General features: G+C 42.2%; 8 protein-coding genes and 1 non-coding gene across 16 annotated transcripts; 3 read left to right on the forward strand and 6 right to left on the reverse strand.

The window, feature by feature from the left end:
- Window positions 1-24,852: 24,852 nt before the first annotated feature.
- LOC129860828 (metabotropic glutamate receptor 4-like) lies at window positions 24,853-359,031 on the reverse strand. The gene is made up of 11 exons (XM_055931640.1): window positions 358,460-359,031; window positions 278,919-279,944; window positions 165,053-165,269; window positions 105,410-105,545; window positions 102,487-102,641; window positions 102,025-102,165; window positions 55,891-56,091; window positions 42,339-42,475; window positions 36,662-37,597; window positions 30,096-30,342; window positions 24,853-27,170 (listed from the first exon to the last, which is right to left on the reverse strand). Exons 2-11 carry the CDS (start codon window positions 279,462-279,464, stop codon window positions 27,121-27,123), a joined length of 2,766 nt encoding a protein of 921 aa, XP_055787615.1. The 5' UTR covers window positions 279,465-279,944; window positions 358,460-359,031; the 3' UTR covers window positions 24,853-27,120.
- Window positions 64,209-64,284, reverse strand: trnaa-ugc (transfer RNA alanine (anticodon UGC)). The gene has a single exon. It is a non-coding gene; the product is annotated as a tRNA-Ala (tRNA).
- A 64,963-nt stretch (window positions 359,032-423,994) lies between the features above and the next one.
- On the forward strand, window positions 423,995-434,692 carry LOC129860831 (high mobility group protein HMG-I/HMG-Y-like). Its single transcript, XM_055931646.1, has 5 exons — window positions 423,995-424,110; window positions 425,230-425,342; window positions 426,595-426,675; window positions 428,907-428,963; window positions 432,478-434,692. The coding sequence occupies exons 2-5, from the start codon at window positions 425,244-425,246 to the stop codon at window positions 432,535-432,537; spliced, it is 297 nt and encodes a 98-aa protein (XP_055787621.1). The 5' UTR covers window positions 423,995-424,110; window positions 425,230-425,243; the 3' UTR covers window positions 432,538-434,692.
- A 161-nt stretch (window positions 434,693-434,853) lies between these two features.
- On the reverse strand, window positions 434,854-440,769 carry LOC129860830 (small integral membrane protein 29-like). The gene is made up of 5 exons (XM_055931645.1): window positions 440,681-440,769; window positions 438,166-438,448; window positions 438,011-438,036; window positions 437,721-437,826; window positions 434,854-436,497 (listed from the first exon to the last, which is right to left on the reverse strand). The coding sequence occupies exons 2-5, from the start codon at window positions 438,271-438,273 to the stop codon at window positions 436,429-436,431; spliced, it is 309 nt and encodes a 102-aa protein (XP_055787620.1). The 5' UTR covers window positions 438,274-438,448; window positions 440,681-440,769; the 3' UTR covers window positions 434,854-436,428.
- A 5,527-nt stretch (window positions 440,770-446,296) lies between these two features.
- Window positions 446,297-451,012, reverse strand: LOC129860829 (suppressor of cytokine signaling 2-like). 4 transcript variants are annotated; one of them, XM_055931644.1, is made up of 4 exons: window positions 450,582-451,012; window positions 448,735-448,820; window positions 448,162-448,367; window positions 446,297-447,819 (listed from the first exon to the last, which is right to left on the reverse strand). In XM_055931644.1, the coding sequence occupies exons 3-4, from the start codon at window positions 448,337-448,339 to the stop codon at window positions 447,341-447,343; spliced, it is 657 nt and encodes a 218-aa protein (XP_055787619.1). In that variant the 5' UTR covers window positions 448,340-448,367; window positions 448,735-448,820; window positions 450,582-451,012; the 3' UTR covers window positions 446,297-447,340. The 4 variants fall into 4 exon arrangements, with proteins under 4 accessions (XP_055787619.1, XP_055787618.1, XP_055787616.1 ...); XM_055931643.1 differs by lacking the exon at window positions 450,582-451,012 and adding an exon at window positions 449,240-449,531 and having other exon boundaries at window positions 448,162-448,354; XM_055931641.1 differs by lacking the exon at window positions 450,582-451,012 and adding an exon at window positions 449,240-449,530.
- Window positions 451,013-471,380: 20,368 nt separating this feature from the next.
- LOC129860836 (diphosphoinositol polyphosphate phosphohydrolase 1-like) lies at window positions 471,381-480,315 on the forward strand. Its single transcript, XM_055931665.1, has 5 exons — window positions 471,381-471,670; window positions 475,109-475,219; window positions 476,381-476,425; window positions 476,568-476,652; window positions 476,927-480,315. Exons 1-5 carry the CDS (start codon window positions 471,572-471,574, stop codon window positions 477,124-477,126), a joined length of 540 nt encoding a protein of 179 aa, XP_055787640.1. The 5' UTR covers window positions 471,381-471,571; the 3' UTR covers window positions 477,127-480,315.
- Window positions 480,316-480,620: 305 nt separating this feature from the next.
- On the reverse strand, window positions 480,621-488,676 carry LOC129860835 (40S ribosomal protein S10). Of its 3 annotated transcripts, none has more exons than XM_055931662.1 (7): window positions 488,524-488,643; window positions 486,097-486,129; window positions 483,671-483,820; window positions 481,316-481,490; window positions 481,070-481,156; window positions 480,834-480,889; window positions 480,621-480,716 (listed from the first exon to the last, which is right to left on the reverse strand). In XM_055931662.1, exons 1-7 carry the CDS (start codon window positions 488,626-488,628, stop codon window positions 480,669-480,671), a joined length of 654 nt encoding a protein of 217 aa, XP_055787637.1. In that variant the 5' UTR covers window positions 488,629-488,643; the 3' UTR covers window positions 480,621-480,668. The 3 variants fall into 3 exon arrangements, with proteins under 3 accessions (XP_055787637.1, XP_055787636.1, XP_055787638.1); XM_055931661.1 differs by having other exon boundaries at window positions 486,097-486,174; XM_055931663.1 differs by lacking the exon at window positions 486,097-486,129 and having other exon boundaries at window positions 488,524-488,676.
- Window positions 488,677-492,186: 3,510 nt separating this feature from the next.
- On the forward strand, window positions 492,187-549,859 carry LOC129860834 (protein kinase C and casein kinase substrate in neurons protein 1-like). 3 transcript variants are annotated; one of them, XM_055931658.1, is made up of 12 exons: window positions 492,190-492,432; window positions 506,080-506,148; window positions 528,588-528,717; window positions 532,612-532,768; window positions 534,862-535,097; window positions 536,719-536,874; window positions 540,790-540,965; window positions 543,976-544,096; window positions 544,365-544,477; window positions 544,605-544,646; window positions 544,924-545,156; window positions 545,671-549,859. In XM_055931658.1, the coding sequence occupies exons 3-12, from the start codon at window positions 528,655-528,657 to the stop codon at window positions 545,778-545,780; spliced, it is 1,407 nt and encodes a 468-aa protein (XP_055787633.1). In that variant the 5' UTR covers window positions 492,190-492,432; window positions 506,080-506,148; window positions 528,588-528,654; the 3' UTR covers window positions 545,781-549,859. The 3 variants fall into 3 exon arrangements, with proteins under 3 accessions (XP_055787634.1, XP_055787633.1, XP_055787635.1); XM_055931659.1 differs by lacking the exon at window positions 506,080-506,148 and having other exon boundaries at window positions 492,187-492,432; XM_055931660.1 differs by lacking the exon at window positions 544,605-544,646 and having other exon boundaries at window positions 492,196-492,432.
- On the reverse strand, window positions 549,017-555,101 carry LOC129860839 (SAM pointed domain-containing Ets transcription factor-like). Its single transcript, XM_055931668.1, has 4 exons — window positions 554,651-555,101; window positions 552,567-552,764; window positions 551,601-551,783; window positions 549,017-551,064 (listed from the first exon to the last, which is right to left on the reverse strand). The coding sequence occupies exons 1-4, from the start codon at window positions 555,099-555,101 to the stop codon at window positions 550,886-550,888; spliced, it is 1,011 nt and encodes a 336-aa protein (XP_055787643.1). The 3' UTR covers window positions 549,017-550,885.
- Window positions 555,102-576,716: the final 21,615 nt, after the last annotated feature.

The raw sequence follows: 576,716 nt of genomic DNA on the forward strand, positions 1-576,716 counted from the left end.
CTGGAAGGAGAGCGAGTGCACAAATTTAATAGGCTTTTTTTAGTTTAATTTTATTTGTTTTCTTATGGGTGTATTTACTGATGGCCTGTATAGGTCCGGGAAAAAAACATCAGTTATTGTCTTGTCTTTTAAAACTCTGCATGTTGCAATGTCTATTCTTATGGATGTTTCCTCATTCAGAGGAAAAGTTTTGAATTTTGTGCTGCAGGAGCTGTATTTACTATGCTCTCTTCCGGGACAACGTGGACCAACCGTACTTCCAATGCAACAATTGTTTATAGAGTATATAGAGAAGAAGCAAACAGATTAAGAACTTGCACAATCTACTGGGGAAAGCACCCCGCCTACCTTCTCGTTCTCTACTCCACAGGCTGGAATCAATTCCGATGTGTTGAGAGTATCACCACCATGTCAACAATCATGACTGAACGGCCAATGATTTCCAGGGACCCCTCCCAGAAGAAGTCTCTGACTTCCCTGGAAAATGAAGCAGGACCGTCACTTCTGATGGATTTAGTGGATGATACTGTCACCATTTCTGCTGCCAAAACATGGAAGCACGTCACCCACCGTGAAGCGGCCTGTGGCGAGTGGTGCTTCTTAAGAGGTGGGAAGCCCGACCTAAATCCATTTGTGGAACAGCTTCGCCCTCCCGGGTCCAGCGCTATTGTCCCCTATCCTGACGCCATCCCAGGGGGAATCTGCCTCGGATTCTGCCTTGGACTCGGATCACCAGACCTCAAAAGCGTGTCTGACGCCCCGGCTCCTCCATCAGGCACAATGGGTTTTGCCGGACCTCCTCTGTTATCTCACCAGTCGTTATAAATTGGCAGCTCTATGGTGAGAAACATCTTGGTTCCCGGGGCAAAAAAACCTTGTGTCATGGTTTTTTGTGTAAAGGGCATTACTAGGCTGCTTCCTACCATTGTATGCCAGAATACGGGGGCTGTCGCTGTTGTAATCCATATGGGATCTAATGTCATTAGGATGGCTAGCTCGGAACATCTGAAACTGGACTTTATAGAACTGATTGGAACTCTGATAAACGTCCAATTATTTCAGGCCCAGTGCCATCACTGAGTTGTAGCAGCGAAAGATTCAGTAGGTCGCTGCCACTACTGTATGTCTGTTGGAGTTAATTTTGTGGATAACTTTGACACCTTTGGAAACAGAAGATGTTCTACAGACAGGATGTGATCCATCCAAATCATCTTGGTGTCAGGACTCTGTCCTTGCATTTTAAGTTTGCGCTAAGACATTGACTTATCAACACCCCAAGACCCACTGAGGTAATCCCAACCATAAATTATCCCTATCCCAGTCTGCTGTTCCCACATGCTTCAAGAGGGCCACCATTGTTCCTGTTCCCAAGAAAGCTAAGGTAACTGAGCTAAATGACTATCGCCCAGTAGCACTCACTTCCATCATCATGAAGTGTTTTGAGACACCTCCACCCTACCTGACACCCTAGACCCACTCCAATTTGCTTACCGCCCCAATAGGTCCACAGACGACGCAATCGCAATCACACTGCACACTGCCCTAACCCATCTGGACAAGAGGAATACCTATGTAAGAATGCTGTTCATTGATTACAGCTCAGCATTTAACACCATAGTACCCTCCAAACTCGTCATTAAGCTCGAGACCCTGGGTCTCGACCCCACCCTGTGCAACTGGGTCCTGGACTTTCTGACGGGCCACCCCCAGGTAGTGAGGGTAGGAAACAACATCTCCACCCCGCTGATCCTCAACACTGGGGCCCCACAAGGGTGCGTTCTCAGTCCTCTCCTGTACTCCGTATTCACCCATGACTGCGTGGCCATGCATGCCTCCAACTCAATCATCAAGTTTGCTTGATTACCAACAATGACGAGACGGCCTACAGCGAGGAGGTGAGGGCCCTCAGAGTGTGGTGTCAGGAAAAAAAACTCACACTCAACGTCAATTAAACAAAGGAGATGATCGTGGACTTCAGGAAACAGCAGAGGGAGCACCCCCCTATCCACATGAACGGGACAGTAGTGGAGAAGATGGAAAGTTTTAAGTTCCTCGGCGTACACATCACGGTCAAACTGAAATGGTCCACCCACACAGACAGTTTGGTGAAGAAGGCGCAGCAGCGCCTCTTCAACCTCAGGAGGCTGAAGAAATTTGGCTTGTCACCAAAAACACTCACAAACTTTTACAGGTGCACAATCGAGAGCATCCTGTCGGGCTGTATCACCACCTGGTACGGCAACTGCTCTGCCCACAACCGTAAGACTCTCCAGAGGGTAGTGAGGTGTGCACAACGCATCACCGGGGGCAAACTACCTGCCCTCCAGGACACCTACACCACCCGATGTCACAGGAAGGCCAAAAAGATCATCAAGGACAACAACCACCCGAGCCACTGCCTGTTCACCGCTATCATCCAGAAGGCGAGATTAGTACAGGTGCATCAAAGCTGGGACCGAGAGACTGAAAAACAGCTTCTATCGTAAGGCCATCAGACTGTTAAACAGCCATCACTAACATTGAGTGGCTGCTGCCAACATACTGACTCAGATCTCTATTCACTTTAATAATTACAAATTGGATGTAATAAATGCATCACTCCTCTGTTTATCCGACTGGTTAGAATGTTTTTAGACCTGATAGAGTTGACAGAGGAGGAGGTGTCCCCATATACATAAAAAGCATAAGCTTCTAACTAGCTAATGTGCCCACTCTGGTATTGGCACGTGCGCTCTGGCCAACAGCTTGCAGTTACAGTGCAGGTATCGTGGCGGTCGGTGAGATTATATATATATTTTTTATCAGCATGGCCTTATTTCTATTACAGCATATTGGATGATGGTCAATCATATTTCATTCATACAGATCAATGTAACATCAATGGGTTTAAGCTACTACATGATTCTCAAATTTTCCCTATACCCATCATGAGGTTGCTACAACCTAGCCTGCGAATGAAAGTTTACAACATAGGTGAACAGGTCTAGAGAAATTAGTGTATCACGGTGACAGACAGTGACACTCTTGCCTGCATCTAGCTGATCTAGGGTGTAATCATTAGTCCAACAGTTGCAAAGGAGAGTTTCTATTGGACAAATTCAGGTATGTTTATCCCCGTTTTGTTACCCCTGATCTCACGCAAACACAGAACTAGCAGCCACAAATAAACCACATGATCATTTTTCTCATTGTATATATAATTCCTTCTCGCATATACACTCTCTCTTCGTCTCACCTTTTCCCTTCGCTTGTGGACTTCAGTGAACAGTCAACAGTTGCCTGTGACCAGGCGAAAAAAACTGTCCAAGCTAAACTTTCATACCATCACAGCTAACCACTACACACAGCCTACATTATTTTCACCATATTAACATCTTAGTAAACATAACTACTAGAACTAGCACGTTGGTTAACCCGCTACAATCATGAAGTACAACCCACTATAAACACACTTACACATGTATTTTGTGTTGTAGATATGTAGTAGTGGATTAAGGGCCTGAGGGCACACACTTATAGTGTGTTGTGAATTCTGTAATGAATGTATTGTAATGTTTTTAAAATTGTATAACTGCCTTAATTTTGCTGGACCACAGGAAGAGTAGCTGTTGCCTTGGCAGCAGATAAATACAAATACAAATACCGAACATTCTACGTCAGAGCATAATTCCACTGTCTGAAAAAGGAACAGAAGCTTCTGATGCATCACTTTTTTTAATTGTCTGAAAGGTTATCAATTGCAAGGTTATCAAATGTTATCAATTATTCTTGCAAGTGGTTTGAAAATGATCTTTCAGACAGCGTCACGCCCTGGTGTGACTAGGGTGGGCATTCTAGTTTCTTTATTTCTATGTTTTCTATTTCTTTGTGTTTGGCCGGGTGTGATTCTCAATCATAGGCAGCTGTCTATCGTTGTCTCTGATTGAGAACCATACTTAGGTAGCCCTTTTTTCCACCTGTCTTTGTGGGAAGTTAACTTTGTTTGATGGCACATAGCCTTAAGCTTCACAGGTTGTTTTTGTATTGTTTATTGTTTTGTTGGCGACATCTACTATTAAACGTATGTACGCTCACCACGCTGCACCTTGGTCCTCTTTTTCCAACGGCTGTGACAGACAGGACTGACGGTGTTAAGTCTAGTTTCATTACAAAAGGTGTACCACAGGGGACAGTACTGAGACCTGTTCTCTTTATTATTTCTATAAATAATAAATCTGTTAACTTGTAATATTCATCTGTATGCAGATGACACTGTTATGTACACCATTGCCCCAATTGCTAACCAGGCTATGTTAGAGCTGCAATCTGACCTTGCTACCGTACAGAACGCTATGCTTGGTTTAAAATGTGTACTTAATGCGGGCAAGACTAAATTCATGTTGTTCTCTAGTTCTCTCCAGAATGTTTCAGATAGACTACATATTTATTCATTAGATGGTTCCCTCATCGATCGGGTTCCCGCATTACAAATATCTGGGCATTTGGATTGACAAAGAATTCATGTTTCAAAAACATACGGATGAGCTAGTTAAAAAGCTCATATTTAAAGTGGGCTTATTTTTTTTTAAATAGATCTGGCCTCTCCCTAAATAGCAGAAGCAGATTGTACAGTCAGCTTTCGTGCCAGTTCTTGATTATGGTGACACCATTTACCAGATTGCTGCAGCCACTACTCTTAAACCTTTGGATGCCGTCTACCATAGCGCCATTTAGAAGAATTTAGAAGAATGAGCTACCAAACCCGCTGCAGGATTGGTTAATTCTGGTCTCGACCAATTTAGGTAAATCCAATTTAGGTAAATCCTCCTTTAGTTTTAGTGCCCCCCATTGTTGGAATAACATACAAAATTCCTTGCATCTTGATTCCCTGGTGCTGCTAGGGCAGTTTAGGACTCTGGTGTTGAATTAATTCATTGAGGAGTGCAGTTGTTTCCATTGATTGTAGTGGTTTATTTGTTGAAATTGTGGTGTTCAGGTTGTGACTTGTGGTTATTTTTATTCTTCTTGTGTTTATTATAATGTAAATTGTTCTTCCTGTTGTGACAAAATATTTGTGCTCAGCAGTAGCCGTGTGTGGGTAAAATCAATGGAAATGCCAAGCCAGAAAAAAAAGCCATATTACAACATACTGTATGTGCTGTGATTATCGCGTTGTTTGCTCTATAACCTGTTAGTTCATACTGTATGCCTTACAACTGTGATATATGCCTAAGGCCGAGACAATAAGAAGACACAGAAATAAATTCAACCACACCTTTGTTTCATCACAAAAGCAGAGAGCAACCTCTGTCCAGTGAAGTCTACAAAGCATATTGCTTGTAACAAACAGTTACATGACCTACAGCATGGTCAAGAAAGTTCATGTTTCAGACATTTTCGGGACTACTAAACAACTATTGATTTATAACCATGGAGAGTTACCTCAAGTCGCAAAGGAAACAGGAGCTCCCTCTACTACTCCAGCACCATTTAAATTTCAACATTTCAACATAATCAAATCACCTCTGTTTAGTCTGTGACAACTACAGTGACAACTAAAAGATACCAAAAACAGTTTAGTCCAATCAACGTAAGCTAAATATGATGTCGCTGTCCATGGTTCTGATTTATGTGTGTGTGTGTGTGTGTGTATGTGTGTGTGTGTGTGTGTGTGTGTGTGTGTGTGTGTGTGTGTGTGTGTGTGTGTGTGTGTGTGTGTGTGTGTGTGTGTGTGTGTGTGTGTGTGTGTGTGTGTGTGTGTGTGTGAGCGTTTGTACAAGTAGAAAAAACATGTTGACTCAACCTACTTGTAGAGAAACGCCAATGCCCTCCTCTTTCTTGTTGAAGCAACGGTCTATGACTGTAATATAGTACACACTTTTATTTTTTGTTGTCCTAGGCTACCTGGCTAAAATGTTTGCTTGCTAGCCTAACTTCCTTTCATGACCACTCTTAGCTAGTTAACATCTACATCTAGCTACATATTGAACTTCCATCCTCTCAGGCCAGGGGCACAACAATGTATGGATTAATGGTTGGATCAGAATCGCCATTATAATCATTGGCCAGTACAGAAAATTAACTAAAACCACAAGTCCAAATCCCTATCTCCATCCATGGCTAATTTAGGAAAGGGACAACTTTAGCTAGCTAGCCACAACACAACGAGATAACAACACAACGAGATGCAACAATTCAAGTTGTTTCTATTGATGACATTTCTCTGTGATAGGAGCCCACCCAGTGTAGCTGATTGGCTATTATTTTATACTTTCTTTTTATCAAAGGAGGCCAGATGCTCGCTGGCTTCCCTTCCATTCAATAATATGGGCGGCAACAATGTCATACTCTTTATGACCAGACCTGCTCGTAAAGAGACAGAGGGGCGCTGTTTCACTCGCTCGGATGCTTTCTCCAGTGAGATACATTCAGCCTCTTACGAATTGAAGGAAAATAATGAGAACACAGAGAGACAAAAGATAAATTACTCAGGACACAACTGGTATTGAGACCCTGGTCTCAATTGGGCTACCCTGAATAAATAAAAGTTATTAAAAAAGCTGTCACATATTGGCATTGTATAGCTGTTTCCAAATACAAACACTGCATAACCAAACTAAGCCAAATCAAATGGATTGTTTTCCTTTTCCGCCATACAGATATTTTGTTCCACACTGATCTTGAAATTTCATGCCCTACCTGGGTCCCGGTGCTAAGTAAATTATTGCCCATAAAGACAAAGCCATGGCAGCAGATGTTGAGCAGAGGAACAGAAAAGGTTTGTTGGCTGTTTATTAGAGAGAGAGAGAGAGAGAGAGAGAGAGAGAGAGAGAGAGAGAGAGAGAGAGAGAGAGAGAGAGAGAGAGAGAGAGAGAGAGAGAGAGAGAGAGAGAGAGAGAGAGAGAGAGAGAGAGAGAGAGAGAGAGAGAGAGAGAGAGAGAGAGAGAGAGAGAGAGAGAGAGACAGAGAGACAGAGAGACAGAGAGACAGAGAGACAGAGAGACAGAGACAGAGACAGAGACAGAGACAGAGACAGAGACAGAGACAGAGACAGAGACAGAGAGAGAGAGAGAGAGAGAGAGAGAGAGAGAGAGAGAGAGAGAGAGAGAGAGAGAGAGAGAGAGCAGTACAGTACAGTTTGGGGGGGGGGGGGGACTTATGGAAGGCGCCTCATTTAGCTTCATTTAGAAGCAGTAGTTCAATTCAATAGCAGACCCCCCCAGCCTCCCACAAATTGCTTCATACCAGGGCACTGTTTAAGACTGCCACACCATAAAGCCATCAATGGGGGGAATCCATCGATCCTGAAGCAGCTCTTCACGGCAGAAAATAAATTGCATTTAATGCTATGCTGTTAAGACAAAAGAGTTTTAACTCCAGAAGAGGGTAGAATGCTGATGTATAAGGACAGCAACTGGTACAGTAGAGACGTAAACAAAAGATGCAAGGAATTTCATGGTCGCCAAGGTGACTTGTTTGAGATAATTGGAGAAGTGATCAACAAACAAATTGCAATTACTGATAGCCAGTCTATCAGTCTATCAACCAAGTGCTAGCCCAGTGGGTGGATAGTACTAAAACCCTTTTTCCAGTTAGAATGTGCTTGTGGTGCTCATACAGAATGACTACATGCATTATAGCGGCTCTAACCTTAGAGATAGACATAGATTGAAATGCTGAGCAATTCCACTGCGAACAGGCTCATTTTGGTTTTGAGTATTCATCCACCTCTCCTCTCCTCTGCTGCCACCTGAACTGACTTCCACAAAAAAACATTTGTATTACTCATACATTTTTGGGACATCCACAGTGAATGTACGATTGAATTGAAGCCCATCTCAATACCTGAGATAGAACTGAAACAGACAAACACACAGCAGCTCTCAAGATAGGGACCTACAGTAGAGAGAGAGGTATGATTCAAGACCTCCATAGTGGGAATTCCGGCCATGGAAGTACATTTTTCTCTGAATGGGTACCATGGCTTCTTTAAGCTCCTAAAGAGCAAAGGTCTCCTCTGCTTCTGAGGTGATTGAGAGGTTACTGACTTTACCCTCGGTCAGTTACACAATATCCCCTCTGTGCTTATGCTGATGATGAGGAAGGCAGCTACATGAACACAGCCTGCCAGGAGTTACGCTTGACTGCCAGTGTCTGTCTGAGGGGGTAGCAGTAGACTCGCTGTAGGTGGTCTTTGAACAACTGACAGGAGATAAGTAGGGTAGTGATGATCCATGTCTGTGTCTGGGACGACCCCACAGCAGGAGTAGACGTTTGACACAGTTGGCTGGTGGCACCTTAATTGGGGAGGACGGGCTCATAGCAATGACTGAGATGGAATGAATGGAATGATATCAAACACATGGTTTATTATTTTGAGCTGTCCCCCCCTCACCAGCCTCCTGTGGTTTGCCATTATTCTCACATGCTGAATATACTGTATTTGTTCGTCCAACTATAGAGGATGGATGTGTCTGTGAAGGAGGTCCTATTGGTTTTTGGTGTTATGGTATTCATGGTCAAGTCCACAAAATGTATATACACCAGAATCTACCGGCCATACAATCTGCTGAACCCACTTTTTCTCTGGCCTGTTTGTCAGCAGAATTATTTCAGTACTGGGTAGTCTTTTCATTTTTATTTTTATCAGCAAAATTTTTGTTCAACCTCCTTTTATTACCTACCACCTCGCTCCCGACTCCGAAATAAATAAAATAAAAAACCTCTCTGTCCGACCAACACCAGCCAATACCCTCTCGGTTATCAAAACACACCAGAGACACCTAATCAAATCCCCATATATCCATTACTAGAATTGCATGGTTTTGTAATTAGAGCAAAAACCATAAGAATAGTGGATTTTTTCATTTTCATTGGCCACCTCTCAACCTCTGACCTACGGTATTGACCAGGAGCTGAAACCATGAGGTTTTCCCTTCTGTGGCTACACCTATGCAGACACCTCAAAGATGATGGAACGACCAGCACCTTCTTGCAGTGATCCTAGAGCTCAGAGCAGCCTCATTAATATAGATAGGGTTTTTATAGGAATGGCTGTTGGGCTAAATTATTCAGAGCGTTCATAGAGACATATGGGCCGTCTCCTCCAGTAGCACAGCCAAGTGAACACGTAAATACTACCCTGAGGTGGCTGGGGCAGACAGAGGGACAGGGAGTTTATTTATTTATTTTTATTTTACTTTTATTTAACTAGGCAAGTCAGTTAAGAACAAATTCTTATTTTTAATGACGGCCTAGGAACAGTGGGTTAACTGCCTTGTTCAGGGGCAGAACGACAGATTTTTACCTTGTCAGCTCGAGGATTCAATCTTGCAACCTTTCGGTTACTAGTCAACACTAGGCTACCTGCCGAGTAGAGAAGCCCCTGCATGTGCGTGAAGAATGATAACATGGAGTCTGGACAGCCAACATCACTGCAGTAAGGGCATCACTGAGCTAATAGCTACCACCTCGCTCCCGACTCCGAAACACACACGTACACATGCATGCACACACTAATGTTTTACTCAAACTCCTTTACATTCCTATATTATGTACCTAAACATTTCATTATTTTCTGATTGGGTTTTTCTTGTACAAAATGTCTCCAAGGATAATGTCATTGGGGAGTTCTGTATGCAAACGCAACCATAACAAAGTTTGAAGCTATCCACACTGAGAGTTAGTTAGTAAAAGTCCCTTTTTTGTCACGTCAGATGATCATTGAAATTTCTGATGTAATTTCAACCCTGAAAGACAGCGTAGGGGCTCTTGATTTCCTTTCTGAACAGCTCATACTGTTCTGTATGCTACTCTTCTTTCTAAAGAGGGGTCCTGGAGCTTAGGCCAGGGAATATATATCTCTCATATAGCTACTGTATCAGCTCTCATTATGCTGCTTTGTGGTTTGTTAAGTTTATTTGAGGTCCAGAAAAGTCTGTTACATAATGAATTTCTGCCTGGATGATTTAAATTGCTTGTAGTAGGGATGTGCCCTCTTGAATTTCAATCATTGAATTCCGGTTCAGTGGAAATGTTCCTGTCTCTGAATAGTTGATGGACTGCATTCATAACTACAGGGCATGTAAGACATAATCAAGACTGTGCGAAAGGTATCCAATATTATATGTCTCATTATACACCAGCGGACAGAGGAGGAACATTAAAGTTATCATTTTTAGATAAAACTATACTAAATATATTCACTTCACACTGTTTTGCAATGAAGGTCTACAGTAGCCTCAGCAGCACTCTGTAGGGTAGCACCATGATGTAGCCGGAGGACAACTAACGGGTGTCCAGTGTGCGCTCTGAACGCTCAGAGAGCGAAATGCTTTGAATTTACTGGCACTCCAGATTGAATTTAAGAGCACACCTGAAGTCATAAAAAGTCTATCTATTAATTTGTTATGCTAACAAGCTAGCAAGAGGTTGCATAGCAACAGCATCAACTTCCGGTAGACAGGCAAAGCTCTAGTACGCTCATCTGAAAGGATACCGTTTGGTTACAGTATACTAAAATTAACTAATAGTATATAGTATGTAGTATAAATTCATTAAGCATGTAATATACAATATGTTAGTGTGGGTATTCGAACACAGCTGGGGTGAGTAGTTGACTTAAAGAGAGAGAAAGACAATCGTTGAAGCAAGAGATAGCTATAGCAAGAGATATTTTGGAGCATATATATATATTTTTTACTTTCACTTTCACTTACTTAGCTAGCAAATGCAGCTAGCTAGAGTAGCCTACTCAAACACTCGGTTCAAACAGAGAGGGATGGTATGTTAGCAAGCTGGCTATGACTATCCAACACTGGAACCCTTCCAAGTCAATGTAAGCGTTTGTTTTTATTAATTTATTGCCATGTAACTGCTAAACTGCTTGCTGTACACTGTACTGCATGATGGTAGCGGGTTTACTAACGCACTAGTTCTAGTAGTAATGTTGACTAAGACGTTAATATGGTGAAAACGATATAGGCTGTGTGTAGTGGTTAGCTGTGATGGTATGAAAGTTTGACTTGGAAAGTTTTTTTCGCCTGGTCACAGGCAGCTGTTGTGTTGTTCACTGAAGTCCACAAGCGAAGGGAAAGGTGAGACGAAGAGAGAGTGTAGATACAAGAAGGAATTATATATACAATGAACAAAATTATTATGTGGTTTATATGTTGCTGCAAGTTCTGTGTTTGTGCTAGATCAGGGGTGTATTCATTCAGCCGCTTGTGTTGAAATACATTTCTTAAACAGAAGCAAACGTAACGAAACGGGGATGTAACTTTTACTGTTGAAAAGCGATATCCCAAGTATAAATACAATAAAGTACACACACTAAAGGGTCAAATAATATGTTAAGCAAAAAAACTGTTTTTTAGACACAACTGCAAACTTCAAGGAGTAGGGCATCGAAAGAGTTGGTCTGACGTGAATCTGTGATGTCATCGCCTCTCCCCATGATTGAGGAACAGTAGAGGAGCAATAGAGAACAAAAGAGGAAAGGATCACTTATCTGGATCAACTATTAAGTTGTGCCTTTTCTTAAGTAAATAAGGTGTTAAGTGAGGTGTAAAGGAGACTGCAGTGCCACTTTAATTATGTATATTTAAATTTGCAATAAAATTTGTTAAGAAATTGAATATCATCGGCGTCAACTTTCCGGGCAAAAATGGGATGTGTCATCGTTGGCTTCCTAGTTATTTCAAATTCCTTTATAAATGTAATCATGTTTCATCAACATGGCTAGTTGGTTAAATTAGCTATTTTAATAAAAAAATGTTGACAACTCAATCCAATATCAAACTAAATGGAATGTTCATTTGACTTTTGAGTCTTTTCAGGGTGGGATGACTTTACTCGACTTAAAACTATTCAAGTTTTGCTGGCAGAGAACAAAGACTAAATAACTCTGTGACTGACAGCACCAGACATGTAATCCCACTTTGAGTTTCATAAAGTCTCAGTCCTCACCACCAGAATTTCTTTCTGTTGCCTTTCTATAAGGGAAAACTAAAAAAGAGAAACACACTTATCAGGAGATATTATGTTAATGAACACTTTTTTGTTCTGTGTGTAATAAGAAAGAGGATTATCCTGAAATTATTTAACTCTGTGATTGCTCCAATAGGCGCTTTGTAATGGGCCAGAGCCACACAGGAAGGGTGACTGTCCCGGCAGCTAGGGTGTAGTTATAATTAATTGTTTGGCACTCAGTGGATTCGTCTGTTTCTGTATTTATAACTTTATCTAGTTTTGTGTTTCCTACTTATGTTGCCAGAGGTCATTTAATGTGTCTAAAACTGTTTCGCATTGTACAATGCTTTAAAACAGTGGTGTTTAGTTTCACATATCTTAGTACTTTGTACTTACAAAAAAAGGTGTACCTGCACTGTGTTTAGCATAGCCTACAGTACACAGGGACAAAGAATAGATTACATTCATAATATGAATCTGACTGTCCTTTCATGTTTTTATGGTCTACATATCACGCAATATACCCAGTGTCTTACATACCTTGACATTTTCCAGACACAGTTAAGCTAGTAGCAGAATGTCTCTATCACTTTATTATTCTTCTCCTTTGTACATGCAGGCTGTTCTCCAGTATGTGACACTAGGTGAACTGAATCCTGTAAAGACATGTCCACTTGGAGGTCACAGGTCATCAGTGACTATAGAGAAGTCAAATAACACCTCTTAGGACCAATCCTGTTACAGGAACATCGTTAGCCTCTCAAGGTTACTTCCCCCGCTTTTATTCCTTTGAACTGACATGGATGACATAGGTATCCTTTCAATGTTATTAATAAATATTATGTTATTGTAAGCACTTTCTATGGCAGAGGCATAGTTTATACTGTAAACTATTGATAACACATGCATGTTTCACATTTCTCAGACAGCGCCATACTGTGAAACGTCTGTTTGTGAATGAATTTGTATGACTCGTCATATCATGCAGACCAAATGGGTCAGTCTCTCTTGAATTGTCAACTATGAAGTGCATGTAAAGTCACTTCTCCAGCTTACTGCGTTTTATGTAAAGAGAAAGGTAGAAAAGGAAGGAAATGGTTTGATTCATTGAGTTTATAATCCTATTGGCAAAATACACTGAGTGTACACAACAATAAGAACTCTATCATAATATTGAGTTGCACCCCCTTTTGCCCACAGAACAGCCTCAATTCATCAGGGTATGGACTCTACAAGGTGTCGAAAGCGTTCCGCAGGGATGCTGGCCCATATTGACTGGGTGTACTTTGGGTGGTGGACCATTCTTGATACACACGGGAAACTGCCGAGCGTGAAAAACCCAGATGTGTTACAGTTCTTGACACACTTAATCTGGTGTGCCTGGCATCGACTACCATACCCCGTTCAGAGGCACTTAAATCTTTTGTTTTGCCCATACACCCACTGAATAGCACACATACACAACCCATGTCTCAATTGTATCAAGGCTTAAAAATCATTCTTTAACCGTTCTCCTCCCCTTTATCTACACTGATTGAAGTGACATCAATAAGGGCTCATAGCTTTCACCTGGATTCACCTGGTCAGTCTATTTTATTTTATTTTTTTTATTTTTTTTATTTCAACCTTTATTTAACCAGGTACACCAGTTGAGAACAAGTTCTCATTTACAACTGTGACCTGGCCAAGATAAAGCAAAGCAGTGCGACAAAAAACAACAACCCATAGTTACACATGGGATAAACAAAAGTACACTCAATAACAATAGAAACATATATATACAGTGTGTGCAAACGGAGTAAGGAGGTAAGGCAATAAATAGGCCATAGAAGCGAAGTAATAACAAATTAGCAAACTAACTATGTCATGGAAAGAGCAGGTGTTCCTAATGTTTTGTAAACTCAGTGTATATGGTACCATAGCTATCTACATGAATATCATACAAAGTGGGAGAATAGCCAGCCACAATTTTCAGCCAGTGTGTTCAGACTGTATGAAACATACATAGAACTAATTTTGTTATCATTGCTCACTGTGTAGAGCTTTGCCATTCTCCCTTGTTTACCAGATTATACGCACATCTACTGTCCATGATATTTGCTTGGTAGCAAGGGCGACAGAAGTTGCACAGCACAGAGGGAGACATACCTGGACAGAGATAAGGATTAAATGGACAGGAAACACACAAAGCTGTAGAGATAAGAGAAATACCTGATCCTATCAGTTCAGCACACACAACCTCCCTGTCACTTTGGTTACACACACTGGGTTATTGAAATGGGTGTGTTGGCCATAACATGAATAAGAACTCCAGGGCAAGCTGTCCATTGCACGTGCAATGTAGAATTGCACGTGTATTCAGCCAAGCTATACAATTTATCAGGTGCTCTATTGTCTCCATTCAAGCTGAGAAATTATAGATATCTGTCACGTTCATCGTATGGAGGAAGAGAGAAGGACCAAGGCGCAGCGTGATACGAATACATTCTTCTATTTATTTAACACGAAATGAAGAACACTTAAACAAAATAATCAAAACAACAAAATGAACGTGAAGCTATATATATATAGAAAGTGCAGACACAAGCAAACAATACATAGACAACAACCCATGAAATCCCTAAAGATTATGGCTGCCTAAATATGGTTCCCAATCAGAGACAACGATAAACAGCTGCCTCTAATTGAGAACCAATCTAGGCAGCCATAGACATACAAACACCTAGACCCAGAAAACACCCCATAAACATGCAAAACCCCTAGACTAGAAAAACACATAAATCCCCCATGTCACACCCTGGCCTAACCAAAATAATAAAGAAAACAAAGATAACTAAGGCCAGGGCGTGACAATATCCAATGTTTTTCACCATATCACTCTAGAAAAGGCAGAATATGTGAGGTTTTGTCAACCAGATAGAAATCCCACAGAAGTAAACTAAAAGCCTGCAGGAAGCTGATGTAAACAAAATATCTGAAATATCTGTGATGAGTAGTAGTCTACTATGGGTGCATTGAAGCAGACCTCGGATGACTATAGTTTTAACTATGCTTATGTGGAAATAACAATTTTTAACTCAGAACAATGTGAAACTTTGTGGAAATAGTTACTTTGAATAGTTTAAAAAAACATTTACTTTTTAAAACTATATAAATACAGATCTCAGAAATTGAGTACTTTTTCAAAACTATTTGAATACAGATTTCAGAAAGTAATTACTTTCTCAGGAAGTGACTACTTTTCAGAAACTATTGGATTGGCTGCCTTCAACTTATGGCAGGGCTGTATCTGGAACTGCATGTTGAATATACACCATATTACAAAAAGTAAGTTGGCACCTGCTCGTCGAGCATCTCATTCCAAAATCATGGGCATTAATATGGAGTTGGTGCCTCCTTTGTTGCTCCTCCACTCAGCCTCCACTCTTCTGGTAAGGCTTTCCACTAGATGTTGGAACATTGCTGAAGGGACTTGCTTCCATTCATCCACAAGAACATTAGTGAGGTTGGGCATTGCTGTTGGGTGATTAGGCCTGGCTTGCAGTCAGCGTTCCAATTCATCCCAAAGGTAATTGGTGGGGTTGAGGTCAGGGCTCTGTGCAGACCAGTCAAGTTCTTCCACACCGATCTCAACAAATCATTTCTGTATAGACCTCGCTTTGCGCATGGGGACATTTTCATGCTGAAACAGGAAAGGGCCTTCCAAAAACTATTGCCACAAAATTGGAAGCACAGAATCGTCTAGAATGTCATTGTATGCTGTAGCGTTAAGATTTCCCTTCACTGGAACTAGGGGTCCTAGCCTGAACCATGGAAAACAGCCCCAGACCATTATTCCTCCTCCACCAAACTTTACAGTTGCATTCGGTCAGGTAGTGTTCTCCTGGCATCCGCCAAATCCACATTCGTCTTTCGGGATTGCCAGATGGTGAAGCTTGATTCATCATTCCAGAGAACGCGTTTCCACTGCTCCAGAGTCCAAATGCCGACGCTTGGCACCACTCCAGCTGACGCTTGGCATTGCCCCTGGTGATCTTAGGCTTTTGTGCGGAAATGGAAACACATTTCATGATTCCAGAGACAGTTTGGAATTCGTTAGTGAGTGTTGCAACTGAGGACAGGCGATTTTTTCGCACTAGACACTTCGCGGCTGAACTGTTATTTGCTCATAGACATTTCCACTTCACAATAACAGCACTTACAGTTGACCGTGGCAGCTCTAGTAGGGCAGAAATGAGATGATCTGACTTGTTGGAAAGGTGGTATGGATCTGCTATTTTCTTTACTTTAGAACCGGACCCCCAACAGAAGCTAGCCAACTAACTAGCTAGCTAGTAGTCAGCTAGCCACTGCTAAGCGTCATCAGCTAACCTTTAGCCCGGACAACTCCAGCCAGTTTGCACAACGCGATTCAACCCAGAGCATATTGGACTTCTTCTCCATATCTCCAGATTCCTACTGCAAGCTCCGAACCTTTTCACCTGGATCATCACAGCTAGCTAGCTGCTATCCGAGTGGCTATTCCTGGCTCCTGGCTAACGACGAAGCAAGCACCAATTAGACTGGAGCTAGCCTATGCCAAGCGCCATCTCCCGGCTAGCTGAAGAGGTCCATCAGCCACTCCTTGAGCTAAAATACCTGGTTTGCCAATTGGCCTGGACCCCTTTTACTGCCGATACGGAGCCCCGCTAATTCATCACCACTGGACTACTGGCGTAATCCGCCCGAGGGGGTTTTTCAACAGGCTCCTCCGTCGCGACAATCCCTGAATGCTCATCTGCTAGCCTGCTAGCAGCGCCCGCTAGCTGTCTAGACCATATCGGACTGTTAGCTGAAGAGGTCCATCAGCCAATTTCTTGGGCTACCATACCTATTTTGCCAATTGGCCTGGACCCTTTTACTACACGGAGCCCTGCTGATCCATCACAACTGCTCTGCCAACGTAACCACACGAGGGGGCTACAACACAATTCTTCCGTCGCGACGTCCCTCTAAGGCCCTTCTGCTAGCCTGCTATCCCCGGCCCACTAGCTGTCTGAATCGTTATGTCTCCAGCCCGTCTAGCTACTCACTGGACCTCTATGATCACTTGGCTACGCATGCCGCTCCCTAATGTCAATATGCCTTGTTTATTGCTGTTCTGGTTAGTGATTATTGTCTTATTTCACTGTAGAGCCTCCAGCCCTGCTCAATATGCCTTAGCTAACCCTTTTGTTCCACCTCCCACACATGCAGTGACCTCACCTGGTTTAAATGGTGTCTCTAGAGACAATACATCTCTTATCGTCACTCAATGCCTAGGTTTACCTCCACTGCATTCACATCCTACCATACCCTTGTCTGTACATTATGCCTTGAATCTATTCTACCGCGCCCAGAAACCTGCTCCTTTTACTCTCTGTTCCGAACGTACTAGACGACCAGTTCTTATAGCCTTTAGCCATACCCTTATCCTACTCCTCCTCTGTTCTTCTGGTGATGTAGAGGTTAATACAGGCCCTTCCGTGCTTAGCTGCACTCCCATTCCCCAGGCACTCTCATTTGTTGACTTCTGTAACCGTAAAAGCCTTGGTTTCATGCATGTCAACATTAGAAGCCTTCCCTAAGTTTGTTTATTCATTGCTTTAGCACACTCTCCCAGCCCGGATGTCCTAGAAGTGTCTGAATCCCGGCTTATAGGAAGGCCACCAAAAACCCAGAAATGTTCATCCCTAACTATAACATTTTCCGACAAGATAGAACTGCCAAAGGGGGCGGAGTTGCAATCTACTGCAGAGATAGCCTGAGTTCTGTCTTACTATCCAGGTCTGTGCCCAAACAATTTGAACTTCTACTTTTAAAAATCCACCTTTCCAGAAACAAGTCTCTCACCATTGCCGCTTGCTATAGAACACCTTCTGCCCCCAGCTGTGCCCTGAACACCATATGTGAATTGATTGCCCCCCATCTATCTTCAGAGCTCGTGTTGTTAGGTGACCTAAACTGGGACATGCTTAACACCTCGGCCATCCTACAATCTAAGCTTGATGCCCTCAATCTCACACAAATTATCAATGAACCCACCAGGTACAACCCCAAATCTGTAAACACGGGCACCCTTATAGATATCATCCTAACCAACTTGCCCTCCAAATACTCCTCTGCTGTCTTCAACCAAGATCTCAGCGATCACTGCCTCATTGCCTGCGTCCGTAATGAGTCTGTGGTCAAATGACCACCCCTCATCACTGTCAAACGCTCCCTAAAACACTTAAGCGAGCAGGCCTTTCTAATTGACCTGGCCCGGGTATCCTGGAAGAATATTGACCTCATTCTGTCAGTAGAGGATGCCTGTTTATTCTTTAAAAGTGCTTTCCTCACCATCTTAAATAAGCATGCCCCATTCAAAAAAATGTAACCAGGAACAGATACAGCCCTTAATTCACTCCAGACCTGACTGCCCTTGACCAGCACAAAAACATCATGTGGCTTACTGCATTAGCATCGAATAGCCCCCGCGATATGCAACTTTCAGGGAAGTTAGGAACCAATATACACAGTCAGTTAGGAAAGCAAAGGCTAGCTTTCTCAAACATAAATTTGCATCCTGTAGCACAAACTACCAAAGGTTCTGGGACACTGTAAAGCCCATGGAGAATAAGAGCACCTCCTCCCAGCTGCCCACTGCACTGAGGCTAGGAAACACTGTCACCACCAATAAATCCACGATAATTGAGAATTTCAATAAGCATTTTTCTACGGCTGGCCATGCTTTCCACCTGGCTAACCCTACCCCGGTCAACAGCCCTGCACCTCCCACAGCAACTTGCCCAAGCCTCCCCCATTTCTCCTTCACCCAAACCCAGATAGATGATGTTCTGAAAGAGCTGCAAAATACTACAAATCTACAAATCAGCCTGGCTAGACAATCTGGACCCTCTCTTTCTAAAATTATTAATTGTTGCAACCCCTATTACCAGCCTGTTCAACCTCTCTTTTGTATCATCTGAGATCCCCAAAGGGGGAGACATTCTAGGCCCAAACTGCTACAGACCTATATCTATCCTATCTTGCCTTTCTAAGGTCTTCGAAAGCCAAGTTACCAAACAGATCACCAACCATTTAGAATCCCACCGTACCTTCTCCGCTATGCAATCTGGTTTCCTGAGCTAATCATGGGTGCACCTCAGCCACGCTTATTAAGGTACTCAACGGTATTATAACCGCCATCGATAAGAGACAATACTGTGCATCTGTATTCATCGACCTGGCCAAGGCTTTCAACTCTGTCAATCACAACATTCTTATCGGCAGATTCAACAGCCTTGGTTTCTCAAATGACTGCCTCACCTTGTTCACCAACTACTTCTCAGACAGAGTTCAGTGCGGAGTGCCTTTTATCCGGACCTCTGGCAGTCTCTATGGGGGTGCCACAGGGTTCAATTCTTGGGTAGACTCTTTTCTCTGTGTACATCAATGATGTTGCTCTTGCTATTGGTGATTCTCTGATCAACCTCTACGCAGATGACACCATTCTGTATACTTCTGGCCCTTCTTTGGACACTGTGTTAACTAACCTCCAGATGAGCTTCAATGTCATACAACTCTCCTTCCGTGGCCACCAACTGCTCTTAAATGCAAGTAAAACTAAATGCATGCTCTTCAACCGATCACTGCTCGCACCTGCCCGCCCGTCCAGCATCACTACTCTGGACTTAGAATATGTGGACAACTAAAAATACCTAGGTGTCTGGTTAGACTGTAAACTCTCCTTCCAGACTCACATTAAGCGTCTCTAATCCAAAATGAAATCTAGAATCTGCTTCCTATTTCGCAATAAAGCATCCTTTACTCATGCTGCCAAACATACCCTCGTCAAACTGACTATCCTGACAATCCTTGACTTCGGCGAAGTCATTTACAAAACAGCCTCCAACACTCTACTCAGCAAACTGGATGCAGTCAGTCACAGTGCCATCCGTATTGTCACCAAAGGCCCATATACTACCCACCACTGTGACCTGTATGCTCTCGTTGGCTGGCTTCATATTTGTTGCCAAATCCACTGTCTCCAGGTCATCTATACGTTTTTGCTAGGTAAAGCCCCGCCTTATCTCAGCTCACTGGTCACCATAGCAGCACCCACCCGTAGCACGCTCTCCAGCAGGTATATTCTACTGGTCACACCCAAAGCCAATTCCTCTTTTAGCCGCCTTTCCTTCCAGTTCTCTGCTGCCAATGACTGGAACGAATTGCAAAAATCACTGAAGCTGGAGACTCATATCTCCCTCACTAACTTTAAGCACCAGCTGTCAGAGTAGCTCACAGATCTCTGCACCTGTACATAGCCCATCTGTAAATAGCCCATCCAACTACCTCATCCCCATACTGTTATCTTTTTATTTTTTTGCTCCTTTGCACCCCAGTATCTCTACTTGCACATTCATCTTCTGCACATCTATCACTACAGTGTCTAATTGCTAAATTGTCATTATTTCGCCCCTATGGCCTATTTATTGTCTTATCGCCCTAGTCTTACTTCATTTGCACGCACTGTATATAGACTTTTCTATTGTGTTACTGACTGAACGTTTGTTTATCCCATGTGTAACTCTGTGTTGTTTGTGTCCCACTGCTTTGCTCTATCTTGGCCAGGTCGCAGTTGTAAATGAGAACTTGTTCTCATCTAGCCTAACTGGTTAAATAAAGGTGAAATAAAATCAAATATAAAAAAACAGCATTGACATCAGCAAACCGCTAGCCCAATCGACACCATACATGCTGTCTGCCATCTGCCTGGTACAGTTGAAAACGGGATTCATCTGTGACGAGCACACTTCTCCAGCTAACTCAACCCAATTGAGATGGTTTGGGATGAGTTGGAGTGAAGGAAAGCAGCCAACAAGTGCTCAACACATGTGGGAACTCCTTCAAGACTGTTGGAAATGCATTCCAGGTGAAGCTGGTTGAGAGAATGCCAAGAGTCATCAAGGCAAAGGTTGGCTACTCTGAAGAATCTTAAATCTAAAATATATTTTAAATTGTTTAACACTTTTTTGGTTACTACACGATTCCATATATGTTATTTCATAGTTTTGATGTCTTCACTATTATTCTACAATGTAGAAAATAGTAAAAATAAAGAAAAACCCTTGAGTGGGTGTGTCCAAACATTTGACTGGTATTTTATATATGCCCAGCCTTTGATGGTATGAGGCCTAAAACAATTGTCTCTTCTGTCTAATGGTAAGTCCGCCAGTGCCTGTAGCCCGTCTTTTCAGCTTAACTTGAAGGCCCCCTTTTCCTTCCTCTTCTTCGTCACCGGTGTTGCCTTTGGTCATCTTGGTCAGCAGCATCAGGTTAGCCTGCTGCGCAGGGAGCAAATGTAGGATTCCAGATCTGGGAGACTGAGATAAGTGTCTAGCTTCCGTGTTAAACACCATTCTTTAGCTTAGAATCATGGTAATCGAACCGCTTTGTCCGATTTACAAAAGGCTTTATGGCGAAAGCATAGCATTCGATCGTCTGAGGACAGCGCCTCACCCACTTCCTGCATTAACATAAATTCATAACCTGCACAGGTGTCACAAAACTCAAAAATAGCGATAGAATAAATCACTTACCTTTGAAGATCTTCATCTTTTTGCAATCCAAAGGGTCCCAGTTACACAATGAATGGTTGTCTTGTTCGATAAAGTCCTTCTTTATATCCCAAAAATGTCAGTTTATTTGTCGCATTTGATTCAGAAATCCACCTGTTCCAACTCGCCCAACATGCCTACAAAATAATCAAAAAAGTTACCTGTAAACTTCCTCCAAACAATTCAAACAATGTTTCTAATCCAACCTCCGGTACCCTAATATGTAAATAATCAATACAATTTAAGACGGAATATACTGTGTTCAATACCGGAGAAAAAGGACGTGCAGCGCATCAGTACGCGCCCCAAAAGACTAGAGTCCTTCTGAGGGATACTTCGAAAGAATATGAATACTTCTTCATTTTTCAAAAAACAAGCATGAAACAATTTCTAAAGACTGTTGACATCTAGTGGAAGCCATAGGAACTGCAATCTATGACCCGTGCTACGGGTGGGTGCTGCTTCAGTGATCCAAACTTCCGAATACTGCCCCCTACCCCGAAGAAGTGACATATTTTTTGGTTTTCAAAAACGTGCATACAGTATATTCAAATACCTCCAAATATGATTTGGTTTTCTGAGACCTGTATTTAAATATCAAAGAAAATAATTACCTTTTAAATGAAACTCTATATAAGCTATATTTATCTACCTCAAGTATTTGAAAAGTTGGTATTTTCAAATAAACTGCAAAATACAACTATTTTCTGCCAACGCTCTGCATTGGAGACATTCTCTTTTTGGGAAATGTTTCATCAACGCAAAAGTTAATTTCATTTCCATTGTGCTTCTCACCGTCTTCCCTGGAGCCCCATGTGTTAGCCACTCAAGTGTTATTTGTATACCTTATTGGAATATGCAGTTATGGCAGCACCACCAGATATGTTGGAGAATGCAGGCATTTTCTATTGGAGAATTCTGAATTTAGTGATTAACAACTGAGCTATTTTCATAGTAATTCCAGTTCTTCTGATGTTTCATATATTTCTGTTTTTTCCCGCTCAGATATAGAGACCCACCAGAAGACCAATGATACAGTCTATTCATTGATCACTCTGAAGACACATTTAGAGGCTGAAACATATTTGCTATGGACAGATGTTTTTGCCAGAGCTGCCTTTCATCGGCGCCATCACATAACCCTGACAGCTTTTATGGATGGAATTACGTCTTCCCACTTCTTGTTAGGCTGGGGAATCTACAGTATTGATCTGTAGCTGATCTGGAGTAAGATTAAGGGTTTATTTCAACACCCTTTGTTCTTATCCTTTATCTTTCACTTCTCTGCATGTGTGAAACATTGTGTTGTCACTCATGATGCGTGATGGTGTCTGATTTGTATTCATGTTGTACTATACAGTAGTTGTTGTACTGTGGTCAAAAGAGCACGACTAAGAATGCTTAGCATTCACCATGTAGCAAAGCCCCAGCACTGGCTTGGCCTTGAGGAGCTCTACAGTCTTTCAGTAAATCCACCTCAATCCCTTCCACTTTTTCATTTTCTATCTCTGGCAGATGGTAACATCCATTCATCTTTCTAGCAATCCCCCTGACAACATTTCCCTTGGCAGACCACATGGCTTTTATGATTCAACAGTGGAAATGACAACGTGCAATATTATGAGCGTTGCCAGTATCAGTATGTTGCAAAGGCTCAGATTTGGCCCTAGGCCATGCAAATGCCTGGATGGGATATGCTGTCTGATTTGAATGTGGAAATTCACCAACAAGGGCTTTTCCCCCAGGTGGCATCTTAGACATGCAGTAGTTAGAATTCCCTATCTGTTCCTTTAATACCAACAAGGATTCACCATGTAAAAGAGATTAATTACTTTTTCTTTCTTTTCTATATGTCATATGAAAAGGTATACAATATAGCTTCAGATTAGTTTTATGTCGATGTTAGCTAGGTTTAGGTCTGAGTCTCATGTTTAGACACATGATAAAACAACACAACAGATGAAAACTACAACATGTGTTTCTTACTGACACACAGCATGTGGTACTGTATGTCATCACTCTCAGTTATAGAATAACACTTGCCTTAGCTGTTCTTTGACACTGAAGAGTGAGCACTGTCAGTGTCATTGTCTCCAGGCTATTATTTTCCTTAGCTTTTATGTAAAACATTATTTATTTTTTAATCGCCTTAAATATGTTGTGATCTGCATATGTAAACTACTATTTATGATTGGAACAGGATACAGTTCAGCTGAACAAGACTGGGTATCTTACACTATGTGCTAATTTATCTTGGTCTCACAAGTAAATATCAAGAATAATTAGGCAATGAAAACAATGGTATGAAATAACAGAGCTGGTGCAATGGATCTCTTTATTCTCCTGCCATTTTTACTAACGTGATTAATCACCATCCCTGCTCGCAAAATCCTTAATTTCAGAATTTTCCACTTAGACTTGTTTTTCTGTAATAATTCATTTTTGTGTGGGGTAGTGGGAAAGTAGAGATCGTTCTCTCCTGTCACGACTTCCGCCGAAGTTGGTGCCTCTCCTTCTTTGGGCGGCGTTCGGCAGTCGTCGTCACCGGCTTTCTATTTGACACCGATCTACGTTTCTTTTTCTATGTTGTTTTGTCTTGATTGTACACACCTGGTTCCCATTATGTTAATATTATTTTCCCTATTTAACCCTCTGGTTCCCAATATGTTTTGTGCGTGTTTGTTCCTTGTTAAGTGTTAAGACTGCTGTGTTATGGTGTGTTTTCCCTGCGTGGAATTTATGGTTGTTTCTTTTCGAGTACTTTATTTTACTCAGTTCTGTGTCCTGCGCCTGACTCCATCCTCACCGCTGCACACTGACACTTGACATCTGCACTTTAAGAACACTTTTGGAATTTGAATCAATTTTCAGTGATCTACAGTATATCTGATTTGACCACATTGTCTATAATAGAAGTGACATCTCTTTAAACTGAAGAAAAAAAAACAAGTCATGAAGGCTGGGGTTTTAATGACTGTCTGTGTTGGGCTACAGTAGGAGGTTAGCATTCCTGAACGCTGCAGGGGTGGTGCTAGTGCAAGCTTGTGCCCCCCCCCCCCCCCCCCTACCTGTGTATTATCTTCACTACAGTACTGTACAGTATGTCCTGCAGATAGAGAATACTAATGATGATTTGTTCCAACTGGCTCAAGTAAAAAGATCTCCCCACATCTCTTGGGCTCTATATCTCTATCTCTTGGACTCCAAGAGTACTATGATTTCCCCAGAGATAAGGTAATCAATAACATGTCATATTCTGACCTTAACAATAAAAAATAAACAGTTTAGTTTTTTTGCAAAACAGTATTTTATTAGAAATATCTTGTATAAAAATTTACATGCTCTACACATTTTCATGTTTTCTATAGATAATTCATAAATATCCAGGCACTGTATTTTTTCTGTTTTGTTTTTTTTTGTTCTTTTTTAATAGGTCAGTACATAAAGCAGACATGATCAATCCATTTTTAATAACGTACATTAACTTGCCATTCAGCACTTACACACTCTATTTTGCAACACGAACAAAGTGTTGGAAAAAATGAGATGAATTGGAGGCAAAAAGCAGTAAATCATCATATTCACAAACACAAACAATCAGACAACACTTTATCTTTAAACAATGAAAAATACAAACATTTTATTTGCTGCAACATCTGGGATCTTTGTTGAAGCAGAGAGCTGAGAATCATAAATTAACAGACAGGGTTGTCCTCTCTCCAATCTTATTTATAAACTCTTTTTTACAGTAGTTTTCGTTCTGGAGCTTATTGGATCATTTCTCCAATGGCTATTCACATCATGATATGAATGGCTGTGACACAGCATCTTGCCAATCTATTTCGTACTATATTAAGTGACTGGCTTTGATACTATAACATTAATGCTGAGTACATTTCCAGAAATGGAATGATGAAATTAGACTAACAACACAGTATGACTAACAACATTGGATCCAGGACACACTACAGAAGGAGATGAGAGCTCTGTTTGTTGTTATTTTTATGCAGTGGTTTCCTCTATTGAGCTGGCAGGGATAGGCTTACTCTTAAAGCTAATTCACTTGTGGATTTGGAGCGTCTTCCTCTCTCTGAGTAACATAAAAGGAACAAGCGCTTTTACTGAAATCACAGGTGCCTTGCAAAAGAGTCAATAACATAACTAAGGATGGTGAACACTGGATGGGGAACACTGCTGATGCTCCAAAGAGTGTGTTTTGTACCATTACCTAACGTGCCATCAAATGCCTATATGTTATGTAAGACATTTCTGGTACTGATTCCAAATTCGTCACATGTTGAGATGGAACTTCAGAAATTCTAATGGAACAAGACCATGAAAGGATCTTCTCACATGTAAGGATGCTAACTTGGATGCAGTGAAGCATTGCACTTCAGCTGTCTATGGGCTGTAGTGTTGAGGCTGTATTTCACAGAAAAATAGGATGTGGAGTACATACAATGCTTTTACTTGTTAGCTAATTCTTATGGCTGTTTCTCGTATTTTTATCTGTGTTCATCTGCAAAAGGTACCACGTGTGTAATAGTCCACAATGATAACGCCACTGGGACTGTTGAACCGCAATCCTCTCACATGTTGCATTCCATAGATTTTGACAACACAGCACAGTACATATTATGCTCCCACAGGCATGCTCTAGGACTGTACACAAGGACCATAAAGATGGTGTCAGATATGGTATAGCCATCATCTGGGAAAAACCACTGATATATTTATGTACTGTCAACGATGGTAAGGAAACATTTATTGGACCCATGCTGTAACAATGAATATTCCGATGTTGGAAAGTTGCATATTTGTTTTCTCTGTTTCACAACTATGACCTTCATTAAAATGATGACAACATAATGTAAATGTTACAGAGCCTGAGGGTTAATATTTTGTTTTTTGGGGGCTTGAACGAAGACAAACCCCCAGCAATAACATGCTTTTTCATGTGCTTATACATACTTCTTTTGACAGATTTGTCTTATTGACAAATTAGATATTGTGTTCAGCCTTTCACCCTCATTGGAAAGGACAGAGAAGAAGGGGAAGCAAATAATTGCACATTACCACTGGTAGAGAGAGATACAACACCGCTGCACACAGAGAGAAAACTCAATTCACTACAGAACAGGGTGTTTGTCAGGGAGTTAGCCAGGGTGTTCATCAGCTTCAGACAAAACACCAGAAGAGAAAAGCTGTTCTATAAACTCCAGAAGGAAAACACTGACTTAATTTGGAAATGTGAGTGTCTGATGTCTCTGTGACATGTCACAAAGGGGATGGGGAGACATCACTGTCATATCTGCCTGAAACCCGCACCTCCCCACCCCCCTAGGAACCTTCCCACTGCTTTTGTTTGGCATTCAATAGCCTTGCATTGACTAGTCCTCTTGAAAATAGTGACATCCGTTCAATATGTTGAATGATTATTCTCATTTCTCCCCATTTCCCACTGCTTTTGCATCTTGGTGCTCCAGTTCTGGTGTTTGTTCATTCCACACGCAGGTCGTAGCTTCTGAGCCGGGTCTCCACTGTCTGTTTCTTAGATGGCATGGTTACTGTAGCTGATGTATGTCTGCTTGGAGGCCAATGCTGTGAATAGGGTCATGAGAGAGGAAGAGAGAGAAAAGAGAGAAAGGAAAAGATGTGGATGAAGATGTTGGCAATTCATTAAAGGCTAATTTAACCATCTGTCAAGGGCTCATCTTCCAGTCCATTAAGGTGATTGCTTGCACAGGTTCTATTTATGCATGACTTTTTCAGACCCAAGTGTCACCAGGGAGTACAGGTGGAACCAACAGTGAAAGAGGGTAATTGATATGAATAGCAAGCAGTGAGTAAAATGTTAATGTTTTGTGGTTAGTATTAAAATAATGATATCACTTCCTGAGAAATGTGTTGCCAACTGTAAATTGCACATAAATGCAGATTTCCTTGATCTGATGCAAAGTCAGGCAGAGCAGGGTACAGATGTGGCTGCGGCTAGTAACACAACTAAAATTAGATTCCTTATCAGGATGCTGTTGTAACATGTCTCCACATGGATATATATAGTCCTGGAATTGACTATAAAATCCAAATTGTAACCAGTAATTGCAACTTCACCTATAAGTGAAGACTATTTCATGGTAAAGTATCCTTTGCAGCTGTTAGTTAGTTTAACAAACAGTATACAGTAGTATGTGATGCAATAGTTCTCATTCAAATGCAAGGCTCCGTAACTACATGCAGATCTCTGTGCACCAAGCAAAGCATGCAGCGGCACCATGTCGATAGACATAACACCATTGAAGAAAAGCATAGAGCACGTCTTTTAGAATTGTGATAACATTGAGCAATAGAATACAATATGTGTCTTTGTAGTACATGGTGAAAATCGTATAACTCAATTACCAGATGTGCAAGATACTGTATAAAGTTTACAAAATGTTCACGTCTTTTAACCTGAAGTGACCGATATTAGTTGTCATTCCTGAGAAAATATACATTTGAATATGGTTTAGCAGCTTTCGGATTGGCTTTGGTGTCACAGCCATGAACAGACAATCCAGGGGAGACGGCCTTAGGGCATAACAGCCATCAGTGGACTGAAAGACCAGTGCTGGCAGTGTCCTAACATGCTGTGACCCAACATCACCATATGTCTCTACCTGCCATACACACACACACACACATTTGTGTATGTGTGTACCTATGGTGTGTCCTCTCTAAATATCACCGTCATCAGCTTGCTCATTCTGCAGTGTAATCGCCACACAAATCTGCCAATCTTGTCCACAACAGCATTCGCTGATTGGGTGAGTCAGAGCGGATAAATCTGAGCGCCGACTGCTGACAGCTTGGGTGGTTGGAGGGCAACGGGACTGGAGGGAAGGGATGTATAGTGGGGGGGGGGGGACATACTCTCCATTCCACCCAGAACCTCTCCCAGAGCAGCACTGATAAATGAACCTTATTTAAATATTTATGCGCTCCGAGGCCAAGATAAAAAATAGATGGTCCAGAAAGAATTGGAGCTGGTAGATCCATCTGTCTTTGCCCTTCTACCCCCTCTTATTGTTGTTTTACAGCAATTACAGAAAATTCCTCCGTTTGTCAACATGGGAAACAAATTACAGGGGACACGCGGCTATCACTTGTCCCCCGCATTCAGGCCAGAGTGGTGTCATCTCCCCGTATCGGCTGCCATCAGGCTGTTACCACGCACTCAGGCCATTTGCAGTACAACACGCCAACATTGTCTACCGACATCAATGTCTGTGTGTCAAGGGTGTGTGTGTGAGCGTGAGAACTGTCTGACACAATCTAAGGTGCTATAGCTGTGGGTGAGTTTTAGTGCAAACATAGCTTAGGCAGACATAGGCTCCAACTGAACATTAGCACAAAGTAAATGGGGTAAAACGTGGTCAGTGATAGAGGCAAGTTGATAGAGTCTCTCCATCCGTTACCTGTGTGTCTAAAGTCTCTCACAGGGATCCCCTCCCTCATCACAGTCTGACACACAAGCACAAAGAGCAGCTGTTAGTCCCCTGGCTTGGGCCAGAGGGGTCATAGTATAGGTGTCAAACTGTGAAGTTGTTGAAGCGTCGCTCATGGGGGCTAAAATAATTTTTTACATTTCCCAATGGCATGCCATTTTCTACCTATTTTTGTCTCCTTGTAGCATTCTCTGTGACAATCCCCATATTGAAAGTTTACATAAACACTCTGAAAAATGACACATGGCCACATCTCCTGCTTCCTACACATTCAGAGAAAGTGCAACTGGATATTTCAAATAGCACTATAATCAAGAATTCCAAACATGTTCACAACATTGGCTTTGGTTCTCCAAAGGTGATTGGAATATTTACTGATGATGCATTAGATACAGGGAAACATCATTCTGTATGGATGAATGAGTGTGACTATCCATAAATCTAATTATTTCCCCATGATTTGCAATACATGTTTTTACAATTATGGCATTTGCTCATTCCGCCCACGGCAGCTGTGTTACTGTCGGATGGAGCTGAAGTGCTGGAGCAATAATCCTGACTGCTATTGCACCAATGAAATGGCTGGAGGCTGGAGAGTTAATACACCTGGCCAGCTCTACAGTATGATGCCTGAATATGAAGCCTTTCCTATCGATCCACATCACCCTGTTCTGCTCTTTATGTCCTGCTTGCAGACAGTAACACGTTTTAGAGCATCAGCCAATGCTTAATGCCACACGGGTTGGCAGGGAAAAAAATGCCCTTCCAATTCCCTGCATCCTGAAAATAACACCAGCTAATTTCCCAAAGCTGTTGAGGTGTAAAATAACAATGAAATCAATTAAGTTGACATAAAAGCGAGGATTGTTTTTCAATTTTATAGCTCAATAATTTCCCCTCGAAATTACTCAATGACTTTAAGGCATAAACTCAAGGACAGAGTGCTGTAATAACTAAACATGTGTCCTTATTTGCTCTCTCCTCCCTGATCTCTATTCCCCTCTTGCTCCATCCCTAACCCAAGGCCCTTGGTGCTAACCTTGTGTCTCCAGGCTTTCACACAGCTCAGACTTGGCCTCTCCATTGGGCCGGAGGCCGCACTTAGTGGGGAACTTGTTGGACATGGTGGCCGCGGTGACCACAGCCTTGAGGCTTCGCTTGCGCTTGGGAACGTTCTGCTCCGGGTGGAAGAGGACCACGTAGACCTTGGGCATGTAGAGCATCCCCAGAGACACAGAGGCACTCAGGCTCACGGAGATGGTCAGAGTCGTGGTCTGGATGTACATCTGTGGAGAGGAGGGAGATGGAGAAGAAAAAGAGAAACATTGTTATAAGGTAAAACAGAAATTATCCTGTTTCAGAGGGTAAGTCGAGGGTAGCCTACTCAAGATATGGTTCCCCACGACAGCATTGACCTTTGGCTTTGTGAGAGTACATTCTAGTACTAGTTATACATTGTTTATGCAAGACTACAACAAAAACAACTCTACTTAGACACGTACGAGTGCAGTTCAGTATCCTAGTAGATATTCCAGCAATATCAAACCCCCACCATCAGATGTGATAACATACATGGAGTGGACACATGTAAACTGTTCTGTTTTCAAGTGCTCTTTGCATGATTCATCAACTCCTGTTTGTGTTTTTATTGGTGTGTTTATTTGTTTGTTTATGATATGTGACTAATGTAGGAGGCCTCGCAATGAGTGACTGTACTACAGATGTCTTGCCCTCGGTCCCGGGCTGCAGTAGAGGGGTTGGAATCGACTCAGTGTAAAGACAGCTGTGACTCACAGCTGTGCACAGAAAACATGGCTACATGCAAGGATCAAGGAGAGACATCTTGAGAACATCAATACAATGCCTAAGAGTGTGCCCATATAAATGGTATAATATTCTCAATGGAATTAAATGATCATATAGGTCAGATGATATAGGTCATCTGGTTGCATTGTTAGACAGTACGGCTGATTCAGTATGGTAGTAGAAAACAACATCATCAATACAAAAACACTCTATCTGTAAAAAATAAAGAAGATAATATGTAGAAGATTGGAATATTGCCATCAGATAAATGTACTCTCTGTGGTGAACATATATCACGGCTATCCTCTTACAAAACTGCAAAATACTTTTTGTTAACAACTTTTTATTTGGACCATAATTCCATCTCCCTTTGGGATAGGGTTGCTGAGCTATTCCCAGACTGATGAAAGAAGTGAGAAGGGTGTAAATTGGAAACATAGCTCCCAGCCACCTCCCTAACAGATTTGCCTGAGGTGGAGACTGACATTACATTTGCAGACATCATGAGTGACTGAGCAGTATGGCAACAGGGAATAACCCGACAGGTCCTCTGTCATGAGAATGTCAACAGCTATAACTAATCTAACAATAGTTATAGTGGTGCTTTGGCACCTCTAACTTCAGTCAGCCAATAATATACATTTAAAGAGGTTGTGCTTCCTGCCATATGTCCCAAAGACCTAACAAAATAAAATAAATGTATTACTGAATCATAACATATATGTTCTGTATGCAGTATATGAAGCCCCTAAAGAAACGTTGGTTGAGAAGAAAGGATGCCTGAGCAAAGTAAGAGCAATAGGGGGACTGAGGGGGAGTATGTAATCTCCTGAGAAGATTACACACGTCCCTGAGTGAGCCCGGCACAATATTGCTGCCTCTCCGGAGTACAGGGTGGAGTACCTCTGTGAGGGGGGCCAGGACCCCTGTCCCCGTCCATCGGCCTCATCCAGATAGATTCGCCTTGACAAACTGATATGATCGCCAATGTGCCTCATGCCACAGCAGGAAAATGGTGCTCGATAGACAGACTTCAGCATGCAAAGCCATTATTTCTGTTCTAGGAGCAGAAAAACCTTTCTCTCCAAAGTGATTAGGCATCAAATCTGTGCTCCCTCCAGCCAGCTGCTATTTCAGCCCCTGCCTTTCATTCCAGAGTTTGAGGTGCTAAAGGTAACTACATTCACATCGTAGTATAGGTTTAAATGACCAAAATATGAGCACCCTATTATTCTTAAGAAATACCTTAGAAACAAAAGCCTTATTGTTTAAGATGATCAAATGATGCATATTTGTATGGAATTGCCAGACCTGGTTGGAGTTGGGGCTGCAGCACTTGGATTGCAGGGTTGGATCAATCAAACATAATGGACTGTCTCCAGCCGTGCCTCGTGTTGACTGCCTGCACATGACTGCAGCTACAGTACCATCCAAATGGTCCTATTCCTGGCCCTGTGCATGCTGGCGCCTTGTGCATGCTGCCAGGGACCGTTAAGTGAGATGGGGGCAGCCTCATGAAACACGTCCTCCCTTCGAGCAACCACAATTACACTCCTGCCCATCTACAGTCCTACCTCTAACTTCTCTGCATTATCCCACGTGCCAGAAATGTATCTGGGTTCCTAATATCACGCAGCGTCTCCAAACAGATAAAAACATCAGAACATTAATGTATTAATACGATTAGCTGCATCCAGGAATGGTTATTTGTGCATTTTTTTATTTCTGTATTCCCATTGGCTGAGGTTTGTTAATTGCAGCAAAAATGCTTGAGATGTTAGTCATTACTTATTGTCGTTTGCAATGGTTGGAAGCCAGCATAAGCTTCCTTTGAAGTAAGACCAGATAAGGGATATATTTAAGGTTGTTTTGTGCTTTAAATGAGCATGTATCATCTGCTTCCACAGTACAGTACAGAACATACTGTATTACACCTCTTTCCCTTTTTGCTGCAGTGCTTCCCTTTTTATAAAACTTTGAAGAAACCATTGGATAGACCTTAAAGAATTTTTTTTAAAGAATACATTATGCAAATCTTCTATTTGCTCTTTAAGCTTTATGTCATGTGTATGGCCATAGCAATGTAAACCCATGCTCTCCATTGTCTCTACATAGAAGTTAAACATCCCAGATTGGCAAAGCATGGCATATCATCATGCATGATTAGCCCTGTCCTGACAACCCTGCCAATCAGCTGCATTGTCCTCCTTATCAAACACAGAGGAGAGATTGGTGCTGTGCCACCAATCTTTCCTCCTTTCAACCAGGAGACAATGACACAATTAACAGAGCCCTATCGCTACCTGCCAGTCTACTGCTGCCACCCACAATCTCCCAGGCTGACTCTACTCCTGCTGCCAGTCAAGCAGGAGCAGGGGCGAACTGGTCATCTAGCATTTTGTGCAAATGCCAGATGGGCTGGTCCATTTTTTGCCCAGTGGGCCTGTCTAAACTTTTTTTTCCACAAAATGTTAATGGGTTGGTGTGGGGGCCTCAAGGGGAAAAAATGGCCGGGGTGGGGGCCTCAAAGGGGAAAAAAGGACCGGTGTGGGGGCCTCAAGGAGAAAAAAGGACCGGTGTGGGGGCCTCAAGGGGAAAAAATGAGCAAGAGTCTTCTCATGTAACAAGACCCCTTCCATTTGATTGCAAGGTGATTCAATTAGAGCTAATTGTTCATATGATTCAGAACTTATCTTTATAACAAAAACATCCACAGCAGGGGATCCAAAAGATATTTGCAAATTTTTTCTGTGATTTTTACCCTGAGTTCCCGGAGAGTTTGGCACTTCATATCCTCAAAAGATTGCCTTAAAATGTTAAAGTGAAGCAATGTATCCCTAATGTACATTGTACACACTAACCACAAACAACAAAAGGCAGGCTAGCATTTTGCCTAGTTAAATAACAAATAAAAATAAATAAAAATGTGCATTCGTCATGAATCTTGTTCTGGAGGCAGCTCTGCTGAGTGGTTACTAGCTGGCACAGCCACAAAATTATAAAATCTGATTTTAAACCTAACCCTAACCACACTGCTTAACCTAATGCCTAACCCTAATCTTAAACTAAGAAAAAAAATACAGCCAATTTTGACTTTGCGGATGGCCTATCTAGCGGATATCCCTCAGTTCTGCCTCCAGGGCAATATTCATGACAGTAAATGTCAACCTGCCAATATAATACAGACATGCTGCCAGTGCTAACTTCTATGGGTGTACAAGATTGCAGGTCTCACTCTGATGAATCACATGTTTTATGCTCAGACAAAACTGTCCCCCAGGGTGTATATGTTAACACGATTGTATGCTTTTCTTTGAAAATAACAGCAGTTACCATGCAGCTCTCACCATCGTAAAGATGGCCACGGTTTGCTTTGTATTGCCAAATGACCTTCCTAAACAGCTTACCCTCAGTAATTGGACTATTACTGTAGGGACATTCAATGGCTGCTTTGTTTCCTACAGTGATAGTCCTCAATACAGACAGTACATTTATGATACCCAACAGAGACCGAATAAAAAATACGAGCTAGCGCACACCAAGAGAAAATTATTGAATGTACAGTCGTGGCCAAAAGTTTTGAGAATGACACAAATATTAATTTTCACAAAGTCTGCTGCCTCAGTTTGTAAGATGGCAATTTGCATATACTCCAGAATGTTATAAAGAGTGATCAGATGAATTGCAATTAACTGCAAAGTCCCTCTTTGCCATGCAAATTAACTGAATCCCCAAAAAATATTTCCACTGCATTTCAGCCCTGCCACAAAAGGACCAGATGACATCATGTCAGTGATTCTCTCGTTAACACAGGTGTGAGTGTTGACTAGGACAAGGCTGGAGATCACTCTGTCATGCTGACTGAGTTCGAATAACAGACTGGAAGCTTCAAAAGGAGGGTGGTGCTTGGAATCATTGTTCTTCCTCTATCAACCATGGTTACCTGCAAGGAAACACGTGCCATCATCATTGCTTTGCACAAAAAGGGCTTCACAGGGAAGGATATTGCTGCCAGTAAGATTGCACCTAAATCAACCATTTATTGGATCATCAAGAACTTCAAGGAGAGCGGTTAAATTGTTGTGAGGAAGGTTTCAGGGCGCCCAAGAAAGTCCAGCAAGCGCCAGGACCATCTCCTAAAGTTGATTCAGCTGCAGGATCGGGGCACCACCAGTACAGAGCTTGCTCAGGAATGGCAGCAGGCAGGTGTGAGTGCATCTGCACGCACAGTGAGGCAAAGACTTTTGGAGGATGGCCTGGTGTGAAGAAGGGCAGCAAAGAAGCCACTTCTCTCCAGGAAAAACATCAGGGACAGACTGATATCCTACAAAAGTTACAGGGATTGGACTGCTGAGGACTGGGGAAAAGTCATTTTCTCTGATGAATTCCCTTCCGATTGTTTGGAGCATACGGAAAAAAGCTTGTACGGAGAAGACAAGGTGAGCGCTACCATCAGTCCTGTGTCATGACAACAGTAAAGCATCCTGAGACCATTCATGTGTGGGGTTGCTTCTCAGCCAAGGGAGTGGACTCACTCACAATTTTGCCTAAGAGCACAGCCATGAATAAAGAATGGTACCAACACATCCTCCGAGAGCAACTTCTCCCAACCATCCAGGAACAGTTTGGTGACGAACAATGCCTTTTCCAGCATGATGGAGCACCTTACCATAGAGTAAAAGTGATAACTAAGTGGCTCGGGGAACAAAACATCGATATTTTGAGTCCTTGGCCAGGAAACTCCCCAGACCTTAATCCCATTGAGAACTTGTGGTCAATCCTCAAGAGGCGGTTGGACAAACAAAAACCCACAAATTCTGACAAACTCCAAGCATTGATTATGCAAGAATGGGCTGCCATCAGTCAGGATGTGGCCCAGAAGTTAATTGACAGCATGCCAGGGCAGATTTCAGAGGTCTTGAAAAAAGAAGGGTCAACACTGCAAATACTGACTCTTTGCATCAACTTCATGTAATTGTCAATAAAAGCCTTTGACAGTTATGAAATGCTTGTAATTATACTTCAGTATTCCATAGTAACATCTGACAAAAATATCTAAAGACACTGAAGCAGCAAACTTTGTGAAAATTAATATTTGTGTCATTCTCAAAACTTTTGGCCACGACTGTAGAGGTACTGACTAACGGCAAATAAACTATAAGCTATAAAAAAAAAATACATTCAGGTTCAGACCCTGAAGAAGGCACAGGGATCCCGAAACGTTGGTGATTTACCCAATAAATGACTGGGAGTTTATATATAGAGTGTGCGACTCTTTATTTTTAGAACCCAATGGAGAGCGAAATTAAATTGTACACATTATGCATAATATCAAAACCTATGAATGTGTATTATTTTTCGAGGCACGGGGGTTGTAGACCAGTTTTGCTCTGTTCTAGGAGGATCACATGCTTTTCCCCCCCTTTCTGTGATTAGCTTCAATGGCATCTGCTCTTGGACAGATTAGACAAATCCTCGGCATACACGAGTGAATTTAATTTGCTTGTCATCATGGTGCTCGCTACTTACAAACTAGTTTTACAAGCTAGTTCAATCGGCCAACATTGGAAAATTCCTCAAAACAGTATTGTATGAGTAATGGCTGTCAAGGATAACTAAATGATTTCATAAATGATTGTTTTAAACAATTTTGAAGATACATAATGAAACAAAAATGTTGCTATCATAATATAAGTAAAGTTCAACAACAAAACATTTAAAATTGCATGATTATGAATTAATAGGTAATGCATAAAAAGCATCATTACCAAGAGTAAAATTGTTAAAGTAAACATTCACCTTTTCTGTTGAGTGTGAAGTCCCAAAGAAGATGGGTATAAAGGCTAGCCAGACGATACAGGTGGTGTACATGGTGAAGCCGATGGGCTTGGCCTCGTTGAAGGTCTCTGGCACCCCCCGGGTCTTGATGGCATACACTGTACAGGTGACCATGAGCAGCATGCTGAAGCCAAGCAGGCAGATCAGTGAAAGGTCTGAGATGTCACATTTGAGCACGCCACGGGACATGTCCGGGTTGGACGTGCGCTGGTCCTCATAGTCGATGATAGCCTGAGATGGGTCTACACCGAACCAGATGCACACCCCCAGGAGCTGCACTGAGATCAGGCTGAAGGTGATGACCAGCTGGGAGGCTGGGGAGATGAACCTGGGGGCGCTCACTGACATCTTGCCCTGCTCAAAGATGCGATAGATACGGTTGGTCTTGGTGAGCAGCGCTGCATAGCTAATACTCATTCCCAGACCTAGGAAGATCCGTCGGAGGGAACAGATTCCAACGTCAGGCGCTGAGATCATGAGGAAAGTGGTGGCGTAGCACAGGAAGATGCCCGTCAACAGCACATAGCTGAGTTCGCGCCCTGATGCCTTCACAATGGGGGTGTCGTTGTAGCGGATGAAGGTGGCCACCACAAACATGGTGGCCATGATGCCCAGCACAGCGATAAGGACGGGGATGACGGCCCAGGGGGAACTCCACTCCAGCTTGACGATCGGGATGGCCTCGCAGGCGGTGTGGTTCTCGTTGGGCCGCAGGTCAAAGCGGCACATCTTACAGCTGTAGGTGTCGGCCTGGTACTGGTAGCCATCACAGCGCTCACAGTGCCAACAGCAGGGGACACCCTTCACTGTTTTCTTCCTCTCCCCAGGATGACAGGGCTGACTGCAGATAGACTGGGGTACCTGCCATGTCCCATCAGGCCACCGCATCTCCTTAGTCTGGTGGAGAGAAGGGGAAGAAGTGGAGGAGTTATCTCTCTGTCTGTGACTGTTATAGTGTACTTTATGAAAGCATATTTTCCATGAATAGGCCTAATGAAATTTGATTAAACTTAGATTAACATTTGCACTTATCAAACAATTATATTATGCAAATAAAGCAGTCATTAACCCTTTAACTGGCACCCCAAAAAATATTTATTAAAAAAAAATAAAAAATTTGCATGACGTAAACCAGCCAGTTGAGCTGCCCAATTAGAGTAAACACATTTTCCATTGGAATTTTCATAGACTTTTTAAAGCATCTAAAAAATTATACATGAATTTACATTGCTTCATTTACTTAAAATGGAAGATAGGCCTAGTTAAATGAGGACTGATATCAAATATTAATAAAAAATGATACATGTTTGTCAAATACATGTAAATGAATGCATTTACAGTTTATATGCTTAGAATGCCAGTAGATTTACATGTCCTGAATAATATTGTGAAACATATTGAAGATAAGAGCCAGAGAGGGAATATTGATATGGATTTGAAAGGATTTTTGTATTTGCACAGATAAAAAATTTGCATAACAATATTTCTCCATTGTCCATTATCACTAGCTTTGACTGAAAAGCATTCCTTTAATGCGTAATTCAACTGCCTGGTAGAGCATATTTTCAAGATTTACTAAAATTGTAAAACAACAACATATTAGTAATTATATAATTTTGAAAATATTAAGTTTTAGAGGTCAACAACATTTTAAAACATTGTCATTTCCCATTTGATGCACAATTGGTAAAACATTTTGGGGGGTAAAAGAGGTTTGGTTTTGCTCACGTTCACTTCCTGGTTTTCAACGGTCTTTGAATCCGTGTTTTAAAAAATATGGGAATCCGATAATGGCATACTAAATTACATTAGTTAAGAGGATAAAATATGGGAATCCGATAATGGCATACTAAATTACATTAGTTGAGAGGATAAAATATGGCAAACAAAAATCATATGTTTATTTTCATTTAAAATTTATTGACAAAATGATCTCATACAAAAACTGAAAAATGGCTTGTTTTTCCATATAAACCAAAAAAACTACTTATTTTCACAATTGGGTGGGGTTAAATGTGGAATGTCTGTCCTTGGCCAAATGCCCAGCCAACATTTCTTGTCCCTTCAAAATAAGGGAAAAGGGGATACTTAGTCAGATGAACAACTGATAGAATTCAACTGAAATGTGTTATCCGCATTTAACCCAATCCCTCTGAATCAGAGAGGTGGGGCTGCCTTAATCGACATGCCATCGGCTCCCAGGGAACAGTGGGTTAAACTGCCTTGCACAGGGGCAGAACGACAGAATAGTTCACCCTTCTAACTTAATTCTATTAATCTGCTATCTATAATGGAACAACATTTTTAACACAACATGTAAAGTGTTGGTCCCATGTTTCATGAGCTGAAATAAAAGATGTCAGAAATGTTCCATACACAAAAAAAACTTATTTCGCAAATGTTTTTTGCACAGATTTGTTTACACCCCTGTTAGTGAGCATTTCTCATTTGCCAACATAATCCATCCACCTGACAGGTATGGCATATTAATAAGCTGATTAAACAGCATGATCATTACACAGGTGCACATTGTGCTGGGGACAATAAAAAACCACTCTAAAATGTGCAGTTTTGTCACACAACACAATACCACAGATGTCTCAAGTTTTGAGGGAGCGCGCAATTGGAATGCTGACTGCAGGAATGTCGACCAGAGCTGCTGCCAGAGAATTTAATGTTAATTTCTCTACCATAAGTCGCTCCAACGTTGATTTATAGAATTTGGCAGTATGTCCAAACGGACTAAAAACCACATGTAACCACGGGTGTGCCTATGCCCTCCTAGGCCCACCCATGGCTGCGCCCCTGCCCAGTCAAATGAAATCCATAGATTAGGGCCTAATGAATTTATTTCAATTGACTGATTTCCTTATATGAACTGTAACTCAGTAAAATCTTGAAATTGTTGCATGTTGTGTTTATATTTCTTTTCAGTATACTAACCTCATAAGGCATTTCTAAGGTATATTCTTTAAGAATCAATGGGTATATATAATTAATGTTTAAGTATGATTGAGTACATGGCAGGCAGGCAGGGAGGGGAAGGGAGCGGGGGAGAGGAGTCTACTGCAGGTGTGTGTGTGGTGGCTTTGCCAGTCAGTTGTGGGTCGTCTCTGTTTCCTCAGGCCTTTGGCTCTTAATCTGAATCCTTCACCCTGCTCACTACCTCTTCATTGTCACTCTGTTGAATGATGTCATTCTCCGACCCCTCCACTCTCCTTCTTTCCTGAGCTCATGCACTCGACAGAATACAGAATAACAACACCAGCAGAGCTACAGCACCCCTCATTCTGAAACGACACCTCTTCAGAAATGATGTAGTCTACTATGTTCAGATTACCAATGGTTAACTAGGGATCTAGGATATATCAGTAAGCTAACCATTTACATTAACAGCAGTTCATTAATAGGTCAATAAAACTATACTTTTCGTTACTATTTTATCATCTTAAATCTAAAATAGAAATGGAGAAATATCACTTTCTTGGTATTAATATATGAATTAATAGCTATTAATATATAACTAATAGATAGAAAATTGAATATAATTAATGTAGAAGGGTAAACTCCTATTTTGAAAGGACAGGAAGTGTTGGCTGTGCATTAGGTCAATGACCGGCATTCAGGAATACAATTGGCCAAAATGTAGATGACCCACTCGGTTGAGCTGCCTGTTAAAGTTAACACTGATCACATTGTGTGGCCACAACTATCTTGTTTATGTTGTTGCATATTAAAAAGGAATATTACATATGCATGAGGGCACAATTCAATTAACTTTTAGTGGATTAGAATAAATCCAAACACAAGGGGGTGGGATGAAAGACATCTGTTTTTAAGGACCATTTAAAAAAAACACCATCTAACAAGACGACTACACCAATATGGAATTGGTCCCCCCTTTGCTGCTATAACAGCCTCCACTTTTCTGGGAAGGCTTTTCGCTAGATGTTTGAACATTGCTGCCGGGGACTTGCTTCCATTCAGCCACAAGAGCATTAGTGAGGTTGGGCATTGATGTTGGGTGATTAGGCCTGGCTCACAGTCAATGTTCCAATTCATCCCAAATGGAATTGATGGGGTTGAGGTCAGGGCTCTGTGCAGGCCAGTCAAGTTCTTCCACAACGATCTCAACAAACCATTTCTGCAAAGAATCGTCTAGAATGTCATTGTATACTGCAGAGTTAAGATTTCACTTCACTGGCACTAAGGGACCTAGCCCAAACCATGAAAAAGAGTCCCAAACCATTATCCCTCCACCACCAAACTTTACAGTTGGCACTATGCATTGGGGCAGGTAGCGTTCTCTTCTGGCATCCGCCAAGATTAATCCGTCGGACTGCCAGATGGTGAAGTGTGATTCATCACTCCAGGAAACACGTTTCCACTGCTCCAGAGTCCAATGGTGGCGAGCTTTACACCACTCCAGCCGATGCGTAGCATTGTGCATGGTGAAATTAAGCTTGTGTGCGGCTGCTCGACCATAGAATCCCATTTCATGAAGCTCCCGACAAACCGTTCTTGTGCTGACGTTGCTTCCAGAAGGAGTTTGGAACTCGGTAGTGAGTGTTGCAACTGAGGACAGACGATTTTTACGCGATTCAGCACTCGGCGGTCCTATTCTGTGAGCTTTTGTGGCCTACCACTTCGAGGCTGAGCTGTTGTTGCTCCTAGATGTTTCCACTTTACAATAATATCACTTACAGTTGACCGGGGCAGCTCTAGCAGGGCAGAAATTTGACAAACCGACTTGTTGGAAAGGTGGTATCCTATGACGGTGCCAGGTTGAAAGTCACTGAGCTCTTCAGTAATGCCATTCTACTGCCAATGTTGGCTATGGAGGTTGCATGGCCGTGTGATCAATTTTACACCCCTGTCAGCAACGGGTGTGGCTGAAATAGCCGAATCCACTCATTTGAAGGGGTGTCCACATACTTTTGCATATAGTGTAACTCACCAGGAAACTACATACTGTATCTGTCCTCTTCTCAGCCACATAAGCCTTGCTTAAAAGGCACTTTCCACCTAATTAGGTAGAACGAGCAAATGTGGTAATATGGTAAGGCTTACATAATGACCTTGTCCTTTTGCCATTATTTTGTATATTATCATATGTTTTGGATGCCTGCAGGTTACCTGAAATGGCCTGGTTTAGAATCTGAATCAGCTAAGTAAACAGTCTCTGAATTGCAACATGGTTGTTAGCATTTTGTGAATATTACCATCGCTATCCCTGGGCCTGCATTTCACAACAGCTAGGGGGGAATCTATGAAAATGGTAAAACTGGATTGGGTGTGCAACATTAACCCCACAGCCGGCCCCTGATATCTACTGCCCTATTGTGATATAGATAAATCCCAGGACCTGAATGACTTTGATGGTAAAGCAACCCAACTCAATGCAAGGTGCATGGACTGCTATGGATACAGTAATGAATAATGCATTCATATCATGGTTTAATATGACATGTTTTTAGCCAGTGCATCTTTTTTCACCTAAAATATGATGCACTGTATAAACCTTCACAGACTCTATTTCGAACTGCATATGTTATTTACTTGGATTCCCATTATTGAAAACCTTGACGGGTGCCATGCAATAAACAAGTGGAAGTCATAATGAGAGAAATAGCCATACTTCTAAATGGAGCTGGTCTGCCCAGTGGCCGATGATCTTGTATTCTGTGGTGTTGTGTTTCATCTGGTACTGATAGATCTCATAGCGACCAGGAGCATCTCCGTTCACATTGAAGATCACTGGAGTGCCAGCAATTCCTGCAGAAAAATGAAAAGGGACATTTTTGTTAAAAAATCCACATTCTTTGTACACAATATGAAACTATAACAACCTTGGTATGAACATCCACGTGTCCAGTATTGTTATTAAACATTGCATCAGAAACACTGGATGGTAGAGGGTCATTTCATTATCTGAAATTATGTAATAAAGTATTTGTTTATTCATAAAAGCTGTCGTGCGAAAATCTTTTCTTGGTCTTTTTTTTCATCATACGCTATATGTGAATAGCGTTACATGAGGTCTAAGCTGCTGGGGCATGAGTTCTCTACCCTACTGTTATATATGAGGGGAGTAAAATGGATGCTGACAGCCATGTGGGACTTTTCCCCTGGGTGTCGGACCACAGCTCATGTCTGTGCCCAATCTCATATAATTTCACTCTCTTTCATTCTGCCTGTTGTTTTGTTACACATTGCCCCCAAAGTCCCCTCAGAGCGCTGTCTAATGACAGCATGGGGCCTGATTACTACCATAAGCCCCCCCCCCCTCCCCCCCACACACCTCTTCCTCTCTGTGTGTTCCTGCCTGGTCCTGGACCTGAGCAAGCTCACAAACCCCTCACTGTGTCAAATGTGGGGTGTGGGGATCCTGTGATTTTCTGTTGGGAGCCGAGTAGAGCACCGCAGCCAGCTGCCCCATAGAGAATGTGGCTGTGGATAGATGTGGATAAAGAGAGAAGGCCATAGAGAATGTGGCTGTGGATAGATGCGGATAAAGAGAGAAGGCCATAGAGAATGTGGCTGTGGATAGATGCGGATAAAGAGAGAAGGCCATAGAGAATGTGGCTGTGGATAGATGCGGATAAAGAGAGAAGGCCATAGAGAATGTGGCTGTGGATAGATGCGGATAAAGAGAGAAGGCCATAGAGAATGTGGCTGTGGATAGATGCGGATAAAGAGAGAAGGCCATAGAGAATGTGGCTGTGGATAGATACGGATAAAGAGAGAAGGCCATAGAGAATGTGGCTGTGGACAGATGCATATAAAGAGAGAAGGCCATAGAGAATGTGGCTGTGGATAGATGCGGATAAAGAGAGAAGGCCATAGAGAATGTGGCTGTGGATAGATGCGGATAAAGAGAGAAGGCCATAGAGAATGTGGCTGTGGATAGATGCGGATGAAGAGAGAAGGCAATAGAGAATGTGGCTGTGGATAGATGCGGATAAAGAGAGAAGGCCATAGAGAATGTGGCTGTGGATAGATGCGGATAAAGAGAGAAGGCCATAGAGAACGTGGCTGTGGATAGATGCGGATAAAGAGAGAAGGCCATAGAGAATGTGGCTGTGGATAGATGCGGATAAAGAGAGAAGGCCATAGAGAATGTGGCTGTGGATAGATGCGGATAAAGAGAGAAGGCCATAGAGAATGTGGCTGTGGATAGATGCGGATAAAGAGAGAAGGCCATAGAGAATGTGGCTGTGGATAGATGCGGATAAAGAGAGAAGGCCATAGAGAATGTGGCTGTGGATAGATGCGGATAAAGAGAGAAGGCCATAGAGAATGTGGCTGTGGATAGATGCGGATAAAGAGAGAAGGCCATAGAGAATGTGGCTGTGGATAGATGCGAATAAAGAGAGAAGGCCATAGAGAATGTGGCTGTGGATAGATGCGGATAAAGAGAGAAGGCCATAGAGAATGTGGCTGTGGATAGATACGGATAAAGAGAGAAGGCCATAGAGAATGTAGCTGTGGATAGATACGGATAAAGAGAGAAGGCCATAGAGAATGTGGCTGTGGATAGATGCGGATAAAGAGAGAAGGCCATAGAGAATGTGGCTGTGGATAGATGCGTATAAAGAGAGAAGGCCATAGAGAATGTGGCTGTGGATAGATGCGGTTAAAGAGAGAAGGCCATAGAGAATGTGGCTGTGGATAGATGCGGTTAAAGAGAGAAGGCCATAGAGAATGTGGCTGTGGATAGATGCGGATAAAGAGAGAAGGCCATAGAGAATGTGGCTGTGGATAGATGCGTATAAAGAGAGAAGGCCATAGAGAATGTGGCTGTGGATAGATGCGTATAAAGAGAGAAGGCCATAGAGAATGTGGCTGTGGATAGATGCTGTTAAAGAGAGAAGGCCATAGAGAATGTGGCTGTGGATAGATGCGGTTAAAGAGAGTAGGCCATAGAGAGGATCTCTCTCTCTTTCTTTCTCTTTCATTCTCTCTCTCCTCCCCACATCACATCCCTTTAAAATATGGTTGCAGCTCACTTTGGTGGCACTTGACATCACACACTCCAACACATCAAAGCAATACACATAGGTGTGCTTGCAAGACAGGTCTCAGATCTCGGCTGTGAAGGTTAGTGGATAAGAAAGCTTAGATTTTAAAAGAAGATTCGAAATACAAGATGGTTCATTTTAGTGCTGACTTCCTGTTTAAATGTAATATGGGCCTAGGATGGATAGTGGATGTTTTTTTGTGCTTCAGAACATCATAGAAATATCCCTTATGGGGAACATCAGTCAAACGTTTTCTCTGTACCTAAGCATATTATCTAATCTACAGGGAATGAGTTCTCATAGAAGAGTTGGTCATCCCACTTTCAAAGAGATAAACGCACATTGAACACATCCAGTTTATAATCATGTTTCTCATCGCTAAGAATGTGACCCGTACATTTTCTCTGCTCCACTCACTATCTACTCAAGTCAAAAGGTATCCGTCTCTCTATAGCTAAAGAGAATAGTTTCTAAGGGGCAATGTCCACAAGTGAAAAGGTGTCACCCATGAAGAGTAGATCAAAAGGCCAATATTCTCAGTTTGCAAACTTAAGTTGTTATATGTGGTGAGTTATGAGAATGCCTTTCTGCCTCCACTGTACACATTTTTCATGAAAAGAAAACTACTCTAATTGTATTCATATACAAGTCACTTTCATTTCGTTTTGATGAAGTACTGTGTGAGTCATTGAAAAATTATGAATTAGAAAGGTTTATCTAGTGCCAGATAAAATTGGCAACCTTTAGATAGACTGGCATTGACACACTTTACCTCTTCAAGAGGCTTCCATGGGCAAGACTTCCAAGACATTTAGGGAGTCAACTTTCTATGTTATTTTACATTTTATCTCAGAGGTTATTGCTCTAATCAAATCAAATCAAATTTTATTTGTCACATACACATGGTTAGCAGATGTTAATGCGAGTGTAGCGAAATGCTTGTGCTTCTAGTTCCGACAATGCAGTAATAACCAACAAGTAATCTAACCTAACAATTCCACAACTACTACCTTATACACACAAGTGTAAAGGGATAAAGAATATGTACATAAAGATATATGAATGAGTGATGGTACAGAACGGCATAGGCAAGATGCAGTAGATGGTATAGAGTACAGTATATACATGAGATGAGTAATGTAGGGTATGTAAACATAAAGTGGCATAGTTTAAAGTGGCTAGTGATATTACATTATATTATATATTATATTATAGATATTATTATAGATATTATTAATATTATAGATAGTATATTATGTATTACATAAAGATGGCAAGATGCAGTAGATGATATAGAGTACAGTATATACATATACATATGAGATGAGTAATGTAGGGTATGCAAACATTATATTAAGTGGCATTGTTTAAAGTGGCTAGTGGTACATTTTTACATAATTTCCATCAGTTCCCATTATTAAAGTGGCTGGAGTTGAGTCAGTATGTTGGCAGCGGCCGCTAAATGTTAGTGGTGGCTGTTTAACAGTCTGATGGCCTTGAGATAGAAGCTGTTTTTCAGTCTCTCGGTCCCTGCTTTGATGCACCTGTACTGACCTCGCCTTCTGGATGATAGCGGGGTGAACAGGCAGTGGCTCGGGTGGTTGTTGTCCTTGATGATCTTTATGGCCTTCCTGTGACATCGGGTGGTGTAGGTGTCCTGGAGGGCAGGTAGTTTGCCCCCGGTGATGCGTTGTGCAGACCTCACTACCCTCTGGAGAGCCTTACGGTTGTGGGCAGAGCAGTTGCCAGGCGGTGATACAGCCCGACAGGATGCTCTCGATTGTGCATCTGTAGAAGTTTGTGAGTGCTTTTGGTGACAAGCCGAATTTCTTCAGCCTCCTGAGGTTGAAGAGGCGCTGCTGCTGTCTGTGTGGGTGGACCAATTCAGTTTGTCCGTGATGTGTACACCGAGGAACTTAAAACTTTCCACCTTCTCCACTACTGACCCGTCGATGTGGATAGGGGGGGTGCTCCCTCTGTTTCCTGAAGTCCACAATCATTTCCTTTGTTTTGTTGACGTTGAGTGTGAGGTTATTTTCCTGACACCACACTCCGAGGGCCCTCACCTCCTCCCTGTAGGCCGTCTCGTCATTGTTGGTAATCAAGCCTACCACTGTAGTGTAATCCGCAAACTTGATGATTGAGTTGGAGGCGTGCATGGCCACGCAGTCGTGGGTGAACAGGGAGTACAGGAAAGGGCTCAGAACGCACCCTTGTGGGGCCCCAGTGTTGAGGATCAGCGGGGTGGAGATCTTGTTACCTACCCTCACCACCTGGGGGCGGCCCGTCAGGAAGTCCAGGACCCAGTTGCACAGGGCGGGGTCGAGACCCAGGGTCTCGAGCTTGATGACGAGTTTGGAGGGTACTATGGTGTTAAATGCTGAGCTGTAGTCGATGAACAGCATTCTCACATAGGTATTCCTCTTGTCCAGATGGGTTAGGGCAGTGGGCAGTGTGGTTGCGATTGCGTCGTCTGTGTACCTATTGGGTCGGTACGCAAATTGGAGTGGGTCTAGGGTGTCCGGTAGGGTGGAGGTGATATGGTCCTTGACTAGTCTCTCAAAGCACTTCATGATGACGGAAGTGAGTGCTACGGGGCGGTAGTCGTTTAGCTCAGTTACCTTAGCTTTCTTGGGAACAGGAACAATGGTTGCCCTCTTGAAGCATGTGGGAACAGCAGACTGGGATAAGGATTGATTGAATATGTCCGTAAACACACCAGCCAGCTGGTCTGCGCATGCTCTGAGGACGCGGCTGGGAATGCCGTCTGGGCCTGCAGCCTTGCGAGGGTTAACACGTTTAAATGTTTTACTCACCTCGGCTGCAGTGAAGGAGAGCCCGCAGGTTTTGGTAGCGGGCCGTGTCAGTGGCACTGTATTGTCCTCAAAGCGAGCAAAAAAGTTATTAAGCCTGTCTGGGAGCAAGACATCCTGGTCCGCGACGGGGCTTGTTTTCTTTTTGTAATCCGTGATTGACTGTAGACCCGGCCACATACCTCTTGTGTCTGAGCTGTTGAATTGCGACTCTATTTTGTCTCTGTACTGGGACTTAGCTAGTTTGATTGCCTTGCGGAGAGAATAGCTACACTGTTTGTATTCGGTCATGTTTCCGGTCACCTTGCCCTGGTTAAAAGCAGTGGTTCGCGCTTTCAGTTTCACGCGAATGCTGCCGTCAATCCACGGTTTCTGGTTTGGGAATGTTTTAATCATTGCTGTGGGTACGACATCGTCAATGCACTTTCTAATGAACTCGCTCACCGAATCAGCATATTTGTCAATGTTGTTGTTGGACGCAATGCGGAACATATTCCAATCCGCGTGATCGAAGCAGTCTTGAAGCGTGGAATCAGATTGGTCGGACCAGCGTTGAACAGACCTGAGCGAGGGAGCTTGTTGTTTTAGTTTCTGTTTGTAGGCTGGAAGCAAAAAAAATGGAGTCGTGGTCAGCTTTTCCAAAAGGAGGGCGGGGGAGGGCCTTATATGCGTCGCGGAAGTTAGTATAACAATGATCCAAGGTTTTACCAGCCCTGGTAGCACAATCGATATGCTGATAGAATTTAGGGAGTTTTGTTTTCAGATTGGCCTTGTTAAAATCCCCAGCTACGATGAATGCAGCCTCAGGGTGTGTGGTTTCCAGTTTACAAAGAGTCAGATAAAGTTTGTTCAGGGCCATCGATGTGTCTGCTTGGGGGGGAATATATACGGCTGTGATTATAATCGAAGAGAATTCCCTTGGTAGATAATGCGGTCGACATTTGATTGTGAGGAGTTCTAGATCAGGTGAACAGAATGACTTGAGTTCCTGTATGTTGTTATGATCACACCACGTCTCGTTAATCATAAGGCATACCCCCCGCCCCTCTTCTTACCAGAAAGATGTATGTTTCTGTCGGCGCGATGCGTGAAGAAACCAGCTGGCTGCACCGACTCCGTTAGCGTCTCTTGAGTTAGCCATGTTTCCGTGAAGCAGAGAACGTTACAATCTCTGATGTCTCTGGAATGTTATCCTTGCTCGGATTTCATCAACCTTATTGTCAAGAGACTGGACATTGGCGAGTAGTATGCTAGGGAGTGGAGCGCGATGTGCCCGTCTCCGAAGCCTGACCAGGAGACCGCTACGTTTGCCCCTTTTACGGCGTCGCCTAGGGTCGCCGGCTGGGATCAGATCCATTGTATTGGGTGGAAGGCAAAACACTGGATCCGTTTCGGTAAAGTCATATTCCTGTTTGGAACGATGGGGAGTTGACGTTGCTCTTATACTCAGTAGTTCCTCCCGACTGTCTCCCGACCTGGGGTACCAATGTAAGGAATAACACATAAAAAAACTAAATACTGCATATTTTCCAAGGAACGCGAAGCGAGGCGGCCATCTTGGTCGGCGCCGGAAGTCATGAGTCTACTGTAGTTTTGTCAAAGTCGTCACTTATTGAATGTGTGAAAACTGGCATCATATGGTTGAATTCTGAGGCAATAGTCTATAGCAGGGGTACTCAGCTCTTACCCTATGAGGTTCGGAGCATGCTGGTTTTTTGTTCTACCTGATAATTAATTGCACACACCTGGTGTCCCAGGTCTAAATCTGTCCCTGATCAGAGGGGAACAATGAGGAAATGCAGTGGCACTGGCTTCGAGGTCCAGAGTTGAGTTTGAGGGGTCTATAGGGTCTACAGCCTTGTAAAATACTGTCCAGTCAGCTGAAACACATTTTGTTTTAAACATTGTTCCTTCTTAAGAACCAATGATGTTAACCTTACTATTGACTGACTCTTTGAAAGTTATTATAAGTATAAAAAGTCTGTTAAGTACAACTATGTAATATTAGAATAATTTGAGTTGCCTACATTATGTAAATATGACATACATTGTACTGAATAATAAGGTTAGATGTAAAAATAGTATCCATAAATACATCTCATGATGATGGCTGAGTGTCTGTGGATTTGTTTTTAAATACTCTACATACTGGTACTGTATGTGATATACATATTCAAGGTTTTTCAAGGGGTTATTCTTCCATGAGTCTGACTCTGAACATAAAAATAATGAAATTCAGAACAGCTGCTGAAAACCCGTAAGGTAAGGGCTGTACTGTATGCACAGTGGTTTACCCTAAGGTCTCAAGTGACCTGCATTCAAACCACAAATCCATAATCATATCTGGGGTTCAATCACAGAGAAAAACAGAATAAAACACACTTAAAGTACATGGAGCACATGTAAAACAACAAACAAACAAACAAATAAATAAATATAGTATAAAACACCCTCCCTCAGCCACTGTTAGTGCTGCAGCCTCCTCAACCAAACTAACAGTGAAGATACACAACTATCACAATCTTCTACATTCCCTGTAAATGCTAAGTAGGCTTTGACAACACAAGGATTCAGTGGTGACAATGACACACAATAATTTACAACCACTTTAAATGGAGGCCCAGCCTCTCTTGGTTATTAGTCAGCCAATGCTGTGGCTGAATGTCCTGTCAGCCTCTCACTGTTATTTCTTTGTGACACCGAACTCACAAAGGAGGCCGCATTGCTGTATTTTATCCTACCCTCGCAGTTTGTCATGGCATGTAATTTTGTTAGTTGCCTGGCAGGGAGGATGGCATTTGACGTTTATGCTTCCCCACTCTGTAATTCAAATTTCATATGCAGGCAGTTGCAACAATTAACTGGCTTAACAAATCGGCAAGTTCATATGTGCCAGGTCCCTCTTGACTTGAAGGTTTGCTTATGGCTACTCACTGAGGAAAGTATCCATTGTTTGTTGAAGAATGCAGAAGTACATTGTATTTTTCTAGCTGAACTAACAATCTCAGCCATCCTACAATCACAAAAATGTTAACAGTTCTATGCTTTTAATTAAAGCAATGCCGCTGGGTTTCAATGTAATGGATATGGGTATTTGGAGCTTTTTATCTCTAATCTCGCTTTCTTTGAACGACGGGAATTCACGATGTAAGCTGTGCTATCCCCCGAATATGATGCAATTTAGCCAGTGCAGCAGAAGCATTGTTTCAGAAAAAATAGATAATATGGTGGTAGGACTAACATCAACAAGAATCAACCTCCTCAACAATATCAGGAATGGTCTCCTTTCCTCTAGTCAGCATGGGTGCTTCCAGGTCCCAGACAGAATAGACTGGGATCATGTTAACACTTGTTATCCTTAAAATCTTTTCAATTGTAAATTCTAATGTACAGTAAGACTATTAAAGGCAATACATCCTTCCGGTAATGTGTTTTTGTCATTGATTTTTAGTTAATCTTAGGTCTAACCGCAATACTTTTGAGTACTATTACTGAGAAGTCTTCCAGTAATGCAAGTAAAGGTCATTGTCGTGGTGGTTCCCGGTGAATGACGAAATCCAATGAATATTTACATAATCTACAAAAAGGTATCAACAAAATGAGCAGACTCTCAAAATACAGGTTTGAATCTAAATCAAAAACCTAAGCCTCAATCAGGCTTACCTTGCCAAACCAAAAATAGCAAGTTGGGGTATACCAGGCAATGGACAGCCTCCCCACACAGTTCACATACCAGAGCTGAACATAACTCTCCAGTTCACAGGTTGAACTAACAGGTACTCTACCTTTATACCTACGGCCACTCCCTATGGACCATACCATTAACCATGGAGCTCTTTACCCAAATATGACATATTAAATCATGTAACAGACATCTTCATTATACCCACATTTACATACACCATTTAAATAAACATCTTAAACATTCCTGCTTATCCTCAAAGCGGAAATACTTTCCATTAATGAATACACATTTAACAGCAATAGTTTTGCAGGCCAGCAGGCAGCAAAACATATTACTTATGGAGCCGTGCACCCGCCCATTACACACAGACATGAGACAAGAGATGTAGTTCCGAGATACGCAAACTTCAGACACAGGACACGTTACAATAAGGAAATAAACAAACTTATTTCTCGTCAGTGTAGCAAGTGTTCATGTGCACCTGAACATCGCATCCACGTTGGAGGATTGCAAAATGGTACATTTCTGCATTTAAATAGGAAACTGAAATGCGTCACAATGCAACTCGACCAAACATTTCCCTGACACATAATTAACCTTGCCTTGCGCACAGTAAATACCCATGATACTGGCAAAAGAATAACAGTATATACCTTTAGGATACATTAATTACTAGGTATATGGGGAAATATGAACACGCTAAACAATTTCTAAGGGGAATTAAATAATGCACTTTCATGACGAGAGCTACTGAGTCAGCTTCGTCACAGGCATTCAAGTCCTTTTCTATAGGGAGTGCTACTGCTAGGTTGGAGAAGGTGGTAGGGGTAGGCTGGATGTCAAAAGAGGGGTAAAGGGAGCTTCATTTAGAGTCTATTGACGAACCTGGCTTGACGAAGGCTGCCCTTTTGTCTTATATTTTGCAGATAAACAATTCCCTTCAAAGGTAAATTAGGTAGATAAAGTTAAGTCAGTGAGACTGATTGATTTAAATGAGACTGAGTGATTCATATTTTGTGACAACTGATGCGTGCTCTCCTTCAGTGTTGAACTAAGCATGTAACTGTGCTAATTGCTTGCTGTTTGGGGTTTTAGGCTGAGTTTCTGTACAGCACTTAGAGATATTAGCTGATGTACGAAGGGCTATATGAAATAAACTTGATTTGATTTTGATTTGATTTGTTGACAGTCATTGATCTACAAGTCATTTGGCAGGCTGAACAACCCCAGCGAATATCAGTAGCCTACTCACCGTGCCCAGCAACACGAGGTAGGCAGCCTGTTTCTGCTCTCAGTCGCACGTCAGAATTAGACTGTCATCCATGTTTCTCAATTGTCCATTTTCAAATTTGCACCAAAGATCAAATTTCAAAGTGTTTAAGGTGAAGTTTAGGCATTAGCTCCACATTTTTAAGGTTAGGATTAAGTTCAGGCATTAACTTTGAATTCTTAAAGGGATACCTTGGGATTTTGGCAAAGAAGCCAGATGAACTTGTGGATACCATTTGTATGTCTCTGTGTTCAGTATGGAGGAAGTTAGGGGTCGTTTCCGCGAAGTATCCCTGATAAAGAAATGTGCCTGCACTACAGACGGCTATATCGTTCCGCTAAGACTGTGCAAATCTGTCATCAAGGCAAAGGGTGGATATTTTGAAGACTCTCAAATATAAAATATGTTTTGATTTGTTTAACACTTTTTTGGTTACTACATGATTCCATATCTGTTACTTAATAAATGTGATGTCTTCATTATTATTCTACAATGTAGAACATTGTGAAAATAAAGAAAAACCCTTGAATGAGTAGGTGTGTACAAACATTTGACTGGTACAGTAGATATTGTGCATTCGGAAAATATTCAGACCCCTTGACTTTGGTACGTTACAGCCTTATTCTAAAATGGATTACATTAATAAATATTCTTCATAAATTTACACAATACCCCATAAGACATTTTTGCAAATGTATAAAAAAAAATAAAAAAAATACCTTAGTTACATAAGTATTCAGACCCTTTGCGATGAGATTCGAAACTGAGTTCAGGTGCATCCTGTTTCCATTGATCATCCTTGAGATGTTTCTACAAATTGATTGGAATCCACCTGTGGTAAATTAAATTGATTGGACATGATTTGGAAACACACCTGTCTATATAAGGTCCAACAGGTGACAGTGCATGTCAGAGCAAAAACCAAGCCATGAGGACAAAGGAATTGTCTGTAGAGCTCCGAGACAGGATTGTGTTGAGGCACAGATCTGGGGAAGGGAACCAAAAAAGTTGTGAAGCATTAAATGTCGCCAAGAACACAGTGGTCTCCATCATTCTTAAATGGAAGAAGCTTGGAACCACCAAGAATCTTCCTAGAGCTGGCCATGCGGCCAAACTGAGCAATCGGGTGAGAAGGGCTTTGGTCAGGGAGGTGACCAAGAAGCCGATGGTCACTCTGACAGAGCTCCAGAGTTCCGCTGTGGAGATGGGAGAACCTTCCAGAAGGACAACCATCTCTGCAGCACTCCACCAATCAGGCCTTTATGGTAGAGTGGTCAGACGGAAGCCACTGCTCAGTAAAAGGCACATAACAGCCTGCTTGGAGTTTTCCAAAAGGCACCTAAAGGACTCTCAGACCATGAGAAACAAGATTCTCTGGTCTGATGAAACCAAGACTGTACTCTTTGGCCTAAATTCCAAGCGTCACATCTGGAGGAAACATGGCACCATCCCTACGGTGAAGCATGGTGGTGGCAGCATCATGGTGTAGGGATATTTTTCAGCGGCAGGGACTGGGAGACTAGTCAGGATCGAGGGAAAGATTAACCGAGCAAAGTACAGAGACATCCTTGATGAAAACCTGCTCCAGACCACTCAGGACCTCAGACTAGGGAGAAGGGTTCACCTTCCAACGCAGGAGTGGCTTCGGGACAAGTCTCTGAATGTCCTTGAGTGGCCCAGCCAGAGCCCGGACTTGAACCCGATCGAACATCACTGAAGAGACCTGAAAATAGCTGCGCAACGACGCTCCCCATCCAACCTGACAGAGCTTGTGAGCATCTGCAGAGAAGAATGGGAAACTCCCCAAATACAGATGTGCCAAGCGTGTAGCATCATACCCGAGAATACTCCAGGCTGTAATCGCTGCCAAAGGTGCTTCAACAAAGTACTGAGTAAATGGTCTGAATACTGATGTAAATGTGACATTTCAGTTGTTGTATATTTATTTAGTTTGCTAACTTTTCTAAAAACCTGTTTTTGCTTTGTGTGTGAATTGATGAGGGAAAAAAGTGATTTACATTTTTTGTTTAAATAAGGCTGTAACGTAACAAAATGTGGAAAAAGTCAAGGGGTGTGAATACTTTCCGAATGCACTGTACGAATAGAATCATCTTATAAGGGAATAATGCACATCCCTAGTTGGTATGCCTACTCAATATACACTCTATCGTTGTCTCTTTTTGTGCAGAACATTATAAGCAGTGCATCAGAGCCCTATGATAAGCCAGCCCTCCCATTATGCGGTTCAGCTTTTCTATTCTGCCCCTACAGCTCTCCCTTCCATTCTTCAACTGGATTGTGCCTCCCTCTAGGATCACACCACACCTTCATCCAAACAGGGCATTCATTACCATATAATTAGATCTAAGAGAGGGTCTGAGTCGTCTGTGGGTGTCAGAATGCACGTGTTGCATTACGCCTGATTGCCTGAACTGTGTCACTCTGACATTCTGCTCACTTATAATTAGCAGCACCTTATTAGAACAGATGAAAGTGACATCAGACAGAGACCATACTCTAAAGTAGCCTAGCAGGCCAATGAGTCACAGTCACACGGTTGGTTATTAGGCAATCTGAGTTTGTCCTTCCTTGAAATTTCAACACGGATGAAGACTGGAGTTGCGGTTGTCCCTTTGAGGTTTATAAAATGAGTATGACAGTGTGGGCGCCATTTTCTGTCAGAAAATGCAGCAATAATTATCATTGCAACTTTTACAATTGATCTTTAATGGATCTACAAACTAATACTAACCAAGCTTTACATAGTGTGGCTGACTGTAATCAAATGTCCACTTTCACTTTTTTACCTTACACCACAACTGTAAGGTATTTTCTTTAAACATGTTCCATTAAAGCAGCACACTTGTATGTTTTCCCCACTTTTACTGCAGTATACTACAGCGTAGTGTACCTCCGCTTCAAATGCTTCTCCAGGAACAGAGGTTCCATAAAAATGCAGATGAGTTCTCTGAACTAAGTAACAGTAAGCTTGTAATAATCGGTTTGTACGCAAGCACTGCAGTCTGCTTTTGCTTTCATGTTTTCTTAACTGATTATTTAGGGGAGGCATTTTTCATGCTGCTCTCTGGAAGACTGGGGTATTTCAGTTGGCCGTAGAACCACATTGTTTCTTTCATTATGGTTTGTTTTCAAAATAATTACACTCGTAAGACACATCATTCAAGTAAATGTGGTGGGAAGAACAAAGCTGGCGTTTCAAAGTCTGTTTCAATTGATAAAGCGGCTTTACAAATGTATGGTGTAAGGCTTTGTCTTACAGACAAGAGATGTAGGAAATGCTGATGCCTTTGCTAATGTGTTAATTTGTATCGTTTTTGTTTGTGTATCTGCATCCTTGCATATGTTCACGGGTGTTTGCTGTTTGCATTACAAAGACAAACCTGTAAAGTTGACGTTGCGAATGAACTTGAGCAACATGGTTCCATTGATGGTTTCCATTTTGGAGCAGAGGCCCACTTTCCCTGGACAGAGCTCCTTATGCATGTTGTGTAAAGCGTGAGCCATGGCGTAAACTGCATCAACCACAAACTGGACCTTCCCCTCCTGCTCATAGGACGAGTCCTTCCCGATCCGCTCGTGGTCTAAAGGGACACCAAAATAAAAGCCACTGTTAAATTCAATCATTATACAGTAGCATAACCCTCATGTAATAACATCTAGTCCAAAGACAATAAACACACTTCTGTATTACAGTAAATATATCCCATTGTCTGGTGTACAACTCAAATTATAGTTCCCTTGAGACTAAAAATACAAATTTCTAACAAATATATTTATTTTTGGATAGGCTCCTTTGATATAGAATGAAAACATGACTGACCGACAGGTCTTGTTCATCTGCTATGTTCTACTATTCATCAGAGGTTTGTTAGTCAAGGCAAGAGTATGTGTTGGAGGAGTGGAGGACGACTGGAAGACAGAGCAAGACAGGCTTAATCATTCTTTAGTATTAATGCAATTAGTTATGACAGGTGTATATTAATCATAGCCGAGGTTGTTTCAATGCTTTGGAAATGTGTTAATCACCAAGTAAGGTTTCAATTAACATCCTGGTCCTGCAATTAGCTGCTGCCTTGTCAGCGCGTTGGCATGGAGAGAGTGACAGTGGGACACTCCACTGGCCTATAATCAGCTGGTCTTAGCTATTATTACAGCACAAGTGAGAAGGAAAAATCCTAACCACCAGCCAAGGTGGGGGCATTGGGTCTGACTGCTCTATATAAGTGAGTTGTGATTCCGTACAGAGGCATGACTACAGTCTAGACTCTATATTATCAGTATGCTAGACCAGAGGTTTTAGCCATTGAAAGGAGTCTGATTAAAACGATATTGGATGGAAAATGGTGAAAAATGCACAACATTTTTCTTGAAACTTCCAACATAGAAATGCTTCCAAAAAGAACTTACTGAAACGTGTTACAAATGATGGCGTCATCCATGATTCCTCAAATTATATTTTGAAAAAGGAAGCAAAATATTTAAGCATTTGTTTTCTTTTCAGTCTCCTCCATTTCCACTGTATAACTGTAAGGATTTTTTTCCTAATAATAATAATAAATGTAAAATTAACAGAATTACAGAAAGACAAAGAATATTTTCAGTCTGGAAAAAAACAGGGCTTGATGGTATACCAATAGAGGTATATCAGACCTTTTTGAATATACTCAAAGATCCATTATAAGCATGTTTTAATTACTCCTAAAAAATGATACTTTCAGGTACTCAACAAGAAGGTCTGATTTCATTACTTCTAAAACAGGACCCAGGTGGTAAGTATAAAGATCCAATCCATTTAAAAAACTGGAGGACTCTTACACTTCAATGTTGCGATACAAAAATCCTGGTGAAACACAGGCCTGGTCTTCATAGCAGATTTTGAAAAGACGTTTGATAAAGTACGACTAGAATATATATATAAATGTCTGGGTTACATTCATTTTGGTGAATCTCTTATACAATGGGTTAAAGTTATGTACAGGAACCCCAGATGTAAAATAGTAAATAATGGTTACTTCTCAGAAAGTACTGAGCTTTTATGAGGAGTAAAACAAGGCTGTCCGTGGTCTCCATATCTATTTTTTATGGCCATTGAAATGCTAGCTATTAAAATTAGATCCAACAAGAACATCAAGGGGTTAGAAATCCAGGGAATAAAGACAATGTGTCAATGTATGCCGATGTCTCAAGTTTTTTCTTAAGTCCACAATCGGGTTCCCTGCACAGTCTCATTGAAGATCTTGATCACTTTCCTTGCCTCACTGGACTAAAACCTAATTATGACTAGTGTGTCATGTTATATATTGGATTGCTAAAAGACACAGTGTTTCCACTACCTTGTAGTTTACCAATAAAATGGGTGGATGGTGAAGTAGACATACATGGTGTTCACATCTCAAAAAATATAAATGAACTTACCAGAATCAACTTCAATAGAAAGTTTGCAAAAATAGATAAGATTCTGCAACCATCGAGAGGTAAATCACAATGATTAACTTCTGGGTCCTATCACAGTTTACTTACTTACTAATGGCACTGCCTGCTCCAGACGACTCGTTTTTTAAACCATTTGAGCAAAAAAATATGTCCTTTTATTTGGAATGCGAAGCCAGACAAAATTAATTAATTAAAATTAGTTTGGGGGGGGACTAAAATGATTAAATATTAAAGCTTTAAATATCTCAATAAAAGCTTCACTCATACAGAAGTTATACTTAAATCCAAAATGGTTCTCCAGTAGATTATTAAGAAAATTGCCTTTTTGCCTTTATACAGATTACAACTTCTCATTCCGACTAATTGAAAATTTAATTTTGTTTAAAGTATCGCCCATCCTTAACTTCTTTGGGCTGCAGGGGCAGTATTGAGTAGCCTGGATAAAAGGTGCCCATTGCAAATGGCCTCGCACTTAATTCTTGCTCATACAATATGCATATTATTCTTACTATTGGATAGAAAACACTCTCTAGTTTCTAAAACCGTTGGAATTATGTCTCTAAGTGAAACAGAACTCGACTTAGAGCACTTTTCCTATGTCTGTGTGAGAATGGGAAATTTTATTATATACTTTGAGACCTGTCTTTAACTTTGCCTGTCTTCTATTGGTTGAGATGCACTGCATACGCCTTCCCCTGGCTGTTAGCGAATAGGGAGAGTTGAAATGACGTCTCTACGTAGTTCCCAAAGTTTATAAATTGATTGGAACCGAGGTGTCCGACCTTTTGGGACTTCGCGCTGACGCAAAGAGGGTCTTGGCATGTCTTTTTAGAACGTCTGGTTTTAGCTCCTAGATGTATCCGGCTCTGTTTTTATTCGCTATAGGCTTTAAAGACATCATAATCTTGTTATTTTGAACCGAATTATACCAGTTTAGGTCAGTATATTGCGATTTTCAGGTATTTATTTCCATGGCGCTGTAGAAACGTGGGTGTCTCTCTCTCGAATGCCATTCTGTACTGCTAATTGCAACGTCGAGGGAAACATTCTCCAACCCAGCAACGATTCTTTTGGCCAACGGACACCTTCCCCAAGATTCTGATGGGAGTTCAGCTAATAGTAAGTACTATTTATGCTGATAAAACGTTGTTCTGTTGAAAAAGAAAAATGTATTAGACGCCATTATTTTCCGTGTAGCGTTGCGCTATCGCACCCTGTATTGTACCCAGTATTGGGCAGTAAGGTTAATTTTAAAAATGTAATTCAGCGATTGCATTAAGAACTAATTTGTCTTTCAATTGCTGTCCAACCTGTATTTTTTTAGTCAAGTTTATGAATAGTTTTTGATAAGATTAGGTGCCTTTCCAAAATGGCGCCGGACAGATTGCTTGATTTTTTGCCCACTAAACACGTTGTGTAACCACGAATTGTGCGGCTAAATATGCACATTTTCGAACAAACTATATGCATTGTGTACTATGATGTTACAGGACTGTCATCTGAAGAATTCTGAGAAGGTTAGTGAAAAAATTAATAGCGTTTGGTGGTTTATAACGTTATTGCTATTTTTGCCTTGAATCAATGCTGCCGTGTGACTGACTATTGTGCTAAGCTAAGATAACGCTATATTGTGTTTTCGCTGTAAAACACTTAGAAAATCTGACATATTGGCTATATTCACATGAACTGTGTCTTTCATCTGCTGTACGCTGTGTATTTTTAAGAAATGTTTTATGATGAGTAATTAGCTAATACACGATGGTCTCTGTAGTTATTCTAGTCATTTTAGTGATAGTTGTAATGGGGGCTGCAATTGTAAACTATGATTTCTACCTGAAATATGCACATTTTTCAACAAAACCTATGCTATACAATAAATATGTTATCAGACTGTCATCTGATGAGGTTTGTTTCTTGGTTAGTGGCTATTTATATCTTTATTTGGTCGAATTTGTGATAGCTACTGATGCAGTAAGAAAATGGTGGAGTAAGAAAATTGTTGTCTTTTGCTAACGTGGTTAGCTAATAGATTTACATATTGTGTCTTCCCTGTAAAACTTTTTAAAAATAAGAGATGATGGCTTGAATCACAAGATCTGTATCTTTCATTTGGTGTCTTGGACTTGTGATTTCATGAACATTTTATTTTATGATATCCCTGTAACTTTAGGCTAGGCTATGCTAGTCAGCTTTTGTGATGGGGGGGATCCCGGATCCGGGTTAGGGAGGCGTTAGAGGTCAAGCCATTTTGCCACAACTTTGGAAGTATGCTTGGGGTCATTGTCCGTTTGGAAGACCCATTTGCGACCAAGCTTTAACTTCCTGACTGATGTCTTGAGATGTTGCTTCAATATATCCACATATTTGTCCTTCCTCATGAAGCCATCTATTTTGTGAAGTGCACCAGTCCCTCCTGCAGCAAAGCACCCCCACAACATGATGCTGCCACCCCCGTGCTTCACAGTTGGGATGGTTTTCTTCGGCTTGCAAGCATCCCCCTTTTTCCTCCAAACATAACGATGGTCATTATGGCCAAACAGTTCTAATTTTGTTTCATCAGACCAGAGGACATTTCTCCAAAAAGTACGATTTTTGTACCCATGTGCAGTTGCAAACCAGTCTGGCTTTTTTATGGCGGTTTTGGAGCTGTGGCTTCTTCCTTGCTGAGAGGACTTTCAGGTTATGTCGATAAAGGACTCGTTTTACTGTGGATATAGATAATTTTGTACCCGTTTCCTCCAGCATTTTCACAAGGTCCTTTGCTGTTGTTCTGGGATTGATTTGCACTTTTCACACCAAAGTACGCTCATCTCTAGGAGACAGAACGTGTCTCCTTCCTGAGCGGTATGACGGCTGCGTGGTCCCATGGTGTTTATACTTGCGTACTATTGTTTGTACAGTTGAACGTGGTATCTTCAGGCGTTTGGAAATTGCTCCCAAGGATGATCCAGACTTGTGGAGGTAAAAAAAAAAATTCTGAGGTCTTGGCTGATTTCTCTTGATTTTCCCAGGATGTCAAGCGAAGAGGCACTGCGTTTGAAGGTAGGCCTTGAAATACATCCACAGGTACACCTCCAATTGACTCAAATTATGTCAATTAGCCTATCAGAAGCTTCTAAAACCATGACATCATTTTCTGGAATTGTCCAAGCTGTTCAAAGGCACAGTCAACTTAGTGTATGTAAACTTCTGACCTACTGGAATTGTGATACAGTGACTTATAAGGGAAATAATCTGTCTGTAAACAATTGTTGGAAAAATTACTTGTGTCATGCACAAAGTAGATGTCCTAAACGACTTGCCAAAACTATAGTTTGTTAACAAGACATTTGTTGAGTGGTTGAAAAACAAGTTTTAATGACTCCAACATAAGTGTATGTAAACTTCCGACTTCAACTGTATGTAAAACATCACAGCACAATTGAAAAAATATATGGCACATGGAATCCAAACGAGGGTGGTCTATGGTGATAGGTGGGATAGGCTGAGAGTGGCGGGATGAAAGAGCTTATGTTTGGTAATGTATCTATGTGATTGCTTTATTTAAAAGTACCATATATGCTACATGCAAACATGTACAGTTCCAGTCAAAAGTTGACAACTACTCATTCAAGGATTTCTTTATTTATATAATTTTCTACATGGTAGAATAAAAGTGAAGACATCAAAACTATGAAATAACACATATGGAATAATGTACGTAGTAATGTAGTAACCACAAAAGTGGTTACATTTTTTTTTATATATTTGAGATTCTTCAAAACAGCCGGCCTTTGACCCTTGGCTTTCTCTCAACCAGCTTTCACCTGGAATGCTTTTCCAACAGTCTTGAAGGAATTGACACATAGGCGGAGCACTTGTTGGCTGCTTTTCCTTCACTCTGTGGTCCAACTCATCCCAAACCATCTCAATTGGGTTGCGGTTGGGTGATTGTGGAGGCCGGGTCATCCGATGCAGCACTCCATCACTCTCCGTCCTGGTCAAATAACCCTTACACAGCATGAGGGTGTGTTGGGTCATTGTCCTGTTGAAAAACAAATGATAGTCCCACTAAGCGCAAACCATATTTATCACTGCAGAATGCTGTGGTAGCCATGCTAGTTAAGTGTGTCTTGAATTCTAAATGAATGACGAACAGTGTCACCAGGAAAGCACCCCCACACACCTCCTCCATGCTTCACGGTCGGAACCACACATGCGGAGATCATCCGTTAACCTACTCTGCATCTCACAAAGGCACGGCGGTTGGAACAAAAAATCTAAAATTTGGACTAATCAAACCAAAGGACAGATTTCCACAAGTCTAATGTCGATTGCGCGTGTTTCTTGGCCCAAGCAAGTATCTTCTTATTGGTATCCTTTAGGAGTGTTTTCTTTGCATCAATTCGACAATGAAGGCCTGATTCTGTGACGTGGTAATGTTGGTCCTGGTGCAGAAAAGAGACCAGATGAGGAATCAGTGGTTAAGGATAAACATAATACTTTACTGCGATACAGTAGCTGCAGGATCACAGGACGCTTGAAAACCCAACAACCACTAAGTCTTAAAAACTCACTCAGGAAATGACCACACATGGTAAAAAATTCAAGGACCACAGAAAACACACCTCTTTTAACAGGGACAAAATCGTGAAATAATAAAGACACACCTGAGTCCTATAAAAGTTTTTAGGGCGGTCTGTGCCGCACTCTGGTGCCAGGAGGAACAATGACAGATTCACACAGTCTCCTCTGAACAGTTGATGTTGAGATGTGTCTGTTACTTGAACTATGTGAAGCATTTATTTGGGCTGCAATTTCTGAGGCTTGTAACTCTAATGAACATATCCTCTGCAGCAGGGGTAACTCTGGGTCTTCCTTTCCTGTGGCGGCCCTCATGAAAGCCAGTCTCATCATAGCGCTTGATGGTTTTTGCAACTGCACTTGAAGAAACGTTAAAAGTTCTTAAAATGTTCCGCATTGACTGACCTTCATGTCTTAAAGTAATGATGGACTGTTGTTTCTCTTTGCTTATTTGAGCTGTTATTGCCATAATATGGACTTGGTCTTTTACCAAATAGATCTTCTGTATACCACCCCTACCTTGTCACAACACAACTGATTGGCTCAAACGCATTAAGAAGGAAAAAATTTACAAAAATTAACAAGGCACACCTGTTAATTGAAATGCATTCCAGACTACCTCATGAAGCTGGTTGAGAGAATAATTTAAAAAAAAAATGAATTTTGTGAAGCCTAATGACAGAAACTAAGGAAGAACATAAGCTTATAACTGTTCACTCAGCTCCGGTAAAATAGTCAACAACAAACGAATCTCCTTGCTGTTGTTGATGTAGCCATCACTAGCCTTACATTAATGATTGGCCCAGCGTCGTCCGGTTTATGGTTTTGCTGGGGTAGGCCATCATTGTAAATAAGAATTTGTTCTTAATTAACTGACTTGCCTAGTTAAATAAAACTTAAATAAAAAATAAATCAATAAAAAATGAATAGATGGTTACTCTTTTTGGCCTACTGCTAAAACAGAACATGTCTACAAAGGCAAGGACATCAGTGGATTAGAAGTCACATTCAGACTCTAACAACACCACTAAACAGGAGCCCCATCTGGCTCTTGTATCTGTAATTATTATTTCAATATTAAAAAGTGTTTATACCTCCCTGGGGATTGAATTATGTCATCTATAAGACATGCTGAACAAAGTTTAACAGGATTGAAACCATTATCAGAGGGATGCAATGAGTTGAGTCATACAGCTAATATGAACACTGTCACAGCACACATTTTAATAAATGTCAGTGAAGATCATTAAAAGTAGCATCCTTGCCCCGTAAAATCATTAGCGGAGAACCAGAGTTTGGAGGAACTAGCGAGGGGAGTAGGATATGGGCACCGTGTAAAGGCACTGACAGCTGATCCTTAAGGTACTGTAACAGATCCAATCTGCCACTCTTTTATCCTGCATGATCAATATCTCATCATGCGATTCAGGTAAAATCAACAGGATCTACGTCCTCTGAGACAGTACAAACACTCCTAGTCAATTTAAGGATTTTGTCAGATTGCTAATTGAGATTCTCATTGCTTGATGTTTATTGCTCGTGGAATTATATGAGTAGACTGGATAACCTCAGAATCATGCTTGAGATAAAGTGGAAGATTGGGGAGAGTAAATATACATTTAACATTTACATTTAAGTCATTTAGCAGACGCTCTTATCCAGAGCGATTTACAAGTTCATACATTCATACTTTTTTTTGTACTGGCCCCCCGTGGGAATCGAACCCACAACCCTGGCGTTGCAAGCGCCATGCTCTACCAACTGAGCCACACGGGGCCTGTGGGGGGGCCTATACAGTACTATTTTTCACAGAATTTCTACTAAACTTCTACTACCCATGGCCATGCCTCTGTAAGTATGTGAAAGTACATGTACTGTACATTCATACTGTCATATTTAGACTTACCAAATCCCTCCTTGCAAGTGATACAGGGGGAGGCAACATTTGACATAATCAGTATAGTTCTCTCATGTCCATTTGGAAAGTGGTCTCTGTGCCAGGAGCCAGACGTCATTCCTGATGAATGGGAGAGACCTTGTCACATATTACTCTTGCATTCGGCAAGTAAGGACTCTACTGCCTAGTGTTGACGGCTGTAATAAAAATCAACAGCCAGTGCCATCTAGGGGATGACCTCTAGGGGATGACCTCTCTGCCCACTTCTCCCCCTTCAGACCCATGCTCCAGTTCCAGCTCCAGGTCTAACTCTCTCATCTCACTTTGTCTCTTATTGCCTAATCCACTGGTTCCCCAAATGTAAACAAGACATAGAATGTATAATAGGATGAAGAAATACAGGATGGAGTAATTGATAAAGTTGCTCAGCGTTTTGTTTTCTCTATGCCTCTTGAAAGGTCTACATGGCCATTTCTTATCTAAACATAAGTACTTAATGTTAACAAATGCTGGCTGTGAACAGATATTATTATTTATTTTTTCTCTTGCTTCTGCTATATGCAGTCTGAATCTGTATTTGCCCAGGCTTGGAGAAGCAATTTAACATCTCTGACAAGACGTTGAATGCTTGAATAAAAAATGTCCAGTTATGGTCCTGTACTTGTTTGCCACTGGTATACCAATCATAAGAGAACACACACGCACACACATAAACCCACACATACCTACCTCAGTTGTGGTAAATATTTTCACATTAATGGGACGAAGAATTTTAAATCCCAGGATGAGGAGGCTCTGATCACTGAACAGGGTTTTGCTGCTCATTTGCGGCAATAAATTACATTCCCCAAAGGTTTCGCATATTAATACTTATTTTCCACCATAATTTGCAAATAAATTCATAAAAAATCCTACAATGTTATTTTCTGGATTTTTTTTCTTCTCATTTTGTCTGTCATAGTTGAAGTGTACTTATGATGAAAATTACAGGCCTCTCTCATCTTTTTAAGTGGGAGAACTTGCACAATTGGTGGCTGACTAAATACTTTTTTGCCCCACTGTATAAACACAGCAAAAAAAGAAACGTCCCTTTGTCAGGACCCTGTCCTTCAAAGATAATTTGTGAAAATCCAAAAACTTCACAGATCTTAATTGTAAAGGGTTTAAACACTGTTTCCCAAGCTTGTTCAATGAACCATAAACAATTAATGAACATGCACCTGTGGAACGGTCGTTAAGACACTAACAGCTTACAGACGGTAGGCAATAAAGCTCACTGACTCTGAAAAACACCAAAAGAAAGCTGCCCAGGGTGCCTGCTCTGCGTGAACGTGCCTTAGGCATGCTGCAAGGAGGCATGAGGACTGCAGATGTGGCCAGGGCAATAAATTGCAATGTCCGTACTGTAAGACGCCTAAGACAGAGCTACAGGGAGACAGGACGGACAGCTGATCGTGCTCGCAGTGGCAGACCACGTGAAACAACACCTGCACAGGATTGGTACATCCGAACATCACACCTGCGGGACAGGTACAGGATGGCAACAACAACTGCCCGAGTTACAACAGGAACGCACAATCCCTCCATCAGAGCTCAGACTGTCCGCAATAAGTTGAGAGAGGTTGGACTGAGGGCTTGTAGGCCTGTTGTAAGGCAGGTCCTCACCAGACATCACCGGCAACAACATCGCCTATGGGCACAAACAGGGAACACATCCTCCTCCCTCATGTGGTACCCTTCCTGCAGGCTCATCCTGACATGACCCTCCAGCATGACAATGCCGCCAGACATACTGCTCGTTCTGTGCAGGATTTCCTGCAAGACAGGAGTGTCAGTGTTCTGCCATGGCCAGTGAAGAGCCCGGATCTCAATTCCATTGAACACATCTGGGACCTGTTGGATCGTAGGGTGAGGGCTAGTGCCATTCCCCCCAGAAATGTCTGGGAACTTGCAGGTGCCTTGGTGGAAGAGTGGGGTAACATCTCACAGCAAGAATGAGCAAATCTGGTGAGGTCCATGAGGAGGAGATGCACTGCAGTACTTAATGCAGCTGGTGGCCACACCAGATACTGACTGTTACAGATACCCCCCCCCCCCTTTGTTCAGAGACATTATTCCATTTCTGTTGGTCACATGTCTGTGGGACTTGTTCAGTTTACGTCTCAGTTGTTGAATCTTGTTATGGTCATAGAAATACTTACACATGTTAAGTTTGCTGAAAATAAACGCAGTTGACAGTGAGAGGACGTTTCTTTTTTTGCTGAGTTTATATATAGTTTACTACGTATGCAGTGCCATAACCTTTTCTTGTCTAAAGAAATACACTGGATTTATAATGTTTTGCATTTTTAAATAATTCAGCAGCGAGAGAGAGAGAGAGAGGGTCCTAAACCTATTGTTTACAATACAGTGGTAGCAAATGAAAAGCTTATCCAGCTATGAAGCATATTTTCTGTCTCAGACTGTTTCACTGGAGGTATTACTCCCGTTATGGGCTCTTGACAGTAAGATACTGTATGCAATGAATGTTTTTGAGGATTCCTCTGGTGTTTCTTCTGAAAATGTATTGAGCTAATTGGAAGTCAAAGGCCATTTTAAATAAGCAGTGCTAGTTGGAAGTGTCTATAGTAAAAAAGAGTAGGATGTATCCCTATGCCAAGTTTCAAAACACAACTATACAATTCTAATTAGACTGTCGACTGACTTTGATAAATGCTGATTCCACTGAAGCTAAGACAGAAACCTACTGTACTGATGTGTTCTCCCTGTATACCCAACAGCTTATGGCCATTGCCTTCTGATGTGGATTTATGCTGTATGTTTCTCAGTAATCATTAGTGGTATACTTTTTACCCCAACAGAGAGTTTGTTTGTAATTGCTTCTTTAGACTCTAAATTACTGTTTTTTTGTCCCAGAAGGAGAACTATATTGTTGTGTGTTTAAACACTGAAATGGTGTAAAGACGCAGCAGGCAATAAATCCAACCGTCAGAAACCCAACCATTAACCCACCACATAATTTCATGGGGAAAATTACATTTTCAAAAGTAGAGCTAAATCAAGCGTGGTATATGAGTGACATCAGTTGTGCATATGGCAGTTGGGAGTCACTCTGCTCTTTCCCCCTAGTAGGTTTGGAACCTTGCACTTGATTGAACATGAAAGGCTGGACATCAAGTGAGCTGGTGCCACCATGGCACTGACTTTGATGTGGAAGGCTGTCATATAGCAGGGTGCTTCTTTTCAATATATCATTAAGAAGAATTGGCCTCATCTCCCTTAAGCTCAAAACAGACAGACTACAGTTCATGTCATCCTCGCTAAAAAATACATTTTCAGTCACGTTAGGAAACTGTTGCGAGCAATGTCGTGGCCTTGTTCAGTTATTATGCCATAGTGGTTACAAGTAGAATGACTGAACTGCTGACTCCACATTCAATCGTGAGGCCCTTTCTTACCAAGTCAGTTTTTTTCGTCTGAATAATTCGGACAAAAATAAATAACTAGACATAAATACTTGCACGTCTTGTGAATGAATTTATTTATTTCTCTCTGCTTGTTTTTTTTTACATTTGCAAGGCATCATTGCAGCAATATCAATTTAGCCAATGCACCAGAGCTACACGTCGCTCTTGCCATTCAAACTTCCCCACCAGTTCATTGCCAACACTGTAGCCTATTTTTTAGCCATTCAGCAAGCAAGAGGATTGATTGATGCTTCTCTCCTCTAATAGGCCTAGACCTATTAGCTTAAAAAAATTGCTTGAAATAATAATATACTTGTTCAAAAGCTAGAGAAAGGGGGACGAGATAAGCCAGTGGAGAAATCAGCGGGATGCGTGAATTGCGCAAAAAGGGAACAGTGAAGACAGAGAGATGTGTAAGTTTTCAACCTGGTCTCATAGACTAGACATAACATAGTAAATGTAAAACCATGAATCACAAAATAGTATGATATGTTACGTTTGCTATGGTTACATAAGACCGATGGTTAATTAAGGCAAAAACAAAGGTAGAGTGGTTGGTCGGGGTGGATGGGTGAGCGCATAATGCAAACATCTAGCAACCCAAAGGTTGCAAGTTCAAATCTCATAATGGACAATTTTAGCATTATAGCTAAATAGCAAATTTTCAACTACTTGCTACTTTTTAGCTACTTTGCAACTATTTAGCCTGTTAGCTAACCCTTCCCCTAATTAGATGTTCAGGAGTCTTAAGGCTTGGCGGTAGAAGCTGTTTAGAAGCCTCTTGGACCTAGACTTGGCACTCAGGTACCTCTTTCCGTGCGGTAGCAGAGATAACAGTCTATGAATAGGGTGGCTGGAGTTTTTGACATGTTTTTGTGCCGTCTTCTGACACAGCCTGGTATGGAGGTCATGGATGGCAGAAAGCTTGGATGTACTGGGCCATACGCACTATCTTGTGCCTTGTGGTCGGAGGCTGAGCAGTTGCCATACCAGGCAGTGATGGAACCAGTTAGGATGCTCTCGATGGTGCAGCTGTAGAACCTTTGAAAATCTGAGAACCCATGGCAAATATTTTCAGTCTCCTGTGGGGGAAATGGTTTTGTTGTGCCCTCTTCATGACTGTCTTGGTGTGCTTGGACCAAGTTAGTTTGTTGGTGATGTGGACACCAAGTAACTTGAAGCTCTCAACCTGCTCCACTACAGCCCCGTCGATGAGAATGGGGGCGTGCTCGGTCCTTTTCCTGTAGTCCACAATCAACTCCTTAGCCTTGATCACGTTGAGGGAGAGGCTGTTGTCCTGGCACCACATTGCCCGGACAAATTAATGATGGCGTTGGAGTCGTGCCTGGCCGTGCAGTCATGCGTGAACAGGGAGTACATGAGGGGCCTGAGCACGCACCCCTGAGGGGCCCCCGTGTTAAGGATCAGCGTGGCGGATTTGTTACCTACCCTTACCGCCCGGGGGGCGGTCAGGAAGTCCAGGATCCAGTTGCAGAGAGAGGTGTTTAGTCCCAGGGTCTTTAGCTTAGTCATGAGCTTTGAGGGCACTATGGTGTTGAACGCTGAGCTGTAGTCAATGATTAGCATTCTCACATACAGTTGAAGTCAGAAGTTTACATGCAGCTGAAGTCAGAAGTTTACATACACTTAGGTTTGAGTCATTAAAACTCATTTTTCAACCACTCCACAAATTTCTTGTTAACAAACTATAGGTTTGGCAAGTTGGTTAGGACATCTACTTTGTGCATGACACAAGTAATTTTTCCAACAATTATTTACAGACAGATTATTTCACTTATTCACTATATCACAATTCCAGTGGGTCAGAAGTTTACATACACTAAGTTGACTGTGCCTTTAAACAATTTGGAAAATTCCAGAAAATTATGTCACACCATTTGAGTCAATTGGAGGTGTACCTGTGGATGGTGTACCTCTTACCATAGGCTGCTGTTCTATCTTGCCGATACAGTGTATAACCCATATGTTATTCATGTTGTCGTTCTGCCACGACTCGTGAAAGATAAGATATTACAGTTAATGTCCCGTTGGTAGGATATACGTGCTTATAGTTTGTCCACTTTATTATCCAGCGATTGTAAGTTGGCCAATAGTACCAAGGGCAAAGGCAGATTAGCCACTCGTCGCTGGATCCTCACAAGGTACCCCAATCTCCTTCCGCAAAACCTACGTCTCTTTCTCCTACGAATGACGGGGATGAGGGCCTGTTCGGGTGTCTGGAGTAAATCCCTATCGTCTGACTCATTAAAGAAAAAGTCTTTGTTCAATTCAAGGTGAGTAATTGCTGTTCTGATGTCCAGAAGCTCTTTTCAGTCATAAGAGACAATAGCAGCAACATTACATGTAAAATAAGTTACAAACAATTTGAAAAAACAAACAAAATAGCATGATTGGTTAAGAGCCCATAAAATGGCATCCACCCCTCCAGCGCAATTCGTAACATATTGTACGCTTAGTACATTTGTAACATATAATATGAATTGTAAGTTGTGACATATCATACGAAATGGGTGATGGACATCCACAAATTAATACATAACATACAAAACATAACATATCATACTAAATGGAGTGTCTCAGATTTACATACAGAATAATAAGAATTCTCTGAGACCAGGATGCAACAAGTTAGAAGTTAGTACTGTATATTAATGCAACGACTTGTATAGCCTATATATTAGGCAATATAGTATAGGCCTGCTAAAGTGAATTTGGGTGTCAACCTAACAAATTAAACTATAGAAAGTGCATCGGTGATGTTGTACCCACAGCGTCTAATAAAACATTCCCCAACCAGAAACCGTGGATTGATGGCAGCATTCGCGCAAAACAGAAAGCACGAACCACTGCTTTTAATCAGTGCAAGGTGACCGAAACATGACCGAATACAAACAGTGTAGCTATTCCCTCCGCAAGGCAATCAAACAAGCTAAGCGTCAGTATGGAGACAAAGTAGAGTCGCAATTCAACAGCTCAGACATGAGATGTATGTGGCAGGGTCTACAGTCAATCACGGACTACAAAAGAAAAACTAGCCCCGTCGCGGACCACGATGTCTTGCTCCCAGACAGACTAAACAACTTCTTTGCTCGCTTTGAGGACAATACAGTGCCACTGACACGGCCCGCTACCAAAACCTGCGGGCTCTCCTTCACTGCAGCCAACCTGAGTAAAACATTTAAACATGTTAACTCTCGCAAGGCTGCAGGCCCAGACAGCATACCCAGCCGCGTCCTCAGAGCATGCGCAGACCAGCTGGCTGGTGTGTTTACGGACATATTCAATCAAGCCTTATCCCAGTCTGCTGTTCCCACATGCTTCAAGAGGACCACCATTGTTCCTGTTCCCAAGAAAGCTAAGGTAACTAAGCTAAATGACTATCACCCCGTAGCACTCACTTCCGTCATCATGAAGTGCTTTGAGAGACTAGTCAAGGACCATATCACCTTCACCCTACCTGACACCCTAGACCCATTCCAATTTGCTTACCGCCCCAATAGGTCCACAGACGACGCAATCGCAATCACACTGCACACTGCCCTATCCCATCTGGACAAGAGGAATACCTATGTAAGAATGCTGTTCATCGACTACAGCTCAGCATTTAAAACCATAGTACCCTCCAAACTCGTCATTAAGCTCGAGACCCTGGGTCTCGACCCCGCCCTGTGAAACTGGGTCCTGCACTTCCTGACGGGCCGCCCCCAGGTGGTGAGGGTAGGTAACAACATCTCCACCCCGCTGATCCTCCAAACAAGGGTGCGTTCTCAGCCCTCTCCTGTACTCCCTGTTCACCCACGACTGTGTGGCCATGCACACCTTCAACTCAATCATCAAGTTTGCAGACGACACTACAGTGGTAGGCTTGATTACCAAAAACGACGAGACGGCCTACAGGGAGGAGGTGAGGGCCCTCGGAGTGTGGTGTCAGGAAAATAACCTCACACTCAATGTCAACAAAACAAAGGAGATGATCGTGGAATTCAGGGAACAGCAGAGGGAGCACCCCCCTATCCACATCGACGGGACAGTAGTGGAGAGGGTGGAAAGTTTTAAATTCCTCGGCGAACACATCACGGACAAACTGAAATGGTCCACCCACACAGACAGCGTGGTGAAGAAGGCGCAGCAGTGCCTCTTCAACCCCAGGAGGCTGAAGAAATGTGGCTTGTCACCAAAAACACTCACAAACTTTTACATATGCACAATCGAGAGCATCCAGTTGGGCTGTATCACCGCCTGGTAAGGCAACTTTATTTGAATTTTTTATTTCACCTTTATTTAACCAGGTAGGCTAGTTGAGAACAAGTTCTCATTTACAACTGCGACCTGTCCAAGATCAAGCATAGCAGTGTGAACAGACAACAACACAGAGTTACACATGGAGTAAACATTAAACAAGTCAATAACACAGTAGGGGGAAAAAAATGAGTCTATATACATTGTGTGCAAAAGGCATGAGGAGGTAGGCAATAAATAGGCCATAGGAGCGAATAATTACAATTTAACAGATTAACACTGGAGTGATAAATCATCAGATGATCATGTGCAAGTAGAAATACTGGTGTGCAAAAGAGCAGAAAAGTAAATAAATAAAAACAGTAAGGGGATGAGGTAGGTAAATTGGGTGGGCTGTTTACAGATGGACTATGTACAGCTGCAGCGATCGGTTAGCTGCTCAAATAGCAGATGTTTAAAGTTGGTGAGGGAAATAAAAGCCTCCAACTTCAGCGATTTTTGCAATTCGTTCCAGTCACAGGCAGCTGAGAACTGGAAGGAAAGGCGGCCAAATGAGGTGTTGGCTTTTGGGATGATCAGTGAGATATACCTGCTGGAGCGCGTGCTACGGGTGGGTGTTGTTATCGTGACCAGTGAACTGAGATAAGGCGGAGCTTTACCTAGCATGGACTTATAGATGACCTGGAGCCAGTGGGTCTGGTGACGAATATGTAGCGAGGGCCAGCCGACTAGAGCATACAGGTCGCAGTGGTGGGTGGTATAAGGTGTTTTAGTAACAAAACGGATGGCATTATGATAAACTGCATCTAGTTTGCTGAGTAAAGTATTGGAAGCTATTTTGTAGATGACATCGCCGAAGTCGAGGATCGGTAGGATAGTCAGTTTTACTAGGGTAAGTTTGGCGGCGTGAGTGAAGGAGGCTTTGTTGCCAAATAGAAAGCAGATTCTTGATTTTATTTTGGATTGAAGATGTTTAATATGAGTCTGGAAGGAGAGTTTACAGTCTAGCCAGACACCTAGGTATTTATAGATGTCCACATATTCTAGGTCGGAACTGTCCAGGGTGGTGATGCTAGTCGGGCGGGCGGGTGCAGGCAGCGAACGGTTGAAGAGCATGCATTTGGTTTTACTAGTGTTTAAGAGCAGTTGGAGGCCACGGAAGGAGTGTTGTATGGCATTGAAGCTCGTTTGGAAGTTAGATAGCACAGTGTCCAAGGAAGGGCCAGAAGTATACAGAATGGTGTCGTCTACGTAGAGGTGAATCAGGGAATTGCCCGCAGCAAGAGCAACATCATTGATATATACAGAGAAAAGAGTCGGCCTGAGAATTGAGCCCTGTGGTACCCCATAGAGACTGCCAGAGGACCAGACAACATGCCCTCCGATTTGACACACTGAACTCTGTCTGCAAAGTAGTTGGTGAACCAGGCAAGGCAGTCATCAGAAAAACCGAGGCTACTGAGTCTGCCGATAAGAATATGGTGATTGACAGAGTCGAAAGCCTTGGCCAGGTCGATGGGCTCGATGGGCTCTGCCCATAACCTTAAGACTCTCCAGAGGGTAGTGAGGTCTGCACAACGTATCACCGGGTGCAAACTACCTGCCCTCCAGGCACCTACACCGCCCGATGTCACAGGAAGGCAAGATCATCAAGGACAACAACCACCCGAGCCACTGCCTGTTCACCCCGCTATCATCCAGAAGGCGAGGTCAGTACAGGTGCATCAAAGCGGGGATCGAGAAACTGAAAAACAGCTTCTATCTCAAGACCATCAGACTGTTAAACAGCCATCACTAACATTGAGTGGCTGCTGCCAACATACTGACTGATCTCTAGCAACTTTAATAATGAAAAAATTGACGTAGGAAATGTATCACCAGCCACTTTAAACAATGACACTTTATATATATATATATAATGTTTACATAACCTACATTACTCATCATATGTACTCTATACCATCTACTGAATCTTGCCTATGCCGTTCGGCCATCACTCATTCATATATTTTTATGTACATATTCTTATTCATTCCTTTACACTTGTAAAGTGCAGTTTTTGTTAAATTGTTAGGTTACATTACTTGTTAGATATTACTGCATGGTCGGAACTAGAAGCACAAGCATTTCGCTACACTCGCATTAACATCTGCTAACCATGTGTATGTGACAAATAATATTTTTATTTGATTTATAGGCAACCCTAAAAGACAGACAAATAAATATCCGCCAGATTTTTACCCTTATCAATAAGTGTTTGCACAGATTGTTTTTTATTTAATCCATTTTAGAATAAGGCTGTAATATAACCACATGTGGAAAAAGTCAAAGGGCCTGAATACTTTCCGAAGGCACTGTAGATTAAGCACTGAGTAAAAATGTTGTCAACATAACCACCCATTGCTTCACTAAAATTGATAAACGGCTGATCATTAGGCAGGTTGCATGCATGTGTTTCTATTTTCTAATGGTTGTCAATTTAATCTTCATGCCTATCACAGCTGCCTCTATGATGTGATTGATTTATATGATTGATTAAGCATGATCCTATAATGGAGACTAGATTTTGATATACTACAGAAATAATTTGAAGCTGAGGCAAGGTTTATAATATGTTTTGGGGAAAGTTAAAATGGGATTCACTTATGTGTCTGAGTGAGATGCGTCTTTGTTTGATGGGTCGTTTTAGGTGGGTGGGTGTGCATGCATGTAAGTAGTAAGTAGCCTTGCACGAGCGAGCCAGGTCGACTCATAGGTTTCTGTAGTGTGATGCAGCCTGATGTACAAATACACCCCCTGGAGAGAACGCTAGTCTATCGCAGGGCCTTATCCCCAATCTATCTCCTTAATGCTGAGTGCCAAGCGGAGACGCATCAGGTCCCATTTTCACAGTCTTTGGTATGACTCGGCCAGGGATTGAACTCACAACCTTCCAATCTCAGGGCGGACACTAACCACAAGGCCACTGAGTTGTCATGTTTACTATTTCTCTATGTCCATTCAGAAAGTGTCCTAAAATAGGCCTGTCTGGATTTCATCTCTTTAAAGAGATAGAAAGAAAGCTGTAGGCAGTAAGCGTCATGGTCAGTATACTGTATGTGTGAGGAACGACGACAGGTGCCAGTTGTGTTTCCTTTCTTATTAACCTCTTTGAAATAGGGGGCGCCCTTTTCACTTCTGGATAAAATTGTGCCCAAATTAAACGTACTCTGTACTCTGTCCTAGATCATATGATATGCATAGTATTACTACTATTGGATAGAAAACACTCTGACGTTTCTAAAACTGTTTGAATTATATCTGTGAGTAAAACAGAACTCATTTGGCAGGCAAACTTCTTGAAAATTCTGAAATGGGTCTCTGTGAAAGGCGTCGCCTATTCAATTGTCTTGTATTTATGGATCTGTATGCACTTCATACGCCTTCCACTAGATGCCAACAGGCAGTAGAACGTGGAATGAAGTGTCTAGCCTTCTCTGGGACCGGATGAGAGTTGTTGGAGTGAGAGGTCCGCCATATTGGCAGTATTTGACTATGCACTTAGGGCTTGTCATATCTTTGTCTGCAATGCGTTAGGTAGACACGAAGAAATGCTCCGTCTGGGACGTAATTGGATATATTTGTGAAAAACATACTAAAGATGGATTCTCAACTGAGTTTGACCAGTTTATTCGACTTTTATTATCACTTTTTGATTTTTTCATTCACGCGTAAAATTTTCATGGACACGTGAGCTACACCATGCTAGCCAAAGTTTCCAATTCAACAGAAGAAATGGACATTCTAAAACAAAACAACGATTTATTGTGGAACTAGGATTCCTGGCACTGCATTCTGATGAAAGTTCATCAAAGGTAAGAGAATATTTATGATGTTATTTCGTATTTTTGTTGAATGTGGACTCCAACATGGCGGAGAATGGCTGAGCGCTGTCTCAGATTATTGCATGCTGTGCTTTTTACTAAAGTTATAAATCTAACACAGCGGTTGCATTAAGAACCAGTGTATCTTTAATTATATGTGCACCATGTATTTTTCAGCAAAGTTTATGATGAGTTTTTCTGTTAGATTACGTGGCTGTCTAAAATTTCTCCGGACATTTTGGTGCCATTTGTGACCATGGCGGCAATGTAAAACCAGGATTTGTAGCTATAAATATGCACATTTTCGAACAAAACATAAATGTATTGTATAACATGATGTCATAAGACTGTCATCTGATGAAGTTGTTCAAAGGTTAGTGATTCATTTTATCTCTATTTGTGGGTTTTGTGAAAGCTATCTTTACGGTGAAAAATGGCGTTGTGTTTTGGGCTATTGTGGTGAGCTAACATAAATATGTGTTGTGTTTTCGCTGTAAAACATTTTAAAAATCGGACATGTTGGCTGGATTCACAAGATGTTTATCTTTCATTTGCTGTATTGGACTTGTGATTTCATGAAATTATATTATAGGTTATCCCTGTGGCGCTAGGCTAGGCTATGCTAGTCAGCGTTTCTGATGAGAATGAACCCGGATCCGGGATGGGTGGTCCGTATATGAAATGGGGTGCAATTGAATGAAACGTAGCCTAGCTCCTTTCAGGATTCATCCTATAAGATTAATAGCCTATCCTAATATTTTCAGTAGCATATTATTTTCCCAGTAGTATATGATTTCTCTAATTACTGTGTCCTGTCTAGCCACTTTGAACAACATTTTGCCACTGAGAATGTGGCAAACATTGGTGACATGCACATTTTGGGGAAAAGTGCATGGAAAAAACGCAACGGACTTGGTGTGAATGGTTTAGTGCGTCAAAGTCGGAATCTGTATTTTTTTGGGAATAAGGACGCAAAGACCGCAACATAGTTGGTGAGAAAAGGTCTGAAGGCTACAATCATGGACATGGACACAGAAAACTATCTCAATGCCTGTTTTTTATCCTGAGGAAGGGTTTCTATTCAATCATATGGTGAATAATGATGAGTGAGAAAGTTAAAAACGCCCAAAAATCACATCCCCAAGACATTCTAACCTCTCACCATTACAATAACAGGGGAGTAGAGCATTTCTTTCAGGGTGGGGGGGTATGATATTTGTGTGAGTGTAACTTTCTCACTCATCATTATTCCCGATTCATTCAGGATTATACACAATCATTGCAGCATCCAAATTCATGTAGAACAAAGTAAATGCATCCATCAAATTGGTAGACTCACAAGCTTGATGTAGTCATTGCGTGCAATGAATATGGAGAAATACTTAACTTTTTACTACTAAGTGAATTTGTCCCAATGCTTTTGCTCACCTAAAATGAACAAAAAGTTGACAGCTGAAAGCCTGCACTTTAACCTCCTAGTCATCGTTTGATTTCAAATCCAAAACGTTTGAAGTACACAGCCAAAAGAAGAAGAAATGCTTCACTGTCCCAATAATTACGGAGGGCACTGTAGCATTGGATGTAAAGCCATAACACATCGTTTTTTTCCAGCAGCAGATTATAATCAATCATGTCAAAAGTCAAAAGCTGTACTGAAGTCTAACAAAACAGCTCCCACCAGATTCCTATTATACATTTATTTCAGCCAATCTTCAGTCATTTGTGTAAGTGTGAAGTGATGAGTGCCCTTCCCTTTCAGCATGCTGAAATTCATTTGTTTACTGTGAAATAGTATTTTATCTGGTAAAATATAATTTTTTCCAAAAGTTTACTAAGGGTTGGTAGCAGCCTGATTGGTCAGCTGTTTGAGCCAGTAAAGGGTGCTTTGTTATTTTGGGTAGTGGAATGACTTTTGCCTCCCTCCAGGCCCGAGGGCACACTTTCCTGTACGCTTGGACCAAAGAGATGGCGAAGTGGCCATATAGTCCACTATCATCCTCACTAATTTTCCATCCGAGTTGTCAGACCCAGCTGGCTTGTCATTGCTGGTAGACATAAATTATATTTTCACCTCTTCCACACTCACTTTACAAAATTCTAAATTACAATGCTTGTCTTTCATAATTTGGTTAGTTATGAATGGATGTATAGGATCAGAGTTTGTCATGCATAAGTTTGCTAATCTTGCCAATTAAAATAATTATTAAAGTAGTTGGCAATATCAATGGGTTTTGTGATGAATGAGCCATCTGAATCAATGAAGGATGGAGCGGAGATAGCCTTTTTGCCCAAAAAGTCATTCAAGGTGATTCAAAGTTTTCTTACTATCATTCTTTATATAATTTATCTTTGTTTCATAGTGCAGTTTCTTCTAATTTTCTTTTTGTCACATGATTTCTCAATTTACAGCACGTTTGACGATCAGCTGTGCAGTCAGACTGATTTGTAATAATTTTTGCCTCGTCTCTTTCAAGCATACAATTTTTTCATTCTTCATCAATCCACAGGGATTTAACAGTTTTACAGTCATTTTCTTAATCGATGCATGCTTAATAGTAACTTGATTAAGCAATTTCATAAATGCGTCAAGTGTAGCGTCTGGGTGGTCCTCATTACACACAACAGACCAGAAAGTATTCTTTACATCTTCAACATAGGAATCACGACAAAACCTTGTGTATGATCTCTTATACATTATATAGGCCCAGCCTTTCGAGCTTAGGTTTTCCTAGATATGGCTACTATATTATGATCACTAGAGCAGATTTCTGCATCATTTGTAAATATGTGATCAATACATGTGGATGATTTCAATCCTGTGCTATTTGTATATATCCTGGTAGGATTACCGATAACCTGAACCAGGTTGCAGGCACTGGTTACAGTTTGAACCTTTTTCTTGAGTGGACAGTTTGATGAGAGCCAGTCAATATTTAAGTCACCCAGAAAATATTCCTCTCTGTTAATATCACATACGTTATCAAGCATTTCACACATTTTTTCCAGATACTCACTGTTAGCACTTGGTGGTCTACAGCAACTTCCCACAAGAATATGCTTTAGATGAGGCAGGTGAATAGCATTGGACATGCTTTAAGTTTTACAGGAATACGACTGAATATAAACAGCTACACCGCCACCATTGACATTTCTGTCTCTTCTGTGGAACTTCTGAATAACCATATAGTGCTCACACTGCTTTGCACACTCTTGGCATTCTCTCAACTAGCTTCACCTGGAATGTTTTTCTAGCACACTGAGCACTTGTTGGCAGCTTTTCCTTCACTCTGCGGTCCAACTCATCCCAAACCATCTCAATTGGGTTGAGGTTGGGAGATTGTGGAGGCTGGGACATTTGATGCAGCACTCATCACTCTCCTTGGTCAAATAGCCCTTACTGTACACAGCTTTGATGTGTGTTTCGTGTCATTGTCCTGTTGAAAAACAAATGAGTCCCACTAAGCGCAAACCAGATGGGATGGAGTAACGCTGCAGAATGCTGTGGTAGCCATGCTGGTTAAGTGTGCCTTGAATTCCAAATAAATCACAGACAGTGTCACCAGCAAAGCATCCCCACACCATCACACCTCCTCCTCCATGCTTCACGGTGGGAACTCCACATGCAGAGTACATCCGTTCACCTACACTGCATCTCACAAAGACACAGCAGTTGGAACCAAAAATGTCAAATTTGGACTAATCAGACCAAAGGACAGATTTTCACCGGTCTAATGTCCATTGCTTGTGTTTCTTGGCCAAAGCAAATCTCTTATTATTATTGGTGTCCTTCCTTCGACCAGGAAGGCCTGATTTACACAGTCTCCTCTGAACAGTTGATGTTGTGATGTGTCTGTTACTTGAACTCTGTGAATAATTTTTTTGGGTTGCAATCTGAAGTGCAGTTAACTAATTAACTTATCCTCTGCAGTAGAGGTAAATCTGGGTCTTCCTTTCCTGTGGCGGTCCTCATGAGAGCCAGTTTCATCACAGTGCTTGATGGTTTTTGCCACTGCACTTGAAGTTCCAGATTGACTGACCGTCATGTCTTAAAGTAATGATGGGCTGTCATTTCTCTTTGCTTTGTTGAGCTGTTTTTGCCATAATATTGACTTGGTCTTTTACCAAATATGGCTATCTTCTGTATACCACCCCTACCTTGTCACAACGCAACTGATTGGCTCAAATGCACAGCATTTAACAAGGCACACCTGTTAATTGCAATGCATTCCAATCGACTACAAGTGACTCATGAAGCTGGTTGAGAGAATGCCAAGAGTGTGCAAATCTGTCATCAAGGCAAAGGGTGGCTAGTTTGAAGAATCTTAAATACATTTTGATTTGTGTAACACTTTTTTGGTTACTACATGATTCCATACAGTACGTGTTATTTCATAGTTTGATGTCTTCACGATTATTTTACAAACTTGACTGGTACTGTATGTTAATGTGGGCTATTTTTTGTGCTTTTCTAGGTTGCTTGATTGTTTCCATTGATTTACTGGGAGGCTTATCAGAGGTAGACATGACAGTGATATTTCTAATTGAGCTGATAGTGCAGGGTGAATTGCTCACAGTGGGCTTCCTACTAGGGCAAACAGTCTCAATGCTAACAGTATAACCCAGGTTCATAGACACAATTGACAAATGTTTTAAGTCAAGGGACACAAAGGGACACCAAACATTGCTCGATTATGGAAGGCAACCTTGACTTCAGGCGGCCTTTAAGTTTCAGCGAGAGCATGGCCTCAGCCAGTCGTGCAGATAACGTTCCTCATCCTCCTTCCTCTGCTGGCCTTGATGACTCATGTCGATTGGAAAGGTGAGCAACAGAGTGAGTCAGTCATTCAGTCAGTCATGTTTGCTTGATTCCTCAGTGCACCTAGACAGGAGGCATCACCTTGGACTGAAGTCAGCAACAAGCATTGCACCTGATGGAGCTGTAAATTCCCTAGTTGCGGAGCCCTGGGTGTTACAGGCACATTAATTACCGAAAAGGTTGTTTTTATCAAAGAAATGCCACAGGCTGATAAAGGTGACACACTAGCTGAATGAACAAACTGTGACAGAATTCTGTGCTCAAATTGGAGTAATGATAATTCTGTAAAATACAGCCATTCAAGGTTTTGAAGAATCAAAATGGGACAGCAAAGTTGTACTAAACACGTCACAGCTCTGACTAGATCTCAATAGAAAATGGCTGCATTGAACATGTGTGCCAATGACACAATATTCTGCACAATAAATGCCAGGGGTCAATGATTTCACAGATCAATCCAATATATTAGTACTACCATTGACAGTTGAGCATTATTAATTATTGTCCATTGTCCTTTGTGCATGACAAGTAATTTTTCCAACAATTGTTTACAGGCAGATTATTTCACTGTATCACAATTCGAGTGGGTCAGAAGTTTACATACACTAAGTTGACTGTGCCTTTAAACAGCTTGGAAAATTCCAGAAAATTAGGTCACGACTTCTGATAGGCTAATTGACAACATTTGAGTCAATTAGGGGTCTACCTGTGGATGTATTTCAAGGCCAACCTTCAAACTCAGTGCCTCTTTGCTTGACATCATGGGAAAAATCAAAAGAAATCAGCCAAGAATTCAGAAAAACAATTGTAGACCTCAACCAGTCTGGTTCATCCTTGGGAGCAATTTCCAAACACCTGAAGGTACCACGTTCATCTGTACAAACAATAGTACGCAAGTATAAGCACAATGGGACCACGCAGCCGTCATACCGCTCAGGAAGGAGACGCATTCTGTCTCCTAGAGATGAATGTACTTTGGTGCGAAAAGTGCAAATCAATCCCAGAACAACAGCAAAAGACCTTGTGAAGATGCTGGAGGAAACAGGTACAAAAGTATCTATATCCACAGTAAAATGAGTCCTATATCGACATAGCCTGAAAGGCCGCTCAGCAAGGAACAAAAATAGAACTGTTTGGCCATAATGACCATCGCTATATCTGGAGGAAAAAGTGGGAGACTTGCAAGCCGAAGAACACCATCCCAACCGTGAAGCACGGGGGTGGCAGCATCATGTTGTGGGGGTGCTTTGCTGCAGGAGGGACTGGTGCACTTCACAAAATAGATGGCTTCATGAGGTAGGAAAATTATATGGATATATTGAAGCAACATCTCAAGACATCAGTCAGGAAGTTAAAGCTTGGCCACAAATGGGTCTTCCAAACGGACAATGACCCCAAGCATACTTCCAAAGTTGTGGCAAAATGGCTTAAGAACAACAAAGTCAAGGTATTGGAGTGGCCATCACAAAGCCCTGACCTCAATCCCATAGAAAATTTGTGTGCAGAACTGAAAAAGCGTGGGTGAGCAAGGAGGCCTACAAACCTGACTCAGTTACACCAGCTCTGTCAGGAGGAATGGGCCAAAATTCACCCAACTTATTATGGGAAGCTTGTGGAAGGCTTCCCAAAACATTTGACCCAAGTTAAACAATTTAAAGGCAATGCTACCAAATACTAATTGAAATACTAATTAAATACTAATTAAACGTCTGACCCACTGGGAATGTGATGAAAGAAATCAAATCTGAAATAAATCACTTTCTACTATTATTCTGACATTTCACATTCTTAAAATAAAGTGGTGATCCTAACTGACCTAATTTTTACTCGGGTTTAAATGTCACGAAATGTGAAAAACTGAGTTTAAATGTAATTGGCTAAGGTGTATGTAAACTTCCGACTTTAACTGTATACGTACATATTCTTATTCCATCCCTTTAGATTGGTGTATATTAGGTAGTTGTTGTGTAATTGTTAGATTACTGGTTAGATATTACTGCACTGGCGGTAATTAACATCTGCATTAACATCTGCTATCCATGTGTATGTGACCAATAACATTTTATTTGATTACATATGTGTTATTTCATAGTGTTGATGTCTTCACTATTATTCTACAATGTAGAAAATAGTATAAATAAAGGAAACCCTTGAATTAGTTGGCGTGTCCAAAATGCTAACTGGTACTGTATATACACTACCGTTCAAAATGTTGGGGTCACTTAGAAATGTTCTTGTTTTCAAAGAAAAGCAAATTTTTTGTACATTAAAATAACATCAAATCGATCAGAAATACAGTATAGACATTGTTCATGTTGTAAATGACTATTGTAGCTGGAAACGGCAGATTTTTTAATGGAATATCTACATAGGCGTACAGAGGCCCATTATCATCAACAATCACTCCTGTGTTCCAACGGCACGTTGTGTTAGCTAATCCAAGTTTATCATTTTAAAAGGCTAATTGATCATTAGAAAACCATTTTGCAGTTATGTTAGCACAGCTGAAAACTGTTGTCCTGATTAAAGAAGCAAGAAAACTGGCCTTCAGACTAGTTGAGTATCTGGAGCTTCAGCATTTGTGGGTTCGATTTCAGGCTCACAATGGCCAGAAACAAAGACCTTCCTTCTGAAACTCGTCAGTCTATTCTTGTTCTGAGAAATGAAGGCTATTCCATGTGAGAAATTGCCAAGAAACTGAAGATCTCATACAACACTGTGTACTACTCCCTTCACAGAACAGCACAAACTGGCTCTAACCAGAATAGAAAGAAGAGTGGGAGGCCCTGGTGCACAACTGAGCAAGAGGACAAGTACATTAGAGTGTCTAGTTTGAGACACAGACACTTCACAAGTCCTCAAGCTTCATTAAATAGCACATGCAAAACACTAGTCTCAATGTCAACAGTGTAGAGGCGACTCCGGCATGCTGGCCTTCTAGGCAGAGTTGCAAAGAAAAAGCCATATCTCAGACTGGCCAATAAAAATAAAAGATTAAGATGGGCAAAAGAACACAGACACTGGACAGAGGAACTCTGCCTAGAAGGTCAGCATACCGGAGTTGCCTCTTCACTGTTGACGTTGAGACTGGTGTTTTACGGGTGCTACCCCACACTTTTGAACGGTAGTGTATATTAATCTTGAACAGGATTATCAGGATGATCTGTTTTGGATGCAATTTGAATGGAATTGATGGAGCTAAAGACTGCAAAGAGTGCTTGCATTTTCACTGATTTAAAGTACCTGCAATTTTTTTAAACGAATCTTGACCAGTGGAGGCTCCTCAAATAAACCTTTGCTAAATATATTCACCTCACCAAATAATTGATTTAAACACACTGTTTTTTAAAACCTTTTCTCAATAGGGGGTGCTGTTTGCACTTTGTAATAATTTAGTTCCCAAATTAAACTGCCTCGTACTCAATTCTTGCTCGTACAATATGCATATTATTATTACTATTGGATAGAAAACACTCTCTAGTTTCTAAAACCGTTTGAATTATATCTGTGAGTAAAGCAGAACTCGAGTTGGAGCAATTTTCCTATGAGGATGTGAGAATGCTGAAATCTGCAGGCTGTTCTGAGGTCGGTTTATTAATTTGCATGTATTCTATTGGTTGAGATGCACTGCATACGCCTTCCCCTGGATGTCAGCGAATAGTGAGAATTGAAATGGAGTTGCTAGGCAGATCTGAGGCCTTATAAATGGGCTGGCAACGGGGGTCCTTCATTTCTTCTCTTCGCCATGACGCAAAAAGGACCTCGGGATGTCGTTCTAGAAAGCTCCCGTTATAGCCCTTACATATATCCGGCTCTGTTTTTATTCGATATAGGTGTTAAAGACATCATAATGTTGTTATTTTAAACCGAGTTATATCAGTTTATATCAGTATATTGCGATTTTCGGGTATTTATTTGTGCTGCGTTCTAGGGAGTTGGACACGTCTTTGCCACATGGCTAATGTTTACTGCTAATTCCAACGTTGAAGGCGACAATCTACAACCGAGCAACGATTCTTTTGGAAAAAGGACAACTTGCCCAAGATTCTGATGGGAGCTCATCAAAAAGTAAGAAGTATTTATGATGATATCATATAATAAAATGTTCATGAAATCACAAGTCCAAGACACCAGATGAAAGATACACATCTTGTGAATCAAGCCATCATTTCTGATTTTTTAAATGTTTTACAGGGAAGACACAACATGTAAATCTATTAGCTAACCACGTTAGCAAAAGACACCACTTCTTTACTCCACCATTTTTTTTACTCCATCAGTAGCTATCACAAATTCGACCAAATAAAGATATAAATAGCCACTAACCAAGAAACAACTTCATCAGATGACAGTCTGATAACATATTTATTGTATAGCATATGTTTTGTTAGAAGAATGTGCATATTTCAGGTATAAATCAGAGTTTACCATTGCAGCCACCATCACAACTCTCACCAAAGCAACTAGAATAACTACAGAGACCATCATGTATTAGCTAATTACTTATCATAAAACATTTCTTAAAAATACACAGCGTACAGCAGATGAAAGACACAGATCTTGTGAATCCAGCCAATATTTCAGATTTTCTAAGTGTTTTACAGCGAAAACACAATATAGCGTTATATTAGCTTACCACAATAGCAAACATCACAACAGCATTGATTCAAGGCAAAAATAGCGATAACGTATAAACCACCAAAATATATTAATTTTTTCACTAACCTTCTAGAATTCTTCAGATGACAGTCCTATAACATCATATTACACAATGCATATAGAGTTTGTTCGAAAATGTGCATATTTAGCGGCACAATTCGTGGTTATACAATGTGATTAGTGGCCAAAACTTCAAGAAATCTGTCCGGCGCCATCTTGGAGAGGCACCTATTCTAATCAAAAACTATTCATAAACTTGACTAAAAAAATACAGGTTGGACAGCAATTGAAAGACAAATTAGTTCTTAATGCAATCGCTGGGTTACATTTTTAAAATTAACGTTACTTCAAGCATACAGCGTGCGCTAAAGCGAGACCGCACCGGTCTCAAGGCGGAATTATTATTTGACATTTGTCAACATAAATACGAATTAACAACATAAAGATTGCTTACTATTTGCCGAGCTTCCATCAGAATCTTGGGCAAGGTGTCCTTTCTCCAGAACAATCGTCTTTTGGTTGAAAGATGTCCTCTTCTCATTGCTAAATAGCAGCTAACGACAGCCACCCACTGGAGAGGTGCCCAACTAGTGAAAGCGCGTCACAAAGAAATCCAGGAAAATCGCAATAAACGAATATAAACTGCTATAAGTCGGTTTAAATTAACTACCTTATGATGTCTTTAACACCTATAACGAATAAAAACATGACCGGAGATATAGAACTACTAAAACAAAAGCGTTTGCAGGACGCCATTGTGATGTCTTCTTGTGCCAGATGCCCAGTTGAAAAGAATAGGTACTTCCGTTCCATGATGATTTATAGTGGCCCAGATTGCGCAATCCACTCCATTCAAATTTTCCCCGCTTACTGACATCTAGAGGAAGGCGTATGCAGTGCATGTAGCCCGATGGCTTACATGGGGACTTATAAACCGACCTCAGAACAGGGACCTCGATTTCTGAAATCTCACTCCCTGACAGGAAATGTGCTGCAGAATGAGTTCTGTTTCACTCAGAGAAATAATTCAAACGGTTTTAGAAACTAGAGAGTGTTTTCTATCCAATAGTAATAATAATATGCATATTGTACGAGCAAGAATTGAGTACGAGGCAGTTTAATTTGGGAACAATTTATTACAAAGTCGAAATGGCGCCCCCCCTAGTGTCAAGAAGTTAATTCGTTGTTCTGTTGAAAAATGTCAAACTACTATTCCGCCATTAATTTCTGTGCGGTCTCGCTTTAACGCACGCTGTATGTCGTAGTAACGTTAATTTTAAAAATCTAACACAGCGATTGCATTAAGAACTAATATATCTTTCATTTGCTGTCCAACCTGTATTTTTTAGGCAAGTTTAGGATTAGTTACTGATTAGATTAGGTGCCTCTCCCAAGATTTCTCCCGACATATTTTTTTTATTTAAAAAAAAAATACTTTTTTGGGGGGGGTGGATCAGCTTAATATTGCGGAAAGAATGTTGCCTCCAATGTAATTGTCTGCATCATTTCCAATCCCCCATATTTTTTTGGGTAAATATATATATCCATTCACGTATGCATACATATACACATATATACACTGCTCAAAAAAATAAAGGGAACACTTAAACAATACAATGTAACTCCAAGTCAATCACACTTCTGTGAAATCAAACTGTCCACTTAGGAAGCAACACTGATTGACAATAAATTTCACATGCTGTTGTGCAAATGGAATAGACAAAAAGTGGAAATTATAGGCAATTAGCAAGACACCCCCCAAAACAGGAGTGATTCTGCAGGTGGTGACCACAGACCACTTCTCAGTTCCTATGCTTCCTGGCTGATGTTTTGGTCACTTTTGAATGCTGGCGGTGCTCTCACTCTAGTGGTAGCATGAGACGGAGTCTACAACCCACACAAGTGGCTCAGGTAGTGCAGTTCATCCAGGATGGCACATCAATGCGAACTGTGGCAAAAAAGGTTTGCTGTGTCCGTCAGCGTAGTGTCCAGAGCATGCAGGCGCTACCAGGAGACAGGCCAGTACATCAGGAGACGTGGAGGAGGCCGTAGGAGGGCAACAACCCAGCAGCAGGACCGCTACCTCCGCCTTAGTGCAAGGAGGTGCACTGCCAGAGCCCTGCAAAATGACCTCCAGAAGGCCACAAATGTGCATGTGTCTGCTCAAACGGTCAGAAACAGACTCCATGAGGGTGGTGTGAGGGCCCGACATCCACAGGTGGGGGTTGTGCTTACAGCCCAACACCGTGCAGGACGTTTGGCATTTGCCAGAGAAGACCAAGATTGGCAAATTCGCCACTGGCGCCCTGTGCTCTTCACAGATGAAAGCAGGTTCACACTGAGCACATGAGCACATGTGACAGACGTGACAGAGTCTGGAGACGCCGTGGAGAACATTCTGCTGCCTGCAACATCCTCCAGCATGAACGGTTTGGCGATGGGTCAGTCATGGTGTGGGGTGGCATTTCTTTGTGGGGCCGCACAGCCCTCCATGTGCTCGCCAGAGGTAGCCTGACTGCCATTAGGTACCGAGATGAGATCCTCAGACCCCTTGTGAGACCATATGCTGACATATGCACATTTGTGGCCTGCTGGAGGTCATTTTGCAGGGCTCTGGCAGTGCACCTCCTTGCACTAAGGCGGAGGTACCGGTCCTGCTGCTGGGTTGTTGCCCTCCTACGGCCTCCTCCACGTCTCCTGATGTACTGGCCTGTCTCCTGGTAGCGCCTGCATGCTCTGGACACTACGCTGACAGACACAGCAAACCTTTTTTGCCACAGTTCGCATTGATGTGCCATCCTGGATGAGCTGCACTACCTGAGCCACTTGTGTGGGTTGTAGACTCCGTCTCATGCTACCACTAGAGTGAGAGCACCGCCAGCATTCAAAAGTGACCAAAACATCAGCCAGGAAGCATAGGAACTGAGAAGTGGTCTGTGGTCACCACCTGCAGAATCACTCCTGTTTTGGGGGGTGTCTTGCTAATTGCCTATAATTTCCACTTTTTGTCTATTCCATTTGCACAACAGCATGTGAAATTTATTGTCAATCAGTGTTGCTTCCTAAGTGGACAGTTTGATTTCACAGAAGTGTGATTGACTTGGAGTTACATTGTGTTGTTTAAGTGTTCCCTTTATTTTTTTGAGCAGTGTACATACACATACCTACATAGACATACATACTTTTTTTTAAAGAGTATACCTTTATTATTATTCCGCGCAAACCCTACCACCGATCCCCCAATTGGAGTAAACTGATAAACATTTCTGTTTTTACCTTCAATTTATACATCTTATACACATTTTACAGACACAGTCTACTTTATAATAGTTCTCTCTTGTTTGTTCTTAGTCCTTCCTCTATTTCTGTTGTCCATCCAGTTTGATTTCCACTTGTAACTGTGCTATTTCACAATAGCTCCGCACCTATACACATTTCACAGATCATCCCGTATGCCCTACATTGTTTATCTTGTTATTAGTCCCACCCTTCAGCTCCACTCAACCTATCCCATCTATCTTCCAACATCATCCATTTCGGATTTTTATTTGCCATATATTTTTCAACTGTGCTGTGATGCTTCACAAAAGATTTGAATCTTCCTATTCTCATAGCTTCCACGGATTGTAAATTAAAAATAAACATTTTTGCTAAAATAATTATTATATTATTGATTGATTGACTATGGCTTTTCAAATCCCCCAGTATTGCTATCTGTAGCGTTAGTTCTACGCAAATGTTGCAATTCTTCAACCATTCCTGGACCTGTGACCAAAAACGAGCTACATGCGGACAATACCAAAATAAACGGTCTAATGACTCTGCCTCCTCACAGCAGAATCTACAGAGCTGGGAAGATTGTATCCCCCATATATATAACATTCTATTAGTTGCAAGAATTTTGTACAATAATTTAAATTGAAAAATTCGAAGTTTTGAATCCGGCGTTGTTTTGCGTATCAATTCATAAACCATGTGCCATGGAATGGGTACATCGAAAATCTCTTCCCAACTATTTTGCAATTTATATGGCACAGCTGTAAGTTTTTTGGTCCTTAAATGAAATTGGTATATGTTTTTATTTATCACACTTTTCTTTAATATAAGGCCGACATACAAGTTCCTTACTTTTATCCCCTTCCACCTGCCTCTTCCATTTTTGTGGTAATGCTGCAATTAATTGGTTGTAATTTTGGGTAGAGCAGACATTTCCATATGTCTGTGTTAGCTGCAAGTGTGACATTACTCCACCAGTCCTATTTATGATATCATTCACAAAAATTATACCTTTTTTAAACATTTCTTCGATAAATACAGTTTTTTTTTATCAATTACTATATTTGAATTTAACCACAAGATTTGTTGTACTATTTGTTCCGTCCTTTCAGGTGGATTAAACTGAAATTGCAACCAACTTTCTAAGGCTTGTTTAAAAAATAAAGATATTTTGGAGATTATTTCCATTTCAAGCAACCGAAAGTGAGCAGGTGTAATCTGAATAAAGGGAAAAAGGCCCTTCTTGAACATAGGATGAGACATTCGTACCAATCTACTAGAGAACCAGTTTGGATTTGAGTATAACTTTTGTATGACTGACGCCTTTAGTGAGAGGTCTAATGCTTTAATATTTAATAATTTCTGCCCTCCGAATTCATATTCGTTATATAAATAGGCCCTTTTAATTTTATCTGGCTTGCCGTTCCAAATAAAATTGAATATTTTTGGTTCATATAATTTAAAAAGCAGGTCACTAGGTGTAGGCAAAACCATAAGCAAATAGGTAAACTGTGATATGATTAAAGAGTTAATCAGGGTGATTTTCCCACAAATAGACAGGTATTTTCCTTTCCATGGTAGCAAGATCTTATCTATTTTTGCTAACTTTCTATAAAAATTTATTGGAGTGAGATCATTTCTTTCTTTTGGGATTTGTATACCGAGTATGTCCACATCACCGTCAGACCATTTAATTGGTAAACTACATGGCAATGTAAAATGTGTATTTTTTAGTGATCCAATACGTAATATGGTACATTTATCATAATTTGGTTTTAATCCAGAGAGGATAGCAAATGTATCTAGATCCTCTAAGAGGCCGTGGAGAGATTCTAGTTGTGGTTTTAAAAGAAAACATGAATCATCAGCGTACAATGACACCTTAGTTTTTAGGCCCTGGATTTCTAATCCCTTAATATTAATGTTTGATCTAATTTTAACAGCTAACATTTCGATGGCAATAATAAATAGATATGCCGATAGTGGACAACCTTGTTTTACTCCTCTAGATAGTTTAAAACTTTCTGAGATGTAGCCATTATTTACTATTTTACACCTAGGGTTACTATACATAATTTTTACCCATTTTATAAGAGATTCCCTAAAATTGAAATATTCTAGGCATTTATATATAAACTCCAGTCGTACTTTATCAAAAGCCTTTTCAAAATCAGCTATGAAAACCAGGCCTGGTGTCCCCGATATTTCATAGTGTTCTATTGTTTCCAGTACTTGCCTTATATTATCTCCAATGTATCGTCCATGTAAAAAACCTGTCTGATTAGGATGAATAATATCTGACAAAACTTTTTTTATTCTATGCGCCAAGCATTTTGCTAGGATTTTTGCATCACAACACTGAAGTGTAAGAGGTCTCCAATTTTTAAAATGGACTGGATCTTTATATATACCACTTGGGGCCTGTTTCAGTAATAATGATATCACACCTTCTTGTTGCGTGTCTGATAATCTATCATTTATATAGGAGTGGTTAAAACAAGCTAATAATGGTCCTTTGAGTATATCAAAAAAATGTTTGTATACTTCCACTGGTATGCCATCCAGTCCTGGAGTTTTCCCATCCTTAAAGGGCCCAATTGCATCAAGTAGTTCCTCCTCTGTAATTAGGCCTTCACATGAGTCTTTCTGTACAGATGTTAATTTTACATTATTATTAGGGAAAGAATCCATACAATTAGTTTCAGTTAGTGGAGATGGAGGAGCCTGAAACGAAAATATATTCTTAAAGTACTTTACTTCCTCTTTCAAAATATCATTTGGTGAATCACAAGATCTTTGTCTTTCATTTGCTGTACGCTGTGTATTTTTCAGAAATGTTTTATGATGAGTATTTCGGTAATTCACGTTGGTCTCTGTAGTTATTCTAGTTGCTTTGGTGAGAGTTGTGATGGTGGCTCTAATGGTAAACTATGATTTATACCTGAAATATGCACATTTTTCTAACAAAACATATGCTATACAATAAATATGTTATCAGACTGTCATCTGATGAAGTTGTTTCTTGGTTAGTGGCTATTTATATCTTTATTTGGTCGAAATTGTGATAGCTACCTAAGCAGGAAAAAAATGGTGGAAAAAAAGTTGTGTCTTTTGCTATCGTGGTTAGCTAATAGATTTACATATTGTGTCTTCCCTGTAAAACATTTTAAAAATCAGAAATGATGGCTGGTTTCACAAGATGTGTATCTTTCATCTGGTGTCTTGGACTTGTGATTTAATGATATTTAGATGCTAGTATTTACTTGTGACGCTATGTAAGGCTATGCTAGTCAGCTTTTTTACTGATGGGGGTGCTCCCGGATCCGGGATTGTGTGCAAGTAGAAGTTAATGAAGGTCTATAGTAGCCTGAACAGCACTCTGTAGGGTAGCACCGTGGTGTAGCCAGAGGACAGCTAGTTTTTGTCATCCTCTGGGTACATTGACTTCAATACAAAACCTAGAGGTCATGGTTCTCACCCCCTTCAATAGACTTACACAGTAATTATGACAACTTCCCGGAGGACATCCTCCAACCGATCAGAGCTCTTGCAGCATGAACTGACATGTTGTCCACCCAATCAAAGGATCAGAGAACGAATCTAGTACTGAAAGCATAAGCTACAGCTAACTAGCACTGTAATGCATAAAATGTGGTGAGTAGTTGACTTAAAACTTCTTTGGGAAAGGGGGGCAGTATTCAGTAGCTTGGATGAATAAGGTGCCCAGAGTAAACTGCTTGTTACCCAGGCCTAGAAGCTATGATATGCATATAAGTAGTAGATTTGGATAGAAAACTCTAAAGTTTCCAAAACTGTTAAAATAATGTCTGTGAGTATAACAGAACTCACATGGCAGGCGAAAACCTGAGACAAATCCAACCAGGAAGTGGGAAATCTGAGGTTTGTAGTTTCATTTAAGTGATTGCCTATCCAATATGCTGTGTCTATGGGGCCATCCAGCAGATGTCAACAGTCTTTGGAAAGTTGTTTGGGGCTTCTATTGTGGAAGGGGGTCGAATAAGAGCTGTTTCAACAAGTGGACTAAGCTGTGGCCAATGAGTTGTTTACTGCGCGGTGACGCGGGCGCGCCGTTCCTTCTTTTTCCTCTGTAATGAATACGCTATTGTCCGGTTGGAATATTATTGAAGATTTATTATAAAAAGAACCTAATTATTGATTGTAAACATTGTTTGACATGTTTCTACAAACTCTAATGGAACTCTTTTGACTTTTCGTCTGGATTTTGCGCTAGCGCATTGTGCCTTTGGAATAGTGAACTAAACGTGCGAACAAAACAGAGATATTTGGAAATAAAGATGGACGTAATCGAACAAAACAAACATTTATTGTGGAAGTGGGAGTCCTGGGAGTGCATTCCGACGAAGATCAGCAAAGTGAAGATTTATAATGCTATTTCTGACTTTTGTTGACTCCACAATTTGGCGGGTAACTGTATGGCTTGCTTTTGTGGCTGAACGCTGTGCTCAGATTATTGAATATTGTGCTTTTGCCGTAAAGCTTTTTTGAAATCTGACACCGCGGTTGCATTAAGAACAAGTGTATCTTTAATTCTACGTAAAACATGTATCTTTCATCAAAGTTTATAATGAGTATTTCTGTTATTTGATGTGGCTCTCTGCAATTTCCCCCGGATGTTTTGGAGGCATTTCTGAACATGGCGCCAATGTAAACTGAGGTTTTTGGATATAAATATGAACTTTACCGAACAAAACATACATGTATTGTGTAACATTAAGTTCTATGAGTGTCATCTGAATAAGATCATCAAAGGTTAGTGATTAATTCTATCTATATTTCTGCTTTTTGTGACTTCACTCTTTGGCTGGAAAAATAGCTGTGTTTTTCTGTGATTTGGCGGTGACCTAACATAATTGTTTGTGGTGCATTCACTGTAAAGCCTTTTTGAAATCGGACACTGTGGGTGGGATTAACAACAAGATTACCTTTAAAATGGTATAAGATACTTGTAGGTTTGAGGAATTTTAATTTAATAAACAACAGATTTCTGTTGTTTTGAATTTGGAGCTCTGCAATTTCACTGGCTGTTGGTGAGGTGAGACACTAGCGTACCGAATGATCCCAGAGAGGCTAACCACTAGGCTACCTGCCGCTAGCAAATGTAGCTAGCTAGTTTACCCTACTGAAACACCCTTCTCAAAAAGAGGGATGCTATGTTAGCTAACTGGCTATGACTATCCAACACAACACTGGAACTCAAGGTAAGCTTTTGGTTTTACTAATTTATTACCACCGGGGCTCACCTGTGTAACTGATAAATTGCTAACTGACTATACACTGTAAAGTTTAATAACGCGGGTTAAATAACACATTAGTTCTATTAGCTATGTTGATTATGACGTTGCTTTAGCTAAAATGATGACAACAATGTAGGCTGTGTGTAACAGTTACGATATGGTTTGGAATGTTTTTTTTTGCTTGGTCACATACAGTACAGCTGATGTGTTGTGCATTGAAGTCCACAAACAAAGGGAAAAGGTGAGAGGATGAGAGCGCATAAATATCTCAATTTGTCCAACATTTTCTCTCGACCTCTGTGCATCTACGTTGTAATCTTTCATTCATAGGCTAGGTTGTAGCAACCTCATGTGTAGCATGTAGTATCCTAAACCTATATAATACGATTAAATTATATCTATACATTAAAAACCAAAGTCTATCCGAATTCCAGTCATTCCAATAAATGGTATACCCCTTGATCTTCAAGAATAGGACTTGGAATTAGGGATCAGCATCCCGAAAGCGATGTGTTAGAAGAAGCCTCCCGAGTGGCCCAGCAGTCTAAGGCACTGCATCTCAGTGCTTGAGGCGTCAGTACAGACACCCTGGTTCGAATCAAGGCTGTATCACAACCGGCCATAATTGGGAGTCCCATAGGGCGGTGCCCAGCATCGTCTGGGTTTGACTGGTGTAGGCCATCATTGTAAATAAGAATTTGTTCATAATTATTAACTGAATTGCCTAGTTAAATGTTTTTTTATTTACAGTAAAGTTTAACATCCATATATGGCCAGCTATGTAAACTTTAACATTGTTTTATCCTGCAATAGATGTCGTTCAATTGGTAACATACATTTTTGTCTTCTTTTAATGCCTCTTAGTAATCTAAAAGTAACTGAATGTAATCTGATAACGTTACTGAGTTTTGGTAATCCAAAAGTTGCGTTACTGATTACAATTTTGGACAGGTAACTAGTAACTGTAACGGATTACATTTAGAAAGTAACCTACCCAACCCTGAGTATAGGCTCTGCTGCAGAAAATGTAGCCCTACCAGTCACAAGAAAAAAAAGTTACCACCATGACATGTATTGTGAACTGAGCGCTATATCTCAACCCTGAGCATTGATCATGCAGATAGCAGAGAAAAGGCCATATAGTAGCCAGCTTTAGACATCCCATATAATTTAACAGTTCCATTTCACATCTGTTGTTCATAGAAATCATTTGTCATAATTTACCAGTTTCTCGCAGTTATCTATCCTGGGAAAAGGGAGTGAGTTTGGGCAGTAAATCTAGGTAAATCTCGGTAGCCCAGTTCCCACTATTCCACCCTAATTGGCACTAAGAGCGTTCTCAAGTTGCTGTGGACCTCCTTATTTCTGACTGTAGGAGTCTTGGCAATTAATTGCCTGTGATTTTTCAAATCAGCTTAATCATCAACGAGCAATTTCCTCTAAGCTAGTTGAATGACTCCAGTCCAGCTAGTATAGGTTGATGGAGAGGCACTAACTCTCGCTGGCCGATATCAATGTGTGGAATTAAAGTACTTAGTGGCTTGGCTTATGACCTGGCTGTCATCCACTATTGAATGGGTTTCGTCACCATCTGGCCATGGACACATTGAGCAATAGAGGGACCTACAGGTTAAGGTGGTTGTCACCTACAATGTAAGTTAAGTACAAGCAAGGAGATTTGGACTGAGACCAGTAGTTGGATCTGAATTATATATCCAGACTCTGGGGCCGAGGTCTTTCAGTCTGGGGCCACCATACTAATAGATGAGAAAAGGTACTAAAAAGGTACTAAAATCCAGCATTATAGCATAAGTACCGACAGCTGACACGTAAGTGGTTGATGTATGTGACTTAAAATAACCATTATTTTGTTTTGCTGTTCATTCCACATACAGTCCACAAACACAAAACCTTAAACTTCTGAGGGGGTACACTTGGGTATCAGTCCCCATAACCACCTGGGGTTTCTTATGAAATAAAATGTAGTGCTTTACAGTCCCAGCTTCCTCAGTTAAATATTTACAGTAACATCATAGCAGGGGGTGATTCGTAAATACACTATACATTCAAAAGTATGTGGACACCTCTTCAAATTAGTGGATTTGGCTATTTCAGCCACACCCATTGCTGACAGGTGTATAAATCAAGCACACAACCATGCAATCTCCACATACAAACATTTGCAGTAGATTGGCCTTACTGAAGAGCTCAGTGACTTTCAACGTGGCACCATCATAAGATGCCTCCCTTCCAACAAGTTAGTTCGTAAAATGTCTTCCCTGCTAGAGATGCCCCGGTCAACTTTAAGTGCTATTATTGTGTAGTGGAAACATTTGGGAGCAATAACGGCTCAGCCCCGAAGTGGTAGGCCACACAAGCTCACAGAACGCGAGCGCCGAGTGCTGAAGCCCATAGCCCGTAAAAATCGTCTGTCTTCAGTTGCAACACTCACTACGGAGTTTCAAACTGCCTCTGGAAGCAACGTCTGCACGATAACTGTTCATCGCAAGCTTAATGAAATGGGTTTCCATGGACGAGCAGCCGCACAAAAGCCTAAGATCACCATGCGCAATGCCAAGCATTGGCTGGAGTGGTGTAAAGATCGCCGCCATTGGACTCTGGAGCAGTGGAAACACATTCTCTGGAGTGCAGAATCAAGCTTCACCATCTGGCAGTCCAACGAACTAATCTGGGTTTGGCGGATGCCAGGAGAAACCTAACTACCCCAATGCATAGTGCCAACTGTAAAGTTTGGAGGAGGAATAATGGTTTGGGGCTGTTTTTCAATGTTTGGGCATAATTCCAGTGAAGGGAGATCTTAACGCTACAGCATACAATCACATTCTATATGATTCTGTGCTTCCAACTTTGTGGCAACAGTTTGGGGAAGACCCTTTCATGTTTCAGCATGACAATGCCCACGTGCACAAAGCGAGGCCCATGCAGAAATTGTTTGTCGAGATCGGTGTGGAAGGACTTGACTGGCCTGCACAGAGCCCTAACCTCAACCCCATCGAACACCTTTAGGATGAATTGGAAAGGCGACTGCGAGCCAGGCTTAATCGCCCAACATCAGTGCCCGACCTCACTAATGTTCTTGTGGCTGAAAAGAAGCAAGTTCCTGCAGCAATGTTCCAACATCTAGTGCAAAGCCTTCCCAGAAGAGTAGAGGCTGTTAAAGCAGCAATGGGGGGACCAACTCCTTATTAATGCCAATGATTTTGGAATGAGATGTCCTTTGAGCAGGTGTCCACATACTTTGGGTCCTGTAGTGTATCTCTGTAGCAGAGACAGATCACAGGAGAATACTCCTCTCTTCCTCAAATTTGAAGATTTGGTAAACTCTCATTTAGGATGTTAATTCAAATCATGTTGTCTATTAGAGAAAATCAATAATTTTACAGAGGGCCAGCACAATCATACTGCAAAACCACCCCTGAAATAAAATACAGAATGGTATGGAGAGAGGGAAATAGATAGAAAAAGGAAATGAGAGTGTGAGATAGAGAAAGAGAGAGAGAATAGATGATAGTGGTTGTGGAGGATCTGAGTAGAGTGGATATACAGTAACTCTTTCCTGTACGGAATTACAGTGCTCCTGGGGACACTCACTGCAGAAAAAAAGAACTGCTGCAATTTAGCTCAAGAGCCGCCACCATGACAACTGATGAAAGAAACCAGTATACACAAAGAGAATACTATCCTCTCTCTTGAAACTTAGGAGGCTAGTCTGTTTGAGAGCATCTATAAGGCATTGGTATGTGCAGAGACCTTACAGTTAAGTCTTGGCTTAATTGACTAATGTTTTGCTAATACTAATGCACTGGCATTATTTTTGCATTCTCCTGGATTAATTCAGGCACTGTGTGACATTTTGGAGCCAAGATTGTAAATCTTATTCTTGCGTTGGATTATGAATAATAAAATATTGCATCATTGTCAAGCTCCTCAACATTTTGCTGAATGAGCTAAAATAAACAAAGAGCTAATATTTGTTATATTCCTTTATACAATTTAGAAAACAAATCACCACTCATTTGAATTGTAAATTAGATCCTCACATGGTAATGCTGAATGCGGTATGTTGTGGTTCTAGGAGTGTGCTATATACAGTAATGTCAGTTTTCACATAAGTGGACCCGAGGATTTTCAGAAACGTTGTGGCAACACACTGCTTTGGCACCAAAGGGTGTTATCAAAATTATGTTTTGCTTGGCTGATATCATGACAGGAGGACATTGGCTTGTGCTGGAGGCCCTCAAGTTTACCAATGACTAATATACTGCACTTGAGGCTGTTCTATTATCAGCCAATGACATGGTTAAGGTTGACATTTACATTTTTGTCATTTAGCAGACACTCTTATCAAATCAAATCAAATGTTATTGGTCACATACACATGGTTATCAGATGTTATTGTGAGTGTAGCAAAATGCTTGTGCTTCTAGTTTCGACAGTACAGCAATATCTAACATGTAATCTAACAATTCTACAACAACTACCTAATACACACACATCTAAGTAAAGGAATGGAATAAGAATATATACATAAATATATGGGTGAGCAATGACAGAGCGGCAGAGTGGCATAGGCAAGATGCATCCACAGGGACTTACAGGAGCAGTAGGGTTAAGTGCCTTGTTCAAGGGCACATTGACAGATTTTTCACCTAGTGTCATGACTTCCGCCGAAGTCAGTCCCTCTCCTTGTTCAGGCGGTGTTCAGTGGTCGACGTCGCCGACCTTCTAGCCATCGCCGATCCATTTTTCATGTTCCATTTGTTTTGTCTTGTTTTCACACACACCTGGTTTCAATTCCCTAATTACATGTTGTATATTTACCCTCTGTTTCCCCCATGTCCTTGTCGGGAATTGTTTATTGTAAGTACTTGCGCTATGTGTTACTGGCGCACATGGGTTTTGTACCCAAGTGTTTGTTGTTTTGTATGCCGTTAGTTTTATATATTAAAGTGCTCCGGCTATTCACCAAGTTCTGCTCTCCTGCGTTTGACTTCCCTGCCACCAGTTACGCACCCCTTACACCTAGTCGGCTTTGAGGACTCAAACCAGAAACCTTTCAGTTACTGGCCCAACACTCTTGACCTCTAGGCCAGTGGTTCCCAAACTGTGGCTCGCGGCAGGGGTCCAAGTGGGTTGCGTGATGACATTGCAAAAAAGAAAATACATAGAAAAATGCTTTCAGTGTAAACTTAAATGACTAAAACCAAATAGAAAGTATGTAGAAAAGATAGTGGACCTACTGTATATATTGTTCAATAATAGCCTATAATCGTTGAGAATTTACAATCAAAGCTAGACAATCAGGCCCGCATTGGTTTTGATATAATGTTTAAGCATAAGAACACAGCATTTAGCCATGTCAAAATGCATAGAATTGTAGAAAATTTGCTTAAAAACAAACAAACAAAAAAAATCTCAACTCTATGGCAAAATGTATAGAATTGCAGGAAATTGGCTATAAAACTGCAAGATTTTCTTTCAGCTCCATGGCAGGATGTGTGGAATTGCAGGAGATTAGCTTTGAAACTGCTACATTTTTGCTCTGCTACAAAGATATATTTTTTTACTTGTCTTTGGTCTGTGTATTTTCTTTTACCGCTCAACCCTTACGGTGGTTTGAGACTCAAAAGACACCGCAGTTGGTGGGTCACAAAGCAAAACAGTTTGGGAACCCCTGCCCTAGGCTGCCTGCCACCCTTTCCATGGGAAAATATCGTAAGGGGGTTTTCTTGAGTGGGTGGCAGGATCATGTTTACAGCTAATTTAGTGCATTAAGTTAATGTCTTTCATCAGGTTGTCAAGTGTAACACAAGCTCTGCAGTACATGCATTAAATTATATAAATATAATTATGCATTAAATAAAGTACATATGTTTCTCAACCACTCTCTTTGGATCCCCTTTGATCACCAAGAACTGAACCTGTAAAAAGTGGGCCACGACAAATCTTCTGTTCTAATACACAGTCCTCACTGCAAATAGTTCTCGGCCCCTGATGTATAGAGTTGTGACATCATGACGTCATGCAACTGTTGCGAGGAAACCCATGAGTTCCCAAAACTATTGTAGCAAGCTGATGAAAGCAAGAGACATTAGGAAGGAATCAGCCTAGGAAGCGTAGGAAGGAATCCTGCAATTCCACACATCCTGTCATGGAGCTGAAAGAAAATCTGGCAGTTTTATAGCCAATTTCCTGCAATTCTATACATGATATGCTTAACACCCCGGCAGTCCTACAATCTAAGCTAGATGCCCTCAAGCTCACACAAATCATCAAGGAACCCACCAGGTACAACCCTAAATCCGTAAACATGGGCACCCTCATAGACATTATCCTGACCAACTTGCCCTCCAAATACACCTCTGCTGTCTTCAATCAGGATCTCAGCGATCACTGCCTCATTGCCTGTGTCCGCGGTCAAACGACCACCCCTCAGCACTGTCAAACGCTCCCTAAAACACTTCTGCGAGCAGGCCTTTCTAATTGACCTGGCCCGGGTATCCTGGAAGGATATTGACCTCATCCCGTCAGTTAAGGATGCCTGGTCATTCTTTAAAAGTAACTTCCTCACCATCTTAGATAAGCATGCCCCGTTCAAAAAATGCAGAACTAAGAACAGATAAAGCCCTTGGTTCACTCCAGACCTGACTGCCCTCGACCAGCACAAAAACATCCTGTGGCGGACTGCAATAGCATCGAATAGTCCCCGCGATATGCAACTGTTCAGGGAAGTCAGGAACCAATAAACGCAGTCAGTCAGGAAAGCAAAGTCTAGCTTTTTCAAGCAGAAATTTGCATCCTGTAGCTCTAACTCCAAAAAGTTCTAGGACACTGTAAAGTCCATGGAGAACAAGAGCACCTCCTCCCAGCCACCCACTGCACTGAGGCTAGGTAACACGGTCACCACTGATAAATCCATGATAATCGAAAACTTCAACAAGTATTTCTCAACGGCTGGCCATGCCTTCCACCTGGCTACTTCAACCTCGGCCAACAGTATATAGACTAATTTTTTCCCCCTACTGTGTTATTGACTTGTTTATTGTTTACTCCATGTGTAACTCTGTGTTGTTGTCTGTTCACACTGCTATCCTTTATCTTGGCCAGGTCGCAGTTGTAAATGAGAACTTGTTCTCAACTAGCCTACCTGGTTAAATAAAGGTGAAATAAAATTAAATAAATAAAAAACCCATCAAAGCTTCACAATCCAACCAATCCCAGAATCAGTACTGTCTAGACTGACTAGGACCCTGCAGATTGTGTTGTCTGTACAGGGAAATGAAAGACAGTCAGGCTTGGAGTGCCTACTGATTTTAATGACCTGTGAGCTTGTCTCTAATATGCTGATTGGATTTGCTATTGATTGTGTTTTCAACTTGTGTAATAAGCCCTGTTTTGGTGATTGCTATTGTACTGCAGTGCAGATTGAACTTGGCGACGTAGAGTAATGGGAACATTTAATCATGTTTAACGGAACAAGAGGATCCTACCATTTACATTGCATTTACCTAAAATGTACACTAGCTCATACTACGGTAACCTACATCTCTGCAAATGCTTAAGGCTGTTGGAGAAGGGTTATACGTTTACATTCAAATACAAACAAATGTTAAGATCTGTAATAAAACCAATCTATTTTGTTGACATTGCACTTTCAAAACACATTCTGCATTCCTCTAGTTACTTAAGTGCAATATAGTGATGATTATTCTATTCTGCTTAATTGATCATATTTGAATAATCAAAGTTCCTGGCAAAGTTTGGAACTTGCCACAGGAAGTATGTACAGTATACACCTGCAACCTGGGCGTACATTTTGGGCTCCATGTTTCTTACCAAAATATCCATAGTATTTCAAATAGATGGAATGGCACATCAACCAAAACATGTTCAGAATTCTAAAACAAGCGATTGTAGCTGTGAGGTCATAAACAGAATGTGTGTAGGAGTAGGCTATGGTAAACAAGGACACCCTACTCTTACTTGTGCACTTTTTGATGCCTGATCCTTTCTTCAGAGCGTGTCGACTGAGTTTGCACTGGAAGTTGTTTTCCCAGAACTCTGCAAACCAAATATTCCTTCTGTTGTTATCCAAAGTTCTGCTGATGAAGTAGCGATCAAACCCTAGAGAGATCAATGAGAGGCACAGTTGGATTTGAAATACTGCAGTGATGTGCATTGGATTTTCTGACAGTGATATGACTTTACCAACTCTTTTTTCAACACTACATTGTACTTTCATCTCACTGGTGTTCTTATCCTGTTGTTGTTTACAGTGTGTCAGTGTTTAATATGGAAATATCATGCTATATTAGACTATATTGTCATAGACAACAGAAAATAGATAGAAATGTAATCCTCACTTGACCAGTACTACCTACCGTTGTGTGGCATTTAGAACAATGAGGAATAAAGGACATTATATAGTGTGTATAACATCAATACCTCGGATGGACTGCCGTTTAGGTAGGATCGTGACAGCCCCTTCTGCCATCTCCTCCTGGTTCAGGATGGGGGAGATCTTAGACCCCCAGCTGTCTGACCCCACCCATATAAAATGTCCTGTCTGGTTAGCCTTCTTAGCTGCTTGAAGAATCTGCCTGTAAGAAGGGAAAAGAGAGAATACAATACAATTTTTGACACTTATATACATAATTCGCCTTGATGATTAGTTGAAAACAGTGTGTTGGTACTGGACATGAACAAAAGCCTAACTGCACACCCGTGGGTCCCCAGAACCAGCACAACACACTAAAGAAGAACACCGTTGGAACACTGCCACCCTCCCTGCCTGTGACGGAGGCCACCCTGTGGAGTGTGCATGGTGCAGGCTAGCGAACACCCATCCCTGCCTGTGACAGAGGCCACCCTGTGGAGTGTGCATGGTGCAGGCTAGCGAACACCCATCCCAGCCTGCCAGTGCTGCCACATTACTCCAAGGTTGGTCCCTCCCTGGTAATAGAGCTAATTAAGAAGCAACCATGATGAGCCAGCCGGCATTCCCTGCTGTTCCACCAGGCTCTGTATTAATTATTCATTCTGCTGCCACTAGTACCACAGTACTCATATCAAATTGCATTTCTAACCTGCGCAGAATACAACAGGTGCAGACTTTACTGTGAAATGCTTACTTACGAGCCCTTTCCCAACAATGCAGAGTTAATAAGACAAATTCACAACAACAAAAAAAAACATGACACTATATAGAAGGAGTACCAGTACCGAGTCAATGTGCAGGGGTACGAGGTAGTTGAGGTAATATGTACATGTAGGTAGGGGTAAAAGTGGCTAGGCAATCAGGATATATTAGACGTAGTACTGGAAACACAGTCGCTACAACAGCCAGGTACAATAACAATATAGTGTTCCCCTGAGTAACTCTGCTACCCTTATTCCTCACCACTCAATCCAAAGAATGAAGAGACTGAGAAAAATGCATATTTGAATTATAATGACCTTTATCCTACCTCTCACTGAATAAACATGGTTTATTCTGAGCCCCAACGTTCCCATATGGCTTTACAGGAGACAATAATGTCCATAACAAAACCTACAGTATACTATGCAAATGTTGTCCTATGCTCCTTTTTTGCCTCACTTGAGAATGGTTCTTTGCATGGGTCCATGGCAACTTCTACAATCCTTGAAAATAAGATAGAACATATTCCTGGAAGTAAGGAGAAGGGAGGGAGCCTGTTTTGTCAACTGTCAATTGCAACTCCCCCCCCTAAGGTCGTTTACAGGACAATCTAGTTCATCACATAAACACCAGGTGTTCTCATCATGAAATCACTCAATTACATGTACTGAAGGTCTATGTTTAGGACAAAATGAATGATGGCATTAACATCCTTCTCCTGTGAATGAGGCCACTCTTGCTCAAGCATCTTTCTATAGCCTGAGTGCTGAAAACTCTTAATTGTAGTATTTTATTAAGCGGCTGCACACTTACACTTACTGGTTTCAAGGGTAGTGGGCTGACATACTGGGCTGAAATCCCCCTGGCTTTGTGTAATTACTGTATATCCACACTATTACCCATTATCAAGCTTGGATTAAGTCAATGAGCACTGGGACTTCTGCCCTGGTCATCCACCATCTACGGCTTCCTCAAATCACTGCCTGTATCCTTTAAGAAGAATATATACCTGACTAATGTCAACTGCTCCTCCTCTACATGGTAATTATAGGTTAATGCTATGTATAACAATTATTTTCCACACATTTGTACTGTTGAGCAAAAGCAATAGGACAGTGTAAAGAAAGGGCAAAGTTATTTAATGGTAACTTTGGTTACTGTAATATATTGCCTTTGGATACTTCTCACATTGGTTTATACTGTATGTTACTTGACTCAGCAACCCAATTTTTCTTTTAAGCCTATTACCTCATAGAACCTCAAAGTCCCTGCATTTGGTGTATTGCCTCTGAGGGCAGATGGATATTATACAATATGCATTCTACTCACCAAGCTCTTGGAATAAGTTAACATTATTTATTATATATGTGAGTACAAATTACATTTTAAAGTCATTGCTATATTCTTGAATATAAAAAGTTCACAGGATAGGTCAAATTGAAATCAAATTGGCAATACATTGTGTAGGGTTTTGGCTCTTGCTCTCTCTTCTTATGCACCTCTCAACAAAAGTCCTGTGTTCATATTTACAAACCATAAGCCACTGCAGTGTTGTATTGTGAAATTATTATGATGCTATGTGTGTATCAAATGACAGACAGATGGCAAATGTTGCATCATATCATTTTGGAGGACAAGCCCATACATTAGGCTATATATGTACTGTATATTCTATGCTTGTGTTAGTACTAGGTCATTTTGGAATAAGCTGTAAAACATAATGGTTAGCTGCAACACTTGCACCCACACACATCACCAACTGCCACCCCATGCCAACTGATCAAGATGCTCCTCAGTCATCCTAAAGGTAACTAAAGGTTTACAACACTGCAGTGGAACAGAGGGAATTAAACAATATGCAGCAGATTGGACATTGCTGTAATCTAGAAATATATACAACAGATGAGAAGAACATATTATAATCAAAATGCTACATATAGTTAGATTGTATGTATTTAATGTAAACTGGCACACATTCATTACAATGTGGACACCTAATGAAAACAAAGCTGTTATAGCTTACAGTAAAAAGCTAACTGAATTTGTGGGATGTTATCTGAGGATGACAATATACACATTTACAGCCATTTACACCAGTGTATACCCAATGGGCAAACATTATGAATGTTGTGTCATTAAACAGAAACTCAGATGGATTGAGTTACTTTGTTGCCATCATTTAGTTAGTTTCATCTTTTTTTCATTCCTGTAACAGTCAACTGAACTTACCTAATGTCATCTTCGTTGGCAAAGAGAATGACAACCCGGGCGTTGGGGTTCTCTGACAGTCTACGGATTACCTTGTCAAACTCTCCAAGCTTAGGTTCTCGTGGTATCTTCACTGACTGAGAGATGCACACACCCCCTGCAACCAAGACAGAGGAAAAACATGTTAGAACAATTGTTTTTTGTTAGTTTTTTCAAGGGAAATGGGGATACCTAGTTAGTTGTACAACTGAATGCATTGAGCTGAAATGTGTCTTCCGCATTTAACCCAACCCATCTGAATCAGAGAGGTGCGGAGGGCTGCCTTAACTGACATTCGCGTCTTCGGCACCCGGAGAACAGTGGGTTAACTGCCTTGCTCAGGGGCAGAACAACAGATTTTTACCTTGTCAGCTCGGGGATGGGATCCAACAACCTTTCGGTTACTGGCCCAACGCTCCTACCCCCTACCCGCCAGGCTTCCTGCCACCCCTATTATATTGGTAGGGATTGAAAACTGGTCAAGCTGTGGAGAAATGCTGGATGCAAGAGAAACTTCTATATTTAAGAGTTTTATTAAACAAAAATGTGCACAGGGAGACCAAAATGAGACTTCTGCAAGGTTATTAATAAACTGCCACCCTTCAGAAGGAAGGGAGGACCTAAATGCTCTTCCTTATGTTTGTTGTTTCTTCCTTCCATGCATAATTCCAAAACATTAAATCAAGGCTGAAACCCGGGGGTTGAATAGACTATACATTTGACACCCATGGACGATTGTATGGCTAAGGGAACCAGATACCAATTACTAAGAATTGCTTTACGTAACCTCTGACCTTAGAGACCAAATTCCAATAGGGAATAATCACCCAAATAGTGTTCTTAACAATAGACTGGGGAAAATAGACATGAACAAAAGCTGAACAGCTGATCTGTCTTGGGGCTCCCTCCAAACAGTTTAAAATCTGTACCTGGGGACTTTTACTTAAATAGACATTTATCTTTCTAAGGGTGTGCCATCTCTGATGTAGTTTGGAGTATTGGTATAGAACACCTGTCAGGAATCAGCATCAGAAAGAACTACATTGGTAAAACCAGCAAAGGGCATCTGCATTTAGATACAGTAAACCTCTATCTAAATTCAGGTTCTCCCCAAGCTAGTCTGGCATATCATTCTTAGAATCACCCTCTTTCTTATTTCTCTGTTTCAACTGAAAGTAGGCCAAAGCCAAGGATACATTTTTTTCGCTCTCTCCTGAACCAACCACACTAATCCTATTCATGTCTTCAGGACATTTTATGGATGTTTGGATGCAAGATTAAAATTGTGCAGGTGCAACATTTCACAGCAGGAGGAATGCAAGGTATTAAAACATATTTTCATGCACCACAAGGGGCATGAAAACCCATCCATTCAGTTTATAGGGCTGCCAATAAGACTGGGTAAATTGTGTAGCGAACCTATACCCAAAATGAAATGGTGAGCACTGGATGCATTTTGTGAATAGTTGCAATTTAGTATTATTTCTTTACCTTATTTTACCAGGCAGGTCAATTAAGAACACATTCTGTCCATGTATTATTGTTTAACTTTAGCACTGTTAGGCTTTTGTTTAATTATAAAATACACATGCCTTGCTTACTGGGAAAGCATCATTTAATTGATATGCAGCTTCAACTTCATAATTTCTGACACAGTAAGCATTATTTATGTTGTGTACTGTATAAATCCAAATGTATCAAGCCTTAAGGAATTGCACTGACTCATAGAACTATTAAGTGGGCCTTCAGAAACATTTAAAAACTGACTGTTGTCGCAAATAAATGAATAGTGATCAGATCAAAACTCCAAAACAGCCCACCCATACAGCACACATGTTATGGAAACCAGTGCTATTTCGTCTAAATACAATCAGTCAAACTCATGTAACCTAATTCCATACTGATCATTCCTAATCTGGCGTGTTAGACTCTGATACATGTAACCGGTGTGAAATGGTTAGCTTTGCGTGCTAGTAGCGTTTCCATCAGTGACGTTACTCACTCTGAGAACTTGAAGTAGTTATTTCCCTTGCTCTGCAAGAGCCTCGGCTTTTGTGGAGCAATAGGTAACTAAGCGTTGTGGGTGACTGTTGTTGATGTGTTCAGAGGGTCCCTGGATCCAGCCCAGGTTGGGGTGAGGAGATTGACGGAAGCAATACTGTTACACACACCCAATACACTTACAAGTCCCCAAAGAGAGCAACAAACCTTGCCTTGCCTTGAGGCATTGGTATCCAGCAGCAGAAAGAAAGTGAGCGAGCTCCAGCATACGTCCATTGGATACCAAACAAGCCAAGGCTTTCTAATTCCCAGAGAAACATTTCAGGAGAATTGTTTTGTCGTCCTGCCAAAATGCCACAGCGTCTATGTGCATGCTAATGAACTCGCCTCTCTTGACTCATACAAAGCCGGCCCGCTGTATCATCAATGCAGGAATAATACCCTCTGGTTCAGTGAATGGCTGCCAGGGCCTCACAATGGATCAGAAAACAAAGCTGCGCCCCAGCTCTGACTAATAGGTTGGGAAAGTGAAAGTAAGAAAAAAACAAGTAGCGAAGAACATTAGAAGGATAACAATGGCAGTGATGACAGGCTAGCTCATAGGTGCAAAGGGCCACTTCCAGTTGATGGCATGCACCAGTCCTCAGTCAATGGCGTGCATTAGATGTTCTTGTACTCCCACATGCTGTATAGTACAAGTAGTTTATTTTTCTTTGATTATGCGGTATTGCTAAACCACTGGATTTTTATCACTATTTGTTTACCTGGTGAATGTTCTAATCTTGCTGGTCATGCATGTGACAACAAATAGGCCTAGATGAAGCAGCTGGCGCTGGCGGTACTCTGCCTATGTAGTCACTTGGCTGGATCATTTATTTTTCTTCTCTGGAAAAATAGAGACTTATTCCTACTCATATTGTGGTTCATGTCTGTTTCTTGCATGGCCAGCCATCGTCATATTGACAGATCCATGATTCCACAATTCTTTCCTACACCCTCCACATTAGATTGAAAGCCATTTGTGGGTTTACATCTACAGCATATTCTTACTTGAGACAGGAAATTAGGGAGTGTTTTATAGACTACTCACCATTCAGGGCCCCACTCTATGCAGTCTCCCATCCCACTTTCTTGTTGTCCGTCTCCAATCCTACTCTGTTCCACCCTGTAAACTTTTTCCAACTAATTAAACCCAGTCTAAACTAATTATCCTGGTAGGTTTGTCTATCCATCTAGCTGTCTCATTCTATATACAGTACATAGCCAGTAGACTCATGGGAAATTTTACTTCAGCAAGATCTAGAGGAATGCTATAGCACCTCTCCTTGTCATTACTGGAGACTCTATCCATCTTAAGAGCGTCTTTGCCTCACTGGTGTCTCAGTCCCAGGGTCCCTAACCATATGCTCTGTGGAGGAGATAGAGAGTTATCCCTTCTCCCCGCTCCCTCTTCACTGCTACTTTTCTGTGGCCTAGCCTCTGGAGAAGGAAGCAAGGGGAGGGAGATAGAGAGATATCCCTTCTCCCCCTCCCTCTTCACTGCTACTTTTCTGTGGCCTAGCCTCTGGAGAAGGGAGCAAGGGGAGGGAGATAGAGAGATGGAAAGTGAAAGCAGTCGAGGTCCACTATAAAGATCTAATAGATCTGCAGGAAAATACATTTAAGTCCTTTCTGCAACTTTCTGTATTTCACCAAAAAAATGGTTGATCTGTTGAAGGATGTAATGGAAATTAAACAAAGTTTGGGATTTACGCAGTCGGAGGTGGAGAAGCACCATTCAACACCATGTCTGAGGATTTTGCATTTTCCAAACAACCCTTGACAAGCTCTTCCAAAGGAGACTACCTCGAAAACCAATTGAGGTGCAATAACATTTTAATCGATGGAATTGAGGACGTAAAGACAGACTTTGCATGTCAAGGCCAAGAAACTCCTGGAAGATCAACTCAAACAGGACCCTAATGTAACGATGTGCGCTGAGAGTCGGGATGCAAGTCCAGGGAGTGAATACATTTAATAAAAGAACGGAACTTAATACAAAACAAGAAACACAAACAACGCACAGACATGAAGCTGGAACAGAAATATCAGTGCCTGGGGAAGGAACCAAAGGGAGTGACATATATAGGGAAGGTAATCAAGGAGGTGATGGAGTCCAGGTGAGAGTCATGAGGCGCTGGTGCGCGTGACGATGGTGACAGGTGTGTGGGATAATGAGCAGTCTGATAACCTAGAGGCCGGAGAGGGAGCACACGTGACACCAAACTCATCGAGATGGAGAGGGCGCATAGGAATGGCACTTTATTCCCCGATGGACGGACCAGATCTAGAATGGTGAAACTGCTCTGGTTCAAAGACAAGGAGGATATTCTCAGAAGAGCCAAACGCCTGTAGGGAACCAAAATCTTCATCAATGAAGACTTCTCCAAAAAAGGTATGCCTCAAAAAAAAGGAACTGTTGCAGGTGACTCCGCTATAGTCAACTGATTTGACACGCACACACACACATTCACACACATATTTATTCTACTTTGTTCATGTGTTTCACCTAACCTCATGACCAAAAACACACATCGCTCTAAATGTCATAACCCTCTGAAGTCTTCAGTGGTGTTATGTGGACTGTGTCAACGTGCATTCCATAAGAAGTGCACCCCTATTGATAAAACTTTTAAAACCAGATTCAAATTAACCCAAATGTATTGCTGTATTGGACATGTGAGGCTTGCAGTTCTATTTTTCTGTTCCACTCTCTGGATGATTGTGACTTTGTATCTCAGTTGGGCACGATATCAACCCTGATAACATGGTCTTTAACCCATTAGAAATGAATAAAGAGATTTAGGTCTTACCTGAAACATGATAGAAATTCCTTGGATTACATTAAGGGACATCTCCCTTCTCTGCTTCAGTTTGATCCCCCTGATGTACTGTAATGGAGGTGATAGAGGTAATTGGAAACTTAAATATATCAGCAGTAGGTCATGATGAGACTGGTGCCTCTTTGGTGAAATCAGTGTCTTCCTTGATTACTGAGCCTCTAACGTACAGTCCCATTCAAAAGTTTGGACAAAGCTACTCATTCCAGGGTTTTTCTTTAGTTTAAGTATTTTCTAAATTGTAGAATAATAGTGAAGATATCAAAACTATGAAATAACACATGTGGAATCATGTAGTAACCAAAAAGGTGTTAAACAAATATATTTCAGATCCCTCAAAGTAGTCAGCCTTTGCCTTGATGACAGCTTTGCACACTCCTGGTATTCTCTCAACCAGCTTCACCTGAAATGCTTTCCCAACAGTCTTGAAGGAGTTCCCACATATGCTGAGTACTTGTTGGCTGCTTTTCCTTCACTCTGCGGTCCAACCCATCCCAAACCATCTCAATTGGGTTGAGGTCGGGCGATTGTGTAGGCCAGGTCATCTGATGCAGCACTCCATCACTCTCTTTCTTGGTCAAATAGCTCTTACCCAGCATGGAGGTGTGTACGGGCTGCAGAAAAACAAATGATAGTCCCACTAAGCGAAAACCAGATGGGATAGCATATAGCTGCAGAATGCTGTGGTAGCCATGCTGGTTAAGTGTGCCTGGAATTCTAAATAAATCACAGACAGTGTCACCAGCAAAGCACCCCCACACCTCCTCTTCTATGCTTCACAGTGGGAACCACACATGCAGAGATCATCTGTTCACCTACTCTGCGTCTCAGAAAGACACAGCGGTTGGAACAAAAAATCTCAAATTTGGACTCATCAGACCATAGGACAGATTTCCACCGGTCTAATGTACATTGCTCGTGTTTTCTTCAACCAAGCAAGTCTCTTCTTCTTATAGTTGTCCTTTAGTACTGGTTTCTTTGCACCAATTCGACCATGAAGGCCTGATTCACGCATTCTCCTCTGAACAGTTTATGTTGAGATGTTTATGTTGAGATGTGACTGTTACCTGAACTCTGAGAAGCATTTATTTGGGCTGCAATTTCTGAGGCTGTTAACTCCAATGACCTTATCCTCTGCAGCAGAGGTAACTCTGGCTCTTCCTTTCCTATGGCGGTCCTCATAAAGAGACAGTTTCATCATAGTGCTTGATGGTTTTTCCGACTGCACTTGAAGAAACTTTCTTCAAATGTTCCGTATTGACTGACCTTCATGTCTTAAAGTAATGATTGACTGTCGTTTCTCTTTGCTTATTTGAGCTGTTTTTGTCATAATATGGACTTGGTCTTTCACCAAATAGGGCTATCTTCTGTATACTACCCTCACCTTGTCACAACACAACTGATTGGCTCAAACGCATTAAGAAGGAAAGAAATTCCACAAATTAACAAGGCACACCTGTTAATTGAAATACATTCCAGGTGACTAACTCATGAAGTTGGTTGAGAGAATGCCAAGAGTGTGCAAAGCTGTCAAAGGGAAAGGGTGTCTAGTTTGAAGAATATCAAATATAAAATAACACTTTTTTGGTTATTGCATGATTCCATGTGTTATTTCATAGTTTTGATGTCTTTACTATTATTCTGCAATTTAGAAAATAGTAAAAATAAAGAAAAACACAGGAATTATTACATGTGTCCAAACTTTTGACTGGTAGTGTATATCTTCACCAAAGCTATGGAAACTGGTATTGTGCTTAAAGATTAGAAAATGTCAAAAGTATCCCCCTCTATAAATATCGGCATCAAAGATCTTTTACAAATTATCGCCCAATATCTGTACTACCGTGTTTTTCTAAAATCCTTGAAAAAATTGGTGTATAAGAGAACGTTGAAACATTTAAATCAACACTATATTCTGTATGCGCACCAATATGTTTTTTGTAAAAAATTACTCCACAGGCTCTTTTGCAACTTGTGGATAAAATCTTTTCAACCCTGAACTACAATGAATACTGTAACGTTCGTCTGGTGGTGTATGAATGGACCAAGGCGCAGCGGGTGATGAATACATGACTATTTATTACAAACAGACGAAACACTGACAAAACACTAGAACAAACTACAAAACAATAAACGAAGGCAACAGACCTGAAACAAACAAACTTACATATAGACGAAGGACGCAAGAACAGGAACAGACTACCTAAAACGAACGAACAAACGAAACAGTCCCATGTGGAATTACACAGACACAGGAACAATCACCCACAAACAAAGAGTGAGAACAACCTACCTTAATATGACTCTAAATCAGAGGAAATGAAAACCACCTGCCTCTAATTGAGAGCCATACCAGGCAACCCATTAACCCAACATAGAAAACACATAACATAGACTACCCACCCAAACTTACGCCCTGACCAATTAAACACATACCAAACAACAGAAAATAGGTCAGGAACGTGACAGAATCCCCCCCCCCCCCCCCCCCCTCAAGGTGCGAACTCCGGGCGCACCCCTAAAACTCAAGGGGAGGGTCTGGGTGGGCATCTGTCCGCGGTGGCGGCTCTGGCGGTGGACGAGGACACCACTCCACCACTGTCTTTGTCCACCTCCTTAGTGTCCCTTGAGTGGCGACCCTCGCCCCCGAACATGGTCCAGGAACCTTCACCAACGCCCCTCTACAATAGGGGAGACAACTCAGGACAGAGAGGTAGTTCAGGACAAAGAGGTAGCTCAGGACAGAGAGGTAGCTCAGGACAGAGGGACAACTCTGGACTAGTGGCAGCTCCGGACTGAGTGGCAGCACATGACTGAGTGGCAGCACATGACTGGAGGGCAGCACATGACTGGAGGGCAGCTCATGACTGGAGGGCAGCTCATGACTGGAGGGCAGCTCATGACTGGAGGGCAGCTCATGACTGGAGGGCAGCTCATGACTGGAGGGCAGCTCATGACTGGAGGGCAGCTCATGACTGGAGGGCGGCTCTGGCGGCTCCTGACTGGCTGGCGGCTCTGGCGGCTCCTGACTGGCTGGCGGCTCTGGCGGCTCCTGACTGGCTGGCGGCTCTGGCGGATCCTGACTGGCTGGCGGCTCTGGCGGCTCCTGACTGGCTGGCGGCTCCTGACTGGCTGGCGGCTCTGGCGGCTCCTGACTGACGGACGGCTCTAGCGGCTCCTGACTGACGGGCGGCTCTAATGGCTCGGGACAGACGGGCGGCTCTAATGGCTCGTGGCAGACGGGCGGCTCTAATGGCTCGTGGCAGACGGATGGCTCAGAAGGCGCTGGGCAGACGGATGGCTCAGAAGGCGCTGGGCAGACGGATGGCTCAGAAGGCGCTGGGCAGACGGATGGCTCAGAAGGCGCTGGGCAGACGGATGGCTCAGAAGGCGCTGGGCAGACGGATGGCTCAGAAGGCGCTGGGCAGACGGATGGCTCAGAAGGCGCTGGGCAGACGGATGGCTCAGAAGGCGCTGGGCAGACGGATGGCTCAGAAGGCGCTGGGCAGACGGATGGCTCAGACGGCGCTGGGCAGACGGATGGCTCAGACGGCGGTGGGCAGACAGATGGCTCAGACGGTGCTGTGCAGACGAGCAGTGCAGGCGGCGTTGGGCAGACAGCCGACTCTGACCTGCTGAGGCGCACAGTAGGCCTGGTGCGTGGTGCCGTAACTGGTGGTACCGGACTGGAGACACGCACCTCAAGGCTAGTACGGGGAACAACAACAGGGCACACTGGACTCTCGATGCGCACTATAGGCCTGGTGCGTGGTACCGGAACTGGAGGTACCGGGCTGAGGGCACGCACCTCAGGGCGAGTGCGGGGAGAAGGAACAGTGCGTACAGGGTTCTGGAGACGCACAGGAGGCTTGATGCGTGGTGCCGAAACTGGAGGCACTGAGCTTGAGACACGCACCACAGGGAGAGTGCGTGGAGGAGGAACAGGGCTCTGGAGACGCACTGGAAGCCTGGTGCGTGGTGTAGGCACCGGTGGTACTGAGCTGGGGCGGGAAGGTGGCGCCGGATATACCGGGACCGTGTAGGCGTACTGGCTCCCTTGAGCACTGAACCTGCCCAACCTTACCTGGTTGTATGCTCCCCGTCGCCTGACCAGTGCGGGGAGGTGGAATAACCCGCACCGGGCTATGTAGGCGATTAACCCAACATAGAAAACACATAACATAGACTACCCACCCAAACTCACGCCCTGACCAATTAAACACATACCAAACAACAGAAAATAGGTCAGGAACGTGACAAATACGCTCTTGGCATATTTTTAGATTCATCCAAAGTGTTTGACACGGTTTATTTTAATTTTATTTAACCTTCAATCATGAAATATTACTTTATTTATAAATTGCATTATTACAGTTTTCATGATTATACATATAATTGCCTTGATAGTTATGTTTATGACAGAGAACAATTTGTTTATGCAAATGTGGGTGCATCTACCAGGCCAAGATATCCTGTGGTGTGTCACAGGGTTTGATAATTGGACCTTTGGTATTCCTAATCTATATCAATGACCTTGCTGCTGTGTTTTTTACCATACTTAATTGCTGATGATACCAATTAGATTTTATCACTAAATCATTTTCATTCACTAATTAATAAAGCCAACTCAGGCATGGCCAAATTTTCTGAATGGTTCCAGATCAACAAATTATCTTTAAATGTACAAAAATCCAACTTTATTGTATTCACTATTAAGAATAAGAAATATTGCAAAAAACAAAAAGAGCCAGAATCTCAATTGGTGGGAATGAAATGGAACAAGTCACATCCATTATATTCCTCAGAGTTCTAACTGATGAAAAGCTTTCCCAGAAAGATCATATTCATTTTGTCTGCAGCAAAGTTATGAAATCTGTTGGTATCATCAAAAATATTAGTGGTTTGGTTCATCAGGCTTGAGTCCTAACTCTATACTATAGCATAATTGACCCAAATCTAATTTTCTGTAATATTGTCTGGGCCAGTACATTATGTATAACACAAGACACTGCGATAACCTTTTCCCTCTTATCTGCCGCACCTCACATAGTCAATTCTCTATCAGATACAGAGGTACCATCCTCTGGAATTCTTATCTTCACATTGCCTGATGAACCAAACTACTCAGTAATCTCCTCCATATAGCATAACTCTCACACACTCACATGCACACGCACACACACGTTTAAACAAAACAAATGTTTTGTTTTCTGTGATTACTGATCAATTAATTCATACATTTATAATTAACAGGTTTTGTTATCTGTTTTAATAAAAATAAAAATAAATTGTACTTAAGTATTTAAATGTGGGTCCTCTAATGGGTCTGTGGCACAAAATCACTGCTAGCATGCCTGCTTCATCAGCTATTATATTGCAATCATATTACAATGCATTACCAATCTCTGTACAATTGTTGGAATATAATATGTATTCATTGTTCTGCAGGTATTCTTATTATTTCCTCATTACAGAGATGTTTGGTGGGGGAGTTTATTTTGAACTGCGAAAACAAATCCAGCACAGACTGTTATGCCTTTTTATCGATCTAATTATGATCGTTCCCTCATTATGCATCTGCTATTATAGTTATGCAAGGTAATAATCCAACGGTAATGACTACCTTCCAGGAACCTGTTTCTCCACAAAATGCATTTCTAGATAAATTTTAGCTGCAGGACAGGTTTTAATTAGGAAAATTCTCCTTCTTTCCCCTCTTCTATGACGAAATTCCCCACATTGCAGACCAATCATTTAGATCCACTGTCATATGGTATGAACATGTAGACAGAAAGACAGATAGATAGTCAAGCAATTAATAAAAACACAGTGAATGTTGCAACCACCCTAGCATGGAAACAATTTTCTTAATCTCTGAGGAGATTCATATAAGTAATTATCTGTTGCTTAGAATAAATGCTTTGAATCTTGCCCTAAGAACTAGTATCAAAGATCGTTTTAATTTGAATCATATAGATGGTTCCGCTATTGAATGGGAAGAAATAAATGACCACAATTTCACCTCACCAACTTGCCATTTGTTTTTATTTATCCATATGCCAAAGCCATTTCTCAGAACTCCCCTATCATCCTCTTTAGAACTGAGAAATGTACAAAATCCAAAAGGGCACCTATGTGTACAGTATGTCCTCCCCAGATAGTAAGGGAAGGTGTGCTTGTATTATAAGGAACACTAGAGGACTTGTCAGACAGTATAGGGTTTACTTAGTTTACTCAGTGTGTATGCTAATATGAGGCAGCAGCTCTGGAATGAATCGTGGTACAGGCGTGGGTTCACCGTCACTGTGGGAGAATGCTGCCGTTTGTGTTGTGCCCACAGGCCTGCTTGTCAAACACTTTTAGGGCCCATGGGGATTCACACTAATATCCTGCTTTTCCTCTCTTACTCTGGTGCTGCTGATCATGTACTTCCTAGTTAATACTGCTCCAGTTACACAATAATATTTATGTTGATGCATGACATGGCTGACAATGTGAGAAGTTTGCTCTTACAGTCACTGTGTGTTGTGTGTGCTGTGAGTAGTGTGCGGTGTGCAGTGTCTACCAAGGCAGATGTTTAATAAACACAGACTGTACACTTGAAAGGGGGAAGGTACACTAGAGTCTATAAGAAGAGGGAGCAGAGAGGTGTACTAACAGGAGAGGAGGGAGTAGCTAGGAGAACAGGGGGAATACAGAGAGAGCAGTGAGGCAGCACACACCTAGGTACAAGAGAATACAGAGGGGAGTATTAGAGCACTCTGTTATGCCTGGGATGTTTACATTTGGAAACAGAGAGAAACGGGATTTGGAACTAGCGGAGGCAGACATGAAAAGCTATGAAGTGAAAATAGGTTGTGTCTTAGCACCCTCATTGCTAGCTGAGTACATAGACACAGTAAACAAGTGCATACAACACATATACCAGTGGATGCTCCTCAGAGGAGGAAGGGAAGGACCATCCTCCACAGTGAATTTCAGAAAATGTTTAATTGTAAGACATTTAAAATTGTATCACTTTTAGATAAAACTATACTAAATATACATGTGTATATATACACGTGTCACCAAATAACTGATTAAAACACACTATTTGCAAAGAAGGTCTACGGTACCCTCAATAGTACTCTGTAGGGTAGTACCATGGTGTAGCCGGAGGACAGCTAGCTTCCGTACTCCTCTGGGTACATTGATTTCAATACAAAACCTAGGAGGCTCATGGGTCTCACCCCTTCCATAGACTTACATAGTAATTATAACAACTTCCGGAGGACATTCTCCAGCCTATCAGAGCTCTTGCAGCATGAACTGACATGTCCACCCAATCAACGGATCAGATAATATATCTAGTACTGAAAGCATACATTACAGCTAGCTAGCACTGCAGTGTATAACATGTGGTGAGTAGTTGACTCAAAAAGAGAGAAAGAAAATAGTTGAACAGTTTTGAACAAACTATTTTCTTCCAAAATGAAGGAGAAGCAAGATAGAAATAGAGAGCTAATAGCTAGCAAATGCAGTTAGCTAGTTTAGCCTACTGAAACAACATTAGCTAGCTGGCTATGACGTTCCAACAAAACACTGGAACTCTTCCAAGTCAAGGTAAGCTTTTGGTAATACTAATTTATTGCCACCAGGGCTGACTGTACACTAACATTATTGCATGATTGTAGCGGGTTTACTAGCGCGTTAATTCTATTAGCTATGTTGACTATAACATTACTTTATCTATGGTGACAACAATGTAGGCTGTGTGCAGCGATTTGGCTTGCACATTTTTTTTCTGCCTGGTCACATACATCTGATCTGTTGTGCATTGAAGTCCACAAGCAAAGGGAAGAGATGAGAGGAGAAGAGCGTGTAGATAGATGCGAGAAAGAATACAATGTGGCTGCTATTAAAGTGAACAGTGTTTACGCGTGATCAGCGGTGTATTCATTTTGCCGATTCTGTTTAAAAACGTTTCTTAACTGAAGCAAACGGAACAAAACAGAGATAAACATACCTACATTTGTCCAATAGAAACTGTTGGACTAATGATTACACCCTATATCAGCTAGATGCAGGCAAGAGTGTGCAAGATGGTATTGAATGTCACTGTCTGCCCATGTGTCATCACTCGACCTGTGTGCACCTACTTTGTAAACTTTCATTCATAGGCTAGGTTGTAGCAACATGATGGGTATAGCAAAAATCATGTAGTAGCCTAAACCTGTTGCTGTTACATAGCTCGGCGCACAATTGGCACAGCGTCGCTGGGTTTGGCCGGTTAAGGCCGACACTGTAAATAAGAATTTGTTCTTAACTGACTTGCCTTGTTAAAAAAAGGTTAAATATATTTTAAAAAATACATTGAACTGGGTGAATGGAATATGAATGAGACACATCCAATAATCTGTAATAGAAATAAGGCCATGCTCATGAAAAAAAATTGTCCACCCTCATCTTAAACAGCACTGACCGCCACTGACATATACCTGTACATGTATCCAACAGAGGCAGATATGACTTTGTTTGGACTTCAGGTCATTTGAAAATATAGACATGTTCTTATCTTCCTTCATGACCACGTGGGCAAAGGTATGCCAAAGTAGGTTCAGTGTTGGACTGCGGATCGCATCCTACGAAGGACTGTTTTTAAGTCAATAAGTTGCACGACATATAACATCAATTATTTCCCCAATTGTGTCTCCTGTGTGTGATAGACTTCCCAAATATACAGCCTTAATTTAAGTAATTACATCAAAATAAGTGCACTAAATTGCATACACAAAGGACAGACATATTAATACCCATATTAATATCTGAATTTAAAACTATGCTTCTCCCTTTAGAAGGAAGAGGTAATCGACGATCTAATGTTTTGACATTGAATGCACCATTTACTGCAAAAGACTAGATTTAGGTAGCCATTTCTTGCCTTCCATGCCATATTAACAGGGGTGACGTGTTGTCCCTCTGGTTTGTATTCTTGCCTGAAGAGTTTGGTATTTTCATCAAGTGAACTCTTGAACCAAGCTCTTTCAAATGAAAGTGTTGCCCAAAGCTCCTAGAAGGTTCCATTGAAAGTGAAATGGAATGAAGGAGCTGAGTGCAAAAGATCATCCTAATTGGCTAGCTGGCTATGAGACTGGGGAATGTTGTTGGCCCACTCAGATGGTAATGTTGGTGCACTACCAGACTGTGGAATTGGATCAGATATAAAATAATATTAACACTACAAGAAAAAACAGAAAGAATAAGGAGAGGTTCAGAAAAACACAGAAATATCCTGGATGACAGAGAACTTGGCCTCTGCATGCAGTATAAAGCATCTACATGACCAGGAGGGGTCATTGAGAATGACTAAACATCCTTTGGTCAGGGGACGAGTTCCTGCTGGTGGTCTCTTGAGCCATGTCACCAGACTGCTGTGCTGAGAAGCCTCTTCGCTTGTCCCATCCACCAAATACAAACTTTAGGCACAAAAACACCCTGACACCATGTGTGCATTTCTATCATGATATTTTCTCTGTCTGACTGAAATTAAATTAATACTGGTTAAACTTCTTATGGCTGAGATCCCGCTAACGGGATCGATATGACAACAGCCAGTGAAAGTGCAGGGCGCCAAATTCAAACAACAGAAATCTCATAATTAAAATTCCTCAAACATACAAGTATCTTATACCATTTTAAAGGTAATCTTGTTGTTAATCCCGCCACAGTGCCCGATTTCAAAAGGGCTTTACAGCGAAAGCACCACAAATGATTATGTTAGGTCACCGCCAAGTCACAGAAAAACACAGCCATTATTCCATTCAAAGACAGGAGTCACAAAAAGCAGAAATATAGATAATATTAATCACTAACCTTTGATGATCTTCATCAGATGACACTCATAGGACTTCATGTTACACAATACATGTATGTTTTGTTCGGTAAAGGTCATATTTAAATAAAAAAAACTCAGTATACATTGACGCATTATGTTCAGTAGTTCCAAAAACATCCACTGATTTTGCAGAGAGCCACATCAATTTCCAGAAATACTCATAATAAACGTTGATCAAAGATACAAGTGTTATACATGGAATTTTAGATCCACTTCTCCTTAACTACGGGATGGGTGTTCCTAAACTGGGACGGTTGTTGATAACGTGTGCTAATGTGACTAGAATGACGTTGTATACAACAGCCAACTTTCCGGGACATGTCTTATATGGGCATTAAGCTTAAATTATTGTTAATCTAACTGCAGTGTTCAATTTACAGTAGCTATTACAGTGAAAAAATACCATGCTATTGCTTGAGGAGAATGCACAATAACATGTTTATCATGGCAACTGGTTTGATATATTCACCTCCTGAAGGTAAATAATGTACTTACATTCAGTAATCTTGCTCTGATTTGTCATCCTGAGGGTCCCAGAGATAAAATGTAGCATAGTTTTGTTTGATAAAATACATTTTTATGTTCAAATTTAGGAACTGGGGTCTACATTCTCTGGCTCCCCACCCACCCTGCTCGGCCATCTAGATGTGTGAAAGTTAGTGTATAAGCTAATGATCCATCATTTCTGACATTCCTGGGAGTGTATAAACATGAATTTTTTCATACCATAGCATTTGTGTATGTTCCTTATAGTTATGTACTTGAAAATGTACCAATTGACCAATTCGGCACATTTTGGCAAAGTCCTGGCAGACTTGATACAAAATATTGTGCACTAATGTAATTCTTCACTCGTTCAGTCTGAAACTTTGAACACACACACTGCTACCATCTGGAGGTCAAAATCTAAATTACAACTACACTCCTATCCTATCTGACAGTATGGCTTTTCTCTTGCATTTCAAAGATGATGTTTGTATTATCTTTTACCAGATTTAATGTGTTATATTCTCCTACTTAAATTTTACATTTCCACAAACTTCAAAATGTTTCCTTTCAAATGATATCAAGAATATGCATATCCTTGCTTCAGGCCCTGAGCTACAGGCAGGTCGATTTGGGTATGTCATTTAAAAAAAGGGTACGATCCTCAAGAGTTAATGATGAAAATAGCACAAACTGTATCTCCCCCATTGGTGCTATATCTGAGTGTTTAACATCTTTTCTGTCATCGGAGTTGGTAATTTTAGGGGATTTGAATCTGAATTGGCTATCCCCAGCCTCAGATCAATTTAAGAGTATATACATTGATTTTAATCTGAGGCAATTGATCTCAAAACCCACACAGCTAATTGTGAAAAACCTTGTTAACTCCTCATTGATTGATTTACTTCTTACTAATAAACCCTATAAATATGTGTTTAGTGGAGTATTTGCATAATGATCTCAGTGATCATTGTCCCATAGTATGTACTAGAGAAACCAAAAGGCAAGTTTGAGTTGGCTCTAGTGTAACGGCTGTCCTCCTCTTCTTCATCCGAAGAGGAGCAGGGATTGAACCAAGGCGCAGTGGAGTTTGAATACATAATGAATTTAATGACAAGACGGAAAAACACGAACTTGACTATACACTAACAAAACAAATAAACGGTGTAGAACAGATCTGAACGACGGACTCACATAACACACGAGAACGCACGAACAGGGAAAAAGCCTACACATAAATGACACGTAACAAACAAACCGAAACCAGTCCCGTGTGGCGCAACGACATACACAAACACAGGAGACAATCACCCACAACGAACACTGTGACAACGCCTACCTAAATATGACTCTTAATTAGAGGAACGCCAAACACCTGCCTCTAATTAAGAGCCATACCAGGCAACCCAAAACCAACACAGAAACAGAAAACATAGAATGCCCACCCAACCTCACGTCCTGACCAACTAACACACATAACAACTAACATAAATAGGTCAGGAACGTGACATTACCCCCCCCACAAGGTGCGAACTCCGGACGCACCAGCACAAAGTCTAGGGGAGGGTCTGGGTGGGCATCTAACCACGGTGGTGGCTCAGGCTCCGGGCGAGGTCCCCACCCCACCATAATCCATCCTAGCTTCCTCCCTCTAAGAATGTCCACCCTCTTTTTACCCCCACAAAATCCTCTTAATAACCTCACTAATAAGGACAGCACCGGGACAGAGAGATAAATCAAGACAGAGGGATAGATAAGAATATAGAGGTAGATCAAGATAGAGAGGGGGATCAGGATAGAGGGGCAACTCCGGACTGAAAGGCAGCTCTGGACTGATGGGCAGTTCTGGGTATCTAGCCGTTTCAGGCTAAAGGGCAGCTCATGGCTGACTGACGAATCTCGACGCTCATGGCTGGCTGACAGCTCTCGACGCTCATGGCAGGCTGACGGCTCTCGACGCTCATGGCAGGCTGACGGCTCTCGACGCTCATGGCAGGCTGACGGCTCTCGACGCTCATGGCAGGCTGACGGCTCTCGACGCTCATGGCAGGCTGACGGCTCTCGACGCTCATGGCGCTCTGACGGCTCTGGCTGCTCATGGCGCTCTGACGGCTCTGGCTGCTCATGGCTCTCTGACGGCTCTGGCTGCTCATGGCTCTCTGACGGCTCTGGCTGCTCATGGCTCTCTGACGGCTCTGGCTGCTCATGGCTCTCTGACGGCTCTGGCTGCTCATGGCTCTCTGACGGCTCTGGCTGCTCATGGCTCGCTGGCGGCTCTGGCAGATCCTGTCTGGTTGGCGGCTCTGGCAGATCCTGTCTGGTTGGCGGCTCTGGCAGATCCTGTCTGGTTGGCGGCTCTGGCAGATCCTGTCTGGTTGGCGGCTCTGGCAGATCCTGTCTGGCTGACGGCTCTAGCGGCTCCTGTCTGGCTGACGGCTCTAGCGGCTCCTGTCTGGCTGACGGCTCTGTAGGCTCATGGCAGACGGGCGGCTTTGCAGGCTCCTGGCAGACGGGCGGCTTTGCAGGCTCCTGGCAGACGGGCGGCTTTGCAGGCTCCTGGCAGACGGATGGCTCAGACGGCGCTGGGGAGACGGATGGCTCAGATGGCGCTGGGGAGACGGATGGCTCAGATGGCGCTGGGGAGACGGATGGCTCAGATGGCGCTGGGGAGACGGATGGCTCTGGCCGGATACGGTGCACTGTAGACCTGGTGCGTGGTGCCGGAACTGGAGGCACCGTGCTAATGATAAGCACCTTCCTACTAGTGCGGGGAGCAGGGACAGGGCACACTGTATTCTCAAAGCCCACTCTATAACTGATGCGTGGTACCGGCACTGGTGACGCCGGGCTGAGGACAAGCACATCAGGATTAGTAGGGGGAGAAGATACAGTGTGTTCAGGGCTCTGGAGACGCACAGGTGGCTTAGTGCGTGGTGCCGGAACTGGAGGCACCGGGCTAGATACACGCACTACAGGGAGAGTGCGTGGAGGTGGAACAGGGCTCAGGATACGCACTGGTAGCCTAGTGCGTAGTGTAGACACTGTAGGTACTAGGCTGGGGCGGGGAGGTGGTGCCGGAAATACCGGACCGTGGAGGCGTACTTGCACTCTGGAGCATTGAACCCGCCCAACCTTACCTGGTTGAATGCTCCCGGTCGCCCGACCAGTGCGGGGAGGTGGAATAACCCGCACCGGCCTATGTAGGCGAACCGGGGAAACCATGCGTAAGGCCGGTGCCATGTATGCCGGCCCGAGGAGACGCACTGGAGACCAGACGCGTTGAGCCGGCCTCATGACACCTGGCTCAATACTCAATCTAGCCCTACCAGTGCGGGGAGGTGAAATAACCCGCACTGGGCTATGCACTCGTACAGGAGACACCGTGCGCTCTACTGCGTAACACGGCGCCTGCCCGTACTCCCGCTCTCCACGGTAAGCCTGGGAAGTGGGCGCAGGTCTCCTACCTGCCCTTGGCCCACTACCTCTTAGCCCCCACCCAAGAAATTTTTGGGAATTACTTACGGGCTTTTTTGGCTTCCGTGCCAGACGCGTTCCCTCATAGCTCCGGTTCCTCTCTCCGGTAGCCTCTGCTCTCCTCCGTGCCTCCAGCTCAGCTTTGGGACGGCGATATTCTCCCTGCTGTGCCCATGGACCTCTCCCGTCCAATATTTCCTCCCAAGTCCAGAAATCCTTGTTGCCCTGTCGAGCTTTCCCTTGCCTCCGCTGCTTGGCTCTGGAGTGGTAGGTGATTCTGTAACGGCTGTCCTCCTCTTCTTCATCCGAAGAGGAGCAGGGATTGAACCAAGGCGCAGTGGAGTTTGAATACATAATGAATTTAATGACAAGACGGAAAAACACGAACTTGACTATACACTAACAAAACAAATAAACGGTGTAGAACAGATCTGAACGACGGACTCACATAACACACGAGACGCACGAACAGGGAAAAAGCCTACACATAAATGACACGTAACAAACAAACCGAAACCAGTCCCGTGTGGCGCAACGACATACACAAACACAGGAGACAATCACCCACAACGAACACTGTGACAACGCCTACCTAAATATGACTCTTAATTAGAGGAACGCCAAACACCTGCCTCTAATTAAGAGCCATACCAGGCAACCCAAAACCAACACAGAAACAGAAAACATAGAATGCCCACCCAACCTCACGTCCTGACCAACTAACACACATAACAACTAACATAAATAGGTCAGGAACGTGACATCTAGAAAATGTATCCTCCATATTTATTCCTTTGGCAGATAAACACGCCTCCTTTTAAACAATTCAGAGTCAAAGATAGCTCTGAAGAAAACCAAAGGTTAGTTCTATCTGAGTTTATTCAGATGAGAATTCAGGCCTGGGAAAAAGCAAGGAAAACTGATGTTATAGTGGACTGGCTGTAAGGGTTGCGGAACTGGTGCTAGTGAAGTCAGACGCAGGAGAGCAGAGATAGGTAGTTTAATTACAAAACCCACGGCAATACAAAAAGAACCTACATGGGTACAAAACCCGACGCGCACCAGTAACATAGAGTACAAGCACTTACAAACAAACAATTCCACACAAGGACATGGGGGGAACAGAGGGTTAAAAACACAACAATTAATGATGGAAATGGAAACCAGGTGTGTAAGAAAACAAGACAAAACAAATGGAAAAATTAAAATTGGATCAACGATGGCTAGAAGACCGGTGACGCCGACCGCCGCACACCGCCCGAACAAGGAGAGGAAACGACTTCGGTGGAAGTCGTGACAATGGCAATCTTGCAGACAACTGAGGAACAGATGTACTATCTCGATTAAGAAAGCAAAATCAAACTACTTTTTAAGCTCTATCGCTGACTCTGCTGGTGATCCTTCTAAATTTTGGAAAACAGTAACTGCACTGAAGTTTACAAATACAGTTGAAGTCGGAAGTTTACATACACCTTAGCCAAATACATTTAAACTCAGTTTTTCACAATTCCTGACAATTAATCCTAGTAAAAATTCCCTGTCTTAGGTCAGTTAGGATCACCACTTTATTTTAAGAATGTGAAATGTCAGAATAACAGTAGAGAGAATTATTTATTTCAGATTTTATTTCTTTCATCACATTCCCAGTGGGTCAGAAGTTTACATACACTCAATTAGTATTTGGTAGCATTGCCTTTAAATTGTCTAACTTGGGTCAAGCGTTTCGGAGAGCCTTCCACAAGCTTCCTACAATAAGTTGGGTGAATGTTGGCCCATTCCTCCTGACAGAGTTGGTGTAACTGAGTCAGGTTTGTAGGCCTCCTTGCTTGCAGACGCTTTTACAGTTCTGTCCACAAATTTTCTATAAGATTGAGGTCAGGGCTTTGTGATGGCCACTGCAATACCTTGACTTTGTTGTTCTTAAGCCATTTTGCCACAACTTTGGAGTATGCTTGGAGTCATTGTCCATTTGGAAGACCCATTTGCGACCAAGCTTCGTGACTGATGTCTTGAGATGTTGCTTCAATATATCCACATCATTTTCCTACCTCATGATGCCATTTATTTTGTAAAGTGCACCAGTCCCTGCTGTAGCAAAGCACCCCCACAACATGATGCTACCACCCCCTTGCTTCACGGTTGGGATGGTGTACTTCGGCTTGCAAGCCTCCCCCTTCTTCCTCCAAAACATATTATGCCAAACAGTTCTATTTTTGTTTCATCAGACCAGAGGACATTTCTCCAAAAAGTACTATCTTTGTCCCCATGTGCAGTTTCAAACGATAGTCTGGCTTTTTCATGGCGGTTTTGGAGCAATGGCTTCTTCCTTGCTGAGTGGCCTTTCAGGTTATGTTGATATAGGACTTGTTTTACTGTGGATATAGATACTTTGGTACCCGTTTCCTACAGAATCTTCACAAGGTCCTTTGCTGTTGTACTGGGATTGATTTGCACTTTTCACACCAAGGTACGTTCATCTCTAGGACACAGAACACGTCTCTTTCCTGAGCGGTATGACGGCTGCATGGTCCCATGGTGTTAATACTTGCGTACTATTGTTTGTACAGATGAACGTGGTACCTTCAGGCATTTGGAAATTGCTCCCAAGGATGAACCAGACTTGTGGAGGTCTACAATTTTTTTTCTGAGGTCTTGGCTGATTTCTTTTCATTTTCCCATGATGTTAAGCAAAGAGGCACTGAGTTTGAAGGTAGGCCTTGAAATACATCCACAGGTACACCTCCAATTGACTAAAATTATGTCAATTAGCCTATCAGAAACTTCTAAGCCATGACATCATTTTCTGGAATTTTCCAAGCTGTTTAAAGGCACAGTCAATTTAGTGTATGTAAACTTCTGATCCACTGAAATTTTGATATAGTGAATTATAAGTGAAATAATCTGTCTGTAAACAATTGTTAGAAAAATTCCTTGTGTCATGCACAAAACTATAGTTAGTTAACAAGAAATTTGTGGAGTGGTTGAAAAATGAGTTTAAAAGTGTATGTAAACTTCCGACTTCAACTGTACCTCTTCTTCCCTGCCTGGGCAAGTTGTCTGACTCTGGTATCATAACTGAGAAGAATGGGATAAGTGACGCTTTTAATAATATTTTCTCTGCAGGCTTTTTATTTGAGAGAAACAATGGTTTAATTGACCCTGGTCAGTCAATCGACTGTTCTTCCGTCTGCCAACCTCTAGCTGACTCAACGGTTAACCTGTCAACTTGCAGCTAAAATATTAGAATCCATGATTAATTCTCATCTAAGATCTTTCTTATCTTTGATATATATTCTAAATGTACATCAGTCTGGTTTTAGACCCGGTCATAGCACTATCTCTGCTGCATCCTTAGTTATAAATGATGTAGTTAACTGTATGGCTAAAAGGCAACATTGTGCTGCCTTCTTCATTGACCTGTCAAAGGCCTTAGATACTGTTGATCACTCATTGCTAATTCAGAGGCTTTCCTCAATTGGCCTAGACCAGGCTGCATGTAACTGGTTTAAAACTAGTTGACAGATAGAATCCAATATGAATCTACTTATTAAAAATACTTTGTAGACAACAGGTGTGAACTAACAGTGAAATGCTTACTTACCAACAATGCAGAGAGAAAGAAAATAGAGAAATAATAATAAGAGAAAAGTAAAACACGTAATAAAGGTCATGATAAATACACAATGAGTAATGATAACTTGGCTATATACAAGGGGTACCAGTACCGTGTCGATGTGCAGAGGTATGAGGTAAACATGGTAGATATGTACATATAACTAGGATTAAAGTGACAGATAGTAAACAGTAGCAGCAGCATATGTGATGAGTCAAAAATGTTTGTGCAAAAAGGGTAAATGCAGATAGTTAAACAGTTAACCAAATAGCTACACAGACTAACTATTTAGCAGTCTTATGACTTGGGGGTAGATAACACTTGCCATGCGGTAGCAGAGAGAACAGTCTATGACTTGGGTGGCTGGAGTCTTTGACAGTTTTTAAGACCTCTCTTCTAACACTGCCTGGTATAGAAGTTCTGGATGGCAGGGAGCTTGGCCCCACTGATGTACTGGGCCGTACGCACTAGAGGTGGACCGATTTATTATTTTTCAACGCTGATACCGATTATTGGAGGACCAAAAAAGCCTTTACCGATTTAATTCGGACGATTTTATGTATATATTTGTAATAATGACAATTACAACAATACTGAATAAACAATGAACACTTGTATTTTAACTTAATATATAATATGTATGTATAATATAATACATAAATAAAATCAATTTAGTCTCAAATAAATAATGAAACATGTTCAATTTGGTTTAAATAATGCAAAAACACAGTGTTGGAGAAGAAAGTAAAAGTGCAATATGTGCCATGTAAAAAAGCTAACGTTTAAGTTCCTTGCTCAGAACATGAGAACATATGAAAGCTGGTGGTTCCTTTTAACATGAGTCTTCAAAATTCCCAGTTAAGAAGTTTTAGGTTGTAGTTATAATAGTACTCTCTCTCTCTATACTATTTGTATTTCATAGACTTTTGACTATTGGATGTTATAGTCAAAGGTCTGCCAGCCTAGTATAGTACTGCCAGCCTAATCTTGGGAGTTGATAGGCTTGAAGTCATAAACAGCGCTGTGCTTCAAGCATTGCAAAGAGCTGCTGGCAAACGCAGGAAAGTGCTTTTTGAATGAATGCTTACGAGCCTGCTGCTGCCTACCACCGCTCAGTCAGACTGCTCTATCAAATATCAAATCATAGACTTAATTATAATATAATAAACACACAGAAATACGAGCCTTAGGTCATTAATATGGTCAAATCCGGAAACTATCATTTCGAAAACAAAACGTGTATTCTTTCAATGAAATACGGAACCGTTCTGTATTTTATCGAACGGGTGGCAACCCTAAGTCTAAATATAGCTATTACATTGCACAACCTTCAATGTTATGTCATAATTATGTACAATTCTGGCAAATTAATTAAAAAGAAATGGTTCTCAACGAGCCAGGCGACCCAAACTGCTGCCCTGACTCTGCTTACACTGATCGCAAAAGATTTGACACAATTTCAGGCACCGCATTGATTGTATGCAACGCAGGACAAGCTAGTTAAACTGGTAATATCATCAACCATGTGTAGTTAACAAGTGATTATGTTAAGATTGATTGTTTTTATGAGATAAGTTAAATGCTAGCTAGCAAATTACCATGGCTCCTTGCTGCCTGCACTCGCGTAACAGGTGGTCAGCCTGCCACGCAGTCTCCTTGTGGATTGCAATATAATCGTCCATAATCGGCGTCCAAAAATGCCGATTACCGATTGTTATGAAAACTTGAAATCTGCCCTAACTAAATCGGCCATTCCGATTAATCGGTCGACCTCTAGTATGCACTAACCAAGCAGTTGTCATACCAAGCGGTGAAGCAGCCAGTCCAGATGGTCTCAATGGTGCAACTATAGAACTCTTTGAGGATCTGAAGCACCATGCCAAATCTATTCAGCCTCCTGAGGGGAAAGAGGCGTTGTCATGCCCTCTTTATGACTGTGTTGGTGTGTTTGGACCAAGATAGATCCTTAGTGATGTGGACACCGAGGAACTTCCTCCCTATAGGCTGTTTCATCGTCATCAGTGATCAGACCTACCACCCTTGTGTCTTCAGAAAACTTAATGATTGTGTAGGAGTCAGGCATGGCCAAGCAGTTGTGGGTGAACAGGGAGTACAGGAAGGTACTAAGCAGGCACCACTGAGGGGCCCCCGTGTTGAGGGTCAAAGTGGTGTCCGGTCAGGAAGTCCAGGAACCAGTTTCAAAGGGAGGTGTTCAGTCCCAGGGTCCTTAGCTTAGTGATGAGCTTGGAGGGCACTATGGTGTTGAACACTAACCTGTAGTATATGAAGAGCATCGTCACGTACGTAGGTATTATTTTTGTCCAAGTGGGAAATGGCAGTGTGGAGTGAGTCTAGGGTGTCTGGGATGATGGTGTTGACATGAGCCATGACCAGCCTTTCAAATCTTTTCATGGCTACAGATGGGAAAGCTACGGGGCGATAGTCATTTAGGCAGGTTACCTTGGTGTTCTTGGGCACAGGGACTATGGTGGTCTGCTTGAAACAAGTAGGTATTACAGACTGGGTAAGAGAGAGGTTGAAAATGTCAGTAGACACTTGCCAGCTGGTCAGCGCATGCTCTGAGTACACTTCCTGGTAGTCCATCTGGCCCTGCGGCCTTGTTAATACTAACCTGTTTAAAGGTCTTACATTGGCAATGGAGAGCGTGATCACACAGTCGTACAGAACAGCTGGTGCTCTAACGCATGGTTCAATGTTGCTTGCCTCTAAGCGAGCATAGAAGGCATTTCGGTTGTCTGGTAGGCTTGCATCACTGGGCAGCTCATGTAGGAGTAATTGATACATATGTAGGTAGATATCACACTATTAAACAATAGACAGGTGTACACTAGAAAATAGGAGAAGAAGGCAGACGTAAGTGCATTTGCCATTCTGGTAAATACAGGAAACCAAAGATTTGCAGATGGCCAAAGTCATACATGCTTTAAAGTGCATGTATGGAAAAAGCAGGACACCATTATGAAGATAAAATTGACAGGAACAGCCATAAGTGCTTAGGGTAAAGGCCATAAGTGCTTAGGGCAAGATAGACATATATTAATTTTAGGGGACAAGGGGGTCCTGCCCCCATTATAATCTAATCAAGAGCGGATACAGGCGTTATTGGGCGTAGACAAGCAGGAAGCCTGAAATGAAGGATAATGGTGGCAGAAGACCATAGGAGAAGTAATTTAATGAATGTATGTAATGATCTCATGTGTGTGGATGTGTATAAAGAGCGAACCAGTGCTCTGGGAAGAGGTGGGATCCGCGGATCGTTCCGGCTTGTGATACATTGTATTAAAAAGTCTATTTGATTTCACAAGTTCTTACTAGTGTTATATTTCTGAGACGATTTTCCACGACACTCACGGCTGGGTTTCTCTTTGTAATCCATGATAGTTTGCAAGCCCTGCCACATCTGATGAGCGTCAGAGCCGGTATAGTAGGATTTGATCTCTGACGGTGTTAAATAAGGTTTTCTGGACATAACGAAAGGTAGGTTTTCTGGACATATCGAAAGGTGTAACGCAGGGTCCAATTCTGGGTCCTGTACTTTTTACTGTTTGCATAAAAAATATTGGCTTGTCTGTAAAAAATGAATTGCCTGCACTTGTATGCCGATGATACTGTTGTGTATGCTATTGCCCCTACGGTTAACCAGGCTCTATCTACAGTCTGCCTTCTTTGTATTACAGAAAACCTTTATTGACCTGAAATTAGTATTGAATGCAGGTAAAACTAGTATATGTTGTCTCTAGAGTGCATCAAAATAATGGTGATGATTTAAACATATAGTATGTACTTTAGATTTTGTCCATATTGATCGTGTCCCTGCTTACAAATATCTGGGCATCTGGATAAATAAAAAGCATATTGATGAGTTAGTTAAGCTGAGAATAAAAATGGGCTTTGTCTATAAAAAGTAGGTCATGCCTTTCGCTACATAGTAAAAAGCAGCTTATTTAGTCAAAGTTCCTATCGGTCCTAGACTCTGGCAGCATCATCTATGTGAACGCTGCTGCTACTTCATCAAAGCCGTTAGATGCAGTTCATTATAGCGCACTGCGCTTTATTACAGGCAACAGTGGTAGCACTCATCACTGCATTCTCTCCCAGAAAGTTGGTTGGCCCTTTTTAATGTCACGTAGGTTGACAAAAACTCCCACTGTAGCTAACTAACATCATTACTAAACTTTATCACGTCCACTCCTGCTTCCCGGCTCCGACGCTCGACGTCACCGGTCTACTAACCTCCGGTCCTGGCAACCCATCTTTATGCAGACCTGGCAACCATCGGTACGCACACCTGCGTCTCATAATCAGTCACACCTGGACTTCATTATTCCCTTGATTACTTACCCTTTATATAGCACTCTTTTGTTATCAGTCATTGGGTAGTAATGTTTCTCTGTGTTAGACGCGTTGCTTGGTTTGTATTGCGCCATGTTCATTATTATTAAACTAACTGCACCTGCGTCCTGAATCCCTGCGTCTACATTACAGATTAACGTGTTTGTTTTTCTTTCTGCTAGCATTTTGCATTTATATTTTGATGTGTGTATTTTCTGTCACTTCTGAATTCCAGGGCTCATCTGTAGGAGACATTGGTCTCAGTATGACTTCCTAATAAAATAAAGGTAAAAAAATGTAACGCTAAGGGAAGTAAAGTTTAAAACATGCTTTGTTCTGTAACTAAATAGAGACGGATAAGAATAATAATTTGTGGCATAGTGTGATACTTGATCAACAGGATCTCCGCTCACAGACAGCTATGGACTGTGTGACTGAAAGTATCATCAGTGTTGGTGTTTGACATGAGCTGCAGCAGACTGAGTGTGGTTTAATAATATTGATGTGTGAAAATTAACTGTGGTGGGCTAGAATGACTTTTGTATATATTAAGGTAGCCATTGTTACAGAAACTAATACTGTAATACTCAGGGTTGTTAAATTACTTTCTAAATGTAATATGTTACTAGTTACCTGTCCAAAATTATAATCAGTAATGTAACTTTTGTATTACCCAAACTCAGTAATGTAATCTGATTACTTTGTTACTTTTACATTACTTTCCCCTGAAAGGTATAATCCACTCAAAAGCTTACTTTTGCTATTTATTTCATTAGTCCACTAATGATACAGTCCCAAAATGTTTTGCATGTCAGCAGTCCAGCTTTCAAGATATTGGACTTTCAAAAACCAAATTGCCACTCGCCACATCATCATGATGATGCAAAATGCACGATGCATTTGCATCATGATGTGGCCAGTGACACTTTTTTGTGAGAGAGTAGTTAGTTGCAAGAGCATGAGTTTATATAAGTATGTACATCTCCTGTGTTAGTGTGTGGCTTTGTCTAGTCACTGCCTGTGATACATGGATGTCATCCTTCAAAGGAAACTGTTGTGAAACGAGACAAAGTGTGATTGGGATGAGGAGGGAGATGAGGCCAATTCAACTAAAAAGGTAATTTTGTGCAGTGGGCATCGCTCCATCAAACATAAGCCTTTTCAGAGGTGGAATTGAAATGGATGCTCAGCAGTGATTTTTTTATTGTTTGCATGAGTCGTGACCAATGTGTTATGCATGTTATTTCCTATCATTAATCAAGCCAATTGCCCCAAAAATCTGCTTATTATGGAAACATTTATAAAATGACAAATCAAAAGACAAATGGAATCATTACCTGTAGAGCTAAAGAAATAAAGATCTACAGAGAGCTGGAAGACATGTGAGAGAGAAGGGACAATGGAATATGCTACTAAAGCAATTTTCAGTGTTCAGTTAAATAAATGATTAAGAATAGAACTGAAATATCCACTCATTAAAATTGCAGTTGGAAATACAGGAATCCTTAATTAGATGACGAATCAGACGTTTCATTCATGATTGACCTTATCCCCTGCCTCACAACAATAGGCAGCCAAGAACACGTACTCCATCATGCCTTAAGCTTCAAATGCCTAATGTCTAGAAAAGTACCTGACTCTGTGCCATGTTGATGAGGAAAGTGCTGTCCTCAACCGATTTGTTATCAAAGGACGACAAGATGAAACAAAATCCCAGGGAATGGTTTCTCCATCTTGCTGTGTAGTCTTATGTAATGGCTCCTAATGTACTCTCTAGTGAGGCTCTCTCTCTATGTTGATAGTCGGCAAGATCCTGCTGGCAATAAGAGGACTTACGCTTGGATAAAAGGGGATATCATTGCAACTGTGTGGAAACACATGTCATTTGTTGTTTTTTGCTTACAGAATTTATGAAGTAAACTTAGATGTATTGCATATTGTGCAGAGGATGTATTATCCCTTTGCATTAGGCTGCAATCAATATCATCATTCAAATTACTGTACAATGTGTTGGAAACATGAAGATGAAAAACGTGTTCATGTTGAATAATGAATTCGTTTAGTTACATTATGTAAGAATTCTACAAATCTAATTATTTTGTGGCTTGTGCTATGATAAAGTCTTGTACTATTTATCGTATGTTATTGGCCAGATATATTAAATGATGATTGGACAACAATTCCACAAACCGCAGTAGCTAATGTACAAAGCAAAACCATTAGCTGCCATAGTCAACAATTATCTAGTGAAGCATGTAAGTAACAATATTGATGATATAAGTAATCTACCATGAACAGCATGCATGAGAACACAACTAGGTTGAGCTGTATACTGTTAGTTATAAACTGGCCTTCTAGGTGATGGATCAACTGTATGTAGTGGTGAGGGTGTGTTGACAGTTTCCATAGCTTTTGAAAACAAACTGCAACAGGGCCAGTAAGCCATCCATCAGTAGCCCTGATTTAATCTGTAAGCAGTCTTTAATTCCCATGGGGAAATGGACCCAGACTCTCTATTTATCCCTGGCACATGGGTAGCAGTTACTCTGCAGTGAGTGACAGAACATGTTATTCTGCTCATATCAGTCTCCCCAGTTTGTCACCAAGAAAGTGCAGTCCCACCCTCTCTAAGTCCGAATCTGGGCTGGTAAGCAGTCAACTGATAATCCCACATACCATATCACATGTGAAATGTAAAATTTCAGTAACATCTGAATAACTTACTGTATGTGGAAAAAATGACTGCATTGTGATGATTACACAAATGAGTAAATACAGTATTTTCTAACCATACATGGAAATAAATCATACCGTTCAAAGAGGTTTTTGTTTCCTCTGATACTGAACATCAAATAATCGATTCTAAACTCACAGTGGCATCTGGAAACCACAAATCCATGTATCATTATGCTCATTTTGACCCTCCTTGCATTTATGTCTGACACCTTTGCAAAGAACGACTTAACACAGGGGAATTTACGGACTGTGCTCTGTTCCCTGGACTTTAATACATTAAAAGGTACATGACAGCAGGGTCTAAGGCAAGCATACATTTGAATTAAAAATGACTAAATTACATTTTCTTACTTGGGCTAAATTATTTATAAGTAGGAGAATAGCACAGTCCTGTAGGGTGATGAAATGACTCACCTGACAGCCCTGGGAGTCTCAGTTCACCCCCTTAGGAAAGCCCTCAGAGCACAGCTTTATTTTAAAATGAAAAAACGGCTAAACCCCTATGCTTTCGAGTGTAACAACATTTGTTGCTTCAGTTCGTAGTCCAATCCAGACATTAACACTTCTGCCCAGGAATGTAATAGGGTAACCAGCAGGCCTTGAAGCCACTTGGCATGACTGTCTGGTCATTAGATCCCAGCTACTTTCAAAATGTGCTCAATGTAGCACTTGACAGGACTAGCACTTGACAGGTTGATGGGTGAAACATTCAGCAGAGGCTCAGTGGCCTTAACCAACCTCATCTTTGATTATGTTGGGAATGCTCCTTTTGCAAATACAATGGAACACCGTTCTCCCAACTACACTGCTCAAAAAAACAAAGGGAAGACTTAAACAACACAATGTAACTCCAAGTCAATCTCACTTCTGTGAAATCAAACTGTCCACTTAAGAAGCAACACTGATTGTCAATAAATTTCACATGCTGTTGTGCAAATGGAATAGACAAAAGGTGGAAATTATAGGCAATTAACAAGACACCCCCAAAAAAGGAGTGATTCTGCAGGTGGTGACCACAGACCACTGTGGTCACCACAGTGGTCTGTGGTCAGAGGAAAGCCGTTACGTAAAGCCTTTACATATGTGGTCAGAGGAAAGCCGTTACATATGTGGAAGTGTGAAAGAGAGGAACAATTCAAACAAGGATACATATTTGAAAATACTTTTAAAGCCATAAAGTTTTTCCGTTTACTACTATGACTAATAGACTAAACCTCAACTTAAAACACTCTGCCAGCTACAATGATTGAGTACAGGTCAAAAGTGATGACCTGGTTTACAAAAATAAACTTCTCCACCCGCAAGAAATGTATTCTTTAATGTACAGTATATGCTCCTGTCAATATCATAAGCCTCTTGAATAAAATAGTGCTTTCATATAAATATACTGTACATATCCAGATTTAAAATAAAATACAAAAATAAAATCCCCCCTAACTAGCTCTGACCTTGCTGATAGCTACTTTATTGGCGAAAACTGCACTTACAATAACAGTGATATGTGGTTGTAGATACACTGTATAGAAAACTGTCAAATTTCTGCCCTGCTAGAGATGTCCCAGTCAACTGTAAGTGCTGTTATTGTGAAGTGGAAACGTCTAGGAGCAACAACGGCTCAGACAAGAAGTGGTAGACCACACAAGCTCACAGAATGGGACTGCTGAGTGCTGAAGCCCGTAACAGGTAAAACTCGTCTGCCCTCAGTTGCAACACTCACTACCGAGTTCCAAACTGCCTCTGGAAGCAACGTCCGCACAAGAACTGTTTGTCAGGAGCTTCAGGAAATGGGTTTCCATGGCCGAACAGCCGCACACAAGCCTAAGGTCACCATGTGCAATGCCAAGCATCAGCTGGAGTGATGTAAAGCTCGCCACCATTGGACTCTGGAGCAGTGGAAACGTGTACTCTGGAGTGAATCACGCTTCATCATCTGGCAGTCCGACAGACAAATCTGGGTTTGGCAGATGCCAGGAGAACGCTACCTGCCCCAATGCATAGTGCCAACTGTAAAGTTTGGTGGAGGAGGAATACTGGTCTGGGGCTGTTTTTCATGGTTCAGGCTAGGCCCCTTAGTTCCAGTGAAGGGAAAGCTTAACGCTACAGCATACAGTGACATTCTAGACAATTATGTGCTTCGAACTTTGTGGAAACAGTTTGAGGAAGGCCCTTTCCTGTTTCAGCATGACAATGCCCCATGCACAGGTCCATACAGAAATGGTTTGTCAAGATCGGTGTGGAAGAACTTGACTGGCCTGCACAGAGCCCTGACCTAAACCCCATTGAACAACTTTAGGATGAATTGTAATGCTGACTGCAATCCAGGCCTAATCACCAAACATCAGTGCTCGACCCCACTAATGCACTTGTGGCTGAATGGAAGCAAGTCCCAACAGTAATGTTCTAACACCTCGTGGAAAGCCTTCCCAGAAGAGTAGAGGATGTTATAGCAGCAAATGGGGCACCAACTCCATATTAATACCCATGATTTTGGAATAAGATGTTCGACGGGCAGGTGTTCACATAGTTTTGGTCATGTAGCGTTTCTTAAGATAAATGCACTAACTGTAAGTCGCTCAGGATAAGATGGCTGAAATGTAAATGTAGTACGTTCAGGGTGATGATACAACGGAAACAACTTTATTAAAATACTCTGTGACATTGTTTCGTGATTGACCAATCAAAGCTCACTATAGTTTCCAGCCCCTACTGGATTGGCTATAGATACCTAGCACTACCTAGCTTGCTTGGTACATTAGATTGCTAGCACCAACACGAGAGTGAAGCAATCCTGGCAATCCGAATTTAGGCATTAAAATGATCTCGGCTATTAGAGTTGACTAGCACATTTCCCAGAATCCTCTCTGCTTTACCTGGAGCCGCAAGGCCCTGAGGGCCTGTGTATGAATAATGCAAAGCAGTGAGAGGCTTGGTGCTACATGGGAAAAGATGCCAGAAAGAGAAAGGGTTAGCCCTGGCAGAGTCAATTCTACTGATGTCTCTTTTAACATTCTGAAGCCCTGTTAAACTAGCCTGTTCCCAAATCCGTTTGTGCTGTTGCCCATCCCTTCCTTAAAGAATACGATTTTGGGATCCTTCTTTCTTTTTGTGTTGAATTAAATCTTCTGTAACTTTTAATCTAAATGAACTATACATTAACAGGCATTCATTAAGGACAGTAAAAGGGTGAAAAAGAGCAGAATTGCATACACGTGCCATTATACTTTTACCAAATGGTAATGCACAAAGATTTGCTGGCTAATTAGTTAATTTCATGCTAATAATGACTTATTAACCATGTTATGATTGTAAGGGGTGCATACTGACGGCAAAGAAGTCAGACGCAGGAGAGCAAAAACTGTGTTTCCAACGGTGCAGTTTAATAATAAAAACCCACCGGAAAACAGAACAATCAATAAATGGGTACATAACCCGACGCACACCAGACATAACGTGCACAAGCACTTACAAATAAACAATACAGGACAAGGACATGGGGGGAACAGAGGGTTAAATACACAACATGGAATTGAAACCAGGTGTGTGTGAAGACAAGACAAAACAAATGGAAAATGAAAGGTGGATCGGCGATAGCTAGAAGACTGGTGACGTCGACAGCCGAACGTGACAGTACCCCTCCCTTGACGCGCGGCTCCAGCAGCACGTCGACACTGGCCTCGGGGACGACCCGCAGGGCGAGGCGCAAGGCGATCCGGACGAAGATGGTGGAACTCCTCCAGCATTAAAGGGTCCAACACGTCCTCGACCGGAACCCAGCACCTTTCCTCTGGACCGTACCCCTCCCACTCCACGAGATACTGAAGGCCCCTTGCCCGACGCCTCGAATCAAGTATCGAGCTAACGTAGTACGCCGGGGCCTGCTCGATGTCCTGAGGGGGCGGAGGAACCTCCCGCACCTCATACACCTGGAGCAGGCCAGCCACCACCGGCCTGAGGAGAGACACATGGAACGAGGGGTTATTACGGTAATCGGGGAGAAGCTGTAACCTATAACAAAACTCGTTCACTCTCCTCAGGACTTTAAATGGCCCCACAAACCGCGGACCCAGCTTCCAGCAGGGCAGGCGGAGGGGCAGGTTTCGGGTCGAGAGTCAGACCCGGTCCTCACTGCGGTGGCCCGCTGAAGGTGAACACAGACAGCTTAACCTTTGTCTCCTCCACGCGCCTGAACCAGTCGTCCACCGCAGGAGCCTCGGTCTGACTCTGATGCCACGGTGCCAGAACCGGCTGGTACCCCAGTACGCACTGGAAGGGAGAGAGGTTAGTGGAGGAGTGGCGAAGGGAGTTCTGTGCCATATCGGCCCAGGGCACGAACGCCGCCCACTCCCTGGCAATAGGACCGCAGAAACCTGCCCACATCCTGGTTTACTCTCTCAACCTGCCCATTACTCTCGGGGTGAAACCCTAAAGTAAGGCTGATCGAGACCCCCAGACATTCCATGAACGCCTTCCAGACCCTAGACGTGAATTGAACCCCAATCAGACACTATATCCTCAGGCACCCCGTAGTGCCGGAAGACGTGCGTAAACAAGGCCTCTGCAGTCTGTAGGGCCGTAGGGAGACCAGGCAGAGGGAGGAGACAACAGGACTCCGAGAACCGATCCACAACGACGAGGATCGCGGTGTTACGCTGTGAGGGGGGAGATCGGTTATAAAATCCACCGACAGGTGCGACCAAGGCCGTTGTGGAACGGGTAAGGGGTGTAGCTTACCTCTAGGCATGTGCCTAGGAGCCTTACACTGGGCGCACACCGAGCAGGAGGAAACATAAACCCTCACGTCCTTAGCCATGGTAGGCCACCAGTACCTCCCGCTCAAACAGCGCACTTTCCGACCGATCCCAGGATGACCAGAGGAGGGTGACGTGTGGGCCCAATAGATCAACCGGTCACGAACAGCAGACGGGATGTACAGACGCCCAGCGGGACAATGGACGGGAGCGGGCTCTGCACGTAACGCCTGCTCAATGTCCGCGTCCAGCTCCCACACTACCGGCGCCACCAGGCAGGATGCGGGGAGTATGGGAGTGGGATCCATGGGCCGCTCCTCTGTGTCATACAGCCGGGACAATGCGTCCGCCTTCACATTCTGGGAGCATCTGGGAGCCTGGTCTGTAGGAAAGGGAAAACACAAAACGGGTGAAAAACTTGGCCCACCTTGCCTGGCGAGGGTTCAATCTCCTCGCTGCCCGGATGTATTCCAGATTGTGGTGGTCAGTCCAAATGAGGAAAGGGTGTTTAACCCCCTCAAGCCAATGTCTCCACGCCTTCAGAGCATTGACGACAGCCAACAGCTCTCGGTCCCCCACATCATAGTTTTTCTCCGCCGGGCTGAGCTTCTTCAAAAAGAAGGCACAGGGACGGAGCTTCGGTGGCGTACCCAAGCGCTGAGAGAGCACAGCTCCTATCCCAGCCCCGGACGCGTCCACCTCTACTATGAACGCCAAAGAGGGATCCGGATGGGCCAGCACGGGAGCCGAGGTAAACAGAGCCATCAGGTGACCAAAGGCCCTGTCCGCCTCAGCCGACCACTGCAAACGTACCGGTCCCCCCTTCAGCAGTGAGGTAATGGGAGCCGCTACCTGACCAAAACCTCGGATAAACCTCCGGTAGTAGTTGGTAAACCCTAAGAACCGCTGCACCTCCTTTACCGTGGTGGGAGTCGGTCAATTACGCATTGCTGAAATGCGGTCACTCTCCATCTCCACCCCTGAGGTGGAAATGCGGTACCCTAGGAATGAGACGGACTGCTGGAAGAACAGGCACTTCTCAGCCTTGACGTACAGGTCATGCTCCAACAGGCGACCAAGCACCCTGCGCACCAGGGACACACGGCGCATGTAGCGGAGTATATCAGAATGTCATCAATATACACCACTACACCCTGTCCGTGCAGGTCCCTGAAAGTCTCGTCTACAAAGGCTTGGAAGACTGATGGAGCATTCATCAACCCGTACGGCATGACGAGGTACTCATAATGCCCTGAGGTCATACTGAACATCGTCTTCCACTCGTCCCCCTCCCGGATATGCACCAGGTTGTAAGCGCTCCTGAGATCTAGTTTGGTGAAGAAGAGCGCCCCGTGCATTGACTCAATCGCTGTGGCTATGAGCGGTAGCGGGTAACTATACCTCACAGTGATCTGGTTCAGACCCTGATAGTCAATACACGGGCGCAGACCTCCCTCCTCCTTCACAAAAAATAAACTCGATGAGGCGGGTGAAGTGGAGGACCGAATGTACCCCTGACGCAGGGATTCGGAGACATATGTTTCCATAGCCTCCGTCTCCGCCTGTGAGAGGGGATACACGTGACTCCTGGGAAGTGCAGCGTCTACCAGGAGATTTATCGCGCAATCGCCCCGTCGATGGGGTGGTAATTGAGTCGCCTTCTTTTTGGAGAAGGCAAGAGCCAAATCGGCATATTTCAGGGGAAATGCGCACGTTGGAGAACTGGTCTGGACTCTCCACCGTAGTAGCACCAACGTAAACCCCTAAACACCTTCCCGAGCACTCTCACGACCACCCCGTGAGAGCACTCTGTGGCCAAGAGACAGTGGCGTTATGACAAACTAACCAGGGTAGGCCTAGCACCACGAGAAACGCAGGAGAGTCAATAAGGAAGAGACTAATTCTCTCCGTCTGACCCCCCTGTGTCACCATGCCCAGTGAGCGGTGGCCTCCCTGATCAACCCTGACCCTAATGGTCGACTATCTAAGGCATGAACGGGAAAAGGCACAGCCACGGGAACAATGGGGATCCCTAAACTATGGGCAAACAAACTATCTATAAAATTCCCAGCTGCGCCTGAATCGACGAGCGCCTTATGCTGGGAATGCGGGGAAAACTCAGAGAAAGTGACATACACAAACATATGTGCGACAGAGAGCTCTGGGTGAGAATGGTGCCAGCTCACCTGGGGTGACACCAGAGCGCCCCGCCTGCTGCCTCGATACCCAGAGGAACCAACCCGGCACCGACTGGCAGTGATGGCCACAGATGGTGCACGAGCTGGAACCCCCTCCTGTCTCCCTGCGCACAGCCCCTCCCAGCTCCATGGGTATCGGAGAGGGGTTGCGGGGGGATGGAACCAACAGACCCCGATCTGAACGTCCGCGGGCAGCCAGCAGGTTATCAAGCCGGATGGACAGGTCCACCAGCTGGTCGAATGTGAGGGTGGTGTCTCTGCAGGCCAACTCCCGACAGACGTCCTCACGCAGTCTGCAGCGATAATGTTCGATCAGGGCCCTGTCGTTCCATCCCGCGCTGGCAGCCAGAGTCCGAAACTCCAGGGCGAACTCCTGGGCGCTCCTCGTCCCCTGCCTCAGATGGAATAGGCGCTCTACCCTCGGGCGGGTGGTCGAAGACTGCGGCGGGTGAACTCCTCAAACTGGTCCAACGCCGCATCTCCCTCTCTCCACACGGCGTTGGCCCACTCCAGGGCTTTCCCGGTGAGGCACGAGACAAGGGCGGACACCCTCTCACGGCCTGAAGGAGCCAGGTGGACGGTTGCCAGGTACAAGTCCAGCTGCAAGAGGAACCCCTGGCAGTTCGCAGCCGTCCCATTGTATTCCTGGGGAAGGGAGAGACGAATCCCACTGGGACCAGGAGAAGGAGGGGTGCATAGTGGAGACCCCGGCTGTGCTGGTGGAGGCGCTGGGAGTTCTCCTAGCGGTCCATTGTCTGGACAACGCGGTCCATGGCGATGCCAAGATGGTGGAGCATTATTGCGTGCTCACGCGCTCCTCCACCCCTATACCCGGGGTACCTGCTCCTGCTGACTCCATAAGTTTGGTCCGGTATTCTGTAAGGGGTGCGTACTGGCGGCAGAGAAGTCAGACGCAGGAGAGCAAAAACTGTATTTCCAACGGCGCAGTTTAATAATAAAAACCCACCGGAAAACAGAACAATCAATAAATGGGTACATAACCCGACGCACACCAGAAATAACACTTACAAATAAACAATAGCACTTACAAATAAACAATACCGGACATGGTCATGGGGGGAACAGAGGGTTAAATACACAACATGTAATTGATGGAATTGAAACCAGGTGTGTTATGAAGACAATGCAAAACAAATGGAAAATGAAAGGTGGATCGGCGATGGATAGAAGACCGGTGACGTCGACTGCCGAACGTCGCCCAAACAAGGAGAGGGACCGACTTCGGAGGAAGTCGTGACAATGATAGACATATCCTCAAAGTCGCAATTTGGAATAGTGTTTGAGAATTATTATTCCAAGCAGGTGGAAATTATCTTTCCTTTTAAAACCATCTGCACTAAAAAGCACTTTGCACTACAAAATTAAGCAAACATTTGAGAATTTCGGAGAGAATGTGAAATTGGGTATGTGTGACAGACAGCTAAAATATCGAAAAGTCCTTTGCAGCGGAGGCTGCTGAGGGGAGAAAGGCTCATAATAATGCCTGGAACAGAGTAAATGGAATGCCATCAACATGGAAACCATATGTTTGATGTATTTGAAACCATTCCACCTATTCCGCTCCAGCAATTACCATGAGCCCGTCCTCCCAAATTAAGGTGCCACCAACCTCCTGTGGTCCTTTGGATATTTTGCTTAGTAACATCTCTGTGGAATAGAAAAAGGTTTTCTAATCATAACTTTTCCTCTTGATATTCCTGTCATGCTAAAGGGCCACTGCCCTCAGAGCCAAAATTTACATAATAAATCTACCTGCTATCCCACTGCCCTGTCTGCCTCCACTGCCCTCCTCGTTGCGCCACCTGTCAATCAAAAGAAACTTTTCAGTTGGCCCTAGAACTCCAAATTACCTGCCTCCCACATTGATATGCAGCTATAAAATGCTGCTCTATTGGACAATTACATTGGGCTGTTCACCACTAGATGCCACAGGTACTCTAAATGAGTTCTGAAATATTCATGTGGAGGATTCCACTTGTGGTAGAAAAGAGTCATTTTGTCATTAGTTTCATACATTATAGGTTGTATCGCTGCCTCCAACCGTCTATAAGTGTACCCTGACACAGGGAAGGGAATAGCGGTATAGCTGATGCAGTGCAGTCACACACAGTGTGAGAGGAATTTAAAGCCATGGGGGTTTGTTCTTGTTTTGGTTGTGTGATTATGGAACAATGAAACCAATCATCACTGTGTTGAGTAGGCACTGGTTGCACTGACCATAATACGGTCAGTAATATACATAAGTGTTATCTTATAGCGACCACACTATTTATCTGGCATTCGAATGCATTATATTTAAATTCACAAATCTAAAACACACCCACTATTACATTTGTTTGGTCTTAATCTCCACAGAAGGAAACAACTATTTTTCTTTGAGCAGGCCTTTCAAAAAATGGCTAATGCATTTGTGTGCATATTATAGCATAAGTCTTTTATTGTGTGTGGGAGGCATTTGGCACACTGTCCCTGCACAGCTGTTGAGGATGTTTGTCACCTGCGTGCCTACACATGGAATAAGCAAGGGTCAGGCTCAGCCAAAATCAATGCGCCAAGCCCCCTCTAGATGGACTAGACTCTAACATGTGAGGTCATAGAAATATGATATTGCCTTGGCACTGCTCACCAAAGACGTTGAACATCCTCAACACAGCTATTTTCAGAATAATGGAATTATTAAGCAAAGTGACAAAGCGGTCAGTTACCGTTGTAGCCGACTAAACTCAAGTCCACGATTCATGATGGAGTTGAACGGCAACTAGTGTGGATAGACTGGAGCTCCAACGTCACATAAAATTATATCAGCACCCAAAGAATAGCCTGCAATTACATAGATAAAATGGTGTGTTTAACTGCCGGCTATTCTTTGGGTGTGACGTTGGCGCTCCAGTTTGCCCACACTAGTCGCCGCTCAACTCCATCGTAAATCGTGGAATTTAGCTTAATCGGCTATTCCTGTTGCTGCACAGAGCCAAGGAGTCTCTAGTAAGATGTGAGAATAGAGCAGCTTTTCAACAATAACTGTCACTGTGGACAAAATGAATCCCCATACAGAGCAGAGAACAGATCAACACATTGAGGACAGCCTTGCTTTCTGAGGTCTCTAAGCTATAATTTCCTTACTGCAGCGCAAGCATATCACATTGAAAACTCTAGCTAACATGCGTTGCAATTGGACTCCAGCACAACTTTATCCATCAGGAATACTTGACCAGATGTACAGTATATAATGGGCAGTGAGAAGCAGCCAAGTGAATGGCCATGTATGGAGTCTCTATTGAGTTTGTAGGTGCATCCAGGGATCATCACTCAACATGGTAATGAGAAGGTACTATCTGAACAGGGGGAGGTGGGTCATTACAATAGATCTCCTTGACTCGTGAACTATAATAAACATGTCCACCCATCAGAAGATGGTTAGAGATAAAGAGCTAAAGGAGCAAAGGACTATTTCAAGTGACAAAGATATAGTGGCCCTCTAAGGTTTAAGTTACAGCAAGGTGTTTAAAGCCAGGCACCACACCATAATAATTTTTTAAATATCACAATCAACTTTTACTAATTGAATGTGGACACAAATGTAAAACTTTCTTGTATGAAAACAATTCTGAAAAATTGTATTAAAATATGCAACCTAGGTGATATCTCATTAAATATGCACATATTTCCATACCACTCAAATCCATTTTTCTGGACACTGAATGAAGTCAGACTAAATACCTCTGGTTTCATTTGGTTAAAACACCCCAGGACCAGACTTACATATAGCCTTACACACTTTGTTCATCTTATTATCAGTATGTCATCTAGAATAAACAGTTGAAAACATATCAACAATTCCCTATGTCAAAGTCTGGATAATGCGTCTAAGGATAATCACACACATTTTGGTGATTGCAGATACTTCTGAGGCTGAGAAAAATGTATTGGCGTGTGGGAAGAGTCAGGAAATGGCAGTTAAAGACAAAGATACTACCAGACGCCAAACACCTATTAAGACCCAATCACTATCTCTTCAAAGTAAGTTACTACATACACTATATTTACGAAAATATATGGACACCACTTCAGATGAGTGGATTTGTCTATTTCAACCACACCCATTGTTGACAGGTGTATAAAATCGAGCACACTGCCATGCAATCTCCATACACAAACATTGGCAGTAGAATGGCCTTACTGAAGAGCTCAGTGACTTTCAACGTGGCATTGTTATAGGATGCCACCTATACAGCAAGTCAGTTCGTCAAATTGCCCCGGTCAACTGTAAATGCTGTTATTGGGAAGTGGAAATGTCTAGGAGCAACAACGACTCAGCCGCAAAGTGGTAGGCCACACAAGCTCACAGAACGGGACCGCCGAGTGCTTAAGCACGTACAAATCGAGTTTGAAGCCCGGGAACTTCCGACAGATCTTGACTCGCTCATCGCCTTGACCATTCGGATCGATGGGCGACTACGGGAGCGAAGGAAGGAGAGGAGGTTCGATTTCACTCGCCCACCTCGCCTCCCAGAAGTCCCAGACGGCTCCGTTGCCGAGAGAACCCGAGGCTACCCGAGTTCCTCCGGGAGTCTCCGAAGTCTGCCAATTCATCTCTTCTCGAGCCGATGCAACAAGGCAGAGGCTGTCCCCAGCCGAACGGCTATACAGGCTTCACACGAAGAGTTGCCTGTATTGCGGGACTGCTGTTCATTTTGTGGCCACCTGTTCACTAAAAGACCAGGCTCACCAGTAGGAGCGAGTACTCTGGTGGGCCATACAGAAAACTTTTCCTCTCTCCTTACTCGCACCCCCTTTCATGCCATCTTGCTGTGGGGGAACCAGTCAAAATCTCTCCGGGTACTCATCGACTCTGGGGCCGATGAGAGCTTTATGGACGCTACCCTGGGTTCGAGCTGGGCATCCCCCTCTCCATTCCAATGGACGTTAGAGAGTGCTGGACGGGCGCTCTATAGGCCGAGTCACCCACAATACCACCCTCATCAACCTACGTGTGTCAGGGAACCAGGGGACCAAGGCTACAGAGACCTACATTGAGGACTCCCTAGCTGCAGGGTTCATCTGTCCTTCTGCCTCCCCCGCCGGTGCAGGGTTAATTTTTGTGGAGAAGAAGGACAAAACCATGCGCCCGTGCATCAACTGCCGGGGCCTTAACGACATCACGGTGAAGAACTGCTACCCGCTACCACTCATCTCCTCAGCCTTCAAGCCACTCTAGGGGGCCACCGTGTTCTCCAAGCTGGACCTACGAAACTCCTACCACCTGGTGCGGATACGAGAAGGGGACGAAAGGAAGACTGCCTTCAACCCAGCCAGCAGTCACTACGATAATCTTGTCATGCCACCTGGCCTCACTAACGGCCCTGCTGTGTTCCATGCTCTGGTGAATGATGTTCTCCGCGACATGTTGAATCGGTTTGTCTTCATCTACCTAAACGACATCCTCGTTTTCTCCCGCTCTGCCCAAGAACATGTGCTCTACATCCGACAGGTTCTCCAACGCCTCCTGGAGAACCAGCTTTTTGTGAAAGCAGAGAAGGGCAAATTCCATCGCTCCACCATCCCCTTCCTGGGTTACATCATTGCTGCAGGGAGAGTACAGATGGAATCCGGGGAGGTGAGAGCGGTGGTGGATTGGCCCAGCCTACATACAGAGTGCAACTGCAGCGTTTCCTGGGATTCGCCAACTTTTATCATCGCTTTATCCGGGGTTACAGCACCCTGGCTTCCCCCCTGTCTGCACTCACCTCTCCCAAGGTTCCATTCATGTGGTCCTCAGCTGCTGACTGGGCATTCCAGGATCTCAAACACCGTTTCACCACAGCTCCCATCTTGGTTCATCTTGAACTGTCCCGCCAGTTCGTGGTGGAGGCCAATGCTTCGGATGTCAGGGTTGGGGTTGTCCAATCCCAGCGTTCTGCCCTGGACCTCAAGTTACATCCCAGCGCCATCTTCTCCCATCGCCTCAATGCCACAGAGAGGAACTACGATGTGGGGATTCGTGCGCTCCTCGTGGTGAAAATGGCATTGGCGGAGTGGAGGCACTGGCTGAGAGGAGCGGAACATCCGTTCATTGTGTGAACAGACCACAAAAACCTTGAATATCTCAGCACCGCCAATCGTATCAATTCCAGGCAAGCTAGGTGGGCCCTGCTTTTCACGCAGTTCAACTTCCCCCTCTCATACCGACCAGGTCCAAGAATGTCAAGCCGGATGCGCTGTCACGCCGCTATAGCCCCTCGGCTACACCCTTAGAACCCGAGATCATCCTTCCCACCTCGTGCCTGGTGACGGCACTCAGGTGGGGAATAGGGAAGCATGTTCGTGAGGCCGAACCCCGGGGGAGGCCCAAATAACCGGATGTTTGTTCCTGACGCTGTCCGCTACTCGGCCCACTCCTCCAAGCTTGCCTGCCACATGGGCTCCCGTCGGACCCTGGCCTTTGTGCGATTGCGCTTTGGTGGCCTACCATGGTTCCTGACGTCTCCGCGTTTGTCACCGCATGCACGATCTGTGCACAGAACAAGACTCCCCGGCAAGCTCTGGCTGTTCTCCTTCAACCTCTGGCTGTTCCTCACCATCCCTGGCCTCACACATACCTGGACTTTGTCACGGGTCTCCCCCCACCCGTTTTCCAAAGCCACCCACCCTCTACCAAAGAGCCGGCCCAGCTCATGGTGCAGCACGCCTTCCGAATCCATGGACTCCCATGGGTCCTCAGTTCTCGTCCCGGTTCTGGAAGGCGTTCTGCACACTCATTGGGTCGTTGGCCAGCCTGTCCTCCGGGTTCCACCCCCAGTCCAACGGCCAGTCGGAGCGAGCCAACCAAGACCTGGAGACGACTCTTCGCTGCCTGGTCTCCGCTAGAGGTCGACCGATTATGATTTTTTAAATGTATTTGTAATAATGACAATTACAACAATACTGAATGAACACTTATTTTAACTTAATATAATACATCAATAAAATCAATTTAGCCTCAAATAAATAATGAAACATGTTCAATTTGGTTTAAATAATGCAAAAACAAAGTGTTGGAGAAGAAAGTAAAAGTGCAATATGTGCCATGTAAGAAAGCTAACGTGGCCGAATTGGTGATAGCTACTGGTGGAGAGAAAAAATGGTGGACAAAGAAAAATGGTGTCTTTTGCTAACGTGGTTAGCTAATAGATTTACATATTGTGTCTTCCCTGTAAAACATTTTACAAATCAGAAATGATTGCTGGATTCACAAGAAGTGGATCTTTCATCTGGTGTCTTGGACTTGTGATTGAATGATATTTAGATGCTAGTATTTACTTGTGATGCTATGCTAGCTATGCTATTCAGCTTTTTTACTGGTGGGGGTGGTGGGGGGTGCTCCCGGATCCGGGTTTCTGAGGCGGTAGAAGTTAATATGGTCGAATCCGGAAACTATCATCTCGAAAACAAAACGTTTATTCTTTCAGTGAAATACAGAACCGTTCCGTATTTTATCTAACGGGTGGCATCCATAAGTCTAAATATTCCTGTTACATTGCACAACCTTCAATGTTATGTCATAATTACGTAAAATTCTGGCAAATTAGTTCGCAATGAGCCAGGCGGCCCAAACTGTTGCATATACCCTGACTCTGCGTGCAATGAACGCAAGAGAAGTGACAAAATTTCACCTGGTTAATATTGCCTGCTAACCTGGATTTCTTTTAGCTAAATATGCAGGTTTAAAAATATATACTTCTGTGTATTGATTTTAAGAAAGGCATTGATGTTTATGGTTAGGTACACGTTGGAGCAATGACACTCCTTTTTCGCGAATGCGCACTACATCGATTATATGCAACGCAGGACACGCTAGATAAACTAGTAATATCATCAACCATGTGTAGTTATAACTAGTGATTATGATTGATTGATTGATTTTTATAAGATAAGTTTAATGCTAGCTAACAACTTACCTTGGCTTCTTACTGCATTCGCGTAACAGGCGGGCTCCTCGTGAGGCAGGTGGTTAGAGCGTTGGACTAGTTAACCATAAGGTTGCAAGATTGAATCCCTGAGCTGACAAGGTAAAAATCTGTTGTTCTGCCCCTGAACAAGGCAGTTAACCCACCGTTCCTAGGCTGTCATTGAAAATAAGAATGTGTTCTTAACTGACTTGCCTAGTTAAAAAAAGGTGTATAAAAAAAATATACAAAAAAAATAATATTTGCAAAATCGGTGTCCAAAATTACCGATTTCCGATTGTTATGAAAACTTGAAATCGGCCCTAATTAATCGTCCATTCCGATTAATCGGTCGACCTCTAGTCTCCGCCAACCCCACCACCTGGAGCCAACAACTAGTGTGGGTCGAATATGCCCGTAACACCCTTCCTTGCTCTGCCACGGGTCTCTCGCCCTTTGAGTGTTCCCTGGGTTATCAGCCCCCACTCTTCACAGAGCAAGAGGAAGAGGTTCGCGTACCCTCGGCCCAGATGTTTGTCCACCGCTGTCGTCGTACTTGGAAGAGAACCCGGTCGGCTCTTCTCAAGACCACCTCCAGGTATCAACGACAAGCAAAAAGCCACCGGACCCCGGTTCCCCGGTACCCTTGGGCAGAGGGTAAGGCTGTCCACCCGAGATCTGCCCCTCTTTGTGGAGTCCCGCAAACTTTCCCCCCGGTTTATCAGCCCCTTCCCCATCTCCAAGATACTTAGCCCCTCTGCTGTTTGTCTTCTGTTGCCCCGTACCCTCCGTATACATGCCACTTTTCATGTGTCTAGGATCAAACCCATGTCTCACAGCCCTTTGTCTCCTGTTTCCAGGCCCACCCCTCTCCCCCGTCTCATTGACAGCCAACCGACGTACACGGTGAGGCGTCTCCTGAAGGTTCGACCTCGGGGCAGGGGATTCCAGTACCTGGTTGACTGGCAGGGTTATGGCCCGGAGGAGAGGTGCTGGGTCCCCGCCAGGGACATCCTGGACCCAGGCCTCATCGCTGATTTCCAACGCCGGCACCCCGGTCAACCAGGTATGAGCCCAGGTACTGTCACACACTGATCTGTTTCACCTCTCTTTGTGCTTATCTCCACCCCCTCCAGGTGTCGCCCATCTTCCTCATTATCCCAGGTGTATTTATACCTTTGTTCTCTGTTTGTCTGTTGCCTGTACGTTTTGTTCGTCAAGCCTACCAGCATTTTCCCCCCTTGCTCCTGACTGTTTCTAGTTCCTGTTATCTAGTTTTCCTGGTTTTGACCATTCTGCCTGCCCTGACCCCGAGCCTGCCTGCCGTTCTGTACCTTTAGACTCTGATCTGGATTACTGACCTCTGCCTGCCCTCGACCTATCGTTTTGCCTGCACCCTGTTCTAGTAATAATCGTGTGTTACTTCGACATTGTCTGCATCTGGTTCTTCCTTGAAATGTGATAGTTTTGTTTGATAAAATCCATTTTTATATTCAAATGTAGGAACTGAGTTCTACAGTTTGAACCCCTGCCGTCTCTGGAGAGGAAGAGGTGGTGGTCTCTGCATTAACATTTAAATCCTTCACTCTCATCTCCCTCTCCCCATCTCTCACTCTCATCTCTGTATATAACCAAAACGACATAATACTGTCAGACTTTCTGCTCAAAAGCCTTTCTATATTGGCAAATTGAGATCTTGTTTTAGTTACAGGCTCTTGCTTGTGAGACCTACTTTGTGTATCAGTAAGTGTCTTTGACTTTTTCTTTCATTATTTTCGGTATCAAGAATATTCATATCCTTGCTTCAGGTCCCTAGCTACAGGCAGTTAGATTTGGGTATGTCATTGTAGGAGAAATTTTTAAAAAAAGGGTCAGATCCTGACGTTAATCAAAAGTACATGCAAAAATGTCATTTTAGCATGTGGTTCCTGTCCTTAATAAGTATGTATTTTTAAGGTAAGGATTCATGCCTTGAAGCTTATATATTGTATCTTGCCATATTTAGCTCACTTCCTTGTTTTTGTATGGGGAAGATTCAAACCAATTACATCTGCTTCTGTGCTTTGGTGAGGCAGGTGTAATGCTAAAGGGTTGCAAGGAAAGAGATATGATTAGAGCTGAATCGTGGCCAAAAGCCATCACACACACAGATGCACTCACTCATGCACACCTACATTTACATCTAGCAGAGGAGTCGTGAATAAATCCTGGAATTCCTTCATCCCAATGTGCTGATGATGAAATAAACTACCAATATGTAATGCTACCATACAAAATAATCTGTAATGACAACGGAAGTGGTGGTAAGGGGTGGGGAAACTGTTATGGGCAATTCCATGATAACAGAAATAAGCTGAGACTGATTTTTCACTTTAAAATGTATACCAAACAAAAACCACTGATTTCACAGTTTAAGAAACCATAGGGCTCTATGCACAATGAGTACTTTTAACAATTTCCACTTAACTTAAAAAAATTAAAAAATTAAAAATAAATTTGCTGGAAGAACTGTACAGATACAACATTTGGTAACAGAATACAATTTTGATGGATTATACTGTAATTCTGTTACCAAATGTTCCATCTGCACAGTTTACTTTTCTTTTTTTTTAACTGTGTAAATTCTTTGATTTCTGTTTGGCATACATTTTAAAGTCTCTGCAAAATTCCGTTACTGTGGAATTGCCATTAGATAACCCCTTGAAACATGAAATCTGTTCCTCAAAATAAAACATACATCTGTACATTATGCATTTTTAACAACTGTTTTAACATGAAACGCAGAGCCGAATTCTTGGTCATAAAATGGAAATTGCATGATTATAACATAATTGAGCACATCATTGGGGATCATTACTCCCATAATGTATAACCTGGAACCCCTGGTCTGACTGTTTAAAGCTGGGGAGTCCCCAGACTCAGATAATTCTCTCAGCTGTCATAGTGAAGTAATTATAAGTCCAGGATGGTACTGACTTAGAATGAACTACCAGCCAGCCTCGTACCAATTTAGTCCTTATTCTTATGCATATACTGTTTCTGTGTCTGGTGAGTTGGATATAATTTGGTGTTAAGGCAACATGATCAGTGTAAAATAATGATATTATTCACATTTCTTTCAGAGACAGAGTGCTATCAACATCTCAGACTCTACATTTGTATCCTTAAAAATCCCATTAAAGAAAGAGACAGGGGGAGAGGGAGAGAGAGAGCGGTTGAGACATGGTGCTATGTGCTTGCAAATCCACCCTGCAGCCCCCAACTGCAGCACGGACTAATTTATACAATGAAGTGACATAGCATGCCAAGCAAAGGTTCCTGAAATGGCAATCTGCAAGAAGACTGCAGAGACCAAGTAAGAATGATGGCTATTATTTAAGGTGTCTCGACGTATAAGAGGCCTTTGTCTCACATAAGACCATGCGAACAATATGCTATTAATTATCTTACAGAGCCTGAGGGCAGTGGCTGGGATTCATTCTCACCTGCCATAGCGATGTTTAAACAGTGACTTTGTTTACAAACTAATGTCCACACACATTATTCCATTATGTATGTAGAAAACATGTGAAACATAGTGCTGAATAAAAATAATGACATATGTCCATAGAGAGAATGAGTCAATCATTTCCATAACTAATACATTTCACCACATAAATGTAGCCTACTCAGGAGTATTGAGCAGACTAGGTGTTTTTTTGCCATCGGAGATGAGATGATGTCCTGAGGCCATGGAGAAAGACTAGCAGATAGCGCGTAGCTCCAGATCCAACAGATGTTAACATATGTGGACACAATATCATGAATTATATAAACTCTCCGTTATCGCTACTTCACATTGCTGCTTTCCTGTGAGTTAACCTTTGATCCGCATCCTTCCTGTTTTCACACTTCATTTGTGGATGTTTGCTGTGTCTATGTGTGAGTTTGTGTGTGGTTATACGTGCTTAAAAAAATGACCAACTGTCCTTTTGTTGATGAAACAGCCACAACTGTATAGATCCATTCTATACAGCATGACCACTTTGAGATGAAGCTGTGTTTCAGGTGGCGAGATATTGGTTTGCTGTGGTGCTGTGGAAATCCATACGTACTATGAACCCTGACCGATATCCTGCAGTGTGTAATGGGAAACACTGTGATTGGGAACAGCAATGGGAAAACAACTTGCTCTCTGGTTTTCAGTTGAGCTGTATATAGTCCATAATGTGGCTCTCTAGACCATGACAGCTCTCCAGACCATGACATTGGCTTGTCCAGTCACAGTGAAACAGAACTTATCTATAATGTTGGTAAAAACAAGTCACTCTAATGGAACTATTACTGTACACTGAACTATTTAAATGTAAATTCCACCCACAACCACTGTATGTTAAATTTTAGTGATATGCAGTGCCTCTTTCAGTTGAAAAGAAAAATGTTAACTTGCTGCATCATACATTGCAGCACAGACATAAAAAAGAGAAGCAGATTTAGTCGCAGGGTCAACAGCAGCAATCAGCTTATCCCTAACTAACGCTGAGTAAAGGAGCTGTCTAATCACCAATCACCAGACGACACGGTTTTCAAAGGCCTCAGATCACCAAGAAGCTGATTTCCGCCACTCCTCGTTCAACTAATTAGCACTCCAAATTCAATTACATACAGTAAACATATTGCCACAAGAGACATTGGATTGGATTAATCAGTGTGGACATTGGAGAAATCTGAGATGGTTAATAAACAGATGTATTTTAATTTTATTTTTTTTTAAAACAGAGTGAGTGGCTACAATTCAAATGATTGTGTAGAAATCAAGGGTTGGAACCAGTTCCGGGAACAGAACCGAAAATAACAGAATTATTTGAGGAGCACAACCCGAACCAGAAACGAAAGTGATCCAATATTTTAAAAGCATGGGAACTGGTTAAAAACATTATTTTACGCCCCAGGCATTTTTTCCCAGTCCCCCAAAAATCGCAACAACTTTGTCACTCAGAAACGTATTCCAGCATCTGCCTGCCTGCTGGAAATCTTTTCCAATGGGTGTGTGTAGGCTACCTGCCCATCCCATCTGAAGAATAGGTTACTGTAGCCTACTGACGACGTTTCAAGCATGATTCAGAAATTAGGGAGAGCTGTTTAAAAAAATTGATTCACTTTTTCAATGCTAGTTAAGAATACTATAGTTATTACATTTCACATTGGATTTATTAATTAAACTGAACAAAAATACAAATGGAACATGCAACATTTTCAGACGTGTTACTGAGTTACAGTTCATATAAGGAAATCAGTCAATTGAAACAAATTCATTAGGCCCAATGATGTCGCTCTTGCTGCTGGTGATTCTCTGATCCACCTCTACGCAGATGACACCATTCTGTATACGTCTGGCCCTTCTTTGGACACTGTGTTAACAAACCTCCAGACGAGCTTCAATGCCATTCAACACTCCTTCCATGCCCTCCAACTGCTCTTAAATGCAAGTAAAACTAAATGCATGCTCTTCAACCGATCTCTGCCCGCACCCGCCGGCCCTTCTAGCAACACTACACTGGACGGTTCTAACTTAGGATATGTGGACAACTACAAATACCTAGGTGTCTGGTTACACTGTAAACTCTCCTTCCAGACTCACATTAAGCATCTCCAGTCCAAAATTATATCTAGAATTGGCTCCCTATTCCGCAACAAAGCATCCTTCACTCATGCTGCCAAACATACCCTCGTAAAACTGACTAACCTACCAATCCTTGACTTCGGCGATGTCATTTACAAAATAGCCTCCAACACTCTACTCAGAAAATTGGATGTAGTCCATCACAGTGCCATCCGTTTTGTCACCAAAGCCCCATATACTAAACACCACTGCGACCTGTATGCTCTCGTTGGCCCTCGCTTCATATTCGTCGCCAAACCCACTGGCTCCAGGTCATCTATAAGTCTTTTCTAGGTAAAGCCCACTGGTCACCATAGCAGTACCCACACGTTGCACGTGCTCCAGCAGGTATATTTCACTGGTCATCCCCAAAGGCAACTCCTCCTTTGGCCACCTTTCCTGACAGTTCTCTGCTCCCAATACTGGAGCGAATTGCAAAAATCACTGAAACTGGAGACTCATGTCTCCCTCACTAACTTTAAGCATCAGCTGTCAGAGCTGCTTAACGATCATTGCACCTGTACACAGCCCATCTGTAAATAGCCCACCCAACTACCTCATCCCCATATTGTTATTTTTTTTTGCTCCTTTGCACTCAAGTATCTCTACTTGCACATTCATCTTCTGCACTATCACTCCAGTGTTTAATTGCTAAATTGTAATTATTTCGCCACTATGGCCTATTTATTGCCTTACCTCCCTAATCTTACTACATTTGCACACACTGTGTATATAGTTTTCTATTGTGTTATTGACTGTACGTTTGTTAATCCCATGTGTAACTCTGTGTTGTTTGTGTCACACTGCTTTGCTTTATCTTGGCCAGGTTGCAGTTGTAAATGAGAACTTATTCTCAACTGACCTACCTGGTTAAATAAAGGTGAAATTAAAAAATATATATATATATTTTTAAAAATCTGTGGATTTCACATGACTGGGAATACAGATATGCATATGTTGGTCAGAGATGCCTTTAAAAAAAAAGTAGGTGCGTGGATCATAAAACCAGTCAGTATCTGGTGTGACCACCATTTGCCTCATGCAGCGAGACACATCTCCTTTGCATAGAGTTGATCAGGCTGTTGATTGTGGCCTGTAGACTGATGTCCCACTCCTCTTCAATGGCTGTGTGACATTGCTGGATATTGGCGGGAACTGGAACACACATCGATCCAGAGCATCCCAAACAAGCTCAATGGGTCGTGACATGTCTGAGTATGCAGGCCATGGAAGAACTGGGGCCATGCATTATCATTCTGAAACATGAGGTGATGGCAGCGGATGAATGGCACGAAAATGGGCCTCAGGATCTCGTCACGGTCTCGCTGTACATTCAAATTGCCATCGTTGTCCATAGCTTATGCCTGCCAATACCATAACCCCACTGCCACCATGGGGCACTTCTGTTCACAAAGTTGACATCAGCAAATCACTCGCCCACACGACGCCATACACACTGTCTGCCATCTGCTCAGTACAGTTGAAACTGGGATTCATCCATGAAGAGCACACTTCTCCAGTGTGCCAGTGGCCATCGAAGGTGGGCATTTGCCCACTGAAGATGGTTAAACACATTTTTTAGCTAGCTAGCTAACGTTTGCTCTGGTCCAATGTTAAACCAAATCGCAAGTTCAAAGACATAAAAAGTTCCTCAAAAGAAGTCGCTCTTACATAGGTAGAATTCTGTGGGCCTAATTCAGTTAATGCATGTCATAACAAGATGCCCAGTCGTTTCAAGGCAAGCTTCCTCCATCCTCTCTCACCCTCTCCTCACCCGCAAAATGTATGTTGCATCTAGCGCCCTACACTGTGACTGGCAGCAGTGTTTTTTTTTATCTTTCATTATAATTAAACCATGCTCTTACGGCAAAATACAATTTGCTCTTAATGACTTTCCTGTACAGATTAAATCACTTTCTCTCTCCATAGCAAGCTGATCTATGCGCACTGATATGTGAAGTAATTTAATGTCGAGCTTAATGTACAAAACAATGTGACTTCAGAGGTTTAAAAAGGAATAGAAAGGAATTATATAAACTGTTACTTTGGTTTTTTTGGAACCGGTTGAGAACTTTATTTGCTGGTTGGAACAGTGTGACGGAACAAAAAAAAGAATGCTTCTGTTCAGAACGAAACAATTGGAAAATAATTTTGCTTCCCAACCCCTGGTAGAAATATATAAAAAGTTAAGAATCTCATGTGAAAAGTGAATAATGGTAACATGCAGTACATTAAAAAAAATATTCATTTTCAGAGGGTTAAACGGGATTGTAATCATTAGGTTAAATGTAACTTAACGTAGCAGGTGTAAAAGAAACGCTTGAAACAAGATCCCCTACATACTGGTCTTGACAAGAAGAAAAAATGTCATGAGAGGTTCTCTTCTGCATTGTTCAACCAATCCAGTAAAAGTGGAGGAGGAGAACTTCTTATTAAGATGGAGTTAAGATGGAGTGTCACCTTATTAACATCCAAAAGTGGAAGTTGCGTCACTCTTTCCATTTCCCCAGAAAACCGGAACATCTGGTTGTTGGGGCCTCGGCAAAGGTTAAATATAACAGATCCTAAGCAGTTTGAATTGCACAGTGCACTTATTATGCATTGTCCACATTGTGATGTGGGGTAGCGCCTCCTCTCTGTCTACCCTGTCAGGTGGGTTAGGCCGTGACAGGACAAAGTAAAGCCCGGCAGTATTGACTCAGTCTCTGTTTGGCTGATTAATAATGAGACCACATCCCTCCATCTCTGCTCCGGGCTGGCCACTCTAAGATGAAAGGAAACCTCTCTGGTGGCTTTCTGTCAACCAGCCAAACCACCTGTGGCTTTGATTTTCACTTACTACACACGTTTATGCTTGCTGAAGCTTTCTGGGTCACTATCAAACTGCATCTATGTGAATCCATGGAGTATGTTTATGTGAGTCCTAGGCTTAGGAGACCGTGAGTACGTAACACAAATACCTTCTGTAGACGGCTGGTGCCCAGTATTTCATTACCTTTCTTCTTAGCCTTTTTTGTTCAAATACAGTATTTAATTGCAGCCCAGAAGGTAGTCAATATACTTCACATCAGCCTGTGCATCCCATGCACCATAATCAGCTTTGAATCAGATAATAACGACAGTAAATAATTGAGCTTGGTGGATATTCTAATCACTTTTCAATTACGGTTGGAATTTCTAGTCTCTCCTTCATTTACATTTTAGTAACTTAGCAGACGCTCTAATACAGATTGATTTACAGGAGCAAATAGGGTTAAGTGCCTTGCTCAAGGGCACATGGACAGATTTTTCACCAAGTCAGCTTGTGGATTCGAACAGGCAACCTTTTGGTTACTGGCCCAACGCTCTTAACTGCCAGAATACCTGCTGCCCTTCATCACACAACACACTGATTAAATTGTGTGGTTTGTTGCTGCCTCTGTTTTATTGTATTGTCAATGCTTCATTTAACCAACATACCATGTGACATAATATATCAATGTAATCCATAGGTGGCACCACAGGTCCCAAAGTGGTGTGGCAAGAGAAAAAAATCTGGGGCCCGTAGTTTTTCCTGATCTGGTATCTAACCAGGTAAATCGTCGGACCTTATACGATAATACGTGATTAATCTGTGTTGTAAAAAGGTTTAATATGGGCTATGATGGGGCCAGAGTAGTAGTCTTGCCCTTTGTAGTAGTCTTGCCCTTTACAACTGTAGGTATTAAAACATTAACTCACAGTCTATGTCAGCTATAGTGTTTATTGATCAATTCCAGTTAATCATTTTGGATTGAAAAAGTGTAGTTAGCCGAGTCAGCCCAAGTTTGAATATAAACCATTCACATTTTTTCACAAACAAATGGACTATAAATACACAACGTTACCACTTAGTTTATCCTGGCCAGAGGGATAGGGGGCATAGTAAAAGAGTGTCCAATCAAAACACATCTTTTGAACAATGGGTAAAATACTGTGTGGATAATCCTCTAAGAAAACCAATGGTCCAACCCTCATGTCTCTATCATAATTCATTCAAAAGTTATCAGCGTTTTTAGCCTTGTAGGATGGGCAGAATTAGGGTGACTAAATCAATGGAGGCCAGTGAAAAAAATGGTCAGAAATCAGGAAAATTGCATTGCTTCAGCTAGGCTGGATTCTATGCAAGAATTAAGGCTACTGGCTAGTAGGTGGCAGAACGGAGTGCTCGGGTTTGGATGTAGGGTTTGAGCATAGCCTGAAGGTAGGGAGGGGCAGTCCCTCTTGCTGCTCTGTAGGCAAGTACCATGTTCTTGTAATGGATGCAAGCTTTGACTGGAAACCAGTGGAGTGTGCAGAGGAGCATGGTGACATGGGAGAACTTGGAAAGGTTGAACACCAGGCAGGCTGCAGTGTTCTGGATAAATCGCAGGGGTTTGATGGCACAAGCGAGAATCCCAGCCAACAGTGAGTTGCGGTAGTCCAGTCGGGAGATGACAAGTGCCTGCATTAGGACCTGCGCCGCTTCCTTTGTGAGGTAGGATAGTACTCTACTGATGTTGCAGAGCATGAACCTGCAGGAGCGAGTCACTGCTTTGATGTTTGCAGAGAACGACAAGGTGTTGTCCAGGGTCACGGCAAGGTTCTTTGCTCTCTAAGAGGGGGACAACATGGAATTGTCAACCGTAATGGAGAGAGGTCTTTGAGCGGGCAGGCCTTCCCCGGGAGGAAGAGTAGCTCTGTCTTGTCGAGGTTGAGGTGGTGGGCCAACATCCAAGTTGAGACTATGCAGCTGCTGTTGTTAGTTGCCTACAGTGATGTGCTATCACGCTTGCTAAATAAATACTGGTGGAAAGTGAATAACGCACAACGCGCACCAACACTTTGTGCATTGTGCCCTGGCCAGTGCGACATGTGATTTCTGTGAATCTGATTGATCAAGACACGGAAAGAGCATGTAGCAGCACTCCGATGTGACGGACAGATAAATTGTGCTTGAGTTGACGGATCATGAGCCAAATCAGTCAAAAAAACAGCACTTACAGTGGGGAGAACAAGTATTTGAGACACTGCCGATTTTGCAGGTTTTCCTACTTACAAAGCATGTAGAGGTCTGTAATTTTTATCATAGGTACACTTCAACCTACCTGGTTAAATAAAGGTGAAATAAAAAAATAAAAATAAAAGTGCTGTGGCAAATGCCGCCTCGCCACACGTTTTCCGGCGGCCCTTGTGTAATCTGAGTACAATGACAAATCCAGAGTATGCTGGCTTCAATATCAGTGTTGGAAAAATTACCCAACTGTCATACTTCAAATAAAATAAAATTGTATTTGTCAAATGCGCGGAATACAACAGGTTACTTACAAGCCCTTACCAACAATGCAGTTTTAAGAAAATACCTACAAAAAAGTAAGAGATAAGAAAAACAGATAATAAAGAGCAGCAGTAAATAACAATATTGGGGCTATATAAAGGGTTAGCTGCTGAACAGCTACTCTGTTCAGGAGTCTTATGGCTTGGGGGTAGAAGCTGATTAGAAGCCTCTTGGACCTAGACATGGCACTCTGGTACCGCCTGCCGCGCGGTAGCAGAGAGAACAGTCTATGACTAGGGTGGCTGGAGTCTTTGACAATTTGTAGGGTCTTCCTCTGACACCGCCTGGTATAGAGGTCCTGGATGGCTGGAAGCTTGGCCCCGGTGATGTACTGGGCCGTACGCACTACCCTCTGTAGTGCCATGCGGTCGGAGGCCGAGCAGTTGCCATACCAGGCAGTGATGCAACCCGTCAGGATGCTCTCGATGGTGCAGCTGTAAAACCTTTTGAGGATCTGAGGACCCATGACACATCTTTTTAGTTTCCAGAGGGGGAATAGGCTTTGTCGTGCCCTCTTCACGACTGTCTTGGTGTGCTTGGACCATGTTAGTTTGTTGGTGATGTGAACGCCAAGGAACTTGAAGCTCTCAACCTGCTCCACTACAGCCCCGTCGATGAGAATGGGGGCATGCTCGGTCCTCCTTTAACTGTAGTCCACAATCATCTCCTTAGTCTTGATCACGTTGAGGGAGAGGTTGTTGTCCTTGCACCACACGGTCAGGTCTCTGACCTCCTCCCTATAGGCTGTCTCATCGTTGTTGGTGATCAGGCCTACCACTGTTGTGTCATCAGCAAACTTAAATGGTGCTGTTGGAGTTGTGCCTGGCCGTGCAGTCATGAGTGAACAGTGAGTACAGGAGGGGACTGAGTATGCACTCCTGAGGGGCCCTGTGTTGAGGATCAGCGTGGCGGATGTATTGTTACCTACCCTTACCACCTGGGGGCGGCCTGTCAGGAAGTCCAGGATCCAGTTGCAGAGGGAGGTGTTTAGTCCCAGGGTCCTTAGCTTAGTGATGAGCTTTAAGAGCACTATGGTGTTGAACGCTGAGCTGTAGTCAATGAATAGCATTCTCACATAGGTTTTCCTTTTGTCCAGCTGGGAAAGGGCAGTGTAGAGTGCAATATAGATTGCATCATCTGTGGATCTGTTGGTGCGGTATGTCAATTTGAGTAAAGATACCTGAATAGAAAATGCCTGAAGTAAAAGTTTGACGCAGTAACATTCTACTTGAGTAAAAGTAAAAAAATATTTGGTTTAAAATATACTTATTAAGTATCAAAAGTAAAAGTATAAATCATTTCAAATTCCTTATATTAAGCAAACCAAATAGCACCATGTTTTCTTAATTTATGGAAAGCCAAGGGCACACTCCAACATGCAGACATCATTTACAAACGAACCATGTGTGTTTAGTGAGTCCGCCAGATCAGAGGCAGTAGGGATGACCAGGGATGTTTGGTTGATAAGTGCGTGAATTTGACTATTTTCCTGTCCTGCTAAGCATTCAAAATGTAATGAGTACTTTTGGGTGTCAAGGAAAATGTATAGAGTAAAAAGTACAATATTTTCTTAGGGAATATAGTGAAGTAAAAGTAGTCAAATCTAAATAGTAAAGTACAGGTTCCCAAAAAAACTACTTAAGTAGTACTTAAAATTATTTTTACTGAAGTACTTTACACCACTGTTCAATATAACTTCCTACATAGTTTGGGTTGTTATAAGGATCAGTGAAAATGGCCATGCTCTCAGTATCATTAAACTGCAGGGTGTAATGGTCTAGTGCATGGAGACTTGGAGTGCGGGGAGCTTTTTGAGTTGAGCGCTCACAAGGGAAAAAGTCAGCAGTACAGCACTAGGTGAGAGGAATGCTAATTGGACATGTCATGGTTTGGTGGGTATTCATAGATTGCTTTCTGTTGCCACAGCGAATAAGAAGCCAAGCAATAAGGGGGGTTCAGCAAATTGGCTTGGCAGCTGGATGGTGTGTTTTTACCTCCTGGCAGAGGTGCTTGGAAAGATGCAGTACATAACCCTACCATATTGTCTGTCTATCTGCGAAAAGAAGTGGGTTTGGAGTGTGCTGCTTTAGTTGAACTGAGCTCAACCTACTGTACAATAAATTAGCTCCACCCTGGCTAATCTGGTAGCCTACACATGGAACTCCCTTTCTGGAGGCTCCCCATGGTGCAACCTAGAGGCTCCAACCTATAAATTGCTGAGCCGGCTGAACTCTCCTCATATGAACTTCTCCTCCACAGAGCTGAGCAAGGGAAGCTGGAGGGCTCTGCAGGGGCACTCCTCCGCTTCCTCCGCCACTGGTCTCTCTCTAGGACATACAGTATGATGGGCAGCAGCTTGGAGCCGGCAGACGAGCGAGCCACAGTGGCACAGAGAGCGGTAGGCATGTCGGTAGTGATTACATTCAACCCCAGCGGGGGTCAGAGGTCAGGCTGAGCGTGTGCGGCCTGCTCCCTGCTCAGAGCTGACTGTATTCCCAAAGCTGTTCTACGCCCACTGGTGCTCCGGGCAGTCATGCTCACTTCTACTTCTCAGTTCTCTCTTGTTTGTTCACTTTCTAGCTATCTTTCAATACTGATTCATTTTCCCTTCCTCAACACTTTTCCAATCGCATTGGACAAATTGTTTTTAGTTTAGCCACAAAGCTGAAACTAAATGTGGCCACGGTGCCCATTTCAGGACAATGACACTCGTAAACTGACAGAGGGTGTAGGGTCAGCAGGGCGAGCATCATCAAAACATGAGTCAGAGTCATAATAATGTCAAAAATACACACATGAATACACATACACACAGGTAATTTGTGCACATGGGGGGGGGGGGGGTCGGGGGAGGGGGGGGGGGTGCGTAAAGAAACAATGATCCTCTATGGCAAATGTAAATAAATACATTTCTGTTTTCTATTAAGATATGAATTCATCAACATGGATAATTCATTCAGAAGCACTGACCTGTTTCACTTCCCAATATTTTAATTATTCATGCGCTTTACATTACAAATCAGTATCCACTTATTTTCAGATTATGCTGCCAAACGCCCATCAATAAGGGGCAGATTTGAGGCCAGGGAGACAGAGATGAACGGCCTAGAACTCTTTGCCAGCAAACAAAAAGAAACAATGAATCATTCCTTCCAACATCCCAGGCATGGCTGTACTGCTGCAATGTGAGAACACTTCTCAACCTTCATAACCTCACTTTGAAAAAGATTCATACAACTTTCAATTCCATAAAAACAGAGAGAAGACCTTTTGATCTCTAGCAGGTTCAAAATTTCTCAAGCTTTACTAGTGCATGTTTAATTTATTCATGTTAGGCTATTTGATGCTATATGTTATTTTATCAACTGTCAGATAAACCATTCTGTATTTGTTTGAGGTCAGCTGGGTTAATGCAAATGGGAAAATTGAATTATTTTATATGTACAGTATGATGTGTATGATGGATGATGATCGTCATAGTACAGCCAACAGTATTATCTCATTTTCCTCCATAGGTCATGACTGGATTCCATTCTTTGGGCCAAACGGCCATTACTATTATATCTAAAAGGTGTTGTTTGATCTGTGGATGGAATGCTCAAATGGAACAGCTCTTTTATGACTGTCTTTGCCTTTCATTTGAATTCTGAATGGTCACAACAAGATGAACTCCCCTGTAAACTACCCGACCACTCTGCCTCCAACGCTTCATAAGGAGATACAGCTAAAATGGTATAATGCCATACCTGAAAAACTCTTAAGCAGATACAGGATGTGTGAAATAATACTGCAGAGATAAAAGCACTCAAAAGCTACAGGGTAATTTCCAATGAGTTCCCCTGCTTTGTTTGGTTCAGCTGCTTGAACATAGCATTTTATTTGAGGACTGACATCTGCATATCCACATAAAGGGTCAAGTGCCATTCAAGCTCTGTTAGTGTTTGCATTGCACAGAGATAGAATCCTTTAACAGCAAACAACCGATTCCGCTTTCAAGCCAGTAAATGAAAGTGCAACACTACTGTAGGCTTAACACACAAAAGCATGGCACCTATGTTAAGTGATTGGCCTCATTGCAATAGGGTAAATTTAACTCAAATGCAACATGATAATGAATTTAACTAAATGTAGCTTTTCCAATGCCCATAAATCTATGGATCCTGAGGGTTTGTGAGCCAAAAGATCGGGAAGTTTCCATACCCAACCAATTTGTGACGCCATGTGATGTCATAATAGGTTCCTGATTGCAGGAGCCAATCAAAAATAATATTTAATTAAATAAGACCAAGCATGCATGTGGAACAGTGAAAAGAATGTTCAGGTGAGATAGAGATGACTCACCGTCTTCGCGGGACTTCTGTATGAAGGCGTCCACACCACTCTCTCCATAGTTGCCCTCTGATGCTACTGTGGAGACATAATTCCAGCGCATGGCTTTGACTATGTCCACCATTGCCTGTGCCTGGTAGGTGTCCGGAGGCACGACGCGGGAGAAGAAGTCATAGCGCGTGTTATCACTCAGCTCTGGAGCCGTGGAGGCATAACTCACCTGTGGGATCTGAGGAGAGAGAACAAGAGGACATGGTGTGAGCACATACTGTAGTTCCACTTTATAGTATCGATATATGCTGGAAGGAATGATGGAAGTTAGTACATCTCAATTGTCTCTTATTAAAGACAAGTTGTAGGTCATTTTTAATTTACAGAGGTAATCACTGTAAAAGGCTTTGTGAGTATGCAGTCAGCCCTCAGTGCTTTCATATTAGTCCAGCGGACTCCTGACTTATAGAATGTAGAGGCTTGATTGGCTGTGTTAAAAGCTGACACCCTATTTGAGAGATAAGTGTTATTAAACTAGTAAAAGTAGTTTGTAAGGGGTCATTTCATATAAAGTTAATTTTGTTCCTAAGGGGAAAGGTCTTTGGTGGGCTGATGGTAACATAATTGAGCAAAGTATATCAAACATTTATGAACTATCATGATTGTTTCATTAACCACCGCTCTCATCTCTTGGATGCTGATCAATACCATCAAATGGTAAATTAAAAGCCAACCAGTTAAGACAGATGATATGCTTTTGTGTGTTAAACATCGTGTTGCACTTTCATTTACCTAAGAGTTACTGGCTTGAAAGCGGAATCGGTTGTTTTCTGTTAAAGGATTCTATCTCTGTGCAATGCAAACACTAACGGAGATTGAATGGCACTTGACCCTTTATGTGGATATGCAGATGTCATGGTGAGAGACAGTCCTCAAATAAAATGCTATGTTCAAGCCTACACCATGCTACACCATGGCCAAATGATGCAACATAGAGATACATTTTGGGTTCCACATGCATGCTCTGTTAGTCTATTTAATGAAATGTTATGTTTTGGGTTTATACATTTTATATGGGAATAGTTTCAAATAGCATTTTCAATGACGAGGTATGATTTTCTGTTCATTCAGGTGACTGATGAGTAAATGAGACATCAGGACTGAGGTGAGAACCTGGATTTTACTCCATAGGGTAAACCTCAGAATAATGGTTACTGTAGTAATCATATGTGGTATTACACTTCTATACACTGAAATATTGACACCTAAGGAGAGTTTAATGGAAATATTGACACCTAAGGAGAGTTTAATGGAAATATTGACACCTAAGGAGAGTTTGAATGCTACTATTTAAAAAATGAAGAAAAATGTCTGTCTGCTCACTCCCACATCTATGTGCACAGACTTTGTCCCGCTATGATGTCATATACTGTAGTCCTCTGCAAAAAACGAGCACAGCATTTCTCAAGAGTGTCAAGACAACTCTGAGAATAAACCTCAAAGTCGAGATGTTGTAGACAAAGTGTTATTCCACTTCAAGCTGCCCTCAAGCCAATCAAGTAGCACCAAAGCTATAATAAGCTCATTTGAATTAGATTCTCACAGACTAGAAGTGATTCATTTGGGGGTGAAAAGTGTTAACAGACAAGGGCCTTTGTTCCAGGGCCTGTGATAACACATTTTAAAGTAACTTGACAAGGCAGTCTTGTGTTTTCCCAGCATTCACAAGGGCAACATTGTTTTTAGTTATTTTGGTGGAGAGAACAAGAATATGGTAAGAACATAAACTGTATAGTTTTGGTGATGTATATTTGACTACAAGAATACAATTCAAAGTAAAATGTGCATCCTTGATAACATATTTTACAAACATATTCCCTTTATGCCTCCTTGAAATGATGTGAACTGTGGAGCACGTAGTCTCTCTAGACGAGTTGCCTTCCACAATGTACCAACGCTCCAGCTTATACGTCTGTAGAAGTTCTGCCGTCAGTTGGGACAGAGAATGAGTCAGAAATGGAAGGTGCATCAGAGGTGCCGTATTCACTTGTTGCTCTAGCTTAACAGGACCACAATTCCTGCCTGCATTTTAAGCCCTGACTACCCAATCTCATGATTTGTCTGTCTGATTATTATTACTTTTTTTAATCGAAATGTCCCAGGGTGTAGAAAGGAAAGTAGTGGGCATGTGGAAAAGAGAGGGTGTGTCAAAAAGGAAATAGTGGGTGTGTGGAAAGGAGTGGGTGTGTCAAAAGCAAATTAGTGGGTGTGTAGTGGGTGTGTCAAAAGCAAATTAGTGGGCGTGTGGAAAGGAGTGGGTGTGTCAAAAGCAAATTAGTGGGCGTGTGGAAAGGAGAGGGTGCGTTAAAAGGAAAGTAGTGGTCGTGTGGAGAGGAGTGGGTGTGTTGAAATCGCTCTGCTATAGGTCAGACAGTTTGGAGTTTAGAAGCCAGAGGATGACTCCGAGTCGTACGTCACTTTTCGTTTTACAGAGATAATTGTACCTTTTCAGTTATAAAACGGACAAGTGTTTCATTTTTAATTAAAAGTACTAATGATGGGTGTACTATTGCTTCACCCTTATATTGGCTACTAGGTAGACTTCCCATGCCGTTGCCGGGACAGAAGTGCTTACCAAACGGGAGCTAAGGGCACGGTGTCCAAAACATACTGTAGTTGTTTGGTTTTCATGCAAGCATATCCTATCACTATGTCCCACAGTTATACAAAAGATCACACACCAGTAGAAATGGTAACATTGTTTGTTAGAGTTTAACCTGTTTGGGCTGAAGGGGCAGTATTGAGTAGCCAGATAAAAGGTGCCCATTTCAAACGGCCTCGTACTCAATTCTTGCTCGTACAATATGCATATTATTATTATTATTGGATAGAAAACACTCTCTAGTTTCTAAAACCGTTTGAATTATATCTGTGAGTCAAACAGAACTCATTTGGCACAAACTTCCTGACCAGGAAGTGGAAAGTCTGAAATTGGGGCTCTGTTCTACTTCCTGCCTATAAATGAACATGATACGTAAGAGTATACGTGCACTTCATAGACCTTCCCCTGGATGTCAAGAGGCGGTGAGAGAAGAAATTTAGAGTTTATCTTGGTCTGAAGTGGAATACAGGCTCTTTGTATGACGTGTCCGCCCATTTCCTGTTTTCTGGAGACGCGAAAGAGGACTTGGATTTACCTTCTGTTTAGCTTCCGTTATAGGCGACTAATATCTCCGGCTTTAATTTTATTTGATACATGTGACCATATCATCGTAAAGTATGTTTTTTCAATATAGTTTCATCAGATTATTGAAATTTTTTGGGGAGTTTTGCCGTGTTCCGTTCTCTTCCGTTTGTTGACATGGACAGCTTCGAGCCACTTGGCTAGTGCGCTTGCTAAATCGAGAGGGAAAATGAACGTTCTAAATCCAAACAACGATTGTTCTTGACAAAGGACACCTTGTACAACATTCTGATGGAAGATCACCAAAAGTAAGAAACATTTTATGATGCTATTTCATATATCTGTCGTACATGTGAACTAGTCGCCGGCGCCCAACTTTGGGGTACTCAGATATACCGAAGCTGGATGTCGTAATTAAGTTATTTTTTAGAATTCTAACACTGCGATTTCATTAAGAACTAATGGATCTATCATTTCCTATACAACATGTATTTTTTAGTTATGTTTATGAATAGCTATTTGGTCAGAATATGTGTGTCAGAAAACGTGTCAGAAAAATATCTTCGCTGTTTAGACGTTGTGGAAAAAGTAGCTAAGTTAGCACAATGTGTAACCACTGATTTCAGCTCTAAATATGCACATTTTCGAACAAAACATAAGTGTATGTATAACCTGATGTTATAGGACTGTCATCTGATGAAGAATATCAAGGTTAGTCAAAAATTATATATCTTTTACTGGTTTGTTACGATCGCTAACTTTTACTGCTGGGAAATGGCTCCGAGTTGTCTTTTTGGCTATTGTGGTGTCTTTCATTTGCTGTACACTATGTATTTTTCAGAAATGTTTTATGATGAGTAATTAGGTATTTGACGTTGGTGTCTGTAATTATTATGGCTGCTTTCGGTGCAATTTCCTATTGAGCTGCAATGTAAACTATGATTTATACCGGAAATATGCACATTTTTCGAACAAAACATAGATTTATTGTATAACATGTTATAAGACTGTCATCTGATGAAGTTATTTGTTGGTTAGTTTAGTTGGTTCTTGGTTAGTTAGGTTGGCTTTGTGCATGCTACCTGTGCTGTGAAAAATGTCTGTCCTTTTTTGTATTTGGTGGTGAGCTAACATAAATATACGTGCTGTTTTCGCTGTAAAATATTTAAAAAAATCGGACATGTTGGCTGGATTCACAAGATGTGTACCTTTCATTTGCTGTATTGGACTTGTTAATGTGTGAAAGTTAAATATTTAAAAATATATATCTTTTGAATTTCGCGCCCTGCACTTGAAGTGGTTGTTGTCTTAAGTGTCTTAAGTGTATCGGCACTGCCCTGCACCCATAAGAAGTTAAAGTTACATTGTCTCACCAAACTGTTGCCTACTCACCACAGTGGATTGTTTGTGGACCGATTTGGAGAGTGAGAGCTGGTGAAGCCACATGGTTAGCCAGCAAGTGCACACATGGTCAGTTTTCCTAATACATTTATTCTATGTTATCTCTATGTTATAATATGTCCTGATATTGGGACATGTATTGGCCATTGATATGATGACATTTGATAAGTATTAATTGTGATGGGAATTATAAATGTTGCATTGATGAAATACCTTTTCAGGTTTCTCATTTCGGGAGAGTTTAGGAAGGAGTGACATGTTTCCTCTGGGCTCTCAACTGAGGAATTATTGATGATCTGTCTAAGGTATAGTTGTTCCGTCTAGTTTGAAGGTGCTCTGCCTTAGAAGCCAGTCGAAGCTTCTGTATATTTACCATTTAGATTATTGTTTGTTGTTTTGAAAGTATATGTCAGTGTTCCTCAACATCTTGTACATATTTTGGATCCATCTTCACTTTCTGCACCTGTAAATAAATACCACCATTTTGCAATCGAATCCTGCGTACCTCTTGATGCTTCTCACCCCACTGACAAGACCCTGGGTCCACTATTGATCTCGTCAACCAGTCGTATAATTCCTCTTTTTCAATGTATGCATTAAATAATGATAACTCAAATGGTTTCCATATTATTTGTGCCTGTGCCAAAAATCTACTGTAATAATAGATCTTGATTCACTCTGCTGAATGTACTGTTGTAGTGTCAGTGCGGAAGTCTTAAAGACTGCCTCGAGTGCTGAACACTTTTCCCACTTGATAAGTAATCTCTATTCCTGCTTGCTCAAGTAATTTCAGATTTATGATGGTCAGTCATCTTTCCGTAGCTTCTTCCGTGCACACTTTGGGATTTAACTGAGCAGATTTTATGACACTCAATAATGAGTTTCATGTTACAACATAAAATACAAAGACACCTCTTCTTATGCTGATGCACTTTTGATTGGCCCCAAGTCCCTGTAGGTTATAAATTACACTGCTAGACAGTGAAAAGCTCTAGTTGGCAGTACTATTTGCTATGTGTATATACAGTATATTATATAGTATATACATCACATACTACTCATAAGACAAAGCAATTAGCCTATTATAATGTTTATCTGACTCCATAAGATAAATAGCAATAATTATTATAAGCATTTTTAATATAACCTTTATTTATCTAGGCAAGTCAGTTAAGAACAAATTACAGACTGGTACTCAATAGTGATGTGTGGAAAAAAATCTATACAATTACATATCGCAATATTATTTGGAAACCAAAAAAGTGTTAAACAAATCAAAATATGTTTGGATGTGATCCTGGTTATTTGAAGGAAGATCATGACTGCTGTATGACCCTGATACAGACATCTTAGATATGACTGACAGTTTAGTGAAATTGGCCTGATCTCTCTCCAAATGTTTTCTGTCACTAGGCTACAGCTACAGCCTCCAGGGTTATTGGCATATGCTGTCACCTTGAAGAATCACCAGGAAGAGACCGACAGATCTGGAGAGACAGATGTTGACTTAAGTAAGTTTTCAGAATGTTTTAACCTCTAAAAGCCTTTGAGGGGGTGACTATGGAATTGTTTTAAGAAGGTCATACCATGGATAATTTAGCTATTTGATTTAGAATTGTCGGACCCCTGTGAGAATCCCGCCAAAATAAAACAATTATTTGAACACATATTGAATTTGGCCTTCACTATATAGCCCATATAAATGCATTGAATAACACATTCATAAATGGCAAAAGATACAGTAAAAAAAATAAGGAATACAGTTTTGAAGTGTTTTTCCTTTATCTAGGAGATATAAAAAAGCTCAGGAAATATGTGTTTTTTGGACACATACACTACATGACCAAAAGTATGTGGACACGTGCTCATGTAACATCTCATTCCAAAATCATGGGCATTAATATGAAGTTGGTTCTCCCTTTGCTGCTATAACAGCCTCCACTCTTCTGGGAAGGCTTTCCACTAGATGTTGGAACATTACTGCGTGGACTTGCTTCCATTCAGCCATTAGAGCATTAGGCACCACCCCTTATAGCCTGGTTCCTCTCTAGGTTTCGTCCTAGGTTTTGGCCTTTCTAGGGAGTTTTTCCTAGCCACCATGCTTCTACACCTGCATTGCTTGCTGTTTGGGGTTTTAGGCTGGGTTTCTGTACAGCACTTTGAGATATCAGCTGATGTAAGAAGGGCTATATAAATACATTTGATTTGAGCTCTTCAGTGAGGCCATTATACTGCCAATGTTTGTCTATGGAGATTGCATGGCTGTGTGCAATAGACTAATCCACTAATTTGAAGAGGTATCCACATACTTTTGGCCGTGTAGTGTATTTACCCCTTTTTATTGGCATAAAACTACCTCCAAGCATTTTTGAAAACGTACCGGGTTACCTTCAGATGATTCCCGTGACACTTAAATGGAGAACACCATCATGTGTGTGAGAATCTCATCTTGCGATAGAATTTGTAGCCAACACAGTTCGGACCAGAGCCTAAAATGTACTTTTTGTTCCATCAGCCACTGTAGCAGGTAGATGAAAAGATCTACCAGCCACTCAGATTTTTTACCAGCCAAAATAATTTCTCACCATAATTACAGCAAAAAACTGATGACCATACTTTGTAATGTTTCTAAAACAAGAAATGTATTAGTAAGAAGTAATGTGGTGTATTGCTCAATTTAATACAAATATTTGTTACCTGAGTCTTTTAACCAAAATATCAGATGAGAAATAAAATGCAGCTACCCCTTTTAAGGGCGGGAGGTTACCCTAGTAATGGAGTCATGTCAGGTGGTATCTGTGTGTGTGTGTGAGATTTGGGATGTGACAAGTAGTAGATAGTGTCTACAGAGTCTCTTCGCTATCAGTTGAAGCAGCAGATTTAAACTAACATTGAAAATCAACTGAGCTTGTGAACAAAACATTGTAAATAGCCAAGAAACACGAGGAAAGTATCACTTTGCTGACATAGGTAATTAGACCCATTTTTATGGCTGTGCCAGCGCCTCCGAAAATGTATCTATCAGTGCTTCACTCACAGTGAGCAAAGCTGTTGCTGTACGAGGTGGGATGTAGGATTCAGATTTATTTGTGTGATTAGCAGCTATAAAACAAAATAGCTACTTCAGCATTTTTCTGCTAGAAATCGCAACTCATATGCTCATACTTGACTTTTGACTGTATTTTTATTCACAAATGTGAATGTAATGCTCGCACTGTAGAGACCTGCAAATTGACCAACCGCCACTGTGGCTGGTGAAGTAGGCATTCATACCCGCCAATACCAAAATCTACCTGCATCTGGCCGGTGGCAGGTGTTCATTTTCTGCCCTGGTTCAGACAGAAGTAGGGGCTTGTGGAGGTCATAGAGCAAAACAGAAGACACCATCGTGTGAGTCTCATCTATCCATAGTGGCCATATTAGATTGTAGGCCAAACCGTTCAGACGCGACAGAAGTTTTTGTGAGAAGACCTATTTTCGGGAATGTCTCATGGTCTGACAAACACCGCTGTAGCTTGGCCACCTTCCACCACAGATGCGGAAGGCCGACATAGGCGGATGCAGATATTTCTACCTTAAAAAAATCCCCATCCAAATCCGTCAGTTTATGTTAATCTAAGAATTGATGCATGTGTGTGACAATAGACTCCTAAGGATGTTGTAAGGCAGAATGGTTTGTATATTCATTTTGTGGTCATTAGGAATGCAAGTTTACGCAGTAAAATCTACTGATAGATGTATAAATATGGTCATATTCTAAAATTTAAACAGAAGTCCCATCTTGGTATACTGAAGCTACAGTACCACTATGAGTCTGTTCACACTGAGCTGTAATAGCCATTGTTCAGAGTTCATTTTCCTGCATATAGCCTATCCTGAATAATTTATTTGAAACAGGGTGAGGGGTGGTTACCTTGGGAGAGAGATATGTGTGAGCTATGACGCATGCTGGTGAGTTCAGCTCTGCGTAATATGTTCCGGAATGAACTAATGCATTTTGCAAGTCTGTAGATCAGAGGCTCCTCGGAGGCTAAAACTCTGCAGCACAGGAGTAGAGTTAACCTGGACGAAACCTTACTCATACTGTACCTGCAACTAGAGTACAGTATTCCACCAGCATGCGTCATTCCACTGCGGTCTGACTGCTGCAGAGCAATCCTCCTCCCCTCTCCTCTCCTCTCACTGCCTCCCACTGTGGTTGGCTTTGATGTGTTCAGTTGCAGCTCCCATTGATCCTGACACTAGTATGTTCACCCCTGCAGCCACTATTGGAGTACAAACCAGCTGTGGCCAGTGCCTGCAGCCCCTTACACCCACGTCAGTCCTCCTCTCACCCCCCTCCTCCTCCTCCTCCTCCTCCACCCGCACGGATGTATCTGTTAAATTATGCAAATGAACAACATGCAGCACCTTGCATTTTGAGTGGCACATGCAAAAGTAAGGCACTATTTAAGTATGGTAATGTCTCTTTACATATTTATTTTTTTAAATAAGGGACATAATCTTACTCCTTAGAATGTTAGAGCAAAGATGTGTCACCATTAGCTCATCCATGTAGGTGGATGTCTTACAATGCACAGTGCATTGTGCTTGATGTGTAATGACTGATTATACAACACGAGATGAGTCAGTTGGGAATGGTCCATAGTCCTGTCACCTCAACTCCTTGGTCTATCCTGACAACAGGCCAAGTCTTCCTCGCTGCCTGAACAGGCTACTTACTGTGTGTCTCTCTAGCCACTCTGTGTGTCTCATAATTGGAAAGCTCATGGGGACACAGACTTCAGTCGTGTCTGTGGTCTCTGGCACATGTCCAGAGGGCTCCACAGGAACCGACAGAGATCATCAGACTTAAACAGCTGGCTGCGACTGCGGGGGCACAGAAGGACAGGGTGGTGAATCTATCCTGCTGGACACAGATTCATGGAATCTGTCCTCACACCAAACTTTGCTCCACTTTTGTCTACTTTGAGGTTAAGTGAAACGGTTTCCTGCCTCCTTTTGTAAGGAAAAATACGTGTGCTGGCCTCATATTTTTGTTCTGGCTTTGAAGTCATGGGGAGGGTCTATGTTCTGCTCTGCCTCCTACCTGAACATCATTAAAGGGGCTGCTAAACTGTATTTGGAAGCTGCTAACAATGTCTTATTTTAGAGCACTTGAATATTCACTATTTCCCTTGCATTTAACTCATCAAAGACTTTCACCTACATCCAACAGAGCTTCTCTAAAGTTACAAAGGATGTGATTGCATTGTACTGCACTTGTATTTCACTTGGTTTGGGATTCTTGTTCTTATCCTCATGTGTTTTTTTTACCTGTGCTTTTATGTTCCTTTGAAAGAAAGGAAAGAAATATATAACATACAGCAGTATATCAAAAACGACAATGGACTGTTCCTGTCACACATGGTGTGTTTGGTGTCCCACCCACGAGGCTCACTCAGGTTTTCATCCCAGGGGAGTTTGTCTAAAACACAGATAACAAATCAAACAGGATCCCTGCTGACATCCCCCTTCACTGTACTCTACCTGCAAGACTCGCTTCCATTGTTCCTCCATAAAATAACAGTTCTTAGCTCTTCAATCGTGGAGAAAATGTCTGAAAACTTTGACTAAAGGAGTATGGGATTATCCAAATCAAGTATTACCGAGACTATGAAACATAGAATTAAAGTTTTGGGATGCTTCTTAAATCTGGTAATAGCAAATGGACTCCCTAATAAGAGTTGGAGGTGGACAATGACAATGACAATAAGCTAAATGCTTTTATTAGCTAACTATGAAAATACATGTATGTTTTTGTTGATTTTTTCAAGCAATGTATTGTGGATCTGCCATGACAACCCTTAGAAATATATCTGCCAGATAAAGTGGCTGTAGATATTTAGGGACTCTGTGTAAAGCTTAATTCTTCACCTGAGGGATTTTTACTCCTGTAACAATTACTGAATTTCAGCATCCTGTCAAGAAGCAGGACAGGCTGAGCTTATCATGTTTTTTGTTTGTTAGATTTCTCTTTCTCTCTCCCTCTCTGGAGTACAGTGAAAGTACTGAAGCGTGATGTTCTCAGTAATAGAACACATACTGTATACTTCCACGCTTTGACTCAAGGAATTCAACTCCCCCAGCCAAGCTCCTCTCTGACCCATGAGAGAAAATGAGTATAGACAAACTAGAGAAACCTTTGTTTGGATAGAATATTGTACAACATATACATATAGCCCAGAGAATGCCTTGTCCATCTAAAAGCAAAGGCACTGCCTGGTGTACCAATGTGGCTTGGAATTTCTATCAAGATCAAGGACAGATACCTAAAACATATATTTTCGTTTTCATTTGGGGGATACAGCATCCCCATCCACTTTCTCTAGTACTAAACCAGCAAAGCTTTTTGCCCTCAAGAGCCAGGTGTTCTCTGACCCTAGGTTGAAGATACCCAGGTTAGGACAAGCTAATAATTCCATGAGGAAGCTTTTTAAAATAAACAAAATGATTGGTACTAACTAGCATTGCTTGTGCCATTGTTTAGAATTCTTCCTCATTGCTGCAAAGTGTTATGGGATATTAGAATCCTCTTGTCTTAACCTTTGTTATCTTCAACCTAGCCCTAACCTAAACCTGATATCGACACTGAAAACTGACCTTTCCCACAGATTTGTTATGAACATGACCAGAATTTAGAAATGAACCCCCTTACCCCACCGCTCCCCTCAACCCTTCCTCATCCCTCCCCATCCATTGTGGGAGAAATTACAGTGATGGAGTCTCAAGCAGATGGTTTTATGCAGTGTTAATGTTCAATTTGCTTGCTTTAAATAACTGTGATTTTTTTTTAAATGCAATGACTTCATTTGGCACAGCATCAATGCTGAAGTAATAATGCTCATTTGAAACCTACAGAAATATTATACCGTACATCTGCACTGTGTGGCTGGCAAAGAAAAATCTAAAGCATTCGGGCTGGCACTGAAACTAATTTGCTTGGTGAATATTTAGAACAGTCAAGTCTGTTTGTCTGACAGGCAGTGAAACAAATAGAACAGGTTTATGACTTGAAGTGATTAATGTCTATTGGACATGAATGTCTGAGACTGGTGAAGTTAGCTACCAGTCTGCCAGTGTGGCTGTCTATCCAAGGAATTGTGCTTTACTGCTGTCGCTATATATCCTTACTATGAGGTGTGGTAAAACGACCATCTGAGCCTGATACCCAGGAAAGGCTATGTCTGTGGCTCTCTTTGTCGTGGTATAGAGGCACATAGGGATTCTGTCAGACACCCCCACACACCCTATAGCATAACAACACGACAACAGTTCCACCTCATCCCTCAGGCTGTCAAGCGCCCAGTAGGGGGCTGCAGTCGCCAAGGTAATGGGCTAGATTCTTATTTGGCGGTAGGGGGCTTCACACCTGTCTGTCAGGTTCAGTTATTGGCAAACCCTGTCACGGCAAGTCAGTCTGCTCTCAGCCAGCTCTCAGAGGGTCCCTGCTGTGCTGAACACCACACGCTGCAGCCTCCTCAGTCCCCGAGCTCAGGCTATACATCAGGGTTCCCCAACTGGCGCCCGCACTGATTTTTTATTTATTTTTTAGGGGGGGGGGGGGGGGGGGCATTAAACACCGTAAAAACACCGGCAAATCAGCTCCAAGTGATTTAAACTTTGGACATCTGTTCCAAACTATTCCCACCCATAATAAAAGAAATATATGTGATCGTATATAAAAGTAAGCAAGATTTGAAATGATTATACTTTAGTCAAATATGATATCAGTTTGGGCTTCTTGTGGTCAATTTGCAGTCTACAAAATATTTGTAAATATGTTCCAGTCGCCTGAGCATCCGCTCAAGAAAATATCAACGTGTAGCAGGAATCTAGTTGATGATCCCTGCTACACATGATAGAACCTTCAGATACCTTCAGACACAGAGCAGACGCCACCATTAAAATAAGAAGACACCAAGTAGCTTGCTACTAGGTGGGATTCAAGGTCTCCCATCCCCTGGTGTTTGAATGACACACAGTGAGGGATGCTTTTGAAAGAAAGGAGAAGAGGGTTGTTCTACAGTGGCAATGAAGTGTCAACAAATTTTTGCAATCCTTCAAGCAGCAATATCTTGGTCATAAAATGCTGTTTGCTCTGTCTCAGGTTATTAGAGGAATGTTTATACACATTTCTCCAGCCTGAACTACTAGCGTTGTCCATCCTGGTTATACTGCTAAATCACAGAAGGTTTTAACTTCAACCAGTAGACTCTTTGGCTTGACCCTACCCTGACTGAATGCCACAAACCAATTTCCACCACTGAGACCGTAACTGCTATTAGTACTGTATAATCCTGTGAACTACTGGAACCAATCCACTAAGTCATGTGAAAAACCACACCCGGATATTTCCATTGTGTTTACTTATAATGAATTTGATGAGGCTTGGGGAGAACAATGAGGCCTGGGGGCAAGTCCCTGTAACTGCATCAATTGCAGCTCTTGGCTTTCAGTCTATAATGAATAGGTGTTCTGCCTAGCAAAGGCTTTCAGTCTATAATGAATAGGTGTTCTGCCTAGCAAAGGCTTTCAGTCTATAATGAATAGGTGTTCTGCCTAGCAAAGGCTTTCAGTCTATAATGAATAGGTGTTCTGCCTAGCAAAGGCTTTCAGTCTATAATGAATAGGTGTTCTGCCTAGCAAAGGCTTTCAGTCTATAATGAATAGGTGTTCTGCCTAGCAAAGGCTTTCAGTCTATAATGAATAGGTGTTCTGCCTAGCAAAGGCTTTCAGTCTATAATGAATAGGTGTTCTGCCTAGCAAAGGCTTTCAGTCTATAATGAATAGGTGTTCTGCCTAGCAAAGGCTTTCAGTCTATAATGAATAGGTGTTCTGCCTAGCAAAGGCTTTCAGTCTATAATGAATAGGTGTTCTGCCTAGCAAAGGCTTTCAGTCTATAATGAATAGGTGTTCTGCCTAGCAAAGGCTTTCAGTCTATAATGAATAGGTGTTCTGCCTAGCAAAGGCTTTCAGTCTATAATGAATAGGTGTTCTGCCTAGCAAAGGCTTTCAGTCTATAATGAATAGGTGTTCTGCCTAGCAAAGCGGAGGACTTGAGAAAAGGTTTTACACTGCATACTATTAAAAACGACACCTTGTGAACACTTCCCTTTCCACTTATGGAGTTGTGAAAATGTCAAACGCCCAGGTATATGGCATCTATTTATTTTATACCTATCGCTGACGTTTATTGTGTACTTTCTCTAAAGCTCATTGCTGTCTAAACTGGGTGAGTTATGAGCTATACAATTTTTTATTAAAAGTCTAAGAAATTAATATCTCTGACAATGAAGTTCGAAATGTTTTGCTAGCCTCCTGTTGCTAGCTGTATTCAGACCCCTTGACTTTTTTCCACATTTTGTTATGTTACAGACTTATTCTAAAATGGATTAAATTGTTTTTCCCCCTCATCAATCTACAAACAATACCCCATAATAGCAAATCAAAAAACAGGTTTTAATATTTTTTTGAAAATGTTTTACAAATAACAACTGAAATATCACATTTACATAAGTATTCAGTCCTTTTACTCAGTTCTTTGTTGAAGCACCTTTGGCAGCAATTACAGCCATGAGTCTTCTTGGGTATGACGCTAGAAGCTTGGCACACCTCTATATCTGGAGTTTCTCACATTCTTCTCTGCAGATCCTCTCAAGCGCTGTCAGGTTGGAGGGGAGCGTCGCTGCACAGCTATTTTCAGGTCTCTCCAGAGATGTTGGATCGGGTTCAAGTCCGGGCTCTGGCTGGGCCACTCATGGACATTCAGAGACTTGTCCCGAAGCTACTCCTGTGTTGTCTTGGCTGTGTGCTTAGGGTCGTTGTCCAGTTGGAAGGTGAACCTTTGCCCCAGTCTGGAGGTCCTGAGCACTCTGGAGCAGGTTTTCATCAATGATCTTGCTGTACTTTGCTCCGTTCATCTTTGCCTCGATCCTGACTAGTCTCTTAGTCCCTGACACTGAAAAACATCCCCTCAGCATGATGCTGCCGCCACCATACTTCACCGTAGGGAAGGTGCCAGGTTTCCTCCAGACGTGACGCTCCCTTCAACCTCATGGCTTGGTTTTTGCTCTGACATGAACTGTCAACTGTGGGACCTTATATAGACAGGTGTGTGCCTTTCCAAATCATGTCCAGTGAATTTAATTTACCAAAGGTGGACTCCAATCAAGTTGTCAAGTTGTAGAAACAAACAAACAAACAACAAACGATCAATGGAAACACGATGCACCTGAGCTCAATTTCAAGTGTAATAGTCTGAATACTTATGTAAATAAGGTATTTCTGTTTTTATTTGTAATAAATTTGCACAAAAAAATAAAAACCTATACAAACTGCACCATTATTGTGTGTAGATTGATGAGGAAAAACATGTATTTAATCTATTTTAGAATAAGGCTGTAACGTAACAAAATGTTAAAAAGTCAAGGGGTCTCAATACTTTCTGAATGCACTGTATACCCAGCCACATGGTATTCAAGGTGATATACAGTAATATATACAACGACACAATGGTTATATATTAGAGTATTATATAAAGCGATTTGAGGCACTGTCCTCTCAGGTACTGTTTGATGTTAGAGTGTAGTGTGGTGTGATGACTAAGAAAAAAGGTTTTCAAAAGGGTTCTTCGGCTGTCCCGAATAGGAGAACCCGTTAAAGAACCTTTTTTGTTCCAGGTAGAACCATTTTGGGTTCCATGTAGAACCCTCTATGGAAAGGTTTCTACATGGAACCCAAAAGAGTTGTCCCTAGAAGCAAAAGGGTTCTACCTGGAACCAAAAAGGGTTATTCAATGGGTTCTCCTATGGGGACAGCCAAATAACAATATTTAGGCTCTAGATAGCACCTTTTTCTATTACAGCATATTTTATTCACCCAGTTAAACGTAACAGCGATAGGTTTAGGCTACTACATGATACTCGAATTTCCCCAATACCCATCATGAGGCTGCTACAACCTTGCCTACGAATGAAAATTTACAACGTATGTGCACACAGGTCGAGAGACAAATTTGATGTGACAGACGGTGACACATGGACAGACAGTGACATTCAATACTGCCTTGCACACTCTTGCCTGCATCTAGACGATATTGGGTGTAATCATTAGTCCAACAGTTGCATGTATGTTTATCCCCGTTTTGTTCGGTTTGCTTCTGTTTAAGAAATATTTTTCAACAGAATCGATAGAATACATACACCCCTGAACACCGTTTACAGTTTCATCGCAGCAGCGTTGTTTTCCTTCTAGTATCTACGTTATGCGCTCTGCTCTTTTCACCTCTTCCCTTCGCTTGGGGACGTCAATGCACAACACATAGGCGAAAAAAATTACTTTCCAAGCCAAACCACTACATTGTTGTCACCATATTAGCTAAAGTAATGTCATAGTCAGCATAGCCAATATAACTAACGCGTTAGTAAACCCGATAAATCATGCAGTAACGTTAGAGTGTCCATTCAGTAAGCAGTTACACCGGCAGGCCCCGGTGGCAATACATTTGTAAAACCAAAAGCTTACCTTGACTTGGAAGAGTTCCAGTGTTGTGTTGGGTAGTCATAGCCAGCTAGCTAAAATAGCATCCCTCTGTTTGAGCAGGGTGTTTCAATAGGCTAAACTAGCTAGCTGCATTTGCTAGCTAAGTGAAACTGAAAAAAAGGGACAAATTCTCTTTCTATTTCCCTCTTGCTTCTCCTTCATTTAGGAATAAATTAATTTGTTCAAAACTGATCAACTATTTTCTTTCTCTGAGTCAACTGCTCACCACATTTTTTGCAGTGCTAGCTAGCTGTAGCTTATTCTTTCAGTACTAGATTCATTATCTGGTCCTTTGATTGGGTGGACAACATGTCAGTTCATGCTACAAGAGCTCTGATAGGCTGGAGGACATCCTCCGGATGTTGTCATAATTACTGTGTAAATCTATGGAAGGGGGTGAGAACCATGAGCCTCTTAGGTTTTGTATTGTAGTCAATGTACTCAGGAGGACGGAAGCTAGCTGTCCTCCGGCTACACCATGGTACTACCCTACAGAGTGCTGTTGAGACTACTGTAGATCTTCTTTGCAAAATAGTGTGTTTTAATCAATTATTTGGTGACGTGATTATATTTAATATAATTTTATCTAAAAATTATAACTTCTTAAATGTTTAAAACATTTTTTTAAAGAAAATTCACTGTGGAGGAAGGTCCGCCCCTTCCTCCTCTGAGGAGCCTCCACTGATCCACATACTATTCACTAAGTAGACGAGAGCACTCACGTTACAGTAATCACCACTAAACAAGTCATTCCTGAATAAGCTTATCTTCCAGCTTACTCCAGAATGAGGAAAAAACACAAGTATGGAAGACTATCAGGAATCAGGTAAGACCCAGATGCAGACCGTGTCAAAGTAAATATTACAGCAACAGGGTCAAAGGTACAGGATGGCAGGCAGGGTCAGGTCAGGCAGAGGTCGCTAATCCAGAGGTGGGGCAAAGGTACAGGACGGCAGGCAGGCTCAGGGTCAGGCAGAGTGATCAGGCGGGCGGGCTCAGGGTCAAGACAGGCAGGGGTCAAAAACAGGAGGATGAGAAAAGAGAGACGGGGAAAAGCAGAAACTGATACAAAAACTGCTGGTAGGCTTGAACAAACAAGACAAACTGGCAACAGACAGACAGAGAACACAGGTATAAATACACAGGGGATGATGGGGAACCACCTGGAGGGGGGTGGAGACAATCACAAAGACAGGTGAAACAGATCAGGGTGTTACAGAAGACAGTCTATTTCTGTTCTATAGCATCATAGCCCTCATCATAAGACAACTGGGTAACCTGAGCCAAGTGGAATAATTACTATGACCAATAGCGACGACTTACGAGACTGATTCCCAAAATAATGTGTCATGTCTGAACAAATCAGCGCTTCCTTGTCCTTGTTCAGTGGCTGACACATATGCTGCTCAGCTTCAGGTGTGTGACAAGTGTGTTCACAGGATATGGGAGATAACAGACGATTGTAGCATATGTTGGTGAAGGATCTTATTAATCAAGCATCCGCTGACTTCTACTATATTTCATGAAAGTGAGTCTTGGGCCATGAATATGCATACTGTAGCTATGTGTGTGTATAAAGAGACTACGGGCATGATTTATTGTTACAGATACTGAGCATCTTCATCTTAGACCTGCTCAGGTAGTATACACTCTTAGAAAAAAGGATTCCAAAAGTGTTCTTTGGCTGTCCCCATAGGAGAACCCTTTTTGTTTCCAGGTAGAACTATTTTGGGTTCCATGTAGAACTCTGTTGGGTTCCATGCAGAACCCTTTACACAGAGGGTTCTACATGGAACTCAAAGAGTTCTACCTGGAACCAAAAAGGGTGGGTTCTTCAGCTGTCCCCAAAGGAGAACCCTTTTTGGTTCCAGGAACCAAAAAGGGTTCTTCAAAGGGTTCCCCTATGGGGACAACTGAAGAACCCTTTTAGGTTCTAGATAGCACCTTTTTTCTAAGAGGATACTGCTGTGTCCAATAGTCCTACTAGTATGCAGTAGTCCTACTGTTTTTTTGGTTAGATAACTGAACTCAAAGTCTTAGCTATGTGATTGTTCACTATTTAGAGGTGTAGCCCAGCCAGAATGCTGCCAACGCCAGTTGGTGTCATACTAGGCTGTGACAACTGGAAGGACACATGGAGGAATTAACACAACCAGTATGTACAGACTGATGCATACATGATGAATATGTATACATAGTAGCTGAAGTGTTTTTGACTAATTGGAAAAGGGGTGACAGGCACCTGCATGGGATGAGAAACATCCACCATAACTACAACAAAAAGGGATGTGGACATCTGCCTTTCCCATCCATTTAAACACACACACACGTGCACACATGCACACACACACACAATGTGAGACAGTGACACTAAATTGTTGGAGTTTGCATGTATCACTGTGTCTTGTAGCGGAAAGAACAGACAGGCAATACAGGATAAGAATTTATTTCCCATTCTGGCTGAGTGGGCTGTTTCCATTTCATTTCCCACTCTTTGTAACAAATAGGGATATCATTTTTCATACTTTGCCATAACAAAAAATGCAAATGCCGGGGATGAATTGAATGTATCAGGTCGCCTGGCACCTATTGTTTCTTCCCTTTTGTGAAAGTTGCTGGCTACATGGGGGTGTTATTCCATTTGTTAAGGAATGGCAATCATTCATTTGTGTACTGTCAACTGTGATTAATTATCTTATTACAGGTTGAACTATAACTTGCATTAAACATCCAAATGATCACAAATAAAGGTTGAGGCTGCTCTGAGATTTGAACAAAAATGTCATTTGTGATTAATGAATGACTGCAGAGACAATATTACACTTGTTTACCACAGAAAGTGATGGGAACCAATGGAAAATTGCAATTAGTGCTAAGAGACGACAATTTCAGCCTCCGGTTATGTCGAATTGGACTTTCTGATTGATTCACTTTGTTTGAGATCATTCCTTGAACAATTGTGACTCTAGATAAATGCAGGCCCTATTCTCTGAAATCTACCACTGAAGATCACTGAAGCGTTACAGATTGCGCGACAGAAATGTAAAGGTAATTTCCAATTGAGCCAACATATGCAGCATTTACTGTGATGTGCAGTCTCAGCTAACGCAAGAACTTGGATTTAAATTTCAATCACGCTGTAAGGCTGAATTTCCGCGATACGGATTAAATAGAGCCCTTAATCCTTACCATAATCTGTTTTAGGTATCTGATATAGTTAACCATTGAAATGACACTTTCCTGTGTGCCATTTCAAACATATGATTAAATCTGACCTGGGAGGCCATGTACTTAAGAGAACAGAAAGCTCTATTGTATTCAGCATCCCTTGCCATCGCCCCATTCTCTTTCTACTCCCCAGGCAACGGCCATTTTCTACTGCAATGGTTCAAAGAAATCGCCACTGGGAGAATAGAATAAGCAGCATTCCTATTTTTCCTTTGAGATGTGAATGAACTTAATGTTTCAGAGTGAGAACAGTCCTTCTTTCATTCTTGTTCAACGCAAGAACAGTATTGGGAAACACTTAGAGCTTAGGCGCATCCTGTTTCCATTGATCATCCTTGAGATGTTTCTACAAATTGATTGGACACCTGTAGTCAATTCAATTAATTGGACAGGATTTGGAAAGGCATACACCTGTCTATATATGGTCCCACAGTTGACAGTGCATGTCAGAGCAAAATCCAAGCCATGAGGTCGAAGGAATGCCTGTAGAGCTCCAAGACAGGATTGTGTCGATGCGCTGATCTGGGGAAGGGTACCCCCTCAATGTCTTCTGCATTGAAGGTCTGCAAGAACACAGTGGCTTCCATCATTCTTAAATGGAAGAAGTTTGGAACCACCAAGACTCTTCCTAGAGCTGGCCACCTGGCAAAACCGAACAATTAGGGGAGAAGGGCCTTGGTCAGGGAGGTGACCAAGAACCCAATGGTCACTCTGACAGAGCTCCAGAGTTCCTCTGTGGCGATGGGAGAACCTTCAACAAGGACAACCATCTCTGCAGCCCTCCACCAATCAGGCCTTTATGGTAGAGTGGCCAGACGGAAGCCACTCCTCAGTAAAAGGCGCATGACAGCCCACTTGGAGTTTGCCAAAAGGCAACTAAAGGACTCTCAGACCATGATAAACAAGATTCTCTAGTCTGATGAAACCAAGATGGAACTTTTTGGCCTGAATGCCAAGTGTCAGCTCTTGGAGGAAACCTGGCACCATCCCTACGGTGAAGCTCGATGGTGGCAGCATCATGCTGTGGGGATATTTTTCAGCGGCAGGGACTGTGAGACTAGTCAGGATCGAGGGAAAGATATACGGACCAAAGTACAGAGAGATCCTTGATGAAAACCTGCTCTAGACAGCTCAGGACCTCAGACTGGGGCGAAGGTTCACCTTCAAACAACTCTAAGCACACAGCCAAGACAACGCAGGAGTGGCTTTGGGACAAGTCTCAATGTCCTTGAGTGACCCAGCCAGACCCCGGACTTGAACACTTTCAAACATCTCTGGAGAGACCTGAAAATAGCTGTGCAGCAAAGCTCCCCATCCAACCTGACGTTGAGAGGATCTGCAGAGAAGAATAGGAGAAACTCCCCAGGTACAGGTGTGCCAAGCTTGTAGCGTCATACGCAAGAAGACTTGAGGCTGTAATCGCTGCCAAAGGTTCTTCAACAAAGTACTGAGTAAAGGGTCTTAATACTTATGTAAATGTAATATTGTTTTATTTTTTTTTAAATGAATTTGTTTTTGCTTTGTAATTATGGGGTATTGTGAGTAGATTGATGAGAGAAAAAAACTGTTAATCCATTTTAGAAAAAGTCTGTAGCGTAACAAAATGTAGAAAAATTCAAGAGGTCTGAATACTTTCTGAATGCGCTGTATAAATGACAGAAGTATGCCTTATTTTAAAGTGACAGACCTGTAAACATTTACGACTGAGTCATCAACAGTTATAACTGCTAAGAGTATACCTTATTTTAGAACTATGGACATTTATAACTGCGTTAATAACATTTAAAACTTTAAAAAATTACACCTTATTGACCATTAACTTAACAAATGAGTTACCAACATTTATAACTGCTGAAAGTGGAAACCTCCTGGCTATTTATTAATGAGCAGCAAACATTTATAAAAGCATGTAATCTCCCCAATCATGCAATACATAGTAAAAAGAACATGTCATTTAATATAAGGACACATTGGGAAAACAATTGTGCAGTGACTCAAATCTGTAGCCTATCATTGGTATAGTGAGTAGTTGTCACTGCCGATGCTGGAAGAAGCAGACCAAGGTGCAGCGTGGTGAGCTTACATGACTTTTATTTTGGAATGACGCCAACAAAAACAATAAACAATACAAAAACGACCGTGAAGCTTAAGGGCTATAGTGCCACAAACAAAGACAACTACCCACCAGGAAAGGAGGGAAAAAGGGCTACCTAAGTATGGTTCCCAATCAGAGACAACGATAGACAGCTGTCCCTGATTGAGAACCATACCCGGCCAAAACATTGAAACACAAAATCATAGAAAACAAAACATAGAATGCCCACCCCAAATCACACCCTGACCAAACCAAATAGAGACATAAAAAGGCTTTTTCTCCCCTTTTTAACATTACATATCAGAATAGAAATTGACAAAAAATGAACTATTTAAAATACAACATAGGGTCTCATGGTCCTCTTCTGTGTCTTCATCTGTTTATTTCTTGTTAAGAATTTCCCATCCTGGAGTCTGAGACCTTATGGGAATCTGTGGGAGAGAATAGGAATTTATGACAATTTAGCATAGACATTCTCACTACACAACTGTACTATCATCGTTATCATGAGTTATACCATTTAGACTTAGCTAGTTATGTTATCCACTGATAGTTAATACTAATAATAATAGCTAGCTAGTGTTGAAGAGTAGGCGTTCCTTAATGGAAATATGCTAATAAATGCTAGAACACGCCAATAGTATCTCACTATCTCGTGCTTGGCTCTGCCCACCTCCTTGCTTGTTCTGCTCACTATGATTAATTTGCTCACATTGGAAACGACAGGCTCTGGTCTATATTGGGTTAGTTATGCAAATCTTTGATGTCGATGTTAGCTAGCTAGCTGGCAGCTAACGTTTGCTAGCTAGCTAGCGAAGCTAACTAGCCAGCAAACGTGATCTACTTTGCTAGCCCACTATATCATGCCAAAGATTATCTCTTGCTAAATCGTCTAGCAGAATTTCTTTATTCAAAAATAAGTTTTAGGTTTTACATAATGCAAGCTAGCTAGCTAACTTTTCCTAGTTAGCTAGTTAGGACAGAGCTGCTAGAAAACATTAGCTAGCTAACTACTTTGCTAGCTGAGCAGCGTGCTAAATCATTCAGCAAAACTTCTGTATCCAAAAGTAAAACAAATTACATAGAGAATTTACCTTCTTTTCCACCTTCAACATTTTTATCTTGTAAACATATATTTGTGCTCAATCTCTTCTGTCTGGCCTTTGCACACTTCTAATAGCCACATCCATCCTGATTCTTTATGATGCATTGTCACATTATGTCAGTGTAAACACAAAATTCTAGGTGTTTATTTCAAGCACGTTGGGGAAATCGGGGAAATTTCTCAGAAACCAGCAAACCATACCAATAATATGGCTTGAGATCTTCAGATGAGGCCTTCATTCCTGGAATAAATCAGTGTACCATCAGGGTTTCAAACGTGGGACAAGACACATCATGGGAGTTGACCATTGGTCTGAAAACCAGCCATTTATTTTCCTGAGTTGCATGATGATACACAAGGGTTCAATATTATACACATTTGTAAGTGCATTTATAAATGGTTAGTAGCTAGTAAATAGTGTCTCATTATTTGGCAAGCACTGACTGACCAATTTGTTATAACCCATTTACAAATGATTTAATAACCATTAGTAACGTAATTATTCATTTGTTATAGCCCATTTACAAATGATTTAATAACCATTAGTAACGTAATTATTCATTTGTTATAACCCATTTACAAATTATTTAATAACCATTAGTAACGTAATTACAAACCCTTTATAACCCCTTTACATATGGAACCTTATTGGAAAGTGTTACCCACTAGATCTTCACGCACAGATACAGCTTGATCCAACACTAAGGGTGAAATTACCATGTATTTGCATTGCATATCTTCAATTAAGTCTAGCAGTGAAAGCCAATTGTTCTCAGCACCTTGAGAGAATGTCATGATTACACATGGAAACCAGGGTTTTTATTAGTACAATGTATGAAAAAAACAAATAATTTGATATGATGTCATTCCTTACCTCAAGTCAAGTCTCAGCCCACATCTAATACTACCATATAACCCATACATATATGCAAGGGATGCATCTAGTATTACAAATAGTATTACAAGATGAATATAACACTATATGGGCACTATGAATCAATGGTTTGAAAGTGCATACACCTACTTGTTTGAACAAGGTGATCAATCTTCAATAGGTTTGCTCAGATACTTGCAATGCTTTTATAAAGCAAATGAGACAGATGCTATCATTACTGTGACAGTGTTGCCCTGGTCACAACCTCTACAACAGGATTCTACTGTTGATGTTCAGCATGATATGTAGCAAGGCACCAGGGGGACTTGTATGAATGAAAAAACATCTTCTTCTTCTAGATTCACTGGACCCTCGGGCGAAATAAAAAAAGGGGGACATATTTATACCCAGTAGGATAACTAAAAACTATCCACATATAAATTGCTTTGGTCTTTGGATCAGCAGTCCCTGTAGGGAGATGTATGCATACACTCAGGGAATTGTTTCGATTTAGGATGTGATAAAATTGTATCTGCTCTGCAAAAGAATGGAGAATACCCAGATAGCTGCTCAGCTCTCCCCAGAACAGCAGAGATCCTGCCTTCCATCACCAACAGAAGGATGTGTATAGTACTTCATACCAAGAAGGATGTGTATAGTACGTCATACCAAATGAGACACAGATGTATAGAATGTAGATGAAATAGTACTGTAGCAGAGAGGACAAGGTAGTATGTTGGCACTATGTCTGCACTGTGGTGCTTTCGGCCTCATGCAATATTCATATGCACTATGCATGCTCCACACAACAGAAAGGTTGAAAGTACTTTAGGATTTTGAAGTTAGTACTGTTTCAAAAGTATTGTTAATGGCCCAGTGCAGTCAAAAATGTATACAGTTGAAGTCGGAAGTTTACATACACAGCCAAATACATTTAAACTCAGTTTTTCACAATTTTTCACATTCAAACCTAGTAAAAATTGAGGTCAGGGCTTTGCGAAGGACACTCCAATACCTTGACTTTGTTGTCCTTAAGCCATTTTGCCACAACTTTGGAAGTATGCTTGGGGTCATTGTCCGTTTGGAAGACGCATTTGCGACCAAGTTTTAACTTCCTGACTGATGTCTTAAGATGTTGCTTCAATATATCCACATATTTTCCCTCCTCATGATGCCATGTATTTTGTGAAGTGCATCAGTCCCTCCTGCAGCAAAACACACCCACAACATGATGCTGCCACCCCCGTGCTTCACGGTTGGGATGGTGTTCTTCGGCTCGGAGGTCCACAATTTTTTTCTAAGGTCTTGGCTGATTTCTTTTGATTTTCCCATGATGTCAAGCAAAGAGGCACTGAGTTTGAAGGTAGTCCTTGAAATTCATCCACAGGTATACATCCAATTGACTCAAATGATGTCAATTAGCCTATCAGAAGCTTCTAAAGCCATGACATCATTTTCTGGAATTTTCCAATCTGTTTAAGAAAACACATTCAACTTAGGGTATTAAACTTCTGACCCACTGGAATAGTGTTACACTGAATTATAAGTGAAATAATCTATGTAAACAATTGTTAGAAAATTGTGGTTGAAAAATGAGTGGTTGAAAAATGCGTTTTGATGACTCCCACCTAAGTGTATGTAAACTTCCGACTTCAACTGTATATACACTGCTCAAAAAAATAAAGGGAACACTTAAACAACACAATGTAACTCCAAGTCAATCACACTTCTGTGAAATCAAACTGTCCACTTAGGAAACAACACTGATTGACAATAAATTCCACATGCTGTTGTGCAAATGGAATAGACAAAAGGTGGAAATTATAGGCAATTAGCAAGACACCCCCCAAAACAGGAGTGATTCTGCAGGTGGTGACCACAGACCACTTCTCAGTTCCTATGCTTCCTGGCTGATGTTTTGGTCACTTTTGAATGCTGGCGGTGCTCTCACTCTAGTGGTAGCATGAGACGGAGTCTACAACCCACACAAGTGGCTCAGGTAGTGCAGTTCATGCAGAATGGCACATCAATGCGAACTGTGGCAAAAAGGTTTGCTGTGTCTGTCAGCGTAGTGTCCAGAGCATGGAGGCGCTACCAGGAGACAGGCCAGTACATCAGGAGACGTGGAGGAGGCCGTAGGAGGGCAACAACCCAGCAGCAGGACCGCTACCTCCGCCTTTGTGCAAGGAGGTGCACTGCCAGAGCCCTGCAAAATGACCTCCAGCAGGACACAAATGTGCATGTGTCTGCTCAAACGGTCAGAAACAGACTCCATGAGGGTGGTATAAGGGCCCGGCGTCCACAGGTGGGGGTTGTGCTCACAGCCCAACACCGTGCAGGACGTTTAGCATTTGCCAGAGAACACCAAGATTGGCAAATTCGCCACTGGCGCCCTGTGCTCTTCACAGATGAAAACAGGTTCACACTGAGCACATGAGCACATGTGACAGACGTGACAGAGTCTGGAGACGCCGTGGAGAACGTTCTGCTGCCTGCAACATCCTCCAGCATGACCGGTTTGGCGATGGGTCAGTCATGGTGTGGGGTGGCATTTCTTTGTGGGGCCGCACAGCCCTCCATGTGCTCGCCAGAGGTAGCCTGACTGCCATTAGGTACCGAGATGAGATCCTCAGACCCCTTGTGAGACCATATGCTGACACATGCACATTTGTGGCCTGCTGGAGGTCATTGTTGTTTAAGTGTTCCCTTTATTTTTTTGAGCAGTGTACATTTCCACACTATGAAATTGTGACAATTTATGATATTGCCCTTTTAGTGTAAGAGCTGTTTGAAAATACCTCCCCCTCTGCCTTGGAACTTTAACACGTCACTTCAAGCAGTCTTATGCAGTATGACGCTTTTCATTTAAACTTACACAGTACATGAATTCACAGGGCAATATTAAACTCTAGTGTAAACTCTAAAACGATTGGAAGATAGTGTAAGTATTCACGAAGCAAAACAAAATATTTTCTTGCCATCAGGCGCTTGCCATCAGGCGTGTCCCTATCGAGGTTTACGTCATGAGTACTTGGAAAATGTAATCAAAACATTGTACAGTTTAGTAATGCCATGTGAATCTATATGGCAATGGTAATGCATGTCCAAGATGTGCTATATGAAGTGTTTGAGTACTGTATCTCCTTAATAATAGCAACCTACAATAACTGCTCAGGAAAGAACACAGACTCTGCAGAAACGCTTGAAGCCATTTAACAATAGGGAGGCAGGCTATTATATATTATTTATGTGTTGTTTGACTGTGTTTAATCCGTCCCCAGATTGTATGCGAAGATTCCCATGTGAGGTACTACATAAAAGTCCTCTTAAAAATGAGGGACAAAAAATAAGGACAGAGGTGCTCCTAGAGTACTTTTAGGAATTTACATCTTCAATAAAGTCCCACTGCACATGACTAGACATAAACACCTTTGCAAGTGAGCTTGAGGGCTACTCCCCCTCTGCATGCAAACGTCAGTAAAACTGCTGCACAGCAATACAGGGCAGCCATTATGAACAAAGCTAAAGTATGCAGACAAATTGTAGGTATGAGCAGCTTGTGATTGCAGCTTCTGAGGGAGCCTAACAGAGACTAAATGGCTGTTGTTGTGTGGTCGTCATGCGAAGATAACCACTGGATGGTCTCTGTAATCCCTGAGTACACAGGATTCCACACTAATTGACATACTATAACGTTGCCCTTATGACATGGAGTCAATACTGCTCTGACATACCTAGCAGGCTAATTATGATCCTGACCATGTAGGACAGAGAATCCTCTAGCCTGTCATTTTGAAAATACACATATAACCTGCGAAAAGGCTAGATCGCACACTACCGATAAAAACAGTACATTCATTCAAATAGTAAATTAATAACATATTCAATGAAATTATGATTATGGTTGTAATGAATCATTCCCATAGTGGTTATGGACTTATTCTTCACCACTACTACCAAATGCCAAGTGAGTCAACATTCGTTTCCCCCTTAACACCTTGTTAGTTGTGTGATTCATGTCGGAGAATCAGTCAAAGAAGGACGATAATGTGTCTCCTCAATGGAGGACCCTTGTGCTTTGATAAAGCAGATGAAATGATAAACATGTTTAATAATGCATCTTTGGTTAGAGTTGGGGAAGGAGATAGGAAACAGGAAAGATTAATAGATACTTAGATGAGTGGTAGCAATGTGGCTGTATAGGTGCAGTAATGTGGCTGAGAATCCTGGCTGATTTGCAGCACTATTCTAATGGAGGTTTAACACAAACAGCTCTGACCACCTGCTACAGTGTTAAAGGGATACGTAGCTATGTGACTGGACTCTATAATAACAGTCAGATCATCTATCCTATTGTGTACAATACATGTGAATTAACGGCTGGTCTGACAAAGCTCTGGATTACTATGTTATTCAACATGTCTGAATCATCACCAAGCTCTTAATAAATAAATAATATATTCCCAGAAAATACAGTATGTGATGCTTGTTAACAACCAAACCATGATGGCATGCGATGGCAGGTTGGGAATGATGCATCGCCATTATCAGTCGAGTCCATTAAAGCTGTGTTCAGTCCAGTGAAGACTGGATTTGTGTTGACAGAACAGCTGGCCATGCTGTGTTAGGCTGGATCTCTCAGCATAATGAATGGAGATGGGGTATTGATGAAAGATGCAATATGATGATCAGCACTGTATGGCCGAAGCAGTGAGAATTGAAATGTTAGAGACAGTGTGGAAGGTAAAACGTACTCTGTTGTTTGGGTGGTTGGTTTCCTAACTTTTAGGGCCAGAATCATGGTGATGACTAATAACAAGGCAGTCAACTTGAAGCCAACTCTTCTTGTGACAACCTTTCCACAAAGTCATAGAATAGGTAGACTGTTTGTCTCACTCACTGTGATACGGGGATGTAGTATCAACGCTGGTCCTAGTCTGATCAAGGCCCATTTGAAACAGCCATAAAACTCCCAGCCATTCAAACATTGAGAAGGGAAGGGAATAGAAGCCATCAGAATGCAAATTGAGGAAGAAAATAAGCATGTCCTCCCCCTAATAAATCTGGAGTTATTGCTTATTAAGACATAAAGGAAGGCAATTTGCAGGTACCCCTCTCTGAGGCAACCACAAAGATCTCACTGTTTGAGAAATCATTATTACGATCTACTCACAACCTGGCTGAGAAAACATTTTGCTATTGCAGAGGATTTTAATAAACCCATTCACAAATAAGAACATATTCACTGTTCATTCCACTCAAAGCAGCAAATACAGACACAGCCAGAGTTCCAATTTAGTGGACAAGCATCTGGCTGCACCTATAAAGACTTCACTAATTTGCTCACTTTGTTGAGAATGTGTTTATCATACTTGAGCACTGTGCAGTTTCCTGACAGTGTGAAGCCTAGAAGTGCTGCTCACATATTGCAGTCCGTACTGTAGATGGTTGCCAAGCATCTAATGTACACACAATGTATGATTTATGTCATTGATCAAAATAAAACACAATTCCTAATCAAAGCCTTCCAGTACATATGTTTTATATCAAAACCATAACGTTAACAAATATGACAGTATATTACAGTTATGTTCTTCATATCACTGAATTATTAGCTGTAACAGTACGCAGTCACATAATATAACATGCTAGTTAGTAGAAGTCAAATACAGCACATGGAAAAAGAGAAGACCCAAAATTCAGGTCATTCATAGTGCTATATTTCAGTGTTTTATCAAATCTCCATTATGAACACATCTAGGTGTATCGACCTCTGAATGCTCGGCTATGAAAAGCCAACTGACATTCACTCCTGAGGTGCTGAACTGTTGCACCCTCTACAACCACTGGGATTATTATGTGACCCTGCTGGTCATCTATGAACGTTTGGACATCTTGAAGAACGATCTGGTCTTAATGGCCATGTAGTCTTATAATCTCCACCCGGTACAGCTAGAAGAGGACTGGCCACCCCTCAGAGCCTGGTTCCTCGTTAGGTTTCTTCCTCGGTTCCAGCCTCTTTCTATGGAGTTTTTCCTAGCCACCGTGCTTCTACATCTGCATTGCTTGCTGTTTGGGGGTTTAGGCGGGGTTTCTGTGTAAGCACGTGCCACTTTGTCACATCTGCTGATGTAAAAAGGGTTTTATAAATACATTTGATTTGATTTGATTTATTGGACTGGCCTGATGTAAGAACCTATTCCTGTCTTCTTTCCTGCACTCTGCTCAGAACCTCTTTGGTAAAATAGTAAGGAGACACAAAAAGGTCATACATTTCCAAACAAAAGAGACAATGTTCCCTTTTTGCCATAATATGCTGCATATTATATGCCATTTCCTGATGAATTCCATTAGTCATTGTAATTGCACTCAACTTTATAAGGTGCAAAACAAATGGGCATAAAGAATTGACAGACAGTTATTTGACTATACATATTTAGGGACATGGAGCACACAGTATATTTTGAATGAAATCAGACTTAGATCAAGGTCTAGAGAAAGTAATGCATTTTCAGACATATTATGTAAATACTCATACTTGTATAATAACAAAATAGCGTCATTTCTTTCCCCTTATGAGCCCCAAGAAAGGTTTAAGATGCTAACAATGATAATGCTGAGCAAGCTACATTCATACAGTATGAACCTCCACTGGAGGTTCCCATTCACACAGAGCGTTGATCAATGATGAATAGATCAATAATGGCTGCTATCTCATGTACCCCATGTAGCTCCCAACAAAGAACCATTGACCAGGGGATAGAGAAAGGGACAGAAATAGCTAAATACTGTAGTTATTTTGTAATGTTTTGGTGTTTTTTGTAGTCTATCGCAATGTGTTTTTTTATCAAATTGTATTTATTGATTGGTTTATTGTGCATCTGCCATTTTCATTTCCAAATAAATGATTATACTATCCTCAGAGGATTCCTTTACATAGTATTTAAGCACTTTTACATCACCTCAATTATTCTACTGTGTATACAACAGTAAGTAGCTAGGTTTCCATAACATTTTTGATAGATTTTCATGTGAAATGCATTCTATTTGCAACCTATACACAGACCTTGCACTCTACTGTATTCAGGAAATCAAGGAAACACTGCTCAAAAAAGTATTTTCTAACCAAATTCCAATATAACAGCTAATACGTATGTTTTACTACAGAAAAGCAGCTTTTTGTGGTCTTATCACTCATAGACATATCATGCAAATCCCAGAGCATGATGTGTCTGTTTCCAGATTAACTATTCACACCTCCGGAGCATTTCATCTCAGGAAAACACCCTAGCTCAGCAGGAACCAGGCTGAAATATGGCTGTAAATAAGAAAGGGATGGAGAAACAAGGAGGAGAGCGAACCACTGCCGGAGCATCCCCCTCTCTCCCTGGGAGGCAGTTCATTAGGCAGCCACTTCACAGCAAGCCCAGTACAGTGCTGTGATACTCTGAATGAGAAGGAAGATATAAGCTTAGAGAGGTCATGGGTCAGTGTGGCAGCTCTCAGATAAATGCTGAGACAAGGGAAGTGAGTAAACAGCCACACACAAGACTACCACAGGAGGTCTGAGAAGTCGCAGACTGACTGGATTACTTTTTTAGCTCAGTGCATGGCGAAACATCTGTACTAGGCAATGTTTTTAGAGCCCAATTTTCCGAATTGATGAACAACACAGTGTATGGAAGCATCTGAATGATTTGGGCTGTGGTCCTCATTACGCAGACAGGTCAGTTTGGACTGATACAGGGGTGGGATCTGGCATGATTTGAACAGGAAAACATTGTCAGGTTGTCAGGACAAGTAGTAGCCCTGAGAAATTAGAGTTGTTAGGGTTCCTGTTAGATTCAGTATGGCCAGAGAAATGGAGGCTATAAGATGAGCAGAGTGCTAGTTTTGATATGGTTTTATTGCTGACCTAGAGGCAAATTAATTACCTCCCGAGAGAGTTGGCCTGGTGTATGGGGAGGCTTATAAATAGAGCTATGGGATGATGAAGGGTGTGTGATAGCAGCGCACGCTTCTCATTGGTTTCAGACTGACCCCACAGACATTTAAAAAACTCTCTCTCTGGTCCTAAGTGGGACTATGGTGTAGAGTAATTCGTAAACACAGTCTTTACAGTATATCCAATACATGTGCAAGTCGCTACAATCTGATCCAACACATGATGTCAAGCACATATGCAGGTATGATTCTAATTTCAATAAGATATGTCTCAATAGTTACAGTAACTTCATGTGAGTATAGACAGACAAATCAATACAACAGAACACGATCCTAAAGGGTGGAAATACAGGATGGAGGATTTACACAAAAGGAAATAGAGGCAAGGCTATGTATTATAAGTTAATGGTAAAGTAAGTGCCTTTGTGCCCTGTGAGCTCAACATGACTAAAGTGGCCCCTGAAGAAAGGTTATCCGTCTGTATTCAATCCTCTGTCTCTCAGCCACCTAAGAGCCTCCCCAGATATCTCAATGGCACCAGCTCATCTTTTCCTAATACTATTAACTGTGGATCGAATTAGTGTAGGCTATAGACTTCAGCTAACATTACAATTTCACCAAGTCTATATTGATTCTTTGAGTTGTGTCTTTGAGTTATGTCTTTGAGTTATTATCAATTATCAATGCGCTCCATATCCAAGGCAGTTAACAATGGAACTTGATGGATTTTACAGTCACACCATGAGACTGTCAAGTGACGCTGCTATAGCCTACTAACAAATTTAAATACACGCCTGAAACTGGCTTGAAGTCTAAATCAAGCCAGAGTCAAGCGGTGCTCTGCATCTCACTCACGACAAACATCTCAGCGTGTTACTGGGATCAGCCTGCCCTCGTTCTCAGTAAATGGCATAATGGGGCGAGTTAGTGCAGGAGTCAGTGATTGATAGTACATATTAGTTGATGTTTATTCCACTTCTGGCTGTTTACTGTGGATGATTATATTCTTCATTATTCTGTGATTTTGTTTGTAACTGTAATTGCATCATGAGCATGCAATCCATCCTTTGAGTTATATATTTTTTGAAGTAGACAATGTAACAGAATGGGGGCTGGGAGAGTTTGGTGGGAGGTGTGGGGGTTTGTATGCAGTGGATGGAACTGGGTTACCGCAGATACAGTGCATCTCAATAACTGAAGGGTTAATGACAGTAAATATATCATGATTGGACCAAAGGTACATTTAATCGACAAAACATGTCCTCTTGCTCTATCTAATTATTTGACTCTCTGCCACTGCTACCTGGAATTCACAATTGGCAGGAGAGTTGTGAATGAAATTAACCATTGCTATAAAACTCACCAGTTTGTTTCCATATTGATCATGAAAAACACCCATAGCCTCATACAGTACAGTACGTTATCCTTGTGTTTCAACTGATCAAAGCTAGCATAGAGCACTTGTAAGTGATTAAACCTGACCTTTTCTTAAAACCAAAATCAATGGCCTCAAAGTCACAGCCCTGCTGTATCGATATGATGCTAATTGAAATGTGCCGTCAATAGGAAGGATTTTCCTCTTGCACTGTTTCTTTAAGAACTCTCAGTTCTCGAACAAGGAAATGCAATTGAGGTTCTTTAGGTCTTGCATTGTTCTAAAGCAAAGGACAGAGAGAAGATGAATGTCTAGACAAACAAAGGAGGGACCAGAAGGGAAGGGCAGGGTCTGTTAGAAGTGGCTATTGGTATGGCTGAAGAAAATGCTAAACAGACAGGTCCCCAGTGGAACTAGACTGTGTCAATAACAATCTATTATTCAAAGCACTCTCTGGGAAAAGGGAAGTCAGCTGAAGTCAGGGAGGTTGTGCACTGCTTGAATATACAGTAGAGTAATGGGAAAACACAACAATAGAGTTAATACAACTAATTGTTGTTAATTGCAATGCATGTTTTCATATCAACACCACAAGGGCGAAATTAGTGGTAATTATATATTGATGCATAGGTTTTAGTAACCCATTATAAGTGTTTTACTGTAGCGGGATCTTCTATACAGTAGCGCCTTGAGTAATATGTTTGCAAACCTCTCCACTAATAGCTGGTGGCGCAAAACTAGAGACTGGAAAGCTCCAATAAGAGCATACAGTCAGAACTGCTTTACACTGTTTTTGTGGAGTTGTTAATTTGATATATTGTCATAGAGTGGCTGCTGCAGCTGAGAGAATTTACTGGGGTAATGTTTCACAAAACTCTGCAGAAGCTGCAGTGGTAATAAAGAGTTACCTACAGTACATCACCAGTTGATTACTTCAGGTTTCAGTGTGTATAGAATTATAGCGTTGTCAACCTCAGGAAACCTCTGAAATCAGTGCCAATAATCCTGCTGGTACTTTATTACACACTGATTTTCTAGAGTATTTCAGAACCGACCTTTATGTGAACCTCTACACATTTCCCTCTTTACATTCATTACAGTGCAACCACGCTCAAGCTAGCTAATACTCCCTCAGATATGGTAATTGACAATTGGTAAACATTATCTATCAACCAGCCGCACAGGGAAATTTCAACTTTAACAAATGTCCCTCTCCTAATAATAATGTGGCATGGTATTTGGATGATAATGTGTATGCTAGAGGAAGTCGGTAAACATAGGGTGGTACAGGTGCTGGCTGGGTTCTCGCAGACCCTGCCCATTTGTTTTGGAAAGAAACTAAGACGTTTGTTTTTTTACTTCTCCTCTTGCTGTTATAAATGCCATGTCCTCCAAATCCCTTTGAAGGATTGCAGTCAGACTCTGATTTTTCATTACCACAACGAAATCAGTGTGACATCAGGATGTGGCTGAGGGCTTGGGTTGTGAATGGAAAACAAATTACCAGTACAGGAGGAGGAGTGGGGTTACATAACATTGTCTTTGTCTAACAGCAACAAGCTGCTGTTGCTGACGATTTCACCCCCCTTTTCCATCTTCGTGAGTCTTTGTCTGGTGTTAGTCAAATCCTCTTACTGTACATGAGCAGCAGTGTTGAGCGGCAGATCAGGACCAAAGGGAAGTTCTGACAGAACATACTGACATCTTTACACCACTATGGAGGTATGATACAGTAAGAAGCTTCAGGTGAAGTGGTGAGGATCTAATGAAAGTTCAGTAAAAGACAGCTGTAGGGTAGTTCATAGTGTACTCTTGCCCATATTGTAACTGCCAAGCTTGGACACTACAGTAAATGGATCAAAGTTCAGAGGCTGCAGCTTGGGCACAGTGGTAATTCTTCTTTGAAAGCATGTGTGGAAGGTCAAATTCGGGAATTTTAAAAAGCAGAGGACATAGCATCATGTGGAAGGGCATCATGTCATATGAAACATGTCTCCAAGGTAAATACTAGTATTGAAGGTACAGTAGATAGACTAACAAGGAAATTACTAGAACACACAAGGCAGCTCAACGTACATGCAGGCTGTGCCACACACATCTCTCACACACGTCTCTCAGCTCTGTCCTCACACATTCACCATGCATACACATTTCAAGGGGAGTCACAGTCAGTGGCGTAGTGATATTTTTTTAGGTGAGGGAATGAGTACATTTTTTTATGATGTCATAATTTTCTCAGTCAAAGTTTGTACCGACAGATGTAAGCAATTGCATTGCCTATTATTTTAAAACATGCATAAAATAATTTCAACGTCTACCTATGCCCACACAAATGTTATATTTTTAATACCCTCAAACACCAAGTTAGGCATAGGCTATCTAATTTCAAAATAGGTCATCATCATGGTCAATCGTGAATGATAATTCTTCATGTTTTACTGGTGAAACGTCGAAACTGCATCTCCATGCCAATCATTTGATTAGTCTCAATCAGTTTCATGGGAATATGCATTTAGATCTGTTTGAATTACTGTTTCATGAGTGAATTACAGCAGATGGTGTTAACTTCTTATGGCTGCAGAGGCAGTATTGAGTAGCTTGGATGAAAGGTGCACAGAGGTGCCCAGAGTAAACGGCTTGCTCCTCAGTCATAGTTGCTAATATATGCATATTATTATTAGTATTGGATAGAAAACACTCTGAGGTTTCTAAAACTGTTTGAATTATGTCTGTGAGTATAACAGAACTTATATGGCAGGCAAAAACCTGAGAAAAAATTCAAACAGGAAGTGGAAATTCTGAGGCTGGTCGATTTTCCACCAAGATCCTATTGAAATCACAGCGAAATATGGATGAGTTTGCACTTCCTACGGCTTCCACTAGATGTCAACAGTCTGTATAACCTTGTCTGATGCCTCTACTGTAAAGGGGGGCCGAATGAGAGGGCAATTAGTCAGGTCTGCCATGACCTGACCATGCTTTGACCATGCGCGTTCTCATGAGAGGGAGCTCTGTTCCATCGCTCATCTGAAGTCAATGTAATTCTCCGGTTGCAACGTTATTCAAGATTTGTGAAAAACATTCTAAAGATTGATTCAATACATCGTTTGACATGTTTCTACTGACTGTTCCTGAACTGTTGGACATTTCTTCAGCTTTTAGTGAACGCGCTTCCTGACGTTGGATTTGTTTACCAAACACGCTACAAAAACACGCTATTTGGACATAAATGATGGACATTACCGAACAAAACAAACATTTCTTGTGGAAGTGGGAGTCCTGGGAGTGCATTCCGACGAAGATCAGCAAATGTAAGTGAAGATTTATAATGCCTTTTATGAGTTTTGTTGACTGCACAATTTTGCGGGTAACTGTATGGCTTGCTTTTGTGGCTGAACGCTGTTTTCAGATTATTGAATATTGTGTTTTGCCGTAAAGCTTTTTGAAATCTGACACAGCGGTTGCATTAAGAACAAGTGTATCTTTAATTCTATGTAAAACATGTATCTTTCATCAAAGTTTATGATGAGTATTTATGTTATTTGACGTGGCTCTCTGCAATTTCTCCGGATATTTTGGAGGCCTTTCTGAACATGGCGCCAATGTAAACTGAGGTTTTTGGATATAAATATGAACTTAATCGAACAAGAAATGTATGTATTGTGTAACATGAAGTCCTATGAGTGTCATCTGATAAAGATCATCAAAGGTTAGTGATTCATTTTATTTCTATTTGTGCTTTTTGTGACTCCTCTCTTTAGCTGGAAAAATGGCTGAATTGTTCTGTGAGTTGGTGGTGACCTAACATAATCGTTTGTGGTGCTTTCGCTGAAAAGCCTATTTGAAATCAGACACTTTGGTGGGATTAACGTTAGTAACGTTAGTTTAACCTGTTATGGCTGCACGCTGAATATTGAAAAAACTGGAAAATGTGTGCACATTTTCAAACGGCCTCCTAAGAAACTTTTTATTTTCCAATATGCATATATTTACTACTGTTGGATAGATAACAGTCTGTAGTTTCTAAAAAGGTTTGAATTGTTTCTCTAAGTCGGACAGAAATATTTTTACAGCCATTTTCCCAGCCGAATTGAGTTTCCCAAAATGCGATGTGTCTCTTTAAGACCTTCTCTATAAAAGGCCATTTGACTTGTGACCATAGGGACACGTCAGAGGCGTTCTTCAGACTGTAATGCGGAAGTGAGAATTGAAAGGAGTCGAATATCTCGTCCCTGGACTGAATAACACAACTTCTTGTGAGACCTGCGCAGTTAAAATAAAAATCCGGGCGCGAAGGATAATTTGATCTCGGCTTCTGGAACAAGCTAGATAACGTTGAATATGATGCCTGACTACGATATTATTTGCTACATGTCACAAAATCATCCTAAAGTATGTTTTTTCAATATACTTTAATTATATTATTGCAATTTATTCTGGACTTTAGATGTGAAACGACGGAAGAATTTTTTGAAGAAACGCTTTCTGGCGCAGCAATGCTATCGTGCTAGCTAACCAAAGAGGGACATAATTCGTTCTGGAACCCAACTAAAGACTCTACTGGACATTGGACCCCGTTACAACATTCTGATGGAGTACCAAGAAAGATAAGACCCAATTTGGGATGCTTTTTCATATATATGTCGAACTGTTGAATGCTAACTCTGCTAGGCTAGCGCTTGACTAGAATCAATGCTGCCTTATGCTAGCTTATGATGTTAGCTAATATAACGATATATTGTGTTTTCGCTGTAAAACACTTCAAAAATCGGAAATGTTGTCTGTATTCACAAGATATCTGTCTTTCATTAGTTATCCACCATATGTTTTTCTGAAATGTTTTATGAGGTGTAATTAGTAGCCGACGTTGGTGTATGTATTTTCTCTGGCTACTCCCGGCTGGATTCAGACTGTAGCTATGTATTAGCATTTTTGGGTAGCATCAATGTAAAACTGATTTATAGCTAAAATATGCACTTTTTATGAACAAAACATAGATTTATTGTGTAACATGTTATATGACTGTCATCTGAGGTCGTTTTTTCTGGGCTCTTTAGGTTGGTTTTAGTTTATTTCGGTTGGTTGTGCATGCTACTTCAATCATAATTCATACTTCATAATCATAATTCATACGTGTCTGTCCACTTTTGTATTTGGTGGTGAGCTAACATAAATATATGTGGTGTTTTCTCTGTAAAACATTTAAAAAATCGGACATGTTGGCTGGATTGACAAGATGTTTATCTTTCAAATGCTGTATTGGACTTGTTAATGTGTAAAAGTTAAATATTTTTAAAAAATAGATTTTGAATTTCGCGCCCTGCAGGGGTGTCATTTTCGGTCCGAGGTCGGGCTTGCATCCCAAACAGGATAAATCCCCCCGCACAGTCCCCGCAGCCGGACAACTTTCTCATGGCTTCTGGAGGGAAATGCTGTTGGAATGCTCAACCGGTGTCGCTCATTCAGCCGACAGAAACTTTCAACCGGTTTTCCCCATTATGTAGCGAGTCGGAGTCTGAGTCTGAGTCTTCTCTTGTCTCTACTCCTCCCGTTACGGGGTCTGAGACGCCGAAGGCTCCCACCGTTAGCTCTGACAAATTGAAAACCCTAGTCATTGGCGACTCCATTACCCGCAGTATTAGACTTAAAACGAATCACCCAGCGATCATACACTGTTTACCAGGGGGCAGGGCTACCGACGTTAAGGCTAATCTTAAGATGGTGCTGGCTAAAGCTAAATCTGGCGAGTGTAGAGAGTATAGAGATATTGTTATCCACGTCGGCACCAACGATGTTAGGATGAAACAGTCAGAGGTCACCAAGTGCAACATAGCTTCAGCATGTAAATCAGCTAGAAAGATGTATCGGCATCGAGCAATTGTCTCTGGCCCCCTCCCAGTTAGGGGGAGTGACGAGCTCTACAGCAGAGTCTCAGCACTCAATCGCTGGTTGAAAACTGTTTTCTGCCCCTCCCAAAAGATAGAATTTGTAGATAATTGGCCCTCTTTCTGGGACTCACCCACAAACAGGACCAAGCCTGACCTGCTAAGGAGTGACGGACTCCATCCTACCTGGAGGGGTGCTCTCATCTTATCTACCAACATAGATAGGGCTCTAACTCCTTTATCCCCACAATGAAATAGGGTGCAGGCCAGGCAGCAGGCTGTTAGCCAACCTGCCAGCTTAGTGGAGTCTGCCAATAGCACAGTCAGTGTAGTCAGCTCAGCCATACCCATTGAGACTGTGTCTGTGCCTCGACCTAGGTTGGGCAAAACTAAACATGGCGGTGTTCGCCTTAGCAATCTTATTAGGATAAAGACCTCCTCCATTCCTGCCATTATTGAAAGAGATCGTGATACCTCACATCTCAAAATAGGGTTACTTAATGTTAGATCCCTCACTTCAAAGGCAGTCATAGTCAATGAACTAATCACTGATCATAATCTTGATGTGATTGGCCTGACTGAAACATGGCTTAAGCCTGATGAATTTACTGTGTTAAATGAGGCCTCACCTCCTGGTTACACTAGTGACCATATCCCCCGTGCATCCCACAAAGGCGGAGGTGTTGCTAACATCTACAATAGCAAATTTCAATTTACAAAAAAAAAAATGGCGTTTTCGTCTTTTGAGCTTCTAGTCATGAAATCTATGCAGCCTACTCAATCACTTTTTATAGCTACTGTTTACAGGCCTCCTGGGCCATATACAGCGTTCCTCTCTGAGTTTCCTGAATTCCTATCAGACCTTGTAGTCATAGCAGATCATATTCTAATTTTTGGTGATTTTAATATTCACATGGAGAAGTCCACAGACCCACTCCAAAAGTCTTTCGGAGCCATCATCGACTCAGTGGGTTTTGTCCAACATGTCTCTGGACCTACTCACTGCCACAGTCATACTCTGGACCTAGTTTTGTCCCATGGAATAAATGTTGTAGATCTTAATGTTTTTCCACATAATCCTGGACTATCGGACCACCATTTTATTACGTTTGCAATCGCAACAAATAATCTGCTCAGACCCCAACCAAGGAGCATCAAAAGTCGTGCTATAAATTCTCAGACAACACAAAAATTCCTTGATGCCCTTCCAGACTCCTTCTGCCTACCCAAGGACGTCAGAGGACAAAAATCAGTTAACCACTTAACTGAGGAACTCAATTTAACCTTGCGCAATACCCTAGATGCAGTTGCACCCCTAAAAACGAAAAACATTTGTCATAAGAAACTAGCTCCCTGGTATACAGAAAATACCCGAGCTTTGAAGCAAGCTTCCAGGAAATTGGAACGGAAATGGCGCCACACAAAACTGGAAGTCTTCCGACTAGCTTGGAAAGACAGTACCGTGCAGTACCGAAGAGCCCTCACTGCTGCTCGATCATCCTACTTTTCCAACTTAATCGAGGAAAATAAGAACAATCCAAAATTTCTTTTTGATACTGTTGCAAAGCTAACTAAAAAGCAGCATTCCCCAAGAGAGGATGGCTTTCACTTCAGCAGTAATAAATTCATGAACTTCTTTGAGGAAAAGATCATGACCATTAGAAAGCAAATTACGGACTCCTCTTTGAATCTGCGTATTCCTCCAGGGCTTAGCTGTCCTGGATCTGCACAGCTCTGCGAGGGCCTGGGATCGGGAGAGACACTTAAGTGTTTTAGTACTATATCTCTTGACACAATGATGAAAATAATCATGGCCTCTAAACCTTCAAGCTGCATACTGGATCCTATTCCTACTAAACTGCTGAAGGAGCTGCTTCCTGTGCTTGGCCCTCCTATGTTGAACATAATAAACAGCTCTCTATCCACCGGATGTGTACCAAACTCACTAAAAGTGGCAGTGATAAAGCCTCTCTTGAAAAAGCCAAACCTTGACCCGGAAAATATAAAAAACTATCGGCCTATATCGAATCTTCCATTCCTCTCAAAAATTTTAGAAAAAGCTGTTGCGCAGCAACTCACTGCCTTTCTGAAGACAAACAATGTATACGAAATGCTTCAGTCTGGTTTTAGACCCCATCATAGCACTGAGACTGCACTTGTGAAGGTGGTAAATGACCTTTTAATGGCGTCAGACCGAGGCTCTGCATCTGTCCTCGTGCTACTAGACCTTAGTGCTGCCTTTGACACCATCGATCACCACATTCTTTTGGAGAGACTGGAAACCCAAATTGGTCTACACGGACAAGTTCTGGCCTGGTTTAGATCTTACCTGTCGGAAAGATATCAGTTTGTCTCTGTGAATGGTCTGTCCTCTGACAAATCAACTGTACATTTCGGTGTTCCTCAAGGTTCCGTTTTAGGACCACTATTGTTTTCACTATATATTTTACCTCTTGGGGATGTTATTCGAAAACATAATGTTAACTTTCACTGCTATGCGGATGACACACAGCTGTACATTTCAATGAAACATGGTGAAGCCCCAAAATTGCCCTCGCTAGAAGCCTGTGTTTCAGACATAAGGAAGTGGATGGCTGAAAACTTTCTACTTTTAAACTCGGACAAAACAGAGATGCTTGTTCTAGGTCCCAAGAAACAAAGAGATCTTCTGTTAAATCTGACAATTCATCTTGATGGTTGTAAAGTCGTCTCAAATAAAACTGTGAAGGACCTCAGTGTTACTCTTGACCCTGATCTCTCTTTTGACGAACATATCAAGACTGTTTCAAGGACAGCTTTTTTCCATCTACGTAACATTGCAAAAATCAGAAATTTTCTGTCCAAAAATGATGCAGAAAAATTAATCAATGCATTTGTTACTTCTAGGTTAGACTACTGCAATGCTCTACTTTCCGGCTACCCGGATAAAGCACTAAATAAACTTCAGTTAGTGCTAAATACGGCTGCTAGAATCCTGACTAGAACCAAGAAATTTGATCATATTACTCCAGTGCTAGCTTCCCTACACTGGCTTCCCGTTAAGGCAAGGGCTGATTTCAAGGTTTTACTGTTAACCTTTAAAGCGTTACATGGGCTTGCTCCTACCTATCTTTCCGAGTTGGTCCTGCCGTACATACCTACACGTACGCTACGGTCACAAGACGCAGGCCTCCTAATTGTCCCTAAAATTTCTAAGCAAACAGCTGGAGGCAGGGCTTTCTCCTATAGATCTCCATTTTTATGGAACAGTCTGCCTACCCATGTGAGAGACGCAGACTCAGTCTCAACCTTTAAGTCTTTACTGAAGACTTATCTCTTCAGTAGGTCATATGATTGAGTGTAGTCTGGCCCAGGAGTGTGAAGGTGAACGGAAAGGCTCTGGAGCAACGAACCGCCCTTGCTGTCTCTCCAGGGCCGGTTCCCCTCTCTCCACTGGGATTCTCTGCCTCTAACCCTGTTACTGGGGCTGAGTCACTGGCTTGCTGGTGCTCTTTCATGCCGTCCCTAGGAGGGGTGCGTCACTTGAGTGGGTTGAGTTACTGACGTGAACTTCCTGTCTGGGTTGGCGCCCCCCCTTGGTTGTGCTGTGGTGGAGACCTTTGTGGGCTATACTCGGCCTTGTCTCAGGATTGTAAGTTGGTGGTTGAGGATATCCCTCTAGTGGTGTGGGGGCTGTGCTTTGGCAGAGTGGGTGGGGTTATATCCTTCCTGTTTGGCCCTGTCCGGGGGTTTCTTCGGATGGGGCCACAGTGTCTCCTGACCGCTCCTGTCTCAGCCTCCAGTATTTATGCTGCAGTAGTTTATGTGTCGGGGGGCTAGGGTCAGTTGGTTATACCTGGAATACTTCTCCTGTCTTATCCAGTGTCCTGTGTGAATTTAAGTATGCTCTCTCTAATTCTCTCGTTCTCTCTTTCTCTCTGAGAACCTGAGCCCTAGGACCATACGTCAGGACTACCGGGCATGCTGACACCTTGCTGTCCCCAGTCCGCCCGGCCTTGCTGCTATTCCAGTTTCAACTGTTTCTGCCTGCGGTTACGAAACCCCTACCTGTCCCAGACCTGCTGTTTTCAACTCTTAATGATCGGCTATGAAAAGCCAACTGAGATTTATTCCTGATTATTATTTGACCATGCTTGTCATTTATGAACATTTTGAAAATCTTGGCTCTCTCTAATTTTCTCCTTCTCTCTTTCTCTCGGAGGACCTGAGCCCTAGGACCATACGTCGGGACTACCGGCCGTGGTGACTCCTTGCTGCCCCCAGTCCGCCTGGCCTTGCTGCTATTCCAGTTTCAACTCTTCTGCCTGCGGTTATGGAACCCCTACCTGTCCCAGACCTGCTGTTTTCAACTCTTAATGATCGGCTATGAAAAGCCAACTGAGATTTATTCCTGATTATTATTTGACCATGCTTGTCATTTATGAACATTTTGAAAATCTTGGCTCTCTCTAATTTTCTCCTTCTCTCTTTCTTTCTCTCGGAGGACCTGGGCCCTAGGACCATGCGTCGGGACTGCCGCCCGTGGTGACTCCTTGCTGTCCCCAGTCCGCCTGGCCTTGCTGCTATTCCAGTTTCAGCTGTTCTGCCTGCGGTTATGGAACACCCACCTGTCCCAGACCTGTTGTTTTTCAACTCTTAATGATCAGCTATGAAAAGCCAACTGAAAATTATTCATGATTATTATTTGACCATGCTTGTCACTTATGAACATTTTTGAACATCTTGGCATAGTTCTGTTATAATCTCCACCCGGCACAGCCAGAAGAGGACTGGCCACCCCTCATAGCCTGGTTCCTCTCTAGGTTTCTTCCTAGGTTTTGGCCTTTCTAGGGAGTTTTTCCTAGCCACCGTGCTTCTACACCTGCATTCTAGCTGTTTGGGGTTTTAGGCTGGGTTTCTGTACAGCACTTCGAGATATTATCTGATGTACGAAGGGCTATATAAAATAAAATTGATTGATTGATTGATTAACAACAAGATTACCTTTAAAATGGTATAAGATACATGTATGTTTGAGGAATTTTAATTATGTGATTTCTGTTGTTTGAATTTGGCGCCCTGCACTTTCACTGCCTGTTGTCATATCGATCCCGTTAACGGGATTGCAGCCATATTAACAAACTATTAGCCTTTCTTGTATTTTGTAACAATCAAAGCATGTATCCTGCCTAGTGGTGCACTCTGTTGAGTTTAGCACATTATATTTTGGGGGGGAGACTATTCAGCTTCAGCTAAACATCCTAAAATCTCATTAGAAATGAGGAGGTGTTTTGGTGTAACAGTAACATTACAGCCCTACTATGCTATGGGATTTTATTCAGTATGTTATGTAACATGCTAATGAATCATTATGTTGTAGCGGTGAAGGATCCGTGCAGGATTTCGCCACAATGTGATCGTGCAAAACATTGATTCAGCTTGATCTAACTTTACTAAACAAGTACCATTGTGAGAAGTGATACTTTTCTATTTGTAGTAATAATAATAATAAGTGATGTTTAGGACTTTTTGCATAGGAAACAGATCTTGATTAAATGTAATTTTAAGCTATTGGAACGCCCTTCGTGGTGCTGAAAGGAATGCACCAGGATTGCGTAATGATGTTAAAGAAGTTGAACCAACTTGTGGTGCTAAAGGATAGCTGAAGGACAGTTGAAGGATAGCTCTGCCATTCGACCAGTTCAGAAACAAACAACAATAATTTGTAATATAGACTAATAGGCCTCCGACTACGTGGTATAGCTATTTGTAGGCTATAGCATAATGTAAATACAAATACATATACAGTGCATTCGGAAAGTATTCAGACCCCTTAGCTTTTCCACATTACAGCCTTATTCTAAAATGTATTGAATTCTTTTTTCCCTCATCAATCTACACGTGATACCCCATAATGACAAAGTGAAAACAGGAATTGTATTAAAAGTAAAAACGGAAATACCTTATTTACATAAGTATTTAGACCCTTTGCTATGAGACTCGTAATTAAGCTCAGGTGCATCCTGTTTCCATTGATCATCCTTGACATGTTTCTTCAACTTGATTGGAGTCCATCTGTGGTAAATTCAATTGATTGGACATGATTTGGAAAGGCACACATCTGTCTATATAACGTACCACAGTTAACAGTGCACGTCAGAGCAAAAACCAAGCCATGACGTCGAAGGAATTGTCCGTAGACCTCCGAGACAGGATTGTGTCGAGACACAGATCTGGGGAAGGGTACCAAAACATTTCTGCAGCATTGAAGGTCCCCCAAAACACAGTGGCCTCCATCATTCTTAAATGGAAGAAGTTTGGAACCACCAAGACTCTTCCTAGAGCTGGCTGCCCGGCCAAGCTAAGCAATTGGGGGAGAAGAGCCTTGGCCACGGAGCTGACCAAGAACCTTATGGTCACTGTTACGGATACAAGTATCCTGTGTGTGTATTTGTTTTTTTTCCTTCTGCCCTAGTCACAGGTGTCACTCATAAGTCGCCAATCTGTTGCCAATCAGAAGACACACCTGCTCCTTTTCCCTTACCCAATCACATCCCCTTTCCCTTGGTTTAAAAGAACCCCAATCAGTTGTCTCTGCAGTGATCTCTCTTTTGTTTTTGCACCCACATGTCACATTTGTCCATTATTATGTGAGTATGTATTGTTATGGTGTATGACTGCTTGTTTGTTGGTGGGAAAAGGGGATACCAAGACAAGTTGCCCATGGGCATACACTGCCCGTAGGAAAACATTGTCTAAGAGCCCTAGTTAGAACTGGGTGGACCACCCACTGTATTTTATTGGTTAGTTAGCTAGCGGTTATTGAAGCAAGTAAGACTAGCTTAGAGGTTTTTGGATATTTATTATTTCCTTGGGTCCAGCTCAGCCAACCCCCCCCCCACCTTACCGTGTGTTTAACAAATAAACCATAAGTGTTTGACGGTAGATTTAAGTTGTCTGTTGTCATTAGTTCTCACTGTTCCTTTTCACTATTATGAAATGCATGAGATATGTTACAGGTCTCGTTTCCATCCACCCTAGACTGCAGGGCCAAAAGGGTTCGTAACATCACTCTGACATAGCTCCAGAGGATGTGGGGATGTGGGGATTTTTTTCAGTGGGATGGACTGGAAGACGAGTCAGGATCGAGTGAAAGATAAATTGACCAAAGTAGAGAGAGATCCTTGAATAAACCTGCTCCAGAGCACTCAGGACCTCAGACTGGGGCAAAGATCCACCTCCCAACAGGACAACAACCCTAAGCACACAGCCAAGAAAGCGCAGGAGTGGCTTTGGGACAATTCTCTGAATGTCCTTGCGTAACCCAGCCAGAGCCCGGACTTGAATCCAATCGAACATCTCTGGAGAAACCTGAAAATAGCTGTGCAGCAAAGTTCCCCATCCAACCTGACAGAGATTGAAAGTATCTGCAGAGAAGAATGGGAGAAACTCCCCAAATACAGGTGTGCCAAGCTTGTAGTGTCCTACCCAAGAAGACTCAAGGCTGTAATCTCTGCCAAAGGTGCTTCAACAAAGTACTGAGTAAAGGGTCTGAATACTTATGTAAATGTGTTGTTTCAGTTTTTTATTTGTAATACATTTGCAAAAAAAATTAAACAATTGTTTTTGCTTAGTCATTATGAGGTATTGTGTGTAGATTGATGAGGGAAAAAACTATTGAATCTATTTTAGAATAAGGCTGTAATGTAATAAAATGTGGAAAAAGTAGAGTTCTGAATACTGCTCTTATGCAAAGATCTTGAGGAGATGTCATTTTAAGGTATTGAACGCCATTTGTGGTGCTGAAAGGACAGCGCCAGGATCGCGTAATGATGTTAAAGAAGTTGAACCAACTTGTGGTGCTGAAAGGTAGTTGAAGGATAGCTTTGCCATTCGGTCATTTCAGGGACGAACAACAATAATTTGTAATATAGTCTAATAGACTACGTGGTATAGCTATGTGTAGGCTATAGCATAATGTAAATACAAATACATATACTGTAGCTTAATATCATTGCACTGTTTAGCGAGAAGAGCTTTATTGCGAATAGGCATTTCATTGTATTGAGTAGCTTACACTCTGTATCATAAATACACTTTGATTTGGTTAGATTGAACACATGGTTACAATATACCCTATTACAGAATAAAATAAAACAGAGAGGTGAGCGATCAATTCATACTATGTATTTGCATAGATTAAAAATACTATCAAATCAACTGACCAAGAAGTGAACATAAATCATTACTACGTAGAATTGCAATAAATTATTTTTAAAACAGCCATAAAATCTCATTTTTGGTGTGGTGTATTCTTGCATCTCAAACTATAACCAAATGCATTATAACCTCTAACTTGGTCCAATTTACAATTTCCCACCCTGTCTCAACCAACAGCCAATGTAGGCTAAATAACTCAAACAGGGCTTCAACAACTCCCAGAGAGGGTCGGGTTCCTTGGGCTTTGCGGCAGCCCCTCTGATTTGGGCGTCCTCGGTAAAACAGTGTCGCCGTAACCATGTGGTAACATATCGTTCTGGGTTCCACTGCACCAGAGCGGATCCGTGGAGTTTTATGAAGATGAAGGCAGACACACTGTGAGTTTATACATATTTTTAACGTTCTGATTGGCCAAAGTGGTCAAGCCTCCGACTGACCTCCACGCTGCACACACACAGCCTACTGTACAGTTCATCATTCTCACCACCACCAGAGAGAAGACGGAGAACTACCCACCATTTACCTATTGTACCTCTAGGCTGCTATACATGTCTATTTGGTTTGTCCTTCTAGCGTTTTCACAGAATTCTAATGGTAATTAACTATAATTTATTTAGAAGTTAATTAAATACAATTTAGTTTAATTCATAGGATTCATAGAATATTCAATAAATATAGTAGCCTACCTAACATCCGATTTAGAACAAAACATTTTTTAACAATGAGTTAGATATGAGGAAAAAATTCAAAAGCAGAGACAGCAGATAGTGATGGAACACTACTAGGCAGAGACAGAGCTGGAAGACGAGTGGTAGCACTGAGGCAGCACTGAGGCTGATGGTGGCTGCAGCTTTTGGTAATTGAATAGTTCAAAGAAAGGATATGAGTGGAGGTTATTTACAGGAAGAGAGTGACTCTAGAGGAAGTACAGAGTGAGGTGCAATACTGGTTGCTGCAGGTAATAAAGACCTGTAAGTGAAATGACCCTTGGCCTTTCCCTGACCCGTGAACCATCTGTCATCATCTGACCTCCACTTATTTTGCCAGAGAATTGATTATGAGTCTGAGGCCAACACTGCTGTATGACTGCCTCAGGGACTTCTCTGTATCTAAACCAGTCCAAATCCTTGTCACACCACCACCATAGAGCAAGGTTGAGAAGTAGCCTAATAGACCAGCTCAATTATAAAAGCTTGCCATTTCAGCAATCTAAACAACACCATGGTGCCACTGACTCAGATTGATTGGTCTCTGCCACGGCACTTTGTTGTGATGTAGTTTATTAAGGTAATACAATTAAGTCATTGGCATCAGTTCCGAAAAAGGAATAGCAAAATAACAATTTATATGATAATCTTCCTGCTTGAATATTGAAATGCTTCATTACTGTGTGTGTTGATTATGCCAATAATTGCCTGCAGTTAATTGATTGAACTTTCAAAAGTGCACATGGTCTTTCTCAGTCATGTGACCTTTGGAAGTGATCTATAAACTCTATTCTGCTGATTCATAGGTTTTCTACACAGATATAGACAATATAGACAGGTACTGTATTGAATCAATACAACAACTGGGTGCCATCCTCACTTCCCCCACATTTCCTCAAAGGTTGAAAGGACAGTTGAGTTGGGTAACCATAACCATGTCTAATACCTCAGCAATGTAAACTTTATCCCCCCTTCTGCACTCCCTGTTTAATGCAATTTTCAGTCAGAATGATTCAAGCGATTTATCAAAGCAGGGAAAATACAAGCAATATACTTGACCCCCCTATCTACCGCTCCAATACCTACTAATAGTGACCTTGGTCACCCTGGTGTTTGGGTTTATAGTGGGAGAGGAAATAGAGGAGAGAGAGGAGGAGAGAGGGAGGCCTGCCCTCTGTAAATGCACTACCAGATGATAATGCCTTGGTGACGGAGACCTCTTAGCGGCTACAAAGACCTACGAGTTGTTTGATTACATTTATGTTTGATCAAATGTAGTGCTCCCTCCAGCTAGCATGGAGAAAATGAGATTTTCCCCTCCAAACATTCCCCCCCAGGCCATCCATCAGGGGCCTGTATGGTGCAGTTTACCACTTCTCCAATTTCACAGCGCCCATCAGGTTTTCTTTAGCTTACCCTTTACACCCACTGCACTGAGAAACACGAGTCTAATCGAATTGAATTCCACATAACATCTGCTAAAATATTGGAGAAAAATTCTACCATTTCACATCATACCAGGGGTCAGCAACTAGCGGTACACGGGCCAAAACAAGGTCTCAAGTGATTTCTTTGGGGGCCCCCCAAAGTTTTTAGAAAAACAAAAACAAAATCACCAGTAGTTTTATTCAGGAAATCTGTTCCCAAGTATTTCCATGAATACAAAAAGAGACGTGATCGTGTATCAATGTAATCATGATCTGAAATTATTGTTATTTTCAAATACAATCTCTTTTTGGGCTTAGTTGTGGTCAATTTGCAGTGTTCAAAATTATTATAATTATGCTCCGCCCCCCGACCATCCGCTCCGACAAAAATCATCCCCTGGCTGAATCTAGTTGCTTACCCCTGGCTTATACGGTATGTATCAGTGGAGGTTGCTGATATGAGGACGGCTCACAGTAATGGAATGGTATCAAACATATGAAAACCATGTTTTTGATAGCATTCCATTAACTCCATTCCAGCCACTTTTATGAGCTGTTTTCCCCTCAGCAGCCTCTCCTGGAATGTATCAAATCAAATCAAAGTTTATTGGTCACATACACATATTTGCAGATGTTATTTTAGGTGCAGCGAAATGCTAGCTCCAACAGTGCAGTAATAATACCTAGCAATACAGAACAATACGCACATATGCATATAGTTTTGTGAAATGTGTGCTGCTGATAGGTTACAGTAAGAAAGGAACGCCTACGGTGCATTTGATACTAGTAATAAATTAAATCCTGTGGTGCTTTTGACAATGTATCAAAGCTGAAATGGCAAGCTACACCTGACAAATTGCAGCAAATGCCACACAATACTCATTTGGCTGTCACCTGATGCTTTGAGGAGCTACAGATGGAGGATCTTAATTTGATCACTCTTTTGTTGCTGATAATGTTCTTGCAAAGCACAGTATTCAAGGTTTAAAAAGACTTTTAAAGTGTGTAATGTCCACTTTAAAATGTAAGACCTGATTAGCCAAAATTAAAAATGTATCAACTTCTACATTTTTTTTTATATTAACCCCTTTGACACACAGGTGTGATAATTCTACAGTGGTCCATGCAATGTACGCTCAAAGCGGTGCGATTAGAACACTTATTTAGAATGCCAAACTGTTTTTTTACAGAAACATTTTGCACAAACACAGTCTTTACAACGTAATGTTCTCAATGTGAGCAGTTTATTTCTGGATGCATTGTTCAGACAGTCACAGAAGTAGCGACAGCATAACGCAATTCTCATCCAAACCAGAAAATGTTGGTCGTAGCGCTAACTGAGGAAAGAGTGACCTAACACAAGCAGTAATATTTAGCTAAATCTCGGCTGACAGAAACCCTAATATGAACTAGGTAATAGCAATTACTATTTACAATTCATCACATCACGGGTGACCTAAACAGTGATCAAAATAACTGAGTAAAACACTTTAAAAGAATGGAAAGTAATCCGAGGATGGGTAGTTAGTGCGCGCCGGCATGTTTGTTTCTTCATGTCAACCAAAGATAAAAGGTTACAAAATAAGTTGGGTCTGTTTGCATGAAATCAAATTTTATTGGTCACATACACATATTTATCAGATGTTATTGCGGGTGTAGCGTGCAGTAGTATCTAACAATTCACAACAATACCAACAAATCTAAAATAAATATAATGGAATTAAGAAACATATAAATATTAGATCGAGCAATGTTGGAGTGGCATTGACTAAAATACAGTAGAATAGAATACAGTAGACAGTTGAAGTCGGAAGTTTACATACACGTTAGCCAAATACATTTAAACTCAGTTTTTCACAATTCCTGACATTTAATCCTAGTAAAAATTCCCTGTCTTAGGTCAGTTAGGATCACCACTTTATTTTAAGAATGTGAAATGTCAGAATAACAGCAGAGAGAATGATTTATTTCAGCTTTTATTTCTTTCATCAGATTCCCAGTGGGTCAGAAGTTTACATACACTCAATTAGTATTTGGTAGCTTGTCTTTAAATTGTTTAACTTGGGTCAAACATTTCGGGTAGACTTCCACAAGCTTCCCATAATAAGTTGGGTGAATTTTGGCCCATTTGTGATGGCCACTCCAATACCTTGACTTTGCTGTCCTTAAGCTGTTTTGCCACAACTTCGGAAGTATGCTTGGGGTCATTGTCCATTTGGAAGACGCATTTGCAACCAAGCTATAACTTCCTGACTGATATCTTGAGATGTTGCTTCAATATATCCCCATCATTTTCCTGCGTCATGATACCATCTATTTTGTGAAGTGCACCAGTCCCTCCTGCAGCAAAGCACCCCCACAACATGATTTTGCCACCCCCATGCTTCACGGTTGGGATGGTGTACTTTGGCTTGCAAGCCAGAGAACATTTCTCCAAAAAGTACGATCTTAAATAAATACACACATACATACATACATACATACATACATACATACATACATACATACATACATACATACATACATACGATATACAGAAACTATAATGATAACGTAATAAGGCACTTACTTTGATAGGAACTCACACATGTCCAAAGTTATTATTAGCAGCGAAGGCAATGCGGGCGCCAGCCTGAAAATGTGCCAGGGAGGAAAAAGTTTGTGCTTGGGCTCTCATAGAAGAGAGATGTTTTGTCAGTAATGCCTCAAACGTAAATTGTCCGCAACAGTGAAATGGCCTACTTCTATGTGAATTAATGAGCAGGCGGAACACACCTCAATTCAAACTGCTGTGAGAAAATACTCCAAAACTTTTTGGAAAATAATTTGAAATTGACAAGTTGAAACATAGCCTATAGATATTTAGCAGACAGCGTGCAGTGATTTGAGGGCAGGTTAATTATAATCCACAAAATAAGTAATATTTCCTGTTGCTGCAGAATTATCTTTCTGCTGAAGCAAACTGGCTCAAATTAAGGTCCTACATCTGTAGAAACATGGCAAAGAGTGAAAAGGAGGGAAGAAAAATTTAAATGTTCTCCTCTGTCACTCTGTTTTCAGTGTTGTTTGTTTGGTTTCACTCATGGATTATGAGGGAAAGGGAGCAGAAAACATACATTGTCTTTATGGCATGTGTGTACTCTCAATCTGTCAATCTCAACACGGTCATCTGAGAGGAAGCTTGGTTTCTCCATTTCCCCTCCCATCTGTCTTCTCATGGCTGCTGTTCAGGATTTTATGAGGCCTAGAAAAAGAAGGTTATGTCGCACCCCAAATCAGGAGAGAAATAAATGATATCTCACAAGAGAGCAAGTTCACAATGTAAAGTGGAGTGGGGCCTCTTTCGCTGGAATGACACATAACCAGGGCCCAATTACAGGCCCTTTTTCTTTCTCTCCTACTCATCTGTCTCTCTGAACCCATAAAGCTAGATGATCCTGGTTGTCCTGACATGAAGGACATCACATAAAAAGCACATTAGTCTCAGGTTGTCGGCTTCTGCTCTGTCTACCACAGCCAGTGTGAGGTGTAATTCATATAATCACCAACAATAGAGTTACAGTGCATTCAGAAAGTATTCAGACTCCTTGACTTTTTCCACATTTTGTTATATTACAGCATTATTCTAAAACACATGTGGACTCTAATCAAGTTGTTGAAACAACTCAAGGATGATCAATGGAAACAGGATGCACCTGAGCTCAATTTTGAGTCTCATAGCAAAGGGTCTGAATAAATAAAGTATTTCTGTTTTTTATATTTAATAAATTTGCAAAAAAATCAAGAAAACTGTTTTCGCTTTTTCATTATGAGGTATTGTGTGCAGATTGATGAGGAAATATTTTGGGGGGTTAATTTTATAATAAAGCTGTAACGTAACAAAATGTGGAAAAAGTCTAGGTGTCTGAATACTTACCGAATGCACTGTAACTCCATTGTAGTGCATTTGATCATAGGAAATGCTTATATTAATCTTTAAAATTATAATTTTTAAATATTTGCCTTTAATCCTGACTTTGATCTCCCACATGCATGAAACATCTTGATCAAAACAGAATCAGGGAACTAAATAAAGGTGAAATAAAAAAATAAAAATTAAATAAAAACACACATTATACATTTTTTTGTTACAAACATAAAGTTAAAAACATGAGACACCTGAGACTGCTGGGACAGTTGACATGTGGTGCATGTTATGAGGAAATTAGGTGACAGTAGGCATCATCATGGAGCCTGAGGAATTAGCTATATAGAAGCATAAATAACCAGTCAATACACAAACTGCATATTATCACAATCACTCCATCAGGTTGTTGTTACAGTAAGACACTCTTCTCCTGCAGCAGATCTGTCTGGGCTCATATATAGACACTTAGTATTTAGTGTCAACTCAACATGTTCTCATCTCTTCTGGGCTTGTGTCTATCCTTGGTTTGGAAGTGAAAATGGCTGAAGTTTTGTAATTCAAATTCAGCAGATATTGTTTGCTAAACTGTATTCCTATCATGGACTGTACCTATAGGACATGTAAAGGTTATCTCTCCTGTGGGCATAATCTCAGCCATGTTGATGACACACTGGTCTGGTCTTCTGTTAATGATGAGTTCAGTTCTACCCTGCCAGACAGCCAGTCAGTGCCTCTGCCCTCAGTGACACTTTGGATCCTTTGATCATCTTGTCTCAGTGGAAGGCTAAAGGTAGGTCCTTGGATCCCTGCTAGAGGTGTTCCAAGCTCCCAGAAGCTCCCATCTTTGTCATATTAAGTCCCCCCGGATCCATGGGACCGTCAGGGAATTAGATTAGCTCTTCGTCTGACTGGGTAGAGACCTCCATGCGTGTTGGGTTGATAATGTCAGGGTACAACATCAGCGCTAGGTCATAGGGAATGTCAGCAGCACTTGGCATCAATGATGATGAGGGATCACATGCTATCAACAGTATAGACTTTTTCTGGCACCAACACCAAGTTTCTTATAATCACTATTATGATGATGGTTCCAACTATTTTCCAGTTGTTATATGGCTTTGATATTCAATAATTTCATATATGAGATTCATTTGTTTCTTAACAAAACTTGAATATTTTATTAGCCTAGTATATAATTTATTGATACAAGCAGTCAAATGCATATAATAAAGCTTGCCAGTAACATAGCTAGCTATAAAAATGGTGTCAAACAAAAGAGTGATTTCCAGGTAAACAACCAGTATCTGAACCTGCCTGAGGGAGACCATTTATTGACACTCATCTGTTTCAACATCCGAATTTGTCATATTAATCTCATTCCAGTGACTCTGCCCTTGTCTGTGCTCTGTTATTTCTCAGCGGGAGTGATGTGTAGAATGGGCACACATTAGACAGAGTGGGGAGGCATGGCATCTGGGTAAACAAATGACTCAAAATTAAGAGATCCATCAACACAACAGGGGCTGGCAAATACCAAGCCGTCAGACCCTAAGTGAAAGCCATTAGTCTGCCACGATCACGTCACTGCATGGAGCTGCTTTATATCACACACAGCCAGGCAGGCCCAACCTGCTGGAGTGGACTGGATTTACTGTAGGTGCTATTAATAACAGCTAAGGTGGCATTGGAGAAGTAGTGCAAAGATACAGCCATGGAGGTTGGGGGTTAAGAGGCACTAACTCAATGGCTCAGAGAGAAAACACTTTGACAAGGCTCCTGTATGCTGGACAAGCTGGTCTGACTACAGGAGCAGAGCACAACACAACAACAAGTCATCTGAAATAATGGCTAGTATTACCCACAGTCATTTATGTCTGAGTTGATGGATGGAAAAGATAGTCAGATAAGTTCATGTGAAAATTATGTATTGATTGGTTAGTAGATATACATCACTGTGCCTATTCATTTTTCTCTGCAACAAGAACATTTTATTGAAGTTTCATCAAACACTTTGTCAATGAGAGAATAATGTGATGGTTGACAAAGTGAGCTGCCATCATGTCAGTCACATTTAAGGCAACAGACTGAGATTGATGGGTGAATGATAAACTGTATGGTATATCTGTTAGGGCCGGGACAATACCGGTATTGCGATATTCTTTCAATGCCAAAAATGAAATCTATTTGGTCCTTTATTAACCTGCTGTATGTAAAATATTGTGTGCTATAGCTTGGAAAATAAATAAATGTGACTCTGGATGACAACATAATGATGTTTGTTTCCAACATTAGGGCTGTTTTCCTAAACAAGTTACATCGGCTTTGTGCTTTGTTTCCTTGCCAGGATACTAACAAGTATTGTTACACTGGTATCGTCCCGGCCCTATGTCTGTACAGAGAAACACTTCAGTATCTTGTCGAGATGAGTGTAATGCAATCAGATCAAGCTGTTTGACAGAAAGCAGAACTGTGATGTCACCTACTTCTCCTTCCAAGTGCTCAAGGAAAGAATCTCCCATTTATTGGTCCCATAGGGATTTCCGAAATCGGATAATTTCAAGCATGCTCCCAGTATGCCTTGGGTTGCTGAATCACTCTGCATGTTTATGCATTGGACACCAAACTTCATGGTCCACCTGTTAACTGTGCTTGGTTCCACTGGAAATATATATAGTGTAACCTGCAGAAATGGAATTGGACAGAGGGAAAAGTAAAAAAGTTGGCTAATTCACATAAGCTCCACCTTGAGCTTTAAGCCCTGTCCAGCTTAACTGGTAATTAACATGTCCATATGTCAACTGCATGTTGTGATTCCTCTGAGCCCATCATAGCCACCAAAGAGTACATATAAATAACTGTTTGTCATTACCCAGCATGCCTCATGACTGTGTGCCTAGAATGTCTCCAGGACGTTGCTATCATTGGGTATGCAGTTCAGTCTTAAGATACTCCTCTGCCCCCATCCTAGTTTTTTCTAACATTGTTTGATTTAATGATGTTATCTATATTTGTCTTGTCTGCTGTTCTTGTGCAGTAGTGTTACAGCTGCACACTTGTTTGGTAAAAGTAGGGCACCTCTACTCATTAGACAGAGAGATGCCAGAAAAACTGCAGAAGGATTTCTACACTTTAGTCTTTCTATTTTCCTTTCTTACCAAACAAACACAGACACATATTATTTTGTCTCTCTCGCTCTCTTTTTCCAAGTCCTCTCACGTACTCAGCACATTTAGCGGCACCAGTTTCACTTTATTGTTTCACCCACAGCCATTGGAGGATGAGAAATTGGCAGGGCAGCGAACATAAAAAACAGATGTAAGTGTCAATTTCTCTGTCTGACCAGGGGCGTTAGGGCTTGACATGTTGGTAGCAAAGAAATAAATGATGCTGTTAGAAATGTAAACCCTCATAGATATCCCATTTACTGTAAAAAAATAAAATAAAAAACATGGGCGACCAGAGCTATAATTTCTGGAGACGTGATTTCATTAAATATTGGTACTAATTTCATCAGTAAACTCCTGGTCTGCCCAAAGTAACCACAAAGCCCTTTGGGAGTGGTTCGACTTAACAAAACTTGATAAATTATTAACTAAGGCAGAGAAAGAGAAAACCAAGAGTGGAAAAGAGAGAAAAAGAGAGGGGTGACAAATATGTAAATGAAAATGAGAGTGTGGGAAAGGGATGTAGCCTAGAAGAGACATGGGCGCTACTGTATAATGGTATAATGGTCAGTATAGCAGGCCAGGAGGGCTAGATTTGCCCTAGGGTTTCCCTACCACCTTCAAATGGTTCTTCCCTGGCCCCTTAACGCGACACAGCAGTGAGCTACGGGGCACTGGAACAGTCATCTCTCCTCTGCAGCACAGACACAGCCCTTACAGCTGTTTCGCGTGGGAGTGATAACTCACACACCACCCAGGGGGAAAGGGGGGCTGAATGGCAGATCTAAGCGACACAGTGTCAAACTGGGCTCCAGGACATACTTCTCCCCAGCGACAGATTCACAGCTAACTAGCGTAACCAAGCTGCTGGGACCTCAGACAGGCTAATGTCAGTTTTTGAAAACCTGCTAAATGTTCAGAGCAATGGGATCAAATCAAGATTGCAGGCTCTCTGCCAGCCCATCTGGGAGGTGGGATGATGGTTGAGGTTTAGGACTCAGCTCCTGAAGTGATTTAAATTCCTGTAGCATGCTAAGTCAAAGCCTCACCTGAGTAGCAGTCACCGTTATCTGAACTTTTGTAATACCCCAGTGACTAACTTAAAATGTATCTTCTCTTTTTTTCGGATATTATAAATGCTCGTCTACAGCAAATTCTTAGATAGTAAAATCCCATGATGTAGATAAACTGAAAGGTGTGCATTTATTTCCTTTTGCTATCTGATCAATGTGGCTATTATAAGAAAATATGAAGAATCTTGAGCTGTTAGGGGGCAATATTGCAATTGGGGAAGTGATACACCATCCCAACATGGCACTGTATCTCCTGAAGATAAGTTTGGATTATATATTAAGTAGTCCTTAATAGCGTATTCAAGGTTTTGAAAAACAACAAAATGACTGAAGGCAAATATCAATAGATAACAAGTGTCTTTACAGAACTCATTCTGCTTGGGTGTCAACTCTACATTTTCTTTCCCATACAACCAAAGGGTAAGGGTCTAACAGGAGATGCAGTCCCATTCCTCCATTCCTCATCTCTCATAGACATATGTCCCTCATTTTGCTTCACCACTCTCTAAGCTTGTTGAGGTCTATTTGAGACACACAAGCATCCTCTCATGGTCAATAATGAAATGGGTTTCAGCCTGGTTAAGGAAAATGTATAGAGGTTTTATTTGGGGAATAGAGAAACAGAGATTCAACACATGTCCAAGACTTGTAGAGGAGAATTTCACACCGTGTTGGATTCATGTTAAGGCTTGAAATCATTCTTGCTCACATTCAGCTGGCATAGGTGGGTTTCTATCTAGACATTTGAGATTCTCCCTCCATCATCCTAGTCTGAATGGCATACAGATACTCCCTGCATGCTGTGGGTAAACTGCCCAATAATATCTTATTAATTGATTTAGTTGAGGAGATTTACCGTCCACTCTGCTGGTAAATGGCGCACAGGGGAGGCGAGAAAGACAAACCTTAGGCTCTGCTGGCATTTCTGCTGAAGGAGAGAGAATATTAATCCTTCCCTCCCAGGAATGCATGACTACGCATTTATTCGGAATCATAACTCAGTGCTGCTTACATTGTTAAACAAGGCCCTGCTCTCATCAGCCATGCTAAAGGAAATATTAGCTTGTGGAAATGTGCTGATTATCGGTATAGGAACACGTATTCATTGTGTTCTGATTAATAGAACCTTGTGCAATCTTTGCATATATATTTTCATAACTTATCTGCTAACAGGGATTGCATTCAAGATTCATAAGTCTTCGTCCATCATGACACAGTATAGAACCTGGGGCTGTTCTGTGGGCGTACAGTGTATGGGTGATGTTCAATCATGTTCACTGGGAATGTTTTGAAAGTCAACACCACTGATTAGTCATCACATATTGATCATTCGTTTTCTGTAGCTGCTGGCTACTGGTTTAACTCCCCCAGGCTAGAGGAACTGTTGTCAAGGCTGACTCAACTGGAAAGATCAATGAAGAAATCAGTGAACATCTCAGAGATGTCTCAGAAATCAAGGCATCCCCTGTTGGTCAGTCTGGATTTTCTGTTTCACAGATTAAGAAGTTACGTGACAGAGCAATTCAACACTGATTTGCACAGCATTTTGGTTTATAACACCTCCTCTCCTGTGACTGCTGGCTCTTACCCTAGAATTGAATGTCTCATCTTTGGTTTTCTGAGGTGTTTGGATGGTGCTGAGATGTACTATATGCCGGTGGGACAATTTATACTCTAATTCCCCTGTCCAGCAGAACTATCCACATACTGTATGAAATAATGGGTTCACTATATCAGAGCCTGCCCAAGCCAGCAGCAGGTGACCTAAAATTCATCTAAACAGAGAATACCACGGGGGATGTTGACGGTAGTGTAAGCTACATGGTGTTTGAGCTAGAGCAAGTCTCTTATTCCTAACTGAATCTATGTCAACATCTTGGTCTCACCAGTCACTTCTGATGCTCTGATATGTGTAGTAGTTTATAATGCAGTTTCAGGAGTAGAGCTTAAAGTTTAAGATGACACATCTTATCCACAGCAGGAACTTCCATATATGGGCATTGTCTTTTGTGTTGGTACGCAGCCTTAATTAACTTCTTGTCAATAGGGGGAGCTGTTAGCACTATGTTATTATGACATTCCCAAATTAAACTGCCTCGTACTCAATTCTTACTCGTACAATATGCATATTAATATTACTATTGGATAGAAAACACTCTCTAGTTTCTAAAACCGTTTGAATTATATCTGTGAGTGAAACAGAACTGGACTTAGAGCAATTTCCCTATGTGGATGTGAGAATGCCAAATTTTCCAACCTGCTCTCAGACCTGTGTATAACTCTGCCTGTCGTCTATTGGTTGAGATGCACTGCATACGCCTTCCCCTGGTTGTTAGCGAATAGGGAGACTTGAAATGGAGTCTCTACGTAGATCCCAAAGGTTATAAATCCCTTGGCAAAGACGTGTATCGTTCTTTTCCCCTTCGCTCTGACGCACTGAGGACCTTGGCACATTCTACTGGAAGCATCGGTTATAGATCTTAGACATTTCCGGCTGTGTTTTTATTCGATGTAGCCTTTAGAGACATCATAATCTTGTTATTTTGAACCAAATTATATCAGTTTATGTCAGTATATTGCGATTTTCAGGTATTTATTTTTGTGGCGCTGTAGGAAGTTGGGTATCTCTGGCCCACATTGCTAATGTTTACTGCTAATTGCAACGTTGAAGACGACATTCTACAACCTAGCAACGATTCTTTTGGACAATGGACACCTTTCCCAAGATTCTGATGAGAGTTCATCAAAAAGTAAGAACTATTTATGCTGATAATTCGTTGTTCTGTTGAAAAAAGTCGCCATTACTTGCAGTGCAGACTTGCTTTATCGCACGCTGTATTTTGAAGTAACGTTAATTTTAAAAATGTAAGCCAGCGATTGCATTAAGAACTAATTTGTCTTTCAATTGCTGTCCAACCTGTATTTTTTTTGTCAAGTTTATGAATAGTTTTCGATTAGAATAGGTGCCTCTCCAAGATGGCGCCGGACAGATTGCTTGAGGTTTTGGACACTATTCTCATTGTATAAACACGATTTGTGCCGCTAAATATGCACATTTTAGAAAAAAAACTCTATATGCATTGTTTAATATGATGTTATAGGACTGTCATCTGAAGAATTCTGAGAAGGTTAGTGAAAAAATTAATATATTTTGGTGGTTTATACGTTATCGCTATTTTTGCCTTGAATCAATGCTGGTGTGATGTTTGCTATTGTGGTAAGCTAATATAACGCTATATTGTGTTTTCACTGTAAAACACTTAGAAAATCTGAAATATTGGCTGGATTCACAAGATCTGTGTCTTTCATCTGCTGTATGCTGTGTATTTTTAAGAAATGTTTTATGATGAGTAATTAGTTAATACACGATGGTCTCTGTAGTTATTCTAGTCGCTTTGGTGAGAGTTGTGATAGTGGCTGCAATGGTAAACTATGATTTATACCTGAAATATGCACATTTTTCTAACAAAACATATGCTATACAATAAATATGTTATCAGACTGTCATCGGATGAGGTTGTTTCTTGGTTAGTGGCTATTTATATCTTTATTTGGTCGAATTTGTGATTTGTAAAAAAAATGGTGGAGTAAAGAAGTGGTGTCTTTTGCTAACGTGGTTAGCTAATAGATTTACATATTGTGTCTTCCCTGTAAAACATTTTAAAAATCAGAAATGATGGCTTGATTCACAAGATGTGTATCTTTCATTTGGTGTCTTGGACTTGTGATTTCATGAGCATTTTATTATATGATATCCCTGTGGCTTTAGGCTAGGCTATGCTAGTCAGCTTTTTTGATGGGGGTGCTCCCGGATCCGGGTTTGTGAGGCGTTAGAGGTTAAACGGAACCCAAACCGGCTGCGCGCATGCGCCATCGTGCGCTATCGTGCATAAATGTATTTTGTCCCCCTATACCAAACGCGATCACAACACGCAGGTTAAAATATCAAAACAAACTCTGAACCAATGACATTAATTTGGGCACAGGTCGAAAGCATTAAACATGTATGGCAATTTAGCTAGTTAGCTTGCACTTGCTAGCTAATTTGTCCTATTTAGCTAGCTTGCTGTTGCTAGCTAATTTGTCCTGGGATATAAACATTGAGTTGTTATTTTACCTGAAATGCACAAGGTCCTCTTCTCCGACAAATAATCCACACATAAAACGGCCAACCGAATCGTTTCTAGTCATCTCGCCTCCCAGGCTTTTTCATCTTTGAATTCATATGGTGATTGCATCTAAACTTTCATAGTACTACCACGACGACCGGCAAAACAGTTAATCTTTCAATCACCCACGTGGGTATAACCAATGAGGAGATGGCACGTGGGTACCTGTTTCTATAAACCAATGAGGGGATGGGAGAGGCAGGACTTTCAGCGCAATCTGCGTCAGAAAAAGAAAATAGTTATATTTTAGCCTTTGGCATCGCAGACGCTCGTTGGCGCTCGCGAGCAGTGTGGGTGCAATAATTGAATAACATGGATTTCTAAATTTATTTTGAACGCTCGCGCACGCGATGTGTCCGGTCTGGTCAGCATGTTAGAGCAGGAACTCCATATATGTGTACCGACATTCATATTGGAACCCGACCAAGGAGCAGGAACTCCATATATGGTCCCAGACACCAATATTGGAGCGCAGCCTATTAGTAAGAAAATCCATATTTGGACATAGAGCCGTGGCTATGCCAATCTGCTCACCTGCCTCCAATCTTCATTAGCCACAAGCCTGCCTTAACCATTTAAACATATATCTTCACGCCTTTTTACATCTGCCTAACAAACAGTCTGTAATGCATGTCTGTGGTGATCCATTGACCCGTCACCACCCTGTCCTCTTCACCATCGAGTCACCCTCTAGGTGTCCTGCAAAATGGCGGGCCAGCTGGTTCATGACTGGGGGTTGGCCCCGCCAGCCGGGAGGCCAGCACAATATCAGTTTATGGCTGGACGTTTGGCCTTGCCAGCAGGCTCAGCACAACCACAGATCATGACTGGGGGCTGACCCTGCCGGGAGGCCAGCTTCCAACCCCGATCCACGACTGGGGGCTGGCTTCCCTGATAACCATCCATGCCAAAATCCTCAAACCAAACTCTTCCAAATACTACCCCTTCCGACATGTTCATCAGATGGCGAGAAGCCGAACTCGTGAACCACACCACAACCCTCACATTATGCTCTGGGCAATTCATCTTCACTCTCCTCTAGTCTTCCATCTGTTTAGATACTACAGTCTTGTGAGGAATCAGGATGGGAAAGAAAGAAAGTCATCCATCCTATAGCTAGTACTTTCATCTGTCTCCTATTCCTCGCTGTACTTAAAGTATGGCACTGGATCATAAATGCTCGCCTGTCTCGTCAATGTCCTTCTGAGCCATCAATCATGGTCCACTCAGATTTGTCACAACCTGTTCTTGAGTCTTATAGACAACTTCCTTTCCCTGACATAAAGCTACTTTAACATCCTCTCTGTGATCCTCTGTCGGCCATTCGTCCCCCACACTAATGGGGCCACAACCACCAAGGGATTGCACGTTATCACTGTGGTTAAGAATATAGGAACTACAGTCATATTAAGCGTATAGGACCTAGAGTTGTACATCAAATAAAGAGAGGACTGATTATTTCCCTATTCAATACTCTGTAACACTTTATAATGCATTATGATGTGGATACAATGCATAAGGATTGTCATAAGCATGTATGACCTCATAAGATGTTCTGTTGTATGATGTAGTACACACCCCACATCACCTTACCGTATAGTGCCCTGTAAAGGCTACTCTTCATGGTGCTGTTTCTAAGCCTGATGAATCATAGCTGATGTGCAGTACCAGTCAAAAGTTTGGACACACCTACTCATTCAAGGGTTTTTCTTTATTTTTACTATTTTATACATTGTAGAATAATAGTGAAGATATCAAAACTATGAAATAACACATACGGAATCATGTAGTAACCACAAAAGTGTCTGTGGTTATTACTATATATTTTAGATTTTAGATTCTTCAAAGTAGCAACCCTTTGCCTTGATGAGGGCTTTGCACACTCTTGGCATTCTCTCAACCAGCTTCATGAAGTAGTCACCTGGAATGCATTTCAATTAACAATGGTGTTGATGTGAGCCATGACCAGCTTTCAAAGCACTTCATGGCTACAGACGTGAGTGCTATGGGTCGGGTGTCATTTAGGAAGTTTACCTTGGTGCTCTTGGGCACAGGGACTATGGTGGTCTGCTTGAAACATGTTGGTTTTACAGACTTGGTCAGGGACAGGTTAAAAAATGTCAGTGAAAGAACTTGCAAGTTGGTCAGCGCATGCTCGGAGTACACGTCCTGGTAATCTGTCTGGCCATGCAGCCTTGTGAATGTTGACCTGTTTAAAGGTCTTACTCACATCACCTATGGAGAGTGTGATCACACAGTCTTCCGCAACAGCTGGTGCTCTCATGCATGCTTCAATGTTGATTGCCTCGAAGCGAGCATAGAAGTAATTTAGCTCTTCTGGTAGTGTTGTGTCAATGGGCAGCTTGCGGCTGTGCTTCCCTTTGTAGTCTGTAATAGTTTGCTAGCCCTGCAACATCTGACGAACGTCGGAGCTGGTGTAGTATGATTCAATCTTAGTCCTGTATTAACGCTTTGCCTGTTTGATGGTTCGTCGGAGGGCATAGCGGGATTTCTTATAAGCGTCCGGGTTAGAGTTCTGCTCCTTGAAAGCGGCAGCTCTACCCTTTAGCTCAGTGCGGATGTTGCCTGTAATCCATGGCTTCTGGTTAGGGTATGTACGTACGGTCACTGTGGGCACTTATTGATGAAGCCAGTGACTGATGTGGTGTACTCCTCAATTCCAACGGAAGAATCCCGGAACATATTCCAGTCTGTGCTAGCAAAACAGTCCTGTAGCTTAACATTTGCGTCATCTGACCACTTCCGTATTGAGTGAGTCACTGGTACGTCCTGCTTTAGTTTTTGCAGGAATTAGGAGGATAGAGTTATGGTCAGATTGACCAAATGGAGGGCAAGGGAGAGCTTTGTATGCGTCTCTGTGTGTGGTGTAAAGGTGTCTTGAGTATTTTTTACTCTGGTTGCACATGTAATATGCTGGTCGAAATTAGGTAAAATGGATTTAAGTTTCCTTGCATTAAAGTCCCCGGCCACTAGGAGCGTCGCCTCTGGATGAGTATTTTCTTGTTTGCTTATGGCCTTATACATCTCGCTGAGTGCGGTTTTAGTGCCATCATAGGTTTGTGGTGGTAAATAGACAGCTACGAAAAATATAGATTAAAACTTTCTTGATAAATAGTGTGGTCTACAGCTTATCATGAGATACTCTACCTCAGGCGAGCAAAACTTAGACTATTCCTTAATATTAGATTTTGTGCACCAGCTGTTATTTACAAATAGACACAAACCGCCACCCCATGTCTTACCGGAGGCAGCTGTTCTGTCTTGCTGATGGACCGAAAACCCAGTCAGCTGTATGTTATCCATGTCAGCCACGACTCTGTGAAATATTAAACATTTTATGTCCCGTTGGTAGGATAGTCTTGATCGGACCTAATCCATTTTATTATCCAATGATTGCACGTTGACTAATAGGACTGATGGTTGAGGCGGATTACCCACTCGCCTATGTCCCCGATATCTCCGTCTCCTCTTCATGCGATTGACAGGGATTTGGGCCTTGGTGGGTGTCTGAAGTAAATTCTTCGCATCCGACCTGTTAAAGAACAAATCTTCGTCAAGTACGATGTGAGTAATCGCTGTTGTCATATCATCTTCTGCTCCTCCCCTCCGGTGTATGATGTCGCCAGAATACTAACCACCGGTCCTGGGATTCATCATTACGCACACCTGTTAATCATTATGATTCACACCTGGACTTCATTACCTTCATAATTCCTTCCCTTTATATGTCACTCTTAGGTCCACTCAGCAGTTGGTGTTATTCTTGTAAACCGGCATGTAGCCACATTGAATTGTCTCGTTCCTGGTTTTGTTGTTCTATTGAAAGTTTCACCTGCTGCCCGACTCATAGCTCCATTATAACAGAATACCAACTCAAACTATGGAAGCAGCGTGAAAATCGGATATCTCTCAGACAGTCGACGAACAAGGGTACCTTCTACGTCAACACCATGACCAGCTGGCTCAACTGGGGACGGCCATGGAAGAGGTTCTCTGCAGCCTGCAGCATCTCGAATAACCACAAGAGATGTTGCACTGGAGGATACTCTAGAGCCAGTCTACCCAGCGAGCCAGTACAACGGCCCATTCAGCAACCCGCTCAGGTCAGCAATACTGGTCTATTCCTCACTGAGAAATACGACGGTACACCCTCCAAATGCTGTGGCTTCCTCCTTCAGTGCTCCCTCCATTTTTCACACCAGTTGGGAGTCCCCTTCACCAAGAGGTCTAAGGTTGCCATGGTTATTTCTCTGCTGACCGAGTGGGCATTGGAATGGGCTACGGCCATCTGGAAGAGAGGAGAGGAGATAGCTTCTTGTGTCGTGTTCATGGCTCTGTTTAAATGCATTTTTGATCATCCCGCAGCAGTCAGATAGGGAGGTGAGCTACAGCAGGGGAATCAGACGGCTACTGAGTATGCTCTCACCTTCCGGACAGTAGCAGCTTCCAGTGGATTGAATCAGCCGGTGCTTCGCACACTATTTAGAAGAGGTCTGCATGAGGAGGTCCAGATGGAACTCGTCTGTCGTGACGACAACCTCACCCTGGACGCACTCATTGCTATGGCCATCCGTCTGGATAACCTTCCCCGGGAATGTCGGCATTCTCATCGCTTCTCTACCTCCTTCGGATAGCACTCGGGATCAGAACCTGAACCCATGGTGGTAGGGGTCACACGCCTTTCGGCGGCAGAACAACGCAGACGGATACAGCTGGGGCTATGTCTGTACTGCGGGCAAGGAGGGCAAAAGCTCCAGCGGTGTCCGGTACTTCAGAACCCGGGATTCACGTGATGTTCCATCTCATGGACCAGGAGTGAGTATTCCAGATTAAACTTTTCCTGCTAGACTCTTTATGGTGTCCTTCACTCTGGCTGACTGTCTCTCATGTACTGTGTGATTGGAACAGGTGATTGGGAAAGAGGAGTTCCAGGACTGCTCGAACGTGGGTGATGTGATCTTCCAGGTTGGTCTAGAAGATCACATCACCCACGTTCGAGCAGTCCTGGAACTCCTCTTGGCCAATCACCTGTTCGTCAAGGTGAAGTGCCAATTCCATTAGAGGGCTGTTTCATTCTTGGGTTACCAAATCAGTATGCAGGGAGTAAAGATGGAGGACAAGAAGATAGATGCTGTAAGGTCTTGGCCAGTCCCAACCAACATCAAGGGGTTACAACGGTTTTCGGGGTTGCCAACTTCTACCACCGCTTCATCAGGAACTTCAGCACCGTCGCCGCCCCCATCACCTCCCTCCTCAAGGGTGGGTCTCGTAGGTTGATGTGGTCTCCAGCAGCCGACGAGGCCTTTTGTCTCCTCAAGGGACATTTAACCTTTGCCCCCTTGCTAAAACACCCAGATCCCACACTACCATTTGTGATTGAGGTAGACGCATCTGAGGTGGGCTTGGGGGCAGTTTTGTCACAAAAACAGGGTAACGCATTGAAATTGTATCCTCGTTCTTTTTTCTCCAAGAAACTGTCCTCCGCAGAGAGGAATTACGACGTCTGTGATCGGGAGCTCCTGGCGGTGAAGTTGGCATTAGAGGAGTGGAGACACTGGCAGGAGGGCGCCAAGGAACCATTCGTCATCCTCACCGACCATCGGAACCTAGAGTACATCAAATCAAATTTCAAATCAAATGTATTTATATAGCCCTTCTTACATCAACTGATATCTCAAAGTGCTGTACAGAAACCCAGCCTAAAATCCCAAACAGCAAGCAATGCAGGTGTAGAAGCACGGTGGCTAAAAACTCCCTAGAAAGACCAAAACCTAGGAAGAAACCTAGAGAGGAACCAGGCTATGAGGGGTGGCCAGTCCTCGTCTGGCTGTTTCGGGTGGAGATTATAACAGAGCATGGCCAAGATGTTCAAATGTTCATAAATGTCAAATAATAATAATCACAGTAGTTGTCAAGGGTGCAGCAAGTCAGCACCTCAGGAGTAAATGTCAGTTGGTTTTTCATAGCCGATCATTAAGAGTATCTCTACCGCTCCTGCGGTCTCTAGAGAGTTGAAAACAGCAGGTCTGGGACAGGTAGCACGTCCGGTGAACAGGTCAGGGTTCCATAGCCGCAGGCAGAACAGTTGAAACTGGAGCAGCAGCACGGACAGGTGGACTGGGCACTTTTCTTTACCAGGTTCGACTTCACGCTGACCTATCGCTCAGGTTCTAAGAACATCAAGGCCGATGCCCTGTCCTGTATCTACGATTTGGGAGAGGTTCCTGTCCAGAGGGCACCCACAATTCCATCCTCCCGAGTCGTAGGTCCAGTGGTTTGGGACGTAGATGTGGACATCCGCCAGGCTCTAGAAAGGGAACCCGGAATTGTCCTCCTTAGAGTATCTAAGTTCCCACAGGGGTAAGGGATCGGCTGCTGGACTCCCAACGTCGTGGTGGTCGGCTCCAGTATCTGGTGGACTGGGAGTGGTATGGCCCAGAGGAGCGGTGTTGGGTTCCAGAGGAGGACATTCTGGACCCCAATATCCTCTGTGATTTCCACCTTCGCCGCCCGGACCGACCCGCTCCTTGGGGTCGTCCCTCTGGTCAGTGCCGTCCTGCGGCTGGAGCTGCGCGTCAGAGGGGGGTACTGTCACATCTTCTCCTGCTCCTCCCCTCCGGTGTACGACATCGCCGAATACTAACCACCGGTCCTTGGATTCATCATTACGCACACCAGGCACTCATCATTACACGCACCTGTTAATCATTATGATTCACAACTGGACTTCATTGCATTCATAATTTCCTCCCCTTTATATGTTCACTCTCCAGTTGTTACTATTCTTGTGTACCAGCGTGTAGCCACATGGAATTATCTTGTTCCTGGTTTTATTAAACGTTGCACCTGCTTCCCGACTCACAGCTCCATTATTACAGCTGTCCTGATATCCAGAAGCTCTTTTTCGGTCATAAGAGACGGTGGCCCAAACAATATTTCTAAAATAAGTTACAAATAATGCGAAAACACACACAATAACCCAATTGGTTAGGAGCATGTAAAATGGCAATCATCTCCTCCGGCGCCATTGGAACTGCTGCAAAGAAACCACTACTAAAGGACACCAATAATAAGAAGAGACTTGCTTGGGCCAAGAAACACTAGCAATGACATTAGACAGGTGGAAATCTGTCCTTTGGTGTGATGAGTCCAAATTTGAGATTTTTGGTTCCAACCACTGTGTCTTTGTGAGTAGGAGAGTGAACAGATCTCCGTCTCCTCTTCATGAGCTCCGTTCCCACCATGGAAGAGGTGTGATGTGTGAGGGTGCTTTGCTGGTGACACTGTCAGTGATTTATTTAGAATTCAATGCACACATAACCAGCATGGCTACCACAGCATTCTGCAGCGATACGCCATCCCATCTGGTTTGCGCTTAGTGGGACTATCATTTGTTTTTCAACAGGACAATGACCCAGCCTCCAGGCTGTGTAAGGGCTATTTCATCTAGAAGGAGAGTGATCGAGTGCTGCATCAGATGACCTGGCCTCCACAATCAACCAACCTCAACCCAACTGAGATGGTTTGGGATGAGTTGGACCGCAGAGTGAAGGAAAAGCAGCCAACAAGTGCTCAGCATATGTGGGAACTCCTTCAAGGCTGTTGGAAAGCATTCCAGGTGAAGCTGGTTGAGAGAATGCCAAGAGTGTGCAAAGCTGTCAAGGCAAAGGGTGGCTACTTTGAAGAATTTAAAATATATTTTGGTTTGTTTAAAAAAAAAAAAAGGTTATTACATGAACCCATATATGTTATTTCATAGTTCCGATGTCTTCACTATTATTCTACAATGTAGAAAATAGTACAAATAAAGAAAAATCCTTGAATCAGTAGGTGTCCAAACTTTTGACTGGTACTGTGTATTCACAAACTCAACACCGAAATAAAAATCAGACTATTTGCTTGAAGCATAATTTAAAATGTCTTATTGAGAGATCGTGTTAATAGAATGGAATTCTGTAATTGAACATTTATATTACGCTTCCAATAATGTGATTCAATAATGTAGAACACATTGTGGTGAAAAAGGTGTTTTGTCATCTTCAGTCGACAAATGTTGCACTGTCATTGTCCTTTTCGTCTTTGTAGCATAAGTGAGGGAGGGTAAATAGCTCATTAGTTCCCAACAGTTACTTATTCCTGCCACTGTAATAGCACTCATGGTTCTCAACCTCCCATACACCCCAGCCAGACCCACAACAAAGCACTCCAACCCTGCCTCTGAAGCGGCAGTGACTGACAGACAGAAGCTGATTGGGTTATCTAAAGCTTTAGACACAGAATAAATTAGAAAATATTTCTCTGTGTCTCAGTAATGAGCATGAGGGCGTTAAGATAACAGTGTTTATACTAGCAGCACTGAAAGGAACCTGGCGTCTCTGCTTACTCATCAACACAGAAGTCGTGGCCGTATAGGAATGAATGAAAGAGAATGAGAGTCAGAGCTGGCAGCTCTCAACAGTTAATGGTGCACACTCAAACATACTGTAGCATATTGCTGTAGGCATTTGTTACCAAGCGGATATAGACATGGGCTTCATGCTACCCCAAAATCTGAGGGGGCACAAAGTAAGACATGATGGCTGGGGGGTTGGAGAATTTGGGATTTGTCAAACACCTGAAACAGCTTTTTCCTGTAATCTAGAGCCATACTAATTATGCTTAATATGTACACTTTTCTGCATAACTCTTGAGCTGTCTATATCCTTCTGACTGTCAAGAGGCTGAACGTATCTCACCAGAGAAAGTATCCAAGCGAGCGAAACAGCGCCCCTCTGTCGCTGTATGTGTAGCCCATCTATCTGATGCTGTCTGGTCAAAAATAGTTTTGTTACCACCCGTAGGATGAATGCAAGGGAAGCCAGCGAGCATTTGGCCTCCCTTAATAAAAAAATATAATAATAGCCAATCAGCGTTGAGCTCAACTGTTACTGGTCCTGGCGCACAAAAAAAAGTGTCAAGGGAAGTCAGTGTGGATTTGGCTTCACACCAATCGCAATAAAAGCCAAACATCATTGACAAAAAAAACTTGAATTTTTGCATCTGGTTGTGTAGCCTAGTGCTTAGAGCATTGGGCCAGTAACTGAAAGGTTGCTGGATTGAATCCCCGAGCTGATCAGGTGCAGAATCTGTCGTTCTGCCCCTGAGCAAGGCAGTTAACCCACTGTTCCCTGGGAGCCAAAGATGTGGATGTCGATTAAGGCAGCCCCCCGCACCTTTCTGATTCAGAGGGGTTGGGTTAAATGCGGAAGACACATTTCATTTGAAGGCATTCAATTGTACAACCCCCTTTCCCTCGGGTTGTTGTCCCTTTCCTAAATCAGCCATGGATGGAGATAGGGATTTGGGCTTGTGTTTTACTTAATTCTCCGTACTGGCATAGCCACAGGAAGTAGGGGTGCTGAAGGTGCTGCAACACCCCCTGAAAAATCTGAATTTGTTGTTGTTTTTTCCCACAAAAGTAGTGCACTGGACCTTTACTAGTCCTGTATTAGTGTACAGATATAATTGTCTGTGGCGAGGGCAAAATCGCAGCACCCCCACCCCCAAACATCTTCCTGTGGATATGCATACTGGCCAATGATTTTAACGGCAATTCTGATCCAACCATAAATTCATACATTGTGCACCAGGCCTGAGGGGATGGAAGTTCAATATATAGCTAGATGTACAGTAGTATGCTTATGTTAACTAGCTGGCTCATCGTTGACCATGAAAATAAGTTAGTCTAGCGAGCAAGCATTTTAGCCAGGACAACAAAAACTAAAAGTGTGGAGCCTAGTGTATGACAGAGTTATAGACCATTTCGGCAACATGAAAGATGGCAATGGCATTTCTCTACAAATAGAGTGAGTCAACATGTTCCAATCAAATAAATTTTATTGGTCGCATGCGCATATTTAGCAGATGTTATTGCAGGTGTAGCGAAATTATTGTGTTACTAGCTTCAACAGTGCAGTCATATCTAACAATTCACAACAATACACACCAATCTAAAAGTACAAGAATGGAATTAAGAAATATATCATATTTGATAAATCGGGTGTTTTTTCTACTTGAACGCACAAACACACAGAAATCAGTAACATGGACAGCCACATCATATTTAGCTTACGTTGATTGGACTAAATTGTTTTTGGTATCTTGTATTAGACTAAGCATAGGTGATTTAATTATCTTGAAATGGTGCTGGAATAGTGGAGGCAGCTCCTGTTTTCTTTACGACTTGCGGGAACTCTCCGTGATTCTAAATCAATAGTTGTTTAATAGTCCGAAAATGTAGGAGAAATGTACTTAATTGACCATGCTATAGGTCATAAATGTTTGTTACATGCAATATGCTTTGTGGACAGATGTTGCTCTCCGTTTTTGTGATGAAACAAAAAGGTGTGGTTAAATTTATTCTGCCACTTTGTCTTCTTACTTTCTCGGCCTTTGCCTATCTATCATCGTGGCAAGGCATATGAACTAACAGGTCATAGAGCAAACAACACAATTATCACAACACATAGGTTGTAATATAGATTTTTTCCTGGCTTGGCTTCCTCAGTGATTTTACTCACGCACCACTACAGGAAAGGTCACGTGCCCCTATAGCTCTAGGCTCTTGATTGCTCTCACTTCCGTTTAACCTGACATATGATCATATAATGACTCCCATCACTTAAGGAAAGAACACTGCCACCCTTACTACTCCCTTCCTTCAGCACGCGCTGAGGAGAAGCAGCTAGGAGAGGAACATGGTATATCCTCCTCCCAGTGCATGAAAATCCAGTTTCCTCCTCCTCCTCCCATCTCTACATCCAGGTAGGTCAATATTGATGAGGGGAAGCATCCTGTTTTTATCTCGCTGTGGTGCTCTGCATCACATAAAATGTACAGGAGGATAGGGATTGGGAGCCCTGCCAGATGAGGATCAGTGTTGGAATTCCAACTAGGTAATTAATAAAGTTAGAGGAATCTTCAGTAATTTTAGTAATTAAGTAATCTATGGCAATCTATGGTAATTTTGGTAATTTACACTGAACAAAAATACAAACGCAACATGTAAAGTGTTGGTCCCATGTTTTATGAGCTGAAATAAATGATCCCAGAAATGTTCCATATGCACAAAAAAACATATTTATCTCAAATGATTTGCACAAATTAGATTGTTATTATTATTTATTTTTTAAATATTAGCTTTTTTTTCACCTTTATTTAACCAGGTAGTTGAGAACAAGTTCTCATTTACAATTGCGACCTGGCCAAGATAAAGCAAAGCAGTTCAACACATACAACAACACAGAGTTACTGTAACGCTTGTCGTTAGGTGGAAGAGAGGAGGACCAAATTGCAGCGTGGTACGATTCCATATTTATTGGAAAACTTAACACGAACAAAACAATAAACAGAAAATGAAACTAACGACGCTACAGACCTAAACATGTGAACATAGAGACAACGAACGCAACGAACAGGAACAATCACCCACAAACAAACAGTGAGAAACAGCCTACCTTAATATGGTTCCCAATCAGAGAAAATGACAAACACCTGCCTCTGATTGAGAACCATATTAGGCCAAACAATAAACACAACATAGAAACACAAAACATAGAATGCCCACCCAGCTCACGTCCTGACCAACTAAACAAAGACTAAACAAAGGAAATAAGGTCAGGAACGTGACAGTTACACATGGAGTAAAACAAACATACAGTCAATAATACAGTAGCAAAAAATAAGTATATACAATGTGAGCAAATGAGGTGAGATAAGGGAGGTAAAGGCAAAAAAAAGGCCATGGTGGCAAAGTAAATACAATATAGCAAGTAAGACACTGGAGTGGTAGATTTGCAGTGGAAGAATGTGCAAAATAAAGATATAAATAATACCTGTTAGTGAGCATTTCTCCTATGCCAAGAGAATCCATCCACCTGACAGGTGTGGCATATCAAGAAGCTGATTGAACATCATTATCATAACATAGGTGCACCTTGTGCTGGGGACAATAAAAGGCCAATCTAAAATGTTTTGAGAGAGCGTGCAATTGGCATGCTGACTGCAGGAATGTCCACCAGAGCTGTTGCCAGATAATTTCATATTAATTTCTCTACCATAAACTGCCTCCAACGTCATTTTAGAGAATTTGGCAGTACGTCCAACCAGCCTCACAACCGCAGACCATGTGCAACCACTTATTCCCCAGTGGCTGCGCCCATACATTAGGGCCAAATTAATTTATTTCAATTGACTGATTTCCTTATATGAAATGTAACTCAGTAAAATCATTGAAATTGCTGCATGCTGCATGTATATTTTTGATCAGTAAATACTTGAATACCTTCAAAAAATATATATCATATATAGTCCACAGTTGGAGTGGGAAGGTTACATACACCTTAGCCAAATACATTTAAACTCAGTTGTTCAGAATTCCTGACATTTAATCCTAGTAAAAATTCCCTGTCTTAGTTCAGTTAGGATCACCACTTTTTTTAAGAATGTGAAATGTCAGAATAATAGTAAAAAGAATGATTTATTTCAGCTTTTATTTCTTTAATCACATTACCAGTGGGTCAGAAATATACATATGCTCAATTAGTATTTTGTTGCATTGCCTTTAAATTGCTTAACTTCGGTCAAACGTTTCAGGTAGCCTTCCACAAGCTTCCCACAATAAGTTGGGTGAATTTGTGATGGCCACTCCAATACCTTGACTTTGTTGTCCGTAAGCCGTTTTGCCACAACTTTGGAAGTATGCTTGGGGTCATTGTCCATTTGGAAGACGCATTTGCAACTAAGGTTTAACTTCCTGACTGATATCTTGAGATGTTGCTTCAATATATCCCCATCATTTTCCTGCGTCATGATACCATGTATTTTGTGAAGTGCACCAGTCCCTCCTGTAGCAAAGCACCCCCACAACATGATGCTGCCACCCCCATGCTTCATGATTGGGACGTGTTCTTTGGCTTGCAAGCCTCCCCCTTTTTCCTCCAAACATAACGATGGTCATTACGTGCAGTTGCAAACCGTAGTCGGGCTTTTTTATATAGCAGCTTTGGAGCAGTGGCTTCTTCCTTGCAGAGCGGCCTTTCATGTTACGTTGATATAGGACTCTTTTTACTGTGGATATAGATCATGTTGTACCGGTTTCCTCCAGTATCTTCACAAGGTCCTTTGCTGTTCTGGGAATGATTTGCACTTTTCGCACCAAAGTACGTTCATCTTAAGGAGACAGAACGGGTCTCCTTCCTGAGCGGTATGATGGCTGCGTGGTCCCATGGTGTTTACACTTACATACTATTGTATGTTTGTACGGAAATTGCTCCCAAGGATGAACCAGACTTGTGGAGGTCTACAATTTTTAGCTGATTTCTTTTGATTTTCCCATGATGTCAAGCAAAGAGGCACTGAGTTTGAAGGTAGGCCTTGAAGTTCATCCACAGGTACACATCCAATTAACTCAAATTATGTCAATTAGCCTATCAGAAGCTTCTAAAGCCATGACATCATTTTCTGGAATTTTCCAAGCTGTTTAAAGGCAGAGTCCATTTCGTGTATGTAAACTTTTGACCCACTGAAATTGTGACACAGTGAATTATAAGTGAAATAATCTGTCTGTAAACAATTGTTGGAAAAATTACTTGTGTCATGCACAAAGTAGATGCCCTAACCGACTTCCCAAAACTATGGTTTGTTAACAAGAGATTTATGGAGCGGTTGAAAAACGAGTTTTAATGACTCCAACCTAAGTGTATGTAAACTTCCGACTTCAACTGTATGCTACATGTGATTAGGCCACACAGAGCACCAGAGATAATTACATACCCCTGTGATAATCTGAAGTACCCAGAAAGGCCAGTAGATGTCATCTGATAATCTAATAAAAAACTTGAAAGTTAACAAAATTCTGGTAGTTTACTTAAAGTTTCCAGTAATATACCCTCCCTTTTCAACCTTAATTACAACACTGTACTTTTCTTACTGAATCCTACCAGAATATGGAATCAGGACACCCTTCTGGAATGCAACAGGTATCACCTTCAGGTTGGATTTTATTTGTAAATGTTCCACGGTGTCCTTGCCAGCAGAGCAAATGCTAACCTTCCTATTCCCCAAACCACACACCCACACAAATCCTTATAGGCTGGTCTGCCTTCTACTGCACTTTTAACACCCAACCTTTTCACATCATTAGTGTACACCACTGCACACTGTGCCTGCACTGGACCATCGTGCCGATGGGCATATCAGTGGCAGTGTGACAATCTTCCTTCCTTGGAAAAACACAGGCATCACACAGGCACAAAGAAAGAGAAAGACAGACCCTGAAATATGCAGCTCTTTCTCAAGCATGCTATCACGGACACCAGCGCTCTAATCCATTACCCCAGACGCCTACACTATAGGGGATCTGTGGGAGACTGATAAACACAAACAGAAACAAAGCCTTAAGATTCAGCCCACATTTATGTATTCCCTGGCATTTTCTGGAGGAGGTTTAGGCAGAGAAAGTGGGTAGATGTACATAGGATACAACCTATTCATCTTATTGTTCAGTGGCATCAGAGCTTAAAGAAAGACGACAGAGTACATGACCCTAAGAATATTTATTTTAATATTTCAACAATGCTTGGAGATTGCAAGGTGGATCTACTTGAGTGTTCCTCCTCTCTCCATCAGTGTTGCTGCTACTCCAGTGAACTGAATAACTCTTCTTCCCTCTCTCGTTCTCTTTCTTTCCATTGATCTCTCTATCGCTCTCTTTCTCCCCATTTCTCCCTCTCACTCTATCCCTCCAGTGACATAACTCCCCCAGAGTTCCCCTCCAGCACAAACAATTTGGAGCCTACTCACTCGCCCAAGCAACTAATTATACCAACGCTTTATAATTGGTCAAGAGCCATTACAGAGAGCTCATGAAAAGTGGAAGTTGATAATGAAAATACCACTGAGGGTCTGGAAATGAGGGATAAAAGGTATTGAGCTAACATGCGAGGAATAAAAACGAATCAAATTCAGTTTGCTTCAGCTCTGGTTATTTAACACCAGTCTCATCGATGGAATGAATTAAAAAAAGGTGCTAGACAGAGAACTTTTTCGTGAATGGTATGAAAGGTGAAAATGTAGTCAACGTATGAGGCTGAGAAGGTCCTAAAATCGACACCATACACCAGGTGTAACTTTGCATCATCTATTAACCAAATGATGATGAAAATCTATCATCTATGAATATGTTACGCCTCATCTGCAGTGCAACAGACCTCAAGTGAGCATGCTGGGTGAATCTCTGAAATAGGAATTCAGGCGATGTCATATGACACAAATATTATTATTTCAATGTCTTCAAGTTAAGAGGCATTTTGAATGCCTTTAATTTTTTCGGTACAGAATGATGTGTTGGCATTACATTAATACACAGTAAGGATTTAGTTTATAGATTTGTTTTAAATAACAGAGTTTGAGGACACATCATATTCCTCCCAGCCATTTGGAACACACGCATGCATACATGAGTTGAGTGATTTCTGTCATTGGAGGGAGTGAGTGGGGGTTTGTGGTTGCCTTGCATCACATGCTACTGATAGAGGAAAGAGAAGCTCTGCTTAAGATAGCGTATCAATGAATAAGTAACGGCTTCTCATTTCAGTATGGCCAACCAGTCTGTGGCCCAGGGGTAATTACAGATGCAGACAGAATGAGTTTGCAAGTGACAGTTGTGAAGAGGACAATCTCTCGTGGACAGATTCTCGTGGGCATGAAATGGCGAGAGTCGGTCAAGGCTCACATAGAAGTATGTGTTTGTGAGCAGCAGTAGTTCCTGCTGCTCATTATGAGCAGCAGTAGTTCCTGAGTTAGATATGGCGCCGACAGAGATGGTCGCCTCGCTTTGCGCTCTTAGGAAACTACGCAGTATTTTCTTTTCTTAAAATGTATTATTTCTTACACTGTTACCCCAGGAAATCTTAAGTCTTATTACATACAGCCGGGAAGAATTATCGGATATAAGAGCAATTGCAACCAACATTACGGCCAGGAATACGACTTTACCGATGTTTGGACCACTACCCAGGGCAATGGATCGGATCCCAGTAGGCGACCAAAAACAACGGCGCCGCAGAAGGGGCAGACGGTCTTCTGGTCAGGCTGCGGACACATCGCTCACCGCTCCAGAGTATACTACTCGACAATTTCCAGTCTCTTGACAACAAGGTAGACAAAATTCGAGCAAGGGTTGCCTTCCAGAGAGACATCAGAGATTGTAACTTTTTTTGGTTCACGGAAACATGGCTCACTCGGGATACGTTATCAGAGTCGATACAGACACCCGGTTTCTTCACGCATCGCGCCGACAGAAACAAACATCTCTCTGGTAGAAGAAGGGTAGGGGTGTATGCCTAATGATTAACGAGGCGTGGTGTGATCATAACAACATACAGGAACTCAAGTCCTTTTGTTCACCTGACGAAGAATTCCTTACAATCGAATGCCGACCGCATTATCTACCGAGAAAATTGTCTTCGATTTTAATCACAGCCGTGCATATCCCCCCAAGCAGACCCCTCGACGGCCCTGAAAGAACTTCATTGGACTCTATGTAAACTGGAAACCACCTATCCTGAGGCTGCATTTATTGTAGCTGGGGATTTTAACAAGGCTAATCTGAAAACAATGCTCCCTAAACTTTATCAGCATATCGAATGCGCGACCCGGGCTGGCAAAATTCTGGATAGTTGCTACTCTAACTTCCGCGACACATACAAAACCCTCCCTCGCCCTCCTCTCAGCAAATCTGACCACGATTCCATTTTGTTGCTCCCAGCCTATAGACAGAAACTAAAACAGGAAGCGCCCGTGCTCAGGTCAATACAACGCTGGTCTGACCAATTGGATTCCACGCTTCAAGATTGCTTCGATTACGTGGACTGGGATATGTTCCGGATAGCCTCAGACAACAAGGCTTGATACCAACAACGACGAGACGGCCTACAGGGAGGAGGTGAGGGCCCTCGGAGTGTGGTGTCTGAAAAATAACCTCACACTCAATGTCAACAAAACAAAGGAGATTATCGTGGACTTCAGGAAACAGCAGAGGGAGCACCCCCCTATCCACATCAACGGGTCAGTAGTGGAGAAGGTGGAAAGTTTTGAAATGGTCGACCCACACAGACAGCGTGGTGAAGAAATGTGTCTTGTCACCAAAAACACTCAAACTTTTACAGATGCACAATTGAGAGGATCCTGTCGGGCTGTATCGCCGCCTGGTACGGCAACTGCTCCGCCCACAACCGTAAGGCTCTCCAGAGGGTAGTGAGGTCTGCACAACGCATCACCGGGGACAAACTACATGCCCTCCAGGACACCTATACCACCCGATGTCACAGGAAGGACAAAAAGATCATCAAGGACGACAACCACCCGAGCCACTGCCTGTTCACCCCGCTATCATCCAGAAGGCGAGGTCAGTACAGGTGCAAAGCTGGGACCGAGAGACTGAAAACAGCTTCTATCTCAAGGCCATCAGACTGTTAAACAGCCATCACTAACATTGAGAGGATGCTGCCAACATACTGACTCAAATCTCTAGCCACTTTAATAATAAAAAATTGGATATAATAAATGTATCACCAGTCACTTTAAACAATGCCACTTTATAGAATGTTTACATACCCTACATTACTTATCTCATATGTATATACTGTACTCTATACCATCTACTGCATCTTGCCTATGCCATTCGGCCATCGCTCATCCATATATTTATATGTACATATTCTTATTCATTCCTTTACACTTGGGTGTATAAGTTGTTGTGAAATTGTTAGATTACTTGTTAGATATTACTGCACGGTCAGAACTAAAAGCACAAGCAGTTCTATACACTCGCATTAACATCTGCTAACCATGTGTATGTGACCAATACAATTTGATTTGATTTTGGTTTGTTGTTTTCCTCATTGATTATTTGGACAAATCAGGATTGGGCGAAGGCGGGATGATAAACGGTTTACACTAGATTCCACAGCTAGTCAAAAATTGGCTATATCGTAAAAATCCATGAAAACAGAATAGCTTTTTGACGATGATAAACACAGAGGAAGTTAGCGGAAGGAAGGGGTTTGGCCGAGAGTTTCCGTTTGCGAGGAGTCTTTGCTTCCTTCCTTTGCACAAAGGTAACCACAATTGTTAACAGCATTCCCCCCAGAAGTAAAACAGGAAATTACAAAATGTCCTGGTATTGTGCTCTCTTGACCTCAATCGCACTGCTCTGATTGTGCCAACCAGTCCCCTCAATATGACATCACAGGCTGAACCAACGCTGTTCATTCATTAATGGTTTGTAGCTTCAACATCAAGTCTGGATGTGCTCACATAACTCGATTTGCATGTATCAGTCAACAAAACAATAAGAACAATAGAGTTGCATCCCCCTCCCCCCTTTGCCCTCAGAACAGCCTCAATTCGTTGGGGCATGGTCTCTACAACGTGTCGAAAGCATTCCACAGGGATGCTGGCCCATGTTGACTACACCCACAGTTGTGTCAAGTTGGCTGGAGGTCTTTTGGGTGGTGGATCATTCTTGATATACACGGGAAACTGTTGAGCGTGAAAAATCCAGCAACTTTGCAGTTCTTGACACAACCCGGTGCATTTGGAACCTACTACTATACCTATTCAAAGGTACTTAAATCTTTTGTCTTGCCTATTCACCCTCTGAATGACACACATACACAATCAATGTCTCAATTGTCTCAAGGCTTAAAAATCCTTCTTTAAAAATCTTTTTCCGACCCTTAATCTACACTAATTGAAGTGGATTTAACAAGTGACATCAATAAGCTTTCACCTGGATTCACCCGGTCAGTCTACGTCATGGAAAGAGCAGGTGTTCTTAATGATTTGTACACTCTGTTTACATTACCCTTTCACTAATGAACATCTTATATACCACATAAGTCATTTAAAATGCAACTGGTCTGTAAAATGGGTTACACAGGAAGCGCGTTGAGTAACTCAAGGAGGCTCAAGTATGTCCTCATTATTATAGTGATATATGGAATATTTTCAGTCTACTGAACCTGGGGCTTTGTCTCTCCCTACTTGCCTTTGAATATTAAATGAAAAGCCAGACAATTCATAATGCAGGTTTTACGTTTTCCCACAGTTGAATTTACTGATGTGACCTGTAACATTGATCGCTAATTGGATATTCCAGCCAGGAACCTTTATCTGAAGCCAGCTATACTGAACAAAAATAAAAATGCAACACGCAACTATTTCAAAAATTGTACTGAGTTACAGTTCATAGAAGGAAATCAGTCAATTAAAATAAATTCAATAGGCCCTAATCAATGTATTTCACAGGATTAGGCAGGGGCGCAGCCATGGAAGGGCATAGGCCCACCCCCTTGGGAGCCAGATCCACCCACCGGAGAGCCAGGCCCAGCCAATCATAATGAGTTTTTCCCCACAAACTGACTTAATTACAGAGAGAAATTCTCAGCAAGCCGGATGTGGTCCTGGGCTGGCATGGTTACACATGGTCTACGGTTGTGAGGCCGGTTGGATGCACTGCCAAATTCTCAAAAACGACGTTGGAAGCAGTTTATGGTAGAGAAATTAACATTCAGTTCTCTGGCAACAGCTATGTTAGACATTCCTGCAGTCTGCATGCCAATTGTGTTTGGAAACATCTGCGGCATTGTGTTGTGTGACAAAACTGCACATTTTAGAGTGGCCTTTTACTGTCCCCAGCACAAGGTGCACCTGTGTAATGATCATGCTTTTTAATCAGCTTCTTGATATGCCACACCTATCAGGTGGATGGATTATCTTGGCTAAGGAGAAATGCTCACTAACAGGGATGTAAACAAATTTGAGAGAAATAAGCTTTTTGGAACATTTCTGGGATCTTTTATTTCAGCTCATGAAAAATGGGACCAACACTTTAGGTGTTGTGTTTATATATTTTTTTACAGTATATGTACAATATGGCTGGTGCACATGAGGAATGCACAGCAACATGAAGTAATTCAAAGCAATCTGCAGCCTGTGCCATTCATCCACCCTCTGTGCTTTAACTAAGAAGATTTATTAAAAGAAAGAAATTCAGTCATTTTCTCCCCATGTCATTGTGAATCAGTGACATCACTTTTTTTTATGTTTTAACTTTTGATGATGTCATTAGGTAGAACTTTTTAACTTGAATTTTTTTCTCTCCATAAAACAGAAATGCGCCATTTGTAGACACTGGTATTGTGCCGGAGAAAATGAAAGGGCATTGGTGAAATTGCCCTTTAATTGCAATTGGAAATAAGATAAGAGGCATGTTATGAATACGAAAAAAGAAAAAAAATGTTTTTGTTTCAGTAAAAGGTCTCTTAATTGCTTTTTAATAGATAATTAAATAATGGTAATCAGTCACCCTGAAGTATTTAAAGGGAATCCAAAATGGATTTCAATCTCATGATATCATGGGGATAGCTTTCAACTACCGGGAGACACGTCATCCTAGATTTAAATTTGAATAAAAGTTAGACGTCCTAATGCCAATGAGATAACAAAAGTTAGAAGCACACAGATGAAAAGCATCTGTCAGAGGATTTTAAAGGGCTAGGTGGCAGTATCCTGAATATCTGCCTTTCTTACGTGCCCAAATTAAACTGCCTTTAACTCCGGCCCAGAAGCTAGGATATGCATATAATTGGTAGAATTAGATAGAAAACACTTTGAAGTTTCTAAAACTGTTAAAATAATGTCTGTGAGTATAACAGAATTGATATAACAGGCAAAACCAGAGGAAAATCCATCCAGAATAAAACATTTGAGGCCACAGTCCTTTCCAATGCAAGTCTATGGGTCTATATATAAACATTCCTCCCAGACTGCAGTACCTATGGCTTCCACTAGATGTCAACAGTCTTTATACAAGGTTTCAGGCTTGTTTCTTGAAAAATGAACAAGTAATAGTAGTTTTTCCAAAGGGAGCTCAACAGGAAAGTAGGCTTTTGGCGCGAGTGAATGAGGGCGCGCTCTTCGTTATTTTCCTTTCCTATTGAACACCGTTCTTTCCGTCTGAAATATTGTCATTTATTTACATATTAGGGTACGTGAGGATTGAGTAGAAACATTGTTTGACTTGTTTGGACGAAGTTTACCGGTAGCTTTTTAGATTCTTTTGTATGCATGTTGAAGGAGTAGATTACTGAAATCAATGGAAAGAACTAAACAGACTTTTTTGGATATAAAGGACTTGATCGAACAAAACGAACATTCATTGTGTAGCTGGGACCCTTAGGATTGCAAACAGAGGAAGATGTTCAAAGGTAAGTGATTTATTTAATCGCTATTTGTGATTTTGTGAAGCCTGTGCTGGTTGAAAAAATATTTTGATGTGGGGCGCCTCAGATAATCGCATGGTATGCTTTCGATGGTAAAGCCTTTTTGAAATCTGACAACGCAGTTGGATTAACAAGATGTTAAGCTTTTAAATGATTTAAGACACTTGTATGTTCATGAATGTTTAATATTACGATTGTCATTTGAATTTGGCGCTCTCCAATTTCACCGGATGTTGTCGGAAGTATCCCGCTAGCGCGACACCAAGCCCCAAGAGGTCAGGGGTTGGAACCAACATTTTCCAATCGTTTCGTTCTGAACAGAACCATTATTTTATTTTTTCGTTCCGTTTCGACTGTTTCGACCAGCAAAATAAAGTACTGAACCGGTTCGCACCAAAAGAAGTACCGGTTTATATAGTTACTTTGTGTTCCTTTTTAAACCTCTGAAAAATACTTTTTTTACATTTAGTTCAACATTAAATTAGTTCACCAATCAGTGCGGATAGAGCAGCTTGTTGTGGAGCGGGTAAGTGATTTATTCTATATAGCAAATTGTATTTTGCCGTAACAGCATGGTTTAATCATAATGAAAGACAAACACACACACTGTGCTGCCAGTAGGGCGCCAGATGCAACTGAAATTTTGAGGGCGAGGAGAGAGGATAGAGGAAGCTTGCCTTGAAGCGCTGGGCATCTTGTTATGATATGCATTACCTGAATTAAGCCCACAGAATGATACCCATGGAGGAGTGGCTTCTTTGAAGGAACGTTGAATGTCTTTGCTACATCCGAGTTGGTTTAACTTTGGACCAGAGCAAACGTTATCTAGCTAGCTTGCTATAGCTAACAAGCTTGTTTGGGTAGAACAGGACTAGAATTAAAAACACGTCTTACCTTTTTGTAGTTAATAAATCCAATGTGAAACGCGATAACTGTAGTATCCTTAACTAGCATTTTAAAAGTAAATCCATTCTTCTCAAATTAAACATCTCCACAAAATTTCTGCATTATGCCTGTACCGTCGTCAGTAGGCTACAGACACCTACAGTATGCTTCAGAGGGGAGGGGCAGGTAGCCTACACACACAAGTACACCCACTGCCAAAGATTTCCATCTGGAAGGCAGACCATGGAATTCTTCCTTGTTCATGTGCTAGTTGGAACTAGGAAACTCGAGTTTCTGACGTGATTGTGGCCTAAATTTCTGAGTGACAAAGTGAGGGCTTTCCGTAGGCACTTTGTTGGGATTTGTGTGGGTCTGCAAAAAAATGCCCCGGAACATTAAATAATGTTATTAACCAGTTCCCATGCTTTAAAATAACAGTTATGTTCCAGAACAGTATACATAACTTTGGTTTTCTGTTCGGGTTCTGTTCCTCAAATCATTGTGTTATTTGGGTTTTCAGTTCTGTTCTGTGAATTGGTTCTAACCCTTGCTTTTAATCCTACCCTGTGATGTCACAGAGAGGCATTTTAGACCCCCTCAGTCCCCAGAAACACTGCACTCCCCTGGTCCACCTTCATGACCTTAACCTCATAAATACCTGACTCCATCAGCTAGTTATAATCTCAACTACATTAGTTTCAGTATGTACTCCCTATCATGAATGATCATACAGGAGTTTTTAAAAACCACGCTGCAAACTTTATGAACAGGATGAGGTGACCCGACGAGGACAATGCATTCTGTATAACGCACAGGCTGCAGAGCCAGACCTGGAATGAAAAAGCAAGTAAAAGGGGAAAGATGAGTGCATATCATCAGTGCTGTTACGTGAAAAGGGCTACACCCCTACCTGGTCCAACTCCAACCTACACTGCAGATTTGTCTCTCACTGGAGCTCATCGAAAGAAAGAAAAAGGCATGCTGAAATCCCCAATAGTTTACTTAAATGTTTAATTCCCCCTATGTTTTTCAGCTAAAGTTGCAGAAAAGAGAAGCAAGGTGGTGAAAGGATCAGCAGCACATCGCTGTGTATGCCAGTTAAGGGGCAACAGAGGGGGGAAGTGTTCACCCGCAATCTCTCTCCCGTGCACAGCTAACATCTCTAATGTCTCAAAGCCATGCAGGGAGATTGACACTGTGTTTTGTGTCTAGCCTTTCCCTTTCCCTTCGCCTCTTGACGCTGATGTACACAGGCAGCTCACTTCTCAATGCCTCAGAAAACCAGCACTTTTCACCTGAGCAGATTTTTGAAGTTTGAAATCCATTTGAAAGAAAGTGAAATTGAATGGTGCAATCTGTATCTGCAGAATGAAAGTTACTGGTGTATCTGTTTATTAGAGAAGCTGATGGTCATCTCCTTCTGGCTGTGCATCTGTAAGAACTCAAACATGAAAGTATTCTGACAGTTTTTTAATGTAAAGTGGTCTAAAGACAACAATGCATCAGCTATAGGCCTACTTCCATTACGAAGCTATGAGAAAATCCCACCTGTAATAGTATTTCGCCATCTCCTCTATGACTTTCTTTTTTTGCAAAGATCTGTAAGTGTCACGATCGTGTGGAGGATTGACGGACCAAAACGCAGCATTAGGAAAATAAGCCATCTCCTTTTATTGACGAAGAAGGCAAAACGAAACAAAAACACTTACACACTAACAAAACAAGAAAACGATCGTGAAGCTAAATAACGATGTGCACACACAGGCTACAAACGTATAACATAGACAACTACTCACAACAAATGAAAGCCTATGGCTACCCTAAATATGGCTCCCAATCAGAGACAACTGAAATCAGCTGTCTAATTGGGAACTCATTCAGGCAACCATAGACTCTCCTAGACAACTAAACATACATAGACAACGCTAGACACATGTACTCAACACAAACCCATATACTACACCCAACAACCCCTTTACCATAGAATCCCCCAAAACCAACAAAACACAAACATTCCCCATGTCACACCCTGACCTAACTAAAATAATAAAGAAAACAAAGAATACTAAGGCCAGGGCGTGACATAACCCCCCCCTTAAGGTGCGAACTCCGGGCGCACCATTACACAGTCTAGGGGAGGGTCTGGGTGGGCTTCCATCCACGGTGGCGGCTCCGGCACTGGTCGTGTTCCCCACGTCACCACAGTCCCTAACCGCCTCCTTAGCTTCCTCCAAATGACCCCCCTCCACATTAACCCCACTGAATTAAGGGGCAGCTCCGGACTAAGGGGCAGCTCCGGACTAAGAGGCAGCTCCGGACTAAGGGGCAGTACCAGGGTAAGGGGCAGTACCAGGGTAAGGGGCAGTACCAGGGTAAGGGGCAGCACCAGGATAAGGGAGAGCACCAGGATAAGGGGCAGCACCAGGATAAGGGGCAGCTCCGGACTGAGGAACGGCAGCTCCGGACTGAGGAACGGCAGCTCCGGACTGAGGAACGGCAGCTCCGGACTGAGGAACGGCAGCTCCGGACTGAGGAACGGCAGCTCCGGACTGAGGAACGGCAGCTCCGGACTGAGGAACGGCAGCTCCGGACTGAGGAACGGCAGCTCCGGACTGAGGAACGGCAGCTCCGGACTGAGGGACTGCAGCTCCGGACTGAGGGACGGCCCATGGCTGGCTGACGGATCTGGCTGCTCATGGCTGGCTGACGGATCTGGCTGCTCATGGCTGGCTGACGGATCTGGCTGTTCATGGCTGGCTGACGGATCTGACTGCTCATGGCTGGCTGACGGATCTGGCCGCTCATGGCTAGCTGACGGATCTGGCCGCTCATGGCTAGCTGACGGATCTGGCCGCTCATGGCTAGCTGACGGATCTGGCCGCTCATGGCTAGCTGACGGATCTGGCCGCTCATGGCTGGCTGACGGATCTGGCCGCTCATGGCTGGCTGACGGATCTGGCCGCTCATGGCTGGCTGACGGATCTGGCCGCTCATGGCTAGCTGACGGATCTGGCCGCTCATGGCTAGCTGACGGATCTGGCCGCTCATGGCTAGCTGACGGATCTGGCCGCTCATGGCTAGCTGACGGATCTGGCCGCTCATGGCTAGCTGACGGATCTGGCCGCTCATGGCTAGCTGACGGATCTGGCCGCTCATGGCTGGCTGACGGATCTGGCTGCTCATGGCTAGCTGACGGATCTGGCTGCTCATGGCTGGCTGACTGATCTGGCTGCTCATGGCTGGCTGACTGATCTGGCTGCTCATGGCTGGCTGACGGATCTGGCTGCTCATGGCTAGCTGACTGATCTGGCTGCTCATGGCTGGCTGGCGGATCTGGTAGATCCTGTCTGGTTGGCGGCTCTGGCAGATCCTGTCTGGTTGGCGGCTCTGGCAGATCCTGTCTGGTTGGCGGCTCTGGCAGATCCTGTCTGGTTGGCGGCTCTGGCAGATCCTGTCTGGTTGGCGGCTCTGGCAGATCCTGTCTGACGAATGGCTCTAGCGGCTCCTGACTGACGAACGGCTCTGACGGCTCGGGACAGACGGGCGGCTCTAATGGCTCGGGGCAGACGGATGGCTCAGATGGCGCTGGGTAGACGGATGGCTCAGATGGCGCTGGGTAGACGGATGGCTCAGATGGCGCTGGGTAGACGGATGGCTCAGATGGCGCTTGGCAGACGGGCAGTTCAGGCATCGCTGTGCAGACGACAGACTCTTGCCGGCTGAGGCGCACTGTAGGCCTGGTGCGTGGTGCCGGAACTGGTGGTACCGGGCTGGGGACACGCATCTCAGGGCTAGTGCGGGGAGCAGGAACAGGGCATACTGGACCCTGGGAGCGCACATTAGGCCTAGTGCGTGGTGCCGGAACTGGTGATACCGGGCTGGGGACACGCATCTCAGGGCTAGTGCGGGGAGAAGGAACAGGGCATACTGGACCCTGGGAGCGCACATTAGGCCTAGTGCGTGGTGCCGGAACTGGTGGTACCGGGCTGGGGACACGCATCTCAGGGCTAGTGCGGGGAGCAGCAACAGGACGCACAGGACTCTGGGGACACACAGGAGGCTTGGTGCGTGATTTAGGCACTGGTGGTAAAGGGCTGGAGACACGCACCATAGGGCTAGTGCGTGGAGGAGGCACTGGTTGTACTGGGCTGGGGACTGTCACAGGAGAGTTAGTACATGGGGCTAATATAGGAGGTGTAGGACTAGGGAGGCGTACAGGAAGCCTGGTTCGTGGGACTGTCATTCCCAGACGGTTAGCACGCACATCAGGACGAGCATGGAGAGCTGACTCAGGTAACCTCACATCCCGCACACGCTCTGTCGGGTGGATGTTGTGCCTCACGCACCAACACAGCAGCTCCCTCATTTCACTCTCTTCCAACCTCCCCAATAAATCCTTAACAGTCTCTTCATCATTCCCATTGCTCACCTCCAATATCAGCCCGACTGGCTCAGGTTCCCTCTTAGAGTCCTCACGGGTAGCACGGGAAGTTGACGCAGTTCTCCCATCTGGACTCGCCACACTCCCCATGAGCCCCTCCCCAAGAAATTTTTGGGTATTACTCACGGGTCTCCAGCCTTGCTTCCGTGCTGCCTCCTCATATCGCCTCCTCTCGGCTTTCGCTGCCTCCAGCTTTTCACGAGGAAGGCGATATTCTCCCGGTTGTGCCCACGGCCCCTTACCATCCAGTATCTCCTCCCATGTCCAAGAATCCTGTGTAGGTGGGTCCTGTTGCCGCTTTACATGCCGCTTGGTCCTGTATTGGTGAGTAGTTCTGTCACGATCGTGTGGAGGATTGACGGACCAAAACGCAGCATTAGGAAAATAAGCCATCTCCTTTTATTGACGAAGAAGGCAAAACGAAACAAAAACACTTACACACTAACAAAACAAGAAAACGATCGTGAAGCTAAATAACGATGTGCACACACAGGCTACAAACGTATAACATAGACAACTACTCACAACAAATGAAAGCCTATGGCTACCCTAAATATGGCTCCCAATCAGAGACAACTGAAATCAGCTGTCTAATTGGGAACTCATTCAGGCAACCATAGACTCTCCTAGACAACTAAACATACATAGACAACGCTAGACACATGTACTCAACACAAACCCATATACTACACCCAACAACCCCTTTACCATAGAATCACCCAAAACCAACAAATCACAAACATTCCCCATGTCACACCCTGACCTAACTAAAATAATAAAGAAAACAAAGAATACTAAGGCCAGGGCGTGACAGTAAGGCTCAAAGAGGCCACAATATATTCAAACTAGAAGCTGTAGACAACATGGCATGTTTTCTAGAGGTTCTGCTTGAACATCAACATTATATGGAGGTCAAGATTGAGATCCAAGATCTTCAGAGTCTAACCAAATATTCTCAATCTCACTTCAACATTTGATTGATTCCACCTCCTCACGGAATTCAGGCAAAAAATATGTCTGGTTCTTAGAACCCCGCATGTTCCAGAACCATGTTGTGTTCCATCTATCAAAGCCGCAGATGGTGATGGACATACAAGTAAAACACATACTATAGCCATTACTAGGCCTCCTACAGGACCATATCAAACACATTTCCCTAAGAGCACTGACACATGTCACATAGCATTACTAACCAACGCTATTATGGTCAGAGAAGTGAGAGGTAGTCATTGCCATTGCTCAGTCAAATTAGGTTTGGCAGGACACTGTTTTTGCATCAAACATATTTGTTATTAATGGTGACGGTCTGGAAAACATGAAGACACTATATGGTCATATTTAAAATTTAATTGAAAACATTTTTGTGGTTTAGAACATATGGGTTATTACACTGTTTCTGAGCTTAGTGTAGCCTATTTTTACAGTTCAATTAGTACAGATTCAATTAAAATTCGTTTTTACATTGGGTATGTAAGCATCACGGTTGACTTTATGACTTTAAATAGAAAGTCAGTCTCCTTCAGACTAAAATCAATTCACAATAACTCAATGTTTACCAATTAAAGCCCAGTTGATAGCTTCATTAAGCTCTTTCTGAGCCAGTCTAAGATGACCTTGCCGTAGACCTGCTGAGTTTTCATATTCCCCTTTTACTTTTCCCATAGACTTATGAAGCTGGACTCGATCTTGGTCTGATATTAATTTTCTTAGGCTTTGAGATGAAAATCGATGGAGGTGTCAGAGGACTCTGACAATGATATGGAGCATTCTGTTTCACACGTTTGTTTTTGCCCCAGCAGCAACATCAGCAGCAGCAAGCCCCATTGAAGGCATCAGTGTCAAGATCTGATGCTTCTATTTAGACTCAGTAATTGACTAACTGAGAGAAGAGTACACAGACAGGTAATGTATTCAGTGAGTTAATGCCTCTGCCCCTTACACTGCCACGGCACACACTATAATTGCTTTTAGAGGGGCCCAAGACCAGACTGATGGCCTCAAACAGGAGACGAGTGAGTGGCTGTTAAGATCTGTCTTGTTAAGGGATGCAGTTTGCCCCAAGAGGGCACGCCCGTTGGAGGTAAAGAATGGCCAGTCCTGTTGATAAACACAGGTTACCGGCCAGGGTGGTAGCATATTAGCCTTTGGGTTGTTGTTGATGAGCGTAATGGTTATTGGTAATTACATTTCTGCTCCCTCACAAGACATTTGCTACAGCTGCAATTATTATATATCTTTTTTAAAGCAATTTCTTATGGTCTTCAAGATCAACGGTTTTACAGTTTTATATGCAATGAGTGTGGTATGCTTTATTTATTTTTTAAATTTGGAAAGCAATAGTACCCCTGGCCTGCACTTCTGGTAATACCATATACCCCAGTATGGTACAGGAAAGGTATGAAAATCTGGATACCGCCCAACCCACTTATTGTTTTACTGAGTTCAATCCAATTATTGTACAATGCCTTCAGAAAGTATTTATACCCTTTGACTTATTCCACATTTTGTGGTATGACAGCCCAAATTCAAAATTGATAACCTTTATAATTGTTTTTCACCTACCAACACACAAAACCACATAATGACAAAGTGAAAACATGGTTTGAGAAATTTTTGCAAATGTATTAAAAATGAAATAAAGGAATATCTAATTTACATAATTATTCATAACCCTGAGTCAATGCATGTTAGAATCACCTTTGGCAGCGATTACAGCTGTGATTTCAAGGTAAGAGCTTGTTGTCTTGGTAAGCAACTCCAAAGTACATTTGGCCTTATGTTTTAGGTTATTGTCCAGCTGAAAGATGAATTTGTCCTCTGTTGGAAAGCAGACTGAACCAGGGTTTCCTCTAGGATTTTGCCTGTACTTAGGTCTGAAATATATCACATTTACATAAGTATTCAGACCCTTTCCTCAGTATTTTATTAAAGCCCCTTGGGCAGCGATTACAGTCTCGAGTCTTTTTGGGTATGACGCTACAAGCTTGGCACACCAGTATTTGGGGAATTTCTCCCATTCTTCTCTGCAGATCACCTCAAGCGCTGTCAGGTTGGATGGGGAGCATCGCTGCACAGCTATTTTCAGGTCTCTCCATGTCCGGGCTCTGACTGGGCCACTCAAGGACATTCAGAGAATTGTCCCAAAGCCACTCCTGCATTTTCAGGGCTGTGTGCATAGGGTTGTTGTCCTGTTGGAAGGTGAACTTTTGCCCCAGTCTGAGGTTCTGTGCGCTCTGGAGCAGGTTTTTATCAAGGATCTCGCTGTACTTTGCTCCGTTCATCTTTCCCTCGATCCTGACTAGTCTCCCAGTCCCTGCCGCTAATAAACATCCCCACAGCATGATGCTGCCACCACCGCGCTTCACCATAGGGATGGTGCCAGGTTTCCTCCAGATGTGACGCTAGGCATGTACCTTTTACTGAGGAGTGGCTTCCGTCTGGCCACTCTACCATAAAGACCTGAATGGTGGAACGCTGCAGAGATGGTTGTCCTTCTGGAAGGTTCTCCCATCTACACAGAAGAACTCTGGAGGTCTGTCAGAGTGACTATCGGCCCGGACGGCCAGCTCTAGGAAGAGTCTGGGTGGTACCAAACTTCTTCAAGAATGATGAAGGCCACTGTTTTCTTGGGGATCTTCAATGCTGCATACACTTTTTGTTACCCTTCACCAGATCCTTGCCTCAACACAATCCTGTCTCGGAGCGCTAAGGACTATTCCTTCGACCTCATGGCTTGGTGTTTGCTCTGACATGCACTGTCAGTTGTGGGACCTTATACAGACAGGTGTGTGCCTTTTTAAATCATGTCCAATCAATTGAATTTACCACAGGTGAACTCAAATTCCGAGTCTCATAGCAAAATATCTGAATTCTTATGTAAATAAGATATTTCCGTTTTGCAAAAATTTCCAAAAACTTGTTTTCACTTTGTCATTATGGGGTATTGTGTGTATATTGACAGTGAAGAGGCGACTCCGGGATGCTGGCCTTCTAGGCAGAGTTGCAAAGAAAAAGCCATATCGCAGACTGGCCAATAAAAATAAAATATTAAGATGGGTAAAAGAACACAGACACTGGACAGAGGAACTCTGTCTAGAAGGCCACCATCCTGGAGTCGCCTCTTCACTGTTGACGTTGAAACTGGTGTTTTGCAGGTACTATTTAATGAAGCTGCCAGTTGAGGACTTGTGAGGCGCTTGTTTCTCAAACTAAAAACTCTAATGTACTTGTCCTCATGCTCAGTTGTGCACCGGGGCCTCCCACTCCTCTTTCTATTTTGGTTAGGGCCAGTTTGCGCTGTTCTGTGAAGGGAGTAGGACACAGAGTTGTACGAGATCTTCAGTTTCTTGGCAATTTCTCGCATGGAATAGCCTTCATTTCTCAGAACAAGAATAGACTGATGAGTTTCAGAAGAAATCGAACCCAAAAATGCTGATGCTCCAGATACTCAACTAGTCTGAAGGCCAGTTTTCTTGCTTCTTTAATCAGCACAAAAGTTTTAAGCTGTGCTAACATAATTACAAAAGTGTTTTCTAATGATCAATTAGCCTTTTAAAATTATAAACTTGGATTAGCTAACACAACGTTCCATTGGAACACAGGAGTGATGGTTGCTGATAATGGGCCTCTGTATATTCCAGAAAAACTCTGCTGTTTCCAGCTACAATAGTCATTTACAACATTAACAATGTCTACACTGTATTTCTGATCAATTTGATGTTATTTTAATGGACAAAAAATATGCTTTTCTTTCAAAAACAAAGACATTTCTAAGTGACCCCAAACTTTTCAACAATAGTGCAGGTATTACAGACTGGGTCAGGGATAGCTTGAAAATGTCAGTGAAGACACTTGCCAGTTGGTCAGTGCATGCTCTGAGTACACATTCTGGTAATCCGTCTGGCCCTGCGGCCTTATGAATGTTAACCTGTTTAAAGGTCTTACTCATGTCGGCTACTGAGACCGTGATTACACAGTCGTCTGGAACAGCTGGTGCTCTCATGCATGGTTCAGTGTTGCCTGCCTCGAAGCGAGCATAAAAGTCATTTAGCTAGTCTGTACGCTCGCGTCACTGGGCAGCTCGCGGCTATGTCTCCCTTTGTAATCAGAGATAGTTTGCTAGCTCAGCTACATCAGTCGAGTGTCAAAGCCAGTGTAGTAAGATTCAATCTTAGTCCTGAATTTACGTTTTGACTGTTGGATCATCGAAGGTCAAAGTGGGATTTCTTATAAGCATCCGGATTAGCTGCAGCTCTGGTATTTAGCCCAGTGCAGATGTTGCCTGTAATCCATTGCTTCTGGTTTCGATATGTACATATGGTCATTGTGGGGACAACATCGTAGATGCACTTATTAATGAAGCCGATGACTGATGTGGTAAATTGCTCAATGGCATCGGATTAATTTTTTCTATTTTTTATTTAACCTTTATTTAACCAGGTAGGCTAGTTGAGAACAAGTTCTCATTTACAATTGCGACCTGGCCAAGATAAAGCAGAGCAGTTCGACACATACAACAACACAGAGTTACACATGAAATAAACAAAACATACAGTCAATAACACAGTATAAAACAGAAAACAAAAAGTATATATACAGTGAGTGCAAAGGAGGTAAGATAAGGGAGGTAAGGCAATAAATAGGCCATGGTGGCAAAGTAAATTACAATATAGCAATTAAACACTGGAATGGTAGATGTGCAGAAGATGAATGTGCAAGTAGAGATACTGGGGTGCAAAGGAGCAAGATAAATAAATACAGTATGGGGATGAGGTAGTTGGATGGGCTGTTTACAGATGGGCTATGTACAGGTTCAGTGATCTGTGAGCTACTCTGACAGCTGGTGCTTAAAGCTAGTGAGGGAGATATGAGTATCCAGCTTCAGTGATTATTGCAGTACGTTCCAGTCATTGGCAGCAGAGAACTGGAAGTAGGAATTGGCTGCCAAAGGAGGAATTGGCTTTGGGGGTGACCAGTGAGATATACCTGCTAGAGCGCATGCTACGAGTGGGTGCTGCTATGGTGACCAGTGAGCTGAGATAAGGTGGGGCTTTACCTAGCAGAGACTTGTAGATGACCTGGAGCCAGTGGGTTTGGCGACGAATATGAAGCGAGGGCCAGCCAACAAGAGCATACAGGTCACAGTGGTGGGTAGTATATGGGGCTTTGGTGACAAAACGGATGGCACTGTGATAGACTGCATCCAATTTCCTGAGTAGAGTGTTGGAGGCTATTTTATAAATGACATCGCCGAAGTCGAGGATTGGTAGGATGGTCAGTTTTACGAGGGGATGTTTGGCAGCATGAGTGAAGGATGCTTTGTTGCGAAAAAGGAAGCCACCTCTAGATTTAATTTTGGATTGGAGATGCTTAATGTGAGTCTGGAAGGAGAGTTTACAGTCTAACCAGACACCTAGGTATTTGTAGTTGTCCACGTATTCTAAGTCAGAACCGTCCAGAGTAGTGATGCTGGACGCGCGGGCAGGTGCGGGCAGTGATCGGTTGAAGAGCATGAATTTAGTTTTACAGGCATTTAAGAGCAGTTGGAGGCCACGAAAGGAGAGTTGTATGGCATTGAAACTCATCTGGAGGTTAGTTAACACAGTGTCCAAAGAAGGGAAAGAAGTATACAGAGTGGTGTCGTCTGCGTAGAGGTGTATCAGAGAATCACCAGCAGCAAGAGCGACATCATTGATGTATACAGAGAAGAGAGTCGGCCCGAGAATTTAACCCTGTGGCACCCCCATAGAGGTCAGAGGTGCCAGAGGTCCGGACAACAGGCCCTCCGATTTGACACACTGAACTCTATCAGAGAAGTAGTTGGTGAACCAGGCGAGGCAATCATTTGAGAAACCAAGGCTGTTGAGTCTGCCAATAAGAATGTGGTGATTGACAGAGTCGAAAGCCTTGTCCAGGTCAATGAATGCGGCTGCACAGTAATGTCTCTTATCGATGGCGGTTATGATATAATTTATGACCTTGAGCGTGGCTGAGGTGCACCCATGTGACCAGCTCTGAAACCAGATTACATAGCAGAGAAGGTACAGTGGGATTCTAAATGGTCGGGAATATGTTTGTTAACTAGGCTTTCGAAGACCTTAGAAAGGCAGGGTAGGGGGCCTCCCGGGTGGCGCAGTGGTCTAGAGCACTGCATCGCAGTGCTAACTGCGCCACCAGAGTCTCTGGGTTCGCCCCCAGGCTCTGTCGCAGCCGGCCGCGACCGGGAGGTCCGTGGGGCGACGCACAATTGGGCTAGCGTCGTCCGGGTAAGGGAGGGTTTGGCCGGTAGGGATTTCCTTGTCTCATCGCGCTCCAGCGACTCCTGTGGCGGGCTGGGCGCAGTGCGTGCTAACCAAGGTGGCCAGGTGCACGGTGTTTCCTCCGACACATTGGTGCGGCTGGCTTCCGGGTTGGAGGCGCGCTGTGTTAAAGAAGCAGTGCGGCTTGGTTGGGTTGTGCTTCGGAGGACGCATGACTTTCGACCTTCGTCTCTCCCGAGCCCGTACGGGAGTTGTAGCGATGAGACAAGATAGTAATTACTAGCGATTGGATACCACGAAAATTGGGGAGAAAAGGGGATAAACATTTTTTTTTTTAAATTAAAAAAAGAAAGGCAGGGTAGGATAGATATAGGTCTGTAGCAGTTTGGGTCTAGAGAGTCTCCCCCTTTGAAGAGGGGGATGACCGTGGCAGCATTCCAATCTTTGGGAATCTCAGACGATACGAAAGAGAGGTTGAACAGGCTAGTGATAGGGGTTGCAACAATTTCGGCAGATAATTTTGGAAAGAGGGTCCAGGTTGTCTAGCCCGACTGATTTGTAGGGGTCCAGATTTTGCAGCTCTTTCAGAACATCAGCTATCTGGATTTGGGTGAAGGAGAAATGGGGGAGGCTTGGGCGAGTTGCTATGGGGAGTGCAGGGCTGTTGACCGGGATTGGGGTATCCAGGTGGAAAGCATGGCCAGCCGTAGAAAAATGCTTATTGAAATTCTCAATTATAGTGGATTTATCGGTGGTGACAGTGTTTCCTAGACTCAGTGCAGTGGGCAGCTGGGAGGATGTGCTCTTATTCTCCATTGACTTTACAGTGTCCCAGAACTTTTTTGAGATTGTGCTACAGGATGAAATTTCTGCTTGAAAAAGCTGACCTTAGCTTTCCTAACAACCTGTGTATATTGGTTCCTACCTTCCCTGAAAGTTGCATATCATGGGGCTATTCGATGCTAATGCAGAACGCCACAGGATGTTTTTGTGCTGGTCAAGGGCAGTCAGGTCTGGAGAGAACCGAGGGCTATATCTGTTCCTGGTTCTAACATTTTTGAAAGGGGCATCCTCTACTGACGGGATGAGGTCAATATCCTTCCAGGATACCCGGGCCAGGTCAATTAGAAAAACCTGCTCGCTGAAGTGTTTTAGGGAGCATTTGACAGTGATGAGGGGGATCTTCGTTGAAAACAGCGAAGGTGTATTTGGAGAGCAAGTTGGTTAGGATGGTATCTATGAGGGTGCCCGTGTTTACGGATTTGGGGTTGTACCTGGTGGGTTCATTGATCATTTGTGTGAGATTGAGGGCATCAAGCTTAGATTGTAGGATGGCCGGGGTGTTAAAACCTCTTGGAAATAGGGGGCGCCATTTCCACTTTGGGAAAAAAAGAGTGCCCAAATTAAACGGCCTCGTACTCTGTTCTAGATCATATGATATGCATATTATTATTACTATTGGATAGAAAACACTCTGAAGTTTCTAAAACTGTTTGAATTATATCTGTGATTAAAACAGAACTCATTTGGCAGGCAAAGTTCCAAACAGGAAGTGAAAATTCTGAAATGGGTCTCTGTGACAGGCCTCGCCTATTCAATTGCCTTGTATTTATGGATATGTATGAACTTCATACGCCTTCCACTAGATGTCAACAGGCAGTAGAACGATAAATGAGGTGTCTAGCCTGATGTGGGACCGAATGAGAGCTTTTGGAGTGACAGGTCAGCCATATTGGCAGTATTTTGCTGCGCACCTGGGAGCACCATATCATTTTCTGCAATGCGTTAGGTAGACACGAAGAAATGCTCCGTCTGGGACGTTATTGGATACATATGAGAAAAACATCCTAAAGATGGATTTTCAACTGAGTTTGACCAGTTTATTCGACTTTTATTATGACTTTTGGAATTTTTCGTTCCATGCGCCAAACGTTCATGGACACGTGAGCACCATTATGCTAGCCAAAGTTGCTAATTCGACAGAAGAAATGGACATTCTAAAACAAAACAACGATTTATTGGGGAACTAGGACTCCTGGCACTGCATTCTGATGAAAGTTCATCAAAGGTAAGAGAATATTTATGATGTTATTTCGTATTTTTGTTGAATATGTGGACTCCAACATGGCGGAGAATGGCTGAGCGCTGTCTCAGATTATTGTATGCTGTGCTTTTTACTAAAGTTATTTTTTTAAATCTAACACAGCGGTTGCATTAAGAACCAGTGTATCTTTAATTATTTGTCCAACATGTATTTTTCAGCAAAGTTTATGATGAGTTTTTCTGTTAGATTACGTGACTCTCCAAAATTTCTCCAGACAATTTGGAGCATTTTTGCGCCATGTTCACAATGTAAAACCAGGATTTGTAGCTATAAATATGCACATTTTCGAACAAAACATAAATGTATTGTATAACATGATGTTATAAGACTATCATCTGATGAAGTTGTTCAAAGGTTAGTGATTATTTTTATCTCTATTTGTGGGTTTTGCGAAAGCTATCTTTGCGGTGAGAAAATGGCGTTGTGTTTTGGGCTATTGTGGTGAGCTAACATAAATATATGTTGTGTTTTTGCTGTAAAACACTTTAAAAAATCGGAAATATTGGCTGGATTCACAAGATGTTTATCTTTCATTTGCTGTACAACATGTATTTTTCATAAAAGTTTTATGATGAGTATTTATGTATTTCACGTTGCTCTCTGTAATTATTCTGGCTGTTTTGGTGCCATTTGTGACTATGGCTGCAATGTAAAACTATGATTTATACCTATAAATATGCACATCTTCGAACAAAACATAAATGTATTGTATAACATGATGTTATAAGACTATCATCTGATGAAGTTGTTCAAAGGTTAGTGATTCATTTGATCTCTATTTGTGGGTTTTGTGAAAACTATCTTTGCGGTGAAAAAATGGCATTGTGTGTTTGGCTATTGTGGTGAGCTAACATAAATATATATTGTGTTTTCGCTGTAAAACATTTTAAAAATCGGAAATGTTGGCTGGATTCACAAGATGTTTATCTTTCATTTGCTGTATTGGACTTGTGATTTCATGAAATTATATTATATGATATCCCTGTGGTGCTAGGCTATGCTAGCCAGCTTTTCTGATGAGGATGATCCCGGATCCGGGAGGGGGGGTCCGTAGAGTTAAGCATGTCCCAGTTTAAGTCACCTAGCAGCACGCGCTCTGAAGATAGATGGGGGGCAATCAGTTCACATATTGTGTCCAGGGCACAGCTGGGGGCAGATGGTGGTCTATAGCAGGCGGCAACGGTGAGAGACTTGTTTCTGGAAAGGTGGATTTTTAAAAGTAGAAGCTCGAATTGTTTGGGTACAGACCTGGATAGTAAGACAGAACTCTGCAGGCTATCTCTGCAGTAGATTGCAACACCGCCCCATTTGGCAGTTCTATCTTGTCGGAAAATGCTATAGTTAGGGATGGAAATTTCTGGGTTTTTGATCGTCTTCCTGAGTCAGGATTCAGACACGGCTAGGACATCCGGGTTGGCAGAATGTGCTAGAGGAGTGAATAAAACAAACTTGGGGAGGAGGCTTCTAATGTTAACATGCATGAAACCAAGGCTTTTACGGTCACAGAAGTCAACAAATGATAGCGCCTGGGGAATGGTGGTGGAGCTAGGCACTGGAGGCCCTGTATTAACCTCCACATCACCAGAGGATGAGTAGGATAAGGGTACGGCTAAAGGCTAAAAGAACTGGTCGCCTAGTACATTCAGAACAGAGAGTAAAAGGAGCAGATTTCTGGGCATGGTAGAGTAGACATAATGTACAGACAAAGGTATGGCAGGATGTGAATACAGTGGGGGTAAACCTGTGCATAGAGTGATGATGAAAGAGATATTGTCTCTAGAAATATCATTTAAACCAGGTGATGTCATCGCATGTGTGGTAGGTGTAATCAAAGTGTTAGATAAGGCGTATTGAGCAGGGCTAGAGGCTCTACAGTGAAATAAGGCAATAATTACTAACCAAAACAGCAATGGACAAGGCATATTGACGTTAGCGAGAGGCATGTGTAGCCGAGTGAATCATAGGAGTCTAGTGAGTGGCTTCAGGCAGTTAGCGGGCCGGGGCTAGCAAGCTAGCAGAAAGGGCTTTGGAGAGACGTCGCGACGGACGAAAGTCCGTGTTATTACATCGGCAGACGAATCAGCAGGGCTCTGTGTGGTAAACCAGGCCAATTGGCAAAATAGGTATGGTTGTCAAAGAAATTGTCTGATGGGCCTCTTAAGCTAACAGTCTGATGTGCTCTGGACAGCTAGCAGGCCGCGGCTAACAGGCTAACGGATTGGCATTCAGGCGGACGACGCGACGGCAGAGCCAGTTGAGAAAACCCATCAGATAGATAACATCAGTGGTTCAGTCGTGATGGGTCGGGGCCAGTTGGCAAATAGGTATTGTAGCCCAGGGAGTGGCTGATGGACCTCTATTGGCTAGCCGGGAGATGGGCATAGCAGATTGGCCTGGCAAGGCTAGATCCAGGCTAATTGGTTCTTGCTTCGAGACAGGGACGTTTGTCAGGAGTGGCCACTCGTATAGCAGCTAGCTAGCAGAAATGATCCAGGTGAAGAAAAAAGAAAAAGGTTCAGAGCTTGCGGAAGGGATCCGGAGATATGGAGAAAAATAAGTCAGATTTGCTCTGGTTTGAGTCGCGCTGTCCAGACTGGTGAAAGTTGTCCGTGCTAGAGGTAGCTGATGACCGCTAGCAGTGACTAGCTGACTACTAGCTAGTTAGCTTGCTAGCTTCTGTTGGGGTTCCGGTTCGGAAGACGGATCAGCAGGGCTCCGTGTGGTTAACCAGGCCAATTGGTAAACTAGGTATAGTGGCCAAATAATTTGTCCGATGGGCCTCTTAAGCTAACAGTCCGAAGTGCTCTAGATAGCTAGCGGGCTGCGGCTAGCTAGTAGCCAGTTAGCCGGCTAGCTTTTGATGGGAGTTCTGGTTCTTAAGTATAGGAGAGTATATTCAGTCCGTGGATGGAAAGTGATATTAAAATGTATATGAAAAAAAAACAAGGAAAAACGATGTTTACAAGGGACAAGACAAAATATACATCCGACTACTACGCCATCTTGGAAGTTTACTCAAACATATTTCCAGAACATATTCTAGTCTTTGCTAGCGAAACAGTCCTGTAGCTTAGTATCCGCTTCATAGGAGCACTTCCATATTGAGAGCATCGTTGGTAGTTCCTGTTTGAGTAATTCCTTTTAAGCAGGAATCAGGAGGATAGAGTTATGGGCTGATTTGCCAAATGGAGGGCGTGGGACAGTAAAGGTGATCTAGAGTTTTCGCCACTAGTTGGTAGAAATTAGTTAAGATGGATTTCAGTGTCCCTGCATTAAAATCACTGACCACTAGGAGAGCTGCCTCTGGAGTATTTTCTTGTTTGCTTGTGGACCTATACAGCTTGTTGAGTGCGGTCTTAGTGCAAACATCGGTTTCTGGTGGTAAATAGACGGCTACAAAAATATAGATGAAAACTCTCTTGGTAAATAGTATGGTCTACAGCTTATCATGAAGTATTCTAACTCAGGTGAGCAGAAACTTAAGACTTCCTTAATATTAGGGATTGAGCACCAGCTGCGGTTAAGAATGAGACACACCTCGAATGGAGCTCGTCCATTTTGTTCTCCAGTGATTGTACATTCGCTAATAGAACGGAGGGTAGAGACGGTTCATGTACTGTACTCGCCGACTTAATTTCGCCATGGTGCCCACACATCAGCCTCTCTTACACTGCCTTCAGCTTTTCCAAGTTTCCAGGATTAGGGCCTGGTCCGGCGTGAGAATAGATACCTATCCAGGTGTACAACTGAAATGTGTCTTCCACATTTAACCCAACCCCTCTGAATCAGAGAGGTGCGGGGGCTGCCTTAATCAACATCCATGTCTTCAGTGCACAGGGAACAGTGGGTTATTTATGCCTTTCTCAGGGACAGAACGACAGATTTCTACCTTGTCAGCTCGGGGATTCGATCCAGCAACATTTCGGTTACTGGCCCAACTAACCACTAGGCTACCTGCCTCCCCACTTATATCCCGTTGAAGTAGAAATCTCCATTCATATCCAGAACTTATTTTCAGTCACAGGAAACGATGGGGGAAACGTTATCTACAAGAAAAAGTTAAGATCAATGGAAAAAAACACAAAATAGCAGAATTGAGGCGTATTTCTGTAATAAAGCCCTATTGTGTGAAAAACTCATTCTGATTGGCCAGGCCTGGCTCCCCAATGGGTGAAATCCATAGATTAAGGCCTAATGAATTTATTTAAATTGACATATTTCCTTATATGAACTGTAACTCAGCAAAATCTTAGACATTTTTGCATGTTGCATTTATATTTTTGTACAGTATACATCCTTCATGCATTCGCCAGCAGTTCTCCTAAGCTCCATAATATGTTTAAATGAGTTAGCCTACGGTTGCATGAAATGCCACATGAGCAAGTGTTATGGGTGAAAGATTTCTCTATTTGCCTCCAACCATTTCTCAACAGTAACCTAATGGCCAGTTTAACACTTGAAAAGAGCCAGAAGGGCAACAGTACAGCGTCCCACTTTGCAAACATCACTGAATGCTTAAGCACTCTTCAATCTGGTTTTAAAGGACCATAACAACGCCTCTGATGTTTGCCCTGTGACTCTGATCTCTGCTGTACGTTACTGCATTCATGTCAGATAATCAGTTTCTAAATGGTCCACATACACTGCATAATGAAGACAGCAATTTCTCTGTGAGAGTCACATTAAATAAACACACATTGCTACCTCAATTCAAACCAGAATTGTTTCACCAGATGTTATAACATCGCTTGCGAGCATCTGATTGTTCATTTTCAGTGTCCTCCTCAAATGGCATCCTCTACTTCTATAATGCTATTAGACACACCGATTCACTCTGTTCATTGTCGCTTGGTTTTGTTTAATAACATTCTATGACATACTGCAAATACTATTGACCTTTCCCTACAAGTACAATCCATTATTGGAAACTGCTTTCATTTAAGTAGCAATAACTTACCATATTGTAAGCTACGTCTTTCAGAAATATATTGTGTATTTTCATATTTCTCTGCAAATTGACTCCCTTGGTTATTTCCACAGAAACTCACACAATTATCACAAAATCCCCTTGACATTCAGATAATAATTTATCTGATCAGAGGGTTTTCTCCCATCCTCAAGTTGTTCTTAGAACTCATCTCATCCAAATAAGTCAAGTGGCACTAATTTCTTGTTTATTTCTAGAAACACAAAATATGAGCAAGTTTAAAAGCAGTGGCGCAGTAGCAATTGATCTCTCATTAATAAAACTTAATTTAAGGGTTGTTGAGTGTAAATGTCATACTTTGCGCAAGCTTTTTAATAAGACTGTTTGACTTTGGAAATTATTAGATTAAAAGTACATTGCTTCTTTGGGGTGTCTGATCTTTTCTTTCTGCAATGTCAAGCACTGAATTTACAGCCAAGCTCTAGCAGAGGTCAATGAGAACATTTGGCTTGATCTGATGTGCTCTAGACTCTGCCAATTAAAATACATACTGTAGGAGTAAATCTGGGGTCAAACAGAAGACAAGAGGTTGCCATCTGAAGAACACCTGTAAACTACCTAACTGATTTACACAAACCTGAAATGATTAAACTGACCCTTGCTTGGCATTGCAATTATATCTCATCAGTAGCTGTGTTTAGGACAGATGCCAATGACACTGGGCTGTGCTTTCATGGCTCTGAGCCTGTAGAGCATGCCTTGGTCTATAGAGAGGAGAGATGAGGAGAGGAGAAGAGAGCTGGAGGGAAAGAGACCTTCAGGTCAACATGTAAGCCTGGCATATTAAATCACTAAAATCAGGGCTGAGGAGCTGCAGTGTCCTTGAGGATGACCCTAGGACTCCTAGGGTCATCCAGCCATCCAGATTGCCACACTGCACTCACTTCACCTACCTCAAGGCCTGGAGCAGAGGATCAGTAAGCAGAGAAAAGAGGGGTTCAGTGTAGTAGATCTGGAGGGGAAAGTAAAGGTGTGATCGATCGCCTCAAACGTAAAACGATCTGTTTATTGTAGCAGGCTATCTCTGAGGGGACAGAGCTGCCCTGAAATTAACTCCATTATGATTGAGGTAGTTGTGGCATTGATGTACAGACAGTTCTCACGTGGCAGAGAGTCAATCTGTACATAACCATTTCTACTAATGCACATACAGTATGCTTTCAACACTATCTCTGGATGTACCTGGAGACCCTTTATTCACAATTACCCATCTCATAGGACGCGTCTGAGTAGGGCTCTGGTCAAAACGGTTGCACTATATGTGGAATAGGTTGCCATTTCAGACCCAGCCATAGAGTGCAGACAGAACTGTCAGATCAGATTTAACTATTGCTGTATGTGAGTCAATTAGAAGTACAGGGAATACAGTAGTCCTGACTAAGATAAACCACCACAGGACATGCCACACCGCCGCAGGGTCAACACTGAAAAGACACAAAACAGGTTTTCTTAGGAACAAGATTTCACACATGACCTAGCAGCCTCTAAGAAATGTTTAGCATCTTTTCAGGCCCAGTCAGGTAGGAAACGCTTGACCACAAACCCTCTAGCTGGGCAAGTGCTGTGGTCTGCTTCAATAACTACAACTACATACAACCAAAACAAATTTATATACGCAGTTATTTCCTAGCTGTTTATGCTTTGTGTTGCAGTGTTTACCATAAGCTACCATACTGAACTGGTGCTCTTGCAAGAATGGATCCTCGACCAACACAGTGAGTATGATGGCATCCTAGGCAGGGACATTGATAATACAATCTGATTTTTTTCCAGACTTCCCAACTATTGTCTGCAACAGCCCAGGTGAGATAGCCTATGTACCAAAAACAAACACTATGTTAGTACATGTATCTTCATTTAAAATGTCAGCACCTCAAACTTGTGTGAAATCAATACCAATATGGACCAACTTTCCTTCCATTGTGTAACTTCAAACATTGCCTTTCAACAGCGGGAAAAAGATGAGGGTACAATTCCAGGAAACAGAGTATGTTGTCACAACAGTTCCCTGCCTCAGGTTAAATACCTGAACAGGAGTGCAATCTAAGAGGTGTGTTGTGTTTGTACGGGAGGGGGTCTTCACAGCTTGCTTGACTGTTTAATGATTTTACTGAACAAATACTAAAACTGGCAGAGGTGTACAACATAAACCCTGTGTTCTGTGTAGAGATTTATTACAAACTTAGTCTATTTTACTGACTGAGGGAGGTCTGGAAAGAGATAATTAACCACTAAATGAGAATTGATCCATCTCTGTCTATCTGCTAATGTTGGTGTGTACAAATGTTTTACCGGGTGGGTGTCTTATTGTTTATGCCTTTTTATTTGTTCTGTCCTGAAATTGTTCTCTAGTACGATGTAATATCAGAAAGAGGGCATTACATCAAAACCATGGACATTTCATACTGTTGCTATACATGTGTTTCAACATTTCTGAAACTATATTCAACAATAAAGCAAATTAAGTGCTGCTGAAGGTCACTAATGCAATAAATACATCTTCACACTTCTGAATGAATATGTTTTGTCCTAGTTGTCTAACGTTCAAATGGTCATTTGTAATGGAGCATCGTGACTGCCTCAGAGAAGAGAGAGTGAATTCCTCTGTGTGATGGAGGGTAGATGACTCATAGAAGCTAGCTACCATGTTGTCTGACGTGCACATTGATTGGATGATGTCCAACCTTCTTACTGTAGCTCTGTCACTGCTTCAGGCCAGGTAGAGGATATGGCATGGCACAGGAGGGAATTGAGCAGACTTGACTATCATTACGCTAACATTGCAGTGCATTTACATTTCTTAGTGGTTATGTTTTTACTGTCATCATTCAGGCAATGTTCAATAGTGTGTAGGGATAAAAACAGAGAGTATGTCCATTTGTCACAACATATTTGCTGATATATACCATCACTGCGACGTCCCACTTGTCGCTTCTCCATCAAATTTCACTACTCCCAGAATCAATAACTGTCATGCCTCCATCGATCACATAAATTCTAATATATTTCACCTACTAACAACTGTGTAGTCTGTCTCTTTTGTGACCACTCATCCATTTCTACAACTACAAATCTACATGCATTGCATACATCTTCAGACAGTAGGTCACAGAATGTTATTTGGTTGATGGGTACATTTTCCAGGGGAGACAGCTGCAAGCGACTAATCCTGAGTTATGTTTGAGAAAACTGTGCGATACCATGGATTTGCTGCTTGGGTTCTGTTTTGGAGATGTGGTTGTTTAAAGATGAATATCTGGAACGCATGGGCTTAGTATTAGATTTCGAGACAGGGGGAGTGCTGTAGTGGCATCTATGAGACAAGTTCACAGGACATAAGATGACATCAATGGTTTTGAGGACTTACAATTGCAAGTAAGCATATGGATAGTTTGTAAATGTAGACCAAAATCAAAAGACTTACTGACAATTTACAGTGTCACAAATTCAAGGAGTGCTGAAGAAGTGATGTACAGTAATTGGAGAAAATGCCAACATTAAATTAGCAGCATAATTGTAACACTGGATTTTCTCCAAAACAATCCCCTCTTTTCACAGGGGGAAGGGTAAAAGGATACTTGATAAACACACAGTGTTGAACATGATTTATGTTGTATGACTACTGCGTTAGAGAAAAAGGTATTTATGCTATCATGCCTTGAGAATACACAATGTCAAATTACTATGCAGAGAGTCAGAACATTGGAGCTGTTATCACAGGTGTAGCTTGTAGAGGTCGACCGATTAATCGGTATGGCCGATTAATCGGGGGTGATTTCAAGTTTTCATAACAATCGGAAATCTGTATTTTTGGGCGCCGATTTGCACCTGCCTCGTTCAGGGGCAGAACGACAGATCTTTAACCCTGTCAGCTCGGGGGATCCAATCTTGCAACCTTACAGTTAACTAGTCCAATGCTCTAACACCTGATTACATTGCACTCCAAGAGGAGCTTGCCTGTTACACGAATGCAGTAAGCTAAGGTAAATTGCTAGCTAGCATAAACTTATCTTATAAAAAACAATCAATCAATGACTGTCATTGCTCCAATGTGTACTTAACCATAAACATCAATGCCTTTCTTAAAATCAATACACAAGTATATATTTTTAAACCTGCATATTTAGCTAATAGAAATCCAGGTTAGCAGGCAATATTAACCAGGTGAAATGGTGTCATTTCTCTTGCGTTCATTGCACGCAGAGTCAGGGTATATGCAACAGTTTGGTCTGCCTGGCTCTTTGCGAACTAATTTGACAGAATTGTATGTAATTATGACATAACATTGAAGGTTGTGCAATGTAACAGGAATATTTAGACTCATGGATGCCACCCGTTAGATAAAATAAGGAACGGAATAAACGTTTTGTTTGAGGTGATTAGTCAAAGGTATATGGTTTAGAGAGAAATAGTCAACGCGTTATAATTCCTGTAACAACTTGCGGCTGAACTTGAAAGGGGTTCCTTCGTTATTTTACCGTTCATGTCTTCCATAGAGAATGTCTTGATCTACTTCAAATAAGGTCTGTGTTTCGCGGAGGAGCAGACTGACAGGAGACCATGCAGACAAGCTCTGCTATATGCACTACAACCCAGAACTTTTTAACTGGGAATATTGAAGACCAATGAAAGCTGGTGGTTCGTTTTAACATATGTTCTCATGTTATTTGAGACTAAATTGATTTTATTTATGTATTATATTAAGTTAAAATAAACGTGCTCATTGTTCATTCAGTATTGTTGCAATTGTCATTATTACAAAAATGTGTGTGTGTATGATATATATATATATAGTGGGGAGAACAAGTATTTGATACACTGTCGATTTTGCAGGTTTTCCTACTCGTAGGAGGGCAACAAGGTCATTTTGCAGGGCTCTGGCAGTGCTCCTCCTTGCACAAAGGCGGAGGTAGCGGTCCTGCTGCTGGGTTGTTGCCCTCCTACGGCCTCCTCCACGTCTCCTGATGTACTGGCCTGTCTCCTGGTAGCGCCTCCATGCTCTGGACACTACGCTGACAGACACAGCAAACCTTCTTGCCACAGCTCGCATTGATGTGCCATCCTGGATGAGCTGCACTACCTGAGCCACTTGTGTGGGTTGTAGACTCCGTCTCATGCTACCACTAGAGTGAAAGCACCGCCAGCATTCAAAAGTGACCAAAACATCAACCAGGAAGCATAGGAACTGAGAAGTGGTCTGTGGTCACCACCTGCAGAACCACTCCTTTATTGGGGGTGTCTTGCTAATTGCCTATAATTTCCACCTTTTGTCTATTCCATTTGCACAACAGCATGTGAAATTTATTGTCAATCAGTGTTGCTTCCTAAGTGGACAGTTTGATTTCACAGAAGTGTGATTGACTTGGAGTTACATTGTGTTGTTTAAGTGTTCCCTTTATTTTTTTGAGCAGTGTATATATATATTTTTTTTCTTCTTTTAAATCGGCCGATTAATCGGTATCGGCTTTTTTTGTCCTCCAATAATCGTTATCGGCGTTGAAAAAACATAATCGGTCGACCTCTAGTAGCTTGTCTTGTGTTCCTACCAAAGCACTATACATGTATATCTCCTCTGCTGTTAAAATCAGTGCAGATGGTGTTAGTCTCCACAGAGTTCTCTCAGGAAGTGACATTTTTTTTACCATCCATTTTAAAAACAAACTCGACATCCTCCCCTCCCCACCATGCAACATTTCAGGAAGTGACATTTTTTTTACCATCTATTTTAAAAACAAACTCGACATCCTCCCCTCCCCTCCCCACCATGCAACATTCACTCTGCAGACCTGCAAACTTACAGTAATTAAATGCCACAAATTAATTTGAGTGAAACCAAGCGTCTCCACACAGCGAGCAGTGCACATGTGGAGACCACCGCACCGTGCCCCTCCACCACTATGGATGGTGATTAGCAGCTGGTGTTCCAGTTTCCTGTCATAGGATTTGCACACAGAATTGGCAAAACTAAGAAAAAAGAGCAAAACTAAGAGGCAAGGGACATGTTTCTGGGCACACTTCCCTCTTGAATGTACTGGGACTTGACCGCTGGATCCAGGGTCAGCTAAGCGACTTGAGTCTGAACTAGTCCTGTAATAAAGCAGTAGCTCCGCTATGGCCGGAGCTCTATATGGAAGGGAACGACCACAATGAACAGTTAGAAAGACAGCTGCAAGGATCAGGTCTTCCCGACTGTAAAAGTCTGGTTGAGTGACACTGCACAACCACTGGCCTGTTAACCTGCAGAAAACAATTTCTTGCAAGTATTTTGAGACGCTCGTTTGCTTTTCTTCCCTTGTTGGCTTTGCCTGCATGGGATTTTAAAAGTCACATGCGAGTAGAGAATTCACTCCTTGAATTTATTGGGCATGGATGGGTGGGTAAAGGGCTGGAATGGCTGGCTTGAATGACCTGATTTCGTGTGGCTACACCAATTTACACTTAGTGCAGAATAGGAGTCCACTTAGAAAAAAACAATTATTCTTAATTACCACAGAGCAATGATGCTGAGGATCCATGAAGGTGACAGGACACACCTTGGCAGGCCTGTCTCAAGAGTGATAAAGAGAGCTACTGGCTACTGAGGTAGCTACTGAGAGCTACTAGCTTTTGTGTAGTTGTCCTTCAGCTCACACAGTTGCCATCTTCATTCAGTCTAGTTTTGCCAAATACTCAGCTACTTTTTTGCCAAATGAATTCTCAAAGGTATCTCATTGAAAATAATTATGGTTCCCCACATTCTCTACAACACAGGCATTCTTCAGATTCCTTTACATGTCTGCCCAGCATCCTGCAAACAGAGCAGAGGCATACTTTCATCACATTTTCCAAATGTACATATTTTTATGTAAGGTTTTTACAGCCCATGATGGTTCCTGCATTAATCCAGGTTTGTGTAATCCTGTCTCAACATGTTGAGATGCTGAGAGGAGGAAGGTACCGTATCTGAGGGTCTACAATCTCTGTCTCTAATGAGGGAAGAGACAGGGGCTGCAAAGTCTCTCTGCTTCACAGACAGCACAAGAGACAGCTAGTTAACCCTCCATTTACAGCTAACTACAGGCTCCCCCGTCTTCTCCTCTAAGCTACTCTCACCTCCCTCCCCTCTACTCTCTGAAGACATCTTCCCTGCTGCTTAGATGGCAGAGGTTTGTGCCTTAGCAGACTGTACACCTCGGTGGAGGTGGCCGAAGCGCCCCTATTCTTCTTTGAGAACATATGGTTATGTCTCAGCAACTCAACAGTGGCACTTGATCCCACCTTCATGCCCATGTGACAGCTACAGTGCTGATACAGTAGCTTACACAAGACCGAGTTAAGAACTGACATGCACAGGGCAAGTGACGACATCTCCAAGACATGATCACAAAGCTGGATGCCTTATTAAAACCAGCCTTGTCATTAGTGGGTAATCAATTGCAGTCGCTACAGTGTCATAACCAGGCCTCAGCAAGTTAGCCTGGGCGCTAGGACACTTTGCTCCTGCTTATGTTGCAGTAAAATGCTCAACTGATGAGAACATCACAGAGCATGAGCAGGCAGGGCCAACCATGGAGGGAGGGAGCTTTCAAACCCCAACCGGATCCCCAGGCCGACATTACGTAAACTGGGAATAAAATATTCATACAGCACAATAGGGATGGGATCCTGCCTACTGCTCCAGAGTGCTGAGTAAACACTTTACCCAGCCTCAGCTGCTCGAAGACTGGGAGAGGGAAGTGGGAGAAAAAGAAAGAAGCATTCTGATAACAACAGCAAGCATGCAGTGTGTTATGGCCACTACCCTTAGGCATGGCAAGGAACAGTAAGAAGAAGGGTTGGGACCCGAACTGCTTGTTCAAATTAAACAAAATATGGATGAGGCAGATCCCCTGACCTAGGCACAGGAAACAGTTGACTCACCAAGAGTTTACTGGGTATAGCTTATGTGCGGCTGGGAACAGTCCTATCCTCAGCTAGTCTGCCAGGGCTGAGAAGCTGGCCTACTTTCTGCTTTTAAAATAAAGAAAAAGGTGCTACAGTTAAGTGTAAAACACATGAAATTGTCCATGTTGTGGTAAAAATGGTCAGTAAAATTTCCCCGACCCTGTTATGACATTGTTAAGGGACTGTGTAGCCTACTGACTGTCATTATCTAGAGCTCACCTAGAGCCCCGTTTCCATTGGCACTTTGAAGTCATCCTGGGTTGGGCTGGCCTTGGTGGGCTAGCTCAAATTGCATTCCTACTGCATCCAGAAATGAGAAATTGTCATGTTGCTAGGTAGCCAATATGTGACTGCAGTTGACTTTGTTAATGTTGCTAGCGAGCTAGCAAGATGTTGAAGAACTGTATTTAGCCTGCTGACGTTAGCTAGCTAGCTAAACGGTTAACATTGTCGCTAGCATAACAGGCTAGCTAGCTTAATTACTACCTTGATTCTTGCTTGACATGGCATTGGCTATTACCTAGCTAGCTAACCAAGCAAACCAGACAACAGTTTTGATATGATGTAGCTAAGTAGCTAGCTTTCAATATGACCTGGACGGCTAAAATTCCAGCTAGCTCACGTTCAACTCTGAAACAGCTAACCGAGGGTTGACTGTTTAATAAAAGTTTATTGTGTAGTGCAAAAATGAATGCAGGATCTATCTATGGTGGAAATTTGTGTCATCACTGCAGTACTGCTTGTCCATGTGCTAGCTAACAGCAACAAGCCCTGATGAGCTAGCTAAATATTGTGTCAGCATCCAGCAGTGATCAGTTTGGTGATTGCATAGTAACGGCGTCAGCAGCCCAAATTCTAATCGAGCTAACACCAGTTGTGAAACTGGGCTGCGCTGGCCCCGGTTTCCTTCGACCCAGCTAGAATTTGAGAATTCCATTCGAGCCAGCTTTAATTTGACCCTAATTTGGCACAAATTTTAATTGCCAGTGGAAACGGGGCTCTAGTGACCTGCACTTAGTTGGTGTACCACTTGGCCATGAGCCCTTCATCACTGTAACTGAATTAGAAACGAGAGCATTCTGAAACCAGTGCAATCTGAAATCAGTGCAATCTTCTCCACACATCTTTCTGAAGACTGCCTCCCACTTTGATCAAATCTCTTACCGCTATCATCCAATCATCTGAAAAAAACACACTCATTCCTCAACAGCGAGGATGAGAAAGACAAAAACATAGGTTGAGCAGATGAAAGATACAGTATCAAGTCAAGTTCTTGAAATAATTAGAAACAAGAGGAGTATGTATCTGCTGCAATACCACCCTCATTCACTAATGAAGAGGAGCCATTATATCGAGCTAATGATGGTGATGTGATCCAGGCGGAGGCAGGCTGAGGTAGGCCAGCATGGTGTGAGCACAGCACTGGTTATTATATCCTTACCCCAAACACAGACTGCTACTGTCAGCTACTGCAGTAGAGTGTCTCCCGATGATCCTTGTTGACTTTCAAGTTCTGGGGACATTTCCCAGCTTCTCAATTTGATATTCAAATGATATTTGCACAGAGCTCAAAAGGGTACTTATCAGAGCACATAGCATTGGAAATCACAACGAGGTGCATAGCTGCTTTCTGGCTTTTATTCAGTATAATTGCAGTACAAATACAGAACAGGCGGCTTTTTGTGCAGGGGGCGATTAAAGTACATGCTCGCCACTGAGGTGACCTGAGAAGCTAAGAACACTGATTACACACAGTTTAAATCCAACCAGCTTATGCTCTGCATGCCCCCAAGCATTATCTGTTACTGTCACTGTCTGGCACTGTGAACACAGTACAGAGAACACAGATCGCTGTGCTGATATTGTATTATAGGAATTATGTTATTCAAACAAGCCTCAAGCATCCAGTCTTCCTTCCGATGTTCCAAATGTTCTATGAGCGTCATAATATTGTAGTTACATTATAACACAGCCCAACTGTTTGCCCATTGTTCTGCCTGGCATCTCCATCATTCCTATGACAGCTTTGTGTTGGCATTATGAAAGGGCCTGTCTTCTTGTGTTTGTGTTTACTTTTGTTTTCACACTGGCACGTTATGTTTGGATCCTGAGAGCAAACATAATACTGTTGAGGCTCGTTTTAGATCTTTAATAAGTGTTGAACGAGCTCAAACGGTTACATGCATGACTTGCCCTATTTAATTAGAGGCAAAACACCACTAAGGACTCTTCCCAAATTAATGTCATTATGGGGAGAGGCTGAGGACTAATGATGAGCCTCAACTGTCAGAACAGTGAAAAATATGTCTGGTTTTAATGAAACTTTTATAGAACTTACAAACCACAAAGACCACATCCAACTGAGGCAAACGCAGATGGCCAACATACAGGCAGAAGACTATGTTGGTTTGATAAGAAAAAATATTTTTGGAATATGATTTTTAATTGGTTTAATGAGGGGATTAAACCCTGGGGTGAAAATAGATTCACTTTTTCCCGGTACAGGACCTCCTATGGGTTTACACGCTTGACTAATCATAGAATTACATATAAAATCCCTATTAATTAATTCAATAGGATCTCTGTGGGCATAGTCGTAAAGATCTGTCATTTAACTTTTAAAATGTATTACCTTTTATTGTGGCATAAACCCAACCAGTCATGATGTTTTCATCTGTTTGTCAAACATTCACTTCAGAAGGCTCCTTTACTAGGCTACCCGCGCACATTCATCCACTCACAACATATTTCCAGCCTCCAAACAGTGGTGAATGGAAAGAGACATCTGTTACACAAAACACCAGAAAGTGTAAGGACATTTGGTGATTGTCATTAGGCCAGAATGTATGTGTCTACTGCTGTCCACACGCGTCTTGGTTTCGGCCAATCATCTCTGCCTTGGCAAAATTTCTGTGTTCTCATCTGACCACATCGCATTTTAGAGCATAGGCTATATCACTCGTTTTCAAGTCCTTTCGCTAATTTATCATGCCTCTGACATTCAGTAATGATTAATAATGGTGTAATAGCCCCCCAGATATTTTGGCTCATGTTTTACCAGTACGGCGTACCCCCACTATTTATTTTGCAGGGACTCTGTACCGGACCGTACCGCCTTACTTTCATCCCTGTGTGAACCTACTTCCTCACATGAATGAGTTGATGCCCATACAAGAGCGACATGGTGCATTTTCACAGACACAGAGCATTCCTGAAATGTGAGGTATTGAATACGCCTCTAGCTACACTATGTAATATCACCTTAGAGAGAAGACATGGAGTAAAAGCCTATAGGAAATGTGGGGAGTGTTTTTATCACATCAACATTTCCATAATGTTGGAAAATGACAATAGATCTTTATCCTTTCATGAAAAAATGTAAATCACTTTTACCAGTAAAAGCAACCTAGCCTTTTGATGACACCTATTGCAAATAATAATACATGAATCAGGCAATAGCGTCAGCTACAGATCTGTCACATTGCTTTCATTGCAGCCTCGCTTGCATTCTCACTTGCAGAGCGTGCTGCCTGCCAGCCTACAAACGACTGTTGAGAGAGACTACTTTCATAGCCACCACCATCATTCACAGCCATTAACCAATAAGTGTAAGGTACTTACCCTGAAGAGGCGCAGGATGTTGGCCACCATGATTGACACGGAGCTGGCGGAGGCCCCAATGACGCCCACCACCCTCTCAGGCTTGGTGATGATAGGCGGCCCGCCACTCAGGCATTTGATGTCCGTACCGTCCTTCTCGATGAGCGCCTGGACAAAGGTGAGCGACTGCTCCAGGGCGTGGGTGTCCCGTGAACAGGTGTCCAGGATCCTGGCCCCCAGAGTGATGTTGGGCAGCAGCTCGTGGTCGTTGTTGATGCGGTCCAAGGCGAACAGCATAGCCTCCAGTCTGTGGATCCCCTTTTCCTTCTTCAGCTCCCCACAGGCTTTCCCATTGTTTCCTCTGGCGTGTACAGGAAAGAGCCCACCCAGTGAGATATCCCCGTCAATACGGATGGAGTTGAGGTGTGTGTGGCCAGGTGTCTTTGGCTTGGCCCCCAGGACTACCAGGATACAGCAGGTCAGGAGCAGGACCTGACAGGGCCCAGCCGGACCACCTCTGTGGCAGTCAGTCTGCCCCCTCTTCATACAGCTTCCCAGAAGAGTCATGACGGAAGGCTAAGTTAAACCCGCAACCAACTAAATTGAGTCCCTTTTAAAAAATACCACAAACAAATGTCCTAAAGGTTAGCAGCAATATCCCTCAGAGCACATAACTCTCTTCAGATGTCTCTTCTCATGTCTCTCAGTAATACTAATTAGCTTTCTCTCTCTCTCTTTCTCTTTCTCCACTTTATTTTGGGGTATTCTCTCTCCCTGCAGTTGGGGTATGGAGAAGGTGTGGAGTTACTAAACAGTTTTGACTGAGGTGGGAGTGAGTCCGTGGAGAGACATCTCAAGGGCCATTAGAGAGAACAAAGGTGGGAGATAAGCCTTCTTTTCTCCACTCCTCCAGAGCCAGTCAGGGGCGTTTAGCTTCTCTCTGGCTCACCCCCCCCGGAGCAGGCAGAAAGTCCTCAGTCAGCCCGAGCAGACCTGCAGGTACTCAAACATGGCCTCCCTCCTCGAGCTCAGAAAGACAGCAGACTTCTGAAAGATAAAAGGAGAAAGGGATGAGATTCTGAGAAAAAGAGGGGGAAAATAATGAGAGATGAAATGGGATTTCATTGGTCTGATCAACAATAGAATTCTCAGTGAGGGGGTTTGCTGCATATTAGTTTCCCACATGGTTCTTATAACAATTATATCTCAATTGTCGTTAGCTCCCACTCACTGCTTTTCAATTCAATGAAACATGAAAGACATTTTTCACTAACTCTCTACTGTGATGAAGCAGATAATAAGCAGAGTCCTGCTTCTTCAATGCTTTTGCATTTGTTAAACATATCTGAGCACAAACAACAACATTGGAGGGTCTCGGTTTCTATCAAATAGTGAATACAGATATTCAAACAGAAAAATCACCAAGTCTAATACTGCAGTCTTATAAATGTTTTTTTCCATTTCACACCCTTGCTTCACTTGCTATTAGAGCACTGTTATGAATTATTCTCATAAGGCCTGGAGTATAACTGACTCAGAGCCTAAGCGGCACGGGTCCTGTTGTGGAAAATATTAAAACAAATACTACTCAGATACTGGAGCTTGTGAATTCAGTTAGACTTTTATTGCAGAGAGCAACAACGCCGAGCACCTCCATGGAAGAACTGCCTCCTCATTCTTAGTGCTTGGCTTTTATACATTTACATAACGTCATCACCCCATTTGCTTTGTTACATAGTTTCCATAGGCTCTGATATTGGGGTATAGATGCTATTGGTGGCATGACATGCATACCCCTTACCTAAGGTTCCTGTCCAAAGGTCTTTACAAGTTCAGACTAGAGGTCTACCGATTAATCGGAATGGCCGATTAATTCGGGCCGATTTCAAGTTTTCATAACAATCGGAAATCTGTATTTTTACACCTTTATTTAACTAGGCAAGTCAGTTAAGAACACATTCTTATTTTCAATGATGGCCTAGGAACGGTGGGGTAACTGCCTTGTTCAGGGGCAGAAAGACAGATTTTTACCTTGTCAGCTCGAGGATTCAATCTTGCAACTTTACGGTTAACTAGTCCAACGCTCTAACGACCTGCCTCTCATTGCACTCCACGAGGAGCCTGCCTGTTACACGAATGTAGTAAGAAGCCAAGGTAAGTTGCTAGCTAGCATTAAACTTATCTTATAAAAAACAATCAATCAATCATAAATCACTAGTTAAACTAGTAATGTCATCAACCATGTGTAGTTATCTGCGTTGCGCATTCGCGAAAAAGGACTGTCGTTGCTCCAACGTGTACCTAACCATAAACATCAATGCCTTTCTTAAAATCAATACATAAGTATATATTTTTAAACCTGCATATTTAGCTAAAAGAAATCCAGATTAGCAGGCAATATTAACCAGGTGAAAGTGTGTCAATTCTCTTGCGTTCATTGCACGCAGAGTCAGGGTATATGCAACAGTTTGGGCCGCCTGGCTCGTTGCGAACTAATTTGCCCAAATTTTACGTAATTATGACATGACATTGAAGGTTGTGTAATGTAACAGGAATATTTACACTTATGGATGCCACCCGTCAGATAAAATACGGAACGGTTCCGTATTTCACTGAAAGAATAAATGTTTTGTTTTCGAGATGATAGGTTCCGGATTCTACCATATTAATGACCTAAGGCTCGTATTTCTGTGTGTTATTATGTTAAAATTAAGTCTGTGATTTGATAGAGCAGTCTGACTGAGCGATGGTAGGCACCAGTACGCTCGTAAGCATTCATTCAAACAGCAATTTTGTGCGTTTTGCCAGCAGCTCGTTGCTGTGCTTCAAGCATTGCGCTGTTTATGACTTCAAGCCTATCAACTCCCGACAGTAGGCTGGTGTAACCGATGTGAAATGGCTAGCTAGTTAGCGGGATGCGCGCTAATAGCGTTTCAAACATCACTCGCTCTGAGACTTGGAGTAGTTGTTCCCCTTGCTCTGCAAGGACTGCGGCTTTTGTGAATCAATGGGTAACGCTGCTTCGAGGGTGGCTGTTGTCGATGTGTTCCTGGTTCGAGCTCAGGTAGGAGCGAGGAGAGGGACAGAAGCTATACTGTTACACTGGCAATACTAAAGTGCCTATAAGAACATCCAATAGTCAAAGGTATATGAAATACAAATCGTATAGAGAGAAATAGTCCTTTATTTCCTATAATAACTACAACCTAAAACTTCTTAGCTGGGAATATTGAAGACTCATGTTAAAAGGAACCACCAGCTTTCATATGTTCTCATGTTCTGAGCAAGGAACTTAAACGTTAGCTTTTACTTTCTTCTCCAACACTTTGTTTTTGCAGTATTTAAACCAAATTGAACATGTTTCATTTTTATTTGAGGCTAAATTGATTTTATTGGTGTATTATATTAAGTTAAAATAAGTGTTCATTCAGTATTGTTGTAATTGTCATTATTACACATTATAATTTATTTCTATATTTTTATTATTAGTTTTTAAAATCGGCCGATTAATCGGTATCGGCTTTTTTGGCCCTCCAATAATCGTTATCGGTGTTGAAAAATCATAATCGGTCGACCTCTAGTTCAGACCTACATTATCAATGTATGCTTAACTTATGTGCATGTCCAGTAGCCTTCACAAGATCAGATATGGCCCAGACCAGTCATGTCTTGTTAGTTTACCTTGCCTCATCTACACAAATCCTGCTTAAGTTCTGTTCTTTACATGTCCAATGGTCAATTCAATGTTGATCTAGCTTGAACACTCACATAGGTTTAGCCTTCATTCTGCTTACATATGTCTAATATTTATTATTCTTTCTACTTCAAAGAGAACAGTATAGGTTACTGAAAATCATCAGATGACTGGAAAATCTCCAACAGTCCATAGGCTGCTTCGTAGCCACGTCCCGCTTTCTTCATGCGGAGAGCAGAATCTTATAAAATATCCTGCCTCAAATAGAGAGCGCAGGACGTTCATAATCAAAGTAGGAATATCACTTAACTGATGAAGACATTTGATTGGACCCCACATTCCCCTCGCTCAATTCTCCTCTCCAAACCCATCATCTCGTCTGTCTGTCTGTCTGTCTGTCTGTCTGTCTGTCTGTCTGTCTGTCTGGTCCCCCCACAGTAGGCTCTCCTCTTCCACTGTGGCCGACTAATAAAGTGGTGGATGTATACCAGTGGGAAAGACCTGCAGCTGAGTCTGTGTTTCTTCTCTCCCCCTCTGTCTGTGTATCTCTTTCTATTCTACCTCTCTTTCTCTCCACCCCCTCTCTTTTCCTTTCTTTAATTGGCTGTCCCATGCATAGACAATCAGTCCAACAGCAACTACATCTGCAACAATCTCATACAGCTGTCAGCCATGCCTGGCTTGTCCTGTGATGGAGGCTAGGAAGGTCACCTGGCAGGAAACAGGTCAACATAAAAGGAGATACATGCTGCTCCTTAACCCCAACAATGTGTTGTAGGGTCCCGTTGTTGTGGCTTTGATGTCCCTGATTAGAGTAGGAAGTAGGAAGACAGAGGTCAAAGAAGGGAATAAATGCTTTTCTGCAGAACCCTATCAGCCTACAACAGGATTTACAATATACTGTATCGGGCTGCCTTAGTATGCTGTCATGCCTCGTGAATTATAGACAGCAAATCAAATGATAAAAATGCCCCGCTCCAGTAACTGTACAGTAAAAAGATACAGAGAGAGGCCTAGCTGCTTTGTGCTGGCTTCTCCTGTCCTGCTGGAATCCAAAGGGAGATCTTATAGATCAGTCTCCTATAACACAACATCCATAATGGATGAAGGCTTCCCAGGCTTCCCAGGCTCAGCTGAAGCACAACATCTAGTTCTGGAGAGAGGGATGAGAGGGGGAAGAAAGTGAAGCAGATGCAGCTCAGGGTCCATGGAGGATTAGGGCTGGCTTGGCAGAGCACAAGGGATACACTCATTGACTCCCTCCCTCCTCAAATGAGGCTGGGAAGAAACCAATGTCTTCAATAAATAAGGAAAATGGTTTACAATACTGTGATGGAGATGGCCTAGCTTGAAGAGGACCTGTTAAAAAATAGTAAAGCCTTTTGTCCGACTGTGAATAGTTAGCATGTTGCTAGCTAATCTATCTCAGGAAGATGTTTAGGCTACTCCATACCTACTCCATTCATAGACGCTAACTAACTTTAGCGCGTATTGATGAAGGTACACTATATATACAAAGTATGTGAAGACTCCTTCAAATTAATGGATTTGGATATTTCAGCCACACCAGTTGCTGACAGGTGTATAAAATTGAGGACACAGCCATGCAATCTCCACAGACAAACGTTGGCAGTAGAATGGCATTACTGAAGAGCTCAGTGACTTTCAACGTGACACCGTCATAGGATGCCACCTTTCCAACAAGTCAGTTTGTCAAATGTATACCCCGATAGATCGGCCCCGGTCAACTGTAGGTGTTGTTATTGTGAAGTGGAAACGTCTAGGAACAACAACGGCTTAGCCACAAAGTGGTAGGCCACAAAAGCTCACATAACGGGACCGCCGAGTGCTGAAGCCCTTAGCCCGGAAACACCATCTGTCCTCGGACGCAACACCCGCTACTAGGTTCCAAACTGCCTCTGAAAGCAACGTCAGCACAAGAACTGTTCGTCGGGAGCTTCATGGAATAGGTTTCCTGGCCGAGCAGCCACACACAAGCCTAAGATCCCCATGTGCAATGCCAAGCGTTGGCTGGAGTGGTGTAAAGCTCGCCGCCATTGGACTCTGGAGCAGTGGAAATGCGTTCTCTGGAGTGATGAATTACGCTTCACCATCTGGCAGTCCGACAGGCAAATCTGGGTTTGGCGGATGCCAGGAGAACACTACCTGCCCCAATGCATAGTGTCAACTGTAAAGTATGGTGGAGGAGGAATAATGGTCTGGGGCTGTTTTTCATGGTTCGGGCTAGGTCCCTTAGTTCCAATGAAGAGAAAGCTTAACACTGCAGCATACAATGACATTCTAGACGATTCTGTGCGTCCAACTTTCTGGCAATAGTTTGGGGAAGGCCCTTTCCTGTTTCAGCATGACAATGCCCCATGCACAAAGCGAGGTCCATACAGAAATTGTTTGTTGAGATCGGTGTGAAAGAACTTGACTGGCCTGCACATAGCCCTGACCTCAACCCCATTGAACACCTTTGGGATGAATTGGAACACTGACTGCGAGCCAGGCTTAATCGCACAACATAAGTGCCCGACCTCACTAATGCTTTTGTGGCTGAATGGAAGCAAGACCCTGCAGCAATGTTCCAACATCGAGTGGAAAGCCTTCCCAGAAGAGTGGAGGCTGTTATAGCAGCAAAGGGGGGACCAGCTCCATTTTAATGCCCATGATTTTGGAATGAGATGTTTGATGAGCAGGTGTCCACATACACTACATGACCAAAAGTATCTTCTTCCCAGGGGGACTTTTGTTTAGAGGCCCGATGCTTGCTGTAAACGTGAACACGCATCGCTTGCGGTACGTTTTTGGAAACATAAAGAACATATCTTTCATATCAGCATTGAATCATTTTCAAAAAATAATCGGTTCAATTACTATACACCTTTCCCACACGGCCATATTTCCACACAGCATTTATTTATGGAAAACAGATGAAAGACAAAGTCGACTACCTGTGCTAATTAGCTATTTGTGTCTCAGAACACCTGCATGTAAACGGAAGACGGGCGCTACAAACTTGTCACTGAAAAATACTTTTGGTTGCAAAGAAAACGGTTAAAACAGACTGTGCATATTTTGCATTTGTGAAATTATTTTGATATGAAAGTAGAGGACTTTTTGTTTCTAGAACCATACCGCAATTGAGAATCGATTCCCGTTTAGATGGAGTGTATGGCTGTTTTGTCTGCCAGAGCCAATTAGCCTCTGAACAGAACATGTAAGGTTCTATAAGGACTATAAGGAGTAATGTTAGGCTCCTTTAGTCCAATATTGGGCCAGGTAGACCCCGTCAGTGCCAAGAGAGTTATATTGGCAGGAATGCCGGCTTAAGCCTAGTCCTTTTTATTACTCGAGCCTTTCAGGGATTTGTTTGTTTTGTCTTTTTGAACCTTTTTCAGTAACCTCAATTTTGTATCACCCAATAAATAAAGCTACACCTGATTTTACCCCTTTAACTTTGCCTCCTTTTGCGTCATACTCTCATGGCTGTAAGACCTGTGACTGTTTTCACAAATCTGTACCCAGAAGGTAATGATCTTCCTGAGTGGCCTGTACGCTATGTGTTACCTCAGCTGCAAGCAGAATTACAACATTATGTGGGTGGCCTGAAAATAATCTCTCTATCCAGGGTAATCAGCTCTTTGATAATTCTCCATGAGATCATAATCAAAGCATAATAATTCAACCTGGACTCAGCGGTAGAAGTAACATAGTAAATGTAAATCCTGGGCACTCCAATTAATATGAAATGCTACATTTTGTATTGCATGTATTCATTTGTGGATGTCCATCATCCATTTCGTATGATATGTTACGAATTGCAATTCGTACAATATGTTACGAATTTGCAAAACATATGATACGTTACGAAGTCCAATTTGTTGTGGGTAACATTAGTTAGGTGGCTAACACTAATGTTAATTTGGTAGCTAAAGTTAGTGGTTAGGGGTTAAGGTTAGGAGTTAGGTTAAAGGGTTAAAGGGTTAAAGGGTTATGGTTAGGGAAGAGTTAGCTAACATGCTAAGTAGTTTCAAAGTAGCTAAAAAGTTGTAAGTGTCGCAAAGTTGCTAATTAGCTAAAATGCTAAAGTTGTCCATGATGAGATTCGAACATGCAACCTTTGGGTTGCTAGACGGTCATGTTAAACTTCTACCCACCACCCCGACCAACCACCCTACTTTGGTTTTTGTCTTAAGTAACCTTCTGTCTTGTGTAACCATACCAAATGTAACATATCATACTAATTTGAGTGTCCTGGATTTACATTTACTATGTTACGTCAAGTATATGTGAACAGGCTGGATAATTTGAAAAGCTGCTGGCCAGTTATCTGCATGAGTCTCATTTCCAAATCTCCTTCCCCCCAGGTTGTTACGATTACAAAGCTAATACAGCAACAAGGAAGGTAATTACAGCATTGTGACCAAACAGAGCAGACAAATAAATTGCTTCAGCGCTGGACAATTCTCCAGTGAAATGACATGAAATGACAAGAAACCAGATCAGAATAACAAGCCCTGGCACTTTGGCGCAAGGCGGGAAAAAGTACCACATATCGTATCTCCCATTCCCAGGAAATAAATCAGTTTGAATATTACTCATGTTGCCTGAGTTTGTTCTCACCCTCTCCCTCTCCCCCTCTGTACTTCTTCCTCTCTCCGTCCCCCCAGTCCACCCCCAGCCCTCTCTCTCACTCTCTCTCACCATGCCCTCTTAGCCAATGTGGACACCAAAGGTATGTGCCTGGGCCATGCCTTTTGCTGTCAGAGTTGGAGACTGCACACACGGTGGCATCTACACCACGGTGGCATCTACACCAGATGTTCTAGACACAGGACCCAGATGGGAAGAGCAGATCAACATCATCTGTCTGTCGGTTGAAGAGGAGTAAGAGGTATAGAGGGCAATTGCTGACTACTTAGCAACTCGGCAAGAATCAAAAAACATCTCATTACAACTCCAGTTTCTCAACATCCACTTTCATCAGGTGTCACTGGCAAACATTTTACTTCACTTGACATCCCTAATATACAGTGTATGAGCAACAAGAAAATAGTCTGAGAGTGAGCTTGTGTGTGTAGGTGTGTTTAGGAATGTGTATAATCTAGGATGCACAGGAAGACCGGTTGGTGGTCATTGACGCTTCAAATTGCTCGGCGTGCACATCACTGACAACCTGAACGTATCCATCCACGCAGACAGTGTGCTGAAGAATGCGCAACAGCGCCTCTTCCACCTCAGGAGGCTGAAGAAATTAGTCTTGGCCCCTTACAAACCTACAGCACCATTGAAAGCATCCTGTCCGGCTGTGTCACCGCCTGGTACAGCAACTGCACCGGGCTCTCCAAAGGATCACCACCTGGTATGGCAACGCATCACCGGGGGTACACTGCCTGCCCTCCAGGACCTCTACAGCACCCGGTGTCACAGGAAGGACCTCAGCCACCCGAGCCATGGCCTGTTCACCCCACTACCATCTAGAAGGCAGAGACAGTATAGGTGCATCAAAGCTGGGACAGAGACTGAAAAACAGCTTATCAGACTGTTATTATATAGTCAGCACTAGGCGGCCTCCGCCCAGTACCCTGCCCTGAACTTTAGTCACTGTTACTAGTTGGCTTCCACCCGGTACTCAATCCTGCACCTTAGAGACTGCTGCCCTATGTACATTGAACACTGGTTACTTTAATAATGTTTAAATACTGTTTTACCTACTTCATATTATGTATATACTGTATTCTAGTCAAGGCTCATCCTATAACTACTTCTGTACACACCTTTTCTGTTCATATACTGTCCATGATGTCTATTGTAACATTCGTCTTCCTCCTCGTCTGAGGAGCAAGGATCGGACCAAAGCGCAGAGTGGTTTGAATACATACTCTCGTTTATTAAACGAAGACAAAAAACACTTGAACAAACTACAAAACAATAAACGACGTGAACTGAACTGAACTTGAGAACATATAAAACATGAACGCACGACCAGGAACAAACGAACGAAACAGTACCGTGTGGTGCACAAACACAGACACAGCATCACCCACAAACAACCAGTGAAAACAGCCTACCTTAATATGGCTCCCAATCAGAGACAATGACAAACACCTGCCTCTGAATGAGAACCATATTAGGCCAAACGAACAAACCTAAACATAGAAACAAATAACATAGACTGCCCACCCCAACTCACACCCTGACCATACTAAATAAATACAAAACAAGGGAAATAAGGTCAGGAACGTGACATCTATACACACCATCATATACATACAGTACAGTATATATTTATATTCTGGACATTGCTTGTTCTAATGTTTCAATATTTCTTAATTCCTTTCTTTAAATTTTTGTAATATGCATGTATTGTATTGTAAGGTATTACACTGCACTGTTGGAGCTAGGAACATAAGCAATTCGCTACACCTGCGATAACATCCACCTACACCCATCATCCACCTACACCCTCCATGTTATGAACTACTTGGCATCAACTGTATGTTCCATTATGGGCCATCATAATACCTGGCTGGTATATATTGAATGCATCAGCTGCAAACAAATGGCCCCTGGACCAATATGTCTGTCTGGATGGAATAGGTAGCCAGAGTGGGGGGCTCAACTCAGTTCAATTTCAGAACACAGAGCTGAAGCCTGGTAATACCGTGCACTGTGCTAATATGGCCCTCAGAGTGCGGCTGGGCAGCCATGCGTCTGACAGTGATATCCTAATCCGACAGGAGACTGCTGTCTGGCCGTTATGCTTCATCAGCACTCACACTTAGGCCCCAAATGGGCAATAGGATCACAGTGGGGAGCAGAAATTAATTATTGTGTTTCAGGAGACGCTTTTCTATCTCACTCATAGTACATATGACTGGTGCATGATTCTCCTGTGTCAATATACGAGAGCCAAATGTTTCATTGCCTTGAAGACACAAGTGTCTTCTTATATCAGGAAGGGCTCATACCAATCACTTGTTGGCATATAAACAAATATACACGCACATACATCCACAGGTACACATACAACAACCTGTGTCTATCTCTATCCAAGCTCAAAGAGGTCTTATAGGTTCCATATCCATCAGACAGACACTGGAGGAATCCACATCCAGTGAAGTCTGTCAGCTACTTTAAAGGTAATAAAACTGAGCCAGTGAGATCAACCACCACTGGGATCAACCACCACCGTGACTGACTTTCACTTGAGTGGGAAAGAGAGAAAGTATTTCCTAACTGTCTGCGATTGGTAACGTAAACTCACCCCATTCCGTACAAATGTGTGCAACCACAACATTCAAACGAGGCTACAAAGAAAACTAATGGGACTGTAGCAACTGTGTTGACTTCAAAATCGGGGGTGTGAACTAGGTTTCTATTCAAGCGTTGATCGACATGGTAATAGCTCTATAGCATTGGAGAAAAGTTGAAAAAACGTACCCTCCGTTCCATCGTGACGTGTCATGTCGTAACGTACAGCACGCATAAAGCAACTATTTCTGTCTTACAATCTCTCTCCACCAGGTGTAGCACTTCTCTCGTGGTTTAAAAACAAGAAATGGACCGTGACGGGAGTAAGGGGGGGATACCTAGTCATTTTTTTGCGTCATCATTGCATGTGATCATCATTCTCAAAGCCGCTGTTAACTTCTAAGATCACTTTAGTACCGCCCTAAAAGCCCGATTCAAATTCGGCACAAACCTACAAATAGGTATATAATGACACATTATATAAACTCTTTATAGTGTTTTATTTACATTTTAGAGGCGATAAGGTGATAAGTTGGACAGATCGAGTGAAAAAAAGCTATTTTCCCACACAACATTTCTCCTTCTCACCATCACGCATTAGTTTCGCTTCCCCACCCGCCATTTTTTAAAATATCCGACGGGGCTCATTGCCTGCTTGAATTATGCAGAAACGGGCAGCGTTTAGGTCATGTAATTGATAATGTTGGAAAGGGGAGAAATTGTGCTTTACAATGGTATTGACATTACAGTTGATCTGGAAGTATTACGTTTTTGGGGCGCTAAAATAAGGGCAATTGTACGGACCAAGGCGATGTACGAGTTTACGTGAGTTTACGTTAGCAGTGTTAGCAGTTGATGTTATTCTTCAAGAACACAGACCCCAAAGCAAATCAGGGGGAGAAAAATATATTTATTCAAAGAGAACAAATCATAGTTGTCATGCTGGAAAGTAGAAAGTAGATGGTAGATGGTCATTCTTCCCTGTCCTCAATGGTTTCTCCTCTGAACAAAGAGACAGCCTGTGGTTGACCAATTATAATTCCTTGCAGTAAAATTGAGCCAATGGCCAAATAACAATTATCCCATGTCAGGCTCAATGTATAGACAATTCGGACCAATAAGAACTTGCCACATGTAGCTATGAGTCCCGTACTGAAATTCCTCCTGTGTCCCTGACCCATTAATATTCAGTTCCCCTATCATGATCGTCGTAAGGATTGGACCAAGGTGCAGCGTGGTAGGCGCACATTTTCTTTTATTTAAATGAACACCGAACAAAAAACAACAAAATACAGAACGAAACGTGAAGCTACTGGTGTGCACACAGGCAACTATCTGTAGACAAGATCCCACAAATACAATGGGGAAATGGCTACCTAAATATGATCCCCAATCAGAGACAACGATAAACAGCTGTCTCTGATTGGGATTCATACCAGGCCAACATAAACCATTAATCACCTAGATGACCCACCCTAGTCACTATCACGCCCCAACCAACATAGAGAATAAACAGCTCTCTATGGTCAGGGCGTGACATCCCCATTACAGACAAACAACTATTTCAATTGATCACTAATTCCCTTTTGACCTTTAGTCCTCTGCGTTGTGTATTTATCTTCAAATATTATTACAGCAGTGGCAGATCCTAAATACTTACAGACTCTGTCAAAAGAGCTTCAAATCAGCAACTTGTTTAAGACAGGTGCAAGGAAACACTGTATATTTATTTGCATAAGGAATGTTTTTTTTAAACAGCAGCATTAGTAGATTTACAGTTGAAGTCGGAAGTTTACATACACTTAGGTTGGAGTCATTAAAACTCGTTTTCCAACCACTCCACAAATTTCTTGTTAACAAACTATAGTTTTGGCAAGTCAATTAGGACACCTACTTTGTGCATGAAACAAGTCATTTTCCCAACAATTGTTTACAGACAGATTATTTCACTTATAACACACTGTATCACAATTCCAGTGGGTCATAAGTTTACATACGCTAAGTTGACTGTGCCTTTACAGCTTGGAAAATTCCAGAAAATTATGTCATGGCTTTAGAAGCTTCTGGTAGGGTAATTGACATCATTTGATGTCGTATTTTGGTGCGAAAAGTGCAAATCAATCCCAGAACAACAGCAAAGGACCTTGTGAAGATGCTGGAGGAAACCGGTACAAAAGTATCTATATCCACAGTAAAAGTAGTCCTATATCGACATAACCTGAAAGGCTGCTCAGCAAGGAAGAAGCCACTGCTCCAAAACCACCATAAAAAAGACAGACTTCGGTTTGCAACTGCACATGGGGACAAAGATCGTACCTTTTGGAGAAATGTCCTCTGGTCTGATGAAACAAAAATAGAACTGTTTGGTCATAATGACCATCACTATGTTTGGAGGAAAAAGGGGGAAGCCGGGGGAAGCCGAAGAACATCATCCCAAACGTGAAGCATGGGGGTGGCAGCATCATGTTGTGGGTGTGCTTTTCTGCAGGAGGGACTGGTGCACTTCACAAAATAGATGGCATCATGAGGCAGGTAAATTATGTGGATATATTGAAGCAACATCTCAAAACATCAGTCAGGAAGTTAAAGCTTGGTTGCAAATGTTCTTCCAAATGGACAATGACCCCAACCATCTTCCAAAGTTGTGTCAAAATGGCTTACGGACAACAAAGTCAAGCTATTGGAGTGGCCATCACAAAGCCCTGACCTCAATTCTATAGAGAATTTGTGGGCAGAACTGAAAAAGTGTCTACAAACCTGACTCAGTTACACCAGCTCTGTCAGGAGGAATGGGACAAAATTCACCCAACTTATTGTGGGAAGCTTGTAGAAGTCTACCCGAAACATTTGACCCAAGTTAAACAATTTAAAGTCAATGCTACCAAATACTAATTGAGTGTATGTAAACTTCTGACCCACTGGGAATGTGATGAAAGAAATTAAAGCTGAAATAAATAATTCTCTCTACTATTATTCTGACATTTCACATTCTTAAAATAAAGTGGTGATCCTAATTGATCTAAGACAGGGGATTTTTACTAGGATTAAATGTCAGGAATTGTGAAAAATTGAGTTTAAATGTATTTGGCTAAGGTGTATGTAAACTTCCGTCTTCAACTGTACATATTGAGGAAAGCAATCTTCATTTATAATTGTTACCCTTTTTCAACATGTCTGAGAGAAATTGCGTACCAAAATGAAGATGAAAATAAATCTATTTTAAAATCAACAGTTAATTTCTTCACTGTTTATATTTTCTTTGTGTGTGTGTGTGTGTGTGTGTGTGTGTGTGTGTGTGTGTGTGTGTGTGTGTGTGTGTGTGTGTGTGTGTGTGTGTGTGTGTGTGTGTGTGTGTGTGTGCGTGCGTGTGTAGCTATGTCTTACTTTACTTCCCCGGGACTCTGAATAAAGTCAGATTGCAGCAGTTGTAGCCAGATTCTTGTTACCTAACAGTTCATCTATTATGAATGGATCAGTAAGGTGCCAGAGGGACAATCTGGGAGACAACACATGAACTTCTTTCAGGAATATGACCGGCAAGAAAATAAATTACACACAGAACTACAATGCATGTATTATAATCTTGGCAAGTATCACGTTCATTTATTGTGAAATGTTCTGTGCACAATGAGCCAGAACCGAGGTAGAGTGAAAAACAAGGGAGGAGGGGCAGTGAGAGAGAGAAAGCGATAGAGAAGACAGAGTAGAGAGGGGAAGAGAAAAAGAGAGAGAGAGCGAGAGAGAGCGAGACAGAGCGAGAGAGAGCAAGCGAGCGAGACAGAGCGAGAGAGAGCAAGCGAGCGAGACAGAGCGAGAGAGAGAGCGAAAGAGAGAGAGCGAAAGAGAGAGAGCGAAAGAGAGAGAGCGAAAGAGAGCAACAGGTTCATTACATATATTCCAACTCCATGTTATGCTACCTGCATTCATCCCAGCTCTATAACAGACTTCAGACACTCCCCATATTCAAACACTCCCTCTATTCGCCATCAGCTTACTCACACAAGGACAAAGGAAAATATTGGAAATATTTGGAAAAATGTTGGAAAAATGCTTATTCACTAAATAACAGTTTGGTCATTATTTTTGTTGTATAACAGTTAACCAAATTGTTGACAAAATTGTCTTTCTTTCTAGTTGCCGCTGTCCTTGGTGCTAATGTTGCTAATGTTGTTGGTGTTAGTGTCCTAAGTCAGGTGATAACATATGTTGAAATGAAATTGGACAAATATTGAGAAACTAAATGTGAGCAAAGAAACACAACCTTCAAAGGACCGTCTGTGTACAATCCATACCCGGCTAGCACATAACGTTCTGAGAACCATATGCTTCTTATAGCTTGGTGAGAGTGTGGTTGTCCTATGGTTATTTTGCATACAACCTTCCCACAACATTCTGGGAATGTTGCAAGATACCGAGCTAGCAGATTACGTTCTGAGAACCATATGTTTCTTAGGTGGGAATTTCAGTACTTCAGCATAATGTTTCCAACATGTTTCCTCATTGGCCACACCTGATCTTAATGAGTGCTCTTAATGAGCTTTACTTTGAAATGGGGTCTGGTTGAATAGAATAAAATCAACAGATTTGTATGAGCAAAAGAAAAACGTTCTGTCCTGGTGGTGCAGTGGACTAATTCCATGGATAGAGAACAGAAGATCATAGGTTTGAATCTAACTGATAAAATGCCACAATAAAATATAAATGTGTTTGCATGATTAATGGTTAAGCAAATTAATTTCCATGTGTCATTTAAAAAATTGGAGACCTCTTACACTTCAGTGTTCTGATGCAAAAATCCTAGCAAAATGCTTGGCGCATAGAATAAAAAAAGTTTTGTCAGATATTATTCATCCTAATCAGACAGGTTTTTTACATGGACAATACATTGGAGATAATATAAGGCAAGTACTGGAAACAATAGAACACTATGAAATATCGGTGACACCAGGCCTGGTTTTCATAGCTGATTTTGAAAAGGCTTTTGATAAAGTACGACTGGAGTTTATATATAAATGCCTAGAATATTTCAATTTTGGGGAATCTCTTATAAAATGGGTTAAAATTATGTATAGTAACCCTAGGTGTAAAATAGTAAATAATGGCTACATCTCAGAAAGTTTTAAACTATCTAGAGGAGTAAAACAAGGTTGTCCACTATCGGCATATCTATTTATTATTGCCATCGAAATGTTAGCTGTTAAAATTAGATCAAACATTAATATTAAGGGATTAGAAATCCAGGGCCTAAAAACTAAGGTGTCATTGTACGCTGATGATTCATGTTTTCTTTTAAAACCACAACTAGAGTCTCTCCACGGCCTCTTAGAGGATCTAGATACATTTGCTATCCTCTCTGTATTAAAACCAAATTATGATAAATGTACCATATTACGTATTGGATCACTAAAAAATACACATTTTACATTGCCATGTAGTTTACCAATTAAATGGTCTGACGGTGATGTGGACATACTCGGTATACAAATCCCAAAAGAAAGAAATGATCTCACTCCAATACATTTTTATAGAAAGTTAGCAAAAATAGATAAGATCTTGCTACCATGGAAAGGAAAATACCTGTCTATTTGTGGGAAAATCACCCTGATTAACTCTTTAATCATATCACAGTTTACCTATTTGCTTATGGTTTTGCCTACACCTAGTGACCTGCTTTTTAAATTATATGAACAAAAAATATTCAATTTTATTTGGAACGGCAAGCCAGATAAAATTTAAAGGGTGTAACGGCTGTCTAATTCCTCCTCCTCGGATGAGGAGAAGGAGTAAGGGTCGGACCAAAACGCAGCGTTGTATGCAGACATAATTGATATTTATTAAAGACAAGACGAACACGAAAAACTCTTTAACAAACTACAAAACAATAAACGACGTAGACAGACCTGAACTTGAGAACTTACATAGACACGAAGAACGCACGAACAGGAAAGACTAGCCAAACGAACGAACAAACGAAACAGTCCCGTGTGGTGCAACAGACACAGACACAGGAACAATCACCCACAAACAATCAGTGAGAACAGCCTACCTTAATATGGTTCTCAATCAGAGGAAACGTCAAACACCTGCCTCTAATTGAGAACCATATCAGGCAACAGATTTAACCCAACATAGAAACACATAACATAGAATGCCCACCCCAACTCACGCCCTGACCAACTAAATACATACAAAAACAAGGAAAACAGGTCAGGAACGTGACAAAGGGCCTATTTATATAACGAATATGAATTCGGAGGGCAGAAATTATTAAATATTAAAGCATTAGACCTCTCACTAAAGGCATCAGTCATACAAAAGTTATACTTAAATCCAAACTGGTTCTCTAGTAAATTGGTACGAATGTCTCATCCTATGTTCAAGAAGGGCCTTTTTCCCTTTATTCAGATTACACCTGCTCACTTTCGGTTGTTTGAAAAGGAAATAATCTCCAAAATATCTTTATTTTTTAAACAAGCCTTAGAAAGTTGGTTGCAATTTCAGTTTAATCCACCTGAAAGGACGGAACAAATAGTACAACAAATATTGTGGTCAAATTCAAATATAGTAATTGATAAAAAAAACTGTATTTATCAAAGAAATGTTTAAAAAAGGTATAATTTTTGTGAATGATATCATAAATAGGACTGGTGGAGTAATGTCACACATGCAGCTAACACAGACATATGGAAATGTCTGCTCTACCCAAAGTTACAACCAATTAATTGCAGCATTACCACAAAAATGGAAGAGGCAAGTAGAAGGGGAAAAAAGTAAGGAACTTGTATGTCGGCCCTATATTAAAGAACATAAATGGTTAAAGAAAAGTGTGATAAATAAAAACATATACCAATTTCATTTAAGGACCAAAAAACTGACAGCTGTGCCATGTAAATTGCAAAATAGTTGGGAAGAGATTTTCAATGTATCCATTCCATGGCACATGGTTTATGAATTGATACGCAAAACAACGCCGGATTCAAAACTTAGAATTTTTCAATTTAAATTACTGTACAAAATTCTTGCAACTAATAGAATGTTATATATATGGGGGAAACAATCTTCCCAGCGCTGCAGATTCTGCTGTGAGGAGGCAGAGTCATTAGATCATTTATTCTGGTATTGTCCGTATGTAGCTCGTTTTTGGTCACAGGTCCAGGAATGGCTGAAGAATTGCAATATTTGCGTAGAACTAACGCTACAGATAGCAATACTGGGGGATTTGAAAATCCATAGTCAATCAATCAATAATATAATAATTATTTTAGCAAAAACATTTATTTTTAATTTACAATCCGTGGAAGCTATGAGAATAGGAAGATTCAAATCTTTTGTGAAGCATCACAGCACAGTTGAAAGATATATGGCAAATAAAAATCCGAAATGGATGATGTTGGAAGATAGATGGGAAGGGTTGAGTGGAGCTGAAGGGTGGGACTAATAACAAGATAAACAATGTAGGGCATACGGGATCTGTGAAATGTGTATAGGTGCGGAGCTTTTGTGAAATAGCACAGTTACAAGTGGAAATCAAACTGGATGGACAACAGAAATAGAGGAAGGACTAAGAACAAACAAGAGAGAACTATTATAAAGTAGACTGTGTCTGTAAAATGTGTATAAGATGTATAAATTGAAGGTAAAAACAGAAATGTTTATCAGTTTACTCCAATTGGGGGATCGGTGGTAGGGTTTGCGGGGAATAATAATAAAGGTATATTCGTTAAAAAAGTATGTATGTCTATATAGGTATGTGTATGTATATATGTGTATATGTATGCATACGTGTATGGATATATATATTTACCCCAAAGAATATGGGGGATTGGAAATGATGCAGACAATTACATTGGAAGCAACATTCTTTCCGCAATATTAAGCTGATCCACCCCTAAAAATTTAAAAAAAAAAAAAAAAATTCCATGTGTCCTACATGTGCTTGGAATTATCTTAAGGTTAAGCAGTGCTTTTAAAAGTCTTATTGAAACATGTTCTAGGAACGTTATTTAATTATTACCTTCAAATAACATAATTTCCATTCTTAGAACATTAATTAAACTTCCCAGGAAAACTTTCAGGGAACCATAGTAAAATGTTCTCAGAACCTCTCTGCTACCAAAAAAGCAATGTTCCCAGAACATGCTAAATGTTCACTTCCGTTCTCAGAACAAAAATAAGTTATGTTTTACCAGTCAAGAAACGTATGGCTATGGTTCCAGAACCAATGGGAAACCTAAAACTTGTGCTTATGCACATTGAACCAAATGTGCCAGTTGAGAAAGCCCTGGTGTAGCGTGATACTATACAAACTTGCTGGAAACCCAACATTGTCTCTGTGCAGTAGGCTACATGTATTACTCTGAGACGTGATCGGTTTTGTTCAGCATCAGGCAGTGATTAAATGCCTGTTTATCCTGTTTATAAGCCTACTGTATGATGCAACCCAACCCTTACCCTGCCAGTGTTAAAAGACACTATCTACGTAGTTCCTCTCAGGGTCTCCTCCACCGCTATGCATGAAATGTGTCAATTATTTACAGCCTGGCCTTTTAAATTCCTTTGTAACGTATGTACAAGTCACACTGGTGGGATTTGAGCTAGTCGTTGAGGAGGAAAAGTCTGTCTTTGTTCTGGATTTCTTAAAATGTTTACTGTAAAAGTACACAATGTCTCTCTGAGAGACTGTGGAAAAGTGAGAGGGGGGGGGGGGTGAGGGAGGGAGATAGGGGGAAGCCAGTGAAGCAACGAGCAAAGCTAATAGCAGAGGTTCCATGTGTGTCCCACTTTGCATGGGCTAATTTTACATGTGCCACAGTTTACAACAAGCTCTTTGAGCTTGGCTAGTCTGTGGTTTACCATAAGCAATTGAATAGAATGCGCCCTAAATATGCCATGTGAATGAGATACAGTGAACCACTGCCGCATCCTCATCCAGCTGCAAGTCTCTAGCCTCATATTATACTGTAGGGGTTGCTCTACAGACCCACTCAAATAACACTAAACCAAGCAATACATTTGCTTTGATGATAATACAATACATCATTTCAAATGCAACAATATAATAATACTGAGGATTTTCTAATGGTCGTATAAATCAGAAGGGCGAGGTTTGCAAAATGGCTGACGGTGTAAATATTGGCGGAAGTGTAGGCGACAGGAATTGTTGCAGACAGTCCAGACTCCAGACAGAGTATCAGTGATCACATCATGTGAGTTAGATGTTCAACATAAAACGACAAGTATTCCTTCTCTCTCCTTCTGACAGATAAATGTTGCTAGTGTGTGCTTTTCAGCCAGTGCCAAGCAAATAAGGAGGAGTTTTATTCTATTTGATACTCAGGACAGACGATGCTGCTGACATACACACACACACACACACACACACACACACACACACACACACACACACACACACACACACACACACACACACACACACACACACACACACGCTCTCCTGCAGATCAATACACATGCGTCACTAGGGCTGGCACAATTACTGTATAACTGTGTAACCGACTGTTATGGATGAAGACCGTCATCATAACCGTTTAAAAAATAATATTTTTAGGGTGTGGAAAGAACAGCTGACTGAAGACGGGATGGCCGAGCAGTCGTGCGGTTGAGTCCGTTTCTGCTGTAACTTGGACTCTACACAGGATTGAAACTTTGTTGCTCAAATGAAATGCCTAGGCAACCGATTATTATTATTTATAAAAAATTCGAATTGCTATTTGAACGGTTATTACAGTAACCAATAACCGTCATCCAAAATTCCATGACTGTCAAAGCTCAAGACATCACAAGGCTCGTGGGGGAAGGGAGTAAAAGGTTGGTTCATAATATCAAAATGAGATGAAAGTGGTGTGTGCGTGCATGTGTGAGATCTGAATTGCAAGTGCTAGGCGGTGAATATAGCTTTAGTCTCCACGGTAAATGTATTTATTTATCCATGGTCATTTATTGTTTGCCATGACTCACCTCTGGTGTCTAAGAGGAATTGTGATGTGGATAGTCTGAGAATGCCTACAGCTAAAGGTGTATTGCAACTAAAAGCATCATGAATGGACGTGTTGACCTTGCATCGAAAACTAATAAGCTCCCTGCCAAGATAGAATGGGATACACACCAACGCATGTGACCACCTTCTATTGTACACCTAAAGGAAACACGAACTTCCAGGGAAGATATGATGCAACATCAGCTTCCACCTCAAACACCAAGCTTGATCATAACAATCAAAGGTTTGTCATGTCTTCTACCATGAAAACAAATGGAAAAATACTGTGCCATCTACTAAGCATCACATCCACCCTACTGAACAGACAGCAATCTTTTCTCATGCAGTGGCTCAGTAATGGTTGGCACATCACAAAGCAGCAGGCAGCGGTACAGCCAGGGCAGGTGTTGGCAGTGTGCCAGAGCCCTGAGTAGGCAATGGCTATGCCTCTGTTCTAGGGACACAGGAGTGGAAGATTGGGGGATGGAGAGAAGGGGGAGAGAGACCACAAACTGTATTTGTGAGGAGGATTCCAAATGCTTGGGAATCACACAATGGCTATGTCACTGTTCTAGTGAAACCTCCCAGTCGGTAAGAAGACAGGAGTGAAGGAGTGGGGGATGTAGAGAAAGGGAGATATGATAAACTGTATTCGTGAGGAGGATTCCAAATGCTTGGGAATGTCACGGTAACGTTGTTCCAAATATAGCCTGGGTTTATTTATGGTCCTGAAAACAGAAGGCATTAATATTGCATCCCCTCTGCGTTTTGCCACCCGTCAAAGAGCGTTTTAATGTTTAGGCACACATGGATGGAAAAGGTAGGGATCTTTAGCATGACAGCTCTTCCATTTGCCTCTGATGCTTTCCTTTGCCTGCAGGCCAGGGATGAGGGATCTTCTTGAAGGGTTACATTTTCCTCATCAATCTACACACAATACCCCATAATGACAATGCAAAAACAGGTTTAATTTTTTTTGCAAATGTCTTCAAAATAATAAACAGAAATACCTTATTTACATAGGTATTCAGACCATTTGCTATGAGACTCGAAATTGAGCTCAGGTGCATCCTGTTCCCATTGATCATCCTTGAGATGTTTCTACAAATTGATTGCAGTCCATCGGTGGTCAATTCAATTGATTGGACATGATTTGGAAAGGCACACACCTGTCTATATAAGGTCCCACAGTTGACACTGCATGTCAGACCAAAAACCAACACAGGATTGTGTTGAGGCACAGATTTCGGGAAGTGTCCTCCATCATTCTTAAATGGTAGAAGTTTGAATCCACCAAGACTCTTCCTAGAGCTGGCCACACAGCCAAACTGAGCAATCAGAGGAGAAGGGCCTAGGTCAGGGAGGTGACCAAGAACCTGATGGCCACTCTGACAGAGCTCCAGAGTTCCTCTGTGGAGATGGGAGAACCTTCCAGAAGGATAACCATCTCTGCAACACTCCAATCACGCCTTTATGGTAGAGTGGCAAGACGGAAGCCACTCCTCAGTAAAAAGCAAAAGACAGCTAGGGCTGTTACGGTGACCGTATTACCGCCACCGTTTAGTCACAGTAATTACGCTGCTCCAAGCTCTGATGCTGCTGATGGTCATTAGTAGCTTACCAAACTTGCTAACTGCCAGGTACTCAGCACTTTTTTGTCCCTATGATCACTCTGACGTCAATGCAAATGTAATCGAAAATCTAATCGAATGCTTCATGAGAGCCCGTGAGCCAATGTTGCACTACATTTCTATAGGCTTTGCAATTGCGTGAGAGTTTTCCAAAAGGCACCTAAAGGATTCTCAGATCATGAGAAACAAGATTCTCTAGTCTGATGAAACCAAGATTGAACTCTTTGGCCTGAGTGCCAATCATCACGTCTGGAAGAAACATAGCACCATCCCTACGGTGAAGCACAGTGGTGGCAGCATCATGCTGTTGGGATGTTTTTCAGCGGCAGGGACTGGGAGACTAGTCAGGATCAAAGGAAAGATGAACAGAGTGTTACGTTCCCCAGTTTCACAGACAGACAGACAGACAGACAGACAGACAGACAGACAGACAGACAGACAGACAGACAGACAGACAGACAGACAGACAGACAGACAGACAGACAGAGAGACAGAGAGACAGAGAGACAGAGAGACAGAGAGACAGAGAGACAGAGAGACAGAGAGACAGAGAGACAGAGAGACAGAGACAGAGACAGAGACAGAGACAGAGACAGAGACAGAGACAGAGACAGACAGACAGACAGACAGACAGACAGACAGACAGACGGACAGGGAGAGGGAGAGGGAGAGGGAGAGGGAGAGGGAGAGGGAGAGGGAGAGGGAGAGGGAGAGATAGAGAGAGAGAGAGAGAGAGAGAGAGAGAGAGAGAGAGAGAGAGAGAACAACCAAGTGTTGGTTGTTTCTCAAAGAGATTTGGTATGTACTATGTAAGTTGTTGCTGAGGGAGCTGATTGGTTATGTCTGTTATGTGTTATAGGACGCACTGTTTTGATTATTGAAATTGTTTGTTGTTCTGTTTCATTTGTTCCCAGGGGGGAAGGAGAAGGCACTTTGGGAGTGCTTAGGCAAGAGGTCCGCGGGCATACATATACCCGTAGTATATTCAATGTCTAGGCACACTAGGTAAGACCTGGGCGGACCACCCCCTGTATTTTGGTTAGGGCACCAGGTGGTGCTAAGATAGGTAAGTAGTGGGTAGGCAGGTTAGATAGGAGAGGGGGAAGCTTTGATATTTACTTTCTTTGCTTTGGTTCCGTCCAGCCCCTTCCCCATATTACCGTTTAAGGAAATAAATCCTAGTAAATGGTAAATTCTGACTTTTGTCATCCTTACTCGCACCTACAGTCCATACGTCTTTCACTTCACGGGGAGTTGAGTTGTAGCAGGGTGTTGCGTTCCCTCTTCTCAGAGGCGTGCGTAACACGGAGCAAAGTACAGAGAGATCCTTGATGAAAACCTGCTCTCAGGACCTCAGACTGGGGCGAAGGTTCACCTTCCAACAGGACAACGACCCTAAGTACACAGCCAAGATAACGCAGGAGTCGCTTGGGACAAGTCTGTGAATGTCCTTGAGTGGCCCAGCCAGAGTCCTGACTTGAACCCGATCAAACATCTCTGGAGAGACCTGAAAATAGTTTAGCAGCGATGTTCCCCATCCAACCTGACAGAGATTGAGAGGATCTGCAGAGAAGAATGGGAGAAACTCCCCAAATACAGGTGTGCCAAGCTTGTAGCATCATACCTAAGAAGACTCGAGGCTATAATCACTGCCAAAGGTGCTTCAACAAAGTACTGAGTAAAGGGTCTGAATTCTTATATAAATGTTTTTTTATTTTTTTCAATAAATTTTTATTTTTTTCTAAAAACCTGTTTTTGCTTAGTTATTATGGGGTATTGTGTGTAGATTGAGAGGGAAGAAAACAATTTAATCAATTTTAGAATAATGCTGTAACGTAACAAAATGTGGAACAAGTCAACGGATCTGAGTACTTTCCTAATGCACTGTAAATGGCCACAGTTTTAGATTGTATTTGTATAAGAGCACATTTTCCTCCTAATTCAGATGACATGGGCGGAGAGCTTTTGATGATCTAGTATTAATCACTGTACTTAGCTCCCCCTGGTTCCTTCTGACATCACCACAACAGGGTGGTTCAGCTTCACCCCGTCTCACAGCATGAATCCCATATTCCCATTTCACACGGAAAGATCACTTCTATAAAACCTTTAGTCTGGGGATTAAGTCCATGTCATCAAGACCAAAGGTTCTCCAACTTCACTTTGAAGATGGGAGTAGATCCCTGTAAGAAGAGATTAATGGGAAAACAGAGGAGAGGCTCCAGGGTTGGCAGATAGTGTCAGCTAGCCAGGGATCTAGCTCTGGGACTAATTCAACATTTTTAATGCTTTAGTAATGATTGCAGCAAAAAAGGAACATGACAGCACCAAAAAACAGGCATGTGTAAAAGGGACTCACTGTGATGTTGACAGAGACTCCTGATACCAGCTCAGGAGTTCAGGGGAGCATACATGCATCAATCAGCCAATGCATAATGTGCCATAGGGTTGCCACACCACATACAACACTGCTTCAGGATCTGTGAAAACATTGTTCATGTGCCATAGCTGTAAGTGAATGCCATGCAACTGACTGGAATAGTGATAAGCGGATACGCACTAATTGGAAGAAGCTACATCTCTTCTACGTGTGTATTCCTCTGGTAATACCAATCATCATGTCTTTGTTTGGGGTGCTGATGTGCATCCAAGCCTTTGTTGATACGCATGGTTTGTGCTGTGAGTTCTGTGTTTTCATTGGATTAATTATCTCAGTATCACACAGCAATTAATATGTTGGGAGGAAGGTAAGCTTGTTATGGGTAGACTGCAATTGCAGTACTGTATATCTTTACGATATATCTTTACTGTAAATCTTTACTGTATAGTGGAAATACAGCCTAATGTTTTTCAATGTTTCCCAATGATGCATCCCGCGACTCAGTGACCACCACAAAGCCCATGAAACAATCCTATACCTCAAAAAGATAACATCAATGGGGCGGAATGTCATATCACTCTCTCAGCGTAGTCCCCTCATAGTCCTTGTCTGGTTCATCATTCTCTGACACTGGTCTCTAGGCTAGCCTTAAGACCCTGTCCTTCTCTGCTCCAGCTTGCCTGGCATGAAGAGGAGATGGGCTGTGAAAAGCACCATCTGACCTGTGTTTGAGTCCTGCGGACGGGTTTATAGAAGATTCTGTGACTTGTCAGAAGTTGTTATTCACCCAGAGCTCTGAATCACAGGGACTAATTGTTGGCTGGGAGAGTTTTACAGTGTTAGGGTAATAAGAAGTGATGACAGCCTGTCCAACTGTCCATCAATCTGTTTTGCATTGTCTGCTAAGACTAATGGATGAAGCAGTGCCTCTCATTCAGGAGTGCTCTTATAGGGAATAATAATAATCGGAATTTATATCATTGGTATAATCATCATAATCGTGATCATCGTTACTGAAATGCCTGTAACCAAATTTACAAAGGAAGCTCTGTTTTCCCAATGACAGAAGTGCCTATGTGTGACCTCACAATGTTGAATTTTTTCTTTACGCTTTTCTGACGCTCTGACAAATATCTCCATCATCTTAGAGCAAAGAGAGAATAAACCTAACTTTTACAGTTGGTTCAGGTCCAGAACCTTTACACCTCCTGTGCGAGCACTTGTCCCTGAAATATTCTATCCTTTAACTCTGGTGAGAGTGAGAGACAGGTTATAGTGCAGTCTCTCGCTCCTTCCCTCCATCCCTCCCTCCCTAGAAGGCTACTATGAGCTTTTCTTATTTACAGGCTTGTTGTATGCATCTTGGGTTTTTACAAAATATGAGCATTAATTATTTACTTCCTCCCACTTTATCTCAGTCCCTCTCTCTTTTTATCTCTCCCCTCTGTCTCTTTTGGTGACTTCTCCACTGCAGAAAATGAGAAAACCTCCTCTTTGAAGCAGAGCTTGCGATGGACCACACCAATTTCGTGTAAGGCACACCTTTAAGTGGAGCTTGGGAGACGATAATTGCACCTTTCATCTGCCTTGTTAAATCTAAGATCAAACAAGATGGGGCAAAGCATGAATGAGACACTGCAATCTAGCGTACTGGCTAAGAGGTAGATGGGTTAGCAGCCCCGGAATACAGCCATCTGTGCTGTGCTTGAGTAGAAATTAAGTTGAATTAATTAGTCACTTGGGTGGTACATTGGTTGTGCACCTGCTGCATCTGAGAAAGCAGGAATTGCAGAGAAAGTTCCTGAGTGTATTTGAGTGGGTAATAACAATCATTCAATATCTGAAAGTAGCATTGAAAGGTAGCTAAGTGAATAGGAAGATAAGGGTCGATCAATGACAATTGATATACCTTTACTGTATAAATTGCCTTTCAGGGAACAAAACACTGATGCGTGATCCTCCTAATCTACACTGCATGGATACCAAGCGAATGATCTCATAGGAACTCGAGGTCACCATTCCTTGATTCCATACTGTATAAAGTCATTTGACAGCTCTTTTGACACGATGTCACTCTCAATGCCCTCCGTTGAAAGTCTACGGCCTAGCTAAATCTGTATAGAAACCCTTACATAACTGTGTGCTTGTTGCGCCAACCTGCTTAGTGCTTTGTCTTTAGAATAATTTGCAGAATGTCCTTAATAATGTACGCAGGCTTGCATTCGTCACGTCCTGACAGCTCACCATGAAGATAAAGTATTCACCCTCCTGGCCAGAAGAAAAGGAGGAGGAGAAATTAGAAATAATGTCATTAACATGAAGCACCTGATCAGAGGTAGTTAGTAGGACACTTGTTTAGTCAGACACCTAACAGGATCATCCTGAAAAAAATCCCTCTGTTCAGCTTTAACCTTGATATCTATCCAGTCTTTAACATAGGAGACTGATTGAACAAGTGTACCACAAACAGAATCCTAACCTTGAAATCTATCGAGGTAAGTCCACGTCTTTAACATAGGAGACTGATTGAACAAGTGTCCCACAAACAGGATCCTAACCTTGATATCTATCCAGGTAATTCCACGTCTTTAACATAGGAGACAGGAGAATACAAGGAGAATATCCATGTACGTGTTTCTGCGGATCCACCAGGATGTAGAGTAACACACTGAACACTGCTCAGATACAGTAGGAGATGTCAAACAGGGAAAAGGCTGTTAGAGCTGCCAGAGGAACGAGCTACGTTAGAGCCAGAAGAGGCTCTGAATACCTTTAAATCCATTAGGGGAACTTGGTAGCTTGAAGAACAGTGGGGCTGCTAGATACTACTTTAGGTGAGGTAGAGGAACTGATCATGCTGGGAAAGACAGCAGGTCTAGGTAGCCTCGTGCAGTCTGTATGTACAGTAGGTCGGCTTGCTCAGTCTTGAAGGGCAGACAATCTTTGGTTAAGCCAGATGAAAAGGGACATAACAATGGCCTATACTACCAATATGTAACATGCTATTCAGCCTGCCACTCAGCAGTTAGTGTAGGATCAATTATTATTTTGTATTTTTTTTAGGGGGTGGATCAGCTTTAATATCGAGGATAGATTGTTGCTTCCATCATTTCCAATCCCCCATATATTTTTGGTAAATATATATATCTATATACATACATACACATTCCCACATAACATTCACACATACTGTATATATACATACAGACACATACAGGTACACGCACACACTTTTTTCAGAATATACCTTCCTTTATTATTCCCTGCAAACCCTACCACTGTTCCCCCAATTGGAGTAAACTAGTAAACAATTACATTTAGGCTTCTACTTCTAGCTTATACATACTATAAACATTTTAATGACACAATCCATTTTACAATAATTATATTTTGTTCGATTTTAGTCCTGGCCTTCCTCTATTTCTGATGTCCATCCAGTTTGATTTCTATTTGCCATATATTTGTAACTGTGCTATTTCACAAAGGTTCTGCACCTATATACATTTTACAGACCCCGTATGTTTTACATTTGTTATCTTGTTGTTATTATTAGTCCCACCCTTCAGCTCCATTCAACCCCTCCCATCTATCTCTTAACACCATCCATATTGGATTTTTAACTGTGGTGTGATGATTCACAAAAGTAATGAACCTTTCTATTCTTATACTTTCTACAGATTGTTAAGTAAAGATAAACATTTCTGCTAAAATAATGATTTTATTATTGATTGATTGACTATGACTTTTCAAATCACCCAGTATTGCTATCTGCAGCGTTAGCTCTAGGTAAATGTTGCAATTCTTCAGCCATTCCTTGACCTGTGACCAAAAACGTGCTACATATGGACAGTACCTAAATAAATGATCTAATGACTCTGCCTCCTCGCAGCAAAATCTGCAGAGCTGGGAAGATTGTATCCCCATAAATACAACATTCTATTGGTTGCAGGAATTTTGTATAATCATTTAAATAAAAAAATGCTACGTTTTGACTCCGGTGTCAATTCATAAACCATGTGCAATGGAATCGGTACATTGAAAATCTCTTCCCAACGATTTAGCAATATATGTATATGGCACAGCTGTCAATTTTTTGGTCCTTAAATGAAACTAGTATATATTTATATTTATCATAATTTTCTTTAACCAATTTTGGTCTTTAATGCAGGGCTTACAGACAAGTTCCTTACTTTTCCCCCCTTCCACTTGCCTTTTTGTGGTAATGCTGCAAATAGTTGGTTGTAATTTTGGGTAGAGCAGACATTTCCATATGTCTGTGTTCGCTGCATGTGTGACATAACTCCACCAGTCCTATCTATGATCTCATTTACAAAGATTATACCTTTTTTAAACATTTTATCAAAAAATAATATTTGAGTTTAACCACAATATTTGTTGTATTATTTGTTCTGTCTTTTCAGGTGGATTAAACTGAAATGGCAACCAACTTTCTATGGCTTGTTAACAAATATATTGATATTTTGGAGATGATTTTGTTTTCAAATAACCAAAAGTGAGCGGTTGTAATCTGAATAAAGGGTAATAAGCTATTCTCGAACATGGGGTGAGACATTCTAATTTACTAGAGAACCACTTCGGACAGTTCCAGAACTGGTGCCGGAGAAGAAGGCAGACATTTTACGTACCCCCAAACGATCGTGTTTTTTTGTTCGTTTATTTGTTACGTTGTTTTACTTATTCTGTACATAATGTTGCCGCTACTGTCTCTTATGACCGAAAAGTACTTCTAGACATCAGGACTGCGATTACTCACCACAGACTAGCAGAATCCATTTTTTCCTTTGTGTAGTTTACCATTTTACTGGTAAACTACACGGTAATGTCAATGTTGCATTTTTTTGTGATCCAATATGTAATATAGTACACTTATCATAATTTGGTTTTAATCCAGAAAGATTAGAAAAAGTATCTAGATCCTCTGTGTTACGCTCGTTAGATGAATTAGACAAAGGTGCAGCGTGGTTGGCGAACATCTTACTTTTATTTAAAATGAACACCAAAAACCAACAAAATACAAAACGAATGATAAGTTCTGCAGGCTATACAGCAACTGACAAAATCAAGATCCCACAAACTAAGGTTGAAAACAGGCTGCCTAAGTATGATCCCCAATCAGAGACAACGATAGACAGCTGCCTCTGATTAGGAACCATACCCGGCCAACAAAGAAATAGAACACATAGATTGCCCACCCTAGTCACACCCTGACCTAACCAAAATAGAGAATAAAAAGGATCTCTAAGGTCAGGGCGTGACACCATGAGGCTGTGGAGCAATTCTAATTGTTGATTTTAAGGAAGACATGAATCATCAACGTACAATGACACCTTTGTTTTTAAGCCATGGATTTATAATCCCTTAATATTATTGTTGGATCTAATTTTAACTAATATTTCGATGGCAATAATAAATAGATATGCCAATAGTGGACAACCTTGTTTTACTCCTCTTGACAGTTTAAAACTTTCTGAGATGTAGCAGTTATTGTCTATTTTACACATAGGGTTACTATACATAATTTTTACCCATTTTATAAGAGATTCCCCAAAATTGAAATATTCCAGGCAGTTATATATAAACTGCAGTCGTACTTTATCAAAAGCCTTTTCAAAATCAGCTATGAAAACCACGCCTGGTTTCCCAGATATTTCATAGTGTTCTATTGTTTCCAGTACTTGTCTTATATTATCTCCAATGTATATCTCTCTGGTCACCCCCAAAACCAATTCTTCCTTTGGCCGCCTCTCCTTGCAGTTCTCTGCTGACAATGACTGGAACGAACTACAAAAATCTCTGAAACTGGAAACACTTATCTCCCTCACTAGCTTTAAGCACCAGCTGTCAGAGCAGCTCATAGATTACTGCACCTGTACATAGCCCATCTATAATTTAGCCCAAACAACTACCTCTTTCCCTACTGCATTTATTTATTTATTTGCTCCTTTGCACCCCGTTATTTCTATCTCTACTTTGCACATTCTTCCACTGCAAATCAACCATTCCAGTGTTTTACTTGCTATATTGTATTTACTTCGCCGCCATGGCCTTTTTTTTGCCTTCACCTCCCTTATCTCACCTCACTTGCTCACATTGTATTTAGACTTATTTTTCTACTGTATTATTGACTGTATGTTTGTTTTACTCCATGTGTAACTCTGTGTTGTTGTATGTGTCAAACTGCTTTGCTTTATCTTGGCCAGGTCGCAATTATAAATGAGAACGTGTTCTCAACTTGCCTACCTGGTTAAATAAAGGTGAAATAAATAAATAAATAAAAATAGTCCATGTAAAAAACCTGTCTGATTAGGATGTAGGATCAATTTACATTTGGCACCAAATCAACAATGAAACAGCCGAATGTCTTGCGCCACATGGCTTCCGAGAAGATCCATGTCAGGCAGTATGAGAAGATTAAAGAGATTTAAACTTTTGCTGTTCTCTGTTGCGCAGCTACTATGCTTCCCCATACAGCTTTTCTGTGGGATATTGTGCTCATTTGTTAGAGCCACTGTTTCACCGTCTGGTTCAGTCTCTAACTGAGAAACTGAGGTAAATAAAGGCATAAGAGTCTACAGAACAAGAGAGTTCAGTTGACATTTATACCTAGACATGTTTTATAGAAACGTCCATGAAAAAACAGCATATCAGAAATAGTCTCTAGAAAAATGCACATTTTCAATGACTGCATTAGTTGTGGGTGGAAGAAAGGAGATTGCTCTCTCAAATGCATCATCTCCACTTGAAACCAAATGAATGCCCAGTTATCATCTGAGAGTAACTGAATGCACTAAGATGGTTTCAGCTGAAGGGGGCTGTCTTCTCTGTACCCACATTTACAGAACAGCTGTTCTCACAGAAGGAAGGGGGATTTGCACAAGAAGTCACAAACTTGTACAGTGGTGAGACTGCACTGAGAGCACCAGTAACATCCCTGCATTAACCCATCAATGTGGAGCTGGAGTACGTGTGCTCAGCAGGACAGCCCACAATACTGCAGACCAGAAAGCAAGGCTGTGCAGAAGTAGGGCCAAGAGTAATACATACAGGCTTTGTCTTTGTAATATAAAGCTCTGTATATCTGCTAATATAAGACCTGTCAGTCTGTCTATGTTTGCCAGTGGCTGCTTTGCCAGTAAATAATTACAAAGAACAAGAGCTCCCCTGTTCTCACACATAACTCCCAGGGCTCGACCCAAGGCATCATAGGGAGAGAACAATGGTCACAGCCACAAGACATATCATTAATCACAGAAGGTAGGGGGAGCTGGGGCCTGGGGGGTTTTCACCCCCGGATTATCCACCCCAAGGGGGAATGAGTCAGCCCCGGTCCCTTAGGCCTAGTAGGTGAAGGAGCTGGAGGGAAATGTCAGGATGGTGAGGCCTGATAGACTCTGTTCCTGTCGAGGCACTCCCTCCGCTGGGAGGATGAAAGGGCCAGGGCATTGATTTCAGTTCAGGGAGGCAGGAGGGATGGAGAAAAAGGGTATGAGAGTACCGAGAGCTTGGTGCTAGATGAAGCCTTCAAAGTAGAAGTCTTTCTATCCTCAGCTGAGCGAAATGTAGTCCGATAAAGTGTGGCAATACCCATGAGGATACAAAGAAATAGCTCAGTCTACAAACTCAAATGATTCAGGTCACTATTGGACGTTTCTTTTACCCTACCTTGAAAGCACAGTTGGACTTTCATTTTAACGACTTTCATCATCTTAGACCAGGGGTTCCCAAACTTTTTCACTCAGGCCCCCCTTCCAGCCTTGGGTGAACCCCCCCCTTCACGCGTGTGTGCACTGACACAAACTGTTCACACTCCTCTTGTTGGCGGAGATAAAATGTTGCCGTTTTAAAGCTCATTTCCCTGTCATTCTATTCATTTTGTCATGTCTAATGTGTATTCATGTCATTTTTGAGTGATTCAAACATTACTACAAAATCTATGGGCTAAAAAACCTAGCTAAAAAATGTTAGCTGACATGGGCTAGTTGATCTGAACATTTCTGACAAGTTATTAATAGCTCTTTTAGGTCTGCAATGACTGACATGACAAGTGGAACTGATGATGCACTACCCAATTTCAAAATTGCACCTTGCGCATTCTACTATTACAACCTTCAAGAGTAAGTTGAAAGGCAGACTGAGTTCCTTTAGGTTGTGGACCCCCGCACCCCCCCTGCCAACCCCTCAGGTTGGGAACCACTGTCTTAGGCAACATATCTACCTGTACCTGTACACTGTAAAGCAATAATTTCACTGGCTTTAGCCGAATCAAATCCCTTTTGGGGTTTGACAAGAGCCATGAAAAGTGATTTCCACCCGCACAAAAAAACATGTGAAATGTGATTTGCAGATGTGCCACGACAGGTAAAGAGGTGGGATTGTCAGCAGAGAGATTTAAATTCTTCATGAGGCTCACACTCCATAGCTCACAGAGCATGAGGGTGGGGAGAGGTTCAGGTAGGTTACCCTACTGGAATACAACAGCTCTCAACACCACATTACCCAGGGTCAGGGACTGAGTTACCAAAAGCCCTACTGTTTTACCCACCCTGCCACTAGAGAGAGGGGGTCAACTGCGCCCTGGGCTGTTGTCTTAACCTGTGTGATTAATGGTGCATTAACACGATGGCAGTACATAACCACTTTTTCTCTCTCTCTCATTCGCTCATGTTGGTCTCTGCATTATTAATGCAGACACAAAGAGCTCAGTTAATGAGCCAGAACTCTCTCAGTGGATCAGGCATAACGTGTTCACAGAGGCTCACGCTTTCTAACCTCTCTGCATTTCAGTCAGTGGTTGTTGTATTATAATTTTGTGGAAATTAGCAAAAAGCAGCTAGAAAAGGCTGCCGTCAGAGTTGGATGTCGATCGACCCGATTAATTTCCCTGGTTAGTTCATCAGAGAAGTCCATGTGATTGGGTCCTGAGACCAGAACTCTATCCCATGATGCACTACTTCAAAGGAAATAATCACAGCAATGGTTAGGTTATTGGTTCCATTGAGACCAAATGTCTATCTCATCTCACTGTAATTATATGAGGTCTACACAAACAAGCCTAGCTCATTCACCATATACCCACGACAAACAGGGCAGATAAAAAAGGACTAGATTATCTCAGCTCATTTCAGGTTAACACAACAGGATCACGGCAGAACCCAATCATGTGTGCTCTTTCATTACCTCCTCTAGCTCTGACAGTGAAGGCGTGGGAGTGAAACGACTGAGATGGTTATCACACTCATTGACCAGCACATCGATTCCACCACAGAACAGAACAGAACAGAACAAGAGGCTCTCCTCTTGTCTGCCTCTTTTGATTAAAGTTAAAGGAATATGAATGTTTAAATGGACATGTACAGAAGGGTTTTCCTTCTTTCAGACATGTGATCGTGGTAGTATCCCTGCCAGAGGAGCTCTGGCATAGCCAACACCCACATTTTGGATGACTTTAAGGGGTTTATAGACTAATTGCTATGATTATAATGTCTGTAAGATATGAGGAACAAAGGTAGATTTGTTCCTCAACTCTTTCAAAAAATATACAAACTGGATGATGTGAATATATCTGTTGAATACTAGTATACTAATATACGATGTACAGTACCAGTCAAAAGTTTGGACACACCTACTCATTCAAGGGTTTTTCTTATTTTTACTATTTTTTCCTATTGTAGAATAAAAGTGAAGACATCAAAACTTTGAAATAACACATATGGAATCATGTAGTAACCAAAAAGTGTAGTAACCAAAAACAATCTATTTTATATTTGAGATTCTTCAAAGTAGCCACCCTTTGCCTTGATGACAGCTTTGCACGTGCTTAGCATTCTCTCAACCAGCTTCACCTGGAATGCTTTCCAACAGTCTTGAAAGAGTTCCCACATATGCTGAGCACTTGTTGGATGCTTTGCCTTCACGCTGGGGCCAACTCATCCTAAACCATCTCAATTGGGTTGAGGTCGGGTGATTGTGGATGCCAGGTCATCTGATGCAGAATTCCATCACTCTCCTTCTTGGTCAAAAAGCCCTTACACAGCATGGAGGTGTGTTGGGTCATTATCCTGTGGAAAACTAATTATAGTCCCACTAAGTGTAACAGTATTGCTTCCGTCCCTCTCCTTGCCCCTACCTGGGCTCAAACCAGGGACACTCTGCACACATCAACAACTGACACCCTCGAAGCATCGTTACCTATCGCTCCAAAAAAGCCGCAGCCCTTGCAGTGCAAGGGAAACAGCTTCTTCAAGTCTCAGAATGAGTGACGTCACCGATTGAAACGCTATTAGCGCGTGGCCCACTAACTAGCTAGCCATTTCACTCCGGTTACATAAGCACAAACCAGATGGGATGGCGTATTACTTTAGAATGCTGTGGTAGCCATGCTGGTTAAGTGTGCCTTAAATTCTAAATAAATCACAAACAGTGGCACCAGCAATTCACCCCCACACCATCACACCTCCTCCTCCATGCTTCACGGTGGGAATCACACATGCGGAGATCATTCGTTCACCTACTCTGCATCTCACAAAGACACAACGGTTGGAACCAAAAATCTCAGATTTGAACTCATCAGACCAAAGGAGAGATTTCCACCGGTCTAATGTCCATTGCTCGTGTTTCTTGGCCCAAGCAAGTCTCTTCTTATTATTGGTGTCATTTAGTAGTGTTTAATTCGCAGTAATTCAATCAGGAAGGCCTAAGATGGCGCCGAAGAGGATGGCTGACGTTTTACATGCTCCTAACCAAATGGGCTATTTTGTTCGTTTTTTTGCGTTGTTTGTAACTTATTTTTTTACTTATTTTGTTCATAATGTTCCTGCTACCGTCTCTTATGACCAAAAATAACTTCTGGACGTCAGAACAGCGATTACTCACCATGAACTGGAAGAAGCTTTTTTCTTTAATGAGTCGGACGAAATTCCTGTAATTTGTGTGAAGAAAAGATGGAGGAAAAGAGGACGCAGATCGTGCTGCCTTCTGAGAATCTGTAGGTGAGCGAGTAAACTCCCACTGCCATCCGTCCTACTTGCTAACATGCAATCATTGGAAAATAAAATTGATGACCTACGATTACGATTATCCTACCAACGGGACTTTAACAACTGTAATATCTTGTGTTTCACCGAGTAGTGGCTGAACGACGACACGGATAAAAATAGCTGGCGGGATTTTCCATGTACCGGCAGAACAGAGAAGCTACGTCTGGTAAGACGAGGGGTGGGGGTGTGTGTCTTTTTGTCAATAACAGCTGGTGCGCAATATCTAATATTAACTTATTTTGGCTGCAAGCCCGAGGTCGGTACACTTATGACAACAGCCAGCTTAAGTGCAGGGAGCGAAATTCAAAATATATTTTTTTGAAATATTTAACTTTCACACATTAACAAGTCCAATACAGCATTTGAAAGATAAACATCTTGTGAATCCAGCCAACATGTCCGATTTTTAAAATGTTTTACAGCAAAAACACCACGTATATTTATGTTAGCTCACCACCAAATACAAAAAAGGACAGACATTTTTCACAGCACAGGTAGCATGCACAGAACCAACCTAACTAACCAAGAACCAACCAAACAAACCAAGAAACAACTTCATCAGATGACAGTCTTATAACATGTTATTCAATAAATCTATGTTTTGTTCGAAAAATGTGCCTATTTGAGCTATAAATCAGTTTTACATTGCAGCTACCATCACAGCTACCATCAGAAATGGCACCGAAGCAGCCAGAGTAATTACAGGCACCAACGCCAAACACCTAAATACTCATCATAAAACATTTCTGAAAAATACATGGTGTACAGCAAATGAAAGACAGGCATCTTGTGATTCCAGCCAATATTTCCGATTTCTTAAGTGTTTTACAGCGAAAACACAATATAGCATTATATTAGCTTACCACAATAGCCAGAAACACAAGCCATTCCCCAGCAGCAAAAGTTAGCGATCGTAACAAACCAGCAAAAGATATATAATTTTTGACTAACCTTGATAAGCTTCATCAGATGACAGTCCTATAACATCAGGTTATACATACACTTATGTTTTCTTCGAAAATGTGCATATTTAGAGCTGAAATAAGTGGTTATACATTGTGCTAACGTAGCATCTTTTTCCCACAACGTCCGGATATTTTTCTGACACTCACATATTCTGACCAAATAACTATTCATAAACACAACAAAAAAATACGTGTTGTATAGGAAATGATAGATACACTAGTTCTTAACGCAATCGCCGTGTTAGAATTCTAAAAATAACTTCATTACGATATGCAGTTTACGTTATGGCGAGAGCGTGCCCAAAACCTGGCCGCAAACTACTAGTTCACATGTACGACAGATATATGAAATAACATCATAAAATGGGTCCTACTTTTGCTGATCTTCCATCAGAATGTTGCACAAGGGGTCCTTTGTCCAGAACAATCGTTGTTTGGATTTAGAATGTCCTCTTCTCCAGTCAATTAGCACGGAAAGCTAGCAAAGTGGCGCGAAGCTCTCCTTCCTGAACATACGCAGACAAAGCAACACGCCTAACGTCCCAAAAAAAATTCAATAACCTAATAAAACTATATTGAAAAAACATACTTTACGATGATATTGTCACATGTATCAAATAAAATCAAAGCCGGAGGTATTAGTCGTCTATAACGACAGCTGTACAGAAGGCAAAACCAGGTCCCTTCACGCGCTCTCCAGAAAACAGGAAACTGGTGACACGTCATACAAAGAGCTTTTATTCGACCCCAGATCAAGTTATATACTCCATTTCTTCTCTCACTGCCTGTCGACGTCTAGTGGAAGACGTATGAAGTGCATGTATACTGATATATATCAAGGACATTTATAGGCAGGCCCTAGAACAGAGTATCGATTTCAGATTTCCACTTCCTATCAGGAAGTTTGCTGCAAAATGAGTTCTGTTTTACTCACAGATATAATTCAAACGGTTTTAGAAACAAGAGAGTGTTTTCTATCCAATAGTAATAATAATATGCATATTGTACGAGCAAGAATTGAGTACGAGGCCGTTTGAAATGGGCACCTTTTATCCGGTTACTCAATACTGCCCCTGCAGCCCAAACAGGTTAAAGAAGTCTCGAGGTATTGCCCGCCTGAGGTAGAGTACCTTATGATAAGCTGTAGACCACACTATCTACCAAGAGAGTTCTCATCTATATTATTCATACCACCACAGACCGATGCTGGCATTAACATCGCACTCAACCAACTCTATAAGGCCATAAGCAAACAAGAAAATGCTCATTCAGAAGCGGCGCTCCAAGTGGCCGGGGACTTTAATACAGGCAAACTTATATACGTTTTTACCAGCATGTCACATGTGCAACCAGAGGAGAAAAAAAACTGTAGACCACCTTTACTCCACACACAGAGATGCATACAAAGCTCTCCCCCGCACTTCATTTGGCAGATCTGACCATAATTCTATCCTCCTGATTCCTGCTTATGAGCAAAAACTAAAGCAGGAAGTATCAGTGACTCACTCAGTACGGAAGTGGTAAGATGACGCGGATGCTACGCTACAGGACTCTTTTGCAAGCACAGACTGGAATATGTTCCGGGATTCATACAATGGCATTGAGGAGTATACCACCTCAGTCATAAGCTTCATCAATAAGAGCATCGACGCCAACGCCCTCACAGTGACCGTACGTACATATCCCAACCAGAAGCCATGGATTACAAGCAACATCTGCATCGAGCTGAAGGCTAGAGCTGCCGCTTTCAAGGAGCGGGAAACTAATCAGGATGCTTATAAGAAATCCTGCTATGCCCTCAGACAAACCATCAAACAAGCAAAGCGTCGATACAGGATTAAGAATGAATCCTACTACACCGGCTCTGACACTTGTCGGATGTGGCAGAGCTTGAAAACTATTACGGACTACAAAAGGGAAACCCAGACGCGAGCTGCCCAGTGCCGCGAGCCTACCAAATGAGCGAAATGCCTTTTATGCATGCTTTGAGGCAAGCAACACTGAAGCATGCATGAGAGCACCCGCTGTTCTGGATGACTGTGTGATAACGCTCTCGGTAGCCAATGTGAGCATGACCTTGAAACAGGTCAACATTCACAGAGCCGCGGGGCCTGATAGATTACCAGGATATCTACTCAAAGCATGCGCGGACCAACTGGCAAGTGTCATCATTGACATTTTCAACGTCTCACTGACTGAGTCTATAATACCTACATGTTTCAAGCAGACCACCATAGCCCTGTGCCCAAGGAAGCGAAGGTAACCTGCCTAAATGATTACCGCCCCGTAGCACTCACGTCGGTAGCCATGAAGCGCTTTGAAAGGTTGGTCATGGCTCACATCAACAGCAACCTCCCGGATACCCTAGACCACCCCAACAGATCCACAGATGACGCAATCTCAATCGCACTCCACACTGCCCTTTCCCATGTGGACAAAAGGAACACCTATGTGAGAATGCTGTTCATTGACTACAGCTCAGTGTTCAACACCATAGTACCCACGAAGCTCATCCCTAAGTTAAGGACCCTGGGACTAAACATCTCCCTCTGCAACCGGATCATGGGTAGGCAACAACATATCTGCCACGCTGATCCTCAACACCGGGGCCCCTCAGGGGTGTGTACTTAGTCCCCTCCTGTACTCCCTGTTCACCCATGACTACGTGGCCAAACACGACTCCAACACCATCATTAAGTTTTCTGACGACACAACAGTGTCCGACAACGATGAGACAGCCTGTAGGGAGGAGGTCAGAGAACTGTCAATGTGATGCCAGGACAACAATCTCTCCCTTAATGTGAGTAAGACAAAGGAGATAATCGTGGACTGCAGGAGAAGACGGGCCGAACAGGCTCCCATTGACATCAATAGGGCTGTAGTGGAGCAGGTCGAGAGTTTCAAGTTCCTTGGTGTCCACATCACCAATGAACTTTCATGGTCCAAACACATCAAGACAGTCGTAAAGAGGGCACGACAAAACCTTTTCCCCCTCAGGAGACTGAAAGGATTTGGCATGGGTCCCCAGATCCTCAAAAGGTTCTACAGCTGCACCATCGAGAGCATCCTGCCAAGCTTCCTGCCATCCAGGACCTATATAATAGGCAGTGTCAGAGGAAAGCCCATAAAATTGTCAGAGACTCCAGTCACCCGAGTCATAAACAGTTTTCTCCACTACCGCACGGCAAGCGGTACCGGAGCGCCAAGTCTAGGACCAAAAGGCTCCTTAACAGCTTCTACCCCCGAGCCATAAGACTGCTGAACAATTAATCAAATGGCCACTGGACTATTACATTGCCCCCCCCCCCCCCCCCCCATTTGTTTTGTACATTGCTGATACTCGCTGTTTATTATCTATGCATAGTCACTTCACCCCTACCTACATGTACAAATTACAACTAACCTTTACCCCCACACACTGACTCGGTACCGGTACCCCATGTATATAGCCTCGTTATTGTTATGTTATTGTGTTACTTTTTATTATATTTTTATTCTTTTTTAATTTAGTTTATTTTGTAAATATTTTCTTAACTCTTCTTGAACTGCACTGTTGGTTAAGGGCTTGTAAGTAAGTATTTCACAATAAGGTCTACACTTGTTGTATTCAGCGCATGTGACAAATAAAGTTTGATTTGATTCACGCAGTCTCCTCTGAACTGTTGATGCTGAGATGTGTCTTTTACTTGAGCTCTGTGAAGCATTTATTTGGGCTGCAATTTCTGAGGCTGGTAACTCTAATAAACTCATCCTCTGCAGCAGAGGTAACTCTGGGTCTCACGCCCTGATCTGTTTCACCTGTCTTTGAGATTGTCTCCACCCATCTCTAGGTGTCACCCGTTTTCTCCATTAGTCCCTGGGTATTTATTCCGGTGTTCCCTGTTTGTCTGTTGCCAGTTCGTCTTGTCTTGTCAAATCACCAGCGTGTTTTTCCGTGCACCTGCTTTTTCTTTCTCTTTTGCTAGTCCTCTGGGTTTTGACCCTTGCCAGCCTTGACTCTGAACCCTCCTTCCTGATCATACTGCCTGCCCTAACCTCCAGCTTGCCTGCCACTCTGTACCTCCTGGACTCTGACCTTGTTCGTGATCTTTTGCCTGTCCACGACAATTCTCTTGCCTGCCCCTTGGATTATAATAGATATCAGAGACTCAAACCATCTGCCTCCCGTGTCTGCATCTGGGTCTCGCCCTGTGCGCTTATACTGGGTCTTCCTATCCTGTGGTGGTCCTCATGAGAGCCAGTTTCATAGCGCTTGATGGGTTTTGCGACTGCACTTGAAGAAACTTTCAAAGTTCCTGAAATGTTCCGTATTGACTGACCTTCATGTCATAAAGTAATAATGGACTGTCATTTCTCTGCTTATTTGAGCTGTTCTTGCCATAAAATTGACTTGGTCTTTTACCAAATAGGGCTATCAACGCTACCTTGTCACAACACAACTGATTGGGTCAAACGCATTAAGAAGGAAAGAAATTCCACAAATTAACTTTTAACAAGGAACACCTGTTAATTGAAATGCATTCCAGGTGACTACCTCATGAATCTGGTTGAGAGAATGCCAAGAGTGTGCAAAGCTGTCATTCAGCCAAAGGGTGGCAACTTTGAAGAATCTCAAATATAAAATATATTTTTGATTTGTTTAACACTTTTTTGGCTACTACATGATTCCATATGTGTTATTTCAAAGTTTTGATGTTTTCACTATTACTCTACAATGTAGGAAATAGTTAAAATAAAGAAAAACCCTTGAATGAGTAGGTGTGTCCAAACTTTTGACTAGTACTGTATATTCATTGAGTTTACGTAATGGTTCAAAATCTAAAGATGCACCACCACAGTGCCATTGTGTGCAGAACAATAAACCAGCTTCTTGGGAGAAGGTTCAGCAGCATAATTCTACAAATGAGTTCATAAAGTAACAATTAGTGTGGCCAGCTGTTATTATCCCTTCAGACTACTGTAGAACTGGGACAAAGGTGGCAATTAAGGAACGTTTTCCTGCAAGACTGGATCTCTGAACAGATGTACAGTAATTATTGCATGAGGTAAAACTACACCATGTTTCCATTAAAGGTCTATGTTGTAGTTAGTAAGATACTCCTCAACAGGGCATTAATTACTTGATAGTAATCTAACTAATTTCTCACCATAATCAACATAATAGTCACTTTAAAACAGATTTGCGAAGCATAGTAGCGTACATTAGACTTGTCTGGCCAACGCATACAGCCATTCTAACAATTATCATCTTACCAGTCATACATTACTTAAATGAAAAGTTCTGTAAACTACACCCATAACACACAGCACCAAATAGTATTACGTTCTAATTGAAAGTGTCACCTTCAGATTACACTGATGCTGACACATTCACAAAATGATGGATGACAATACACCATTATATTGAAGTTATTATATCACAACCAGAGGCTTTAATCGCCTTCCTTTAACAACATCCAAATGGATGAGAGGAGCACCTTCTGGTTCCCACATAGAGTTCATCTCTAATTCTTGTAAGTCATGAGTAGAAATATCCATTTCACAGGATATCTATCAGACTATCGGAATAATGAATGTGATGGCCATACATTTAATCACTTGTGTGCCACAGAGATCTTGCGGACAGGAACGGATGTTTGTTTAAGTATAATTGCAAACAGTCGAGTTAAAACCTTGACTGCGAGGCAGTAACTGCTTCAAGCTAGAGTGTTCTTAATCCAAATTGTGCTCTGCTGTTTGTTATTGTCAAACTCTGAGCTAATCAATGCCTCCTTTGTACTCTTAATCCAAAAGTCCATGACTTCACCAAGTAATTGAACTGACACTACGTTCTATTCTTCATATTGGCTGTTGGAACTACTCCTTTAGAAGAAGAATTAGTGCACAAAGTAAACCTAATTTAAAACCATGACCATCAGAAAACAAAGTTGGGTCTATTTCTATCTAAAGACTGGCAAAATGGCAAGTTCATGAACCCCATACATACATCATTGATCTCACTGTTACATTTCCTTGGTGGTATTCGGTTGTAAATAGTGTCTCATATCCTCAACATACGGGCCACTGCTATTTTCACCTAATTTCTCTCACTGTTTCCACTGGACAGTGTTATCCCCTTCATCAATCTCAGTGACTGGACCAGATGGCCCACCATCCTGAGTTAACACACACACATGCCGTCTGCCTAATCAACCAGTCAGCCCAGAACGAGACTGCAGTATTACTACCAACTACCACTCTAAAGTTATTTTTTTTACATTATGGCAAATATACAAATTTAGGAAAAGCAAAGACTTTGATTTCTGGTCAAACAGATGGAAAAGGGGTCTTCGAAAACATCTACCAGAAAAAGTCTTGAAAGGTATTAGAAATACATCAAAATACAATAATGTTGAAGTAAAGACCCCTGCCAACTAATATCAACACTTATATTTAGGTTTGGCTAAATATTTCTGCCTTCTGTAAGTTGAAGAAACATTGCCTTGTGCCTTGAAATTCCATTACCAAAACCCCACATATCTTTACGATATTTTCACATTTCTCTCCCTCATTGAGGAGAGAGAATAATGAAAGTTCACAGAAGTAACAAGTAAAGGTAGATCTACCAATTAGTTATAGTGTTTTTACTGATATAAAGTTTGTCTATGAATTATTAAGTGATTCAAACTCGTAATTCTGTTACCAAATCGGTAATCCAATTACCGAAAAATCTGTCATGGAATTACTGCAATTGAATTGGCTACACTGGGAAATCATAGCAGTCACAAACCATAGTTGGGTCACCTGCTACTGTCCTCCCTTCCACTGACATACTGTTATGTTCAGCTGTTTTGTTTTCTCTTTCTGTCATCTGGTGGTCCAAGCAAGACTTTGAAAACAGTCTGGAAAACCTCCTCTCTCTCTCTCGCTCTCAAATCTGAACCAAGATTTGGTCTGGTCCGGACAAACCAAATGTGGTCTTGTTTGGGGGCGGAGCTCATTACAATAATAGCCAGTGTGTAGAGTAATACCCAGATATGTAAAAGAAGGATATTGCATATTTCTACCTTTGTGTACCTATTCAGGATGCCTCACCATGAAGAGAATGATATTCATATCAATAATTATGCATTTCTGTAGTACAGATCAGGGACCCCTAATTTCGTTACTGGATGTGCTCACTGTGACATTTCACCCAAAGGACTGCCAGCAGAATCTTAACTCCCTATCTCACTGTGCCACTGGAGACTTCACTTCCTCACCTCGCTGTCAGTCATGACAATTGACATCTATGGAAAATAACTGAATCTGAAGCAAGTCTATCCAGTAGATAACTGTTTGTTCGGTCAAGCCCAGTGGTGGAAAAAGTACACAATTGTCATACTTGAGTAAAAGTAAACATACCTTAATAGAAATTAAAAGTGAAAGTCACCCAGTACAATACTACTTGAATAAAAGTCTAAAAGTATTTTGTTTTTAATATACTTAAGTATCAAAAGTAATGTAATTGCTAATATATACTTAAGTATCAAAAGTAAAAGTATAAATCATTTCAAATTCCTTATAATTAACAAACCAGACTGCATGACATTCTTGTTTTTTTAGTTGACGGATAGTCCGAGGCACACCTACACTCAGACATAATTTACAAACAAATAATGTGTTTAGTGAGTCCGCCAGATCAGATGCAGTACGGATTACCAGGGATTTTCTCTTTAAGTGCCTGAATTGGACCATTTTCCTGTCCTGCTAAGCATTCAAAATGTAACAAGTACTTTTGAGTGTCAGGGAAAATGTATGGAGTAGAAAGTACATTGTTTTCTTTAGGGAAGTAGTGGAGTAACAGTAAAAGTTGTCAAAAATATAAATAGTAAAGTAAAGTACAGATACACAAAAGTACAACTTCAGTAGTACTTTAAAATATTTTTACATAAGTACTTCACACCACGGGTCAAGCACACTGTATTTCTTCACAAAAATACTTTCGAAGGAAGTTTTCCCAAGCTGATTGTCTTTTCAGTAGGCTAGTTGATACAGAACCATACACGCTAGGGTTGCAACCCATCATCAACTTAAAGGTTTTAGAGTCTGCAAAGTTTCGAAAGTTCAGAATGAACTGTTCAGAAAATAATTCAAACATTGACTTATTCCTTCTCATGTCACACCATGTGACAAAGTATGCTTGTTAGATCAAATAGTTCTGGAAGCATTGAATTCCATAGAGTTCAAAACTTCAGTAATGTTTGAAAGAGAGAGAGAGAGAGAGTAGGAGGTAGAGAGAGATAGAGATAGAGTAGGAGGTAGAGAGATGATGGGATAGAGGTAGAGAGAGAAAGAGAGTGAGTGAGATAGAGAATAGAAAGAAGGGGATAGAAAAATAGAGAGCGAGAGATGATCGGGAGAGAGGTAGTGATAATGGGTAGAGTGAGTCAGAGGGCAAGAGGCCTGCGATGTTGATGGTATCCTCAAAGAAATGATAAATATACAGACTGAAAATTCCAATTGGCTATACTTAAAATCTTTAACATCATCCTTGGCTCTGGCATCTTCACAATATTTGGAACCAAGGGCTGATCACCCCAATCCACAAGAGTGGAGACACATTTGACACCAATAACTACCGTGGCATATGCGTCAACAGCAACCTTGGGAAAAGCCTCTGCATTATCATTAACAGCAGACTCGTACATTTCCTCAGTGAAAAAAATTCTTGAGCAAATGTCAAATCGGCTTTTTACCAAATTACCGTACGACAGACCACGTATTCACCCTGCACACCCTAATTGACAAACAAACCAAAACAAAGGCAAAGTCTTCTCATGCAATTTCAAAAAAGCTTTCGACTCAATTTGGCATCAGGGTCTGCTATACAAATTGATGGAAAGTGGTGTTGGGGGAAAAAACATACAACATTATAAAATCCATGTACAGAAACAACAAGTGTGCAGTTAAAATTGGCAAAAAACACACATTTCTTTCCACAAGGCCGTGCGGTGAGACAGCGATGCACCTTTTTCAACATATATCAACGAATTGGCGAGGGCACTAGAAGTCTGCAGCACCCGGCTTCACCCTACTAGAATCTAAAGTCAAATGTGTACTGTTTGCTGATGATTAGGTGCTTCTGTCCACAACCAAGGAGGGCCTACAGCAGCACCTCAGAAATCAAATCAAATTTGATTTGTCACATACACATGGTTTGCAGATGTTAACTTCTTATGGCTGCATCCCGCTAACGGGATCGATATGACAACAGCCAGTGAAAGTGCAGGGCGCCAAAATCTCATAATTAAAATTCCTCAAACATACAAGTATCTTATACCATTTTAAAAGGTAATCTTGTTGTTAATCCCACCAAAGTGTCCGATTTCAAATATGCTTTTCAGCGAAAGCACTACAAACGATTATGTTAGGTCACCACCAAACCACAATAAGCACAGCCATTTTTCCAGCGAAATATAGCAGTCACAAAAAGCAGAAATAGAGATAAAACGAATCACTAACCTTTGATGATCTTCATCAGATGACACTCATAGGACTTCATGTTACATAATACATGAATTTTTTGTTTGATAAAGTTCATATTTATATAAAAAAATCTGAGTTTACATTGGCGCATTACATTCACTAGTTCCAAAAACATCAAGTGATTTTGCATAGCCACATCGTTTCAACAGAAATACTCATCATAAATGTAGATGATAATACAAGTTATACACATGGAATTATAGATATACCTCTCCTTAATGCAACCGCTGTGTAAGTTATAAAAATAAATAAAAATACGGAAAAATCAAACCATGCAATATTCTGAGACGGCACTCAGATCAATAGCCAAATAAGCCGCCATGTTGGAGTCAACAGAAACCAGAAAATACATGATAAATGTTTCCTTTGATGAACTTCATCAGAATGCAGTCCTAGGAATCCCAGGTCCACAATAAATGCTTGATTTGTTCGATAATGTCCGTTATTTATGTCCAATTAGCTACTTTGGTTAGCGCGTTTGGTAAACAATTCCAAAGTCACAAAGCGCGTCCACTATAACGTAACGAAATGTCCAAAAGTTCCGGAAGAGTCAGTAGAAACATGTCAAACGATGTATTGAATCAATCTTAAGAATGCTGTTAACATACATCTTGAATAACGTTCCAACCGGAGAATTACATTGACTTCAGTTGAGAGATGGAACGGAGCTGCCTATCACATGAACGCGCGTGTTCAATGCGTGGTCACCTCATGGCAGTGATTACTCATTCCTGTCTCCTTCGGACCCCCCCTTCACATTAGAGTCATCAGACAAAGTTCTATTGACTGTTGACATCTAGTGGAAGCCGTAGGAAGTGCAAACTCATCCACATCTCGCTGTAATTTCATTGGGAGCTTGGTTGAAAATCTAGCAGCCTCAGAAATAATCCAAACAGGAAGTGGAACTTCTCAGGTTTCTGCCTGCCATATGAGTTCTGTTATACTCACAGACATAATTCAAACAGTTTTAGAAACTTCAGAGTGTTTTTTATCCAATACTAATAATAATATGCACATATTAGCAACTATGACTGAGGAGCAGGCCGTTTACTCTGGGCACCTCTGTGCACCTTTCATCCAAGCTACTCAATACTGCCCCTGCAGCCATAAAAAGTTAATGCGAGTGTAGCGAAATACTTGTGCTTCTAGCTCCGACCATGCAGTAATATCTAGCAAGATCTTCTGCACAGATTCTGTCAGACCTGGGACCTAAATCTCAGTAAGACAAAAAATAAGGGTGCTCCAAAAAAGGTCCAGTTGCCAGGACCACAAATACAAATTCCATCGTTGTCCTAGAACATACACAAAATTATACATACCTCGACCTAAACATCAGTGCCACAAGTAACTTCCACAAAGCTGCGAATGAGCTGAGAAAAAAGGAAAGAAGGGCCTTCTATGCCATCAAAAGGAACATCAAATTTGACGTACCAATTAGGATCTGGCTAAAAATACTTGAATCAGTTATAGAACCCATTGCCCTTTATGGTTGTGAGGTCTGGGGTCCACTCACCAACCAATAATTCACATTTTGTGACATCCTTTGTGTACAATGTAAAACACTAAATACTGCATGCAAAGCAGAATTAGACTGATATCTGCTAATTATCAAAATTCAGAAAAGAGACGTTAAATTCAACAACCACATAAAAGGAAGTGATTCCCAAACCTTCCATAACAAAGCCATCACCTACAGAGAGATGAACCTGAGGAAGAGTCCCTTAAGCAAGCTGGTCCTGGGTCTCTGTTCACAAACACAAACAGACCCCACAGAGCCCCAGGACAGCAACACAATTAAACCCAACCAAATCATGAGAAAACAAAAAGATATTTACTTGACACATTGGAAAGAATTAACAAAAAAATAGAGCAAACTAGAATGCTATTTGGCCCTAAACAGAGAGTACCCAGTGGCAGAATACCTGACCACTGTGACTGACCCAAACTTAAGGAAAGCTTAGACTATGTACAAGCATAAATTAAAGCAGGATGCACTAGTGACTCTGTCTATAAAAAAGTGGTCAGATGAAGCAGATGCTATACTACAGGTCTGTTTTGCTATCACAGACTGGAATATGTTCCGGGATTCTTCTGATGGCATTGAGGAGTACACCACATCAGTCACTGGCTTTATCAATAAGTGCATCAAGGACGTCGTCCCCAGAGTAACTGTACGTACATACCCCAACCCGAAGCCATGGATTGCAGGCAACATTCGCACTGAGCTAAAGGTTAGAGCTGCCGCTTTCAAAGTGCTGGACTCTAACCCGGAAGCTTACAAGAAATCCTGCTATGCCCTGCGACGAACCATCAAACAGGCAAAGCGTCAATACAGGGCTAAAATTGAATCATACTACACCAGCTCCGACGCTCGTCTTATGTGGCAGGGCTTGCAAACTATTACAGACTACAAAGGGAAGCACAGCTGCGAGCTGCCCAGTGACACGAGCCTACCAGACGAGCTAAATCACTTCTATGCTCGCGTCGAGGCAAGCAACACTGAGGCATGCATGAGAGCATCATCTGTTCTGGATGACTGTGTGATCACGCTCTCCATAGCCGACGTGAGTAAGACCTATAAACAGGTCAACATACACAAGGCTGCGGGGCCAGATGGATTACCAGGAAGTGTGCTCCGGGCATGAGCTGACCAACTGGCAGGTGTCTTCACTGACATTTTCAACATGTCCCTGATTGAGTCTGTAATACCAACATGTTTCAAGCAGACCACCATAGTCCCTGTGCCCAAGACCACAAAAAAACCTGCCTAAATGACTACAGACCTGTAGCACTCACGTCCGTAGCCAGGAAGTGCTTTGAAAGGTTGGTAATGGCTCACATCAACACCATTATCCCAGAAACCCTAGACCCACTCCAATTTGCATACCGCTCAAACAGATCCACAGATGATGCAATCTCTATTGCACTCCACACTGCCCTTTCCCACCTGGATAAAAGGAACACTTATGTGAGAATGCTATTCATTGACTACAGCTCAGCGTTCAACACCATATTACCCTCAAAGCTCATCACTAAGCTAAGGATCCTGGGACTAAACACCTCCCTCTGCAACTGGATCCTGGACTTCCTGACGGGCCGCCTCCAGGTGGTGAGGGTAGGTAGCAACTCATTTGCCACGTTGATCCTCAACACTGGAGCTCCACAGCAGTGCGTGCTCAGTCCCTTCCTGTACTCCCTGTTCACCCACGACTGCATGGCCAGGCACGACTCCAACACCATCATTAAGTTTGCAGACGACACAACAATGGTAGGCCTGACCAGACAACGACGAGACAGCCTATAGGGAGGAGGTCAGAGACCTGGCCGTGTGGTGCCAGAATAACAATCTATCCCTCAACGTAACCAAGACTAAGGAGATGATTGTGGACTACAGGAAAAGGAGGACCGAGCACGCCCCCATTCTCATCAACGGGGCTGTAGTGGAGCAGGTTGAGAGCTTCAAGTTCCTCGGTGTCCACATCAACAAACTAGAATGGTCCAAACACACCAAGACAGTCGTGAAGAGGGCACGACAAAGCCTATTCCCCCTCAGGAAACTAAAAAGATTTGGCATGGGTCCTGAGATCCTCATAAGGTTCTCCAGCTGCAACATAGAGAGCATCCTGACTGGTTGCATCACTGCCTGTTACGGCAATTGCTCGGCCTCTGACCGCAAGGCACTACAGAGGGTAGTGCGTATGGCCCAGTACATCACTAGGGCTAAGCTGCCTGCCATCCAGTACCTCTACACCAGGCGGTGTCAGAGGAAGGCCCTAAAAATTGTCAAAGACCCCAGCCACCCCAGTCATAGACTGTTCTCTCTACTACCGCATGGCAAGCGATACCGGAGTGCCAAGTCTAGGACACCTTTACTTAGTACTGATCCCGGATCCGGGATTGAAAATAGACAACATACGGTGTTCGCCACAAATAGTCATGTTAAACATTCCTGAAAATACAAGTGTCTCACATTCTTCAAAAGCCTCGAATCTTGCTAATCTAACTGCGTTGTCAGATTTTAAAAATGATTTACTGCGAAAGAATAGGATGCGATTATCTGAGCTCAGCGCTCCATAAATAAATACTTTTCAACCAGCACAAGCGTAACATTATCACAGATTGTGTTGAAAGAAATGGTTTACCTGTTGAAAATCTTTCTCTGTTTGCAATCCCAAGGCTCATTGTTACACACCGAATGGTCTTTTGTTCGGTTAAATCCATTTTTTATAGCCTAACACGAAACATTTTGTGAACGCTTATGTCGTTGAATTTCATGTCATTAAATTTTTGGCGAAACAGCCGACCTGAATACATTGACGAAACCTGACGTTATCCGGTCAAGTTTGGTTTCATTGAAATCAACTGTTTGTCTGTAACACAACCAAACATGATGGGTCATTTTGCGGGACGTATTGATCCGAAAAAAACGATTGGAAGACATCGACCTCCGACCTCATTTGCATACCAATCGGATGACCACTGTCTCTTTGATTGACTGTATTTTAACCCAATGACCACTCATCGTCTTGAAATCTAGCTGGTTAGATAGCCAATGAACAGAGGTAAATTGCACTATCAAATGGTAATTTGTTTGGAGACTAACTCACACGGAGAACGTGTGCGCAACAGAAGTCTTTTCAAAACGCATTTCAACAGGAAGGTCTGAAAGTTATTACGCACAGCGGTATATCGGCAACGCGCATCTTCAACTTTATTCAACTTTAATTTCATCGAACATCATGGCGAATAAGCCAGGGAAAGCTAAATCCAAGACTAGATTTAGCAATGTAGAGGCAATTTTGGAAGAAATTGATCGTTGTACAGATACAGAAATGTTATCTGAGGAAGAATCGGTTGGAGCGTGTTCATTTGATTCTGAGACGGAAGCATATTTCTTAGAAGGAGAGGATATCGTTTTGGATTGGTAAGTTCTTGTCATGCTAATGCCGTTGTTTGTAATATAAAATGTTATTAGTTTTAGTTGCAATATATGCACATTTTATGAAATGTGTAACGTACACGTGGTCTATTCATTGTGAGTGAGGGTACGTTTGTATAGCATGTAGCATGTCTTATTATGGTAGCATGTCCTCAGATAGGATTTGAAACCAGTGATTGTTTAGTTCCATGTTCTTTCTCTCTAAATAAATAAATACAAATGTATTTCTGTAGAATGTAACAGCCAACACATAAAGCTAGCATGTGTACTCTACTCCAACACATACAGCTAGCATGTGTACTGTACTTTGTTATGGTAGCATGGCCTCAGATATGATTTGAAACCAGTGATTGTTTAGTTCCATGTTCTCTCTCTCTAAATAACAATGTATATGTTTATTATACCTGTTGATACAGGGCTCATACGTGAAACTATTCTAACTGAAAATTTTGATTCACAGTGGCACTGATTCCGACTGGGAGCCCCCAGCAGAGCCCCCAGCGCCAACTTGTTCTTCCAGCCGGACCCCTGCTGTCTCTGGGCCATCTACCGGTGTGAAGGCACCGACAAAGAAGCGGAAGAGGGGAAGTGTGCCACCTGCTAGAGAAGGGACAGAAGGGCGTTGGCACACTGTCCTGGAAGATGATGTGGAGCCACCCCAGCCAACTTTCCGACCGAAAAGGGAGCCTGGACCTCAGGTGAACTCGAGCACAACATATAGCCCACTTGAGCTTTTCCAGTTGTTTTTCACCCATTCTGTTGTAGGTTCACTCGTGTCTAACACGAATAAGTTTGGGAAGAAGAAGCAGGCAGGCAAAAAGGTAGCATGGAAGCCCGTATCCATGTCAGACTTTTACTGCTACCTTTCAATGGTCATCTACATGGGGCTGGTGAAGCTGAAGAGCCTGACTGACTACTGGAAGACGTCATCACTATACCAACTGCCTTTCCCCATGACTGTTATGTCCTGCAAAAGGTTTCTGGTTGTTTCACAGGCCCTACACATCAGTGACCCAAAGGTTGATGAAGAGAATGACAAGAAGAAAGGCACAGCAACCTTTGATAGACTGTGCAAAATCAAACCTCTCTGTGTTGTTTGTAAGATGAAGTCGCCCATCACATGCACCACATGCTCGGTGACCCTCTGCTTTACATCAGAAAGAGACTGCTATAGCATCTGGCATCGACAGCAGAATATTGTGTAGAGCTTTGGCAAAGTGGGTGAGGTTATGTTATATCTGGAGTACTGTTCCTGTCTTATCCTGTGTGAATTTAAGTATTCTCTCTCTTTCTCTCCTTCTTTCTCTGAGAACCTGAGCCCCAGGACCATGCGTCATGACCCCCTGGCATGATGACTCCTTGCTGTCCCCAGTCCACCCGACCTTGCTGCTGTTCCAGTTTCAACTGTTCTGCCTGCAGCTATGGAACCCTACCTAAACTGTTCATTTTTACTCTTGAGGTGCTGTCCTGTTGCACCCTCTACAACCACTGTGATATCTACCCGGCACAGCCAGAAGAGGACTGGCCACCCCTCATAGCCTGGTTCCTCTCTAGGTTTCTTCCTAGGTTTTGCCTTTCTAGTTTTTCCTAGCCACCGTGCTTCTACACCTGCATTGCTTGCTGTTTGGGGTTTTAGGCCGGGTTTCTGTATAGCACATTGAGACATTAGCTGATGTAGGAAGGGCTATGTAAATACATTTGATTTGATAGAGGACTGAGGGTCTTCCAAATATTGAAAGTGTAAATAGTCACCCATGTTATTTTGTAAATGTATATTTTATTTATTTTTGGGGGGGGGGAAATTATAAGAAAAATTCCCCCAAAAAATTATTTAAAAAAATTCTCATTTTTTTCCTCAATTTTTTTGTGGGGTGTGTTAGAATACCATTTTGGTATTTTGTATATAGTTATTTGTTTCAGAATGTATACCTTCACCAATTTGGCCACTTGGGTACATTTGGGCTACTTGTGTGGGACACCTGGGTGACCTCATGATAAATGTCATGTAGCACACTCATTTTGGAAGTTATCATTCTGAAACTTTGCACAAGTACTGTTGCCTTATGTTTTTCACTGAAATTGTTCCCATGTTCATATCTAGATGTTTGTTTTATCTTGTTCATTTTAATTATGATGATACAACAATTAAAATGAAAAAACGTATGTTTTTTTTCATTGTATTATCAAAACCAGATCTATTGTGTTTTATTCTCCTACATTCAATTCACATTTACACAAACTTCAGAGTGTTTTCTTTCAAATGGTACCAAGAATATGCATATCCTTGCTCCTGGGCCTTAGCTAGAGACAGTTAGATTGGGGTATGTCTTCAGGCGGAAATTGAAAAGGGGGGGGGGGGGGTATTCCCAAGAGGCTAGGACAAAAAGGCTTCTCAACAGTTTTTACCCCCAAGCCATAAGACTCCTGAACAGGTAATTAAATGGCTACCCGGACTATTTGCATTGTGTGCCCCCCAACCCCCCCAAACCCTATTTTTACGCTGCTGCTACTCTCTGTTTATCATATATGCATAGTCACTTTAACTATACATTCATGTACATACCACCTCAATTGGGCCGACCAACCAGAGCTCCCGCACATTGGCTAACCGGGCTATCTGCATTGTGTCCCGCCACCTACCAACCCGTCACTTTAACCAAGTAGCAACATGTACATACTACCTAAATCAGCCTGACTAACCGGTGTCTGTATGTAGCATCGCTACTTTTATAGCCTCGCTACTGTATATAGCCTGTCTTTTTATTGTTTTATTTCTTTACTTACCTATTGTTCACCTAATGTTTTTTTGCACTATTGGTTAGACCCTGTAAGTAAGCATTTCACTGTTGTATTCGGCGCATGTGACAAAAACACTTTGATTTGATTTGATTCAGTGAGCATAGCCTTGCTATTGAGAATGGCCACCGTAGGCAGACCTGGCTCTCAAGAGAAGACAGGCTATGTGCACACTGCCCACAAAATGAGGAGGAAACTGAGCTGCACTTCCTAACCTCCTGCCAAATGTATGGCCATATTAGAGACAAATATTTCCCTTAGATCACACAGATACACAAATTCGAAAACAAAAACAATTTTGATAAACTCCCATATCTCCCATTGGGTGAAATACCACAGTGTGCCATCACAGCAGCAATATTTGTGACCTATTGCCACAAGAAAAGGGCAACCAGTGAAGAACAAACACCATTGTAAATACAACCCGTATTTATGTTTATTTTCCCTTTTGTACTTTACCGATTGCACATAACATTTCATTTGTAATGTCTTTATTCTTTTGGAACTTTTGTGAGTGTAATGTTTACTGGTTATTTGTATTGTTTATTTCACTTTTGTTTATTATCTAGTTCACTTGCTTTGGCAATGTTAACATATGTTTCCCATGCCAATAAAGCCCTTAAATAGAATTGTAATTTAATTGAAATTTAATTTAGTTTAATTGAGAGAGATGATCGGAAGAGAGGGAGAGATGATGGGTAGAGGGAGAGAGTGAGTGAGAGAGATGATCGGAAGAGAGGGAGAGATGATGGGTAGAGTGAGAGAGTGAGTGAGGGAGATGATCAGAAGAGAGGGAGAGATGATGGGTAGAGTGAGTGAGTGAGTAAAATAGAGTATGTTCATCTGTTCAGAGAGGACAGAGGGAGAGGGTAGGTGATTCATTACCTGAGACACCATGCTGACAACTCATTGAAGTGCGTCAGGCTTTTGTTATTTGGGCTTTCTGTAGAGGGTGGTTAATTAGGGAACACAGTATGTTAATTGCCTGTTACCATGGCATTTTTGCATTGGATTCAATTTAGCGGCTTGTCTGTCCTGTGACCTCACCATTCAGCTGTTAAAACATAATAGGAGTGGTCGAGCGCAGATGGACTTTTTATTTGTCAGATATACCAGACATACACACACACACGCATGCACGCACACACAGCCTTCATTGGATTTGCACATGAAGGCGATCCATCGATCCACTTGGCTAAAATGTTGGCTGTTGCTAGGCTATTCCCTTGATTGTTGCCTTTATGTCTTCCTTATGTCTTCATGCAATGGCACTTCTCTATATGTTATTCTATTCCAGACCCTGGGGCTGTGAGACATTATCTCATGAGATCATATTCAAGTTGGTAAATCACACATTTTGTGACTTTCTTTTAGTCTCTCAATAACACACAGTGAGCGATCAAATGAATTCCTGAAACTACATGGACAGAGAGAATGAAAGAGATGGAGGCATTGCAAGAGAACGAGAAATAGAGAAAGAACAGTCCCTTTTGCTCTCTCAACTTTAAGCCCAGCAAATAGCTGTGTCTCTATGGCAATTCATTAAACTGGCAGTTGGGTGAACTCTGCACAGCCCTCCAAGCTTCAAAGCAGAGGATATATCCTGGCGCTCACAGCTAGGCTCTGATCAAGCTCCTGATATGGGGAACTACTGCTTACCCACCAAGACCTCAGTCGGATGTAGAGACGTGACCAGAGGAGGAGAGGAGAGGGCCAGAGTGGGATGACTGAGTCCTCCACCAGCACATCTCCAACACTGTCCAGAATATCAATGCTGGGAATGACCAATAACTGAAGCTTCAGAGGGTTAATATGGTTATAGATCACCTACGTGTTCAAGGTCTGACCGCATTGGGAGAACATTGTTATTGACAACACTATGGGCCAGATTTTCACCTGCTTTTTCTTAAAAGGCAATTAGACATTGAGGACAGCGCCAAAAGGTAACATAAGGTTTGGAGAAAGAGTTTCATGTGTTAGCTTTTATTTGTGCTTCATCCCTTTTCAGCTGGTACAAACGCTTAGCTAATCTGACCACTGTGAGGTAAACTCATCTCCATTATACCTCGAAACAATGTAATTCAGCACAGCCGCGGGTGCCACCACAGGCAAAGACCACTGAGCAGAACTGTACTGCCTACCAATTAACGTTTTAAAAGGAGTAATCCTGCCCTGTTTGCTGGATGTCTGACTATTGTTGAGGCAGGGTGCCATTTTGGATCACTCCGAGCATTAAGGTTCAGCCAGGCTGAGGCAACAGACAAGCTGCTTTGGCTCCCACAGCCCTGTCACTGTTCCTGGCCATCCCCTCTACCTGGAGAAAAAAAAGGGTTCCAAAAGGGTTAGTTGGCTGTCCCCATTGAGAACCCTTTTTGGTTCCAGGTATAACTATTTTGGGTTCCATGTAGAACCCTCTGTGTAAAGGGTTCTACATAGAACTCAAATCTGATAGATGTCTAAAATGTCAAATGTAAATATTTTACATGCAGATCTCATATTACTGTGATGATTAATGTATTTCTTTTTATATGGATGTCACAAATATATAATTTCTACGGTTCTTTATAAATAAAAGTGTTATTCAACACAATTGACTGTGTAAAACGTCCTAGCAGTAATACTTATTTCTCAGAGAGTGTGGCGGATATATAGCTTTTTGCAACAAAACATGATTATTTTTGTCTCTGAAATGAAACCATCAAGTGTTAGATTTTTAAAAAATGTTGTTATTAATATCCGCTATTGAACAATCGCATGCCATGATAGTGAAAAAACACCAATCTCTTTCATAGGTTCTTTAAACAATAAAAGCTAATTTACCAACATTTCTGAAAAGGGATATAGAGTGATACAAGTCGGAAGTTTACATACACTTAGGTTGGAGTCATTAAAACTTGTTTTTCAACCCCTCCACAAATGTCTTGTTAACAAACTATAGTTTTGGCAAGTCAGTTAGGACATCTACTTTGTGCATGACACAAGTAATTCTTCCACCAATTGTTTACAGACAGATTATTTAATTTATAATTCACTGTATCACAATTCTAGTGGGTCAGAGGTTTACATGCACTAAGTTGACTGTGCCTTTAAACAGCTTGTAAAATTCCAGAAAATTATGTGATGCTTTAGAAGCTTCTGATAGGCTAATTGACATCATTTGAGTCAATTGGAGGTGTACCTGTGGATGTATTTCAATGCCTACCTTCAAACTCAGTGCCTCTTTGCTTGACATCATGTGGAAATCAAAAGAAATCAGAAAAAAATTGTAGACCTCTGCAAGTCTGGTTCATCCTTAGGAGCAATTCCCAAATGCCTGAAGGTACCACGGTCATCTGTACGAACAATAGTACGCAAGTATAAACACCATGGGACCACGCAGCCGTCATACCACTCAGGAAGCAGACGCGTTCTGTGTCCTAGAGATTAATGTACTTTAGTGCGAAATGTGCAAATCAATCCCAGAACAACAGCAAAGGACCTTGTGAAGATGCTGGAGGAAACAGGTACAAAAGTATCTATATCCACAGTTAAACGAGTCCTAAATCGACTTAACCTGAAAGGCCACTCAGCAAGGAAGAAGCCACTGCTCCAAAACCGCCATAAAAAATGCCAGACTACGGTTTGCAACTGCATATGGGGACAAAGATTGTACTTTTTGGTGAAATGTCCTCTGGTCTGATGAAACAAAAATAGAACTGTTTGGCCATAATGACCATCGTTATGTTTGGAGGAAAAAGGGGGAGGCTTGCATGCCAAAGAACATCATCCCAACCGTGAAGCACAGGGGTGGCAGCATCATGTTGTGGGGGTGCTTTGCTGCAGGAGGGATTGGCGCACTTCACAAAATACATGGCATCATGACACTTCATAAAATACATGGCATCATGAGGCAGGAAATTATGAGGATATATCGAAGCAACATCTCAAGACATCAGTCAGGAAGTTAAAGCTTGGTCGCAAATGGGTCTTCCAAATGGACAATGACCCCAACCATACTTCCAAAGTTGTGTCAAAATGGCTTAAGGACAACAAAGTCTAGGTATTGGAGTGGTCATCACAAAGCCCTGACCTCAATCCTATAGAACATTTGTGGGCAGAACTGAAAAAGCGTGTGCGAGCAAGGAGGCCTACAAACCTGACTCAGTTACACCATCTCTGTCAGGAGGAATGGGCCAAAATTCACCAAACCTATTGTGGGAAGCTTGTGGAAGGCTACCCGAAACGTTTGACCCAAGTTAAACAATTTAAAGGCAATACTACTGAATACAAATTGAGTGTATGTAAACTTCTGACCCACTGGGAATGTGATGAAAGGAATTAAAGCTGAAATAAATAATTCTCTCTACTATTATTCTGGCATTTCACATTCTTAAAATAAAGTGGTGATCCTAACTGACCTAAGACAGGGAATTTTTACTAGGATTAAATGTCAGGAGTGAAAAACTGAGTTTAAATGTATTTGGCTGAGGTGTATGTAAACTTCCGACTTCAACTGTATATCGTCTTGGAATGAAACTCTTAGTATGTAGAATTCATTTCTCACTCTTCATAACCCTGGGCCCTCTTTCTTGTCACTTAATCAGGAGAGTACAGGGTCTTTACCTTCAGCACAACCTCAGAAGGCAGCCCTCATTACGTATACCCCTGGCAGCAACTAGAATATGCAATGGGTCATGCAACAGCCTACAGGGAGATACCCCTCAATGAAGGCTAGCTAATGTAGCTTTTGGTAAGCCAGACACTACATACTTGGGAGAGACATAAGATGCCAATACACAGCTCACTCTTCCCTCTGTCTTTAAAAGTTTCATATCATACAACATTATTTTACCCTATATGCTATGCTTGAGATAACCCAACCAAGTTCTTGATTAAAACAGTCTTCAGTCCAGGCTTAGGGCCCTCACTCTGGGTCTGTGAAACAGGGCCTATGTTTGTCCTATTCCCTCACTCAGGCTTTTGGCAGGAACATACAGTATCTTCTCAAACAGTGAACAGAGGGTACACACTGGCATGCCTGTGGTGCCCACCCGTCTGCATGGGAATCTGGTAATCAGTCCACACCAACATTAAACATTGTGTTGGACAATTAGCATCCCTCTCATTTGAAAGCAAGATGGAAGTATTTGCCCACTCATTTGTTAATTACCTCAACTGCTAGTGCTGCCACCGTGAACCAGCGCCATTAATCATGTTAATTATCAGCCTGTGCCCCGTCAAGGAGGGGATGGTAGAGGACCCACTGAGCTCCAATGGTGAACCTTGCACCCTGGCACTGGATGGATCAACAACAGCTGGACAAACTGTGTTTGTACTAACAGTGCTGGACTAGCATTCTGAGGTGATGGCCCCCTAAATGATGGGACTGCTCTTGATCCCTCCCACCCACCCAAAGAGCAATAGGTCTACATGCAATCCAGTGGAGGCTGGTGGAGGGAGGAGTAGAACTGACACCAGCATTCTCTGATGCAATCCTCATCTAAATACTTGTTGGCAATAATGAAGACCATATTTCTCAGATATACAGTACCAAGGTGGTTTGAATAATAACATTTCAGATGTTGAATTTCAGAATTTCTAGAATTCTAAAGCTCTCTTTTATAAAAACCTTTATTTTATCAGGGAGTCATACTGAGACCAAGGACTCTTATAAAGATGAGCCCTGAATTACATAAATTACAGAAAATACACACATCAATATGAATGCTAAATGCAAGTAGAAAGAAGAACATGGTCATAAAAAAACAAACACATTCATCAGTAATAAGGTCCTCAGTTAGCATTCTGAATTGCCCTAGAGGCACCACAACATCACATTTAAGAACATGTTGAAGACACCAAAGGATTTTCCAGAGTTAACCATCCCTGAGACTGGGTGGGGTAGTTTTGGAAAGATGTAAGGTACAGTGGGACATCTTGTAAAAGGGCTTAATAAATGAAAACATAGCAATGTATTAACCTACGTGACATCAAAGACGACCAACCAACTTTCTAGTAGAGAATGCAGTGATGAGTACTAAAAGTGTCGCCCATAATAAAGCACAGTGCGCTACGATAAACTGCATCTAAAGGCTTTAATGAAGTGGCAGCAGCGTTCACATAGATGGTGCTGCCATAGTCTAGGACCGATAGGAACGTCGACTGAATAATCTGCTTTTTGCTATTTAGCGAGAGGCAGGACCTATTTCTATAGAAGTAGCCCATTTATTTTTCAGCTTCTTTACTAACTCATCAATGTGCATTCTAAAAGACAGCTTTTCATGTATCCAGATGCCCAGATATTTGTAAGCATTATCCAAAGTACATATGCTTAAATCATCAGAGTTATTTTTATGACCCTCTAGAGAACAACATATACCTAGTTTTACCTGCATTCAATACTAATTTCAAGTCAATAACGTTTCTCTGTAATACAATGAAGGCACTATTGTTCAGATAGAGCCTGGTCAACCGTGGGGGCAATAGCATATGTAACAGTATCATTGGCATACAAGTGCAGGTTAAATTTTTTTACAGACAAGTCGATATTGTTAATGTAAACAGTAAAAAGTACATGACTCAGAATCAACCCCTGTGGGACACCTTTCGTAATATCCAGGAAACCTGATTTTAACACCATCAGTACATACACATTGAGTTCTATCTGTCAAGTCATTTTGTAACCAGTTACATGCAGCCTGATCTAGGCCAATTGTGGAAAGCCTCTGAATTAGCAACAAGTGGTCAACAGTATTGAAAGCCTTTGACAGGTCGATGAAGAGGGCAGCACAAGGTTGCCTTATCCATGCAGTTAACCACATCATTTATAACTGGGGATGCAGCAGAGATAGTGCTATGACCTCATCTATAACCTGACTGATGTACATTTAGAATACATTTCAAAGATAAGAAAGATCTTAGCTGAGAATGAATCAAGGATTGTAATATTTTAGCTAGGCATTAAAGTTTAGAAATAGGGCGATCATTATTTAGGTCACTCTTAGAATCAGGTCAGAGATAAAGATCCTTTTCACTCTGCAGGCCCCGTTTTTCAGCTGCCAGATGAGTAATACGAACAAAAACCTGTGTTTATATTGTACCGTCTGATAATGGCAGCTGACTTATTCAAACTAATGGGCTTTTGATCATGGGTAGAAAAGGACCAACAGACAGACAGCTGTATGATAATTGTGAAATAATGTCCTGGTGGCAAATAGAATAAATAAAACAAGCTGCATGGGGAAAACAACAAGAGCAACAGATGGATATTTCATAGGGGGAAAAAACATGCATGAATGTTTTTTTCTCCTCGTGAATCATCTCTTTCTAATGTCTTAGCTTATGACTCTTAACTAAAGCAAAATGAGCCCATTTGTTTTAAAACATCCTCAGATCCTCAGAAAACTCACAGACTAATTATAATCCTAATTTGTCCTAACAGGCCAGTTAAGCATGTGGCCCTCCTGAGGCCTGCTCCACCTGTGTCCTCGCCTTGAATGAAGAAAGAAATGTGCATCACGCCGGCAGATAAGAAAATAAGAAAAGGACCTTAATGTGGAGAAGATGTCTGAAATGAAAGGGGGAAAAGAAAGGAGCGAAAAGAGGCGCTCCCCTCCACTCAGTGTTGTAGAGGAAGTGTCAGGAAGCTAGCAAAAATCTCCTGGCTTGTGACATGGGGAGAGATCATAGTGCCCTGTCACTGGTACTCCCCTCCCGTTGATTAAGGATTTTCATCCTCCATTGGGCCCAGCTCAGAGCTCTTGGGCCGCCAGTGTTTTGTATTGTGACGTGTAATTTCATACACGCCGTCATCCCATCTTGATAGAAAACTAATAGAAACTTTCTCCTCAGATCCTAATGAAGACGGATCCTCAGATGGCCATGGTATCTCATTTATATTACCATTCTATCAACTTGCTTTATGGCGATTAGACATGTACCATGTAACAAAGGGGGGTGAAGAGAGAGAGAGCCGGAGCAGCACTAACAGAATTAGAGATTTTACAGTGCATGGTTCCTCACAAGCCTTTTATTCCTGAGCCTTTGTTTGGTTTAAAGCTGTATCAAGGTGCAGCTAAAAGCCAAGCACCAGGATCTCTAGAGATTGATTCAATGGTGAGAGCTTCGTCAGTGTTCTAGCGTAATATGATGGCTTTACAGACATTGATAGTGAGTGCTGATGGCTGACTAGCTAAAAAGTCAATACTGCTGAGGCACTTTGACTGTAAGGAAGTATAATGTATGTAAGTTGTATAATGAGACTGAGTAGCATAATCTATTGATGTATAGCGCATTCGGAAAGTATTCAGACCCCTTGACTTTTTCTACATTTTGTTATGTTATGGCCTTATTCTAAAATGGAATCTACACACAATACCCCATATACCCCACAATACCCCACATTAATATACACACAATACCCCATAATGACAAGATGAAAACAATTTTTTATACATTTTTACAAAATTATTCAATCTAAAAACAGAAATAACTTATTTACATACTGTAGGTATTCAGACCCTTCACTATGAGATTCGAAATTGAGCTCAGGCGCATCCTGTTTCCATTGATCATCATTGAGATGTTTCTACAACTTGATTGTGGAGTCCACCTGTGGTAAATTCAATTTACTGGACATGATTTGGAAATGCACACACCTGTCTAAATAAGGTTCCACAGTGCAAGTCAGAGCAAAAACCAAGCAATGAGGGCTAAGTAATTGTACGTAGAGCTCCGAGACAGGACTGCGTCGAGGCACAGATCTGGTGAAGCATACCAAAAAGTGTCTGCAGTATTGAAGGTCCCCAAGACCCCTGTTGCCTCCATCATTCTTAAATGGAAGAAGTTTGGAACCACCAAGACTCTTCCTAGAGCTGGCTGAGCAATCAGGAGAAAAGGGCCTTGGTCTGGGAGGTGACCAAGGACCTGATGGTCACTGTGACAGAGCTCCAGAGTTTCTATGTGGAGATGGGAGAATTTTCCAGAAAGACAACGATCTCTGCAGCACTCCACACCACCAATCAGGCTTTTATGGTAGAGTGGTGAGACGGAAGCAACTCCTCTGTAAAAGGCACATGACAGCCCACTTGGAGTTTGCCAAAAGGCAGGTAAAGGACGCTCAGATCATGAGAAACAAGATTCTCTGATCTCATGAAACCAAGATTGAACTCTTTGGCCTGAATGCCATGCGTCACGTCTGGAGGGAACCTGGCACCATCCCACGGTGAAGCATGGTGGTGGCAGCATCATGCTGTGGGGATGTATTTCAGGGGCAGGAACTGGGAGACTAATCAGGATTGAGGTAAAGATGAATGGAGCAAAGTACAGAGAGATCCTTGATGAAAACCTGTACTCAGGACCTCAGACTGGGGGCGGAGGTTCACTTTCCAACAGGACAACAACCCTAAGCCCACAGCCAAGACAACGCAGGGGTTGCTTCGGGACAAGTCTCTGAATGTCCTTGAGTGGCCCAGCCAGAGCCCGGACATGAACCCGATCTAACATCTCTGGAGAGACCTAAAAATAGCTGTGCAGCGACGCTCCCCATCCAACTTGACAGAGTTTGAGAGGATGTGCATAGAAGAATGGGAGAAACTCCCCAAATACAGGTGTGCCAATTTTGTTGTGTCATACCCAAAAAGACTTGAGGCTGTAATCTCTGCTGAAGGTGCTTCAACAAAGTATTGAAGAAAGTGTCTGAATACTTATGTAAATGAGATATTCCAGTTTTTATTTGTAAGACATTTGCAAAAATGCCAAAACACCTGTTTTAGCTTTGTCTTTATGGGGTATTATTTGTAGATTGATGAGGAGGGGAAAACAATTTAATCAATTTTAGAATAAGGCTGTAACGTAACAAAATGGGGAAAAGAATGCTTTCTGAATGTACTGTAAAGGGCCGTTGGTTGACACCATCATGCTCTCCTCGTAGCTGACCTCGGCTACATTGACACGATCCTCTAATAATCCTATATTCATCCCGCAATAAACCCTAAGACACTGGGGCCTTTCTTCTTTTAGTGACTGCGCTGAACAGTTTGTTATGATCAGTGATGTAATCATGCTTTTTAGGTGAGGGAGCACAAAAGAAAGGAAATTGCATTATAAATTCCTCAATCAAAGTTTGTACCGACAGATGTAGCCAATTTAATAGCTTATCATTATAGAATATATATTTTGAAAATGCATCCTACATGTGCAACATCTGCCTATGCCCACACATAGGTTATTGTCTAAAGAAACATTTATGTTTTAAATACCGACAAACACTAAGTTAGGCATAGGCTACTTCATTTGAAAGAATTAGAGCAGATGGTGTTAACAAACTACTAGCCTTTCTTGTATTTTGTAACAATCAAAGCATGTATCCTGCCTAGTGGTGCACTCTGTTGAGTTTAGCACATTATATTTTAGAAATGAGGAGGTGTTTTGGTGTGGAACACTTAATGGAACACTTAATGGAACACTTAAACAACACAATGTAACTCCAAGTCAATCACACTTCTGTGAAATCAAACTGTCCACTTAGGAAGCAACACTGATTGACAATAAATTTCACATGCTGTTGTGCAAATGGAATAGACAAAAGGTGGAAATTATAGGCAATTAGCAAAACACCCCCAAAAATGGAGTGATTCTGCAGGTGGTGACCACAGACCACTTCTCAGTTCCTATGCTTCCTGGCTGATGTTTTGGTCACTTTTGAATGCTGGTGGTGCTCTCACTCTAGTGGTAGCATGAGACGGAGTCTACAACCCACACAAGTGGCTCAGGTAGTGCAGCTCATCCAGGATGGCACATCAATGCGAGCTGTGGCAAAAAGGTTTGCTGTGTCTGTCAGCGTAGTGTCCAGAGCATGGAGGCGCTACCAGGAGACAGGCCAGTACATCAGGAGACGTGGAGGAGGCCGTAGGAGGGCAACAACCCAGCAGCAGGACCACTACCTCCACCTTTGTGCAAGGAGGTGCACTGCCAGAGCCCTGCAAAATGACCTCCAGCAGGCCACAAATGTGAATTATTTATTTTTTCAATGTTCTGATTGGCCAAAGTGGTCAAGACTCCGACGGCCTCCGCAGTGCACACAGGTAGCCTAATAGTTCTTCATCATTCTCACCACCACCAGAGAGAAGACAGGGAACAAACCACCATTTACCTACCTCTAGGCTGCTATACATAAACTCAGCAAAAAAAGAAACGTCCCTTTTTCAGGACCCTGTCTTTCTAAGATAATTCGTAAAAATACAAAAAACTTCACAGACCTTCATTGTAAAGGGTTTAAACACTCTTTCCCATGTTTGTTCAATGAACCATAAACAATTAATGAACATGCACCTGTGGAACGGTTGTTAAGACACTAACAGCTTACAGACGGTAGGCAATTAAGGTCACAGTTATGAAAACTTAGAACACTAAAGAGGCCTTTCTACTGACTCTGAAAAACACCAAAAAAAAGATGCCCAGGGTCCCTGCACATCTGCGTGAACGTGCCTTAGGCATGCTGCAAGGAGGCATGACGACTGCAGATGTGGCCAGGGCAATAAATTGCATTGTCCGTACCGTGAGACGCCTAAGACAGCACTACAGGGAGACAGGACGGACAGCTGATTGTCCTTGTAGTGGCAGACCACATGTAACAACACCTGTACAGGATCGGTACATCCGAACTTCACACCTACGGGACAGGTACAGGATGGCAACAACAACTGCCAGAGTTACACCAGGAATGCACAATCCCTCCATCAGTGCTCAGACTGTCCGCAATAGGCTGAGAGAGGCTGGCCTGACGGCTTGTAGGTCTCTTGTAAGGCAGGTCCTCACCAGACATCACCGGCAACAACTTCACCTATGGGCACAAACCCTCCAGGACTGGCAAAAAGTGCTCTTCACTGACAAGTCGCGTTTTTTGGTCAGATTCGCGATTATCGTCGAAGGAATGAGCGTTACCCCGAGGCCTGTACTCTTGAGGGGGATCGATTTGGAGGTGAAGGTTCCGTCATGGTCTGGGGCGGTGTGTCACAGCATCATCGGACTGAGCTTGTTGTCATTGCAGGCAATCTCAATGCTGTGCATTACAGGGAAGACATCCTCCTCCCTCATGTGGTACCCTTCCTGCAGGCTCATCCTGAGATGACCCTCCAGCATGATAATGCCACCAGCCATACTGCTCGTTCTGTGCGTGATTTCCTGCAAGACAGCAATGTCAGTGTTCTGCCATGGCCAGCGAAGAGCCCGGATCTCAATCCCATTGAGCACATCTGGGACCTGTTGGATCGGAGGGTGAGGGCTAGGGCAATTCCCCTCAGAAATGTCCAGGAACTTGCAGGTGCCTTAGTGGAAGAGTGGGGTAACATCTCATAGCAATAACTGGAAAATCTGGTGCAGTCCAGGAGAAGGAGATGCACTGCAGTACTTAATGCAGCTGGTGGCCACAGCAGATACAATTACTTTTGATTTTGACCCCCCCTTTGTTCAGGGACACATTATTCCATTTCTGTTAGTCACATGTCTGTGGAACTTGTTCAGTTTGTCTCTCAGTTGTTGAATCTTGTTATGTTCATACAAATATTTACACATGTTAAGTTTTCTGAAAATAAACGCAGATGACAGTGAGAGATGTTTCTTTTTTTTAGTTCATTTATTTGGTTTGTCATTTTATAGTTTTTCATTGAATTGTAGTGGTAATTAAATATAATACATATCACAATATATTTTCCAGAAATAGTTTGACCAGTATTCTCAAATCAAATTGTTAAAAATGTGGAAGTGCCACTCCTCCACTCTCTGGCAGCACTATACCCCTGGTTTTGATAAGAATATCTCATATATAATTCAGTATTTCTAATGGAAAATGGTAAATATTTGCACAACACAGCCATGGTATGTATTTTTTTGAAATGTTTCATCTTTATTGATCCCATGCATGCTTTATGTCCCTAAATTATTCAAGCCTGTGATGTTTTGCAGTGAAATAGAGGAGTAGAGCTTGTCTCTACAAATATTGACTGTGCTGAAGACACTCTGTGGAGTTATTTGTTTTCTACGCTGAATGTGACAGTTACCAGTGGACATCTGGGTTCTGTCTAATGCCCACCCATTAGTCTTGCCATTAGTCTTTCCATTCATACTATGCACATTTGAGTTCAATGTTTTTGAAAAGCAACTATTTTAACATCACAACTAAATGTTTTGAGGGTTTATTTGATTTGACAAAGAAAAGTGACTGGTTCTTAAATGTTGTTTACTGTTGCGTAACCGGATTAAACACGGTTTATTTATGTGTTTATTAACTGTGGTTTTTAGTTCAGGGCACATAATTCCATCAATGCATGACAAATAGTACACAAAGTTTCCTCTAAACTCTACATTTGTGTGAAATCTACAACTCTAAGGACTAGTGGGTATGCTCATGCATGATTAGGAGCGAGATAACTTCTTCACAAGAGGCATTGGAACAAGGAGTCAAATCAACTCTTTGATATTTTTACTTTGCATGAGGGTTAGGATTCCACTTAGCCATCCTGAGAAAAACCTTTGTGTGTTGCTGTATTAGAATCCCCATTCCCCTTCTCAGCCATGTGAAGACAGTGAGGATCACAACCTTGTGACGGTGTGCAGTTTCACAGCTTCTCTCTGATTAAATTAGCTGGAGCTTAATTTAGTCCTGTGTTTGTGCTGCAGCTTCCTCCACTTCTTCCCTTTGTTCTCAAAGTGAGGCATCAGATGATCTACCTGGATGTGGTACTGTACGTTTTCAAACTGGGCCCTCAAATTGTAGCCTGAATCTTAGAAATCACGGTCCAAACAATAACAATCAGTGTTCATACAGTATGTGTTTTGAAATCATAGCTGACTACAATCAAAGAAATATAATAATAATAATACAATAATTTATTGTATTTTGATACTGTTCTTAATACTGTCTCTTCTGTCAAAATACAGATGGCAGGGCGCCCCTCAAGATGGAAAATTACACAGGAAATAATCTGGAAGAAAATCTATAAAAGGTACCATGGTGAAATAACTATCGGATGAACCCTCACTCGATCCACATCCCCTACCCCCCATTACTGAAACGACGCTGCAGGATAGCAGGAATCAATGGCACATAATGCATACCAGTGCGATGAATGTATGAAGTTTAATAGAGCGTGAAAATGGCAGTCTAATGACAGAGATGGATTTTTCATTTGAAACACCGAGCCTGAACCTGCCTGGCTGTGCCGCAGCGTAGCTCACTAACACACTGAGATGAGAAGAGAGGCTAGATGCTAGAGTGCCTACACAGCACGGCTGAAAGGGCGCATCCAAGGCTTTTTATTCATGTGATTCTCATAATCATATATGTCCCAGTAGACTAGCCTGCTGTCTTTTCTCAAACACAGACAGCACAAGTGCTGGTGCACTGCCATTTAAATACTTAAAACATCTATCTTGCGGTGATACCGCTGTATTGTTATGTTAATGACTAAAACACAGCCTAATTATTAGTGAGGGACTATCAACAAATCTTAAGGATGCAAACACAAGTCCAATACATGGATGGTAAGAGTGGTTAAATTACCTTGAAAGAGAGGAACCAGGCTCTACCTATTCTACTGGATTTCCACTGACACAACCCCCGGTTAGAGGGGAATAAGACAGTCGAAGAATGAACACACACAGGGAACTTTATCTACACACTGACAAAGATGAACATGGGTATGTACATGGTGTTACAGAATCCCCATGCCGAGGGCACTGTGTGGGACTAATTTCCAGCGTGTGTTGTTGTTTATGTCTGGCTGGCACCACGTACTCTAGCTCTCCCCCTCATATGAGAGATGTGGCTTCAGCCAATCAGACTGTCCCCATGCACCCTACACTTTGCCCATGCACTGATCATGCATGCTGTGATTGATCAGATCCTACTATTTGTATAATATACAGTCCTTGCCATTATTCTTACTTAAGCGGTAAATCCGGGACACTCAAATTGCTATAATATGTTACGTTTGGTATGGTTTCATAAGACAGATGGCTACATCAGGTAAAAGTAGGGTGGTTGGTTGGGTGGGTGGGTGGGTGGGTGTATAATGCGGACGTCTAGCATCCCAAAAGTTGCGAGGTCAAATCTCATCAAGCACAAGTTTAGCATTTTTGCGTTAGCCAGTTAGCTAACGTTAGCCACATAGCCACCTTGCTAGAATTCGGAACATATCATATGTTTTGCAAATTCATAACTTATAATAAGAACTGTAATTCGTAAGATATCATATGAAATGGGTGATGGACATCCACAAATTAATACATACCATACGAAACGTAACATATCATACTAAATGGAGTGTCACCGATATACGTAAAGAATAATACGAAATTATCTGAGACCTGTCACGATCGTTGGAATAAATGGACCAAGACGCAGCATGCTTAGCGTTCCACATGCTTATTAAAGGAAACTCACAAAAACAATAAAGAGTAACGAAACGAACGTGAAGCTATGCAGTGCTCAAGGCAACTACACATAAGCAAGATCCCACAAAAACCCAGTGGGAAAAGGCTGCCTAAATATGATCCCCAATCAGAGAAAACGATAGACAGCTACCTCAGGTGCAAAACCTGACTCTATAGGGGCGGGTCCGGGTTGACATCTAGCCTCGGTGGCGGCTCCGGTGTGGGACGTAGACCCCGCTCCGCTCGCAGATCCGTCAGCTTCGGTGAAGGCTGACTGTGGATCATCGCCGGGGACTCCGGACCGTGGATTGTCGCCGGGGACTCCAGACTGGGAACCCTCGCTGAAGGCTCTGTACTGGGAACCCTCGCAGGAGGCTCTGGACCATGGATCATCACTGGAGGCTCCGGACTGGGAACCGTCGCTGGAGGCTCCGGACTGCAGACCGCCGCAGGAGACTCAGGACTATGAGTCATCACTGGGGGCTCCGGACTGGGAACCGTCGCTGGAGGCTCCAGACTGCAGACCGTTGCAGGAGGCTCTGGACTGCAGACCGTCGCTGGAGGCTCTGGACTGCAGACCGTCGCTGGAGGCTCTGGACTGCAGACTGTTGCTGGAGGCTCTGGACTGCAGACCGTCGCTGGAGGCCTGGTGCGTGGAGCTGGCACAGGACGTACCGGGCTGGGGAGACGCACTGGAGGCCTGGTGCGTGGAGCTGGCACAGGACGTACTGGGCTGGGGAGACGCACTGGTGACCGGGTGCGTGGAGCCACCACAGGACGTACCGGGCTGGGGAGACGCACAGGAGGCCTGGAGCGTGGAGCCGGCACAGGACGTACCGGGCTGGGGAGATGCACAGGAGGCCTGGAGCGTGGAGCCGGCACAGGACGTACCGGGCTGGGGAGACGCACAGGAGGCCTGATGCGTGGAGCTGGCACAGGACGTACCGGGCTGGTGAAACGCACAGGAGGCCTAGAGCGTGGAGCCGGCACAGGACGTACGGGCTGTGGAGGCGCACTGGAGGTCTGGAGCATAGAGCTGGCACAACGTGTCCTGGACAGATGACAACCTTCGCACGGCAAGTGCGGGGAGCTGGCACAGGACGTACCGGGCTGTGGAGGCGCACTGGAGACCTCGTGCGTAGAACTGGCACACATTGTACCGGAACGATAACACGCTCCTCAAAGCGAGTGAGGAGAGCTGGCACAGGACGTGCAGGGCTGGGGAGGCGTACTGGAGACCTGGTGCGTGGAGCCGGTACAGTCTTTACTAGACGGCTAGCACGCTCCTCAGGACGAGTATGGAGAGCTGACTCAGGTGGCATTAAGCTGAGGACACGCTCCTTAGGGCGAACGTCGTGCCTCATGCACCAACACAACAGCTCTCTCATAACTTTCTCCTCCAATTTCCCCATCAACTCACTGACTGCCTCTGATTCACTCCCTTCACTCCCCTCCAAGTTCACCTTCCTCTGCCAGACTGGCTCTGGTTCACCCCTCGACTCCGCCGACCACCCCGTGTGGACTGGCTCTGGTTCACACCTCGGCTCCGCCGCCCACCCCGTGTGCCCCCACCCAAAAGAAATGTTGAGGCTACTTCTTGGGCCTACGCCGTGGCCGCGAACCCCGGTGTCGTCGCTGTCCTTCCTTCGCTGCTTCCACCTGCTTCCATGGCAGGCTTTTGTCTCCTGCCATTACTTCCTCCCAAGTCCAGGATGTCCTTAACTCCTGGATCTCCTCCCAAGCCCAGGATACCTGCTCCTCCTGGGCACGCTGCTTGGTCCTGGGGTGGTGGGATCTTCTGTCACGATCGTTGGAATAAATGGACCAAGGCGCAGAGTGCGTAGAGTTCCACATGTTTATTAAAGGAAACTCACAAAAACAATAAAGAGTAACGAAACAAACGTGAAGCTATGCAGTGCTCAAGGCAACTATACACAAACAAGATCCCACAAAAATCCAGTGGGAAAAGGCTGGCTAAATATGATCCCCAATCAGAGACAACGATAGACAGCTGCCTCTGATTGGGAACCATACCAGGCCAACATAGAAATACAAAAACTAGAGTACCCACCCTAGTCACACCCCGACCTAACCAAATTAGAGAATAAAAGGCTCTCTAAGGTCAGGGCGTGACAAGACCAGGTTGGGTTATTAGGTCATTTATTAGCTATGGTCCTTGTTGCTGTATCCCATATCCCATTCTATCCTACTCTACATATATCTATTTAGGCCAGTGTTTTTATCTCCTGCGTAGCCTATTTACTATCTCTCTGTTTCTGTCCATCACAGAACCATCCCCATATACATCCCCATGTTCATCTTCCTCAGTGTGTAAACAAAGTTCCCTATGTGTGTTAACTCTTGGCCTGCTTTATTCCTCACTAACCGGGGGCAGTGTCAGTGAGTCGCAAACCAGTAAAATACGTAGAGCCGGGTCACAAACCAGTAAAATACGTTGAGCCGGGTTGCTCTCTTTCAGACCTAATGAATTAAAGGCAATCACAGCCATGTACGAATATTTCCTCTACATAAATCAGATGTTCAGGGATATATCGCCTGAAGCATTTGGAGAGAGCTGCAGTGAATGGTGCTGTCATGTTTCAGGTTATGATGCTGTTGGAGCCTGCTCTCATGCTATAACATTAGTATTGATTGGGGAGTCTACAGAGCTCCTATTACAGCACGGGTGTAAAGAAAGAGCAGGTACAGCAGATATGATGAGGACCTCAGACCAGGTGCCAGTAGACTAGAGCAGCACGCCTCTATGGAAGAATGTTAAACAAACATGATGAACAACCGGTCGTATATGAGGAGGTGTTCACCTGCACCTTTGGACTTTCCAGATGAACAAAACATAGAAGGGGATCCAGTTGGATTTCATTTGACCATTTAAAATGGTTTATTATTACACCACACAACAGATACATACTGTATAAATTGTAAGCCTGCCAGAGATTGGGTCAGTCACCAAAGTGTGAAAAGTTGAAGCAAGCTTCAGGAAGTCAGATCACACAAGACTGTTTTTAAACTGTGTGTTTTGGGTACTACTCACAATTTCAGTCCACAGAGAGATCAGGGAGGAATGTGAGACAACAGCCCAAATGAAGAGGGATGGGTGTGTCAGACAGACATATGGTGTAAATAAAACAGTGGTGTAAATAAAACAGTGGTGTAAATAAAGACATGTGGCGCTAGCTGGAGAATGAAGAGGAGAAAGGCTATGGTCAATGATGATTAATGAGCTCTTACATATTATCCAGGCCCCATTATGAGATATAGCCTACACACAGTAGCCCTTCAGTCTAATTATGAGACACAGCGTGCATTACAATGTAGCCCATTTTATTCTGAATGGCAAATGCATGCTAATTTACTATGGTGTTTGCACAGTAGTAGTAAAGTATGAAATAATGATAATACAAAGGGTCTGTATTGTCGATGATCAGTCAGCTCGACCAAGATACTTTTTCATTAGGCCTAAATGTGTGAGATTGATGAAGCTAGTAAGCCTCTAAAACAAGTGGAGCTTAGCATCGACGTCAATCAAGTGGTTACAGTATGGTTTCATTAATGCCACACACACTTTAAGTTATTTTCTTGTACTTACAGTACCTATCATGCCAGATAATTAACGAGGATGTGCACTCTTGATCAGGAGGAAAAGAGAAAAGACAGCCAGCCTGTAAGTTAGCTGACACATCCCTACCGGAACTGATGCTATTTCTCCTCTCCCATGTCCCTAGCTTCCTCTTGCCTTGTTCACGTTCAATTGTAGAGTTTGGGGAAAACAAGGAGAGCATAGCGATGCAATAAATCATGACCAGTGTGTGCTGACAGTGAAACCTACAGTATATGTCTCTGCTGCATTTTGCATTCATCTCTCTATAAGCCACCACCAGGCTATTGAGAAAAGTTGATGTGAACAGTGGATCTATAAATGTTTAAAGTGCAGCGGATGGACAGTCCAGACTAAGACCTTAGTGGCTAACGTGGACTTGTATGGCCACTGCAACAGCTAAGTGATATTAAAATGGTCTAGGACCAAAGGCTTTGAAGCACTCGAGCATTAAACCACACAATTAAAGCCAGCAATATATTCCATGTAAAACCTTGAGGCAATAGAGCATCAACGCTGACATGAAGGCAAAAATAACAGTTCATTTCTTCCCTATTCCCATGTGTTGTTGAAGGCTGCCACTGCTGTGACATATGAAAGGATATCAGGCCAGTGGGAGCAGCAAGAGCTGGTTGATTGTTAACGCCAGGATTTAGGGGCTGTTCCCAGCCTGCCTGTGGCAGCATCTGTATATGAGGGAGGGAGTCCGCCAGGACTCTGGTGAGAAGAACAAGGCCTAATCTTGTGGGCTGTGGCTGGGTTTGATGCCTCTCTGTAGGGTACAGACAGACCCTGGCAGTGTGAGATATGTTTTATCAAGACTACAGATGTAGGATCTTAATTTGATCAATCTTTTCTTTCTGAGAATATTCCTGCACAGCAGGAAATGCAAACGTGTAATGTATCCAAGGTTTAGAAAGTCTTCTAAAGTTTGTAATTTCCACTTTAAAATGTCAGACTTGATTTGCTCTAATAACACATTTATCAAAACCCACAAAAAAAATCCATTAATTATAATCCACATAATAATTCACATTTCCTATTGCTATAGCAAACTGGCTCAAATTAAGATCCTACATATGTAACTCTGACTAGCCACTGCAGATAGGATGAACAGGGAAGAAAGACAACATTATGAGAGCATAGCAGCTTCTCTGGAATTGATATTTGCAAGCAAAAAGTGGGTGACTCTGATGTACCCTATAATAGGGTAATCAGGTAAATAAATAGGTTAAATCAATGCATTTTGCGCATTTGTAGAAAAAATACATTATCAGGTCTTGGGGTGTGAGAGATCTATCAGCCTATTATCTCTCAAGATGTCTGCTTGCTTGTGTGTCATGGAGGAAATTGATTTGAGAGAGCCGCTCTCCCTTTATATATCTATGCCCTAATCCTGTTTGTATGGATGTTTGCATGCATGGGAGCACTGAAGAGGCACACACACATGAACACTTACTCAGTGGGGCTGAGCAGTCAAGCCACTGTGCTCAGAGGAATAACAACCGTGAGTTATGACATCCCCCCCTAAAACAATGACGAATGCTTCGCCTTGTGAGATGAGGTTCCCCCTCAGGAGTTGAGAGAGGGGAAGCTGTACCGCCGTACCGGAATGAATAGATTGTTCAGTCCGTTGTTTATGTCGTAAATCTCAGAAATTAGCCACAGTGTGAACAGATGTCATCTCCGATCAGTGTCAGCCGGCCTCTAATGAAGTGGATCAAACTGTGGGCACATTTCAGCTCTCATGCACTTGTGTGATCAGACTAGAGTAGACACTGGCCATTCTGAATACCCACACTGGCGCTCTAAATAGTAGGCTTTTTGAGTATGCATAAATAGAAAGTTTTATAGTATGTGAAATATCAAAATTTGTTTGCTTTAAATTCCAGGATGTCAAAGTCATTTTGTCTTTTCATCAAGTAGAGTCGTCTTTTCAGAGTCGTCTTTTCACACTCAAGTGTTTGACAACAGCTGATAATCAGAATACCCCGCCATTCGTTGCGCATTAGATGACGCCTCCTCAGTATGGATGAGTAATATGTTGATATGTGTTGCTTAGAGCATACGTTTTTACGGTAGTACTATTAGTACACCGTATTTCATTTTAGTAAGTAGAAGCCAAGACAGATGTTGGACACTGTTTGTTAGTGTAGAGACATGCACTCATGGAGGTGCGCACACAAACAAACACCGACAGTAGTAGAGGCCATCACACATTGTAAATAAATTCTTATTTACAATGACGGCCTACACCGGCCAAACCCGGACGATGCTAGGCCAATTGTGCGCCGCCCTATGGGACTCCCAATCACGGCCGGTTGTGATACAGCCTGGATGTGACTCAAATTAAGATGGTGTAAAACCATCTTAACTTTTCACATGCATGCAACTGCAGATGGTCGTACCATAGATCTCCACGCCCCCATTGTGAGCTCCTATTGGAAATGAATGACCCATTGGAGAATCTGCCAAAGCCATTCTGATAGGTCCATTATAACAGTGGGTGAGCACAACAGGAACTACAAGACCAGCACTTAATATTACTGGCATACTGCACAGGTTTCTTGCACCATCATCCACTTCTAACCTAAAAATTTTATGCAAAATCATTATCCAAACCTCTTACGTAAATGTATTAGAAGAGCCACTTCACTTCCATTTTTGTTCATATTGGATGAATGGCACTACAGTGTCATGTCGACTCAGAAACTGTAAAAGTTGGACACAAACCAAAGGCAGAAAAATACCAATTGCTCTAGGCCTACATTAGAAAAAAAATCTGCTTTTAGGAAAATATTTTAAGCTTGTTTAGAGACGGGCAGCATTTTGATCTGGTTTTAGGGGCATGTTGTTTTGGCGCTAATATGATCATCAGACTGTGATCAAAACTCGGCAGACATCAGGCCCCCTGATGAACAGATGGTCATAGCCAGGAGGAGCAGCAGAGGATGTGAACCAGAATGTGGACTGGACACTCCATGAACATGGAGTCATTTGAAAACTCAAAACTAAAGAAACTTCCAAATATTTAGACTTGAGAGGACAAAGTGGCATCTGATGGTCTGATAGTCTGCTTCCTCAATATGCTGTTTTGGCTCTATTAGTCTAAGCATGATCCAGTAACACGCAATGACCCTGAAAATGGATTATGAGCAGCCCGTTGAGATCCTTGACATTGCGTACTCTATCTGTAACCTCTGAAGTAAGAGGCGCGACAGGTGTATGTAGGGGAGGGGGGTCTACATTCTGTTTGAACTCTGTCAGCTCAGAAAATGAATTGAGATTGAAACTCAGAAATTGTTCATTAAAAATCCCAATACAATTGAAATTAATCCCCTAAATTGACTGAATTAATCATGGAACTGATCTCAACCCAAGCAGATATCAAATATTTATCCCATTAAATACAATAAATATGCTTAGCCAAGGTAGTGTGGGGAGAGTGAGGTTGTAGTGGATCCATTTTGATTATCTCTCCCTCTCTCTCAATACAAACTCTCTCGTGAAATTTCGACCTGAAAGCTTTTGGACATCAGAGCAATGTTGAGGGAATCCTATTTGAGTCAGAAAAAGATACTCATATGATAGGTAAGATACACCTAACCTTGCAGAGAGCCTATCCAACTGACAATCTCTTGGAAATAAATATAAACTATTGGAATTGATTTTGGCACAAAGGTGTGGTTGTCACACCCTGACCTTAGAGATCCTTTTTATGTCTCTATTTTGGTTTGGTCAGGGTGTGAGTTGGGGTGGGTATTCTATGTTCTATTATTTGTATTTCTATGTTTTGGCCGGGTAAGGTTCTCAATCAGGGACAGCTGTCTATCGTTGTCTCTGATTGAGAACCATACTTAGGTATCCCTTTTTCCCACCTGTCTTTGTGGGAAGTTGACTTTGTTTATGGGACATAGCCTTTAGCTTCACGGTTTGTTTTTTGTAGTGTTTATTGTTTTGTCAGCGTCATTTTTCAAATAAAAGAAAATGTACGCTCACATACCGCTGAGCTTTGGTCCAGTTCTTTAGATGGCCGTGACATTGATTGAATTTATTCTGCCACTGTGCTGTGTCTTCTTATTGTCTCAGCCTTAGGCCTATATACCACGATGGCAAGGCACATGAATTTACAGATTATAGAGCAAACAATGCAATTAACACAACACATAGGTTGTAATATGGCCTTTTTTCCTGGCTTGGCTTCCCCGGTATTCTTACCTACGCACCGCTACTGCATATTTCAAGACATGACATATGGGGGTGCGGTGTGATACTCAATGGGTTGGCCAATATTATTCTCATCACTTATATTGAAGAAGCTATTACTTAAATACTGCAAGTCAAATTATACTCAACGTTAAGGGAATGGAAGAATCAAATGCATTATTATATAAATATTGAGAAGAATATGGCTACCGACAAAAACAGCAAAGCACAGTTTGAGGTCATATGCCGTAGAGTCTTACAAGTATGAGAAACAACATTCGGTGTAGATACGGTGGGAACATGTGGGTCTGAACAAGTGTGATGTCATTAATGTTTGTGTAAATGTATTTCTGTGAATGTTAGGGAGTTTGTTTTTGTCTATGTATGTTTGTTTTGAGTTTTTCTTGTCAAGGAAAAGGTTAAAAAACAAAGTGCACAAATAAATCTATACAAACTCTCTCTCTCCCCATCTTTCTCTGCCCTCTCTCAATAAAATGCTGAAAACTGATTGGATCTGACAATCCTTGACAGACACCTTCCTAAACACACATTGTATATAGTATATAGCATCCTTGCATTAGCACTTGAAAAGAAGAGGGAATAACACCAGAATGTGGAATTATTGAAAATCTGGTAGCCACACAGACATATCCCATTATATGAAATTTTCCTCCTTGTGATTGTGATTTTCAATGTATTCCAACACATCTTGGAGTTTAATTAAATCCAATATTCAACATTAAAATCTTAACCCAATCTTAACAATGCAAGAATCTCACTTGAATAGAATCTTCATTTAATTAATTAATTTTCATTCTGACTCATACCTGCTGCTTTTCAATTGATTACATCCCATTATCTATTCTCATCTGAATGGCAGCTAAATAGAGCAGGAAAAACAGAGGGGCTTGCTAGGGGGGCTTGCTTTGACACAGCTGATGAAGGGGCTCATTGTATTGTGTACACAGTAACGAAGAATGTTAGCTTATTACAGCCCACTGGGCTTTAGAGTCCTTGGAGGTGATTCATCTGTTGAGTATCTGGTTAGGCGACAAACCAAAAAAATGGAAAGGGATAAATGTATTTGGACTACATGAGTGCATTCAAGAGCTAGTGCAGCAGATTTGCACGTGCGCACTCACACACAGTCTGAGCAGTGCACACACGCACGCTAAAATGAAACGAGTGAATATCCCTCAAACATCTTGACAGACAAGCAAATACACACTCTGGATTCAGCCCACTTGATGTCAAGGTGCATCAAATAACTTTTTAAATAGCCTGCTTTGACCGCACTCTCACTTTGGACTTGAGTGTGCAAGATTGCCAGTATGTTTTCATAAATCAAATATCATGATCCATCTGATATCAGGACAACAAAAGAGTAATCTTTCCCCAGTTTTTGCAGTCATCTAAAGCAGGGATGGGCAACTGACAGCCCGTGGCCCCCCTTTTGTAGGCCTGAGGTTCCAAGCTGTTTTGGAACTCATTCGAGGTTTTCACCTTACAGTGGAGAGTTTGAATAGTAGAATACACAAGGTGCAATTTAGAAATTTGTTTGTGCATCAACAGTTTTTCTCTTGTCATGTCAGTCACATTAATTACCGACCGGGGGCCTCCATTGATTTTGGTAGTCACACTCATTCTGATATCATATTAAAATGGCAAATGTTTTGTACCGCCCATGGCAAAATGAATAGAAATACATGAAATTATTTAGATAATTGCTCAATTTTCTTAGGGCGCCCAAAAGGCTAGGGCCGGCTCTGACTGCATGTGTGGGTATGGATGTGGTTATGCAGACCCACAAGCCACTCGAGCCATTGCGGTCCCTCATGATGAGTTCAGATTTTTTGTGGCCCCCACCCCCATCGAAGTTGCCCATCCCTGACTCAAAGGATGCAGATCTACAACAAAATGCAGCGATTCCACAACCTTCAAGAAGAAACATTTGAGCTAAACTTGGAGACAAAAAAAATCATAGCAGCAATGATATAAAGATGCATAATGTGTATGTATTGGAGAAGTATCATTCTATTAAATAATCACATGAAGCCCACCACATGATTATTTTCAATGAGCTGAGAGAAAATTAACTCTTACCTTTGAAAGAAACCCACTGGATTTTATTTCAGAAAATTTCGTTTATGAAGACCAAGTTGAATTGATACCGTCCACTCTAAATTTCTATTTTCAACGACTGTGTCTTTCAGCATGTGCAGAAATACGGATTCTTTCCAGAGAACTCCTCTTTGGTTAGAACCCGAGTTTAAGAAAAACAGGTGTAAGGATACAAAGGCATATGTTTAGTCCTGTAGTGGGGGATACAATAGCAGTGCCGAAGAATTACGAGAATAGAACCTCCAGGACCTGTCTTGATGGCGCGGTAGTCCAAATCCCACTGGTCTGTAGACTCCTAACAAATCCTGTCACTTCTCAAACTGCCCAATGACTCTGCGTGCTGAAACCGCTGTCCATTGGCGAGTGGTGCTGAAAGGGTTCCTGCGCTGGTTATTTTCTACTTTACGTGACTGTAGCTTACAAAGCCACCCCCTCCTACACTGCAGGAAAATAGTATTTAATGTCTTACCAATCCATCCGAATACTGAGCTTTATCGTGCAATTCTGACTCTGGCAATGATAGTGACTGATAATAGTACATTCCAGCATGCTGAGTAGAGGGGTTGCGCAAAATCGATGCAAGAAATATTACATCGAAATCAGTTGCCTTTTAAACAAATCAATGTTTCGGTGCAAATAAGCGGCTTGAAAATATCAATTAAGGGCGACAGACAAACGAATTATAAATGTATATCAGAAGATAGTGATAAAAAAACAAAATACCCACGATTATTCTCTGCTCTTTTTACACACTTTTGTCTAACCTTACCTTAAAGTACACGAAAGAAGATATAGCCTATAGAAATACGGCATTTTAAGTGATTACATTGGTTCAGGTGTTTAGCCAAACTTGGGAGTCAGTTCGAGATCACAACAAAATAAATAGACCGATTTTGTCATGCATTTTTTTCAACGCATTTCTTTCATAATAGGCACAATTTCTCCGGTCCCTATTTTTCTCCTCACTGGAAGCTATGATGGGGAACAACATATCGAAGTCTGTTTTGGTTTTCAGGTTGATAGTAGGCGAATGATCTTACATTACACTGGCCATTATCTTCTAACTCTTATGGGGCATAATAGGTGCTGCATTGAAGCGCGCTCGCTTTTATCCAAATGCAACTATATCAAGTGCTTCATCACTGAAGTTAAGCAGGTTCTATGGGGGCAGTGAAACGCAGCTCGCTTCTAGGTGATCCAAACCCTACCAAATCATCCAATATAAAGCAAAACTATAGGTATATTGGTAAATGTGGACATGTTGACGCTTTGTGGTGTCTGGTGTGAAGTTCATGATGGCCTATTGGCGTTAATGGAACTTTTGAATCGGCAAACCTGAAGAAAATAATTGTCCATGACAAATTACAGAAGAGAACAGGGAGCAAATGGCTGGAGAAACAAACATTTGTGGCTACTTTGGCTTAGTGAAAAGCTGTTGTGGAAACATAGGGGTGGATGCGGTGGGAATTTTTTCTGTGACTGGCCAGTCAATGAATTGCATTATAATCATTCTGAAGGTTGACGGCGCCGACTAGTGCCTCGTTTTGTCAACAACTGCTATTCTGTTAATAAAGTCTGAAGTTACTTTCGATGCGTAAAATTACATCCTTGCTAGGTTACTCAGTTTGGTTGTGTATTGGAATACAAAAATGACTTAATCAGGGATAATACAAATATGATCATTATAAACCAGGATTTTAAAAAATTGCAGACAATTCAACATCTCCCCATGCCTTCTCACACTCCACACACGCTCGCCATATCTATGATTGGAACCTCTGTACTCCCCCAGGGTAATCCATAGCATGCCTATCTTTGTTCATTAACATGTTGTGTTTGTCATTACCTTCCTGATTGCAGATATTGATTCCATCTCTTCATTGTTGAGTTTAGTGCATCCTTCCAATAATGAGGGAATAGCCTGAACCCTACCTACCCATTCAAATGGGAAACCAGCAAATGGTTCCCATTTGGGTGTTTATCTCAGAACATTCCCATGACACTGAGCACATTCATCAATTATTTGTAGTTTTGAACATTGACAAACCATTCCTCTACTGAATAACAGGTAATTAAATAATAATTATTGTTTTACAACAAAATCTCTATTTTGTATTTAAATGGCATGTAGAAGTGTCCAGACACCTTTTTTGTGATTTCAAAAGTTTTTGAGAAACTTACCCGAAAAAAGCAAATCACTTGTAGTATGGTGGCCCCAGAGAAACAGGAACAAAGGCTCCAAGAACACCCAAATACATAATTTTAGAAATGCAAAGCTCTCAGTATAGTGATACAGGTCTTTAGATATCGTACACATGAAGTTGTGTAATTCCAAACTTTATCCGCAATTTTATATTCCCTTTTGCGCGCCTCGAGCCACTTCCCATATCCAGCTGTTCCATTCTCCATGTAGCCTACTGCTACAGGAACTGCCAAAATAAAGGAAACACCAACATAAAGTGTCTTATTATTGCTTTAGGCCACTCCGAGCTGCAAGAACGGCTTCAATGTGACTTGGCATAGATTCTAGTGTCTGGAATTTCCTGTGTGGAAGCACCCCATGCTTTCAATATACTTTGTATCCAGTGGCGATTTTAGCATGTCAATCTTAGTGGCGCAGAGTAAAAAATGTAATAATTGTATGCATGCCAGTAAAGCCACTACACAACACAACACTAAACAATACATTAATTGCACTATAACGGTGACAAACGGTTCCCACAAACTGTTCGGGCCTACATAAAGCTGTCCCAACACCAGAGTCCCAACAGCAGTCCCAACAACTTACCACTGCTAAACCTGGCTATCAGCGGAGCCTTGTCTAGCAGCGAAACAGTTCATTCAGCCTAATTTACTGCCTTGTAAAAAACATATGGCTGACTTGATTAAACAAAGGTGGTTTCTACTGACAATTGAGATGTACAAACTCTGGCATAAGGTGACAACAACCGTATAAGAGGCAATCCGTAATTTCGATTAAGACATTATTTAGTGAGGTAGGACAGACATAGTCAATTTAACCATTTGTTCATCACTTTTGAAATGTACAGAGACAGAATTCAGAACATGGGCCATTCTTACAGTATTCTCCCTGTACACCATCTTAACCGTAGGAGGAATAAAGAGGGCATATAAGCAGACAATGAAAGCTCTTACAATATTCAATAATTGTCACGCCCTGATCTGTTTCAGCTGTTCTTGTGCTTGTCTCCACCCCCACCAGGTGTCACCCATCTTCCCCACTTGTCCTCTGGGTATTTATACCTGTGTTTTCTGTCTGTCTGCGCCTGTTCGTCATGTTTGTCAAGCTTACAAGTGTTAGTCCTGTCAGCTCCTGTCTTTTCCCAACCTCTCTTTTTCTTGTCCTCCTGGTTTTTGACCCTCACCTGTCTTGACCCTGTACCCGCCCGCTTGACCACTCTGCCCATCCCTGACCCTGACCCTGAGCCTGCCGTCCTGTACCTTTGCTCCTACTCTGGATTATCGACCCCTGCCTGCCTTGACCTGTTGTTTGCCTGCCCTTGTGGTTACAATAAACATTGTTACTTCACACAGTCTGCACTTGGGTCTTACCTTGATTCCTGATAATGATAACATTTCTCTAAAACAGGCTATAGGCTATATGTGCACCAACAACAGCTAACAGCTTACTAAACAACATACACTTAGTATTACATTCTTAGCTACATTATACATATCTCCCTGGTATATTACATCATTTATGCAGCAGCATACAAAACGTAGGCAAATTTTGTCATCAAAATCTTCATTCTCTGGATTTATGGTGCTTTCCAGACAACTGGGAACTCTGAAAAAAAACAAGGCTGAATCATGATGACGTCAGCGATCTAGAAAGATACCCGATTTCCCGACTTGCAATTCCGAGTTGGATTACCGTATTAACGTATTTTTTATCAGTCGGAGCTTGTTTTTTTCAGAGTTCCAAGTTGTCTTGAACTGAACGGACTGAAGTCAGATTTCCCAGTTCCGAGTTTCCAGTTGTTTTGAGCGCAGCAGAGGTCATGCTGGATTGACAGAATGGCCAACATTGAATGTTTACACTTTTAAGCTTGGAAAAGAGACCCTTAAACCCAGACTTGGGACGACACACCCACTCTACTGAATAGCAGGCTAGTGATTGCTTTGCAATGCTTGCAGTTAGCAACTGATTCCTTCCAAACCACTCATTGTTGAATTTGCAATTTCCAACTTGTTGTGTAACGTTTATGTCCAATGGCCAATGAGCACTGATACGTTATTATCTATAATTTCTCTTCATTATTTTTGGAAAGGGATTTGCCGATAGATTGTCGACTTGATTCATGATGATGACTGCTGGCTTGCTAGCTAATATTTTGAAAGTCCAATCAAAGCTACTGTAGATATAACGTGATTTGACATAATTTTATCTGTGGCCAATGATCTTGAGCCTTCTTGGATGGACACTTATAATGTAACTCTATGGCAGCACCCAAGGAGCTAGAATTTTTGAGCTCTACCCTTAGATTCTGCGGTGATGTAGTGTCCCCATGAGTGACAGAACAATGAGCCAATCACGGCGCAACTAGAGAACATTATCAACCCCTACGCTTTGTATTTACCCCTGGCTGCCCCATCACCACAGAATGCACTGAGCTAGGCTGAAACCTGCATTTTGGAGCTGCCTTACTCAATAAAGCGAAAAAGATACCAAGTTTTTATGCGGCTTTATTAACTCAATTATGATTATTTGTATTTTCTTTACATTGTTTGCAAACTGATAGGTGACACGTATTAATGCCAAAATAAAATGCAAAACAAGGCAGGCTCTGCCCCACCTGCCCTGAATGACGGGTCACCACTGTTGTATACTAATTTACAGAGAGGTATCGCTCTTGTCGCAACAAAATGTAAAATAACTTTGCGGATAAAGTTATGACACCATTTCATGTGTACAACATCTAAAGACTTGCATCACTATACTGAGAGCTTTGCCATTTCCAAAAAGGACATATTTGGGTGTTTTTGGAGCCTTGGTTCATGTTTTTTCAGGGCCCCATACTACACAACGATAATAAGGAAGTGATTTGCTGTTTGTAAGTTTCTCAAAAACATCGGAAATCACACAAAAGGTAATGAAAAATGTAGATTTGGTTGTAAAAAATATATATATTTTATATTCTTGTTTAACGTAAACTTAATTTATTACTTAATGAACTTATGATAGTACTCAGTATTACACTACACGCATTGTCGCCCAAGACAATGGTAATCGAAACAAAAAAAGATATGTCCATCTCTGAGTAGAAGAGTAACAACTGTATTTAAGTTACATACAGTATATATTCCTATTAATTTTTTCCCTTGCAACATTGATAATACTCTTAAAATTGGATACACAAAGGCACTTTATAGTGGTTGCAAGGCAAGTAAGTGTTGGTCCTTATAGTGTTCATTAGTAGTCTGAAATTTGTATCAATCAGCATGCAACAGAGAAGACCTCCTCCGGAGCAAGTTGAGAGTGGCTGATGTTGTTTATCCTGATGCCATGCCCTGCATAGTAAAGGTCTCAGCATTAACATCCCATCAATACAGACTCTTTCTCTGCATCAACTTTAACAAAGATTAGACACATCTTGTGTGTTAAACCTTGATGCAGTTATACATAAATGTATACATTTCCAATGATTGCGTTACAATAGATAATTTTATAAATCTATGAAGTAGTAGAAAATATATGTTTTGTGATTATCTCATTAGTGGTCATGACAGATTTCAACAGGGTAAGGAAACAGCAATGAACGACAAGGACATAGATAGCCAGTGCAGTGGCTATATGGCTATTGGCATGGTTTGACCATGTCACGTTGATGAGATCCATTTATTGAGGAGACAGCTAAAACCAAGACATAGGCTTAGACATTGTCAAAACACAGACACAGTTCTTCCTATCTCATGCATGAGTTCCAGTCCAGGAGGACTTTCCAAACGTTTGACTGTCAGAAGTTTTTCCCCCACTGTTTTCATCAAAAACCTATGGCACAAAGGTAAGCCATTGGCTTTAGTAATCACCAATCAGTTGGAATACAAGGTTCACTTCTTACAACATGCTTCCCCTTTTTGCCTTCAACAATATATATATTATTTTTTAAACAGTGAATCTGCTTAAAACGTCTCCAGGATTGGTGGGTCCCTTGCAGGACAGTTGAGCTAATGTAGGCTAATGCGATTAGCATGATGTTGTAAGTAACAAGAATATTTCCCAGGACATAGACATATCTGATATTGGCAGAAAGCTTAAATTCTTGTTAATCTAACTGCACTGTCCAATTTACAGTAGCTATTACAGTGAAAGAATACCATGCTATTGTTTGAGGAGAGTGCACAGTTTTGAACATGAACATTTATTAATAAACAAATTAGGCACATTTGGGCAGTCTTGATACAAAATTTTGAACAGAAATACAATAGTTCATTGGATCAGAATACAACTTTGCACATACACTGCTGTCATCTAGTGGCCAGTATCTAAATTGCACCTGGGGTGGAATAATACATTATGGCCTTTCTCTTGCATCTCAAAGATGATGGTACAAAAAAAATACAAAAAGACGATTGTTTTTTTCTTTGTATTATCTTTTACCAGATCTAATGTGTTATATTCTCCTACATTCCTTTCACATTTCCACAAACTTCAAAGTGTTATTTCAAATGGTACCAAGAAAATGCATATCCTTGCTTCAGGGCCTGAGCTAGAGGATTTATTAAGACAAAAGCTTATACTAAACAAAACAATTTACTTGAACAACAATGTGCAGAAAGTGTGGTTTCACATAAAACTTATTTGAACCAATACCCTCACGTCTCTGAATATTCCACAGTTCCCTACTCTACCTGCTAAACTACCATTCATATGAAAATGCATGTACAAAATCCTAACTACATTTGTAAGTACAGTGTCCAGTAGAGAGCAGTGTTTGAAAGCAGCTTTGAATTGAAGAAAGCACCGTAACCATGGCGAAATCAGTGGGATCTAGCGTTCTGCAACGCATGGTTTTAAAAAGCATTTGATCAAAGGAAGCTTCGGACGTCGTTGATGACATGCTTCTGTTAAAGTGATAAAGGCATTGGCACACGCCCCCGGAGCTCCGGTATCAAACGTAATATAACTTATTCCCTGTTTACATCGTGACGTATTTCAATACGCCTTATGTCATCTTCACAGAGTCTTGCCCCGCTACTGAAAGGACAAGTGTAGTGTGTGTAACGCAAGATTGAGTAGAGCATGTTTCTGGTCAGAAATTGCATTTAATTTGGGAGATCGCTAAATATACCTTCTTATTCAAGACAGTATAAATATATAATTTTAGGTGATAATAAAACATATTTTGTTTAGTTTCTTTTTCCTCAACTTGTTTCTCTAACTTTATAGCAAGTCAAGCTAGCTAAAACCTAGGCTAGGTTGAAGATACCATTGTAGCTAGCAACCTCCACCTAATAATTATAATCAAAAACAAACATCATTATGATCACAATAGACTCAAATTGAGGGGGTATGAGAGTGTATTACATAGGCCAAAATTATATTAAGGAAAACGGCAAAAAGCACAGGACTACCCCTTGTTACCTCAAGATTTGAAAGAAAATAAAAAATATCTGATTATATAAAGTGATCAGTGGCGACCCGTCATTCAGGGCAGGTGGGGCAGAATTTTAGCCCCTTGGGTGCTTCCATATAGTTACATTACAAGAGCCCATCCAAGAAGGTCATTGGCCACAGATACAACGACATCAAATCACGTTATATCTACAGTAGCTTTGATTGGATTGATCATGTCAGTTTCATACTTTCAACATTTTAGATAGCAAGCTAGCAGTCATCATGAATCAAGTCGATAATCTACTGGTAAATCCTTTAAATCCTTGTCATATGAAGAGAAATTATGAAGAGAAATAATAGATAAAATGTATCGGTGGACATAAACATTACACAACAAGTTGGAAATTGCAAATTCAGCAATGAGTGGTTTGGATGGAATCAGTGGCTAACTGCAAGCACTGCAAAGCAATCACACTAGCCTGCTTTTCGGTGGAGGGGATGTGTGGTCGAGGTCATAGTTTAAGGGTCTTTTTTCCAAAAAAGGATTTCCAGGTCTCTTTTTTTAAAAGGATAAACATTCAACATTTGCCATGCTGTCAATCCAGCATGACTTCTGCCGCTTTCAAAACAACTGGAAACTCGGAACTGGGAAATCTCAGACTTCAGTGATTTCAAGACAACTGGGAACTTGGGAAAAAAAACAAGCTCCGACTGGGAAAATACATTTTGAACGGTCATCCAACTTGGAATTCCAAGTCGGGAAATCGGGCCTCTTTCTAGAGCTACGACCTGAAGATCACGAACGTCATGATTCAACCTTGTTTTTTTTTCAGAGTTCCCAGTTGTCTTGAAAGCACCATAAAACCAGAGAATGCCAGACTTTGATAACAACATTTGCCCATGAAGGACCACCTCGCCACTTTCCTGTTCAAGTGAGCACAGCACAACAAGGTGAGTCCAAAAATGTCTTGTATGCTGCTGCACAAACTATGTAAAATGCCAGGGAGATATGCATACTGTAACTAAGAAAGTAATACTAAGTGTATGCTGTGTAGTAAGGTGTTAGTAGCCCATGTGCCTCACCCTAATAGTTTGGTCCCTTTTCCCCTCATGACTTAGCCGACTGTTCTGACTTGGTAGTGCACATGTAGCCCATACTCTATTTTATAGAAATGTAATCATTGAATATTGTAAGAGATTTAGCATTGTCTGCTTACTTTATTTGCTCCCTATATTTATCCTAAAGTTCTAAGAATACAGGGAGAATACTGACGCAAGCCTACCAGACGAGCTAAATGTCTTTTACGCTCGCTTCGAGGCAAGCAACACTGAAGCTTGCATGAGAGCACTAACTGCTCTCCGTAGCTAATGTGAGCAAGACCTTTAAACAGGTCAACATTCACAAGGCCGCAGGGCACATTACCAGGGCGCACATTTAGATGATCCGTTTCAGTGTCTTCACTGACATTTTCAACCTCTCCCTGACCGAGTCTGTAATACCTACATGTTCAAGCAGACCACCATAGTCACTGTGCCCAAGAATGCGAAGGTAAACTGCCTAAATTACTACCGCCCCATAGCACTCACTTCGGTAGACATGAAGTGCCTTGAAAGGCTGGTCATGGCTCACATCAACACCAACATCCCGGAAACCCTAGACCCACTCCAATTCACATACCGCCCATACAGATCCACAGATGATACAATCTCAATCGCACTCCACACTGCCCTTTCCCACCTAGACAAAAGGAACACCTACGTGAGAATGCTGTTCATTGACTACAGCTCAGCGTTCAACACCATAGTGCCCACAAAGCTCATCGCTAAGCTAAGGACCGTGGCACTAAACACCTCCCTCTGCAACTGGATCCTGAACTTCCTGACATGCCGCCCCCAAGTGGTAAGGGTAGGTAACAACACATCTGCCACACTGATCCTCAACACCGGGGCCCCTCAGGGGTGCGTGCTTAGTCCCCTCCTGTACTCTCTGTTCACCCACGACTGCACGGCCAAGCACGACTCCAACACCATCATTAAGTTTGCTGACGACACAACAGTGGTAGGCCTGATCACAGATAACGATGAGACAACCTATAGGGAGAAGGTCAGAGACCTGGCAGTTTGGTGCCAGGACAACAACCTCTCCCTCAATGTGAGCAAGACAAAGGAGATGATCGTGGACTACAGGAAAAGGAGAACCGAACAGGCCACCATTATCATCGACGGGGATGTAGTGGTGCGGGTAGAGAGTTTCAAGTTCCTTGGTGTCCACATCACCAACAAACTAACATGGTAAAAACACACCAAGACAGTCGTGAAGAGGGCACGACAACACCTTTCCCCCCTCAGGAGACTAAAAAGATTTGGCATGGGTCCCCAGATCCTCAAAAACGTATACAGCTGCACCATCGAGAGCAGAGTTGCATCACTGCCTGGTATGGCAACTGCTCGGCTTCCGACCGTAAGGCGCTACAAAGGGTAGGGCGTACAGCCCAATACATCATTGGAGCCAAGCTTCCTGCCATCCAGGACCTACAGTTATAGTTGGAAGTTTACATACACCTTAAACAAATACATTTAAACTCAGTTTTTACAATTCCTGACATTTAATCATAGTAAAAATTCCCTGTCTTAGGTCAGTTAGGATCACCACTTTATTTTAAGAATGTGAAATGTCAGAATGATAGTAGAGAGAATTATTTATTTCAGCTTTTATTTCTATTATCACATTCCCAGTGGGTCAGAAGTTTACATACACTCAATTAGTATTTGGTAGCATTGCCTTTAAATTGTTTAACTTGGGTCAAACATTTCGGGTAGCCTTCCACAAGCTTCCCACAATAAATTGGGTGAAATTTGGCCCATTCCTCCTGACAGAGCTGGTGTAACTGAGTCAGGTTTGTAGGCCTCCTTTCTCGCACACGCTTTTTCAGTTCTGCCCACACATTTTCTATAGGATGAGGTCAGGGCTTTGTGATGGCCACTCCAATACCTTGACTTTCTTGTCCTTTAGCCATTTTGCAAGTATGGTTAGGGTCATTGTCCATTTGGAAGACCCATTTGCGACCAAGCTTTAACTTCCTGACTGATGTCTTGAGATGTTGCTTCAATATATCCACATCATTTTCCTGCCTCATGATGCCATGTATTTTGTGAAGTGCACCAGTCCCTCCTGCAGCAAAGCATCCCCGTGCTTGACGGTTGGGATGGTGTTCTTCGGCTTGCAAGCCTCGCCCTTTTTCCTCCAAACATAACAATGGTCATTATGGCCAAACAGTTCTATTTTTGTTTCATCAGACCAGAGGACATTTCTCCAAAAAGTACAATCTTTTACCCCATCTGCAGTTGTAAACCGTAGTCTGGCTTTTCTATGGTGGTTTTGGAGCAGTGACTTCTTCCTTGCTGAGCGGCCTTTCAGGTTACGTCGATATAGGACTCGTTTAACTGTGGATATAGATACTTTTGCACCTGTTTCCTCCAGCATCTTCACAAGGTCCTTTGCTGTTGTTCTGGGATTGATATGCACTTTTCGCACCAAAGTGCGCTCATCTCTAGGAGACAGAACGCGTCTCCATCCTGAGCGGTATCACGGCTGCGTGGTCCCATGGTGTTTATACTTGCGTACTATTGTTTGTACAGATGAACGTGTTACCTTTAGGCATTTGGAGGTGGAGGTCTACAATTTTTTTCTGAGGACTTGGCAGATTTCTTTTGATTTTCCCATGATGTCAAGCAAAGTGGCACTGAGTTTGAAGGTAGGTTTTGAAATACATCCACAGGTACACCTCCAATTGACTCAAACAATATCAATTAGCCTATCAGAAGCTTCTAAAGCAATGACATATTTTCTGGAATTTTACAAGCTGCTTAAAGGTACAGTCAACTTAAGGTATGTAAACTTCTAACCCACTGGAATTGTGATACAGTGAATTATAAATTAAATAATCTGTCTGTAAACAATTGTTGGAAAAATTACTTGTGTCATGCACAAAGTAGATGTCCTAACCGACTTGCCAAAACTATAGTTTGTTAACAAGAAATTTGTGGAGTGGTTGAAAAACGAGTTTTATTGACTCCAACCTAAGTGTATGTAAACTTCCAACTTCAACTGTATATACTAGGCGGTGTCAGAGGAAGGCCTAAAAAATTGTCAAAGACTCCAGTCACCCAAGTCATAGACTGTTCTCTCTGCTACCACACGACAAGCGGCACCAGAGCACCAAGTCTAGGTCCAAGCTATAAGACTGCTGAACAAATAATCAAATCAAAAGGCCACGCGGACTATTTACATTGTACCTACATTGTACCTACATGTACAAATGACCTCAACTAACCTGTATGCCCGCACATTGACTCAGTACCGGTATCCCCTGTATATAGCCTCGTTATTGTTATGTAATTTTATTGTGTTACTTGTTATTTTCTTAATTCTATTTCTTGAACTTCATTGTTGGTTAAGGGCTTGTAAGTAAGCATTTCATGGTAAGGTCTACCTACACCTGTTGTATTCGGCGCATGTGACAAAAATTTGATTTGATGTTCTGAAATCTATCCTTGTACATTTCAAAAGTGCTGAACAAATAGTTACATTGACTAGTTCCGTCCTAGCGCTCTCATTATTGTCTTAATTGAAATGACGGATTGCCTCTTATCAGCTCGTCGTCCTCTTATGCCATAGTTTGTACATCTCAATTGACAGTAGAAACCACATTTGTTTAAGTCAGCCATTTCAGCTATGTTTTTTTAAAAGGCAGTAAATGGGGCTGAATGAATTGTTTCTCTGCCAGACAAGGCTCCGCTGATAGCCAGGTGTAACAGTGGTAAGGTGTTGGGACTCTGCTGTTGGGACTCTGCTGTTGGGACAGCTTTAAATAGGCCCTAACAGTTTGTGGGCACCGCTTGTCACCGTTATAGTACAATTAATGTATTGATTAGTGTTGTGTAGTGGCTTTGCTGGCATGCATTACAAAAAAATTGGGGAGTTAGCCCCACCAAGATTTACATGCTAAAATCAACGCTGAAAGTGATCTATAACAGCACTTTGGTCGGCAATGCTTTATGCTAGAAACAAGCTGTAAAATACCCAGAAAATGGGAAAGACGTGACTCCGATGCATATGGGGATATCATTGTTTCGTTTCTTTAACATTCAGAGGCTGACTTTGCTTGGGAAGTAATCTAATTCTGTCACTATCAATTGATTAATCAATTCACTCTCTGTACAATAGAAGATGTTTAAACCCAGACAGCTTTTAGGCAAACACTTGTGACCTTCTCTCTAAAGCAGCCACAGAAGAAGAGTTGCCAGCAGTTAAAGCTTCACTTTTTCTCTGTCGGTAGGCCTACTCTGTCTGGGTTGGAAAGGTAGGCCTAACTTTTGAAAATACCATATTCAGATTCCTAATGACATCTCATATTTTATTATTTGCAAATGGGCAGTTTTGTTTCAAACAAGACACACTGATTTGGCATTGGAGAAATATGATAAGATGAACACATAGGCCTATCTCTCTGTTCATTATTAGCACGTAATTTCGGTCATTTGTGTGATATGAAAAAAAACAGCTAGTATGTAAAATTATGTAGAATTGCATGACATTTTTATAAAATGCAATTTTGTCTCGGACCTGCAAATGAGATGATATAGTAAAAGCATTGCATGAATCTAAAGAAGATCTTTCCACCCCTACTCTTCAGTGAACCCACAACCTTCTGGCCCGCAGCCCTTTGCGCTATCAAACTTCCCACATTGCCATGTAATACAGTACGAAGAATAGTTTCTAAAACTGCATATCTAAGGCTCTGGTCTGTCCAAGAAGTGAGGGTAAACGGTAGACATGCTCTCTGCTATCCACTCTGTTTTAATTATTATTTTGGGTATAGGGGAGGGTCACGTGTTTTTTTTTTCAAGCGTTCAGGGAGGTTTTAGGTCCTTTATTATAAATAATGTTCACTCCATTCAAGGAATGAGTTATTGTTTACAAGTTGCTAGCTATCCTATAAAGCATCAATATTTTAATATTCTTCTGTGGTTTGGTAAGTTTATGTTCTACAACAGACTCTGGCTGGACTGAAGACGACACAAAGTATGCGGCATCCATCTCACAACAGAGACTTCAACTGCAAGGGGGCGTTTCGTTTTCCCATCGAATTGCATGACATCTGCCAAAATGTAACGGAGTGCTTATGGGTAATGTGAATGAGGCTAAAAAACAATTTATGCTTACTCTGTCAATGCTCCGTGCGGACTGTGTGACTCAATTGCGGAGCCTCTAGAGGCTTGCAGATAACAAATCGAGCTCTGTACCGCATCGCTGTGCGCCTCCCAAAGTTTTTAACAATGTGAAGTGCTCCATATAGCTCTGTATAGCTCCGCATTGACATGATTGGTTGACGGTAGGTGGGGGTGGGAGGGCCTGTATAAATACAAACTCACTTCCTTGACAATTTCCTTCACAACAGCTCTGCGACGCGAAAGAAGTACGAATGCCCTGACTTCTGCAGAGAACGTATCACAGTAAATGCTACACGGCCACAGCAGACTGCAGTTTGACTATATCGAGCCTTTTAATTGTAAGTATATACATTCTATGTGCCATAGTACATTGTAGATCTGTTCCTCCCTTGGCACGCCTTCCTAGGGGTTCCAGTAGTGTCACGACTTCCGCCGAAGTCGGTCCCTCTCCTTGTTTGGGCGGCGGTCGGCGGCCTTCTAGCCATCGCCGATCCAGTTTTCATTTTCCATTTGTTTTGTCTTGTCTTCCCACACGCCTGGTTCCAATTCCATAATTACATGTTGTGTATTTAACCCTCTGTTTCCCCCATGTCCTTGTCCGGAATTGTTTATTGTAAGTGTTTGTGCATGTTATGTCTGGCTTGCGAAGGGTTTTTATCCCATTGTATATAGATATTGTTTTTGTTCACAGTGATTTTTATTATTAAACTGCACCATTGTAACACAGTCTTTGCTCTCCTGCACCTGACTTCTGCCGCCAGTACGCACTCCTTACAAATAGGCCTACTGAGAAACTGTTTGTTTACATAATAATAGGAAATTATAATACATTGTGCAAGTTGTTAAAGCTGAAAGCTAAAGATTGTATTGTGATCTTGTGAAATGAACGTAAACCAAGCTAAATGGTTGTGAAACGAGATTTTGAAATAACTGACGCACTTACTGAATTATAGAATTGCATAATGGAAAATCGGTTTTTGATTCCATGCTCCATCTTTGATAAAATAACTTGTATTATATTGTTGGTGTTAGTATATATCTGAGGACCTCACCTCGTTAATAAAGAGTGGTGTAGTTTGGCTACTTACAATTCTGTCCAAATGTTGTTGTTTTACAAAGTGGGATTAAAATGAATGTAATTGTCATTTTTTTGTCAATGCTCTACACAAAATACGCTGTAATGTCAAAGTGGAAGAAAAATTTAAAAATAAAATGTATTCATGAAAAATATGAAGAGTGGTATTCAGTGTTGGATTTCCCCAAAACATAACGCTTTGTATTCAGGACAAAAAGTACATTTCTTTGCTGCATTTTTTGCAAACAGAATGCATGTTTTGGAATATTTGTATTCTGTACAAGCTTCCTTCTTTTCACTCTGTCATTTATATTAGTATTGTGGAGTAACTACAATGTTGTTGATCCATTCTCAGTTATCTTCTATCACAGCCATTAAACTCTGCAACTGTTTTAAAGTCAACATTGGCCTCATGATGTTAGGAAGGATGCCTGTATCTTTGTAGTGACTGGGTGTTTTGATACACCATCCAAAGTGTAATTAATAACTGCACCATGCTCAAAGGGATATTCAATGTCAGCTTTTTTTTACCCATCTACTAATAGGTGCCCTTTTCGAACCATTGGAAAACCTCCTGAGTCTTTGTGGTTGAATCTGTGCTTGAAATTCACTGCTCAACTAAGGGACCTTACAATTGTTTGTATGTGGTTGTCTGCTTGGCAACACATATGACAACGTTCCAAAGGGTTGAGCCAAATCCGCAATATTTCATGCAAGCTGTGGATGGAGTTTATGGCACGTTCTTACCTCCGTAACACCTGCACAACACAACAACCACAGACGTAGGCGAAAATGACTCCTAAAGCGTTACGGCCAAGATCCTTTTAACACATACATTCGGATAGCCAAGCTTGCATTACCCTCCTGTTGGTGCTAGTAAGCTAAATTGTGTAAGGTATCATCTGCCATTCCAGTAGAGTCTGGAAACTATAGTGAGCTTCCATTGGTCAATAGCAGCACAATGTTGCGGAGTATTTGCATAAAGTTCAGCTTTCCCCAACTTTGGTCCCGCCCTGTTCACGCGCCCTCGCCCATGCTCATTTCGCCCAAACAGTCCCCACCCACTTCGTTTCCCTTCATTAACTATAAATGGGGATCCGTTGTTTCACCACCCCAAATGTGCTAGGTGGATCTCTGGTGTTAGCCCCATCTGCGTAGGATTGTCTGTCTTATTCAAAAGAAACAAAAATCTGGGAAACAGAAAGGGTTTCAAATGAGGACCATTCTAGAAGAGTCTAATGGTTTCTGTTACTACCGGAACACTGTACTGTTCAGTTAAAGGTATTATTTCTTTTGGTTTTAGGGGCTAGGGTGAACTCTAATGGCCCGTGTGAGTTGTTGTTTCTGGAAGATTACCTTTAAGTATCCAATTTTGTTACTTTCTTTCTTCTTTATGTGAGTCAACCTCCTGCCTGAGTAATGATGCAGACCTATAGAACCATCACTCTAATGGAGGAGTGGATTCTCAGTATTCTGCAGACAATCACTACTTAAAGCTCTACTTCTAGTGGTACTAACAGACTAATTCTATTTCTATGGCGTTCTTCCATGAACACAAGTAATCTTGACAAAAAAGGTTAACTGTTGATTGTTAGCTGAAAAGAAAGCAAAACTGGATTATTGTGAAAAACAAACACTCAACAAGATTATTCATAATTAGCCAAATCCAGGGCTTTTCACTGTCTGTAGGAAAGAGTAAATGACTGGTAAAGCACACCCCTTACGCCTCAATCAGACCGACAGAATAATTGCATCAATGCTGCATAATCAATTCTGGACTCAAACCTTTTTCATTCTTTTTTGTTGATGTGCAACAAATTTGAACATTGACCTTTTTCTACTATTTCTGTGAAGTCTACGCATACAATTTGATGCATATGTTGGATAAATCCAACGAATGCACCACACAGAACGCACTACAAATGCCTCTGCAACGCAGCAATGCTGCAAGGCAAATGCAGCATTCCATTGAAAATGAATGTACTTCTGGTGTACCAAAGTGCAATGATGCTGTCGGTCTGATCGAGGAGTAACCCAGCAGGGTCGGGGAAAGGTTTTGTGAAGCCAGAGGGCTACAGAATCATTCCACACAGACATCACTGATTTTCACTTCTTTAGGCAAGGTGCTAAGGATGGGCAGAAAACCCAGCAGCAGACATAACATGCCATTCATAATTCATGATTCAAGAAAAGCTAACTATTATTGATCTAATAGTTGTTAAAAGAGGGTGTTTCATGTGTTGAGGCGTGCGCTGTCACTTTGACTCAGAGAGAGAACCTGAGAGCTTTTTCATTGAAATGCATTTTAATCAAACTTTCCTAACTATTATGACTGCTAATGTGATTCTCCAGGTCTCTTCACAGTATGTTTCAAGACATAGCTGGACATACACTACATGACCAAAAGTATGTGGACGCATGTTGGCACTGTGCATTGGGGCAGGTAGCGTTCTCCTGGCATCGGCCACACCCAGAACAAATAAAATTAAAATAAATTTGTCACATGCGTTGAATACAACACCGTGAAATGCTTACTTACATGCCCTTAACCAACAATGCAGTTCAAGAAATAGAGTTAAGAAAATATTTACAAAATAAATTAAAGTTAAAAAAAAAAAGAAAAAATGTAAAGAATATCAAAAAGTAACACAAGAAAATTACATAACAATAACGAGGCTATATACAGGTGGTACCGGTACCGAGTCCATGTGCGGGGGTACAGGTTAGTCGAGGTCATTTGTAAAGGGATATGCATAGACAATTAACAGTGAGTAGCAGCAGTGTCAATATAAATAGTCTGCGTGGTCATTTAATGAATTGTTCATCAGTCTTATGGCTTGGGGATAGAAGCTGTTAAGGATCCGTTAGGTCCTAGACTTGGTGCTCCGGTGCCGCCTGCCGTGCGTTAGCAGAGAGAACAGTCTATGACTTGGGTGACTGGAGTCTTTGATAATTCTTTGGGCATTCCTATGACACCGCCTAGTACATAGGTCCTGGATGTCAGGAAGCTTGGCCCAATGATGTACTGGGCCGTACGCACTACCCTCTGTAGCGCCTTACGGTCAGATGCCGAGAAGTTGCCATACCAGGCGGTGACGCAACCATTCAGGATAATCTCGATGGTGCAGCTGTATAACTTTTTGAAGATCTGGGGACCCATGCCAAATATTTTCAGTCTCCTGAGGGGGAAAGGTGTTGTCATGCCCTCTTCACAACTGGCTTGGTGTGTTTGAACCATGACAGTTCGTTGGTGACGTGGACACCAAGGAACTTTAAACTCTCGACCCACTAATGTTAATGGGGACCTGTTCGGCCCTCCTTTTCCTATAGTCCACGATCAGATCCTTTGTCTTGCTCACATTGAGGGAGAGGTTGTTGTCCTGGCACCACACTGCCAGGTCTGTGACCTCCTCCCTAAAGGCGGTCTCATCGTTGTTGGTGACCAGGCCTACCACTGTTGTGTCGTCAGCAAACTTAATGATGGTGTTGGAGTCGTGCTTGGCCACGCAGTCTTGGGTGAACAGGAAGTACAGGAGGGGACTAAGAACGCACCCCTGAGGTGCCCCCAGTGTTGAGGATCAGCATGGCAAATGTGTTGTTACCTACCCTTACCACTTGGGGTTGGCCCGTCAGGTAGTCCAGGATCCAGGTTGCAGAGGGAGGTGTTTAGTCAAAGCATCCTTGGCTTAGTGATGAACCTTGTGGGTACTATGGTGTTAAACGCTGAGCTGTAGTCAATGAACAGCATTCTCACATGTTCCTTTTGTCCAGGTGGGAAAGAGCAGTATGGAGTGCGATTAAGATTGCGTCATCTGTGGATCTGTTGGGGCGGTATGCGAATTGGAGTGGGTCTAGGGTTTCCGGCATGATGGTGTTGATGTGAGCCATGACCAGCCTTAGTTTATGCCTAGTTTAGTCCGTCGGACTGCTCAACGGTCAAGTGGGATTTGTCACTCCAGAGAACGCATTTCCACTGCTCCAGAGTCCAATGGCGGCGAGCTTTACACCACTTCAGCCGACCCTTGGCATTGCCCATGGTGATCTTAGGCTTGTGTGCTGTTGATCGGCCATGGAAACAAATTTCATGAACCTCCTGAACTAACAGTTCTGACGTGGGAAACCGAGGACAGATGATTTTATTTTATTTTTTTCTTCAGCACTCAGCGGCCCTGTTCTGCAAGCTTGTGTGACCTATCACTTTGCAGCTGAGTCATTGTTGCACCTAGACATTTCCATTCATCAAGGAGGAGGTGGAGATGGTTTATTCGGGTGGTACTGAAAGGAAAGTGTGGCCCCCAGGAAGCGATAGACGAGTGTTAACCCCAATGACTCAAAGCAGGGTTCTAGGCACCGGGCCATGGACACGCCAGGCTATCCGCAGACTAATGCCAGGGAGCTCTGCCTTGGCACCTTGGATCACCTGCATGCCAAGGCTACTGCTGGAGGCCTTTCCGACTGACTACCGGGTTTCGGGTATGTACCGTTTGTGAGGACCATCATTTATAATCCTGACGTCAACATTGTTATTGGAGCCTATCCCAGCTAGCACATTTGGTTCCTTGGAAGTTGTGGAAACATAATTTTTTGGTTTCCCATTGGTTCTGGCTCATGGGTGTTTTACTTACTCAAGCATGTTTTCAAAGCAGAAAGGATTATAATTGGAACACTTATGTGAGAATGCTATTCATTCACTACAGCGGGCCGCCCCCAGGTGGTGAGGGTAGGTAGCAACACATCTGCCACGCTGATCCTCAACACGGAGCCCCTCAGGGGTGCGTGCTCAGTCTCCTCCTGTACTCCGTGTTCCCCCATGACTGCATGGCCAGGCACACCTCCAACACCATCATTAAGTTTGCACACAACACAGGTAGGCTTGATCACCGACAACGACGAGACAGCCTATAGGGAGGAGCTCAGAGACCTGGCCGGGTGGTGCCAGAATAACAACCTATCCCTCAACGTAACCAAGACTAAGGAGATGATTGTGAACTGCAGGAAAAGGAGGACCGAGCACGCCCCCATTTTCATCAACGGGGCTGTAGTGGAGCAGGTTGAGAGCTTCAAGTTCCTTAGTGTCCACATCAACAACAAACTAGAATGGTCCAAACACACCAAGACAGTCGTGAAGAGGGCACGACAAAGCCCTATTCCCCCTCAGGAAACTAAAAAGATTTGGCATGGGTCCTGAGATCCTCAAAAGGTTCTACAGCTGCAACATTGAGAGCGTCCTGACTGGTTGCATCACTGCCTGTTACGGCAATTGCTCGGCCTCTGACCGCAAGGCACTACAGAGGGTAGTGAGTACGGCCCAGTACATCACTGGGACTAAGCTGGCTGCCATCCAGGAACTCTACACCAGGCGGCGTCAGAGGAAGGCCCTAAAAATTGTCAAAGACCCCAGCCACCCCAGTCATAGACTGTTCTCTCTACTATCGCATGGCAAGCGGTACCAGTGCCAAGTCTAGGACAAAAAGGCTTCTCAACAGTTTTTTACCCCTAAGCCATAAGAATCCTGAATAGGTAATCAAATGGCTATCCAGACTATTTGCATTGTGTGTCCCCCCCAACCCCTCTTTTTACGCTGCTGCTACTCTCTGTTTATCATATATGCATAGTCACTTTAACTCTACATTCATGTACATACTACCTCAATTGGGCCAACCAACCAGTGCTCCCGCACATTGGCTAACCGGCTATCTGCATTGTGTCCCACCCACCACCCGACAACCCCTCTTTTACGCTACTGCTACTCTGTTCATCATATATATGTCACAAAGATGACGCTGGAGAGACGAAGCAGGTACGGGGAGTAACATTTAATAAATAACGGACATGGAACGAGACATAAACAGCGTTAGCAAACAGAAAACAATCAATGCAGAAGCGGGGAACAGAGCTGGGGGAACTGACACATATAGGGGAGGAAATTAACAGGTGATAAGAGAGTCCAGGTGAGTCCAATAACGCTGATGCGCGTGACGAGGAAAGGTAGGTGTACGTGATGGATGGCAGGAGTGAGTGATGCAAGGCATTCTGGCACCCTCAAGCGCCAGGGGGAGGGGAAGAGCGGGAGCAGACGTGACAGTACCCCCCCTCTAGGGGCGCCACCCGGCGTCCCAGCTGGGCGAACCGGCCGAGACATGGGCGCTGGGCAAGCCGGTTGAGGCGTGGAAGCCCGACAAACCGGCAGGAGCGTGAGAGCCTGGCGAGCCGGCTGAGGCATGGGAGCCTGACGATCCGGCTGAGTCAAGACGCCTGTCGATCCCGCTGAGGATACCCGATGATCCGGTGGAGTGTGACGTGGGATGGGAAGCCACCGAGCCAACCGAGGCAATGAAACCTCTCGAGCCAGCCAGGGCATGAAAGCTCGACGGGCTGGCTTAGGCACCCCCGGTTCCATCGGCGGCAGAATCCACCCCCGACGTCACCGACAAAACAAAAAACAAACAAACAAAAAACTCCTGGACCGGCTGGGCAGACAAGAACTGACGATCCAGCTGAGGCCCGACGTGGGATGGGCGCCATCCGAGCCAACCGGGGCAAGGAAACCTCTCGAGCCTGCTAGGGCGTGGAAGCCCGACGTGCAGGCTAGGCACCCCCGGTTCCATCGGTGGTGACCCAGAGCCGATGCCACTATACCAACCAGAACGCCAGTACTCCCCGATGCTTCGTGTGATGGCTTCTGCATTCTGTCACAAAGATGACGCTGGAGAGACGAAGCAGGTACGGGGAGTAACATTTAATAAATAACGGACATGGAACGAGACATAAACAGCGTTAGCAAACAGAAAACAATCAATGGAACAGAGCTGGGGAACTGACACATATAGGGGAGGAAATGAACAGGTGATAAGAGAGTCCAGGTGAGTCCATTAATGCTGATGCGCGTGACGAGGAAAGGCAGGTGTACGTGATGGATGGCAGGAGTGAGTGATGCAAGGCATTCTGGTGCCCTCAAGCGCCAGGGGGAGGGGAAGAGCGGGAGCAGACGTGACAATATGCATAGTCACTTTAACCATCTACATCTACATACTACCTCAATCAGCCTGACTAACCGGTGTCTGTATGTAGCCTCACTACTTTTATAGCCTCGCTACTGTTTATAGCCTGTCTTTTAAAACTGTTGTTTTATTTCTTTACCTACCTATTGTTCACCTAATACCTTTTTTGCACTATTGGTTAGAGCCTTAAGTAAGCATTTCACTGTAAGGTTTGTAACTATAGTTTGTTAAAAATACAATTCTGGAGTAGTTGAAAAACTAGTTTTAATGACTCCAACCTAAGTGTATTTAAACTTCCGACTTCACTGTCAACTGTACAGTTGAAGTCGGAAGTTTACATACACTTAGGTTCGAGTCATTATAACTCATTTTTGAACCACTCCACAAATTTCTTGTTAACAAACTAATGTTTTGGCAAGTGAGTTAGGACATCTACTGTGTGCATGACACAAGTAATTTTTCCAACAATTGTTTACAGACAGATTATTTCACTTATTATTTAACCTAACTGTATCACAATTCCAGTGGGTCGGAAGGTTACATACACTAAGTTGACTGTGCCTTTAAACAGCTTGGAAAATTCCAGAAAATTATGTCATGGCTTTGCAAGCTTCTGATAGGCTAATTGACATAATTTGAGTCAATTGGAGGTGTACTTGTGGATATATTTCGAGGCCTACCTTCAAACTCAGTGCCTCTTTGCTTGACATCATGGGAAAATTAAAAGAAATCAGCCAACACCTCAGAACAAATTGTAGACCTCCACAAGTCTGGTTCATCTTTGGGAACAATTTCCAGATGGCTAAAGGTACCACGTTCATCTGTACAAACAATAGTACGCAAGTATAAACACCATGGGACCACGCAGCCGTCATACTGCTCAGGGAGGCGGCGCGTTCTGTCTCCTAGAGATGAACATACTTTGGTGCGAAAAGTGCAACTCAATCCCAGAACAACAGCAAAGGACCTTGTGAAAATGCTGGAGGAAACCAGTACAAAAGTATCTATATCTGTCACGATCGTCGTAAGAACATTCGGACCAAAGCGCAGCGTGATATGTGTTCCACATATTTATTGACGTGAAACGTACAAAACAATAAAGAACAAACAAAACGTGATGTCAATGAAGTGCTCACGGGCAACTACACATAAACAAGATCCCACAAAACACAGTGGGGAAATGGCTGCCTAAATATGATCCCCAATCAGAGACAACGACAAACAGCTGCCTCTGATTGGGAACCATACCAGGCCAATATAGACATAAACAACCTAGATTACCCACCCTAGTCACACCCTGACATAACCAAAATAGAGAATAAAAAGGCTCTCTAAGGTCAGGGCGTGACAATGTCCACAGTAAAACGAGTCCTATATCGACAAAACCTGAAAGGCTGCTCAGCAAGGAAGAAGCCACTGCTCCAAAACCACCATAAAAAAGCCAGACTACGGTTTGCAACTGCACATGGGTACAAAAATCTTACTTTTTGGAGAAATATCCTCTGGTCTGATGATACAAAAATAGAACTGTTTGGCCATTGTGACCATCATTATGTTTGGATGAAAAAGGGGGAGGCGTGCAAGCCGAAGAACACCATCCCAACCGTGGAGCACGGGGGTGGCAGCATCATGTTGTGGGGGTGCCTTGCTGCAGGAGGGACTGGTGCACTTCACAAAATACATGGCATCATGAGGCAGGAAAATGATGTGGATATATTGAAGCAACATTTCAAGACATCAGTCAGCAAGTTAAAGCTTGGTCGCAAATGGGTCTTCCAAATGGACAATGACCCCAAGTATACTTCAAATGTTGTGGCAAAATGGCTTAAGGACAACAAAGTCAAGCTATTGGAGTGGCCATCACAAAGCCCTGACCTTAATCCTGTAGAAAATTTGTGGGCAGAACTGAAAAAGTGTGTACGAGCAAGGAGGCCTACAAACCTGACTCCGTTACAACAGCTCTGTCAGGAGGAATGGGCCAAAATTCACCCAACTTATTTTGGGAAGCTTGTGGGATGCTACCCGAAACGTTTGACCCAAGTTAAACAATTTAAAGGCAATGCTACCAAATACTAATTGAGTGTATGTAAACTTCTGACCCACTGGGAATATGATGAAAGAAATTAAAGCTGAAATAAATCATTCTCTCTACTATTATTCTGACATTTCACATTCTTAAAATAAAGTGGTGATCCTAATTGACCTAAGACAGAAGATTTTTTACTCGGATTAAATGTCAGGTATTGTGAAAAACTTAAAATGTATTTGGCTAAGGTGAAAGTAAATTTCAGACTTCAACTGTATATGTTTTTTATTATGAAATAAATCCCAGCCCCCGTCCCCGCAAGAGACTTTTTGCCTTTTGGTAGGCAGTCATTGTAAATAAGAATTTGTTCTTAACTGACTTGCCTAGTTAAAGAAAAATACATCAAAATAAAATTGAAGTGAGTCAGAGACGTGGTCAGAGACTGCATCCATTCAACTATTTATTAAATTCCAAGTGTTACAACAATCTTTCCTCTCGGTCAACAGGTGACATATAAGGATCATTTATTAAACAGCTAACATCTTTATGTACCCGGTCCTTTACATCAAATTTAAGTTAATTTAAGAGAATTACATACATATTTAGGTGCAGGTAGGAGGCTGATGTTAGGGTATTTCAACTTCCAGTTTATGCTCTCTGATGCTGAAATACAGATGTATAGCTTTCGACAGCTATATGCTTCCATACTGAATAGGCTTACACTAGTAAATACCAACCCTTAGTAAATTCCTACCCTTGGGGAATATGAAGATCCTTATCATCAGCAGCACTTTAAGCTTATTAATCATGCATTGTACTCCCTTTGAGCAGAAGTACTTGCGTGAAGGAGTATTGATACTGTAGTATGGTTAGTGACTAAGAAAGAGCTCGCTTTATTTTATAATGTGGATATACAGTAAGATTCAGTATGCTCGCTGCATTGGGGCTTTGCAGTGTCGATGCTTCTTTATTAAAAGTTGTTAGGTGTCTGATGTTGCAGAGATAATCGATGCATGGCAATGATAATGGGTAAGTCCTAGATGGCCACTATTCCCTACATAGTGCACTACTTTGACCAGAGCCTTAAAGTAGTGCACTGTATAGGGAACAGGGTTTCATTTGGGACGTAGCCGATGATAGTTGTCTGAAAGCAGAAGTGTCTTTCCTGGTCCCTGGCTACATCTTCCTCATCTGAGCCATCAGCTCCTCTAGACTATGTTTCTCATTTACATTTTACATTTAAGTCATTTAGCAGACGCTCTTATCCAGAGCGACTTACAAATTGGTGCATTCACCTTATGATATCCAGTGGAACAACCACTTTACAATAGTGCATCTAACTCTTTTAAGGGGGTGGGGGTTAGAAGGATTACTTTATCCTATCCTAGGTATTCCTTAAAGAGGTGGGGTTTCAGGTGTCTCCGGAAGGTGGTGATTGACTCCGCTGACCTGGCGTCGTGAGGGAGTTTGTTCCACCATTGGGGTGCCAGAGCAGCGAACAGTTTTGACTGGGCTGAGCGGGAACTGTACTTCCTCAGAGGTAGGGAGGCGAGCAGGCCAGAGGTGGATGAACGCAGTGCCCTTGTTTGGGTGTAGGGCCTGATCAGAGCCTGAAGGTACGGAGGTGACGTTCCCCTCACAGCTCCGTAGGCAAGCACCATGGTCTTGTAGCGGATGCGAGCTTCAACTGGAAGCCAGTGGAGAGAGCGGAGGAGCGGGGTGACGTGAGAGAACTTGGGAAAGTTGAACACCAGACGGGCTGCGGCGTTCTGGATGAGTTGTAGGGGTTTAATGGCACAGGCAGGGAGCCCAGCCAACAGCGAGTTGCAGTAATCCAGACGGGAGATGACAAGTGCCTGGATTAGGACCTGCGCCGCTTCCTGCGTGAGGCAGGGTCGTACTCTGCGAATGTTGTAGAGCATGAACCTACAGGAACGGGTCACCGCCTTGATGTTAGTTGAGAACGACAGGGTGTTGTCCAGGATCACGCCATGGTTCTTAGCACTCTGGGAGGAGGACACAATGGAGTTGTCAACCGTGATGGCGAGATCATGGAACGGACAGTCCTTCCCCGGGAGGAAGAGCAGCTCCGTCTTGCCGAGGTTCAGCTTGAGGTGGTGATCCGTCATCCACACTGATATGTCTGCCAGACATGCAGAGATGCGATTCACCACCTGGTTATCAGAGGGGGGAAAGGAGAAGATTAATTGTGTGTCGTCTGCATAGCAATGATAGGAGAGACCATGTGAGGATATGACAGAGCCAAGTGACTTGGTGTATAGCGAGAATAGGAGAGGGCCTAGAACAGAGCCCTGGGGGACACCAGTGGTGAGAGCACGTGGTGCGGAGACAGATTCTCGCCATGCCACCTGGTAGGAGCGACCTGTCAGGTAGGACGCAATCCAAGCGTGGGCCGCGCCGGAGATGCCCAGCTCGGAGAGGGTGGAGAGGAGGATCTGATGGTTCACAGTATCAAAGGCAGCCGATAGGTCTAGAAGGATGAGAGCAGAGGAGAGAGAGTTAGCTTTAGCAGTGCGGAGCGCCTCCGTGACACAGAGAAGAGCAGTCTCAGTTGAATGACTAGTCTTGAAACCTGACTGATTTGGATCAAGAAGGTCATTCTGAGAGAGATAGCAGGAGAGCTGGCCAAGGACGGCACGTTCAAGAGTTTTGGAGAGAAAAGAAAGAAGGGATACTGGTCTCTAGTTGTTGACATCGGAGGGATCGAGTGTAGGTTTTTTCAGAAGGGGTGCAACTCTCGCTCTCTTGAAGACGGAAGGGACATAGCCAGCGGTCAAGGATGAGTTGATGAGCGAGGTGAGGTAAGGGAGAAGGTCTCCGGAAATGGTCTGGAGAAGAGAGGAGGGGATAGGGTCAAGCGGGCAGGTTGTTGGGCGGCCGGCCGTCACAAGACGCGAGATTTCATCTGGAGAGAGAGGGGAGAAAGAGGTCAAAGCACAGGGTAGGGCAGTGTGAGCAGAACCAGCGGTGTCGTTTGACTTAGCAAACGAGGATCGGATGTCGTCGACCTTCTTTTCAAAATGGTTGACGAAGTCATCAGCAGAGAGGGAGGAGGGGGGAGGAGGGGGAGGAGGATTCAGGAGGGAGGAGAAGGTGGCAAAGAGCTTCCTAGGGTTAGAGGCAGATGCTTGGAATTTAGAGTGGTAGAAATTGGCTTTAGCAGCAGAGACAGAAGAGGAGAATGTAGAGAGGAGGGAGTGAAAGGATGCCAGGTCCGCAGGGAGGCGAGTTTTCCTCCATTTCCGCTCGGCTGCCCGGAGCCCTGTTCTGTGAGCTCGCAATGAGTCGTCGAGCCACGGAGCAGGAGGGGAGGACCGAGCCGGCCTGGAGGATAGGGGACATAGAGAGTCAAAGGATGCAGAAAGGGAGGAGAGGAGGGTTGAGGAGGCAGAATCAGGAGATAGGTTGGAGAAGGTTTGAGCAGAGGGAAGAGATGATAGGATGGAAGAGGAGAGAGTAGCGGGGGAGAGAGAGCGAAGGTTGGGACGGCGCGATACCATCCGAGTAGGGGCAGTGTGGGAAGTGTTGGATGAGAGCGAGAGGGAAAAGGAAGGTAGTGGTCAGAGACTTGGAGGGGAGTTGCAATGAGATTAGTGGAAGAACAGCATCTAGTAAAGATGAGGTCAAGCGTATTGCCTGCCTTGTGAGTAGGGGGGGAAGGTGAGAGGGTGAGGTCAAAAGAGGAGAGGAGTGGAAAGAAGGAGGCAGAGAGGAATGAGTCAAAGGTAGACGTGGGGAGGTTAAAGTCACCCAGAACTGTGAGAGGTGAGCCATCCTCGGGAAAGGAACTTATCAGGGCGTCAAGCTCATTGATGAACTCTCCAAGGGAACCTGGAGGGCGATAAATGATAAGGATGTTAAGCTTGAAAGGGCTGGTAACTGTGACAGCATGGAATTCAAAGGAGGCGATAGACAGATGGGTCAGGGGAGAAAGAGAGAATGTCCACTTGGGAGAGATGAGGATCCCAGTGCCACCACCCCGCTGACCAGAAGCTCTCGGGGTGTGCGAGAACACGTGGGCAGACGAGGAGAGAGCAGTAGGAGTAGCAGTGTTATCAGTAGTAATCCATGTTTCCGTCAGTGCCAAGAAGTCGAGGGACTGGAGGGAAGCATAGGCTGAGATGAACTCTGCCTTGTTGGCCGCAGATCGGCAGTTCCAGAGGCTGCCTGAGACCTGGAACTCCACGTGGGTCGTGCGCGCTGGGACCACCAGGTTAGAGTAGCAGCGGCCACGCGGTGTTTCTCCTCGGCTGTCTCACCTGCCACTGTCTCCTGGGAACAGGATAACTACATTACAAAGAAAGATTAGTCATGGTTCGTGTCCGAATACCTGTACTAGAGTTCTAAATAGTTGGCATTTTGGGTATCCGGAAAAAGTTTTATAGTATGTGAAATTTCTGAAATTTCGTATGCTTTCCAGCCATTACTATGAGCCGTCCTCCCTCACCAGCCTTCACTAATACATGGTGACTTGGCTTGTCTGTTCTCACCAAACAGATACTACAGTATTAACATATTTGTTTGGTAATGACCTTCTCAGGCCACAGTGAGGCCTTCTGGGAGGTCGGGGACAGGGCCTGAGGCTGCCTGGACACCAGTCACCTCCGACACCACTTCAATACCTGACAGAGCAACAACATAGGTCAGTAATGGTACCTAGACAGGATCACGTACCCGGAACATTACATTGAGACAATGTCAAAGCTATAGCTCACTCCAATTGTTCTCCTCGTGAAACATTTCCTCCTCTTCCACCTCCTCTAAAACCTTTTTCGGCCGCTCTGCCTCTTTTTCTGTGGGCAACAAAGCACACAACACTGTCAGTTACAACTGTACTTTGTCATATACTGTACAACTGTAATGACGGGTGAGTGAAATGAGTGAGGAGTCAAATGCAGAGAGCGAAATGAACGGGAAAACGCTTTAATGTCCTTCAAACCGTAACAGGTCCAAAACATGGGTGAATGCCCAAAACACTGGCGCTAAACAAACCCCAAACCTCGTTACAAACACTGGACAGCGAAAACCCAAAACAAAACACGATACATCACCAAACGTAACAACCAACAAGCCCGCACAAACACCAGCGGGCAAAACGAACATAAATAGCACCCTTCCCAAAACCCCAACAAGGAACAGGTGAAAACAATTAGACAGAAATAAACGGAAAGGAAAAAGGGATCGTGGCAGCTAGTAGACCGGCGACGACGACCGCCGAGCGCCACCCGAACAGGAAGGGGAGCCACCTTCGGTGGTATTCGTGACAACAACCCCTCACACACCCTAGGACATGATGGGTGAGTTAGAGAGAGCGACAGAGAGAGATAAAGAGAGAGAGAGATATAAAGAAAAACACAAATACCGTCAGTGACAGAAACAGAAAGAGAGAGGAAAAAGCCTTGGTTACCTTATAGTCATTCTGCTGTTTCCTGCAGTGGCGGTCATTACTTGTGGGATTGGTCTTCATGGCCATAGTGGGGATGAAGTCCTGCATAGTGTTGTAGCTCAGGTAGTGGCTGACCGTGCCAAAATTCAACAGGTACCTGTTAGTGGACTACAAACCACTATAACACTCTTAGAAAAAGGGGTTCCAAAAGGGTTCTTTGGCTGTCCCCATAGGAGAACCATTTTTGGTTCCAAATATAGCCCTTTTTGGTTCCAGGTAGAACCCTGGAAGGGTTCTACCTGGAACCCAAAAAGGTTCTAACTGGAACCAAAAAAGGTTCTTCAAAGGGTTCTCTTATGGGGACAGCCGAAGAACACTTTTATGATCTAGATAATACCTTTTTCCTAAGAGTGTAGGATATATTCATAGGAAACCCTGTTATGGGTATTTTTTTTTATTTATTTTTTTATTTTTTGGGGGGGGGGGGGGTGGATCAGCTTAATATTGCGGAAAGAATGTTGCTTCCAATGTAATTGTCTGCATCATTTCCAATCCCCCATATTTTTTGGGGTAAATATATCCATTCACGTATGCATACATATACACATATATACATACATACACATACCTACATAGACATACATACTTTTTTTAAAGAGTATACCTTTATTATTATTCCCCGCAAACCCTACCACCGATCCCCCAATTGGAGTAAACTGATAAACATTTCTGTTTTTACCTTCAATTTATACATCTTATACACATTTTACAGACACAGTCTACTTTATAATAGTTCTCTCTTGTTTGTTCTTAGTCCTTCCTCTATTTCTGTTGTCCATCCAGTTTGATTTCCACTTGTAACTGTGCTATTTCACAATAGCTCCGCACCTATACACATTTCACAGATCCCGTATGCCCTACATTGTTTATCTTGTTATTAGTCCCTGTAAGGGCTGTCTCTCTCCTCATCCTCGGACGAGGAGAGGAGAGAAGGATCATCAGACCAAAATGCAGCAGTAGGGAAATAGGCCATCTCTTTATTTGGAAAAAACTATGATGGCAACACGAAAAAACAAAACACTTTCAAAAATACAAAACAAGAAAACGACGTTGACGAAACCTGAACATAAACTTACATAACTAAACGTAAACTCACGGACAGGAAACAGACGACATCAAAATAAACGAACAGCCAAACAGTCCCGTATGGTACATACATACGACGCCACAGGAGACAATCACCCACAAACAAACAGTAAGAACACCCTACCTAAATATGACTCTTAATTAGAGGAGAACGCAAAACACCTGCCTCTAATTAAGAGCCATACCAGGCAACCAAAACCAACATAGAAACAGATAACATAGACTGCCCACCCAAAACACATGCCCTGACCTAAACACATACAAAAACAACATAAAACAGGTCAGGACCGTTACAGTCCCACCCTTCAGCTCCACTCAACCTTTCCCATCTATCTTCCAACATCATCCATTTCGGATTTTTATTTGCCATATATTTTTCAACTGTGCTGTGATGCTTCACAAAAGATTTGAATCTTCCTATTCTCATAGCTTCCACGGATTGTAAATTAAAAATAAACATTTTTGCTAAAATAATTATTATATTATTGATTGATTGACTATGGCTTTTCAAATCCCCCAGTATTGCTATCTGTAGCGTTAGTTCTACGCAAATATTGCAATTCTTCAGCCATTCCTGGACCTGTGACCAAAAACGAGCTACATACGGACAATACCAGAATAAATGATCTAATGACTCTGCCTCCTCACAGCAGAATCTGCAGCGCTGGGAAGATTGTATCCCCCATATATATATAACATTCTATTAGTTGCAAGAATTTTGTACAAGAATTTAAATAGAAAAATTCGAAGTTTTGAATCCGGCGTTGTTTTGCGTATCAATTCATAAACCATGTGCCATGGAATGGGTACATCGAAAATCTCTTCCCAACTATTTTGCAATTTATATGGCACAGCTGTGAGTTTTTTGGTCCTTAAATGAAATTGGTAAATGTTTTTATTTATCACACTTTTCTTTAACCATTTATGTTCTTTAATGTAAGGCCGACATACAAGTTCCTTACTTTTATCCCCTGCAATTAATTGGTTGTAATTTTGGGTAGAGCAGACATTTTCATATGTCTGTGTTAGCTGCATGTGTGACATTACTCCACCAGTCCTATTTATGATATCATTCACAAAAATTATACCTTTTTTAAACATTTCTTCGATAAATACAGTTTTTTTATCAATTACTATATTTGAATTTAACCACAAGATTTGTTGTACTATTTGTTCCGTTCTTTCAGGTGGATTAAACTGAAATTGCAACCAACTTTCTAAGGCTTGTTTAAAAAATAAAGATATTTTGGAGATTATTTCCTTTTCAAGCAACCGAAAGTGAGCAGGTGTAATCTGAATAAAGGGAAAAAGGCCCTTCTTGAACATAGGATGAGACATTCGTACCAATCTACTAGAGAACCAGTTTGGATTTAAGTATAACTTTTGTATGACTGATGCCTTTAGTGAGAGGTCTAATGCTTTAATATTTAATAATTTCTGCCCTCCGAATTCATATTCGTTATATAAATAGGCCCTTTTAATTTTATCTGGCTTGCCGTTCCAAATAAAATTGAATATTTTTTGTTCATATAATTTAAAAAGCAGGTCACTAGGTGTAGGCAAAACCATAAGCAAATAGGTAAACTGTGATATGATTAAAGAGTTAATCAGGGTGATTTTCCCACAAATAGACAGGTATTTTCCTTTCCATGGTAGCAAGATCTTATCTATTTTTGCTAACTTTCTATAAAAATTTATTGGAGTGAGATCATTTCTTTCTTTTGGGATTTGTATACCGAGTATGTCCACATCACCGTCAGACCATTTAATTGGTAAACTACATGGCAATGTAAAATGTGTATTTTTTAGTGATCCAATACGTAATATGGTACATTTATCATAATTTGGTTTTAATCCAGAGAGGATAGCAAATGTATCTAGATCCTCTAAGAGGCCGTGGAGAGATTCTAGTTGTGGTTTTAAAAGAAAACATGAATCATCAGCGTACAATGACACCTTAGTTTTTAGGCCCTGGATTTCTAATCCCTTAATATTAATGTTTGATCTAATTTTAACAGCTAACATTTCGATGGCATTAATAAATAGATATGCCGATAGTGGACAACCTTGTTTTACTCCTCTAGATAGTTTAAAACTTTCCGAGATGTAGCCATTATTTACTATTTTACACCTAGGGTTACTATACATAATTTTTACCCATTTTATAAGAGATTCCCCAAAATTGAAATATTCTAGGCATTTATATATAAACTCCAGTCGTACTTTATCAAAAGCCTTTTCAAAATCAGCTATGAAAACCAGGCCTGGTGTCCCCGATATTTCATAGTGTTCTATTGTTTCCAGTACTTGCCTTATATTATCTCCAATGTATCGTCCATGTAAAAAACCTGTCTGATTAGGATGAATAAAATCTGACAAAACTTTTTTTATTCTATGCGCCAAGCATTTTGCTAGGATTTTTGCATCACAACACTGAAGTGTAAGAGGTCTCCAATTTTTTAAATGGACTGGATCTTTATATATACCACTTGGGTCCTGTTTCAGTAATAATGATATCACACCTTCTTGTTGCGTGTCTGATAATCTATTATTTATATAGGAGTGGTTAAAACAAGCTAATAATGGTCCTTTGAGTATATAAAAAAAAATGTTGTATACTTCCACTGGTATGCCATCCAGTCCTGGAGTTTTCCCATCCTTAAAGGCCCCAATTGCATCAAGTAGTTCCTCCTCTGTAATTAGGCCTTCACATGAGTCTTTCTGTACAGATGTTAATTTTACATTATTATTAGGGAAAAAATCCATACAATTAGTTTCAGTTAGTGGAGATGGAGGAGCCTGAAACGAAAATATATTCTTAAAGTACTTTACTTCCTCTTTCAAAATATCATTTGGTGAATCATGCGTGACTCCATCATTTGTAACAAGTTTTAATACGTTTTTTTTGGTAGCATTTCTATATTGAAGATTGAAAAAGAATTTGGTGCATTTTTCCCCATATTCCATCCAGTTCGCTTTATTTTTGTAATATATTACACTGGATCTTTCTTGAATAAGTTCCTCCATTTCTTTTTGTTTTTCCTCTAACTTATTCTGTGCCTCTATGGTACCGTTTTTATTGTTATCTAACTGTACTGTTAGTCCTTCAATTTCCTTTGTTAATATGGACACTTTTGATCGAAATTGCTTTTGTTTTATAGATGAGTACTGAATTGCATGGCCTCTAAAGGCACACTTAAAAGTGTCCCATACAATATGGGGATCTGCTGTACCTATGTTATGTCTAAAAAAGTCAGTTATAAATTCTTCTGTCCTAGTTCTAAACAATTTATCATCTAGTAGGCTTTGATTAAATTTCCAATATCCTCGCCCACGTGGAAATTCTGTAAGAGTAATATATATGCCAATTATGTGATGGTCCGACCGCATTCTGTCCCCTATCAAACACTTTTTAACTTTTGGTGCCAGAGAGAATGATATAAGAAAGTAGTCAAGGCGACTAGCTTGATTAAGCCTCCGCCATGTATATCTCACTAGGTCAGGGTATTTAAGTCTCCATATATCCACTAATTCCAATATATCCATGACATTCCTGATTTCCTTAAGTGCCTGAGGGTGATAGTTTGTAGTGTGATTTCCTTTCCGGTCCATAGAGGTATTTAAGACCGTATTAAAATCTCCCACTATAATAATAGAGTCTAGTGTTGCTTGTAGAGTTGATACATTCTTATATATATTGTCAAAGAAGCTTGGATCATCATTATTCGGACCGTATAGGTTAATAAGCCATATATGTTTATTGTCCAATAACATATTTAAAATAATCCATCTACCTTGAGGATCTGTTTGGACAAGTTACACATTTGGATCAAAGTTATTATTAATTAAAACCATCACCCCTTTTGAATTTCTTTGCCCATGGGAGAATAATATTTTGCCCCCCCAGTTCTTTTTCCACAAAACTTCATCTAAAACTGTCGAATGGGTTTCCTGTAAACAGTAGATATTATAATCCTTCTCTTTTAGCCAGGTAAATACTGATCGTCTTTTCTTATTATCTGCTAAGCCATTACAATTGTAACTGGCTATACTTATTTCACCACTTACCATAATGAGACACACCTTTCAATTATTTTTATCAAAATATATGTTTGTAAACGTCCTATTAAAAAGTAACATAATGATTGAGTGTCTATATAGTTGTACCATGACATTTGCATCTCCACTAAGCAAACCTCCAATTGGTCCCCACTATTCCACCCGCCAAAAGCTCCCATCTCGAGTTGGGTTGTCATCCCAATGCCCGGCAGACCACCCCCGACCCCCGCATCGCACAGCCCCGGACCGACTGGGATCCATCCTTCGAAAAGTGCACACAGCACCATCCACCGAACCGAAGCAGATCCATTGCCAAATGCATTTCCATCGCCCTCACCTCCATTTTTATTACATATTGCTGTGAATCATCCTCTATAGTCCCTAACATCTGTTATGGGTATTTGTAAATGATGGGCTACGATCAGGGTCGAGTTCATTAGGGCAAACCGTAGCAAAACATTTTGCAAAAAAACAAAAAAACAAGTGTTTCTTATTGGAAAAGTTCAGGTAGTGTCTCTGTTTTAGTTAGTTTTCTTCCGTTTTGTGCCTAATGAATATGACCCAAGGCTCAGATCCAAGCTAATGTAATTCAGATCTTACTTGTGGACATTTTGGACCAGGATCCCTGCCACCAAACCATGGTAGTGGGTAGGCTAGCAGCGCACATGTTATTCTTCTCAATGTTGGCTGCCATCACCAGGGGAGGAGCGCATTCCCACAGGGACAAGGAGATTAGTACACTGATCAGCACGGAAAAGTAATCAACATCTTTTAATCTCTATTACAGTAACTTGTGTTTTTTATTTACTGTATATGCTGAACAAAAATATAATGTAAATAACATGTAAAGTGCTGGTCCCATATTTCATGAGCTGAAATTAAATATCCCAGGCATTTTCCATACACACAAAAAGCTTATTTCTCAAAAATGTTGTGCACAAATTTGTTTGCATCCCTGTTAGAGAGCATTTCTCCTTTGCCAACATAATCTATCCACTTGACAGGTGTGTCATATCAATAAGCTGATTAAACAGCATGAGCATTACACCATTTGCTGGGGACAATAAAAGGCCACTCTAAAATGTGCAGTTTTGTTAAAAAATACAATGCCACAGATGTGTAAAGTGTTGAGGGAGAGTGCAATTTGCATGCTGACTGCAGGAATGTCAAACAAAGTTGTTTCCAGATAATTCAATTTTAATTTCTCTACCATAAGCCGCATCCAATTGGAGAATTTGGTAGTACATCCAACCGGCCTCGCAACCACTGGCCACTTGTATCCACGCCAGTTTAGGATTGTCTGAGACCAGCCACCCAGAGAACTTATGAAACGGTGGGTTTGCACAACCAAAGAAGTTCTGCACAAACTGTCAGAAACCATCTCAGGGAAGCTCATCTGCATGCTCGTCGTCCTGACCAGGGTCTTGACCTGACTGCAGTTTGGCGTCGTAACCGATTTCTGTGGGAAAATGCTCACCTTCAATGGTGGTAGGTAGCCTAGTGGTTAGAGCGTTGGGACAGTAACCAAAAGGTTGCTGGATCAAATCCCCAAGCAGACAAGGTAAAAATCTGTTGTTCTGCACCTGAACAAGAGAGTTAACCCACTGTTCCCTGGAATTTGTTCTTAACTGACTTGCCTAGTTAAATGTAAAAAATATATATATTTAAAAATGGCACACTGGAGAAGAGTGCTCTTCATGGATGAATCCTGGTTTCAACTGTACCGGGAAGATGGCAGGCATAATATAAGCTACAGACAACAAAGACAACTGCATTTTATCGTTGGCAATATGAATGCACATAGATATCGTGACGAGATCCTGAGGCCCATTGTCGTGCCATTCATCCGCAGCCATCAACTAATGTTTCAACATGATAATGCATGGCCCCATGTCGCAAGGATCTGTAAATAATACCTGGAAGCTGAAAATGTCCCAGTTCTTCCATGGCCTGGATACTCACCAGACATGTCACCCATTGAGCATGTTTGGTATGCTCTGGATCGGCGTGTTCCAGTTCCCGCCGGTATCTAGCAACTTCGACACAGCCATTGCAGAGGTGTGGGACAACATTCCACAGTCCACAATAAACAGCCTGATAAACTCTATGTGAAGGAGATTTGTCGCGCTGCATGAGGCAAATGGTGGTCACATCAGATACTGACTGGTTTTCTGATCCACGCCCCTACCTTTTTTTAAGGATCTGTGACCAACAGATGCATATCTGTATTCCCAGTCGTGAATTTTATTGATATTAGGAGAGGGAAAAGCAGACATGAAAGGTAGGACAGGATGCCAGAGAAGCGCAGTCGGTCGGATTTGAATTGATGCCGACTCTAGTAGACTAGGCCATACATGTTTTTATACATCAGTGTCAGCGTCCTTTAAGATCAGAGGATGTGGTGTGTGTTTCTTTGTTAACAACAGCTGGTGCTCAATCACTAATAATAAGGACGTCTCGAGGTTCTGCTAGCCTGTTTTAGAATACCTCCTGATAAGCTATAGACCATACTTTTTACCACCACAAGTCCGAAGCTGGAACTAAGACTGCACTCAACTAAATGTATAGGGTCATAAGTAAACAAGAAAATACTCACCGAGAGACGGCGCTCCTAGTGGCCAGTGATTTTAATGCAGGAAAACTTAAATCCGTTTTACCTCATTTCTACCAGCATGTCACCTGTGAAACTAGAGAAAACAAACTCTAGATCACCTTTACGCCACACACAGAGACGCATACAAAGCTCTCCCTCGCTCTCCATTAGGCAAATCTGACCATAACTCTATCCTTGTGATTCCTGCTTACACTCAAACAAGAATTACCAGTGATGCGCTCAATATGGAAGTGGTTCGATGAAGTGGATGCTAAGCTCCAGGACTGTTTCGCTAGCACAGACTGGAATATGTTCCGGGATTCATACGGTGGCATTGAGGAGTTTACCACATTAGTCTCTGGCTTTATTAATAAGTGCATCGACAACGTCGCCCCCACAGTGACCGTACGTACATATCCCAACCAAAATCCATGGATTTCAAGCAACATCCACACCGAGCTAAAGGCTAGAGCTAGGGCAATTTCAAAGAGCGGGACACTAATCCGGACGCTTATAAGAACTCCCAGTATGCCCTCTGACGAACCATCAAACAGTCAAACGTCAATACAGGACTAAGATCCAATCCTACTACACCAGCTCTGACGCCCGTCGGATGTGGCAGAGCTTGCAAACTATCACGGATTACAAAGGGAAACCCAAAGCTGCCCAGTGACGCAAGCCTACCAGATAAGCTAAATGCCTTCTATGCTCGCATCGAGGCAAGCAACACTGAAGAATGCGTGAGATCAGATCCGGACGACTGTGTGATCATACTCTCCATAGCCGATGTGAGTAAGACCTTTAAGCAGGTTAACATTCAGAAAGCAAGTGTCTTCACTGACATTTTCAAACTGTCCCTGACCCAGTCTGTAATGCCTACATGTTTCAAGCAAACCACCATAGTCCCTGTGCCCAAGAACGCCAAGGTAACCTTGTCTGCATGACTACCGCCCCGTAGCACTCACATCTGTAGCCATGAAATGCTTTGAATGTCTGGTCATGGCTCACATCAAGACTATCCAAGAAACCTTGGACCCACTCCAACAGATCCACAGATGATGCAATCTCTATTGCACTCCACACTTCCCTTTCCCACCTGGACAAAAAGAACACCTACGTGAGAATGCTGTTCATTGACTACAGCTCAGCTAAGGACCCTGGGACTGAGCACCTCCCTCTGAAACTGGATCCTGTACTTCATAATGGGCCTTAATTGTTAGATAGAGGATAGAGAGAGTTTTGTTGACGTTGAGAATGGAATGTGTATGTTTTTCAATAACATTTTTAGAACCTTCTTAGAATGTTACTAATGTTCTCTTGTGATTTTATGGAACGTTTTCTTAATGTTCTGAGAACATGACTTTAAATAGAACCATGAGGAAACCTGTAGGAAACGTTATGCTGAAATACTGAAATTCCCACAGAAGCATGTTGTTTCTTAACTTTCTCTGAACTATTTGAGAACATTCCCAATGTCAAACGAGTTGGAGAACTTTCCTAGAACATTAACAAAAATGTTGTTAAAGATAACCATGTTGGAACTATTAGGAATCCTGCTGTTAAAAAAATGAAATAGCAAGAAAATAACATCATTTTTTTAAATTCCTTAAATGTGCTGAGAATGTTCCAAAGCCAAGCAACTATCCTGCAACAAGGTTTTATTCAAAATAACCATAAGACAACCACGATCTCACCAAGCTCTAAGAAAAATATGGTTTTCAGAACATTATGTGCTAGCTGGGATGTTATCGATCCATATAAGATGCTCCTGACAACTAGCAAAACAAGTAAAGTGCACATTTGTAAAGCATATTTGTTGATGTATGACGGGCATGCCATTCACAATAGCTGAACATAATAGTTTGAGGAATCAGGCATAAAGGAGTTCAATGCTAATTACTTAATTTGTTTAAATAGAAAGCTCTTAATGCAAAGGATAAGAGCAAGTTCCAATAAAGGAATCCCTTTTTCCAATCACCCTTTTATCAGATGCAATATACAGGACCCGGGCTGAAGACCGAACTGCTGTAAATTCAATTGGTGCCAAAGCCGGTTTGGTTTTCAGGAACACCACAAGCACAGACCGTCTCCACAAGAGAGGGGAGGGGTGTTAACAAATAGAACTAGTAAAGAAAATGGGTGTGACATTACATAGAGTCCTTATGTTTACGTGAGAGCCAATTACACCTATTGAAGACAATTCACTAATTGGATTTTGGGAGGATGTGCAATTGTATTGTTATTACAGAGTTATAAGAAGAACTTCATGTAGTGTTACCACATTGGGTATGCATTGCGGTTCACATATTTCCCCCGTAGCTCTAGAAACTCATTCCATGGGCTGAAAGCAGCGAAGTGGCATGGGCTCTTATACCTGTAAGCTACACTGCATGAAAATGGATTGTAGTTTATGTGATATCCATTGGGCTTCCTCAGTGCTTCTACTTTATCAGTCTCTGCACCTCATCTTAGAGAGGGGTGTATGTATACAGTACCAATGTATTACTACATTGTGTGAACTTAGTCCAATTTACCAAAGAAAAGTGCTGCAGCAGCTGAATGTCATTGTTATGTGTTGCACAATCCTATCTATCTAGAACACAAAGGCAACTCTGCTATTGAAGCAGGATCAGGCATGAATCATATGTGGTTTTAATCTCAATTCAAGCAGTGCTAGTCAAAAAACATCAACAATACATTTAATTTAAGTTAAATGAAGTGAAGGGGTAAAAAAAAGATGAACCCACATACAAAACATAAAAAAATGGAAACACGGAATGTAAGATTTGCAGACCAAGCCAAATGTGTACACTATCACGATGAAAACGAAACATACTCACACACACTAACATAAACATTGTTTGACAATCACCGATCAGGGCGCCTGCACCTCTTCTTTGATTTTGCACTTGCAAAACCCACCTTTTCAGTATTTAAAAAACAAAAACACATTAATTCAGTGCTTATAGAGCAAGCCACAAACGAAAGAATAGACATGTGAAAGTGGGTCCACACTCTACTGTCCCTGCCCCCTTGCCATTAAATCCCACCAACTTGTCTCTTCCCTCCACCCCTCTCATCTGTTACATCATCCGTGACCTTTCTATTGGATATGGCGGCAGTCAGACTTCACCCTGAGTGAGCACATTGATAGAAAGATAGAGGTCATTACAAGCTCTGCTCTCAGAGAGGGTCTGTACTTTCAGAGAAAACAAATGCCTGACTGGCACTACTGACTCTACTGGAGGTGGCTTAATTACTGACCAGTGTTGCATCTCAAATGGCACCCTATTCCCCTATATAGGTTGGGCCCTGGTCAAAAGTACTGCGCTATATATATATGTAGCAGTGTGATGTTGTTCCCCTAGATTACGCACCAAATTGCACACAAGGACCAATTCAAATAGGCCAGGTCAAGAGGGGATGTTAATAATCTGGTAATAATAATAATAATTCAGTGTATTTTTTTATTTAATTACAGCTGCATAGCTAATGTTTTTATTTGGTGTACAAACACTTTTTCATACCAATATTGTACATACAAGTGATTGTAAAAGTTTTGTATATTTTGGTTTGGCCCATCGCGGGTTATCTGTATCCCCATACCACTTTATCATTCTCTTTTGCCTGACCCTCGGCTAGCAAGGTATGTTGTCCTTGGCTCCGAAACTGTTTAATATAAAACCGTCATAAGGTTATACAATGTACTGTTTTGCAACCATACGTTTGTTATAGTGTGGACAGTGTAGGAATTTATGTTAACAAGTTTCACAGAGCTCACTGACTGGGGTATCTGTTGTAACTTCTAAGTACTTGTGACAGTGGTTGAGTGAGTGTACATGTGCTCGCGCAGGTGCCGGATAGCTGTGACTGCACCAAGGGTAACGTGTGTGTTGTCTCTTCGTGTGCAGGTATGTCTTTTATTTTGTCAGAATTATGTTCTGTATAGTTTTACTTGTATATGCTGTTGTGCAGCGAGTGTGCACGCAGCACCTGTTAATTCCTTTTGGCGCTCTTTTGCCTGACCCTCGGCTAGCAAGGTGCCGGATAGCTGTGACTGCACCAAGGGTAACGTGTGTGTTGTCTCTTCGTGTGCAGGGCAAATAAAAAGATTTCAACGAGCAGACCATCAGTTGTGGCAGCGTCTTCATTAAGAATTACACAACGCAGAACGAACCACGCTACAAACTGGTGCCGTGACCCGGTGGGTTGGTTTCCTGTGAAGAGGTGTCTGCTGTCCTCCAAGCCCATCGCCGATGGGATGATGGTGCCACAGTGAGGTCCGTTTCACATGTGCAGCACCTTGAGAAGTTGATGTCCATGGGTCAGAGCCCTTTACCTGTCCTTACACACAAGGAGCTGTATGATAACCAGTCACTGGATCCTATCATCAGCAGAGTAATGTTCTTTGTAGATAGAGGCCGGCGCCCATCTAGGAGAGAGCGAGTCTTTGAAGCTAAAGAAACAGTTTATACTCTAAGACAGTGGGGGAAACTCACCACGCGGTTAGGGATTCTGTATCGTGTCTCAAAACACCCAGTGAGTAAGAAGAAAATATTCCAGTATGTCGTACCTGTGTCTTTGAGAGGCCTTGTGTTGAAGGGAGTTCATGATGATGCTGGTCATCAGGGTCAGCAGCGCACATTGTGGCTCACGAGACAGCGGTTTTACTGGGAATCTATGGAGAAGGATGTCAAGGAATATGTGGCCCACTGTAAGAGATGTGTGTTGAGTAAAGCACCTGAGCCTGAAGCAAGAGCTCCACTTGTCTCCATTGTGACAACGGCACCTTTAGAACTTGTGTGTATTGATTTCTGGACTGCCGAAGATTCAAACAACAAGTCTATTGATGTGTTAGTAGTGACTGATCACTTTACTAAGCTGGCCTGTGCGTATCCATGTCCAAACCAGTCTGCTAAGACTGTTGCTCGTGTTCTCTGGAATAATTTCTTCTGCATTTATGGGTTCGCTGATTGCATCCATTCTGACAGGGGTGCAAACTTCGAGAGTTTACTTATTGCAGAATTACTTCAGTTATCTGGTGTTGAAAAGTCCCACACCACACCTTATCATCCCATGGGTAACGGTCAAGCAGAACGTCTGAATCGCACACTGGGTGGGATGATTAGAGCTCTGCCAGCTAGGTCTAAGGCTAAATGGCCTCAGATGTTGAACACATTGACATTCTCCTATAACTGCACTGTTCATGAGACTACTGGGTTTCCACCCTTCTTCTTGATGTTCGGACGCACCCCTAGGTTGCCGGTAGATGTTATGTTTGAAAGTGTGCTGTTGGATGGGGACACAGTAGATGTGGATAAGTATGTCCAGTCTCTGGGTGAGGATCTGAGAGAGGCCATGACATTGGCCCAGCAGCATGCCAGTAAGCAACAAAAGAGACAAGCCGAGGTCTACAACAGACGGTCTAAGGGTCACTCGGTGCAGAAGGGAGATAGAGTTCTACTTGCTAACAAGGGGGAGAGGGGCAAGAAGAAACTGGCTGATCGCTGGGAGAGTGTGGTGTACATAGTGGTTGCAAAGAACAGCTCACTGAACACATATCGTATCCAACACCCTACCACTGGACGCATCAAAACTGTGCATAGGAACCTGATTATGCCAGTCAACTTTCTGCCTTTACCTTCGTGGGAGGAACCTGAGGGTCACGGATCTCTATCGAGTGGTGACGTGATCTCTGAGATGTCTGCAATGTCCAGCCAAATGGATGGGAGTGACGCCAGGACTGTCCACTGGGTAGCAGGCCTTCCTGAGTCTTCTGGGAGGATACTCCAAGAGGATGGTGAAGTCCCGGCTGATGGAAGTGAGGTGGAACAACCGTATGAAGTCCCCTTAAGTGAGGTGTGCTCAGCAGAAGTGGACCAGAGAGATATCCCCGAAGCCTACAAGAGTTCTGATTGCGAAACTCCATTCAGTGTGGATGATGTTACCTTGGTTGAAGATGCTTCGTCAGTGTGGTCTGTGACAATCTACCAGGATTCTGATCAGTCGTCTGACACTACTAGTGTTGAGTCGGTAACTGAAAGTGTGCTGGCCCCGGAGATGCGGATCTGTAGTACTCCCCATCCTGAGGTTAGACCTCTGAGCAGGGTTAGTGCTGTCTGTGACATTCCTGCTAGGTTTGTGGGTGAGGGTGTTCGGACTAGACTGGGTAGACTTATTAAGCCAGTGGATAGGTTAATCCAAACTATGTCTACACAGGAAATGAAACAGTTCTTGTTTTCTCAGTGACGGTAGGATATTGCCTACCTTTTCTTTTGTAGGAATGTAGGAAATCTAAGCATGTCTTAGAATGATTTGTGGGTTTGTCTAATATATTTGACAATTCATGTAACTTTGTGTGTAGTCCATCGGCATAAAATGTATATGGCATTTTTCGTATACGGTTGAATAAGGGATTAGCTACCCCTTATTTTTCCTAATCCTTCGCGGGATAGCTTTTCAGCTGATCGACCATTTGTGGGTCTAGAATTAAGGGACTACACTGGGTTACTCTGTCGCCCTGTGGGTGTGAATTTTTTTTTTTCTTTCTTTGCTTTGTTACCTTTGAGGTAATGTGTTTTGTTTTGGGTCTATAATCTAGTGTAAAACAGTGGGGGTGAATGTAGCAGTGTGATGTTGTTCCCCTAGATTACGCACCAAATTGCACACAAGGACCAATTCAAATAGGCCAGGTCAAGAGGGGATGTTAATAATCTGGTAATAATAATAATAATTCAGTGTATTTTTTTATTTAATTACAGCTGCATAGCTAATGTTTTTATTTGGTGTACAAACACTTTTTCATACCAATATTGTACATACAAGTGATTGTAAAAGTTTTGTATATTTTGGTTTGGCCCATCGCGGGTTATCTGTATCCCCATACCACTTTATCATTCTCTTTTGCCTGACCCTCGGCTAGCAAGGTATGTTGTCCTTGGCTCCGAAACTGTTTAATATAAAACCGTCATAAGGTTATACAATGTACTGTTTTGCAACCATACGTTTGTTATAGTGTGGACAGTGTAGGAATTTATGTTAACAAGTTTCACAGAGCTCACTGACTGGGGTATCTGTTGTAACTTCTAAGTACTTGTGACAGTGGTTGAGTGAGTGTACATGTGCTCGCGCAGGTGCCGGATAGCTGTGACTGCACCAAGGGTAACGTGTGTGTTGTCTCTTCGTGTGCAGGTATGTCTTTTATTTTGTCAGAATTATGTTCTGTATAGTTTTACTTGTATATGCTGTTGTGCAGCGAGTGTGCACGCAGCACCTGTTAATTCCTTTTGGCGCTCTTTTGCCTGACCCTCGGCTAGCAAGGTGCCGGATAGCTGTGACTGCACCAAGGGTAACGTGTGTGTTGTCTCTTCGTGTGCAGGGCAAATAAAAAGATTTCAACGAGCAGACCATCAGTTGTGGCAGCGTCTTCATTAAGAATTACACAACGCAGAACGAACCACGCTACATATATATATATATATATATATATATATATATATATATAAGGAATAGAGTGCCATTTTGGATGCAGACCCAGCTCTAATTGGCTCCTGGAGACTGTGACACGGCTCAGACTGTGACACGGTCTGGATGTGACAGTTAAGGCTAGTCCTTCTCTGATGTCTGTACTGCCCTTTGTGTCAGTCCCATTAACCTTTCTCTTCCATCTCATTCCCTGCCTTTTTAGGCTCAATTAAGGCCACAAATTAAATTAGTATGGAGTGGGGAGGACAGAGGCTTTGTCGTAGATTGTGTTTAAGGAAATAATTGCACCTAACTGTATCCTGATGAGTCTGCTATTCAAGAGGTGGAAGTAATTTGTATGTATGGTTTTGGATAAGTCAGAGTATATATTTTTTATGTAAACTGCTTTAAGTTCTCTTGATTGTGTATGCTTAGTGGTGTGAGTAAGTATGAGTGCCTGCCTGCTTGTGTGGCTGTGTACAGTATATTGTGCCATCTCACTACTCACCACTTCCTTTCCTCTGGTACAAATCAATAACATTTTGAAGTAACTGTCCATTGAAATCTAACTTTTTAAATCTCATTCTGTTCTCATATACAAATAATGTTGTTGACTCGTCCTATACTCGTATTTGTGGCCAAAGCATAAATTGGAGAGAAAACACTTTAAAAAAACTATCAAAACAGCTGTCTACTCGCATGAATATTTTTAATGACCGGTATACGCCTACACCATCCTGTTGTTGGAGTATGCCCACACCATTCCAACACAGGAAAGCTGCTTTTTAGCATACTTAATTACCATATTTTGGAAGGAAAACCTTTTCACCCATATTGTAAGTAATTATAGGTAATATTTCATAGAAATATATGGAAACACTGGAACAATACTTTCAGATAGGAAAAGCAGAGAAACCTTCCCCCAAAACACAACAACACAGCACTTCATTGAGAAACAAAATTGCAGAATGAAGCCATGAAACCATGTGGCTGCCCTTTGGGAGTGTGTGAGCTCTGGTCTGATGTTATTGCAGTGTAATTAATCACAGGCTGTAACTGCATTCACAGTGTCCCTGTTGGTTAATTGGACGGCAGCTAAAGAATGGCCTAATGGCATGATTTATTCATCTAGCCAGCCAGGTGGAATGCCACCCTGCCCCCAGGTACCCAACCGCCTGCCCGGCTAGCTGACTGTATGGAAGGTTCACTCGTACCCCAGGTACTCCCAACTACTCACTACCTCGGCTACTCCTGCACCCACTTAAAGGTTACACTCCCCAGATACACTCTACTCAAGAGAGTCCAAAGGAGAGTAGAAGCATAAGGGAAAGTAAGGGAGAGTCAATGAAGGCGTGATTACTGTACATGGCCCTGGCCTGCACACGATAGTAGAGAGTTCGAGGCAGTGGTGTTTACTAATGATGGTGTGATGATTATTTATTGGGGACAGGCCTTGTAGGTTTTGTTTAATAAGTACTCTGTCTAAAATGCTTTGAATTTCAGATGGCTACAGCTATGCTAAGTCATGACACGTACTGTAGCAATACTAAGCATTGAGAAAGCTGCCATTTTTTTGTCTGTAGGGTTATAAAGGGCAAAAGCTGATCTTGATTTGATCAAAACATCTCATACTAGGTCATCACAAATTGGATATTATTATGGTTAGTTCCTTAATAAGAGTGCCTGTATCCGGAATGATGGTTTCAAGAGCCTATATCACCTGCCATGTTATATGTCGCCCATAAATGTACTTTCTCGCCTGGAGTGCTATGATGTGAGTGCCTATTTTCTTTCATCACAATGGCACCCCACATATCATGATTACTTACAGTCAGTCAGAGCATGGTGCAGAGAGGATCTTATAATGTAGAGTGGCAGGGCCCATATATCAAAGCTCAGCCTACTCCATCACTGGCAGGGGTTTTTCCCTCTGTTACTGGGGTCCCATTACCCATAGATAACCACACTTTAATAGTTAATGCAGCTGTGGGGCCACCATCTGAATTACAAATGTAGCCATCCGTCTCACCCAGAGCCCTGCAGGGCAGGCAGTAGCGCACCACAGTTGTTTTTTAGACAGAAACACTAAACATTCATCAATAAACAGCCATCTGACACCAGGGTCCGGGGATACATCACAAATGGCTAGTGTACCATACAGGGAACAGAGCAACATTTGGGATGCAGACCAGGAGATATTGAACACTGTGATGTTGTCAAGGCTAGAGAGATCGGTTGCCTGGTGTCAGAGTGTAATGTCAAAGTGGAATTATGTTAAAAATATCTATTTTTACAAATGAATACAAAAGGAAAAGCTGAACTGTCTTGAGTCAATAAGTATTCAACCCATTTGGCAAGCCTAAATAAGTTCAGGAGTAAAAGTGTGCTTAATAAGTCACATAATGACTCACTCTGTGTGCAATAATTGTGTTTAACATGATTTTTGAATGACTACCTCCTCTCTGTACCCCACACGTGTAATTATCTGTAAGGTCCCTCACTCGAGCAGTGAAAATGTCAAACACAGATTCAACCTCAAAGACCAGGGAGGTTTTCCAATGCCTCGCATTGGGGCACCTATTGGTAGATGGGTTAAAAAAAAGCAAACATTGAATATCCCTTTGAGCATGGTGAAGTTCAGTGCCGGTCAGTGCTGTTTGAGATGAGGGTGGACAATTTTTTGTTTTCATAAGCATGGCCTAATTTCTGTTACAGCATATTGGATGACTGTCATTCATATTCCATTCACCCAGTTCAATGTAACAGTGATAGGTTTAGGCTAATACTTGATACTGAAATTTTCCCTATACCCATCATGAGGTTGCTACAACCAAGACTATGAATAAAAGTTTACAACGTAGGTGCACACGGGTCGAGAGAAAAATATGAAGTGACAGAGAGTGGCATTCAATACTGTCTTGCACACTCTTGCCTACATCTAGCTGATATAGGGTGTAATCATTAGTCCAACAGTTGCAAACGGACAAATTCAGGTATGTTTATCCCTGTTTCTTACCGTTTGCTTCTGTTTAAGAAACGTTTTTCAATCGGCAGAATGAATACACCCCTGATCACATGTAAACACAGTTCACTTTCATAGCAGCCTGTTGTATTCCTTCTCGCATCTATGCGTTCTCCTCCTCTCACCTTTTCCCTTTGCTTGTGGACTTCACTGCACAACACATCAGCTTTATGTGACCAAGTGAAAAAACAAACCATATCACAACCACTACACACAGCCCACGTCATTGTAACATATTAGCTAAAGTAACTTAATAGACAACATAGCTAATTGAACTGATGCGTTAGTAAACCCACTACAATCATGCAGTAACATTACAGTGTACAGTCAGTAAGCAGTTTAGCACTTACAAAGGCGGGCTCAACTGTTGTCTTTCTCTCACTTTGAATCAACTACTCAGCACATGTTATGCACTGCCGTGCTAGCTAGCTGTAGCTTATGCTTTCAGTACGAGATTCATTCTCTGATCCTTTGATTGCGTGGACGACATGTCAGTTCATGCTGAAAGAGCTCTGATAGGTTGCAGGATGTCCTCCGGAAGTTGTCATAATTACTGTGTAAGTCTACGGAAGGGGGTGAGAACCGTGAGCCTCCTATGTTTTGTATTAAAGTAAACGTATTTCTGTATTTCATTTTCAAGAAATTAGCAACATTTTCTAAAAGCATGGGGTATTATGGGGTATTGTGTGTAGATTTTATTTTAATCCTTTTTGAATTCAGGCTGTAACACAACAAAATATGGAATAAGTCAAGGGGTATAAATACTTTCTGAAGGCACTGTACCTGACAAAAAAATTCTTGGGAGGGTCCATACTAGATTTGGCAATGTCCTCATGATTGATGGCAGAAAAGGAAGTGTATCGATTGAGGTTCTTCTCTCTCCCAGACAGAGTGCCCCTTCAGACCAAGAAAAAGGAGTAAGTGTCTGCCACCTTTCCCTATCTGAGTTTGGAGGAACTACGGTATTAAACTAGCTGTTTAGATATTCACCCCCCTTCTACTTTGTTTGCAGGGATTTCAATGCAGAGGAACACATTTTAAAAGTTGCACCTGCAACTCGATCAAGCACCTTTTTTGTAAAACCTATTTATATTCCATGTATCTCTATGCTGTTGAGTCTGGCTCAAATGTGTCTTATCACAGCCTTCTGTAGAGATAACATGCTGCTGTCTGTTCTGGTAGAATATAAAGGCCATGATAAATCTGAGCACGGACTGCCTCAGTAAGTAACCGCAGCACAGATGCAGCACAGCACCACCACACCCTCCCTCTCCTGGGTCTACAATAAAGCTGCCACCGAGGGAGGCGACAGGCACAAAATAGGCAGGCGGGCCCCTTCTCGCTTTTGATCAATCAGGTGAGAGACAGAGAGAGATAGGAGGAATTCTAAAACTCCAGATGCACAGTCGCCAAGGTGACTCATGCATTACAGCAAAACAGAGCTGAACATACGCTCATCAGTCAATCATTGACGTCATTTGAGTTCCATATCCCTCCTTTGATTTGGTGCAGACTGGCTCAAAGTTATTTAGCCTAGATAAACTGATTACTTCATTTAGGCCCTTGATTGTAGTGACACTGTATTCATGCTTTCACAAGATGGAGTACATTAAAATATTGGAATAACGCAGGTGACAATTTTAAAAGCAGATTAAGTAGTGATAACTTGACAGCATATACTATTTGTATCTCTATTGTTTTTGTATTTTGGCTTCCCAATTCACACTTTAGTCTTGGGGCTAAAACTGATAATGCTCTGCTCTTTATCAAGGCAAGACTACACTCTGCTGGAGTTAATGTAAATAGCACTCTAGTATGTCTGTCTCCAGTCACTTGTATCTCTATAATGGCATTGACTACACTAAGGAGAAGTAGGTTTCCCTGGCAACAGAGATGAGCTGCTCATTTTTGATTTTATGTCTTTCCTATCCTATGAGGGTATATTATGTTGAGGGACAAGTCTACACAAGAACATACGGACATTGTACAGGTGTTTGATTAGCTGTGTTTAATTTAGAGAAAGAACACTCCACTAAGGGACAGGTGTATGGGAGTTCTATGAAAAGTAGTTCTGTGAAAAAGAATAACGCACTATGATGTTGGACTGTGACGTTGGATATGAATGACAATCATCGTATTTCAGATCATAGATTTACAGGAGGCCTACAGTTGAAGTCGGAAGTTTACATACACTTACGTTGGACACATAAAAACTTGTTTTTCAACCACTCCACAAATTTCTTGTTAACCAAATATAGTTTTGGCAAGTCGGTTAGGACATCTACTGTGTGCATGACACAAGTCATTTTTCCAACAATTGTTTACAGACAGATTATTTCACTTATAATTCACTGTATCACAAATCCAGTGGGTCAGAAGTTTACATACACTAAGTTGGCTATGCCTTTAAACAGCTTGGAAAATTCCAGAAAATTATGTCATGGCTTTAGAAGCTTCTGATAGGCTAATTAACATTATTTGACTCAATTAAAGGTGTACATGTGGAAGTATTTCAAGTTCTACCTTCAAACTCAGTGCCTCTTTGCTTGACATATTTGGAAAATCAAAAGAAATCTGCCAAGACCTCAGAAAACAAATTGTAGACCTCCACAAGTCTGGCACATCCTTGGGAGTAATTTCCAAATGCCTGAAGGTACCACGTTCATCTGTACAAACAATAGTTCGCAAGTATGAACACCATGGGACCACGCAGCCGTCATACCGCTCAGGGAGGAGACGCGTTCTGTCTCCTAGAGATGAACATACTTTGGTGCGAAAAGTGCAAATCAATCCCAGAACAACAGCAAAGGGCCTTGTGAAGATGCTGGAGGAAACAGGTACAAAAGTATCTATATCCACAGTAAAATGAGTCCTATATCGACATAACCTGAAAGGCTGCTCAGCAAGGAAGAAACCACTGCACCAAAAACGCCATAAAAAAAGTCAGACTACGGTTTGCAACTGCACATGGGGACAAAGATCGTACTTTTTGGAGAAATGTCCTCTGGTCTGATGAAACAAAAATAGAACTGTTTGGCCATAATGACCATCATTATGTTTGGAGGAAAAAGGGGGAGGCCTGCAAGCTGAAGAACACCATCCCAACCGTGAAGCACTGGGGTGGCAGCATCATGTTGTGGGGGTGCTTTGCTGCAGGAGGGACTTGTGCCCTTCAGAAAATACATGGTATCATGAGGCAGGAAAATTATGTGGATATATTGAAGCAACATCTCAAAACATCAGTCAGGAAGTTAAAACTTGGTCGAAATTGGGTCTTCCAAATGGACAATGACCCCAAGCATACTTCCAAAGTTGTGGCAAAATGGTTTAAGGACAACAAAGTCAAGGTATGGGAGTGGCCATCACAAATCCCTTACCTCAATCCTATAGAAAATTTGTGGGCAGAACTGAAAAAGCGTGTGCGAGCAAGGAGGCCTACAATCCTGACTCAGTTACACCAGCTCTGTCAGGAGGAATGGGCCAAAATTCACCCAACTTATTATGGGAAGCTTGTGGAAGGCTACCCAAAACGTTTGGCTACCCAAGACCCAAGATAAACAATATAAAGGCAATGCTACCAAATACTAATTGAGTGTATGTAAACTTCTGACCCATTGGGAATGTGATGAAAGAAATAAAAGCTGAAATAAATAATTCTCTCTACTATTATTCTGGCATTTCGTATTCTCAAAATAAAGTGGCGATCCTAACTGACCTAAAACAGGGAATACTTATCTGGATTAAATGTCAGGAATTGTGAAAAACTGAGTTTAAATGTCTTTGGCTATGGTGTATGTAAACTTCCGACTTCAGCTGCATATCGAGATGCAGCTTTCTTTCTTCCTAATGTCCACAAGATGGTGCCATACACCATACTGTGTCCAGCCCTTACTCAGCCATGTACTTCTGTAGATCTGATTCTGAAAGGATTGTATATATAAAAGTAATATGGTAATAGCTCCACCATGCCCTCTGATAGGCTCTGTAAAGGTTTGGACAGATTACTTACACTTATCCAATCCTTTCAGATCTACCCAAGTAAATGTTTTTAATTTTTATTTAACCTTTATTTAACCAGGCAAGTCAGTTAAGAACAAATTCTTATTTACAATGACGGCCTACCTCGGCCAAACGCTGACGACACTGGGCCAATTGTGCTCCGCCCTATGGGACTCCCAATCACGGCCGGATGTGATACAGACTGGATACGAACCAGGGACTGTATGGTGACACCTCTTGCACTGAGATGCAGTGCCTTAGACCGCTGCGCCACTCAGGAAAAATAAATAAATACCAGAGCTTTATTCATTATATGAGCAGCACGTGCCCCTTCCTGTGTTTGTGTGAGTCAGACACCACTCATCATGAAGTTCAGTGAATCAGCCTGCCCCCATACCCCGCCCCCTCACCTCCATCCGCCCCCTCCGCTAAGAAAAATGACATCCTCTCCCATCCCCGTCTGCTCTGTTCCCTTATTCACCCCTCCTGAGGTCCTGTTAGGAGAACTGTGCTAAGTGTATGTGTATGTCTCTCTCTCCCTCCCTCTTTCCTCTCTCCCTCTCTCCCTCCCTCCCTCCCTCCGTCTCTCTCTCTCTCTCTTTCTATACAATCTCTCACTCTCCCTTCTCCTTCCGTATCTCCATCTTGCAGGACGAGTGTGTGTGTGTGTGTAGTATGAGTCATTTCTAGATCCAGCCTGGTCCAATTCTAGCCGCACATGCAGGGGGAAACCCAGGCGCAGGCAGGAATAGGATGTTTTTGTCCACATCTGTTAGCCGGTTTGGCTGCAGAGCTCTGCGGTTTGCACAGGGCCTAAAAATGGATTTCTAGAATGGGCTGAATGTGTAGAATGTGCTGGAGGGGGAGTGGGGGAGTGGATGAGCATATAGGAGGAGGAAGAAATACAGGAGAAGGGGGGTTAGTATGACAAAGTGGGCCAAGACCCCCCCAGAGTTTTAGGATTCCCCCTAGAGCTGCCTGTGGTCTCCACGAGCCAGGTGCTTCAAGGAGTGCTTTGAGTCTGGATTGGACGTGATTTGCTTTTTGGTGTATTTCATTGTGTGTTGTTGCTGAATTTTAGCTGGACTGTTTTGCAGCCTTTTGTGTCTGGTGATAAGAAAGCTATTTGTTTTTTGTACAGCTGCTACTGGGGGAGTTTTCTTATCACTTTGGAATGCTGAATTCTGCATGATTATTAATCTATTGAAATTAAAGTATTTATATTCAAGCCTGAATGTTATCTTTCAACAGACAGCTTTGTAATGCCACAGTACTCACAATTTAGAGTACAGGTGTTGTCCACTTTCTGTGAAATACTGTGGTGGTAATTATACACTGAGTATACAAAACATTAAGAACACCTGCTCTTTCCATGACATAGACTGGGCAGGTGAATCCAGGTGAAAGGTATGATCCCTTATTGATGTCACTTGTTAAATGCACTTCAATCAGTGTAGATGAAGGGGAGGAGACAGATTAAAGAAGGATTTTTAAGCCGTGAGACAATTGAAAGGTGTTCCTAATGTTTCGTATACTCAGTGTAGACTGGAGTTGCTTACCAACACAACATTGAATGTTCCTGAGTGGCCTAGTTACAGTTTTGACTTAAGTCAGCTTGAAAATATATGGTAAGACTTGAAAATGGCTGTCTAGCAATGATCAGCAATCAACTTGACAGAGCTTAATTTTTTTAATAATAATGTGCAAATATTGTACAATCCAGGTGTGCAAAGCTCTTAAGAGACTTCCTCAAAAAGAAGCATTGGAGTCAACATGGGCCAACATCGACACCTTGTAGAGTCCATGCCCCGACGAATTGAGGCTGTTCTGAGGGCAAAAGGAGGAGGGGGGGGTTCAACTCAATATTGGGAAGGTGTTCCTAATGTTTGGTATACTCAATGGTACTTCAAATACTTTACTGGGGGAACATTTTTGAAAAGGGTATTAGAAAATACTTTTTTCACCATGTGAGAACACACGTATTTGAACACAGTTCTGTTATTTCTTACACAGTTCTGCCATGTCTAATAAAAATATATATATTTAAAAGTAATATCAGCTACAGTCCATCATCCCCCCGTCCTGCTCCAGGCTGATGCTGCATGGTTCAGCAGCAGGGCTCATCCCATATTTGGGAGGAGGACATTCCTTAGGCACACACACTCTCTGGGCTGGTTGCCCTGTGTTCATCCCAGTATAGAGGGACTCAGCCTGAGCATAGCAGAGACATGGGGGGAAGTTGGGGGTGGATGAGTTAGGGGGACTGGGGGAAGAAAGAGAGGAAGGAAGTGAATAGAGTGAGATGGAGAGCTGGCTTGCCAGGCAAGCACATGCTGAGCAGAACATTGGATTCATTCAGAAAAAGAGCACTTCTCTCCATTCATACCCCATCCAATCCCCCCTTTAACCCACTCATCCTATCTGACCACCATGTACAGTAGCTTACATACACTGTATATCTCACCAGATTCTGTACTCACATGGTCAAATCTCTATTTAGCTAACAATTCCTTTACCTAACTATTTACCTCTGACACCATCACAATTTCATTAAAATTTGAAAAGATCTAACTGAAACTGGGTCAGAAAATGTGTCAAAAGTACCCTAGCTATTAAACAGTTTTTTTGTTAACGTACAGAAGTACCAACTATTATTGGAATTATTCAATAATGTTTCAATTGCTCAATAAACATATCACCCTGCTGTTTGTAATTACAGCATTATTACATTTTACTTCACAGTTCCCTATTTCTTTATAATCCATGCTTTATCAACATAGAACATTTATGCAAAGGTACAGCAAGAGTGTGTCATTTTATTTATGTAGGGCAGCTTAAATTAATTCATTTGTTGTTTTATTTGTTTTTGTGGGCTTATTGGTATGAAACTGAGCCCTAGACAGACAGAAGGAACCTATAGATAACAGTCTAGCAGGCACATGGAAAGCATTTGTTGAGCCAGAGGTGGAAGGGATTGGGAAGTGTTCCTGTTCCATCCTATTATGGATGGGAGGTGTGTGTCTGAGGGGGAGATGGCGAGGTATAATACACCTCTCCATTACATAGATGGCCCATTGTCGTCTGTCCCTTATCCTATGTTTTGGCAGAGTGAGGGATACGGAGCCATTTGCTGCTAAGAGTGTGTCCCAGTGTGTCCCAATGGGACAGCAGTTAACGGTGTGACACCTATCTGTTTCACATGCATAGTGACCCCATCCACTCCAGATGGGGGGGATTTACATTCAAGAACAGATATAGGTCTAGTCTAGTGGGCTACCTATGGAGGAGGACGACTATGCATGCAGTACGTTGGTAGTTAAGTCATGCAGAAATCAGGGCAGTATACAGGATATATCTGATAACAGAGATTTCCATTGTTTCTTTTAATTTCATGTTTTGTTATCTATACTGAACAGAAACATGCAACAATTTCAGAGATTTTACTGAGTTACAGTTCATATAAGGAAATGAGTCAATTGAAATAAATGAATTAGGCCCTAATCTATGGATTTCACATGACTGGATAGGGGTGCAGCCACCCACTAGGGAGCCAGGCCCAGCCAATCAGAATGTGTTTTTCCCCACAAATGGACTCTGGAGTGGCACAGTGGTCTAAAGCACTGCATCTCAGTGCTAGCGGCGTCACTACAGACCCTGGTTCGATTCCAGGCTGTATCACAACTGGCCGTGATTGGGAGTCCCATAGGGCGGCGCACAGTTGGCCCAGCATCGTCCGGATTAGAGTTTGGCCAGGGTAGAATATGTTCTTAACTGACTTGCCTAGTTAAATAAAAAAATATACACTACCGTTCAAAAGTTTGGGGTGACTTAGAAATATCCTTTTTTTAAAGAAAAGCACATTTTTTGTCCATTAAAATAACATCAAATTGATCAGAAATACAGTGTAGACATTGTTCATGTTGGAAATGACTATTGTAGCTGGAAACGGCTGATTTTTTTGGGAATATCTACATAGGCGTACAGAGGCCCATTATCAGCAACCATTACTCCTGTGTTCCAATAGCACGTTGTGTTAGCTAATCCAAGTTTATGATTTTAAAAGGCTAATTGATCATTAGAAAATCCTTTTGCAATTATGTTAGCACAGCTGAAAACCGTTGTCCTGATTAAAGAAGCAATAAAACTGGCCTTCTTTAGACAAGTTGAATATCTGGAGCATCAGCATTTGTGGGTTCGATTACAGGCTCAAAATGGCCAGAAACAAATAACTTTATTTTGAAACTCGTCAGTCTATTCTTGTTCAGAGAAATGAAGGCTATTCCATTCGAGAAATAGCCAAGAAACTGAAGATCTGGTACAACGCTGTGTGCTACTCGCTTCACAGAACAGCGCAAATTGACTATAACCAGAATAGAAAGAGGAGTGGGAGGCCCCGGTGCACAACTGAGCAAGAGGACAAATAGAATAGACTACTAACAATACAACTTAATTTACTTGATTTCTAGTATACAGTACCAGTCAAAAGTTTGGACACACCTATTCATTCAAGGGTTTTTCTTTATTTTGACTATTTTCTACATTGTAGAATAATAGTGAAAACATCTCGACTAACCCGTAGCTGTCACGATCGTGTGGAGGATTGACGGACCAAAACGCAGCTTTAGGAAAATAAGCCATCTCCTTTTTATTGATGAAGAAGGCAAACGAAACAAACACACTTACGAACTAAACAAAACAAGAAAACGATCGTGAAGCTAAACAACGATGTGCACACACAGGCTACAAACGTATCACATAGACAACTACTCACAACAAATGAAAGCCTATGGCTACCCTAAATAAGGCTCCCAATCAGAGACAACCGAAATCAGCTGTCTCTAATTGGGAACTCATTCAGGTAACCATAGACTCTCCTAGACAACTAAACATACATAGACAACGCTAGACACATGTACTCAACACAAACCCATATACTACACCCAACAACCCCTTTACCATAGAATCACCCAAAAACAACAAAACACAAACATTCCCCATGTCACACCCTGACCTAACTAAAATAATAAAGAAAACAAAGAATACTAAGGCCAGGGCGTGACATAACCCCCCCCTTAAGGTGCGAACTCCGGGCGCACCATTACACAGTCTAGGGGAGGGTCTGGGTGGGCTTCCATCCACGGTGGCGGCTCCGGCTCTGGTCGTGGTCCCCACGTCACCACAGTCCCTAACCGCCTCCTTAGCTTCCTCCAAATGACCCCCCTCCCCATTAACCCCACTGCATTAAGGGGCAGTTCCGGACTAAGGGGCAGCTCCGGACTAAGGGGCAGTACCAGGGTAAGGGGCAGTACCAGGGTCAGGGGCAGCTCCGAACTAAGGGGCAGTACCAGGGTAAGGGACAGCACCAGGATAAGGGGCAGCACCAGGATAAGGGGCAGCTCCGGACTGAGGAACGGCAGCTCCGGACTGAGGGACTGCAGCTCCGGACTGAGGGACGGCCCATGGCTGGCTGACGGATCTGGCTGCTCATGGCTGGCTGACGGATCTGGCTGCTCATGGCTGGCTGACGGATCTGGCTGCTCATGGCTGGCTGACGGATCTGGCTGCTCATGGCTGGCTGACGGATCTGGCTGCTCATGGCTGGCTGACGGATCTGGCTGCTCATGGCTGGCTGACGGATCTGGCTGCTCATGGCTGGCTGACGGATCTGGCTGCTCATGGCTGGCTGACGGATCTGGCTGCTCATGGCTGGCTGACGGATCTGGCTGCTCATGGCTGGCTGACGGATCTGGCTGCTCATGGCTGGCTGACGGATCTGGCTGCTCATGGCTGGCTGACGGATCTGGCTGCTCATGGCTGGCTGACGGATCTGGCTGCTCATGGCTGGCTGACGGATCTGGCTGCTCATGGCTGGCTGACGGATCTGGCTGCTCATGGCTGGCTGACGGATCTGGCTGCTCATGGCTAGCTGACGGATCTGGCTGCTCATGGCTAGCTGACGGATCTGGCTGCTCATGGCTGGCTGACTGATCTGGCTGCTCATGGCTGGCTGACTGATCTGGCTGCTCATGGCTGGCTGACTGATCTGGCTGCTCATGGCTGACTGACGGATCTGGCTGCTCATGGCTGGCTGACGGATCTGGCTGCTCATGGCTAGCTGACAGCTCTGGCAGATCCTGTCTGGTTAGCGGCTCTGGCAGATCCTGTCTGGTTGGCGGCTCTGGCAGATCCTGTCTGGTTGGCGGCTCTGGCAGATCCTGTCTGGTTGGCGGCTCTGGCAGATCCTGTCTGGTTGGCGGCTCTGGCAGATCCTGTCTGGCGGGCGGCTCTAGCGGCTCCTGTCTGGCGGGCGGCTCTAGCGGCTCCTGTCTGGCGGACGGCTCTGTAGGCTCATGGCAGACGGGCGGCTTTGCAGGCTCATGGCAGACGGGCGGCTTTGCAGGCTCATGGCAGACGGATGGCTCAGACGGCGCTGGGGAGACGGATGGCTCAGATGGCGCTGGGGAGACGGATGGCTCAGATGGCGCTGGGGAGACGGATGGCTCAGATGGCGCTGGGGAGACGGATGGCTCAGATGGCGCTTGGCAGACGGGCAGTTCAAGCATCGCTGTGCAGACGGCAGACTCCTGCCGGCTGAGGCGCACTGTAGGCCTGGTGCGAGGTTTAGGCACTGGTGGTAAAGGGCTGGAGACACGCACCATATAGCTAGTGCGTGGAGGAGGCACTGGTGGTACTGGGTTGGGGCGGGGAGGTGGCGCCGGAAATACCGGACCGTGCAGGCGTACTGGCTCCCTTGAGCGCCGAGCCTGCCCAACCTTACCTGGTTGTATGCTCCCCGTCGCCTGACCAGTGCGGGGAGGTGGAATAACCCGCACCGGACTATGTAGGCGAACCGGGGACACCATGCGTAAGGCTGGTGCCATGTACGCCGGCCCGAGGAGACGCACTGGTGACCAGATGCGTTGGGCCGGCTTCATGACATACGGCTCAACGCTCAGTCTAGCCCGGCCGATACGTGGAGCTGAAATGTACCGAACCGGGCTATGCACACGTACAGGAGACACCGTGCGCTCTACTGCGTAACACGGTGTCTGCCCGTACTCTCGCTCTCCACGGTAAGTACAGGGAGTAGGCGCAGGTTTCCTACCTGACTTCGCCACACTCCCTTTAAGGCCCCCCCCAAGAAATTTTTGGGTTGTACTCACGGGCTTCCAGCCTTGTCTCCGTGCTGCCTCCTCATATCGCCTCCTCTCGGCTTTAGCTGCCTCCAGCTCTTCACGAGGAAGGCGATATTCTCCCGGTTGTGCCCACGGCCCCTTACCATCCAGTATCTCCTCCCATGTCCACGAATCCTGTGTAGGTGGGTCCTGTTGCCGCTTTCCATGCCGCTTGGTCCTGTATTGGTGAGTAGTTCTGTCACGATCGTGTGGATGATTGACGGACCAAAACGCAGCTTTAGGAAAATAAGCCATCTCCTTTTTATTGATGAAGAAGGCAAACGAAACAAACACACTTACGAACTAAACAAAACAAGAAAACGATCGTGAAGCTAAACAACGATGTGCACACACAGGCTACAAACGTATCACATAGACAACTACTCACAACAAATGAAAGCCTATGGCTACCCTAAATAAGGCTCCCAATCAGAGACAACCGAAATCAGCTGTCTCTAATTGGGAACTCATTCAGGTAACCATAGACTCTCCTAGACAACTAAACATACATAGACAACGCTAGACACATGTACTCAACACAAACCCATATACTACACCCAACAACCCCTTTACCATAGAATCACCCAAAAACAACAAAACACAAACATTCCCCATGTCACACCCTGACCTAACTAAAATAATAAAGAAAACAAAGAATACTAAGGCCAGGGCGTGACAGTAGCCTCGTTCTTGTTATGTTATTCTACTATGTTACTTTTTATTTAGTAAATATTCTCTTAACTCTATTTCTTGAACTGCACTGTTGGTTAAGGGCTTGTAAGTAAGCATTTCACAGTAAGGTCTATTTGTCGCATGTGACAAATAACATTTGATTAGATTTTTGATCAAAACTATGAAATAACACATGGAATTATGTAGAGCAACGACAGTCCTTGTAATTCCGTGTGTGTAGGTGGCAGGGAAGTCAGGCGCAGGAGAATTGAACTTGGTATAAATGGAGTAGTTTAATAGCCTTTAAAAAACTCCAAAACCAAAGTACATAATAAATAAAAATGGGTACAAGAACCCGTCGCGCACCAATACATAAATCACGAACATACAAAACAAACAATCTCTGACAAGGACATGATGGGAAACAGAGGGTTAAATACACAACATGTAATTGATGGCATTGAAACCAGGTGTGAAGGAAGACAAGATAAAACCAATGGAAAATGACAAATGGATCAGTGATGGCTAGAAGATCGGTGACGTCGACCGACTTCGGCGGAAGTCATGACAGGACCCAGAGGGCGAGGCGCAGGGCGATCCGGATGGAGACAGTGGAAATCTCACAGCATGGAAGGATCCAACACGTCCTCCACCGGAACCCAGCATCTCTCCTCTGGACCATACCCCTCCCAGTCCATGAGGTACTGAAGGCCCCTCGCCCGATGTCTCAAATCCAGTATGGAACGAACGGAGTACGCCGGGGCCCCCTCGATGTCCAGAGGGGGTGGAGGAACCTCCCGCACCTCAGACTCCTGGAGTGGGCCAGCCACCACCGGCCTGAGGAGAGACACATGGAACGAGGGGTTAATGCGGTAATCGGGGGGAAGCTGTAACCTGTAACATACCTTGTTCACTCTCCTCAGAACTTTAAATGTCCCCACAAACCGCGGACCCAGCTTCCGACAGGGCAGGCGGAGGGGCATGTTTCGGGTCGAGAGCCAGACCCTGTCCCCCGGTGCAAACACCGGAGCCTCACTGCAGTGACAGTCTGGCGCAGTACTGCACGCTGAAGGTGGACATGGGCGGCGTCCCATGTTTCTTCCGCGCGCCGGAACCAGTCGTCCACCGCAGGAGCCTCGGTCTGACTGATGCTAAGGAGCCAGAACCGGCTGATACCTCAATACACACTGAAAGGGAGAAAGGTTAGTGGAGCAGTGGCGGAGCAGTGGCGGAGCGAGTTCTGGGCCATCTCTGCCCAGGGCACGAACGCCGCCCACTCCCCCGGCCAGTCCTGGCAATAAGACCTCAGAAACCTACCCACATCCTAGTTAACTCTCTCCACCTGCCCGTTACTCTCGGGGTGAAAACTTGAGGTAAGGCTAACCGAGACCCCCAGACGTCCCATGAACGCCTTCCAGACCCTTGACGTGAACTGGGGACGCCAATCAGACACTATATCCTCAGGCACCCCGTAGTACCGGAAGACGTGTGTAAACAGGGCCTCCGCAATTTGTAGGGCGGTAGGGAGACCGGGCAAAGGGAGGAGACGACAAGACTTAGAAAAACGATCCACACGACCAGGATCGTGGTGTTAACCTGTGAAGGTGGAAGATCGGTTAGGAAATCCACCGACAGGTGCGACCACCGCCGTTGTGGAACGGGTAAGGGTTGTAACTTACCTCTGGGCAGGTGTCTAGGAGCCTTGCACTGGGCACACACCGAGCAGGAGGAAACATAAACCCTAATGTCCTTAGCTAAAGTGGGCCACCAGTACTTCCCACTAAGACAGCGCACCGTCCGACCGATCCCAGGATGACCAGAGGAGGGTGACGTGTGGGCCCAATAGATCAGCCGATCGCGGACAGCAGACGGAACGTACAGACGCCCAGCTGGACACTGAGGGGGAGCGGGCTCTGTACGTGACGCCTGCTCAATGTCCGCGTCCAACTCCCACACTACCGGCGCCACCAAACAAGAGGCTGGGAGTATAGGAGTGGGATCCATGGGCCGCTCCTCTGTGTCATACAGCCGGGACAATGCGTCTGCCTTAATGTTCTGGGATCCTGGTCTGTAAGAAAGGGTAAACACAAACCGGGTGAAAAACATGGCCCACCTTGCCTGGCGAGGGTTCAGTCTCCTCGCCGACCGGATGTACTCCAGATTGCGGTGGTCAGTCCAGATGAGAAAAAGGTGTCTAGCCCCCTCAAGCCAATGTCTCCATGCCTTCAGGGCCTTGACAACAGCCAACAACTCCCGGTCCCCCACGTCATAGTTCGCTCCGCCGGGCTGAGCTTCTTTGAGAAGAAGGTACAAGGGCGGAGCTTCGGTGGCGAACCCGAGAGATCACAGCTCCTATCCCAGCCTCGGATGCATCCACCTCCACTATGAACACCAAAGAGGGATCCGGATGGGCCAGCACGGGAGCCGAGGTAAACAAAGCCCTCAGGTGACTGAAAGCCCTGTCCGCCTCAGCTGTCCACTGCAAGCGCACCAGTCCCCCCTTCAGCAGTGAAGTAATGGGAGCCGCTACCTGACCAAAACCCCGGATAAACCTCCGATAGTCGTTGGCAAACCCTAAGAATCGCTGCACCTCCTTTACCGTGGTGGGAGTTGGACAATTACGCACGGTTGCAATGCGGTCAATCTCCATCTCCACCCCTGACGTGGAAATGCGATACCCTAGGAAGTAGACGGACTGTTGTAAAAACAGGCATTTCTCAGCCTTGACGTACAGGTCATGCTCCAACAGGCGACCAAGCACTTTGTGCACCAGGGAAACATGCTCGGCGCGTGTAGCGGAGTATATCAGAATGTCGTCAATATACACCACTTCACCCTGCCCGTGCAGGTCCCTGAAAATCTTGTCTACAAGAGCTTGGAAGACTGATGGCGCATTTATCAATCCGTGCGGCATGACGAGGTACTCCTAGTGCCCAGAGGTGGTACTAAAAGCCGTCTTCGACTCGTCTCCCTCTCGGATACGCACCAGATTGTAAGCGCTCCTGAGATCTAGTTTTGTGAAGAAGCGCGCACCGTACATTGACTCTATCGCTGTGGCTATGAGCGGTAGCAGGTAACTATACCTCACCGTGATCTGATTAAGACCCCGGTAGTCAATACACGGACGCAGACCTCCCTCCTTCACAAAAAATAAACTTGAGGAGACGGGTGAAGTGGAGGACCGAATGTACCCCTGACGCAGGGATTCAGAGACATATGTTTCCATAGCCTCCGTCTCCGCCTGTGAGAGGGGATAAACGTGACTCCTGGGAAGTGCAGCGTCTACCAGGAGATCTATCGCACAATCGCCCCGTCGATGAGGTGGTAATTGAGAAGGCGAGAGCCAAATCGGCATATTCAGGGGGAATGTGCACGGTGGAGACCTAGTCTGGACTCTCCGCTGTAGTAGCACCAACAGAAACCCCTAAACACCTACCTGAGCACTCTCGCAACCACCCCGTCAGAGTCCTCTGTGGCCAAGAAACAGTGGGGTTATGACAAGCTAACCAGGGTAGGCCCAGCACCATGGGAAACGCAGGAGAGTCAAGGAAAATATACATTTTCTCCGTGTGACCCCCCTGCGTCACCATACCAAAAGGAGCGGTGACCTCCCTAATTAACCCTGACCCTAATGGTCGACTATCTAAGGCGTGAATGGGGAAAGGCACATCCACGAGAACAATGGGGATCCCTAAACTATGAGCTAACGCTCTATCAATGAAATTCCCAGCCGCACCTGAATCGAAGAGCGCCTTATGCTGGGAATGAGGGGAAAACTCAGGAAAAGTGACAGACACAAACATGTGCAACAGAGAGCTCTGGGTGAGAATGGTGCCAGCTCACCTGGGGTGACACCAGAGTACCCTGCCTACTGCCTCGCTTCCCAAAGGAACCAACCCGGCACCGACCAGCAGTGTGACCTCTGCAGCCACAGATGGTGCACGAGCGGAAACCCCTTCCGGTCTCCCTGCGCACCGCCCCTCCCAGCTCCATTGGTATCGGAGAGCGGGTGCGGGAGGATGGAACCACCAGACCCCGATCTGGACATCCGCGAGTAGCCAGCAGGTTGTCCCGGATCGACAGGTCCACCAGCTGGTTGAACGTGAGGGTGGTGTCTCTGCAGGCCAGCTCCCGACAGACGTCCTCACGCAAACTGCAGCGGTAGTGGTCAATCAGGGCCCTGTTGTTCCATCCCGCGCTGGCAGCCAGGGTCGTAAACTCCAGGGCAAACTCCTGTGCGCTCCTCGTCTCATGCCTCAGATGGTAGAGGCGCTCACCCACCGCTCTGCCCTCGGGTGGGTGGTCGAAGACTGTCCGGAAACGGCGGGGGAACTCCTCAAAACGGTCCAACGCCGCATCTCCCTCTCTCCACACAGCGTTGGCCCACTCCAGGGCTTTCCCGGTGAGGCACGAGACGAGGGCGGACACCTTCTCACGGTCCGATGGAGCTGGGTGGACCGTGGCCAGATAGATGTTTAGTTGGAAACCCTGGCAGTAGGCAGCAATCCCGTCGTACTCCTGTGTCATGGAGAGACGGATCCTACTGGGTTCAGGTGAGAAAGGGGCGCTCAAGAGAGACCCCGGTTGTGCTGGTGGAGGCGCTGGAAGAACTCCCTGTCTCTCCCAGCGGTCCATAGTCTGGACAACGCGATCCATGGCGACGCCCAGATGGTGAAGCTTTACCTCATGACCCTGGATGCGCTCCTCCACCTCCATGGCCGGGGTACCTTTTCCTGCTGACTCCATAATTGGGTCAGAGATTCTGTAATGTCGTGTCTGTAGGTAGCAGGGAAGTCAGGCGCAGGAGAATCGAACTTGGTAAAAATTGAGTAGTTTAATAGCCTTTAAAAAACTCCAAAATCAAAGTACATAATAAATAAAAATGGGTACAAGAACCCGTCGCGCACCAATACATAAATCACGATCATACAAAACAAACAATCTCTGACAAGGACATGATGGGAAACAGAGGGTTAAATACACAACATATAATTGATGGGATTGAAACCAGATGTGAAGGAAGACAAGACAAAACCAATGGAAAATGAAAAATGGATCAGTGATGGCTAGAAGATCGGTGATGTCGACTGCCGAACACCGGCCGAACAAGGAGAGGGACCGACTTCTAAGTCGTGACAGTCCTTCATTACTTGAAGGTCATTCAATCCAAACTGGTAACTCTAATGAACTTATCCTCTGCAGCAAAGTAACTCTGGGTTTTCCTTTCCTGTGGCAGTCATGAGTGCCAGTTTCATCATAGGCTTGATGGTTTTTGCAACTGCACTTGAAGAAACTTTCAAAGTTCTTGAAATGTTCTGTACTGACTGACCTTCATGTCTTAAAGTAATGATGGACTGTCGTTTCTCTTTGCTTATTTGAGCTGTTCTTAAAATAATATGGACTTGGTCTTTTACCAAATAGGGCTATCTTTTGTATACCACTCGTACCTTGTCACAACACAACTGATTGGCTCAAACGCATTAAGAAGGAAAGAAATTACACAAATTAACTTTTAACAAGGCACACCTGTTAATTGAAAGGCATTCCGGGCGACTACCTCATGAAGCTGGTTGAGAGAATACCAAGAGTGTGCAAAGCTGTCATCAAGGCAAAGGGTGGCTACTTTGAAGAATCTCCAATATAAAATACATTTTTATGTTTAAAACTTTTTTGGTTACTAAATGATTCCATGTGTTTTTCATAGTTTTGATGTCTTCACTCTAATTCTACAATGTAGAAAATAGTAAAATAAAGTAAAACCCTGGAATTAGTAGGTGTGTCCAAACGTTTGACCAGTACTGTTTGTAGTCATCTAGGAATTACTTTCTATGAAAGAAACATCACATTAAAAAAAATATGAGTTGAAGCTACATAAACCTAGGGAAATATTTAATAATTTTATATTGCTGGGGTAGTATTTTGTATCTCAGTTGGTAGAGCATGTCGCTTGTAACGCCAGGGTAGTGGGTTCGATTCCAGGGCCCACCTGGGGTTGGGGGTGGATGACGGGTGTTGGGGTGGCCCACTTATCATATCTCCGCCCTCAATGTTATCGCTACTGTGAGGACGCCTCTTTAAATTGCCCTAAACTCCTTGAGGCTGGCGCATTTCCATTATCTTGAAGAGAGACAGACAGCTATTTTTAGCACGCTTTGGATCGGCAGCTTAAATTTTAAATCAGGTAAATAAAACATTCTACAATATGTTTTACTTCTAGTCTAGGGGCTCTATTCTATAGTCTGCTTCTCTAGTTGCTGTGCTGCACAGACTGGAATTTAAGGGGCGGGCGTTGTGTAGTCTCTGTCGAATATATAACAAGAGCTTTAGTTAAAGGATTCAACCGGTAAAACTAGCGACTGGTTTGTGCGGGAATTCGTTCGAGGGCCATAATCTTCAAGGGATCAAGGTATGAGTAATCTAAACCATTGCGGTGAACACAAAGCTGACCTTGCATACGGTCACGTCTGCGTGTTATTTTGACATATAATTCGATAGGCTGATAAGCGTGAAATGTTGTAAATGTTATTTGATAACGTTGGTGTGCTGATTTTTGTACTCAAACAACGATATTGCATACAGTCTATTCCGACTGAATTTCGAGAGACGGTCTACCTCGTTTATCCTCTTTTTGTTTTCATTTGCCTATTCTGCGCACTGAATCTACTGGGTATCCGTAGCGACTGGGCTTTAAACATTGCTGAGCTGTTGCAGCCTACACCAAGCCAGTACATTTCACTACTTGCTTGGTATACACTGTCTCCGTTGCGCGCGGAATCCTGCTGTATGTAGGCTATACCAGGGTTTCCCAAACTCTGTCCTGGGGCCCCCCCTGGGTGCACGTTTTGTTTTTGCCCTGGCACTACACAGCTGATTCAAATAACCAGCTCATTATTAAGCTTTGATTGTTTTTAATCAGCTGTGTAGTCCTATGGCTAACGTGCACCCAGGGTGGGGGGCCCCAGGACCTAGTTTGGGAGACCCTGGGCAATACAGTCGTTCACACAAGCTGGTTGACTGGCATCCCCCGTTTATTTATCAGTAGCCTATACCACTAATGGAGCACAAATGAGACAAACAGTGCTGCAAATACATTGGGATAAGTCAAATGCAATATACATTATTATGGCACTCTACCTACTATGTAATTACACTGTAATAAGACTGCTAATGTAATAACAAAAAATAAGTCAGTATTGTTGTTCTGGAGATTTCTTAGTATGATATTGTGGTATATGTTATTTACATGCATTGTGAAAATCGACCCTATTATTAAAATGTTATTTTCCTTTTTTAATCTCAGGATTACAAATCAACATGAGTGACAAGGGTACCATCTCACCAAAAGAGGAGGGAGCAGAGAAGAGGGGACGTGGAAGACCAAGGAAACAGCCACAGGTGAAAAGTGGTTGTGATGTAAGTAGCTTCATAAAACAACACCACCTTTCTTCCGTATGATAGATCATGTGCCACCAGGAAACAGTCTGTGTCCTACTTGGTTATGGCTCCCAGGCCTGGTTATGCCCACAACAACTAGAGCACAGAGTTTTCCTGGTTAAGTTAACTGGTCAACCAAAACCTGATCCTGCAGCAGGTTTCAGAACCCACCGAAAGCAGTAGTGTTGCCCGTCAGAGGTGTCTTATTCCTATGTAGTTTCACCATGGAGGACTCCTGACTTCATTGTGTCATTTCTCTTGATGTGACTTAGTGTAAAGAGTCACTGGATAGGTCTCTCTTTTTACCTTCCCCCACCCCCTCCTCACCAGGCCTGGCTGTGTGCATATGTAATGACGATCAACTGGTGGTCTGGCAGGCTGTCATTGATATGTAACCTGAACCCCTTAAACCAGTGGTAACCCACATACCCCACCTCTGCTTCTAACTGATTGGTTTATGTAAGCGGAGTAGAAGCAATGATTGGTCCGTGTTGCTGTCACTCTCCTGAGGGTGTTGTTGGTATTGGATTGCGTTGTTGCTAGTAGCTGCTGCTGTAAACAGACTGAGGAGGTAATAAAAACCTGCACCTCCATAATATACAGCCAAATGCATTAATCATGTTTATTTGTGTTTGCTGTTGAACCACCACCATCCCTGTTGAGTGATCATGTTAGCATTTTTGTTACATTGAATGTATTGTTTTGGACTAATGAGTTTTGCAATTGACGCAACAGTTAAATCTGCCCTAGAAGTCTATTCTGAGCACAGGTCTGCACAGTGGTATATTATCTTTGCGTTATACTATACCAATACTCCCTACATACTACCTCTTATTTACAACTACTATATTTTTGGTCTGATCTAAACCACTGTCATCTAAACCACTGTCAGCTTGTTACAGTTAATGGAACTTGGCAATGTGGCTGTGACCACCTGTTAGTCTTAAAGTAGCAACAGGTGTCAGTTGCACTGACCTTGAACAGTGCACTCTTAGTGTCATGAATAACAAAGTATTCCATGTAAGAAGCTGCATGTCGTATCACATCATACATGGAATTAGACTGAGTTGTTTGCCCTAAATAAAAAGACACTTCGTTCATCATTACGTCCATAGTGTCAAACCTTCGGGTGCAACAACTATAGAACCACCATTTTATGCGTTGGCATCTTTGACTGTTCAAATGTAACGCTGTGCTGTCCACCTGACCATTTCCCATATTTTTCTTTCAGGAGCCCAGTGGGTCCCCTACTCCAAAGAGGCCCAGGGGAAGGCCAAAGGGTAGCAAGAACAAGACTGTCACCAAGGGCAAGGTAAGGCAATATGTTAGCCCTATTTTACTCAACCGAATGAATTTAACCTGCTAGACTGTCAACTAGGCTTGGCAGCCACCTTTCAGTCATCCTGCAAAAACCACATTAGACATTTGATCGTGCAGGCCACTGTTGACCATAGATTACCATTAGGGTCAGATGGAACAGCTGTCGCCAGCTCCTATAGTTTTAGATGTCCCTATGGTTTTAACTTGATACTACCCGAGTTTTCAACCTCATCCTCAAGTACTAAGAAATTGTCATGTACCCATGACTGTTGATTATCTTTAAGGATCACAGTGGTAGCTAATCTAATAGGTGTAAAGTATTTATGTAAAAATACTTTTGGGGTATCTGTACTTTACTATCTACATTTTTTGACAACTTTTACATTTATTCTACTACATTCCTAAAGAAAATCATGTACTTTTTACTCCATACATTTTCTGACACCCAAAAGTACTCGTTACATTTTGAATGCTTAGCAGGACTGGAAATTTGTCCAATTCATACACTTATCAAGAGAACATCCCTGGTCATCCCTACTGCCTCTGATCTGGCGGACACACTAAACACAAATGCTTTGTTTGTAAATTATGTCTTAAGTGTTGGAGAGTGCCCCTGGCTATCAGCAAAAAAAAATGTGATTTACATTTACATTACATTACGTGATGTCTGGATTGCTTAATATAAGGAATTTGAAATTTATTATTATTACTTTTACTTTTGATACTTAAGTATATTTTACCAATTACATTTACTTTTGATATTTAAAACCAAATACTTTTAGACTTTATTCAAGTAGTATTTGACTGGATTACTTTTACTTGAGGCATTTTCTATTAAGGCATCTTTACTTTTACTCAAATATGACAATTGGGTACTTTTTCCACCACTGTTTAACCTCCTCCTGTTGAAAGGATGTCCTGTTAAGTATGATTTATAGGTTAACTGTAATTATTTTGGCCCTTTTCACCTCAAGTCTTAAAAATAGCAGGGCCAGAGCTTCCATTTGTAAGATCTTGGGTTTACTGGCTGCTTAAAGAGACGCTAATTTTTTTTCAGTTAATTCCCCCTGACTTCCTGTCCTCCAGCTTCCTGTAGCTTGTCATGCACAGTGTGGTGCAGGTGCAGAGGCCGCAAGCTGACATTACCCCCAACACACAGCCCTAGTTCTTTTCTCCCTCACATCACCATAGCAACAGACAAGTTCTATCCCTCGCCCCAACCCCCCACGCTCCTCTAGGCGCTGTGTGTGTGCAGGAAAAGGATATATGTGTGTATATATGCATGTGTGTTTATGTGCAAGCAGGGTTGGGGAGTAACTGTTTACATGTAATCTGATTGACAAAAATACTGTTACATTACCAGCAAAAATATTACTTTTGAAAAACTACATTACTTCTTGGATTACTTTTAAATTCAGAAAGGATGTTTGCAAAAAAAATACACCTTTCTGTTTTCTCAATGACATTCAATTCAGCATTGAATTTTTTTAAACATTTTTAACACGTTTAGAAAGGAACCAAAATATTTTTTCAACATTCACTCAATGCACCCTGGGTTTTAACAAAGTGCAGGACAAGCCATTCCATCAGAGCATGTTATCGGACAGCTAGATATAACTAGTTACATTTAGGAAGCTAATAGATTGCATTTAGTTAAAAGATGAGACATAATAAAGAAACCTTTCTGTTTTCTCAATGACATTCAATTCAGCATTGAAAAAAGATTTTCACTTTTCTCACGTGAGCGAGTCTGACCATAAGTCAGGGACCACTATGATGACACACCAAATGCGTTTGATGGATCCTTTTTGTCTTCTTATGCCTCTTAATATGGTGAAAGTATTCTAAAAGTAAAGGAAAGTATGGATTTGGGTAATCAAAAAGTTACATTACTGATTACAATTATAGATATGTAACTAGTAACTGTAACAGATTACATTTAGAAACTAACCTACCCAACCCTGTGTGCAAGGATGGATCTGAAGTGGGCTCGTTTCTTCATGCCCAGTTTCACCAGCTGTCTCTGAGCCCCAGACCAGGTGGCCAGCGAGCTGGAGTGCCCTGTGTGCAGTTCCTGTCAGATTCCGAGATAATAGCCAATGAACCTAATGCCCTCAAACCATCTGCTTCCTACTATGAGTATTAGTGCCCTCTAGTGGCAGTAGATTAGCAGGTTTCTGTGCAGTTAGATTAATTGTTTGTTTTTCTTCCCTCATTTTACAGAAGGCACCAGCAGCCTCAACTGCAGGGATGAAACGCAGGGGAAGACCCAAGAAAGAGGTAAGAGTAGCTCTTATTATCATAGGTGTTAATATTATCTTTAACTAATCCCCCCTTGACTCTGACTCACTCTTAAATTGTCACTGTTTGGTTCCCCTCCACATGCTCACTGCTGTTAGAAATCCCGAAGGAACTTCTTATGGCTGCAATCCCGTTAACGGGATGATATGACAGCAGCCAGTGAAAGTGCAGGGCGCCAAATTCAAACAGAAATCTCATAATTAAAATTCCTCAAACATACATGTATTTTATACCATTTTCAAGATAATCTTGTTGTTAATCCCACCAAAGTGTCCGAAAGCACCACAAACGATTATGTTAGGTCACAGCAAAATCAAAGACAAACACAGTCATTCTTCCAGCCAAAGACAGGAGTCACAAAAAGCAGAAATAGAGATAAAATGAATCACTAACCTTTGATGATCTTCATCAGATGACACTCATAGGACTTCATGTTACACAATACATATATGTTTTGTTCGATAAAGTTCATATTTATATCCAAAAACCTCAGTTTACATTGGCGCCATGTTCAGAAATGCCTCCAAAATATCCTGAGAAATTGCAGAGAGCCACGTCAAATAACATAAATACTCATCATAAACTTTGATGAAAGATACATGTTTTACATAGAATTAAAGATACACTTGTTCTTAATGCAACCGCTGTGTCAGATTTCAAAAAGCTTTACGGCAAAAGCACAATATTCAATAATCTGAGAACAGCGTTCAGCCACAGAAGCAAGCCATACAGTTACCCGCCAAATTGTGCAGTCAACAAAACTCATAAAAAGCATTATAAATCTTCACTTACCTTTGCTGATCTTCGTCGGAATGCACTCCCAGGACTCCCACTTCCACAAGAAATGTTTGTTTTGTTCGGTAATGTCCATCATTTATGTCCAAATAGCTATTTTTGTTAGCGTGTTTGGTAAACAAATCCAACGTTAGGAAGCGCGTTCACTAAAAGCAGACGAAATGTCCAAAAGTTCCGTAACAGTCAGTAGAAACATGTCAAGCGATGTATCGAATCAATCTTTAGAATGTTTTTAACATAAATCTTGAATAATGTTCCAACCGGAGAATTACATTGACTTCAGATGGGCAATGGAACATAGCTCCCTCTCATGTGAACGCGCATGGTCAGAGCATGGCCAGGCCATGGTAGACCTGACTATTTCCTGTCTCCTTAGGCCCCACTTCACAGTAGAGGCGTCAGACAAGGTTCTACAGACTGTTGACATCTAGTGGAAGCCGTAGGAAGTGCAAACTCATCCATATCCCACTGTTTGTTCAATAGGGGCTGTGTTGAAAATCTGCCGACCTCAGAATTCCCACTTCCTGTTTGGATTTTTTCTCAGGTTTTTGCCTGCAATATGAGTTCTGTTATACTCACAGACATCATTCAAACAGTTTTATAAACTTCAGAGTGTTTTCTATCCAATACGAATAATAATATGCATATATTAGCAATTATGTTGAGTAGCTTGGATGATTAGCAATCATCCAACCTACTCAATACCGCACCTGCAGCCATAAGAAGTTAAGTTAGCATGCTTACAGCGAAATTTGGCTTGTTCGTAGAAACAAAAGGACGTAAACGAACAATCAAACTCGTCGTCCCAGGCGAACTTCAACCCCAGTGGCTTCTGCTTATCTTCAACCCCTGTGATTGGTTGAATAAAGTTGTGGGAAGGTTTCCAGTGGCTTCAGCTTATCTTCCACTGCTCTTCCACCATAAAAAAAAAACATGGCAACCATTGTGTGCAAATTAAAACTTTCAACTTAACCTTTTCTGTTTGCAACAACCAGCTACCAGGTGTGAAGTCAACTACACCTGGAGTCTGTCATGTCCTCTTTGAAACAACGCACATTCCAGATGGCACTGATAGCTCCGAAATTAGGAAATGGCAAATTTTGGCCTAAAAACTGACCCGTGGGACTCGTCTTCACGCGATTCTGAAGACAGCTGGGACGAGGTAAGCAATGATTGTTAATAATCTAGCTTTGCTTGTAGTTGAGCTTTGCGTTAAGGAGAATGTGTTCATTAGGTGTTTTGTGGTATTGAATTTGTTGTTGATGAAACTGTAACCCTTAGCTGTACATAACTGTACCTAACTATACTAAAAGACTCATGTCTTTTTCTTTATTTATCTTTAAGGGAGACCAAACCCCAGAGGAGACCTCGGACTCTGAGGACCCTTATGTGCTCTGTCTTTCCATCGTCAAAATGTATTCATTGTATTTACAACAGGGTGAAAAGATTGAGCAGGCGAGAGGGAGGCTAGGGAATAGTTTGCATGCAAGCCGTATGCTGGAAGCTATGGTTACATTTGAGGCCAGTTATCCGCCAGATCTATATAAATGTTTTAAGTCTGTATATCTCCCGGGCCTGATTGAGAGCCAGCAGAAAGAGCTCATGGAAGTCTTGGCAAGCAAGCCTGCACTGGACTGAGAGACGTATTAAAGGATGCTATGCATTTCTGTTTATGCTATGTTATAAAGCTATTGAGGAACTGTCTTTGCCTTACAGACATGCTGTTTATTGATTCGATATTGCACTGGAGTGAACCACTGTTACTGATTGGAAACACAGATCCATTGGTCCGTATTGTATATGCTTTGTTATGTACATAGTATTTTATACATATTTACACATCCAATCTTCTGTTTTTTTTATTACTATTGATTTCTGCACAAGTGTATGTTGAGTTCATTGTCTTGAGTGAGTCTTTGAAACCGACTAGGTATAGTTGAAAATACATGTTTAAGTTAAATCTTTTTTTAATGGGCTTAACTACAATTTCATACATCACTGTTGACATAGTGATACATATTTCACTCCATTCTTCAAAAAATGTCTAGGATAAAGGAATTGTTGCAAAATTATTTAAAAACTACAGTTTAATCCGGCACAAACCAACCGAACTTTGCCTCCACTGTAAGCATACTCAGGCCTTAAATAAAATAAGCGTGAGTGTAGCCTACTCCCAGAAGCCTGTGTTGCATTAGTCACAGCGGGGAATGACCCATAGTTACCCACCTAACTGGGCTCTCTTTTTATGAATGAACTCTCCTGCGCCAGAGTGGGAGGAGTTGGTGGGAGTTTGAGGTAGAGGGGAGGTAAAGCGGGAGGGAGGGAGCGAAGGATGCCTCACTGTGTGACTCACCACTCAGATGAGTCACTACAGATGGCCAAGTCCTCCCCTGGGGGCTCTAGGGACTTTCACGCTGGTTTTGTTTATCAGTGAGATGTGATCAACATGCACACTCCTTCTTCCACTTCAATACTCCGATGTTTCACTAGCAAGGCCACTGTACAAGTCCCTCCCAAATCCTAAAGACTCCCAATAGATACCGTTGTTCATATTGCAAGGCAGTTATTGTGGTTGAAAGATTGATGCACTTCTTGTGACTTATATTTGATGAGATCCCTTTTTCTTACTGTGTTATATTTTTGGTGTGAACCAGTAGAAACATGGGTTGACTGTGGTCTGTGTTTGGTTTCTTTTCAGGAAAAGGAGGAACAGGCAACCCAGGAATCATCTGAAGAGGAGGCGGAGAAAGACCAGTAAACTTGCAACCCATGCTACCTCACTCAACATACTGACTTCCTGTCAACCAGAGCTAGGCTGAATCTCCAATACCGGTGCCACCCCAACCTCTTTTCTACGGTTCACTTTCTTGCCTTCTCGCTAAAGGAGGGTCAACAACACACTTCATCCAACCTCTATTTGCAACTGCACTGGAAAACCAATGGATGTTTCTTAACAAGCATATCTATCAAAGAATCACAGTACAGGTGACGGACAACCGTTTCTCAATGTGTATGTCGTGGTATTGCAAGTCTTTTATACTGGACAAAAATATGTTCTGATGAGTTTTTGGACACGCTTCTTTCAAAAGACAGTGTATAGGACATTCTCTCGGCTTAGTGTTACTCATTTTTTCCCTAACACCGGTATCTTGAGCTGGTGGGTCATATAAACTTCTATTGGACAAAAGGTGAATTTTGCCTATACTTTCTGTTTTTAAGTGTGAAGTGCTTAATCTATCCCTTACATCTATTTACCATCGGAGAAGCTGATATGGAGAAAATACAGTATGAGCATTAAATATATTATTATAGACATTTTAAAATCTCTGTATTAGACCTCTCCCTGTTACTTCTTTGATTGTGCAGAATTGTTCCTACCCCCTCCCATCCAAAATAAGCTGTCCCTAACTAGCCTCTGATGTGGCTTGTGCTCGTCTCCCTATAGCCTCTTCGGGGCTACACTGGAAAAGGCTTGTGTTAACTAAAGTGTACTGTTACTAATCAAAGATTTGATCAGGCTGATTGTGTTTTATCGTGTTCCTCTGGGTCATAACATGCCCTCAAATACCTGAGTAATTGTGCTGCTTTGATGTCTACGAAAACTCATCATAATAACGTCGTAATGGCTTAAGGATGGGTAGGGATTCATTTATTGAGGAGCTACATTCTCTAAACACTCCAGGAAACTTTTTGAACTCTGTGGCATCTGCTGTTCCTCTTAATGTGGTCCTCCCAGTCTACAGCATTTGTTGCAACCCATGGCCACTTGGTCAGCTCTAGGTGAACTGTGTAACAAACTAGGAGCTGGATTGTTACTGTTGTGGCACTGTTTTATCCAATGGGTCTGTATAATAGCTGATCATTCCATTTTCCCTCTCTCTGCTTTACAAGGCCTGTTGTGTCGTCATCACTTTGTACAGGATGTTGAAATATTCTGCTTTTTCTGTGAGGATAGTCAGTGTCTGCTGTCTACTCCAGAAAAACAATGTTGTTTTGTTTGTGTTTCTCAGTGTCAGGGATCTCAAGATCACAGTCCAGTTACTGGGTCTCTCCTTAAACCTATAAGCTGCTACAATCTCAGTTATAAAAACCCGGAAAACTGCAACGGGCCTGACAAGGCCCAGAATCTCATACCTCACTTGACGACAGCTTACTTTAAACTTTCCCATATTGCATTCTTCAACTGGTTTCAAATGTACAATGTAAACTCTGGCAAGTGTGTGAGAAATGTTTGTATTACGTGGTCTTTTTTTAATCTGACTGTTATTTGGTATTTTAAAGACTGCCTAGCCTAGCTACTAGTGAAGGTGTGCTCTCACACCCCCCTCTGCTCCTCTTTGTTTTTAAAGCGAGCGTACAGAGACGGGTCACAAAAATGTGTAAAGTCATGAAGATCTGTCAGCTTTGCAAATTTGTGTTTGACTGTGGTAGATTAGACAGTGTGTTTTATCTTTTTAATAAATCCTACTTCTGGTGCACTGAAATGTTTGCTTGATTCAGATTGTCATGTGTGTTTAGTGACAAAGACTGGGTGTTCTCTCCAGGTTATTCTGTTGTAGGCCTCGGTGCAGCTTTGGCACCAGGCGCTTTTCCATGTATGCATTCCTCAATGGCACCCTATTCCCTTTATAGTACACTACTTTTGACCAGAGCCCTGGTCAAAAGTAGAGCACTATATAGTTAATAGAGTGCCATTTGGGATGCATGATGCTCATGTGGAACTCCGGTAATTACATATATCCATTCACAGCTGCAACTATTTTGACTATGTACCAACATCATCCATGTTATGTAATTCATTCAAGTTAATGAGATGGGATCATTCTTTTTAATATACAATGTCTATATTTCTATTGCGCACTATGACAATTTGTATCCAGAAAGGGTCAATAAATACAAGAATTTATACTTTTTTTTTGGTCATGTCTTGTCCTGCATCCTCTTCACCGTCTTCTGAGAATAACGTAAGCCAGACTAATGTATACTCTAGACCTATTACAGTTTCTAATTGGCTTATCGCCGCTCTTTCAGTTTCTCCAATTTTTACTGATATCAAATGATTAAAGACAGGATATGAACTCCTTTCCATTTTATTTTTGCTTTACTTTACATCCAGACCATCTATAAAAAGTCCATATTCTCACTAAGACACATACAAGTTTACTTCATGGACAGTCAATTAGTGCTTCAATTGGAAAGCAACAAAAATAATCAGTCTTGAACAATAGTGTGCAAAATCTTGATAAGTGATGTCAAAACATGTATTTTCATCAGTCTATCCTGTATTTTCTTCTCAGAACACCGCATTTTAAATCGAATGCATTATATGTTTAATGTGCATGGGAATTAACTCCGACTTTATAAATAGTGGAGCGTAATACGTAGCCATTAGCATTCAGGAAAAAGTCAATTATTCAAGTCAAAAGTCTAAATTCCAAATTCAAATTAATGGAAATACATGATATATTTCCCTGTTTAAATTATTGAGTGGACTCCTACATACATGTACATGCGCTGATAAGATAATTGATTTCAATGTGAGCCTTCATCTCTCATCCTGAATATGACATTCACAAATGCAAGGAGGAAAGGTGGGTAACCTAGAAGAGAGCACATTATCCAAGGATGAATCACTGTTCACTCATTTCTTTAACGACACATGAGGTTTCCTGAATACTGCATACAGTCAGGCCTATGACATTCTTCTGCTAGAAGAATCCTGTTGCCCTGTCTTCCAGACAGGACATTTTTAGGGCAGTAGTCACAGCTAAATAATGGAGAGGAGTGGGTGGGGTAGGGGAGGCTGCTTGACTATCTACATTCATTGGCCATCATGTGACATCCCAGATACAGCCAGAGGGTTCTCTCTCTCTGCACATCCTATTTCTGAATGTGATGTTTGAAACAACTCAAGTGAAACAAAAGAGAGAGAGAAAAGGAAACAATCTTGCTCTCTCTTCTCACCACCGTTTTATCATCGCATATCTGGATGATGACGAGGAGGTATTCTTTTGGTTGCTTTGATAATGGTATTAACAGTGCAACAAACAAGGAAAATTGCAGGACTCAAATTGATTGACTGCACATCTGTGTAACTTATGACATTGAATAGTGAGGGACATAGTAACCTAATTTTACACCACTAAAACTAGTAGTACAATGGGAAGCATCCCACCCAAGGTCAAGGCTTTGCTAATCTCACTGGTATAGTACTACTTAAAACAGTAACAATGGACATTAAGGCAAATGTTTCAGTAACACCCACATCATCATACACACAAACACAGTTAAAAAAAAAAAGAATAAATAATCTCAAATAAATAATGTCCACTAGTAGTTAGCCAACGTGTCGTGGTTTAGGGTATGGCTTTCGGGAAAACGGGCATGGCATCAGAGGTTCACATAATAACCAACCTCCCCTTAGCTTAGAGGCTGACGCTGTACAAAGTAAATGCTCCAACAGAGATGATGACTGATGGATGATAATGGTAATGACAAAGATGGTGATGCAAAGGCATGACAGGTTGTTCCCATTTATCATGCTTTTCCTAAAACCCCTTTGTGTTTAATGATTGACAAATCTGGCATCTCAAGGGTTAACTCCACTGATCTGTAGGATGGCACAGATCGATGTCCTGCTCCAACACACTCATGCATGGGCATCTTTCATCAACAGGGGACGTTGCTGCTGGTAGGACCGTGCCCAACCCTTCACCACCTGAAGACACATACTAGATTTTAGATCAACTCATCTTCCTCATTGCTGTTGTATATGGTATGCATTTGAAGTCAACACCTTGTGCAAATATCTTAAGTGACCCACAAAGTGTGCCTAAAGTTGAATTGACTTACACCCATGTCGGAAACAACAGCTCAAGCTCCAACAGATCCAGCTCAGAGTTTTTCCCCCACATGGACGACACGCAGTTTATACCGCACGCAAATGTAAAGTGATAGCACGTCAGGTGACAAAATTGTCTGGGAGAATCAGATAGAAAAGGCATCCAACGAGCAGTCAGACTGCTCCGTACTCTAATTCACATATAGGTGAGGGTACTTAGTTGTACCGCCTCTCCGCAAAATAAACCTACCTTTATATTTGACCAAGTTCTCAAATAAATGTCTACATTTGTTAATATCATCATTCAAAAAATCTTCCTAAAAAGGCAGCAAAGATTATTCTACAGCTCTTTATTATTAAAAAGAAAATTACAAACAAAGATGAGCCACAAGTTGCTCCATTTGATACTACTACATCAAAGATACTGGCCAGCAGAGTTTAAAAACAAATATATGTGTCGTTTCCAATGAGAGCAAATGAAGCATAGTGGGCAGAACAAGCAAGGAGGTGGGCAGAGCCAAGCACGGGCTAGCAAGATCTTATTGGCCCTTTTTAGCATGCATTTCCATATTTCCGTTAGGGAACACCTTCTCTGTGAAGTGTGAATGTGCAATAACTCAATTTGCCTTCGGACTCCTCCTAAACAATGCAAGTTCTTCAAACTTTGGGAAAGGGTCAAGTCTACAAAACTTAGTGCACGCTGTTCATAAAATATTGTCATTTTGGGAACAGAAAACTGTATTGATATCGAATGTTTCATCGACATTTGCACAATGTCAGCCAAATTTAATCTAGCTCCATCTTCTCACACTTCCCGCCACTGGACTTCCTCTCATCACCATACTTGGTGGTGAGTAGAAGTTCTAAATGTATGCTTCAGATGTATACATCCTTTGAGACTTCCGTCTCCTTCCTCTATCTGTGACTACATTACGTAAAAAGGCCTATATTTATGCGTGGCCAATGTTGCCATCTAGTGTTTGTAAAAGTTTCACGTTTTATTTTTCGTATGGGATAAAAAAGAGCCACATAGGAGGGATCCCAGATGTTACTGCAGCTTATCAATTGATTCATAGACAAAGATTAGGGTTAAATCATACCTTAGTATCTTCCTCTTTCCACAGCATTTCCTGTTCAACTTCATGTAATTCTTCTGAGGGGTCGTAGGTATAGACTGGAAGCAACTGGTGCCGGAGCCTGTCAATTCTAAAACACACAATAGGAAAGGAGTATACCGTGAATTGGAGACCAATGTAAGAAGAAACTTTTTGGACATTATTGCAGGAATTCTGGGTATTGTTCAAAAGGAGTTGGCCAATTTAATAAGCAACCATACACCTGCTGAGAGCAATAAAGAAGAAAATAAAATTAATTAATAAAAGCAAGTTACCTTCTCTTCCTGCGCACATACATCACCTGCAATTTTTTTAAAAGAAGTAGTTTAGCTGGTAAAAAATGTTTTTTTAAAAGCTGTAGCTCATCAAAGTAGTACTTCTTCACTGTATCAATGTAGGCCAACATGTGATGTCCCTGTTAGCCACTCACCACAGCTGCAGCTATCCCGATGAAGGTGATGAGGAAGAATGGTACCAACACGGAACTGACTGCCACATCCCCGTCTATGATGGCAGGGGGCTGAGTAGTGCTGTTCATTGCATATGTTTGGGTGGAGGGTGGGACAGGCAGCAAATCCCCAGTTGGAGGGAGAAGTAGGGCGGCAGCAGTCCTCTCCTCAACAAGTTAACTCCCAGTTGTTTTTGTCTCATCCTTGTTGTTCATGTGACATCCACATGGTCTCTCTTCCTTCACAAATCAGTGTGAAATATGCCTGAGGAAGGCAAAAGACCAAAAGGTCACATGCTGGTTAGGCATATACAAAAGAGGACAAAAGGGCAGAGAAATCCTAATCCAAATTTTATATAGATCAGGGCTCAACATACAGGGCTGCCCGCTGGCCAGGGGAGGTTTTGGAAACTCTCCGGGCCAGTCAATCATCCACATCAGTGGCCCGCTTCAGCCTGTGAAAAAATATTGTAATAATGCTCTTTTTCAATCTAGGCTACTGTATAAAAATGATGAAAAAACAGATGAATTCTTAAACTCTTAGTTTGTTATGTAGATTAATCACACACGCCCATACACAACCTAGTTTGAGCGGAATAATCAGACGGGTAGCAAGAGCGCGCAGCTCTCAAATGATTGTCACTTGGAGGATCTCAAATCAAAGTTTATTGGTCAGGTACACAGATGTTATAGCAGGTGCAGCAAAATGCTTGTGTTTCTAGCCCCAACAGTGCAGTAATAATTAGCAAAACAAATCAATAAATGCACACATAATCCAGAAAATTGAGAAATATCATCATGAGCAAGGTCAGAGAACAGAAAATAAATATATATAATGTACATAAATATAATAGTGTGAAAAGACAGTATGGACAGTATATGGATAGAAAAGGTGTGTACAGCAGTAGTTATATAGAATACAGTATATACACCTAAAGTTGGTAAAACAGTATGCAAACTTTATTAAAGTAACCAGTGTTCAATAACTGTGTTCACAGGGCAGTAGTCTCTAAGGTGCAGGGTAAAGTATTGGGTGGTAGCCGGCTAGAATAGTGACTAAGGCTAGTGGTGACTGTTTAACAGTCTGATGGCCTGGAGATAAAATCTGTTTCTCAGTCTTGTCTTCTAGATGGTACCGGAGTGAACAGGCCGTAGCTCGGATGGCTGTGGTCCTTGATGATCTTCTTGGCCTTCCTGTGACACCGGGTGCTGTAAATGTCCTGGAGGACAGGCAATGTGCCCCCGGCAATGCGTTGGGCTCTGGAGAGCCCTGTGGTTGCGAAAGGTGCCGTTTCCGCACCAGGCGGTTATACAGCCCGACAGGATGCCCTCAATGGTGCATTTGTAGAAGTTTGTGAGGGTCTTAGGGGGCAAGCTCAGCTCAGCTCTATTTACTCTTAGATTTGAAAAAGCTAATTAGAGTCAAAGTAGACATGCAAGACTACAAATCACTGCATGCTCCTGCACGTCATCTCTAGCTGACACCTTTGCTAACAGGTATTGTGTCCATTTAAAACTGGCACAAGACAGTTTACAGAATTGCCCATTTAAAAGGAATTTAGCCAATTCATTAATTACTAAATTTAGCTAACATTAGATAGTTAATCCAGAGATTCTTACCTTTACCTTAATTCAGCAGTCTCGTCCAAATCATCATGGCATTTGTAGGTCTCTATGATTGCCACATTATCAGCTAAATATCATTTCATTTTTGGGGGGGTAAATACAGGTGAATATATTGATAAGTCAACTTGCCCTAGAGAGATGTACACGGTTATCAAAACACCATGCCAGGGTGAGCCTACACGAAACACAGCCCTTATTTTAACTGTTTCTAAAATCCCCTATGGGAAGAATTAATTGTGGAAAAACGATTGGAACCATTTCCTTCTTTGACCGCTAGGTTGAATGGTTATTATGACTCATTCTGTGGTACTCTATTTGGATATGCCCTACAATTCTATAGTCATGTGATCCACACAATGTCCATATGGGTGGACTTGGGTAAAATGCTGCTCAGGTTGAGCTCTGATTTCGTGAAATAACACTCATACAAATAATTTTAAGATTCAGATAAGAAGAATTGAATGAATCTGCGCAGCGCCCAGGGCGACGCACGTGAACAAGCAAAAAAGCTGCTGCTGGCCACCACCACCGCACGAGTCACGACACCGGGTTGTATGATGGCTTTCTAACTACTAGCCACAACTACTAATTCGATGTTAGCTAGCCTATTATCTATATTTATTGGTTCGTTAAAGTTGTTATGCAAGCAATGTCATACATCGTGCGTTTAGTTTGCAGCTCTAGCTAGCTAGCTGTCGCATACCAATCTGACAGCAAAGCTTATTGGCTGGCGCAGCTCAAGTTATTTTTACCTTTGGCTTAATAATTGCAAGTGTCTTAGAAGAGTATCACTGCGGATAACCACATTGCTAGCTCTAAATTATGTGTCCAATTTACCATGATTAGAAAAATAGGTGTAATGAACACTCACCGAATGTTTTTGCTCCTCTGTCACTGTGAAGCTAACCAGGAAGAAAACAAAATAGCACTTTGATTGACAAGCCAACCCACGAATGCAAGCAATGAGTAACGGATGGAAGCAGCCAATGAAACGTCTCTGGAACAAACGGAGGGTGAATGATAGCTATGCACCTGATGTGTCTGTGGGTGTCGCAAAACTCATACTGTACAGCATTCAAGTACTGTCATAGCCACTTAAACTCTTTGGTATACTAGTTATGTATTGTGTTTAGTTTTCATTTTTCTTTTTTGGTGGATAGTTGTATGGTGAGTTGAGATTTAGTTGTAAGGGTGGAATTAATCCTCTATCGACTAGGGCCGAGACTTTTTTTCTGGCCAGGTAATAGGATCAAGAAAAACTACAGAGCCCAATCAAATGCAACAATATTGATTTATTTTCACTGGGCATATTGCGGTGGAAATGCCTGTGTGTTGGAGTAGCTTACGCATGCATGTATGAGGGGCTAGGCATGTATGGGGGACGGGGGCTGGAAGAGGTGGTGGGAGCAGTGAGAGAGTGGAATCTCACAGTATTTCCCTACTTCCAGGAAAGAATACTGCTGGAATTGCAATTCCATTTTTTTCTGAGTGCAGCTGCCTTTGCGCATCCTTCTCTCACCCTCAATCCCTCCGGCTCTGCACCACCAGTCCCCTCCCCTTACTAGGCCCTAGAAAACAGAGAACAAGCTTGTGTAAACAGATGTCTCTCTTTCTGTCTCATAGGCAGCCAGTTCAGAGAACATTTGAAATGATATTGCAAATGGTGAAAGAGGGATGGAGATGCATGACAATTGGATCATGTAATGCCCGTTTGGTAATTAATACAAATAACTACAGGCAGACACAATGAGAGAATACATAGGGTGAATAATGGACAATCCTTAGTCAAAATTGGGGGGAAACAAACATGTATAGTGTGAGCCATAGAGTAGGTAGATCATGGTGACTTATGGTGAACGTTAGGAAAAACATGTGTCATTAGTCAGAGATGGAGAAAGCTACAGGACTGTTTCGCTAGGACAGACTGGAATATGTTCTGAGATTCACACGATATTATTGGGGAGTTCACCACGTCAGTCACAAGCTTCATTAAAAAGTACATCGACGACATCGTACCCACAGTGACCGTACTTACATATCCCAACCAAAAGCCATGGATTACAAGCATCATCCGCACTGAGCTAAAGGCTAGGGCTGCCGCTTTCAAGGAGCAGGACACTAATCTGGACACTTATAAGAAATCCCGCTACGACCTCCGACAAGCTATCAAACAGTCCAAACGTTGATACAGGACTAAGATCGAATCATACTACGCCGGCTCTGACGCTCGTCAGATGTGGCAGGGCTTGCAAACTACTATGGATTACAAAGGGAAACCCAGACGCGTGAGCTGCTCAGTGGCACAAGCCTACCAGACAAGCTAAATGCCTTCTATGCTCCCTTCGAGGGAAGCAATGCTGAACCATGCATGAGAGAACCAGATGTTCCAGACTACTATGTGATCTCGCTCTCCGTAGCCGATTTGAGTAAACAGGTTAACATTTACAAGGCCGCGGTGCCAGATGGATTAACAGGACGGATACTCAGAACATACGCTGACCAGCTGGCAGGTGTCTTCACTGACATTTTCACTGACTACAGGAAATGGAGGGCCATGCACGCCCCTATCCACATCGAGGGGGCTGTGGTGGAGCGGGTCGAGAGCATGGTCCAAACACACCAACACGGTCGTGAAGAAGGCACGACAACGCCTCTTCCCCCTCAAGAGGCTGAAAAGATTTGGCATGGGCCCTCAGATCCTCAAAAAGTTCTACAGCTGCACCATTGAGAGCATCTTGACTGGCTGCGTCACCACTTGGTATGGGAACTGCTTGGCATCCGACTGCAAGGTGTTACAGAGGGTAGTGCGTACAGCCCAGTAAATCACTGGGGACGGGCTCCCTGCCATCCAGGACCTCTATACCAGGTGGTGTCAGAGGAAGGCCCTAAAACTTGTCAGACTCCAGCCACCCAAGTCATAGACTGTTTTCTCTGCTACCACATGGGAATCAGTACTGATACACCAAGTCTGGAACCAACAGGACCCTGTACAGCTTCTATCCCCAAGCTATAAGACTGCCAAATAGTTAAATGATTAACCAAATAGCTATCCGGACTATCTGCATTGACCCTTTTTACAGTAACTCTTTTGACTCATCACATGCACTGCTGCTACTGTTTATTATTTATCCTGTTGCCTAGTCACTTTATCCCTACCTATATATACAGTGGGGCAAAAAAGTATTTAGTCAGCCACCAATTGTGCAAGTTCTCCCACTTAAAAAGATGAGAGAGGCCTGTAATTTTCATCATAGGTACACTTCAACTATGACAGACAAAATGAGAAAAAAAATCCAGAAAATCACATTGTAGGATTTAATGAATTTATTTGCAAATTATGGTGGAAAATAAGTATTTGGTCAATAACAAAAGTTTATCTCAATACTTTGTTATTTACCCTTTGTTGGCAATGACAGAGGTCAAACGTTTTCTGTAAGTCTTCACAAGGTTCACACACTGTTGCTGGTATTTTGGCCCATTCCTCCATGCAGATCTCCTCTAGAGCAGTGATGTTTTGGGGCTGTTGCTGGGCAACACGGACTTTCAACTCCCTCCAAAGATTTTCTATGGGGTTGAGATCTGGAGACTGGCTAGGCCACTCCAGGACCTTGAAATGCTTCTTACGAAGCCACTCCTTTGTTGCCCGGGCAGTGTGTTTGGGATCATTGTCATGCTGAAAGACCCAGCCACGTTTCATCTTCAATGCCCTTGCTGATGGAAGGAGGTTTTCACTCAAAATCTCACGATACATGGCCCCATTCATTCTTTCCTTTACACGGATCAGTCGTCCTGGTCCCTTTGCAGAAAAACAGCCCCAAAGCATGATGTTTTCACCCCCATGCTTCACAGTAGGTATGGTGTTCTTTGGATGCAACTCAGCATTCTTTGTCCTCCAAACACGACGAGTTGAGTTTTTACCAAAAAGTTATATTTTGGTTTCATCTGACCATATGACATTCTCCCAATCTTCTTCTGGATCATCCAAATGCTCTCTAGCAAACTTCAGACGGGCCTGGACATGTACTGGCTTAAGCAGGGGGACACGTCTGGCACTGCAGGATTTGAGTCCCTGGCGGCGTAGTGTGTTACTGATGGTAGGCTTTGTTACTTTGGTCCCAGCTCTCTGCAGGTCATTCACTAGGTCCCCCCGTGTGGTTCTGGGATTTTTGCTCACCGTTCTTGTGATCATTTTGACCCCACGGGGTGAGATCTTGCGTGGAGCCCCAGATCGAGGGAGATTATCAGTGGTCTTGTATGTCTTCCATTTCCTAATAATTGCTCCCACAGTTGATTTCTTCAAACCAAGCTGCTTACCTATTGCAAATTCAGTCTTCCCAACCTGGTGCAGGTCTACAATTCTGTTTCTGGTGTCCTTTGACAGCTCTTTGGTCTTGGCCATAGTGGAGTTTGGAGTGTGACTGTTTGAGGTTGTGGACAGGTGTCTTTTATACTGATAACAAGTTCAAACAGGTGCCATTAATACAGGTAACGAGTGGAGGACAGAGGAGCCTCTTAAAGAAGAAGTTACAGGTCTGTGAGAGCCAGAAATCTTGCTTGTTTGTAGGTGACTAAATACTTATTTTCCACCATAATTTGCAAATAAATTCATTACAAATCCTACAATGTGATTTTCTGGATTTTTTTTCTCATTTTGTCTGTCATAGTTGAAGTGTACCTATGATGAAAATTACAGGCCTCTCTCATCTTTTTAAGTTGGAGAACTTGCACAATTGGTGGCTGACTAAATACTTTTTTGCCCCACTGTACATGCAGTATCTACCTCGTACCCCTGCACATCAACTCAGTACTGGTACCCCGTGAATATAGCCAAGTTATCGTTACTCATTGTGTATTTATTCCTTGTGTTATTATTTTTCTGTTATTTCTATATTTTTCTCTCTACATTGTTGGGAAGGGCCTGTTAGTCCACACCTGTTTATGAAGCATGTGACAAATAACATTTTCTTTAATTTTGAGGGGATGGAGAAGTAAAGAGCAATCATATTTGGCACTGAGTAAGTTTGTCCTAATGTAAGACCTCAACTCATGTTGGTGCTGGGGAGATGAAATCATCTTTTTACTTGTGGGTCTAGGTAAACCTAAATTAATTCAATACATGGACATTTACTATACATGGACTTGTTGCTCTGCAGTTTTTGCTGCGATTTGAACCTAGAATAATGTGATTATTTGGGCAGTTCTAAAGAGCACTTCTACACCAGAGTAAGAGGATGAACTCTGAAGAAACATTTATATTTGTGTTTATTCAATCGACAGTAAAAAGGTCGTAAATGTATTTTCATTAATCATACCCACTATTTCAATAATTTACAGGACAGTACGTTAAGTTCAAGGTCAGTGTCCTCTAAGGAAGTCACTTACTGGGAAGTAAGCGGTAGATAAGAATATGTAATAAAAATAACTGTAATAAAGATGTCTATTGAGACAGAAACAGAAGCCATGAATGAATATGGCAAATTATTATGAAAAGTGATTGTTCAAAATTGTCTTATCCCGCACCCTGTCTTTCTCTGTCTGTCCATCTCTCTTCCACTCTCTCTGTAGTTGGGGCTTTGAGTGATAATCATCTGGGGGTGAGTTGTGGTTGCAGCAGCCTTCAGGAATCCTTATTCCAGGAATGGTGAGTCATTCAATGGGCTCAACAAAAAACGACACACTCAGACACACACACACACCTCTGCATTAGTGAGATATCATATTACTACAGCATAAGCCCCAACCTTTGCTGTGCACACTTGCAGTATCTCTCTGTAATGACGTAAGCTGGGAGTGGGGAGATTGTTTTTGTACAATAATCAATGAATGTCCATGTTGAAATTAAAAGAAACACCGGAGAACCTTCACCAGAGAACCTATGGGTGAACATGGGGTCAAACAGAAACAGGCTTAATCATTCTGGGAAAGGTAAAAGAGGGCTTACAAGTGCAGAACCCTCCCCCCCTCCCATCACACACACACACACACACTATTGTCTGTAGTTTCTATGGTTTCCTCAAAGAGTACTGCATTTTTCCCTGTCTTTACTTTCCTAGAAGGAGCGGTGAGCTGAAGCTGAGCAAACCAGGTCAAGGGATTAATCAAAATACTGTCATAATGCATCTTTGCTATTCTGAATCATTCTCAAGAGGCAGATACAGGGACAGCTATAAAATAGGCAGTTATAAAAGATCACATTTGTATTACAAAATGGTTTATCTAAAAACATGTAATTCCTCTGTGGCAAAATAAATAGATGAGGCTTATATTTGATTTTCACATTTAAAAAGCAGAACATTTCATGGAAACACAAATAATGGTCCATTCATTTTGCATATCTTCTATGTTCATTTGGGTTTATTGTAGCCTCCCATAGGAGGCTTATAGTAACTAAAATGTTCTGGAACGTATTCAGTCTAATGACTAAAAACAACAATTCTATATTTAATCATATTCCCTCAAGTCCAAAATTATAAACAAACAGAGAGAGTGATTTTTTTTTTTACCAATACAAGATTTTAATGCTCCCTGTTAAACAACTTAACCAAAGTATAACCACAAAAAAAGAAAAAACATGCCACACTCTCTCGCATTGCATTCTTATATTGTTTCAATTGGCCAATTCCCCCGACTTTGAGACATAGATCAGTGATCATCATAAAAAAGAACAACAATATTAATGGAGTTAATTTGGCTACTGTCACACATGAAAACATATCAATGTCAAATCCAAATAGCTCTGCAAAATGGTCGCAAATAAACCATGATAGAAAGCACACTCTCATTTATACATAAGGCAGTGTTGAAGGATATGAGGAAGCTTCACAAGCAGGATTTTGCTGTTTTTTATTGTGTTATTCCTCAGTTCAAGAGATGGTTATTTCAGCATCTCAAAGATCTATAAGGAAACCTAAGTTGGACCTGAAATTGAGTACCACAATGACAGTCTTTAAAAAAACAAAAAGTTAGTGAGATCAGCTGAAACTACACAACCTTGATAATGACCAAGTTACACTCCAGGATTCAGAAAAAATAGGAATGGATAGGACACTCAGATCAGCCACCTTTGCAGCAAGACTATGGTTCGGTAATCTTCATGATTCATATTAATCAAAAATCCCCCACAATAAAAGCCATGGTATGAGGTGAAATAGTGTATTGTGTTTTTAATGAATGTGGTCCATTTCTAATGCAATAATCTTTCTTCAATACCGTTTATATAACAATAACAGCTCTTATCTATTTTATTTTGTATGTTATTTTTTCAGCATTCCATTTCAGTACTCTCAATTGTTGATTTAGTTTAACTAACCGAAGGTGGTGATATTTCAGGAAATAATAATATACCCCAAGTAGGTACCTTTGCCACTGATATCTGTAAAGAAGTCTGCTAAATTGTAATCTAGGAACCAGCTTGTATACAGCTGATGAGGTGGGGGGGAAGCCCATTTTCAGCACTATATTAGGACATTGATCGAAATTGTCAGATTTAACAGTACAATTCAGGAGTATCAAAAAATCAGATTAACATTTCCTACAACACAAAAGGGTATTCCAGCAAAAAGTCCTGTAGCCGCCTAGGCAAGGGTAAGTCCTGGTGACAGCGAGAATGCTGGTTGATAGTGATGCGGCAAAGGTGCTGGAGACTAGGGGAGACTTTATGGAGGGGCCGGGTGAGTTTGAGCTGCAGAGTTTTCTCTGTAGGGGCCGAAGGGTTACCCCCCCCTGTGTCATTTTGAGTGGCCAGATGCTTGTAAGTCAGGGCATAGTGCTGCACCAGATCTACAGCACCCTCAAACCTCCGCAGTCGTGGCCGTGCCACAATTACAGAGTCGAAGCCAAACATGCTAGTGGCGTGCTCTATACGGAGGTGTGTGGGGCCAAGGCTGGTCTTCACAGACAGGGTGAGGAGGTAGCCCTGGTAGGAGCTGTCCCGCAAAAGGAAAGTCCCCTCTGGAGCATCAATCAGAACCTGCTTAGCCTGAGCAGCTGTCAGGGGGCCCCAGTACCAGCCTGCAAAACACACAGAGGGGAGCATGAGCAAGAGGGAGAGGGACATGCAGCTGGAAATATTAGATGCATAAGTGTGCAATACGTTTAGTCTGTCAAACATTCTTTACATAATGTCATCTGAATTTAAATGTTAGGCTACATTCATGTCAGATATAGACAGATATAAAGTTTGAATAGTGAAAAAACAAATGTAACATGACATTTCAATCGGCTGTAGGTCTAATGCAATATGGTTGTTGTCTGAGCATTCTAATGAGACAGAAAATGTCTCATTAGTCAGACAGCTGACTGAAATAGTCCATAAATCGAAATGTAGGCCTACAATAACGAAAATATTCTAACCTGACTCCTGAAGGTGAGACATGGCTCTTTGCAACCGTGCGGCATCCTCTCTTGACTCAATTCGACGTGGCTCCAGCTCGCTGTCCTTTAGCCGGACTGCATTGAGGGATTTGTCGGGGGCACTGGTCGGAATAATCATTGGGCCTGAAGGCGATGGTACACCGGAGGATTTGGGCATCCGATGGTTCTCAATCTGTTTTAGACACCTAGTATGTATCCCATCCAAAGTCTTAAAAAATCAACTAAAGCTCACACATAGAAATTGATAGGAGCCTAATCAGTTCTATAAAAATGATTTAAAGAATTTCCATTTCCAAAAGCCAGACACTCTGACGCCTAGCCCTATAAATTAACCTGTGTTAGCATCACTCCATGATTTGAATAATTTGCTGTGTTGAATAGCCTATGCGTCCTACATGTGTCCAAATAATTCCACTCACTACATTAACTATTATGGTCGTTTGTCAAATCTTAATGGAAAATACAGTATGTCTTAGAATAAAGTTGTAGGCTCACATCTAGGCCTATAATTATTTTTATAAAATCGGCTTTTGAAATGGGGCTATAACTCACCTTTACGAGCCTAAGTGCGTTCTTGGAATCCCCAGAGGTCTAACCCTTGAAATAGCCTTTTCAGAAGATCTTCTGCAGCCTAACTCCTAGAACCAAATTACACTAATTAGGAATATTTCACGTTTTTCACAGTTTATTTAAATGTTTCACCATTCTACATGAAAGTGGTCTAGTTTGCGCAACGGTAGTCTGGATACATCCTATAGCCAAATATAGACTTCATCGCCGATAGCCAATATAGAACATGCAATGAGATTCAGTAGCCTACTACTTAAGAATATGTTGAGTAAAGTGTGATGTGATTGGATTAAAAAATGATTAATAGGCTAAATGCTGCGAAGAAAATATGATGCCGAATCTCTCAACTCACGTCTTCTTGGCGCATAAACCACTTTTTGGCATAGAAACCGTATTACAATTAGGCTTCTCCTGTATTGGAGACCATACATTCAATAACGCAGAACATATATATATATTGGCTGCTGCAACTAATCATTCATTTTACCTGCACTGGTTAAACAGTTAATGTCCTCAGCAATTCAAACTGAAGCCTTGAGTCACACAGCGCAACGAAAGATCTGGAGCACTTGTTTGGTATCCTGCATGATGTATGATATTTTCAGGGATATATTCAACAAACAATCCACAATATGTCACGAGCTGCCCTCTAAATGCACGACCTGGCAGTCTATCAGTGTGTACTCTTTACCAGTCTAGGGTCTGGGCACTGAGTTTTTTCGGTTTACAATGTTTCCTTTCCTAGTTTTCCTTGTTGACCCAGCGCTCGTCTTTCCAGGAACATTCCCAGAAAGAGGGGTCACGTGTGCATGATATGGTCTCCGTTCCACCAATCCATGGCCCAAACGATGAAGTCACCCACAGCCAAAGAGGGAGCGGAAAGCCGTCTAAGGTCCACTGAAAGGTGCATTCCGTAAAATGTCCGATACGACTTTACATTATAGCTCGGAATAGTGATAATAACATGATAAAAATGCATAGCCTATTTACTTATAATTACCTATTAATGAAAACATGAATTTCAGTAGGCTATAATTAGATTCTTATTTCATGGAAATAAATACACCATACAGATAACTGCCAAAATAATGGAAACACCAACATAAAGTGTCTTAATAGGTGGTTGTGCCACCAGAACAGCTGCAATGCGCCTTGGCATAAATTCTACAAGTGTCTGGAACTCTATTGAAAGGATGCGACACCATTCTTTCACGAGAAATGCCATAATTTGGTGTTTTGTTGATGGTGGTGGAAAACAATGTCTCGGGCCAGAATCTCCCATAAGTGGTCAATTGGGTTGAGATGTGGTGACTTAGATGGCCACAGCATATGGTTTACATAGTTTTAATGCTCATCAATCAAACCATCAGTGACCACTCGTGCCCTGTGGATGGGGGTATTGTCATCCACTCCCATCAGGATAGAAAGATGCACCATACAGTAGGCTGAAGGTGATCACTAGAATGGCTGTGTATTTACTAGCGTTTACCTTGCCCTCTAAGCGGTTGAGTAAACCTAAACCATGCCAGGAAAATGCACCCCACCACCATAACCGAGCCGCCAGAACCCTCATTTACTCAAGTGTTTCCATTATTTTGTCAGTTAGCCTACCTGTACTGTGTGCTTGTATAGACGATAAACAATACCACTTGGAATTGGTTTATACCTAAATCAAATAAAAGTTTATTGGTCGCGTACACTGTTTAGCAGATGTTATAGCGGGTGCAGCGAAATGCTTATGTTACTGGCTCCTAACAATGCAGTAAAATGTAAATCAAGTAGGCATACACAAATAATAATAATAACAAAAACAATATTTCATAGCCTACCTTATTTGAGGAGGAGGGTTGGCAAATGATCCTTACCATTATTCTTTGTTACACAATTATCTGTTACAAAATCCTCTTGTTCTTGCATACTTTATTTTTTCTATAGCCTTAATCAGACATTCTTATGAAACATTTACATGAATTGCATATTTTCAGGCCAAATTCAAGCAACGTTGGCGTGGATTTTAATGTAGGCATATGTACAGTCAAATCTGTGCATAATATATATACATATAAACCAGGCCCCTAGGTGCGCACTCTGTAGTCTGATACTGCTGTCAGACTACAACCTATCCCGCAAATGAAAATCCTTAGTTAAGCCATCCGCGCTGTAGAGTTTGCGTCCGCGCATGCACTGCACATTATGGTATCACGCGGAATATGCTTGACCGGGAGAGAAGCTCTGATCTCTGAACCTCTTCTAAACAGATTGTGTCGGCAGTGAATTGTGTGATGATGATGTGATATATTTATATCCAGTAACGTCATTCATTGTATGGACTTTGTTGACACTTTTTCTCGTTTCAATTCTGTATCAACACGCATCTCACGCGGAAACACATGCCTCCCAGGCGGTAGTTCGGTTAAACCCTTTTCAGTGATTGAGACTCCACATACAGCAACTATGATTGCATTTGGATGTCAAGAAATAGGCCCGAAATACAGACTTGCAGCAAAGAAATATCTAAACTTATAAAGGCACTGATGAAAGCCATGATTGGATTTTATAATAATTATAACCTATTGTCAAATATGATCATGTCAAATATTTCAATGGTTATGATTTTAATTGAAGAGCTAATTCATTACTGGGTTAGTTTAATCCGTAACACATGACACCCAGTGTCATAACATAACATGATACATAACATGTTAAGACACGGTCATAACCATGTCATAATATGTCAATACAGCTGACATAACACTGTCATGACACATACTGCATATTTATACCTATTGTGACATATATTGCGTTATTTTACGGCTAGTTATGACACCTACATAAGTGTCAAAGCCCACAAAACCTACCACACAAGGCAAAACATTCCATTACACCATAGCCTACATGTCAACAGTATGTTTGTTATGTTTATTTTTATGACCATATTAAATTATCATTGTAATTGCGCAGACATTGATGTCAGACATGCACATACCCCAATGCTCTGTTGCTGATGACTGGGATGAATGCAGGAGCAGATTTCAGGAGTAGGACCAGACACCCTATTTTTGACTGATGACTGATATAAGGGAATGTATGTGATAGGCCGATCTGGCTTATATGATTATGATGGTCATAATGCTTCTTGACAGTGTCATAAAGTGTATATTTTTTGGTCCAAGTAAAATGACAAAGGATGGTCATAATGCCTTCAGGACAGTGTCATAAAGTGTATTTTCTACAAGTTATTATTTATTAATAATTAATAATAATTATTCATATTATTTAAAATATGATGAAAAAACATGACTGTAAAGAATTCATTACAACAACAACAAAGGATTTTAAAAACAAAGTTTAAAACGGAAGGAAACTTCTTGGCAGGGAATTCTTTTTGTTGAATAAATTTGGGGTTTGACACTCTTATATACAGTTGAATTTGGAAGTTTACATACACCTGTCACGTTCCTGACCTGTTTTCTGTTGTTTGGTATGCATTTACTTGGTCAGGGCGTGAGTTTGGGTGGGTAGTCTATGTTATGTGTTTTCTATGTTGGGTTAATGGGTTGCCTGGAATGGCTCTCAATTAGAGGCAGGTGTTTGGCGTTTCCTCTAATTGAGAGTCATATTAAGGTAGGTTGTTTCACATTGTTTGTTGTGGGTGGTTGTCTTCCGTGTCAGTACATGTTACCACACGGGACTGTTTCGGCTTGTCTGTTCCTGTTCGTGTGTTCTTCGTTTCATGTAAGTTCGTAAGTTTAGGTCTGTTTAGTTCGTTTTGTTATTTTGTATTTCTAAAGTGTTATTTCGTGTTTCGTCGTTTTTGTCTAATAAATCATTATGTCCACATACCTCGCTGCGTGTTGGTCTGATCCAAATGACGACGATCGTTACAACACCTTAGCCAAATACATTTAAACTCAGTTTTTCACAATTCCTAACATTTAATCTTAGTAAAAATTCCCTGTCTTAGGTCAGTTAGGATCACCACTTTATTTTAAGAATGTGAAATGTCAGAATAATAGTAGAGAGAATTATTTATTTCAGCTTTTATTTTTTTCATCACATTCCCAGTGGGTCAGAAGTTTACATACACTCAATTAGTATTTGGTAGCATTGCCTTTAACTTGGGTCAAACGTTTCAGGTAGCCTTCCACAACCTTCCCACAATACATTGGCTGAATTCTGGCCCATTCCTCCTGACAGAGCTGGTGTAACTGAGTCAGGTTTGTAGGCCTCCTTGCTCTCACACGCTTTTTCAGTTCTGCCCACAAATGTTCTATGCGATTGAGGTCAGGGCTTTGTAATGGCCACTCCAATACCTTGACTTTCTTGTCCTTTGGAAGTATGCTTGGGGTCATTGTTCATTTGGAAGACCCATTTGCGACCAAGCTTTAACTTCCTGACTGATGTCTTGAGATGTTGCTTCAATATATCCACATCATTTTCCTGCCTCATGATGCCATGTATTTTGTGAAGTGCACCAGTCCCTCCTGCAGCAAAGCACTCCCACAACATGATGCTGCCACCCTTGTTCTTCACGGTTGGGATGGTGTTCTTCGGCTTGCAAGCATCCCCCTTTTTCCTCCAAACATAACGATGGTCATTATGGCCAAACAGTTCTATTTTTGTTTCATCAGACCAGAGGACATTTCTCCAAAAAGTACGATCTTTGTCCCCATGTGTAGTTGCAAACCGTAGTCTGGCTTTTTATGGCGGTTTTGGAGCAGTGGCTTCTTCCTTGCTGAGCGGCCTTTCAGGTTACATTGATATAGGACTCGTTTTACTTGTTTTACTGTGGATACTTTTCAAGCAAAGAGGCACTGAGTTTGAAGGTTGGCCTTTAAATACTTCCACAGGTAGACCTCCAATTGACTGAAATGATGTCAATTAGCCTATCAGAAGCTTCTAAAGCCATGACATCATTTTCTGGAATTTTCCAAGCTGTTTAAAGGCACTGTCAACTCAGTGTATGTAAACTTCTGACCCACTGGAATTGTGATTAAGTGAAATAATCTGTCTGTAAATAATTGTTGGGGAAATTACTTGTGTCATGCACACAGTAGATGTCCTAATCGACTTGCCAAAACTATAGTTTGTTTAACAAGAAATTTGTAGAGTGGTTGAAAAACGAGTTAGTTTTAATGACTCCAACCTAAGTGTATGTAAACTTCCGACTTCAACTGTAAGTGTCATAACCAGCCATAAAATAACACAATATATATCACAACAGGTGTAAATATATGGGTCATGACAGTGTTATGACCATGTTATGACAAGTTATGTCAGCTGTTATGACATATGACATGGTTATGGCCATGGGTTATGACACTGGGTGTCAAGTAAAGTGTTACCGTTTCGTCTCATATTCCATAATATATATCCCATATTGGAGACTAAATGAAAGTTTAACATACTGTTTCAAATATGTACTATTTTGAAATACACATCGCATACGTAATAATGTAATTTATCCCATATTGGAGACTCAATTAAATTACTTTTTCATATATTTAGTCAGGAAACTCAATGTATTTATGTCATACACCTTCTCAATCAATTAAATGTATTTTACAAAGCCCTTTTTACATCAGCAGTTGTCACAAAGTGCTTGTACAGATACCCAGCCTAAAACCCCAAAGAGCAAGTAATGCTAATACAGAAGCACAGTGACAAGGAAAAACACCCTAGAAAGGCAGGAAGCTAAGAAGAAACCTAGAAAGGAACCAAGCTCAGAGGGGTAGACAGTCCTCTTCTGACTGTGCCGAGTGGAGATTATCAGAGTACATGGCCATTAATGCCAGATCATTTTACAAGATGTTCATACATGACCAGCAGGTTCAAATAATAATATCAGTGGTTATAAAGGGTGCAACAGGTTAGCACCTCGGGAGTAAATGTCAGTTGGCTTTTAATAGCCAATCATTCAGAGGTCGAGACAGCAGGTGTGGTAGAGAGAGCGAGAGAGAGAAAGAAGGTCAAAACAGCAGGTCCGGGACAAGATGGCACGTCTGGTGAACAGGTCAGGGTTCAATAGCCACAGGCAAAACAGCAGATCTGGATCAGTAGCATGACCAGATGGACTGGGTCCAGCCAGGAGTCATCAGGCCAGGTAATCCCGAGGCATGGTCCTAAGTCTCAGGTCCTCCTCAGCTAGAGAGAGAGATGGGAGAATTAAGAGGAGCATATTTAAGTTCACACAGGACACCAGATAAGACAGGAGAATTTCACCACATAGAACAGACTGACCCAAGTCCCCCGGCACATAGACTATTGCAGCCTAGATACTGGAGGCTGAGACGGGGGGGTCGGGGACACTGTGGCCCCGTCCGACGATACCTACGGACATGGTCAACCAGGCAGGATATAACCCCACCCACTTTGCCAAAGCACAGCCCCCACACCACTAGAGGGATGTCAACAGACTACCAACTTACTACCCTGAGAAAAAGCTGAGTATAGCCCACGAATATCTCCTCCACCGCACAAGCCCAAGGGGGTGAAAAATCAGACAGGAAGATCACCTCAGTGATTCAACCCACTCAAGTGACACACCCCTCCTAGGGATGGCATGGAAGAGCACTAGGGTCAGAGGCAGAGAATCCTAATAGAGAGAGGGGAGCCGGCCAGGCAGAGACAGCAAGGGCGGTTCATCTCTCCAGTGCCTTGCTGTTCCCCTTCGCACCCCTGGGCCAGACTACACTCAATCATAGGACTTACTGAAGAGATGAATCTTCAGTAAAGACTTAAAGGTCGAGACAGAGTATGCATCTCTGACATGGGTAGGCAGACCATTCCATAAAAAATTTGCTCTACAGGAGAAAGACCTGGCTCCAGTTGTTTGCTTAGAAATTCTAGGAACAATTAGGAGGCCTGCGTCCTATGACGGTAGCGTACGTGTAGGTATGCACGGCAGGACCAAATTGGAGAGATAGGTAGGAGCAAGTCCATGTATTGCTTTGTAAGTTAGCAGTAACACCTTGAAATCACCCCTATCCTTAACAGGAAGCCAGTGTAGAGAGGCTAGCACTGGAGTAATATGATTTCTTGGTTTTAGTCAAGATTCTAGCAGCCGTAATTAGCACTAACTGAAGTATATTTAGTGCTTTATCCGGGTAACTGGAGAGTAGAGCATTGCAGTATTGTAATCTAGAAGTAACAAAAGCATGGATTAGCTTTTCTGCACCATTTTTGGACAACAAAAAAAAATCTTATTTTTGCAATATTATGAAGATGGGAAAAAAGCAGTCCTTGAAACAGTCTTGATATGTTCGTCAAATGAGAGATCAGGGTCCAGAGTAATGCCGAGGTCCTTCACAGTTTCATTTGAGACGACTTTACAACCATCAAGATTAATTGTCAGATCAAACAGCATATCTCTTTGTTTTTGGGACCTAGAACTAGCATATCTGTTTTGTCTGAGTTTAAAAGTAAAACGTTTGCCACCATCCACTTCCTTATGTCTGAAACACAGGCTTCCAGGGTAGGCAATTTGGGGACTTTAACATGTTTAATCGAAATGTACAGCTGTGTGGCGTCCGCAAAGCAGTGAAAGTATACATTGTGTTTCCGAAAGACATCACCAAGAGGTAGAATATATACTGAAAACAATAATAGTCCTAAAACGGAACCTTGAGGAACACCAAAACGTACAATTGATTTGTCAGAGGACAAACCATCCACAGAGACAAACGGATATCTTTCCGACAGATAAGATCTAAACCAGGCAAGAACCTGTCCATGTAGACCAATTCGGGTTTCCAATCTCTCCAAAAGAATGTCGTGATCGATAGTGTCAAAGGCAGCACTAAGGTCTAGGAGCACACGGACAAATGCAGAGCCTTGGTCTGATGTCATTAAAAGGGACTTTACCACATTCACGAGTGCAGTCTTAGGACTACGATGGGGTCTAAAACCAGAGTGGAGCATTTCGTATACATTATTTTGTCTTCAGGAAGAGTTGCTGCGCAACAGCTTTTGCCCCAAAAAATTCTGGGTCAAGGTTAGTCTTTTTTCAGGAGAGGCTTTATTAGTTGCCACTTTTAGTGAGTTTGGTGCAAATATGGAGGACAGGGAGCCGTTGATTGTTCAACATGGGAGGGCCAAGCACAGGAAGTAGCTCTTTCAGTAGTTTGGTCTGAATAGGGTCTAGTAGGCAGCTGGAAGGTTTAGAGGCAACTACTATTTTCGTGAATGTTTCGAGAGATACAGGATTAAAAAACGTGTGTATCCATTGATCTTAGGTCCTGGCAGTACTTTGCAGAGTCAGGACAACTGAGTTTTGGAGAAATACGCAGATTCAAAGAGGAGTCCGTAATTTGCTTTATGAAGATCATGATCTTTTCGTTGAAAAAGTTAATGAATTCATCACTGCTAATGTGAAGGCCATCCTCTCTTGGGGAAGGCTGCTTTTTAGTTAGCTTTGCGACAATATCAAAAATAAATGTGGGTTGTCCAATAATTTATAGTGCGGCTTTTGCTAATCCTTGGTTGGGGTCTGAGCAGATTATTTGTTGCGATTGTAAACATAATAAAATGGTGGTCCGATAGTCCAGGATTATGAGGAAAAACATTTTGATCCACAATATTTATTCTACGGGTGTCAAGTTCCTGACCTTATTTTCCTTTGTTTAGCTTTGTTTAGTTGGTCAGGACGTGAGCTGGGTGGGCAGTCTATGTTATGTGTTTCTATGTTTAGGTTAATTGGAAATTAGCCTTATATGGTTCTCAATCAGGGGCAGGTGTTTGACGTTTCCTCTGATTGAGAACCATATTAAGGTAGGCTGTTCACACCGTTTGTTTGTGGGTGATTGTGTTCCTGTGTTAGTGTTTGTGCCACACGGGACTGTTTCGTTCGTTCGTTCGTTAGTGTGTACGTTCCTGTTCGTGCGTTCTTGTTTTATGTTCTCAAGTACAGGTCTGTTCACATCGTTTTGTTATTTTGTATTTTGTCAAGTGTTCTTCGTGTTCGTCTTTCGCAAGTAAATATACTATGGATACATACCACGCTGCATATTGGTCCGATCCCTGCTCATCCTCAGACGAGGAGGAGGACGAGCGTTACAGAATCACCCACCAACCAAGGACCAAGCAGCGTGGTAACGGGCAGCAGCGGCAGCATACACAGGACTTCTGGACATGGGAGGAAATTCTGGACGGTAAGGGACCCTGGGCACAACCTGGAGAATATTGCCTCCCTCGTGAAGAGCTGGAGGCAGCTAAAGCCGAGAGGCGGTGGTATGAGGAGGCAGCACGGAAGCGAGGCTGGAAGCCTGTGAGTCAGCCCAAAACATTTCTTGGGGGGGGGGGGGATACAAGGGAGTGTGGCGAAGTCAGGTAGGAGACCTGCGCCAACTCTCCGAGCTTACCGTGGAGAGCGAAAGTACGGGCAGACACCGTGTTATGCGGTAAAGCGCACGGTGTCTCCTGTACGTGTGCTTAGCCCGGTGCGGGTTATTCCACCTCCCCGCACTGGCCGGGCTAGATTGAGCATTGAGCCAGGTGCCAGGAAGCCGGCTCAACACGTCTGGTCTCCAGTGCGTCTCCTCGGGCCGGCATACATGGCACCAGCCTTACGCATGGTGTCCCCGGTTCGCATACACAGCCCAGTGCGGGTTATTCCACCTCCCCGCACTGGTCGGGCTACGGGGAGCATACAACCAGGTAAGGTTGGGCAGGCTCGGTGCTCAAGGGTGCCAGTACGCCTGCACGGTCCAGTATATCCGGCGCCACCTCCCCGCCCCAGCCCAGTACCACCAGTGCCTACACCACGCACCAGGCTTCCTGTGCGTCTCCAGAGCCCTGTTCCTCCTCCACGCACTAGCCCTATGGTGCGTGTCTCCAGCCCGGTACCACCAGTTCCGGCACCACGCACCAGGAGTCCGGGGGGTCCTGTTGCTGTTCCCCGCACTAGCCTTAAGGTGCGTGTCCTTAGCCCGGTACCTCCAGTTCCGGCACCACACACCAGTCCTACAGTGCACCTCAGCCGGCCAGAGTCTGCCGTCTGCCCAGCGACGCCTGAACTGCCCGTCTGCCCAACGCCGTCTGAGCTGTCCATCTGCCAAGCGCTGCCTGCGCTGCCCGTCTGTACTGAGCCTTCAAAGCCGCCCGTCTGTCCTGAGCCTTCAAAGCCGCCCGTCTGTCCTGAGCCTTCAAAGCCGCCCGTCTGTCCTGAGCCTTCAGAGCCGTCCGTCAGTCAGGAGCCGCTAGAGCCGTCCGCCAGACAGGAGCAGCCAGAGCCTTCCGCCAGACAGGAGCAGCCAGAGCCTTCAGCCAGCCATGAGCAGCCAGAGCCTTCAGCCAGCCATGAGCAGCCAGAGCCTTCAGCCAGCCATGAGCAGCCAGAGCCTTCAGCCAGCCATGAGCAGCCAGAGCCGTCAACCAGCCATGAGCAGCCAGAGCCGTCAGCAAGCCATGAGCAGCCAGAGCCGTCAGCCAGCTATGAGCAGCCAGAGCCGTCAGCCAGCCATGAGCAGCCAGCGCCGTCAGCCAGCCATGAGCAGCCAGAGCCGTCAGCCAGCCATGAGCAGCCAGAGCCGTCAGCCAGCCAAGAGCAGCCAGAGCCGTCAGCCAGCCATGAGCAGCCAGAGCCGTCATTCAGCCATGAGCAGCGAGAGCCGTCAGCCAGCCATGAGCAGCCAGAGCCGTCAGCCAGCCATGAGCAGCCAGAGCCGTCAGCAAGCCATGACCAGCCAGAGCCGTTAGACAGTCCGGAGCTGCCCCTCAGTCCGGAGCTGCCCCTCAGGCTGGTGCTGCTCCTCAGTCCGGTGCTGCCCCTCAGTCCGGTGCTGCCTCTCAGTCCGGTGCTGCCCCTCATTCCGGTGTTGTCCCTTAATCCAGGTGGGTTAATTTGGAGGGTGGCCATTGGGAGGAGGCTACAGAAGCGGGGATTGACTATGGTGGGGTGGGGACAACGTCCAGAGCCAGAGCCGCCACCGTGGACAAATGCCCACCCAGACCCTCCCCTATAGGTTCAGTTTTGCGGCCGGAGTCCGCATCTTGGGGGGGGGGGTACTGTCACGTTCCTGACCTTATTTTCCTTTGTTTAGCTTTGTTTAGTTGGTCAGGACGTGAGCTGGGTGGGCAGTCTATGTTATGTGTTTCTATTTTAAGGTTCATTGGAAATTAGCCTTATATGGTTCTCAATCAGGGGCAGGTGTTTGACGTTTCCTCTGATTGAGAACCATATTAAGGTAGGCTGTTCACACCGTTTGTTTGTGGGTGATTGTGTTCCTGTGTTAGTGTTTGTGCCACACGGGACTGTTTCGTTCGTTCGTTTGTTAGTGTGTACGTTCCTGTTCGTGCGTTCTTGTTTTATGTTCTCAAGTACTGGTCTGTTCACATTGTTTTGTTATTTTGTATTTTGTCAAGTGTTCTTCGTGTTCGTCTTTCGCAAATAAATATACTATGGATACATACCACGCTGCATATTGGTCCGATCCTTGCTCATCCTCAGACGAGGAGGAGGACGAGTGTTACAACGGGACAGAACTAGATCTAGGGTATGACTGTGACAATGGGCAGGTCCGGAGACATGTTTGACAAAACCCACTGAGTCGATGATGCCTCCAAAAGCCTTTTGGAGTGGGTCTGTGGACTTCTTCATGTAAATATTTAAGTCACAAAAATTTGAATATTATCAGCCATGACTTCAAGGCCTGATAGGAATTCAAGAAACTTAGTGAGGAATGCTGTATACGGCTCAGGCCTGTAAACAGTAGCTATAAAAATTGCTTGGGTAGGCTGCATAGATTTCCTGACCTAGAAGCTCAAAATATATATACATTTTAGACATTTCCTGTAACAAATGTTAGCAACACCTCCGCCTTTGCAGGAGGTGCGGCGAATATAGTCACTAGTGTAACCTGGAGGAGGGGCCTCATTTAACTCAGTAAATTAATCAGGCTTAAGCCATGTTTCAGTCAGACCAATCACATCAAAGTTTTGATCAGTGATTAGTTCATTGACTATGACTGCCTTGGGAGTGAGGGATCTAACATTAAGGAGTTCTATTTTGAGTTGTTATGTATTATCACAGTCTCTTTAAAAAAATGACAGGGATGGAGGTCTTTATTCCAGTGAGATTGCTAAAGCGAACACCGCCATTTTTACATTTCCCAGATTTTTCCTGCTGCCTGGCCTGCACCCTATCTCATTGTGGAGCTAGATGAGTTAGAACCCTGTCTATGTTGATAGATAAGATGAGAGAACCCCTTCAGCTAGGATGGAGTCCATCACCCCTCATAGGCCAGGCTTGGTCCTGTTAGTGGTTGAGTCCCAGAAAGAGGGCCAATTATCTACAAATTCTATCTTTTGGGAGGGGCAGAAAACATTTTACAACCAGCGATTAAGTTGTGAGACTCTGCTGTAGAGCTCATCACTCCCCCTAACTGGGAAAGGGGCCAGAGACAATTACTTGATGCAACACATCTTTCTAGCTAATTTACAAGCTAAAGCTATGTTGCGCTTGGTGACCTCTGACAGTTTCATCCTAACATTGTTGGTGCTGACGTGGATAACAATATCCCTATACTCGCCAATTTTTGCCTTAGCCAGCACCATCTTCAGATTAGCCTTTACGTCAGTAGCACCTGCCCCCTGGTAAACAGTGTATGATCGCTGGATGATTGTTTTTCAGTCTAATATTGCAGGGAAAAATATTGCGGGTGTGAATAAAGTCATGTTCTTTTGCCTCACTTTTTAAAGGACGTTACTGGAATAAGCATATCACGTCATCACACAATTCACTGGTGACAATAAAACTGTTTAGAAGAGGTTCAGAGGAGGGAGGGGGACAGCATTAAACCAGGTGTGGCTCCTGGACTCTACTAGACCAAAGGATTGTAAAAACCAGGTAAAACCAATGATTTCCAGTGCCTTTGGAAAGTATTCAGACCCCTTGACTTTTTCCACATTTTATTGCGTTACAGCCTTATTCTAAAATGTATTGAATATTTGTTTTTCCTCAGCAATCTACACACAATAACAAAGCAAAAACAAGTTTTTCGATTATTTTGTAAAAAATACAGAAATACCTTATTTACATAAGTTTTCAGACCCTTTGCTATGAGACTCGAAATTGAGTTCAGGTGCATCCTGTTTCCATTGATCATCCTTGAGATATTTCTACAACTTGATTGGAGTCCACCTGTGGTAAATTCAATTGATTGGTTTGGATAGGTACACACCTGTCTATATAAGGTCCCATGTCAGAGCAAAAACCAAGCCATCAGGTTGAAGGAATTGTCCGTAAAGCTCCGTTTCAGGATTGTGTCGAGGCACAGATCTAGAGCTGGCCGCCCGGCAAAACTGAGCAATCGGGGGAGAAGGGCCTTAGTCAGGTGGTGAACAAGAACCCGATGGTCACTCCGTCAGAGCTCTAGAGTTCCTCTGTGGAGGTGGGAGAAGCTTCCAGAAGGACAACCATCTCTGCAGCACAGTCAGGCCTTTATGGTGGTGGCCAGATGGAAGCCACTTCTCAGTAAAAGGCATGACAGCCTGATTGGAGTTTTCCAAAAGGCACCCAAATGGCACCTAAACCTAGACTCTCAGACCTTGAGAAGCAAGATGCTCTGGTCTGATGAAACCAAGAATGAACTCTTTGGCCTGAATGCCAAGCATCACGTCTGGAGGGAACTGGCACCATCCCTATGGTGAAGCATGCTGGTGTCAGCATCATGCTGTGGGGGTGTTTTTCAGCGGCATGGACTGGGAGACTAGTCAGGACCGAGGCAAAGATGAACAGAACAAAGTACAGAGAGATCCTTGATGAAAACCTGCTCCAGTGTCTGACTACTTATGTAAATGTGATATATTTGCAAAAATGATTTTAAAACATCAGTTTTTGCTTTGTCATTATGGTGTATTGTGTCTAGATTGATGAGAGGAAAGAACAATCTAATCAGTTTTAAAATAAGGTTGTAATGTTAAAAAGTGGAAAAAGTTGAGGGGTCTAAATACTTTCCGAATGCACTGTATATATACACTAGATTACTGACAGGGGTGCTGTTCTGAAGCCCCCATGCCACCATCTCGACACTTCCCCACCATTGTAAAAAATATTTTGGAAGGTATAGAATTGCATTTACTAACGTCTTGTAACGTTCGTCGTATGGAGGAAGAGAGGAGGACCAAGGCGCAGCGTGAAAGTATCCATTTTAATAGAATACGTTAAACAAACAAACAAAATAACGATAAACGAGAATAACACGAAACGAAACAGTTCTGTCTAGTGCAGACACACAAAGACTGAAAATAACCACCCACAAAGCCCAACACAAAACAGGCTACCTAAATATGGTTCCCAATCAGAGACAATGACTAACACCTGCCTCTGATTGAGAACCATATCAGGCCAAACACAAAAATAGAAAAACATAGATAAACAAACATAGACTGCCCACCCCAACTCACGCCCTGACCATACTAAATAAAGACAAAAACAAAGGAAATAAAGGTCAGAACGTGACACGTCTACACGTCTACGTCTAATTGTTTTTGCCACATTTATTCTATTACAGACACCTTCATGCACACTTTTGAATCATATTATGAGAGCTAAACATAAAAATACAAATTAAATAAGATATTAAAACCTTTTCCTTAAAGTCTGTTTAAAAAGTATTAATGTTACTGTCCCCACTACCACAAAAAGTACTTTGAAACAATTAAATGAAATACTGTAGAAATCCATTCATTCCTATGGAGGACTGCTTTTCTGAGACATGCCAATATGGCCGACCAGTGGCTTCAAAGGCTCTCATTGGCCAATACATAGCATCAGAAATCCAGCAATCCAGGCCTTACTACACTGGCTTCCTGTTAAGATTTCAAGTTTTTTTTTTCAAGGTACGTACCTACGTGTACACTACGGTCACAAGACGCAGGCCTCCTATTGTTCCCAGAATTTCTAAGCAAACAGCTGAAGGTTGGGCTTTCTCCTATAGAGCTCCATTTTTATGGAATGGTCTGCCTATCCATGTGAGAGATACAGACTTGGTCTCAAACTTTAAGTCTTTACTGAAGACTCATCGCTTCAGTAGGTCCTATGATTGAGTGTAGTCTGGCCCAGGGGAGCTAAGGTGAACGGCAAAGCACGGGAGAGACGAACCGCCCCCTCTCTCCACTGGGATTATCTGCCTCTGACCATGTTATGGGGGCTGAGTCACTGGCTTACTAGTACTCTTCCATGCCGTCCCTAGGAGGGGTGCATCACCTGAGTGGGTTGAGTCACTGAGGTGATCTTCCTGTCCGATTTTGCACCCCTTCGGGCTTGTGCAGTGGAGGAGATCTTTGTGGGCTTTACTCAGCCTTGTTTTAGCGTAGTAAATTGGTGGTCTGTTGTAATCCCTCTAGTGGTGTGGGGGCTATGCCTTGGCAAGGTGGGTGGGGTTGTATCCTGGCTGGTTGGCCCTGTCCGGTGGCATCGTCGGACGGGGCCACAGTGTCCCCCGACCCCCACTGTCTCAGCCTCCTGTATCTATGCTGCAATAGTCTATGTGCCGGGGCTCAGTCTGTTATATCTGGTGTAATGTGTGAATTTAAGTATGCTCCCTCTAATTATCTTTCCCTCCCTCTCTCACTCCCTTCCAGGAGAAGCTGAGCCCTAGGAACATGCGTCAGGATTACCTGGCCTGATGACTCCTGGCTGTTCCCAGTCCACCTGGTTATGCTGCTGCTCCAGTTTCAACTGGTCTGCCTGCAGCTATGGAACCCTGACCTGTTCACCGGATGTGCTACCTTGTCCCAGACCTGCTGTTTTCGACTCTCTCTCTACCACACCGGCTGTCTCGACCTCTGAATGCTTTGAAATGAAAAGCCAACTGACATTTAATCCTGAGATACTGACCTGTTGCAACCACTGTGATTATTGTTTGATCCTGCTTGTAATCTATGAATGTTTGAACATCTTGAAGAACAATCTGGCCTTAATGGCCATGTACTCTTATAATCTCACCCCCAGCACAGCCAGAAGAGGACTGGCCACCCATCAGAGCCTGGTTCCTCCCTACGTTTCTTCCTAGGTTCCTGCCTTTCTAGGGAGTTTTCCCTAGCCACGTACTGCATTGCTTGCTGTTTTGGGTTTTAAGCTGGGTTTCTATATAGCACTTGGTGACAGTTGCTGATGTAAAAAGGGCTTTATAAATATACTTGATACAGTCCCTTAAGAAAGTATTCACTCTCCTTGACTTTTTCCACATTTGGTTGTGCTATAAAGTGGAATTAAAATGGATTTGTCATTTTATGTCAACAATCTACACAAAATACTCTAATGTCAAAGTGGAAGAAAATGTCTGACATTTTGATTTGATTCATGGAAAATACAACACTAATATATCTTGATTCAATAAGTATTCAACACATGTAGGGCTATGGCGGTCACGAAATTTGGTCAGCCGGTGATTGTCAAGCAAATAACTGTCGGTCTCACGGTAATTTACCGTTAATTAACATTAACACATTTAGCATCTCCTGGCTTCCACATATAGCCTATGCAGACCTTTGGAACATCTACCTTTTAAAAAGTCTAATAAATCCATGTAATATAGCCTACACCTTCACAATAATTCCATTATTTATTTTAGAAGGGTCTAAAGAAGCATGACATGAAGAAAATGTAGTCTATTTCAGAAGAACAGAATAGGATACTCTGAGTTGTCTTTATGTTAGTTCCTGTTGATGCTATGCCAAATGGCTGTGAGCTACACTAGAATTCGGGGGCATTATTTTACATTCTTTTAAAGTATGAAGAATACAATTGAACAAAGCTGAATCAAATAGAAAGGATCTTTTCTCCAAACGATTTGCGCACATGCGGCTATTCTGTGTTGAGCATTTAACAAAAAAATACAGTTGAAGTCAGAAGTTTACATACACTTAGGTTGGAGTCATTGAAACATGTTTTTCAACCACTCCACAAATTTCTTGATAACAAACTATAGTTTTGGCAAGTCGGTTAGGACATCTACTTTGTGCATGACACAAGTCATTTTTCCAACAATTGTTTACAGACAGATTATTTCACTTATAATTCACTGTATCACAATTCCAGTGGGTCAGAAGTTTTACATACACTAAGTTGACTGTGCCTTTAAACATCTTGGAACAGCTTGGCTTTAAAAGATTCTGATAGGCTAATTGACATCATTTTAGTCAATTGGAGGTGTACCTGTGGATATATTTCAAGGCCTACCTTCAAACTCACTGCCTCTTTGCTTGACATCATGGGAAAATCCAAAGAAATCAACCAAGGCCTCAGAAAAAAAATTGTAGACCTCCACAAGTCTGGTTCATCCAGCAATTTCCAAACGCCTGAAGGTAACACATTCATCTGTACAAACAATAGTACGCAAGTATACACACCATGGGACCACGCAGCCGTCATACTGCTCAGGAAGGAGACTCGTTCTGTCTCCTAGAGATGAACATACTTTGGTGCGAAAAGTGCAAATCAATCCCAGAACAACAGCAAAGGACCTCGTGAAGATGCAGTACGAAACACGCACAAAAGTATCTATATCCACAGTAAAACGAGTCCTACGTATATCGACATAACCTGAAAGACTGCTCAGCAAGGAAGAAGCCACTGCTCCAAAACCGCCATAAAAAGCCAGACTACGGTTTGCAACTGCACATGGGGACAAAGATCGTACTTTTTGGAGAAATGTCCTCTGGTCTGATGAAACAACCATAATGACCATCGTTATGTTTGGAGGAAAAAGGGGGATGCTTGCAAGCCGAAGAACACCATCCCAACCGTGAAGCACGGGGTGGCAGCATCATGTTGTGGGGGTGCTTTGCTGCAGGAGGGACTGGTGCACTTCACAAAATAGATGGCATCATGAAGAAGGAAAATGATGTGGATATATTGAAGCAACATCTCAAGACATCAGTCAGGAAGTTAAAGCTTGGTCACAAATGGGTCTTCCAAATGGACAATGACCCCAAGCATACTTCCAAAGTTGTGGCAAAATGGCTTAAGGACAACAAAGTCAAGGTTTTGGAGTGGCCATCACAAAGCCCTGACCTCAATTCTATAGGAAATTTGTGGGCAGAACTGTGGTCTCGGCTGATTTCTTTTGATTTTCCCATGATGTCAAGCAAAGAGGCATTGAGTTTGAAAGTAGGCCTTGACATACATCCACAGGTGGACCTCCAATTGACTCAAATGATGTCAATTAGCCTATCAGAAGCTTCTAAAGCCATGACATCATTTTCTGGAATTTTCTAAGCTGTTTAAAGGCACAGTCAACTTAGTGTATGTTAACTTCTGACCCATTGGAGTTGTGATACAGTGAATAATAAGTGAAATAATCTGTCTGTAAACAATTGTTGGAAAAATTATTTGAGTCATGCACAAAGTAGATGTCCTAACCGACTTTCAAAATGATAGTTTGTTTACAAGACATTTGTGGAGTGGTTGAAAAACAAGTTTTAATGACTCCAACCTAAGTGTGTAAACTTCCAACTTCAAATGTATATATATATATGTGTATATACAGTACCAGTCAAAAGTTTGAACACACCTACTCATTCAAGGGTTGTTCTTAATTTTTTACTATTTTCTACAATGTAGAATAATAGGGAAGACATCAAAATGATTAAATAACACTTGTTATTAACCAAAATGTAGTAACCAAAAAAGTGTTAAACATATATTTTATATTTGAGCGCACTTTTCTTCAAAGTAGCCGCCTTTTCCCTTGATGATAGCTTTCTACACTCTTGGCATTCTCTCAACCAGCTTCATGAGGTAGTCACCTGGAATGCATTTAAAATTAACAGTTGTGCCTTGTTAAAAGTTCATTTGTGGAATTTCTTTCCTTCTTAATGCGTTTGAGCCAATCAGTTGTGTTGTGACGGGTGGTATACAGAAGATAGCCCTATTTGGTAAAAGACCAAGTCCATATTATGGCAAGAACAGCTGAAATAAGGAAAGAGAAACGACAGTCCATCATTACTTTAAGACATGAAGGTCAGTCAGTACAGAACATTTCAAGAACTTTGAACATTTCTTCTAATGCTGTCGCCAAAACCATCAAGCGCTATAATGACACTGGCTCTCATGAGGACCGCCACAGGAAAGGAAGATTGAGATGCATCCAATGCAAAAAACATATCACTAGCTTAAACGGATGGATTTTGAATATCATTTTTTATGATGTTACTTAGATTGACGCACCGGTGCGTCAGTCGACTCTAGGGGGTTAGCATTGAACCTCTCACCTAAAAGCTTCAGTCATACAGAAGTTATACTTAAATCCGAACTGGTTCTCCAGCAGATTAGTAAAAATGGCTCATCTGCCGATGTCTCACTTCATCATCTGCTGTGAAAGGTGGCAGAGCTAGAGCATGTTTGTCAGACTAATTGTCAAAGACTCCAGTCACTCAAGTCATAGACTGTTCTCTCTGCTACCGAACAGCAAGCGGAACAGGAGCGCCAAGTCTAGGACTAAAAGGCTCCTTAACAGCTTCTACCCCCAAGCCATAAGACTGCTGAACAATTAATTAAATGGCCACACGGACTATTTACAAGCCCCCCCCAACCCTTTGTTTTTACACTGCTGCTACTCGCTGTTTATTATCTATGCATAGTCACTTTCCCCCTACCTACAAGTACAAAATAACTCGACTTACCTGTACCCCCAAACATTGACTCGGTACCGGTACCCCCTGTATATAGCCTCGTTATAGTTCCATGAGAGTTCCTCTGTCCAGTGTCTGTGTTATTTTGCCCATCTTAGTCTTTTTTTTTTATTTGCCAGTCTGAGATATTGCTTTTTCTTTGCAACTCTGCCTAGAAGGCCAGCATCCCGGAGTCGCCTCTTCACTGTTGACGTTGAGACTGGTGTTTTGCGGGTACTATTTAATGAAGCTGCCAGTTGAGGACTTGTGAGGCATCTGTTTCTCAAACTAGACACTCTAATGTTCTTGTCCTCTTGCTCAGTTGTGCACTGGGGCCTCCCACTCCTCTTTCTATTCTGGTTAGAGCCAGTTTGCGCTGTTCTGTGAAGGGAGTAGTACACAGCGTTGTACAAGATCTTCAGTTTCTTGGCAATTTCTCGCATGGAATAGCCTTAATTTCTCAGAACAAGAATAGACTGACGAGTTTCAGAAGAAAGTTATTTTTTTCTGGCCATTTTGAGCCTGTAATCGAACCCACAAGTGCTGATGCTCCAGATACTCAACTAGTCTAAAGAAGGCCAGTTTTATTGCTTCTTTAATCAGAACAACAGTTTTCAGCTGTGCTAACATAATTGCAAAGGGATTTTTATAATGATCAATTAGCCTTTTAAACTTGGATTAGCTAACACAACGTGCCATTGGAACACAGGAGTGATGGTTGCTGATAATGGGCCTCTGTACGTGTATGTAGATATGCCATAAAAAATCTGCTGTTTCTAACTACAATAGTCATTTACAAATTTGTCTACTTTGTATTTCTGATCAATTTGATGTTATTTTAATGGACAATAAATTAGCTTTTCTTTCAAAAACAAGGACATTTCCAAGTGACCCCAACCTTTTAAATAGTGCATTTGAAAAGTATTCAGACCGCTTGACGTTTTCCACATTTTGTTATGTTACAGCCTTATTCTAAAATTGATTAAATAAAAAAATGTAATCGTCAATCTACACACAATAACCCATAATGACAAAGCGAAAACAGTTTAGACCCTTTGCTATGAAACAAAAAATTGGGTTCAGGTGCATCTTTTTTCCATTGACCATCCTTGAGATGTTTTTTCAACTTGATTGGAGTCCACCTGTGGTAAATTCAATTGATTGGACATGATTTGGATAGGCACACGCATGTCTATATAAGGTCCCACAGTTGTCAGAGCAAAAACCAAGCCATGAGTTCGAAATAATTGTCCGTAGAGCGCCGAGACAGGATTGTGTCGAGTAACAGATCTGGGGAAGGGTAGCAAAACATTTCTGCAGTGTTGAAGGTCCCCAAGAACACAGTGGCCTCCATCATTCTTAAATTGAAGAAGTTTTGGACCACCAAGACTCTTCCTAGAGCTGGCCACCCGGCCAAACTGAGCAATCGGGGGAGAAGGGCCTTGGTCAGGGAAGTGACCAAGAATCCGATGATCACTCTGACAGAGCTCCAGAGTTCCTCTGTGGAGATGGGAGAACCTTCCAGAAAGACAACCATCTCTGCAACACTCCACCAATCAGGCCTTTATGGTAGACTGGCCAAACGGAAGCCACTCATTAGTAAAAGGCACATGACAGCCCGCTTGGAGTTAGCCAAAAGGCACCTAAGGACTCAGACCATGAAAAACAAGATTCTCTGATCTGATGAAACCAAGATTGAACTCTTTGACCTGAAGGACAAGAGTCAGGTCTGGTGTATACCGATCACCACCCCTACGGTGAAACATGGTGGTGGCATCATCATGCTTTGGGGACTGGGAGACTAGTCAGGATCAAGGCAAAGATGAACGGAGAAAGGTACAGAGAGATCCTTATTGAAAATCTGCTACAGAGCACTCAGGATCTGACTGGGGAGGAGGTTCACCTTCCAACAGAACAACGACCCTAAGCACATAGCCAAGACAACACAGGAGTGGCTTTGGAACACATCTCAGAATGTCCTTGAGTGAGCCTGGACTTGAACCCGATCGAACATCTCTGGAGAGACCTGAAAATAACTGTGCAGCGACCCTCCCCATCCAATCTGACAGAGCTTGAGAGGATCTGCAGAGAAGAATAGGAGAAACTCCCAAATACAGGTGTGCCACGCTTGTAGCACCATACCCAAGAAGAACTGAGTAAAGGGTCTGAATACTTATGTAATGTGATATTTACGTTTATTTTTTTTGCAAAAATGGTTTAAAAACGTTTTTCTTTCTTAATCATTATGAGGTATTGTGTGTAGATTGATGAGTGGAAAAAAACTATTTTATCCATTTTAGAGTAAGGCTGTAACGTAACTAAATGTGGAAAAAGTAAAGGGGTCTTAATATTATCCAAAAGCACTATATAATTTTGGGAATTGGAAATGACGCATAAAATTACATTGATAGAACCCACAATCTGTTACTTTTTTTTAAAATCACCATGGCCTCATGGTGAAATCCCTGAGCAGTTTCCAGTTTCACTGAGCGGTTTCCCTTTAATTGAGTAAGGAAGGGAGCCTGTATCTTTGTAGTGACTCAATACACCATCCAAAGTGTAATTAATAACTGCACCGTGCTAAAGGGAATATTCAATGTCTCCTTCCCCCCCTTCTTTTCAAACCATTGGAAAACCTCCCTGGTCTTTGTTGTTGAATCTGTGCTTGAAATTCACTACTTGACTGAGTGATAATTGTATGAGGTAGTCATTTAAAAATGATGTTGAACAATATTATCCATGCAACATATTATGTGACTTTTTATTAAGCAGTTTTACTCCTACAATTGTTTAGGCACTGGTATACTTTAAATCAGTGACATAAAATCTAAATTTAAACCATTTTAAATTCAGACTGTAACACAACAAAATGTGAAAATCAGGTGTGAATTATTTCTGAAGGCACTGTACACATCATTGGGTAAAACTAGAGATCTACCAGACCGACCACGACTGCGTTTACAGTTTCATACTCTCATTCTCAAAGATTGAAACGTGAATACCGATATGTGTAGGCTACGTTTGACTACTCTATCTACCGTGGTGCGTAGTTTACGCAGTTTATAATGGCGTCTGTGCAAGAGAAAATTGAAAAATTAAGCAGAGAAGAAGTCTGTTGTAGAAATTGATAGCCTTTCACACGGGTTCCCACAGTGGGCTGTGACCGTCTTTCTGAGTTTCTGGTTCACTTTTTTTTTACCCCAACATGATGAAGATCAAATCGAATCAAACGCGGATATATGACGGGGACGGCTACAAGAAACGCGCCGCCTGTCTGTGCTTCAGGAACGAGAGTGAGAAGGAGGTAAATCCGAGGCTGGGAGTGTGGAGGTTGAACGGGCCTTTTGGAGTACAGGTTGCCAGCCGGTAGTCTGTAGTCTGGTGGGGTAGCTATTTCGAATGTAGAGAATAGGCTACATGTCAGCTAAAGCATATGCTTGTTTGGTGGCAACATCGCCTGCGGTTAACATGTTATTGGATTTGTTTTTAAGTACAATGTTACAACTTACATTAACCTTAACTGTAGATGCCTAGGCTGAATATATTAAAGTTGAATAACTTTATTTTCCCAGAGTTGCCAAATTAGTTTATTATGCAATGCAGGGTCTGTTAGCTCTGGGTCATTGCAGTACTTTCAAAAGTATTCATACCCCTTGACTTTTTCCACATTTTGTTACATTACAGCGTTAATCTAAAATTGGTTAAATTGTCCCCCCCCCCCCCATCGATCTACACACAATACCCCATAATGACAAAGCAAAAACAAATGTATTAGAAATAAAAAACAAATATCACAATTACATAAGTATTCAGACCCTTTACTCAGTCCTTTTTGGAAGCACCTTTGGAAGTGATTACAGCTTCAAGTCTTCTTGGGTATGACGCAACAAGCGTGGCACCCCAGTCTGAGGTCCTGAGTGCTCTGAAGCAGGTTTCTATCAAGGATCTCTCTCTACTTTGCTCTGTTCATATTTCCCTCGATCCCGACAAGTCTCCCAGTCCCTGCCGCTGAAAAACATCCCCACAGCATGATGCTGCCACCACCATGCTTCACCGTAGGGATGGTGCAAGTTTTCCTCCAGGCGTGACACTTGGCATTCAGGCCAAAGACCTCGATCTTGGTTTCATCAGACCAGAGAATCTTGTTTCTCATGGTCTGAGAGTCCTTTAGGTGCCTTTTGGCAAACTCCAAGCGGGCAGTCATGTGCCTTTTACTGAGGAGTGGCTTCTGTCTGGCCACTTAACCATGAAGGCCTGAGTGGTGGAGTGTTTCAGAGATGGTTGTCCTTCTGGAAGGTTCTCCCATCTCTACAGAGAAACTCTGGAGCTCTGTCAGAATGACCATTGGGTTCTTGGTCACCTCCCTGACCAAGGCCCTTCTCCCCTGATTGCCAGCTCTGGGAAAAGTTTTGGTGGTTCCAAACTTCTTCCATTTAAGAATTATGAAGGCCACTGTGTTCTTGGGGACCTTCAACGCTGCAGAATTCTTTGTGGACCCTTCCCCAGATCTGTGCCTTGACACAATCTTATCTCGGAGCTCTACGGACTATTCCTTTGACCTCACGGCTTTTGTTTTTGCTCTGACATGCACTGTCAACTGTGGGACCTTATATAGACAGTTGTGTGCCTTTCCAAATCATGTCCAATTAACTAAATTTACCACAGGTGGACTCCAATCAAGTTGTAGAAACATCTGAAGGATGATCAACGGAAACAGGATGCACCTGTGCTCAAATTTTGAGTGTCATATCAAAGGGTCTGAATACTTATGTAAATAAGTTGATGTTTTTAAAAATAATTATACATTTACTAAATGTTTTCGCTTTGTCATGATGGGGTATTGTGTGTAGATTGATGAGGAAAATGTTTTATTTCATCAATTTTAGAATTATATATATATATATATATATATATATATATATATATATACATATATATATATATCCAGTACCAGTCTAAAGTTTTGACACCGACTGATTCCACAGTTTTCATTGATGATTTTTTTACTATTTTTTACATTGTAGAATAATAGACATCAAAACTATTAAATAAAACATATATTTTAGATTCTTCAAAGTAGCCACCCTTTGCCTTGATGATAACTTTGCACACTCTTGGCATTCTCTCAACCAGCTTCACCTGGAATGTTTTTCCAACAGTCTTGAAGGGCTTCCCTTGTTGGCTGCTTGTTGGCTGCTTTTCCTTCACTCTGCGGTCCAACTCATCCCAAACCATCTCAATTGGGTTGAGGTCGGGTGATTGTGGAGGCCAGGTCATCTGATGCAGCACTCCATCACTCTCCTTTTTGCTCAAATAGACCTTACACAGCCTGGAGGTGTGTTTTGGGTCATTGTTCTGTTGGAAATCAAATGATAGTCCCACTAAACCCAAACCAGATGGGATGGCGTATTGCTGCAGAATGCTGCGGTAGCCATGATGGTTAAGTGTGCCTTGAATTCTAAATAAATCACTGACAGTATCACCAGCAAAGCACCCCACACATCACACCTCCTCCTCCATGCTTCATGTTGGGAACCACACATGCGGAGATCATCCGTTCACCTACTCTGCGTCTCACAAAGACACAATGGTTGGAACCAAAAATCTAAAATTTGGACTCATCAGACTAAAGGACAGATTTCCATTGCTTGTGTTTCTTGGCCCAAGCAAGTCTCTTCTTATTATTGGTGTCCTTTAGTAGTGGTTTCTTTGCAGCAATTTGACCATGAAGGCCTGATTCACGCAGTCTCCTCTGAATAGTTGATGTTGAGATGTGTCTGTTACTTGAACTCTGTGAAGAATTTATTTGGGCTGCAATTTCTGATCCTGGTAACTATAATGAACTTATCGTCTGCAGCAGAGGTAACTTTGGGTCTTCCTTTCCTGTGGCGGTCCTGTTGAGAACCAGTGTCATCATAGCGCTTGATGGTTTTGGCGAGTGCACTTGAAGAAACTTTCAAAGTTCTTGAAATGTTCTGTACTGACTAACCTTCATGTCTTAAAGTAATGATGGACTGTCATTTCTCTTTGCTTATTTGAGCTGTTCTTGCCATAATATGGACTTGGACTTTTACCAAATAGGGCTATCTTCTGTATACCACCCGTACCTTGTCACAACACAACTGATTGGCTCAAACGCATTAAGAAGGAAAGAAATTCCACAAATGAACTTTTAACAAGGCACAACTGTTAATTTTAAATGCATTCCAGGTGACTACCTCATGAAGCTGGTTGAGAGAACGCCAAGAGCGTGCAAAGCTGTCATCAAGGCAAAAAGTGGTTACTTTGAAGAATCTAAAATGTAAAATATATATTTTTAAACACTTTTTTGGTTACTACATGATTCCATATGTGTTATTTCATAGTTTTATTCTACAATATAGAAAATAGTAAAAACAAAGAAAAAACCCTTGAATGAGTAGGTGTTTTCAAACTTTTGACTGGTACTGTATATATATATATATATATATATATCCTCCTAATATTGTACAGTCTGTGTGTCGCTTCATTGGCCTGGGCTATTGCTTCTTTGAATTCAAGACCAGATTGATCTCAGTTTATCAGTGTCGGAGTAGCCACTCATTTCGGTCATTTGTGTGGGATTAAAAAAAGATTGAGCTAATGTCTTCTATCATGTAAATTACGTAGAATTGCATGAAATGCATTTTTAAAATGTTATTTTTTTCTATTAAAAAAGCATAGCCCTAGGGCTTATGATTTCTTAATCTGGCCCTGCCTGCAGGTGTTGTTGGTTAGTAGTAGCCGGACTCAAGACAAGTGGATTGTCCCTGGTGGAGGAATGGAGCCAGAGGAAGAGCCCAACGTGGCTGCTGTTCGAGAGGTGTGTGAAGAGGTAGGCTGAATTTCTTGTCAACTTCATTTGTGCATTCAGAGTTTTTATTATGCAAGGAGCTCATTGAAAGTATCATTTCACTTCTGCACAGTTGCCCTTTGAAATAGTTTGTAAAGGGTAAAGGCCTGTATAGATTGGTATAGACAGGTAATTACACTTTTATAACGTGTTTATTAATTAATAATCGGATTTCCCGAAAAATACTCGATGTCCCTGAGCATAATTTTGTTAATAGAAAGGTTACTCTCATGCTAAATTGTTGCGTAAAGTTCTTTAGAGGGTATATACGGTATTTAAACTGAAGCTAACCTTTTCTGTTGAACAAATGGGATAATGCCATCTTTAAACATTTACATTTGAGTAATTTAGACACTGTTAGAGACTCTTATACAGAGCAAATTACAGCTAGTACATTCATCTTAAGATAGCTAGGTGGGACAACCAAATATCTCAGTAAATACATTTTCCAGAAATAAACTAGCTATCAGCAAAGGCAGTGCTAGTGGGGTGGGGGAAGTCAAGTGTGAGTGTTAGTTCACGAAAGGCAATTCTTTTATTATTTAGTTTTTTGGGGGGCGAGGGGGGTTGCTGTGGGATTATTTAAGATACTCTTTAAAGAGGTAGGGTTCAGGTAGGGTTTCAGATCTTCTAGTCTTTTAAGTCTATTGGTTTTCCATTAACTGTATTCAGCCTCATTTGTGAGTTCCTTGTGATCAATGTTGAGCTCATTTGTTAGTGAAACACAATCTGATGTATTGTTGTCTTGGCCAAATGTTCTTGCAGGGTTTTGTTGATGTACTGATTTTACACTAGTTGACTTAGCAGCCCTTATTTCAGCTCTGAAAAATCTAAATGTTCTTCTATGTAAGCTATTCACTGAATGGGTTGAGGAGCCTCTTGATTGAGAGTCCATGTTTATAAATAGAGTAAAACTGTAACCTGAAGAAGAAAGTACTGCAATGACACCATGTTAATAGGAGCTGATCCCTCCCTCCCTCTCCTCCATGACGTTACCTCCGCTCTGGGACTGAAAATGGCAGCAATTCTCAGAACCCCCAGGTCTCATCGGGTGAAAACATTGTAGTGTCCTGCTTTTACTAAGAATCGCTATTCAAGGTTTAATCTGCTGTTTCACTTCTACTGAACATGTTGTCTTTCCAGGCTGGTGTCAAGGGGACATTGGGGCGACTACTAGGAATTTTCGAGGTGAGCTGAAAAAGTTTGTGTTTTTCCATGTCTTTGTGTTGCTTGTCTTTAAACTTGGGGTGGGAGGGACTGCTAGTTTATTTCCACTGTTTGCCTCCTAACCTTGAGCACTAACAATTTTTCTTGATTTCCTCTTTCTCAGAACACAGACAGGAAGCACAGAACATATGTCTATGTCCTAATGGTTACAGAGATGTTAGAAGACTGGGAGGACTCTGTGAATATTGGTACATTTTTACACGTTTTTTGTGGTGTTTGTGAAAGCTGTGATGTCTGGAAATCTATTTTGTTATGTGTGATCAAATTGATTCATCGGCAACAGATTGACCAGCTGATTATAATAGATGCTACAACTGCTGCTACTACTACTACTACTACTACTACTACTACTACTACTACTATTGTAGATCCTTCATAGGCATTTCATTCCTGAGTTAATCTAGACTTAACCTGTTTTTGTAGGCCCCTTTCTAACTCCGCTCGTTGTCCCTCTGTTGACAGGTAGAAAAAGGGAATGGTTTAAGACAGATGATGCCAGCAGAGTGCTGCAGTGCCACAAGCCTGTGCAGGCCTCGTACTTTGAGGCCCTACAACAGGGCTGCCTGAGCAGCAACATGCCGCCCCTGGTGGCCACAATAGGGGGAGGAGACCACTCCCCTACCTACAACATCAACCATAACTCTAGATCGAGTATAAGATAGCTAAAACACAGAAACTCCTGGAGAATTCTCCACAACTTTTACCCGCTTCCTTTTCTTACTTAATCGTGCTCCTCCTCCTACTACTACTTATTTTTTCAACTTCAAAACATCAACAGAAATGTTTGCCTTGACAGCCTTTTTTGTGGTGCCAGAGTGGAGGTACAGACTTGAAGTGTTGGGTGAAGAAGATATAATACTTTGTAATTTGAATGTTTTTTTTTCTTGATTTTTATTAATAATTGCATGAGGTATTCCCAAACTCTTCCTCCTTTTCCTCTGTCCCTCATTCCTCTCTGTCATAAATGTGAGGTTTGTTGAATGCAACTCTCTGCTGTGGTGATGTAAAGTATTGGTATGCTATGTGTTTACCATTTAGTTGCCACACCCCTTTATATGGCAGTCATAAGAATGACATAACCTATCACCATGTACCGTGACAGATCGTTAGTCTAAGAGTTATACAGTATGACAGGCTTTTTCAGTATGACATTTTCTGTAGTTTGTTTTCTTTTCATATCTTTTCTAATCATCTAAAAATGCATTTATTTGGTTAATGGTTAGATGGGCTTGTTGGAAAGTTTCCTGTTTTGTATGTGTGGTAAAGGTACATGGGTGTGTCTTGTGGGATGTAATCTGTAGGAATGGAATTATCTGGTACAAAACGGGCTCCATTGTGATGATAGCACAAGCTTTGGTGATTGGAGAGAGAAGTTTTGATAAGGGGGCTGACATAAAAAAAACACTCCCATAGTAGCTTTGGCTTTTGTTATCACACTAGGGCACATCTAACCCGAACATTGAAATGTGAATAATCTGCACGTCTTGTTGTCTGTCTATACTATAAAGATAATATATTGATTGGTTTTATAATTAAATGACCAGAAAAACAGAATTATGCATGTTATCTGATCCTCAGGGGAAAGGAACAAGAACCCAAACTAGTTTTTGGTGCAGGAGACGTGCTCTTGCAGAGTTTTTGAATCATGTTGTGCATCAGGAGGTGGGTAGTAATGTAATTAGGTGTTGTTTATTGTGCTTGAATAGTAAGGCTAATTTCAAATGGCACTTGGAAGATTATGCCACTGCTGGATAACGTGTGTGTCATACTCTGGACCCCACTAAAATTGATGTCTTCATGGTTTTCACTTGATAATTCTATATCCATTTACTTTGTTGTTAATATTCATATTTATTTTCTAATGTTATGATGGTGATTGATTGCATATGACGGACGTTTTTCAGTCTGTACTAATCTCTCAGTGTGTGTATTGATGTAAGGTGAGGTCTGTTGATTGATTGGTGTGTGTGATGCAGGAAGAGATGTTGCACAACAGGAGAAGCAATACCAAGGTAAATCACCTGCACGTTTTGGTGAGGGCAAATTTACGCTCATGTGAATCCATCAATTCTAAATTGTATTCTAACAAATGTTTACACTGATATAATTCTGCAGTTTCCCTTAAATGAACACTGGACTTTTGTTTTTATGTTAGCTATATTTGTTTTGTTAGGTTTTTGTTGTTTCTTGAAAGGCACTTTTAAATAGGTCTTAATGAATTATTTGTCTACTTTAGGTATGTTCATCATTGGTTGTTCAAATTGATCATTTAAATCAATCAAATGACATTGATCTGATGAATGGATGGATGCTGATAAGTCTCAGAACCATAGTGATTCTGGCCCAGTCAAGACTAGTGAACAAGAATAACTGGGATTGGTAAATAGGCTATAGAACATTAACATATGTCAATGCAGAGACCAACTCTCCACTACTGGCCCTGGAGTTTGGTACTGTTGTTTGCTTGTCTCCCTGGCCCATGGAAATTGATGTGTAGATTCTACTTCACGCTGTACTTTGCCCTGATGGGCTAGTAGGTATGTGCCAATTTCGATAATGATGTTTTATAAAATCTTGTTTCAGGACCCCAACCCTGCCAAGAAAAAACTATGTAAGTTGTCATGTAACTGACTGGCTCTGGCAGAAGATTTCTCAACTGAGCATAATTTAGGGCACAAAGAATGAGAATATTCTATTCTTGCTGAGCTGGATCGTGCCAAACGTACCCATTGACCCAACTGATCTCCCACAAAGAGCTGTTAAATTAGTTCTCAGCCTTATTCATCTCCTCTGGCAATGTTTTTAAGTTTTACACAACAGCCTAGTCCTAACCTTGAAATGGCCCTAGACCCATGGTATATTGGGCCCTCAGTTGGCTAGCTTTGCTTAGTTAGATGGATGCATTGCATTTCCTTTTTAGCTGTTTATGCAACATTTATGTACTAGTAACTGCCTGGTGAGGTTTTTAGATTTTCCTTTCCTCTGTTTTTACATGGAACCTGAACATAGGGAATATGTGGTGTTTTTTTACTTGTAAAAATAGAAAAGGTCAGGCCTACTCATGGTAGACCTAAGATAGTCATACGATATTGCACCAGGACGTAATGACTATAGACACTCGCAGTTGAATGCATTCAGTTGTACAACTGACTAGGTATCCCCCTTACTTTCTTATAAGTACATGCATGGCTTTATTTCTCACTATATGGCCAGTAGGGATTGGCAATTTCAGTATGCCCCATGTTGTTTGTGAGTCCTGGGGTGTGTTCAGTTCGCTTTAACGTTTGCACTGAATGACGTTTCCCCCAAAACGTTGTGCACAGTTCAACAGCCTTTGAGGTGCGTTTGGTGGGTGTGACCATCTGAAATCGTAAAGCTCGTGATGCACACCATATGATGTCCCGCTGGGCCACCATAAGTGTTTTTCAACTGTTCATTCAGTACAGAAGTTTCCATTGAATTCAATATTGCGCAAAGTTCTATCATACTGAACCCAAACGTGTCATGAGATTTTGTGATGGCGCCATCTAGTGGTTATGGGTCATCTAACTAGGTGATGGCAGTTCTGGGTAAAATGTTCCTGTTCTTGATGACTTCAGTTTACTGGTAAGTTTAATGGTCTTAACAGCATATAAAGCAAATCCAATGATGAAATTTGTATCTTTCGTGATGACTGATGTAAACTGAAAAATGGTAAAATCCAAATCATTACATGCAATGGTCCATTCGGGGGCAACTCAAATACACATATCACTGATTTCTTCTTCAATGGGGAATTACAGAACAAAATGTGAAGACTGAAGATTGTAAAACAATTCTGCCAATTAATAAAACACCCAGTGTTCCCTTTTCTTTGGGTTTCTTTGTATTTTCTTGTTGACTCCAGTTGGAGAAATGTGTTCCAACTCCTCTAGATTAAAAATAATAGTTGTCTCATTACCACCTACAATTTCAAGTGTATCACAGGAGGCCACTAAGGGGAGGACGACTCATAACAATGGCTGGAACAGAACGAATGGAATGGCATCAAACTCCTGGATACCATTCCATTGCCACAAGCCCATCTGCCCCAATTAAGGTGCCACCAACCTCCTGTGAAGTGTATATATCTTATGATCACCATCCAATGCAATTAGAAATTCATGACACACTGAGATTACAGCAAACCCCTTTTATTATACTGTACAAGAACAGAGTCAGTGCTTTACTCCTGTGGTGGTTGCTGTCCTCTGCCACGTCCAAATCCACCTCTCTGCAACACACAATACCAGTTGGTAAGTTTTCAATCCTTGAAGATCTCAATTGACAATTGGGCATTAGGCTACAATAAGGCATGGCACCCACTATTGATTTTAAATACTTTACTTACGAATTGGAACTCAGTAGCTGCACCAGCGCCTGCTTCAGCCTTCTTGTCTGCGCCAGCTAAAAGGACAGAAAGTATGATCATCAGACAAGTAGAGATTCAGGTCATTTACATAAAGTTTACCATTTGCTGCAATGCCCTATCAGCCACAATGGCAAAGCAAATATTAGCATCGGCTCAGTGTTTCCATATTGGTGCATCGTTATCGAACGTAATAAACAGGTGACTTGAGTACTCACGTGGTGCAGCAGAACGTCTGTAGTTGTCTCGGTCTCCTCCTTCACGGTTAAACCTAGCTGGCCGCTCACCTCTCTCACCCTCCATACCTGAAACAGAAGGATATGTTTTACACCACTCCTCTGATCTGCACACTACTATAACACCTGCAACATTCACCACTATTCATACACAAAGGGTATATTTCTATCTGAACTTTGAACCCTCCTGAACAGGCCCCAGGTGACACAGACATGGTCAAGATATACCTTTAGGCCTGGGCCGGGCGGTCTCCGGGCGCATCTGACGACGCAGAGTGGCGGGAACAATCTCTGGGGGCAGATGCAGGAAGTCCCTCAGGTACTGGATGCCCTCATTGGTCAGGTACCAGTAGAAGTGGCGCCAGGCAAACTGCTCCTTCACGTACCCAGTTGACTTCAGAGACTGCAGAGGGAGGGTCACAGTCAAGTTGAGGACAAGGGCAACAGTTGAGGACATATTCTGCTAGGGTAAAGGGGGATACCTAGTAGAGGTCGACCGATTATGATTTTTCAACGCCGATACCGATTATTGGAGGACCCAAAAAGCCAATACCGATTAATCGGACGATTTTTACAATGTATTTGTAATAATGACAATTACAACAATACTGAATGAACACTCATTTTAACTTAATATAATACATCAATAAAATCAATTTAGCCTCAAATAAATAATGAAACATGTTCAATTTGGTTTAAATAATGCAAAAACAAAGTGTTGGAGAAGAAAGTAAAAGTGCAATATGTGCCATGTAAGAAAGCTAACGTTTAAGTTCCTTGCTCAGAACATGAGAACATATGAAAGCTGGTGGTTCCTTTTAACATGAGTCTTCAATATTCCCAGGTAAGACGTTTTAGGTTGTAGTTATTATAGGAATTATAGGACTATTTCTCTCTATACCATTTGTATTTCATATACCTTTGACTATTGGATGTTCTTATAGGCACTTTAGTATTGCCAGTGTAACAGTATAGCTTCCATCCCTCTCCTCGCCGCTACCTGGGCTCGAACCAGGAACACATCGACAACAGCCACCCTCGAAGCAGCGTTACCCATGCAGAGCAAGTGGAACAACTACTACAAGTCTCAGAGCGAGTGACGTTTGAAACGCTATTAGCGTGCACCCCGCTAACTAGCTAGCCATTTCACATCAGTTACACCAGCCTAATCTCGGGAGTTGATAGGCTTGAATTCATAAACAGCAGAGCTGCTGGCAAAACGCACAAAAGTGCTGTTTGAATGAATGCTTACGAGCCTGCTGGTGCCCACCATCGCTCAGTCAGACTGCTCTATCAAATCATAGACTTAATTATAACATAATAACACACAGAAATACGAGCCTTAGGTCAATAATATGATTGAATCCGGAAACTATCATCTCGAAAACAAAACATTTATTCTTTCAGTGAAATACGGAACCGTTCCGTATTTTATCTAACGGGTGGCATCCACCAGTCTAAATATTCCTGTTACATTGCACAACCTTCAATGTTATGTCATAATTACGTAAAATTCTGGCAAATGAGTTCGCAATGAGCTTGGTGGGCCAAACTGTTGCATATACCCTGACTCTGCATGCAATGAACGCAAGAGAAGTGACACAATTTCACCTGGTTAATATTGCCTGCTAACCTGGATTTCTTTTAGCTAAATTTACAGGTTTAAAAATATATACTTCTGTGTATTGATTTTAAGAAAGGCATTGATGTTTATGGTTAGGTACACGTTGGAGCAACGACAGTCCTTTTTCGCGAATGCGCACTACATCGATTATATGCAACGCAGGACACGCTAGATAAACTAGTAATGTCATCAACCATGTGTAGTTATAACTAGTGATTATGATTGATTGATTGATTGTTTTTTATAAGATAAGTTTAATGCTAGCTAGCAACTTACCTTGGCTTCTTACTGCATTCGCGTAACATGCGGGCTCCTCGTGAGGCAGGTGGTTAGAGCGTTGGACTAGTTAACCGTAAGGTTGCAAGATTGAATCCCTGAGCTGACAAGGTAAAAATCTGTCATTCTGCCCCTGAACAAGGCAGTTAACCCACCGTTCCTAGGCCGTCATTGAAAATAAGAATGTGTTCTTAACTGACTTGCCTAGTTAAATAAAGGTGTAAAAAAATATAATCGGCGTCCAAAATTACCGATTTCCAATTGTTATGAAAACTTGAAATCGGCCCTAATTAATCGGCCATTCCGATTAATCGGTCGACCTCTAATACCTAGTCAGTTGTACAACTCAATACCTTCAAATGAAATGTGCCTAACGCATTTAACCGGACCCCTCTGAATCAGAGAGGTGCGGGGGGCTGCCTTTATCGACATCTACGTCTTCGGTGCCCGGGGAACAGTGGGTTAATTGCCTTGCTCAGGGGCAGAGATGACAGATTTTTACCTTGTCAGCTCGGTTACTGGCCAAACGCTCTAACCACTAGGCTACCTGCCGCCCCAGTTTATTGCGTGTCAAAGACAAATTTCCCCTTGGGGACAATAAAGTGTATCCCATCTTAGTCTCTATTTTCATTCTCCATCATATAACACTATATGAGGCACCAGAAGAAAGTACAAAATCTAACCTGCATTGCCTTCATTACGTGAAGGTTGGGCACATTCCTATCAGCCAGCTCCGGGTGCTTAGCCAGATGCACATCCTTTTTGGCCACCATCACCCCCTCCTTGAAGAGTAGCTCGTAGATGGCTATACGATTCTTCTTGGGCATCAGCATCTGGAGGGGCGGAGAAGAACATGTCTGTCACCTGTTGAACATGCTAAGCTCATGTCAACATGCATCAGCTGTGCCGTTGAGACCTCCATGAAGTGTAATAAGATAATGGTCATACGGCAGCGAATGCTGCGTTCACGTGCTAGTCTAAACTCTGTAATTTCCCCATTGGTTCCTGCATGAACACTCCCCCAAAAAAGGAGTCCTCCTTGCTAGCTATCAAATCACATTTTATTCGTCACATACACCTATTTAGTAAATGTTATTGCGGTCTAGCGAAATTTTTGTGTTCCTAGCTCTAAAAGTGCAGTAGTATCTAACAATTCACAACAATACACACAAATATACAAGTAAAAGAATGGAATTAAGAAATATTAGGAAGAGCAATGTGGGAGCATTGACTAGAATACAGAATATACATATGAAATGAATAAAACAGTGTGTAGACATTATTAAAGTGACCAGTGTTCAATTATTAAAGTGACCTGTGATTCCATTTCTATTTACATAGGGCAGCAGCCTCTAAGGTGCAGGGTTGAGTAACCGCTCTATATGGTGCATCTGTAAAAGTTTGTGAGGGTCTTAGGGGCCAAGCCAAACTTCTTCAGCCTCTTGAGGTTGAAGAGGTGCTGTTGTGCCTCCTTCACCGCACTGTCTGTGTGGGTGGACCATTTCAGATTGTCAGTGATGTGTAGGCCAAGGAACTTGAAGCTTTTCACCTTCTCCACTGCGGCCCCGTCGATGTGGATGGGGGCGTGCTCCCTCTGCTGTCTCTTGAAGTCCACAATCAGCTCCTTAGTTTTGTTGACGTTGAGGGAAAGATTATTTTCCTGGCACCACTCTGCCAGGGCCCTCACCTCCTCCCTGTAGGCTCATCATTGTTGGTAATCAGGCCCACTACTCGTCTGCAAACTTGATGATTGAGTTGGAGACGTACGTGGCCATGCAGTCATGGGTGAACAGAGAGTATAGGAGGGGGCTGAACTCGCACCCTTGTGGGGCACCTGTGTTGAGGATCAGCGCAGTGGAGGTGATGTTTCCTACCTTCACCACCTGGGGACGGCCCGTCAGGAAGTCCAAGACTCAGTTGCACAGGACAGGGTTCAGACCCAGGGCCCTGAGTTTAGTGATGAGCTTGGAGGGTACTATGGTGTTGAAGGCTGAGCTGTAGTCAATGAACAGCATTCTCACATAGGTATTCCTCTTGTCCAGATGGGATAGGGAAGTGTGCAGTGCGATTGCATCGTCTGTGGATCTATTGGGGCAGTATGCAAATGAAAGTGGGTCTAGGGTGACAGGTAAGGTGGAGGTGATATGATCCTTAACTTGCCTCTCAAAGCACTTCATGATGACAGAAGTGACTGCTATGGGGTGATAGTCATTTAGTTCAGTTACCTTTGCTTTATTGAGTACAGGAACAATGGTGGACATCTTGAAGCTGGTGAGAACAGCAGACTGGGACAGGGAGCAATTGAATGTGTCCGCAAACACTCCAGCCAGCTTGTCTGCACATGTTCTGAGGACGCGGCTAGGGATGCCGTCTGGGCCGGCAGCCCTGTGAGAGTTAACATGCTTAAAATGTCTTACTCACATCGGCCACAGAGAACAAGAGCCCACAGTCCTCGGGAGCAGGCCGTGTCGGTGGCACTGTGTTATCCTCAAAGCAGGAGAAGGTGTTTAGCTTGTCCGGGAGCAAGATGTCAGTGTCTGTGACGTGACGGATTTTCCCTTTGTAATCCGTGATTGTCTGGAGTCCCTGCCACATACGTCTCGTGTCTGAGCCGTTGAATTGCAACTCCACTTCGTCTCTGTACTGACGTTTTGCCTGTTTGATCGACTTACGGAGGGCATAACCGCACAGTTTGTATTCAACCATATTACCAGTCAACTTGCCGTGGTTAAATGCAGTGGTTCGCGCTTTCAGTTTTGATCGGGAGAAACACCGGTAGACAGTGTTCTTCTCTCCCACCTGCCCTCACCGTCATTAACAGAACTGAGGAAAACAGTGCCCGACAAGCGGGGGCGAAAGACACTGTCTACCTGTCACCCCCAGGGCGACACTCTGCTAGCTTGCTAGTTAGCACACGGTGTTGCCCTCGCCTCCCGTCTGCTGTGTACCGGAGAAAACCTGTGCTCGACAGGTGGGGGCAAAGCACACTGTCTACCGGTCATCCACGCCTCCCGCTAGCAAAGAAGACTGAAGGCTAGGGCGATACCACAGATAAAACAATGAGCCAGATATTTCACCAGATGTATAAATGTGAAGCATTTCCACTCACTTCAAAATATGGTGATGAGAGGAAGCCCAGGGGCTGGCATTGGGAGAAGATTGAGCGAGATGGATTTTGGATAACATTCTGAAAATATTCTTATAAATGAAACATTTGATCTCCAAACAATTAAAATTTTCCAAAACTTGAATCTGTAACAAACAGAGTGGACTGCATTTTGTAGACTTTACCCGTTGCATTGTTTAGAATAACACAGAACCCAAACCGGCTGTGCGCAGGCGCCATCGTGCATAAAATTATTTTTGTCCCCCCACACCAAACGCGATCACGACATGCAGGTTAAAATATCAAAACAAACTCTGAACCAATTACATAAATTTGGGGACAGGTCAAAAAGCATTTAACATTTATGGCAATTTAGCTAGCTAGCTTGCACTTGCTAGCGAAGTTGTCCTATTTAGCTAGCTTGCTGTTGCTAGCTAATTTGTCCTGGTATATAAACATCGAGTTGTTACTTTACTTGAAATGCACAAGGTCCTCTACTCCGACAATTAATCCACACATAAAACGGTCAACCGAATCGTTTCTAGTCATCTCTCCTCCTAGGCTTTTTCTTCTCAACTTTATATTGAGATTGGTAACTTTCATAAATTAGGTGCATTACCGCCACTGACCTTGTTCGTCTTTCAGTCACCCACGTGGGTATAACCAATGAGGAGATGGCACGTGGGTACCTGCTTCTATAAACCAATGAGGAGATGGGAGAGGCAGGACTTGCAGCGCGATCTGCTTCACAAATAGAACTTACTTCTATTTTAGAGCTTGGCAACACAGACGATCTCAACTCCTTGCTTGTTCTTCCCACTATGATGAATTTGCTCCCATTGGAAACAACAGGCTCGGTTAGTTATTCAAATCTTTGGGCGACACCGTGTGCTACCTAGCATGCTAGTTATCTACCACAGTGTCACACCCTCCTCCAGCGTACCAGAGTCCTCCCTAGGTCTAGCTGGCTAAGCTAGCACAGTGTCCTTCACTCCCGCCTGCCCTCGCAGTCCTTAACAGAACTGTGTGAAAACAGTGCCCAACAGGCGGGGGCAAATTACCTTGTCTACCGGTGTACGGCTAGCTAGCTACCTTTGTCACCCCTTCTTCTATGGGGTTCATCTGTGGCTGTCAACCAACAGTTATTGTGCATTGTCACCTACTGGAGCACATTAAGCTGAATATTGAATATAACTGTGATTTCTGTAGAATGGAGGAGACCATTTTGCATTTGTTTTTTGCCTGTATTTATAGTAGAATGTTTTGGATTGACATACATAATTTTCTTACAAAACAATAGGACCGGTTGTACTATTTAATGGTTATGATATGATTTATTTCAGAAATTCTGACATAGATAAAGATGTAGTATATTTAATTCAACTGCTAATAATACTAGGTAAATTTCAAATTCACAAATGCAAATGGTCTAATTAAAAACCTAACTTTTTTCAATTTATAAATGAGTTTCAACAATATTGCACCACTTTAACTCAAATGAAAAACAAAAAGGCAATTAAAACTTGTTGTATTATTAATGAATATGACTTGTTTGTTTAGGATTCCTGGCAATGTAAATCTTTTGTTGTATGCTTGTTTGCATGTGACTATTCCTCTTTTGTTTGTTGATATATATATATTTTTTTTTATGTATTAAAGTGAGCAAAAACAAAACAAACAAAAAACTACTGGAGTACCCCTGCCTCCCGCCCGTCCTAAGATAAAAACTGACCAACAGAAGTATAAAGAGGGGTTCCTGCAAACTGGTCGCATTTATACACCTGCTGCGTTCAACTAGTTAACAAGTCGAACATTTCCAAGTTCCGACCAGCACCTGAATGCGGCATACTGCAGCTGACCTGACCTGACCCACTGCCTGCATCAAAATAATATACCATGTCTGATTCTGGGTGTGTATCCGGAAATTCAAGACGTGCAACTAACTTGACTTCGTGAGCTAGCGCTAAATTGTTGGCAGCAAACATTTCTAGCTTGGGACAACTAGCTAGCATCCAATAGACCACACAGAAGATACGAACCATATGGTAGAAAGGTTGAGGACTTGTCAGTGCGTCATGGCAATTTGGCATAGTTAGCTAGCTAATTAGTGGCTAGAGCTAGCTGCTTGTTACTCGCTTTGCTAACGTTCTCAACTGGTTAGTTAGCAAATGTTAACCCACAGTAATGCTAAATCGTGTTATTGTATCAGTGGAAAACACAGGGCAAGCTAGCTGCCGCCACATAGTTATTAGTCGTGTAGCTAACATTAGCTACAAACAGACGTTTAGGGCCAAAAAACAACATTCAAGCATAAATAGACGTTAGACTATTTAAAGAATCACAATTCAAACGCGACTTTAATTTATGACAACGCAATTTCGTACGATGTTTGAGATAATACAGAATAATCAAAGTAGGCCGCTTTTCTACCTTGATTCTCGTTTTGAGACCGGAGCCGGAGAGACCGACGCATGCGTATTGATGTGGTATCCAGCGCAGCGGTGAGAAATTAAAACGTCCCTGATTATTCAACATGAATATGTTTTTGTGCGGGTGTGCGTATACCATTTGGTTTGAGTGTTATGATTTTCTATATTTTTACATGTATTTTTCAGGGTACATGGTTTCCTATATTTTTGGTGACGTCACATCATCAGTATCATCAGCAGCAGTCATGATGATTAGTCTACAGTTCATAGGTTAATTATGTAATGTACTTTAAGATATTTACGAAAAGTAGTAATGTTCTTTGGATGTAAATACCTGCCTGTTTCAGCTTTTGTCAAGGCTATGGTTGGATTTATCGAATCTGTATGCATCAAACTGTATGCACAGCGCCTCAAGCTTTATTGCGCAAAACGGTATGCAGCATCATCTGGATATTTATGCAACATTCACCTTCTGCTACCATTTCTGTCAAGCCATCTACACACAGTTTGACACATACCTTTTGATAAATCCAACACATGCACCACCCAGAACGCACTGCAACTGCCTCTGCAACGCAATGATGCAAGGCAAAACAGCTTTCAATTGGAAATTAATGTACTTCTGGTGTACCAAAATGCAAATTCACTCGGTGTGATCGAGGCATGGGTGGCTTGACAGAAATGATAGCAGAAGGTGATTGTTGAAATTTTGTGCACACAGAACCACATGATGGAACAGCACACTCTGGTAAGACGAGGGGGGACGGTCTGTGTATATTTGTAAACAACAGCTGGTGCACGAAATCTAAGGAAGTTTCTAGATTTTGCTCGCCTGAAGTAGAGTATCTCATGATAAGCTGTAGACCACACTATTTGCCAAGAGAGTTTACATTGTGGCTGTTTATTTACCACCACAGACGGCTGCTGGCACTAAACCCGAACTCAGTCAGCTGTATAAGGAAATAATCAAACAGGAAAACGCCCACCCAGAGGCAGCACTCCTAGTGGCCGGGGACTTTAATGCAGGAATACTCAAATCAGTCTTACCTACTTTCTATCAGCATGTTAAATGTGCAACCTGGGGGGGAAAACTAGACCACCTTTACACCACACACAGAGACACATACAAAGCTCTCTCTCGCCCCCCATTTGGCAAATCTGACCATAATTCCTGCTTACAAGCAAAAACTAAAGCAGGAAGAACCAGTGATTCAGTCTGGAAGACTGGAATATGTTCCTGGATTCTTCCAATGGCATTGAGGAGTACACCACATCAGTCACTGGCTTCATCAATAAGTGCAAAGACAACGTCATCCCCACAGTGACTGTACGTACATATCCCAACCAGAAACCATGGATTACAGGTAACATCCGCACTGAGCTAATGGGTAGAGCTGCTGCCTTCAAGGAGCGGGACTCTAACCCGGACACTTATAAGAAATCCCGCTACCCCCTCAGACAAACCATCAATCAGGCAAAGCGCCAGTACAGGACTAAGATTGAATCGTACTACACGGCTCTGACGCTCTTCAGATGAGGCAGGGACTGCAAACTATTAGCACAGCTGCGAGCTTCCCAGTGACACGAGCCTACCAGACGAGTTAAATCCCTTCTATACTTGCTTCGAGGCAAGCAACACTGAGGCATGCATGAGAGCATCAGCTGTTCTGGACGACTGTGTGATCACGCTCTCCGTAGCCGACACGAGTAAGACCTTTAAACAGGTCAACATTCACAAGGCCGCTGGGCCAGACGGATTACCAGGACGGCTCCGGGCATGTGCCGACCAACTGGCAGGTGACTTCACTGACATTTTCAACATGTCCCTGATTGAGTTTGTAATACCAACATGTTTCAAGCAGACCACCATAGTCCCTGTGCCCAAGAACACAAAGGTAACCTGGCTAAATGACTACAGACCCGTAGCACTCAAGTCCGTAGCCATGATCTGCTTTGAAAGGCTGGTCATGGCTCACATTAACACCATTATCCCAGAAACCCTAGACCCACTCCAATTTGCATACCGCTCAAACAGATCCACAGATGATGCAATCTCTATTGTACTCCACACTGCCCTTTCCCACATGGACAAAAGGAACACCTACGTTAGAATGCTATTCATTGACTACAGCTCAGTGTTCAACACCATAGTGTCCTCAAAGCTCATTACTAAGCTAAGGATCCTGGGACTAAACACCTCCCTCTGCAACTGGATCCTGGACTTCCTGACGGGCCTCCCCCAGGTGGTAAGGGTAGGTAGCAACACATCTGCCACGCTGATCCTCAACACTGGAGCCCCTCAGGGGTGCGTGCTCAGTCCCCTCCTGTACTCCCTGTTCACCTACGACTGCATGGCCAGGCACAACTCCAACACCATCATTAAGTTTGCAGATGACACAACAGTAGTAGGCCTGATCACTGACAATGACGAGACAGCCTATAGGGAGGATGTCAGAGACCTGGCCAGGTGGTGCCAGAATAACAACCTATCCCTGAACGTAATCAAGACAAAGGAGATGATTGTGGACTACAGGAAAAAGAGGACTGAGCACACCCCCATTCTCATCTACGGTGCTGTAGTGGAGCAGGTTGAGAGCTTCAAGTTCCTTGGTGTCCACATCACTAACAAACCAGAATGGTCCAAGCACAGCAAGACAGTCGTGAAGAGGGCACACCAAAGCCTATTCCCCCCTCAGGAAACTAAAAAGCTTTGGCATGGGTCCTCAGATCCTCAGAAGGTTCTACAGCTGCAACATCAAGAGCGTCCTGACTGGTTGTATCACTGCCTGGTATGGCAATTGCTCGGCCCCTGACCGCAAGGCACTACAGAGGGTAGACTCCAGCCACCCCTGTCATAGATTATTATTTCTACTACCGTATGGCAAGCGGTACCGGAGTGCCAAGTTTAGAAGCAAAAGGCTTCTCAGCAGCATTTACCCCTAAGCCATAAGACTCCTGAACAGCTAATCAAATGGCTACCTGGACTATGCATTGTATGTCCTCACGCCCCCCCAACCCAACCCCTCTATTACGCTGCTGCTACTCTCTGTTTATCATCTATGCATAGTCACTTTAACTAATCCTACATGTACATATTTCCTCATAGCCCGACTAACCGGTGCACCACTCTGTACAGGTAACACCTGTATATAGCCTCCCTACTGTTTTTACTGGTTTTTTTTGTTGTATTTCTTGACTTATCTATTGTTTACCTAATACCTATTTTTTACTTAAAAACTGCACTTTTGGTTAAGGGCTTGTAAGTAAGCATTTCACTGTAAGGTCTACTACACCTGTTGTATTCGGCGCACGTGACAAATAAACTTTGATTTGATGCTGTATACTATTTTGCGCAAAAACACTATCGGTGTAATTGAGGCGTTAGTCAATTCTTTGAGAGAAAAACAGTCATTTTGAGTGTCATTTAATTTCAAAGCTAAAGTGGATGTTTACACTTAAAACTAGCACAATTGCATCTAGTTGTGCTATGTCCATTGAGACATTTAAGTCATATTCAAGGCGTATTCAAAACATTTGCAATTACCAATATGTAGACAATCTTGACTGCACCCATGGGCAATATGCCTAGCAGCACTCTCTATTCATAACACACCATAGCCTACAATGTGTCTATATCGAAGTAACTGTAGAACGACCAAACTGTTTCCAATCCGTCCTATTATTTTCATGACAGTACTCTGATGGTGGACAATATTGAAGTATTTAAGGAGGCAAACGACTTTGTTGGACCATCCCCCAATGTGCACGGGTGCTTTGCAGCTCCCCCTTGCTGCGTGCATCGTGATCTCGCAGATGCAGAGCCTCTTGCAAAAGGAGGGTCGCCTTCTGTCATTGCAAAAAGAGAACTGATAAAAATTCGGAAATACTTGGATAACACGCGAACACCCTGGTAAGTCAACCGTACAAGTTTGTCCGTTGTGGACGTTACATAGTGTCGATGATTAGATAACGCTGTGTAGCCTACTGGCAAAGGGAAACGGATGAAGGATCTTTTTCGCATGGTTCCCATCGTTTACCTGACCAACGTCAGATTGTTTTGTGTTTTTTTTTTTATCTCATAACGACATATTCTTCATAATTATGAAACGCATATACGAAGGAATTGTTATTAAATGGTCAAGACCGTGATCTAGCCTAGTATGTTGTTGTTTTGTATGTTGTAGAGGGTATAATACTGCTGTTTTATGTTTTCACTTGTCATCTGGAAAATGTGGTTTGCTTAATGTCGTATTTGGCAATTGTCTTATTGCTTTAGGCTACGTGAATTATATATTTTTATTCCACCATGCAGATGTTTTCCTCTTTGATCACATAATGATAATAAATTAGCCGTTTACAGGCTATATGCTCCTGTTTTCCTTGTCAAATCGAAGCATTATGGCTAAGCCTTTTCTTATGGGTAATTGTAACAATGAAATTTAACCTGTGTATGAATATATCGAATAAAATTAATTTCGAAGAAAGTACTGCAGGCTATTGGCCGCAGATGCTACCATCACACGTCCTTTTTGGTGGTCAAGGTTGTGAGATTTCCATTTATGCTCCCTCCTAGCACTAACAGTGAGATAAACAATACCATGGAGGTAGCCTGGACGAATAAACAAGTTCGCAATGATGCGTCTGAATACTATTTCATAAAGCAGTCGACCAACGACGAATAGTAGTCTATGTTTATTGTTTAGTAGGCTATCAGGTCTCCCATGTGCAACATTTGTACAAAGTAATGCGAGAAAATCACGAGGCAGATTAGGGTATGGAATACTAATGAGGGCATTCCGGTCTGACGTTATGTAATAGCCTGTCATATCACAGTGAGGAGCCATCGCTACTGTATTTGAAAGCCTTATTGTTTTACTTGGTGGAATCTCTGCCGCTCCTTTCTCACGAATCAACAATATTATTGGCATTAATGGAATTGTATTTCCTATCAAGTGTCTATGTATACAAAAGTATGTGGACACCCCTTCAAATTAGTGGATTCAGCTATTTCAGCCACACCCGTTGCTGACAGGTGTATAAAATCGAGCACACAGCCATGCAATATCCATAGACAAGCATTGGCAGTAGAATGGCCTTACTGAAGAGCTCAGTGACTTCCAACAAGTCAGTTCATCAAATTTCTGCCCTGGTAGAGCTGCCCAGGTCACCTGTAAATGCTGTTATTCTAAAGTGGAAATGTCTAGGAGCAATAACGGCTCAGCCACGAAGTGGTAGGCCACACAAGCTAACATAACTGGACCGCTGAGTGCTGAAGCGAGTAATGTGTAAAAATTGTCTGTCCTCGGTTGCAACACTCACTACTGAGTTCCAAACTGCTGCTGGAACCAACATCAGCACAAGAACTGTTTGTCGGGAGCTTCATGAAATGGGTTTCCATGGCCGAGCAGCCGCACACAAGCCTAAGATTACCATGCATATTACCAAGCGTCAGCTGGAATGAATCACGCTTCACCATCTGGCAGTCCAACGGACGAATCTGGGTTTGGGGGGATGCCAGGAGAACACTACCTGCCACTATACATAGTGCCAACTGTAAAGTTTGGTGGAGGAGGATTAATGGTCTGCGGCTGTTTTTCATGGTTCGGGCTAGGCGCCTTAGTTCCAGAGAAGGGAAATCTTAACGCTACAGCATACAATGACATTCTAGGCAATTCTGTACTTCCAACTTTGTGGCAACAGTTTGGGGAAGGCCCTTTCCTATTTCAGCATGACAATGCCCCATGCACAAAGCGAGGTCCATACAGAAATGGTTTATCGAGATTGGTGTGGAAGAACTTGACTGCCCTGCACAGAGCCCTGACCTCAACCTCATCGAACACCTTTGGGATGAATCGGAAACGCCGACTGCGAACCAGGCCTAAACGCCCAACATCAGTGACCATCCTCACTAATGCTCTTGTGGCTGAATGGAAGCAAGTCACCGCAGCAATGTTCTAACATCTAGTGGAAAGCCTTCCCAGAAGAGTGTAGGCTGTTATTGCAGCAAAGCGGGGACCAACTCTATATTAATGCTATAAGAATATTTTGAAGATAAATACACAACTCAGAGGATGAGAGGACTAGGATTAATGATCAGTAGGAGTTAGTTTTCAGTTAGGATCTGTGGGATGTCAGTCATGAACTCAGAGCTACATGTGTAACGTGGCCCACGTTTTCATTGGTCTGTACATTGAGTCTGGAGTGGGATACTTGTTTTTTGGCCATTGGCCAAGTTGTCCTGCAAGGACTTCTGATTGGTCAACCCCAGACTAGGGTGGGGGGTTATAAGTGGCATCCTGTCCTTTGTTCTGTGGAGGAAAACTGAAGGACAGGGAAGACTGAACGTCTACTTTTCAGCATAGCACCTATGATTTGTCCTGCTCAAATAAATCTATTTTCTCCCCCTGATTTGCTTTGCGGTCTGTGTTATTGAAGAATAACCTCAGTTGCTAACAATGCCCATGATTGATGTTCAACGAGCAGGTGTCCACATACTTTTGGTCATGTAGTGTCTGTCTAAGTGCAGTCAAAACACAAGATAGACCGGTAGAATGCACATGTATAAACATTTATGCAGTTTGGGGATGTTTATATCATTAGTGATTCTTCTGCACCATTACTTATGGCTGATGAAACAACCGTGGGATGTGATGTTCAATCCTTTTTCACAGTGCAAGGTCTTGTAGGAGGTAGCCTACAACTGAGAACTGGGCAATGAATAAGGGGATGTCAGGCCCTTCAGAGAAATGGGTTGTTCATGCCTCCCTCATCAGGGTGTCAACAAGGTCTACGAGGGGATCAACTGCCTCAGCATAGTTTATTGAACCAGAGGAAGGGAAGGTAGACCATACGGCCGTTTGTTCTGTCCGCCGTCACTTGGGTGGAGCTGTCCATGGTGCTATGTTGAGCTCTGCCGTCAGTGGGTTGAACCACACCCTCTGCACGTCTGTCAGCAAAGGTGCCACTGAGTGATTTGGCTGCAGAGGAGGGAGAGGATGGAGACGATGCAGTAAGGGGCATAATCCAATTGTAGTGCGGCGTAAGAAGCTGTAAGGGTTTGCTTTTTATTAGCGGACTCCATGCACTTTCCTACCTTGGAGTTGAGTCTTTCAACAGGAACCGTTCAATATCAGATGACTAAAAATAATCTTTCTTGTTGACTCAAACTGAGTTTATACTTGGATTACTCTTCTCTTTATTAAGGTAGTCTAGCAGTTAGAGTGATGGGCCAAATCAAATTTATTTGTCACATACACATGCTTAGCAGGTGTTAATGCAAGTGTAGCGAAATGCTTGTGCTTCTAGTTCCGACCATGCAGTAATCTCTAACAGGTAATAGAACCGAAAAATTTCACAACAACTACCTTATACACACAAGTGTAAAGGAATGAATATGTACATAAAAATATATAAATGAGTGATGGCCGAACGGCATAGGCAAGATGCAGTAAGATGGTATAGAGTACAGTATACATATGAGATGAGTAATGTAGGGTATGAAAACATTATGTGGCATTGTTTAAAGTGGCTAGTGATACATTTAATTACATCAAGATGCAGTAGATGGCATAGCGTACAGTATATACATATGAGATGAGTAAGTAAACATATAATATAAAGTGGCTAGTGATAAATTGATTACATCAATTTTTCCATTATTAAAGTGCCTGGAGTTGAGTCAGTATGTTGGCAGCAGCCACTCAATGTTAGTGATGGCTGTTTAGCAGTCTGATGGCCTTGAGATAGAAGCTGTTTTTCAGTCTCTCGGTCCCTGCTTTGATGCACCTGTACTGACCTCGCCTTCTGGATGATAGCGGGGTGAACAGGCAGTGGCTCGGGTGGTTGTTGTCCTTGATGATCTTTTTGGCCTTCCTGTGACATCGGGTGGTGTAGGTGTCCTAGAGGGCAGGTAGTTTGCACCCGGTGATGCGTTGTGCAGACCTCACTACCCTCTGGAGAGCCTTCCGGTTATGGGCGGAGCAGTTGCCGTACCAGGCGGCGATACAGCCCGAGCGGATGCTCTCGATTGTGCATCTGTAAAAGTTTTTGGTGACAAGCCAAATTTCTTCAGCCTCCTGAGGTTGAAGAGGCGCTGCTGCGCCTTCTTCACCACACTGTCTGTGTGGGTGGACCATTTTAGTTTGTCTGTGATGTGTACGCCGAGGAACTTAAAACTGCTGGTTCGAATACCCAAGATAACAAGGTGAAAAATCTCTCTGTGCTCTTGAGCATGGCACTTCACCTTCATTTGCTCCAGGGGCACTGGATTACTATGGCTGAACCTGTAAAACAACACATTTCACTGCACCTATCTGGTGTATGTGAAGAAAAAATAAATAGATCTTTACTGACTCTTTTTCTTCTCTGGCTTTTTCTTTAATTTATTTAACTAGGCAAGTCAGTTAAGAACAAATTCTTATTTTCAATGACAGCGTACCACGGCCAAACCCGGAAGACTCTGCCAATTGTGCGCCGCCCTATGGGACTCCCAATCATGGCCGGTTGTGATACAGACTGGAATCAAACCAGGGTCTGTAGTGACACCTCTAGCACTGAGATGCAGTGCCTTAGACCGCTGCGCCACTCGAGAGCCCAAAGGAGGAGGCCCTTTCCGTGCTAAAACACGCACTTACAAGTGCCCACATAATCTCTTCGAGGAAAAGCTATTCTAAAGCTGGTGCCAACATTCAAAGAGGGCGTGCTGTGCATCCACGTCTCTTAACACAAACTGTTTCCTGTCTTCACCCATTTGTTTGTTCTCCCGCACAATGTCATTCTGTCACTGATCTTGGATTAGTTCTCAGTGTCATGTCCATGGGTCAGGATCTGCTCAAACTCCACACTCCAACCCAAGCACTCCGTTCTGACACCATCTTTCTCTCCTGGCCCTCCAACCCCTCCAGGGGTTCAGCTCCCAATCAGCCCAGTAAACGCTCTTCTCTGTCCTGGCACCCCAGTGGTGGAACAAGCTTCCCCCTGGTGCTAGGACAGTAGAGTTCCTGCCCATCTTCCGAAAACCTCTGAAACCCTACCTCTTTAAAGAGTATCTTAAATATTCCCACAGCACTTTGTTTCCGAGAACCTGTTGCAATGGATTTGTTTTGCTGCAATGACATAACTGAGATCAGAGAAGTGTGTGGTGGGCAATTAGTTAGAATTATAATATCTGCATATAATATAGACCCTACTAACCTTTGCCTGTTTTCCCTAGCTCACATTGTTATCCACAGTAGCCTGTGTATGTGTGGGTTTTAATCACAAACACATTTGTGGGTTTTTTGTAGGTCTAATAACATGCTTCACTTGTCTTTGCTCCTGAGAGGTCGTGGAAGCTGCTGCTGCTGCTTACAGCCTAGAGTTAGTAATTAGCATTGCATTATGATTTGCGGTCATGCAACCAACGGCTCTGTCACATAACTGTGGTTATCATACAGAGAGTAATGGAATGCACTCTAATTCTGCCGCCAGTGAATGGTCTGTCAGAGGGAAGGCAGTGGGAGGAGATGGCAAGCTTTATCACAACAGAGGAAGCTAACCACAATGGAATAGGGCACTCTAGGTAGTTTTTAATCCTCCTTCTCTTCAGTGTTCATCTGTTTTTTAATACATGCTGAAACATAACTGAGGATTTAACAGATGGAGCTATGCGAAACATGAAAGAAGACGTGTCATTTGGAATTTGATATCAGATTTACAAAATTGCTGTAGAAGACAACCACTGAGTATGGTCAGTGCTACATTTTGGCAACTGTATTATCAAACGCCCAGCAACACCTAAGGATCATGAAATGTTGTGTTGGGTCGGTTGGCCCATAAAAGAAAAATACAGTTTTTTTTGGGGGGGGGGGGGGTATTTTTAAAATATCCAACTACAGGAGCCTGCTTTCAATTTTCAAAATACACCAGAAAGCATAATGTCGCCACAAGCAAATACAGGTAACTGCCAAAATAAAAGAAACACCAACATAGTGTCTTAAAAGGGTGTTTGGTCACCACAAGCCGCCAGAATCGCTTCAATGCGCCTTGGCATAGATTCTACAAGTGGAGCTAAACCATGTCAGGAAAATGCACCCCATAACATCTTATTTGTATCCCTCATTTACTCAAGTGTTTCCTTTATTTTGGTGGTTGCCTACAGTCGGGAAGGCCGCAATTTGAGAAGGGTGCAATTGCGGTTCGCAATTCGGGGCGTTCCTGCATGTGGGGATTCCTGCATCTGCAGGAACCCCTCATTATACTTCTATTGGTAAATGTTTAAATTAGGACACTGTGCCGCAAACTATCTACCTAGGTAGTACACAGTGTCGCCCTAGCCTCCCGTCTACTGTGCTAATGGGAGGCGGGGACAACCGGTAGACGGTGTCCTTCGACCCTGCCTGTTGGGCACGGTTGTCTTTGGTACACATCAGGCGGGAGGCTGGGGCGACACCGTGTGCTAGCTGGCTAACTCGCGAGCTAGCAGACAGTGATGCTAACTAGCTAGTTAGCAAGCACACGGTGTCGCCCTAGCCTCCCATCTGCTGCGCTAGAGGCAGGCGGCCACTAGGCTTGGGCGGTATACTGTATATACCGTATACCAGGGTATTTGGAAATAGCCACAGGATGGTTTTTCAATACAATTTAAACTATTTATTTGAAGTTTTTCAATACATTTTAATATTTTTAACTACTTTTTAAGTAAATATCTGCAGTGAACTTGTGCAATAAGTTAGGAGATAAAGCAGACCGCATTCTTCATTTCACCTGCTACATTATGAAACTTACCGTAGTTCCCCAGAATAGTTGAGCCAGTCGTGTTTGTTTGTAAATAGCACAACGGGAGAAAGTGGGAGCAGGTGAGTCCAGCTGTGTATTGACAGGGATGGTGTTTTATATTGAAAGTCAAAAGTGTTTTTTTTGTTTCAAAAGAGTGATCAGGGAAGTGCAACCATAGTTTTCCTTTCACAGAAAATACATTCGTGCAACACATTCGTCAGAAAATAGCTTAATTTTCATCAGATGACAACAGACGTGCAATGCTATTTGGCTGGCAGCCTCACAAGTAAATGAGCTTACAATGAAAAAGAAAGGTATTTTTTTGCAAAAATTATGCATGGCCATCATATTTCTAATGTTTATCATAGAAAGAATGTAGCCAGCTACATTTTCTAATGTTTTAAAGTTAATCTAGCGTTTTACCAGAGAAAAGTTGGCTGGCTACACCTGAGAAAGTACTGGAGAAAAGTAGCTACACATCAGTCAGAGCACCGAATGCCCATTCATTAATTCTCATCTGAGTGGGGAAGTGCAAATGAAGCATGAATATGTCTGATGCCTAGCAGAAATTACATTAAGAAGCATTTTACATCTGCGTTTACACTTTTTCCTGTGTGAAAAATGCAGAATTCTGCATTAACACAACCCCTACATTTAATTTGCTAGTTAATCTAAGTAAGAGGCTGAATTAATAAAGTGAAGGGACATCATATTCTGTTAGCTTTCTGTCGTGTTTGAGAAGTCAAAGCCATTTGGATGAGTTATTTGTACAGCTGCCACTATCTGATTTCCTTGCATTTTGTCCCCCCTCTCCTGTATTGGCCCGTCTTCTCCTCCGCTCCCATCTTCTCCACCGGTCCAATGTCCGTTGCTCATGTTTTTTGCCCCAAGCAAGTCTCTTCTTCTTATTGGTGTCCTTTAGTAGTGGTTTCTTTGCAGCAATTTGACCATGAAGGAAGGCCTGATTCACGCAATCTCCTCTGAACAGTTGATGTTGAGATGTGTCTGTTACTTGAACTCTGTGAGGCATTTATTTGGGCTGCAATCTGAAGTACAGTTAACTCTAATGAATTTATCCTCTGCAGCAGAGGTAACTCTGGGTCTTCCTTTCCTGTGGCGGTCCTCATGAGAGCCAGTTTCATCATATCGCTTGATGGTTTTTGCGACTGCACTTGGAGAAACTTTAAAAGTTCTTGAAATTTTCCGGATCGACTGACCTTCATGACCTCTTTGCTTATTTGAGCTGTTCTTGCCGTAATATGGACTTGGTCTTTTACTAATTAGGGCTATCTTCCTTATACCACCCCTACCTTGTCACAACACAACTGATTGGCTCAAACACATTAAGAAGGAAATAAATTATGTCATTTAACTTTTAATAAGGCATACCTGTTAATTGAATTGCATTCCAGGTGACTACCTCATGAAGCTGGTTGAGAGAATGCCAAGCTGTCATCGAGGCAAAGGGTGTGTCGTGTCGTGACATGACATGACTACCATTAATGTGATGGCTGTTTATTTTATAAAGTCAATTAACTATGATTAAATGAATCGTGTAACAATTAACTCATTAGTAACTTGGGGCACCACGGGAAAAGTTTGTTTAATGAGTTACCTTTTCCCGAATGAACTCAAGAATATATCGTTATCATATCAGTCTCATTCTGAACGTCGTTGACCTCGTAAATCTGCACGAACCCTAGCCTAAAAGTGGTGATTCAGCAATACACAAATTGTCTTGATCATTTATTTACTAACTAACTAAACAATCACACAGAAATACATAAACACACAGACGTTATAGGTTATTGATTACTAACATAATGCAATGAAAAGTCCCTAGTGGACTAACCCGATATGACGGCTTGTTACACAATGAAAGGGTTGGGAAAAGAAAGAGCGGGAGAGACAGAGTGGGCTTATTGTACATACATGTGGAAAATACGCTCATCGTAAAAATGATATTTAGCACCCTAACAACCGCTCATTCGCATTTAGAAATGCAACACATATTTACGCTTGCATGTCTTTGTTGTCTCTCTGTTGAAATCACCCGGTGGTGATCCAAACAATAATCATGTCATGTAATTTGTTGTTTTGTGATGTCATTATCTTCTCTAGGGTAGGGGGCAGCATTGGGAATTTTGGAATAAAAGCGTGCCCAAATTAAACTGTCTGCTACTCAGCCATAAAAGCTAGAATATGCATATAATTAGACTGTCTAATCACCCGGTCTATGAGGAGTAGTTCGACAGAAGTCTCTGGTTTGTCCACCAGAGGTCACAATGTCCTTTGTAGTTGTAGTAGGCTTCTTTGTCTCTGCGTGTTTGTTAGACTGGTTCCTTCAGGTGTTCCACACGCGTTGGCTTTTGGGGAAATGTTATTCTTTTCTTGTCTTCGGTCGAATTTCCTAGACTATTTTACATATACAGCTGCAGACTGTGAATGTGTCTTTATCTTCTTCACTCGTCGAGAGTTTCAGAGGGTCTTACCATTTTCTGGTGTTGTAGTTTTAAACCACTTTTCCGCCATGTAGCCACCGCTCCACGCTGTCTGGTCTGTAAGAGCTTGCAACCATTTCAACGTGTGGATTGTCCTCACTTTCTCTGGTCTAATGTACATTTTGTTACGAGTCCTTTTTAAGCACTCTGGTCAAAGAGGGTGTTCCATCACACCAGAATAATGTCTCTGCTCACGTAGGCGTGGTTACTGACTAGATAAAACTTTATTTGAAATACAATTTCTCATTTAGAAGGCTAAAATCACATTGCTGTCTTTTCACAAATAGTTTCATATTTAATCATATAAGTTTTACAACATTTAGATGTAAATCCGATAACTAGGATGTGCACACTTGCAGAATTACAGTTATCTTGTTATACCATCCTTAACCTCAACTAGCGTCCCACCTCATCAACAGCCAGTGAAACTGCAGGGCGCCAAATTCAAAACAACAGAAATCCCATAATTAAAATTCTTCAAACATAAAAGTATTTTACACCATTTTAAAGATACACGTGTTGTAAATCCAGCCACAGTGTCCGATTTCAAAGGCTTTACGGCGAAAGCACACCAAACGATTATGTTAGGTCAGAGCCAAGTCACAGAAAAACACAGCCATTTTTCCAGCCAAAGAGAGGAGTCACAAAAAGCAGAAATAGAGATAAAATGAATCACTAACCTTTGTTCTTCATCAGATGACACTCATAGGACTTCATGTTACACAATACATGTATGTTTTGTTCGGTAAAGTTCATATTTATATCCAAAACCTGAGTTTACATTGGCGCGTTATGTTCAGTAGTTCCAAAACATCCTGTGATTTAGCAGAGAGCCACATCAATTTACAGAAATACTCATAACAAACATTGCTAAAATATACAACTGTTATGCATGGAATTTTAGATCCACTTCTCCTTAATGCAACCGCTATGTCAGATTTTCAAAAAAACTTTACGGAAAAAGCACACCATGCAATAATCTGAGTACAGTGCTCAGAGACCAAAACAACCCAAACAGATATCCGCCATGTTGTGTAGTCAACAGAAGTCAGAAATAGCATTATAAATATTCACTTACCTTTGATGATCTTCATCTGAATGCACTCCCAGGAATCCCAGTTCCACAATAAATGTTTGTTTTGTTCGATAATGTCCATAATTTATGTCCAAATACCTCCTTTTTGTTCGCACGTTTAGCCCAGTAATCAAAATTCATGAGGCGCGATCACTAGGTGCAGACAAAGTCAAAAAGTTCCGTTACAGTCCGTAGAAACATGTCAAACGATGTATAGAATCAATCTTTAGGATGTTTTTAACATAAATCTTCAATAATGTTCCAACCGGAGAATTCCTTTGTCTGTAGAATTGCAATGGAACGCAAGCTAACTATCACGTGAACGCGCGTGGTCAGCTCATGCCTCTCTGGCAGACCTCTGACTCAATCCCCTCTCATTCGCCCCACTTCACAGTTGAAGCCTCAAACAAGGTTCTAAAGACTGTTGACATTTAGTGGAAGCCTTAGGAAGTGCAATATGACCCCATAGACACTGTGTATTCAATAGGCAATGAGTTGAAAAACTACAAACCTCAGATTTCCCACTTCCCGGTTGGATTTTTTTCTCAGGTTTTTGCCTGCCATATGAGTTCTGTTATACTTACAGACATCATTCAAACAGTTTTAGAAACTTCAGAGTGTTTTCTATCCAAATCCACTAATTATATGCATATTCTAGCTTTTATGGCTGAGTAGCAGACAGTTTAATTTGGGCACGCTTTTCATCCAAAATTCACAATGCTGCCCCCTACCCTAGAGAAGTTAATGACATCACAAAACAACAAATTACATTACATGATATGATTATTGTTTGGATCCCCACCAACCATTCCAGATGTTTGGATTCCAAAACAAATGTTCCAATGTCCAATCTTTTGATGTTAAAGTCTCTACACACAAAGGATTTTTAACTCAATACTGCAGATCAGAAGGGAGAGTTTCTACCAGGTATTTACGATCCGGTTGTTAAGTGATAAATCTGTTGTGGGAGAGAGGAGGAGAGGGGGAGTCTGGCTATCTGTCAGCCCTGTGCCGAGCTGATCTGGCACCTATGATTCTCAATCAAGAAAGAGAGACATGGCAGGTGGTTACTTTGAAGAATCTCAAATAAACAAATCTAAATATATTTCCTAACACTTTTTTATGTCTTCACTATTATTCTACAATGTACAACAACACTTCAATGAGTAGGTGTGTTCTAACTTTTGACTGGTACTGTATATACAGCCCTGGAAAAAATTAAGAGACCACTGCAAAATTATCAGTTTCTCTGGTTTTACTATTTATAGGTAAGTGTTTGGGTAAAATTAACATTTTTGTTTTATTCTATAAACTACTGACAACATTTCTCCCAAATTCTAAGTAAAAATATTGTAATTTAGAGCATTTATTTGCAGAAAATGACAACTGGTCAAAATAACAAGAAAGATGCAGTGTTGTCAGACCTCGAATAATGTTACAAAACAAATAAGACACTGTGGCTTGTAGGCCTCTCCAGGTCCTGCACCCACTGTGCAATTTGGTGTAGGATTGGTGATGATCTGGGGGTGATTATGCAAGGCTGGAATTGGGATGATTTGTCTTTGTGAAGGACGCATGAATCAAGCCACGTACAAAGTTGTACAGGAAAATAACTTGCTTCCTTCTACTCTGACAATGTTCCCCAAGGATTGGTTTGTCCAGCAGGACAATGCTCCATGCCACACAGCCAGGTCAATTGTTGGGGTAGGTTCCTTGTTCCTTGTCAATCATTGGTTTATTGATGAAATCAGCTATCAGAAAATATCTTCAAATAATCAATCAAACCTTTATTAATATATTTGCAGACTGAAGTTGACAACGGAAACATAGCACGCATGTTTCAGAGTAAGTTCTGCAAAATAAAAAAAGGTTAAAGTTGCTTTAATATGTGTGCAGTCAACCCCTAGTGATGTATCTGCCTACGTCAACACCTTCTACTCATGAGACCAATCCCATGCATATACAGTTATACAAACTTGCAGGAGTGAACAGTGGTCCAGTGTTTTCTAAGGTCTGAGAGAGTAATTTTCCATTCCTGTGTGGTTTACAGTAGTGTGTCTGACTTGTCTCTTATCTCTTTACTCCCCTGCAAGGTTCTGTGTCTATGTACCTCTTTTAGCCTTGAGGCGCTTTCTCACAGACACCCTGTTTTGACTGCAATAGCTCACACATCTCTCAGACCGTTTCTTATAAGAGGCAGAGACTAGAAAAGAACCGTGGAACAGTATTAAACCTTATAATGCATATATTGCTAATCTGTGGTCTAGGACCCTATAAATGTAGTGGGGGGGGGGGGGTCTTATAGCCCTCCCCCTTCTATTAATACAACATAAGCATAATCAATTATTAAAATACATCAAGCATTTGGTGCAGCCCCTATCCTGACCCCAAGGTGAACCCCATCACAATCAAGGTGTTGATGGAGGACCACCAGATGAAGACCCTGTCATGGCCAGCCCAATCTCCAGACCTGAACCCCATTGAAAACCTCTGGAATGTGATCAAGAGGAAGATGGATGGTCACAAGCCATCAAACAAAGCCGAGCTGCTTGAATTTTTGTGCCAGGAATAGCATAAAGTCACCCTACATCAATGTGAAAGACTGGTGGAGAGCATGCCAAGACGCATGAAAGCTGTGATTGAAAATCAGGGTTATAACACCAAATTGATTTCTGAACTCTTCCTAAGTTAAAACATTAGTATTGTGTTGTTTAAAAATGAATATGAACTTATTTTCTTTGCATTATTCGAGGTCTGACAGCACTGCATCTTTTTTGTTATTTTGACCAATATCTTTATTTGGAATTTGGGACAAATGTTGTCAGTAGTTTACAGAATAAAACAAAAAGGTTCATTTTACCCAAACGTATACCTATAAATAGTAAAATCAGAGAAACCGATCATTTTGCACTGGTCTCTTCATTTTTACCAGAGCTGTATATGTGAATAACTACTTTACTAAGATTTACACATATGGGAGTAAATATTAATAAATGGTGAGCAAACTGTTTATAAAGGCCTTATAAATGTTTTATGTACCCTTAAAAATAGTGTTACCACCCATCCTTTGTGCTGTGTCTGGTGGTCTGCTTTTTTGTCAAGGTGCCACACTGCCATTTTATCTTCCCTCATGTTGAATTATGGTCAGGTCAGGTTTATTCAAATAAGACTGCAGAAAATAGAGGGCGTCTGCAACACGTCTCCCTGAACCTGTCTCTCTGTGTAGGTGACCTCCTGTAGAGGACAGCAGCTCTCCAGGGTTTATGGAAACCTGATTTCCCATCCAGTGGAGAAGGTGAGTCTTCAACCTTGTCCTCTTTGTCTCTTAGCCTTTGTATGATTTAGTATATGTAGTATATATTTAGTATGATTGTCTGTATACTTGGGGTTGCAATAGACCTGCAGTGGTCATCAGGCTTCTCAAAGGAACCACATGTTTGTTGGCTGTAGTTTGGTCTCTGAAGCATTGTTCTAATGGCCGTCTCGGTCATAAATCTTTAACTAGGTAAACGCTCCCGCTGGACTAATTAAAAGCAGCACATCAATAATATTTCATGAGGTGGTCATTCCGTTACAGGCCCGGGCTCACTGGGGGGTTTCTGTAAGAGGGCACTACACTCAGATTAACAGGCCATTCTATTTCTTGTCCATTCTGTTCCATCCAATGTAACCTGTGACATACAGTAAATACTTACCTATGTCCACATACCCTAGACCTCCTCTGACCAGGCCTTTGTGTCCTCTCGTCTTTAACCTTTGAACTATACATTTGGTTTCACCTCGTCTTCTTGTTTGAGTGGAGCGTCTATGGATTGCAGTTCAAGAATTATGAATTCACAAGCGCTTTTATCATCTCTCCTAAAATGGCACAAACACTGTCAAACAATAATTCAGGAATAATTACTATGTTCCTTGTTTGATCACCTCCTCTGTGTGGTCTGTAAGACAACAACTTCCTTAGGCTGTGTTTGGTTAGCCCAGTTCTGTGGGTCTGCTCTAGTCCAGGTATCCACAGCTGTCTGGGCTGGGGAAGAGAGGGAGGGATGGAGCTGCTTAGAAGGAGAGTTCGAGCAACCACATTCCAAGACATTCATGTGTACTGATCTGTGTTGGTGGAAAATAGGGAGTGTGTGTGTGTGTGTATTGCGATTTAGCACACGTGCAAATGTGCAATCCAACAAGGTAAAAAAATGCAAGAAGGAAAATAGTAGTCAAATTGTCCATTAGAGTCAAAATGCACACACTGTAGAGTCTGATGAACCTTCTTCAACCAAGACCTTTATAGTGACGACTGATCTGCCTGTAGCCATAAGAGCTGTTTACATATAGAAGCATAAGATGCTTATGGACTGGACAGTGCTCCTGTCATTGTATCTCAACTGTCAGTCATGGTCAGTCATTTCATGTTAGTGCTGCTAATATACTGCCTTGATTTACTTGAGGTTATGATTGGAGTATGTTTTGTTATACAACCAAACCCGTAGTAGACCCAGACATGGTACAATTTGCTCTGTACCTATGCATCTGCTAAAATCTCTCTGAGACAACATAAACATTGTAATAAGCCAGTTATGAAGTTGTTGTGTAAGTGTTACATGGACTAAGCTGTAAATGAATGTCAGTAGGTAGACATGGTGTTAGATAGCATGTAGATTAATGTCAATCATCATTAGTGCTGCTGCCATTTTATTTTTTACCTTGTCTATGATAGAATAACATACATTCTGTATATAGGATTATTGTGAGAGTATCAAGGCATCTAATGTCTCTACTTGGTTGTCACAACATCAATTTGCACCTCAGAGCAGCGAACCATCCATCATGTGAGCTCTTCCACAAACACTTCTACATTCTGTCTCTATCCTCTTTTTACAGCATTCAGGTTATTAAGATGGATTTAGGCCAGGGGATCTCACACACACACACACACGCTCTGGCAGTATTTACCGTGCCTTTGAAGAATCAGTGTTCTGGGGAGCGTCAGGCAGCTAAATGGAGGGAAGGAAGAGAAAGGCTGGTGTTTGAAGAGCTCCGCTCCCAGATTCAGTATCGCCTTCCTTCTTCCCCTGCTCCTTCCATCTCTGTGCCTCGGCTCTGGAAAAACTGGACCAGGGTGGAGTGACATGAGAGCCCTGTCTACATTCACCATCTCTCTCCCCATCAGATGGAAGTGGTGGAGCGGACAGCCATTGCTGCTGCCTGTACAGTGCATGCTCTTCCCTTCCCCTTTAACACCCTTTACAATATGTCAGTCTTCCTCCTCCCCCTATCTCTTTCTCCTCCTCTGCTCTCCATCATTCTCTCCCCTCCTCCCATGGTTTTCTCTCTTTACCACACTCACTGTCACCAGGAGGCTTGTGGCAGAAGGCTTGTGGGTTATATAACCACTGCAGCAGCACTCTGGACACTGTTAACTCCGCACTAGGAGTTGCGTGTTCTGAGTGGGGGTTGTGTGTGTGTGTGTGTGTGTGTGTGTGTGTGTGTGTGTGTGAGAGAGAGAGAGAGTTGTTTGATGTACTGTATTTGGGGAATGCATGTCATTGTTATAGGTTAGCTACGTAAACATATCAGGCATTCAGTTGTTCTTCAAAGGCACAATAAATACTGCCAGAGAGTGTGTACGTGAGTGTGTGTGTACTGCTACTGTATGTGTGTCCCCTGCAATTAGTGCCTTTTATTTCTTGAATAAAGCAAACATCTTTGCCTACCGTGATATTTCAGCCATGTAAAGCCTGGGGATCTACACAATATCCCTCTCTCTCTCTCTCTCTCTCTCTCTCTCTCTGAATTGAGAAACATTTACATTTAAGTCAAACGGGGAAAGGGGCTTTATTGGCAAACGTATGTAAACGTATGTTTACAGCAACATGAGGAAAACCATGCTGTACCATTTAACTCTGCTTCAAATTTTCATCAAAGTTTTTTCTTTCCTTGAAGCTCTGTAATCAAAATGATTGCTAATGCAGTGTGTGCAGTGAGGATTTTCAAGACAGAGATAAATGTGTAATATGCAGTGTGTGCGCAGGCAATTCATAAATACAAATGCTGAGGCACTTGATAAAACTACTGCTATTCAAACCTTGCATTAAGCTCTATCAATATCTCTATTTATTTTATGTTATTTAAACTTTATTTAACTTGGCAAGTCAGCTAAGAACACATTCTTATTTACAATGACGGCCTACCAAAAGGAAAAAGGCCTCCTGCGGGGACGGGGCCTGGGATTAAAAATATAGGACAAAACACATATCACGACAAGAGAGACCACACTACATAAAGACAGACCTAAAACAACAACATAGCATGGCAGCAACCCATGTCAACACAGCATGGTAGCAGCACAACATGGCTGCAGCACAACATAGTGGCAGCACAAAACAGGGTACAAACAGCACAAAGGGCAAGAAGGTAGACAACAATACATCACGCAAAGCAGCCACAACTTGTCAGTAAGAGTGTCCATAATTGAGTCTTTGAATGAAGAAATTGAGATAAAACTGTCCAGTTTGAGTGTTTGTTGCAGCTCATTCCAGTCTCTAGCTGCAGCGAACTGAAAAGACGAGCGACCCAGCAATGTGTGTGCTTTGGGGACCTTTAACAGAATGTGACAATTAATTAAACTATGTTCAATGTAACCTTGACTTTGAGCTCTTCATGTTGTAAATATGACATTGATCTGTGTTACAGCTCCAATATATACTTACTGTGAGTTATTTTAAGTTAAAGTATCTGCATCTCAAAATCAAATCAAATTGTATTAGTCACATGTGCTGAATACAACAGTGAAATGCTTACTTACAAGCCCCTAACCAACAATGCAGTTTAAAAAACCCTGGATAAGAATAAGAAATAAAGTAACAAGTAGTTAAAGAGCAGCAGTAAAATAACAATATACAGACTATATACAGAAGGGTACTGGTACAGAGTCAATGTGCGGGGGCACCGGTAAGTTGAGGTAATATGTACATGTAGGTAGAGTTATTAAAGTGACTATGCATACATGATAACAACAGAGAGTAGCAGCAGTGTAAAGGGGGTCAATGAAAATAGTCTGGGTAGCCATTTGGTTAGGTGTTCAGGAGTCTTATGGCTTGGGGGTAGAAGCTGTTTAGAAGCCTCTTGGACCTAGACTTGGCGCTCTGGTACCACTTGCCGTGCGGTAGCAGAGAGAACAGTCTGACTAGGGTGGCTGGAGTCTTTGACAATTTTTAGGGCCTTCCTCTGACACTGCCTGGTATAGAGGTACTGGATGGCAGGAAGCTTGGCCGCAGTGATGTGTTGGGCCGTACACACTACCCTCTGTAGTGCCTTGCGGTCGGAGGCCGAGCAGTTGCCATACCAGGCAGTCATGCAACCAGTCAGGATGCTCTCGATGGTGGAGCTGTAGAATCTTTTAAGGATCTGAGGACCCATCCCAAATCTTTTCAGTTTCCTGAGGGGGAATAGGTTTTGTCGTGCCCTCTTCACAAGTTATTTTGTTGGTGATGTGGACACCAAGGAACTTGAAGCTTTCAACCTGCTCTACTGCAGCCCCGTCGATAAGAATGGGGGCGTGCTTGGTCCTCTTTTTCCTGTAGTCCACAATCATCTCCTTTGTCTCAAAGCTGCTTATTTCGATACATAACCTTATAGCGAGGTTTTGGCTTTGCTGTATGGCTAGTCTACTTGGCATGACTTGTAGCATGTAGACCTTTCCTGTGGCTATTGTACTCTTGTTATAGCTGTGTTTGTTCTCAGTACCATGCTCAGGGCTGTGTTCACCCTTTGTTGATAATGTGTATTGACTGTTGATGATTTGACAGGAGTAATGAAGTGTGTGGTGTGAAGGTGGGGAATGTATCACGTCCCACTGAGAAAATAGATTGATTATGCTTTATCCACGAGAGAGAGAGTTATTTTGGTAGAGGGACAAATCTGTCTGTGTCCCTGGAGTCTTAACAAGATCACAGAGGCCAGTACTGACCTAGCTCAACATGGCTAAGCCTGTCCCATGTAACCGGTCAGTGTCTCTGGCCTGCTAGAGCAATGACCTCATCAGCTGTTCCTGCAGGACTCTAATGCAATGTTGGGTTGTATTCATTATGGCACACACTGTAGCAAAATGCTTTAAAGCACTTGTTCAACTTAAAATGAGAACAAGCGGTACGTATTGTCCAGTTAGTCCTCCAGGGAAATCCTAGCACCCTTTGTTACGTTTTCTTTTGTTTGGTGCCTAATGAATACAATCCTGGGCTGGACTGGGAGGAAGGCATGGGAGGGAGCTGGATGTTGTGTCCCTCCACCCAGAAGCCCTGGCCCTGTAGCAAGCCCTAGGGCTATGCTAACTACCGTAGGCCACCTCTGAATCAGAGGCCTGAGTCACTGAAATGGAATCCGTACAAATGGTGATTCATTTGTCTTCCTGTGGGAGTGTATGTGTCTCTGGTGATGACAGAGAGCAGTTGAATAAGCAGGATGTATTACACCGGTGTGCCTGAAGGCCAGGTCTGAGCAGACATTCAGTGGAATGTGAATGCAGTCGTGCTACTGTATTTGTACTGAATCTCTCTGGCTGAGCTCAGTATTATCATCCTGATGGTGTGTAGCGCTGTCCCTCCCACATCCATTTGTTCATCATACTGGTTTCCCTCCTGCTCACACGAGGAGGAATGCCTCCCACGCACACATGCTGCAGTGTATTCAGATACTGCTCAATTCTGCTCAGATTCTGCCTTCGTGTAGATTTGCTTCCAGTCAATGATCCAGTCCTCATTTGAAAGAGCTTCCAAAGAGCAGCCTGTAGACCTTATCTCTCACTGCTAGGGTGCCTTCATTCCCTCTCTCTCTCTGAAAGAACATTTGATATAGTGCAGCAGTATTTCAGTCTCTTTCATCACAATATGCAGTGGGTGTGTAGTGGGGGTGGGGCAGGATGCATTGTCATCCTCATGTGACCTTTGACTCCCCTCACATTGCTCCAAGGGAAACACTAGCCAATGACTATAACTGTACATGATTGAGACGCAGATGCCCAATTTCTGTCCGGTTTCATCCAGAATCATTTCAAGGAACATCTTCTGTTGTCTGGGTATAGCAGCACAGGTTTTGGGGAGAGAAAGGTTATAGGAACATCATCTGTTGTCTGGGTATAGCAGCACAGGTTTTGGGGAGAGAAAGGTTATAGGAACATCATCTGTTGTCTGGGTATAGCAGTACAGGTTTTGGGGAGAGAAAGGTTATAAGGAAAATCATCTGCTGTCTGGGTATAGCAGTACAGGTTTTGGGGAGAGAAAGGTTATAGGAACATCATCTGCTGTCTGGGTATAGCAGTACAGGTTTTGGGGAGAGTTTATAGGAACATCATCTGTTGTCTGGGTATAGCAGTACAGGTTTTGGGGGGAGAAAGGTTATAGGAACATCATCTGTTGTCTGGGTATAGCAGTACAGGAGAAAGGTTATAGGAACCTTTTTACTTTGCTGCAGACTCCCTATCTGGGTGGTCACGTCAGCTCTGATCATTCCACGGCCTAGCAAACAGAACAGAACAGAGCAGAGCACAGGGTCCATGGCAGGACACGTTATGCTGATAAATATAACAAGCCCCCTCTCTCGCTCACTCTCTTTATCACATTCACACTCTGCCTCTTCAAACACCTGTTTCACTCACACACTCACTCACACACTCACACACTCACACACTCACACACTCACTCACTCACTCACTCACTTGCACTGCTAAAAGCCTGATGTGTTTACGGAGCTAGCCTGTTCATTTTCACCAGAGTGCAGGTGCTCTGCGGTTATGGACATGAGGAGGCCCTATAGGAGTTGATTGCGGAGTGGCCTGATGACACTCATCCACCTAACCACCCCTCATGTTCTCGGCTGATTAATCTGTGTAATGGCCAGCTTCCCACCCTCATCTCCACTGACCCCTCCAACCTTCTGTCACGTGACAGGCTTATTGATGGTCTTGGCTGTCATGGTGTCTGTGATGATGCAAGCACCGTGCACACAGCTCTGTAGCGCTGTCTTTCTCCTGGCAACATTCAACAGCCTGTTTATTCCACCCTTCCGCTGTCACGGCATCGCCCGCTCCGGAGATGAATCACATCTCTCTCATGATCTATTTAGCTACCACTCTGACCCATTGGCGCTCTCTATTCCGCTCACCAACTGTCTTGCTCACAACAGCTTCCTGCACTCTCTGCACCTGCTCTACCCACCCTGTCACTTGGGACAGGCTTAGCCATATTGAGCCTAGTCAGTATTGGGCTCTATGATCTTGTTAAGACTCCAGGGACACAGGAAAATTTGTCCCTGTTAAAAGACCTCGGTTTCTCTCTCTCAGAAGCCTCACTCTCTCTCTCTCTCTCTCTCCCTTTCCCTCTGTCTCAGAAGCCTCTCTCTATCTCTCTCTATCTCTCTATCTTTATTTCTCTAATTTCTTCTGTCTTTACTTCTCTAATTTCTTCTCTCTCCCCTTGAAGCCTTTGTCTATCTTTCCTTCTCTCTCCTTGTGTCTTCCTTCCCAGCATCTCAATATAAGGTCCTCTCAGAGTGTTTTTCCTCTCAGTCGCCATGACAGGTAGAGTGTATCAAGAACCCAACATGTTCTAGAAAGTACATGGCAGATAGTTGCTATTGGATGCCAGACAACCACCATTATGGAATTCATATTGTTTGGATAAGAGTGAGTTATAGATGAGCTCAGGCGTATTTGAGAAGCTACCTACCTGGTTTGGTAATCAGCTTCCTTTCTAATCAGTGGCAGAAAGGGGGATGGTAGGGTGTAAGAGAATAAAGTTAGACCCTGACTCTGAAATCTGATTACTGTAATAGGTTTACATGCGTGTTGTGGTTGTCACTCAAGGCTTTAGAAGAGCCACAAACAGCCCTATTACGATGGTGTATCCTTAATATATTACCCCAAAAATATAAACGATATTTCATGCTGAAACCCTCAAATGAAACAAGTTGATGGTATATATTTAGGATAATGTTTTACAGCTTTGTCATTCCATTTTTTAAATTAGAAAATCATCTTATTTCATATATTTTACATGTGATAATGCCACACAGAGGGCCAGAGATAATTACAAACACCAGTCAAAATCTGAAGTAACAAATCAAATCTATTTTATTGGTCACAGACACATATTTAGCAGATATTATTGTGGGTGTAGGGAAATGCTACTTGATTTCTTTACATAAAATCCTTGAAAGATACCAAAATGCTGGTAGTTTACTGGTAAACTTATAAAGTTTCCAGTAATATACCCTCCCGTTGCAACCCTAGACTTGTGTGTGGCTTTTTTGCATGTACACACCATCCCACACACAGAACACCCTACCTCTCTCACACAAATGTATGATGCCTGGCACGTTTATCTAGCTAGTCTATCAATACATAATAACACCCTGCTTGGTAGTGTAATCTCAGACTTCTTCTCTCTTTCAATCTTTGCAATGCATGTATATTGTATTGCTCCTCCTATCTTCTCCTGTTCTCTTCTTTACCCTCCCCTTCTAAGCCATTCAACTGGAACGTTGCAGGATTATCTTTCCACCATTGAGAAACACTGGCTTGTTCACACTGGGTCTGGCCAAGACGGCCCAAAACGAAGAAATTCAACAGAGGCCTCTGTTCTCTCTGTTGATGTTTGCATCAACAGAAGCCAGATCTGGACTACAAAATAATACTTGAATAATACTTGAAGAGGGAGTAGCCCGCGCATGGTTCCCACAAGGGCTTGTGGATATACTTTTCTGTTTGATAGTGTCCTTCAATCTGTTTTCATGGGTGCAATTAGGGTAAGCGAAAACAATGAATATTGTTGCTAATTTGTGAGCCATAATGGCTTTGCCTTTTGCCGTAGTTTATTTCCTTGTTGCTGTACTGTTAGACAGATGGCAGAATGTTTATTGTACAGTGCAATATCCTGCAAGCTTTGTCTTCAAGAGAAGTCTTTGATTTAATTTATTGCCCAAGGCTTGGATCAAAACTTGCATTATATGCATGTCTCTTATTCAAGTCATTTGAATTGCCTTCAGTTTGTTAAATGGTCTGTCCTCTTGCATTTAAGTGTAGTTATTGAGGGAGACTGTGTTCTGGTAGTTTTTTTTAAATGGACACCTAGTGGACACCTAGTGGACGTGGTTTGATATAGACTTATGGTTTGAAAGATTTGGGAGGGTTTCTCTGAGATACTGATGGTAAATTACTGACATCAGCTTACGGAATCAGTTCAGGTACAATACGTGAAATGAACCTTCTGAGTCTTGCTCTAAAAAAGAAGTAGAATGGGTATCTGTTTGGATTGGCACAATTGCCGACCTTGAAGCCACACGTAACACGAAAATTATGTGCAATATATTGAAGCCTTGATATAGATATTTTTATGTTTAGATATGACACCTGTCATACTGAACACCAATTAATGAATCAATTCATTATTCTCTCTTCCTCTCTTTTTCTCGTCTCCTTCTCACCATCAATTGTGAAGGAAGGCAACTTACTGGCGGAATTTACCCAAATAACTGAGCAGCATGTCTCCCGAACCCCCTCACACTTCCCCTCGTGATTACTTTTTTTTGTGGCACTCTACAACCCTGAGTACCAGAGGAGGATGTATTGTAAATAAGAATGTGTTCTTAACTAACTTGCATAGTTAAATAAAGGTTAAATTAAAAATATATATAATAATTCTCATTCTGTAGTGTAGCCTAGTGACCATCTGAACCTGAGGACCTTTGTGTCCACATTATGCTTTAGTATCAACAAACATTGTGCCCAATCTATCAATGTCCCCTTGACACTATAATAGTTTGAGTGGTTACAATGCATAAAAAGACTGTGACCTTCCATGTAGCTTGTCTCACCAGAGAATTCTGAAATAGTATGAGTTCTGTTTTTCCCTTGTTATTTCACATCCATGGTAGTGCTGCGGAAGGTCAGCTTTTCAATGTCACAAGTGTGTGTACATGTAAATATCGTAATGTTGATCATCTAAGATAAAAACTTGACACTAAAGCAAAGGTTTTATATAGTTCTTTCAAAGAGTATACAGTTACAGTTGAAGTGGGAAGTTTACATACACCTCAGCCAAATACATTTAAACTCAGTTTTTCACAATTCCTGACATTTAATCCTAGTAAAAATCCCCTGTTAGGATCACCACTTTATTTTAAGAATGTGAAATGTCAGAATAATAGTAGAGAGAATGATTTATTTCAGCTTTTATTTCATCACATTCCCAGTGGGTCAGAAGTTCACATACAATTAATATTTGGTAGCATTGCCTTTAAATTGTTTATCTTGGGTCAAACGTTTCGGGTAGCCTTCCACAAGCTACCCACAATAACTTGGGTGAATTTTGGCCCATTCCTCCTGACAGAGCTGGTGTAACTGAGTCAGGTTTGTAGGCCTCCTTGCTCGCACACGCTTTTTCAGTTCTGCCCACAAATTTTCTATGGGATTGAGGTCAGGGCTTTGTGATGGCCACTCCAATACCTTGACTTTGTTGTCCTTAAGCCATTTTGCCACAATTTTGGAAGTATGGTTGGGGTTATTGTCCATTTGGAAGACCCATTTGCAACCAAGCTTTAACTTCCTGGCTGATGTCTTGAGATTTTGCTTCAATATATCCTCATAATTTTCCTGCCTCATCATGCCATCTATTTTGTGAAGTGCACCAGTCCCTCCTGCAGAAAAGCACCCCCACAACATGATGCTGCCACCCCCGTGCTTCACGGTTGGGATGGTGTTCTTCGGCTTGCAAGCATCCCCCATTTTCCTCCAAACATAACGATAGTTGTTATGGCCAAAAAGTTCAATTTTTGTTTCATCAGACCAGAGGACATTTTTCTAAAAAGTACGATCTTTGTCCCCATGTAGTTGCAATCCGTAGTCTGACTTTTTTTAATGGCGGTTTTGGAGCAGTGGCTTCTTCCTTGCTGAGCGGCCTTTCAGATGATGTCAATATAGGACTCGTTTTACTGTGGGTATATAGATACTTTTTTAACCGTTTCCTCCAGCATCTTCACAAGGTCCTTTGCTGTTGTTCTGGGATTGATTTGCACTTTTTGCACCAAAGTACGTTCATCTCTAGGAGACAGAACGCGTCTCCTTCCTGAGCGGTATGACGGCTGCGTGGTCCCATGGTGTTTATACTTGTGTACTATTGTTTGTACAGATGAACGTGGTACCTTCAGGCATTTGGAAATTGCTCCCATGGATGAACCAAACTTGTGGAGGTCTACAATGTTTTTTCTGAGGTCTTGGCAGATTTCTTTTGATTTTCCCATGATGTCAAGCAAAGAGGCACTATGTTTGAAGGTAGGCCTTGAAATACATCCACAGGTACACCTCTAATTGACTCAAATGATGTCAATTAGGCTATCAGAAGCTTCTATAGCCATGACATAATCTTCTGGAATTTTCCAAGCCGTTTAAAGGCACAGTCAACTTAGTGTATGTAAACTTCTGACCCTCTGGAATTGTGATACAGTAAATTATAAGTGAAATAATATGTCTGTAAACAATTGTTGGAAAAATTACTTGTGTTTATGCACAAAGCAGATGTCCTAACCGACTTGCCAAAACTATAGTTTGTTAACAAGAAATTTGTGGAGTGGTTGAAAAACAAGTTTTTTAATGATTACAACCTAAGTATATGTAAACTTCCGACTTCAACTGTATGTTTAGTTGTGGTTTGTGTTCGTCGAATATAATTTCTTGTATGGATGCCTGTAAAATGGAGCATGTTTTACACAACATTTCACATTCACCCAAATTAATGAATGTTTAAAACATATTAGAAACTGGGTGGTTCGAGCCCTGAATGCGGTTTGGCTGACCACGGGTATTACAAAACATTTATTTTTACTGCTATAATTTCATTGGTAACCAGTTTATAATAGCAATAAGGCACCTCGGGTGTTTGTGATATATGGCCAATATACCACAGCTAAGGGCTGATGCGTTGCGTCGTGCGTAAAAAGACAGCCCTTAGCCGTGGTATATTGGCCATATATCACACCTCCTCAGGCCTTATTGCTTAAATCTATCTTCATTCACATTTAGAAACTGCTTCACTATAGTATAATAACCATATTATAGTGGTGTGTAGTGTAGAGCCATATGGGTTTCTTCATGAGCTCAGCTTTTCAAATCTAATCACATTTTATGTGGATGTGATGTTTCCTACCTTCACCACATGTGGGTGGCCCGCCAGGACCCAATTGCACAGGGCGGGGTTGAGACCCAGGGCCTCCAGTTTGATGATGAGCTTGGTACTATGGTGTTGAATGCTGAGCTGTAGTCAATGAACAGCATTCTTACATAGGTATCCCTCTTGTCCAGATGGGATAAGGCAGTGTGCAGTGTGGTGGCGATTGCATAGTATGTGGACCTGTTGGGGCGGTATGCAAACTGAAGTGGGTCTAGGGTGGCAGTAAAGGTGGTGATATGATCCTTGACTAGTCTCTCAAAGCACTTCATGATGACATAAGTGAGTGCTACGGGGCGGCAGTCATTTAGTTTGGTTATCTTTGCCTTCTTGGGTACAGGAACAATGGTGGCCATCTTGAAGCATGTGGGGACAGCAAACTGGGATAGGGAGCAATTGAACATGTCTGTAAACACACCAACCAGCTGGTCTGCGCATGCTCTGAGGACGCGGCTAGGGATGCCGTCTGGGTCAGCAGCCTTGTGAGGTTTAACACGTTTAAATGTTTTTCTCACGTCGGCCACGGAGAAGGAGAGGGGGGCTTAGCCGGCTCTGGAGGATCCAGGGATCCATAAGCTAATTGGAGGGCCAGACTGACAGACCGGTAGACGGACCTATGATCTCACTGAAATGAGAATCACACCAATAATAATGGGTGGGTCATAGCTTGTGAGTGATGTTATCTAGAGAACTGGACCAGCAGGTTGAAGTGTGGAATTTCATCTCTTACTTTCTCATCGGCCTATTGACATCTTGAAAAATAAGTACTGTGAGTGTTATAGTACAAACAGTGAAGTAGATTCTCACTCTCGTCTTGGCTCCGCTGGCTGAAATATTGTCTGTAGCATATCAAACAGATGTAATGCCTTTGCTGAGTCATGACATCTGAATATTATGCCTGATAGATCTTATTGCCCAAAAGAATTACAGGGCAATGACTCTGACAGTACACAGAGAGACCCTGAGCACTGTCTTCACCCACAGGTCTCTGTGTATACACCTGCTCTTCAGCACAGCTGTAACCTTTACTCTGGCAAGGAAACGGTCATTTCTGGAGGCAGAGGGCAAACCGTGTGTCCTCTTTCTCTCTGCATGAGGAGTTCTCTTTTCACAGAGAATATGAAAAGAGCTGGCAATATTATTTCATCGTCGAACAACAGTATTTTAAGGTCTCTCTCATAGTAAATCTGTCAGTGTGATCCGCAGTGACTGTAAATATTGTGTTTGACAAACTGCACTGCATTACTGTGCGGCTGATTTCAGCCATTGCTGTACTGTAACTGCAGTATAGCTGCCCTGCCTGTGCTCCTCGGTGCTCCTACTAATGTCACGATTCATCACACAGGGTACAAAATGTTCCCTGGTTCAGATTGAGATGAGTAGCCCATCATCGAGGCTTCGAGGTTATGTACTGCAGAAATGTGTTCAAAGTAAACACACTGTACCTCTCTATTGCATACTTTTTCAAGTAGCAAGCACAGCCACACAAATTCAGTCTTAATGCCGACCGCTCATGATTATTGTGGCGTTGTGACAGATTAAGACTGAAACGTTTTAGCTGTTATCTATCATGTGCATATAAATTTGCCTCTGAGTTCCACCAGTCCCATCTTTCAGGTGTAAAGGTCACTAATTTGTCAGGTTGGCTCAAACTGATCACAGCACTCACCTAATGCTGGGGCGGCAGGTAGCCTAGTGGTTAGAGCGTTGGTCTTGTAACCCAACACTCACCTTATGCTGGGGCGGCAGGTAGTCTAGTGGTTAGAGCGTTGGTCTTGTAACCCAACACTCACCTTATGCTGGGGCGGCAGGTAGTCTAGTGGTTAGAGCGTTGGTCTTGTAACCCAACACTCACCTTATGCTGGGGCGGCAGGTAGTTTAGTGGTTAGAGCGTTGGTCTTGTAACCCAACACTCACCTTATGCTGGGGCGGCAGGTAGTTTAGTGGTTAGAGCGTTGGTCTTGTAACCCAACACTCACCTTATGCTGGGGCGGCAGGTAGTTTAGTGGTTAGAGCGTTGGTCTTGTAACCCAACACTCACCTTATGCTGGGGCGGCAGGTAGTTTAGTGGTTTGAGCGTTGGTCTTGTAACCCAACACTCACCTTATGCTGGGGCGGCAGGTAGTTTAGTGGTTAGAGCGTTGGTCTTGTAACCCAAAGGTTACAAAATGTTCCCTGAGACCCGTGGTTGAAGAAAGAGCTCAGGGTCTCTCTGTGTACTGTCAGAGTCATTGCCCTGGTGGTTGCAAGATTGAATCCCTGAGCTGACAAGGTAAAGATCTGTTGTTCTGCCCCTGAACAAGGCAGTCAACCCACTGTTCATAGGCCATCATTGAAAATAAGAATTTGTTCTTAACTGACTTGCTTAGTTAAATAAAGGTAACAAAATGCTGCTCCCTCTGAAGATTTACTCAACATGGTCGAGTATGGGTATGCAACATGGGTTGCACATTTTGTGGAATATTCAGATGGGGAAACTTTCCGTGGGAGTTAACTGGAATATATGAGAATTAACGGAAATATATGCACATTAATATTAATACCATTTAAATGTAGATGTTTTTTGCATTGGATATATTTACCATATCATATGCAGACAGAAACATAAACCTTATCATACCTTATCATAAGTAGACATCATTGCAAATGATTAAATCCTTCCAATAGAAATTAAAAAAACAATTTAGTTACGAATTGAACTTTAATTAATTGAGTTGACTCTTCACATGGGATGATTTCACTGAACAACAAAAGGGAATATTGAATGATCCCCATTGCATCTCCCAAAAATGTTTTCAACATACATCTGTAAAATGTGATAGTCTAGAAACTAAAGCTTTGGTTCTCTTCCTCTCCAACTTCCATGTCTTCTCCCTGGACCTCCTCAATGTCCACCTCTTGAATATCAGACTCTGAGGCCTCATCTTCACTGTCACTTTCCAACCTTGTTGAGGATGGCTCGTTGTCAGGTTAAAAAAGCCTCAAATTTGCCCGGTTGACCACCAATTTTTCAACACTTGTATAGGTCAGCCTGTTGCGTGCTTTGGTGTGTGGGTTCCCAAACAAGGACCAGTTGCGCTCTGAGGCGGCTGATGTTGGTGGGATTTGGAGGATGATGGAGGCAACAGGGGAAAGAGCCTCAGATCCACAAAGTCCCTTCCACCAGGTGGCTGATGAGATACAGCATATTGGCACGACTGCCATATTGCATCTCCATCCCAAAGCCCTTGCTTGGAAGTGTACATCGCCAGACTGCCAATAACCTTGCCCTCATCCAGGCCAAGGTAGCAAGACATGGTAGTGATGACACCATAGGCCTTGTTGATCTCTGCACCAGACAGGATGCTCTTGCCAGCATACTTCGGGTCCAAAATGTACGCTGCAGCATGTATGGGCTTCAGGCAGAAGTCTTCACGCTTTTTGATGTATTTCAGAACTGCAGTTTCCTCTGATTGGAGCAACAGTGAAGTGGGCAGGGCAGTACGGATTTCTTCTCTTACATCTGCAAGCAGAGTCTGAACATCAGTCAGGATGGCATTGTCTCCCTCAATCCGTGCAATGGCTACTGCTATAGGTTTCAGGAGTTTCAGGCTGCTTACCACTCTCTCACAAAATACATCATCCAGGAGGATCCTCTTGATGGGGCTGTCCATATCGGCAGACTGTGATAGCCATTTCTTGGAGAGACGCCTTCCCTTCCAGGAGACTGTCAAACATGGTGACAACACCACCCACACGGGTGTTGCTGGGCAGCTTCAATGTGGTGCTCTTATTCTTCTTACTTTGCTTGGTGAGGTAGATTGCTGCTATAACTTGATGACCCTTCAAATACCTAACCATTTCATTGGCTCTCTTGTAGAGTGTATCCATTGTTTTCAGTGCCATGATGTTCATGAGGAACAGATTCAATGCATGAGCAGCACAGCCAATGGGTGTGATGTGAGGGTAGGACTCCTCCACTTTAGACCAAGCAGCCTTCATGTTCGCAGCATTGTCTGTAACCAGTGCAAATACCTTCTGTGGTCCAAGGCCATTGATGACTGCCTTCGGCTCATCTGCAATGTAGAAACCGGTGTGTCTGTTGTCCCTTGTCTCTGTGCTCTTGTAGAATACTGGTTGAGCGGTGGAGATGATGTAGTTAATTATTCCTTGCCCACGAACATTCGACCACCCATCAGATGATTGCAATGCAGTTTGCTGTCTCTATGATTTGCTTGACCTTCACTTGAAATCTGTTGAACTCTGCATCCAGCAAATTAGTAGATAAAGCATGGCTGGTTGGGGGGGGGGGGGGTTATGCTGAATGAAGAACATTCAGAAATCTCTTTCATTACACATTACTTGTGAGCATCAGAGGTGAACCAGTTGCGTACACAGCTTGAGTAAGACATTCATCAGCGTTTCTCTGACTAAGTTCCTCCATCGAGTCAAAAAAACTTCTGATTCCGGGAGGACCATGAGCTGTTGCTATCGATAAGGTGTCTGATTCATCATTTTCACCTCGAATAGAAGTAGAGGGACTTTTGTCGGGGTTGCTTGTTGTCAGCGCTGAGGGAACTTTATGCACTTGGCCAGATGATTCCGCATTTTTGTTACATTCTTCACAATATGATTTGGCACAGTATTTGCAAATGTACACAGCTTTTCCTTCTACATTAGCTGCACTGAAATGTCTCCACACATCAGAGAGTGCACGTGACATTTTCCTGTAAAGATGAGTAAAAAAAAAACAAATACAATGCCATGTACAGGTAAATAGTTAAGCAGTTAGATTAAACAACTCCTTTGTAAGATACATGTTTTAAAATGAAACATGTATGGAAACAGGTGAATTAACAATCCTCAGTTAGCAGGCTCAAGCAAGCTAAAATCCACATGGTAGCAAAAACGAACTAGCAGAAATTGTTAACAAGATAGAAATGATTTGAAGACACTTTTGAGGTAGGCTACTATTTACTTGTTAACAAAACATCATGTATGTCGTATAAAATATATTCACCCCACCCAGTATTGTAATCAAAAGTTACCAGAAAGCATGTAGTCCTTGGCTCAGACAATGTAGTAGTGTGGGCTAAATAGCATCTCATTAGTGTGCAAGATCTTGAGAATCAGCTGTACATGTGATGGAAGAATGCACTGTGTATGCGAAGGGTTGCAATTCCATTGATTTGGGGATAGTTTAACCACAATACCTAGAATTGCCTTATGTGTATCCCACAAAAAAAGGTTAACTTTTATAAGCTAACTTTTTTGATGAATTTAAGCAAAATTCCCCAAATTCCTGGCCTTAATTTCCCATGGAAAATTTTCGATTTTCGACCCTTTGCACCCCTAATGGTCAGAGTGTTACTTAGTTCACCAGGTGATTCCAGTACCAGTCAAATGTTTGGACACACCTACTCATTCAAGAGTTTCTTTATTTTTACTATTTTCTACATTGTAGAAAAATAGTGAACACATAAAAACTATGAAATAACACATATGGAATCATGTAGTAACCAAAAAAGGATAAAACAAATCAAAATATATTTTACATTTTAGATTCTTCAAAGTAGCCACGCTTTGCCTTGATGATTGCCTTTGACAGCTTTGCACACTCTTGGCATTCTCTCAACCAGCTTCACCTGGAATGCTTTTCCAACAGTCTTGAAGGAGTTCCCACATATGCTGAGCACTTGTTGGCTGCTTTTCCTTCACTCTGCGTACCAACTCATCCCAAACCATCTCAATTGGGTTGAGGTCAGGTGATTGTGGAGGCCAGGTCATCTGATGCAGCACTCCATCACTCTCCTTCTAGGTCAAATAGCCTTTACACAGCCTCGAGGTGTGTTGGGTCATTGTCCTTTGGAAAAACAAATGATGGTCCCACTAAGCGCAAACAAGATGGGATGGCGTATCGAATGCTGTGGTAGTCATGCTAGTTAAGTGGGCCTTGAATTAAATAAATAAATAAATCACTGACAGTGTCACCAGCAAAGCACCATCACACCATCCCCTCCGTGCTTCACTGTGGGAACCACACATGCGGAGATCATCCGTTCACCTACTCTGCATCTCACAAAGACCTGGCGGTTGGATCCAAAAATCTCACAGTTGGACTCATCAGACCAAAGGACAGATTTCCACCGGTCTAATGTCCATTGCTCGTGTTTCTTGGTCCAAGCAAGTCTTTTCTTCTTATTGGTGTCCTTTAGTAGTGGTTTCTTTGCAGCAATTTGACCATGAAGGCCTGATTCACACAGTCTCCTCTGAACAGTTGATGTTGAGACGTGTCTGTTTCTTGAACTCTGTGAAGCATTTATTTGGGCTGCAATTTCTGAGGCTGGTTACTCTAATGAACTTATCCTCTGCAGCAGGGGTAACTCTGGGTCTTCCTTTCCTGTGGCTGTCCTCATGAGAGCCAGTTTCATCATAGTGCTTGATTGTTTTTGAAACTGCGCTTGAAGAAACTTTCTTCAAATGTTCCATATTGACTGACCTTCATGTCTTAAAGTAATGATTGACTGTTGTTTCTCTTTGCTTATTTGAGCTGTTCTTGTCATAATATGGACTTGGTCTTTTACTAAATATGTCTATCTTCTGTATACCAACCCTACCTTGTCACAACACAACTGATTGGCTCAAACACATTAAGAAGGAAAGAAATTCCACAAATTAACGTTTAACAAGGCACACCTGTTAATTGAAATGCATTCCAGGTGACTACCTCATTTTTTTTGGTTACTACATGACTCCATATGTGTTATTTCATAGTTTTGATGTCTTCACTGTTATTCTACAATGTAGAAAGTAGTAAAAATAAAGAAAAACTCTTGAATGAGTAAGTGTGTCCAAACTTTTGACTGGTACTGTATGCTAGATGGAGAAGTCAGCATAAGGCCAAACAGACATAGGTTATCACCTTTACTCCTATAAATGCCTTACTAACTTCGTAGGATCGTTACACGAAAGGAGTCACTTTTGCCTCCCTTTGATGTTTTAAGTAGAGATGTGGCACCAATATCGGTCTTTAAAAGCATGTTTTATTGAATGAAGTGCCATTTAATATAGACCACATACAAAATTCAATAAAGTGCCCAAATCCAGCATTTTGACATGTCCCTCTGTGCACTCTGTATTAGAGGTCGACCGATTAATCGGAATGGCCGATTTAATCGGGGTCGATTTCAAGTTTTCATAACAATCGGAAATCTGTATTTTCGGGCACCGTTATGGCGAATTGTTTTTTTTCTCATTTTTTTTTCACCTTTTATTTCATCTTTATTTAACTAGGCAAGTCAGTTAAGAACATTTTTATTTTCAATGACGGCCTCGTTCAGGGGCAGAAAGGCAGATTTTTAACCTTGTCAGCTCGAGGGATCCAATCTTGCAACCTTACAGTTAACTAGTCCAATGCTCTAACACTGATTACATTGCACTCCACGAGGAGCCTGCCTGTGCCGCGAATGCAGTAAGCTAAGGTAAGTTGCTAGCTAGCATTAAACTTATCTCATAAAAAACAATCAATCAATGACTGTCATTGCTCCAATGTGTACTTAACCATAAACATCAATGCCTTTCTTAAAATCAATACACAAGTATATCTTTTTAAACCTGCATATTTAGCTAAAAGAAATCCAGGTTAGCAGGCAATATTAACCAGGTGAAATTGTGTAATTTCTCTTGCGTTCATTGCACGCAGAGTCAGGGTATATGCAACAGTTTGGGCCGCCTGGCTCTTTGCGAACTAATTTGCCAGAATTTTACGTAATTATGACATAACATTGAAGGTTGTGCAATGTAACAGGAATATTTAGACTCATGGATGCCACCCGTTAGATAAAATACGGAACGGAATAAACATTTTGTTTTCGAGGTGATAGTTTCCGGATTAGTCAAAGGTATATGGTTTAGAGAGAAATAGTCGACGTGTTATAATTCCTGTAATAACTTGCGGCTGAACTTGAAAGGCGTTCCTTCGTTATTTTACCGTTCATGTCTTCCATAGAGAATGTCTTGGTCTACTTCAAATAAAGTCTGTGTTTCGTGCAGGCTTAAACCGCCTCGACGTTTTGATACCCGGGTAAATCTCACTAGGATATGGTAAAGTTTGTCAACATATTTTCATAAATCCATTCTACAAAAAAATTATCTTCGCTTATATTTAGCCAATATTGATCAGAGTTACCTTGTTCTATGGATATCTACACAGTTATAAAATTGGCAAGGTGGTGTAAGCCTACACGAAACACAGACCTTATTTTAAGTGAATCTAAAAATATCCTATGGAATAAATGAAGGAACCGCTTTTCAGATTTTGCTAGAAGGTGTCATGGGAATTATGACTCGCACTTTGGTCGTCAATTCGTACCATGACAATTATTAAAATAGGATTTCCTGCATATAGAAATGACAGTTTTTGTTTTCAACATTCATCACAGGTAACTTAAACTCTATTTTTATTCAAACAGTTGAGAGTATTTGTCTCCTAAGCAGACTCTTCAGTATCATTGTCACTTCAGAGTTGTGTGTGTGTATTTATGTATTATATTAAGTTAAAATTAAAGTGTTCATTGTTCATTCAGTATTGTTGCAATTGTCATTATTACAAAAATGTGTGTGTGTGTGTGTATGATATATATATATCGGACGATTTAATCGGTATCGGCTTTTTTTGTCCTCCAATAATCGGTATCGGCGTTGAAAAATCATAATCGGTCGACCTCTACTCTATCCACATTTCCACCATCATTGCAAAGTCCTAGTTTTGTGTTTAATTAATGTGATTAGTGATTCATTTTAAGAAAAGAAAAACACCTGTCCCTCATTTTAAGGTCAACCCTGTTACGTGAACTCTCATTTTAATATGGTGAAACTATTGCTTTGTAAATATCTAATAGTTAAATCATAGTGTAAAATCAGGTGAGCTGGTTCTAATCCTTATAGCCATTGTCTGGTGTTTTGTGGTGGAAAACTGAAGTGTGTCGAGCATATCACGTCAACCCTGTTATCCACGGATAGACAGACGAGAAATGTTTTAACAATAAACTGTTCTTTTGTGAAGCTTGCATTCAATTGCCCCTCACTTTTGCACACAACAAGATGCCATTCCCCCTGTCACAAGGGGATTTATGGCTGATTTAAGATTAAATCACCAACCCTGTTGTGGTCAACCCTGTTCGGCACTAAATAGGCACTTGCTATAGTCATTTTTTAATTTAACAGTCAGAATGGGAAAACGTGCTCGTCATAACAGAATGTTAAACTAGGTGAAATACATTTTTAAAAATCAACCAAGTTACACTACCCAAAAGGGACACATTTGTGGAATGACCTAGTAAGTGTCTTACTCTATGACAACTCCAAACCTGAGGAACATTTTTTAATGTTTGAGGAAACATGTTCTGTTCTTAATCAAGTGTAGGGTCTGTTGTTGGGCTGGTACACTTACTCTCGATTCTGGCTTTAATTCCTTTCCTACCTTGTTTGGGAACCATTTAACAATGTTTAATGTAATGTATCCCTCCATGTGCTTGCTGTTTTGAGCTGGGTCGTTGTTGTGGAGACTTCCAGGCCTGAAGGAGATGCCACTAATGAACAGTTCATTAAGACAGTAAAGGAGAGCAAACTGAATTAGGTTTCAATTAGAGCTCAATACAAGAATAAACGCTAACCAGTCTGTGCTATTTTATTCTTCGTTGGGAAGAATCGACCAGCCGTCAAAGGAATAGATACAAATCGTCTCAAATCTAGGAGGAAAGCCAGGAAGCACTATATGTTTTAGAGAGGAAGGGTTTACAAATTAATTGGCAGTTTAATCACATTGTTAGAAGGCACCTACAGTTATATAACCTTAGATGTTTATGTGAAATAAATTAAACCAGGACTGCAATATGTTTATTTTGTTCTCTTTTCTGATCTCTGGGCTGTGTAACTTCATGTAGACTTTTTAGAGAAAGATATAGTGTGTGGGTGTGAGTGGTGTGCGTTCCTGCCAGTCTGTCTGTGTGGGTCTATGTGTGTGTCCATGTGTGTGCCTGCGTCCATGTGCATGTGTGTTAGTACAGTATGCAGGTGTGTCTGTGTGCAGTGAGTATGTGTGTAATGTAGCACTCTTCCAGAAGGAACATGTCATGGGACAGGGACAGTTTATGCTGAGCTACTGTACGGTACGATACAGGGTCAGAACTCCATGATTACAGTGATGCTGTGCTCCCTGTGGTGTGCTGTGGTTTCTGGGACACGCGTGTGGAAGATGGCCTTTCTGTTCCTCGGGGCCACAGAGCAGTGTGCATGGGGATAGAAGACCTATTTTAACTTCATTATTAGAACTGTCTCAGAGCCTCCAAAGGACGCCTTTCATCAGTGCTGCTCACTGATTGGCTATGGAAAACATATGGTTTCTGAATACCATAGAGAGCCCAAGTATTGTATTTCATAGCACGTCATAAATTATGAATGTTGTAGGATGTTCTACTGTATTGTATTTTCTACATGTATATGTATTGCAATCTCACTCTCTCCTCTTTCTCTCTTTCTCTTCCAGTGTGTGAGGGACCCAGCTCTGCTGCTGACACATTTAGAGTTTAGCCTGCTTTGCCACAACCAGGAAAATGTCGGGGTCCTACGATGAATCTGCTGCTACTGCTGACGACGCTATGGACAGCTTTTGGGAGGTACTTCAGAAACACCATACAGGTCATCTGGGCTATGAAGGAAAACCTATAGACCTTTATCAGCCAAGTTACACACAACTCTCCCTCTTTAGGAGACATGAGTCATAGGATCACTGGCCACCATCATCCTCTCTGGTGAAAAAGCTATTGACAACATGATAATATAGGTCATGTAATTTCATTTCCATGAGGATCAATAGGAATATGGTTGGTTAATCCAATACGTTGATGTTGTTGCACAGAAAATATCCAATTTGTGCTATGGAATTCACTATAGAGCACTATAGAGTCCCTTTTGTGTCATCGTAGGAGGAGGGTCACAGAGACTGACCGACAGAGCCTCTCAGTTAGAAGCAGCACTGAGGCAGCCATTCAGCCCACATGCACCTGCCCTAAAATCTATATACGGCCAAGAAAGATCTGGCCACAGCATACAGCATACTGAATAGCATAAGGACTCTTGTAGGGCTAGATGTTTGGTTTAAATTGAAAAACACGTCTGACAGCAAAAATACAAAACTGTATATTATCTAAATACTGTAAAGTCTTCTTAAAGGGACTTTGTTTTTGACACAGACACTGTACCCCACACCAGTCCCACCCAGCCTAGGGCCCATCCTCTCTGAGTGGACTGAGTGGTCTTTGTCTGTGGGCTGCATTCCTGTCTCTGCCTCGTCCTGTCAGTGTCCTATCTCTGATAATCTGTCTGCCTGCATTAGAGCACAGTAAAGGATTATAGCAGTCAGTACACGAGCACACACACACACACAGACGTGTGCGCGCACACAGAGGGGCACACACACATACATGCGTGGGTCATTACAGTGCCTTCGGGAAAGACTTTTGACTTTTTCCACATTTTGTTAGGTTCCAGCCTTATTCTAAAATTGATTAATTGTTTTTTTTGTCCTTTATTAACAGCTACATACAATACCCAATAATGACAAAGCAAAAACTGTTTTTATACATTTCTGCACAAAAAAAATGAAATATCACATTTACATAAGTATTCAGACCATTTACTCAGTACTTTGTTGAAGCATCTTTAGCAGCGATTACAGCCTCGAGTCTTCTTAGGTATGACGCTACAAACTTGGCACACCTGTATTTGGGGAGTTTCTTCCATTCTTCTCTGCAGATCCTCTCAAGCTCTGTCAGGTTGGATGGGGAGAGTTTCTGTACAGTTACTTTCAGGTCTCTTCAGAGATGTTCAATTGAGTTCAAGTCCGGGCTCTGGCTGGGCCACACAAGGAGTCTTATCTCGAAGCCACTCCTGCATTGTCTTGGCTGTGTGCTTATGGTTGTTGTCCTGTTGAAAGTGAACCTTTGCCCCAGTCTGAGATCCTAAGTGCTCTGTAGCAGGTTTTCAAGGATCTCTCTGTACTTTGCTCCATTCATCTTTGCCTCGATCCTGACTAGTCTCCCAGTCCCTGTCGCTGAGTAACATCCCCACAGCATGATGCTGACACCACCATGCTTCACTGTAGGGATGGTGCCAGGTTTCCTCCAGATGTGACCTTTGGCATTCAGGCCAAAGAGTTCATTCTTGGTTTCATCAGACCAGAGAATCTTGTTTCTCATGGACTGTGAGTCCTTTAGGTGACTTTTGGCAAACTCCAAGTGAGCAGTCATGTGCCTTTTACTGAGGAGTGTCTTCCGTCTGGCCAGTCTACCATAAAGGCCTGATTGGTGGTGCTGCAGAGATGGTTGTCTTTCTGGAAGATTCTCCCATCTCCACAGAGGAACTCTAGAGCTCTGTCAAAGTGACCATTGGGTTCTTGGTCACCTCCCTGACCAAGGCCCTTCTCCCCTGATTGCTCAGTTTGGCCAGGCAGCCAGCTCTAGGAAGAGTCTTGGTGGTTCCAAACTTCTTCCATTTAAGAATGATGGAGGCCACTGTGTTCTTGGGGACCTTCAACCCTGCAGAAATGTTTTGGTACACTTCCCCAGATCTGTGCCTCGACACAATCCTGTCTCGGAGCTCTACGGACAATTCCTTCGACCTCATGGCTTGGTTTTGCTTTGACATGCACTGTCAACTGTGGGACCTATTTATATAGACAGGTGTGTGCTTTTCCTTAATCACGTCCAATCAATTGAATTTACCACAGGTGGACTCCAATCAATTTGTAGAAACATCTCAAGGATGATCAATGGAAACAGGATGCACCTGAGCTAAATATTGGGTCTGAATACTTATGTAAATAAGGTACTTCTGTTTTTTATTTTTATTCAATTTGCAAACATTTCTAAAAAAACTGTTTTTGCTTTGTCATTATGGGGTATTGTGTGTATTGAGGACATTTACAGTAGCTTGCGAAAGTATTTACCCCCTTGGCATGTTTCCTATTTTGTTGCCTTACAACCTGGAATTAAAATAGATTTTTTTGGGGGGGGGGGTTGTATCATTTGATTTACACAACATGCCTACCACTTTGAAGATGCTAAATATTTATTATTGTAAAACAAACAAGAAAAAAACAGAAAAACAGAAAACTTGAGCGTGCATAACCCCCCCAAAGTCAATACTTTGTAGAGACACCTTTTTGCAGCAATTACAGCTGCAAGTCTCTTGGGTTTGTCTCTATAATGCACATTTGTGGCCTGCTGGAGGTCATTTTGCAGGGCTCTGGCAGTGCTCCTCCTGCTCAAAGGCGGAGGTAACGGTCCTGCTGCTGGGTTGTTGCCCTCCTACGGCCTCCTCCACGTCTCCTGATGTACTGGCCTGTCTCCTGGTAGCGCCTCCATGCTCTGGACACTACGCTGACAGACACAGCAAACCTTCTTGCTACAGCTCGCATTTTATTTTTTTTTACCTTTATTTAACTAGGCAAGTCAGTTAAGAACAAATTCTTATTTTCAATGACGGCCTAGGAACAGTGGGTTAACTGCCTGTTCAGGGGCAGAACGACAGATTTGTACCTTGTCAGCTCGGGGATTTGAACTTGCAACCTTCCGGTTACTAGTCCAACGCTCTAACCACTAGGCTACGCTGCCGCCCGCATTGATGTGCCATCCTGGATGAACTGCACTACCTGAGCCACTTGTGTGGGTTGTAGACTCCGTCTCATGCTACCACTAGAGTGAGAGCACCGCCAGCATTCAAAAGTGACCAAAACATCAGCCAGGAAGCATAGGAACTGAGAAGTGGTCTGTGGTCACCACCTGCAGAATCACTCCTTTATTGAGGGTGTCTTGCTAATTGCCTTTAATTTCCACCTTTTGTCTATTCCATTTGCACAACAGCATGTGAAATGTATTGTCAATCAGTGTTGCTTCCTAAGTGGACAGTTTGATTTCACAGAAGTGTGATTGACTTGGAGTTACATTGTGTTGTTTAAGTGTTCCCTTTATTTTTTTGAGCAGTGTATTTTATTCATTTTAGAATAAGCCTGTAACTTAACAAAATGTGGAAAAAGTCACAGCAATGGCCACACACACAAAGCCGCTGCTATTGCATAACTACACATGCACAGGCATGAGCCACCCCCCACCTCCCTCTGTCATGCACCAGGAGCTTATGCCCCCTGCAGGCACTGCAATGCCTATGTTAAGGTGGCATCTCTTATGAGAATGATGAAAGTGAGTACAGGTGATTCTTTATTGTTACTCCAGGGTATTAGTAGATCATTTATCATTTCTGTCACTACACCAGAGTTAAACGATTTATTTGATCAATTTTATCTCCATTTCTTATTTGACTCTCTCGAGAGAATTATTTTACAGTTTATGTTTTTTAGTTATTTCCACCTAAAGATATCTTAGTGCTCTTAGAGATTTGGCATATTGAGTATTGCACTTGACTGCATCCTCATCCTCAATCATTGATGTGTAGGGAAGCCTTGTGTTTTGCTCTTGTACCTCATCAGTCTACCCTCCTCTGACCATTCTCAGGTGGGGAACTACAAGCGCGCCGTAAAGCGGATTGACGACGGCCACCGGCTCTGCAATGACCTCATGGGCTGCCTTCAGGAACGTGCCAAGATTGAGAAGGCCTATGGTGACCAGCTGACCGCCTGGTCCAAGAGATGGAGACAGCTGATCGAGAAAGGCCAGTATTGGGATTGTCTGTTTGGCGTCTGTTTTGAGGTCTTCATCCCATGTTAAATTCCTTTGATTTAACTCACTGCTCAGCTCCATTTGTCCCGATTCTATTGTGAGTGTTTTCTGTAAGATGAGGAGGCTTAACTTATGCAAACTGGAATGGCTCATAAGAGCAGGAGCGTGAGACAGCTTGATGTACAAGTAGCGTGAGACTGCTTTATGTACAAGTACACCCCCTGGAAAGGACGCTAGTCTATCGCAGGGCCTTACCCCCAATCATCTCCTTAATACTAAAGGCCAAACAGAGACACATTGGATCCCATTTCTTCAGTCTTTGGTATGACTCGGTTGGGGATCAAACTTCCAACCTTTCAACCTCAGGTCGGACACTCTGACCACAAGGCCGCTGAGTTTGTCACGTTCACATTTTCAATCTTTTTTTCTGCAACCTACGGTGGGGAGAACAAGTATTTGATACACTGCCGTTTTGTAGGTTTTCCTACTTACAAAGCATGTAGAGGTCTGTAATTTCTATCATAGGTACACTTCAACTGTGAGAGACGTAATCTAAAACAAAAATCCTGAAAATCACATTGTATGATTTTTAAGTAATTAATTTGCATTTTATTGCATGACATAAGTATTTGATACATCAGAAAAGCAGAACCTAATATTTGGTACAGAAACCGTTGTTTGCAATTACAGAGATCATACGTTCCCTGTAGTTCTTGACAAGGTTTGCACACACTGCAGCAGGGATTTTGGCCCACTCCTCCATACAGACCTTCTCCAGATCCTTCAGGTTTCGGGGCTGTCGCTGGGCAATACGGACTTTAGCTCCCTCCAAAAATGTTCTATTGGGTTCAGGTCTGGAGACTGGCTAGGCCACTCCAGGACCTTGAGATGCTTCTTACGGAGCCACTCCTTAGTTGCCCTGGCTGTGTGTTTTGGGTCGTTGTCAGGCTGGAAGACCCAGCCACAACCAATCTTCGATGCTCTTACTGAGGGAAGGAGGTTGTTGGCCAAGATCTCGCGATACATGGCCTCATCCATCCTCCCCTCAATACGGTGCAGTCGTCCTGTCCCCTTTGCAGAAAAGCATCCCCAAAGAATGATGTTTCCACCTCCATGCTTCACGGTTGGGATGGTGTTCTTGGGGTTGTACTCATCCTTCTTCTTCCTCCAAACACGGCGAGTGGAGTTTAGACCAAAAAGCTCTATTTTTGTCTCATCAGACCACATGACCTTCTTCCATTCCTCCTCTGGATCATCCAGATGGTCATTGACAAACTTCAGACGGGCCTGGACATGCGATGGCTTGAGCAGGGGGACCTTGCGTGCGCTGCAGGATTTTAATCCATGACGGCGTAGTGTGTTACTAATGGTTTTCTTTGAGACTGTGGTCCCAGCTCTCTTCAGGTCATTGACCAGGTCCTGCCATGTAGTTCTGGGCTGATCCCTCACCTTCCTCATGATCATTGATGCCCCACGAGGTGAGATCTTGCATGGAGCCCCAGACCGAGGGTGATTGACCGTCATCTTGAACTTCTTCCATTTTCTAATAATTGCGCCAACAGTTGTTGCCTTCTCACCAAGCTGCTTGCCTATTGTCCTGTAGCCCATCCCAGCCTTGTGCAGGTCTACAATTTTATCCCTGATGTCCTTACACAGCTCTCTGGTCTTGGCCATTGTGGAGAGGTTGGAGTCTGTTTGAGTGTGTAGACAGGTGTCTTTTATACAGGTAACGAGTTCAAACAGGTGCAGTTAATACAGGTAATGAGTGGAGAACAGGAGGGCTTCTTAAAGAAAAACTAACAGGTCTGTGAGAGCCGGAATTCTTACTGGTTGGTAGGTGATCAAATACTTATGTCATGCAATAAAATGCAAATTAATTACTTAAAAATCATACAATGTGATTTTCTGGATTTTTGTTTTAGATTCCGTCTCTCACAGTTGAAGTGTACCTATGATAAAAAATTACAGACCTCTACATGCTTTATAAGTAGGAAAACCTGCAAAATTGGCAGTGTATCAAATACTTGTTCTCCCCACTGTATATGTTTTGATTGAATGTCCCTCTGTGATATTCTCTAACCCCAGGACCCCAGTATGGCACCGTGGAGAGGGCGTGGTTGGGTGTGATGACCGAGGCTGAAAAGGTGAGTGAGCTGCACCAGGAGGTGAAGAACGGCCTGCTCAACGAAGACCTGGAGAAGGTCAAGAACTGGCAGAAGGAGGCCTACCACAAGCAGATGATCGGAGGCTTCAAGGAGGCCAAAGAGGCCGACGAGGGCTTCAAAAAGGCCCAGAAACCATGGGCCAAGAAGCTCAAAGAGGTAAGTGGACAGGAAGTTTTAGGGAAGGTGATCTGTTGTATCCTCCTTGCAACATCATGTGTTCTTACATGGCTAACATGAATATCAGTTACTTTTAGAGTGATTGGGAAAACGACTTTATTATTAAATACAAAGTGTACAATACAGTGAATGTATGAATGTGGGTAGCTATTTGACGCACTTGGCTGTCTTCATGACTAACCTCTGTGACTACAACTGGTTGATTAGTCTATTTGGTTGTGCATCAGTCTGTCTGGCTGCAAAGGTACTGCATGGGAGTAGGATGGGTGACGCACACATTACACAGCTGTCATTGGACTGGGACTCGCTGGAGTCAAATCAAATCAAAGCAAATTTTATTTGTCACATGCGCCGAATACAACAGGTGTTCACCTTACAGTGAAATGCTTACTTACAAGCCCTTAACCAACAATGCAGTTTTAAGAAAATACCATAAAAAAATAAGTAAGAGATAAGAATAACATATAATTAAAGAGCAGCAGTAAATAACAATAGCGGGGCTATATACAGGAGGTACCGGTCCAGAGTCAATGTGCGGGGGAACATTGAGGTTATTGAGGTGTCGGGGTAATTGAGGTAATATGTACATGTAGGTAGAGTTATTAAAGTGACTATGCATAGATAAATAACAGAGTATCAGCAGCGTAGAAGGGGTATGGGGGAGGGGGTAATACAAATAGTCTGGGTAGCCATTTAGTTAGCTGTTCAGGAGTCTTATGGTTTGGGGGTAGAAGCTGTTTAGAAGCCTCTTGGACCTAGACTTGGCGCTCCGGTACCGCTTGCCGTGCGGTAGCAGAGAGAACAGTCTATGACTAGGGTGGCTCAGTCGGAGAGCGTGATCACACAGTCGTCCGGAACAGCTGATGCTTTCATGCATGTTTCAGTGTTACTTGCCTCGAAGTGAGCATAGAAGTTATTTAGCTTGTATGGTAGGCTCGTGTCACTGGGCAGCTCTCGGCTGTGCTTCCCTTTTGTAGTCTGTTATAGTTTGCAAGCCCTGCCACATCGACGAGTGTCGGAGCCGGTGTAGTACCATTCGATCTTAGTCCTGTATTGACGCTTTGCCTGTTTGATGGTTCGTTTGAGGGCAAAGCGGGATTTCTTATAAGCTTCCGGGTTAGCCTCCTGCTCCTTTACCCTTTAGCTCAGTGTGAATGTTGCCTGTAATCCATGGCTTCTGGTTGGGGTATGTACGTACAGTCACTGTGGGAACGACGTCCTCGACGCACTTATTGATAAAGCCAGTGATTGATGTGGTGTACTCCTCAATGTCATCAGAAGATTCCCGGAACATATTCCAGTCTGTGCTAGCCTGAGTAGTGTGTAGGCCATCTTTAAAACATTTGTCATTTGAGCTACATCTGAGTCAGCACACAAGTTGCTCTGCCAAATAGCTAGGTACTATAGCTACAGGTGTTTATGTGTTAGTTCTGTTTTGTGTAGTATAATGAGTCTTGCTGCGTCACTCATCCAAGCTGACCATCAGAGAAGAACATTGCCCTTTCAACAATAACTAAATTAAGTCACCTGCATGCTTAGATTTATTAGTATTTAACAATTTATCTATAGAGATACTAAGATTGTAAACGTGCTTCCACAGATGGAGACTGCTAAGAAAACGTACCACATGGCGTGTAAGGAGGAGAAACTGGCCGCCACCCGAGAGGCAGATGGGAAGACACAGGCCTCCGTCACAACTGATCAACAGAAGAAACTCCACGAGAAAACCGACAAGTGCAAACATGACATGCAGAAGGTGAGACAGAGGTCCGACAAATGGAAAAAAGGACATGACAACCTTTTTTGTACAAATGTATGAAAATGTAAAACTTCGAGCAAAATTTACGCCATAGAATTTGACGTTCTGCATATCAAACATGTCGTGACTTGATTTTAACATTAATCTGAAGACTGTTATTTATCTAATTAACTGACTATGTTTAATTGTTAACCAATTAAATTAATAATGTAACAATTAACTCATTAGGATCTGGGACACCACGAGAGCGGTTCTTTAAAGATTTACCATCTCCCAAATTAAACTCTAAAAGGTTTTTACCTATCATATCATCATTCTGAACAGTCGTAACCTCCTGGCATCTGCAAAAACATGAGCCTTACTTATGATTCAGTACTATACAAATTGGTTTAATTATTTATTTACTAGCTAATTAAATGGGAACACAGGATAAACACTGGTTATTGACTGGGGACTTAATACGATGAAAACAGGTCCCTAGCGGAATGATAACAACACGGCTGCTTGTTAAAGAAGAGATGGAGAGGGTGAGAGAGAGGCACAGAGACACTTACGTTCAGAAACAACTTTCACCTACAGTAACCATATACTTTGCACACGAACTGCCGCCCGCTTTGAGTAAGAAATCATGAATGTATTTACGTGAAATGCCTGGGTCCGCCGGGGTTCTCTCGGTGAACAGGACAGCCTTGGTAAGGGGGGTTGGCCTTTTCGCAACACTCTTGTAAGGCTCTGATTGTCAGATATGGTTTGAACAAGTCTTCTACTGTTGTCCTTCTCTGTAGTTGTTCGGTATCCGATGACTTGTCATGTAGTGCTGAACAGAACTACAGAGTTGATGTTCCTTCCATTACCTTTTGAAGATGCTTCTTTGAAGATAGGCTAGCCGTATCGATGGTTCCCCAGTAGGGTGATGAGAGTAGAGTAATGCGATAGTTTGAGCAGAGTAACAGGATGGTCCTACTTAAATTCCCTTTCGAAGATGCTTTATTTAGGTCAGCTCATTAGCCGTACCAGTGATTGTCCGGGAGGGGAGTTTATCTTCTCCACCTAATGTTGAGATTCAAAGTTCAAACCATTTTAAACGTGCAGCTGCCGCATCACACTTTTTCTGGTCTAATGTGTTCTTAACACATCATTTATACCTTTTGCTCGAAAGGGGTAGTTCGGGTAGGCTGACACACTCTCTGACCTTACTTCGGAGCGGTGACTACTCGCAGTGCAAAGTTATGGAAAACAATTATCTCTTATCTCTTCACATCACTTCCCTCTCTTAACTAAAACATTTTCATCATTTTTCCTATAACATGCACAACGCATAGTATGGGAACTTGGGTGGGTATACTTTCCAAGTTACAGTATTTCCTTTATAATATCTTTAATGACATCACAAAATGACATTAGGATTCTATAGATCGCCTCTGACCATTCCCCACATTCTACATTATAAATATTTTTCCAGTATTCGCTTTTCAACGTATTCGAGTGTCAGCGGGAAAAGGTCTGTTGAGACAAAGCACATTCCTTTAGTGAATTTGAAGAGCGCAAGCCTGGATCTTCTCCCTTGATTTACAACAGGACGTGAGTTGTTCATCCCCATTAGTTATTTCCTTCCCCCTCTACAGGTGAAAGGGGATCTGATTGAAGTTATTCATTGCAAACCTGATGTGACCTATTTGGATTCTCGTGGACAGTCAGGACAAACATTTACATTGACATTTTAGTCATTTAGTAAACGGTCTTATCCAGAGCGACTTACAGTCGGTGCATTTACCTTAAGATAGCTAGGTGAGACAACCACAACCAAATAGATGACAATTCCATTTTTTCTAGTGTCATTACAACTGTTTTAAAATAGTTGCAGTCGGAAGTTTACATACACTTAGGTTGGAGTCATTAAACCCGTTTTTCAACCACTCCACAAATTTCTTGTTAACAAACTAGTTTTGGCAAGTCTGTTAGGACATCTACTTTGTGCATGGCACAAGTAAATTTTCCAACAATTGTTTACAGACAGATTATTTCACTTATAATTCACTGTATCAAAATTCCAGTAGGTCAGAAGTTTACATACACTAAGTTGACTGTGCCTTTAAACAGCTTGGAAAATTCCAGAAAATGATGTCATGGCTTTAGAAGCTTCTGATAGGCTAATTGACATCATTTGAGTCAATTGGAGGTGTACCTGTCAATGTATTTCAAGGCCTACCTTCAAACCCAGTGCCTCTTTGCTTGACATCATGGGAAAATCAAAGGAAATCAGCCAAAACCTCAGAAAGAAAATTGTAGACCTCAACAAGTCTGGTTCATCCTTGGGAGCAATTTCCAAACGCCTGAAGGTACCACGTTCATCTGTACAAACAATAGTACGCAAGTATAAACACCATGGGACCACGCAGCCGTCATACCGCTCAGGAAGGAGACGCGTTCTGTCTCCTAGAGATGAACGTACTTTGGTGCAAAAAGTGCAAATCAATCCCAGAACAACAGCAAAGGACCTTGTGAAGATGCTGGAGGAAACGGTTAAAAAAGTATCTATATACCCACAGTAAAATGAGTCCTATATTGACATCATCTGAAAGGCCGCTCAGCAAGGAAGAAGCCACTGCTCCAAACCGCCATAAAAAAGCCAGACTACGGTTTGCAACTGCACATGGGAACAAATATCGTACTTTTTGGAGAAATGTCCTTTGGTCTGATGAAACAAAAATAGAACTATTTGGCCATAATGACCATCGTTATGTTTGGAGGAAAAAGGGGGATGCTTGCAAGCCGAGGAATACCATCCCAACCTTGAAGCATGGGGGTGGCAGCATCATGTTGTGGGCATGCTTTGCTGCAGGAGGGACTGGTGCACTTCACAAAATAGATGGCATCATGAGGGAGGACAATTATGTGGATATATTGAAGCAACATCTCAAGACATCAGTCAGGAAGTTAAAGCTTGGTCGCAAATGGATCTTCCAAATGGACAATGACTCCAAGCATACTTCCAAAGTTGTGGCAAAATGGTTTAAGGACAACAAGGTCAGGGTATTGGAGTGGCCATCACAAAGCCCTGACCTCAATCCTATAGAACATTTGTGGGCAGAACTGAAAAAGCGTGTGCGAGCAAGGAGACTTACAAACCTGACGTAGTTACACCAGCTCTGTCAGGAGGAATGGGCCAAAATTCACCCAACTTATTGTGGGAAGCTTGTGGAAGGCTACTGAAACGTTTGACCCAAGTTAAACAATTTCAAGGCAATGCTACCAAATACTAATTGAGTGTATGTAAACTTCTGACCCACTGGGAATGTGATGAAAGAAATAAAAGCTGAAATAAATCATTCTCTCAACTATTATTCTGACATTTCACATTCTTAAAATAAAGTGGTGATCCTAACTGACCTAAAACAGGGAATTTTTACTTTTTAAATGTCAAGAATTGTGAAAAACTGAGTTTAAATGTATTTGGCAAAGGTGTATGAAACCTTCCGACTTCAACTGTATATATAGTGGTATTAACACTGTGGTGAGTGCGTGTGCTATTGCAGTATACTAAGTACATCATATCTCAAACAAACTAATAACAATGATCAGTCTATGTTTCTGTTAGTGGCTCAAGTGAAATAAAGCTGTGAAAAACAGAATCAATGCAGGACTATTTAAGACGACTCGGTGAGATTACAGTGGTGATCACACAGGACGTAATCCAGCAGGGTGGATCTCCGACTCTATTCATGGAGCCCTGGTGATGACAAGAGCAGATTACTCTGGGACAGGGAGAGTAGATGCTTACAGTATACACACACACGGTGTATGGATGCAGGTTGCTTGGTATTCAACCCAGAGTGCAAAATGTCTAGTTGTAATGACGTCAAAATGACATCATTATCTGTCAGAGCTGATTCTGTCCTTATCATCCCCTAGGCTAAGGAGAAGTTTGAGAAGTCTCTGTCGGAGTTGAGTGCGGTCACTCCCCCATACCAGGAGAGCATGGAGCAAGTGTTTGACCAGTGCCAGCAGCATGAGGTCAAGAGACTCACCTTCCTTAAAGAGATCCTGCTGGACATTAAACGCCACCTCAATCTCACTGAGAACCAAAGGTCAGTGACTGGTGTTATCCTCTATCGTCCCATACATACTGCAGCCCATCCTCTATTACATAACCTACATCAACCTATCCTCCCACATGGCCTTTGAATGAAAGGGTTATTGAGGAAAACATTTCAGGTGGTACAGGATCAGACTTGTGTTTAAATACTATTTAGGGTATTTACTGATGTCATTTTTTTCTTGGAAAATAAAAGTTGTTGAATATTGGAATGTATTTGGAAATACACTTGGGAAAGTATTGGTGCGTATTTGGAAATACTCAGACACAGAAAAGTGTATTTTCAAATGCAGATATTTAATTACTCAATGCATTCGAACCCAGGTCTGTTTAGTCGTAGGGGTATTTGAAATAATGTATTTGGAAATACAAGAAGTACATCTTCTTGGCTATTTATAGAAAGTTATTCGAAATTACTTTAAAATACTTCAAATAGAAGTATCTGATTTGGCCACATTATTTGAAAATACTCAAATACACAGAAAATAAGTATTTAAATGGCAAATACTTAAATACTCATGTGTTTTAACCCAGGCTTGTACAGATTTTGTACATACAGTGCATTCGGAAAGTATTCAGACCCCTTGCCTTTTTTCCACATTTTGTTACGTTACAGCCTTATTCTAAAATTGATTAAATGAATGTTTTACTCATCAATCTACGCACAATACCCCATAATGACGAAGCAAAAGCGTGTTTTTGGACATTTTTGCAAAAAATACCTTATATACATTAGTATTCTGACCCTTTGCTATGAAACCCGAAATTGAGCTCAGGTGCATCCTGTTTGCATTGATCATCCTTGATATATTTCTTCAACTTGATTGGAGTCCACCTTTGGTAAATTCTATAACATTGAAGGACCCCAAGAACACAGTGGCCTCCATCATTCTTAAATGGAAGGAGTTTGGAACCACCAAGACTCTTACTAGCGCTGGCCGCACGGCCAAACTGAGCAATCTGAAGAGAAGGGCCTTGGTCAGGGCGGTGACTAAGAACCCAATTCTCACTCTGACAGAGCTCCAGAAGGATAAACATCTCTGCAGCACTCCACCAATCAGGCCTTTATGGTAGACTGGCCAGATGGAAGCCACTCCTCAGTAGAATGCACATGATAGCCCGCTTGGAGTTTGCCAAAAGTCACCTAAAGACTCTCAGACCATGAGAAACAAGATTCTCTGGTCTGATGAAACCAAGATTGAACTCTTTGGCCTGGAGGAAACCTAGGTCCATCCCTACAGTGAAGCATGATGGTGGCAGCATCATGCTGTGGGGATGTTTTTCAGTGGAAGGGACTAGGAGACTAGTCAGGATCAAGGGAAAGATGAATGGGGCAAAGTACAGAGAGGTCCTTGATGAAAACCTGCTCCAGAGCGCTCAGGACTTCAGACTGGAGCGAAGGTTCACCTTCCAACAGGACAACGACCCTAAGCACACAGTCAAGACAACGCAAGAGTGGCTTCGGGACAAGTTTCTGAATGTCCAGAGCCCAGACATGAACCCAATCGAACATCTCTGGAGAGACCTGAAAATAGCTGTGCAGCGACGCTCCTCTACAATCTGACAGAGCTTGAGAGGATCTGCAGAAAAGAATGGGAGAAACTCCCCAAATACAGGTGTGCCAAGCTTGTACCGTCATACCCAAGAAGACTTGAGGCTGTAATCGCTGCCAAAGGTGCTTCAACAAAGTATTGAAGAAAGTGTCTGAATACTTGTGTAAATGAGATATTTCAGTTTTTGCTTTGTCATTATGGGATATTGTCTATAGATGGATGAGGGGAAAAAAACATTTCATCCATTTTAGAATAAGGCTGTAACGTAACAAAATGTGGAAAAAGTCAAGGGTGTCTGAATACTTTCCAAATGCACTGTATAATGAAATTGGTTTCATCTACACAACAGCAAATCTACCTTGAAAAACAATTCTACATTAGTGTTGCTAATACAGTCAAAATACCTTAATTACAGCATTGATCTCTTTAAGTGCTCATCTGCATTATTTTTGTATTAGTTGAGTCTATGGATTATTTTAAACATCACATTCAGAGGAAATCTACTCCCAATGTGCCTGATTTATGTTGTCGCTTTCATTACAGTTAGTTTCAAATAGATAAATCTCAACACATTTCAGTCTTTCGGTCACAACTCCCATTACGCGGATGATGCAGTTAATTACATTTCAGACAAATTGCATCATGTCAGAGTGAATGGTTGTCATGTTCTTGGCTGTGAATCAAATTGCGTATGATACAAAGCCAGGTTCCATGGTGATTGGAATAAGGAGTTCATTCAAGCTGTTTCCTGGGTGTTTGGTCTTGGTTTATGATTAGTATGGATGATGAGTGTAGGCTTTTATAGTGTGGTATGGAGTAGTAAGTGCACTGGCCTTTCGCACCACAGTATTGGTGATAACCCATAAATCAACCATAGACAGGGTTATGGTAAGCTTACAACTACAAACCCAGGCCTCAGCTTCCACTAACACACTCATGCAAATACAGACAGCTTGTCTCAGTGACAGCAGTAAAAGCAGAAACATCACTTGTAACTTGTATGTGTTTGGAAGAATTTGAATCGTCCATTTGATTGTCCATTATAGCATCTTACGTCTACGTTTTTTTGCAATATCACCCATGAAATGTCAACATCTGTAGGGCTTGACTGTCAGTTATTCTGTGTTTTTGTCTCCACCTTTTGGTGCAATAATGCCATCTGTCGGGACTCCACCTCATATCTCACTACTCCAATTTGAATGCAAATGTGTTGTCTGTATTCTGTGTAGCCTCACCTCATGCTATGAATGGGCCTGAATTACCTTGTCTTTGAACCATTCCACTCTGTTGTTCTGAGTGCTGGCGCTTCATAAACAACTAGAAACCCATCAGGAAAACAGCACCATCAGCGCTGGGCAGTTTGCACTGGCAGCCCTACTGTATTATTGTCCCTTAAACAGGCCCCCTCTCTCTCTGCGTGTTACAATGTGCTCTCTGTCCTCTCCCCAGCTATGGCACAGTATACAGAGAACTGGAGCGCACCATCCTGGCTGCCAACACACAGGAGGACCTGCAGTGGTTCAGCAACCACCATGGCCCTGGCATGCATATGAACTGGCCCATGTTTGAGGTACTGTGCGGTACTCTGCATTACTTCAACATAGTTGTCTGTTCAGGAGTATTTACAACAACATGTAGGCTAACAAAGGTTCAGGTATTCATAGACATTTCACCCCAGATACAAGTATGCATTTTTAATAATACCGTTCAGTACAGTTGCTTTCCGTTGGAAGATTGTTGATTTACTGACTGATTTAAAAGGAAAAGTTAAATGCCATTGGCCAGATCTAAGTCTCTGCTTCAGTATAGACGTATTTATCATCTGCTCTGCTTTCCAGGACTATAACCCAGATGCCGCTGCTGTTGTTAAGAGGGAGAAGGTGCAGAAGCCGGCTGGGGCCCCACCGACCCCCAGCACTGACCATGTCGCACCGCCTGGAGACCGCGGCAGGTGAGAGGATCACTCCACTGGTGAAACTTCCACTGACAAAAACACACACAAAATGACATGTCAGGGTTAATCAATATCTCCCATGATGCCATACCATTTGTTTTTCTATCTTTCTTCAATTGATCAGCATCAGCGCTGATCATGTGGCACTGCCTGGTGACCGTGGCAGGTGAGAGGACCAAAACACTGATCAAACACTACACACACCATCTACTGCCACACCGGGACCTACCCTAGTCAAACCATTTAAATGTCATCAAACACGTGGGATCTAACATGCCTTTTTTTGCAGTCTCCATTTAATTAACTGGATATATATTGATTATATAGATGTCTTTCATTTACTCTGTTAATTACTGTTGCTCTAGTCTACAGTAGTCATGTTTGTATTATCTATGAAATTCTCCCGATCAAACCCATTTATCTTCCTAACCCTTCTGTTGCAGTGTGAGCAGCTATGAAAAGAACCAGGCCTACTCCACTGATTGGTCGGATGATGAGGCGCCTGCAGCTCATTCAGGCGGTGAGATTAATGGGGGTGGGAATGAAAACTCCTTTGAGGAAGACTCTAGCAGCGCCGGAAAAGGGGGTGCTGGGACCGGGACTGCGTCTGGCGTCCGGGTGCGTGCTCTGTATGATTATGACGGACAGGAACAAGATGAGCTCACCTTCAAAGCTGGTAAGCAACGACAACACTTCACCATCTTTGATGTCTCTTGATTTGGCTACAGTGTATTTCCAGTTTAACCCTATTCTTGGCCCTAAGATTTGAGTGCAACAGTGCAGTTTACCTCAACTATCAGTGCCAGATGGCTTATTATGGCCAAGCTGACTTGATAGGGGGGGTGGAGATGAGGTCACGGGAAATGACCTGCTATCTCTGTGCATTCCATTCCAAAGTCACTTTATTCCCAGAGGAAGATTGTAGTGGTTAGTCAATAATGGCCACATTCTACTTCCTCCAATTACAGGCACCTGCTAGTCATTAGCAATCGTCTTCTGACTGTCCCTATATTAGAGGGTGTTAGTAGGGCCTTCCTAACAACATGATGCACATCCTGACTGATCTTTGCTAATAGTGATGTGATAAAGGATACAACAAAGATGTCCAAATGTACTATTGACCATAATGTTGTTCAGTCCATGGAAAGAGCATAGAATGCAAGTTGATTTTAAGGAGATGTTCTTCACAGGTGATGAACTGACCAAGACTGAGGATGAAGATGACCAAGGCTGGTGTCGAGGTCGCCTGGATACAGGCCGAGAGGGACTGTACCCGGCCAATTACGTCGAGGAGATTTAATGACCCCAGAGAAGGAGGATATGCCATTGGAGGCAGCTCGAACTGTCCCATCCAATGGCACTGCACAGAGCCAGAGACTTACGAACAACACATCCCTTGCCCAACAGATGCGCCAAGCAGTCTTGACTAAATATAATCTTAGTAACGTAAGAAAAGACAATATATAAATATTATATTTATCCAGTATCTGAGGTGGGGAGGACTTAAACACTAAAACAGGAGCAGCATTTATTCCAGTCTACACAAACTCAAACATAACATTGAGCCAATGCAGGGACACATTTTGCATATATGTGCTGTGTTTGATATAAAGATCATGCAGCTGATGTAAAATAAATTTGCACTACATTCTCCTATAACAGTGTAACAATAATGTAACCAATTATACCTACCTACCCGTTTAACCAGAACAAGCTACTCAGCCTGCATTGTGTGTATATGGCGCCATTATGTGTCGCATTTTCAATGCTATGTGTTCAGTCCTCATGTTTACATTGGAATTGCTGTGTATTGTTTAAAGTATGACAAAATGTATCATAGATTTTATTATTTTATTTTTTGTGATTTGGTCTAATCCCCTTTACCAGTGTGTGCATTGCTACACTATGTGTTTATCTCTGTTTCTCTGTTGGTTTCCTATAGCAGAATGTGCTATGCAACAGGCTTTCCCTAAACCTCCAAGCCATATTAAGGCTACAAGATGCAACAAATCCGCTGATATGAAAACCAATGCAGAGGATCAGAGTTCACCATAAGACACAGAAACAGCATTGGAATAGCACCACAAACTTGTGTCTGACTTCATAACTGGAAGTGGAGTTGGTGTATACACCTTTTTCTCTCTTCCCATCACCACCCTTGAATCATAACATCTCATTTCAATTCATTGCAGGGTATTATCTACAATACCTGTTAATTTCAATTAATTGCAGGGTATATCTACAATACCTGTGAGGGGAATTCCGTATTTTTGGGGTCAGTGGGCATGATATTATCACCAGCTTGATTTTATTTTATCTGTCAGTGTTAACTAGAAAGATGTGATTGTTCAGGTGACGTAATCAGGCATATTAACGGTAAATGTAGTTGTTTTCAGGATATAAAATGAAAAAATGGACATGAACGTCGTTGTAGGGGCTTGGAAGGAGACATGCTGTTTTTAACTAGACATGTTGTATTCCACTGTCATAGAGAACCATACAAGGCAAAAAGCACTTATGAACCCATTCTCCTAGGGGCCAATTCTGACTTAAGAAGTGTACGCCCTTTCCTAGCACTTCTCAGTAGTTGGTTTTCAGACTTACCTTATGAAGGTGCGTAACATGCTTTGCAGGCGTGGTTCCCTTGTGCGGACTGAATACATGTAATTAAACCGCTAATAAACCCTCCCACTTGCTGGCCAACATATTTTCTCTGGGATTTTTCATTCAATAGGGTTTTCAGTACATTTATCTTAAACCATCCCTTTGAATACGGTGTACCTATAATTAGAACTTTGACGACAGACTAGAATGCATCTAGAGAACGGGTTCCCGAATATAGGGATCAATGAAAGAAAGCCATCTGCATATTATGCATATTCATCTCCGTTTCAGCACCAGCTGGTAGATTTAAAAATTCTCTGATCTTGTAGATTATGTAGGCAAATTTTAAGGGTTAGGAAAGTATGTATGATTCATAAGAAAACAGGTTTGGAAAGCCTTTACGCATGAAATATATTGATGAATAAAAAATACAGTGGTTTGAATTATCCTGAAAGTTATCATATTCAAATTCAATCCAGGAATTAGTGGAAGGTGTATGATGGTTGAACAACAATCTAGTCTAATTCTCACTAGTCATGGAACTGTTGGGCAATGGTCCAGTCTTTGTGAACCGTGTGCCAGGCTCCAGGTTAAACCTGCTACGTGTGGTCTGAGTTCCAGAATGATTCAAATAGGCTACATGTCCCAAATTATTGCACAACGTTAGCCTAATATGATCCCTAATGCTAGCGACCCTCAGGAAGAACTACACAGAGGTGACAGAGGAAAGAAAGGTCAACAGAATGGAATGGAAGGATGCTAAATGTAAGCTACAATTAATTTACTGACACTAAAGTGACTGTTTTATAAATGTGTGTGGGTATTATTGACGGTTGCACCCGATATTGGCTAATATTTAACATGATTCAAATTGTTGTTGTTTTTTAAAAGGAGAAAAGCCTTTTTAATAATTAAAACATTGAAATGCACAAACGTCATCAACTAGCCAGGTTCAGCCCTACAGAAGCCAATATCTTGGGTCTCCAAATTTCATCCACGCAAATTATGAGGGCACACAATTAGAATTCTAAATAATGGCAAAGTTATTTATGGCCTATTTCACTGTGGAAAAGAGGCCGCAATACATGTCATGTTGATATGATTTTCAGTTTGCTTCCATATGACTGGTTTCACATTTGTCTCCTGGGATCTTAAGGAAAAATCATCTAAAACAATTGCTATGTGTATTTATAATCCCCTTCTCCAAACGGATTACTCATTTACCTAGCTCTTATCAATAGCTCTTATCAATTTAAACATTGCAGTGCATGGATAATGCTGTTATTTCTATCTAAGAAAAAAAAATGGATGCTTTTTCCAATTGGAACTGGCAGATTCGCTACAGTGTCAAGGTAGTGGAATTATTAGGGAATTAGGTCACGGTCAGAATACGGCGTATCTGTAGTAGACACACCTCCGTCACGCCTTCGTTTCTTAGATCTCTACACTGAACGAATAGCAGGTGAATAGCATGCTATTCTCATGCTTAAATTCAAGGTCAGTACAAGCATAGAGATAAAAGTTCATAAAAGGGAACTATGTTCCATTTACGCGCACTTAACTAGGGTCGGAATCGGCCCCCTACTGAGCCAAAGAATGACCGAAATCTGAAATGCATAAAACTCTTTCCTCATGCAATAACTCACATATCACATAACCCTGTCATGCAACTAACTGCTACCTGTTATTTCAGTATTTATTTGATAATTCAATAGTTGATCCACAGGGGGGAAGACAAGAGCACACCACAGTGACTACAGTATATCAGAAAGAATTTCTTTGACAGAAGTAATTAACTTTACTTTAGATTGCTCCTGGTAGTATACTTCACATGCTCACATCTAACTCAGCCCCTGCTTTAAATACACATACTGTATATACAGTAAATCCTACAGTACTTGCTGACAAACCTCAAGTTTTATGTCATAGAACATTATTATATTGGCAAGATGTGTTTAGGTTATCGCTTCAGAGGAGATTTCACCAGGTCTTGGTATCACTGTTGAGAGAACACATCACCAGCTCACAAGTTATGTATCTTAGTGTAAACTGCTCAGCAAAAATAACTAATATCATCAAATGATCTTATAGCCTTTACACACACACACACACACCTCGGGTAGATATTTTTTGGGAAACAAAAATCTTTATCGTCCAGCGTGTATGAGTTGTGTAATTGTAAATAATAATAAAAAAGCAAGTGATCAAATACTAAGACAAAATGTAGTGTCATACATGCAAATGTGTTACAACAAAATAACAGCAATGGAAAGCATATAAAGTAATAGGTACCATATCGTATGAATTGCATCGCAATGGAACTGTCCATGTACCATATAAGAGCGTGATGTTACCCCACGCTGTCAGATTTGTATATGATGATGTAATTTAAGGATTATATTCTATTGTAACTGTACAACTGTGTTGAGTTGGAAATGAAACCTAACTACATTGAGGCAGTAAAAACGGTGTATATGTAAATGCTTTTTTATGTTGATTTTTCTCTTCCTTATGCACAGAAGGGGGACACGGCTCATGTCGTGAAACTCCTGTATTAGTGTGTATGTTTCTAGTTAGTGATGTAATTTGATCTCCTAACTGGTGTAGTGCCTGTTCATCTTAATGTAACACAAGGTTCATTTAAATATGCATAAAGATGATTATGATAATAAGGATGATATTCTGAATCAAAGTTGTTGTGATGGTGTCAATATTACGATATTGGTTTGAAAGGGGAAAATAAGTTTGTTGAGAATACAAACAAAATGTTTTGTGTCCTGTGTGTGTTTTTTGAATGGATTTTAACTGTGCATATTGGGTTATGATATGCTATGATTGTAGTCTTAGGGTGCTTGATGAAAAAGGCTGCTTTGTTTTAAACACATTCCGTATTTAAACACATTCTTACACGTTGTCATTATAAATATTCAATATTATATTCCAACATTTGTATGTATCCAGTCACTAGATCTCTGACACAGGTGTTCTACTCTACATACAGTTCCTAGCACTTGAAATGTGGCAGTGGTATTGAAGTGCTTATATTACAGTAGTTCACTGTATTCACTAATTCCTATTAGACTGTATTCTTCCGCCAGGGAATGGGCACCGGAGTCAAATCATTTCAATTCAACGAGATCTGTGATATTACAAATCTACACCAGGATCATAATTGGCCCTACTGTATGGGGTAAACAGCTGTGACTGTGACCTATGAAGTGGCCTTAACATTGGACTGCTACTAGAGATCAGCAGCGAACATATTCAATCCATTCTATAGTACATTATATATTCACCATAGCTTAGTCCACTGTAGTTTCCAAAGCAAGCTTCAGAGAACTAATTATGTCAAATGTAACATTTGTAAGTGCTATGGATTGTAAGGAGGCATTTTTGAAATATAAATGGCACTAAAAAGAGCAACCATTAGAAATGAAGAAATAAATAGTAGCTGATGCACTGGTGATTAATGTGAGTTCATAATCAGAGAAAGGGTATACAAACATATGGAATTGACATTTGTGAAAATGAAATATTGGACAATTAATATTAAAATTGTTTCAACAATATTGGAAATGTAAAACATTACATATCTAATGCAATGTGACAATACATTCCCATATGCAATCAGGTTACACATAAGAATATTGAAATTAGGCAGGAGTGCACAATGCAGGAGGCAGTCTATACAGTGCATTGTTAATGCTGGAGCTAAAACAGCAGTTAGAGGCTTCTTTTCAGTTAGTTGTCACCAGTCATCACCACTTGTGTTCTCCTCTTCTGGCTGGCTGCTCAACAGCTTCATACAGGGTGGACAAACTGATAGACCAGTCTCTGGGACACATCAGGCTTGCGGATGATGCCCTTCTTGTAGTACTGTCGGATAGAGCGACTCAGCTTGTCGTAGTTCATAGCTGGACGGTTCTTTCTGAGGCCCCATAACCTGGCTACATGAGCCGAGTTTTCGATTTTGAAGATACCTGATGATTAGAGGAAAAATAAAATGCAAGACATGGAACATTTCACTTTTTTCAGCAACCAATGGACAGTAAGCCCCAAATGTTGAATAACCCAAGTCAGTTCACATGGCCAAATGTTCTCACCCTTACAGTGTACATTTCAGCTTTAAAGCCCCCATCCAGTCTTTTTATTTGAGCTTTTAAATCATCACTATATTTCTAATGAATTACTGTGTGTGTCTATTTCATAAAAATAACCTTTTGCCATTGAAATGCTCAGTCTGATCCCGTGGGCGTGTTTATAGGAATTTAAATATATTTACATACGTCGCCCTGATTGGCGCATCGGACCGTCTTGAATCTAGAGCCTACCCTTTCAAAGTAGGAGGAATCATATGCAAAATAAAAGATGACTGGTCATTGGTCAGAATAATCAGATCAGATTGTGATGTCATGATCTGGGCCAAAAACTATCCCACCTGAACAGGCTGAAATTCCAGGCTAAAATGTACACCATACACCTGTCTGCACGCCCCCCTTTTCCCCTGCCCACTAACCTTTCTCCTTGTTGAGCCAGCGGATGCAGCGTCCATAGTTGTGTGGCTTGAGGAGCAGCTGTCTAAGGAACTGCCACAGGTGGATGGGCTGGCTTGAGCAGGATGAGTCAGCCTCTGGACACGTCTCCTCAGCACCATGTAACTTGGTATCTCCTGGTGTGCAACACTCCTTCATGCACGCAGCTGTGACAAAAACAACATTGAACAGGATTACGCATTTGTTCTCAACATAAGACTAAGAAAATATCTGAAAATTACAGTACAATCTATTTAGTGAATGAGCCAAGTACTCCTTTGGCTTGTGGCTATAAAACATTCAATAATTTTCTATGGAATTGCGCACACCATAAATAAAATATATGCCATATTATAATATAAGTGTACAAGTGTATAAGTGTACATTAAGAACACCTGCTCTTTCCATGTCATAGACTGACCAGTTGAATCCAGGTGAAAGCTATGTCACTTGTTAAGTCCACTTCAATCAGTGTAGATAAAGGGGAGGAGACAGGTTAAATACGTATTTATAAGCCTTGATACAATTGAGACATGGATTGTGTATGTGTGCAACTCAGAGGGTGAATGGGCAAGACAAAATATTTAAGTGTCTTTGAATGGGGTATGGTAGTAGGTGCCAGGTGCACCAGTTTGAGTGTGTCAAGAACTGCAATGCTGCTGAGTTTTTCACACTCAACAGTTTCCCATGTGTATCAGGAATGGCCCACCACCCAAAGGACATCCAGCCAACTTGACACAAGTGTGGGAAGCATTGGAGTCAACATGGGCCAGCATCCCTGTGGAATGTTTGACACCTTGTAGAGTCAATGCCCCAGCGAATTGAGTCTGTTCTGAGGGCAAAGGGGGTGCAACTCAATATTAGGAAGGTGTTCCTAATGTTGTGTACGCTCAGTGTATATATACCACAGTCTGAATAACAGATCCGTTCAAGGTTGTCAGTTGCCCTACCTGATCTCCAGATGTCCAGGTGAGCAAACAGCAGGTCTCCACATTGCATTGAGCGCTGCCTGAAGTCCTCCTCTGTCATGGAGCACAGGTCCTTCCCACTGAGCTCCTGGAACACCTTTCCCACCTGGGGTAGTCTGTACAGGTGCTCTGTCCACAGCAGCCACTTCTGGACGTTCCCACAGTTCCACTCCATGGGTTCTGCAGAGGCGATGAGGTACATTGTACTGTATGCAATTTCTGAACTGATATTTGTCTTCCCTATGACAGGTAGTGAGTGAGCATGTGAAATGAGGCATGTGAAATTATGAATTGTCAACAGTGGCATTTGCACAGGGCGGAGAGGCCCCAGACACTTCTGTCATTGGGCTAAGCCCAGCGTCAGTGGTATTCAAGTTTCAATTTTCAGAGTTTATTTAAGTTTTGAAGTTTATTCACCATGTGCACAGTTTACAATAGGTGTAAAACAGTACAGTAAAATCCTTACCTTGAGAGCTCTTTCCCAACAATGCAGTGATAATAATAATATATTATTAGCATAGAAGTCTTATTTATTAGCATAGAAGTCGCAATGTCGCATAAAAAAAGGGCACCCTACAGTAAATGGTGACCTTTACTGTTTTGTTTGCTTTCCTATAAGTAAGATCTGACAGTGGATAATGGGGTATTTCAACTGTGAGACATTTCTCAGTGCTCTTTCATCCTTATTCTCCGTCATTCTACAGAGAGTGACAGGTCACATGTTTAACTGTGGTGAACATGACAGACCCTGAGACTGATAGAGACATGAGGTCTATCCCTTTTGAATACTATTCAGACCCCTTGACTTTTATAACATTTTGGTAAGTTACAGCCTTATTCTAAAATTGATTCAATCGTTTTTTTTATCTTTATTAATCTACCCACAATACTCAATAATGACAATGCAAAAACAGTAAAAAAAAAAAACAAGGAAATATCACATTTACATAAGTATTCAGACCCTTTACTCAATACTTTGTTGAAGCACCTTTGGCAGCGATTACAGCCTCAAGTCTTCATGGGTATGACGCTACAAGCTTGGCACACCTGTATTTGGGGAGTTTCTCCCATTCTTCTCTGCAGATCCTCTCAATCCTATGTCAGGTTGGATGGGGAGCGTTGCTGCACAGCTATTTTCAGGTTTCTCCAGAGATGTTCGATCAGGTTCAAGTCCGTGCTCTGGCTGGGCCACTCGAGGACATTCAGAGACTTGTCACAAAGCCACTCCTGCGTTGTCTTGGCTGTGTGCTTAGGGTTGTTGTCCTGTTGGAAGGTGGATCTTCACACCAGTCTGAGGTCCTGAGTCCTCTGGAGCGGGTTTTATCAAGGATCTCTCTCCGTTCATCTTTGCCTCGATCCTGACTACTCTCCCAGTCCCTGCCACTGAAAAACATCCCCACAGCATGATGCTGCCACCACCATGCTTCACTGAACCAATCGGGTTCTTGGTCACTTCCCTGACCAAGGCCCATCTCCCCTGATTGCTCAGTTTGGCTGGGCGGCCAGCTCTGGGAAGAGTCTTGGTGGTTCCAAACTTCTTCCATTTTAGAATGATGGAGGCCACTGTGTTCTTGGGGACCTTCAATGCAGCCTAATTTAATTGGTACACTTCCCCAGATATGTGCCTCGACACAATCCTGTCTCAGAGCTCTACAAACAATTCCTTTGACGTCATGGTTTTTGCTCTGACATGCACTGTCAACTGTGGGACCTTATACAGACAGGTGTGTGCCTTTCCAAATCATGTCCAATCAATTGATCTCATAGCGAAGGGTCTGAATACTCATGTAAAGAAGGTATTTCTGTTTTTTATTTTTGTCATTATGGTGGTATTGTGTGTAGATTTCTGAGGATTACATTTTTTTAAATCCATTTTAGAATAAGGCTGTAACATAACAAAATTTGTAAAAAGTCAAGAGGTCTGAATACTTTCCGAAGGCACTGTATGAAACAGTGGCATAGTTTACAGCACAGTAATAACAGTAATAATAACCGTAATACCATGGTAACAATATGTTAACAAATTACAGGCACACAATAACTTTGTAGTTAAACAGTTTTCCTACCTGGGGTAATGTTGAGCAGCTTGCAGGCGGTCTCTATGTCCTTCATTACCTCTCCCAAGACAATGCTCTGGACCTGCTCTAGACAGCGTTCTTCCACCTGTCCCTCTAGCCCAGAGGGGACCTCCAATCCCAGGCCCACCCCCATGCCCTGGCTGTCGATGATAGGGCACTGCTCTAGGGGCTTACAGGGGGGCTCAGGGGGTGCTGCCTCTTTCTTCTTCAACAGCCACAAGCTGTCTTCAGTGAGGAGCATGTCAGAGCAGGGCAGGAACACCCCTTGCAGGCTGCGTTCAGAAGCGCTGTGTTTAGGCACACTTATCAGTCCCCGGGGCGGCTTGGTGTCCTCCTCCTCCCAGGCCCTCAGGGCAGACACACTGTAGGGGTAGTCATTGAAACTCATCAGGGGAAGGGGCACTGTGCTCCCCACGCGGTCACAGCCTGGACTCCCCATAGCTTCAACAGTGCTGGAGATCAGAGAGGAAGGCTTTCATCAGGCATGTTATATAAAGGGATTTATACTGGATACAAAAAAAAGATCCTTTCCGAAAGGTCTCAAAACAATAGCGAACTTGATGGCAAACTGTTCACATCGACACAGCAAATGCCAGGTGTAAGAAAATGTTTTTTTTTATCATGTCAGGTGAAAAAAATCAACTGTCATCCATGAGTGACACTTTCTAATTACAATTTTCTAGTCACTTTGTTTGACTGGCTAATTTTCCTTTTCAATTCACATGGCAAGCTTTTCCCTCAGACACTGCCGTCTTAATGCTTCATTGAAACCATATCCAAATGTCAAAATATTAAACAGTAGTAATCCTAAAGCAAACATGTAATTTCATTAATGTTGTTTGTTCTGTTGGTACTTTCTTTGAAATTTTGAATTAACCAATCTATTTTCATAAAAACAACACTTCATTATGAAGAGTAGCACGTTTGAGTATGGTGTGTACTGGCCGTGCAGATTTTACGGGGATATGGCTTTTGCAGAAGTCAAGGCATTCATACTTCAAGAGTTCGCGGAGCAGAAGTGAGGGACGTTGTCAAGGAAGTGAGTTTGTGTTCTACTGTCAACTAATCATGTCAGTGCGGAGCTATAAGGAGCTCTCTGCATTGTTACAAGATGTGGGAGGCGCACAGCGATGCAGTAAGGGGCTCAATTTGGCCTCTTCGTGCCTCCAGAGGCTCCGATTACGTCACATCCTCCACATGGAGCCTGAGACCACATTTACAGATCAAGCATAAATGGGCTTTACCCTAACGCTACAAGTGACAAAAGACAGTTAGTTTGATAGTTGGTTCTGTGAGATTATACAACGGGTGCGTCGATTCCTGAATGCTGATTGGTTAAAAATGCATTCCAGATGGTGTCTATTCTGGCTAAATCTATGATGTTAAAATGCCTATTTACTCTGTTCCATCTGACTGCGCAATCCACTGTCTCATCAGCCCAAGCAGGCAATTTATAAACTTGATCTCCACTATAAAAAGCATCTAGACATTATCTCACATTTCTTTTAGACTAACATTTAGTTAACAACAGCGGAGAATTGTATAAACCTTTCTGTCTCATTTGTATAAACCTTACTGTCTGTCTCTCCGACATTTGTTGCAATATTCAACTTCGATCTCCAGCTGTCCCATAGTAATGAAAGTGTCTGGACCAGACAGACAGGCAGACAGCTTTTCTCAGACAGTCAAAATCATGAATCTGCTGGCATAATCTTTATGGATGTATGCAAATGTCAATAGAACACAGGTCAAACTAAACGAAATGAGGCCAGTTTGCAGTCTTTCCAGCTTTAGTTTGAAGTGATTGTGTTAGCTGTGTTGTTGGCTAGGTCCTCTGAACAACAGTGTCCTGGGGAGAGAGCACATTTTCTATGCCAGACGAAATCGCGCATCATTACCTCATTGTTATGGATGTATCCAAATAAATGTCACTAGAAAACAGCTTAAACAAACGCAAATGCAGCTACTTTGCTGTTATTCTGGCAGCACTGTTTGACGTGACTGTAAATTAGCCGTAGTTGCCCAGCTAGCAATAAGAACATTGACAATAAAACGACGGACTGGGTCACGTCCATAGATACAGAACAAAAATATTTAAGACCTTGTCGCGTCTCTGACAACCGAACCGATAGAACAAACGACCAGCCGCCTTGGCTAGCAACCTTAGATTTGTGTCGGTACTATATATCGTGGAAGGATGAAATAGTATGAATAAATTCATAAAAATAATGTTTTTAATTAAAATATGTAAATTGTTATTTACATTTTAGCAGACACTCTTATCCAGGGGAATTAGGGTTAAGTGCGTTGTTCAAGGACACATCAACAGATTTTTCACCTAGTCAGCTCTGGAAATTGAACCAGCAACCTTTCGAACACTGACCCAGCGCCCTTTACCGATAGGCTACCGTTATACAATAGTGATAATGCCTCGTCTCGGGCCTAACAACACCCGTGCCAATATATCCTCCAAACACCGGCTTCTCAGACATTATCACTTAAACATAAGGTAACAGACATCGTGTAATGTCAAGACTGTGTGCTAATGCATTAAATTAAACTACATGTGAGTATACTGACATCCAGTCTATCCATTATAATCACTGGTGATAATCTAGGGTGAAGTAAGTAGCAATGTCCCATTAAAAGCTAGAATCCTTAGTTGAAACAATAACAAAGTGTAACCTGCCCTCTGTTTTGGTTAGAAAAGAAACTGAGGGATGGGCCTGGAGGAATGTAACCACTTTCAAATTCATAGACAGAGCTATGGATGCAAGGACTGACCATCCATGATATCAAAATAACAATTTGAACCATGTTTTGAGGCTATACAGCACTTGTTTACCTTCACATTGTTTACAAACATTTGATTAAAACAAGCTGATATTTTGGGTTCTGATGGGGTAAACTCATGAGACATTTCTAAGTTATATTCTTCAAGAATCAATGGGAATACAGTGCATTCGGAAAGTATTTAGACCCCTTGACTTTTTCCACATTTTGTTGTTACAGCCTTATTCTAAAATGGATGAAATACATTTTTGTCCTCATTAGTCTACACACAATACCCCATAATGACAAAGTGAAAACAGATTTTTAGAAATGTTTACAAATTTATATAGAATTTAAAACAGAAATACCCTATTTACATAAGTATTCAAACCCTTTGCTATGAGACTTGAAATTCAGCTCAGGCGCATCCTGTTTCCATTGATCATCCTTGAGATGTTTCTTCAACTTGACTGGAGTCCATCTGTGGTAAATTCAATTGATTGGACATGATTTGTAAAGTCACACACCTGTCTATATAAGGTCCCACAGTTGACAGTGCATGTCAGAGCAAAAACCAAGCCACGAGGTCAAAGGAATTGTCCTTAGAGCTCCGAGACAGGATTGTGTCAAGGCACAGATCTGGGGAAGGGTACCAAAACCTTCCAGAAGGACAACCATCTCTGCAGTACTCCACTAGTCAGGCCTTTATGGTAGATTGGCCAGATGGAAGCCACTCCTCAGTAAAAGGCACATGACAGCCCACTTGGAGTTTGCCAAAAGGCACCTTAAGACTCTCAAACCATGAGAAACAAGATTCTCTGGTCTGATGAAACCAAGATTAAGTGTCACATCTGGAGGAAACCTGGAAGGTTCACCTTCCAACAGGACAACGACCCGATTGGACATCTCTGGAGAGACCTGAAAATAGTGTTGCGTCGACGCTCCCCATTCAACCTGATAGAGCTAGAGAGGATCTGCAGAGAAGAATGAGAGAAACTCCCCAAATACAGGTGTGCCAAGCTCGTAGCGTCATACCAAAGAAGACTCAAGGCTGTAATCGCTACCAATGGTGCTTCAACAAAGTACTGAGTAAATGGTCTGAATACTTATGTAAATGTGATATTTCAGTTTATTTTATTTTATACATTTGCAAAACTTTCTAAAAAACAGTTTTTGTTTTGTCATTATGGAGTATTGTGTGTAGATTGATGAGGGGGAAAAACTATTTAATCCATTTTAGAATAAAGCTGTAACGCAACAAATGTGAAAAAAGTCAAGGGGTCTGAATACTTTCTGAAGGCACTGTAACGGTAGTCCTCCTCCTCTTCATCCGAAGAGGAGGAGCATGGATTGAACCAAAACGCAGCTTCTGAAGTTGACATATTTATTTACAGAAAAGACGAAAAAAACACGAACTTCACTATAACCTAACAAAACAACAAAACGGAGTAGACAAACCTGGACATGTGAACTCACATACAACGCAGAACTCACGAACAGGAAAATAGACTACACAAAAGAACGATATACAAAACAAACCGAACAGTCTCGTATGGTGCAACACTGATACCTCTAATTGAGAGCCATACCAGGCAACCCTAAACCAACATAGAAACAGACAACATAGAATGCCCACCCAAACTCACGTCCTGACCAACTAACACATACAACAAACTAACAGAAATAGGTCAGGAACGTGACAGGCACTGTATATCAGTTCTTTTCAATCACTTTGGCACATTTTTCAGATGTAAGTGGTGTATTTTCAAAACTACAAAACTCTAAACTAATTCACTTGTAATGTCCCCATTCTTATGTTCAGAACTCTTGATTAGAGTTCATAAAAATAAAATTGCACTGATAGACATGGTCGCCTGGTTCCTGGCTTCTAAGCAACTTTGCAGTATTCTTTTTGTGTGTGTGTGTGTTATTTCTCACACTATATTCACAAGAATTTCTCTACACTCACAATAACATCTGCTAAATATGTGTATGCAACCAATAAATATGATGATTTGATTTTCGGTTAAATACCATGAACACATTTTGTTTAGCCATCAATACATAAAATGTACATTTACATCATTTAGCAGACACTCTTATCCAGAGTGATTTACAGTAGTGAGTGCATGCATTTTTCATACTTTTTTTAAACTGGTCGCCTGTGGGAATCAAACCCACAACACTGGTGTAGCAAGCGCTGTGCTCTACCAACTGAGCCACACAGGACAAAATAATGATAGCCTCACCATTTACTAATTTTAACTACCTTTTAATCCAATAGCAAAAAATACAAGATACACATTTCTAAAAATTCAGATGATGAGTGGAATATATAATTCCAAATGGTAGCGCATAGTGCCTCTTTTCACTTTGAAATATTGAAGCACACTGGCTGATGGAGGACGATGATGTAGTATTTACAGCCACATCCATATATGATTTGGTTTTACTTTCCAACATAAATGGATTTCAATTGATACATTTATGATGTAAAAATATTGAATTGTACAGTGTTCAGCACTTATTTTTTTTGTTGGTACTTTAACCCCTTTTCCCCCAATTTCGTGATATCCAATTACAGTCTTGTCCCATTCGTCCTCTGAAACACAACCCTGCCAAGCCGCACTGCTTCTTGACACACTGCTCGGTTAACTCAGAAGCCAGACGCACCAATGTGTTGGAGGAAACACCATCCAACTGGCGACCGAAGTTAGCTTGCAGGCACCCGGCCCACCACAAGGAGTCGCTAGAGCGAGATGGGACAAGGAAATCCCAGCCGGCCAAACCCTCCTCTAACCCGGACGATGCTGGGCCAATTGTACGCTGCTTCATGGGTATCCCGGTCACTACTGGCTGTACCACAGCCTGGGATCGAACCCAGGATGTAGTGACGTCTCAAGCACTGCTATGTAGTTCCTTAGACCGCTGCTCCACTCGGGAGGAAATTGATATGCGATTTTGATTCAGCAGTTAGCAGTTTTGAGCAGATTGATAAAGTGATAGTTAAATGTATTGTCAACAAATGAAAAGAAAATCATATAAACATCTTAATATTGTATTTTGAAAAGCAGATATGAACAGGTATCGAAATTGAAAGAGTGATTTGGTGCACGGAACAAGTGACTTTGAAAATTTGTTTGTCGTACTCAGTCAATTGAAAATGTGCTTAGAGTTTTGAAACATGAGCCATTTTGTTGACCTGTTTAGATTTTTTTTACTTAGATTTGTGAAAATTTACCACATACAGTACTTGAACCAAAATCATTGAAAAAAACTGTCATTAATATACAGTAAGTTCATTTATATAAATGTCCACAATGTCATGCAATACTGTATCCATGATAGCTGAATCAGCACATATAGACTGGGTGTTTGGCTGGTTGCTCAGGTACTGTTGGACACTGACAGGGTTAAGTTTTTTAGGTCACCAAAACATATTTGAGGTTAATTGCAAAATGAAAGTATCTGCCCTCACAGCATATTAGACAAAAGGTGGACAATAAATAACCCAGCCCATATCAATGGTGTGAGTAACAGCTGAGGTGGAGGTGGCATCGTATCCTCTGACGTGCTGGTTTAACCGCAACAGCTCATAATACTGCCCTGGCCGTATTCACATAGTATAGAATGATCCAGCAAATAGGAGGGCTCAGATGAAAAACTGGACATACATTCAATATTGAGACTGTTGAGAAGTGCTGTGTCTCTGTGCACTAGAACCAGAATGTACCAACCTATGTATGACTGTGCTGTATCTTGCTATTGACACTAAGGTGTATAAATGACAGTATAGTGCATTTGTGTGATAAAGTGGGAAATGCGTTTAGGTTTTTATTACTATTTAGTGCTTGAGGGGTTTTGGCTGATTGCTTATCATTTCCAATACCAAGTGTAACATAATTGGTGAGTTATTACAGGGAAGTTAAAATAGCCAGAGGACCAAAAACTGTAAAATGGGGGCCTTCTATGGAAAATGAAATAGTTCAATAAAGGGAAAGTATTGTTTGAGTATAACACCATGTACAAATCATGAATATTATAATAGTTTGAGAATTGAGATATATTAATTCTAATGAAGAAGGTAGTGTCTTACAATCACGCTCCATTTCTATGTTTTCCTGGTGGGTATGTGTGCATGTGTGTGATTATAGTATACACGTGAAATAAATACTTCTTTAGAACAAAGCACTGGGTTCAAAATACACCTTGATAGATAACAATGGCTAAAGTGATATCAGAGGCATTCAGTCGATATGAAAGATATTTGGTCATGTATTACTCATTGCATTCCCCTACACATTAAACAAAGGGAGGGCTACTTTTGTTTCACACCTATTTCTTTATCTAGATACTTTACTAGCATTAAAAAATACTTTCTCAGTGTGTGTGTGTGTGTGCATCTGTGTGTATGTCGTCTAAACCTCCAAACAGAATTCAGGCACACATTCATTAGAAGAGGGTGGTTAAACTCTCATTACACCTGTTGAACTGGTTTGGTGTCCCTTGGGGCCTGCTTAATAAAACTGAAAAACATTGCAGGTGTGTGATTAACCTGTGCGTACTAAAAAGCAGTTTGGTGCACTTTCCATGGATGCAAGGAAAAACAAAGAAATGTCAATGTATCAAAAGGAAACAGATCACATGAACTTTATGTCCGAGGTGCATGAAAATTCCACAAGAAAGAGTGAATTTGTAATTGCAAAAAACAGTAACAGAGTGAAAAAGTGAATACACTGTTTCCTTCAAATATACTTGATCAGTGTCTTGATGACACTTTGTCCAGTACAACTGTGACCCCTTCTGTAAAGAGTGGCACGGTAGATACAACACTCCAACAGTCCACTGCTACAGTGTAAATCCCTGTCTGAAAGTCTTCCTATCAAACTGGTTCCATAGTATGTTATCCTCAAGAATATAACTCATAGTAATCATACTGATCATCATCTCCACAATCCCCACCTTGCATAGTTCAAGACAGTTTACCACTTCATTCTAAAAAAAATCCACCTCAATATCTGTCCCAAACCCAGGCGTGTCCGTAGACATACCTGGTCAGAGGAGCAGGCTGCTGATGGTGTTTGAGCTGGTAGACTGTCACTCTGGATATCTGTCTTCACGTCTGTCAATGGACTTCTTGTACAGGTGCTGAAGAGTTCCACAGTGAGTCACAATGCAGATGGGCAGAAGCTCAAGTCCCAAGCTCCTCTGGTGGTGGATGAGTTTAATATGTAGGCTCTCTTCTAGTGGTCTTCTCTGGTTGGCTGTTTCAGTCGTCAGGTTGTAACAGATGATTGTGGCCCTCAGGTCATGAGGCAGTGATGTGTCAGAGAGAGAGGGTGATTAGGCAGGATACCTGGAGCCGTGTCTCAAACACTATCAGGTGGTCGGAGTGCTTTCTTCTGCTCTGACAGTTGAGAGAGAATCCTCAGCTGGCTTGCTTGGTGGGGTGTGAGGCGAGGTTGTTGGTCATCATGGCCAGTCAGCCTTATCTGTGATAAAGTTCTCACTATACTGACAAATTCATGCCAGAGGGTGTGCGCGTAGGAATGCTTGCTTCAATGTGACTTCAGGTCATATTTATAAGGAGCTATTTTCACCTGGGTAAACAGTATGATGAATGTGGTTCTACCTAGCTACAGGTGTATGAGCAACTCCGTGACGACATTTGTAACTTCCCGCCCCTCTTAAGAAGTGTGGCAGTTAACTCTTTGCTGTCAGCAATGGCTTCTCATTGTGAAAAGGATGAGTTTCCTAAATGTGTTCCCTTCAGTATTTTCATGTAATCTATACAATGTTTGTGATTTGTGAATAAAACAACATCCCATTGGCGTGAGAGAATTTTCAAAGATTTCTTATCACTCAAAGATTTACATAATAAACCAGGCTGCATTGTGTAAGCAAGGTAACACCACATTTGCCTACCAAATGAGAAATTCCAAGCTTTCTACTTTTTGTGATTTTAAGTGAAGTTGATTTTTTTAAAGGGAGAGAGTCGCACACTCTCTATATACAGTCGGGTCCGAAATTATTACCCTTGATAAAGATGAGCAAAAATTACTGTATAAAATACATTATTAAAATACTGAGCTATATCATCTGCTAAAAACCAAGGGAAATTATATTATTTTATACTAATGCAATTGCTCAGAGAAAGTAATTTAAAAAATCTCAAAAAGGTAGGGGTAAAAATGATTGACACCCATGTTTCAATACCTCACCTTGGAAGGATAACGGCACTGAGCCTTTTTCTGAAATGTTGAATGAGTTGAAGAACACATTGGGAGGGATCTTAGACCATTCCTCCACACAGAGCCCTTCAAGAGCCTTGATATCCTTCGTTTAGTGGACTGCCCTCTTCAGTTCAAACCACATATTTTCCATGGTTTTGAAGTCCGTAGAATCAAACATTTTGATTTTGTGGCCAATTAACAATTTCTTTGTGGATTTTGTTGTGTGCTTGGGTTTATTGTCTTGCTGGAAGATCCACTAGGGGCAAAATTTTAGCCTTCTGGCATAGGCAACCAGATTTTTGGCTAAAATATCCTGGTACTGGGTTCATGATGCCGTTGACTAAGGGCCCCAGCCCCAGTGGAAGCAAAGCAGCCCCATAACATTAAATATCCACCACCATATTTTACAGTAGGTATGGGGTTCTTTTCTGCTCATGCATTTTGACTCCAAACCGACCACTGGTGTGCATTGCCAAAGGGCTCTATTTTCATGTCATCAAACAAATGTACTTGGATTGGAACCGGTGCTTTGGTCAAATGACACTAAATTCTACAAATTTTGCCATGGGTCAACGAGAACAATTTGCAGTTTTATAGCTAATCTCATGCTCTTCTACACATTTTGCAATGAGGCTGAGACAAAATGTTGCTGTTTTAGAAGTAGACTCAGCTAAATCACGTTGCAACGAGCAGCACCGGAGATTTTGAGATGAGCAGATGCAAGACTTTGCTCTCACACAGTCACACACAGTATCTGCACATGCAGACTGGTACAGGACCAAAACAGGGGAGAAGTTAAGTTGTTACTTTCTGCATCTACTTCATATCGCTGAGAGTCTACCTTTAAAGCACATTTCCTGCAATTCTACACATTGTCATGGGGAAGACAGAAAAATGTGCTGTTTAATAGCTAATTTCATGCTATTCTACACATTTTACAGTGAGGTTGAGATAATTTTGTATTTTTAAAGCTTATTTCCTGCTATTCTAAACATATTTCAATGAGTCTGAGGTTTCACAGCAAATTTCTTGAAATTTGAAAATGTTTTGCCATGGCTTATGTTCATATGCTATCTGGGGAGGGTGGGGGGGGGGTGACCTCCAGGGGGCCCACAACCCCCTCCCCCCAAATAAATATATACAGTGTCTTGCAAAAGTATTCAGACATCTTGGATTTCTTCACATTTTATTGTGTTACAAAGTGGGATTAAAATTGATTTAATTGTCATTTTTGGTCAACAATCTACACAAAAAAATCATTTTTTAAACTAACTAAAATATAGTTGTTGCATAAGTATTCAGCCCATTTGTTTAGGCAAACCTACATTAGTTCAGGAGTAAAATGTGGCTTAACAAATCACATAATAAGTTACATGGACTCACTCTGTGTGAAATAATAGGGGTTTACATTATATTTTAATGAATAACCCTTCCCCTGTCCCCCATACATACAACATCTGTAAGGTCAGTCAGTCAAGCATTGAATTTCAAGCTAAGAATCAACTGCAAAGACCAGGGAGCTTTTCAAAATCTCATAAAGAAGGGCAGTAATTGGTAAATGGGTAACAATAACAAATCAGACATTGAATATCTATTTAAGCATGGTGAAATTAATAATTAAGCTGTGGATTATATAGTAAACCATCCAGACACATCAAAGATACAGTCGTCCTTTTGAACTGAGCTGCAGGACAGGAATTAAATGTTACCATGAGGTCAACAAGAAAGGTGGAGGTGTACACTACAAGTCAAAAGGTTTTTAGAACACCTACTCATTCAAGGGTTTTTCTTTATTTTTACTAATAGTGAAGACATCAAAACTATGAAATAACACATATGGAATCATGTAGTAACCAAAAAAGTGTTAAACAAATCAAAATATATTTTATATTTGAGATTCTTCAAATAGCCACCCTTTGCCTTGATGACAGCTATGAACACTCTTGGCATTCTCTCAACCAGGTTCACCTGGAATGCTTTTCCAAGTCTTGAAGGAGTTTCCACAAATGCTGAGCACTAGTTGTCTGCTTTTCCTTCACTGTGCGGTCTGACGTATCCCAAACAATCTCAATTTGGTTGGGATCGAGTGATTGTGGAGGCCAGGTCATCTGATGTAGCACTCCAACACTCTCCTTCTTGGTAAAATAGCCCTTACACAGCCTGGAGGTGTGTTCGGTCATTGTCCTGTTGAAAAACAAATGATAGTCCCACTAAGCCCAAACCAGATGGGATGGCGTATTCCTGCAGAATGCTGTGGTAGCCATGCTGGTGGTGTGCCTTGAATTCTAAATAAATCACCGGCAATGTCACCAGCAAAGCATCCCCACACCATAACACATCCTCCTCCATGCTTACGGTGGGAAATACACATGCGGAGATCATCTGTTCACCCACATGGCGTCTCACAAGGACATGGCGGTTGGAACCAAAAATCTCAAATTTGGACTCATCAGACCAAAGGACAAACTTCCACCAGTCTAATGTCCATTGCTCGTGTTTCTTGGCCCAAGCAAGTCTCTCCTTCATATTGGTGTCCTTTAGTAGTGGTTTCTTTGCAGCAATTCGACCATGAATGCCTGATTCACGCAGTCTCCTCTGAACAGTTGATGTGTCTATTACTTGAACTCTGTGAAGCATTTATTTGGGCTGCAATTTCTGAGGCTGGTAACTCTAATGAACTTATCCTCTGCAGCTGGGTCTTCCATTCCTGTGGCTGTTCTCATGAGCCAGTTTCATCATAGTGCTTGATGGTTTTTGTGAGTGCACTTGAAGAAACTTTCAAAGTTCTTGACATTTTCTGAATTGACTGACCTTCATGTCTTAAAGTAATGATGGACTGTCGTTTCTCTTTGCTTATTTGAGCTGTCCTTGCCATAATATGGACTTGGTCTTTTACCAAATATGGCTATCTTCTGTATACCCCCCTACCTTGTCACAACACAACTGATTGGCTCAAACACATTAAGAAGGAAAGAAATTCCAAAAATTTACTTTTAACAAGGCACACCTGTTAATTGAAATGTATTCCTGGTGACTACCCCATGAATCTGGTTGAAAGAATGCCAAGAGTGTGCAAAGCTGTCATCAAGGCAAAGGGTGGCTATTTGGGTGGCTAAGGGTGGCTAATATAAAAAATATTTTGATTTGTTTAACAATTGTTTGGTTACTACATGATTCCATATGTGTTATTTCATAGTTTTGATGTCTTCACTATTATTCTACAATGTAGGAAATAGTTAAAATAAAGAAAAACCCTTGAATGAGTAGGTGTTCTAAAACTTTTGACTGGTAGTGCATGTTTCATGATTGACTACTTATGATGTGATTGCGGTAACGTATAGGAACTCAAGTCATTTAGTTCTCCCGATCTGGAATACCTCACCATAAAATGCAGACCGCATTAACTCCCGAGACAATTTTTTTTGGTCAAGTAAGTAAACTGTGATAGGACCAAAGAGTTAATTCATGTGATTTTTCCATAAATAGAAAAGTATTTACCTCTCCATGGTTGCAGAATCATCTATTTTTGCTAACTTTATATGGAAATTGATTGTGGTTAATTTAGGTTAATTTAAGTTAATTTATATTTTTTGAGATGTGAATTCCAAGTATTTCTACTTCACCATCTGCCCATTTTATTAAACTACAAGGTAGTGTAAACACTGTGTTTTTTAACGATCCAATACGTAATACGGTACACTTGTCGTAATTACATTTTAGTCCAGAAAGGCTAGAAAAGTGATCAAGATCTTCAATGAGACTGTGCAGGGATCCAGATTGTGGACTTAAGAAATGTTTTTGGTCATTGGCATACATTTCTAACCCTTGATGTTCTTGTTGGATATCATTTTAATAGCTAGCATTTCAATGGCCATAATAAATAGATATGGAGACAACGGACAGCCTTGTTTTACTCCTCTTAATTACTATTTTACATCTGGGGTTGCTGTACATAACTTTACCCCATTGTATAAGAGATTCACCGAAATTAAAGTAATCCAGGCATTATATATACATTTTAGTCGTACTTTATCAAACGCCATTTCAAAATCTGCTATGACGACCAGGCCTGGAATCTTTGATGTTTCATAATGTTCAATTGTTTCAAGTAATTGTCAGTATATTATCTCCAATATATCATCCATTTAAAAACCCTATCTGATCAGGATGAGCAATATCCGGTAAAACCATTTTTATTCAATGTGCTATGCATTTCGCCAGGATTTTCGCATCACAACATTGAAGTGTAAGAGGCCTCCAGTTTTTGGACTGGATCTTTATACTTACCACCTGGGTCCTGTTTAAGTAGTAATGAAAGGGTGGTTTTTGATTGTATCAACTCGCCACCCAGAGATTTTACTTGCGACATATAGTTAAATGCACTAAAGAGGAACAATGATTATATATTGAAGATGCACATGCTCATCCTCAGAATCTTTTCACGTGTCTATTTTCAAAGGATAAAGCTAAGAACATGAACAGCTTCATAGTTAAGAACACTATAACAATATGGAAGAAAATAAAACATATTCTACAAGAACCAATATCACTCCCTAAAAACACAACCTTATGGAACAATCCTTTGATAGCTTTTCAGAATTCACAGATAATTTGGGCCAAATGGAAAACTAAAGGCATAGAAACTTTAAATGACTTGGTAATAGAAGATACATGTATTTCCATGACAGAGTTAAAAAGCAATTTTGGACTGACCAATGTAGATATTTTCAAAGAACCTACATGCAACTTAAAAGTTTAATATCAAGAAATGTCGATTTTAAATCTTTTGGACATCAGAGCAATCTTGAGGGAATCCTATTTGAGTCACAAAAGGATATTCATATGATAGGTAAGATATACAAAACCTTGCAGAGCCTATCCTACTGACAGTCGCTTAGGAAAAATATAAACTATTCGAACCAAGACTTAAAAATAACTGATATTGGAACAAGATTGAGGGAATTTTGGAACATAGCTAGCAAAATTACAGTTAACGAAAATGTACGCTTAATCCAGTATAAACTAATGTAAAGAATGTATTTCACACGAGAAAAAATAACAAATTCTACAGCATGTCTTAAGTGTAAAACTAACAATGACTCAATAATATTGTTTTTCGGTTATTCAATGTCAATCTTTAAAAAACGAAGCCAGACTGCAACAATTTAGTAGGACTGTGGCATGTGTCTGTCTGTATATGTTCCCTTCGCTGCGCGCGGTAAACTGGACACACGATAGCAGCAGTGCAATTGAAGTTGAATTCACCAATGCGAGTGCATCAGGCTGTAATTTCACAGTGGTGGAAAAAGGACCCAATTGTCATCCTTGAGTAAAGGTAAGAATACTTTAATAGAAAATTACTCAAGTAAAAGTGAAAATCCAGTAAAATACTAATTGTGTAAAAGTCTAAAAGTATTTTGTTTTAAATATACTTAAGCATCAAAAGTAAATGTAATTGCTAAAATATAAAAAAAAGTATAAATAATTTCAAATGTCTTATATATATGTTCTAGTTTTTTTAAATTTTAATTTACAGATAGCCATGGGCATACTCCAACATTCAGACATCATTCATAGCATTACATGCTTCATTCAAAGGCCCTTTTCTCAAAAGTGAGTTTACAAGTGTATCAACTATCAAAGAAGAATGACTTTCCCATTGAACCTAAAAAATGCTCTGTATAATATCCCATTTTGTAGCTCTGAGTCAAAAATACACTGTTTTCTTTAGGAATGTAGCGAAGTAAAAGTAAAAGTTGTCAAAAACATAAATAGTAAAGTACAGATACCACAAAAACTACTGAAGTAGTACTTTACTTAAGTACTTTACACCACTGTAATTTCATAATTACTCAACTGTTGACTAATTTATACTTGCTAGTGTGTCCTATTGTCCTTTAGTAATAATGTACACCCGCGTGGTATGCGAATTATTTTTCTTGTAACTTTTTGACAACCTAGATTACATTTTCTGTAGGCTACAGCAATGACCGTTGGAACCACTAGCAGGCTCATGCGTGGGTGTGGGTGTGGGTCTGGGAGGAGAGTTGTGTGGTGGTACTGCCGTTTATCGTACAGGAAGTTGGCAGTGCTTGCTGTGACTTGTAGTGATGCGCATCGCGGGCAGTATGGAAGCGGGCCTAAATTAGTTGACAACCCAAATCATTGCGCGGGTAAATAGAAACGTTAAATTATCTCCGCTGCCTTGTGTTTGACACGTGATCTAAATGTTGAAAGTGCGTGGGCGATGGAGAGAAACAAAATGGTGCAGTTTGATGCCAGGTGGTGGAGAGTGTTGCTGGCGCTGGAGAACGGGGTGTGAGCAGGCTTGTCTGGGAAGGTGCGATGTTGTGGATATCTGTGTACCTTTGTATGTTGTCATTTGTATGTGTATGCTTTGTTTAAAAAATAAAATCTTACAAAAAAAAGAAAGTTGCTTCCAGGGTCACAACAATGCGCCCTCTCCTCTATCACAGGGCCGGCGACCCGGCGTTATGCCCACCCTACCGTACCGCCATGCCCATCCAAATAAAATATTGAAATATTGATCATTTATTTGACCGAGACGCGCGCCGACAGAAAGACGCATCAATCTCAGTTAAACCATCCAAGCGAGCGAAACAGTGCCTCTCTGTCTCAGTATGTTTAGACCATGTATCTGATGCTGTCTGGACCAAAATAGTATGGCATGTCATACTATTTCTGGCCAGACAGCTTCAGATACATGCGCTACACATAGAGGGGCTGTTTCGGTGTTTCGCTCGCTCGGATGATTTCTCCGGTGATATAGTTTCAGCAGAGAGGAAGAGGCTAAGCGAGAGGGCTCACTGCCGGCAAAATAAGTCCATAATAAACCCAATGCTTTTCTTTGGAAGTTATAGGCCTACTGCTGCATTGGCCTATAGGCTATCTCTGAGTTCTATGCTCTCATTTTTTTAGTTTGCTAATGGATGACAGTGTATTAATGTGTCCATATGGCTGGTGCTCTCACCATAGTTGAATTTGAACTTTTAGATTATTATAATTTTACTTCAGATTTATACAATTGACATGGATGGACCTCGAATACTGACTTGTATCATGGATGAACGCACTGACAGAAGTAGGGGGAGAATGTCAATTGCTGGTTTTGAAAATAGCAGACTCATTTCCATTAGAACTAAATTCTATTATATTCTATAATTCACATTTTAGCCCAAGAGTCTGCTCATCGGATAACTTCCTTTCCACTGGATGTTTACACTAGCAAGTAACAAAACAATTGGACAGTTAAACTGCAACATAATTCCAGAGAAATGTAAGCCAATCCTTTGCATAATTGTTTTGTGTGTGTTCTAGTACACCTGGCGGTGCCAGGTAACCTAATCTGTTTAACAAAAATATGGTGACCAGTGGTGTTGGGACACCTGCCCAACTGGATCAACTTGAGTGGAAAACCTTTTGAAAGAGAGTAAAACAGGGAGGTCAGGGAGTTCCAATAAAAACACACATTTTAATTCCCCATTGCGGAACATTTTAACGTTGTACCCTACTGAACAGTACCCTGGGTTTTTCACCGAGCCAGTCAATTGTAGGCCTGTCATAAAATAATCCCAACCCCCCACATGCATGCTTACAAAACACTATTAGAAAAAGGTGCTAAGTAGAGGCATACAGGGTTCTTCGGTTTGTCCACATAAGGGAACCATTTTTGGTGCTGGGTAGAACGCTTTGCAGAGGGGTCTATCTAGAACCCTCTATGTAGTGTTATTTAAAGAACCTCCTGTATATGGTTTTACCTAGAACCCTCTATGAAGGGTTACACCAAGAACAATTTTATAATCTAAAGGTTCTTCCTAGAACCTTCTATGAAGGGTTATACCAAGAACCCTTTAATCTCTGGAGGGTTCTTCCTAGAATCCTCTATGAATGGATCCACCAGCCTTATTAGACTTAAAAATGTAATTGTTTATGCCAATACATTACATATATCATAAGGCCTTTCTTTGAGGGCCTAGTTATACCTGTAACGGCGTTCCTCCTCCTCTTCATACAAAGAGGAGGAGTAGTGATTCGACCAAAATGCAGCTTCTTGATAAGACATGATTTATTAAAGTAAAGACGAAAAAAAACACGAAAACACTTTAACAAACTACAAAACAACAAACGACGTGGACGCACCTGAACATAAGAACTTACATATAACGAAGAACGCATGAAACAGGAACAGACTACATAAACCGAAAAAAACAAACAAACCGAAAACAGTCCCGTGTGGCGCAACATACAGACACAGACACAGACACAGACACAGACACAGACACAGACACAGACACAGACACAGACACAGACACAGACACAGACACAGACACAGACACAGACACAGACACAGACACAGACACAGACACAGACACAGACACAGACACAGACAGACACAGGAGACAACCACCCACAACAAACAGTGTGAAAACACCTACCTTAATATGACTCTCAATCAGAGGAAATGAAAACCACCTGCCTCTAATTGAGAGCCATATCAGGTCACCCTTTAAACCAACATAGAAACAGAAAACATAGACTGCCCACCCAAACTCACGTCCTGACCAACTAACACATACAAAAACTAACAGAAAACAGGTCAGGAACGTGACAATAACGTAACAGTGGTGTTAGGAATCTCCTGGTTTACAGGCCATATCAGGCCTGCAAGTCACATTATGCAGGCCAGAGTTAGAATATCCAACAAGTGGAATTACTAAACAACCACAGCCTGCATTCAGAATGACTGCCAGGGTAGGGTAAATTGAACAGTGAGACTACCTCAATCATATAAACTGGAACAACCATCTCAGTAACGGGTGCAATAAATCCAATTACTAACTGATTGGATTAGTTTAGAAAACGGTATGCTATTTATCTTTGTGTAGCATACAATTAATCAACCAATCAATGTACACAGATATTACAGTAAAACAAACAATTCTGAAAATCTCCCTTCAATAGAGCATGTTACATATGGTTCTATGTAGAACCCTTCATGCCTTCCAAAGAATCATCTAAGAACCCTTTCTTCCAAAAACAGTTATTTTGATGCTAAAGGTTCTAGGTAGAACCCTTTGCCTTACAAAGAACCCGTCTTCCAAAAGGGGTTCTTCTTCTATCCATTTACGATCTTGTCTCATCGCTGCAACTCCCCAACGGGCTCAGGAGAGGAGAAGGTCAAGTCATGCGTCCCCCGAAACATGACCCACCAAACCTCGCTCCTTAAAACCTGTTAGGGGTGCAGCCCGACACCAGTACACTTATGACAACATCCAGCTCAAGTGCAGGGCGCGAAATTCAAAATATATATTTTTTTAAATATTTAACTTTCACACATTAACAAGTCCAAGACACCAGATGAAAGGTGCACATCTTGTGAATCAAGCCAACATGTCCGATTTTTAAAATGTTTTACAGGGAAGACACAATATGTAAATCTATTAGCTAATCACGTTAGCAAAAGACACCAATATTCTTACTCCATCAGTTTATGACTCCATCAGTAGCTATCCCAAATTCGGCCAAATAAAGATAAAAATAGCCACTAACCAAGAAACAACCTCATCAGATGACAGTCTGATAACATATTTATTGTATAGCATATGTTTTTTTCGAAAAATGTGCATATTTCAGGTATAATTCATAGTTTATATTTCAGCTACAATCAGAAATTGCACCGAAAGCAGCCATAATATTTACAGACACCAACGTCAAATACCTAATTACTCATCATAAAACATTTCTGAAAAATACATAGTGTACAGCAATTGAAAGACAGGCATCTTGTGATTCTAGACAATATTTCCGATTTATTAAATGTTTTACAGCGCAAACAAAATGTAGCGTGATATTAGCATAGCCACAATAGCCAGAAACACTTGGGCGCCCACGACCAGTCAACATGCACGACAGATATTAGAAATAGCATCATAAAATGTTTCTTACTTTTGGTGGTCTTCCGTCAGAATGTTGGATAAGGTGTCCTTTGTCCAGAATAGTCGTTGTTTTGATCTGGAACGGCAAATATCCCTCTTCATATAGCATGGGCACTTGCCAAGTGACACGGATTACTCCAAAGTCAACAAAGTTAGAAAACGGAACACGGCAAAACTCCCGAAAAAGTTTCAATAATCTGATTAAACTATATTGAAAAAACGTACGTTACGATGATATGGTGACATGTATCAAATCAAATCTAAGACGGAGATGTTCGTCTATCATAATGACAGCTAAAAAGAAGCCATATCCGTGTCCTCTTTCGCGCGCTCCAGAAACAGGATATGGACGGTCACGTCAAACAAAGACCTTTTATTCCACCTCTGACCAAGATAGACACGAAATTTCTTCTCTCACCGCATCTTGACAACCAGGGGAAGGCGTAGGAAGTGTTTGTAGACTCCTACATAACACGCCAATGTATAGGCATGAGGTTGAACAGAGCATAGATTTCTGACATTTCACTTCCTGGTCAGGAAAAGTGCTGCAGAAGGATTTCTGTTTCACTCAGAGAAATAATTAAAACTTTTTTAGAAACTAGAGAGTGTTTTCTATCCAATTGTAATAATAATATGCATATTGTACGAGCAAGAATTGAGTACGACGCCGTTTGAAATGGCACATATAATCTGGCTACTCAATACGCCCCCTGCAGCCATAAGAAGTTAACACCTGCCCGCTCAACCCGGAAGCCAGCCGCACCAATGTGTTGGAGGAAACACCGTTCAACTGACGACTGAAGTCAGCCTGCAGGTGCCCGGCCCGCCACAAGGAGTTGCTAGAGCGAGATGAGCCAAGTAAAGCCCCTCCCGGCCAAACCCTCTCCTAACTCGGATGACGCTGGGCTAATTGTGCGCCGCCCTATGGGACTCTCGGTCACAACACAGCCTGGGATCGAAACCGGGTCTGTAGTGATGCCTCAAGCATTGCGATGTGTCTTAGACCGCTGCGCCACTCGCGAGGCCCCAAAAGGGTTCTTCTGATCAAAATGATTCTTGGTAGAAACACTTCTCCCTCACTAGCTTTAAGCACCAGCTGCCAGAGCAGCTCACAGATTACTGCACCTGTACATAGCCCATCTATAATTTAGCCCAAACAACTACCTCTCCCCCTCCTGTATTTATGTATTTATTTTGCTCCTTTGCACCCCATTATTTATATCTTTATTTTGCACATTCTTCCACTGCAAATCTACCATTCCAGTGTTTAACTTGCTATATTGTATTTACTTCGCCACCATGGCCTTTTTTTTTGCCTTCACCTCCCTTATCTCACCTCATTTGCTCACATTGTATATACTTATTTTTTCTACTGTATTATTGACTGTATGTTTGTTTTACTCCATGTGTAACTCTGTGTTGTATGTGTCAAACTGCTTTGCTTTATCTTGGCCAGGTCGCAATTGTAAATGAGAACTTATTCTCAACTTGCCTACCTGGTTAAATAAAGGTGAAATAAATAAAAAAGAACCCTAAACCTCCGCCAATAACAATTATTTTCTAAGAGTGTAGGATAAAATCCATTTGAATTCAATCACTTTTGACCAGAACAACTTTGATTGCATACCTCACCATACCAGATATTAGATATTATAGATATATATAGATATTGATATTCCCATATATTTTCAATAGCTGCATATGTGACATAACTCCTCCGTTTCTATTCGTAATATCATTAATAAATACTAATTTAGAAAAATGTAACTTTTTTTCCATAAAGAATGCTTTTTTGTTAATCAGTATATTTGAGTTTAACCATAACATTTGTTGTAATATTTGTTCTATCTTTTCTGCAGGATAAAACTGAAATTGTAACCAGCTTTGTATGGCTTGTTTAAGAAAGGGCGATACTTTAAACAATTTAATTTTCAATTAGTCAGAAATGAGAAGTTGTATAAATCTGTATAAAGGCAAAAAGTAAAATTTTGAACAAAGGATGAGCATTTCTTAATAATCTACTGGATAACCATTTTGAGTTTAAGTATAATTTATGGATGAGTGAAGTTTAGTGAGAGGTTTAAGGCTTTAATATTTAATAATTTTAGCCCCCCAAACTTATATTCATTATATAAATAGGAACGTTTAATTTTGTCTGGCTTTACATTCCAAAGAAAATATTTTTTGTTCATATGATTAAAAAAAATGTGTCATCTGGAGTAGGCAGTGCCATTAGTAAGTAAGTAAACTGTGATAGGACCAAAGAGTTAATTAATGTGATTTTTCCATAAATAGACAAGTATTTACCTCTCCATGATTGCAGAATCGTATCTATTTTTGCAAATTTTTCTAAAAAAATCTAGTTTTTGACAAGTTTTTGCCTTGTCATTATGGGGTATTGTCTGTAGATTGATGAGGGAATTTAAAAAAATAAATTTTAGAATAAGGCTGTAACGTAACAAAATGTGGAAAAAGTCAAGGATTCTGAATACATTTCAACGGCACTATATACTTAAGTATATTTTCTTGAGATATAAAAAGTATACCTACTCTCATGAATCTTGTTCCTCAGATTAGAGGTCGACCGATTATGATTTTTCAATGCCGATACCTGTAAAGGCAGTCAATGTTGTTCTCCCCCTTAGACGAGGAGGAGCATGGATAGGACCAAGATGCGGATTGAGGGAAATAAGCCATCTTTTAATGAAAACAGCAAACAAGACACTACAAAACAACAAACGTGACTAACCTTCAACCGTCCATGTGAGGACACAGGAACAAACACCCACAAAACCCCAGTGAAACCCTGGCTGCCTTAGTATGACTCTCAATTAGAGACAAACGATACACACCTGTCTCTAATTGAGAATCATACCAGGCCGAACACAAAAACCAACCTAGAAATACAAAACATAGACTACCCACCCAACACTCACGCCCTGACCAATAAAGACATACAAAACAAGAGAAAACAGGTCAGGAACGTGACAATACCGATACCGATTATTGGAGGACAAAAAAGCCGATACCGATTAATCAGCCGATTTATTTAAAAAAAATGTTTTTAAAATATATATATATCATACACACACA

Source organism: Salvelinus fontinalis, chromosome 8 (assembly GCF_029448725.1).
Source record: "Salvelinus fontinalis isolate EN_2023a chromosome 8, ASM2944872v1, whole genome shotgun sequence".
In the NCBI taxonomy this organism is placed as follows: Eukaryota; Metazoa; Chordata; class Actinopteri; order Salmoniformes; family Salmonidae; genus Salvelinus; species Salvelinus fontinalis.

Coding starts and splice junctions, on each gene's coding strand:
- LOC129860828 (XM_055931640.1), bottom strand. CDS start 279,464: ATGACTCTTCTGGGAAGCTGTATGAAGAGGGGGCAGACTGACTGCCAC. Junction 105,546..165,052: donor ACAGAAGTCCCGCGAAGACG/GTGAGTCATCTC, acceptor TCTTGGTTGCAG/GGGGTGTGTGCATCTCTCAG. Junction 37,598..42,338: donor CAGACCAGCTCCATTTAGAA/GTATGGCTATTT, acceptor TCTCTCCACCAG/ACTAAGGAGATGCGGTGGCC.
- LOC129860831 (XM_055931646.1), top strand. CDS start 425,244: ATGAGTGACAAGGGTACCATCTCACCAAAAGAGGAGGGAGCAGAGAAG. Junction 425,343..426,594: donor AGGTGAAAAGTGGTTGTGAT/GTAAGTAGCTTC, acceptor TTTTTCTTTCAG/GAGCCCAGTGGGTCCCCTAC. Junction 428,964..432,477: donor GGGGAAGACCCAAGAAAGAG/GTAAGAGTAGCT, acceptor GTTTCTTTTCAG/GAAAAGGAGGAACAGGCAAC.
- LOC129860830 (XM_055931645.1), bottom strand. CDS start 438,273: ATGAACAGCACTACTCAGCCCCCTGCCATCATAGACGGGGATGTGGCA. Junction 438,037..438,165: donor TCGGGATAGCTGCAGCTGTG/GTGAGTGGCTAA, acceptor AAAAAATTGCAG/GTGATGTATGTGCGCAGGAA. Junction 436,498..437,720: donor GGAAAGAGGAAGATACTAAG/GTATGATTTAAC, acceptor ATGTGTCTTCAG/GTGGTGAAGGGTTGGGCACG.
- LOC129860829 (XM_055931644.1), bottom strand. CDS start 448,339: ATGCCCAAATCCTCCGGTGTACCATCGCCTTCAGGCCCAATGATTATT. Junction 447,820..448,161: donor GTCTCACCTTCAGGAGTCAG/GTTAGAATATTT, acceptor TGTGTTTTGCAG/GCTGGTACTGGGGCCCCCTG.
- LOC129860836 (XM_055931665.1), top strand. CDS start 471,572: ATGATGAAGATCAAATCGAATCAAACGCGGATATATGACGGGGACGGC. Junction 475,220..476,380: donor TTCGAGAGGTGTGTGAAGAG/GTAGGCTGAATT, acceptor TTGTCTTTCCAG/GCTGGTGTCAAGGGGACATT. Junction 476,426..476,567: donor GACTACTAGGAATTTTCGAG/GTGAGCTGAAAA, acceptor CCTCTTTCTCAG/AACACAGACAGGAAGCACAG.
- LOC129860835 (XM_055931661.1), bottom strand. CDS start 488,628: ATGTTGAATAATCAGGGACGTTTTAATTTCTCACCGCTGCGCTGGATA. Junction 486,175..488,523: donor GTCTCAAAACGAGAATCAAG/GTAGAAAAGCGG, acceptor GAATATTTTCAG/AATGTTATCCAAAATCCATC. Junction 481,157..481,315: donor CGCCCGGCCCAGGCCTAAAG/GTATATCTTGAC, acceptor CTTCTGTTTCAG/GTATGGAGGGTGAGAGAGGT.
- LOC129860834 (XM_055931659.1), top strand. CDS start 528,655: ATGTCGGGGTCCTACGATGAATCTGCTGCTACTGCTGACGACGCTATG. Junction 540,966..543,975: donor AATCTCACTGAGAACCAAAG/GTCAGTGACTGG, acceptor TCCTCTCCCCAG/CTATGGCACAGTATACAGAG. Junction 544,647..544,923: donor CTGCCTGGTGACCGTGGCAG/GTGAGAGGACCA, acceptor CTTCTGTTGCAG/TGTGAGCAGCTATGAAAAGA.
- LOC129860839 (XM_055931668.1), bottom strand. CDS start 555,101: ATGGGGAGTCCAGGCTGTGACCGCGTGGGGAGCACAGTGCCCCTTCCC. Junction 551,784..552,566: donor CCTGGACATCTGGAGATCAG/GTAGGGCAACTG, acceptor TTTTTGTCACAG/CTGCGTGCATGAAGGAGTGT. Junction 551,065..551,600: donor CTGGCTCAACAAGGAGAAAG/GTTAGTGGGCAG, acceptor TCTAATCATCAG/GTATCTTCAAAATCGAAAAC.